Here is a 576,716-nt window from a genome sequence, read left to right on the forward strand (position 1 = left end):
AATATGTAAAGTTTTCCAAACGCAGCAGGAAGCCGAAAATGAGATTTTAAAAACCCAAACTCTTAGAAGTTAACTTAACAGATAATGCATTGTTGATGTCGACGCTGTAGTCATAAAACTGTTTCGGCGTCTCTGTATTTTATCATTTAATGTATATTTTGACAGTATACACATAAAAGTACGCCTCCAGATCTCATTTTCACTGCAGCAAAGTTGGTAATGGCGGGGGAGCCTTGCAGCATTTATGTCTTGGCTTGTAAGTACTAATAGACTGCTGAGAAAATGCTCCACTCTTATCTTTTATACATATATGGAAGAATGCAGACTATAGTGAGGGGGTTGATCGTCTCTGTAATAAGAGCTTTAATTGGTGAAAAACAAATTACTTGCTTTTATTCTTTTCTTTTTTATCAATATAAAACTTTTCTTCCCTCACATTTCTCTTTTTCTCCTCTTTCACTGGAAATACTGCTACAAGCAGTTCCTGCCAGCAGAGCACACATAACAATGTATTTCAGTGACTACTGGAGCTAATTCAAATAAGTGAGCGTATACTGTATGTGTGTGCAAGTGTGTGGCTGTGTTTCACCCAAGAATTGGCAAGGTTAGAGCCTTTCTTGATTGATGAAATCAACAGCTAACATGGGTCATTAGTCACTCTTGTTCTTCATCAGGTTTCCCACAGTGATTAATCAAACTTTGTCAAGTTGCCCTGACCTGCAAGTGTTCTTTCACACCGGCCAGTTAGCCCTCCATACTCAAGCCTACTTAAAAAAAGATTAAAATCACTGCCTCTGTGTTTGTGTTCCAAGTCAGTGTGAAGTATTAACTTAAGGCTGCTCTACTTTATCACCAGCTGACGATGCAGATCAAAAAAATATATCGATTTCACTTCCAGGCAGATAAATCATACGTGCTGCCGTCTTATGAGCTCTCTCATCAGATTACAAAGTGATTCTACTCAAATGCATTGTGTAATAGTTTGTTCTCACCTGAGGTCAAGCAGAGCGCTGTGATGGGGATTTACTGGTGGCTTTTTTGGTCGTGGTTCATAAGCTGCTTGTTGCTCTGACTTACTGATAATTCTTTTTTCTTTTCATTTTTTTGCATTTGCATCGCCGCTTCTTTGAATTTCAAGTTCTCTGTTTTCACTTACTGTATCATTGCTCCTTTGAGTCCTCTGATAGCATGCTAGCTCTGCCAAACTAAATTCTGGCTCACACATTTAACATCAGCATTCAAAAGCCTACTTAACGTCAACATCAGTTTTACTGCTGTTCTCTTCCTGCGCCACCCCAGCGTGTCCCTCGGGCCTTTTAATATCAGGGAGAATTTTTTCAGAGAAAAAGAATGGAGGCGGTTCCCAGAGGCCTCGAGATTCTCTTTGAGCGCGAAGATGCGAGACGACAATTAGCTTTGCCACTTTTATCACCGCTCCAAATCTGACACAACCGTACACTCCACCATCTTTCCTGAGACGTCAGCTTCCTCCAGTTACCTAGGTGTCCGGCAGCCACGTTCACCTTTGTTGCTTCTCTAATAAAAGGTTCTTATTATGTACCTGTCAGTTTACCAGAGAGGATGTGAACTGTTTGCCTGATTTTTTTTTTCTTTTTCACTCTTTTTTAAATTTAAGACACTGTGGTTTTTCCAAAATTCCTGTTATTACAGCTGTAGGCTGTGTTTAAACAGACATATCAACACCGCTGTTACAGTGATAACTGTGCATATACTATGAATGCTAATAATTTCTCCTCCACTAATTTGAGAAGTGAGTTTAAATGTAACGCTAAGGGGTCGACGGGTCGTCTCACCATGACCCTAACCTGATACATTAGGTACTGACACCAAATAGCACCATATGTATCAGACACAGCTGACTTTGATTTAAAAAAGGCAATATTTTTGATGCTCCAACAACAGGAACAGACTAAGCATGCAATCTGTTTGTTTTCTCTCTCTCTTTCACTCTTCTTTACCTTTACTTTGTTTGTTTATTGCAAGGTCTGAAGGGGCATCCCTTTTGGATCAGTCCACTCAGTTTCCTGCTATCCCTTGTTTTACTGTGTCAAGCTGGGATATTCGAGGAGACATCAAAGCGAGAGGTTTACTCTCACAAATCCCTCAAGCAGGCTGGCCTGGGTCTTGGCTAATATCATGCAAAATCCATGCTCTGGTGTCCCAGAAGACATTGGACCAAGGATGAAGGGGTTGACTGATAAGAGGAAGTATATATTTGCTCTGTCAGATGAATTTGTCAGCAGGGGGTCTGATGGGTTAGGGGGTTGCTGGCATACTTACTCCATATAGCGCACCCTGGGACAACTCGCTGTAATTACCAGTAAACATCAGAGAGCTCATCATCTTTGACGATGCCTTCTTTAGACCCGACTCTAATCTGACATTTATGAGCTTATAGCAATAAAATAAATACTATAACCTCTTTAAATTCACTTACTTTCAAGTTTTCTTGATCTCTTCTAAATGTATTCTGCATATCACTGTTTTCAATCATTACCATGCTAAAGTTGCAAACTTCTCTGGATTTAAAAAAAAAAGCCAATTACAATAACTCCCTCATCCCCTCTTTATTCCAAATAATTGGTGGTTTAATGAATAAAGGAAGTAGAGACCAAACAGACTGATAATGTGCTTGTGAATCTCAGAATGAGAGAAAACTTTTCATCTTAAATAATGAATGCATACAAAGAAAATCCCAGCTCTGTGATAACAGTCAACAATGAATCTCCAATTACCAGCATCTTTGGATCATAACAATAGGACGATAACTAAAAGGGAACTGTCAGTGCTTTGGCGTGATGGAATAATAATACCCAAGGCTCATCGGGAGGATATGCACAAATCTGGAAGCACACTTCCAGTATTGTCTTCCGTTCTCTCTTTCTCGCTTGCTTTTCTCTCTTTTGCCTTATCAGTCAACTGGAAACAAACAGGCTTGCCATGTGTGACTGTCAAATCAATTCATTAGCACATTTGTGTAATTACTGAGGTAATTAATGTTGAATCAATGGCTAAGAGAGCTATTGATAGGGAAGCTTAATGAGATGCTGTTTTGATTACTTCACACTGGACATGAGGAAATGCTTGCAGTTTCTAGTGCAGCATTCAAATGAAATTAAATTATCTATAAAAAAGAACTAAAAATTAGCTGGTCTCCTTATGTGGAGCCCAAATGCAGAGCTAAAAACTGGACAGAAACAGCTCTGTGTGAATAACAGAAGAAACATGGAGTGATAACGTAAAAAAGTGTCTAAAGCCTGAATATGAACATTAACAGTACTTGGAATATAGTGCAAGCAACTTCAGTTTAGTTCTATATTGCATATCTAAAGCAAATGCTATTAATGGAAACAGATGTCATTATTTAGTCCAACATTGTTCTACATGTAAAGTTCAGCTCATTAGCAGATCTACACTCTCACTGTTATATTTCTGTTTCACTGCACTAACAGTAACCTGTTAGCTTTAGCAGAAATGCACACACACACTGACACAAGCACACATTTTACACCTATAGAATGCAGCAAATATTAGTGAGTTGGTTGGCGAATAACTAGTGGAGAGACAGATGATTCCCTCTGGAGCTTGCTGATGATCAGCAGAGCTAAATTGTCACATTGTTGCTGTTGTATCACTGTAATGATCTTTTTTTCTGGTGCAAATATTAATAAAGTTAATATAAGTTAATGAAGCAACGCGTTTTTACGATTCTGCATTATGCTATTAGGTCATGCATGAATCCTATTTTGTTTAGGACTACATCTTTGTTTCACATCCCATGATAACGATTGATTTGTCGTTGTAACTCTTCTCCTCAACGAACATTTTTTTAGCTGCTCCCTTATTTCCCAAGGGGTCACCAGAGTGGATGGATCCGCATATTTGACTTGGCACAATTGAATGCCCTTCATCAAACATTTATCCAGGCTTGGGACCAGCACTGGGAGTAGCTTTTGAGTTTCTCAGGCTGTGTTTGTGTCTTTGCGGTTTTAAAGAGACACATATAGGGGACAGATTCATCACGACGCCATGGAGTCACAAGTAATTTTTTTCCTTTTACTTCTCCAAAATTATTCCTTAATGTACAGTAACATTGGCCTATTTTTCTGCCCTGTCTCCCACCCCTCACAGTCTCTGAACCTGGTTCTGAAGGAGGTTTCTTCTTGCTAAAAGCCTCTTTCACCATGACAGCTGGGATAGGCTCAAGCCCATCTGCAACGCTGAATATCATAAGTGAAAAAAAATGGATGGATGGAAGTATCTACAGTGGTAAACTATATTGTAAATAATTACGTTGTTATGAATTTCACCCACAGTTAAACTATTTTCTAACTTTTCATCTCAGACTTCTTTTGCTCTCAAGGCAGCAGATAAAAAATGTGAAGTAAATAAGTCATAATCAGGTTGAACCTCACAAACTGTCATTTGTAACGTGGCAAAACGGTTCAAAAAATGACTGGTATGAGAAAAGCAGCCTGGTCCTTAATGCCAATAAAACAAAGAATTTGATCATAGACTTCATGAGACTTACTTTGTCCAATTACCTGACATGGCCCTTCAAAACCTCAAGCCGTTTTTCCCAAACATAAAACAGGGCTTATACTCCTCTTCAAAATCACAATACACTTGAAGTAATGTCATCTGCTGAAATCATGGACTGCCACTTCCTGTGTTGTGACAAGTGAAATGACACAATTTCACAATTTTCATATCACTTTCATAGCAAAAGCAGCCCCAGTGTGATGGATGTTGTTGTTGTTGGTGTTAAACTGTGACTAAATTCTAAAGTCTGTTTCTTTCCTCTCAGCGTTGACCTGCCAGCAGGCGTTAAATCTTGCGGTGGCTTCAGAGATGTCCTTTACGCAACCTGCACAGGCTGAACAGTTAGTCCCTGGAGGCTAGCTCTTCTCCAGATCCTGCAAGTATCCCGGTGCAGTCCCAAGGCAGGCGACCTTGAGCAATGTCACTAAATGTTTGAGAATGAACGACAAGAAGCCCGTGGCAATCAGTAAAGAAAAAGAGCGCTTCAAGATCATTGGAGGACAAAACAAGAGGCATTAAATACTCATCACACTTCTTTTGGATTTGCACAGTATACTGTATCTGTACATTTATAATAGGCAGTGTATAATTTCTTCAATTGGTGGTAGATTTCTACAAAAACAGGTGTCACGTCTTCAGTTTAAAGAACTGGCACTAGGTTTATATTAGTATTTAGATAAAGGAATGCTTTAATATAACGCAAATTAACACCTGTGAATTTCTTCCTTTTAGTCGCCGAACTGTAAAGGTCTCCAGTAATGTCAGTGGGCCACACAATCAAGTAAAAGATGGCATCCTGTTTGTTCACACTATGTGTCAACAGCCACCACGTAGATCTCAAAAGTGCTCACAGTGAGTGTAAACACCAAGCTCCCGGTTACTTTTATCCAGTGACAATTCCAATAAAAATGCTTTCAAAGAAGAAAACACTGAGATGTTTTCTCAGGGTTGACATAAAGTAGAGTGAGAAAGGCAGTATTGGTACAGTACTGTGTAAAAGGCTTGAGTCATTTCTTTATATTTTGCTAGGAAAATGGAAAATAGATGTTGCAATTCATTGAAATGTACAAGTGAATACAGTAAATAAGGTAAAAACAGTTCTATCAAGCTTAAAAAGTCATTTTTTGTAGGAACACCTTTATTCTTCAGCACAGCCTGAACTCTCTTAGAGAAGCTTTCTTCTTCTGGATGTCAGCTGCCTTTTGTTCTGTTCTCTGTCAAGACAGTCCCACGCTGGTTCAGTAATGTTGAGGTCACCAGTGATGCTTGTGCTGTATTGGCAATATGTTTCTGATCGTTGTAATGCTTAAAAAATAAGCTTGTCATGGTCCCCGTGCCTGCTCGGCTGGCCCTGTGTGGCTACATGTTATGTTTTGTCTATTCTCTCTCCCCTCTCTCTCTGCTCGCTGCCTGGGCGGAGCTCATTGTGAGCTCCCGGCCTCCACCACCTGTAGGCAATCACCTGTGGCTCCTCACCTTGTTTGCTCCCGCTACTTAAGGCAGTGACTGAGAGCACCTCGCCGCTGGACTATTGAGTAACGCTCGTCAGTGCTACTTTAGCCTCAGCCAGTTTTGAGCTCTGTCCGTGAAAGTTCCGTGCTAACTCTTGTTCTCTGTATGCAGATTTCTCGTGCTTGGTTTGGGGACTCTGGACGCTTTTCCCGACTCCTCTCTGCATCCCTGGGAACCCTGGCCCCCTTCTCCTTCACCTGTATATAGTGCACCTAGGGTGTGTAAATAAACCTGTTTTTCTGAGATTTCGGTCTGCGCCGAGTCCTCCCTGCTCCTCCGTGACAAAGCTGTTTTCAATCAGATGCTTTCCAGATGGTATTGCATGGTGGTTTATAATCTGATGGTAGTTCTCTGCATTCATAATTTCATCAGTTTTGACAAGATCCTCAGCAACATTGACTGAAATGGAGCCCAAACCATGACAGAGCCTCCACCGTGTTTTACAGATGGCTATTGAGACTCACTGTTGCTTTCCTGACCCCTCCATACACGATTTCAACAAAAAATTTAAAAATTATTACTGATTTACAGTCCACACAGTGTTGTGTATTTTGGCATACCTCAGCTTTTTCTCCCAATTTCCCCTCCTTAAGAATGACTGCTTGACAGCCACCCTGACAGAAACCCCTCTGATGAGGCTTCAGTGGACAGTAGATGGATCTCTAAGGTCCTGTGTCAGATCTTTGATGGATCCCCCCCATTCCCCAAGGACTCTCAGATATTGTTCATCTGCTGTAAATTGTTTTATAGGACTGCCACTTCTTTTGTCCTCCACTTGTCCAGCTTGCTCAGATTTTTTTAAGGACGCTGCACACCGACCTTGTTAGTACAAAATGTTGTATTTTATCTCTGTCAAACTTTGTTATCTGGCATTTTTCACAGATTCATGAACAAATGATTTGCTTTTGCATCAAACTCCTAATGCAATTGCTAAGTTGTCTCTTACATACAGATTCAAACATGCAGATTAACAAACATTCCTCTGGCTTCAACTAATTACAACCAGGACCTGACTTTATCTCATCTCTGTCAGTTTAAATGAATTTTATTTGTACACCATCAAATCACAACAGTAGCATCAGGATGCTTTATATTGTAAAGTTAAAGACAATAATAGTGTGAAAACCCCCACCACTCCGCCCCAAAGAGCACTTGGCGACTCAGGAAAGAAAAAACTCCCTTTTAACAGGAAGAAATTTCCAAACCAGGCTCAGGGAGGGCAGCCATCTGCTGCAAACAGTTGGAGTTGATCATAGAATGAGATGGGACAAGAGACCGACTGTGGAGAGAGCCAGAGATTAACAATAAATGATTAAATGCAAAGCAGTGTGTGAACTTGAATTCTTGATTGGTGTTGTGGACCAGTGTGTAATGGCATGGTCACGTTGAACATAAGAGTCTAAGATGATTATCAAGACCTTGTGGTTTTAAGAAAAACAACAATTCAACTAGTATTATGAACATAAAATTTAGCTGAATGTGAAAGAATGCCGCTGTTCCTGAAAGGGCATGCATTTAGTCGTGCTGTTGGTAATTAGTGTGGTGGTGGACAGGTTTGAAAAACTGCCTGTGAGTATGTGCCCACATGCTCAGTTGTAGATTTTCCTCAATCATTCAAATTAACCAATGCAGATGAATGGATGGCAAAGGAATGATGAAAATAATGAAAAGAATTTGTCAAGTCGTCAAGGCCAAACAGAAAAGAAACCACTAAGAAAAAAAGCTAAGCTGCAAAACATAAAATAACAACAATGACAAAGACTCCATGGCTGAAAGGTGATTTGAAGCGAGCCCCTGCCAAGCTCCCTTTAACCTCACAGGAAGGTTTAAAACTGTACAAAAGAAAAGTCAGCTTTACAAGTCTCAAGACACCTGTTTAAAACCATGACAAACAAGCCTAATCAAAGTGTCCACACAGCACAGCGCCTGATAGCCAAATTGGAAGGAGCGCATGGCTGTACAGCCCCACTAACTAGCAGATGCTGTTCAGCTGTGGCATTCATGGCCACAACATCACAACTTCACCAGTGTTTTGTTGCTGTTGTCTCTTCTCTTTCCTCTTTGTGCGCCATTGTACTTGTGTTTTTTTTTAACTAATACACAACTTTGCAAAAAACACAGGACTCACCTTTGTGTTGACTCAGTAACATAATTAGATGAGTCCATTGTTAATTCTTGATGCGGATTGCACATCTTGTGTACTCCGATCCGCTTTTGCAGTTGAGAGAATGTATATGGAAAAAATATGAATGAGGCATCCATAAAATATGTACTTATTCATGGAGACTAGGGGATATTTAAGACATTTCTAATTAAATTCAGCAGATCCGAGGTGTTTTGCGAGAAATCCCCGTAGCCTGGGCCCATTTCAGTGATTGTAATGGAAGAAAAGCAGAAGAGAGTGATTATAAAGTAGCAAAATAAATTGCTTTGCATGGTTGCCTCTAGTGGTGTATCAGACCCTTTATGACCCTTTGCAGTATCTTGTTGGCCTTAGTGGTTTCTCTACAATAACTTGTGGAGAGTATTAATTTAATTTTTGTCCTCGGATCGCGTGTCATCACTATGATTCTCCACTCCATTGCTAAAGAAAATCATTTTGTCATCATATACACTGCTATAGACTGATAAAAATAACACTTGACAGCACATCAGATCTCAAACTACTGCGTTTCTTTTGATGGAAATGCAAATTATCAACCTAAAGACAGATCAACTCAAAGACACCCTAAAAATCAAAGTGAAAAAATGATGGGGCAGCTAGTCCATTTTTCAGAAATTTCATTGTAGCAACTCAAAATGAACTTAGTCTGTATGGCTCCCACATGCCTGTACACATGCTTACCTGTCAATATCAGGGCATGTTCCTAATGAGATGGGGGATCCTTGGGGATCACTGAGCTCTTGGACAGTCTGAGGTGCAACCTGGCAGTGTCAGATGAAGCGAAGCATAATGTCCCAGAGGTGTTCTATTGGATTTAGGTCAGGCAAACGTGGGGGACAGACAGTGGTATCGATTATTTCATCCTCCGAGAACTGCCTGTGTACTCATATGAGGTCAGGCATTATTGTGCACCAGGAGGAACCCAGGACCCACTGCACCATCTTAGGCTCTGACAGTGCAGCATTTCATCCCAACACCTAGTGGGCAGTGCTAATCCTGTTCCTCCTTGATAAAGGCACAGATGCTGATCCTGCTGATGGGTTAAGGGCCTTCTACGGCGGTGTCCAGTTCTCCTAAAGGCACTGGTTGTCTCTGGTAATGTCCTCTATGCTCTTGAGACTGTGACTTTTGAGTTCTTGACTTTATTTTAATAACCACGTTGTAAAATATTGTTTTCCCTCCTCCAAGTACTCATGTTCGTCTATGCATTTTTTATGACACACTACATGTTTTTTTAAGCGTGTACACAGCACGCTCATACATAAATCTGTAAAGCAAAGTGAAGACACACGGTGGGGTTTCCTCTCTGTCCAATACTTCAATGGTGAAGCTGAGCAGAGGGGAAATCTTTTTCTTTTGGTTCCATGAGTAAGTTTATACATGTCCTTGTTTTCTTATTCTGCTTGAGTAAAAAGAAAAGAAAAAAAAGGGAACTTTGTATTTCTATTCTGTTTTAGATGTGCCGGTATATTTAGCTTTCAGCTTGATTTCCCCAACAAATGTTCAAAATGAACCAAAATTGCTTTCCTATTCTCTTTCTCTGTTGGTGCTTTGATTCATGCTGCATCTGATTTTACAATTTTTATATAGTAACTTACTAAGAGACAGTTTAATGCAGGGATGTTAAACTCATTTTACATAATGGGACGCATACTTTGACCCTAAGTGGGCCGGACCAGTAAAAGTCCTCTTTAAAAAAGTTTAACCTACACATTTACTCCCTGAGAATGATAGTGAAGTTTGATTGGCCATGACGGAGTTCTTTATCAATCAGAAGGATCTGCAAACCTTATTCAAATACAATTAAAAGACCAAAATTTAAGCCTTCCTTCTTATATTCCAAAGCAGTCTACTGGGCCAGATTGGAGTCTTTGCATGGCCAATTCTGGCCCCCGGGTCTTATGTTTGACACCTCTGATTTAATGTGTTTACAGTATTCTCGCGTGACTGAAGCCACATCAACAGAGCTAAGCACTTGATTTCCCCGCTGCCTTTAAACTGTGATTACACGTCTCTCTCTTTGCTCTTCTGGCGCTGGTGTCTAAATGTAGATGACAGATTGAGTCCAGTATGAAAAACTACAGAGAGACTCTGGTCTTTTGTGGTTACATGACATTCGAGCAAAGAGATATTTAAAAGTTAAAAAAAAGTAAACCTGAAATTCTGTAGTTTTGTGTTATTTTCTGTCTCCCCCCCCATCTTAAACTGAGAGGCTTTATGGAGACGTGCCGCGGCGTTCTAGTGACGGTTGTGAGTAAGAAGAGTAGGTATTGTATGTCGAAAGACACGTCAGAGAGTGGTGGAGAAAATGCAATCAACTACACACTCTGTGCTGGAAAAGCTCCGAGCCATCTGCCTTTGTGGGAAGCCGGTTGAATAAACACAACAACACCAAACCCAAAGGCTGCTGGAAAGGCTGCTTTGTTCAGCTCCTCAGGTATTTCTAAAAATCAAACGATCAGTCATTCCACTTCAATCACCGTCTGCCACCGGTCAGCCCCGAAGTGAATGAGGCAGCAGCACACCTACTCAAATCCCACACAAGTATGAGTGAAGACCTTTCCACACTACTTGAGCACTAACAGAAATTTTCCCACAGCGCAAACTTAGCGTTTCCCTTATTTCTTTTGTTTATCTGCACACGGATCAGCGCTTCTTCCCTGCTCTCTGTAAATCTTTTCACCACAATCACTTGGCTGTGTTAGTACTGCAGGATATGTGGTTTTCCTTCAGAAGAGGGGATTGGCTGAGAGTGGAAGCCAGCCCCTTGGGATTTTTGAAGACAGGCAGGTAAGACCTAGATCATTCTTCCTGTCTGTATAGGGCTAACTGATGCACTCGGAGTCAAAGCAAATGTGTTACAGTTCAGGTTCTAGTGGCCACTTGTCCTTTTGGATCCTTTGTATTCATAAAGAGATGCATTTGGAGAATGAGAAATGAGGTAGCAGATCCATTAAATCGAGAGGAATGACCTTGCTACTAATAAAAGTCAGTTTAACTTCCGTACCATTAATGCAATAATGCATACAGTGTGTTACTGTCCTCGTGAAATTATTGCAAGCACTTTTGGACTTTGCTTCACAGTGCCTTGAGAAATCTGATGATATTTTGCTTTCCCAGATTTCTCTTGTGATCATCGTGATCATGATCGCGAGGCGTCGACACCTTTCTGTGATATAAATATATTGTAATTAAAGCTAGTGGCCAGCCACTGCATCATAACATGCTAAGAGTGACACGCAGGCCTGAGGGATGGAGTTTTTGGCTGTGTCAGCATCTGTCTATAAAAACTAAAGCACATTTACAATCAGCCGGCTGGTTGAAAGTTATTATCCAAGGGGATGATAACCTGGTCGCTGACTTTACAAGAGCTTATATGATGTCTCAAATTATCTGTGAAAGTAGGAGAGCAAGTTGTGAAGTTTCACTTGCACATCACGTATTATTGCAACCTTAGATGCACTCCACCCTCAAGTCTTCCTTTGTTTTCTTTGTATTATTGTAAAGTCTTTACCTTACAGTATAAAGCACCTTGAGGCAGCTGTTGCTGTGATTTGGCGCTGTATAAATAAAACTGAACTGAATTGAATATGTGCATTTCTGATCATCCACACACCCCCAAATCTTCCTTTTTATGGAGACTGAAATACAACCCCAGATCCAAAAGAACTGTCCATAGAATGTAAATAACAAAGGAATACAAGAATATGCAAATCTCATAAATGCATATTTTATCCACAGCAGAACACAGTAAACAAATCAAAATGTCTAAGCTGAGAAAATGTAGAATTTTAAGAAAAAATATTATCTTATTTTGAATTTGCTATATAGGACAGAGCCATGTACAACTGCAACGAATCTTTTTTTCTTTTTCTTTTTTTTTTAAATGTCTGGGAACTGAGGAGAGCGGCTGCTGGACTTCTGGGAGAGGAATGTTGTGCTATTCTTATGTTAGGATTCCAGCTCATCAGCAGAGTTGAGGGATGTCTCCTGAAGTCCACTGTCATCTCTACAGTTTTAAGAGTGTTCAGCTCCAGATTGTGCATGCAAGAACTTCCCTGAAAAAGTATCATCTCCATGGGAGGACACTGCTCAAAAGCTTGTATATACTTTTCACTGTTAATGGGGCTTTTCAGATGTGGAGGCAGTCACTGCCATAATCACGGGTCCACCCCATACTCTCAGAGATGCAGGCTTTTGAACTGAGTGCTCATGGTCTGTGTTTAGTGTGGAGAACATGCAGAACCACCTTATGTTTTCTTAAAACTATAAAAAAAATTTCAGTTGAAACATTCGATATATTTTCTGTTCTGTGAATAAGTTAAGAAGCAAATGCAGTGCAGCTCACTACATTTTTAAATTTAATTTTTACACAGGGCCATTTTTTTTAAATTGGGTTTGTATACCTTTCTGTTTGGAAATAAAAGATAAAATATTGCCTTCGGCATGCAATATAAGCCCTATGGAGTCTTCATGGGCCATAATACAGTATGTCTATACACATAATATAGTCATACTGTACTATGTGTATTATAGATACACATAATATGTGTAACTATAATGCTATTAAAAGAAGAGTCACACAAAGTGTCACTGCTGTAAGTGATGCAAATATGATGAGATGAGATAGCCTTTATTTGTCAGTTGCAGGTCTTTTGCCCACAACCGAGATGACAGACCTTGCCGACCGTACATACAATACACAAACATCACATTGGGGAGACAGGTCAGGCTAGGTAGCGAGGAAAAAAAAACATCGAAATGTGTAACACAAAAGGATAATACAGGAATGCACAGATATCAACGCACCATAGCACAATAAACACAGACAAGCAACATGGGAAAGAGTTCCAGTGTGTACATCTGATCTGGGACCGCTGCAATCTTCGACTGCGCCTCCAACTGACCCGATGTCCACATCAGAGGGGAGGTAAGCGTTGGAGGTGGCGTTGGATCCGGGGTAGGGAGGGTGATGCGTCAGTGAGTGCTTATCAGTATCAGTATATGTATGTGTGTCCATAGTTCAGCCGAGACAGTGTCCTTCGCCCTGCCAGGCTAAGTAAACAGTCACCAGCCAACCCAGGTGGCCTATGCTTGGAATGGGAAGGAACAGACTCAACACAGTCGTTATCGGGGAGTTGTTGTTCGACTCAAGCCTTGAGCCCACAGCTGGCGCTGAAGGGGTAGCCGGATTATGATGGTAATTTTTCTTTTGCAGCAACTCATGAGAATTTCAAGCTGTTCTTTAACACTCCGACACTGGCCTCTCAATCTCCCGTTGGATAGCCGCGAGTTTCTCCATGATGTTATTAACCTTCAGTTCCGTGGTCTTGTCATTCTTTTGCTCAAAGAGCAGATTCTGAGACCTCACGACCGCAGTCAGCTGTTCCAAGATGTAATCCAACTTCCGCTCAGAGGTGTTGTTCTGAGTGGACTTTTCCTTGATGTAATCCAATGTACGCTCAGAGGTCTTATTCCGAGTATTCACTGCTGCTGTAGGCGCCTCCAAGCTCTTAACCATGCTGCACTCAGTGAGCCTTTTCTGAGAAGTCGCGCCTCGCTCGTCCCAACTGTGTTGCTAAACACGAGTCCAACATCATCATCAAGTTTGCGGATGACACAACCATCATAGGCCTCATCACAGGCAATGATGAGACGGCCTATAGAGAGGAGGTGATGGCACTGTACGAGTGGTGTCTGGAAAATAACCTGACTCTCAACATCAGCAAAACTAGAGAGATGATAGTGGACTACCGGAAACGACCAGTCAGAGAACACCAGCCCATCCATATCAACGGTGTCAAGGTCGAAAGGGTGAGCAGCTTCAAATTCCTTGGAGTCAACATCACAGAGGACTTCTCCTGGACCCTTCACACAGACACTGCTATCAGGAAAGCTCGCCAGCGGCTTTATTTCCTGAGGAGGCTGAGGAAGTTTGGCATGAACGCCAACATCACCTCAAATTTTTACAGGTGTGCAATTGAGAGCTTGCTGACGAGCTGCATCACAGTTTGGTACGGAAGCTGCTCGGCAAGCTGCCGTAAATCACTACAGAGGGTTGTGAAGGCAGCAGAGCACATCACTGGCACGAGGCTTCCTGCCATTCAGGACATTTATCTCCAGCGATGAATCCGTAAAGCACACAGCATCATCAAGGACCACAGCCACCCAGCACATCAGCTCTTCTCCTTGTTACCATCTGGCAGACGTTACAGGAGTTTGTCTGCTCGGACTCAAAAACAGTTTTTACCACCAAGCCATATGACACCTCAACCACAACACTTAAACACACACAGCACAGCACTCAGAAGCTACCTGCAGCTTCACAAGTACTCTGTTTAATCTGCACTGGTCACTCCAGTTTATTGTCATTGATATTTATATTTAAAAAGTGCAATACTGTAATTTTCTGCTGCTCATTCCTGTGCAATATCCCATCTGCCCTCCCATCATATTTCTTTTCAAGATTTTCTTATTTAATCACTAGTGTACATATATTTATATTTATAGATACATATATATTTAGTCAACTTTTCTCTTTTACCACGTCTCTCTAATATTTTGCTCCTTAGTATTTTTCTATTTTTTTTATTACTTTATTTTATTTATTTTATTATATTTTATTATATTTTCTTCTACTGTACCATGCTGCTGAGTGACTGCTGCTCGTCAAACACATTTCATTGCAATGTTGACCCTGTGCTAATGTTACGGGTCCCAGATGTGAAGACCACAATAACAAAAAGAATACAAATCTGTAAAAATAAAGGTAGAGTCTCAGAGAAAGAATCACAGGAGCACTCGTGTCTTTTCCCGAATTGCATCTCTTATTTCAGATCAACAAATATAATTTACATCCAGTGCTTTCACTTGTCAGATATGCTCAATAACTGTAAAAGGTAAATAAAAGGCATTTGGCAAATATATGCATCTATGGTCATTACATTTCTCCAGTTTACACTGTTAACCTCACTATTCCTTCACTCATTTACATCAGCAGTGCAGATAGCATATAATGCCTTAAACGTCTTATTGCTCTTTCTCACATATAGGGCAAACTCAAAATAGCTTATCCACAAATCTGATATAAGTGCATAAATCTTACTAGATTAGACAAAACACACCTGGATGTATTACTTTGCAATGTAACAACATAAATGTACATTCATTCTTAGCTTATTCTTAACATTTCCACATCACTTGAACCATAAAGTATATATAAGATATTTTAATCTCGAATAATCTGATGTCAGGGCCTTTACAGTTAAATTGGAGCACCACACACACATATTTGCTTGTTAAATGGAGTTTACCAAGTTTAAATACATCCCGCGGGCTGGCGAACTCTCGCGGTAACTCTCGCGATAACTCGCGGTAACTCTCGCGAGACTTGGGGCTGCGCGGCTCGGCTTTACCACCGCTGCGGTGCCGCGCTTCAGTAATTTTCAACTAAACCCCACTTAAGGTTACATCGGCGGTGTCAACATAACTCTCAGTAAACACCGAAGTAGAACAAGGCACAAAACCCTCATACACTGTATTTTTAAGACGATACTGACCTGTAAAAATAAAGGTAGAGTCTCAGAGAAAGAATCACAGGAGCACTCGTGTCTTTTCCCGAATTGCATCTGAGAGGACAGGAAGTTGGTCCGCTCTAGGCAACCGCGGGCGAACGACTACAGTGTCAACAGTTCCGCTTATTATTTCTCACTTTTACTCTCCTCAATTGTTATGGACTACACGTAATGAATGTAAAATAATAATTGTCTTAATTGCTGACATATGTTTTTCTTAAAAATAATAAAATTTCCCAAAATGTGGTAGCACATTTGTGTTCACCACACGCTCCCCAACAGCAAAAGTGGCTCCTGACACTTAACTTGAATTATAAAAAAAACCTTTAAACTAACAAAGTCTCTTTACAGAAGTCCCTGGAATATTCCTCTTGCCCAGGTGTCCTTAGACTTCAGGCATTCTTCTTCCTGAGATTTCTGTTCGATTCAATAGCAAGGAACAACATATGAAACAGGTAAGTAAGGGCTAAGGGTGAGGGGAGAGGGGTAGGGGGGTTGGGAGTAGAGAAGAGGGTAGTAGAGGGAAGGATATGGCGAAGGTTGGACGTTGATGGTGTTCACCGCAGGATGAGCCTGATAGGCTGGTTGACCCAAGGATGGGTAGGTGAAGAATGTGGTGGGACGTCTCTGCCTGCTGGACTGCCTAAGATGAGATGGTGGCTCTGGATGGATGTCATCCCCTGGCTCCACCCTGGGTTCTGGCTCTGGGTCAGGAAGCTCTACTGGATCAGGACTGGACTCAGTGACGTCAACTTCTTCTTGAACCTGAGGCATCTCCTGATCGTCACTTAGTTGAGGTAGGTCTGGGTCTCTTAACACAATTAGATCCTCTTCCGTAACCATGGCACTTTTTTTTCTAGGTTGGACACGAGCCCTTAAGACTTGTCCTAGTTCACTTGGACCGGAGCTCCGTTGCGCTCCACTTGGAACTGGTGTGACTGGAGAATGGCCCCCTCGAGGGTATCTGGGTACACCAAGCCAGTACAATGGCTCACCCTCTTCCGAGTCAGTTGTGTCAGGGTTCGGCTCTGGTGTCATTGGTCTTCCGGTGGACTTCTTGTTTCTCTTGTGTGGTCTTGTAGCCTGACTTTGGATAATGTCCACTGGCAAGTCATTCACTTGTAACAACAAGTTCCTGTGCAAGGTGCGAACAGGACGGCCTCCCGCCTCTGGACTCACTTTGTAGACGGGGTTGTCGCCCACTTGCTCCCTCACAATGTAGACCGTTTGCTCCCAGTAGGGTCTCAGTTTGCCAGGGCCCCCCCTTTCACTCAGGTTTCGTACCAGTACTCGGTCTCCTGCCTGTAGCATTACTCCTTTGCATCTTTTGTCATAGTTTGCTTTGCCTTTGGAACTTGACTGTTGACTGTTTGCATTTGCAATGCGGTATGCTTCTGTCATCTTCCCTTTCCATCTTTCTGCATACCCATGTGGTGTCTCAGTGTTGTTTTCTGCCATGAGACCAAAGAGAAGGTCTACTGGAAGACGAGGGTGTCGACCATACAAGAGGTAGTACGGAGAGAAGCCAGTCGATTCATGCTTGGTACAGTTGTAAGCATGGATAACATGGGGTAGATGTTCCTTCCAATTTTGTTTCTCCTTTTCTCCCAGTGTACGCAGCATCTGTAACAGGGTGCGATTCAGCCTTTCAGTAGGGTTGCATTGGGGATGGTAGGGGGATGTCCTTGAGTGACCAACGCCTGCGAGTTCTCTTAGGGACTTGAATAACTGATTCTCGAACTCGCGACCCTGGTCGTGGTGGAGCTTGGAGGGGTAGCCGAATTTGGGAATGTAGTCATTGAAGAGGCGGTCTGCCGCGGTCTTTGCGGCCTTATTCTTGGTGGGATACGCTTGTGCGAACCTGGTAAAATGGTCTACAACAACCAGTATATATTCAAACCCACCTTTACAAGACTCTAAGTGCAGGAAGTCAATGCAAACAAGCTCAAGAGGGGAGCTGGATGTTATGCTACCCATGGGTGCTCTCTCGTGTGTCGTTGGCTTCTTCTGCTTGATGCACTGACACTTCCTTGTGACGCACTCTTCAATTTCTCTCTTCATGAAAGGCCAATAGAACCGCTCTCGAGCCAGGTTCAAGACTTTCTCCACGCCGACATGGCCCATGTTGTTGTGGAGGTGTGTGAGAGCTACCTGTCTGTAGAGAGTAGGTAGGACCAGCTGCTTGCGTCCTGTAGTCTTTCTATAGAGAAGGTCATTCTCCATGTGCAGCCGACTCCACTCTCTCAACAGTCTCTTTGTGTTAGTGTCAGCTTTGTCATCTTCTGTTGGTCTTATGTCCTTCTCTACCATGTCAATGACTTTTCCGATTGCTGGATCTGCTCTCTGCGATTGTACAAGTTGGTCATGACTGATTGACTGTAGGGGTTCTTTGATGGGTAGGTTTGGTGCGGTGAGGTTAAGGGCTGCAATCCATGCTACGTCTCCTTGCTTCGCTCTTCTGCTCCCTTCCCAAACTGCACATACGGCTTCCTCCGACAGTTCCTCTGAGCACTCTCCCATGAACCTCTCAATGTCAAGTGGGCAACGTGACAGCACATCTGCATCAATGTTTACTTTTCCCGGCCGATATTTGATGTCGAAGTGGAAGTCTGCCAATTGTCCGACCCAACGGTGTCCAACTGCATTGAGCTTTGCTGTGCTGAGGACATATGTCAAGGGATTGTTATCTGTAAAAATGGTGAAATGTGGAGCATAGTAGAGATAATCCTTAAACTTGTCACAAACTGCCCACTTGAGGGCGAGAAACTCTAGTTTTCCGCTGTGCAAGTGGTAGTTTTGTTCAGCAGGTGTGAGCGTGCGAGACCCATACCCAATCACTCTCATCTTGCCTTGTTGGTTCTGATATAGGACGGCACCAAGGCCCCTCTGGGATGCGTCCGTGTGCAATATAAAAGGGCGGGTGAAATCAGGGTACGCTAACACTGGTGGCTGAGTGAGCATGCCGATCAAGCGCTCAAGGATCTCTTGGTGTTCTTTGTTCCACTGTATCAGGGCTCGAGAAGGCTGCTGAGTGTGTTTTGCTCTGCCTCTAGTTGGCTTTGGTGGCAGTGTGTTGGACGGGACTTGGAGCAAGTCATACAACGGTTTGGCTATGCGGGAGAAGTCCTGCACATACGTCCGATAGTAGCTTAGGAATCCCAAAAGCTGCCTGACTTCTCCGACGGTCTGTGGCCTTTTGTGTTTGAGTGCCTGTACTGCCTCGGTATCTTTGGGGTCCACCTTTACTCCATCTGCAGATACCAATCGGCCGACATAGCGAACCTCTTTACGGAACAGCTCACACTTCTCGGGTTTTAGCTTTACACCATGCCGTTGTAGGGCTTGGAGGACCCAAAAGCTGCCTGACTTCTCCGACGGTCTGTGGCCTTTTGTGTTTGAGTGCCTGTACTGCCTCGGTATCTTTGGGGTCCACCTTTACTCCATCTGCAGATACCAATCGGCCGACATAGCGAACCTCTTTACGGAACAGCTCACACTTCTCGGGTTTTAGCTTTACACCATGCCGTTGTAGGGCTTGGAGGACCCAAAAGCTGCCTGACTTCTCCGACGGTCTGTGGCCTTTTGTGTTTGAGTGCCTGTACTGCCTCGGTATCTTTGGGGTCCACCTTTACTCCATCTGCAGATACCAATCGGCCGACATAGCGAACCTCTTTACGGAACAGCTCACACTTCTCGGGTTTTAGCTTTACACCATGCCGTTGTAGGGCTTGGAGGACTTTCTGTAGCACTTGGACATGTTCGTCAAACGACTTGGAAAAACAAAGCACGTCGTCAAGGTAAGGGATACAGCACTCGTCTCTGAGGGTGTCAAGCATTTCTTCCATGCTCCGTTGGAAGGCTGCTGGGGCATTAGACAGTCCAAAGGGTATCCTCACCCATTCATAGAGGCCCCACGGGGTAGTGAATGCCGTCAGGTACCTTGAGCCTTCTGCGATGAAACCTTGATGATAAGCTTTACCCTGATCCAGGATCGAGAACCAGCTGTAACCACCTAGCAAGTCTGTGAGATCCTGGATCCGGGGGAGTGGGTGTCTGTCTGGCACAGTCTTGTTGTTTAAGAGACGATAATCGATGCACAAACGTAAAGACCCATCCTTCTTCCTTACGCAAATGACTGGAGCAGCATACGGCGACTGTGACTTCACTACCCATCCCTTGACAATCAGCTCTTGAATATACTCCTTTACTTCCCTGTAGAGGGGTTTAGGGATAGAAGCATAGGCCCTCTGGACTGGTGTATCATCTTTGAGCCTGATTTCCATTTGTAGTGAAGGGATACAGCCTATGTCTGTGCTGCTACGAGAGAACGCCTCACACTCTTCCCTTAACACCTTTTCAACTGACTTCTGTTGGTCCGGACTCAGGTGGCTAAGATCAACTGGGGGTAGCCATGACTCAGTGGACAGTTCAGAAACAGGGGTGGCTGCGCTTACCTCAGCTATGGTGATGGGGCTCTGTGTGGGTTGAGTCAGCTCTGATGTGTTTGTGGGTCGGTCTGCCTCAATAACTTTAGCGACATGTTGAATAGTACCCAGGGCTGTTCTCTTCGGTAGAATTATTTCGTGTTTGGAGTGGTTAAAGATGGGGACCTTAACAAATGGCCTTTGAGGGTTGTTGATCTCAAGGAGCCCTTCCCCAACACTCAGGTGTCTCAAGGCAGTGTTCTCGTCGGGTTCGTACAGCACCAGGGGGTCACAAATGTCAAAACTTTGGGGTACTCTGCACCACACTTGGACTGCTTTTCCAGCAGGAATGGTCACATTGCTCTTCCCAATTCTCACTGTGGCTGGGTCACATTCTGCTCTTTGTGGTACTTGTATGAAGTTTACCATAGCCATCACTTGCTCTTCGTCTGTACCAAAAGCTTTGCGTAGGAGACTATACAATAGAGCACTGGCCTCTCGGTCTGACTCTTGTGTTTGGATAATGGCGCCAAGCACGTTCGCTCCCAGGAGGGGCTGAGGGAGTGACAGCTTACTGACAAGGAAAGGGGCTTGCACAGTAAGATTGGGATCTTCGTGACCAGCGAGAGTGACTGTAAGTTCAACCCACCCATCATAAGGAACTGCTTGTCCGTTAACCGCATAAACTTCAAGTCCATCATTTAACAGCTCTTGGAGGGGTCGCACCTGATAGTTAGGAATAAACCGCTGAACCCACTGTCTGTCCACTAAACTCACTTGTGAGCCAGAATCAAATAACACTGTCACTGGATAGCCACCAATCAAACACTTGAGGAGGCTTTTCTTTCCAACTAGGGGGACTTTACAGCTGTTTGGTGTTAAACTTTGGCAAGAGGTTACCTGTTGCTTTCTCTGGTCTCGCTTTGGCTGCTTTCTTTTTAGCTTACTGCGACGTCTTGCACACTCGGTAGTAAGCTGTGCAGAGGAGGACCTTACTGGCTGGGACTGTGACTCTGCGCCGGCCTCTGGCTGTCCCTCGACAGAGACCGATTCCAGTTTCCCTGAGTTTTGGTCCGCTTTAAACATCCCACCGCTCGGTGTCCTGACTCGCAGCATACAAAGCAATGACTACAGTCCTGCAAGTTCTGTTCAGTACACTTTGGACAAAGGAACGCTTTCTTTTGAGGAGGTCTGTTGGGGTTGGCTGGGGTTTGGAAAAGCGGGTTGGGAGGTGGTTGTGGGGACAGCTGGCAAGGCTTTGCCTCCTGTTGTTTAATTAGGCTGGCGACCATGTTAGTTAGAGTCTCTACTTGGGCGGCAAGTTGTTTGATTGTTGGTGAGGATTGTTCTTTGGCTATCTTGTCGTTTGCTTCGATCCCAGCACTTTGGGCTTGTGCACTCTTTTGGCGGGCGACTTGGCCTAACCTTCGCTGGTGTTCATTTTCATCACTGATAATCTTTGTGACCTCACTAAGAATCTCTTCGTCAGTGACATTGTTGTTTGAGGTGAGAGGTCTTAGTCTTTGTCACAAGTCTGCGTACTTAGCCCCCAGGCCTTGATAGATTGTGTGGAGGAAAACTTCCTGGACAGTTCTTGGGTCATAGGAGATCTCAGTGTTGGCCTGCTTCGACTGAAAAATAAGCTTCTGTTTAAGTCCAATCATGCGATACAGAAACTGCTGGGGCGTCTCTTGTTCACTTTGTCTAGCACACATTAACTCCTGGAGCATTTCAGTTGTCGCTTTTTCTCCGAGATGAGACCTCAGAAAGCCCTGAAGTTCATGGAGAGACAGGTCATCTTTGAGCATTAACATGTCCCGGAAAGTGCCAGGCTTCACAATTCTCAACACACCTCGAACAATTTCAGCCTCCACAAATCCTTCTTTAACTCCTTCATTAATCTGCTTGGTGAGACTGTTGTAGCTGATTTCGGAACTGTTGTCTCCAATCTGTCCCCCAAAAACTTTGAATTCTCTGCGTGGTAAGTACGAAAAGTCTCTTACAGTGACTGGCTGCTTAGGGCTAATCTGTATGATTGGTTGTGGTTGCAAATTGCTCTGCTGGCGTGCTACAGCAGGTGACTGGGCCCTTACAGTTCCACATAGTCTTAGCCTCTCACCCAGTGTCTCATACGCTTTCCTCAACTCCTCTAACTGTTGTGTTTCTGCGTTTGCATAGGGGTTTGGTGATATATCTGGTGGATCTTCCGGCGGTTGTGGGTCTAGCACGGTATTGGATGGTTGTGGACTGGGCATGGCATGTACTTCATTCTCACCAGCTGTTTGCACGGCAGGATTACTTCCCTGGATGACTAGATTAATCAAATCATTCAGCGTCAACAAATGAGTCATGCCCTCATCTTCAAGTTGCAGTAGTGTGTTTGACTGTATGTAGGAGGTGATATAGTCCATACAACCTTCTTTATCATCCTGACTGAGCTGTGTAGTGTCTTTGTTTTCTGATGCGAGGCTCTTAGCGAGTTCGAAGAGGTCTTGACCTTGGAGTGAAAACAAGCGTCTCCTGATATTCCAGGCGAGTTCCTTTCTCTCGGTCGACATGTTGTATGTATTTCTGATTATCCTTCAGCTCGATAGTGACTAGGATGCGTCACACTCCCCTCACTGAAGTACGGTTCCACGTTGAGGCAAAGGTCCCCTTTTCACCTCACTACCTGGACACCTACTCGCTGGCTTGGCTGGAGTAACGGCCTTGTCACGATTGTGTCGTGGTTCTGGTATCACTGGATCTGCCCTCGACGACTGTAGAGGAGAGATCCCGGACGAGCCCCCACAGTTTGTTACGGGTCCCAGATGTGAAGACCACAATAACAAAAAGAATACAAATCTGTAAAAATAAAGGTAGAGTCTCAGAGAAAGAATCACAGGAGCACTCGTGTCTTTTCCCGAATTGCATCTCTTATTTCAGATCAACAAATATAATTTACATCCAGTGCTTTCACTTGTCAGATATGCTCAATAACTGTAAAAGGTAAATAAAAGGCATTTGGCAAATATATGCATCTATGGTCATTACATTTCTCCAGTTTACACTGTTAACCTCACTATTCCTTCACTCATTTACATCAGCAGTGCAGATAGCATATAATGCCTTAAACGTCTTATTGCTCTTTCTCACATATAGGGCAAACTCAAAATAGCTTATCCACAAATCTGATATAAGTGCATAAATCTTACTAGATTAGACAAAACACACCTGGATGTATTACTTTGCAATGTAACAACATAAATGTACATTCATTCTTAGCTTATTCTTAACATTTCCACATCACTTGAACCATAAAGTATATATAAGATATTTTAATCTCGAATAATCTGATGTCAGGGCCTTTACAGTTAAATTGGAGCACCACACACACATATTTGCTTGTTAAATGGAGTTTACCAAGTTTAAATACATCCCGCGGGCTGGCGAACTCTCGCGGTAACTCTCGCGATAACTCGCGGTAACTCTCGCGAGACTTGGGGCTGCGCGGCTCGGCTTTACCACCGCTGCGGTGCCGCGCTTCAGTAATTTTCAACTAAACCCCACTTAAGGTTACATCGGCGGTGTCAACATAACTCTCAGTAAACACCGAAGTAGAACAAGGCACAAAACCCTCATACACTGTATTTTTAAGACGATACTGACCTGTAAAAATAAAGGTAGAGTCTCAGAGAAAGAATCACAGGAGCACTCGTGTCTTTTCCCGAATTGCATCTGAGAGGACAGGAAGTTGGTCCGCTCTAGGCAACCGCGGGCGAACGACTACAGTGTCAACAGTTCCGCTTATTATTTCTCACTTTTACTCTCCTCAATTGTTATGGACTACACGTAATGAATGTAAAATAATAATTGTCTTAATTGCTGACATATGTTTTTCTTAAAAATAATAAAATTTCCCAAAATGTGGTAGCACATTTGTGTTCACCACACTAACTTGCATATGACAAATAAAACTGAAAACTGAAACTGAAAACATCGTTTCAATCCCAGCGGGCAGCCTTGGGGGGGTTTGAACAGCCGGTTCCGCTTTCTTAATTCTCCGATGAGCCAGGGCCAAGCCAGCTCCGATCAGCAAGAACCCTGTTATCATGGTTCCGAATAGGTTGATATCTTCAGCATCCTCGATCGACAGTCCCGCCAGGCACACGATCCTCCATGTCTGCCACCACTCCATCGTGTATCCGGCAGGGAAAGTCCCTCCAGGGCACTCGAGCTCTCCCAAGTCCATACTTCTCGTTGAGAAAAGGGTGTCAATAGCATTCAGAGACCAGTTGATCAAATCCATAATTCTCTTTAGGTTTTAGAAACAGACTGTGAGAGAGTGTTCCAGGGACAGTAATACAAAAAACACAAGACTAGACAAGGGCATAAGAACTAAGCAGGGAAGATAAGGGAGAGGAGAGGAGAAAAAGTGCGTCCGCCTCCTCCGAGAGCCAAAAGGAAAGTGACATGACATTTTTGACAGTAACATTTTTTTACCGATAAGTGCTGCACAGATAAATTAAATGTTTCTCAGAGGAAAAACTTCCCAGTCATGTGGTGTTCTAAAAAGCAAACGCTCATGAGTACGTGACACATCCTGTCGTGTCAAACACTTCTGCTCTTAATCGGTGCGGTGATTCAGCAACAGGCACCCACACTTTAGAAGCTTAACCCTCTCAGGCTCAAATTAAACTTTTTGTTGCTAATGCACAACCAAGCCCTGCAGTGGTACTTCTGAGTAAAAAAAAACTCATAAAATATGTATGTGGGGTAATCAGGTTGTTAGTATTTAACTGTTGCAAATCGACAACGCCTGCCTCGAGAGGGTTAATAAAGCATTCCATTAAATGCTGAATGTCAGACGTCTCTGGCTCATAGAGCGACAAACAAGATGTCAATGCCTTAATGCCCCAACTCAGGCAATATAACATTATCAAAGGGGACCCACATACAGAGTCCACATCAAGAGGTTTGAGAGGTGGTTTCACAAGTTTATCAGCCAGATGATTACAGGATTCTTTTCCTTTTCATCCACTTTTTACTTCTCGTCTAGCTTTAGTCACTTACGTCATATTTAATTAGACTAGGACACCAAAGACTACTTTATTTTGGGTTTAAACACACTCCTTCACAACAACCCGTTAGATTTGTCTCGTAAGCTTCATCTTTTCTCCTTTGCCTTAAGATTGAGTTTCAGTTTAGTCACTCCATGTGAAATCGTTTAGCTTTTTCCTTTTCCTTCCAGCTTTTTTGTTCAGTTTTCCATCATTTTTGTGCCACACCTGTGTTGAGGTAGTCAGTCAGTCTCTTCAGTGTATGAGCTGGCAGGTTGTCTCGTCAGACTGAGACTCAAGACCCCAGACTCCTTGTGTGTTTTTGTACTTCCTTGTGATTGTGCATGACCTGTTGCCTGACTTTTGGACCTTTCCTTTTTCCTCATCACTTGCTTCACAAACAAACACCTGTGTATGAATATATCTACCTGGATAAAAGATTGGGATTTTTGGATTGATTATTCAATGAGCAAGCTAATCTGGAGGATAGCTGTAAGAGCAGTGAATGTATGAGCTGAAACTCTGTTTGGATCTAAAAGAGAAAGCCACTGTCCTCATTAGTGGAAGGACCACTCCCCTTCACAACTGAGGTACCAGGGAGTTAGAGTGCATGCCCTCACTAGATCTATTGATCAATTATCTCCCTATTGGTGAAGATGTTTCCTGATAGTTTATATTAATTCATCCTTGTTGAGATATTACTGATTAATAATATACAACTCGAGCTGACTTCTCTCCCTGACTTTCTCATCCAGACTTGTTTAAACATTTTTACTCGCTGCAAAAATATTGCGAACACGAGCCATCGCATTTTCAATTTTGTCTACATCTGCACCCAAAATCACAAGATGCATTGTAATACTCCTTCTGACTCAATTTCATGTAGTGTATTTCTTGTTTTCTCAGATCATGAAGTGTGCGCATGCTTGCAATGTTCTTTTAAAAAGAAAAAAGAAAGAAAATAAGCTTGGAGCCATAAATTCCAAGCTTATTTTGACATCAGGTTGCATCAGGCATACAAGTATACCAGCAAAGGCCCATTAAGATGTTTACTGGTATATTGGGGGGAGTCATTATTTCATCCATGGCTGAATTGATCATTTTTATGCTAGTGTCATTTTAATGGAGAGAGACAGAATATCAACACATTACATAAAAGTATTGAGGTTATTGGCATGAGTGGAATAAATATTTGATCCCAAATCAAAACATGAAACTCAACGATAAGAGTTTGAAGTTGGTCACCAAGTTTGAACACATGTCAGGAGGGATTTTTGTTCACTCCTTTATACACAAACTCTCTATATCCTAAAGTTTCCTGGCTGCTGCTTGGCAACTGAAAGCCTGTCCATTTTCCCCTCAATCTGGTGAAGTCGTCCTGTACCCTCAGCAGGAAAACCACCCCTTGACCTTGGTGATGGTGTTCTGTGGTTATACTCCTTTCAAACACAACAGGTCGAGTTGGTTCCAACAAGCTTGATTTTGGTTTCATCTGTCCATGGCACGTTCTCCCAAGCCTTCTCTGAATCATTTAGATGTTCACTGCCAAACTTAAGAAGGGCCTGTACAGTGGGGCAAAAAAGTATTTAGTCAGCCACCGATTGTGCAAGTTCCCCCACTTAAAATGATGACAGAGGTCAGTAATTTGCACCAGAGGTACACTTCAACTGTGAGAGACAGAATGTGAAAAAAAAATCCATGAATTCACATGGTAGGATTTGTGAAGAATTTATTCGTAAATCAGGGTGGAAAATAAGTATTTGGTCAATAACAAAAATACAACTCAATACTTTGTAACATAACCTTTGTTGGCAATAACAGAGGTCAAACGTTTACTATAGGTCTTTACCAGGTTTGCACACACAGTAGCTGGTATTTTGGCCCATTCCTCCATGCAGATCTTCTCGAGAGCAGTGATGTTTTGGGGCTGTCGCCGAGCAACACGGACTTTCAACTCCCGCCACAGATTTTCTATGGGGTTGAGGTCTGGAGACTGGCTAGGCCACTCCAGGACTTTCAAATGCTTCTTACGGAGCCACTCCTTTGTTGCCCGGGCGGTGTGTTTTGGATCATTGTCATGTTGGAAGACCCAGCCTCGTTTCATCTTCAAAGTTCTCACTGATGGAAGGAGGTTTTGGCTCAAAATCTCACGATACATGGCCCCATTCATTCTGTCCTTAACACGGAAAAACAGCCCCATAGCATGATGTTTCCACCCCCATGCTTCACAGTAGGTATGGTGTTCTTGGGATGCAACTCAGTATTCGTCTTCCTCCAAACACGACGAGTTGAGTTTATACCAAAAAGTTCTACTTTGGTTTCATCTGACCACATGACATTCTCCCAATCCTCTGCTGTATCATCCATGTGCTCTCTGGCAAACGTCAAACGGGCCTGGACATGCACTGGCTTCAGCAGCGGAACACGTCTGGCACTGCGGGATTTGATTCCCTGCCATTGTAGTGTGTTACTGATGGTGACCTTTGTTACTTTGGTCCCAGCTCTCTGCAGGTCATTCACCAGGTCTCCCCGTGTGGTTCTGGGATCTTTGCTCACCGTTCTCATGATCATTTTGACCCCACGGGATGAGATCTTGCGTGGAGCCCCAGATCTAGGGAGATTATCAGTGGTCTTGTATGTCTTCCATTTTCTGATGATTGCTCCCACAGTTGATTTTTTCACACCAAGCTGCTTGCCTATTGTAGATTCACTCTTCCCAGTCTGGTGCAGGTCTACAATACTTTTCCTGGTGTCCTTCGAAAGCTCTTTGGTCTTGGCCATGGCGGAGTTTGGAGTCTAACTGTTTGAGGCTGTGGACAGGTGTCTTTTATACAGATGATGAGTTCAAACAGGTGCCATTCATACAGGTAACGAGTGGGGGACAGAAAAGCTTCTTACAGAAGACGTTACAGGTCTGTGAGAGCCAGAGATTTTCCTTGTTTGAGGTGACCAAATACTTATTTTCCACCCTGATTTACGAATAAATTCTTTACAAATCCTACCATGTGGATTCATGGATTTTTTTTTCACATTCTGTCTCTTACAGTTGAAGTGTACCTCTGGTGCAAATTACTGACCTCTGTCATCATTTTAAGTGGGGGAACTTGCACAATCGGTGGCTGACTAAATACTTTTTTGCCCCACTGTACATGTGCCTTGTTGAGCAGGGGGACCTTATGGGCGCTGTAAGATTACAGTGACATGCGTTGCCAATGGTGGTTTCAGATCACTAACAAGCTCCTCCCATGTAGATTTAGGCTGTTCCACCAGATCTACAATCTTGTCCCTGATATCCTTTGACAGCTCGTTGGTGGTTAGAGGTTGGAATAGGGAAAAAAAAAGATCTTTGGACATGCTTGTACACATAATGAGTTAAGACCAGGAGTATCTGTTTTGAACAACTGATTGTAATCTGTGTCACATACTTAATGTGATGTGATTTGTTTTTGGTTGATATTCTGTGTCTCTCCATTAAAAAAAGTAACATACATGAAAAAAAAAAACACCATAAAGAGCAAATCAGATATTCTGACCCACAATTGCAACACGCACTGGATATATGGCCTTGCCTCTTCCCCCCTTAGAAAGGCTATACACGATACATACATCATACTATGCATTAACTAATGATTATGGGTTTGAGGCAATAAACACAAGAATTCACCCAAGTGGTAGGTTTTATGTTTTATTCCAAAACCTTCAAAATAAGTTTCAAGTTCAAGAAAGTAGAATAAGCTTAGACACAATGCAAAGCATCATATACAGACAGATAAAATACATTTTATATATTGCAGACAAGCCATGGTGGGTCTTACATATGTACAGTATGTATGTAAACTTTTATATACAATCTTTTTTACATATACAAAAAAAGCCTTGTTTCTATTTTTCTTTGTATATATTTATATTTATATATATATTTATATATATATATTTATATTTATATATAGATTTTTCATATACTCCCCACTAGCATTTGTACTACAATAATGAAAAAGAAAAACATTTACATATATGTCAATCCATTTTTTCTTTTTATATTACAAATGTATTTTCATAAAAATATATCTCTGTACAAAAAAAGGTTTTTTTTTTATTTGTTAACATATTCTCTTATCTCAGAGATATTTCCTCTGCAGTTGCTCTGTCGTTGCACAGTCTGCTTAAGCTCACGTTTGTCCACGTCGTCACCGGTAAATCCTTTTGGTGTACAGCGAGACACCGACACTGGCTCTTTGCCTTTCGCCGTTTTGTCTTTTTTTTTTTTCTCGTTGAGGCCTTTAATGGCCATGTCGAACCTGCTTGGGCATTGCGGGTTTTTCAGTCTCACATAGAGACTAGTTGAGAGATTTACAGAACTGGCTTGAAAAAAACATGTTGAAAGAAAACAAAATGAAAATATGGGACTTTATAAGTTTGTTGCCATGGAAAAACTAACAGAAAAATATCTGGTAATAAAAAAGCAGCTCTTTGTAAATACTTTGCTATATTATACTCTAGATAAATTGGACATTCTGTTTTTAGTCCAAAGATAACACATACTGACAGGTTTTTTTATTATTTTTTTTTATCCATTACTGCACACAAACAGAGAAAAAGTTGTGGGATTACAGATATTCAACACAGTATAGATAGATAAATTCTGGTGCACTCAGTGAAATGAAATACATTCAGTAGTTTTTGAGCAATAAATCCAGTGATCTGATCACGAATGATCCTACTACCACGCTGCTCGCATTTCACATTGAAAGAATAAAACTCATTTAAGCTTCAAAGCTTTTCAAAATACATCCCTTCCCTCTCTCCCCACGCTTTAGTCCACTAGAAGAGCTGAAATGGGCTGAATAGTGAAGGCAAATTGCATGGAATGGGCCTGTAAAACACAGCGGGGAAGTTGAGATTTGTTGTCTGGCCATCAATATGTGGTGGCAGTGAGAGACGGGAGATTATAAATGATAGCTGATGCAGAACGTGTCACACGGCATAACTGATGGATCGCTCGGTCTTTCAATACATGTGCAGTGCTGTCCTGTGCTGCGCGAAGAAAGGGAGAGCCGTTGGTCGGGTCCCTGACTGCGAGGAAAACTCTGTGAACTTTTGAAGGAAACTCAAAGACCATAGCTGTGGTGTGTTTCATTATAGAAGAGATGGGAGAGCAGGACAGAACCCAGAGCTGTGACCGGCTGATAACGAAAATGAACTGAAAATGAGCGCCGTTTGTGTCTTAAAATATGCAAAGAGAACCAGGAAGTAGCCTGCTGCTATTAAGAAAGACTTAATTCTGACTCTTAGAGCACGGCTTCATTGAGAGCTCTGCGATCTTTACTTTCATATGACTGGACTTTCTGGGCTAACACTAGATAGGTTAAATACTTCTATAGATGTACTGACCATTAAGGGAAATGTATCCATAAAATGGTTTGCTTGACATAAAAAAACAACAGCAGAAATAAATTAAGCAACATCAAGACGTGACAGAATAATAAATCTTAATTTTTATCACTGTATGTCTAATTCTAAATCGTCTGAATGTGGATAACTTTCTTTGGTTTATTTTTAAACTCGCAAAGCAAACAGAGGGCAAACACCCAGCCGAGCACGAAGCCAACAACATAAAGTCCTGGCCATTAATCCTTGCACACCAAAATACAGTACGACTGAGCACACGGCTCGTTTGGGGGGGAAAAAAACAAACTGATGGTGACTCTGGCATGAACCTAACAAGCTCAGATTTTCAGTGAGATCAAAGATTAAAAACAGATCTACAAAGCCTGCGGACTCTTCAGTGTGTGTGGGTTACTCAGGCAGGGATAAGGGCTTTACCGAAAACCCTAAAAGACTTACATTTCTAATATCTGACATAACAAGAGGAAACCCCCCTTCCCAAAGAAAAAAAAATCCTAGGAAAGATACTGGAATTCCTTAACATAAGAACACTGCGTCTAAAGCATATTTATGATATAAGGGGGTAACAAGGCACTATAATTAACATAAAGTGCTTCCTGGAGGTACGAACATGAAAAAAAGAAAAAAAGAAAATTGTGTTTGGCCCTTTTTTTTAATCCTTGAATTTGTGGGGAATGAGCCCTTGTTAGTAAAAACAATCATATTTGTGTGAGCGCTTGCTTCTGTATTATGTTAATCCAGATTTATAGTCTAAATCTAGGCAAACGGAATTGCTTCCTCTGGGGTTCGTGAACACGCCGTCCTTATTTACACGTGTTCGTTTGATCGTTTTGTGTAAGTTGGGGAAAAGACCGCTTGAAAGTGCCCTCAACAGAAGCTGCGATTTAATAATGAAGCTGTCCACTTTGCTGACATATTTGGAGCAATTTCACAAAAATAAAACAAATGAAATGCAACGTGCAACAGCCACAGAAAACTATAGGAACTGAGTAGCAGCTCCTTTGAGATAATGCGCGAGCAACTTCTCCTCTCCCTGTGAAATATCCAGGGTAATTCAATCGTTTCCTCTCCCATCAATTCACTACCAGAGCAAGCACGGGGCAATATTCTATCTGTACGGCCGAGATAAACGCGAGCTTTAAAAGTAATAAAATTGTAAAAGCAATTACCGACCCACAGCGAAACTGATTGAAGAAACAATACGGTGATTGGTTTCAAAAGGTCTGGAATTCTGAGGGAAATTATGTACAACGGGCAAATTTAAAGACTTCATTAAAAAAAAGAAATGTATAATAATAAGAATAACGCAGCAACAAAAATCCATAAGATGAATTTCCTTTTTTGATTTTAACACACTCACACACACAAAAAAGGAACTAAAGAAGTGAAAAGGATCTGAGCGTGTCCTGATATTGGGAATGTAAAAATGAATTTTCTTATGGGTTTGATAATGAAGCTAAAATTAATGCAAATTAGACGTAATGGCCCAATTTGCTCCTGTGAAATTCGCACACTATTCACCTCACCTAGCAGCTGCAGGTTAGCATTTACAGGTACGGGAGCAGGAAGTGGAGCAGGGTGTTTTTGAAAACATCCCCCCCCCCCCCCCCCCCCCTCCCTCTCGCTCTCTCACACACACACAGACACACACACACACTTAATACGGGTCACAAAGCATTCGTATTTTCATCAGACGTGTCATTCACCAGCCAAGGTAGAGGCCAAGGTAGAGCCCCGCTGTTATATTAGATGACAGTTTCCTCCTGTGTTGCATTTTCAATATAATTTTTTTTTTGCATATCACTCCCCAGTTGCCATAGATATGGGGAAGCGTTAGCAGCAAAGACATAAACACTTTTTTCAACCCCCTCCCAAAATCATATTTATCATTTCCAATTTAATGCGTGGGGAGTAATCAGTAGGCCAGCGACTCCCCTGCTGTCACAGCTCTGAGGAAGCCTTCTGCAACATTTTTATGAAGGGCGAAGACAAAACAAAGCGACGCAATTTTTTTCTTTTTCTTTTTTTTTTTCCAAAGGGGAGCGAGCTGTCAGAAGTGAGCTTGCATGAAAAAGACCTGAATGCAATCCACAGGGAACGCATCTCTCGCTTCATCCATTCTTCAAACCCCAGCGCCTTCATTTGAACATTTCCAGAGAGCGAGAACATGACCGCACTTTGATCTTTGTTTTCCTAAGGCCAAAGTTTAGCGGAGCTACTGCTGCAACTTGTGTCACCTTTTAATCCAGTGAAACGAGCAAAGCTGGATCCGGGATTAAAAGAAACTTTAAAAAAGAAAAGAAAAAAAGCAGATAGTGTAATCTAAATACAGATTTGCTGTGCTACATTGTGGTTTGTTGCGACATGGTCCCTTCTCCTCAAGGGCCTCAGAGCAGAGGTGGCGGCATGGTTAAAAAAAAGCCTGTTTTTGGAGCAAATGTCAAGAGTACTTCCCCTTGCTTAACCTTTGATTCAAGTGTGTTAGCTTGAGAAGGGAATTTGTCTCTCTTCGGTCCCTTTGATCTATCTGATCGATCGCTACCAACCAAAAAGAAAAGAAAGAAAAATGATGGAGACTGGATTTATAGATTGTCGACGTTTAATTTACTGGTTTTCGGAGCCTCTGAGTTGGCGTAATCCTAAACTCGTAAACTCAATACTTTCACTTCTTAAAGCAACAAAAAAATAAAATAAGACAGCATTGCGTGTTTGGTTGGATTTTTAGGGTGAGAACAGATGAGGGCAGCTACAAGATGTGCACATGAACATACGCACTCACACTCGCATGTACAACTCTCACTACAACCTCACTAAGTGCTTTTTTTTTTTTTTAATTTCAGCAGCCCAAGCTACCTTTGAACCCCTACACTGGACACAGCTGCCTCGCCAAGCAGAATTTTATTCCTGCTACAAAAAAAAAGATGAAGTCGAGTGTGTCTGTGTGTGTGTGTCTCCAGCAAGGCCTTCAAAAACTCACTGAATTTTTAATTCATCCTCTGCCAGAAACTGAGGGGTCCCCGATGATACTTTTCGAGAACCTCAGGAGCGGACAGCTGGGAAGAAAACTGGCATCCAGCGACTCAAAGAATAAGGTGAGCAGCATATAAGAGCGAACACAATAAAAATAGCTAATGAGAAACAAAAAACAAAAAAACGAGAAAGATGAATCGAAACAGTCCAGACCGTCTCCCTCAGATTCACACACAAGCCAATACGCCGCTGCCCGTCTTACAGTTCGCTTGCACAGAGGCCTCCGTAAGCTACAGGTATATTTCTCGACTTAAAAGTTTACAGGTAAAATTCCCTTTGGGTTTAGGCGGTGAGAAAAGTCATCACAGCTTTGCTCCCAGTCGTACTCCCCGCTGGCTGCAGTTTAAGGTGGAAGCTTTTCCTCGAAATATGGAGAATGATCAAGAAACCACGTAAAGTTACGAAAAGCGCGTTGTTGTTGTCGTGTGTTCAGATGGTTGTCTTCACGTGGTTTCTTTCTGTTTGTTTTCTTATCGCCAGCAGGTAAGCGCCTTTTCCGCTGGAGATGTTTCTTGAAGGTATTTCAGCAAATAAAATAATCTTTGTCTTGCCCTCTGCTCAAGGAGCTATAGATGTCCTCAGCTGGCACGCAGGCGAGGACGTGGTGCACCTCTCGTCCCCGGACTGAATCGGTGATGTAACAGAGGATGAGTGTGTAGAAAATGGTGGGGAAGGGTGAGGGAAAAGAGATATATTCAAATCCAGGAAACAAGAGAAGTGGGTTGAAAAGAAAAGGATAAAGAAACAAACAATGGAGATGATAAAGATGACAGAGAGCAGAGAAAATATATGCATTAATGTCATTTTCCCATGATTCCAAATAACCATTCTATTTTTATAAACAAACTACACTTTATTTTTTTTATACAATTAATATGATGGTGTGCGGATCAAAGGGAAGACTGCAGGAGGAAAACCAATCCCTGGTTTTTTTCTATTCATAGAAAAGTCTTTATGGGACGAAGGTAAAAGGTTGAGTCTGAAACTACATTCGGAGAAACTGTGTCTTGCTTCAACAGTTGTGGCGCCTCAGATGTGCGATTATCTCAGACTCACGTTATCTACGCTCAGAGAAAAATATGAAATCATGGATGCCTGAAGTTCCAAGTTATTTTTATATCGTGCAGCCAGGGTGACCCAACGGTGGTGTGGTACTCACCTTCAGAGGAAGCGGTTGCTATACAGCTGTGCACACTGTGCTGACTGTGAACTCTGTCTCATTGGCCATGATGTCAGTGGGTTGGATGTTGCGGTCATACATGGGGTTCTCGAACGTGGCTCGCCCGTTAGTGTTCTCATGGCCCACGTAACCATTGAAGGGAACTTTGGGTCTTCTTCTAAAAAAACAAAACAAAAGGAGGTGTGGGTGGGGGTGGATGAACAATAATCTTTATCCACTCCTAGCACCAGATGTTCCTAATGTTGTGAGCATCCACAATCTGCTGTGTCATGGTTACGAAGCAAATTTTCTCTGCAGGGAAGGTTTCCTGTTATCACAGATTTTCTCATATTGAGGGTAACATATGCCTTTAGTGGATTAAAAAAAGTGAAGTTGAAGTTAATGTATTTTGGAGGAGGATGCATATACTCAAGCAAGAGCAAACTTCACCAACTTGGAAAGAACTTCAAGTAAACATATTCCCTGTCAGCTTCTCTTATATGCATGTGTTGTTTTCTCTCCCTTGTCACTTGTCTTGTGTCATATCGGTCTGCTTCATGCCTCTGCTGTTCCCTGTGTCTGCAGTGTATTGTGTATTTTGAACAATAAAGCATGTGCGCCTCAATATTCTTGCAGGCTCACAAAGTAAAAAAGAAAAGGAATCCGTGCAGAATATGGGTAACCTAATCACTGATGCAATGATATTGCTTTTATAAACATAGGGAGAATGACTTGAATAGGATGCGGCCACTTGGATGCTTCATTTCCTGAAATGTAATCGCACTAAGCATTTCTTCAGCACTGTCAACAAATAAAATAAGCTATCAGAAAATGTTGTTTGTCATTTTTCTGGTCTTATTCAAGGACACTCCTCCTTGAATAGGGAAATAATAAAGATCAGCTTGGAGTTGTAGCGAGCCTTACCTGTGTTTGTAGAGGTACAGAGCGAAGCCTGCAATGATCATGGCTATAAAAGGCACTAGGATGGCTGCTGCCACTGAACTGCTGTTGGAGGCAAAGTTGTAGCCTTGTTGGTCTCTGCTGGGATCTAAACTCTCTGGAAGAGAGACAGACAAGAAGTTGAGACATTACATGAGCATTACTTCAGCGTATGACTACAATTAAGTCCCATAAAAAAAAGTTCCAATAAACAAAAGTGATATTATCCTCCTCAGTCCATAAGTGGAAATAAATAGGATAACAATGTCATAAAAGAATTTGTGATGACTGAAGAAGGCTACCAGGAAGACTCCATTTATAAATAATAGCCCGAGCAGCATAAACTGGCTTTTTTTCTTCTTCTTGGTTTATTGCTTTACTTTAGCTTCATTTCGCCCCCTGGGAATGTCAAATTTCATTATCCCAACAATGACTCTTAATTACTGACATCAAAGCCCGACAGCTATTAACTCATTTCAGATTCATTCTCTAATTTATGGAGGTGTGTGTCTGTAACAGCAACAGCGGAGGAGTGACAGCCCACCTGTTTGCCACGGAATGCCAAAAACACTCCAATAAAGGACGAGAGATAAACAGGAAGGAATTAAATTAGCGGGTTGTGCGGTGTTTGCCAATCAACCCCCCACCGCACACAAACAGATGCACAAACACAGGCAGACCGCACTGGCGGTTACACCGCCGAGTTAAAAACAAAACGCAAAATGTCGACAAATTAAGTTGGATTATTTCAAAGATGTCTAGCCCACCTCCCACACACGCATCTGCTTTTTAAATTTTTTTAAAATAAACGCTTAAACCTGCGTACACATGAATACCCTGGTATAAGCCCTAACCCTCGGTATTAATTAAGAGCTGTTTGCTCAATCAGTTTGTTGTAGCAGGATGTGCATGTGTGTATCTGTGGACCGCACCCGCTGTTCAAACACCTTTGTCACTACAGCAGATTTTCACATCCACTTTCACCGTGTACACACACACACACTTAATCTATGTTACCCTCGGCGTAACTTCGCGCTCAATTCCAAATTCCTGCTTGTATCTGATCCGTCTTTGTACCTACACTTCGGCTTCTTTAGTTTGTCTAGCAGCCAATATGGAAGCGTCTCCAGCGTGGGCTTTGCTTTTCAAAAGCTGCTAAATTCCTCTGAAATATGTCTCTGCAAATACGAAAGCAGCCAAAGCAGCAGCAGCATTTGCGATTTAACTGTTTATATGAATACGAGATATGACATCATGTGAGCAGATTAAAAAGAAAAAATCTGGAGGACAGCGGATCTATTTTAAACATAACAATGTCACAATTCATTCTTCCTCTACTTGTTTCTCTGTATAGCGCAGCGACCTTTAATGAATACCGTGAGCTAAAGAGACTCGGAGCGAGGCAAAACCTATCACGGGTACGTGAGAAATTAACAATGCTTAATCAAGCGTCCCTGACTGCTGATGGAAGCTTAGGACAAAAGTAATCTTTCATTTAAGTTATTATCAGATTACTAAGCAATTTAAGGTACCCACTCAGAAATCACACTAAGCCCAATGTACGGTTTCTGTTATAGGAACTTTAAATTCACGTCCCCAACTTTTCCCATTTTTTTGTGGATTAGTTCTTAAACCAGAACTAATATGAAGAATGATGTAAAATTAAAGAATAAATGTACAGCAATACAGTTAAAAAAGGGCCTTAAATATACTCTCTTTTTTATGACACATGCATCATTAATTTCTGACATAAAAGAAAGCCATGTATTGGTGCATTGAAGCATTGTATGTCAGGTGGATCTGACACAAAAGCAATGTTACTTCAGGTTTAAAGGTACAGTATGTAATTTTAGGGATATTGTTCAACAGAAAAAATAATATTGTACTTATAAATATATACACTGATTAGTGAGCCATAATGGCTTCCAACACACTGATGCATTCTCCTAAAGTTAGATATAATACTTTCAAAATCCATAGGAGCAAGTGCTTTTGATGTTTTGATGTTGCCCAAACATCTTGAAAACAGTGGACAAGAAGGACATTGCCATCCCGTCTTCCTTCTCTCACCCCAACCAGTCACGGCAGATGGCCCCGCCCCTCCCTGAGCCTGGTTCTGCTGGAGGTTTCTTCCTGTTAAAAGGGAGTTTTTGCTTCCCACTGTGGCTAAAGTGCTTGCTCATAGGGGATCAAATGATTGTTGGGTTTTTCTCTGTATGTATTATTGTAGGGTCTACCCCTTACAATATAAATTGCCTTGAGGCGACTGTTGTTGTGATTTGGCGCTGTATAAATAAAATTGAACTGAATTAAATTGCTTAATCGGGTCTTGTCAATTCAATTCAATTTTATTTATATAGCGCCAAATCACAACAGCAGTCGCCTCAAGGTGCTTTATATTGTACAGTAGATCGCACATTAATAGATACAGCGAAAAACCCAACAATTATATGACCCCCTATGAGCAAGCCCATTGTCCAATTTGTTAATGTATATTTTCATCATCTCTGTCTCATTATATCTTTCTCCTCCTCCAACACTGCTCTCTCTCTCGTCCCTCATTTCTTCCTCACGTCATGCCTCATCTGGTAAACTAAAGTCAGGGTGCTAACAGATGAAAACATGTGCAAACATGCTTTTTTATTAATCTTTGTTAGCAAATTATACATGGGACCCTCCTGTCTCCACACAGCTGATAACGAGACGGCTAAATAACAACAACAGCTTGTTATAAGCTAGCATTATTCCAGCTAATGTTTCAGTCTTGAGTGTCCTAAAAATCCGTCTTTCCCTCTGATAAACCATTTGATTACATTTTAACATCGTATGAGAGGTTATCTGCATGGACTTAAACAATGTTAGATCTACTTCAAAGAAGTTTTCACTACTGTCAGCTAACAGCAGTCCTTACTGACAATAAAGTTCAGGATGTCCTCAACAACTCGCCAGAAGTGAGCTTGACTGACTCATCGACTTGTATCGGACTCCTTTCACAGTTTTACAGCTTCCTCCAGGGTAAATAGATTTGGGCACATATTGACAGGTAAACAGCAGACTGACCGACTATATACTCTCTACAGATGAAGGGCGGCCAGAGTTGTTTTTCCCTAATCCTTGATCTTAATCCCCAATTTCCTTAGGGATTAATAAGTGGCCCCTGTAGCAAGGATTCTGCACTTGAGTAAGAAATCTGCTGACAGCTAGTGGTGAAATTTTACACACTGTACCTTTAACACATAAGGCATGTATGAGTTGCATAATACATCACAAATTTGAGACAGGATACAAGGCGTGGTGTAAAATGTGCCTTAAAAAATACTAATGCACAGTTCATCTACAGCTTGATTAAACAGCTCTTGGGTGCATGAGAAGATCTAAAGCTCTGTTCATATCTTTCACGGCTGTTTTTACCGCAACTGCTACGTTTCGATCTGTCAGTGGAAGTTTTGTTCCGTCCATTTGCACTTGTGCTTATGTGAGGCGCGGCAGTCTGTCAAAACAGGGACCCTTCAGTTTCATTTTCAAGGAGTGGACAATGTTGCAGGAGGCAAATATGGCTTGTGGGGCAGATGGTGATCAAAGATTGTGTACGTGTAGCCAAAAACCTCCTGCGTTTTCAAAGTGCTCTGCGCTGGCTGGAGATGGCAGGTTGGCACACACTTGATGCCGTTTCCACTCAGCGCTCTCCCCCTAGACGCCTCAGGGCGTTTCAGTAGAACTCTACAATAACAGTCTCACCCTGGGGGACAGATTTACAGTGCATAACCCCATGTCTAAAAGAAAAATAATCAAACAGCATGCTCCTGGTCACTCTTCAACTGACGGTTTGCCTTTGAGCTTAGAAACAAACTGTGGACCCTTTGGCAAAAAACTGCTGAGATGGACCCCCATCACCAGGGATGATCATCCACATGAAGGCCAGGTCAGGTTAAAAGTAAAATTTTAATTCTGTGGAAAAATCTTGTTCACAGTGCAAAAGGAGGTAGATGGGAAATGTCAGATCTCCTGCTCAGTATGATTTTCTTGGGGCTATCCAGACTGCACTCAGGACAGATACTAACTTTAAATCAGTTTTAATTGATTCAATGTTTTAATCTTATGGGCTTGTTTCCAAAACCTTCTGATCACACCTTGTATGTGGACAGCTGTAACTCTTTGAAAAGCACTTCTACATCTCTGGCAGCAAAGCTGAAGTTGCTGAAGGAACTACAGAATGACGCACAGCAATGAACAGATAATATTTGCTACATGAAAACTGCCAGATATGAGGCTACTTGGCAAAGACTACAGGTGTCAACAAATAACTGTCAAAGGAAACATTCTGTTTAGCTGTTTATGAATGTGAGTGTATGGTTTGTGTATACGGATGTCATTTGTGTTTGCCTCTTGCTAGCTTCACAGACACATGATCCTAAAGAGTATTTACACTGTACAGATAAGTGAAACCCACCACAGTGTATGCTGTAAGAGCTTAGAGACATTACATACATCTCAAGTGACATTTTTTTTCGAATAGAAATCCAAAGAAAAACAAAATCTTCCCAGGAGATCACTCGGTCACAGGTTTCTGTGACCAAGTGGACCACTCACTCACCCAGTCTCTGGAGACCAAATTGGCCAAAGCCTTTTCCGGTGACAACTCCCTGGTACACGTAGGAGTTGGAAGAAGAGATGTAGGACACCTGGGGAGAGAAAGGATTGGAAGACAGACGCTTAATGTGTCACATCCCGGCTTCACAAAGGAGCGTATCACCAAAGTGTCAGCAGCTGGTGCACGCAGAAAATGAAATATCACGTCAAAAAGAGCTGAGAGGCACTCGCGTGGCTGACATTTAATGTGACGGGTTTTTTTCTTTTTTTTTTCTGATCCAGAGAACAAACATACGCACACTCAGCCCCGCTGCACACATGTGAGCTTGTTACCCAAGAGGATTACACAGAGGATTCGCACCGGGGCACACTCATGTGATGTGCATCGTATGACACATACGCATGTTTGAATAAACACAGCACCACATAACCACATTTACTGTGACCTGCTTTTTTTTAATTAATTGGGAGAGAGTGTATTAGTGGTGCCTGAGGTCGGAGGATAATATGGGAGAGAAGAGTGAAAGGGGGTGGTGTGGGTCTGTGGAGTCCTGATTACCAGGCAATGATTTAACTGACATTTTAATTAAAGAGAAAACTCTTGGTGGGCCCTCCATCTCCCTAGAGTGACAAGGTTAGTGTGCTCGACATAGTTCACAATGTAGATGCGTGTGTGTATGTTGTGTAAAATCTTTTCAAGTACAACAAGAGGTGTTGTTCTGGACCAGACCCTTGCACTTACACGTCCATCTAGGGACCAGTTGTCCATTTTGAACTTGTTGACAAAGATCTCCACAGGGCCTCTGATCTGATGAACCTGCAGCACCAGCTGAGCATCCTCTCTCTTATATGTACCTGTAGAAAAGGGGTTGCAGTTATTTCGGAAAAACAGACACTCGTTTGATAAAAAGACATGACATTTGCTCTGAGCCGGCCTCTTGTTGAGTTCATGTCGACTCTTTCTTCTGTTTCTGTCCACCTGTCGTTATCTTGTGAATCCCCCGTGGGAAAATGGAACTCTTATGGATAATGGCAAGTCACCAACACTGTCTAATAAATGAATCTAAATTTAGGCTTTTAGGAAACGGGTGCAAGGTGGCGCCCTCTTGAAAATGTTTCAGTATTCTACTTTCATGTTCCCCTCTCACTAAAATGCATTTTTGAGGAGGCACAATAGACACGTGCACGTCAGAAGTTTCACCAGCATGTGGCAGGCCGCAAGCAGGCCGCGTGAAACATCAAAGGCGTGCAAAAGAAAATCCTGGAGCAGCAACAGTCCAATCTCCTTTTTTAAAAAAAAAAAAAATCAGACCTTGTACTTTTCTTCCTTGAGAGCCATTTAAAATTAACATATTTTGTCTTAAGACCTTAGTGAAACTTTTGCACTTTTGATAAACTGACTGGCTATGGCACTGTTTTGCCAAGAATTACTCCAGGTAAAAATACATTATTAAATTTTGAGACGGTTCCCAGCCTGGAGGCACGAAGCGCAGTCTACTGGCTTTAATGAATCTTTAATTTTCTCTGTATTTATATTGTGTGTTCTACACATGACATGCAGCGATAGACGTGCCATTAAACAAAACACAAAAAAAAGAAACTGTGAAGGTGCGAGAGCCCAATCGTTGCTGCTCGCTGCTGTGATTCATACAATAACTCGTATAGTAACACACAGTTGCTTAAGTTTTATTAAACAGCGTTCCCATTTCACTTTTATTCCCCTTCCAAGCGAGGCAATTTGTAATGAAAGATTATGGCCGACAATAACCAACTTTTTTTGTCACTGTCAATAAACCCCATAAAAACCTACAGTGTATGTGAAGTCAACTCAATATAACACCTCTATAATAAAGATATCTGTCAGCCGGTGCTACAGCAGGTCTTACTGATGGGTTTTTAATCGTTTAGGGACAAAACCGAGTTCTGGAAATGCGAAAGCTTTGCCTAGGCAGAGGAAAAATCTCATCAGACTTCCCATTTAAATGATGGATCTATTAAAAGATAAAATTCATAAAAACAATCTTAAACATTTTGAAAGCTAGTTAAAAAAGGGAAATTTATAGTTTGTTGCTCAGTTTGTCTATTGAAAATATGTGAATACTATATATAAATACTAGCAGCTACAGGAGTGAAGTGTCCAGGCTGCTACTGATGAAATTTGATGATGATTGCAGCTGTGCAGTGATTATACCACTGAGAATAATATAAAATGTCTGCTGCTCTGTTACAGCAGCAATAATCCAATTCAAGCAGAGACCACACTGATTTCTTGCTTCTTGAACTCACTTGAAATTTGGATAAAAGCAAACTCAGTCGGATCTCTGATATGAAAAGCAATTTAGAAGAATTGACCCACACAGACTGTTTTTATGAGTGATGTTTATCTTTTGAAGATCTTGAGTTACTGTTGTACTCACCTGCCAGTTTAAGTTCTACTCCACTGTGGTCGATGAGTGTCCCATTAACCCGGTTGCTAAAGGGTTCAAAGGCAGTGATGCTCAACATAGCTGGTTGCTTCTTCCCGAGGTACTCGTAGGATCCCCTCCAGAGGGAGTTCTTAGCAAACACACCAACAGGAACTGAAAGACAAAGGAAGAATGAATAGTAAAAATAAGGTGTTTTATTTTGCAGAGGGGGTTTCTGCAAAATTAACCTCGTGATTACAAGTCTTTGATATTTGATACATGAGTTTTTGAGACCTCTAGATCTTCGGTTTGATTTTTTTGACCCTAAACCCTCGTATGTTTTTTGTGCCCCCATAGCGAGGAAGTATTGTAATTGCTTCCGTTTCTGTGTTTGACTGTCTCTCTGTTTGTCAGCAGCCTTGAGTCCACAGTTTTCATGTTATTTTTGAATGTGTGACGGTAGATACCAATAAGAACTCAAGCTGATTTAATTTTGGTGAAAATCAAGTCAAGGTTAAGTTTACACCACATGTGAAAATCTGTTAAATAGCTATATTACCCACAATTTGTAATGGATGGACTACACAACAATTTGCTAGGCCTTGGTGAACATGAGTACCTAGGCTGGCGTTTTAACTTGACCTTTGCTGTTAGCACCCAAGGTCAAAGCTTGAAAAAAAAATTCAAGAAACCATATCAGGTAATATATCATATTGAGAGAGCTATACATCGAACTTCAGGGAGATTTGCGCTTTCTGAGTACTAAACAATAATTTGCACAAAAATCCTGGATGTAGCAAAAATATTGCAAATTGATATTTAAATTCTGTCTTTTAAAGAATTCATCAGAAGGTTCAATAAACAAATGTTTGGAATGTACAGACAGATTTCCCATGACAGTTCAGGACACGATTCGCAGTTCCTGCACAATTCAGCAGAAAACGTCAGACTACGAAATCAGCTTAAAGGTAGAACTAATCACTGAAGTCAGGTACGTATTGTAGATAACAAGGTTTCACACGACATTTTTTTTTGTTATAGACTTTATTTGAGCACATTTAGGAGTTTAAGTATGGTAATCTTACATCCCAGGAGTGCCTTTCTTACCTGGGTGTTTGGAGGACGGCTCCTGCACTGGCACCACCGGGCCCCTACCACTTGGGCGAATATCAGCTAAAGAGAGCATAACACACAATATTAACAGAAGAAAACAATAAACCTGAGTATCCTGTAAACAGGTACAGTGTGGGCCTCAAGAAGTGACAAAAGAAGATCTCATTTCTACTTTCACCACAACAGCTCGAAGGTAATTGCAGTAGAAGGATGTCACCATCAGCACTTCCTGTCTACGCCTAATAACCCCTGTGGTGGCCAGAGTGAGGGCTGCCTGTGATAGGACTTGAGTCATGTGGCAAAAAGCAGCTCAAGTATCCCTGCGGCGTGAGAGACACGGTTTCACAGCTTCAGCGGAAGTGCTTTAATAATGCCTTACTGCTCACAGGGGGCCGCGGGAATACATCACAGTAGTAAACATACACCCACGCAGGTAAACAGAGCGGAGAGGGCTTTACTCGCAACCGCAAACAAAGACAGGTATACTGATGGTAGTTTATGAGGACAAAAAAAATCACCTCGGATAAACGCATACAGACACAAGGAAACATGCACATCACACACACACTCCCACTGCCTTGTACTTTATTAGCTGCCAGTCTTTTGAGCTGCCCTTCCATCACTTCACCCACAGGCGCTGTTAATATCCTGTATGTGCTAAGGCTCTCTCTTTTTTGCCTTCACACTTAATGGCATGGCCTTAAAAACACCCATCAGCCTATATATTTCAGCAGAAGCCCCGACATGGAATCTATCACGTGGATATCCCCAACTCTAGTGCAGCTTTCTCTTTCAGCTATTAGCATTTCTCTACACTACATAATCGTATGTCGATTACTCTTTTTTTGGCCCCTCCATATGTATTTAAGTCAATGAGGGTATCTTAATGGCAGTCTATTTGTCTGCTAGACCTTTTTAACACTACTTCACCATTTATAAGAGCTACTTCTGCTAACCTAATCAATGGGAAGCATTGGCCTAATCAAGTTTTGCACCCTTGCTAATGATACGAAGCTTACGCGTTTGTGCGTGCTTCTGTAGGTAATTCCATGCAGTCTAATTGCGTGATGGATGGGCCACCCTACCCTGGCATGTGTCTGAGAATAAGCGAGCGTTAACAAAGCAATTCATCAGGATTAGCTGAATCTGCGGTTTTCCCAAATTCTTTATCTGCCTCAATAATCCTTATAAATACACATTATGGAGTTGTGCATGACAAATACAGGGTGTTTTAAGTGTCTAATACACGTAGCTATGTAAATGTTGAAAGTGGATGGCCATGTGCACACATTTTTAGTCTTACAGCGATTACATTGTTTAGCCATGTGAGTGAAATTTAGCATCAGAAAAAACAGCAAAGCAGGTGCATGAGCTTTTTGAGTGTCGAGCACGTCTTCGCGTTCCCTCATGGCTCGAATGTAACAATGTTTATACCTGCACACAGAGGCGGTTTCCCTGACCAGCTACCGTCGGACCTGCACGTCCTGTGCTCTGATCCTCCAGCCAAGTAGAAGCCGGGCTGACATGTATAGATCAGTGTGTAGCCCAGGGATGGCAGTTCAATGGCTCTCACATCAGACTGGGCTGGCAGCTCTGGCTGGCTGCAATGGTGGGCTGCAGAGAGAGGGAGGAGGATTAAAGAGACCAAAAAAGAAAAGAAAATAGTAAAGAAAGGGGACAAGAAAAGGATGAAAAGATGAGCGTGATCAGGAATCAGATGAGAGATAGTCAAGAAATAAAGGAAAAGTTTATACAGCAGAAGAGAAAACGTGACATGGGGTTAAGACAGAAGTATGTGGGAGATATTGGCCTCAGCTTGTTATTAGATTGTGTTCTTACCAATGCACTCAGGTTGAAAGCCACTCCAAGTGAGGTTTGGTAGGCAGGTGCGAGAAATCGAGCCCTGCAGTAAGTAGCCCTTTCTGCAGCTGAAGAACACCGTACTGCCGATCTGTAAATGAAAATGCATAAAAATAAAAAAAAGAATAAAAATCCAAATAACACCTCAGTTTTTACTGAAGTGGAGCTGCAACTTTGCTATTACACTTGCCGTTGTCGGGTTACTAATCACATTAACAGCGCATTACAGCGTGTCGCTCGGAGTACACCCAAAACCAGAACAACGAAAATAAAGCAGCTGTAGGGGATTCAGCTGCCATTTATTGTATTGCTTATTTATTTCATCATTTCCCTAAGCCATCTGGGCCCTTGTCACTCAACTCTGTACAGAAAATAACAAATGAGTACAGACAAAGAAAACATTCTCAATATGGTATCAGAAGAAAGACAGATGTGGGCTGAGCGGTGCTGTAACATCAATATTGCAGTAGCCATTAAGTCATGCTTCCTGTTTGCTCCTGCAAAATAAGTATTAAAGGAGGGAAGTGTACAATATGAACGGCATTAAGGTAAAAGAAAAAACACATTTTGGGGGTTTCATCACATTTTTAATATATGGAAATCAATTTCTGGAGTGACCACATATTCTCACCTGGTAGCCCTGGCTGTTGTTCTGATTTCCAAAGAGAGGCGTGCCAGAATCTCCACAGGTAGTGTGACTGGGATCTGAAATACGCCCCCACACACACACACATACAAACACACATACACACACACACACACACACACACACAAAAATGCTTTGATAACTATACTAACTATTCCCGCAATACAGAAGGTCCTCTAAACATACAGTACTGTGCAAAAGTTTCAGATTCTCATGCATCACATAGTGCCGTTATTACTGATGGAGGTAGTAGTACAGCTTGCAGAGGAAACATTTTATTGTATTTAGGTGGCTTTGTGAGTTTATGTCAGCTGAAATGAATAATAACAGTAGCACTTTATAGTTACTTAATGGAGAATATTACTGAAGGAATGAAGCCCATTACTTAATGTTAATCAACTGTTTTTCAATGTGTCTGTCATTTTACTTTTCTGTTCACAAGAACATAAACATTCTCAAACAACTTTATTTTAGCTTATGGAAATAAGATAAGCTATAGTATAGTTATAGTTTAAAGAATAAAGAGATAAAGACAAGGAATGAACGGAACTTTTGTACGAGGTTTCAAAGAGATTTTAAACAGTTTTTTGTGAAGTCATCTTGTTTTCTGTACGGTGAACAAAGCCACAAAAAGGGAGACTCTGCTGTGAACCAAGGTTTTGCGAGAGGCAGAATAAAGCAGCAGCCATACAGTAACACACAGTAAGTAAAATGACATTCATATTTTTTATAGACTGAATCTCACTAAATCTTAGTTTAATCTTTCCAACATGACACATCTGGTTAAACAAAGTCCAGAAATTGACTGCGGCCTTAAGAAATTCCTGTTTACTAGCAGCAGGGTCAAAGGTTTGCATGTGTGCATATTTTAAAGTATCCAAACACCACAACAACCTCCAGGGCTGGAAACATTTATTTTATTTATTTAATCTTTAATCTGTTCCTGACTTTCTGAATGCCTTTAACAACAACCCCCTCATGGCTTTAGCACTGCACACCATCGCAAGGATAGAGTTTGCATCAATTAGTGAAATAAATCAAATTCAATAAGAAATGTTGTAAATTCTATCAATAAGGACCCTGACCCTGTCAGAACTACAGCAATTAACTGAGTCCATACTTGCTTGGAAAATGATTCAATAAATTCTTGTACTGGCTTTAAATAACTCCACAAGTTAATTCTGACTCGTGGAGTTAAGCAGCTATTTAGCTAGGTCTAATGGTTTTGCCTGTTTCCCGTTTTACTTCTTGGCGGAAAATAGCAACCGGAACTAAAAAGTGAGCCGAAAGCAGTAATCAGACCAGCCAAAGAGAAGCTTCTGTCAGGTTCAAGCTTATTTTTATATTGTTATATAGAGGCACTGATTTCTGTGCTGTTTTAGGATTATGGACATACCCAATAGGCTCAAATCATAAACAATCATGCTTACCTATGCAAGACGGCTGCGTGCCACTCCAGGTGCCATCATACTGGCAGTATCTCCGCGATGAGCCGACCAGGACGAGTGGCGGGTCGCAGAAGAAGGAGACGGAGGAGAGATAGGTGAAACCGCTGTCCTCCCTTCTCCCCTGTGTTGGCATTCCCGGGTCTCCACAAAAAACAGCTGTAAAGATGGAAGCAGAGAGATGATGTGACCGACTGCACGTTTTTCATTTTAAATCGATATTCTTCTGAGGACACACACTACACTATACGTGGGTAAAACAATGTCAGAGACAAATCATGACATGCCACTTACGGAAGCACTGTGGTTTCTCTCCACTCCAGTTGCCGTTGCCTTGGCATGTTAACACAGTGGGTAGGGACAGCTGGTAACCTTGGTTGCAGGAGTAGCTTATGCTGGAGCCCCAGGTGAAGTCTGTCCCAACAACCTGTCCATTGGGGATGGTGGGTGGTGGACCACATACAATTGCTGCAAGGAAACAAGGGTGCATTAGAGGACTTTTATGTTTTCTGTCGGTTTCAGTGTTTTAATGCAAAAACTGATAGAGGCAAAAAAAAGGCTAATCATTCTGTAACCCAAAAATACAATCAGGTCAACGTATACAACTCTACCTTTACAGAGAGGTTTGGTGCCATTCCAGGTGCGGGTCTTGGTGCAGATGAGAGAGGAGGCCCGATCGGCATCCATGGTGAAACCAGGGGAGCACTGGAACGTGACCGTGTGGTTGTAGGTGAAATCACTCCCAAATCTCACCCCGTTAGCTGGCACTCCGGGATCACCGCAGTTGATAACTGGAAAAACATAAAGGTACTAAAAAATAGATTCAGCTTGCTACCCTGTTGTGTTTGAGATATTTGACAATTTGATTATTTGCAGTGAAAAGAGCAAACACAAACAAGTTAATAAATGTATATTGGGGGCAGGGATAGCTCAGTAGGTAAAGTGGTCGCCCCATGATCGGAAGGTCGGCGGTACCCTGAGGTACCCCTGAGCAAGGTACCGTCCCTACACACTGCTCCCCGGGCGCCTGCTTAGTGGGCTGCCCACTGCTTCACTGAGTGAATGGGTCAAATGCAGAGAAAAACAAGTAATTTCCCCATGGGGATCAATAAAGTATCCATTATTATTATTATTATTATTTAGAGTGACAATAGACCGAGGCTTATAATTAATGAGGTGCTATAGGCACTTGATCCAAGTAGTTTACCCCCAAACTTTGTGTAAAACACAAACTGAAAATTTCTGATGTTATTGAATGGACCATTAACCCTCTGTTAACTTATAAACAACCTCTTTTAGATAACACTGGGTTTATGGCACACGAGAGCTATGCAACTATCACAGCTCTCTTCTTGTAGTTTGTTTCCTATTTTGAGTTTTTAGGATGCAGACACAAAATCTTGTGTTGAGTATCCGTCTGTGGTCGCTCCCTATAGTTCCAAAATGAACCACATTTCTCCTTTATTGTACTTTTTACATCCTGCAGGGAAAACAGCATGATTGAGTAACAACAGAGAGAATTCCACAGTGTGACTCAGCAGCCTTGCTGCTCAGCTCTGCTGTAAATATCAAAGAAGGAAAATCCAGGCCATATGACAACTTGAGCTTAGATGCCTTGGGACAAAAAGGCACTGCAAAATGTGTACATGCATGTTTCAGCAATATTCAATACAGGGTGAGGGAGCTGGTCCTCTTGGAAGTGGAATGGCTCCTCTTTTCCCGGCAAAGCCTGGCTGGCAAGATTCTACCTGGAACCACAATACCTTTCCAGGACTGTCATCTCTTTAACAACACACACAGAACTGACGCGCACTGAGATCATTCCCCTCTTCCATAATATAATAACGATGCAAGTATAAATTTCATCTACAAAATCCAGTGTCATTGCCACATCTTCCCGTTCCTGTAGCCATCTTTGTCAAGCATGGCCTTGACATAGAGTTTTTCCTTCAAATCAATAGAAATCATTCAGCCAGAATTGCTTCGCCTCACATGTGCCTCCCTCTCTGCCTCCAGGTGCCCTTCCAAAGAGCTTCAACACGTACCACATTCACTTCTATGAATTACGTAGTTCTGAAATCCATAATGGTGCTGCTTAGGGCTTTATCCCCTCCATTCAGAAGAAACTGGTTCTCTTAGTGACCTCTATTTGCTGGGGTCTCTTGGTTCTGTACAGCAGCCACACGTCTTTTGTGAGACATGATGACAAAGGGCTGTCAGTCAGGCCCTTGAAATGGACCATGAATCGTACCAATTTCCTCCAGCTGAGACCACATGAGCGATCCACCACTAAAACAAAGGCCACTAGAAGCAATTATTGTGACTCACGTGTTCTCTTACAATTCTTGTGGAGCATTAAATAACTAAATTTTACATTTCCCTTCTCTAAAAGCAAAGCCTTCGTGGAAACAAAATCAAGCACAGAAAACGAAACTATTATCATTTAACTATTGATAATCTGACAGTCCTGAGAAGTTCTTTTGTGGGAGCTGTTAATTACCTGAGCACTCAGGCATGTTGCCGGTCCAAGTCCCGTTAACAGTGCAGTGCCGGGTCAGGAGTCCAGTAGAGTAGTAGCCCTCCCTGCAAGCGTAAGTGATGGATCTGGAAAAAGTCAGGCCATCGTGAATGAGGATCTGGGCATTCCGTGGAGTTCCTGGATTTCCACAAGAAACCACTGCAAATAAAAGAGAGAAAAAAACAGAGAAAAGAGAGAGAAACCATTAAAATAAGTCATATTCATTTACCGATAACCAGCACTAGGAAAATAGAAGAGATGTGAAAGAGCATTAGGTCTTTGGTGTGGAATTTAATTTAACTTAATTGATTATTTTAAAAAGATCAGAGACAAAAGTCTGAATTATACATGAGAAATTATTTAAATCTTTTTTTAATTCCTTCATTTCACTCATTTATTTTCTATTTAACCTTCAAACCTTTCACTCTAAAATCCCAAAGCCTATAATTACATATATTTATTTTGTAATATGCATAAAGCACATTATTTCGGTGTTTCTTTTCTTGAAAGATGACTTCCGCATCAATGTAAGAGTTTTATTTGTATGCATTTTGGAAAAATCAAACTATGTATTTTACAAAATTACTTTTAATTAATCGACATATTTGATGTGCATCATCACTCGGCTTTTTTCCTCTTTTTCTCTGTTCTTCATCCATCCACTCTAACACTACTCATGCTCCCCTGTGTCCTGCTTCATAAGTAACTCTGCTTTGATGGACACATCCTTTGCACAGAAAATCCCTCAGTGTCTGTCCGGCCGCCAGCAATGGTTCTGTTCATTACTGTCTCCAGCTTGCCCCGGGCCCTCAGAGCCCTGTGGACATGATCGGCCTCCCTTAATGACCAGATGTGGCCTGGCCCTTGAAGTCAGTGCCAAGTGAGAACAGGTGGGCAACCTCAGCCAGTGGGCATACCACACACATACCAGAGAGGCATCGACACAGAGTGAGGCGAAGGAAAGACGTGGTCGTGTTGGTGGTAGTGGTGTGTGTGAGAGAGGGGTCTGTGTGAATGTGTGGAGGGGTGCTGAGAGCACAAGTGGAAAAAGCCCATGAGACTGGATGATGCTTCTGGAAATCACACACTCTGCACTAGGATTATGGAAGAAAAGGGCCAGGTTTATATGGAGAGCAACAAAAGGGCAGGGACAAAGAAATACAACCAGATAGCTGCCAAGAGACCTCGCCAAAATGGCAAACCGAGCGTATCAGTGATTCTATAATTCTAGAGTGCAGAAAGAAAAATGTAGTTTAACACACAGAGGGCAACATAGAAAAAAAACAGGAAAAAATATATGGGTGTTTTTGGAGTAATACTCCTATTACTATAGCACTTCTAAAGCTGATATGAAAGGGAAAATAGAAAAAAAACTTCAGGTATATAAACCATACTATACATACTAGTCATACTCACTGATGTGTTAATAATCTAAACTCCAAGCACACTCACAAACACTTCTTTCCCTTTTCCTGCCTTCCAGATGTTTGATGGAAGAATAACTGCTGTTTTGTTTTCTCATTGTGCATAATGTCTTCTATTTCAGCAATATTAATAAAGTGTGCTTCAGCGAAAAGCTTAAATCCATCGACTGCGCACAAAATACACATTCAGCAAACTATTTTGGGTTTTTTTGCCCCCCAAATGACTGCAATGGAATAGACGCAGTGTTGCACAAGGACAAATATGCAAACCTTTATAGTGCTCAATAGAGAACGCATTCTCTGTAATGTGCTCTCTTCTGTTTAATCACTTACAAATACACAATAAATGCATATTTTACGAGTTTCTCAATGAAACTGAAAAGGCAACACCTAATTACACAGTCGCTGATTGTCGCGTTAGTAATAACCATTTCCAGCTGATGATTTTCTGGTTTTTTTGGGGGGGGGATGTTGCTCCACTTTGTGCCGTGGACTTGATGAGGCTACTATTATCATTATTCACTCATTCACACACTTCCGAGTTATGGTAAAGCTACCACGCAAGGTGCTCACCCGTCATTAAGAGCACCTTGGGTTTTCATTGTCTTGCCCAACAACTTTATGGTGACATGTGGAAACTGAGGAACCAAACCTGCAATTAGTGAACCCGCGCTGCCACCTCAAGCACAGTTTTGGTAGATATATTTCACTCATTACGTGTCTGTTGCACTAGAAATTAAAGTCTAGCTTCACAAAAAGTCAAAGCAAACTTTGTGCATAAATTACTAAAATAGAGCAAAAGGAAATGTAAATGTGCTATTTATGTGCTTATATATCTCCCTGTAGTTTTCCAGGTTCGGGTTGTGGTGGTTTCCTCAAACAGGTTCTCCAATTCCTCATAAGGAATCTTGAGGTGTTCCCAGGGATATGTAACCCTTCTATCATCTTCTGGGTTTGCTCCAGGGTCTCTAGTTGGACATGTCCAGAATATTTCCACAGTACACAGGGGAAGGCACCGTGATCGGGTTCTCGAACAACCTCTGAAGCAGCTGTTGTATTCCAAGCCCTCACTTGATACTGGAGCACCAAAAGCTCAAAGGCGAAGGCGGGTTGGAACTTCAATTGACAGCTAAATTGAGGGCTTTACCTTAGTGCTCAGCACCCTCTTTTCCACAATTTGAAAGATTCCACATCAATCCACCTATTGATCCTATCTTACTCTTACCTCACCGAATCCCAGTATTTTTAGAGCTCTTCACTCAGAAGAAGATTCAGTATAATAAAATCTCTGAAAACACACAGATTTTCTGAAGTACAGCACTCACTGTGAAGTACCTAAATTATCACCAGGTATACGTTCACGACTCCAGCTATATGCTTCTAAAGACCTAAAGACAGCCAGCAAATAGCTATGATTTTGGCACTTCTTACTCTGACAGTACACAATAGTTTCCTGCACACATGCAGCTCTCAACCAAACCTCACATGAAGCTTTAATATCTCTGTAAGGGTGATGATAGAAGGAGACAAGTCCATACTGCATATATCCATTCAATGGTTAAGTTTGACGACTGACATGGTCTCGTTCCTGGAAAAGCTCAGAAGTCAGATCCAGTTGTTGAATTGATGTGTGAGTTTCAATTTACAAAAACATGACTCGACCGCCCATTTGTACCAGCCTATGAGAACAAATAAGAGTATATATTCCTTACCATGGCACTCTGGTTGTGTGCCCAGCCAGCTTCCATTGGCCAGACAGGTTCTCTCCGGAGAGCCCTTCAGCGCATAGCCTGGCTCACAGCTGAAGCGGACAACACTGCCCACCGTAAACTCCTCTCCTAGACGGATCCCATGCACGGGAACGCCCGGATCACCGCACAACCCAGCAGCCTCTCCTGAAAAAAAAAATGACAAAGAAATAAAAACTAAACGTAGCACGAAACAAATAATTTCTGACAACCCGAACACATATGAGAAATGTGCTCTATATTTTCTCACCTCACTACAGAGTCAGTTACTTCCAAACACATTTTACTGCTCTTTATTCAGCACGGTGAACACGTAAAAAATGATGTGACTTTTTCATTTCACTGCTTTGACATATCTTTTACACCTTCCTTCAATAATTCCAGGTCTTCCATTTAAACAAGCTCAAAACGCTTAGCACTGCTGCTCATTTTACAAGGCACCATCCAACATCGCTTTAATAGCGCACAGCTAAGAAAGTCGGCCAAATCTTTATAAAAATGTTGTGTTTATTGCCTGTCGAGAGAACACTGGCAATCTGCAGGATATACCATATATGGATGTCATGAATTATGACATTAAACTGTCAGAATGGTACTTTATTTTAAACTGCTTGTGTGTCTCTATGTCTGTACTTTGTGGATATGCATTTGGATGTATGGGCTTCCCCACAGCCTTTTTCCATGCGCGACTATAGTTGAATCCCTGAAGCAAAGCGCTGTTAGAGGAGTGGGAGTAAGGGGGGGCTGACGTCTTTATACTGCTTCATAACCCGGCTGAAGTATGGGCATTGATGTTCCTCAGTCTAATGTGAGCAGATTAAAACAGTTTTATGGAGGACACTTTCTTTGCCCTTCAGGTCTGTGACACAGACAGGCAACTCCATCTTTGGTCCACCTACTTTGCTCATTACCTTCCAGCAGCTGCCACCTAAACTCTTTATTTGTTGGCATGCCGTTGTGAGGGCCTCAGTGTGACTGGGCGATGCTATTGCATCTGAATAATCAATTATTAGATGGGGAAATATGCAAAGAATGCAAAGAAACCCAAAACGTGTGGCTTAGCACAGGAAACACCCCAAAATATGAATGGAATTTCGATGGTTAGAGTCTTTTCTTATGGATCTCCTTCAGAAAATATTGTCAGGTTAAGCGTTTCGAACTCTCATTCTGGGTGTATTTTTCCATACCAGAGCAATGTGGTGGCGAGCCGCTCCACTGCCCATCCAGCTGGCACATTCTTGTTGTATTGCCAATGATGCTACGCTGACCGATGCAACTGTAGCGAATGACGGAGCCCACTGTTCGACGGTCACCTGAAAGCTGGGTGTAAGGAGGCACGCTGGGGCGGTCACACAGCACCACTGTCCGAACAGAGCAAAGAAACGTTTTAGGCATCACATGTTGAATATGTTGATTTAAAATGAATACAATACTTTATATTTACTAACAGTGTGGGTATCTTTCCTCTGCTGTAAAGTTGTAAAAAATAATTATCTGTAAGAATAGCTAAAAGAGCTGGTGTAACATCACCCCTTAGTTTTTTGGGCTCCTGTTTTGAAGATTGAAATTGAGTGTTTTGCCTATTACCATGTTTTTGTTTATTTAAACCAGACACCAGGAACAACGAGTCAGTCTGACAGAGGAACCAAGAACGCTGCCTAATCTGATGGTAGCAAGCCCAGGTGCCTTAAAGTATACCCTCTGTAACTGTCTATTACAACAACAAAAAAAATAAGACAAACAAAAATATTGTATTTTAATAAGTAAGATTTGAAACTACTCATTGAGGAGATCAGTTCATCAGGAAAGTGTTTACAAAGATCATAAATGAAGTCTTAAAAATAAGGTTTTTGTCTCATATACGTCTATACAGGGAGTGCAGAATTATTAGGCAAGTTGTATTTTTGAGGAATAATTTTATTATTGAACAACAACCATGTTCTCAATGAACCCAAAAAAACTCATTCATATCAAAGCTGAATGTTTTTGGAAGTAGTTTTTAGTTTGTTTTTAGTTTTAGCTATTTTAGGGGGATATCTGTGTGTGCAGGTGACTATTACTGTCCATAATTATTAGGCAACTTAACAAAAAACAAATATATACCCATTTCAATTATTTATTTTTACCAGTGAAACCAATATAACATCTCCACATTCACAAATATACATTTCTGACATTCAAAAACAAAACAAAAACAAATCAGCGACCAATATAGCCACCTTTCTTTGCAAGGACACTCAAAAGCCTGCCATCCATGGATTCTGTCAGTGTTTTGATCTGTTCACCATCAACATTGCGTGCAGCAGCAACCACAGCCTCCCAGACACTGTTCAGAGAGGTGTACTGTTTTCCCTCCTTGTAAATCTCACATTTGATGATGGACCACAGGTTCTCAATGGGGTTCAGATCAGGTGAACAAGGTGGCCATGTCATTAGTTTTTCTTCTTTTATACCCTTTCTTGCCAGCCACACTGTGGAGTACTTGGACGCGTGTGATGGAGCATTGTCCTGCATGAAAATCATGTTTTTCTTGAAGGATGCAGACTTCTTCCTGTACCACTGCTTGAAGAAGGTGTCTTCCAGAAACTGGCAGTAGAACTGGGAGTTGAGCTTGACTCCATCCTCAACCCGAAAAGGCCCCACAAGCTCATCTTTGATGATACCAGCCCAAACCAGTACTCCACCTCCACCTTGCTGGCGTCTGACTCAGACTGGAGCTCTCTGCCCTTTACCAATCCAGCCACGGGCCCACCCATCTGGCCCATCAAGACTCACTCTCATTTCATCAGTCCATAAAACCTTAGAAAAACCAGTCTTGAGATATTTCTTGGCCCAGTCTTGACGTTTCAGCTTGTGTGTCTTGTTCAGTGGTGGTCGTTTTTCAGCCTTTCTTACCTTGGCCATGTCTCTGAGTATTGCACACCTTGTGCTTTTGGGCACTCCAGTGATGTTGCAGCTCTGAAATATGGCCAAACTGGTGGCAAGTGGCATCTTGGCAGCTGCACGCTTGACTTTTCTCAGTTCATGGGCAGTTATTTTGCACCTTGGTTTTTCCACACGCTTCTTGCGACCCTGTTGACTATTTTGAATGAAACGCTTGATTGTTCGATGATCACGCTTCAGAAGCTTTGCAATTTTGAGACTGCTGCATCCCTCTGCAAGATATCTCACTATTTTTGACTTTTCTGAGCCTGTCAAGTCCTTCTTTTGACCCATTTTGCCAAAGGAAAGGAAGTTGCCTAATAATTATGCACACCTGATATAGGGTGTTGATGTCATTAGACCACACCCCTTCTCATTACAGAGATGCACATCACCTAATATGCTTAATTGGTAGTAGGCTTTCGAGCCTATACAACTTGGAGTAAGACTACATGCATGAAGAGGATGATGTGGACAAAATATTCATTTGCCTAATGTTTGTGAAGGTTCTCAGTCATCCAGGTCATCGTAGTCAAAGGAGCTTGCAAAGAAAAGCGTCTGGACTTCTTTAAGTTACTTGAAGACGTTTCACCTCTCATCCGAGAAGCTTCTTCAGTTCTAAGGTCAAATGGTGGAGAGTCCCAGATATAAACCTAGTGGGAGTAACCCCCCACAGAGGGACAAAAGGACCCCCTGATGATCCTCTAATCGCCTGAGCCAAGGTGTGAAACTGGGCGTGGGTCCCAATCAGCCAGAGTTTCGGGTGAGTTCATTGTGAAACCTGGCCCCACCTTATCATGCGAATTCCTGAGGTCAGATGGCCCAGGATGTGAGTGGGCGTTAAGGCATCTGGGAAGTGATCTCAAAACTTGATTATAGATGGCAGAGAGTTGGTGTCGTAAACCCCCGCCTCTGTTCAAAGATGGTCGCTCACAGTGGACATAGATGGCTTCTTTCACTCCTCTTTCAAACCATCTGTCCTCTCTGCCCAAAATGTGAACATTGGCATCCTCGAAAGAGTGTCCTTTATCCTTAAGATGCAGATGGACTGCTGAGTCTTGTCCTGTGGAGGTGGCTCTTCTGTGTTGTGTCATGCGCTTGTGAAGTGGCTGTTTGGTCTCTCCAATGTAGAGGTCTGTGCATTCCTCGCTGCACTGTACAGCATACACCACATTGTTAAGTTTGTGTTTTGGCGTTTTGTCTTTTGGGTGAACCAGTTTTTGTCTGAGCGTGTTGCTGTGTCTGAAATGCACCGGGATGTCGTGCTTGGAGAAAACTCTCCCGAGTTTCTCTGATACACCGGCTACATAGGGGATGACAATGTTGTTGCGTCTGTCCTTCTTATCCTCCCTCGCTGGTGTCTGGTCTTCTTTTCTGTGCCTCTTTGCTGACTTTAAGAACGCCCATTTAGGATAGCCGCACGTTTTGAGTGCTTCCTTTACATGTGTGTGTTCCTTCTTTTTCCCTTCAAGCTTAGAGGGAACATGTTCTGCCCGGTGGTGTAGGGTCCTAATTACTCCAAGTTTGTGTTCCAGAGGGTGATGGGAGTCAAAGAGGAGGTACTGGTCCGTGTGTGTGGGCTTCCGGTAAACGTGCGGCTATCCTAAATGGGCATTCTTAAAGTCAGCAAAGAGGCACAGAAAAGAAGACCAGACACCAGCGAGGGAGGATAAGAAGGACAGACGCAACAACATTGTCATCCCCTATGTAGCCGGTGTATTAGAAAAACTCAGGAGAGTTTTCTCCAAGCATGACATCCCAGTGCATTTCAGACCCAGCAACTGGTTCACCCGAAAGACAAAACGCCAAAACACAAACTTAACAATGTGGTGTATGCTGTACAGTGCAGCGAGGAATGCTCAGACCTCTACATTGGAGAGACCAAACAGCCACTTCACAAGCGCATGGCACAACACAGAAGAGCCACCTCCACAGGACAAGACTCAGCAGTCCATCTGCATCTTAAGGATAAAGGACACTCTTTCGAGGATGCCAATGTTCACATTTTGGACAGAGAGGACAGATGGTTTGAAAGAGGAGTGAAAGAATCCATCTATGTCCACTGTGAGCGACCATCTTTGAACAGAGGCGGGGGTTTACGACACCAACTCTCTGCCATCTATAATCCAGTTTTGAGATCCCTTCCCAGACGCCTTAACGCCCACTCACATCCTGGGCCATCTGACCTCAGGAATTCGCATGATAAGGTGGGGCCAGGTTTCACAATGAACTCACCCAAAACTCTGGCTGATTGGGACCCACACCCAGTTTCACACCTTGGCTCAGGCGATTAGAGGATCATCAGGGGGTCCTTTTGTCCCTCTGTGGGGGGTTACTCCCACTAGGTTTATATCTGGGACTCTCCACCATTTGACCTTAGAACTGAAGAAGCTTCTCGGATGAGAGGTGAAACGTTTTCAAGCAACTTAAAGAAGTCCAGACGCTTTTCTTTGCAAGCTCCTTTGACTCATTTGCCCAATAATTCTGCACTCCCTGTATAACTGTTCAGGAAGAGTTCAACCAATATCGGATTTTCACTACCGGTATCTGAAATATCAGCCGATATAAATACACTGATTTCCTTAAAATGTGTTATTTGTACTAATTTATGAGTCTGCTCTGATCAGCTGGATGTGATCTAAGTGATCTTATTCAGTGTATAATGCAAACAAATAAACAAAACAATATGCCTCATCACCTACAACAACCCAGAGATTACTCACACAGGCATTTGGGTAGGGAGCGGTCCCAGGTGCCATCTCCCTGACAGGAGATCGAGCTGGTGCCCAGCAGGTAGTAGCCTGGACTACAGCGATATGACACAGTGGTTTGGAAGCTGTAGCGATGCGGCCCGCTGGACAGTACCTGCCTAATGCTGTTCTCCACATGTCCTGGCTCTGTGCAGTTAACAACTGAAAGAAAGGAACACAGAGGGGAGCGAGGGAGTTAGCGAGACTGCAAAAAACAACACATTAAGCAATAAGCATTTACATTTTCCTTTTTACAGTTAATAGCAAGAAAGATGAAAGAAGACTCTCATACTGGTAATAGACCACATGTCCTGATATTGATATGACTGTCTCCCACATAGAGACTCAGTTTTAGAAGCATAGTTTTTTTGGTTTATTTTTCTTCATGCCAACTCTGTCCATTACTTTCCCCATCGACTCCTTCCGCCCATCCATCTATCCACCCCAATCCAAATGAAGTAGGAGGCAGACTCCGGAAATAAACATTTGCTTCATTAGAGGCAGTCTCCTGCCGGCCGTCGTGGTGCAGAGATGGTGATGGATGGAAAGCTCACAGGAGAAGAGGCACCATGTCAGTTTAACACCAGATGGAGAGAGTTAGGGAAGGGGAGAATGAGGGATGAGTGAGGGACAGCACGGGAGAGGGTGGAGAGCTGTGCTGTACAAAGTTAGTGAGAAATAGGCCCTGATAGTGGCGAATATACTAAAAGTCGTAACAGAATGTGAGCTGAAGAATGTTACCAAAGCAAGCAAACTGAAATCTGATATTACCTCGACAAAGTCAGCACACATTGGGGAGCAGCTGCTTTCTAGTCTATACCGTTAACCGCCACTAAATGTGTACTACGGAGCCAAAGTTCTAATGGCCTCTACAACGCTGTCTGGGAGTGCCCACGCAGCCATTATGCCCCAGTTGGCCTTGCCAGTCTCGCCCCCATGAGTATGCCTTAGCTACAGCCAAAATGAACCTATTGTATGCTAATGTGCCTAAAAGCTTGCTCATTCTCCTGCTCCCAAGCTGGCCAGCACAGCTAAATCATCCCCCAAATACCTATTATAATGTATTCCTTCCATCGGAGCGCTGACCTGTGGTGCCATCATTTACAACTTACCGCATAATAACACTACAAAGCGCATTTGAAGCAGTGGAGCTGCTTCAGCGCGAGGCTTTCCAAGCTCGGAATTCAGTTTTTGAAAAAATGTACTCAGGCAACACACACACACAGACACACACAGACACACAGAGACACTCCAAAGCGATCCAACACTCATCTAAAATGACTGACCTCCTGGTAAATTCTTGTGTGTGGAGAGAGGGGAAGTAAAAGGATGAAAGGAAAAGACGACTAAAATGGGAGAGGGGAAGAAGGGATGAGGTAATTCATCTCTGTTCAACTCAGAAGCGGGGACCCTGGTTACCCTCTCCTCCTCTTGGCCTTCTGTCAAGTAACAGCCCTGTAAGTGGTATGTCAAAGGGTCTTTTTTTCTATCCTGCGTCTCTTCGCTTTTATCACCGAAAGACAAACACGCACGAGTCTTCCAAGAAAGGCAAGTATAGCTGCAACTAAAATTGGTGATTAAAGAGGGGCAGAAGACTGGCTGCACTGACGGTGCTCTCGTGTTCCCTGCATTATTGATGGCACCTACGAACTCTTATAGTTAAAATCTAGACCATGGAAATCATTAGCTTTGTCTGACTGACTCCCGCCCTTACCCCTTTTTTCTGCCTTCTGCGTCTATTTCTCTCTATGTTTTCATCTAAGAGAAAAGCTAAAGGTTTAGTTAGAACTGAGGTGTTATTACTGCACAGTTTTCCACTCAGGGAGGAAGTACATGCCAGACAGGAGAGCACACTTCACTAAATACGCCTCGATTGCTATAATTACGGTGATAAATCTGATTGACAACGAGACCTCTAAGCTACTTATGTCTCCACATCAACAGTGGGGATAATGGCCGTCGAACGCACGCATCCTCCACCAACACAGCATTCACATAAAAAAAAAGCCCCCTCAGAGTCAGCATCTGCATCGAAACAAGGCCAATGCTAATATGATGTCACTGCTAGAGCGAAGAGATTTAAAGTGTATGTCTGGGAGAAAATCTCGCCTGCTTATGCATGCAGCAGCCAAATGTGCTTCTCCCCTTTTTTATTAACCAAAGAAGCATTCCTGTGAGACTTGTAACCTCCCCATCCCATCAGAAGTGTCGGGAAAAAAAAGAGGCCACATTCTTTTTCTCCTCATTTAAAACAAACTCATGAGTCCATCAGTCTCCGGTTCTGTCACTGTCTTGTCACATTTAGGGCCCGACCTTGCGAGCGGCCCGTTTCTGCGCCTGTCACACAGCCTCAGTTAGTGCGGACTTAGAGACAGACACGAGTGCCTGAGATGCGCCGCTTGTCACGAAAACACTGTCAAATTAAAAGTCCTTGCCTCGCTCATTCAAAGCAAAGCAGGGTACTTCTTATTCAGAGCTAAAGCCAGGACGCCGGTCTCCAAAGGCGGCTGCCTTTCATACAAGCTCAAGGATTCTGCGATTGTTTCTTGGCTCTCTCTGCATGGTTATTAACTGACTTTGTCTCTCTGACAGACAGGTGAGCCTAAGGGTGTAACAGAGGCAGCTAGGCTAAGAGGAAATAATACGACATGTAAATATTACCCAGAACCTCCACGGACCATATGGTTGAAACTGCGGTAATTAAATGATCGGGTCTTCTCTTTGAGTTTCATTTCATTTTCCTCTAATACGTGTCAGTTAAACTCTTCCTCTCCCCAGATGCTGCTGTGCTTCGCCTGCGCTCTCATTGTGATTGGGGGAGAGTAAAAAATACCTGCACCTCCATAAGCAAGGGTGTAGATACAAACTCACTTTTTGCATCAGGTACCAACGCTAGCGTGGTTTTGAATACCTCAACAAGACTTGTGCCTAATGCTGGACTATTGTAACTCATTATTATCTCAGCCTTTGATCCATCTGATCCAGACTGGTGCAACAAGAGTACTGACAGGGATGACAAAGAGGGCACATATTCCTCCCACATTAGCTTCTCTTCATTGGCTTCTTATTAATCTAGTATTGAATTTAAAATCCTGCTCCTCACATACAAGGTCTTGAATAATCAGGTCCCATCTTATCTTAAAGACCTCATAGTGCTGTATCACCCCAACAGAGCACTTTGCTCTCAGAGTGCAGGCTTACTTGTGGTTCCCAGGGTATTTAAAAATAGAAAGGGAAGCAGAGCCTTCAGCTTAGAGCCCCTCTTCTGTGGAACCAGCTCCCAGTTTGAATTCATGACAAACACTGCTTTTAAGGTTAGGCTTAAACTTTCCTTTCTGATAAAGCTTCAAGTCAACAACTGCTCCTAATGCACTGTCATTATTATTATTGTATTCATATTATTAAAAATCTGGAATTTGCATTAGATTTTTATTTTGGAATCAAAAGCTATGGGGTTTTTTTTTTTGCATTTATGTATTTTTAACTGTCGTCTCTTTCCACAACTTTCCACAACGCATCTGGTCATTGCGTTTTCAGTGGGAGAAACTTTTCAGCTGGAACTTCTTCAGTCTCAGCTGACTGCAGGTTTCTACAACCTTATAAACAGTACATTAGCACAGTGACTGAAACTAGGATCACTAGCGAACAATGGGCTGTGAGGTCATCATTTCTTTTTATATTAAAAATGGATACATATATTTTGAAATGATGGAGTTGTCGTGGATAAACTGTCACACTAGTTTGTCTACACACGGCTAGTTAACCAACTTTGTTTCCTTTGCTTTTAATGAAATAATGAACATCACACTGGTCACAGGATCTGGTAAAAGATGACATCCCGCACATATATTTTTTTTATCTTCACATGTATTCTTGGAATTTCAGCAATAAGGTACTGAGCATTGATTTGGCACTCACTTTTACACCTGGGTAGGATGTTGCTCCACTGCCCGTTGGCCTGGCAAGTCGATTTTACAGCCCCTTGTAGAACGTATCCAGTATTGCAGATGAAACGCACGACATCGTTTAGGTTAAACTGGGTTCCTTGGGTCATACCAAAGGTAGGGTTGCCAGGGTGGCCACAGGTGATGGCTGAGAGAGTCAAGGGAGAAAGAAAGTCATGTCTACACACTTGCTGAGCAGTTGAGTGAATGAATGGGCTTAACACCACCACCTTAGTAAGGCCTGTATTACAAAACAAAACAAAAGATACTAAAGCCACAGGCTCTACACCAGTGACATGTCTGATTTTTGCTTTAACCGCTGGCATCTTGTAAAGTAATCTTCTTACAAAATTATTTGTATTAAAAGACAAATACCATGCATTCTTTTGGAATAATAATTTTGTCTTTGTAAGTAAAAGTGCAAAACATATATAGAAGCTTCTAAGTAAAAATGCTTGCAGCAATAAAATAACTGGTGATTAGTGCCAGCAGGCCCAAGTATAATCACTATGAACTGGCAGTCAGTTAGTGAGTTATGATCAGAACAAGACGACATGTGTGTCCATTTACTAAAAATCACTACGGCACTTTAAGCAGAGAGAGAAAGTCAGACACGCACTAGCTTACAACACACACAGCTTTACAAATAATAGGTGTTTGCTGTGGCACTTACGAACACAAACAGGAGTATGTCCTGACCAGTGGTGATCCTGTTCACAGACTCGCACTGACACTCCAATGAGCCGAAATCCTGGGTTACACTGGTACACAACGCTGCCTCGATAGTTATAATTCTCCCCAATGATCTGGCCATTCACTATTGGCTCTGGAGTACCACAATGGCCCGCTGAGGATGAGCAAGAGAAAAAAAAGAAAAAGTCCCACGTAAGTGTTGCTAATAATGCTTGAAGCAAAGTGCAGGACACATGGAAAGTAGTAAAACATTTTAGGGTGTTTAAGCTCTCACCCAGGCACTGGACCTGTGTTCCACTCCAAAGCCCGTTGGACATACACTCTCGCACCCGAGAGCCCACCAAGGTATAGCCCGTGTTGCATGAGAAAATAGCTGTAGCTCCATACACAGTAAGGGTTCCAATCTTGTGTCCGTTCGGTGGAGTCCCGAGGTCCCCGCAGGAGATGACTGAAATGGGGGGAAAAACACAAATGGGTATAGATTCCCATTGATTAGAAAACAGTTCTGTTTGGCTCCATTCTTTTTGTTTGGGTCAGATGAGCAAGATGTTAAAAGTCTTTAAAGTAAGAAAACTGTTTACACTCACTCTCGCAAACTGGGCGAGGATTTGGATAGTTCCATGTGCTGTTGGCTTGGCAGCGAATTACCCTTTGACCTCTGTAATAATATCCTGGGTCGCAAGTGAGCATCATGATAGCATCATATTGGTTTTGAGTCCCATAGATTAGCCTCCATCTCCCATGTTCCACTGCAGAGTGACCAATGTCGGGGCAGGTGACAGCTGGAAGATCAAAGATCAAACCATAATTCATTCAGATTAATTCTTTTTTTCTTGTTGGTGGTGGGTTTTTTGTAATGATTTGGTTTTTTTTCTACTTGTGACTGCAAACCACTACTATACTCACGAATACATCTAGGTGGGGCCTCTATGGGGCTCCACCTCCCAGACTCCTGACAGATCACTGAGGTGGTGATGGGCCCCGAGAGCCGAAATCCAGGGTTACATTGATAGGTGACTCTGGCTCCTAGAGAGAAGTCCTGGCCAGCAATGCTGCCATTAACAGGAGGAACTGGCATCCCACAGGACATGACTGGGAAAGAAATAAAGGGGGGAAATGCAGCAGGTAGGTAAGATATCAAAAACTAAAATGCACAAACCATCTTTGTATGCGGGGTGCTTAGCTAACAACTGGCTTCCTGTACAAACACACTGTGAAAGCCTTCACCGATGTGCAGTAAACATTAGCTTGGGCCACCATCTGCACAATATAAACAGTCTAGTGTAGAGAGAACACATGCAATTCATGTGGAGATTACACCTGGTGCAGACTTGACCAGACACTGAATGGCTGGCACTGGCGGCTCTGAGTTTATGCTTCAGCTGATTTTGTTAGCAGGGCTGGTGGAAAGTAGAATGTGGAAATAGAGCTTTTAGATTTCATGCTTTTGTTATAGAATAAAGGCGAAAATCTGAACACGCACACAAACACATTTCACTGATATTGGAACTCGATGAATGTGACACAATAGCCTTGTGAAATCTAAAATGCTACTTAGTAATTTTTAAAATAGACATATATTACAACTCTGTGGTTTTATTTGTTTTGTTTTATTTATTTATTTTCTTTCAACAAGCAATTCAATCAAACATCTGTGTAGTTTTTGTTAAATATGGGGAGTTTCAAAGATCGATTAAACTGCTGGACGTTTTCAAAAAGTGACAAGCAAACAACAGCCCCCCCCCCCCCCCCCCGCCCCCCCCCCCTCTTTCTTAAATAGATAACTATCATATCTGATATCATATCTCACAGTACAATAATATTGAATGGGTTGCATTGTTGTATTTTGTCATGTTTCTCAGGTCTTTGTCTGAATTTCTACGAACATTATTGCTAAGGATTGTCTTATTGCATTGGAGTCACACTGGGTTAAATATGTACACTTGGGTTTTAAGGGGTATTTATTATTTTCTTCTTTTTTTTGGGTTGTATGGAAGCCCCAAACGCAATTTCATTGTTCTTGACAATGACAATAAATAAATAAATACTAATAAATACTAAATACTAAATACTAAACAGGCTAAAACCCAGCAGATTAACACATAAAGCAATTGAACTGAAGATCTTCTAAAGCAACAATGAAGTGTGCATCCTCTAAAACCGTCTTAGGGCTGCAGGTGACATCATCAAACTCTAATCTCAGAGATTCAGAGAAACGTTTTTATCAAATCATGCTATCACAATGTCTTCTTGAATCCCAATTAGCTAAAGTGTGCTAAAACTTGAGCAATTCATTACTTTTGAGAAACAGTGCGAGAGTAGATGCTGAATCAGAAGGATAATGGTGAAAATAGTTTTATGAGCAAAATATCGAGGCCAATCAAAACTATCTGACCCCTTTACTGATTTTATTAAACATATTTGTTATTTACTCATCAGTTGCTGCTGCCGACCGCTCACCTTGGCAAAGCGGGACCGGTGCGTTCCACTGGTAGATCACCTGTGCAGTCCGCGTACAGGTGGCACTGCTTTGGCCAATAAGACGAAAGCCCTGGTCACAGCTGAAACGCAGGGTGCTGCCGAGTTTTGTGCCTGTCAGACTGTGCACTGTGCCATTTACTGGGCTGTTTGGAGGGCTGCAGTAGGCAGCTTTGACACAAAAAAAAGAAAGAAAGAAAGAAAAGATACAGGAAAAGATAAAATTGAGTTCAATGAGGACAACAAACAATCACGAGCCAATAAGATGCAGTTGTTAAAAAAAAGGTGACAGATTAATGTTCTTTCAATAGTCCCAGATCCCTTTTTCATCTTCTACCCCAGGTGACATAAAGGAGGATATGAATTTATACAAGTGTTAACCTGCAATTTCTTTCTGGCAAAACCCCCCAAAACTACTTGAGACAAGAAAAATTGATTAAAGAAAAATATTGTTCTGCAAAGCAAAGCTGGAGTTTGTCAGCTACCCCAGAGGAGATTCGTAAAAGTGACGGGTACAAAAAAGCAGGAACAAAGTGTATGTTGTTGTTTTCGGTTAAAATTGGTAGCGGCGATGATCATTCATCATGGCAAATGGTGCCGACGATGGAGTCCAGGTTTCCAAAGAACTGAAGGCTCCCAGGCCTAAACTGTATTTTTGCAGATTTCACAATAGCGTGGCACATCACTGCACATCAGCTGAAGATTGAGGGAGTTTAAGTAAAGAAACACAGACTGTCAAAACGGTTTTCAATTTATGCAACGGGATAACGGGACATAGGAAATGACGCTCGCTGTGGGAACTGCTGACTGCATTACATTTTTAGAAAAATGCTAATTTAAATTCAACTTGCTAACATGTGGGAATGGAAATGGCCTCTCTTTCAAGTTAGTGTGAATTTTTTAAAAACAGACAATCAGATGACTCTTCCCTGCTGTATAAAATCTTAAAGCCATGTCAAAGGTTAGGATGTTTTTGCCCATTTTTAAACTGTTGCTACCTTGAAACATTTTTTTTCCCAAGGCGAGAGGTAATTTGAGCCTTTTCAAGTGAGCTGACAGACCTTTTTGTGGCACAGAAGAGATGTTAGATAAAACACACTTTATGCAGAATTTGACACTGAGGTTCACTAAGAAAGATGTTAGATTTCTTAGGCGATGATACACGGCAGTTCAGTGCAGGCCTTGGGCTGTCAAAAGTAGTGTCTGAGCTTAATGTTGAAGAGCCAGACATCTCCACTCTCATCAGGAGGATGGCTTCTCATTAATGTTCTTCTTGATGACTACACAGATAAGAAAAAGAAGACATGCAAACCCAAATTAAATACCCTGCAAAGGTACTGTATATGTTCCTCTGCAAGGCCTTTTCCTGTCAGTCACTGTGACTGGCGGCTTCTGAGCCACCCTTGAGTTCAGTTCTTTACTTCTATCTGGGTCTAGCTCATTTGCCCGTGTTCATTTCTACTTGCCCTGTTATACAGTTTGTCTTTTTGCAATCAACCCTGCAGCTGCCGACAGAGTCGGGCTCACTGTAAGTTAATTGAATCCACGGAGAAGATGAATGGAGTGAAACAGTGAGGGAAGTCTTGGATGGAGAGTAAAAACAGGAAGTAATGGAATGGAATACCTTCCCCTTCAGAGAAAAGATGGATTGATGAGGAGCATAGCTGAACACAGTCCTATCTGTTTCTTCCTTCCCACTAAGATACCACAAAAGGTGATTCCATACAGACCGAGGCAACTCTTGGGTTCTCAAACAGACCTCAGTCTGTGGCTTAACCCGCTACAGCAAAATCCGTCAGTGCTTAGGAAGAAGATATTAAACGAGGCAAAAGAAAAATAGGGCAGAACATCCGGTTGGGGAGACAGAAAGCTCCGCTGAGAGGAGGGGAGAGAGACGATTAGTCAATCTGGCTGAGTGGTGTTGATACAGAACGGAGGGAGCCTTTTAAATATTTACACAGTCATAATTCACAGCGAGTTATGCAGGTGTCGTATACCAACAGATCCTTCACAGGAGCAGGACAAAACAGAGGAATAATAGGCAATACAAGACACAGTGTTTACTAATTCCCAAGTGTTACAGATGCCTACCACCCCCACTAGGTTGTCATAGAGATGGCTGATATTTCTGGTCATCTCAGCTGCAGTTGGCAGTCCAAATATTGGTCTCCTTTAGAGAGTAAACCGAACGCACCACTGAAGAGACTGAATTTACAAACGAGGTCCAGAATTATCAAGTTAATATTCCCCAGTGTACATATGAAGCTGTCAATGTCTGCCATTCCACACATTTTAAGCATTTCGGTGTTGGCCTTGAATTTCATAAAGACTTGAAAACTTTAGAGAAATTCGATTTCGAAAGAAGCCATGCACCCCATGCTAGCAAATCGCTGCTTTAGACTCACCTGAGTAGCGTATGCGGAAGCCTTTGTGGCTGGTAGTGTGATCGAAGGACCAGTGCAGGTAGACTTTGTTACTGGAACTGGTGATGCTGAGCGGACTGGAATAGTTACCACTTAGTGTGATTAGGAGAGGACTCTGTCTGGATGGGCCTGGATGAAGACATGGGTGAGGGGAATGATGATTTGAGAGGCATCCAGCTGTAAAAATCACAAGACTACTAAAAAGGCACGGTTTTTATCTAAGCTTTTATGTTCTATAAATGTGAGATAAATTCTGTAAAGTATATTCTAGTCAAAAGTAAAAAACAAAAATGTAATGAGGACACATAATTTATATACATATATATATATATATCCACATATATATATTTGCACAGAATTTATCTTTATCCAAACAGAAGCACAGAAGTTTGAAAAATATCACAATTTCCTAATCTTCTAATGATGGGGAAAAAAATAAGACTTCAGTCCATAATTGGCTTGGCAGCCCCAAGGTTAGCAAATGTCTGTTCCTCTACACTCGGCAGAAGATAAAAAGCACTAATCAGCATCACCAGTGTATACGATCACCACTTTCTCAGAGCAGCCTGGCAGAGATGCTGACTGTACCTCTAATCACATGCAAATGTACAAGGCAGATGTAGATGTTCTGTCACCATAAAAGGGAGCCTACGTTTGATTTTCTGTAACCAGTGGCAGAGAGCTTTGTTGGGAATAGTGGATTTAGCCTTCTGGCTTATTTTAGCCTTTAATTGCAGATATCTGTGAAAATGACTCTTTTTGCCAGGGGATATGTGAAAAGAGATGTCACAGGGAGTCCAGCTGGTAATCCAGACCAAGAAAACCACTAGGAAATGTAATGGTATAAACCAAACAGGTACAAACAGATAAACACTGTCGTTTATGTTAGCACTGATGAACACAAGTTCTCTGTCTTAACAGATGCAGTCACTCACCATCAAAGATTTCAAGCTCATCGAACTGACGGCTGGTCTGGAAATGTTCGATAGTGAAAGTGATGTTGTAGCCGGGTTCTACCTTAACCACCCAGGAGCAGGACTCAAAGTGGGGAAAACCGTTGCCGGGCGACTGACTCATGATGACGCCCGTGGAGGCTGTGAGTATCTCGTTCATGGGACACGTCACTGTTGACAGAAAGAAACAGCAGAGAGACAAAACGTAAATCTATTATTGTGACCTACAGGAATGATGATCTGTTCCTGTATTGTCGTTTCATAATTGCGCATCACATTCAGCGATTGTTCATTTGTTTTAGTGGAATCAATTTACCTTGAAACACAAATTGGATTGGTTAGAGCCATACTGTTGCTGGAGGGCAACTCAATGTGACTAAAAGCATAGCTAAGCTAATTGTCATTCTGGTCCTGATGCTGTCACGGGGAAACAAAGCTGTCCATGCTAAGTCACTCCAGGAAACGGCTTATACGTTACATAATATTACTGACTTGCCATTAGCGTATTCCGTCTTCTTTTCCCATTGTGAGTGTGCGACAGATGTGATGCTAACTCGGTGGTTAACGCTCACATCTGCCTCAAAGCGCCTTTTTGAAGAGGCACGTCTGGGCGGACCTCATACATCCGCTCATCTCATTTTCTCCCTCTGTCATTTGCATTCTTGCAGGACGTCTCCATGACATCCTTTGACATTTTCTAGTGGTTTCATTCCATATTATCAGACAGCACGCAGCGCTCCTGTCTGTTGTGTTTTTGCTGCAGTGCTGTAAAGCCAACCTTTTAATCTGACAGAGATGTCTGCATGCACACTGCAGCCCCATAAACAAGCTGCAAAATGAAAGGATGCAACATGCTGTTATGGCGACACAATGCAACAGCTACACTGTTTGTTTAAATACTACTTGTCTTCACTGTGTCTATATGCATAGAGAAGATGAAGCTGATGTGTAATAACACTTTCAACAAAGCTAAAAAAATCTCTGTAGTTGCACACAAACATTAAAAAAGGATTTTTCTACTGCTGTGATTACAGCTTTCAATAGTTTCCATAGAAAATTATCTAAGAACAAATTTTGCCATACCTAACAGTATTTAACTGTTTTAACACAGAAGCCCTGCTGCAACTCAATTTAAATTGCACTGAATTCAAGTCATCCAAGTCATGGTAATCCCATGAATAAACCTTAGCAGAGGTTGTCCCTTAGAAAGGTCATTGAGCCACTATTAATCATGTGTGTCATCACATGAGCCAAGATGGGAAAAAATGCGAAGGTCATTACCTCCAGAGGTTTCGGGTGAAACCACTGTGAGGGCTTGCCCAATCCTATAATGTGACCCTATCAAGTCAGCTGATGCAAGATGACTCTCCACCTTTTGATTTTAGAACTGAGGAAGCCTTATGGATGAGAGGTGCAACATCTTCAAGAAAACCTCAAAGAAGTCCAATCATTTTCTTTCCAACCTCCTTAGACTCAATTCATTGCTATTTATACGGCACCATATAACAACGTGATCTCAAGGTGCTTTATATTGTAAGGTAAAGGCCCTAAAACAATAGAAAGAAAATCCCAACAGTTAGACGAGCCTCTAAAAACAAGCATTTGGTGACTGCGAGAAGGAAAAACCTCCTTTTAACAGGAGAGAACAGGCTCAGGGAGAGGCAGCCATCTGCCGAGCCCGGAGATGAAGGGAGGGAGACAGGACAAAAGATGTGCAACCCAACAGTTTAAGTCCTGTTGAAATTATGAATACATCCATTCCAACTAATAGCAATAAAAAAAGAGTATATTTAAGCTGTTACACGCCAAAGGCTTTAAATTCTTTCATTGGAGAAATCATTAAAAACACACACACATACATAAAAATGTACTGACAAACCGCTTAAAACAGCACTTACTCGACCAGGTGCTCTCTCTGCATGTGCATAGATTTTTTTGCAAGCATTTGTGTTTGTCAAACAAATGTGGCAGAAAACTTTGCTTGGGGTATAAAGTATCTGCCGTGTGCTGCAATTTTAATACCCATGCACTGTTTTACCTTAGGGCAAAGGAAGCACTTGGCACTTTGAGGTCCTTCACAACAGCTGAGAAATCCTGAATTCTCTGACTGGAGCTCAAGCTGTGTGCCTCTTTTCTTGAGCAATGTGAAGCGACTATTAACTTGTAAATAGGTGAGCCTGTGTGTGTGAATGAACAGTTGTGCATGCCTTGGTTTGTTCATCATCTTCTCTGTGTTCATAGGGGAAAAAGATTATGAAATTTGCATAAAAATATGGCAGAAAGCCTTGGTTTAAACAGCATCTGCAAATAATTCTTCCCGTTTGTTTTACTGGGGTTGGCGTGTCAGCTAGATGGGATTTATTCCCTCAGGAAATTTCGGATAATGTCAGGTAAGCTGGCATGTAAGAATCATTTTCTGTCAAATGTAACCATTTGTTGCATTTGCTACATTTCCCTAAGTATAATGCTTCCAAACAAACAATTAATATTTGTCAGTGTTCTTCATCAACCAAAAACAGCAGTTTTGTCTAAAAAAAAAGAAAAAGAAAAAAAGAAAAAAGAAAATAGCCTGGCAAAGTACCACTTCTGGCATCGACTTCTGGAAGTAAAGCAACATTAATCACCTATGATCCTAAATTCCGAGAAGACATTCCCCAAGTCTGCAAAAATCATTTACAACGTCAAGCCCCTCAGTGGATATGAGTCAAAAAGGTTTAAATCCGTCAGCGATAGTGGAAGTGATTGCACCTGGAAGTGGCATATAAAATCTAAGAGTGAAGTTCATTAAATGATCAATTCTCCGAGGATGAGATATGTGTTGTCAGTGACCTTTCAGAAAGCCTGGATGTGTCTTCAAAACTCACTTCAGCTTGTCTCGGAGCTGATGGAAAGAGATGGGCAGGGGCGCTTATCTATAGGCTGCTACTTATTAAACTAATCCACTTTGAAATGAAGCATCACTCTGGCTGTAAACAAAAGGGTATTAGGGGACAAATCTGACAGCTGGAAAAAAGAAAAAGAAAAAGAAAGTGTGTGTGTGTGAGGGGGGGTGCTTCGACACACAAGGTGAGATCAACCCTGATAGAGCTCAAAATGAAATCTCACTTTAATGAGACGAGGAGCGGAATAAACAGGCAGCAGGGACAGCGTTCTGTGAAGCGTCCCTCTCTCATTGTGGGGAAACTGTTCAAAGTTTGCAAATATCTTCCCAATCAAACTGCCCCTATACATAAATCTACTATATGTATCAAGCTTGAACTGCTGCATTGCCGTTGAGATGGCTTTTAATTAGCATAAGCCGAGGTCTGATAACGAGACGAATGAATAGGAAGGGCCACAACATAAGTATTAATGTGGATCAGGGCCTAACAACTCTTAGAAGTCAGGGATGACAATGAAGATGGGAAACGAAGGGGGTAGCTGTAATCCATTCTAACAAAAGAAGACAGGGGCAGAGAGAGAGGGGAAAAAAATCGGAGCGGAAGAGAGATAAATGAAGAGGCGAGAAAAACAAAAGGGGACAGGGATGAAGAAAGCTACTGTAACTAGCTGGGAAAGTAATGTGATGGATTATTATGCAGGTTTTAACCAGAAATCTGTCTGGGGGATAAACACAGGGATTTGGACTCATCAGAGCTCATTGTGTTTTCATTAATGAATTCAAGCAACACTTTGTACTGATGCTGCAGCTTTGTGTGTGTGATGCCTGAACTCCCTGTGGTCTCTGCAGACAGCAAATGTAGTTAAGGGCCGTGGGTCCAATACAACCCAGTGTAATCAAATAGAAGGGAAATCAAATGCTGAACCAAGCCACCGGTTGCTCCGATGGCAGCAAATACCCATCTGGATGACTGGCAACTGTTCTCTGAATTAAACAGCTAAAAAACTAAAGTTACTGTGTGTCAGTGTTTACATATTTATGATGGTAGGTTTTATTTCTCTGCCTGTATGACAGGTTTTTGGGAAGGTAGAGACAGATAGATCTGGGTATTGACAGACACCTGTGTGTTATAAAGTGTGTGGGAATGCACGGCGCTCTGTTTTCAAGCAGCCTCAGACAATGACAAAGAAAGTCTGGGGAACAAAGGCTACATGTGTTATGTAAGAACATAAGTCTGATGTTAGTGAGTCATGGGAGAGAAGTGAGTGTCGAGTGAGGGAGGAGGGGAATGCAGAGGATGAGAGAGGATGCTGGCGCCGAGGGGGCAAGGAACACTGCAGACCCGGCAGTGGTTCCAGGGCTGCACTCTTAGAAGACTGTCACAGAATGACAACATCCAACGCTGCGTAACCCAGACACCAGCTAGACCGGCGTGGAGGTGCATACAGTATACGTATACAGCGACTCGGTGTGTGTTTGTGTGCGGGGAGTGAGGGCTGCTAAATGTGCAGGGAGGGTTTTGCTTGTCAGAGCTAGAAGTGGTGATTTGATAGGTGCAGCTGCAGCCGGCATGTCCCCTGCATTTCAATGAGCTGTTGCTCTTCGTCTCTTCACTGCCCTCCAACTAAGTCTCTCCCTGTCTCCCTTTCTCGCCTTGCTTTTAAACTCTAGCCCCACTCTCACTTACTCACTACCCTTCTGCTCATTTAGCAATTTCTCCTCCATCTTTTCCAGGCCAGTTTTTGGCTTTTTCCAGCGTATCCAGAGTTATACTCAAACTGCTCTCTTCCTATCGGTTTATCTTTTGACCCTCTTCTCTCTCCCTCTCATTCGAGCATCGTCTTTTAACTTTTTCTCTGCTTTCAGCTCCCTAAAAAAAGCTAATAAAAGCTGGAGAAAAGGGGAGCAGGAGGTGGGTTGTCTGTTCTCAGTACATTAGTCAGCACAAAGGGAAACAAATTGTTGAAGGGAATTTTGCAACTGAACCTATATTAAAAGCCTAAAAAAATTACTGGATTTTATGCATTAGTTTGATTCAATTTTATTTATTTAGCGCCAAATCACAACAACAGTTGCCTCAAAGTACTTTATATTATAAGTTAAAGAGCCTACAACAACACAGAGAAAACTCCAACAATTAGATGACCCCTTTGAGCAATCACTTAGCGATGGTGGGAAGAAAAAAAATCCTGTTAACAAGAAGAACCCTTCAGCAGAACTAGATTTAGGGAGGGGCAACCATCTGCCAATGTTCCATGATTGTAAACACTGTAGGCTTATTCTTGCACATATAGAGGTGCAAATATCTGTCTGTGGGGTAAAAATGGGTGGCAAATAAATCCAGGGAACATACATACAAGGGACTGCCTTGTTCCTCTCGCTTTTTGACACTTTCGGTATTCTCCGTTCTGCCTCTCACTGGGTGTCCTAAGCACTTTCCACATCTCCATTATTAGCCTACACATAGTTCCTCTTCCCCTTTCATTACCCTCTTGCTTTCGTCTAATTCTTTTTTGTATCTCTCTCCTTTTTCACCTCATGCTGAGAGCTTTGCATATTTTTCCTATTTAGTACACTAAATTAGTTGCATTTATCAAACTTCGCCTAAACCTCCCTCTCGCCCACCACCTAACCCACAAACAGAACGGGACACACGAAGCATTCTTAAATGAGACACACATTTCCAATAAAGAAAGAAAGAAAATGAAAGATACGCTTTTATGATACTGTGAAGCACAAACCCCTTTATGCACCCAGACTCTCGCCCCGAGGAAAAGTAGCGTGCACAACGTGCAGCATTACGATGTTATAGCGCGTGCGGTGGGTGCTGCATTCCTCTGGGAGGACGATATCTCAGCATGTAGAGAGCGCCACAGCAGCCGCGCTCGGCCTCACGGGAGCCAAGCATCATCCGCCAAGATGGGAAATGGTACCAAGCTGATATCTGGCTGTCGCTCCCTGACTACAGGCAAAAAAGGGTACCCGCAGGAGCAAGAAAAGAGGCGAAGCTCCATGTTTGAGTCATCAGTCCATGATTAGAGCTAAGGGATACATAACACTGCTGAAAATAAACTCATACAGTCCCTCTTGGAGGATGAAGGCAGTGTTGACTTGTGCTACATATAAAACATTATGATTCATCAGACTCGAAAATGGTTCGATGCATCTTAAGATATATATTATGTAAACAAACCACATCACTGCATTTGGTGCTTAAACATTTTGTGTGTTCATATTCAGACTGGCCCTGTTGTTTCTGTGCTGGTGCACGTAGAATGTGTGTTTTTTACACCATGTGCTTGATGCTATTTGATCAGCTTAAATGTAGGAGAGGATAAAAATGGTACAGGCAGATAGGATTACTTTGGAATACTGTAAGTTATTTCTTTTGACAGTAAAGTGTCTTAACTATCACAAGAACTCATAACCAGTAGGACTTACCTATACCATATATAGTTCTGACATACTGTTTATTTCACAGCAGCAGAACCCATTTGTCTTCTTGGTGCTTTTTAGGCAAAATATACACTTAGTGGCAGTTACATGTTGCTAGAAGAGGTTAGACCCTATTTTTCTTGGTGCTTGAAACATTTCTCAGAGATTTTGGTACATGATACATGATAGCGTCACACAGTTAATGCAGATTTGTCAGCTGGACATTCATGATATGAATCTCCCCTCCCACCACATCCCAAAGGTGCTCTATTGGATCTGACTGAGATCTAGTGACTGTGGAGGCCACTTGAGTACACTGAACTCGATGTCATGTTAAAAAATCAGTGTAAGATTATTTGCCTTTTGTGGCATGGCATGTTATGATGCTAGAAGCAGCCAGAAGAGGTCATAAAAGGATGGACATAGTCAGCAACAGTACTGCGGTAGGCAGGGGCATTAAACAACTGCCATACAGAAGCCCAAATTGTCAAGAAAATGTTGCCAAAACGAATACACCTTCACCATCAAACTGAACTCTTAATACAACAGAGGATGGATCTGTGCTTTCGTGTTCTTTATGCTGTTTTCTGACCCCACTATCCAAACGTTGCAGCAGAGATCATGACTCATCAGACCAGTCAGTGATTTTTCCATGTTGTTATTATCAGCTCGAAACAGTCTGACCTCTGGTAAGGCATTTTCTCTAGTATATCAACAATTTCTGAAACAAATCCATGCCACATTCAAAATCTCTAAAATGACCGTTCATCCCCATTCTGAAGCTCGGATTGAATTTTTGCAGGTTGTCCTCACTATGTCTACATGCCTAAATGCAATGAAATGCTACCATGTGATCAAATATTTGTCCTAATGAGCAGTTAAACAGTAATACCTAATGAAGTGGCCAGTGAGTTTATATTTAGGCCATGAGGTAAAATCCCAGTAGACCAGCTGATCTCATTGGTGGCCCCTGATGACTCAACCTTATGAACATTGGCAAATTTGATGTAGGGCACACTAGTTAAGGTGCTTTAGCCTTCTGCAAGATCCTTCACAACCCATCACCATACTGTGTCCAACTCAGTGTTGTATACGTCACAAAAATCACCTCCCAACCCTTGTTTGATGTGTACAAGTGTGCTCAAAGCTAGGATATCCAGGGATATATCAATGGTACTCCAGGATGTTTTCAAGTTGTAAACAAACACTTACCATCACATGAGGGTGGAGGGCCCTCAAATTCCAAATGTGTACCTAGCCGACAGGTCAGGATGCTGTTTCCACTTAATTGGTATCCTGGGAGACATCGGTAGCGCACTATATCACCTGAAAACAGTGACGGACAAAGGAGAGCAACAGTCAAGGTCAAGGTCAGAAGCAGTAGCATTAACTGTTATGATACATGTAAAAAGTGCTCCTTATAAAGGATTCTATAACAATACAGAAGTTATCATCAGTCATGTGTTTCAGTGAAAACTGGGATGAATCTGTGGACACAAAAATCCCCATGGGATCCTACAGACACTATGTCAGTGTTGCTACGTTTATGCCTCTGAATAATAAAGGTCAAATAGCTACACAAATACAGAAACAGGAATTCATCTCTGTTGTCTTCAAAGGGAATGAGATCACCTGCCCTAGGTGATGCATTTGAGGTGTGTCTGAATGGACTGTGTATTCAGCGAACCTAGGCAATAAAAACAGCCAAAGTTAGAAGCTTCATGAATGCTTCAAAATGCTACGGTTCTGCAAATCTGCATGGGAACAACATTAAATACAAAAAGGCAGAAGTGTCAGTGCCATTGTGTTTAAGTGCATGGGTCTTATTGTGACAGCATTTCCACCTACCAATTTTAAATTCCTTGCTTGCCATCAGAATCTCAGCATTAGGAATGATGGAGGGAGGGAGGCAGTACTGTAGTCTGTAAGCTGTGAGTGCATCAAAGACATGAAAGGAGTTAAACAAAGAATGTATGTAAATCAAGAGCTAGAAACAAAGCTAGATCCACACCATGTACAAACCTTGATAGCTGATACGAAAGAGTCCACCCTTCTCTGTATTACTACGGAACCGTATCAGCACCTGATTAGATGTGCTGCTGGGTGGGTCGTTGGGCTCTCCATCAGTAAACACACCTAGTTTCCTGGCTGTTTCTTGTGGACCATCCCTAAAAATGGAGGAATGTTGCAAGTCAACCATAAATGCAAAAACAACAATACACTGGAAACACCAGTCTATGCTCCAGAGCTCACTTGTATAGGAGCCATAAAGAACCTTAAGGGTCTGTGATGCAAACAAACTACTAAGCCACATGCCAGATTATTGTCAAGCAGCTTCAGAAGAGTATAATCAAGCTGCTCACACTTCAACAAACCCAAAGAGATTACCCCTCACCTGTTTTGGATGATTATGTTAAAATAAGGTAGAATTTGAGATACAGTAAGCGTGGAGTGACAGGTCTCGACTGTGGTGCTCCTGCTAACAGCTATCCAAAGGGAGTGTCTCTGGAAGCTGTGGCCCAGCCTTGGCAGTCCCCTGGTGTGGGCATGGCCGATTAAGCCAGCTCCCAGATTCCTGCCACAACCATTCAGCTTAAAAACCATCTGTCTTTGGCTGTCAGACTGGGCATGGGAGATTACAAGCAGCTCTGGAAACGGCTGGCTAGGGACTTCTGCCTGACAGCACTCTAGCCAAGCCGCCATTAAGGGGCCCATTTCCTTGGCTCAGTAGTTCAGTGGATAGATACACAGCGGTGGTAGCTGGAAAATGGGGAACAAGATAGTCCCCCATCTTGGCTCTGTAGGAACTAGCTGGGAAAGATCAGCACAGCGGGGACCATTTAGAGATGAGAAACAATACGATAGAAAGTGGACATTTTGGCTCGCTTTAGCCATGTTGACTTAAATTATCGGTGGTCTAAAAAAGCCTCAAACAAATTTCTATGAGTAGCGCAAACAGTTAAACATAGATGTCACCAGAAAACCATGTGGATCTTTCATGTGGTCATGTTGCCAGGTTGGCTGGCAGTCAGACCTCCTGTCTCACTGAGAGCTGGGACCTTTGGAAGCTTTGGAGGATCAACTAGAACTGGCAAACATCGTGTATGCAAAAACCTGGCTTTGGTGCCACATATGGCAATTTTAACCATGTATTATGGAGGTGATGAAAGGAAGCTTTACCCACTGATGCTCAGTCAAGCACAAAGGCAAAAGTGTATTTAACACATCGTATTAAAAGACAAAAACAACAAATAATCAAAGATTAAAGAAAGCCTGATAACAAGTTCTTGAGAATTTTTTGAGACGATGGTGAAGTTTAATATTGCTTTCCTCAAAATAACAAACTGTCCGCATTGTCTCATTGAAACTATTTCTGCATATCTGGAGCCTGTTACGCTGTCATTTCTTACCAGACAGTAATGAAGTCGTGTGGCCCATGAACTTGAAGGAGGGAGAAGTTCAGTTTGATGCCAAATCCAGGAGCCACAGTAATCAGCCAGGAGCAGTCAGCTGAGCTTGGATACTCCTCAGGGTAACCCGGGGAAAAGATGGTCCCATTGTCTGATGTGATGTTCCCACCACAAGGCACTGAGAGAGGGCGGTGAAGACAGGGAAAGTGTATATTTTATATAGGCAGGACAGATACATTAGGGTTGATACATAATTCAGGCACAATCAGCGAAAAAAGAGTTTTTCATCCCTCTCTCCTCCTGCTTCTCTGCTCAGTGTCTCTTTCCCACTCTCCTTCACTTTTCGACTGGTGCCCAGGCGCTTGTCTGAGCTAAAGATTAGCCAGTAAAGCCTGTTAGTAAGTGGGGACTTGGATGGAGTGTTTTGCTAAGATAAGGCCTCAACCCTTTCCCATTGGGGCAGTAGAGAGGGAGTATGGAGATGAGGCGAGGGTTTTATGTGGACGAGGCTTTTGAGGTGTGTGTGTGTGTGTTTGTGTGTATATATGTACAGCAAGTGTAGAAGGGGTAGATATGTGTGAGTGTGCAAACTCTGAGTGACAGGAAAAGGTTACAAGTGCGTGTACACTGATCTGATCTGGCAACACTAGAACCCCACACGTCGATACATGCCTGATACCCTTGAGTAAAAAACAACAACAACAAAAGAAAAAAAACAACTGCACAATCACAAACAGTAAATCACACTCAACCACTATTCATTGCATCACATAAATGTCTTCATTTGCTTTGGAAATGAACAAATCCTTCACAGTCCCCAGGAATTTCTAACCACAGCCCAGCATTGCATAAAAATATATCTAGTCTAGCTTCCTGAAAAAAGCCATATTATTTCTGCCAGTAATTTTGTTGTTTTGATGTGTATTAAATCTACCAAGCCCAAAGAAGAAAACACAATCACGCAGCACTGCGCAATCTGAACACTCTCTATCTCGCTTACTCTTTTTTTAAAAGACTAAAACACCTAAAACACTTTTAAAACACCATTCACTTTCTGATCTAGTAATAATGAATTCCCGTTTAAACCTAGATTTCTATTGAAACATTTCCAGTTCTTCTTTAAATATCTTCTTAGGCTTTCATGTGCACAAACTTTAATCATTAACCACCTTATTCTGTATACGTCACTTCCTGCAACCTCTAGTTTGTATATGTATTAATCCTTTTCAGAACAGTTAAATTATATGCTTCCATGATTCCAGAAACTTAACAAAGTTCAAATGCATGAATTTAGCAGTTTCCATTAAGGCTGCAAGACATTACAACCATTTTTCCAACATGCTAGTTAGGAGCATTACCACTTGTGGCTGCACTTATTACGTTACTAGCAGAGGATCTCATTATGGTCACAGACCAGCCAGTAATTTTAAATGACTGTTATCTGCAAACACATCCCTGTAACTGGCCTCAAATTATGCCATCCATAGACATATTTTAAATATCCCTTCAAGGAGATCCGAACAATCGTGCTGGTGGGCAAATGGAAACCTCATATTCACTGTGGTGGGGCACAGAAATTTAGAGAGCGTAGTAATCGCAGTAGTGCAGGAATCAACCCAGAAGAGGTTTTCAGCTTGAGGACACACCCTTGCATGTTTTATCCTTGCGTTTGTCTTTCAGGTTATATGTTGTGGGCCGCGTGTTCACATTATAAAACTGCCAATTGTATTCCTGTAGCGGAGAGGCCCTTCTGCTGCTGCATCACCTGTTAAATGAGCTATCGATCAGGCCTATTGATTAAACCAAAGACACTCTATGGAGTTGCACCTCCGGTTGACGCATTGACTGTAAAGCTACTTAAGACTTGTGTGAAGAAGAGTATATGTTTGCTTGTGGAGTTGAACAGGCGTGAACAGAAGAGAAAAATTCAGTCGACTATCTCTTAAAAAACAGAAAACAGCAGCGTATTAGCGCCAAAACTTCACATGTTGGAACTCCTCATGTCAGTCTTAATACCAAATCAAACAAATTAATTGTGTCCAAATGAGTCTAAATGAAATCTTTTTAACTCCAAAAAGGTTAGTCCATCTAAAGCGAGGCCTTGGACATTATTAATTTATTACAACATTCACACATGTTAACCCACACAGATGAGAATTGACAGGATCCTTTACCAGCTAGAAAGCTGTTGGGTCATAATAATATAGAAGTTTAATCAATCAATCAATCAATCAATCAATCTTTATTTATAAAGCACTTTTCATACAGAAAAAATGTAGCACAAAGTGCTTTACATAGTTAAAAGCAGCCCACCCCACCCTCCAACTCACTCCCCACACTCTCAATACACATATATCCCCCCACCCCCACCCACACACACATACACACACGCGCACACTTAAAGAGTAAAAATTGGGCTGGGCTCGCATGAGCCAAGTGAGGAAACATTATAACAGAGAGCCGTCTGCACCGGGAGCCGGTCACAGACCGCAGCCTCCGGGCTGGGCACACAGCAGGAGGGAGGCCAAGGAGCCCCCCAACCAGGCTGAGAGGACCCCAGAGACCCAGCAGCCACGGTCAATAACAGCCCCGGTGCAGAGAGCGCCCTCCGAGGAAACACTGGAGATATGACGCAATACGATATATACAGGGTAAAATGATAAAATAAATAAGAACAGGATACAATATAAATATAAATATAAATAGAGTAAGAGGATTAAAAAATGAATAAGAATAAAATCAAGAAATATTAGGTAAATCCTAAATTAATAATAGAATAACAGGATAGAATAAATAAGCATAAAAAATAAATAAACGCTAAGTAAAAGCTAAATTAAAAAGGTGGGTCTTGAGCCTGTTCTTAAAAACATGTACGTTCTCTGCGGCCCTGAGCTCCTCCGGCAGGCTGTTCCACAGACGAGGACCATACCACTGAAAAGCTGCCTCTCCGTGAGTATGTGTCCTGACTTTAGGGACAATCAAAAGGCCAGTACCAGAGGACCTCAGGGTCCGCGAGGGTTCGTATGGTAAAAGCAGATCTGAGAGATAAGAAGGCCCAAGACCATTAAGACATTTAAAAACCAATAAAAGAACTTTAAAATCGATCCTGAAACACACGGGGAGCCAGTGCAGCGATTCTAAAACCGGTGTAATGTGGGCCCGCCCTCTGGTCTTCGTCAGCACACGAGCTGCCGAGTTTTGCAAGAGTTGTAAAGTTGAAATATTCTTCTTAGGAAGACCAGAGAGCAGGGCATTACAGTAATCAATGCGACTGGTAATAAAAGCATGCATCAGCATCTCCGTGTTGGCCCGAGAGAGAATAGGGCGGACTCTGGCTATATTTTTTAGATGATAAAATCCAATTTTGGTTACATGTTTAACATGTGGGATAAAACCAAGCTCAGAGTCAAAAATAACACCCAGGTTTTTCACTTGTAGCGAAGGACATAGTGAAAATGCCTCTAATTTAGACAAGAGTTTCTCTCTCTGAGCCTCAGGACCGACAATTAAAACTTCAGTTTTGTCCTGGTTAAGCTGTAAAACGTTTTCTGCCATCCAAGATCTTATATCCAAGATACAGTTAAAAAGGGCATCCATTGGTCTGGTGTCATCAGGAGACACGGAGATGTACAGCTGCGTGTCATCAGCGTAACTGTGGAAGTTCACTCCATGCCTCCTGATGACACTGCCGAGAGGCAACATATACAAATTAAAAAGTACAGGGCCTAGAACCGACCCTTGATGGCACACCACATGTCATTTCATGGATCTTAGAGGAGCATGTATCCATACTCACCATAAAAGATCTGTCAGAGAGATAGGAAGTGAACCAGTTGTGTACAGCACCAGAGAGGCCCACCATGTGTTTTAGTCTGTTTAAAAGAATAGCGTGGTCTACTGTATCAAAGGCTGCGCTTAGATCCAGTAGCACCAGGACTGAGAGCTTTTGGGCGTCCCAGTTACATCTAAGATCATTTAAAACCTTTAGGAGAGCCGTCTCTGTGCTGTGGTTCACCCTAAATCCAGACTGGAATATCTCCAGGATCTGTCTATCATTGAGAAAATCAGTAATCTGAGTAAAAACAAGTTTTTCTAAGACTTTACTTAAAAATGGTAAGTTGGATACAGGTCTGTAGTTATTAAAATCATTACAATCCAAATTGCTCTTCTTCAGAAGGGGCCTCACCACCGCCGTTTTAAAGGCAGCAGGGAAGACACCCAACTGAAGAGAGCAATTCATCATGTATAAAAGCTCAGCCTCAAAAAATCCATAAAGTGTTTTAAAGAGTGAAGAAGGGATTGGATCTAAAAGACATGTGGTGGGTCTCACTGTGGAGAAAACCTTCTGAAAGTTCTCAGCATTAACCAGGACAAAGCTGTCCAGTGTCTCCTCAGGTACAATCGAGCCCTCAGATGTGTTTACAATCATATCGCGATTAGATAAAATATCAGATCTGATGGCGCTGATTTTTCCCCTGAAGTGGTCTGCAAACTGCTCACAGAGCGAGTCTGTGGGGGTTCTTTTGGAGCTTTTAAAATCAGGGTTAAATAAATGATCTATGGTGGAAAAGAGGACCTTGGGATTATTTTTGTTATTACTGATTATTTTGGCGAAGTATGAATTTCTTGACTTCCTTAATGTATTATTGTACATTTTAAGTTGCTCGGAAAATATTTGATGGTTGATATTATTTTTATTTTTCCTCCATCTCCTTTCTGCTGCCCTGCAATTTCTTTTGAGTTTTTTGTTTAAAGCATTATTATAGCACTTAGTCTGCTGAGAGACAAATTTGAAAATGCCTAAAGTCACTTATTGAGGCAATGGTTCGACCTGGCCTTGTGTATCTCAACAGACCTCCAGTTATTTTTTTAATATGTTCATTTAAGAAAAAGGTCTGTTAATTGCAGCAGTAATAGATTCACAAGGTGTGCAAAGGAGCCAGCCTCAGAATAACGTGTCCCTGCATGCATTTAAGGGTATGTGTGTGTATACATGTTTATGTATATGTGTGTATATGTGCATGAGCATCTATTTCTTTAAATATGGATATGTTTTGGCATGTTACTGGGGTTATGGAACCAAATATATATGTAGCAAAATGTAGAATTTAAGGTAGGAGGGGAGAAGTTTGTGCTTTTTCCTACTGTTTATTTCCCCTCCTAACTACAGTTTTATCAGTGAGGCCAGGGTGAGCAGGGGAGGGGGGGGGGGGGTTGCTGTCTTATTTAATGAATCATTTCAATGTAAGCAGCTATCTCCTGGAAGTTTCCAGTCTTTTGAATATGTGGCTCTACAGCTGAAGGCCCCAACCAAAGTTGTGTTTCTTAATGTTTACAGGCCTCCCAAATACTGCACAGACTTTTTTAGTGACCTCAGTGAACTGCTGTCTGTGATCTGTGTTGATTTCGACTGTGTAATTATTGTTGGGGATTTTAACATCCATGTGGACAACCCTCAGGACAAAGGGACTAAAGACCTGAGTAACACTCTGGGCAACTTTGGGCTGACTCAGTATGTAACAGAGGCCACACATAATAGAGGACACACTCTTGACCTACTGATCTCCAAGGGCCTGAGCATTTCAAAGGTTACTGTGTCTGATGTGGGCGTGTCTGATCATTACTGCGTTTTCTTTGAAAGTAAAATTTCAGGCCACACAAATATATCAACAACAGTGATCACAAAACGGTGTATAACTGAATACAGTAGTGTGATCTTTAACCAGGTCTTCCCATTAACACCTGACCTGTCCAGAGGTTCAATCAATGAGCTCGTCAATAGCTTCAATGCTAACATGTTAAATGTAATGGACACTATTGCTCCCATTAAGGCGAAGGTTATCTCTGGAAGGAAAAAGTCTCCATGGAGAAACTCCACACTGGTGAAAAATGAAAAAAGAGAGTGTAGGAAAGCTGAGCGCAGATGGAGAAAAACAAACCTCCAGGTTCATTATGAAATCTATAAAGAGAAACTTCACAATTATAATTTACAACTGAGGAATGCAAGGAGGTCCTACTTCTCTGACATCATCACCAAAAACAGTCATAATGCTCAGGTCTTATTTCCTACAGTTGACAGGCTAACAAACCCTCCTGTGTCAGTGGCAGCTGAACTTCATTCAACCATGGCCTGCAATGACTTTGCCAAATTCTTCACAGAAAAAATCCAAAAGATTAGACAAGCAATTGGTACATCAACAGCAGATTCAGGATATATACTGTGTCCACCGAAAAACTGTTTAAACACCATCAAACAGTTTCACCCTATTAACAGCAAAGTCCTGGAGGACATCTTAGGTCAACTGAACTCCTCCTGCTGTTTAGATGTCCTGCCAACACGTTTTTTCAAAAAGGTCTCAAAGACTTTGGAGTCAGACCTGTTACAGATCGTCAACTTTTCTTTAATGTCAGGTGTGTTTCCAGAACCACTAAAAACTGCTGTAATTAAACCTATACTGAAAAAGGACAATCTTGACAAGACACAAATGAACAACTACAGGCCGATCTCAAATCTCCCATTTTTAAGTAAGACCATTGAAAAAGCAGATTCTCAACAGCTCAATTACTTCTTAAAACAGAATAACTGCTACGATGCCTTCCAGTCAGGTTTTAGACAGAACCACAGCACTGAAACTGCTCTGACTATAGTGTTTAATGACATATGTCTGAATACAGACAGTGGAAAAAATGTCAGTCTTAGTTTTACTGGATCTCAGTGCAGCATTTGATACAGTTGACCACAACATATTACTCAAATGACTGGAGAACTGGGCAGGTCTTTCAGGAACTGTACTAAACTGGTTCAAAACATACTTAGAAAACAGGAAATACTTTGTATCAATAGGTAACTTCACATCTGAGCAGACAAGTATCACATGTGGAGTTCCCCAAGGTTCCATCTTGGGACCCCTTCTGTTTAACATTTACATGCTCCCACTGGCACAGATTATAAAGAACAACAAAATAAACTATCACAGCTATGCAGATGACACACAAATATATATCACAATGTCACCAGGAGACCAAGGCCCTGTACAGGCTCTTGGTAAATGCATTGAGGAAATTAATGACTGGCTGTGCCACAATTTTCTCCAGCTAAACAAAAACAAAACTGAAGTAATAGTCTTTGGTGCCAAAGAAAAACGATTACAGGTCACCAGAGAACTTCAATCTATACACCTAAAAACCACAAACCAGGCGAGAAATTTGGGTGTAGTGATGGATGCAGACCTAAACTTAGAAAAACACATTAAGACAATAACAAAATCAGCTTAGTATCACCTTAAGAATATATCAAGGATAAAAGATCTGATGTCTCAACAGGACCTGGAAAAACTAGTCCATGCATTCATCTTTAGCAGGCTTGATTACTGTAACGGCATCTTTACAGGTCTACCTAAAAAATCTGTAAAGGACTCTGCTGCTCGAGTCCTCACTAAGACCAGAAAAGTGGACCACATCAGTCCAGCTCTGAGGTCTTTACACTGGCTGCCTGTCCGTCAGAGGATAGACTTTAAAGTTCTGATGCTGGCCTATAAAGCTCTGAATGGTTTAGGACCAAAATACATCAGTGACCTCCTGACCCAGTATGAACCTTCCAGATCCCTCAGGTCATCTGGATCCGTTTTTTTATCAGTTCCCAGAGTCAGAACCCGACACGCAGAAGCTGCATTCAACTTTTATGCTCCATATATCTGGAACAAACTCCCAGAAAGCCTCAGATCAGCTGAAACACTCAGTTTATTTAAATCCAGGTTGAAGACTCACCTGTTCTCAGCTGCATTTGAATAAAACACCAAATCCACACTTTTAAGCTTAAATTTCAAAACTTAAATTTTAACTACTGATTTTATCTATTGTTCTGATTTTATCTACTGTTTTTTTGTTTGTTTGTTCTTTAATCAATTTTAAATCATGCTTTTTATTTGTTTTTGTTTTTAATGTCTCTGTAAAGCACTTTGAATCACCTTGTCACGGTCCTGGGTCTTATGACCCAGTGTTTTGAGTTTCAGTTCTTTTGATGTTCATAGTGTATGTTTAAGCTTATCAGGTTTCCTAAGTTTATTTGTTATCAAGTTTGTATTATTATGCCTAAGTGTTTCTAGTTATTATTTCCCCCTCGTGTTTCCAACCATGTTAAATCTCCCCTGCTCTTCATGCGTTTCATGTCTGTGTCTTACGTTGTCAAGTTCGGGTTGTCATGTCTATGTCTCATTATGTTTCCTGTTTTATTGTGAAGAGGTCTGGTGTTCTGTGTTCATCATGTTCAGTTTTACTCTCCCACTGTGACGTCATTATGTTCATGTGTGCCAGCTGTTTCCTCATGTGTCTCCACTTCCCCTAATCACCTCCTGTGTATTTAAGTCCTCTGTTTTCAGTGTGTGATTGTCAGGTCGTCTGTTGTCCATGCCATGTTTCCAAGTTTCTTGCCTAGGTTTTTCTTATTGCTTGTTTAGATTCCCCAGTTTAGGTTTGTGTTAATTTTGCTTCAGTTTGCCTTGCCCTTTGTTTGTACCTCTTCTACTAGCCTTATTAAACGGCTCGCCTTTTGTTAACATTTCAAGTTCTGTTCCCTGTTCCTTGGCGTCTGCGTTTTGGGTCCTTTTTCAATTCATACAGTCTGCCCTCGCCAGACTGTGACAGAACGACCTGACCAGAATGGACCCAGCAGACATCTTTGAGGATTTTTGGGAGTTCAGCACTCGTGTGACCATTCTCCATGGACAGTGGAAAATCTATTCTGCGTGCAGACAGGAGAGTGAGAAGGAGTCAGAGTTCAGCTGTACCGGATTCTGTCTGCATACCCGGCTTACATGGAGGGATTGTCGGAGGATTTGCACGGCTTCATCCGCACCGTGTTGCCAAAGCAGCCCCCCAGCATGCAGACTGAATTACTCCAGCCCCTCTGTGACGCAGCCCTCCCTATGCCAGCTATAGGAGCTAAAGTTGGCGTGTTGAGTCTCCCGCCTGTCTCCATGTCCATGTCGCCACTGCAGCAGACAAGTGCTGCGTTTTCCTCACCTCAACCGGTGGCTGCTTCCAGCGCTACATTCATCTCAGCCGTAGCGGCGCCGGCCTCCACGACCACGGCTTCCAGGAGGAGGCGGCGTCCAGGTCGTCACCACGGCTCACAGCAACATGAGGTGGGTGATTGTATTCTGAATCCACGCGTTTTTTCTAAGGACAATATTGGAACAAACACTGCCTTAAAGGTTCATGGGCATGTTTATGAAATGACTAAGACTGAAAAATCACCAGCCAAGTCTTCCACGGAATATCTTATCCCTCTGCACAATTACCTAGCATCCCAGTGTATTGATCATGCTATGAACTTTGCTTCCAAGAAGCCAAATTATAAGACTGTTTGCACTGGAAGTGCTAGCCATGAGGCTCAGCTAAGCTACTGTGGGACCGAGATCCAGGCCAGGTTGGAGCCAGGGGCTAAGTTGGAGTTTGTGCAGCCTTTTCCTGTGTCTGCTGGAGGGCCCGAGGAGCCCGTCCAGCCTCACGCCTCGTCAGCTGGCGGGCCCGAGGAGCCCGTCCAGCCTCACGCCTCGTCAGCTGGCGGGCCCGAGGAGCCCGTCCAGCCTCACGCCTCGTCAGCTGGCGGGCCCGAGGAGCCCGTCCAGCCTCACGCCTCGTCAGCTGGCGGGCCCGAGGAGCCCGTCCAGCCTCACGCCTCGTCAGCTGGCGGGCCCGAGGAGCCCGTCCAGCCTCACGCCTCGTCAGCTGGCGGGCCCGAGGAGCCCGTCCAGCCTCACGCCTCGTCAGCTGGCGGGCCCGAGGAGCCCGTTCAGCCTCATGCTTCGTCAGCTGGAGGGCCTGAGGAGCCTGTCTGGCCACCTTCTGCTTCACCACCTGTGGCTGCAGCGCCACCTCCTGCGGCTCCCGTGCCGCCGCCTGCAGGACCACCACCTGCTGCGCTACTGCTTGCTGCTTCTACGCCTCAGCCTGAGGACGACGCCTCACCTGGTTCTGCCACACCTCAGTCTGAGAACTCATACGAACTCATTTCACCCACTATAGACTGTGTGTTGCTGCAACTTGAAAAGCAACCTGCCTCGTCAGCTGGAGGGCCCGAGGAGCCCGTCCAGCCTCATGCCTCGTCAGCTGGAGGGTCCGAGGGGACCGTTCAGCCGCCACCTGCGGCCGCCTCGTCGTCACCTGGTCCAGCTTCGTCAGAGTCTTCAGCCTCGTCTGGTCCAGCTTCGTCAGGGCCTTCAGCCTCGTCTGGTCCAGCTTCGTCAGGGCCTTCAGCCTCGTCTGGTCCAGCTTCGTCAGGGCCTTCAGCCTCGTCTGGTCCAGCTTCGTCAGGGCCTTCAGCCTCGTCTGGTCCAGCTTCGTCAGGGCCTTCAGCCTCGTCTGGTCCAGCTTCGTCAGGGCCTTCAGCCTCTGCTTCTGCCTCGCCTGGTCCTGTTGCGCCAGCTGGAGGTTCAGCCAAGCCAGTCCAGCATCCCTCCACGCCATCGCCTGCAGCGCCATTATCTGGTCCTGCCTCGCCTGGTCCTGCCACGACCCAGCCAGTGGTCGACGCCACGCCTCTGCTCGTCTCGCCCGCCACGACCCAGCCTGTGGTCGACGCCACGCCTCTGCTCGTCCCGCCAGCCAAGCCACCCGAGGGGTCACGTCCACGTCCACACTACCGCCGGCCGCCAGCCAAGCCACCCGACGGGTCTTGTCCACATCCACACTGCCGCCGGCCACGGGCCAAGCCACCCGAGTGTGGCCAGCCATGCTTGCTTCGCCACTGCCACCTTCCACATGGCCGGCCCCCTGAACCTTTGGACTATGGACTCCTGTGCCGTCGCCCTCCGGGTCGGCCCCCTGAGGAGTTATGAACTGTTCCCTGTACTCCTGTGCTTTTGATGGACGTTTTGTTTTTGTGGCTTTGTTCCAGGCCCTCCGTCCTGGACCCCCGCCGCCCGCCCTTGGTGGGTTGTTTTTGTTTTTGTTTTTCATGGTTTCGGGCGTCTGGAATCCGCCCTTGAAGGGGGGGCTCTGTCACGGTCCTGGGTCTTATGACCCAGTGTTTTGAGTTTCAGTTCTTTTGATGTTCATAGTGTATGTTTAAGCTTATCAGGTTTCCTAAGTTTATTTGTTATCAAGTTTGTATTATTATGCCTAAGTGTTTCTAGTTATTATTTTCCCCTCGTGTTTCCAACCATGTTAAATCTCCCCTGCTCTTCATGCGTTTCATGTCTGTGTCTTACGTTGTCAAGTTCGGGTTGTCATGTCTATGTCTCATTATGTTTCCTGTTTTATTGTGAAGAGGTCTGGTGTTCTGTGTTCATCATGTTCAGTTTTACTCTCCCACTGTGACGTCATTATGTTCATGTGTGCCAGCTGTTTCCTCATGTGTCTCCACTTCCCCTAATCACCTCCTGTGTATTTAAGTCCTCTGTTTTCAGTGTGTGATTGTCAGGTCGTCTGTTGTCCACGCCATGTTTCCCATGCCATGCTTCCAAGTTTCTTGCCTAGGTTTTTCTTATTGCTTGTTTAGATTCCCCAGTTTAGGTTTGTGTTAATTTTGCTTCAGTTTGCCTTGCCCTTTGTTTGTACCTCTTCTACTAGCCTTATTAAACGGCTCGCCTTTTGTTAACATTTCAAGTTCTGTTCCCTGTTCCTTGGCGTCTGCGTTTTGGGTCCTTTTTCAATTCATACAGTCTGCCCTCGCCAGACTGACACACCTTGTTGTTGAATTGTGCTATATAAATAAACTTGCCTTGCCTATTGAATAAATTTAATAGGATTATTGTTTTATATTTTTCTGTCATTTTCGCACTATTGTAACATGTTCATAATAAAACCTTATTTATATTTATATTTATTCTATATCCATCTACATGTGTGGGTTAATAAGTGTCAAACTACTGGTCAGTTATAAATAAGACCAGAATAAGCTATATTTAATCTAGAGTAACTTGTTGCCTAGTAGCAATAGCAGCCTTGTGTTTGATCTTATTTCAGTGCTATTTGCTATTAATGAAGAATGGGTAGTTATGGAACAGTTATAGAAACTGAAATAAAGGATTACTAAGTGCTTTATGGTTATAATAACGATCTAGTGTGGTACTAATAGAGATGCTAATAACAGAAGTCCTTTTTTCTATTTTGCAGACTTAATTTTTTTCATAGACAAAAGGGTTAAACTGAAAAAGGTGTTTTTCTCAAGTATTTGATATACATATATCATTTTAATAGAATTTATTTTATTTATTGTAACCATATAAAAATAAAAAAACAATCTAAATAAAAAGTACAAAGAGACCAAACAAGAGCACAAATATCTAGTTAATATCTAGTTCTGAGACATGATAATAATGCAAAATGGGCTAGTGCAGGCAAAATAACAAAAAGAAGTCAAATTTAAATAGTAACATTTATACCCATTGAGAAGAGTATTTTTTACGTGTTATTAATTTTCAATATGCTATGCCTCTACTGCCACGCATACCGAGCTAACCTTCAGCATGGACGGGAGAAAGAACAGAGTTATGGACATAAATCAGAATTGGATTTGCTCTATGCGCTCCCTGAAGACGAGTCTGGTAGTCTGGGGGTTTCAGGACTGAGTGATTCGTCCTGGATTGATTCTGCATCTGATGGGTTTTCATCTGACAGTTATCCAGAGTCTGCACGACAAGTATGCACTACACAAGTATGCTATAAATAGCCTGCAATTATTGAAGTGGTTATAAAACATGGGCTTCTCTTCGCTCACTCGTGTGTTTGTTCAACAAATTCAACAAGAGCAGAACACGCGCACGGTCAAAGACACACGGAAACCACAATCTGCATGTTTGCGCACAACCCTGAGACGGAAAAGCTTATTGCTCTATTATTTTATTGTCACTTTATGTGAAGCAAACAGGGACTACGGGAAGCATTCCTTATCAAACCCTGTGTTTTAGAATGACCTGTCTGCAGCTTTAATAGCTGAACTCTTGCTGTTTTAGCATTAAACCGAATGTTATTTGGGCATTAGTGTGGTTCAGTTCACAGGTGCATTTATGCCATTAAACAGAGGTATCTCTAACCTCTTCATCAGACCACAAACCAGGCCACAGCATCAGGGCAAAAGTGAAATACGGCAACAGTCAGGACTTATTCAAACACATATCTTCACATACAAGCATATGCCCACTTTGAGTACACATGAATACACAAAATACTGAGTGCATGGATGCATACAGATTACTACATATATGCATTTTAATGGGTAGTATTCATTAGTGAAAATACTGCATTAAGCCAGAATGAAATGAAGCATATTAAATGCTTTATCTATCAGTATTACAAAAATAAACAGTTCATTTATACTAAGTACTGATATCATAGGACAATGCAATAGTATTTGAATAATAACAATACTAATTCTTCCCATTAACATAATTAGAATAAGAATTCTATTATACTACAAGAAGCATATCGCGCACACATGCAAGTATAATTTTCTTTCAGGTCCCTGGAAATAATCTTTCAGCTTCAAACTGGACGTGACTCATGAAAAAGCCCACATACAAGAAAATAGCACGAGTGCGAGAATAAACTCTATCTCCCGTTCCCGGTGCCTTTTCACTCGGTTGCTCCTCCTTTCACTCCCATTTATCTCCCTGCTCGCCCATTCAAAGTTCCAGTGTCACGGCCATCACCTCTCTCCGTAATTTTGCTGGCCTTATTGAATAATCGACGCAAGAATGTGGGTCAAGGACGAGGCGAAAGAACAGCATCCATTACTTTTCCTTTCAATAGAGCCTCTCTTTTATTCATCTTTTATTTGTCTCCGCTTCTCTTTAGCGCGGTATTGATTTTTCGCTGAGGAGTGCTTTGCTTCATTAATAGGGGATAATAATTCAGTTTAATTACATTATTCATAATAGATAATTATTATCTCCATGGCCACACTTTGCTCTAATGATGTAATAGTTCAATACGTTACAGTTTTAAAAGCAAGTTATCTTTTTATTCGTTTAGTTCTGCGCACAGCTGTCCTCTTGTTTGCTCGCATCACTTACCTTCACAGCGAGGGAAAGGGTGATCCCAGTTGCGGGTGGTGCCGTGCTCACAGGTGAGGATGGAATGTCCCGTCAGCTGATACCCGGGCAGACACTCGAAGGAAATAGACTGGCCCACGTTGTAGCCAGCACCCACCACCACCCCGTAGCGAAAAGGCTCTGGATCTGGGCACTCCTGTAGCTCATAAGCTAAGGGAAAAAGAAGAGAAATTTGCGATTAAAGCTAGATACATTCATACAGCTATGAAACTTAAACAGAGAATCATATTATTTTCACATCAACAAAGTCGATCAGGAAAGTACGTTTCCTAAAGGCTCACTGTTCTGATGATTGCTGTGGTTGTGAACGCTACCCGCATGGATGTTCAAATAGTTTTTCTCTTACTGTCTGAAGTTAGCTAACAGTAGCTTTCAAACCACTAAAGACTTGCCTTAATGTGTGAATACTCAGCTTCCAGACAACAACACTGTTATAGCGGAGGATCCTCTATTTTTATTTCCCACTTTCAATTCCCCTTCATCATGTGTCTGTTGTTCCTTAGGCACAACCTCCCACTCACTCCTCCTCATCCCCCTCCGCCTTCTTAGACAGGAGTTTTCAGAGGAGGGAAAAAAAAATGCCTAAGGCAGGTTTGACTTGTACCAGAGGAGTATGATGCAGTCATCAGAGGTAGCGTGGGTAAATAATTCTTACTTTTCTTATTCCTATTTTTTTTCCTTTTGGATACAAAACCAGGGCAAGCAGTGAGCCTTGAAAAGCACGAATATAAATATGACTAAAGGAATTGATTTCTATGGATCACGGCTTCTCTTTGTAGGAGATAACTCATGCAAATATTGCAAAAAAGGGGAGGGGAGGGCTGGTATTTGCAAATATAATGCTTGAATTTATATGCTAATGTACACATAATTATGTAAATGCACAATGCTACCTTTCGATTTGCTGGCTCGTTTGCTGAATCACAAAACACAAACTTAGTGTGCCTGTTGCATTTGCGGACCGGGGGAATTTATTCCTTGCAGACGTGCAGATATGCAATGAAGCCTTTTATTGGCACATGCTAAAGCAATCTTTGAAGTGATCAGCAGTTTTATATACAGCTATTTATCCGGGGAATTCGCTGCCTCTCTGCGCTGATTAGTTCTTCAGAGTCAGTTATAGCACTAATTCAGTAATGTTATGGCTTTACATGAATAAATTTCACACTGAAGCGACACTAATAGTACTTAAGTGTACTTGCTGAAATAAAAGTAAACACTCCTGAAGATAATGATTGATTCGTTTCCTTCCGCAAGATGAAATTCATCACTGTGGCTTTCACTCTTATACTGATTTTGGAATTGCTTCAATTCACGCAAAATAGCTCTGATATTCTGCATTAGTTCTGATACGTGCATTCGGCACTCCTCTGCTGAATCACATTTCAGTAACAGGAAAAATGGACTGAAGCAGCCTAAAAGTGCCACAGGTGCTGGAGTAACGCATGCAGAACAAAGTAGCTCTAAATATTGATACTGGCCCAGCTCTGCAATGGGTAAAATTTTTTGGTTGTTATTTTTAGTATTAAAAGCATATAATAAGTCTGCTTTCTCAGACATAATCCAAAAGTTCAGATTATATCCCACCTTTAGTCTCCCGATCTTTTAAAAGGCCATTTGGATACCTACCCTGGTACTCAAACCTGAAGCCAGGCTTGTTCTGCGAATGGTCACTATGGAAATAAATTGTGGTCTCGTGAGAGGTGGTGAGAAGGGAAGAGGGAACATCCTGGCCGCTGAATCTGCCAATGACAGCACTTGTTTCCAAGGGCCCATTGCGTATCTCGAGGAAGTCGTGGTTGGCTTCAGTGGAAAAGTTGAGGAACTGTATGTGGGCTCCTGTTTATAAGAAATAGATAATGGCCATTAAAAAACAAAATTGCATTGTTCTCCCAAAAATACTATCAAAGTTAAAGTAGGCGAGTCATTCCGCTTCTTATTATGTGCAGAAAATGGTTGCAATTCAGCCGTAGCACTCAATTGACAAGAGTGAATGGACGAGGCGAAAACAATTGTTTACAATTATTCCAGAAATAAACAAAAATCCTAAAAAAAAAAAAAATGCCAAAAATGAAATGACACTGAATGTCCTTTATTTTTGTTTTTACAGGGGAGCTGATTTACGCATGCTGGTACTCAAGGATTTGTATTGTAGCTTAGTCACATCAGAAACCTACTTGAGTGAATAGGAAGCAGCTTGTTAAGGTGACTGCTGTCAGGTGGCTGCTGCCAGACTGCTGTTGCACATTTCATCCATGAAATAAAAAAGGTAAATGTGGTAAAGTAGATTGTGGTGCTCTTATACTTACTTAAAAAAAGTATGAGAGCACCCCTATTTTGTGCGAGTAGCTAAATGCTGCCCTCACTTATCCCCACCAGAAATATGAGTGCGGATTATTCCTGAGAAGTTGTCATGACAGCTGTATGAACCAATGCAGTTCTATTATACCTTCATGTAGAAAAGAATAGTCGTATTTAGGCTGTGTAACATTCTGGAAGCTAGCACGCTTAAAAGAAGGGCTAATGGTGCTAGCTCTATTAGTGTTAGCCACACCTAGCATAACTAATATAGCATTGTATGTGTATAATGCTACACATTTCAGCAATATTTGAAACACAATTTAATCAAGGCCAACTTCCCCAAAAATGTTTATCCACTATTTTTAGTCTAAGGCTCCAGATAGTTGCATTTATTTTAGACTACCTCTTGAGAGCCTTCCAGACACGACTGTCATTATCACGATAAATCTACATGTATAAACACTGTCACTCCACGGTCCAGCCTTACAAGTTGCATAATTAAAGGTTCTTTAGTGTAGAAATGCCAGCGTGACATGCTGCAAGAGCCTCTCATGTCTCTCACCGTAACCAACTGGCAGGTAGATTCTCCAGGTGCAGTCACTGTTGCTAGGGTAGTTGCCAGGGAAACCGGGACTGAGAATCACGCCCTCCATCTCTTCCCGAATTCCACCACACTGAGCTGGCAGAGTCCAGACAAAGCATTTCATTAACATCCGCAAAAAAGTGATTCAGCCACATTACAACTATTTTACAAAACAATGATCTGCTCAGTCGTCAGATTCATAAAAAAGGATGTGGGTGAGAGAGGTGATGAGGTGCTTGAACATAGAGCACTTGAGATACAGTTTGAGAGGGTCCCAAAGTAAATACTACAAAACCTGGTTGTCATTTACTGAAGTATGATGTAATACTGCTTTTATCTGTGTTTGGGTTTATTTCTCTTTCTTTCTTTAATGCCACCCACTATCTGTAGCAAGCCAAAAAGAACTGTGCACAATGCAGCCTCCCCCTTTTATTTATGTGTTTATTTTATTCTATTTTTGTTTGTTTTGTTTTTGGTGGCTTTTGTTTTTTGTTTTTGTTTGTTTGTTTTTTTGCCTTGTTCACATGGTAGTACTTTTTTTTTTCTTTCTTTTTTGTGCCCATAGATTACACATTCTCCTGCATCCAACTGGTTTGCCACTGCGTGGCGCAACCAGTTTTACAAGGGCAGTATTTGTAATCGCAATTTGAGTTATATTTTTCTGCACTTTTTTTCATATTGGAAAATCATAAATAAAGTTGTCAAAATGTAAAAAAAAAAAAAAAAAAAAAGGATGACCATCCTTTTACTGAAGCATAACAGAGGTGAAAATGAATTTAAAGCCACAATTTTTTCACTCCAGTCAAAATATTTACAGATCTTATTAGCAACGATAAAATGCAATGTATTTTATGTTAAAGATATCAAAATAAACTTAAAAAATACTGATAAATGTGTTAAACATTTAACATCTAAAGATGACAGCAACTGGACAGGGTATCTCAACCACCAATGAACTCTACAGCCACCTCATACTTTTATTAATCACAAGATATGTGATTTAGCGGTGCCAAGTATGGTATACTTTGCTGTTCTTCATCTTCCTCCTTTTATGTTAAACAGCTTATTCAATAAAAGCATTTCTTTGATTGAAATCAAGGACTAAGTCTCAAAAGAGATTAAAAAATGCACGGAAATAATTAGAGGAAAAAGGTGATGAGATCAAAGAGGATGAAAAGAGCAAGAGATCATGTCGCCGAGATGAAAGTGTACTGCAGCTAGTGGTAAAAGAATTAGCTGACTCAATGAAAAAGAATGAAAGAGGCACTGTTGGGAGGGGGAAACAGGCAAACATAGGGGGGAAGATTAAGAAATGAATGGGACAAACAGGCTATGTGTCAAACAGAGAAAATCAAGGTGATGTATCATTGTGTCTCTGCAAGGAACAAGTGAAGGGTTAAATGTAATCCTGTAGCAGTGAAAGCCTGAGGTAATCAGGAAACTGCTGATGCCTGTAAACACGATGAATCTCCCACCGACTTCAACCAATCATGGTGTGAGTTGGAACTAATTAGGGTATAGTAGGTTGCTCCAATAAGTGGAACCACTTTGTCAAGGTGTTCTAACAGACAGGAAACACTTAAAGAGAGGAGCTTTTGCAGTTACTTTCAGCATGTTCGCTCAGCTTTCAAGGTAGCAATATAAATTCACTTTAAAAGTGCAAAAGCGTGCACAGCCTCAAGCAAAAAGACAAACAACTGACTATAACCTTTTCTTTTGCTGTCTTGTTTTAATGATTTTTGATTGGGAACAACCTTGGGAGGAACTTTGTCATCTGCACTATACTGTTTAATAATAAAGTAATTCATTTCAAATACTTTGAATCACCTGGCTGCTGTTCTTTTAAAGCGAAAGATCCCCAATAAAAGGAAAAAGCTGGTATTTAGAAAAGACACAGGAAGCAAACAGGAGGGGGCAAGGACACAAGGAGCAAGTAAAGAAAGGCATTTTTACCTATGCAGAGAGGAGGTGGGTAGTTCCATCGTCTGACAGTTCCAGGCATACAAGTGATGTGCGAGTTCCCCTGCGAGAAGCGTCCATGCACACATGCACAAAGACAAAAGTACAGGGAAAAAAAGAGCAGGCAATGAATTAACTTGTTCGCTCCACTGTCACTCATCTGTTGCTCCAATTATTTGATCCTGCTGCTTTTCTCTGCATGACTTCATGTGGTGCCTAAAAGACTAAATCCATCTGAAGTGACAGAGAACAATAGCGGCATATAAAGAGCATCATACAGAGCGAGAAGAAGACAGGGAAAGAGTGCGGAAAAATTCAAAGTCATTTCTACAAAGCCAAATATGAAAACCTGGCATTTTTCAGAAAATTTAAAAGCACTTAACGCAATTCTTAGAAAATTGTCATGAAAATGGCTTAAAAATGTCACATGTGCATGTTGGAACATAACAGACTGACAAAATAGACTGTTTATAATCAGACAAACCCTGACAGCCAGGCCATTAGAAGTCTTCAAATGTTCAATGTTTTAGAACAAAATCTCAGAAGTCTGTGGCTATAACATTTATTACGAAGGTATTTGTTCAGCATTGAAAGAACAGTAATCCTGAAGCTGGGGATAGGTTTTATGCACAGTCACAGCTATACAGGATATCTTTGTTAGGTCATGACTCGGTATGTCTGGTGTAAAAGCAGAGGAAAAGCAGTCTGCCAGCTGATAGAGTGAACTAACACAGGAGAACGCATTTACAAAACAAATTTAATTAGAAATGCTGTACAATTTATTTATTAGACCTCAGTGATAAAAATAATGTGATCTGATGAGCAATGCTAAACATAAACACACACAAAAAAATATTGTTAATCCTTGTGAAGCTGACTGTTCGCACATTGTTCCCAAAACCTTTTTGGAAATTTGGTAATTTTAGGGAAACACGTCACTGCCACCGGACCAATCGAGCTTACTGAATGAAGTCTACTGAAAGGAAAATGCTAAGCACAACTAGTGAGAAAATAGGAGTGACGTAAATCCAACCTGGCATTTTAATGTGAGAACAAGGAGTGAAAACTGACAGAGACACATAGTCTCAATGGAGTACAAATAGAATTTGTGTGAACTACTGTACCCAGTGTTCTCCTCCGATGTCACCATCTGTCTCCTGAAGGACAGATGACTTCAGGAGCACTTTTTTGAAGGGAATACAGAATTCTGATTTCTCAGCACACAAGCGTCACGGCCTTCATATTATAGCTAATAAACCGAGGACACTTGTCAACATGCCTACTTTGAATTTGGATGGTAACTTTCTTATAAGCTTATTGGGAAGTTTAGAGGTATAAAATTACAAAACTAGTAAGTTACATAATGAAATGTAACTCTTGCTTATAGATATTACTTACATTTTATGAATGTACAACACAGCTTCACTGTTGGTCGTAAGGTGTTATGCAGCCAATTGTGACTAAATGTGTCTGCAGCCCTAGCTGGCGGCAGCACCACCGTCTCTGTGACAGCAAGTTGGTAAGAAGGCAGAAGGTAAGACAGATGACAGCTGTGCTAATCAGGGCAGCTCTTCATCTAGAAAACAGTTCTATTTGTGTCAGTGAAACTGAAATATAACACTCGGCCACAGCAGTGTGTAATTATATTCTGCGCCACCGTGTTTCTATTTACCAAAGGAATACTGATAATGCTAGCGCTGCTAATGTTATCGTCACAAATCAGACAGTATATCACAATGTGCGCAATGTCATGCACACTGCAAAGTCCCACACATTTCAGTGCCATTTAATATATCACATTATTAAATAATCTGATTATGAATTTGTGTGTTTAAGTCTCACTCTTGTCTGTGTGAAGTTTCTGACTTTAAGTCTATCTAGTACCATTTTTCTTCATCATCAGCTGATATTAGCTATTGTGGCTACTTATTTGCTAGCATTTATCATGGCCAGTGGATGAAAGCAGAACTAGGAAAATCACTTGAACCATGATATGAGAAGTGATATTGAATAGTTGAATTGACACTGTCCACTATTCTTGGCAATACACGTTTGCCAAAAACACAACAACCAGCTGATCCAATAAGAGTCAGATATAACGTAAATGGGTAAATACACAATTACACATAATACACGTTGGGGAAATCCGTTTTGTCTCTGAAATAAAGAAGAGCTTGGCTTTTTAAATCACTAGTGTCAGTCATCAGTATAGGTCTTAAAATCCCATATTGGTCATGATTTACTTCCAAGTTAGTCATCTGGCTTTTACAGAACATAATACAGAACCCATACATGGCACCTGTTAAAGCCAAAGCCAGGGTACTGCCTACCTTATTGCAAGTTTGCAACAGACTATAGAGAATAAAAGTGATCACTTGCAAGAAAAATTGAAATGAACTAAAATAGCCAGAAGACCAAGTCCATCTATTCAACTTCTGTTTCTCTTTTTCTTGTGCCGTAAAAAAAAACAAAAAACTGCAGCATGAGCAAGCAAGTGAACAAAAGCAGGGCTGACAAGACAGACACTATCGAAGGTGAGATTCAGCTTATTTTCGATGGTCATACATGACAGAACTATATGAAAGTTGGAGAGTTTACCTGTAGCGTATATCCTGGTTCACAATGGAATGACACCACGTTATTCATCTGAAGGCGCTCTCCAACCTTGATACCATTCATAGGAACTACAGGCTCTGGACAGTTAGTCAAAGACACGGCTAAGTGGATGATGAATGGAAACAAAAATATGGAGAGGGAGAAACAAAAAGAAATATCAAATTACAACAAGAGAAAATATCAAATAAACCTTAATGTCACTCTAAGAAGAAACAACCACTGTTTGAAGAACATGTTTTTTTCCCACACCACTTACTTTTGTATTCCAGCCTGAATCCAGCTGCAGACACACTGATATCAGAGAAAAAGTGGAGGTAGAGTTGGTTGGAGGTGCTGTTGAGCAGAGCTGGGACCGTCGTGCCTTTGCGAGAAGATTAACAGTGGAGTTCAGGAATGCTATCTCCTCTATAGCTGCTCACTATAACTAACTATGCGTGAGTTGCAGGCAAACAGCTGAAAAGCGCGTCTGTTAGCGGCACAATGGTACGACCCATTGACTTTTTCACAAGTAGAGAATTTATTCCAATATTTTAGCAAGTGTTCAGATGATAAAAACCAAAAACTGTTCCAAAAGAGAGAAAAAACTGTAACCTGATATTAGCAACTCAAACTAGTGTGCCACTTTTCTGTCATCTCTTTACTTCAGGGCAGATCTAACATTTACTTTTGGTCTTGCTCCAAGTATAAGTTCCCTGTTGTTGCATTCTCGCTCTGACAGGAGTCGCAAAGATACTGTAACCAAACATTTGCCTCAACTCCACAAAGAATAACATAACCTTTGTCCAAAGGCAGCAAGATTTGTACCAGATTAGAACTGAACCTGAGCTACATGTGGCAGCCATCTTTTTTTTTCTAAAGAAATCTATGCTTTGGTTAGTAAACACAATATCTCTTCCAGACTGCAGGCTCTGCTCTGTGAAAAGTAATGAGGCTGTTTTCAAAATATGTTTTATGTCCAAGGTTGCACACATTAGACACGTTGAGGAAAATAAAGGGATATATAGAAATGCATATCCGGCAATACCCGAGAAGCTGCCAAGCATGGTGTCAGTGTTGTCGCCTCCGTCAAACACCTCCAGCGAATCCCAGTTCTGCTCTGTCACAAAGCTGATTACCTGGATCTGAGGCAGGGAACAGACAGGGAGAAAGAGGGGGCGGTAGAGGAACACAATTAGTGAAATGTAGACCAAAAAAAACAGTAAGGAAAGAAAGAGAGAGGGATGAGGGAGCAGATCTGGGAGGATTATGGGCAAGAAAATTAGAACGAAAGAAAGTATGTGAAGCTAGTTACTGTAAGTCAAGGACTAAAAACATGGTATTTGGTTATATCTACTCTTCCTTTAGGGTAAGGCCTGAAAAAACATAACCCTGCAGAGTGATTAATAGTCCAAGTATGAAAAAAAGATATTTCTATGTACAGCTCACTGGGGTTCCAGAGAAAACAACAGTAGTTAAGATTGCTGCGACAGCCTCTCAGAGTATACAGACATTTTTAATTCACTTCAAAATACATAAAGAGGACACGAAATGTCTGAAAAGCCAAAGAATAAGACACGATTAATAAGGCAATGCTTAATTAGACTCGCCTCCTTTTCCGACTGCGTTCAAGTGGTGGGAATTGGATTTTAAATTAAGAAGACTGTGCGACATGTGGCGAATGCTGAATATTCTTCAAAGAGACTAAATCTACAAATGACAGTTGCGACCAGTAGGAAGACCAAAATACCACATGCTATAAGAGTAGCAGTCTAGATACCAAAACTTATTTTGCTGTTAAAACAGAAAAAAAAAAACAGTAAAACATGCCAAATTCTATGAAACTGACAATGGATTTTGTTTTCCTCAGTCTTTGTTGTCCTTTCTTTTTCCCCCCACTCTCCTTCCCATCCTCCCCTTTTTTGTTCCCTCTCACGTCCATTCCTCTGCTGTCTTCTCTGCTTCTGATGGTTATAGATCGGATATGAGCCAATTAAGGGGGCTGTAGGGGCGCTGGTGCACCGGGCTCCCAGAGAGACGAGGCAGATCACAGATTGATCTTTCATTAGGGGGCCACAGCAAATGTGCCAGCAAGGCACCTCGCTCCTTTAAGTTCTCTTCTAGATCGTGACACTCCAATCTAATGTGTTTCGGGGAGCTGGTGGAGGAGAGCAATGGAAGGCAACAAGAAAAAAGATGTCTGCATAAAAGAGAAGGAACAGGGGGGCAGGATTCTGCTGCAGAGACATAGATACAGAGCCGTAAACTCTCTTAAGTTTGCAGTGACCGTGTAGCAAATGTGCAAATGTGTCTCTCTCTGTAGAAATATTACAAAGAAAAATGATGGCATACTATCATTTGACTGTACCTCCAAAGTGAGAAATGCGTATGTAAGTTTTGTGCTGTTTACCTTTTGGAGGATTACACAGTGTCAGCTCTCTGCTGTTATTTCTGGTCTACTTCCCCTCCAAACAAATGCTGGCGTGAAGTGTGGCATGCTAAGTGTGCCTTTGGGCCATGTTGTGTATTTGACCTGCAAGGACAGTCAGCTGAGGTAGGGGAGCTAATAGCTGAGGGACGCCACTGAGGTTATTAAGCACAGAAGCTGAAGCATAAGCCTAAAAACTTTTCTGCCAGGCAGATCCACAGGGACCTTGCCCAGGTTCCATGAGATTCCATCACGCACGCATCGCGGAATAAGAATATGCAAACTGAATTAACTCCCGGGAAAGGAAAAGGAAAGTAATTGAAGAGGTGATTATAGGAAAATTTATTTCAGGTTGTACAATCTGAAGGTTCTGGTATAGTGATCTGCCAAATTAAATTCGGAGCCTTTAAAAAGGCCCAGAGACACTATCACCTCACAGCTCCCCACAACTGAGAGGCCTGTAAAAGCAATACCTTTATATACTGTGTGCAGCACCATTAATTGGTCTTTGGTAAGCTGAAAGCATCTCGTCACACAGAGGTCTGTTGTCAAAACAACAAGGATCATAAAGGCTAGAAGCTAGAGGTGGACAACCACTGTGAATGGCTTTAAAAAAGTGGTCAGAGACAGTTTTAGAAAGATTACTCTGCATGCTCAAGAACAGGCTGCTGTAGCTCAGACAATGAAAGCTAATGTGTTGGCAGAAAAACAAATGTGGTCTTACACTTATATCCTTTATGTCTATAGGAAACCTATAGAAAACCTTCACCAACCCAGAACCCCAGCATAGATGCCAAACTCTAACTATAACATGCCGTTGTAAAATATTTTCAAATGTGATTTTACTTTCCATAAATATAATCAGAGCGGGGTTTCCTTGGGCAACATGTGGAATTGGAAAGGGATTTAGGGGACTGACTGCTAACGTTGGTGAATCTGCCTCTGGTTTACCAATCCTAGCATCCAGGAGGTGGTCTGATGCCTACCAGAAACTTTATTGTACAAACCTGGATTCCTGATCCTTCGGGAACTGTGATCTTCCACACACAGTTGAGGCTGTTGAGGTAGGGCTCAGGAAATCCAGGAGATAAGATGGTGCCAGTTCGCTGGGTCAGATTACCTCCACATGGAACTGTGAGATAAGAGGATGAGGTTAAGGTCTAAGTTACTTTAACAGTGTGCAAAATGCAAAGAGAAACAGATCATGTAATAAACATGCTCATATCAGAACCAGAATCAAAATGTACACGACGACGACATGCTGTACATGATCCGCCTGGTTTGTGCTTGCACACACAAACTCCTAAGGAGTGTTTACAGTCCTCAGACATTGTCCTCCCAGCTTGTCTTGTTCAAGTCACATCTGGCGACAGCACAGGAGCATCTGCTTCAGCTGTAAGCTGTGTATGAGAGTGTGTCTTCGTATAAGCATGTTGGTTTCTGTGTGCGCATCTGTGTGTGTGTGTGTATGTCCATCGGTGTGTATTTGTGACCCTGAGCAGTGCCTGCCACCTGCTCGTTGCATGGCTGAATCTCACTGTATAGCTACAGGCGATGGCTGGCAGCCCACATCTGTGTCAAGATGGAAGCTTGAAGCTCAAAATATCAAGTATGTGAACCAGACAGAAGGAGAGAGTGAGTGAAAAGGCAAATAAACTGAGGTAGAAAGAAAACAAAAAGAATCAGAACTCAGCTCAGGATTAGAGTCCAGTTAAACAAATGCTTATATTAGGATATCAAACACGTGGAGTTAAAGCTTACAGCCTGACTTTAAAACAAGTGTGTGTATGTTTTTGTGTGTTTTAAGTATCCGTGTCCTACCTATGCAGCTGGGTATCGAGCTGTTCCATTGTGCCAGGGCATTGGGAACGGTTAAACATTCGATAGCGCTCGATCCCTCCAGGACGTAACCAGGGCTGCACTCGAAGCGGACCACGGCGCCGACGGCAAAGTTGTTACCCATTCGTCTGCCATTTCGGGGCTCGGGGACTGAGCTGCACTGGGTGGCGCTGGTCCGCGGCACGGCTGTGAACAGGTAGGATGGTGATGTGATTTGATTTGAGTCATTATGCAGGATACTTTAAATTAAATAATGTGTAAAAGGCTGCTGTGCTTCTACGTAACCTGGAGTTAGAGATACCGACCTACTATGCTTTACATTTGAGTAGGGGCTCAAGCAGTTTTAGTTCCTTGCCTTTTAAACCAGGAGTCTTCTGATTGGCTCCCTCAATAAAAACAGAACATATGACCAACTGTGTGCCTGAGATGAACATATTAGGAATCTCCACCTTTGTTTACATCATCCAGAGCCAAAGGTGGAGAAGTCTGTTGTTTCTAAGCATTTACAACCCATGAAACTTTATCTTTTGACTCACATGGATTACCTGCACATACGGCGTCATGCTAATTATTTAAAACTTATTATTTCACCATGACAGGAAAAAAAAAAGAGCATAGCAGCTACTCTTTAAATGTAAACTACCTACACATTTAATATACAATAGAAAAATCTCACTACTTGATTTTGTGATTTCTTTTTAGTGTCTATGTCAGTGTGATCACAATGCCCAGAACAGACAATACAAAATATGATATTCAGCTCTGCTTTTTCCTTGGCGTTGTTTCAGCGTACTTGCCAAAAAGAAAAGAAAAAAAGAAAAAAAAAGTATTATTTATTCATTAAACATTCTTCGGGGCTGCCACTGCCTTTGGATATCTACAGCAAATGTCATTTCTGGTACAGTGCACTGTTTAAGGGAAATAAGAATTCAAAAAAGCCCCTCTTGGGGGGGAAAAGAACAACGGGAGAGTTTAAGCACAACTTTTTCGCACAGCTTCTGCAGATGCATGCGCTCGAGCACATCACGGCTGAGACAGCGGCTGAAGGTGAATCCTTGCAAAATCACTCAGCAAGTCATCTGATATGGACACGGAGGGGGGGTGTTCGAAGAGAGGGAATTAAAAAAAAGGTAACAGAATTTGTTTCGGAGTGTGTGATTGCGCGTGTGTGTGTGTGTGTGTGTGTGTTGCACACTCACCCTGATAGACCAGATGGAATCCTCTAGAGCTGGATTGGCCTTTGGAGGTAAAGCGGATCAGGATTTGGTTGGAGGTTGCTAATGGCAACGACTCACCTGCGATAAGATCAAGGTTTTTTAGCAAACAAATTTTTAGCAAAACGCTTTGTTCTGCATCAGTTTACGTTTGTGTTGCTTTCTGGTCACTGAATCACCAGCTCTGTTAATTTCCTCCCTCCTGAATGTGAATCCTGGAGACTATTTTTAGGAACTCGTTCTGCACATCCAGCATGAAAATTAAAGAAATGCAAGAGCTAGGGAATCTGCAATGACTGAGGGAAAGAGGACATTCTGTAGGTCTCTGGATATGGATATATTTAGAAGTGCTATTCATGTACTGCATTGCAGGAAAGTGCAAAGAGGAAAAAAAAACACGTAGGTATCTCATCCAAGTGAAATCTTGCTGTTTGGTCTAGAGCTGTGCTCGGTGATGTTACGCTTTCACAGAAAAACTCACTGGGGTGAAAATATAACATGCTTATAGAAGGCTTTGCACCATCTGTGGTGCATGCAAATGCATGTTGATTATTCAGATTAGCTTAATACTTTGCAGCCACAGAGTACTCTGTTTATCTTCCATACCTGTAGGAAAGCCAGAAATATCTGTCAGGTACATTGTGACTAAATGGTAATCTTGCTTATTGGCACTGATAGCATTGTGTGAGGGTGCAGCTGAGCCTCTGACTGCAGTCTGCCTATACCAAGTGATGTCCCGAAGCGTAAAACCTGCATTTGATCAGCGTTTGAGCCTCACTCTCTATCATGTTCTTGTTTTTCCCGGTTTGATAATTGTTTGTGTTATTCCAGCTGGGCTAAGGCAACTCACATTCCAATTTTTAGTTCTCAAGAGTTCCTCAGTTCCCCAATAATTTATAAGGTGGGGTGTCAGATGACTTTTAAGCGCTGGAGAAGCAGCTGCAGTGACCAGACCTCCTGTGACTTTTTGTCCCGGGCTGTTTCCGAATTACGGAATCAAATTCAAGGTTGCATTTTTCACCTGCTGCCTAAGGCTCTCCACAATCAAGCTCCTGGAAGTCTTACTGTACAGCTTAAATTGCTTTGGGTAATTGGTGTGAGCAGGCCTTTTGATAGTGCTCTTTGTTCTTTGGGTATAAAATTTGATTTTTAAACTACACGCAAGGACAGTTTACTAAGAATTTAAGGGGTTCGCCACATTACGAGACTCTTTACTCTAATAGCATTAGTCAAATAAAATGTGATTATACTGAGGTCAAAAACATCTAACTGTGAAACAAATCCTGAGAGTACGTTTTTGTTTTGTTTTTTAATCCCTAAAAATTACCCATACGATCCCCTGCAATCCCCATTAGCCCATATTGTAATTACACAAAAGGAGAACCCCCATGATGTATCCAGTGTGGTGTAAAATTTGTTGACTGACACAGAACATGATACAAAGCGTGATCATCTCTGTCTCTGCCTCTCTGTCTTTCTCTCAGTGTGGTGTTGACTGGCGTTCTGCTGTGAATCTCATTACTCTATGTCTGCTTGCTGTCACACTGTAGTGGGAGGCAGACGTGCTTAACCTCAGAGGCAACATCTGTGTGTGGATGTGTGCGTGTCTGTGTTAGTGAGTCTCAGTGAGTCTGCTCTGTGCTCTTAGGCTTTCTGAGAGCTTCTGCACCTTTAAATGCAGTGTCCTGAGATAGCTCCAGCGGCACAGTTTCTTAATGAGTCATCACCGTGAATGTTCAGGTTCCACTGCTGGATCCCAGAGCACGCTGGCTAGTTTATTAGAGGAACCCTTGCTGTGTGCTGTCATGGTGACAGTGTTTCATAATTTGCTGCACAGGGCAAGTATCCGTGCAGTAAGAGCAAACACGTGTCAGCATGTAACTTACTGGCTCTCTGGCCATTGTCCAGCATCCCGACCACTTTGTCCTTAAAATGATCTTCAGCACTGACATGTGAAAGGCTAACGAGGTCAAGTCTGACTTTGGCTGGGATCAGTGCCTGAATTTCAATGCTAGTTACTTCTGTGCACTGATAAACAGCGTCAGCGAGAAAAATTCTGGTTGTTAAAAATCACAACTAAACAACAGGTTTAGAGTTAAAAAAAAGAGTTAGTCAAGTGCGGATATCAGGTGGTGAATTTTAATTCTTAAGTTACATTTTGTGTTTATTCTGCAGTGAGCTGAAAGGGGACTTTAGCAAACTCTAGTCCTATATGGCCAGGAGAGAGACAACTGCCATTTTCTTCCCTTTTTTCTTTTTTTCAAATCGATTATTAAAAAATTAGCATTTAGATAGGTGTCCTTGATTTCTTGAATCAGTCATTTTGTTCTTCTCTTTTCTAATTCACACCTTTTTTTACTGTTAATTTATTCCAAATTTCATTTCTTCTTATTTTATTCTGTTTGTCCCCACTGCCTCTGATAACTCCGAATCACTGGCATTTCTCTGTAGAGAAAGTATTTTACCTCAATAAGCATAAAAGGAATGAAAGCATACAGCTGAATACTTGACTGAGATCATTTAGTAGAGAATCTGTTTTTCAAGGTCTGCATAATTACAGAAAAATGCTCCGTGCTTTGACTTCTGTGATTTAACATGTTTGGCAAATGCCATCCTGCCATTAACCAAAAACCCCAAACTGTACTGTACATACTGATAATGTCTATTATTTTGACATGACAGCATGTGTGACGAAAAACAGATTCAACTGAAAACACAGGAGACAAAAGTTCCACAATCTAAATCAGAGTAGAAACAAGAACTGATCAAATAATGGTATTAATAAAGTCTACCAGCTAAAGTAAGTGTGGACCTGATAAGAACCATGTAAAACAAGGACAGGAAGTGGGTGAAAATAAGGTGAAATACATCAGAAAAAAAATAAATAAAAAGAATGAAGCTAATTCCGTGCGATGTACGCTTGCAGATGTAAATGTTAGTAGATTTGTAAGCTTTGCTGCTTTGGTATGGTGAATGGAGATACATGATTCTGGTTTGTGCCTAATTCAGTGGCAACGTGTGGGCTAAAATCTCTCTTCCCTTGCCAAAGTGTGTCAGCTTTGCTCTGCCATGCCTGGTTAGATAGCTCTGCGAACCTGCTGCCTCGAGTCCGTAGTTAATATAGCATCCTGTTTATTGAGCTGTAAACTGGATTTTCTGAGGCTGCCCTGGACACAAACCAAAGTAATCATTTTGCTTTTGTCAAGCCACAGGGCGAGGGCAGGCTGAGACGGAGGGGTGCCCTAAACTCGGCACCTTTTCACTCACACCCTCTTCAGAGGTCGAACCTCCCCGACTACAGCCATTGCTTTTATAGCCTATCAGTGCAGTTGTAGTATTTATGACATCCATTCATCAAAAATAATATGGCACACATTTAGTTATTTTTCGCCTTTTAACTTTTAACCTTAAAACTGTTGTCCTTTTTTACCATATTCCACTCTCATAACTCTCTTTTAGTGAGTTGTGTGCGTATGTGTGCTCCACTTTCTGTAGACATCTACTCAGCACTGCTACACAAGTGGGCTCTTTATACACTAGTGACACACGAACCACTGTGTTGTATTTGTCTGCAACACGCACTTGATTCAAATATGACAGTATAGGTTAAGTTTAAGTTTGGACGCTGACCTAATGACAGAAAACAAAAACTGGAATTAAGTTACCAAACAAACCGAACATGGATTGTCTGGTTAAAGCAGTACTATCTACGTGCCGTAGCTCATCATCTGTGGCTTAGAAGCACTAGCAGAACTACACTGTGCAAGTCTAGCTTTGCAGACACGGCCAAATAAATGACTGAATTTAAGATTATTTAGCACCACTCATGAATGTAATGGGAAGAGACAGATATCAGCTCAAAAAAAGTGAAGGTAAAGTGCTTGTTTAAATGTATTTGAATCATAACATCATTACGAAACTTGAAGGTTTTCCTGTAATTGCTAATGTCATTAGGTAGGTTGAGCTCCAGGAATACAATTATTACTTTTTTTTTGTGAGGTCACTCTCTACCGGCCACCTATTGCAAATATGCAATAGTTTTAAAGGGAAGCATTCACACGTGCTCACAGGCATGTGAGGGCATCGTATTGCAATATATATGGAACGAGTGCAACACCGTTACTTTACATAGCAAGCTGTTAGCGGCTGACGTCATAAACCCTTAAAGATCCTTTAGCTCCCAGCAAGACCCTGTGTTTACAATCTCTGCTTCCATTTCTTTGTATATCATAATATATTATCTTATTTATCTTTCCATGTAACAATTAATATAAAAAAAAGTATCTATCCAGTTGTTCCACTAGTTTAAAAAAGTAGAAGTTATAGCATAAACAGGCACCTTGTGGATCACTGCACTTGTTTGCCTACATAACTACATAATTTGTGTAATACCAATTCAGGTGTACGCTCATGCAAGGCTTGAGCCTGTCTGTAGATATGTTATCCCTGTGACTCCTGTTGTCACTGGTGAATTGTGTTACAGCTCAGTGGAGCCCACCTGCAGCCACCGCGGTTCTGTCTGCGTCAGCACTGTGTCTCTGAGTTTAAACGGATCCTTGTGAGAAGGATAAGTCTAAGACAACAATTTTATTCAGTCCCCTGTCATGTCAAGAATAATGGCTTCAAATAGTCAAACCACTGTTACTGATTTGGAACGAGCTAGTGCTGAAGATGAAACAAAGCTATACAAATGTGCATGAGTCACGTCTTGCCTACCTCTAGTTGCATGCAAATAGCTTCTATTTTTTGCCTCCCTCAAGTTTGATACCTGCTGAAATCGGAATCGCGTATTCAGGCATCTGAAATGTGCGTGTGTGGGTACCTGTGTGTGCTCCAGAGAGCGAGCTAAGAACGCGGGAGTGCTGCGTTGCCCCATCGTAAACCTCCACGATGTCATTCAGGGCCGTCTGGAAGAAGGCGAACTGACTGAAGACCACTAGGAAAAACAGACGCAGTCATGAAATTGACATCAGAGAAGAAATGACTCAAAAACAAAACAAAATAAAAGTACTCATCATCCAAAAGAATATTTTCAACACCGTTTGTAATCAAAAACTCTCCTTTAAAGCAAGCTAGATAATACTGCCAGTTATGACAACGCAGCCAAAAAAACCTGATATTACAATAGAGGTCAGCAATCCTGTCTGGCCTTGATTGCCTGTCAGGAGATGAAAGGCTTTGCAATGACAATGTGTAGCTAAATCTCCACTACAGTGCTTTCATCCTTTCAACCAACCCTTTCCACTGCTGTTGCCTGAACATATTCAGCCCCTCCACAATCAATCTGTCTCGTTTACTCGCAGCACATATCGCAGGTGGAGAGTAAAAAAAGAGCAGAGGTGAAAGAGGGGACTACTGCTCCTCCATCAAAGTGTGGTTCCTTATGTTCTGAGATCCACTTATTTGACATGATTCAGCATCTATAATCTCCAGCCTCATCTTCAGCGATTCCCATTATTTGTGCATCCTCTTCATCTGCGTCTCTGATAAGAGAACCCAGTCATTGCGGCAACACCCACCCTGTCCTCTGCATTGAAGAAAATAGCCTATCATTAGCATTAGTGCATCAGCCTAATGAGAAGTGGCAAGAATGGAGGCGAGAGCATTTGTGGCTCATCACGACAAAGTGAGTTGCCTTGGGCCTCGCTGTCATTTTCCAAGAAAATGCAAATGTGGACTTTAATTATTTCAATTTCCTTTCTCGCTTTGATTCGGCCGAGCGAAATACGCTCGGCCGAATCAGGTTCCAAGAAGGATAGGTGCCCGGTCGTTTTGGAGCAGAGCCGGACCTCTGAATGAGCGTCATGACCTCAATATTCAAAAGACTGGGGTGAAGTAGCCAGAAGCCAAACACATGCCCGCCACTGCTTTTTTGGTGTAATTTAACAATGATAGGACGTGAGCTTGCCCCTCGAGAGGCATGGTGCTGATAACTCATTAAGGAGCCAGAGGGAAGAGAAGAGGAAGCAGGAGATAAAAGGAGAGCAAGACAGAGCGCCCGAGATAGAAAGTGAAACGGAGCGGCATCCCGAGCAGGCAAGTGAAACATGTTTAAATCTGAATATACGTGCTTGTGCTGTGTTGTGTTCCTCTTCCCACACCCTTTGCTTTCTGAATAAATTCCCGCTCTTACAGTATGGCATCACATATTGGAAGAAAACTGTGACCTTTAAGAAGGAAATGCCAAAAAGCTGCAAAATTTCGGAAACACTGGATCTAATTATATTTCAGTGGATGCGTGCCTCTGACTGACGTGTTATATGACTAGTGTATAAGCTGGTGATTAAATTGCTCTTCCACAGTGATGTAAAAAAGTATGTGTAGCAATGAGACCGATGAATATAGGGACTATCAATCACTCTGTGATTTTAAAAATAAAAAACATTTGGCAAGAACTGAAAGAGGATGGGAGCTTTTACAAGTTTGACACAAACTTTCTCTCTCTGGTGCAGCTTTCGCTAAAAATATTTAGTTATGGGAAAAAAATCTCAAGTGTTTTTCTTTTTATTCTCTTGCCTTCAGCCTTGAAAAATATGTATAACTCAGTGAGGTACTTGAGCATTGTTTGAGCCTGATAAGGAATTATTATTATTATTATTTTTTGGCATTACAGAAAAAAATTCATCTTAATTAAGCACCAATAATTAACCACCTTTATACACCGGCACAAAAACACACAATAAAACATCTGCCAGGAAGAGTGTAAAAGAACGCTCTCACTTCTTGGCTTACCGTAATCTTTGGGCACGACTACAGAGTACAAACAGGTTCGTGCGCTGCTGTAGTTACCGGGGTAACCAGGAGACAAGACCACTCCCTCTGAACCAGTGTACTGTCCACCACATAGAGCTGCAAAAAGACATAAATGAGAAATAAAAAAGAGACGACCAAAAAAAAAAGGAAAGGACAAGGCAAACATGACAGGAAGGTCTACAGCCAGAAGTGGAAGATTCCATTTCTCTCCCCCCTCCTCCTACCTTTCCATCCCCTCTGTTCCATCACTCCTAAATTACTTTTCTTGTCTGATTGGGCTTTCAGTGGAAGATGTCCCCAGTGATTGTCACAGTGAAATTGCAATGTTTTCTAAGTGTCCGTCTGGGTTAGCCTGGGCGTGCTGAGATCCGGATTGCTTCTACTGGTTAAACCCCCCCAAAAAATGCTCAGCACACGCTTGTACCCTGAACCCTTGTTTCCCCACGTGTGAAAATCTGCGTGGTATGAGCTCGTCTTCCACCTGGCATACAACTAAAGCTTCACACTGTGAGGGCCATACGATTCTGTGGTGTCAGGGATCTTTCACGAGCTCTCCCGGGGGGTGAACTAGTGAGCTAGTCGTGTCATGGGAATATCAGAGAGCAGTTCCGCTGTGAGCGTGAGGAGAATATATGCAAAATAAGCAGCACTCTTTAAATTAAAGCTGCACTTGCACAACTATTAATGTTAGCAAAACCCACACAGCTTTGCACATACACCTGTAGGACACTGCTCTATGGGAAAAATAGCCTAATTGTATAGACATGTTTACACGTGACAAATCTATAAGCGCTGATGTGGTTTGTGTTCCTAACAACCGTCTCCAGATGTCAGTGTTTACCAATGCAGATGGGTTTGGGTTTGTTCCAGCTCGGCTTGCCATCCACCCCCATGATGCAAGTGAGCGTTGGGTCTCCCTCTAGTGTGTAGCCACTGTCGCAGTGGTAGGTGACGGTGGAGCCCAGCTTGAGATTGGTGCCCACCCGTGTCCCATTGCGCACCAGGCCGGGCTCAAAGCAAGACTCCCTAGGGTTCTCTGCAGAGAGAGGTAACGCAGTGGAAAATCAGTGACAGAAGTGAGCAGGCGTTGTTATTTCATGAAAGGATTTTTTTTTTCCCTGCATCCAGCTGTAGCCGTGATACTGGAACAGAAGCTGTTTTCTGCCTAAGGTTACTGATACACTTGGATTTCGAACTTCCCTTCCTCCTTTGTGGGTGCGTTTGCTTTCACCCCCGCCCCACCGTTTCCTGCAACTCTGTGCTTTCCTCTGTCAGTAAATATATCTCACTGACTGACTGCCACTTTTCTCTCTAGCCCTTGACGGTGGCCTCTCATCTGTGGCTGCTGGGGTATGTATGGCTGTGGAGAAAGACAGGCAGCTGATTGAGAGTGGCATGGCTCTGGCCCAAGGTCTGCTGACTGCACATAACCGCCTCTCAACCAACGCTTCGCTGTGCAGTCAACTAGAGAAGACAATGCACATACGCAAGCTTTCTTTGTCGAAGACACACACACACCTACACTCGTACCCTGCCAAACTTCACTTGCACAAAACCTGCAACCGACCACACACATCAATCATCACTTCTGAGATCATAAGAAAGATGTCTTGCTCAATTTACCATCGCATTGTTCTCAGGTGGAAAATGTACACGTGAGTGGAGGCCTGTCAATTTGTCACACTTCACACCTTTACTGCTAAAATAAACACGGGGGGAAAAATGCCCAAAGCAATTTAATTCAATCTTAAAACCCAGTCCACTTTCCCAGCAAACTTTAATATTTGATGACTTACACCCAGCGTAGGAAGGTGAGTCAACTGTTTTCTCATTAGGGAAATTTCAACTGACACTTGAGTGTCTGACAGAATATATGTTCAAGAACCTGAGCTGCGTCAAAGGAGCTAGCTGAGTGCAAACTTTAAACAGGGAACACTGTAACAATGTTCATATAGCAGAAGCATTTCTTAAAAAAGGTTCACTGGGAGGTCAACAAAAAAAGACTAACCCACATTAAAATGAGTCCCAGAGCTGACAAAAATGTAACATTCTTCTTGTATTTTATTGCTTCACTGAAAATAATCAAAGCATGACACCTTTATATTTTAAGAACTTTTGGCCTCCTTATATCATCTTGCACTTAAAGATTTATATTTCGCATTGTACACCAAGTACTTTAAAAAAGTTTCTTCATTTCCATTTAATACTTGTACAGCTGCTGTTATTGTGTATATATATATTTATATTTCTTCATACATTCTTATATATTTCTATATTGTGTATTTTGTTGTATTTTCAACTTTAATTTATATATTTTATCTTATTCTTTCCCAGTTAAATTTACCCTTCATTCTAATTTGTGTTGTACAGTTATTTCATTTTTAACTTTAATTTTTATATTTTATTTTATTTTATTCCTTCCTAGTTAAATTTACCCTTTTTAATTTTCATATTTATTTCCCATCTTATTCATAGCCTTTTCTTTTATCTTTAGGTCACGAGCAGTTGTATAAGCATTTCACTGCATATCGTACTGTGTATGACTGTGTATGTGACAAATAAAATTTGAATTTGAATTTGATTTGATTTGAAGTACATGGTGTACTAGATCAAATTTCTAATTCATTGATGACAAAATTAGACACACAGGAAATAAATGTTGAATTTCTAAGCTGAAAGTTGGGGAACTAATGATATCACAGAGTGCTAGGGCCAGGTATGTCTGCTGACTGCCACTACCTGTTCTAAACAAGGGTTATTTAGCCATGAACCTTGTTTTGATATGTCATGAAAAGAAATATATATATATTGGTGGTGAAAACATCTTTCAACGATAAGAAAGATGTCAGCTAGGACACCCTGCCCTCACCCTCGACAAAAATACCCCAAGCTTTTGGGGCTGAAGGGTAAAAATGATGGACATGAAAAGAGACAGCGGAGCTGTGATAGATATAGTAGGCATTAGGAAAGGGCCGGCCCTTGGCACAAGCTGGTCTGTAAATAAAATGAGCTGATTTAACAAGCCTTGACCCTGATTTACAGATGTGAGTGAAGATGTGAGAAACGCATCGTCTGTTTTTTCCATTTTATTGTTGTGTTTTTAAAGGAGACATTTAGTGGTAAATTGGAAGAGAGCCCAAGATTTGATGAAGGTGTTGGATTAGAGAAATAATGTGCATGTTCCATACCTGAGCCACATTTAAATGTGGCTCAGGTATGGAAAGTCTTTGAGTCCACATATTTCCCTGGAGAGCCAATGTGAAAAGCGTAAAAGACCTAATCAAAGGATGCCTGAGACAAGAAAACAGAAAGACATAAAGACTGCTCAGTGAAGAGGCTGACAGCACCTCGGGCGCATTTTGTAATATGATTTTCAGGGCCGGGTTGACCAAATGCCGGATCGGGCCAACTCGTCGACGTGCTGTCTTCTCACCAACCAGACCCGAACTCGCAGCCAAACGCGCTTTTGTGCCATGTTGTTTGTCTGAAACCGAGGAGGTAATTTATGTATTATTTGGTTATGGTTCATTAGTGTGGAGAATTGGAAGTGGGGCGAGGGAGTTTTTCGAAGCCACACACTGGGTCCATCTGCTCTACCAGATTGGCCATACAATATCACACACTGCAGTGAATGTTGCTGGGAGTGAGTTAAGGGGTAGACTCTGTAACGCTGTCTTGCCGAAACATTGTTTCTCACTTCATTTAAGGACAGTTTGCCAATGAGTTGGAGGGCTGCGGCGCATAAACAGGTAGAGTTCTCAAATCAGTCGACTGCTTGTACATCAAATCCTATCTGAGCGCGAGCCAAGAAACGGGAAGCTTTGGGGTCAATCTGGAATTGGTTAAGTGTCTGATACCTTAAACAACTCTAATTGAGGTAGGGAGACTTAGGAAGATTTAACACTGCTCTCTCAAGCAAAGCCCCTAACATAGATGCTGTGTCTAATTTAGAGCTTCCTCAGCATCTGTGTATTTGCTAGGAAGTGAGGTAGTCCCCTACAAGGCTGAAACAAAAATGCAGAACAAACAGATGTGCAACACAATCCTTAAACCAAGTGGCCCTCTGTGACCACTCGTGAACAGATACATTTGGGTCCCCTGAACAATGTGCTGCGGTCAACCGTGCTTAGACATGAGACAACAAAATGCTGTTTGCTCCAGTCTATCAGAGGCCCTTAGTGCAGCTGCACTGATCACGAGCCGACAGTTGTTTGTTTTCAGAATTCCTGCTAGGAGGCGCACGTTAATAATGACACCCAATCAGGCCATAGCAGAAACAGGGAGGTTGCGATCAGGATGCTGCAGCGCAGACAACCCATTCTTTCACTGGAGAATGTTTTCACACTGGTAATCGTATCCGCTCTGGACTACACTGAAGGGAAAGTTAAAAAGAAACAATCTGCAAGGTCGATAAGCAGCAGAGGGTAAATGCACTCTCTCTGTGCCAGAGGAAGAATTTTAAAATGTGAACTGTTCGGGGGATAAAGCTGCGCAACCTTCTTGAAATCTGCTGTTTTCTTCACAATTATAAGATGCTGGATGTGGAAAAAAAGAAGCCAAAATGAACACTTTAATTGTAATGGAAATGCAAAAAAGCATCACTGTTTTTTATCCAATTAACCAAATACTGCATTGCTTTAAGAAAAGACATGTACCTGTGTACTGCAGCACAAATCCATTGCTGCTGAGAGAGGCGTCGCTGCGGAAAGCCAAGAAGAGCGTGTTGGAGCTGCTCTCAATGCGATCGGGAACATCTGTGCCATAAAAGCTACCCAACAAGGGGCTGAGGGAGTCCGGTCCATCATAGATGTGCAAAAAGTCATAACTTGGCTCCAAGCTGAACCTGGTTAAAGAGAATAACATTAAAAATATAATCACATAACTGCTGCTTAGATAGGCTGCGAGTAAGGTAACATAGCTTTACTAGGATGACTTTGAAAATAAAATGTGAAAAGTGGAAAAGGTTAAAAGATCAACTGAAGCATAAATCCCCCCCTCTGTTGAAAAGTCAAAACATATGCGTTGACATTTTTTCCTTTTTCTTTTCTACTGAATGCTTACTGGTTGAAGGTCAGAGAGATGACATAGTCCTGTGTGACAGTAACTGTCCAGTCACACTCTCGTCCGTGAGGATACGGTTCAGGATAGTCTGGAGACAGAATCAGCCCACTAGGACCTGTCAGGTTCCCGCCACATGGAGCTATGACAAGGAAGAAATCTATTACAGTTCACTGCAGTCGAGGAGCAAACAGCAGTGGCATCTGGACAGCAACTGAACTGCTATTAAACAACAGAGCTGATCTCAGTTTATCTTAAGATGCTGGAATCTTTTATTTTTCATTGCATAGATGTGTGTTTCATTTTGTTTGAGAACTCACTGATAAGTGTTCTTCTTAGCATTTATTGTTGGGTAAGACCAACACATTTCTAGTATGAGCCTCCATCATCCCAGTTAAAAACAAATAAACAACAAATATGATCAAAACAGAGGACACACAATTGTATGGTGTATACTGCAAGTGAACCTCAAATAAACTATATATAGATTACAACTACATGATGCTGCCAAACAAAAAAAGTTTATATAAGTGAGGAAAATATGCAATGTTTAAGCTGGAAGAAGGATGAATCAGAAGTCCTATTAAGTAGTTAAAATAGCCTGCAGGAAACAACTCAACAGTAAATCTTCTTTAAGCCTTTTGGACTTTGATAGCCTGGATCTATATAATGTTTTTTTCCCTGCGATTGTGCTGATGGCTGATTATAGCCAAAAAGAGTTTGTTGTTCTCAAAATAAATACTTATCAGTGAGTGTTGGGATTGTGTCTGATCACCAAGTGTCCCTACGCTTTGGAATCTGACAAACTGCTAACTTTAAATTTTTATTTTTCTAATGTTTTGCACAAGCAAAGTGACAACTTATAATGAAAATCAATTTGAAAAACAAACGAAAAACTTACTGGTCAAAAATTGCCCTAAAACAACACAGCTACATAGCTGTAAGAACCTCAGCTCGTACTCCATGTGCTGTGCAGCTTCCCCACAGGACGTTGGAGCAGCAGTTGATTTATCTAACTGAAACCTAGCTAATGCACACAGATGTTCTCTTACCTCATTCTCACCTGTGTCAGAAGTGTCCGATTGTTCGCCAAAAATGATCTAATTAAGCTAAGTGCTAATTAAATAAGGCAGCTAATCACAAGCTCTTAATTGCTATTGTTAATGACTTCACACTGTTTAGCAGAGAACCACGTGCGATAATATATTAACACAAAGACTGTACAAAGAGTGTAGGTCTGACTGAGAGGTCTGTGTTGTTATTGAGGAACAGGATAATCAGATCTCTCTGTCTGCCGCAGTGACTTCAGTAAATGTCGAGGGAACATGGCAATCAGGTTTGCCACTTAAGATTCACTTAAGGAGTCTGTTAAGTAATCGAGTTAGGAATCTGTATTCTCTACCTGTTCTACAAAAGTCAGGCCAGTAAGAGGAGATATACAGTAGACTGTATTAGGCAGGCGGCAGGAAATAATACGACTATAATAAAATACGAGGAGCCTCAGTCTTAGCACTTGCACAGCAGTAGTAAAGCTGTGATCCTCATCCATACAGGCTTTCGTAATACGGATGGGGTTATGTTGTAGAGTACCTGTGCATGTAGGAGGGTCTGGCTGCCAGAAGAAGCGACCATTGATTTCAGTGCAGGTGATCCTGTTGGCCCCCTGCAGGATGTAACCCGGATCACACTGGAACACCACATGGTCTCCGGGTTCCCTGCTGTCGCCACCGCGGGTCCCATTAGTAGGCATGCCTGGGTCATTGCAGGAGGTTGCAGTAGACACTGAAGGAGCAAAGAAAGGCTCAGTGAGTGAAAGAGTATTTAATGGCGCACGATTAGAAGATGAAAAGAGGGTATTATTGTCATCTCCTGCAGTGAAATGTGTGAGAGCTGAAACTGGTCCCACCCAGTCATGTTCATTTAACTTTCCCATCACTTCCTATCATCCTTCCCCCCCCCCTCTCTCTCTCTCACCAGAAAACTGAAGAGCGAAGCCTTGTTTGCTGGTGAAGAAGTCTGTGGTGAACTGCAGGTTGATAGTGTTAAAGGTGCTGTGGACGTCTTGGGGCAGCACTGAGCCACTTAGCTCCCTCAGCAGGACACCTCCATCCTGGGGCCCATCCCAGATCCGAAGCACATCATGGACCTCTTCCGTGTGGAAAACCAGGAAATGAAGACTGAAAAACAAAAACCCAAAAAAACAAACAAACAAAAAAAAACAGACTTCAGAGGCACTGACAGCTGATGGATGAGTCTTTGTGATGAAATTAATGGAAAGCAACCTCAGACAAAAAAAATACACAAAACACCTCTGAAAAAAAGAAGAAGAAAACCCTTATATGTTACAACCCACATGTCCTTCTGATGGAGGGAAGACAAGAAAGGACTGCAATTGTTTTTCAATACATATTAAGAAAAAATTACCCCTATGATAAAGCAACAGGTATAACGTCCGCATTTTCTAAAATGCAATGATGCGTCTGAAGACGACCAGGAGAAATAAACGGATTACCTCAAACCGTATATGTTAAAGAATCAAATTACAACAGCTAATGTGATTAAAGGAGGCAATGACAATAGAGGAAAGACAAAAACACAGTTAAGGTCAAGTGTAAACGAGGGAAACAAATAACTTTTTAAAATGAATCACTGACGCCGGATCCAGAGCATTCAAGGGATGTTCCACAATGTCAGTCAAACAGATACATCTGCCACAGCATTTAATAGTTTCAGTCTAGACATCAGAAAGATGATGCTGTCAAAATATCTACCCTTCACTTTGGCTTAGACAGCTGTCAGCCAGCTGGTGGTCCGATGGATGTGAAAAGCACTATAGCGTGCGGTACGTTTGTGCCTGTTTGTAAGTGCGGTAGCCTCGACTGTGCCGTGATTCATAATGACGCATAGTTTGCAGTGACTGCGTGTACGTTAGATTTTGGACAATCTGTGGAGGAGTAAAAGGGCACAAAGTAGTGCAAGCTAGATCAGATGGCATTTGTTGACTTTGCAGCTTTACCCTGCAAGAGAGACTCAAACGTGTATTTATGATCATTTAAATTGTTGCTTTGATTTTTTCTTCTCTCGCTCTGAAACACACTGCTGTCTGGCAAGCCTTCAAAATAGGTGACTATAAAGTAATGAGGATGTGCTAAACTGTTGTGCTGACACAGAATAAAAGCATTTATCGCACAGTTTATTTGTCTTCTAATGCGCTGCAGCAATAGAAACACAGTCTCTAATGTTGCTTCAAGCGCACTACTTATACAAATTCACCGATACACCTTCAATAAGAGCTCGGATGTGCACAGGCCAGAGGCTACCCGCACATGTGCCGTTTGTGTTTGTTTGTGTGTGGATATAAGTTATGGTGCAAAAATGTCAGAAAATACTAAATGGTGGTGCAAAACTTTAGCGGGAAATTAACTTGAAAATCCACCAGAAAAAACAACTTTATGCTAATTCTCTAACAAACATTTTGGACCGAGGCAAATTCCTGACACTTTCCCCCATGTTTAAATAATTATAGCATTAATGCAAAGCAAACAGCTGCATTCTGAAGTTAAAGTTATTGGAATATAATGCTTATGCTGCACTTAAGTTCATTTGTTTTAAAGAAAACTATTTGTAGAGGTGTGTATATTTCTGTTTTGTGAAGAATCTTACGCGAGCTTTAAATTTCTATAAATTTTACCAGTGCTCACTTTTTAAAGAAAAAAAAAATCTGTGACTTGAATGGTAATCTGTTTCCCAGTATCCTGTGAATGCTGGGGATCATGGTACTTCATGTGCTTTTACTATTCTCATGGCTTTACACACAGACCCACACAGAGCCTTGAGGTATAGATGATGCAGAGGAGAAACAGCAACCCACTGATATGTCGGGTTTAGCAACAAGTTCCCACCGTTTCTGCATAATTGGTGTCAGACTCCGATTCCCATACTGTCTGATGTGTGAGCAGCAGCCAGAGGCTACCCGCACAATGTGCCGTGTGTGTCTGTGTGTGTGTGTGTGGATACTGTACGTAACCTACTTGACAAGTGCTGTCGCAATGCTTGTGAAAGAAGTGCACATAAAACAAACATGTGCAGACAGGCGGACCAGTAAATACTCACATAAATGAACACCGATAGCTATTTTAAAGGACACGCAGCATTACATAGTCTTACATAAGCTTTGATGCTTTTTACACAGATACGAACACACGGACGTAAACCTGCTACATTTATCAGGCGCACTGGAGCCTTTGTGAGTAATGTGATATAATACTCTCGGATTAAAATGCTATAAATCCTGATGCACATGTCACTTATTTTTACACCACTGTCTGCTAATGGTAAAAACACTTATTGTTGGCATGGCTCTTAGAAAATTGTGAGTTTCTTCTCCTAAATGTACCACTCTAATCTATCACTAAAGTTATAAACTTTAGCGATAGAATTTCTGAGATTTTTCTCAGAATCTGCTAAAGGATCATAATATGCCTCAATGCTGAATAGTGAAAAGTAAAGTTGCACAAGGATTTTTCACTGGCAAATCCTAGTTATGAGCTTCTTTTTGTTTGTGACCTTCATCAGAACTTTTGGGCTTAGCACCACACATGAATAAATATTGGTATGGCATCACATTCACAACACAACCTTTCCTATGATAAGAAACTGGAATAAATATCATTCCTTCTCATGGTATTCATTTCCCTGCTAATCTCTCTGCTGCTAAAATGCTAATATTACAAATGCATAGATGAGACATCTTTACATTTTTTCTGTTTCTGTTAGAGTCAAACCTTTACATTTTTATTAACGCTAAACAAAAAAAGAAAGAAGAAAAAAAAGACCTCTTTAGGCTGCTGCCACTGCAAACAAAAGTCTGACGAAACAGATCTCAAACTTTCAGTGGTTTGAATCAAAACGTGGGTGTAAGTGTGACCTTTTTTTTTTAAATCAACTCCTGCTGAAGAGCACTTGAGCAGGACAATTGACTCTGAAGTGCAGCAGCACAAGAAAGCGACTCTCCTTGACAGCTCACAGGTGTAAGTAAGCAAACCTTTTGCACATGCCACAATTGCGATGATCTACTGAAGCATTTCTCACATGACCCTAAGCGTCATTATATTTGTAGTAGTTCGAGTGTTGCTCTGCTAATATTCCGCATGCTGACTATTCCCTTCACTTTAAGCAAACAAAGACTGTGTTCAAAGGTCTCCATCCTGGTCATGTACGTGCCTCTGGCAGTTAGATGCTTGTTATGCAAATGCTGTTATGAAACCCTCAGGTACTATGATCCACTTACGCTCCACCTCCCCATACTTTAGACAGGAGATGCTGAAATGTTTCACTGAATTTGCCAGATTGAATAAATGAATAAAACCAAAAAAATATTTTTTCTTCAAATATATGTATGGGCATCTGCCTTCTTGTTCTTGTGTGTGTGTACTGAGACAATATTGATTTTGTGCTTGAGCATAATGGTTTTTTTGGGAGTGGGGGATTTGCCTAATCCAGAATGTCAGAATCAAGCACAAGTCACGTGTTGGACCAACTCACGTGTAGAAGAATCTCATGCCTTAAGTCAACCAAGCTGTTTAATAGCATTGTTCTCGATTTCCAGATGTGTGTGTTAAATAAAAGAAGGAATGGTGTGTGGAAAGACAGAGGTGTAATGAAACAAGGAGCAAACACACGATCAATGTTAATCATTGCTGGGTTGCTGGAAGAAGAGAATACTAGCAGGAGAATAAGAAGTTGATGGCAAGCAAAGGAAGCTCTGGATATAAGGATGAGCAGTTGAATTGATAGGATGGACGTTGGGGTGCATGTCGGGATAACTGGTTTCTTTTATAGAGCATCTGAATACCGCATCTTTTTTTCTGAGTCAGGAATGAACACTCACATGTGAGGGATGCGAAGAGAGTGACATCTAGAATACAGAAAGAGAGTAAGAGTCCTGCAGGACGATTGTAAGAACACATGCTGACATTAGAGCTCTCAGAAGAACACGTGCAAGACCATTGAGAATGTACTCGTCTTTTAAAGAACCAATCCTCCTGGCAGGCATTTTTCTTTGACTATTCCCTGATTATTTATTTTTTTTCAGAGGGACCAGGACCAGGAAGACAAATGTTACTTTCCAACTAGGAAGCAAGCCTCCCCACTTAACTCAAGTACTTTGCGAGGGTTGGGGCGGGAGTGAGGTACAAGAAAGATGAATGAAGCAACATATTGAGAAAAGTGGGTATTACAGTTTATCTCGCTAAGGAAAAGGAAATTTGGATCTCTTCGTGCAGTTAACGTTTTGTGGAATCACAGGGAACCATGTTTTGAAGTTTACGGTGAGGGGTCTCCTTTTACACTCAGTCCCCTCTTAGCAAGATAAAATGGTTCAATCAAGTGTCAGAGGAATCGCCGCGAGGAGACGAGATGGAGAAGAGAAGGATGGAAGAGATTTCTTAGGTCTCTTTTGATTCTTCCTTAACTATTTTGTATTCATATGATAGAAATAGAGAGTGTCGAGAATCTCTCATATGAATACAAAACAGTCTAGCTGCAATCAAAAGTCCTGTGGGGAGTCTTCAGAGTAGGTGCATGCGTGCATGAAGATGATAAATAAGTAAGTATGTGCGGATGTGTATGGATATGTGTGGTGTGAAGGGAATGACAAAGAAAAGAGATGTAGAGCGAACACACTCCTGCAACTCTTTTTTTAAAACTAATTGAGAGCGTGTGTATAAAGCAAATGTCACAGTGAAAGCTAACCTCATCAATAAGTGTAAATGTGGCCTCTGTGGGACTGTCCCTGTGGGATCATTCATCAGGATGGAGACGCATTTATACAGCAGGCTTTAAAAAAGACGGAACAAACGAGACAGTGCGGTCGGCATCTCTTCGCCGGCTGGACACCTGAAAAACTCTGCGGTCACGGCGATCTTTGTCCAGTTCATTTACTGTGAGGCACATGATGTAATAGCATGTAAGCAGTGTTATCATGCAGAAGAAAGTAAGGTTGCAATTATTCTTAGGCAGGAAAAGGTGTGAAAGACATTGGAAAATGAATCAGTGAGATAAAAGCAGAGGCTGAAGACCCCCCCCCCCCAAAAAAAAAAACCACCTCATGGTACCCAGCCTGTTATCATTCCCATTTCGTCATCGTTCTGGCATCTTATAGACAAGCGCAAAGTGTCCTTTGGTATTGATGCCTTGATGTGGTGAGTTTATGGTAATGGTGAGGTGACAGGTTTGTCACTCTAAACTCACATATGGATGCTTGTAAAGTGGGTAAGTGTCATGGTTACACCGTGAAAGAGCATTATTGACTAAGAAGACGTATCTTTTTGTCTCCAGCAGTGCAGAGGTTGGTGCACCAACACCAAATAATAGCTTGTGTTATCACTGACGCCAAATCCTTCTGCTCACATACATGTTGTGAAATCAGTACCATGTCACCCCAACAGAGCACTTTGCTCTCAGACTGCAGGCTTGCTTGTGGTTCCTCGGGTATTTAAAAGTAGGAGACAGACCTTTCAGACCCTCTTCTGTGTAAAGGTTAGGACACCCCTACTTTTAAGATTAGGCTTCAAACGTTCCTTTTTGATAAAGCTTATAGTTAGGGCTGGATCAGGTGAGACTGAACCTTCCCTTAGTTATGTTGCAATAGGCATCGACTGCTGGGGGTTTGCCATGATTTACTGTTTCTTCTTTTTTCACCACTTTTCACTCTTTGTGTGTATACACCACTCTGCATTTAATCATGAGTTATTACTAATCTCCACAACATATCTTTTGTCCTGTCTTCCTCCCATCAACCCCAACTGGAATCGACAGATGGCTGCCCTTCTCCGAGTCTGAGTATGTCGGAAGATTCTCCCCGTTAAAAGGGAGTTTTTCCTCCCCACTGTCACCAAATGCTTGCTCATAGCAGCTTGCCTGATTGTTTTTTTTTCTGTATTATTGTAGGGTCTTTACCTTATAATACAAAGTGCCTAGAGGTGACCGTTGTTGTGATGTGATGCTGTAAATAAGACTGAATTCAACTGAATTGAATTGAATTGACAGAACTGCAATATTTGATGCAGGGGGATGAGGCTGACCACATTTATTTTCTTCTCAGATTTATCCTTTATTCCAATTATAGCACTGATGCCTTGCGAACAGTTAAAACCAAGTTCAATATCATAAATACAAATTAGAGTATATGTTTTCTTACTGAACACTGTGTTTAAGATGAACATTTACAGCTTCGTTGTTAAGTTTACTATGTGGTCTGCAGCAGTAACCACTGAATGTTACCTCAGTAAAATGGCTCATTGCCTCCCTTATCATCGCAGTTCATTTGATCTTGTTATTATCTCTTCATGCCTATAATCCACTCTTTGCTTCCTACCTATATTTTAATTCCATCAATGTCCCCAGGTAACCTTGTCTCTAGGCTGTATATATGTAAGCGGTCACTCAGCACAACTTCTGGTCTCTCACACATACTCAGTACAGTTTGATTAGTGTGCTACCTTCAGCTACACCACATGATACACAAGGAATCCCTGGGCTAATGCATTGCAAATTCCTCTCAATAATGAATTTCATGCGTAGGATCAAAGACATGAGCCAGAGCATACCTTCTAGAGGAATGCCAGGGAGCCAGAGGAAGGGACGACACTAATGAACCTAAACTAGCAATCATGAGGGACCTGGGAATGTCAGATGTTCAAGATATGCAGCGGCATTCACGCATACACAAATCTACGATGACGACATGCCGAACATGTCTTTTTAAAGACATGTTTGCATTGTTTGGGATGGAAAATAGATATGAATCAGACACTAACCAAACAAAAACACAGAAGTCCTGAAACAAGGAAGAGTGGCACGATTAAAAGTGACGCATTAAAAGGATTAACACTACGGCAAAACCTCTGCTGTTGTGTTTGGGTGAGTGTTGTTGTCTATATTTGTGACTAGATATTACTCCTCATCAGTTATGATTTATGTCAGTTCAAGTATACTGGAATACAGAGGCACACATCAAATAACAGTGTAGTGCATATATAAAGATGCATTAGGCATGATATACATTATTAGGATTAGTATGAGATCTTGTAGTGGAAGTTTATCCAATTAGTGATAAGAGATCATAGATCTCCCACTTGAACCTTTTTATTGTGTACCTATGGATTTAGGGGATTCTCCCAGAGGCTGAAGTACACTGTGCCATGAGGCTTACACGATTATTTTATCAGATTTAATTGATGCTCCATCACAGCACACTGATCCAGTTATCCAGTGCTATTCTGAATAAATGATAAATTTCTATACCATTCAATATATCTATACCATTGTATGTATGTATATAATACACACACACACACACACACACACACACACACACACACACACAAACATATATGTGTGTATATACAATTTTAAGACTTGGCAAGGACCAGATTATTTTTTTACCCTGAGATATAAAACCTTAGAATTTATAGAAAATGCACTTTCTTTTTACCATGACCATGGCTTTAACATCCTAATGACCTCATCATGTGTAAAATGTTTTGTTGTGACACTGCAGGCTCAAAAGAACTCAGTAAACTCTTGCGCAATCTTACATTTATAAGAACACAAATTGAGTGATTAAACAAACACACAGAAGCCTGAAGGTGTTTTTCCTTCCTCCAAGGGCAAGAGTAATGGCTACGTATTGAATTATGGAGGTAAGACGAGGTGAGGCGAGGTAAAGAAGAGCAAATAGTTTCATTAACAGACTGACAACACCAGGGGGTGAAACGATGAAAATACTGAATATAAACTTAAGTTTCTATTGATCAAAAGTGCAAAAGTGTCAAACAAGGAATGTATCAAAACCAATACAACCTGCAAGATCTCTCAAAAACTCAGAGCGCTTGACTTGCTTTTTTTTGTAGTCTGACATCTTTAGACTCAGAGGACGCATTTCCTTTCAACCAGTTGTAACTCAGCTGTTGGCCAACAGTAGCTCACTGAAGATTGATTACACAGCAGCCTGTGAAAGTGATGAATACCACTGCAAAAGGGGGCTGGGCTAAATTGGAAGTATATTGAAAGGTGGTAGATTGAACGAAAGCCTGTAAAAAACAATGTAATCAGAAAACTAGACTGAGAGCAAAAAAAAAAAAAAAAAAAAAAAGAAACCAAGGACTGTTGTTCAGACCTTATAGTGCTTCCTGGGGCCGCCTCGATGGTCCACATGCAGTGCAGGTTGTGCTCGTATGGTGCCGGGTAGCCCGGAGAGAGGATACGACCGGAAGGCTCGTCTTTGATGGTCCCCCCACACTCGGCTGAAAAGTAGAGTGAAAGCAGCGAGGGGGAATAAAAGAAGTTAATAATGATTGCTACAACAAAGGTTAGCATACTTAACAGACCAAAAGTTGCATTACTGCACTTCCAGTAAAGTACAGCTCATCGCTTCCCTCTCATCATTATTAATTATTGACATAGCAGTCAAATCCTCCAATGTGACAGACTCCATCATGTAGTTAGAAATTTGAATGATAGGAGGGAGAGCGGCCAACTCAATACACTCTGTGTCTCTTTGGCTCAGCAAAGGCAATTCACCATCTTAACCGTGATCTCATCTTTGAAAGCTGATGGAATTATTGACTGAACAACACAATATTCAATTCATCATACTCCAGTTCACTGCCACTTTTAAGGAAGTGTGAAGAGTGTCAAACAAAAGTATAGGTGCGCAACACGATAGGCTGTGAATGACTTGCTCATCAGATGAGTGCCATTGTTATGAGTGTGTGTTTAGTACTAGTGGCTGCAGTCAGTAGGATCTCTCTAGTATCATATCACAGTTCACAAAACATAACCAACATAAACTCAGTCTCTAGAAATTTGTCAACACAAAAACACATTCTGGGAAACAGCAAAGCAAAAATCGGAGCGCCAAAACAATCTGTCAAGAAAAAGGGGAACAAAATCGGGTTCTTTTCCAGTAACTTAAGTAATAAAGTGCTTTCAGAAATACTATGACTGAAAAGCAATTTTCAGCCCTTCCTTCAATTACCACAAATTACTCTGAATGAAAAAAAAGAAGAGAAAAAATGTTTAACATCAGATTTTAAGTGGTTTTTTTGTTCCCGTTTTGTGAGGCCACTGTAACTGACAAGAAGATGTTAAAAGTGGCTCGTGTTTCTTTTCCTTCCCCTGAGAGAAAAATGGATCCTTCAAACAGAAGGAAAATTGAGGTCTGGAAATCATACTGATGATGATGGTGATGATGGTCTGTGAAATCCATCAGTGACAAGTAAGCCTTGTACTTCAATACAGCAACTAAACACAGACACGCAGGGAGAAAAACAGAGAATAGGAAGGGGGGGGAAAAGGGGGACTGACTGCAGGAGCACTTAAATTAACATAAGATTGTAGTACTTTACAAACTGACCATCAGAGAGGGAGAAGCTGCGATTTCTCCACAAACAGACAAAAATACTTTGTTACCTTTTATGCTGCAAATATGTCATTTCTTCTAAATGCAAACAAATATATTTCTGTCTTTCAAACCTCCTTATACAGTACATTATACACCAAACAGGCATAACATAATGGCCCACGTCCTCACTTTAGCTTTGACAGCATTTTAGTAGATAAAGGTGAAGTGAGCCGAGCCTGGCAGATCCCCATGTACTAAATAGAAGTGAAAGAATTGAAAACGGGAGAGAGAGTGGGGTAAAACTGGGGGATCATACATAGATAAGAACCGGAGAGAGTGTGCTTGGAGGTGTGGTCCCGCTGCTGAAATTCAGATACTTTATCTCCAAATATCCCATTTATCATGGAATATATCAGGGAGCAAATGAAAAGTTTTTCCAGAAAGTTGATGTATTAGAAACGAGGAAAATGGGCAGGCACAACAATTTGAGCGAGTTTGACCAAATTGTGATAGCCGGATGACTGGGTCAGAGCATCTCCAACACTGCAGCTGTTCTGAGGTGTTTCTGGTTTGCGGTGCAGTATCTATCAAAAGTAACAGTGGTAAACTAATGCTGAGTGATGGCCTGCGTGGTCCGATTCAACGAATGAGCTACTGTAGCTCGAACTACTGAAAAAGTTCATGCTGGTTCTGATAGAAAGGTGCCAAAATAGACACAGAGCATCGCAGTTTGTTTGGGGCTGCATAGCTGCAGACCAATCTGGGTGCTCATGCTGACCTCTGTGCACTGAAAAAGCCCCAACAATGAGTATGTGAGCATCAGAATTGGACCACGGAGTAATAGAAAAACTTGGCCTAGTCTGATAAATTCTGTTTTCTTTTGCATCATGTGGCTAACTGGGTGCATGTGCGTCGTTTACCTGGAAAACACCAGGGTGTACTAGCTGGCGGAGGCAGTGTGATGCTTTGGGCAATGTTCTGCTGGGAAACCTTGGGTCGAGCCATCAATGTGGATGTTTCTTTGACAAACATCCATGGAGGCAACATCTCACAACTTACAGGACTTAAAGGTTCTGTCAATACCATCTAGGTGCCAGATACCACAGCACACCTTCACGGGTCTAGTGGAGTCCATGTCTCAACATGTGATGGCTGTTATAGCAGCAAAACCGGGACCAACATAATATTAGGCAGGTGGTCATAATGTTATCCCTGACTGGTGTACATTTAAGTAACAACGATTACCATAGTTAAACGTTTCTTAAAAACATTAAGATGTGGTGCAATTGTGGCTCAAGAGTTGGCAGTTCGTCTTGTAATCGGAAGGTTGCCGGTTCGAGCCCCGGCTCCGACAGTCTCGGTCGTTGTGTCCTTGGGCAAGACACTTCACCCATTGCCTACTGGTGGTAGTCAGATGGCCTGGTGGTGCCAGTGTCCGGCAGCCTCGCCTCTGTCAGTGTGCCCCAAGGCAGCTGTGGCTACAATGTAGCTTGCCATCACCAGTGTGTGAATGTGTGTGTGACTGAATGTAGTGTAAAGCGCTTTGGGGTCCATAGGGACTAAGTAAAGCGCTATACAAATACAGGCCATTTACCCAAAAAATAAAAATATGAACATATCATTCTTCACGCTCCTGCTGAGGCTTTCAGTCTATTTTCAAGCTTTTCCTACCCCTTATCCTTTTTTTGTGCTGAAGAAAACTTGCTGTTTCGTGGATTGAAAAGGCAGTGATCTATCACAGTAAGACAAAGCCATCGCTTTGTTCTTGCCTTATGACCTAAGAAACTACCGCTCAATGCTGCCATAGCAGTATAACTCCCCGAACCACTCTACCCCTTCAATCTGCCCCCACATTCATCAAAGTTCAGCTCAGCGTCTCTTCCCTTTGTCTCAGTCTCAGCCTTAGTGGTTTTATTTTTTTCATTTTTTTCCCAGAATGCTTTTTCAGTATGATCACAAATGAAACCCATGAAGTCATGTTGCTGCTTTGCAAATATGGAATTTCTCTCTCTCTCTCATTTTCTGTGTAGTGGGCTATCATTTTTGAATGACATTAGATGTGCACACATACCCAAACATAACAATAATAACATCCTGGTGTCCACATCGGAGCTTCTGTGTGAGATTCAACCTTGCAAATTTCTTCTTCTGTGACTTTCAGTATACACCAGACTCCCCCCCCCCCCATTCTCTTTTAAACTCCATTCTCCTTCCTGGCCCTTCCCGCTATACCCTCCCCATCTGTGCTCAGTGTGTCCTCACTGCGAGAAAATAATCCCACCATTACAAGCAGAAACAGTCCCACATCTGCTCCTAAATTCACTCCGGATGTTAAGCTATCATCTGCAGTGAAAGGAGCATCGGGAGGACAAACGTGTTCGGGGAAATACAGTTTGGCGAATGTTGTTTATGTCCAGACATGAAATTACCTGTCAGTTTGGTTCGGAAAGGGAGCAGAGCAACACTATTCTAATCACCTTGGCTGATGTCAAAGAACGCCTGTCTCCCTGGTTTTCTTCCTGACAATGTCCAAAAAATGGCTCTGGGTGGGTTAGCATGATACTATATATATATCTATATGTCTGTGTGCCAGAATATATGCATACAGTGTCTGCGGTGGCTGGCAATAAGTGACAGGTGACTTGTAGATGAACTCTGAAAATAAAATAGAGGGATCTTCCGCTAAACTTTCATGAAATTATCTCCATCAAACACATTTTTGAAAGTCTTCAGAGTACAGACAGGGGGGTTAAAACCTTGCTTCCTGGGCTCAGGGTTGCTGCTGATATAGTGTCTTTTTTTAGAAAAAAAAAAAAAACAGAGTGAAAGGGGGAATTTGCAATCATGATGCAATAGGAATATAAAAAGAAAAAATAGAGCACAGTCATTTTGGATGAGATAATGCACTGAATTGCTGGGAAAGCAACCAAATGGATGCCCCAGAATAGCAGCGCTAAAACAAACCACAGAGCTTTTTTTCCAAACTGGTATATTCACATTGTTATTAGGAAGAGGAACTAGGTCATACATCAGCTAAAAAAACTGAAGCCGGCTTGGATTAGCCGTGCAAACTATAAAGAAAACACAGATAAATGCTGTAATATATGAGGATGCAACACACAATGCTACTTTAACTGGAAATCTTTGCCTGATTTTAATACAATATATTGTAACAAATAGCAATGGAAGAAAAGGGAATTACACAAAGACATGATACCATAGACTGATGCAAAAGTATGTGATACTACACAACATGTCATGCTCTTACACACTGCACTTGAATATGGAAACATATCTATTTATATTATATTTTATAGGTCCACTTCACCACATTTCTGAGACAGTTTTAGTTTTTTCACTCCAGATCACTCAATCATGTCTATCATTGTTTAAATAGCTTTTTTTTTTCTTTTTACTCCTTATTGCTCAAATAACTTTTTTATGTCCCTGAAATTCCCCCAAATTCTCACAGACCACTGATGCTGAGATACAGCTATGATGGCCCCTAACAACATTAGGACTGAGTTGGAAGTATTTTAATAGAAATCACAATATTTTCCTAAAGTTTACCAAGTAATCTTGGTTGCTAAACTAACGTAGCTTCAGGGGTGGCTTTGGCTCACGAGGTACAGTAGGTCACCCGCTGATCGAAAGGTTGTTGATTTGACCCCCGGTTGCTCCAGTCTGCATGTCAAAGTATCCTTTTCCAAAATATTAAACTTGAAGTCACTTTTACTGTGTTGATTGGAGTGTATATGCTAGATAGAAAGAACTCAGAGGTAGAAAAAATGTGCTTGTATGAATGCAAGTGTGAATGAGGCATGTTGTATAAAGCACTTTGAGTGCTCGAGTAAGAAAGTGCTATTTAAGAAACAGTCCATTTACCATTTAACCAGCAAGTGAAAGTGAAAATAAAAAGGACGGGCAAACCTCCCTACTCAAAATAACAACCCCCCCTCAAAAACTTTACCTACAAATGAAAGTCTTCCAGAGGGTAAACAAGTGACTGGTACCGCTTTAACTTATCTCTCTATGTCCATCATTGCTATGTCTGGTACATAATGGCACCGGCACCAAAGGACACCTTGTGTGCATCAACAGTGTCTGACAGAAAGCAGTTTTTTCAGCCTTAGTTATTTTATTTTTGCATTGAAGTACGTAATTATTCATGTATGCAACAGTTGAATTTAGCATGTTAAGATGTCAAAAACCTGGGTTAAATAAAACAAAACAAAACAAACTTATAAAAATGCAGTGCAAATCTAAACAGAGCACCCAGTTGGCTAAAGTCTTTGCTGTCTCAAAACTTCAAACTTCAAAAATCTCCAGCCAGATTCAAAACGATCATACTCACCAACACAGAGTGGAAGGGGGCTGTCCCAAGCCCTCCTTTCGCCCCTCAGGCAGGTGAGCACCTCAGGACCTTTCAGGGTGTAGCCCGGGTCACAGCTGTAAGACACGATGCTCCCTGCAAAATGACCCTTGTCCTCCCGCTTGTAGCCAAACTGGGGAACACCTGGATCCTCGCATTTCACGAGCTCGAAACCTTTAGCAGAGAGCGAGAGGTAAAAAAGAGGCAAATTCGGACGGAGAAGAAAGAAAGAATTGTTGTGCTTTTAATGCGCCAAAGGCAACAAAGAAAAAATTGGACAAAGCAAGCACAAACTACACTCAAAAGACTCTGAATTTTTAAAAAAAGTACATTGTATTTGTGTGCACAACAGAGTGAGTTACTTACTGGTGAAGTGTAGTTCAAAGCCTTTACTGGTGTTATCCGCATTGCTGATGAACTCGAGCCACATAGAGCTGGAGGTGGAGTTCAGGGTTGTGTCTAGCAGCTCGTTGCCTGTAAACACCCCCAGCAGGCGAGCCTTATTACTGCTTCCATCAAAGACCTGGACGGAAGAGAGAGAGAGAGAGTGGGAGGAAGTATTGGAATTAGGAGAAGCAGGTGCGCGCACGCAGATATGCTAACAAGGCGTCATACAGACACGGGGAGGATACAACTCCCACCACCCTCTCACTTTGAGTATGTCATCCTCCTCCAGTCTGAAATCCCGTGCCCGTAGCTGAATGCCTTTGCCAGGCTGCGTCTGGATGGAGTAGATGCACTCGTGGTTGTTGCCGTAGTAACCGGGGTAGTTGGGTGAGAGCAGCACCCCTTGCATACCAGTCACGGATGAACCACATTCAGCTAGAGAAAAAGTAAGAGAGCAGAGACAGACAGAGAGAGAGAGAAAGAGGTGGTGGTAGTGGTGGTGTTGGAGAGAGCAGAGGACATGTCAATCGCTATATGCTTGAAACTCCGAGTGTATTTATTCATGCTGTCATGCGCGGGGAGATGGGAGAGGTGATGGGGAGAGGAATATGGTCACTGACTAAACCTGAATGTTGAGTGGCACATCATCATAATCACACTGCAATCTGAATATGATTAACACTAATTTCAGCTCTATCTGAAAATTACTTTTTCTGAATCACATCAGGGGGGGAAACTTGGGGGAAGACAAAGTTTTCTCTTAAAAAAATGGCAGCCAGAATTGAAATGGCCACAAAGGCACCCTCCTTTTTTAACTTTGAGAATGCACCCAAGTAAGATGAGGTAAGGTGATGGGGCTGTCTTGGAGGCATGTGGAGAAGAATCAAGTTTCTAAAATGAGGTTGAGAGTGATAGCAGTATGAAAATATCAAAATGTGTCTCTGGTGCCATCCTTCAAAGACCTGAATTCATCTGGAGGGCAAACCGAAAACCAGCAGCCAAAGCTTCAGACAACTAAACAGAAAGCAGAGCGAGCAGGTTTTTGTCAGGAAATTGACTGACCTACTTTACACACGCCTAAACTCTGCGAGCAAACATTTAGAAACAAATCATGTATTAACCGAAATGCACTGTGACGTCACCATCACGCTATTCACTCGAGTCTAATTGCTCGTTTTCAGCAGCGTGTTAAATTATCTGCGGTTCCAATTACGTTCCGAGTTTAGACACAAAAAATAAATTGAATGTGCAAATAAAGTAATTCGTGCAGTTTCCAGTGTTTCCACATTAAGTTCCATTTTAATGGTGCTTTTAGTTTATTAAAAGCTGCCACGCTGAGGACAAACACAAGTAGGTCAACGATTGCCATGGTCACTGATGCACCTATCATTATCGTTACGAGCATTAAGATGCATTCATTTTCATATCAGAGCCTAAATGCCCATTAAGGTTTGCTGCATCACAGAATCAACACACTGACCTACATCTTCGCAGTCTGACCCAACATGTTTCACATGCATTAGCAACAAGCACGATCAATAATTAACATATTTAAGCTGTTTAATGCTGTCCTCATTAGAACGGTGGCACTATGTAATTTGGACAAAGTAAAAAAAAAAGCTCAGTTTCTGGGAAGCTATCCAACGAAGAGACAAAACTTGTGTGTATGGAGGGATGATAATGAGGAGATTTGAAAGGGGAATGCCTCGCTGTCTAACATGACTGACACTTCTGTACATTTCTTAATTGTGGGGGTGTGTGGAAGGCTAATGTGCTGGCATGGCATTGGGAGATTAGAGAGGTGGGGAGGCGGGGAAGTGACAAAAGCCAAAATAAAGCATGTGACCACCTACCAACACACCTTGGCAGAGGGGAGCTCCACACCCGCCTCCTGCCCCCTAAGCAGACCACCCTCGCTGGACCCTCCAGTCGGTAACCTGGGAAACAAGAGAAGATGAGGGCATCGCCCACTCCGTACTGCAATCCCTTTCTGGTGCTGTAAGGTGGAATTCCAGGATCTTCGCACGGCTCCAAATCATAATCTGGAAAATAGAGAGAAAAAAGTATGAATCTTCAGCACTGGCAAGTAAAGAAAGTGTAATAACAGTTTTGTCTGTGTGGGGCTTTTTATCTGCGATGTGTAAATGTGTGAAACGGGCTAATTAAGACTTCTGTCATGCTAGGAAAGTTAAGAAAATATTTCAAAAAGTAAAAGAGGGCTAAACCTTCTGAAATATGACACTTTTCTTCTAAACCCAAGTTCACGTCTAAGGATCAGAAGCCCATATGTCATTTATTAAGATTATTCAAGCAGAGCCTTCAAAGGGACTTTGCAAGTAATGAAACCATTCCAAACATTAAATCTTTCGTCCATTCAGCCACTGATAAGAATTCACACTTGCTATTTTAAGCCATCAATAACATCTCATTAGATTTTATAAGAATCTCTTTCATCGGCGTCCTAATGTTCAAATCTAGAAATGCTGTGAGAACAAAGGAGGTAAATTATGCTCTCAGTAGGTAAAGGGTCATTAGTGCTCGTTTCTACTTTATTCATTTAAAATGAGTCCGTTTTCTTGGTGTTAACCTATTTTACTATTCATTCTTGAGTACATGTAATCACAGATTTCCAGAGGACTGTTTGTATCAATAACTTTTTCAGAAACCATAATTATTAAAAATACATGAAGAAATGCATGATTAATGTTCTAAAGCAGAGATTTTACGTTCTGGGGCACATGCAGCCCACTTTGATCTTAACAAGGCCGAACCAGACCAGTGAAAGTACACGATAAATGAGTAGGATTACAGAAAAAGTGATGATAATTCATAGCAGACTGTCCTATATTTATCTGATATGGCATATGTTTTCATTCATTTGCAGAAAATGTACTTTTTAAAATTGTGAAGTCAAACAAAAAAAGACAAAAAACAGTTCAGAAGGCTTTAAATCCGTAAAACTAAATTTATTCTCACCAGAGAAGGTGATGTTGAATCCCTCATACGAAACGGAAAAGTCAGACAGGAAGCGGATCTGTGCTGTGTAGTTTCCAAACAGCCCTGCGCTGAGAGGCGGAGGCAAGGTGGAGCCCGTCAGCCTCCAAAGTGGCTGAGAGAAGCTGCTGTTCTCTGTCACCAATAAATGATCGTGAGGGCTCTCAAGGTGGAAGGTGTGGAAGGTGAACTGGACACCTGAATACGAGGAGATGAAAGAGCCATTGTTGAAATGTTTGGGTTTTTTAAATCTTTACATAACTTATATATGCATAATAATAAACATCACATACATAATAATCATGAAGGTGGAAAAAAAAACATTGAAAACACAATATTTTCTATATCATAACACATTCAGTACAAATTCCCTATCCTTTTCCAAACACAGCTGCACCTGTGCAGATAAAGCATCTGCAAATAAGGCTCAGTCAGTTTGATATGAGTGCTCGACCAAAGGCTGGAGAATCATCCCATGGCGCCGTAGCCTTAGGCCAGCCTCTCAGCAGCCCGGCCTTACAAAGACAGCTTGTTCGGCAAAATAAAAAGGCCACTCAGTAGAGGGAAATGACATTGTAACAGAAATTGAATTTGACTGCCGCATGTGTCGACACAGAATTTCTCTGCTAACCTTTGCCGTGGGAGGTCTCGATCATCCACGTGCAGTTCAGGTTATGCGGGTAAAAGTCTGGGAAGCCGGGAGACAAGATGGTGCCGGCGTTGCCCTGGATGTAACCTCCACACAATGCTGGTGACGCGGGACGAATGGAAACAGTGGAAGATGGATGAAGGAGAGAGATGAGCGCAGAAGCAAAATCAGAGAGGACACGAAGACAGAAATAACGTTCCCCAAAAATAAATAAATAAATGCTAAAACCGTCTGTGCAATTCCAATGTGGATGAATGCATTTTCCAAGATGTGCCCTTCAAGATGGCACACAAAAAGACCGAGTGGATGTTAACAATATCATTACAAACAGGACGGGAGAATCAATACTGTCCTTAAATATAAAAGCATTTACAGACGAGGAAAAAGGGAAACATCAAAGGGTATGTTCACTGCTGCACATATAAAACATTTCTGATGAAATGAAGCAGAAACTTTTAAAGTCTAAAACAAGAGTCCTTGAAAGAAATGTTATCATCTCATATGGATTTTATAATAACTCAGGAATATATAGCTATTTAAATGTGATGCAATATGAAGCAAAGTGCTTAAAATGATTTCTCATGTTTCATCTCTAACAACACACAACAATGACTTTAGCTTTAATCCCATTTATGAGTGGGGAGAAATCTGGCAGGGGGACCATTCATTTCTAGGTCAATATTATGGAACGTACCATCACAGCTAGGCAGGGGGCGACTCCACTGAAAATTGGGTTCACATTCTAATGGCTCAGAGTCACTAAGCGTGTACCCTGCGTCGCAACTAAATGTCACCAAAGCTCCGACGTAGAAGTCGTTCCCGTGTCGCTGCCCGTTGACGGGGATGCCAGGATCCACACAGTGATCTGATTGTAGCTGCAGGGCTGCAGAGTGAAGAGAAAATAAAGGATAAATGACATTTGATCAGAGGCAGACACAAAAGGCTCCGAATTCACCTGCAAGTGTAATTATCATAACGGGTTACGAGGAGGTCAACAAATGTTGAAGGGCAGTTTACTTTTATCAAACGATTCTTATAAATAATTCAAACGAATATCATTTTTCCACAGAAATGAACCAATAAGAAGTTTTCAAAGTACTTTTCCGCTCCACCTCGCGTGGTGAAGTTGTGCTTATAGTGAATTATTGAAGCTTTGCAAAGATTTAGCCACAGAGAAAGTGGAAAAGGTTGCCAGTATATGCTGCAAAGGTGGGAACGAGGCTAGGTAGAAATGTGTAAGTGTGAAACCATGGGAGTGTAAATACAGTCTCGAGCTTGGCAATATGTCAGGGCAGAAATATATGAAAGAAAAACCCATTTTCTTTCTGATTATGCGTATTCTAATAACAGTGGCATCGTGGTGAATTTACATTTACATCTACAGCCAAAACTGAATAGCTTTCACACGTGCAGTACAGAAAATAGGTTACACAATCTACAGTCGGGGAAACAATTATTTGATCCCATGGTGAATCTGAAAGTTTCCCTACTTCCAAAGAAACAAACTGTCTCTAATTCTTATGATAGTTTCATTTTAATGGAGAGAGACAGAATATCAACACTGCATAAAGGTTATTTAAATCAATTTGCATGTCATTGAGTGAAATACGTATTCGATCAAAAAACATGACTTAATACTTGGCGAAGAAACCCTTGTTGGCGAACAGTCAGTAAGACTGTAGTTCCTGTAGTTGGTCAACAGGTGGATTTTGGTCCACTCCTGTTTACAGAAACTAAATCTTTTAGGTTTCGTGGCTGCTGCTTAGAAACTCATAGTTTCAACTCATAGTTTCAACTCAACTTTCAAATCACAGCAGGTGATTGGAGCTCAGTTTTGGCACTTTCTCCCTAGCCTTTTCTGAATCATTGTTCATGGGCAAACTTAGGTTGCGCATGTGCATGAGGCTTCTTGAACAGGGGGACCTTGGTAGTGCTGCAAGACTTTAGTCCATCACAGTGTAGCGTGAGATCAATGGTGTTCTTGGTGATTCTGGTCCCAGGTGTAATCAAATCATTAGCAAGCTCCTCCTGTGTAGTTTTATTCTGATCCACCACCTTTCTCATGATCATCCACACCCCATGAGGAAAGTACAGCACCAGCAGTCACTTTCTCACCAAGCTTCTTGCTAATGGCCTTTGGCAGGACAACAGTTTCGTCCCTGATGTCCTTTGACAGCTCCTTGGTCTTGGTTGTAGGGGATCAAATTCATATTTCGCTCAATGACATACAAATCAATTTATAATGTTATGTATGTATTTATGTGTTTTCCTGGATTTTGTTTGATATTCTGTCTCTCTTCAGTAAATTAGAGATTGCTCATTTATTAATAAGTGAGCAAACAAATAATTATTCCCCCACTGTATATGCAACAGATGTATTTCTTTTAGCGTCTGTGGTGCATAAGTGAACAAACTGCTTCCTGTGTCACTGTGTTCAAACGTGGTAGGCCCTTACTTTCATAACGTATACGGAAGCCAATGTCAGAGTGGCTCTTGTCAGTGGTGAATAGGAGATACAGGAAGTTGGAGGTGCTGATCAGGAACTGGGGAACTTGTGTGCCCTGGTAACTGCCAATTAGTGGTGAAGAGGGAAAACGTCCATCTCGCACCTCGAGGACATCATAGTTAACCTCGGTGCGAAACCTGAAAACACAAAGCAAAGCTTTTTTTGACTGCACCTCACAAGATCCGAGACAATAATGTATGCCTTTAGTAAATGATTGTTGAAATTAATGAAATGGGAAAATAAAGAACTAAACAATCATAATCATGCTAAAAATGTATATGTGAACTAGTCTGTCTTACATGAGCATCTCAATTCAAACCTCATCGTCTTCATTATTAAGTCAGATCTACAATAAATGCAAAGCTCGGTTACAAATCAGACAAAGTGGAGCCTGCCCTGGAGCTCCACACCATCACACAACAGTGACATATCCACTGGGACTTCTGTGCATTTATTTGAAATTAAGCAGCACGAAAGCAGAATATCAAACGAACAGACGGGAGTTTAAAGGTAAGATCTGCATTAGTAGATTGTATCAAAAATAAGGTTTCTCATATTCCATAAATATATTTGCCTTCTGCTAAATTATCAGGGAAAAGAGATCAAGAGTGGACAAAGAGCTCATTTTCACTTCATGTTTTAATCTGTGCTTGACTAGCTGGATAAAACTTGATGAAATGAACAATTTGTAAAGTAAATGAATCAATATGGTCTTAACCAAAAACAGGCAATGTAGAGAATCCCATCTAAAAATGTATTTTTGACATTTAGCCAGTCAGTGTAATAACAGTGGTAACTGTACAAAAGCGAGTGATGCTGCTTTTGGAGAATCCTGAGACATTTGGCTTTGGTGGGTGTATACAGTATTTCAATAGCATGTATGTGTGTTTCTGTCTTTGTTGCCTGAGCCACTTCATCTTCAAAGCGTGAATAAATTGCTTAGTTTCAGAACCGTGTCATCTAAATGAAGCGGTTTGTGATATTTTATTGATGTTACATAAAATTAAAGAGCAACAAACATTTACGCGCTATTCAATTTGCATGGCCCGCTGTCGTGGAAGCGCTCAGGATGAGCCGGGTTAGCGAAGATGAGCCTCAGTGAAACACTGATGTAGCATTTGATCCTACAACTGTCTCTCTCTCAAACATCAGGACAAATTACATCCACTCCCATTTCCACAGTCCCTCTTGACAGACCATCTCAACTTACATAGCCCTTTGCATTGTGTGTGTTTGCGTACTTAGGGCTCAGGATATCAAATGAAAGCATCAAACCCCTCTGAAGGACTTTAGTAAATAAAGCAGTATTATCCTGGTTGGTGGATGTGTTGAAGTGCATTAGATCTACTGCATTACTCCGATAAAGGAAAGGCGTTGGGAGAGGTTAAAGTGAGACATAACGATGTAAGAACACAGTGATACAGTGAGAAGGTAAAAGCAATAAAAATCCAAGCCTGTTATGAGAAAACAGAAAGTGCTGGCACAAGAGCAGTTGCTATGTGGGTGACTCACTTGTCGAAGATGATCTTGATGGGGTAGCCTGGAGGAGCCTCAATGATCCATTCACAGTTAAGGGCCTCCTTGTATAGTTCTGGCCAGCCAGGGGAGAGGATGATTCCATTGGGAGCCTTCAGATCCCCTCCACACGGGGCTAACACAGAGAGATGAAATAGAGGTAGAGAAAGAACAGATTAAAAAATAAAAAATGAATGCACGTCTATCCTGGATGATGTATGCCATTGCCCACAGATGTTCCCATGTATCAGCTGGGGCTCATCCCATTTCTTTTTGCTGCCAAGGTTTATCTTATGGAAGCTGGTGACAGCGCGCTTCAAGGTTAACCGCTTCTCCCGGAACACGCGTGTCAGTGTTTGCGTGTCTGTGTGCACATGAGCATTTATTACGCATTTGTGTGCCACCTATGCAAGGAGTCAGGGTTTTAAACATATCATCGAGCCCTTCTCCCATCAAAAAGACGAAATGGGACGTCTTTGATCGCTAGCACAAAAGACACTTGAGTGCGCCGACCCCTCTCCTGCACCCTAATCTCTGTTACAGCTCTCTTTGCCGCATCTCCTTTTAACTGCCTATCCTTAACCAGAGCACACGGGCACAGTGGACGGCTTCGTTACTGTGCCAGCTCCTCGCTCCCTTTGAAGTGGAATGATTTAATCAGCCAACTCAGCATACTGAAGGACATCTATAAAACGCATTAGGCTACAAACGCAGGGGTATGATAGATGGAGGAACACAAAACTGCTGTGGCACACGGGGGTGGGGTGGTGGGGGGTTGTGACATGTTTTAATAGTGGTGCCTCGTTTGCGTATCACAGACAGAGAACCTGATTAAGTCCCTTGGAGCTCCAGCCATGGTGACTGCACTTAAAGCGGCTAGTTAATGGTGAGTATTATCTAAACTAAACTACTTCTTGGGGATAGTTCATTGAGTATTGAGTCAGGCAGAGATGATTGTTCAGCTCTCTCTATATAAGCAAATTATGGCCGCTGCATCACAAACTGGAAAGAACAAAGCCTCCGGGTCATCACCAGCTTCAATTTGAGCTCAGCTGTCACTGACATAAAGTTACTGAGAATGGAGTAATTAACTATATCTCCTTTAACTATTTGAGAAAAATCTAATTCAGGTGGAGTTATTACTATTATTAGTATTATTTTATAACATTTTTGCATACTTAGCTAGCTATACCATCAAAACTACTACTCGCGATTCAAAGTTTGCTAACGTTTGTATACAAGAGGTGACAAAAACTTTTTTTTTTTTGGCGGTATTTGAGGCAAATAGCTGGCTGGGTAGTACCATTGGGAGATAAGAACTGCAGAAGCATTCAGAGGGACTGGGACATCAAAGTCCAAACTGGTACAGATATTTCTTTTAATCTCTTTTTTTTCTCCTTAGTTTGTTTTTCCAAGGCGTATTCTGAACTTAGTTTTGAACTTTTTTGTGTGTGTGTGTGTGTGTGTGTTAGAATTTTTTATTATTCTAACCAAATAGTCTTTTATCTTCAGGACATCCTGTGAACCTTGGATATTTTGCGTATAGAGGGTCATACATTTTACTGAAGTGCTTTTTAGAAGGACATAAAGTAACTAGTAGAGTGAATACCAAGGTAACAAGGTGCAGTATATAATAAATAAATAATGTGGATTTTTTCTGATATATACAATTTACTAGTCTGCTGTACAGAGAAATGTAATGAATAAATAAAATATAAACACTAAGGTTCTAGCTCTTTGTTACATGCAGAAATAGAAACAGGGGAGCAATTTGTTTCAATATGAAATGTAGATCATAGATCGTCTCTGACTTCCCTGCTCCCCTTGGGTCAACCTTCCCTTATTACTGGTAACATTTTATGTACTTGTTCTTTCCCTAATATGGTTAAAAGGATATTTAAGAGCGATTGGTGCGTGTAATCTAAACCTTTGAAGTCCCTGCAGCTGTACGTATGTTTGTCCAGGAAGGGGTTTTCATTTGTTCTGCTCCATATTTTTCTTCAGGCATCTTTTAGCAAAAGGATTCATTTTCCTCCAATAATCTCTTCAACTGCTTAGGTGTCAGCCACAAATGGTAAGCCAGGGGTGTCAAGCATAAGGTCTGGGGGCCAGAATCCCCTTCAGAAGGACATATTCTCCCGTTTAGCTGTGTTATACCTCCAGGACAGTCCGGGTAATGAGCTATCAGAAGATTTTTTTTCTTCTAACGGTACACATGAGCCCTCTTACACACCTTCACAGCGAGGAACAGCGTTGTCCCACACCACATTGCCGTCCTTGAGAATGCAGGAGATGGTCAGGGAGCCATGGGTCTTAACAAAGCCGTCCTCGCACAGGAATGAGATGGAACTGCCCAGCTGAAGGCTCTCTCCAAAGCGTTTCCCATTAACCGGCACACCCGGGTCTGGGCACTCGTTGTGGCGGAACGCTTGTGGAAGTGCAGAGAAGAGATGGGGGTTAGTGACGAGTACAGAGTCAGCTTTTAGAAGACTTTAGAAAAAAAACAGACTACTTAATACATTAGCTATAAACAGGAAAAATGCTTTCCCTGTTGCTTAAAGTCTTTGCTTGATAATGAAATGGAAAAAGAGATTGTCTATAATTCTGCTGATATTAATCCACATCACATGCTGTCCTGTGTAAAGACTCCAAAATAACTGCTTGAGTTTCAAGACAAAACTTTTTCTGTCATTGTACCGTCAGCACTTAGCCACTCCAGCATGTAACAAGCGGGAATTTGTTTCACTTAGTCACACTGATTCACCCTGCTGCAGTCATTCTACAGGGTGGGAAACCACACCGTATGCAGATCATCAGTGCCAGATGACACTGCTGAAGTAATCGTGAGGTAAACAAACAAGGGTAATTGCTTTCATGCAGCCTCACAACTTTATCAATCAGGCCTCTCGATGAAATTTCAAGTAGAAAGAGCACAAAGAAACACAGTCATACAAGAAGAGTCATAACCCTGAAACACGGCCTGTAAACAAATACATCACCTCGGCTGCTATCTCTCTCACTTACTCTCACTCTTGTAAACACATGCAGGTATTTGACGCGTGTAGGTGTTGATGAATCCCTGTTCTGTAGTTACTGGACCCAAACCAAGTGCCAGCTACACCTCATCCATCACAAATATCTTATTCATTAACGCGCTAGAAATTGCCTAAATACAGTTTGGCATGTCCTTAATTAACATGAATGATGAAAGTTGTGTGCTCAGCCCCACAACCTCCTCAAAAACCGTCCTGCAGTTAGATGACACTGTTCTCAGGAACAAACCGTCATCTTCAATTAACTGCTCGTGGCATTCGTTCGGCACGGTTATTTATTTATTCATCTAGCATGCTAATTAATGCATTAGCCGCCATGTGTTGTCCACATTGTGGCTTTCCAGATGCACCCGGGCTTGGTTGATGTCGCGTCTGCAAATGAGCTCGTGCAAAGGGGGGGGGGGGGGGTTGAAAGCATTCTGGCCTTGCTGAGCTGATATAGATTAACATCAAAGAGATATTTTGGTGAGAGCCGAGGTTAAGTTGAAACAGGATGAGCAATCTTCACAGTATACTGTAAACAGGCATCACTGTGCACTGCATTTAATGAACATATAAATAAACAGTAAGAGTTCTCTGTCATGGAGGGGATTTGATTTAAATATCCTAACACAAACCCAGCTGCAGCTATCCTTTCAGGGCTTTGTTAAGTGTGAGAACAAAACTTGTATGCCAATGCTGATTCATACTATAAGACATATATGTAAGACTATGGCTCAAAATGACTAAATGTGGCAAATTAGCGTCTGAGTGCAGTGCCTACAGTACTCGTACTGTAGGTGTGGTTAGTTTTATGAATGATTTACAAAGGTGGTGCTGCTTACTAAAAACGAGGGCAGTTGGTTTATTTCAATATCATGCGCAAAAAAACAAGATGTGCTTTTTTTTTTTTGCAGTGTTAAGTATCGGTGTATTTATGTTTATATCAGCTTGCAGGCTTGATTTCATTAATCTCTCACCATATTTTACAACTTGCAAAAGGAATTCTCAGAAATACGACTGCAACAGGGTCAGCAGCAAAAACCTCTGAGCTCCCACCTCCTACACGCAATCCTGTCTCTGCATTCCCTTCGTAAATACCAACAGCACTTTTTTTTAACGCCAAAACCCAGGTCGCGCTGGCACACTGAGTTAGCAAATCTGGCCTTAACCATGGTAGACATTTTCTGTATATTTTAATATTTAATCATGTTGACTGTATTGTTTGGTTTCTAATTACACTATATTGATTCTGTTCATTTTTTCATCTTTTTTTTTGGTGGGGGGGGGGTTGGCACCTATTTCTTAGTTGGAGATTAAGTATCTGAATTTCAGGAGCGGGACCACGCCTACGAACACGCTCTTTCCAGTTCTCATCTATATAGGTTCCCCCAGTGCTACAAGCTGTTAATTCTCGTTTACATGCTCCACCCTTGCTCCCCTTTTCAGTTCTTTAACTTCTTCACTTCTATTTAATGCATGGAAATCTGCCAGGCCTGGGAGCCGCCGCCAGTCCCCTTCGAGGCGTTCCCCAAACTGCAGCTCAATTCATGTCCAAGCCATTCACCTTTACCTACTAAAACGCCGTCAAACATAAATGAGGACGTGGGTGCAGCTAGTGAATCTTTTATTAGGTTTTAGTTAATAATCTCATAATCTTGATTTGCATGATAAATATTAACTAATTACATTTTAAAACTACTATGAGTGTGCTCTCAATTAAAGACGGGAGAAAAAATTTAGATTTTTTCTAGCAAAAGGCACCTTAACTACCCGACACTTTGCGGCTCAGTGAGGGTTAGACGCTCCCTCCCGAGTTATTTTCTTTGGTGTAATGTAGAAGAATTTCAATACCAGACTCATAACACAATAGTGCGCATGCAATGAATCCTGCTTCCAACACTCAGAACAAAGTATAACCATAAAAACGGTTTACCAGAACTGCAGCCAGTGTGCTTCTAGAATTTCCTCAGAAGTCAGCAGCTACCCAGAACAGAATATAATGAGCACAGGTGCAAATGCATCTGTCAGGTAAAGATGCTACATCTTCGCTTGGGTTTTATTTAGACGTCAAGTTTCTATTTAGACAATAAAGTGAGAGTTTGTCATTTTTCTTTGAGTGTCTAAGTAATGTTTAGCCAGTTTATGCAGTCTATGGGAGACAAGCACAGAGATACTGTGGATGATTCATGAGCCCTATTGTATGTGCGCGCAAACACAGACACACACACACACACACACATACTGAAAACATGCACAAACAATTGAGAATACAAAACATCCAACAGTCAATGTGGGCTTTTGTGATAAGCTTTAAAGACTTCACTTTATCTCCTTTGAGGTACTTACTTGTAAATGTGATGTTAAAGCCTCTGTCTGTGTAGGTGTGGTCAGTCAGGAACTCCAAACGGGCTACATGCGCACTGGTTGTTATGGGAGGAGGCAGGACATCACCAGAGAAGGTCCCCAGGATAGGAGATTCAGCCTGACAAAGACAGATAACAATTTTCTGCTGAGACCAAAGCTATACTCAGCTTAAAACCATTAAAAAAACCAAAACAAGAGCAGACGGATCCTACAGTGAGGTAGACAGATAAAGCGATAAAGTCCAGTGATACTGGAAGAAAGGTTGTTTAGCTTGTACGCATAATTACAGAGGCTGCTTTTCCTGCTGACAAGCACCATGACTGATAGACAGGTCAGCAAAGAGCCTTTCAAAGTAAGCGAGGACATCCGCTTATGCGCTACCTTTCCCCCATCCTTGATGGAGAGGAAGTCAAACTGCTTCTCCATGCTGAGGTCGTTGAAGGCCAGATTGATTCTGCTCTCAGGGTTGGTGATGATGAGCCACACACAGTGCATATTGTTTCCGTACTCCTGAGGGTAGTTGGGAGATAGCAGCACCCCCGATGGAGTGGTAAAGTTGAAGAAACAGGAAACTATAGGAGAGATAGAGAGATAGAGACAAAGACAGCGGGTGAGAGGAAGAAATACAGATAAGCAACATAAAAATGAGAATTGTTCAGGAGACTGAAAACAAGAGGCAAATTCCATTTCCTTTGCTGACAACAAGCCACTATGACTTGATTCATTTTACTGAATCTGTACCACCTCAAGACACACGTGCCGTAGACATATTTCAAAAGAAGGAGACAACTCCAATAACCACCACTGTGCTGACAACAACCTCGGGCGACGTGCAACCTAATACATGTTACATTTTAGAATAACTCCACTTTTGCTGTGTTCACCTTCCTGTCCCCACTATTCAAGCAATTTAATGTGTCGACCGTGTAAAAACACTACAGACTACATTAGCATTTAAGTCTGGATAGGAACAAAGTGAGACTTGAACGATGATTCAGGCACTCATGTTCACTTTCTCATGGGGTCTTATCAGTAATTGCTTATGCGTGCCTTACTAGTCAGATCCTGTGACCCTTTTCCACAAGACAACAAGACTGCCTAGACCACCGGCAGTTAATTGAAAGCCATGGTTGACATTTTTTGTCAGTGCAAACAGCTGTTGCATTGCTAAATTCTTCAGTTTGTCACTCTTCTGGTGACTACATGCACAGGAGATAAGGCGAGCAATATGTTGAGCATTACGCGACGCACTTTGTTTTCAGTATGGACAAAAATTGCTTCTGAAAAGCATCCAGATGAGCGTGCACATATTCTTAGGCTCATCAAAGGGTTACAGATAATCAAAGGCATAAGACAAGGCAAATTAAGAATGCTTGCTTTACTAAGGTGTCCTAGTTGGATACATTATACTTTTAGCTGACAGTAGGACCTAACAGAAATCAACAAATCTCATTTAAGCATGAAAAGGAGGATAAAATAAGATGCTTGGTAAAAATAAACGTACTGGCGACTCTCTCACTATGAAAACACACAATTGAACAGTTGTACGTTAGAAAAGCATGCGATCACATTTACAGCGTCAACTTCAACGGCAAAAGCAAGCCGGCTGCATTGTTTCAACATGACTGTAATATTTTGTTAAGCGTTAACTAAATAACCCATTTTTTCATAGTATTATGCAGCCAAAATGACATTTGGGCCAGGAAGCTCTCTGTCATTCAGCTCTGTGATGTTTATCTGCACACTGCAGCTTTTTGTCCATTCTATTGTCTCATCAATAATACAACAGTGGGTATTATCTGCATGGTCAGCTCTCTTCCCTCTTCTCCTCACCCTCTAATTCTCTCACTTTGTGTTTGTCTTTCATGGCGTTAATTAGCTAATAATCCCTCCTATTGTTTCAAAATCCACAGCCTCTGCAAGGCAAACTGTAAGGATAATCTGACAATTTATTATGCAGCCCTCCCTGTACTCGTCCCTGCGAGCAGTGTTTGATTCATGCACGTGTGCGCAAGGTGTACGTCGAATCGGAGGGGAGTCGTCCAGTAACTTACAAACGCAGCTGGGTTTCTTAGCTGACCACTGGTTGTTCTTCTGACAGGTGATGTTCTTCTTCCCCACCAGCTCGAAGGCAGGCAGACACTCGAAGTACAGTCTGTCCCCGTGACGGAAACCTGTCCCCTCCCGCTTGCCGTAAGCTGGAATTCCAGGATCTCCACAACTGCCTTGCTCAATCTCTGCGCAGGTGGACGTAAATACATAAGACAGAACAATTCAGCAAGCAACAGACTTATGCAAATTTCTGTGTCATGCAGAGAAAGATGAATTTGTGGTGTACACAGTACAACTACAGAGAGAGAGGGAGAAAAAGCCTGCTCTGAGATGGTTTTGCGTTTCTGTTCTGTTCCCTCCTGTTGGGGTTTGTAATGTTTGATAGTTTTACTATTGATCCTTGCGAGTTTTCTGCCACATCTGTTCACCTAATCATTATCCTCAGTATATATGGCCCTGTTTCTGTCGGTCACCTGTCACATTGTACTCTTAAAAAGTAAAGGTCTGACTATTCATTTAAGTTTTTATTAATGTAGTTAGTAGACCCTAGCTTGTTCTTCCTGGGTATGGACTTGAAGTCTGCTAATGTACTTGTCTGCATAGTTTGCGTTTGCTGACTGAGCTCTGTGTATGACAACTACTCGGATGAAAGATTTGGATTTTACTTTGTCGCCCTCTGGAATCTGAATCTGGATCCTCTTCCTCATGAAACTACAACAGATATGATTATAGCTCCCATTGGTTTGTTCCATCCATCAATTTTCTTCCGTTTATCCAATTCTGGATAAACGGGGGGGCTTAAGTCTATCCTCATCTCCCACAGTGTTGGGGAGTAACGGAATACATGTACCGCCGTTACGTATTTAAAATACAAAATATGAGTAACTGTATTCCGTTACAGTTACCGTTTAAAAAGGTGGTATTCAGAATACAGTTACTTTGTTGAAATAAATGGATTACACGGCGGTACTTCCCTGTTTCATTTTGTCGCGGGTCAGGACTGTTTGGGTTTTGTTTGACAGCTACGTTCTGTTGTTCCAGGCGGCAGCGTTACGGTTGCCATGGTTACAGGGCGACGCTCTCTCTCTCTCTCTCTCTGCGACTGTGTGTTTCCTGGGTGAGAGAGCGCCTTTTCGTTGTTGTTGTTGTTGTGCTAAGCTAACAGGCAGAATGCTACAAGCATAGCTCTAAAGAATGTAGCATCATGGGCAGTGTAGTCCGTGCTGCAGGGAGAATGGACTGCCATACACGTAATGGGTCTGTGAGCGCGAGGAGGGAGAAAAAGGGGAGTGGAAAGGTACGAGTTGTCATCGAGGAAAAACGGGAGCTGGAAGCATGTAAATATAATAATAACCACTGCAGCCAAGAAGAGTGCCTGACGAGCCCAGTTGTAAGTAAGCTATTAAGACTCGACTGTACACCGTGTTCGTGTTTTCCTCCGAAAACAATAAGTTCCGTTGGAGCAGTCTTTCAACGCCTCTCTCTGTCTCTCGCAAGAAAAGTTGACCCACACAACAAAGTAAAGCTATTTTTCGGCTACCAGCCGACAGGGACCCCGCCGTATTAGTCAGAGGTCCCTTTACTACAGTTCGGAGTCGCGGACCTTCAGTAATAGTAATAAATCACACAGCAATAGTACATTCACGTTGTTGTAAAAAGCATGATAATATATTAAGTAATCCAAAGTATTCAGAATACGTTACTGTCATTGAGTAACGTAACGGAATACGTTACAGAATACATTTTGGGGCATGTATTCTGTATTCTGTAATGGAATACATTTTAAAAGTAACCTTCCCAACACTGATCTCCCATAGGGCGAGAGTTGGGGTACACCATGGACAGGCCGCCAAGGCTGTCACAGGGCTGACACAGAGAAACAGACATACATTCACACACATTCACACCTAAGACTATTTTAGAATCACTAATCAATAATTTAGAATCAATCATCTCTTTTGCTGAAAGAGGAAGTTTGTAAAAATGGTGATTTGGAGTCAAAATAATGGAAAATACAATGAAATACAATACAATGCTGCTTAAGCACCAACTCTCTGATGGACCATTGCAACAGCACATTCCCTGCCCCCTTTTCCTTGCAGCGGAGTAGCAAAATACATTTTTAACTCACGGGAAACACTGAAGGGCACATCGCATGGAGAATAAGAGCTGCTCCACATTATCTGCATCAAGCATTTATGCAAAAGTGTCATTATGGGAAATGCACTTGTTTACCACCCACAAGATCAATATGGATTTAATCTCTGCAAATTCAGAATGCTGATAAGTCCGGGCTTTGTTTCAGATAACGCAGTTTGTGCATAAACCTTCACTGACTTTGACGTTTACCTTTGTTGACGCCAACATGAATGAACTCCCTGTCTCTTTATGCACTGTTTTCCACTTTGGTCTCTTTACTGTGTCTTTATTTTCCTAAACTATTACCTTCTAATCGTGCAAATCTCCCAAGTGCTTCTCCCTCCCCCCACTGAAAATGTACTCCTCGACTTACTGTGTGACAAACTACCTCGTTCGTGTTGGGAGCTGATGTGAGTACTTCACGACTCATGCGCAAAACACACCCACACCTCTGCGACCACTCTTCTTCCTTAAAACCAAACACGCCAATTTCATTATTGCAAGATTTATGCGGCCGCCTTCATTCACTAACTCTTTTTTTTCTACTTTTCTCAGGTCTTAGATTGCAGATGGGAATGCTGAGGCATCCTATTGAGGCATCTGGATGGGGGAACACAGAGAGCGAATAAGCTCATCCATCCAGGAAATGATGGCAGGGCCTAATACGATTTTAAATCGCACCGGGGGTGATGCCGGGTATAAATCCATACTCAGCCCTAACGATGATCATCATTTAGAACACATATTTAGAGCTCACTGCTGTTTGGATGTATGGCTGTCCTGAGGCAGCCTCATTCACAAGACAACTCATTGATCTTACGTGGAAGTCACCTTTAAAAGGGGTGGTGGGGGGGATGCTGAAAGCAAGTTTTGAGGTGAATCCGAGAGAGAATGAGAGAGAATGGAGGATAAAATGAACCGAGGGAATGACAGAAACCAGATCTGAAAGAGCAATCCAGCTGTTACGCAAACACAAGAATATCTACATATTAATGCACACGCGTGCAAACACAAACAAGATCATGCAATCACTTGTTCGTCCCTACACCCGTAGGCCTCTCTGCCTCATGGGTCCCTCTAATTACAACTTTAGGAAAAATTGGCTTAATATATAAGAATCCTTTGAAGTGTGTGTGAGAGCGTGTGTGTGTGTGTGTGTGTGTGTGTGTGTGTGTGTGTGACTGTCTCTCTTGTTTAAAACATATTTATAAAAGTGTGTGTTGCACATATGAAAGCATCTTGTACACAACATACACAGGGTGGTAAGTGAACGAAACAGCTGCTGATTCTCATGAATAAGGGAAGAGATGTAAGGGCGTATTTGTCGTCCTTCCCTGACATTCCAGAATAATCCGGGCACGTTAATGGGACTCAGACTCAAATTACTGTCAACAGCTACACTGCAATCTCCTAAGGCCTGGGATGACAAAAGGACTTTATTAGTCAAGTTTATTGGTATAACTCAGTACTGCACACAATGTCTCAGTGGGCTCTAAAGGCTCTCAGTTCCACTACTGAATCAACAGTATTTAAAGTATTTACAAAATTGCAGTCGCATTTAAAAGTGCATGAAGATAATGGTAACCTTGCAATGAGGCGAAAATTCAAAATTCTGTCAACAGATGCTTTCTCAACTGCTGCTTTGCTAACAGATGATTATATCCGATGTTTAATCATAAACTGTTAGTGCCCTGCACAATGAATGGGCTGGAGTACTCAAAATACAAATGACATGATGCTTTGCCCTCAGTGTTAGCCCATTGGTGCGTTCGTTTGCATCTGGATAACAAGAAGTTCAAGTGTTTCATATCACATACCCTCAGTTGTCAGTATAAAGCACGACAGTGGTTGGGTTTTAGGCTCATTTGCATTAATACTGATTTTCTTTGCAAGCGCTGCATTTTCAGAACAGACAGAGCCCACTGCAGAGTGTGAGCAACCCACAACGTATGGGTAAGGTGGGAGTGTGGGTTCTGGTATGACTGTGTTTGCAATTACACTTGATGATCAGGCTTAAAATACAAGTAATTGAGAATGCAAATTAGATTTTGGGTGCTCCAATCTGGGAGGTGAAGTGGTTCAAAGCGTTTCTTCCCCTTCATTAAGTAGAACTCATTGTTTTAATTACACTTTGGTTCAGCATGCTGCTCCACTTTTGCTGTTATTTTTACTGATGAAAAATAAGCATCTGTGGGCAAGGGAGAAGACTTGCTGTGCTTCTGAGAGGCAAACAGCGCACTTATCTAGAAGAAAAACCTTGGCAAACACCCAGTACTCACATGCTTTCACACTGGAAAACAGAACGCACACATACTCATTCACAAACCCACACTTGTATCTGATCTTCAAACACGCGTGCAAAAACACACATTGATCTATTGTTAAAGCTCACACATACAGACACATAATTACACAGAGATAGACGCACTGGTATTAGACAGTAGGATGAATGTAGCTAGATGACCCACTGACTGTTTATGACCAGTTTAGTGAACGCAAATATGAGGTCTTGAAACAGGGTTGTTTTTTGTATTGCAACATGAAGTACACAGAGATCAGAGGGTCTAAAATTTCATACCTTGTTATGATTTGAATACATTTTATTCTAAAAAATAATATATTATATAACTATATCAAAGTGGCTCCATTTTAATAGCATTCTTCTAGTAGCATTATCGTTATCTCTCCTATGCTCCACTATGTGCGACACGGAGCTGAAGGGAAGCAGACGTGACATGTAGCTGGGGAAATAGAGAGCAAAGGAGAGAAGCAAAACAGCAGTAAAGACTCAAACTGAATTAAATTGAAAAGAGGACACAAACATCACCCATAAACTACTCAAATACTTGTTTGCTTATGTGTGGTTAATGTTTCTTTTTAATTCTTTGTTTAGTTGTGTTGCTTCCTGAGAGCTCCAGACTCTACTGCCAAGAGCCAAGAACAGAGGCACTGAGATCGCACACAAAAAGGGAGACTTAATTTTCTCCTATAGTTCCAATTACTCTTCTTTTCCTTTTTTTGTTTGTTTGTTTGGGTTTCTTTTGCTAGATATCATCCATATATTAGTTGTGTTCGTGATATGACAGTATTGTGGTTGGCACCATCGCCTCACAGCAAAGAAAGTCCTGTGGTTGAATCCACGGCAGGCTGGGGCCTTTCTATGTGGAGCTTGTATGGTCTGTCTGCAAACTCTGGCGTCCTCCCACAGTCCAAGGACATGCATGTTGGGTTAATTGGTGATTCTAAATTGGCCGTATGTGTGAATGTGAGTGTAAATGGTTGTCTGTCTCTCTGTGTCAGATTGGCGACCTGCCCAGGGTGTACGCAACCTCTCGCCCTATGACAGCTGGGACAGTCTCCAGCCCAACTGCAACGCTGAATTGGACAAGTGGAAGAAAATGGATGAAATCGATGTCATATTACTGTTTAAAGTCTCATATGAGACAGATACATAAACTCCAATGATTATGTCTTTGAAGCTAAACTTGGGATGACACATACTGGGAAGACCAGCAGCCAACTGAAGAAAAATGTGTTATGTTTGGACATATGATAGTTAGACTTGAGCGGTGAGTCACAACGCACAAGCGTAACTGATCAAAAAAGAAATCCACTCCTATTTCAAACTGTAAAAGGAGAAAGTCGAGATTTAAAGTCTAACTATAAAGACTGCTTTTGCTTTTTAACATCAGTGTACCACCGCACCATGATGACTCACTGCAAAACCACAAAAAAATACTTTACCATTAATATGACTCCCCTTTGATGCTACTCTTAAGATGATTTAACCTCCTAGGACCTGGCGTCCACATATGTGGACATCACATTTTTCGATGACTAGACCGAAATACTTCATTTTTCCCTACAAGGGCCTGATATCCACTTACGAGGACATTATACTGCCACTGTTCTATCAAAATTTAAAACAAATGTCCTCATATGTAGATCTCATTTTTGTCAGAAACAAAAATCAAGTAAAAAAAATAAAATCGGGTAATTCTTTGTTTTTACATTCATCGGGTCCCAATCAACACAAATAGCAAAGAAAAATTTAAATGCATGCCATGAAAGAGTTCAGGTCTTAGGAGGTTAAAGAAGTTAAACAATCCGTTTTAAAATGCAGTTAATGAGCCAGAACCAAAATATATACAGCAACCTTACCTTCATAGGACACCTTGAAGCCCAACGAGCCACTGGTATCATCTGTTTTGAAGTTGAGCCACATCTGATGACTGGTGCTCACGACAAGGTCTGGAGTAGTCGAACCAGACAGACTATAAAGCAAGAAAAGCCAACATACACCTTATAAAAAGACATTTCTTTCTGTTGAATATTCTATATCTTTGTGCAATTTTTTAATCAGCAGTAGAAGTGCTTTAGCTGTGGACTTGTCATCACCTAGAAAATACAGAGAGACCTTGTTTTTGCTAAATCATTACACAAATTAAGAACTTTACAAATTTTGTAAGGAATTTTAAGCTAAGAAATGTTTTTATCCTATCCCAACACTTACATTCAAAATAGCAGGAGACAACAAAGTGCAAAATGAATGCAAGATCAGTCAATGCCACAGAAGTAATTTAATCTCATTTGAATAGTAATTCCACCCAACTCTAATTAGGAAGGGTATAGCTGCAGAGTAAGTGATTAAGGGTTCTAATTTTAGTGACAGAACATGTAGGATGGTGGGATTGCTACTAGTGTCTGGATAGATTTTTGTTCTCTTTTACAGCCTTTTGGTAATGCGCTGAATGTCTGTGAACTCCTAAGCACTTGTGAGAGAAAGTATAAAATGCTGCGTGTCTAATGTAGCATTAAAAAGCTTGTCAAAAATAATAGACAAGGCTATTATATAATTTCCACCCAGACAAGTTATATCAGTATGCTAATAATTTCCCTGTAAGCTAATCACTGTCTAGAATACTGTCCTTGTTGATGACCTACTTTATGTTTTTGTGTGTTTTTTGTTATCGTCACCACCCTTTTAATTGTTACTGTTAGATCCAAAACAAGGACATTATTTCCCTTATGGGAAAAACTCTTGTCGCATATTCACTGCAATAGTTTCTTTCCATTCTAAACTGTCAGAGCACAGTGTCTTGAAATGAAAAGAGTGGATTTGATTGGTTGTGACTAACTGCCTATAAAGCACATTTATGACTGTGCTGCACTAAGGTTACATGCTTCTGACCATAAAGTTACAAAAAAATATTAAATAATTCCCTACACCCTGCACGCGCTCGGCTGCACCACTGATTCTCAAAAAATATAGTCCTGAGTTTAACAGTGCTGATAGCTGCAGTATATTCTCCAGTACTAAATTGTTCTAGTTTGTTTGTGTGCAGGAGCGCAAAGACTCAATTACTCTCTCTACTTTTAAAGCATAAAGAAGTCCATAAAGGGGGAGGAGAGGGAGGAAAATCTTTAATTGAAGAGATTAAGCCATATTCAGTGTTTGTCCTGTGTGTGTTGTTGGTGTTTGAGCAAGTAGACAAAAAAATATGAATGTGAGGATGATCTCACATCAGTAACCCCTTCCTTTGCATACTTCTCCCTCATTTATCTCCAACCTCCCCCTCCCGGTTTCCACCCCAGCTTGGCAGCCTTGCATAAAAATTGATCTATAAAAACTTTATTAAGGTGGTAAATTTCGGCACAATTAATAACAACATCCTGTGAATTGTTATGGAGCATCTGCTAGCGCAAACTCCATTAGGGGGCATCAATATGCAGTTTTGCAATGCTGCGCCACATGGCTGTGATCTTGTTTTTAACAGTGAAAAGAGAGATGATTGACAATGTGGTGCGACATCTATTTTTCATGCCCTGCTGCATCAGGTGGTGATGAAATAAAAGAGAAACCGTAGGAAAAAAAAGGGCTGGAGGGGAACAGGAAGACAGACAGGTGCTGTCGGGCGCAGGGGGAGGAAGAAAAGGCGAGTGTCCCGCAAAGGTGAGGAGGAAAGAGAGCGCGAAGGCAGAATATGATTACCGGGAACATGACTTGCAAAAGTGAAACTGACGGGTAGCTAAAAGAAGTTAGGGAACAGAGGGTAGATTAAAGGCAGGAGAAAACGAGGTCAAATGAGTCACTCACACGTGGAAGATGGTCTTCTGGTCTCCCACTACCTCGCCGTCTCCAACCGTCAGCGTGTCGTAGCCTCGCTCCAGGTCAAAATCTTCAAATGTCAGCTTGATCACCTAGACAACGGAGGGGACATCAACGAGACAAATGAGGGAAGCAGATGCTTAAATACTCCCTGAACCAAATGCAGAGGAGAGATCTCTTCCCATCTGTGACTCCCTTTTCCTCTGTTCATCAATCCATCATACATCAGTTTTTTTTTTATATCTGTCCATCAAACTTCCAGCTGTATACACTGTAGTAGTTTTTTTATTTTATTTTTTTTGTTATTAGAATTGTTTTCTCCTTTAAATCTCATACTGTGTGACCTAACAGCTCGGTATTGGTATTTTGCTTCTGTAAGTGTTTACTGCGTCTGCTGATTATGAACTGTTTCTCACTAATCAAATATCTGATTGCCTGCCAGATGGTCTGCACGACCTTCACTCTTGCCGATCATGATAGCAGCTTTCAGATGCCTTCGTGGGGTATTACACGTGCCTCTCTATGCATACATATATATATGGATATATGTAATCCAATAGGATCCATTAAGGCAACAAAAAGACTTTGTTGCAATCTAGTGTATAAATCTTTTCTATAAAACATAAATCATGATTTCTTTGAGTGCAATTTTAGGTCTGCGCTGCAGCTGAAGGATAAATCAAGGCAAAAACAAGGAAACAATAATTGCGTCCTAGCCGAGGCAAGCGAAAGGGGTCAGCTCTAAACATACAAACAAAAACGGTTTAATTATAAACGTGCAGAATATTAATAACAAGGGCAAAAAATAGAGTGACAGAGGAGGCTAAATAAAAATAAAAAAGCCAAACAAGGAAAAGTCTTTGCCTCCTAGTTTAAATTGGCTGCCACTGATTTCCGCCAAATTCTTAATGTTTTCAGAGGGCTGAGAGAGAGCAGGGCCTAATGAAAAAGCTTATATAAATGCAAATTGCATTCTGTCCTATGTTAAACCTAGTTCTTAATGAAAATTGCCAAGGTGGAGAGGAAAGATTGATGGTGTGTAGGCAAAATAGGTCAGATCGCTCGATAAATAGAGTTTCATACCACAAACTCATCTCCCATCTGCCAGCCAACAGGTGAGGTACAGAGGGGGTGAAGATAAAAAAGAGGGAGAGAGAGAGAGCACAGCAGCCATATTGTGAAAGAGTTGTAAAAAAAAAGAAAACTCATCCATAGTGAACAGCTGAAGCAACTTCAGCAACGTAAAACCATGTCTCCAAAACTGTGTAAAATGTAAATATTAAATGAAATAAACACTCCTACAACTTCAAAAGTAGTTGGGAAAAGACAACAAAATGGAAAAAATATTCAATCAGTTCCATGACAGCCTATAGAAAATGGCTGGATTTACCACTAAGAAGAGTTTCTGATGCAATTGTTTTGAGGATTTTATCATTTGCACTACTTCATATCATGCGAAGATTTGGAGAATTCAGAGAAATCTCTATACGCTTGAAAGAAAGCTAAAAAACCAATATTGTATTGCCGTGATCTTCAGGCCCCGCAGGCAGCACTGCTCTGAAAGGAGGCGCGACTCTTTGAAAATCACTGCATGGGCTCAGATACACTTCTGAACACCATTGTCAGTGAACACAGTTTGTTTCTGCATCCATGAAAGCAAAGTAAAACTCCAGCAGGCAAAGATAAAACATTTAGAAAATCATGACCGTTGTGTCCTCTATACGGGGGGATGGGATGGGGGAGGTGTCTGGCTCATCCTACACAGCCCCAGGATTTGTGATGCGAGGGTATGCGGGGTGCATTACTGCACACGGCATACCCTCACATAATTTAAACATCTGTTCATATACCATTTATTCTGAATGATATATACACGATTTGGCGCAACATATGCTGCCCACAGATGATCTCTTGCAATGAAAGCCTTGCTTGTTTCATCAAGACAATGCCAAACTGCATTCTTCAAAGCAACAGCATGGCTCTGCAGTAAAAGAGTCCCGGTTCTAAACTAGCCTGCCATTTTGTGCCAAATGTTCCAATAAAAACATTTAGTTAAAAAAAATCCTATCATAAATGAAATCCTATTGTAAGCAAGACTGGGGACAACATTTAGTTTTCTGTTCTGCAGCTGCTGGTCTAGAATATTTAACAGTATTACATAACATATTAGCTATTGTAAATACTTGAATAATCCGTAGGCACATATACCTGCCACTGTATCCAACAAGGTTGAACTAAGCATTATATATAGAGGGCACAGTTAGTTCATCTGTGGACTGGAAGAAAACCTTGCAGCAGCTCCGTTGCCTGTATTTCTGCTTCTGTCAAGTCAGCTGTAAATCCCTTGTAAGTCTGCTGCTGTGACTTAAGTAAAGAAACCCCAGCTCTGAATGTCTGCCCGGACACTGATTATTTATTAAACTATTACATACACCCTGCTCCTGGTAAATACTGCAGCATCCTTGCGGGTCATTTTTCCACCGCAAACCAGACACACACAGTTATATGCATAGGATTTAGGCAGTAATGACAACATGAGAGTGCTTTTAAAAATAATATATATTTAAACGAGTTCATTACCATTATAAGTAGCATATTAATAAGAGAAAAATCTAATTTCTGTGGAGATCATTTGCTTTAAAAGAAAAAAAAACATGACCTGTATTCAGTCGATTTTTCAAAGCACATTGATTTGTTTTACGTTGTCTCAGAGCTTTGTCGGGTCCAGATGAAAGCTCTGTGTAACTTGGTGTAAGTCTGGGAAGTTGGGGCCACTTTTTGGCTTTTTCTGGCATAAATGGATAAACACATGAAGACTGCCAGCTTCAAACAGCTGCATTTAGTATCTTTGGGAAACTATGAAGCAGCACCACTTGACAAAAACCCAAATTACTTATCATGTCATGAGGCTGGTAGGTCTAGCAGAGCTTTGTCACGGCTCGCCCACCCCCCTTCAGACTGAGGCTGTTCTGCCTCAGTCTGCTGGCTGACCTAACATTTCTGGCTGGGCAGGAATAGAAGCCCATTACGTCTCTAAACAGAAAGAGCAGTCTCTCTCCATCTTCATCTGAACCAGTCACAGAGCAAGAGGCAGCCTAAAGTACTGGTGTCTGTTCCAGCAGGCTGCCTCCTGGGTATACCCAAGGGTGTCAATGTTTGTTTGTGTTTGTATACATGCAAGCAAAGGGTGGACTTTTGTGGGGGCATATTAGATCTGACTCCCCGTCCTCCCTTGCCTCTCACCTTACATAGCCTCTCTTCTATCCCGCGCAGTGGAATAAGAGAACGGATTTGTAAAACCATTTTGTTTGAGTTCAGAGAAGGATATTTGGCAGGATAGCAGCTGGTTGGCCTTGAACACTACTCCAAAGTCAATGGTCTGAACAGAATGGCTGTAACACTTTCATGATATCCTCCAAGCATGCTCTCAAAACCTCTCCATTACTCTCCTGTCCATTTTACTCACTCCTTCTCTCCCTCACCACAGGTGTTTCTAACAACTCGCTTTGTCTTTTGCTGGCTCGCTTCCAGTGCTCTTTCCCCACCTTTCATTTTCCTTATCGCTCACATTTTTCAATAAGAAAGCTGCTGTCACATGGTGTGTTGAACAGCCCCTAAAGTGTCCTGTAGCAATTATCAAAAGCATAAAATGAGTCATCTGTGTCAGAGAAGCGCTTCCTCTGGAGCTCCTCCCTAAAAAGGTGCAAACTCATCAGGCAGCTGGCAGCTAAAGATACCACTTACGGCACCGCTGGAAATCTGTGCTTACAGCGGCAAAGCAAAATTAACACCCTGCATTGTTGCTTCAGTTCCGTGTTTAATGACATTTACCTTAGATGTGTCTGTCGCCGTGATGACCCAAGTGCAGTTGGCGTTGTTGTCATACTGAACTGGGTAGTTCGGAGATGTGATGACACCACTGGGTCCTCTCAACTGGCCTCCGCACATTGGTGCTAAAAATCAAGACAGAGAGGGACACATGTTCAATGACAGTTTAAATACGTACTTTCTGTTCATAAATCAGAGAAGATAAACTGAATGTTGTTTGCCTTTTGTTCCATTCTTCCATTCATATGCTTGCCAAATGATGACTGTAATATTACCAAACACCACTGGCTAAAATAAAGCCCCCAATTTTCAGTCAAGTTCTTGTGTAATTTGGCAGACCTTCACCTTTTTCTCAAGTGTCTTCTTGACAGCCACCCTCCCACTGAGATCATCTCTGATGAGACTTCACCAAACAGCTGATGGGTGAAGTGAAGGGCCAGATGTATCTCTCAGTTCTTGTCAGGTCTTTGCTCAATTTCCCCCCCCTTTCATAAGGACATGACTTTCAGATACTTTTTTATCTGTCTGACTTGTCTTTTGTGCACTACTTTTCTTGTTTTTAGTTGTATTTTAGATTTATTTTAACTAAAAAACGAGAACAGATTCAGTCTTTTTGCTACAGATGCTAAATATACAATTTAAGATTGGTTCATTTACAGTTACATATAGACAAAAATGAAATAAAACTTTCATTTTGCATTGTGTGTATTTAATAGTTAACTGTTTTTTTAAAAATGTTGTACAAATAAGGTGTCTGAGCCCCATTTTTCTATTCTCCTACAGATATTCTCCTTTTTAATTCAGTCCAGCTGCTGCTAACAGCTGTGGTTGTGATTGTATAGGACAAGTGCATTTGTACAGCTCGAGCATATTTCCTTCCATTTTACATGCATAACTATACTGGATGGATGTTAGGCTTAGAGCACCGCTAAAATACAGGTGACCTACTTTGGATATTGCGCCTCAACACATCCTGTGTAGTCACAGATGAAGCACTATTGACGCTGTTGCTCCTCCGCCAAAGTGCTGCATGCTCTGCCTCTTGCACGAGCACAGGAGGCGAGCAGCACTTTGAAAAGATGAAGATGTTTGGCAAGTGATTGGTAACGATAACGTGATAAAAAAATTAACATGAAATTAAAAACCACCGTTGCGACAAACTCCAGGGCTCCCTCTGAATACTCGACTTGATTTAGTGTGGCAGTATGAAAAAAGCAGACTAATGAAAGACTCAATAAAACACGTTAATCAGAGTTTTACCAAAGGTCTAAAGATATACTGGAGTAAGACTCTTTTTATAAATACTGTCATCTTCTGTAAATAACACATTAAGGAAAACAAACTTGATGATTTCATACTTAAATAAAATAACGAAATGCGACGAGTGCTGCATATCTACAGGGAACACTGTCAAATAAATGCAAACAACTAATTATGAATCAAATAGCACAATTAGATATTCTGACTGAAAAGAGTAGATGAGCAGTTAGCATACCAAGCATCAGAGTACAAGGTGACTTTCCTTATCAATACCCGAGGGTGACTGCTTAACACAACTATTAAACACCCTTCAAACTGAAGTACTTTAAGAAAACAGTGTGTACGTGTGTACATATGTGAAGGGGAACCTGAAAGTACTTGAAAGAGCTTTAGCCAACTACCCAGATTTTAATGAATTGTGTCTAAGCGAGGTCCTTTGGGTGCTCAAGCCCCACTCCGTGGCTCCATGCTCCACCCCTCTCACCAAATCACCCCTATTAAAATTTTAAAAGAACTTTGGCGAAGTTAAGGGGTGAGTAGAGTAATTAATATGAGTTGTGCTGACAGTGAGGGTGACCTTAATGAAAATAATACAGCAGGAAGTCTACTGAAGCCATCACATTCTCTCCAATTTCTTTTTTTTTTAATCACGGGGATCATTATGTCTGATACATCCTACTCTGTGTACTTTGCGAGAGACATGAAAGTGCAGTGGGCTAAGCGGCAATCAAATCTGCAACGGAAAAAGAACCGCAGCTTGGTGTGCGCAGGAAAGGAGGTACGAATGAAAAGGGAACCATGAATTTTTTATAAAGTGAATGAATCTGCACCCAGAGATGAAGTTTTTTCCTGTGCTAATGATAGTGCTGTTCAATTTAATGATGACTAATGCTAATTTAGGATACAGATCTTCAATTATTCCTAGATGATGTTTAATCTTTATTTAAACATGGGGAGCCAGAACAATGGCACGGTCCCAAAGGTTAAATGAGGACGATCGAAAGGGCAGTTACACTGACTGACTGTCGATGTAACGTCAATGTCTCTTTACACACACACACACGCAGATAAAGAAAGCCAATTTTTCTTCTGACTGATGAGAAAGAAATATATACCCACTTTTAATACAACTTTTTAATTTAATGTTTTTGAAGCAACTATGAAATGACATGCAGCTTTCCCATTTAGACGCCACGTCTTAGGTTGTTTCGAGAATCCTTAGACTTTGTGGCGTAAAAGGTCTAGTGACAAATTAAAGGAAAAACTTTGGTAGCTCTGTTGTGCTGTGTGAGGCATTTTGCTGGCATTGTTCTGTTCAGCCACTGCAAATCAATATTCTCTATCTTATGATGAAACATTTTTATCTTATTTTCTGGGAATGAAGACGCACTGAATGTTCATGAAAAAGATGTGAATCATCTCCTATGCCTTTCACAGCCACCGGATCATCACTCAATTGACCACGTGAGAGAGATTTTGTACGCTTTAGATGCACAGCTATCATTAAAACATAAAATGCGGAAATATCTGTGAAAGAATGGTACAGTTCAATATTGATTCAAAAACAGTTCTGACCCTGTCTGTGTATTGCCCGTAAGATACTTTCCATACCGGCATAAACCTACTCAAAGTCAGGGGCGTAATTTCCAGGCGGGTTAGGGGAGTTATGACCCCCCCCCCCCCCCAATAATCAGACCCAACCAATATAACCTCCCAATAAAAATAAGAATTATCTTCCATAAATAGGCTGTTTTTTCTTTACTCATTTCAGGTATTACTAGCAAAATAGTTGCATGTTTATTCATATGGGTATTTACCCCCCCCCCCCCCTAATGTTCAGCACAAAGTTACGCCAAAGCAAAGCTGAGATTTTTATCGTAGATTATAATTTATAAGATTATAATTTATCTTAGAATAAAAACAAACTCAAAGCAACTAAAGGCTGGAGACACCTTGAATTAATGAAATATTCCCAATTTCACAGTTTGCTTTTATATTTACAGGAACAGTAACAGATTTAAATATATATATATATATATATATATATATATATATATATATATATATATGATGGTAGATTCAAGTTACATAAACAATGTTTCAATAAACGTATACCCATCATTGATTGCCAAATTAATTCTCATCAAGTCATCTTATTGAGTGCTGCATGTGAGATGAAAAATGAGGGTAACACAAGCAGGAAATCAGAGATCTTTTATATATATATATATATATATATATATATATATATATATATAAAAGATCTCTGATCCCTTCCCCGGCCTGTCACAAAATGGCCACAGGTTAGGAAAACATGATTGATGGACAGCACTTTGCCAGCATGGCTAAACAACAGGAAGCGAGAGAACGCCGGCCAAAGGTCAAAGTCAGGCCAGTCACAACATAATAGTGAATACTGAATCATGATACGGAGAGACCGAGCACCTATACAAAATGACAGCAGACTTGCCCACAAAAGCGACTTGAGCACTTGAGTATGAAATATAAATAGAGGTCACACTGAGTCTACCTCCATTACACAGGTGAAAAGATGAACAAGACACGTCAATCCTTACCTCTGCAGATGGGCCGATCGTCACTCCAGCCTACGTAGCTGTCTGTCACTCTGAGACAAGTGATGCTCTTCGAGCCCTGCAGTTCATAACCCTCGTCACAGGAGAAATGCACTGTGGCTCCTCGCCTGCAGTTAGGTTGCACACAGAAAAAAACACACAAAAAAGCACGTCAGCACCACAAACCCTCCTGGTGCAATTCACCATTCAGCAGTGGCTTTGCGGATGAGGTATAAATATAAAGAAGAAAAGTTTAGTGGGAAAAAATACACATTTGTTTTGCCTTTCCGCCTGTGATTTCCCATAGCGAGAGATGGATGTTACCCATTTGTCTGTGTTATCGCTGACCACTGATAGGGAAAATGGCTCAGACAGGAACAAAACTCCATGATCCCACTGGTAACATTTGTTTCTCTGTGCACATTTCTCTATTTGGTTTGGTTTCTGGGGCTGTCTATGGTGTGGCATCAGGTAATATGGTGGGTGCATGCTGGAGAACAATAGATGATTTGGTTTAGATGATTTAAATTCAATTCAATAAACTTCGTGAAGCTAAAACATTAATAAAGATCTAGGAGACTGAAATAAGGATAAGTCTGAATTTTGAATCAGAATCAGAATCAGAATCAGAATACTTTATTGATCCCTGGGGGAAAAGGCATGATTAGCACTGCAGTCCTAATATTGCAACGTTCTCTGACTAATGTAGATTGTTTCATTATTAAAACAGTAAATTTTACTGACAAACTAAATTGAGAGAAAAGAGGAAAAAACTCATAATTTAAAGAACCACTGAAATCAGAGAACTGGATTACATTTTTTGTACAAGCCATATACATTTCTAGTGTAGGGAATAAAGACAGAGATAAAGCCTATTAGGGTCAACTCATGACTTTAAGGACAGTAAATAACAGAGATGAGAGTCTTTGCTAACCAAAACCTATTTTCTATGATGGCATTGTCTCAGTCAGACAGCTCTTCTTCAGGAAATGTTAACCTATTCATCTGCAGATAAAGTTATATTTTCTCTGAATATACTGATGTACCTGCTGGTTTCTGTTTTTTACCTGAAGTCAGAACCTTTTCTTTTTCCTCGATCTGGAATCCCAGGATCCGGACACATGTTGTGGCCCTGTGCTACACCCATCTGAGACACTGACAGGCAAAGACAGAGATAAAACATTAAAAAGATTCTGACAAAATCACAGGAATGTACAAAAATGTAGCAAGTGTCAGTGAAATTAGTTACTCAGCAACAAATATGCTTATCATTTGAAAATAAATGTTATCCTTGTCCACGGTTCTTAAATTGTCTCAATGGGTGCAAAACTGGAAAGTGAAGTGTAACAAGGGGTCAAGTAAACATAGTGAGCTGGGAGAACCCTGACTGAGCAGGATGGGTCAAAGTTCTGCTGGGTCCACTGAGCGTGACACCTGCTCATTGGCCAGACTCCAGGTCTGTGGCAACGCGGGACAGAATTTCCAACAAAGGTGAAAAAGGCTATGTTAATAGATTATTGTTAATCTTAAGTGATAACTGTTTAATAAACAGGAGGACAACAATGTTAAAAAGTCAGGGAAATTAAGCCTGTATGTAAATATGTGCTTAAATGTCAGGCTTATGCACATTGCACATAATGCTTTTAATCTTATCCAATTAAAAATAAATCATTAAACAAATACGCTATAAACTATAAAGAGTCAATGCAAAATCTGAGCAGTAAGCCAGAAAAAATCAAAGATTAAAGAATAAATAAGTAACACTTGAAATTTAAATGAAAAATCTAAAAGAGGTTGAAGCTATGTTAAAGTATAACAAATACCAAGAATGCTGCAGTTATTTATGTTACAGTTCTGTGAGAAAAAAATGAAATATTTTGAACTTTATTTACCATAATGCTTGTTTTTTAAATACATACTCCCAGCAGTCAAAAAATGTAGAAATGCAAAGTGAAGTACAGTAAGGTAAATTAACACAAATTGAAACATAAGGGTTAAAAGCAGTGTGGGAGAAAGAAGTGGCTAAAACAACAGTAAATGGCCTTGAGGCAGTATTGAAATTACCACCTCAAGGCTCCTCTTTTGTTCAACAGGTTGTTATTAGATCCTTAAACATCCATCTCTGTGTCACTCTACACAGGTGACTCATAGCTGTCACGTTGCTAACGTTACAGATATTTGAAGAAAGCGAAATCGGTTGTCGCATAGTGAAATCCAACACACGATGAGAGGAAGAAATGGCAAAGAAAACACGGCCAATGCAGTTACTGCTCTCCATTTGCAATGTGAAGTACATCTCTAGCACAGACTGTGTGTCTTTTTTGGCTATGGCACTTTTGACAGTCAGCAGTCACTCTTGTTTTTCTGGCCAAAGTGTAGTGCAAGAGAGAAACCTTAAAATGACTTTGATGATGTGAGACAGGCGTCTTCTCAAAAGCCTGACAGATTAGCTGATGAAACAATAAAGTAGGTTTGCCACTGATGGAATTCAAGCAGCATATTCCGAGTGTCTATACGCTTTCTGGTATTACACCTTGAGTCACTTGTGTTAGCTTGTAGCTGAGCTGATGGACACTTGTCAAGAAATTCCTACATGTTATTATATTAAAAGTAGTGCTGTCAGCGTTAAACTTGTTAAAATGACTTTACTGCCATAACCGCATCAATGCTGCAAATCTCCGTTAGCAAGTTAACGCGGATCGCCCCGTGTGTGGGGCAGCACGGCGCTAACATGTTAATGAGCTAACCGCGCTAATCTGCTTAGATGTGCAAAGGTTTCAGCTGAAGGCACTATATGCATCTCCTTGCTGGTGCAAAAATATAATTTAATACCTGACAAAATCGGGTTATCTTTGGCATATTTCAGCTTATCGTGATTCAACTTTGATCGTCTGTAGACAACGGTGCTTGATCCCATGAGTTAGGTGCTTGAACGATTCATAGGCCAATGTGAGATGACTTCATAAAGATAACACAGAAAATGAGTTAAAAAGCAGCCAATGTTCAAAGAAAAAACTTAAAAGAGCTTCAGAAAGCCTGGAAAGTTTTTTTTTTTTCAAGACCAAATTACAAGTCTGGATCCTTGGAAGCAAAATATGGAATTGAACTATTAGGGTGGCTCGTGACTTTCTCATCCTTACAAATTTCTTTGGTAACACCTAACAGTTTATACAAGTAAGTAATTATGAACAGCAATAACTTACTTACTAAACTAATACGTAGTACTAGCCCGTTAGTGAATGATAAAAAATACTCGAGAGAATTTCATCTAAAGGTTACAAATGGGCGTAAGGCGTTTGAACATAGTGGACTGCACAGCTGTGTCAACATATCCACAGCATATCCATTCATCTTCTGGGAGGAATGTTTAGCGGTTATTTACATTAATTCAAAAGACATTTAGCATATAGGCCTAAGAAAAGAGGCGGCGAGGCAGAACCTGAAAACTTAACAAACAAATTCCAACTTGAACAAAACATCTTAGTGCAGAAGAGAGAAGAGAGTGTGGCTAGCCCAATTTGGAGATGATAAAATGTTGCTCTGTACTCTTCTTTCCTGGACAGATGGAGTCCAGTAACTCCTGAGGACACTTTTGCAGCAACAACTGGTCATACATATAACTTGTCAGCTTTCACAGCAGGCAGCCAATAGATTTCTCTTTCCACAAACAGCGTTAATATATAACAGCCTTCCGAGCCTTTTATCTCGAACATGACGTAAAATGAATGACAATCCTATTTTTGTGTTTGTAAGAGAATTTACTATGAACAAACGATTACACATTTAAACACCAGTTAGCATACCTACTTTTTCCATCTGGTTTTGGTTACAGTGCATGTGTCATTCTTTAACTGTGGCCTGAGCTGACATCAATAAAAAGCTCTACAATGTACCCCTGAATTTGCAAACATCAAACCCCAAATAGTCTCCTTTAGTGCATCATTCGATTTTCTTTACGGTTTTCGGTTTCAGAATTATATGACGGAGTAACTTATTCAACCCCGTCTTCATCTCCGCTACAACTAAAAAAGATGAACAGCACAGCTCTCTATAGCACTCCAGGCCAAAAACAGTCGGATATAAAATCGCGCTTTATGGACAAGACCTCGAGCAGTATTAGGTGACATTTTTAATAAGTTTCAGGTCAAACTCTGACACGGAGGGGGCAGTAAAAACTTACATCTATTCCACTTTTTCTGTAACATTTAATTACAGTTTTAAAAAATGTTTGATGAGTGGAACCTGGGGTAGTAATGAAGTTGAAGGCAGTTAGGTATCCATTGATGCCTGTATTCAAAGCACAGGCTTGCAAGGCTGTGCTTTGTTCCTAATTTTAATGACTGGGCGTAGGCACAAAACTCCCTAAGCATTTCAATCAGGGAATATGTGCTAAAAGATTGCAGGCCTATATTTTTACCTTTGTACTGGGAAAAACAAAAGACTAATGTTGACTAATTGTTTTATTGTTATATTTATCAAGTATTCCCTGTGTCAGATAGCCAAGTACAACAAACAGCCTGGTAGTTGTTGACTACTGTAGACTACCTTTTGCATAAACTAACAGGGAAACTTTTTTTCTGTGTGCTGTGTCAGCCTTTAGTTAAGCTGTCAGTTACTGTTAATGCCTACCTGATCATCAATAACAATGCAGGTTATGTTCAGCATGCCCATGTGCGTGTGAATGTTTTCATAATGTCGTAATAATGCAGTGATGTGAGAAAACAGTGGTGCTGGTGGCGAGGGAGCACTGCCAGCCCTGACTTTACAATCATAAAGACTTTGAAATATTGCTATAAGCTCACCCTTCTTCATCTTAATCTTTCCGATGCCAAATTATAGATGTCCTTTATGATAGATAGACCTAATTCCACACTTGCATATACTGAATACTTGTCTGGGGGACTTAACACAGTGACCAAATATGCAAAAAAATATCTTATGGTTGTAGAAAAAAGGGAAAATTAAGGGCTGTAACTTACACACTGATATCTTGTGGTGGTTGTCTTTGCTGGGCAACATCTTCACACCCCGGGACTTAAGTTCAGTCATCTTCTTCACTGTAGAGAAAACATAGAAGAGAGATTGGAGGGACATGGCAGAAAGTGATGCCCACGTAGTTCAAAAAAGGCACTGCAATTATGTTCAAATCAACATTTGCAAATCAATTGTGAAACTAATGAAACACTGTAATGTTAGAGAAAGAAGGTTCTGGTTTTAAGGCTCCTGGTTGTCTTTTCCCTTTGGAGTTTCATGTTCTCCCCGTGCCCATGTGAGCTTCTCCAGCTGCTCCGCCGTTCTCCCGCACCCCTAAGACATGCTTGTTAGGTTGATCGGTGAGTCTAAATTGGACTTGGTGGGAAATGGTGTGGAAGTGGATGTGAGAGAGCGTGTTTGGTTGTCTCGCTGTGTCAGCCCTGTGATAGACTGGCAGCCTGTTCAAGGTACACCACATTTTGCACTGTGTCAGCTGAGAAACGTTAAAGCTCCCACAGCACAAGATGATAATCAGAAAAAATGGATGGATGGATGATAAACTTTTAAATCTAAAAATGACAATAAAACTGAAAAGACCTAGAACACAGATTTATGTTCATTTATAAGAGTCACACATCTTACAGTGGTTTATATTCAGGAAGCGATTTTGACAATCACCATATTTTTGATTGTGGAAAAAAGGGCTCTTAGCATAACATCACTGTTTCATTAACAGGATGCAAGGGCATCCGAAAACACTCTTTTCTATACAATAAAAAGATGAAGTTTAAATGGTTTGAGTTTGGTTATAATTGCAACGGAGATTAAAAAAAGGTAATCAGAAACAGGAGACTTGTTTAAATGCATATTTATTCGCCAATTTTCAAAAACACTATCAGTATTATCTGAGCTCCCCTTCACAGTCGTCCTGTTTAATTAGTTTGACGGTCCCTGACAATGGAACTTCACTTGTTTTCCAAATGTGTTTTCATCCCTTCCTCTGATTCAGCTGCAGTTTACTTCAAAGCTTATCTGAGTCATGTGTTAAAAACTCTGTTTATTATGTGTCTAGAAGGGGAAAAAAGTCGGATAAAAAAACTCTTTTATTTGATTTGTTAAACTGATTAAAGAGGAAGAAAGAAAAAGGTATAAGCATATTTCAAGTAAGAAGACTAAGCTATTAGATGCTGGGTTTGATGTGGTGTGGCTGATTATTTTCCTACATATAAATAAAGGACACAGAAAAATAAATAAGGTAATAAGGTAATGCATTGAGGGATGGGAACAGTGGCGTGAGTGTTTAATCTAATTAAAGTATTAGTTTAACGCTTCATTCCGATCTTCGAAACATATTTACCTACCACTGAACCTGTAATCCCACTGGCTCCCTTTTCCAAATTCTTCCCTCATTTGTCTCTTCTTCTATCTTATTTTCCTCCATCGCTGATATTTCCAGCAGATGGCTGGAGGTGAGACCCTTAGAGATCACCTCTTTTGGTGGACGAGCTAATCCTTTTCCCCTGCTCATCCCTTCTCAAAGGTGATCCCTGAACCTCTAAGAGTAATGGAACAGGAAATGGATGCCTGGTACAAAAAGGATTTTGTGTTTGTGTGTGTGTGCGCGTGTCCACATGTATGCTTCTGTGCAATTATGTGGCACTCATAATAATGCTCCTGTAATCATCTTTTTTTTCCTTTTTCCTGAAAGCATTCACAACTATTCTGTGGCAAATGGGCTCCAAGAATAGAATAAAATAAGAAAGAAGCTCATGAAGTGTCCAAAATGGCAGAAGTTCACAACTATATTCTGATTATGGCACTAACCAGTCATTTTTCTGGGTCTCCAAAAATATAAAGGATTCTTTGTTGGGATGACCAAGGAAGTATATTAAAATATTAAAATCAAATATCACAGACATGTAGCTACTGACAAAAGGCCTTTTTAGCAAACCTGAACTGAAGACAAAAAGTGGTCTATAATTTATTCAGTAAAATCTCTAATGAGCCTCCCTCTTTAAAATATCAACCGTTCTCATGGTCTTACCTTGGTATTGGGCACTGAAACCTCTTAACTTATGGTTGCCATCTGAAGTAAAGTGCAGTCGAAGCCAGTTCTTGCTGCTAATGATGGGCGAAGGAAGGTTCGGGCCAGTAAACCTGTAGGTAGAGACGGAGAGCTATAGACTTTTGGAGTATTACCACAGTGATTTAACATGCAAATGCAAATGTAGCAGATTGGAAACAGAGGTGATGCATTGCATATCCCAACACTCCTGCACACTGAATTTATTCTAGGTTAAAGGCAAGGTATGAACCAGTAACTCCAGCACCTGCATCGCCACTGATATACTTCTTCAGCATACAAATTCAACTAATGAATCTCTTCTCAACTTCAGATATTTTAAGCTTCTTCTATTTATTTTGTCATATAAATCCCTGCCAACCAAGCGCACATACATACAAACTAAATCCAGTTATATCTGCCAGTGCAAGAAAGTGTCTCTGCCTACAGTGTGCTTCTGTTTTGTGGCATAACGCAATTATGTAATCCATCATGTTACCAATAAAGTCAAGCTCAATGGCAGACAATATATCGCAGAGGCTGGCAGAACCTGTCAGTCTTCCCGGTGATTGTCTTGTTTGTTTATGGTAATTATAGCAATGTTTCAAAATTAATTTGGCCATGACTTGCAGATGTTAAAATGTTACACCTTTAAGATCTATCAAAGGGAGGGTCTGGTACTTAAGGGGAGCTGTAATGTTAACAACTCTTAACAAAACTGTAGCCTGGTAAGAAAAAAATGGGACCGGGAAAGTCCAGCACTGACATTAGTGGAGAAAATGCACTCCCTTTATTGCTTTGGAACAGCAATAGTGAATTACACTTCACAAACACTTATAGTGCCTCCTGATCTGTATGCTAATGAGGGCTGTTGCTTACCAAGCACTTCTTCGGTTGTTAAAGCCAAAGCCTTTTGGGGGCACATCATGTTTTATCTTGAGACACACTAACATAAGCATTCACGAGCGCTCCTACACACATACAGTATGAGCACCGACACAGTGAGGGATACATTTGAACAAGGGTTTGCATAATTTCCAATTTCCCTACTGTAAACTGTATATTTTTCCCAGTGATGTCCATCTCATCTGATCAACCTAGATAAGTGTTTAGAGTAGATACATTCTAAGGTGCACCTCCAACTATCTCTCCCATTAATAGAACTGGATACAACACTTAAGAAAGTAAAAGAAAATTACATCTAAATTTAAACTGAGCAATTAAACTAGATACCATGGGTGGGAATCACTAAAACACCGCTACACAATATTATCACAATACTTCACTCATGATTTTTTTTTAAATATTTTATGATATGATGAGCATTGCAATACAATATGTTGTGATTTATTACCTTTTTCAACTGCCAGTTATGTCCTCAAAGTTAAACTTTGTCAGTCTTCATTTTTTCCAGTAAGATTAATTTTTCTCACGTCAAGCACATTAAAACTGCCACAAAAAATGACATAAATGCTGTCATAAACCACAGTCAGTCTGCTGTTAATATCTTTGCAATAGAATGGAGTCAAGTTGGCAATTGCATGCAATGTGTTTCTGAACATACAGCAAATTAACTGCAATAAATCATCGAAAATCACACATCTGTTGCTGTCGACATAGATAGGAATTCACATTTAACTACTACATCTGCACTTATCAACGTTTCTGTTCTATAAGACTATAACCAGAATACAATCAGCATTAGACCAGCTGAGTAAAGTCTTTTTGAACGGGCTCATCGACAAAGACTCATTTAGAAAGACGTTGTTGGCAGTCTGTTTGCATTTATAAATCTGTTATTTGCAGACCTTCCACAGTCTCTCTGACAGTGACTGTAGTCAGTATCCAAGTTAGACTGCAACTGTTTTCAGAAAGGTTGCGTCCAATCAATTGTCTTGTGGTTGTGAGCATGCAACACGTATTTTAGATTTGTCAAGCTAAGCATGTCCAGTGTTGGATGTTTTTTTGGCAGAGTCGATTAAATGTAACTTTGCTTGGCTAACATTATCTCAGGATGATGGCGCATGACATGACCGCTCTAGTATTTTATTCTAATTAATAAAATATCAACATTTGGTGTCCTTGTATTGACACAATACTGCCACAGAAAATATTGTGATCCTATGCTGTATTATATGTTTTGCTCCCACCACTACTAGATACCATACTGCAATGGGATCAGCTATTGGATGATCTCATACAGCTTCTTGAAACATGGCATTCAGTTCAATATCAACTACTTAAATACAAAAGGTTTTTGAAAGCATCACTTATGACTGCAACTCAGTTGTGTTGGCAATACCACTTCTTAGAACAGCAATGCATTCCATCTGTGTTGCAAAACTAAATAAAACGCTCATTTTGAGTACCACCAACATTCCAGTAAAGACTCACACAACTAGCTGAAAGAAACGGAGCGCACATAGGGCAAAAACCTGAGCCTGAATATGTTAACAAGTAGCTCAAGTGTTTTGCTTATGCTACAAAATGTTTCCAAGTTCTAGCTCTGACAGGTTTGCCACACCATGCAAGTTGATAGGATTGATTTGTTAGGCTTATTATGTATGGAAACACTAGCTGCCAGAATGCATTGTTCTTCCTACATTGCAGTTTCAGAAATATTCATAATACTCATACTCATAATGTGTATTTTAGCTTATAAAAGACACCATATTAACACGTTAATAAGAAAAAAAAAATTATATCAGAGGGGGTCATATTTAATGCCTAAACAAAGTTAAATCCATGGATATGCCACAAAGCAATTCAATCACATGCCCCGTCCAGTATTATACACACTGGGATTATCTCAGTGGGTTATTCCTTTTCCCTCCTTACACTGTGGTCTAAAGTCTGCATAGAGCAATCAAAATGAGCCTCAACCCTAAAGCTGTGTTTTTTGAGTCTGGCCATAATTTACAACAACAAGTGGGACACCGATAGTGTGTCTGCATGCCTTTGGGGAGGCTTGAAGAGAAGAGGACGGATAACGAATTGAGGGGCCTTATGTTGTGTCTGTCACATGTGCGTTTAAAGCTACACCACTAAGAAGAACACAGAAGATCCAAATCACCACCAGCTCTTAGCACCAGGCTGGGCACTGAAACATTGTGAGTACTAAATTTCATATCAGTGAATTACAGGAAATGAACACCCAACTCACATTTATGCCCAAAGGCCTTCAAATGCCAGATTTAATGTAAATCCTCTATTGTGTTGGAGGTCACTGCACTTATCCAAAACTCCCTTTAGATTTAAATGCAATCAGGTTTAGTTTCATTAGAATGCAACACTAAACCTTAGACTAAAGTAAAAAAAAAAGAAGCTCTAGCAGAGGATAGCTGGATAGACTGAGAGATTAAGAAATCGATAAATACAGAATGAGGCGTTGACCATAAAAATCATTTCAACCCAAAGTCACACCTGCCTTTCACTGCATGCCCTTTGCTTTGTTCAAAAACTTAATGTTTTAAGTTGAAAGTAGAAGGCAACGCAAAAAGTCCTCATGGAGGTCTCCTCAAGGGTAATGTGGCTACTTCTATAGCTCCTTTTCCCTTCAACCTCTTGCTCTCTGTCCGGCCATATTAGATTTTATGTGGAATTGTCCTGAGAGTGCAGTACTAAATAAGTTTCCATTTCCAGGCCCCAAAGCTCCTGAGTCTGAGTCACTCTTTTGATGATTGTCCAAGAAATGTATTTTGGAGCAAGGCAAGGTGATAGAGGAATCCAGGGGGAGGCAGAGGGGGGTATGTCTTGCACTTAACTGTGGTAACTGTGGGGACTGACCTTCGAACATTACACTGAGACACAGCTGCTCCTGATAAACAGTTTTTTTGTTGCTATCTTTTAAATGAATGCTATCAACATTTCTACAAAGCCTGATAAGTTACAGTTTAAATCTATAGGCGACATCCAATTAAAAGGTACCTAAAGGTGCGTATGCATAATGCTGTTGCTTAGACTTGTATTTTCACGATAATATTATGACTGAAGGTCTTAGGAATATGCAGGTCCAGTCAAATCCAATTACAAAACACTAGCACAGAGGTGCTTTCCATATTGATGTGATGTGACTTATTAAATTGTTAATGCCTTTCAAGGTTTCGAACAAAGGTCATCGTCGTCAGGCAATTCAGCAACCTTTTCCAGTGAAATTGATCTTTTTTTTCCTGCTTTATATTCATCGTTTCATGTCATCTGTTTTCTGTTCTTGGGCCAAAGTGTCAAATTGCTCTATGCATAATCAGTAAATGGGCGGAATTTGGGTGCCAAAGGTCACAAGCTGCACATTAGGATCAAACGCTTTAAAGGGTCTTTCAGTTCATGAATTCGCTCCACGATATTATCTGATGACCATACATGCGTGCCTGTGTGTATGTGTGTGTGAAGAACGTTCCTATTAATTGCACCTACTTAGGCAGATCAATCAGAGCTCTGCTCAGTATGCTGGTCCAGGCACTTATAGCAGACTGGGAGGGGTCACAGTGACTTTACAGCCAAAACTTTCAGCATTTTAATGAGGCTATGTGAATTATAACACAGGTCAGCTTATCCAGATGTATGTGGAAAACACATGCTTGTACTCGCACTTCCAGCTCTGAATACAAGTAGAGATATTGATAAATTCTCTTTCTCCCGCATTGACAGTCACTATACATACTCTAATGCACATTAGAAAATTACATCCATATCTCATCCTGTTGAGGTAAACTAATCAGTGTGGATGTCCCTTAAGTCCAGAATGGTAGTATTAAAGCTCTGGCAGTGGAGCTGTAGCTATGACCTTTATATGTTACTCTGAGCAGATATACTGGTGGTTTAACCGAACCACCCCTGCTCCAAACAACACAGAACCCTCAATGCTGTCCATTCATTTCTTCAAACGGCAAGCACCCAGGCAGTAAAGAACATCAACCTTACACTAGAAGTTAAAGCCAAAGCACAAAGAGAAGCCCTTTGGAGAATTACAGCATGTCTCATGGGTGTGTGCTTAACTGGACTGGAGCGCTCAGTGATAAAAAGGGTGTTGCAGTGTATACCGAAACATTCACTGACCAAGCAAAGCTGCAGACCCATCAGCGACAACATGCCTAGTTTATCTGAAGATTCCTTGCACCAACACTGTTCCTTTCTCTTCCCTCAGCCCTCATGTAATATTTATGGGCAGACCTCTGGCCCCATCAGAGAGCCTTGTTAAATCTCCTGAGGGATTCTTTTCTTTCTTTTCCCACAACTCATTTTCTACCCTCACATAACATATGATATGGACACTGATTGTAAGAAATTTTCTTTTGGGAAGAACAACGCACTAGCCTTCATCTTTGTTTCCGTCTCCTCACTGTATATTTGCAGATTTTTCATTTTTCAATCTTATCTGAAAGCGCTCTACAAATCACCTACAGTGTTTAAGTCATTTTACAATTACAAGGTTGGAGATAACGCCAAAACTGCCATTTGACCAAATATCCTGCAGTTCATAACCGGTCGTCAAACACACATTCAAATCCAGCCCGAAATCTGTTTTTCAAAGACAGGAGTAAAAGGCAAGTGTGCTTTTGTTGAGGATGTATTTTTCTAATTTTGGTACCCATGCAAATTAAAAACTCAGTAGCTACTCTGGCATGATGATTTATTTCTTTCATCTAAGAAGAGGGTTATTCAGCAGCCACACAAGCACAAGTGTTAAGCTAGGAAAGTATGAACTCATTTTTCTCCCAGGGGCATGGCATTCACATCAAACAATAGCCTCTTTCACACTGCACAAACTTGGACTAATAATAAGTTTGTGCAGATGTTAACAGGAACTTATCACCCCTGTCTGTTTCTACTGTGAGGTAGGACCGATCCATATGATCAGTTGAGAGCATGCCAAAACAGCATAAAGTTTGAATCTAACTATAGGTCTTAGGGTAATACAGCATGTGATAATCTCCTGAGTTGTGTCCACGGGCAGAAATGTTTCACTTTATTTCATTTTCATGAACACAAACTTGTTCTGAAGAGTCAAAATTAGTCAACATTAGGTAACTCAAGGTCAGAGGAGGTCTAAGTACACCAAAGACTGAACTCCAAATTCCACACTATCAATGACACTTTCCTTTGCACTTTGATTTTATATTTTTATTCACTGTTTAAATAGGTCAAGGCTTTAAAACTTCTCAGTTCAGAGTTACGAGTAGGATACTTCATGTGGCTGAATGTGTCACACCTGCAGTGTGCAGTATGTATGAGGAAGTTGGACTATATCTGTGATAACCCCGTATGATTAATGGATGGAGCTTTCCCAGTACCTGTGATGCTAAAAGAAAATAATGCAGCTGTTATAGAGCACTTTGGTTTAAAGAGTCACAGGTTAATTCACTACACAATCTTATACAGATCTTTTTTATAATATCAGAATTATAATTTCAACTCAATTCAAGTTATTTATACAGTGCTAAATCACAACAACAGTTGCCTCAAGGGGCTCTATATAAGGTGAAGACCCAACAATTATACAAAGAAAACTGAGAAAACGAAATGGAAGCTGGTTCAACAAAAGGGCCTGACAGCTAAAGTCTTTGTCTCCCATTTTACTTTTAAAAACTCTAGGAACCAAATAAGCCTGCAGTCTGAGAGAAAAGTGCTCTAATGGTCATCAAGGATTTAACAGGGAGCCAATGAAGAGAAGCCACCATAGGAGAGATCTGCTGTCTCTTTCCAGCAGCCGTCAGTACTCTTGCTGCAGTATTTTGGAACAACTGAACGCTTTTCAAGGAGTTTCCTAATAACAACAAATTAGTCCAACCTAGAATTAATAAATGCATGAACTAGTTTTTCTGTGTCAATCTGAGACAGGATATTTACAAGTACAAAAACCTCAGTTTTATCTGAATTTAAAAGCAGAAAATTAAAAGGTCATCCAGGTCTTTATATCTTTAAGACTTTCCTGCAGTGCAAATAATTGGTGCCTGTTATCTGGCTTTATGGATAGATAAAGTTGAGTGTCATCTGCATAGCAAAAAAATGTATGCTATGCCTTCTCATGAAACGTCCCAAACAAAGCAGAATTGGTCCTAGCACGGAACCCTGTTGAACTCCATAATTAACCTTAGTGTGTTTAGAAGATTCTCCATTTACATAAACAAATTGGAGTCTATTAGATTGATATGATTCAAACCATTGCAGCGGAGTACCAGTAATACCTACAGCATGTTCTAATCTGGACTAATCGAGGTCTAGCAGGCCTATAATTAGCTAAGACAGAAGGGACAAGAGATGGCTTTTTAAGTAATGGTTTAACTACTGCCAGCTTGAAGGCCTGTGTTACACAGCTGATTATTAGAGATAGGATGATCATATTAAATAAGATAAGTTAAGTCTTTGTTGCCATTTCACAGTCATACTTAGTACAATTGGAAAACTGCCCCACATCAGCACCAAACACAACTAGACACAACACAATAAACATTTAAAGTGAAAGAAAAATATATAAATTTGTGCAAAAAATGTGTGAATAATAAATTCAAGAATGAATGTTCATTGAACATTACATTGCATCCCCAGCATGCAGATAAACATGTCAATTCTGGTCCGATTGAAGGGGGGGGGGGACCAGGGAAAACTAATGTCTGACAATGTTTTGGCAAAGTTGCACAACATTCAATATAAATTTTATAGATGTAACTGGGTGTCATTACTGCTCATGTGAATTATTATTTTACAGAGTTTACATTTACACTTAGCCAGCAGTTTTAAATATCCCTCAGTGTCGTGTGCTCTGCTTCCTGGTAGACAATCCACTGTGGTTGCTGGTGTCTCAAGATTCACGTCTCAGAACAGAATCACCAATTACCAGAGCTCACTGGCAGGTGTGCCACCGAGTGGGGGAAAATGGTTAGACGGAGATATGCTACACAAACACACCAAGGTGTGTTGTGCCAGGAAGTGATACTACCTACAGAGTATTCTGGCTGAAGCTTTGAAGTAATCTTAACTAAACTAAGATCATAATTCAGTCCAGTGGATGTCATTGTGTTTAGTGTTGCGATCCAAAACATCTCAGCAGCTCTGACAGACTATGAGTTGAAGAGCTACATGTTTTCACTAGAGTTCAGTGAAATGTTTGGCATACTTAATCTCTTTCACTTTGAGATGAAAAACTTGCCCTTGAGGTATGTTGTTTTTCAAAGTGATCTCGGGTGGTTGCTGTTGTAATGAATTATTGCACTCCATGCGGTTCCTGTAGACAGAAGTAAAAATGCTTCCATCTTGGTTTAGAGGTCGTTAGGCCAACAAAATAAATGGTGCTGAGGTCACACCCACTGTAAATTTCCAGAAAGAACTACCTGAATTCACATTTGACACAAATCAACTGTTCTTCTACTGTTCCATTCCAAAATATTAGAATATCATTCAAAAATGTTTTCCACAGCTGTAGCTGTAAAAGTTCCAAATGACATCTTCAGACCTTTCAATGCACCACAACCATGGACACATGCATACTTGAACAGCAATGGAAGGTTATTTGCTACTTCAATACGAATTTTGTTCATTTTCATGTTTGTATTTTTTGAATATCCCCTATATTACTGGATTTTCATTTCTGATTTCATGTAGTTTTGTAGTTATTTATCTTATCCCTATTGAAAGATCTGATTATAATTTCTCCATTGGTTTTAGCTCTGTTAAAAGTTTGATGCTCAACACTGCTGAGATTATAAATATTTTCATTCCCTATGTTTTTTTGATTATTTCTTCTATGTAATATTCTATTTCTTTATGAAGCCAGTTGGCCAAGTCATGGAGTGAACTGCGGTAAAAATGAGGTACTTTGGGTCTTTTTTAACACAGCAAAAAAGCCAAAGAAATGTGAAGGAAAAATGGATCAACAGCACAAAGTCAGTTTGAGCAAGTAAAAAATTTAGTGCAGCTTGTTCAACAATTGATCCCAGCATCAATGAGATTTATTACTCTTTCTCAAAAAGTCAAGACAGGTGTAGACGAAGTCACAAAGAGCTATGGAATGGACTCTGAAACAGTCCTGAGAGAAAGCCATACAGAGCTTAATGGCTAACATTATTGAATGCTTTACTTCACCAAAATGACCTACAAAGGCCCAAATTACTTGTCTGGCTAAGATAAACTAAAGACAAACAGAGACACTGTCAGTTTTCTTCCCCTTTGTTTAATTTCTGCCAAATCCAATTGACATGATGCCTCACCATCATCTACAAGGAAGGTTGTTAAAGACAGGCACACCCGTATACCAATCACTCACATGACACAGTGCAAAGCAATATCGGTGCAGCGGGTATAATCCTCTGGGTACTGGATCTTTAACAGTGTAAAAACAAATGAGTTTCCAAGGTCACTCTTAAAAGTGGCAATGATAATTGAGCCCTCCCTGTAGATCTATCAAACACAACAATAAACAAAAGCCAATAATTTCCTAGGGCCGATTACAGGGACATTATCCTTCTATGCTACAGGGCACTTGAGACAGAGAGAAAGAGGTGCCAAAGCAACCATCACAGCGTGACAGATAAAAGCAAAGTAAACATTTAACACATAAAGTATAGGAATGAACAAAAAAAGTCCAGGCGAGCATTATTTTGGGGAAAAAAGTCAATTTTCAAGGTTATGACTGGATTTAATGCGTATGATTTAAAAAATTTAAAAATAAAACACAATCTCCCACTACCATCCAAGCTCACTGAATAGATCTGACAGCAGCACTTCCAATGTTCAGTTTTAGTTACTGCTCTCCCTTACCTAATAAGTAATGTTCTCTGAAGTGTACAACAACAACAATGTAGAGGGAAAAAATGACAAGTTGTAGATTTAGAGAAAAGTGGAATAATCTTTACTTTTCTATTTTTTTTCCACTTTTTTGGATAATATTAGCAATCAAATTACCAATACTCTTACGCTTTCACATATCTCCTCACCATCTCTTTCCTTCACACTTCGCTCCCCCTTATGGTTTGTGTGCATGAGCTGTTTTTGGGGTGGTTTTTTTGTTTTGTTTGTTTGTTTGTTTGTTTTTTTACAGTGAGTCTCGATGACAGTATTTGAGGAGACAGGTGAAACCATGCTAATGATATTGACCCGGGCAACACTGTCAAATCCAACAAACACAGTCAGCACATTATATTCCTCTGAAACAACAGCATCCTGAAATAATGTGTATATATACATATACATATATATGTGTGTGTGTGTGTGTGTGTGTGTGTGTGTGTGTGTGTGTGTGTGTGTGTGTGAACATATAACAATTTGCACATGCATCTATGTTTGTTTCTATTTGACTAAATTTCATTTTTCCTCTTTGTATCGTGATGCACTCCAACCTACGGTGTGCTTAAATCACTGCTCTTGGTTTCAGTACATACTAAAACATTTTTTATTACTTTAGAGGTTCATGTGATCATTAAACGCATGCATGATTTAACAGCAGCCCATTAGTAACAGCAACTTACTGGCATTCATAAAACTAAATGGCATATAAACCTATGTTGCTATGCAATGTGCCACTGTGCACTTTTTATGATGAAGGCAGGGGATAGTGCAGACTCAGAATTCTTGCCTTAAAACAATAAGCCCCAAGGCTCCCACGGATTAAAGGTATTAAAGGGCAACACAGTACAAACTGAAATAAAGGCTGACATAAAATATAATGCAAGCTAATTAATCACAAGTGGGGGAAATAAAATGAAACAGCAAATACCATTAAAATCTACCTACATTCATTTTGAAAGCCTATTTGTGAGGAATTTAAAGGAATTGGTTATTTTTTTAATTGTTTTTTTGTCCTTGTCCGCCGCATTTCTTTTTATTTTCTTAACTAAAACCAAACCAACAACTGTCTGCTATAAAAGCAGGGAGTGAGGTTGGGAGAATAGTGTCACGGCGAGGTATACCGGCGTGTTTGTGAAATGGACCAAAAAGTTTTCAACATAAAAACAATGACATGACCGTGACGTAACCGTGAACAGGTACCTGCAAAAACATGAACTGGGACCTTTCAAAATAAAGGTAAGGATTAATTGGTAAGGATAAATTAATACTGACTTATTTGTAATGCCACAGTGATGAGAAAAACAAAACAAAACATGTACAATTCCACACTTGTACTTGTCCATTAACGTGGATTCAATGTTATTATGCAATCGCAGTTTTTTTGTTGTTTCATTTTTGTTACACTTCTAACTTATCCACACAATTTACAGCTGCTTCCTAGGCTCAGTTGTTTACTTACCTCTTTTTGTTAGTTGTCTTTGTTCAAATTTCACTGCTGTAAACATCCTATTCCAAGATTTCCAAGTTGTTATTTGCAAGAACATGGATTCTGTTTGTAAGGAGTCCATATTATTGTGCTTGTACATGTTCTGGGAATATTGTTAAGTTCAATAGTGTAATGATTTAAAAAATTACCATTGGATTGTGAATATTATAAGTGATTGTCCGGAAGAATTAAAAGCTTAAAACTACCAGCAACTCTCTGTCATGACATATGTTAGACTTAGTGCTATCTGACTATCTGATCAAACTGCAATACTGTGAGTTTCCAAGAAAAAAAAACAATTGTTTTCCCATAGACCTAGTCATGTGTCTTGGTTTTTCAGACTTCAGCAAAAGGGAGCTGAAAACCAGCTGTATTAAAGGAAACACAGCAGAGAGATAGCAGCTGAATAACTGAAGTTAAACTTTGTTGTCAGGACCTTTGATTTGTATTTGTGATAACGTTATTTTCAGCCACTTTTGACAGCACTAACTCAGATGACTTCACTCTGGTGTAAGCATCTGAGGTTGCTTTTATGCAAATTAGCTTTTGCTGTATAGTTTTTAATCACACAATTACGTCCTCCACATTCAGAACAGTCACGAAGCAATCAGGCACAAAGTGATGGCTCCAAAAGCAAGACAGCTATAGGAATGCTGAATTGTTCGCATACGTAGGAAAGGTCTGTTCTCCATTATAGTGCTTTTTGGTGCAGAAGCGAAATGGTGTCTTTTCACGGCGTTCTATGGATGGGATTTGCAGAAGTCTCCAGAATTTTAAATCAAATAAAAAGCAGTATTATCTACTTCTGGTGAAATATTTAAGGTGTACATTTGTGCCTTGCATCTCTTCCTCTGTGGATAAAATCTATTTTCTCTTTACAGAGGTTGATCTGATATCCTCGTGTTGGTGTTGTTCCCAGATCATCATACTAAATGTTGTTCCAGGATCAACATTGCAAGTGACCAATCAGAATGTTGTGACGTCATACTTTTGCGACTTCGGGAAAAACCAGCGTAAAACAAAAAACTGTACTAAAGCTGCGTGAAACCGCCTCTGTCCGCCGATCAACGGACCCTGACCCTAACCCTAACCCTAACCGTAACCCTTTAATAAACAGTAAGCAGAACTGATATTGTCCTTGCAACATTGGAATTTCATAAATGCACGAATGGCTTGGTGCGCAAAAGAATAACGTCACAACAATGTGATTGGTCACTTGCAATGTTGAACCTGGAACAACATTTTCATGTCTGGGAACAACACCAACACGAGGATATCAGATCATCCCTTTACAGAAGTCATCTTCTTCCACCCCATTACGAAACTGCTGCTTCTAAACTGGATGAGAGGAGTTGATTTGATTTGAGGCCGATCTTCCCTTTCTTTCCTGTGTGTTCCACAATCACAAACAGCATCACGACTGCGCCGTAAGTCACCACATTTACAAAATCAGTTGGATATACAGATATATCTCTCTGCCATGGGCTTGTCCTTGCCATTGCAAACACTAATATACATCTGTAACCAAATTTATTGAGCCAATGAACTTGCAAATGACGCTGCCAATGTCTTTCTTGGAACATAATATGTATTCTTTCTCTTCTTTTTAAATCACTGCCTTTTAGTCTGATTAAATCATTTCTTTTTTTCTTAGTTTATCTACATAAGCAGGACTTATATTACAGCTGAGGCAAGTTTAGCATTGTATTGAGATTCCAGAAGCTTAATTTCCTTTGAAAAAATTGGTGACCTTATTTCCTTCTAATGAGTTATAAAAAACAAACCCAGACTAGGATAGAAAGGTAAATCCTGCAACACATTACATTAAATGAAACAGCAATGAAACAGAAACCTGTACATAAAATACACAGTAACTTGTGAAATATTGCAATAACATAGAGACAAACACTGTGACAGACTGGTGGCCTGTCCAGGGCTTACACTGCCTCTCTCCCTATGATAGCTGGGATAGGATGCAGCTCTCCCCAAGACCCTGAATTGGATGGGCAGAAGAAAATGAATGGATGGATGGATGGATGGTTAGAAACACTAGCTCACTTCATACAATTATCTTCCTCCAACCTTTTTTTCCCAACATTTCTAACCAATATTTTGTCACATATTCAGTTTAACCCATTCCTGCTCTGGCTTATTATCTGGAGAAACGCTTTGCCTTAAAAGTCCTAACGTTGTCCTAACAAAAAAGAGTTAACACTTATTGATCCATGAGAGAAATTCAAACTACAGCCTGAATCTTTGGTACTGACGCATGATTTTGAGTATTAACTGAGCTTGTGAAGGTCAAACCTCCATGCGATGGTTTTTTAAATGAACGAGACAATGAACAGCCTGTAAAGCGTAAAGTGTTTTCCTGGATTTTCTTCATGCTTTTTTTTTTCTTTATTAGAAAATCGGTGCTGAAGAAGCTAAATCTCTATTGATTTTTATTTTTAAGGCACATGTTGTCAGATGGTTGACTCCTGGATGTTATATGAGGCTCTAAGATGAGCTGAAATGAAAAAAAGAACTCCAATCTAATGGACAGCTGATGGCCTTTAATCACTTTCCACTCATCCCGACTCGTCTGGAACTTGTGGCACTGCTCACTCAGTGTCATGTGTTACACTGCATTTGTTTTTCTCACACAGTTCATAAAATACAGCCAAAGTTTTTCCTGCAAAAAGTTTGTTTTACAAGGTTTTTCAGATTATGTATGTGTCAATTTGCCCAGGTAACGAGATAAGATTAGACATTTTTAATAGTGAAGAATATCAAATGTGGGTGAAAAGCTGTTTTGCAGAGAAAGGAGTAGAAGAAGAACAAAACAGAGAAGAGATGAGAAGCTTCCAGAGGACACAGAGAATGAGTCATCCCGGCATCACGAACTGCCAAAACCGAACCACACCATCTACTTTCAGTGACTTCCTTTCTGCACAAATCTTCCAACTGTCCACCCACAGTATTTTCTTCCCCCCTGCAGGAGTTTCATATATTCATTTTCTTTTAATTAGATTGAGGGTTGCTGACAAAGCCATTCATTTTTCATTCAGAGACTCTTAATGCATGAACTCAAATTGATTCAAAAAAAAATATATACAGTTAGGTCCCTAAGTATTTGAACAATTACACAATTTTTTTTAATTTGGCCTCTGTGCGCCACCACAGTGGAATTTAAATCAACCAATCAATGTGTGATTGAAGAGCAGGCTTTAATTCAAAGGGTTTAATAAAAGTGTTGCAATTGTTGAGGGATTATAGCTAATTCGATACAGAGACCCCAACTTCAGAGGCTCAAAAGCAGTTACATGGCCTGTTTGTCGTCATTCCATGATGGAACAGGCATATAGAAGATCCGGAGCTGACTCTGAATGTGTTGTACTGGCGTTTGGTACCTGTCTTACTCTCCTTCATGTTTAGTTTTGGGACAATATGTGATGTCAAAATCAGCATTATCTCCTCGGCTTTCTCTTTCAAATTCAAAACAAGGAAGACATGAGGATAAAGATGAAATAGCAGTGAAGAGTGTTTCTCTTACGTCCCACCATCTAGTGGCTGTAGAATAATGTGACAAAGTTAGAACAGACAGGTGGACGATCGGAAAATGCCAATTCCAAATCCAGATGGCTGGCACTGCTGAGAGAGCAATGGAGAAAAAGCTTCTAAACAACGACTGTGGGCTGGCAACTTACCAGGATGTGAACTTTGATTATAGCAACTAGGGGAAGTTTGCAACTGCTTAAGTTAGGCTACAAAATTAAAAATAGAAAAAAGGAATAATGTGTAGATTCATAGGCTCATAGGCAAGTGTTCCAAACCGGATTCACACAAACACAAACTAACACAAACAAAGAGACACTTGAAGAGAAGTATGTGCAGGCACTAGAGCACACAAGCTCAATTAAATGTAGCACGGTGTTAATTAGCCAGGTATTTTAATTACAAATGTTCAAACACACAAATTTATGTGTACTCACTCTCATGTCACATCGCCCAAATGGAGACTTGCGGGTATGTTTGGTCTCAGTCTGTTCAAAGTCATCTTTGATCCTTCTGCCACATGTTACACAAAACTTCAAACAGGACTGGTAGAATTAAGCCTTTAAGTTATGTGGAAAGTGGAAGGAGGCCAAGTTCTCTTCCATTATACAGCAGAGAGCTGAGATATTCACTCTAGCTGATACAGCCTGATCTCATTTTCCATTAGCTTTTATTGGCCGCCTCGTCTAAATCCATTTGTGGGAGATAACATGCATTCCTATTGTCTTTTATGGCTATACACTTTTTTCCAGCTCTGAAAGATATTAATCTATTTCATGTGTTTCTGCCTTATATTATTGTATTACTTTGCACAACGCTGAGAGAGCGAGATCACAGGTAAATACTAAAATGGAGAGTGGAAGAATGGAGAACATGGCGAGGTAGAAAAAGAGGCAATCACTTGTACATCACACATGACCGGGATGAATAAAATCACCATCCAGTTAAAAGAGGCCTCTCCATCTGTTTCTTCTTGAGTCAGCGCTGACCTTTAACCCCCAGTTTAATGATAAAACCACCTCTTCTCTATGATGCAAGTGTGCACAACAATACAAATGACTGGAATGCAACTGAAAGCACACACAGCAGATGTGGAGAAAGAACTTCACATCCAGCCAAAAGTGTTGTTTTGCTACTCTTCACCAGTTAAAATAGAGCTTTGTATCAGTTTGCATCAGCACAGAAAGCAGAGGCAAGTCTCTTACCGTGGGTCATTGTCCCTCTTAGCAACATTTCCTGGGATGTGTCATTTTCTTGTTTACCTTAAGATCCATCTTCACCGGTCCGGGGATAAAGACTGTTTTGCCCTCAGCAGAAATTAATGCAATTGCGGTTCAACCGAGGTCAGTTGTGCAATTTTCAACCCTTGCAAAAAAAGGTGCAAAGTCAGCCTTTAATTACATTCATCCTTGATTTCATGCTGCTGTTCACAGTCGCTCCTTTTTTCCCTCCCAAAGATGAATTACCCACTCAGAGATAAACTCCTAACACCTGACCCCGCACACACGAACACGCGCACATATGTAGTTGTGTGTTGTTTTGAATATATAGCTGTTTTAATGCACCAACCACCACCAACAGTTGGCTTACAAACTGCACAAACAAGAGAAATAAATAAATACCCCACTGATCTTTCTTAATCAACGTATGGTGCTGGAAGACAAATTCCACTTATGCGCTAAACAGTGAGTCATCTGAAAAACAATTCTGGATGTCCCCAGCTGTAATCAATCCTCTTTAAAAGTGAAGAAAACAAAATGTACACAATGTGGCAAGAAAACTGACTTTTGGCAATATTTTTCTTTAATTTACTTTAGGCTTGTTTCTGACTCCAGGCAAATATTTCACCAGTTAGGTCTGCTGATAATGAAAAATATTTCTACTGAGTGCTCTTCATCAATGACAAAGGTCTATTACTCTCTCTATATGTTTCTGTACGTAAAATCTGAATAAAATCTGGGTCCATGGAGGACACTGCAGTGATGGCTGACACATTTCCTGCATCCTCATTCCCTCACTATGAGGATTAATGAAGCGCTAATAGGCCCTCTCATTAGTCTGGATGGTCATTGACTACACTGCAAAAACCTGGAGATGCTTTAACAGTTCTATACCGTTGGGCATTATATAAATAAAAGCGTAGAGTAAGCCCAATATGCAAAATGCAAAAGCTATTTGGTCCTGTCCCATGGGGGCTGTCAGTTCAAAGGTGACGTCTGTCTGTGATGTGACGTAAAAAGGTTCAAACATGCCCTCAATTCACAACAGCTACTACCCAGGAGTCATTAGAGCGGACAGACATAAATCATTCTTTTGACATGTGCGGTGTGAACCCGTATGATCTCAGGAACCACAGCACTCACGTGGCCACACAAGAACCCGACAGACAAAACTGTGCGAACACAATGAAGCCTGGTTTAATGATGCTAAATGACTAGTATTAATTGTGCTTCTCTGTCTATGTAGTAATTATCAACACATTAATCAGCAGCATGTCTGCCAGCAGGAAGTGGGCATGCCAGACAGAGCACAGGACAGAGAAGAATGAGTGAGAGGTACAAGAGGTTCAAGCCACTCAGATCTATTAAGAGCAGTTATTTAGACTCAGATTTGTGGTAATTGGGGCTTCTGGGTATTATGAGTAATAAACAATGGTCTACTCGCCATTTGTTACAATGCTCAATACAGAGCTTAGATTGTTAGGTTTTAAAGGCGCGGATGCTTGCCGTCATATAACTGTAACTGAACAATAAATGTCCAGATGAAATGTCCTTAAGAAGGTAAAGAGGCGGTTTATCAACTTGAATAGACTAACATTATCCACAGCCAATAGGTTTCTGCAGCACATGGTGCTGAATGCATTTAGTTTGAAGTGGTTCAATGATATTCAGATGTAACATCAATGTCCACAGAGTAAACAGAAAGATGGTAACAGAGACGAACAAAAGAGGAAAGAAACAAAGGCATACCTGCTTGAGTGAGTAGCAGATTTTTCAACCTAATGGTTTATGAAAAGTTGAATGACTCTGTGAATGTGGAGAGGTAGGTGATGACAGCTCTAAATCAAACCCTCCTGCCTTACCTCTGTATTAAGAGTGTCCTTCACCCTCATCTGGCTATTTAAAGCAACTAAATCCAACACTTACTGGTCTTTGCTCAGGCAAGTAGCACACATCTGAGGACACAGACATTAGCATGCGTGCGCAGGTACAGTTGTAGGTGTTTGCATTGGCATTTGGCGACAGCTGTTTCCCAGCTGTGCATTCTCTCGCTCAATTTCCGCTCTCGTCACTTTTTTTCTTTTGAGGCAAGTTGCTCATTCGCTGAGCAAACAAACTCGATTTGCCTCTCGAAAATGGTTTCACTAAAAGTGCACGGCAATTGATATTAATCTCTACTTAGAAATTCAAAAAGGCGACATAATGAGAATGACGGCAGTAACATCAGATAATTGGGACAGGAGCAGCCTAATGGCAGCACAATGGTGGCACTGTCGTTAATTTCGCTCTCATTAATACTGGAGCCCCGAGCAGGAGGCACTTAAGAGGAATCAAACAGCTTGCTGGGGTGGATGTGTGAATGGGGTGAGCGGGGTGGGGAGGTGGGGCTTTGATAGCATCAAAGTCAGGAAAAGTTCAGCCAAAAAAAAACCCAAACAACAACAACAAAACTCTTTTGATTAAGATAAAAATATATAAGTTTAAACCTCTGTGCCTCATGCACAGAGGCAGAGAGGCCTCTGTGCATGAGGTACCAGGAAAACATTTATAACACACAGCAACACAAAGTATGCTGCAACACAGCAGTTCATAGACACATCTACGCTACATCGTTTACATGAGTTCCCCTATATCTAAATACATCGTGGTTAAAAAAAAAAGCTTTCATGCATTTGATTCCTCCAGGCCATCAGGGCATCACAGGCTGAGTATGCCTGAGCCTTACTCTGGTGAATGTGATTACAGTAGCTTTGGCAGAGACCTTGTGTAAGCTGTCAATCAACATCAGTCTTTCCCTGACAGAAAGCGAGCCTGCAGGAACACAGTCACTCAGAGTAAAGTAATGCAAGTTGCTATGCTCTGTAAGGAGAGGAGGGGAGCAAAGCCCTGAGGTAGAACCTTGCCTGGCTAGAATTTGTTGGATAATTTTAACCTTTCCTTTTTGCATCTTCTCTTTTTATTTCCAGCTTTTATTCCCACAGGAACTTTAGCATTTCTTGAATTTATTAATCTCAAAAAGAATACTGAAAAAAAAAAAGTTTTAAGGATGGTCTCGGGCTGACAAAGACGTCTATCTGAAAGACATGAGCACTTTTAAACTCACAGAAGTCCGTTTAGTGCGAACAGGGAATACTTTCTTTGAAGCCACAACAATTACAACTGCTTGCAAATCAGTCCGCTACATTTCTTACTTCATGAAGTTCAACAAAACTAGAAAATGTTTTGACCTTCATTATTATTTTTTCTTTCTTACTTTTACTGTATATTGATGGGATATTTATGCCGAAAGACTATTTGGTAAATGTTGTGATAAAATGCAAAATGTGTCTGCTCTTGACATAAATCTTAGTAAGTTAGTTTTGCTCCTCTAGGGAACTTGCATAAATAAATAATATTTGCAAATAACATATCTTCAGATTATTTTTTTAAATTTATAATGTTTTTCTTTAATTAGGAAGAAGGCTTTTTTATGTTTCTCGAAAACAAAGTGTTTACTGCAAGACAAGTAATTACAGCAGATAAATTTTTTTATACATTTACTTGCCTTTTTATTTCTTAGCTGTGACAATGCCAAACGGAAACTGTGATTTGTCTTTCAGGCTGATTGTTTAACCAAGGTAATCAGGAGGCATTTTTTTTACCACTGTGAGCAAAATATGCTAACCGCACTGTATAAACAATGAGTCATCTCTAAATTATATGACATCTAAGGATGCACATCGTTAACAACCACTGATAGACAACATATTATGATAAGTGGGATTTTCACTTTGTGGTTAAAAAGAAAACAATGATATTCACTTGTCAAAGGCCATTAGACACATTGTTTGCAATATAAATGTGTGATAGAGGAAAGGGCAAAGAAATATGAAAACAATAAAATCGTACCACTTCCTTCGTTTTGAACTCCAACCAAGAGAATTGAAAACAGACTGGGACTGTAACATGCAAGTATGTTAAAAGCTCTGTCCATCTTCCTTCCTCTGTCTTCCCTTTACACAGAAGACAAAGCATCACATAAATAATCCCACTGGACTCAATTAGGTAAATAAAATATGCGACTTTAATGCCCTGCCCATGAGCGCCCAAATATCGTCCCAATGAACACCATATTATTACCGCTGTGTGAGTATGTGCAGGTGCGCCTGTTTATATTCACAGCCTTCTGTCTTGGGATCTGCCCACAAAGCTCCCTGAGCAGTAGTGTGTGCTTGATAATTAGCATGAAATTCATCACTTCTGCGAACAAACGACTGGCTGGCACAGAGGGCTGCCTCGGGAAGGGATGAATGCTGTGAGTGACTATCATTTTCTACCTGTATTCAGCGATGACTAATGCAATGCCTGAATTTTTTTTTTTTTTTAATGTGTAAGTACAAGGTAATAACCAGAACACGCAGAAGACAGAGCAGTAAGGACCTTGTCCTACAGAACGAGCTAATATATATGCCAGAAATAACATGAAGATGAGACTTGGGGTTGGTTAGCATGGTTGGTTAAACCATGTTATGTAAATGGGAGAGAAAAAGACCAAATGATTCAATTTTGTTTTTAAACCTTTACAAATTCCCATAACCTGAGTCCAAATAACAAATCAACACTAACCGTGATATCCTAACTGGGTGCATACATACGAAATACATGCTAGATGTAAACTGTATACACACCCAAAAATATTTATGGCCAAAATATTAAATGCTAACTTTAAGTAATTAATCAAAGCAAATTTGTTCCACAAATAAATGTCAAATGTTCAGTTTAATGGAATCTGGTCAAATTAAATGTTAAATTACACAATTAGCCAATAGCTTCTATATTATCATGTATTTAGATTGTTACATTTTCAGTCTTATTTGAAGCATCAAGATTTTTTTTTTAATGAAATTTATGAGAGGAATATAAACAGCTAAAAAAAAGTTATATTATACTAAAATTGTTAAGATATACCATACAGTGCTGTATTTAAAGCTCTTTCCAACATGTTGTTGGTGATGCTTGATGTAACTAGACAGTCCAACAGCTCAGTTACTGTTATTATCTGTATTAGCCACATTTGCAGCTAATGTATTTTGATATTGAAAGGTTTTTACTTTGCCTTTGTTTCTTTTTAATGCAACAAGAAGAGCAAATAAGCATTGTATGTGTTACAGTCTGATGTCAGCATGGACACTTACACACAGCTTTATTCAAACAGATGTGGCTTGCAATGTGATGCTACATACATTAATGGCCTTTGTAGCCCACTACACATAGTTATCAGGTTTTTCATGGTCTCATGTATTCTCACAAGTCTTTTGAATTTCCTCCTCCCGTTTGAATCATCAAATAGGAAAAGGAAATTTTACTCGACCGATTTTCATTTTCATTTCATTTTTCGGAGTGAAACAACAAATGGAATGGAGCTCCATAAACTATTTGACCTTGGTCTGATTTGGATACCCTGCGGCCATTTAGCCAAAGAAGTAGATTCTGATCATCTGGATATAGCGTTTTCAGCGGGAGAAACGTTTCATCACTCGTTCAAGAGACTCCTTTGGTCTTTTGGATCCTCCGTACCTATAGCACATCCTTATTGCTTGTCCCCCCCCCTTCCGTACTAGTGCCAGTATTTGTTGTCCTGTGTCTCTGCATCTCTACAGTGGCTCCCTCTCTTTCCTTGCACCTTTGATGTGAGGACCACAGCTAAAGCCTGAGCTACAGTAATCTCCTGTGGGGTTTTCTGAGCCCTAACCAGGCCAAGGTTTGGAATTGAGAACTTGGCACAAAGAAAAAAAAGGATGAATATTGACAGAATATTAGAGCACAAAATGCATCATCAATTCCCTTTTAATGTGGTGCAGATAATGTGCTGCGGCGGCTTAATTTTTAAGGATTCTTTTTAAAAAATGGGTCACAAACTAGCTATATCTTAAAAACTATGCAGCAGAGATTCAAGACAGATCACTAACAAAGCTGTACTTATCCCATTAAAATGACAAAGCTTCCAGTTTGATAATATTTCAAGATTAAAAAAAAAAAAATCACAAAAGCATACATTTGTTAAACAAAGACGCCAGTAACCACGCAACCTGATAGGTAAGCGTGACAGTAAATACAGCTTTTAGAAGCATTAATGACATCAAATCTAACAGAAAAGCTAATACAGCATAGAAAACAGAAAGGCTTAGGGCACACTAATTACGGATTTTGGACAGTAAGCGTGCCATCAAGCACAAACTGTCGGATGGGGAAAAGATATACAACTCTCATAGGGTAGTGTAATATCTGCTTTAATGAACTGGGACAGAAAAGAACAAAAGGAAAAAGACTGGAAGAATCCCAAAGTGGAACTAAACCCTTTGCTAATTTGGCACCAGTTTATATACGACCAGCATCTACAGGAGCAAATGGCCACAGAGACCTCAGGGCTTTCAGAGTTCTTGGAGAATTACCATGTAGCACTACTGAACCACAGAGGCAGTCCGGATAGACAGGTGACAGACGTGAAAAACAGTTGTTACAATGAGTGACAGCCTAATAGTTGATATTTTATTCTCAAAATTCTGCCCAGATAGCAAAGTCTCACAGATAATGACTTCTAGGAAGAGGAGTTTGTTAAAGTCACAAAGTCCTTTTATGCAGCAAGAATCCATTATGCTTATTAATTTACTTTCAAAAAAAGGATAATAATCATAATTCTTACTGTAACTGTTAAAGCCCTCAAATGCCACAAGCTGTCAATAAGAAAAGAATCTGGGCTGACAAGTCTAAAGTAGAAAATCCATCAAATAAAATGTCCATTAACAAGTGCAACACATTCATAATAAACTTAAATTAGCCATAAAAGCCCGAGGTGCCATTGTAGCTTTAAAAATTGCACCAAATAACAATGCCTTTCTTTCTTTTTGTCAACACTGAGAACATAGCTCATCGTCTATGGCAGCTAATTTTCCTCCTGCTCGTTGAGAATTTATTTTCTCTTTGACAGTAAAACGACTTACAGGAATCTCAGGCGTGTTACACTTACAGAAGTCTTTCAGAAATGATTTTTTTTTTAAGGTTTGCTACAATCTTGTAATCTCAAAAGTAAACTTCTTAATAATATTACAATTTCAAGCTGAAGTTAGAGTATCAGGTCAAGAACCTTTTAGACCCCAGCATGTTCTTACATTTGTACGTACTGTTTTAGAACCGTAGCTACAAAAAAACACCCAAACAAGTAACTTTGTGAAAAACAAAGAGTCAATACCCCCATTCCCTTACTAATGGCTTTTATAATAGCCAAAGAAAAGTCAGATTGCTCTCAAAGCAACACTGTTTATCTATTCTAATGGTGCCATTCATGGCACATTAAAAGGGGTAATTTTTCTTGTTGTTTTTGAAAAGAAAATACTAAATTATCGCTCTGAGTTAAAGCTCTATTAACAGCATGAAGGCTTTAAGCAAATGCACTTTGGATAAAACGAGAGGAAAAAAAGCACAAGCAAATTTGTCAAAGAACAGAATTCAAATAGAATACTTAAATTCCAGTATTATGAGGTACGGCATACTTCAGTTCAGCCATCATTTAATTTACGCTAAAAAGAGATTTCATAACCATGGAAATGAATCAAAAGGTTTCTTCACATATTGTAGGTAATTACCCTACAGCTGAGTGCACCACCAACACTGGGACTAATTATGAATACAATGGATGTAATGCAAGAGAACCAACACCAATTTATACTGACCAAGTAATTTCACAACATGCCCTTCTTAGCTCCAGAAGAATGCCAGTAATAGCTGCCTTTGGATAACGTGCCCTTCATTTTCGTGCGCGTGATGCAGGAACTCGTCAGGATTGTAGGTCTTAAAACTTAATTAACCCTTCAGCTCTGGCACTGGTCACCAAGCAAACATACACAACACACATAGGGAATGAAGTTATTATTATTAAAGTTAAAACATATATATATATATGCAATCCATTACATGTATCCCTATAAACCAATAGGTCATACTCCATTATGTCAGCAGCAGCATTAAGAGCAGTGCGAACAGGTCTCAGGTTATCCGGATGCAGGCCTGCAGCCGTGCCCACGTCCATGCCAACACTGTAAACTGATCACCAGTTGTTTATTAAAGCATATGCACAGGAAAAATGGCTGAATGTTTATACAAGCATTTTCATGTTGAGCCACAATATAGCCTCCACAGCTGGCCCTCTGTCAAAGGATCAGCTTTATCCCTGATCCATATCATCCATGCAAACAGCGCACTAATTAGCCATGCTAAGACAAATCACACTGTTTTTTCCTGGTTCACTGGCCACAGCACCTTCTGTAATCCTCTGTTATCACACAGTTGGGGAGGATAGTGCAGCTAATAATACTGTGATATTAGCAACACTGATCTGCAAGTGATAGAGCGAGACAGCGCTCGGCGTTAATTCTGTCTACACGAGGCCCCAGACCAGACTAATCCCTGTTTTAATTATTATTTTTTTCTTCCTTTGTACACTTCCCAACCCTCATCAATGTTCTCTAATCAGACCATCTAATTAAAAAACAGGAAGGGTGGCAAACAGGCACCCTCAGTGTCAAAAAAGACGGAAGGGTGTGATGTCAGTGGTAAATGAGCTGCACGTGTTGGCACGGGCGTAAAGCTGATCGCTTGTCCAACAAGACACCAGAGAGAGCAAACACCACCCTTGGCGTGTATGTGTGCATACGTCCGATTAAAAAGCCAACACCTAGAAAAGCAGATCACCTAAAGAATGAAACTGTTTTTGATATTTGATGACTAAAAATTAAAAAATTCTGATGTTAAAAATGAACTTGCTTACAAACTCCTGCCACCCAGGGGCGCATTATATTAGAGCTTACTCGAGATAACGTTTATTTATTTATTTTGGATGTCTTTCTGTCGCTGCTTCTGTCTCATCTCGTCTGTGAGGAGAGTGGGATTAAGAAAGATTGCAGTGCTGTGGGATCAATATGATCCAGACACCTCTCTGGCACTCTCCAAAAATCTCTACCAAGCAAAAAGCCACTTACAGAAGGAGTCTAGTGGATCATATAACCACTGTGCTGTTTGAGCTTTTACTTCACCTCTAAAAAGGAACAACTGCATTTGCAATGAGTTTATTTGGTTATTTAAAAAAACACATCCCTCTGCTTTAAATGGTTCATACCATACGCGCAACCATTCACACTGCTGTAGAATGAAAAACTTCAAAATCATGTCACCAGTTTTCCATGTACGGGTTCGACAGTGCAGCTTAGACTTTCCTACGGTGAATTTCAACACTGCCTGTCACCTTTTGCCTCCCCACGTTTATTGATGCAGTTGGGAAGAGTTTTTATGGAGGCTCACGGCCGTGCAGCCTGTAATTGCCGGTCAAGGCACGTTCACCAGAGTTCATAAAGGTTCCTCTGTAAATATATTCAGGTTGGCCTAATGTCACCTCATACAAAAAGACAGGCTCTGTCTGATGAATGGGAAGAGGACGGGTATTTCATTGCCACACAAACACACCCCACAGTAGCACCAGACGAGTGAATTCATACCGACTGTACAAACTCCGGCATACACACATGCAACCTGTCCTGCTGTCCCAAAGAAGATTAAGATATATTACACTCCAAACCACTGAGCATGCCCTTGCTTTATTTCACCTTGCAGGTTCCCTCATTTTCCTCTCCTGATCCTTCTTTTCTTCTTTCATTACCAGCCACTAATGCGAGCTTTCCAAGCCTAAAATGCAGGGATATTTAGCCATGAGTCTCAAATTGTGTAGAACAAGACCTTCACTATGTGAGTAATACTGTCCTCTGAGGTGAGAATGACTAAGCCTAAAAAGCTAGTGCATCAACTCAGGAGTCCAGAGTGGGTTAGCTTTAAAGCTACTTACTGTTATTTTTAGAGATTTTAGTCAAATGTACTGTTTTCAATTATGAAATTATAATAATAAATACTAAATACAAGCACTTATTCACAGACATAAGATCACTCCACTACTATCGACACAATGGTGCTTAATTCAATGAAAGCAAGCAGAGTTGGTTAAAAAAAAAATATAAACTATTAAGATACACATTATAAAATGCAGTTTTTTGCCTTTCTTGTTATCTATATTTCCATTTATGGAAAAACTGGGGATGTCACAAAGACAGAAGGGATGTGTTGCTGTTGAGCAATGACCCAGATCAGACAATGACATGTCCGTCCACTCTGGGGATGCTCAGGGACCAGATGTTCTGCTGTTACTGCATCAGGGTCACACTGCAAACAAAGATATTTTTTTTATTCCTCTTTCTTGTCATAGCAACAACCAATTATATGTTAAATAACTATAATAATTAATTTAATTGTATTAATGTTGATCAGATGCTAAGTTCTTACTAAGTTCTTTGTCCTTTTTCACTTGTGTCTGGTTTGGATGTTTAAATTTAGCTTAACAAATTACTAATCATATAGGTGTCTCTGAGTGGCCAGTAATACGATCACCTCATATAAACATCACTATAAGACAACAAGACCTTTTATGCTCAAGGGCTTTATCCTGAGCACAAATTCACAGTTTCAGACTAAATCCTGGACTACTTTCAAGCACTTGTGGAACATGCAGTGCAGCAGAACCATTTCAAGTGCATGTGTATGCAGTTACACACAGCATCAAACAATCGGGCCTAATGGAATGACTTTGCTGTACTCATCCTTGCAGTCCTGCTTTTACAATTTAAAATGAAACTCCATTTTCCTCTGTGACAGACCACTGACTGCAGCACTTTTGGCCAATTGATTTCATACATTGCTTTCCTTCTAAGCCGCTCCTCTTCCCACTACTTCTTCCTTTTGTTTTATCGGAGCTAATTACTGTGATTGATTAATTGACCGAAGTGACACCCCTTACAGCTCTGTGACACCCAGTGCTGCACCAATCATACTTGGAGAAAGTTAAAGGAATAACAACCTTTTTTTAGGTTGTCCTGAGAAATTGCCGTTATTTTTATTTCACTTTTCCTTTTGTTAACTGCTTTAAAAAAAAGGAAGGGAGAGCAGAAATATACAGACTATGTGCCACCAGCAGAAATTCAAATTAATTCAACTTTATTTAAATAGTCCCAAATCACAACAACAGTCACCTCGAGGTGCTTTATATTGTGAGGTAAAGATCCTGCAATTAATGTCAAAACAGTGGAAAGAAAGAACTCTCTTTTAACTGGAGAAACATTCAGCAGAACCAGGGTTAACTGATCCTACACTAACTATATGCTTTATTTAAGAAAAAAAGGAAAAAATTAAGCCTGATCTTTTTAGGGAGGGTTTCTATCTCCCAGATCTGGCAGCTTGTTCCACAGAAGAGGTGCCTGATTGGGATTCATCTGTATGTTGCAGGTATGTGCTTATGGACCTCAAACATCAGGGTGCTCAGACGCCCAAGGGTACAAAACCCTGGCAGAGAACAATGGTGTTGACCAAAAGCCGTCAATATAAATTTCCATTCAACGTCTTTTGATCACACCACAACAAAAGAGCCTCTGAAGTAAACCATCCTTCTTAAGGTTATCTGCACTTGACCCAGGACGTGATTTAAGGGATCAAGGCAAGCTGTGGATGAAGCATCAGTAGAAGCTGCAGATCAAACATGAGCGTAAAACAATTAGTTTCACAGGGGTGACAGATGATGAAAGACAGAAAACAAGAGCATCATTGTGGTTTTGACCATACTGATAGATGACCTTTCTCTGTTAATATAATTAGTTAAATAATTAGAAAGGAAGAAGGAAGACAGACGTGACTGTTAAGCAAAGACGATGAAAAGCTTCGGGGATTACAACTAAAAAACTGTCAAAAAAAAAAAAAACTTGGATTATTTCAAAAATATGTTTTGTTATTGTCATAAATGCACTACTGCAGTGATGCGGACAGTACTTTAGTATTCAAGTTCTCCCTTGAAGCCGCGATGGAAGAGGTGTTTATTAAAGTTATTTCTGAAATATTTTTGGAATAAATGAAATGATATATCTTTAAAAAGACATCCAGTCCATTTGGAGGCCCAGGGTGCCAGTGTTTGTAACTTAAATATGCCTCTGTGTACAAATTATAAGCCATTAGTGCATCTATGTGATTGCTAAAAGCAACATATTGGATCCCAACGGTGCAGTGCTTGGTAAAAACAACTAAAAAGACACCCAGTCAGGGCAGAGTGATCTGCCACATTACCTCCAACCTCTGTGTGCTCTCTGGTGTCACTGGGATGGGGTTGAGGTAACACATGGCTAGACATGCTTACACAGACACTGCTGCACCGGCTGCTCCGGTTTACATGGAATATTGACTAATAAGCTGCTGCACCTGCTGTTTTTAAACATAACACGGATGATCAATGACAATTAAAGCTGCATATTAGTCACCAATCTTCATGTGTGCTGAGGTGTAATTTTGACAGTGGAACGGAAATAGTCACCTTGAGAAAACACAGGTATGCACATGCAAGCCAGGGAGGTTGATAGAATCCATGGCTGAGCTTTTCTTTGTTTTGTTTTTTGTTAACCTTACTCTCTGCACTCAAACATACCCTCTCCTCTCCAGCTCTTAGCCTGAGCAATGTGACAGAGTGAGTAACACGGTGTAGAGTGCTGGGGTGAGCCAATCTGCAGCATGGCACCAGGTGTTGGAGATAATGTTCAGCTGGAGAATTTCTTGGCGGGTGGCACAAACTTCATCATAAATGCTGCTTTGATCAATGGCACGTTGCAGATTGAGTCCTCAACCAAGTGCTGCTGCTCATAAATCTGAACTCCGGCAAACTTTGAAGGCCCACAGTGGCGCGACTGGCAACAAGAGCTATTGATCCAATGGTCAAGCAAAGGCTAATAAGCAAAACTGTGCTTGAGTGTAGAAAGCTAAAAAAAAAAAAAAATACACAATGGGAGCTCAGACATTCAGGAACAAGCAGAGCTAAGATTTTGACAACTGGTAGGCAAAAAATAAAGTTTAAAGGCAGACACAGCTACGGTCTGGAGGTTAACAAAGAAACCATGCGTGTGTAAGATAGAAAGAAACTGAGATACAGCTGCTGCTAAATAAGAGGGCGTGACATTTGTAGACAGATAGCGCATCTTTTCATTGCCTCTGATGTGAGATCCTTGAGGTGTCAGGGCATCATAACCATTAGCCCTGAGGTATTTTTCATTTTAGTCCCATAAGCTTTTAAATGAAAAAGTTTACAAGAGTGCAGTTGTGGGACTTTAGTTATGCAGACAAGCCTTTCCAATAGAACATAAATCCACATCCAAAAGTGATGCATTATATATTACTTGTTACTTAATGCATGGCGTTAATTATTCCCTGGAGAAATGAATTTGTTAAACCACTGGTTACATTACTTTTGCATTACTCTGTAACTTGGTGTGAGATACATTGCCATATAGCCATTTAGCAGTATAAACCTCAGGCAACAGTCCCACACACTGACATAAATCCTGATCCTAATGAAGACAAAAAAAAAAAAATCTCCCCTTTGGTATTTAAATATTAACACAAAACTGACAGCAACGCTGAAAACCAGCCCAAAGAGCACTTAACGGGGCTCGGCAGCAATTCTACTGGAGAAGTGTGAATGCTGTAAAGCTATAAGCCTGACCATCACTACTGCTTTTGTTACCTGTTGAAGATCAGGCTCTTTCTACTTGGCTGAGCTCGGTATGCACGAAGCTTAAATCTCTCTTCTTTATTAGCCCAGGAAGTAGATCGTGTTCATCTGGACTTTACGTTTTTAGTGGGAGAAATGTTTTCATTTTTCAAGAAATGAGCTTTCTACATGTGACATTTTCTTACCATCATGATTAAGCACACATCAAGATGCTTTGTGTTAGCATGTGATGTTGCAGAAACTGTTTTGCAGCAGTTGCTTCTGTCCTGGGTGAAATTTGCACTTTGTGATCACATTCTTGTCCCTAGCAAAAAGCTGTGGACAGCTCTACCATCTTTCTACTCCGTCCACATGGTCAGTTAAGTGATTATAGCACAAGTGTGCAGAAAAAAGGCAAAGAGAAAAACAGTAAAAGCCAATAGTCAAAGGAGCTTGCAAAGAAAAGCGTCTGGACTTCTTTAATTTGCTTGAAGACCCACACCCAGTTTCACACCTTTCACACCTTGGCTCAGGCGATTAGAGGATCATCAGGGGGTCCTTTTGTCCCTCTGTGGGGGGTTACTCCCACTAGGTTTATATCTGGGACTCTCCACCATTTGACCTTAGAACTGAAGAAGCTTCTCGGATGAGAGGTGAAACGTCTTCAAGCAACTTAAAGAAGTCCAGACGCTTTTCTTTGCAAGCTCCTTTGACTACGATGACCTGGATGACTGAGAACCTTCACAGACAGTAAAAGCCAATACTTTGAAACCTGTGTTTCAAAGGCAAATCTTTCCATATGGTACGGGTAGCAAGCTTAACTCTTGAAAACTTGCCATATCTATCACTTTCTACCCATTTTCCTGAGCTTACTTTTATCTTAGATGATCTGTACGCGGGATTTCCGATAACAGCCCCGGTTACTGGATTTCAGTTGACAAATTAGACCATTAAAATCAGCCATTAAAATGCCTTACAGTAACAACACAGTTACGAGACATAATGTCTGAGAAACAAAGACACTGAGACACTGAGAAGGAAAGTTGTACCAGTGTGACATGACCTGCCTAGCGATTTGGTGATTTATGGATAAAGCTCCGAAGCAAAACGTTTGCTTTACTACAGCAGCCGGTTTTGTGCAAAAACAGGGCCGAGCATAGGAAACGGATAAGAAATGTATTTAACATTCACAATGAGAAAAAGCGCCCACTCAACCGTGACACAGTACACATATTTATGCAAAATGCCCCTCCATACGCTGCAAATGACCTGTATTCAGATGCTGGAAATCGCTGTCTGTGTGCCCAAATGTACATATAATTGTGTTTTAAAGCAAAGCATGAGTGCGTAATCACCTTTTCTTGCACTGTCAGTCAAACGCTGTTCACCGGAGAAGCCGCACAATCACTCACTTCCACACACACTCTCGCCGTGACCGTTTTATAACATAAAAAAATAGCAGCTTTGCAGAGGAGTCCCAGTGGGAGGGTGTGACTAATGAATGTGTTTTCCTCATGGCGAACAGCAGTTGGCATGTTCATGACACATCTGCATACGGTAACAACTCTCACAGCTGTAATACAACATGCACATGACTGTATACAAAGCAGGAAAATGATCATCTTGAGTAAAAAAGCTGAGTTTAGGAAATCTCACGAGCCCTGACATGGAAAAAAAACAAGTTTTCCACTGTCTTTTATAGAAGGAGAAGAAAGAAGCATTTATCTCCACAAAAACGAAACACACTCATTTCTCTGGAAACAAAAGAAAAACAACCCCCGGACTTAGAAAGCTTTTCCAAAGACCACTCATTCACTCACTCACTCACTCTCAGGTGAGTCAACCTAACAGCCAATCAATATATCCAGTGTTCTGCACTCCTCTCCGGCAACTCTTTATCTCTTTCTGCCTCTCTCGTACACACACGGACGCGCTCCCATCGCCAGGTTGGGACAGGTTGACACAAATCAGCACGCCGGGGATAATCCATAGGCTGGCTAAATGTCAGCGTCTCAATTCCATAAAGGCGTGGAGTTAAAACAGACACGAGAAAGCAGGAGGTTACCTAGAGGGATCAAAACTCAATGGGTTCTCAGATCTCCAAACAGGAAGAAATAAGTTGCATTTTCCCAGGGAGCAATGTGTTGTCAGAGATGGATGCATAAAGAAAGAAAAAAAATCACCTGGGAAACAGAAAGAGTTTGCAAAAGTTACCAAGATAGAAAAGAAAAAGATGATTTAAGTTTTTGTTTGGAAACACTTTCTTTAAAATGGTGCAATCGCTTAACTGTGATGTGGCATTTTTTTTACATAATCTTTTTTTGTAGAACCGAGGGAATAAAGCCAATATTCAGACTTCTTTCAAGTACAGATTTAGGCACTTTATACTCTCTATTTACAGTATTCAAGCTGCTTTGGGAGTTCCTTTCAACATCTCAAGAGAGCACTGCTGGTAGATGAAAATGTATTATAGTGCTTTGAAAAACAATTGAGCACCTAAGAAAATTACAAGTCAAATAGCTGTGAGTTCCACTTAGTAGCTAGTGGGCAAATGAGGATCTGGCAATTGGTTAGCATCGGGCATTATTTACATTGCCTCAAAGTGGATGGTGATGGGGAAGAAAATCAATGTGGATGCAAACAGTGTAATAGCAGAGTAATGTGTTCCCCTGGGCAAGCAACAGTGAAGAAGTCCTGTCAGGGTACCGCTGAGCAGAGGCAGAATTCACCTAATTCACTTGCCATTTTTACCAGGCCTTTCCCGCTGCCACATTCAATCCACATGCACATCTCAGCTTGTGGAGCTGGTGTTCAGAGCTGTCTTTTTCTGCCGCCTCTTCAGAATGCTAATTCCGTGGAACCGCCAATTAAAGTGCAGGATGGTAGAGATCGCATCCTATCAAGATCACATTCAGATATTCACAGAGGTGACGTCCTTGTTGGTGAATGATGGTGTTAATTGTGATTCGTTCTCTCCCTTTACCAACACATATACAAACAAACGTGAGCGCAACAAAGAAACTCAGAACATGCAAGCTTGACTTGCTTTAGTTTAAAATGCTGTGGATCGATCTGGGAAGCATGGTTTTGACCACGATCTCTTGGCCCTTCTTTTTTGTGTCAGATCAATGAACCTGTCAGTCAGGTATCAATCAATAAAGTTCAGACAGATTCCCACATATTGAACAACGGCTGCAATCGGATAGAGGGAGACCGACATCACCCACTCAAGAACAAGAAAGCGTTCTAGTCATTTGCAAATACCAGTAATTTATAGTGATATATTTCTTAAAGCCAATGGAAAGCAATACAAGATTGAAAAATGTAAAAAAAACAAACAAAAACAAGTATTCTCATATTAGCGACATGACCCTTTGGAGCTAAACTGTAAACCATAAGATCTGAAATACAGAAACAGCTTTTAAGCTTAGCAGCTGTGTACACACCAGTGTGATGAAATCAGAGAGCGTATTTGCATGATGAGGAAGAGAGAGAGATCATCAACCGTCAAGCCCCACTGAGTTGAAGGTTCACTGATCCATTCATTCACTGAGAGCAGAAAGGCTTTAGGTCAGCATCATCAAACAGCCAAGCCTGACCTCTCTAATTGGCCACCAGCTGAGTTTTCAATCCTTGCACCCATCTCTCAACCTTACGTCCACCCTCTTCTTCAAAGGTCCTGCCCTTCCTTTCACACGTCATCACTAGTGTCTGCTCATTCCTTTACTGCTGTACCATAGCATCCCTCTTTTGCCCTCACCAATCAGCCACAACATTAATAATAATCTTTGTCCTCTTCTTGGAGAGTTGTTGAGAAAGAAGCGTTGAGCTTCACACAAACACACGAGGTTACAACCCTCTTCTCAAATCATCCCTGAAAGGGTTTTTTTTGGCCAGGCACATTAAGGAAAACCACTGCCATGAGGATGCACAATGTTTAGGTTGGTGCCCAAGCTAAATTAAAATGAATTCCAAGACCAAAGGTTTACAAGCAGAACAACGCCCTGAGCATCACATCGCCTCCTACGGTTGATCTTCTTCTCATATTGTATCCTGCTGCTATCTTTTCCCTAAGTAAACCAGCACCCAGCTGCTCACATTATGTAGCAGAAAATGCAATTCATAAGACCGGGCCACATTCTTCCATAGTAATACTCGCTGTGATTCATTTCACTTTCTCCACATCCTTAGTACTCCCTGCTCACTACCTCGACACATTGGAGGTAAAGTGGGCTGATGAGTTTTTAAAAATGAGAAAAAATAGCCAAAACTTTTACAAATCAGTGGTACAGTATGTGGGTAACACTTAAGCTAGCGAAACAGGAGAAAAAAAGTGAAACAATAGATGCAAGCCAGCTTGTCTGCATCGTGTCCTCTGTCTCTTGTACTTCCTTTTCCTTCCAATGTGCATGATCAACTGTGACTTGCAGTATCCATCACTTGCCAAAGCCCTTCTGCCTCCTCTCTAGTGACTTACTCCCTTCTGCTCTTCCTTGTTCTTTAAGACAGCAAAGCCATGCTGCAGGTGCACTACCATAGACGCCACTGGCAACAACTGCCACAAAGATGACACAGCCAGTAGAGAACTGGGCGCTTCCCCATGACAACATAGAGCAAATCAAAGTCTAGGACAAGAAGCTGATGACATCGTAAAATATGCAAAAGAAGCACAGTCAGGCGGCGGTCTGTGGGAGCCCAGGAAGCGATCAGCTCTCCACTGGCCAAGCAAAGATTCAACGAGACTTTAATATCAGACTACTAGGCAGAATTTTTTCAGTTCTAAGACCGCTCAGAGTCAATCAAGTTCTTCTTGGGAAGTATTTTTGCTTAACTACTAAGCGAATGAGTGAAACCGACATGAGGTTTCCTGGGGCCTCTCACTCTGAGATGACTTCTCATATATTCTTTCTGAACCTGTTTCCCTTATCAACAGTCTTTTTTCCCTCCTCTCTGTCTCTCAGAGCCTGTGTCTCAAGTGTTAAATAGCTTGTCCTTTCCTGCCAACTGCCTGTGGCTCTAACTCCAAAGTCTTCTGTCTTTCTTTTTTTTATCTGAGCTGTCTGTCTCCGACACGATCCTGAAACTAAACCTGCATTTTTATATTATATCCGAGACAAAGGCAGCATGGCAGATTTTCCTGATGCATAAAAATGCATCTACCTGTATTCAACCAATATATAAATATATATTTGTTTTTCAAGCTAAGCTTGGCTATGTGTGGTCTCGGAAGGCACAAAACGCCGGTGTGTATGTGTGAAAGAATATATCTGTTTGCAACAAATCTTTAAGCGGCAGTGAAAATATATTAAAGTGTAGCTGAAAGTGTGAATGCTTTAGCGTGCATGATCGTTTGTGCTCACGCGGGCTTCTCTCTGTTTCCGGGAGAATGGGGGTGAAACAACACTTTACGGCTGGCGGTGGTAATCGAGCTCTCTAATTACTTCCTGAGCTGAGAGAGTTGTCAGAGAGAGGAGGAGCTGCCACAGATGGTGAGAGACCCACGCTGACGCCAGGACATCCTATCTCTTCATCATTAGAGCCGAGCATGTGTGTTTGTGCGAGACTGAGTAATCGAGAGAATGAGTGCGAGCGTGTGACCATGATTGAGTGTTCAAATTACACTTTAGAACCAGAGACCATATGATATACCCAGGCTGAGTTTGTAATATAAAAGCTAGGTGCTGCCTATCAAACAAATTACTGTTATTGCCCTATTTCATTTTGAAGCTAGTACCAGCTATGATCCAGCTCCACCAGACCTACATACAGTAACACCGATCCACTTCCAACCATACTTCACCACACTCATTCGACCACCTGAAAAAAAAGCCTGCATGCCTGTGGTGCATTACCTCTCCCCCCTTCTCAGCTCTCTCCCCAGATAAATGCCGCAAGCTGACTACTCACCATTGCGAAGAACCTTCAGTGCCGCTGACCTCCAACAGGTCATAATCATCCTCCAGCTGAAAGTCAGAAAAAACCAGGGCAATGGTGTCTCCTGGCTCAGCCAGCACAGTCCAGGTGCAGTCGGCATTGTTGTTATATTCAGATGGGTAATTGGGAGTAGTTATCACCCCACTCTGGCCCCGCAGTGTCCCTCCACATCCGTCATCCGCTGCAGAGAGAAACAGAGTTGTGAAAGAATTAATATCAGAAGAAAAATCTTTGCAAAACAAAAATAATCACAGACACGTGAGTGTGAGGTGTACCGATCGCTGAATGTGTACAGAGGGGTTGCGCAGATAGATAATGGTGGTGGGGATTAACGTTGGTCGACGTGTTCGGCAACAACTCGTCACTCAAGGTGATTTTTATATAGTTTCTCTACGTTGGTAGTAAAATGATAGCATTATTATGAGGTTGATAATAAATGAAATCTGCCTTGGTATAGTGTCACACCACACCCTCACACCCACATATAACCAGTACTTGCAACACAAGTTTATTCAAGGACTTACATGACCTTTAGAGTTATTGTGTGTTTGTGTGTGTGTTCGGAACAGTTACTTTGATCCATCGTAATCATCAAATGATTAAAAACAGGAGGACATTTGTGACTGCTGATTTGATTTTTTAAATCAAAGCGTAATGTGACTGTGCGTGTGCAGGCACGTTCATTTATTTCGTCTCCTTAACTTTTTTTGTTTTTTCCCCACGGTTCTCCACTGTGTGTGGGAACCGCAATTGAAGAGTGCAGGAGTGACAGGTGAGATATTTTACACAGGAAGGGCAAAACAAACTGGCAAGAATCTGGTAAGGACAAAAATGCTTTGATCTCATACTCTTTTAGCTGTTCAGCTGATATCCATCCACTTATGTTAACTAAGCTAAATCTATCAGCTGTGAAAGTCAGCATCAAAATGTTACTTCATACTGAAAGTGTGAAATAAACTCCTGGTTTGCATGTTTGTCTTTCATTCATGCCTTATTTTTTTGTGTTTGGGAACACACATTGTGCGTCATGGAGGGTGGATAGTACTACCCCAGGGGTGCATGTCAGCCTTCCATGCTGCCCACACCAATGCTATTGGTAATCAGAGATGCCACAAAGAGATATGAGGAGTCAGGAAACCCTAGTGTACAGACAACTGGCAAGCAGCTGGCGAGCGAGGTAAGTTAAACGCTAATAAACAAACTGCAGCTTAACTGCAGTCAAAGGTCACGTTTGACTGTTGAAGCTATCATAATAAAATTTGATGGGGTAGTTTCTGGCTTACACAAAATGAGTTCATATTGACAAAAATCCCTCTCAAACATGGTTAATGCCTTTTGAAAATGGACGCTATTTATATATTTTTATTCTCCTATCAGGGTCTTGGAAGCAAACTTTTCCAATGACAACAATTATATGATTTATTTCAACATCTTCCAAAATTATATTCTATAACTTTTTTAGTCCATTTCTTTGGAAAAGAACCTAGGCGGTACCGTAAACTTTCCACCTGTTAGGAATACATTTATAAGATATACAAGGTGAATATCATGTAAGAAGAGAACTTTTAATTAAGGATTTTCCAGTATACTGATTGATACAGGACTGCCAACAAATATGAATGCAATTACTGAAGAAAGGCTAATAGGACAAGAAAACATCAGCACACAGATGAAAACATCTGTAGATGTCTCAGTTTCCATGACACCAAACAAACAAACTATCTTGAAACTGTTTTGAGACCAGCATCATAAAACTGTTTCAATTCATTTTTTAAAAATTCCTACAATCAGTCGACCCCCTGTGAATGAGTGCTTGGCAACAGTAGGAAGGAAAAACTCCCTTTTAACAGGAAGAAACCTCCAGCTGAACAACACTCAAGGAGAGGCAGCCATCTGCCACAACCCATCAGAGGTGAGGTACACTGGGGGTTACTCACCACTTTTAACATAGAGAGTGAAAAGTGATAAGCCAAGAAACGCTCAGTGCGTGATGGAAAGCCCCCAGCAGCCTAATATATACCATAAGAACCACAAGTAAGCCTGCAGTCTGAGAGCAAAGTGTTCTGTCGGGGTGATATGGTGCTTTGGATAAAGTCTTCAATAAGATGGGGCTTGATTATTTAAGAACGATGATGTGAAGATTTTAAATTTGACTCTGGATTTAACACGGAACCACTGACCAGCAACAGATATGGCTTCCTAGCCTTATTTATTGCAATTTACAGTAACAATAATAATAATATTTTTTCCTCTTTTTTTACATTTTATTTATTTTTTGGCTACACATTATCTTTCTGCCGCAGGCTCAATTGCATATTTCCAAGCTCAGAAGCATGAAATTGTGTAGTGAGTTACAGCATATTGTTCCTTTGTCTGCAATTTTTGCCATAGGCCAGAGAGAAAGAAGTCATAGGATTTCAAAATGCCCTACAGTGCTCTTACAGTCGTCAGGAAGCGGGGAAAGCAGCATGATGCAACTTAATGCAACGTGGGGGGAAGTGATTAAATTCTGATTAATTCAGATTTGTGTTAATCAAAGCAACTCTTTCCCGCCTCAACGGTGCTTTAAGGAGATCATTAAATAATAACGCATGCATTTAAAATGTTGCCAGGTTAACTCCCCATGCCAGCTTCTGATATGTTCATTACAGCTGTGAACAATGCAGCATGTGACACTGCCTGAAATACAGCCTTCTTTCATTTATAGATCAGTTCACAAATCTGTGAACAGAGGGGACACGTCAAAAGAAGTTTTGAACGACACTTCCACAGTACTTGTGAAGGGTGTGTGTGTATGCGTGCATGTGTGAGTGTCTCTGAGGACATATCTGCATCACCGTGGAGTGGGATTCATTATATCGAGTGGCCAACTAGCTGTGTGTGGCGGTAAAGAAGGGAGGAGGAGATCAAAAGTGTCTGGCCCTGTCTATCATCCACTCTACCTGTCACCACCACACTCCCCCTGAGGGAGGGCAGGAGAGTGTACGGGCGAGTGGAAACCTGTGAGGTGTGAACCTCAATAGAAGGGAAACTACGACAGAAGGGGGAAAAGAAGGGGATGAAGAGGATGACAGGTGACATGCGAGGCTGGGTAAGGGAAAAGTGCAGGAGGAGAGTGGACGATGAAGAGAGAAGAGAGGCGCATGGCGGGAGGGGCGAGAGGTGATCGTTGCAGTTGGAGTGACAGGAAGTAGAATGCAGACAGAAAAAAGGATGAGGAAGTGCATTGATATTCCACACAGGACTGTTTCTTCACACTTGAAGGGAAGTCTCCGACTCCTCACTCTTGCCTTCACCTTGACTTTTCCCCGTCACTCTCTGAATTTTTGCAGCCGGCACCGGCCGATGCAAGCACTGTACGACAACGGAGCCAAAGCGGGTTGTACCCACAGAGTATATGAAGCAAAAGCCCGCTCCCCAAAAAACTTCTGAACCGTTCAGTATGTGAGGTGTGCAGAAACTTATTTAATTTTTTTCTTCAGTCAATTGTAGATGTCAGACTGCTTCCCACGGTTGAACAGTGCATTTTTCAGCCTGTCACTTAGGATGTCATGGTTCTCTATTAAATGTTAGGAGCTGCTTCGATTGCTCTGAGAGTCATGGCAAGATATAAGACATAAGCATGACTGATGCATGCAAGCTATAAAAACACATTAGTGTTTAATATGCATCCAGAAATCAATCCTTATATAAGACCAGCAGAAATCGTGAAAGCTATATCTGGGACTTTCTAATTACATGTGACCGACTACAACTAAAAGTCAGAGTGTCTTTGCAATAAGCAGGATAATGGATGCGTACACACCAAACATAAAAAGTTGTGTCAGTGTGATGCTGCAGGTATGTGCACTGACATTTAGAACTTGTCAGAAGTAAGCTTATTTCTGGAAAGATATGCAGCAAAAAAAAAAAAAAATAGCAAGAGAGATGAGGCGTGGGTCTGAGCACAGAAAAGCTCAGAAAAGGGCGACAGTGGAGATGGAAAGGGTGTTAAAATCTGAATAAAAGACTGATGTTAAATCCTTTATAAGTGTACTCATATGATAAGCAATGACATTTCTCACAGCTAAAGAAAAAAACAAATTGGGCACAAGACAGGAAATGTAAAACATTATCTGTGTCATCAACGGCTGGCTTATCATCTTTGGCCCGACAGTGCTGGCACGTTGGTCCTCTCCTGTGTCCAGAATGGTGACTGTGCCAAAATGTTCTCTCTGCTCCCAAAGTACAGTGCAAGTTCTGCTCTAGCACATATGGGCAGGCTCTATAATTGGAGTGACATTAACAATACACTTATGCATTATGAAGGAGCACTCAGGTGTACACGTTGACTTTTATGTGGCACCAGGAGACCTCAATTAATCACAGGGGAAATTGCCAGTTTCTAAAACTTGTTGGCGTGTAATTTCTGCTGAAAAGGTGACATAATCACATCCTTGAGTGCTTGAGTGATTTTTTTTTCCCCCCAGGATGGAGCCTTGGTGGGAATGGGGTGAGGAGATTGACAAAGCTGAATTGGGGTCTAAACAGAAATTCTCTAGGAAGCAAACAGAAATGAAAGAGCGGACAAAGTTATCGTCAAGAAAATATAAATTACAAAGAACCGTGATTTTGAAATGCATGCAAAATAATCTCCCATTTTGATGTGGAGAAAAGGCATGTGCATGTGCCTGCGTGTGATAGGGAGGGTGGGGGGACTGTGCTGGCGCGTGGTGCCCAGCCATGTGTGCTCCTATGTGGGCTTCCTGACTCCCGGCATGGCTGCAGATGGCATAGAGTCTCAGCGGTCTGCTCAGCAGGCGCACTGACACAAACCGTTGGCCACACGGACACAGTGACACACACACACACACACACACACACACACACACACACACACACACACACACACACACAAGAAAGCAAATGAATATAGATGGTCAAGCAGTTTTCTAGGAATTAATCTTTTATTCAAAGACCAATCTTGTAAACTGAAGTATTATAGTGTCACTTTTGCCTACAGTGTAAGTATTTTCAAGAATCCTCATGTTGTGGCAGACAACATGCACTGGCAGGTGTCGCTGCCACAGGGATGCTTGCAGGGAAGGACAACTGGCACGAGCGCCTGACTGGGAGCTAACACATGAGGTCCTGCCATGGTAAATAAGATATCAGAATAACCACCGAAAACCAGTGTCAGGTCATGTAGAGGCATGTGTAAATATACTGTATGTCGGTGCATGTGGGCTGGAGAAGCTGGTTTATCCACCTGGTGGAGAAAAGACTAAATGAGTGAGACCGATTGCTCTTCATTCCAAAAACAAGGTCAGTTATTTTTTATAGCAACTAGTAGATATAACCAAAGCAGATTTCTTGTTTCTTTTTCTTCTTTCTTTTAAACAAAGAATGAACTTTTTTCCATAAAAATAAATGAAAGACCTCAAATATCTCTGAAGAGTTCACGCAAAAGCACTGAAAACAGATTCAATTAACATGTAAAAATTTAGCCAAAAGGTCTCTTATAACAGACGGCCTTCTGCTGAGCTTCCTACTTACCTCTGCAGTAAGGAAGGGGGAAATCCCAGGCAGCAGTACCAGCTGAAGTGGCAAGGCAGGACAGGGTGGTATGACCCTCTAGTACATGGCCCGGGCTGCAGCTGTAGCGGATCTTGTCCCCGATATTAAAAGTAGACCCCTGCTGGTGGCCGTTGAGTAGCTTTCCAGGATTACCACAAGTGTAGCTGGGCAAAGCTGTAGAAATAGAAGGGGGGGGAGAGAAAACTGACAGTAAACGAGGCGGGTTGTGGTAAAGTATGTGGCACTGCATCACGTTAGCACTGCCAAGGGCCAGAAAACGAGGGAAAGTCTGATGACAGATAACGACACACAGAGCCATCTGTTCATGGCAACATTTCTGACCCAAGCAGCAACATCTTTCCAAAACAAACAGATAAACAGATAAAATCGTATCTTCTGAGATGTGTGCACATAGTTAAATGTAGTAGCAGAGCTCCGACAGAAGTTGACATAGTCGAGAAATTCCAAATGCACTAAGTGCTGTTTTACCTATCAGGGTAGTCGCTTGAGCACGCTATGTTGACCATCACTGCTTGTGCAATCATGTAGGTGCATGCAAAGGAGCACGCTCACTATTGGTAGAACCTTGACTAATTATGTATTATTATGTAAATCAAGTTCAGAGGAAGTTCAGCCAATCTCGTGTCTGTGAGCTCATGTTATGTTCCAGTGAAAGACACAGTTTCCATGTACCTTAATGACTTACGCCTGAACAGCTAAGTCACACTGCTACAGTACTATATAGGAGTGCAGTGGATTAGAGCTTTGCTCTGCATTTCAGACAGTAAATCCTTAGAGTGTGAGCAAAAGGGCAATGACCAAACAAACATCATACACACACACACACACACACACACACACACACGTACTCTGTGTCACCCAGCTTACTGTCCCGGTCACACACTCCCACACAGCGAGGGACCTGGCCAGAACATGTGCTGGACTTTGGATGAAGCTCAGTCCCTCAACAGGAACTGGGTTGAACTCCAGCGAGGACAGAATGGCTCCTACACAGAAACACAGCTCGCTGGCACCTCGCCATCGTGCTCAAACCACACTCAAGTTTTTTTTTATCCTATCTAATGTCTCCAGCTCTATAACGTATTACCAAAAAATAAATAAATAAAATATTTTTAGTCTTCTCTTACTGACTGCCCAAGAAAAAAGCATGTCTTAAGAAAATTTTGCCTTTTCTTTAATTAGAAAATGTTTGTCATTTGTTTAAATAACTAGCTCTTAACATTCATAAAGACGAGTGCATGACTGGCATGTTAAGATGCTTCTTGTGATCCTTTTCTTGGGAAAAAATATAATGCAATGATCTTTTTGTTGTGCTGCTTTGACACACAAGAAATGCTTTAAGTCAAACCCTAAAAGCCCCTTTTTATCTTTTTTTTCTTTTTCTTTCTTGTGATTGTTTGTTTTCATGTTTCAGGTTTCCTCACTCTAGTCTAAGCTAAAGACTTGCTTACAGCAAGGTCTAACAAGGACGGATCAATCATTTCACCCCATAGTGCATTCTACAGAGCTTGAGCTGTGGAATTAACTGGCTGGTAAATAAACTGCAAACAGTTTGTGTCCAGTCCACGCAGCAGACAAAAAACATGACCTCTACGAGTGCGATTTGAAATGTCTTTGTGTGTGTGCGAGCATACTCTGCTACTCCCAGGTGTGAAGCTAACGGAAAGAAAATGTTGTTAATGTAAGTAGCTTATTACAACTTTTAGTTAAGTTTTAAAATGTGTCACAAGCCACTTTATGTACCGGTATATTTTAACCTAAACTATAGTCTCTTGTTAACCTTAACCAAGTAGTTTTGTTGCACAGATGTAACAGCAAGCGAAAATAAAAGTAAAACTAAACTTAAAAATAGTCTCACACAAACCCCGGGCTCCTTCTCGAACATCATGTGTGTTTTTGACACCGCCAACCTCGCCTTCCTCCTAATTTTATTCCTCATTTTAAGCTGAATACATTATACAGTAGTTCAAGTCAGGATTGCCTACAGCTGTTTTTTGCAAGTGCACTGCAGCTCTGAACTTTTCCAGACATTCCAAGTCAGACATTACACTGTTTAAAATGCATGCACCCTGGTTCTTGTGACGTCTGATACCCATGATTTGCGTCAATGTAAGATTATTGCAGTTATCTGTCCTGTACACCACAGCTACCGAGTGGGTGCCCTGCCCACTGCATGCTTTACTAAGCAGACACCTTTTTCTAAAACCGCAGTGTTTCCAGTAGCTAGAAAGCGGCTGATGCAAACTGCACCCCGCTGCGTGCTAGACGTTGTCGGAACATTGTCTGAGAGACAACTTCAGACAGCTTTCCAACCGTATCCTCCTGACATTTTCAGGAGTTTATATGTGTAAACAGCTTACATGGGTTGATTCAGATGGTAAGAAAAAAAAATATGATTGCGAAGGTGGAACTCATATCTAAGTCATGGTTAGATACAAATTTTAACTGTCTGTGTTCATATTTGCAGGACTTAAAATCATAGCATGAGCAAGATTTCTTAAAGAAACACAATAAGGCATCTGCTTAAAGATATTCATTGTAAATTCCTGTGTTTAAAAATAGTTTCAAAACTTTGAAAACTAATAAAGGTTATTAACAGAATGTGAAGACACAGCCACTTTGTATGTATTGTGTTGAAAGGATATTAACTGAAGTCAAACTGGTCAGGCTGTGCCTTTATGCAATACCATTTGTACCACTAAGAGGTGGAGAAATAATCCTAAATTAAGTTCACATCAAGCGATAATGAGATAAAAAAAACAAAAAAAAAAAAAAACAGAAGGAGAGTCTGGGTTTGTCCAATTCTCATGAGAAGGCAGGAGCAGGAAGAATTTCAGTTTGAACTCTTGTTGGCAGAGGTGGGACCACACGTGAGGAGGCAGAGAAATCATTTCAGAGAGCCGATTGACCCGGAGAAGTGTCGAACTGTGTGAACTTTAAAAAAATGTAAAAAATTGGCAAATCTGTCCAGCAAAATTATGTGGCCAGTGCGAACGGCTGCCCTATTAAGATAGGATAAGTAGGTGAGTCTGATCCATATTTGTAACATGCAAAATATTCACATGGGTTTTATGTGTCTGGTGTATAAAGGCCTTAACAGGTAAAACACTGCCCCTTGTGGTCAACGTTTGAATTAAACTCTGCACTGAATCTTTACATAAAGTATCTTCATGTTTAATTTTCATATTTGGAAGAAGGTATTTTTGACTGACAGAATAAAAATTACTTTCATTTGCAAATGTCAGAGAAAGTTAATACATTCCAGTATTTATACATTGGATCCGTAGATGCACAAATATACATAAAAGCACCAACACACTGTGTAAAGTGATTATGGAGCATAGGGCTGAATGGGTTGGTCTCACCATGTCAACCAGAATTCCCTGATTAAATGAGTCAGTATGTTTGCTATCTATGGATATGCCCTGGCTTTAACACTGTTAACCAACAGCAAAACATCTGAGCCAATTCCACACCCCTAACATTTCCCTATTCTTCTGAAGAGGGTTTTTAAGAGTAAAACCAGTAGTGACTCACAGCTGCACTTTGCACTTCTGGCTCCATCAGTGATTTCACAGCAGGTGTTTCCCATCATCTGTTGAAGGCAGAACACCTGCTCACACGCTAAAGATGCCCTACGCGACTTGCTGCTGATTTACCTTTTAAAATACCTGGTTAGTACTTTTGTACTCTCCCTCTGGCACAATCCACTACTCTAATGACAGGCTGACTTGTCAATTCCCAGCCTTTATTTTGACCAGCCGATGCTACCTTATTACAGCTTCCCTTCCAACATTACCACATTAGCATATACACAAGGACTCTGCTGGATTAGCATATTAGCTGCTGGGACTGACTTTTTTTAGTGCTGCAGTTTGGCCACAGGGGGCTCTGTTGCCAAGCAGGAAATGGTTTTGACCCTGTCATTAAACCATGTGAGTCTGAATCAAAGTCACTGTGAGTGTTTGATACTGAAGGCAAAGGATAGAGGAAGACAGAAACATGGAGTGATGCACAGGAACAGAGCTCATTCTTACAGCCGACAGTTTGACTTGAGTAAATAACAGCATCAACACTGGCTGCGTTCCATTTTAGATGTGCCAGTACTAGAGCCCTGATATTGTACATGTTGGCTTACCGGCTTGCCTAAATGGAATGGAGCCATCGGTAATGTTATTAGTTACACCTGTGCTTTTCCTTCTTACAGTCAGAATGTCTGTGAGGTCTATTTTTAGACTGGGATGACAGATGCGTGAGAAAAAGACGGCATGAACACAGACTGGATGTGTACATTTGTGTGTCTGCAAAATAGTGACAGAGACAGAGAGATGAACCAGCTGGCTGATTTCACTGAATTAAAAATGACTGAGGGTGCAGCACTGTCAGAGTGGAGATGTGTTAAGTATGGGAATGCATGGACTCTAATACACATCCATGTGTGTCTCTGTGTGTCTGCACGTAATAATCCCATCACACTCTTCATTTCAGGTTATTAGTTTGGGCAGTAAATTAAGTCTAATAGTGCCATTACCCATGCAATCCCCAAACAGGGCTAGGCCTGGAGCGCAGATATAGCACATACATTTTTAACCTGCCGGTGAATCATCAATATTGCCTTTACTCCCACAATGTGAAGCAGTTACCAATGAGCAGCAGGATAGAAAAAGATGTATTTGCTTCGCACAAAGGAAGCGAAATGAAGTTTTTGTCTTGGCTTTGCTATTCTCCCTTTGGAATGCTCCAGAAAACAAAAATACAAGTTGAGCAAAAGTGACGCCTCTCTTTACATAACAGAAAAAAACTAGAATACCGAGGCAGCGGTGTATAAAGACAACCAGCATTTAAAAGCTCATTTATCACAGTCTGTTCCATTCATACCTGCAGGCTAAATCCTAAACATAGAAAGTAAGAAAATGGGAGAAGCTTGAGGGGGGGGAAAAGCAACATAACATTTTAAATATTTGTTCACTTTTTTCTCCTTTAACTTTACATGTTTTTATATATCTGAATTATTTTCCACACAATTTACAGCTTTCATAAGGAAATAAAGCAGGCCTTAGTAGTTCCTGTTTTCAAGAAGAGACATGCATTTCTTCCACCGAGTTTGGCTCATGTCGTTATATGGACTATTCCTTTCCAACTGGTTGCATCCCACCCAACAGCACCAGCCATTTGGTGTTCCTCATGGCAGGTCCATAAGTCACTTGGATGGGTGATTGTGACAAGGCCTGTCCCTGGAGCCCATGTGCTTTAAGCGCTTTCGCTGCAAGTGGTCGTCCTCATCCATCAGTGTAGCTAATTCTACAACACACAGCAGCTAGAAGTAGAAGCATGCGAACACGCCAAAGTGCACACAAACAATCAGCACAGGCACCTTGCCATCCATCGCATCATCCATCCCTCACATTCTTTTCATCACCTTGCCTCTACTCCCCATCCTCACTCATTCCTGCTTCCTAGAACAGAAGATGGGGTGGCCTTTGACCCCAGTATGATTGATGTGCTCACTTCCTGGGTGTGTTCAAGCCTGTTTCTCTATTTGTCATTTTCTCTTTCTCCAGAAGAAGGAAAAGCTATCTGCCCTTGCACACCGCACAACGCATCTGTCACAAAACAATGATTAGAAAAGGCTTACGTTGCAAAATAAAGGCATCATGAATCTGTAGTGCTGTAGTAAAAGGTGTCACATGAGCAACTTAACAACTGATAATAGCAAAGTAACGACCGGTTTTGAGATTTCTTTTTTTTTTTTTGCAAATTCACAAAACTCAGAAACAGAATTTGGTCATGAAGAGTTCAGTCCCTTTTTAGTCCTCCGTTGAAGACTCTTTGGCAGTAGTCACGTTTCTGCAAATGCATTGTTGAAATGTGAATTCAATAAACCAAAATTCAATAAAACAAACAATTGAAAACAACAAGGGTATGAATACTTTTTGATCCCTTTGTAAAAAGCTGCATGTCATCAACTGCAAGAGCCAAATGATAGGGGGAAAAGAGGGCTTTGTTTGAGGATAGATTTGTTTGTTTTACTTTGGTTAAGTCGACAGTAGTAGGAGGGACAGAGACTATATATCTAAAAATTACAGAAAGTACAAGAAAGAAGAGCATTGAAGCGTGTTGAAGGGATGTAGAGACACAGGTTGGAGCCTGTCTCTGTAAAGTTGATGCAACATCACTCTCTCTGCCATGTATCAGATGGGAGTAGAAGATGCATGATTGACAGTGTAACAGAGCAGATAAAGTATATGCGCACAAATATAGCTTGAGAGATACTACGGAGGTGCAGAATAAAATCCATGCACTACGCAGAGATTTGCTATTTCCTGACTTGACTCGTCTCATTTGCTTTTTTTTCTTTCCAATTTCCTTCCATACAAGTTACATCACTGTAAATAAATACAAAGCAACACAATGGGAAAAGACGCGATTGTGTGTAACGGTAATTTAATCCAACTCATTTTCACGCAAGACTGCAAGAGAGATCCAAACAGGCAGGTGGTAAGGACTAAACAGCTGCAAAGATTTTGCGCCATCATGAATTGAAAGAAATTGCAGTTCCTGGCTCTGACTTCAGCCTGACTCAACTCTCTTAAGCCTATTTATGCCTTTATGTATCTGTGCAGGAATTTACATACTTGTATTATGTTGAAAGAGAGGCTACATGTGGGGTATAATAACCTAAAAAGGTCTTAAAAAGCAACAATTAACTTTAATGCAATTTACTAGAGTGGAACAAACTTTGAACAAGGAAGCAAAAAAAATGTCCAAGCAGGCAAAGCACAGCTCAGGTCAGGCCAAAAATAAATCTCCAAAAAGGAAACCCAAAGACAAGGGGACAAAGCAGGAAAGGACGCAGGCACACTGATGAACAGATGATTAATGAGGGAAGATACAAGACTCTAATAAGTGGCACCAAATACATGAACTTTAATATTCTAATTATTATTTGTCCAAAAGCCAAATCAGATTAGAAATGCCCTGTTTAAATGACCTAAAACATAATTAACCAGTAGGTTAAACCAGTGGGCTAGAACCTAAACAATTTTACTGTTTTAAATTACTTAACTTTCTAATCTTCTTCTGCTGTGTTCCTCCTGTACATACAATGCATATGTTTCATAGTTATAGACTGTATATAAAAGTTGGACATAGACATTGTAACGCCACTGATCAGCTGGTGAAATCCCACTGTAAGCGCTTCTGTTGCCATCTTTCTGTTTTGTGTGGCAAGAGAGACATGAATCTAACTTATACTGAACACTAATAACAGAACAATCAAGAAGTAGGTCTGCCCCAAACAATGTCCTGCTTTATAGGCCTTTTTGATTCAAGACCATTGTATACTAAATGAGTATCCCCTTGTATTTAACAGACTTTAAACTCATCAACAAAGTGTTCACTGAGGTCATATCAAGGCAGCTGAAGGCTGCTCTCATATATAGCGCTATGATCTTTTGGTTGGATACCTGTTCGTTTTGCAACCATATGCCTCTTATTACCCCTTCCTGGTCACTAGTAGGAATGTAGGTTTAAAGCACTTCCACACTGGCTTCACTTTTCAGACAAAGAAGCTGTATCCGGCTTTTATATACCAGCTATAGTAAGGAAGCAAACTAAAAATTGAACTTTCCAAGCTGAACTTGTGCTCTGTGGATAGTTTGTCTTTTATTACAAATGATTACAGCAGATTTCATTAAGCCTTGACCAGGAATTGGAAAAAAAAAGTCAATGCATACCTCCACTTAAAAAAGTTTATGGTCTAGGACTAGACTAAATCTATGGCTTGGAAACTGTGCCCTGAAGAAAATAAGATTAACAGTGACCATTATGCTCAAAAGACAATAGATATCTTATTCCGGGAGGCGATCAAACTTCTGCCAAATGAATAAACTGCTGATTAAATCAAATGCACGGCATATTCATAATCATGCTTTTCCTCATGTAAACACCGGACTGTAACAAAGTCACAACTCATACAAACAGCTGATCTGAAATCTTAACAATCAAATAGGCTATAAAAATACCAAGGGAGGTCCCAAATGTAAGAAATGTAGCAGAGAGGCAAACAGGACATCCACAGATTATTAGAATAGAAATAAGCACAGGAGATATGGGGAAAGGAAAATAGAAACTATCGTTACTAAACTAAAGTCTTACCAAATTCCTCTTTCCAATCCCTTCTGCGTGTCCCTTTCTTTCCTCTACATCTTCCTGCCATGCATTTGCAAGTGACATTGCAAGATCGATTCCAACACACAGGTGCATTAGCTCAATAAGCAGTTTCTGCTTTGTCAAGCAGCAATTCAATCAATGCCTGCTGTTCCTTACACATGGGCAGGACAAAAGCTGGCAACACCCATCACTTCTGCTTAGAGAGGCTGAGAATGCAAAAATTAACTCCCCCCGGCCTTGTTGCTTTCTGTCTTCATTTTGAAGGAATAGTAGTTTTACTTCTTCACACTTTGTTGATACTTTGAAAAAAATATCCACATGCCACATCCAATCTATTTGATATAAAAACTTACAGTTTTCTGGGAGTCTGGACCTAAACTACCAAGGTAACTCATTTTTGGATAGAGGATTTCATCTAAATTGCACACTACAAAGGCCAGAAACCAAAAACAATTTAAAGAATTTCATTTGATTTAATAAATTTACCTTAACATATTTTTTTTTCATCACAAATTGGTATTTCAGTACCTGTGCCGTGTTCTCTGCAGAACTAGATTGTAGTGATGCATTTTGATTACTTCGCTTAGCCAGATTTAGATAGGCAGGGGAAACCCTTTATCAGTACTGCTGAGTGTAATCACATTTGACAGTGTTTATAAGTGCAACTGTGGGTGCAGGTAATAGTTAATGTTTCACTGTGTGTCGCTGCCTCAGTGGTTCTTGGTTGAGGATTCACGAGATTTATTGCGCAAACACAATAAAAGACACACACACACACACACACACAAGAATGCATATAAATACAGACCGGATTGAACTCAAGATATTCTCATTTCCCACGCACACAACAGCAGGTGCAGTAAAAGGGCCAGTTCCTGTGTGGGAGGCGCTGAGGTGTGAAGGAGAGCTCATACAGAATTGATGGCTGCTGACAATGTCTGCAAAACGGAATAATGTGCCATTCAGTAGCCATTCACTATATATGAGACTAAACTAAGAGGGATCAGGGAGCATGAGAGACTTCAAGGAAAGCCAGAAGACAGATGAGAGACAGAGCTGAGGGAGCTGGGAGGAGAGATCAGTACATCTGTGTACAGCCTTGACTCTGTCTGGATTGAAGTATCTATATCCCCCTGGCTTCCCAGGCTTATCTCTCTACTGACATTACTCTTTCAAACAATAAAATCGCAGAAATCCTGTGGTCACCACTGCAAGCTCACGTACACAGGTGCACACAGGGACATTTACACTGAATTAAGAAGATCATATGTGAATATCTGGTGCACTGGTTTGCTAAATGGCTCACAGTTCATCACTGGTGATACTGCACTACAGCGTGTGTCGTAATAATGAAGGTGTACCGATACAGCTGATTTGGCATTACACAGAGCATTGTGCAATTCTGAGATCGGAGAATTGAATTAAAACAAGTCTATCAAACCTTAAACGTGATAAGGACTGAGAGATAACACTTGAAATCAATACAACAATAAGACTCATCTTTCCCTTTAAAACGATCATTGATCCTGATCATTCTTTACAAAAATGTAATGTATTTCTGGGGTGAGGGTACAGGGGGCAGTGTGGGGCAGTTGACAGTATAAAAGGTGGACTTATCCATGGTGACATCATTCACTGGTTTCTGAAGGCCTGTTTTGAAGCCTTGAGATTAGCGTTTTCACTGTCACCATTTTGGTTTCAAAGAACTGGATGTGACATGGTGGGGAAGGTTTGACTGTGAAAGTGCTTGCATATCTGGGATAATCCTCCTTTTTGAAACATAGTATGACCAAAATGAGTGACTGAGCCCATAAATCCAACAAGAAAGTGTTTACAGAGGTCAAGTCAGAAAGGTATTTTGACTTCTATGGGACCAGAAGTCTTTTTGTAATGCCATCTGGCAGTCTTCAGATAGAAAGCAGGTTTAAGGTACTTTCCTTTGGAACCCAGAACCTATGTACATGTTCCACTGTTAATCATTTTGTGTTTTAAAAATGAAACCTACTTAATTTCACATTTCTTGTTACTTAATGAAAGAAAAAATAAGCCATGCCATATCCTCATAAAGGTGCTTAGAAAACTAAAAAATGTTAATTAAAGAATTAGTGCTAACACCAAGTACCCCGTCACGGCAGATGTCCGCCCCTCCCTGAGCCTGGTTCTGCTGGAGGTTTCTTCCTGTTAAAAGGGAGTTTTTCCTCACTGTCGCCAAAGTGGCTAAGAATTAATTAAAATAACTGATTAACTCAACCTGCTATCTGCGAGTAGAATTACAAGAATTTACACAATTTAGTAGAACATATTTATTAAAATGTGTAGGAAGAAATCAGGATGAATTGCTACAATTAGTCCAGTTAGAATCTCACAGCGTTAAAAACGCCTGTGTGGAGCTCATTCAAAACGACCAAAATGAGGTCCAGCACAAACTGTGTCGTCTGCAACAGTTATGCACTTGAGCGTGGTTTGGGTTGGAAGTGGCCTTGAAAGAACAGATGAATGGGTGCTAAAGAATACTGAATAGTGTTTTGCTTGCAGCAAATTACAACACAAGAAGAAAATTCCACACAGTAGTCTCCATTTGGCGAAATAAATTCTTTAACATTTGTATTTACGGTGGACACTTTCATTCATCATTACAAAATGAACAATTTCACCTCAGCATGTGTCTAGAAACACTGTCACTGAAACATCACAACAGTCAAAACACATTAATATTTATCCCCTTGGGTAAATTAGTATTCATTCAAAATTTCATGGCAACCCAGGCAGTGGGTGTCAACACCATTCTTGTTTGACGGCCAAGTTTAACAGACAGGTGGACCCTCAGAGGTCCTGCAGGTGGGGCATAAACTAGAATCCTCAGTGCCTGTTGTTTTCCTGCATTTTGTCTTGCTTTGCCATTCCCTGAGCCAATCCTCTTTCCCCCACTCTGCAGGTTGCCTTGGAAACAGTAAGGGCCCACCAGAGAGGACATTGCGAGGGGAAGTGTTGATGCATAAACGTGTAGGTTTTGGGGAGGGGGGGGGGGGGGGGGGGGGGGGGGGGGGGGACGCAGGAAAACAAATGCATCTCTTTTCTTTGTATGCAGTGGTGGGTACGCTCATTAATATATAAGTCAGTGCACTTCCAATTTACATGTTGTACACATGGAGATATGACTTCAATACACTGTGGGTATGCAGTATGAGAACAATAAACATCCTAACAAGAAATGTGTAGAGGCATCCATCAACTCATCAGGGGAGATCAGATGTCACTTCAATCCACACCTCATTAACCATGTCTTCTTTTGTTCACTTTACTACTTGGGTAGTGAATCAACCAGGCATGGCTTGATGAAGCAGAGGTACTTTGGCAAGTTTAATCAATACCTTTATTTAAGATTAGCTTTTCCTTAAATTTCACTGTCTTTTAGTTTCCCTGATGTCTGCTGTGGTAAAAGAGGAGCGAATCCCAGACTCATCTCGTGCCGTGTTTAGGCGTGTGAAAAAGGCAAGGCAAGGCAAATTTATTTGTATAGCACAATTCAACAACAAGGTGATTCAAAGTGCTTTACAGAGAAATTAGAAACAAAAACAAATAAAAAGTATGATTTAAAATTGATTAAAACAAGCAAACTAACTAACTAACTAAACACACACATTTCACACCTGTTCGCGCGATCTGAACCCTTATCGTAAGGGGAGCTACCAGTCCTTCTGTGGACGAGCTACTTTCTATTTTAAATTCCCTGAATTTAAAATACTCTCTAGACCCAGTCTAGACCCAGCTGGGGAGCTACCCAGAGCTCTAACCCACTTAACAAACAAACAAACAAACAAACAAAACAGTATGTAAAATCAAAACAGATAAAATCAGAACAGTAGATAAAATCAGTAGTTAATGTAAGTTTTGAAATTTAAGCTTAAAAGTGTGGATTTGGTGCTTTATTCAAATGCAGCTGAGAACAGGTGAGTCTTCAACCTGGATTTAAATAAACTTGAGTGTTTCAGCTGATCTGAGGCTTTCTGGGAGTTTGTTCCAGATATAAGGAGCATAAAAGCTGAATGCAGCTTCTCTGTGTCTGGTTCTGACTCTAGGAACTGATAAAAGACCGGATCCAGATGACCTGAGGGATCTGGAAGGTTCATACTGGGTCAGGAGGTCACTGATGTATTTTGGTCTTAAACCATTCAGAGCTTTATAGACCAGCATCAGAACTTTAAAGTCTATCCTCTGACGGACAGGCAGCCAGTGTAAAGACCTCAGAGCTGGACTGATGTGGTCCACTTTTTTGGTCTCAGTGAGGACTCGAGCAGCAGAGTCCTGAATGAGCTGTAGTTGTCTGACTGATTTTTTAGGTAGACCTGTAAAGATGCTGTTACAGTAATCAAGCCTACTAAAGATGAATGCATGGACTAGTTTTTCCAGGTCCTGTTGAGACATCAGATCTTTTATCCTAGAAATATTTTTGAGGTGATAGTAAGCTGATTTTGTTATTGTCTTAATGTGTTTTTCTAAGTTTAGGTCTGCATCCATCACTACACCCAAATTTCTCGCCTGGTTTGTGGTTTTTAGGTGTATAGATTGAAGTTCTCTGGTGACCTGTAATCGTTTTTCTTTGGCGCCAAAGACTATTACTTCAGTTTTGTTTTTGTTTAGTTGGAGAAAATTGTGGCACAACCAGTCATTAATTTCCTCAATGCATTTACCAAGAGCCTGTACAGGGCCTCGGTCTCCTAATATATTTTTGATCTAAAACCGCTGATCTTGACATCAAAGGCAAATCAATATTGATATTTGATAATTTCCTATTCCCTTTCACACTCATAATGGCTATCGATTTGTGCACAAGATTATTTATACACATTTTTAGTCCATATTAAATATTATTGTTATTAATATTATTGGGCAAAAGACACTTTTAGTTTGACATGGCTGTGTTATTGTAGCTATATAAGAGGAGAGGCAGTCTAAAATGGGATATTGGCAGTAGAACTGACAGGTTTGTTGGAGTCGAAAGTGCAAACTGACTGAAAAGTCTCCCAGTATTGAGGGTTATATACATTCATTACTACTTCTTCTAAATTAGGTGCTATTTGCTGCAAATTTGTATCGATTCTGTCTTTAATGTAGTTTCAAAATGCTAAACCTGAGGGAAATACAGGTGAGTGCTCTGTCTGAGGAGAGCAACACAGCCAGTGGTGTCTAACATCAATTTCACAGCTTGGGTCTTTATGAACAAAGCATTATTGATTAGAGCTCTGTGGAGAACAACCTTCAAAAAATGGATATATGCAAGCAATGTTGCAAATACCAGGTAAACCATGACCACCATGGTAGACAAACAGACTTTCTTTTGTTGTCATGTCCTTTAAGTAAACTTTTAAAAAAAAATGCTTAAAAGTTTCAAACTTATTGAGGTTTTAAACTAAATAGCTATTATACTGCTTACCAGCCTAACAAGGGCAAAAACAAACAAAAAGTTATATAACTAAACCCAAGTTTTGTTTAATATCAGTTGCTGGTTTCTGGTGCTCTAATGCAGACTGGCACTTTTATAACTAATAAAATATAATATTGTGCACCATGTTAACAAAATGCCAGCATTCTAATAAAGGCCTTCATGCACAATAGGTCAACTGAAGTATCAAAGTGTTGCAGAACAGGGTACTGTACACTCGCTAACTCAGAGAGCTGCCCTCTTTCTTTATGCTCTGTTTCACCAGTTAGCTCATCCTGTTGTCTTTTTTTTTCTCATGGTCACAAGTGCCTGATCTGCCTGTGTGGCCGTTGTTAAAGCATGACAATGCATTTTTAATGGTGTGCTGGGTTTAAATTAACCAAAAAAATAAGCTGTGAAAGGGCCTTGAGAAACAATTTGTCAATGTTAATAGTTTCTGAGAAGACGCCTAATTTGAACAGTTAAATTGTTCTACCTCTATTATGAGAGGTTTCACTGATTCCACGTGAAGCATCTGTTGCACGTATAAAATCGCTTCATATTATTACCGGGCTTGTAATCTTCATCAAGTAAACCACAGTTAGATCATTTTCAATAGTATAATATGCTACATTCAACCAAGTATTGAACTGTAGTTATATGGGAGGAGCTGTGTAATTATAAAATCAATTTAATTGCTGGGTTCTGTTACATGTCTAGTGTTCTGCATTAGAAATTCCTTTAGTTCTGACTCGCTATTATGACAATATGATAATCTGTCATAAGATGCGCTACTATCCTCCATTTAACCTCTTGTCTTTTCCCACCCGCAACATGGGCTATGTTGCCTTATTTTTTTAACATGACTCAAGGTTTTTTCTATAATTAGAAATTTCATTAAAGAATTGTGTCTAAATAGTGTTTACCTTTCTTTTCTTTTCTTTTTTGTTTTTACTTTAACCTCTCCTGGTCTAAAAGTATCTGAGTGATTTCAGGTTAAGTATCTTTTGTGCATGCTGGTTTCCCACTACATTCCCCAAGCCAGTCCCTTATTTTGAGGTTCCCAGGGGATAGTGGATCCTACCGTCATGATTTAGTTTTCAACTTATGTAAGCTAAGGGTCCCTATTTTTCTTTCTTTCTTTCTTTTTAGATTTAAATAAATGAAGCATAATGATAATGATAATATCCAATGAAATCAGCAGAACTACAAATCCGTACACATGCCATTCTGGAAATAGCCAAAGGATGGCTCTAAATTATGTGGTACTTGGGGAAGATCCAAGTAAAACCCAGAAATAAACCCTGTGATCATCTCACTCAAAGCACGTTCTTCGAGAGCTACATTATCCCGCATACACAGAGGCATAATTTAATTTTAGGTCGTGGTGGGTAAACATGTACACACTGACCACGTCACAAGCATTTGACAACACCCAACTTTTCTTTCGTATTTGTTTGGGGTTTTTTACATTACTGTAATGAGATCCAGATGTCATAATTACTAGATGTGGGTCTCAAAGCTCATAAATATGAACACCATTAACAATATAATTGTGTTTTTTAAGTATTTTGTAAAAGTCTTTACTTATGTGTACATTTTAAAATTTGCACTGCTAGTTAAAACTGGTTCCATTTTTTTCTACATAGATAAAAGAGATTAAAAAATATATATCTATTGAATGTAACATGCTCTTTTCATTTGAAGAGCATTCAGTAGCTGTACTCTGACACACAGATATGGAGTGGTTGTGAAGATGAACCAGTAGAAAAATAGTCTTAAACAGTTGGGGTCATTTTCATGGGTGTCACCAAGTAGACGTTATAAAACACTGACATAGACACTGTGATGAAAACAAATGGTTTTAGACTGTACATTTTTAAGCTTTATTTTTAGTTTTAACTGGCATCATGCAGCTGTTTTGGAACCAAAAGGGACAATAACACAAAAAGATGGACTCCTAAGGTATCAGCTACAGCTAGCTATTATGGTTAGCATTAAACTGTGCAGAAACACATAACCTGGTAACTAGAAAAAGTTGCATTTCCTGCGAAAATGCAGTGTGAATGCCCTGTAGTGGAAAGAATTTTTTGCTGAAATGAGGTGAAAAAACTGAAAATTCTGCAGAAAAGGGGTGAAGAGGCTGAGATTTTTTACCGAAAAGAGGTGAAAAAGTTGAACTATCTACTGAAAGGAAATGTTGCCATGAGCTGGGTTCGAACCCGGGCCTCCTGGTCTGAAGAACGCTACTCATCTCACTGAGCTAACCTGGTTCTCAGGTGGCTGAAAAGAGATGAAACTGAAAATTGTCCTGAAAAGAGGTGACCTCTGAATTTTCTGCTGAAAAGAGATGAAAAAACTGAAATTCCGCTGAAAACAAGTGAAAAAGCTGAAAATTCTGCTGAAAAGAGGTGAAAAAACTTAAAATTCCACTGAAAACAGGTGCAAAAGCTAAAGTTTCTGCTGAAAAAGGGTTAAGAAGCGGAAATGTGTAGAAAAGAGTTTAAATGCTAACTGAAAAAATTGTTGCCATAAGCGGGATTTGAATTCGGGCCTCCCACTCTGAGAATGGCTGCTCATCTCACTGAGCTAAAACATGGCTCATCCCGGCAAGCTAAACTTGTTACTAGTTACACACTGATAATGTGGTCCAAATTGGCCAAAAAATGGCATAAAAAGCTTAATATCTCAAAAAGTATAAAAGTTATGAGCACCAAAAGATATAGCTGGCATTAGCAGAAAGAGCAGAACAGTTGAAAATTTGAATGGTGAAACAGATGAAAAATATGCTAGAATTTCACTAATCAAAACTCAAGCCTTAATTTCGATCAGATAACCCATTAGCATGCTTCAGAAGGCACTAACAACAAAAACACAGACCCCAACAGCTTTCTGTGTTAGGATACATATCAATCAAAAAGGCCACAGAACTAACTCCAAAATCCAGGCAGAGGAGTTAGAAAACAAAAATCACCACAGAAATGCTGTTTACAGCATTTTGTGCTATGCTGTAAATATGACTTTTAGTACTATAAAGTTGGAAATTTAAACATGAGAGTCTATATTGACTGACCTTTTGGAACCAACCTCATGTGGTACCTAAAGTAAATGCGGTCTTTATCACTTTCTCGTTGCCCCTTGCCTTCATACTATCACCCATACATTTCTCACAGAAGCCCAACCAATTTATTGGCAGGTCACTATAATCACACAAAAGCCTGGACTGGAGCAAAAATTGGCCCCAGTATTTTTGGTCCAGGCGGCTCACTATGAATGGCCAGTAAAAAAAAAAAGTTTGACATCTTAGTTGTTTAGTTGTACTGTAGTGCAGCATGTTACAGTTAAAAGCTACACTTTAGCTATTAGCAGTGGCTCATGGTCAAAGCAGCCATTTATTTTACATGAATCTCTCCCTTCCTAATTATACCCTCCGTCTATTTTCTTGCCACGTTAATTACACCTTCCTCTGTCTCTTCCTAATTCTCTTGTTGGGACTGCTGTCCCTCCTCTTGCACTTCTCCATGGCCAGTGCTAGCAACAGCAATTCTTTGCGACTGCGAGGGCTTCTTACTAGTTCTTGCTGGTTCCACAGTTGACAGCTGCTAGCATGTCGGTATTTCGAAACACTTTGCTGCATTTATTTCTAGCGTCTCTTTCTTTTTCTCAACTTCTTTCACACTAAATTCTGTTCTACAAGGTGCATGGGCACACAGGGAAGGTAGGGGAGGGGCTGGCTGAATTAAGAGAGATTTAATTGGTCAATCCAGTGACAGCAATGAAAATAAACCAATGGGCTGCTATCAGTGCTTGCAGGGCTGGTGCACAGCTGCCCTACACGAAGTGACCTTTTGCCTGTAGAAATAAATTGACCAAAAAACACCATCCAACCATGTTATGAGTCTTGACGTTGCATAATACGTCCACCACCCACCAGATGGCACTCCAAGGTGGCAGCAAACATGTTTGCAACACCACAAAACAAGAAGTATTTGATCTGAGCAGAATAAGACAGAGGTTATACAAGTAAACAAATAACACAAATGTTAGGGAAATATGTTTATATCAGCCTACTGATATATACAATACTGGATTTTGAAATTAACAAATCACCAAGTATCAGTCTTAAAATTATTTTCTTTCCAGGCTCCTTAGACCAGTCTTAAAATTCCTTTATCGTTCAGGCTCTCTTTCACACAGACGTCCCTGACATATTGCAAACAAGTGACTGATGTCTGTCAATTATGTTAGTTCTTTGGTTCATACTACTTGTCATTCAACTTGGAGACAGATTTGATGACATCAAAACCTTGTTCAGCTTTAAGATAAATATATCATGTCCACTCCTTCGGTATTTCCCTTCTTTTACAGGCATTATGTTGTTTCCACCTTTTACCAGCCTGTGGTAACAAGAGTGAAAAATGCGTTAGTCATCTAAAATCATACTCTAACAAAATGTATAAACATTTGCACCTCTACATTTAACTCATACAAAATATGTCAATTTTACATCCCTCCCACTCTAAAAAGGCTAAAAACACTCGGACTGCCTTTTGTAACAAAACACCTCCACTTGCTCCTAGTCTTTGCCTCATTACATCACTGAATAGGAACTGTGAATTAAGGCCTCAAACAGAGAACGCTGCAATGCCAAATGATGGGTAAGAGACAATCACAAAACAAACAGGTGTGGCTTCACTTTATGCTTCAGTGATGGCGCATTTGCACTGTGAGCTCAGGCAAGAGCTTGTCAGGCGCACACAGAGGCAGACAGTGTGGCACACTCAAAGAGGAACACAAATCAACACAATGATAAACACGAATCAGTTAAAGGCCTGGTTTCTATGTGACTATGTGAAGATATTTGTCTGCCTCCGAGTAGTCTAGAGAAGAAGGTTTATTTCTTCACAACACCTCGCTTTTGTCTCCCCACCATCCACCCCCAAATAAATCATCATGAAATGGCCCGGACTGTTTCGCCGCCGTCGGTGTCAAAACAATGGAATGCAACTGAGTATGGCAAACATTGATTCTCTATAAGTGAAGAAGAACTAGAACAAACACAGCTGACCCAGGTGATTGTGTATTGGGGCGATGATATTATGCCGCACTTGTTTCTGCATGCCTCTGTGCATCTAAATGTTTGTCCATATTGTTTCCTAGTTTATGTGTTTGTGTGTGCTATTCATAAAGATTCAGCACTGGGATTTATCACAGTATAGACAGCATTTTTAACAATCCAATACAAAACAATCAGCAATCTTATAGCTAATCAGTAACCATGCCTTCCAATACTCAGTATGTGTATATTAACAGTCAGTGCTTTCCAATTAAATTCACATATTGGTAAATATATAAGAAAAAAAATTCAATCAAAAAATCTATACCGAGACTCTGTCAACAAAGCGTTGACTACACTAACAACTTCTCAGAGCGAATATGCTTGATCTTAAATATGACCTTTTGACATTTAGGTGAAATACTCAACTGTCGATAAAGTCTGAAATGGATGACCAGAGAGAATTGGCGATGGATGATCAATAAATCTGGCCTGATGAATGGCTGCGCATTAGGGCCGCCTAGTAAACGAAGAAATGATTAAACACAGCAGCCAAGAAGGAACCGCTTGGTTGATATCAATTAAAGCAATGAGAGAGAATGCACCAGCTCCTGCTCATAGCCATCGCTGGGTATTTCATCACAGATGTTAACATGCGTGCAAGGCAATCTTAATGATATATTAGATACCACAGCCACTTAATGATAAATGCGGGTTCATTCAAGTGGCCTTTACTGGAGTCTTCGGCAAATACGCTTTACGCTGTTAAAAGTTTAATTCCAATCAAACTAGCTGGTAAAATGCAATTGAGGGGAAAGACTGCATCAAATACCTGACAAACGTGAGAGGTTGATTATATATAATCTTTCTGAATTTCCATTCAACTCCGACACCTCAACACTTTCTGGATCAATAAACTGTCACACTAATTTACCTGTGACAGAAGAGCGTTAACAAGCCAGTAAACACCACACCATCCAAAACAATAGATAAAAAGTCTGCTGAGGTAGTGCCTAGAGTTTCTTGAGCATCTTGATAGTCGCAGCGTATCCGCCAGCCTTCCTCCCCTCCCACCTGCTGAGCGTCTTTGTCACATAGTGCTAACACATAATCCCTGCTAGCCGATCAATACAGACAACTCTTTTTTTTAATTTAACCTTTGCTCCTTTTGTCTTTGGTGAGTGAACCTGGCATGAAATCATGGCAATCCTACCTTTGTATCCTTACATTTCAAGTGCTTCTTTCCTGCAAGTCTGTCCTTTCAACTACCTAATCATAAATGGGCATTCAATACATTCCAAGTCCTAGGATTTTGGGGCCATATTGCTTACACCTAGCACATACTCCTACATCAACAGTTGGCAGTGAAAAAGACATATGCCAATTAGCTATAAAAGAAAAGAGCGCATAAGTCACAGAGCTTTCCACCAGCCACTGCAAAGCCTTCTTCTTTGTGCTGCATGCATCCAAGTACAAAAGGAAATTCATCACCTTAGTCTCAAATGCAGATACATACTTGAGCACACTGTACACACACGCACTCGCGCGCATATTCAGAAGCACGTCTCCACCTCATCCCATCTCAGAAACAATGACACCCTAATCTGAGGACAATACGGGCGCTAATCCACACAAAACAGGGATTGTATGCAGAGACAAACATGGGAGCGGGGGAGAAAAAGAGCTAGCATGCTAACAAGCAAAAGAGGCTAATCCTGATAAGAGATAGAGGCTCGGAGAGACGGATAAGCATTACTGTTAGGGCAAAACCGATGGGGAGGGGTATGAAAAGGGGAGAGGGAGAGAGAAGAGTAAAAGCCCAGACATTATAAGATGACAACAAAGTTTTAATGAGTTAGTAATTCACAGTGCAATGTTGATGAAAGCAGATAAAATCGAGAAAATATGACAGCTGCCATTCCAGCTAACAAAATCAATGGAGACCATGTAAACATGAGTCTGTGTGTTGTTAACACGCAGTCAGTCACTTATATTACACGCCAGTACAAGACCACAGTTTCTTGGTGTTTTTTTTCCTGTATTTTTTTTATGTAATGCCACTAGAAAAACAAGTAGGTTACCAAAGTAACATATTTCTCTATGATGGAAACAAAAATCAAACAGATTTAATCGCGAAGAAGGCGATAACGCCAAAAAGATTAGATTGTCTTGGTCGTAGTCAAACTTTAAAAAAAGGAACGCAAAGTATTTGATATTAGCTCTACCACAAAGCTTTGCAAGCTCAAACACTATTAATGAACTCCAAGTGTGCGTTGTACATAGCACTGGAGTTCTTTCTTAACACCCCTCGCTGAACAGGGGGCATCGTTTCTAAAGGGGAACTATGACCCCTACTTACTGCAAGCTGGTTGATGGGGGTTATCTCAGGCTGGAATTAATTACATCAAAGTCTACAATCCAGAGGGCTGAGCAGATGACATTTACAAGAGGCCAACTGAGGCGCTTAATTACACACTTTCATAAAGTAGTAGAATTAGTGTGCCAGACTGGTGCTGCACATAAACATTGGAATAACAACGATAGCAACCTTTTGGAGAAGTCGCACACAATGGGGGTTTTAGGGATGAAGTGTTTTGGGTGACATTTTATGCGGTCAAGCTCAAAGTGCTATGTCAGAGGAGAAGTGAAAGCAGTTCAGGTCCCTGGTACTTTTTTGGGGGAGATGAGCTCACTGACTAAAAAATGCATGGCTGTGGAGATGGTTGTGCGCTGTGCGTGAGTAACAGTGCAGCAAATGTGCAGGGTTGCGTTCTTTCTCTTCCTCTGACCTGCTTTTTGCAATGATACATTTCCATCAAGGTGCAGCAACAATATTCCCTCATAGCTTCATCCATTACCTCAGCGCGCTGTGTCATCCTTGTCTTTTTAGAGCTCGCACTTCTTTCACTGTATTACGTCTTCCCAGTTTGTTGCTCTATATTCCTCTTCTCCTTCTCCATATGCTACAAAGAGACCATCTTCTAAGTCTCTTGTATCTCCATGCTTCACCCTTGTCTTTCTCACCGCTTCCCTCCTGATTTGTTAAGATTCAGTCAGGGTACCGCCTATTGGTGCGTACCCTGTCAGTGTGGAAACAGCAGGGAGCACAGAGGAGTCCTTTCAGAGAAGAAAAAAATAAATACAAGCATGTGAAAAACACCTCCACGTTCACCCTGCACACCACAAGCTCTGTATGTATGAGAAGTATAGGAATGCAGACAGCTGCATGCCATCACGCACACAAGCAGATAAACAATACTGGCAACACATCCAACCCCCTGGCCCAGTGTTCGCCTCACTTTGTCTTTCACTCTCTGCCATTGTTATGGTGCTCACACCTCAGTTGCCCTCCTGCTGGGACAGACTTCCTTTCACCAACACACAGCTCAGTTCTATAGAAAGTCATATGCATTCCTCACAGGTAAAACAAAACAAAACACAGCAGTTAGTTTAGGAAGGCCAATAAGAAGTATGAGAAGCGATTGCAAAAACCGTGAAACATTCAGATAATGCACATTATATTCAGTATTATACACAGCATTGCATAACTGGAGAAAGAATCATATCACACAATGTTTTATCCTTAGATCTTACACATAAGTACAAGCCACTGGAAACCACCAAAGATCTTCTGCCTTGCACAATTTAACATAAAAATGAGAACATACATAACAAAGCGGAATGAAACCCGTTTATAACTCATTTATATTGTATGGAATAGGGAAAACCTGTATGTTTATGCCCACATTTACTTAAACTGTGATTAAATATGTATTGCACACAGTGACACACTCCCAGCTTCAGTTTCCAGCCTTGGAGGGGAGGAAAGTAGTACAAGTATTGACTAAAAACTGAGAGCTTTAACAGTGTTTTTTTTTTCATGAGACATTAATAGCAAACATTTATTTATTTATCCACCCCTCCATCTATTTTTTATTGCTCATCCAGGGCTGGGTCAGGGGGCGGGGCTATATATATATATGTATATATATATATATATATATATATATATGTATATATATATATATATATATATATATATATATATATATATATATATATATATATATATATATATATATATATATGTATATACATATATTGTGTTGCCTGCAAAGGCAGTAACAAAAAAAACTTCATAGGTGAACATATGGACACACTCTGAAACACTGCAAACAAACTCACTCAAAGCGATAGGTTCACAGGGAAGACGACCTTTCTGTGCGTGCTCTGGTGCACAGTGAGTGCTACGTTTATGCGAGTCCATAGTGTGTGAGTGCGTATGCCTGTGAAGCTCGTGTGTGCACATGTCTGTGTATACCCATGGTGTGGGGTGTTGTTTTCCACCCTTTATCTGGAGAGCAAAACAACAACTTGTCCTGACCGCAGACTAGACCCTGTCTTGCCGCCCATTCACCCAGAAAACAAATAGAGGGCAAGAAAGAATGAGGGTAGAGACCAAAAAACAAATAAAAAAATGAGTGTGTCTTGCAATGCTGTGCAGAGCAGACATGCCTGGCAATGACTCGCGGGGCAATGGGAACTGTCAGGAGCTCTTTTCGCTCATGTCGGGTCTATAAAAAGAGGAACAGAATAAAGAAAATATGAAAAATAATTCCAGAAAGGCTCAGATGTGGGATTCAGTATCAAATATTAACATAATGTGAAGCAGGGAGAGGCAGCTGGTATGATTTCAACAAATACAATTCTCCTCTGAACCCCACCAAACCAGTCATTTTGAGTTAGGAACAATATAACGCATCATTACACTTGAGCTAAGTCTAAGAAGCTTGTCTCCAACTTCACTCTCTCATCTGACAAGTACAAATAATTTAGATTGTTCAGAAGTCAGAAAACATTTAACTGCCCCTACAAGGAATTTCACATGAAGAGAAAAGGAGCCAGAAAGAATAGTTTCTCATAACTGTCAGAATTTTTTTAAGTTAACTTTTTCTTCTCACTTTTGTGGTACATACAAAAAGCTGATTTGAAAAACAAGTGCACCATGGGTACCATGGTTGCCAAAGTTCATCAGCATTTCTTGAGAATTGTGTGACTGAATTCAGTGGAGAATGAATGCAGAATGTGTGTTTGTGAATGCCAGTATCCATGAAAGATGTATGAATGAGTGTGTGTGTGTGTGAGCTCAAACAGTCTTCATTAGGCTGACGGAGAACTGCCGCACAACAATCAGCCATTAATTAAGTGTCAGAAGCATTTAACGGTCAGACACGCTGGCGGCCGATTCCCATGCCAGACACTAATAACAGCCACAATCTGCCAGAGCGGAAGCTCTGCCTACCCAGACGTGCCAGACAGCCCATATTTTCAAAGAAAATTAGTAAATAAACATAGTAAAATTACAGCCATAATAGCTAATATTAAATGGAAGCCTAGCTAAGTTCAGGCTCTCCAACTCCATTCTAATCTTAAGCACTTGTTCCTTGCCATCCTACTCTCAGTATATCTGCTTGTCACTGTGACATTCTCCTTGGAGCACAAGAACACACGCAGTATATCCAAGATAGAGAAAGGAAGCAGCTGTTTTTAGGAGCAGCTCTTGATCTGTGTGGTAACTATATTTGACCCACTGTCTCTATGACAAAATTAGAAAGCCATTCTGCTGTTGTGAAAGCAGGTGTGTAATTTGCAAACACACCAAGACCACCAGGGAGTTTTTTTGAGACATTTCTGACCAAGAAGGAAGAAGCCTTAATTGACCTAAATTTAGCTGGACCTCTCTGGAAAAACAAAAATAGATATACACCATGAAATTAGCTAGAGCAGTTACAAGAACAACTCAGTGTTACTTAAGTTTTAGTTAATACAAGTTTTACAGGAGCTGGTGATTTATACATGACCATAACTACACTTATCCGAGTCTCAGAAAATAAATAATACATCTGTCAAATTAAAATATGCTTGAAGAAAAACTATTAAGATACAGGAAATAATGTTGCTAAAATGTTTAATCCAGCAGGCGGTCCACAAAGTCAAGCTGCATTTGAGGCAAATCAGCTCATCTCAGATCACACATCAGCTTATAGCTCAGTTGATTACCTTTCAAACATCCAGCCTCATGTAACCCGCCTAAGGTTAATATGCATCTGCAAGCTGTTTTGCAACCCATCTCCACACTACTTCACCTTTTAACGTAGTATCCAAATTAATTATTTTATCTACTTATGTTTTTTTACTCTTACAGTCTAACTTTTCATATATGCTAATGGCATGCTGTCCTATGTTTTCCACATGTATACATGTTAAAGGGCCCAGAACAGAGCCATTATCAACCAGTACAAAAGAAGGAATGGCAATATCAATCTACTGCCCATTACCAAGGCAAAAATGGCAAAAACACCAAATTTCACGCTACTTGTGCCGTACAATACTATACAAAAGTCTGGATCCACCTCTCATTTCATTATATTCGGTTATTAAAATGGAGTAGCTTAATGTTGTTTGTGTGTAATTTACGTTGAGTAGGCTAACCACGTTATTACATTAATGCATGTAAGGTGAACTAGCAAACACCGTCGTAGTTACATGCGGCTGTCTTCTTGTTTGATGGCAGGTACTACCATCACCCTGGCCAAAAAGGCTAAAATGACCAAAGAAAAAGTGGAAAACAGCTAAACATGAGAGGTTTTTGGACAAAGTTTGTTTTTTCCATTGTTTAAGCACTGCTTCCAGCCAAGAGTGATGCCATATATGCCCCATAGCTGCAGAAAAGGCTAACATTGTTATCTTTTTACAAAAAAACAGCTGAACATGAGAGGTTTTTGGACCAATTTTGTGTTCTCCATTCTTTAAGCACTGGTTCGAGCACCGTTTAAGCACCGGCACAGTTTCAAAAGTACTGGTTTGGGCACCGGTATCGGATAAAACCTCAACGATACCCATCCCTAGTTGTAAATATATACAAGGCAAAAAAAAAAAAAAATTCAATCCTGACAAGCTTGAAAGTCAATATTGATAATTTGAATGATCACCTTTATTCATCAACACAGTTTGAACTCCTTTAGGTAACCTTTCTTGAGATTTAATTAAGTAGTCTTCAGGAATATTTCTCCAGGCTTGTTAAAAGCCATTCAAAGCTCATCTTTGGATGTTGACTACCTTTTTTGGTGTTCTCTGTCAAGATTATTTCGATCATTTTAAAGTCTTGGTTCTGGGGAGGCCAATCCATGACTGATTTTCATTTTGTGTTTTACTGTCCAGGTATGCTTTTATTGTAATAGCAGAGTTTTGGAGATCTCTGTCATACTGAAAAATAATATTTTTCTGCATTCATAAGCTTGTCAATTTTGGCAAGAGCCCCAACATCACTAGCTGAAGACCCAAATCATGACAGAGCCTCCGCCGTGCTTTACACACTCCCTGTTGTACCTCTCTGCTGACCTCCTCTGTAAATACTGACAATGATTTGAAGCAAAATTTAGATTTGTTGTCACTGATTTTGTGGCAAGATATGCCAAGTTTTCAGCTAATTGGCCCTTCTTGTTGATGCCAAATTACTATTATATGGCTGTCAAACTGTGTCATCTTTTGCATTATTTCATGAATTCAATTAAAGAAATGGGAACAAATTATGTGTTTTTGCAGCAGGCTGCTAACAGAGTGCCTAAAGATGTCATTTATGAGTGATTCATAGGTCAGCGCTATGTGGCTCAATGATTGAAGAAAAACTTCAATAGACCATCAGAAAGCCTAAAGAACTGAAAACCATTTAAAAACATTACAAGATCCACCCCCCCCCCCCCCCCCCAAAAAAAAATAGGGGTGGTTTAAGACCTTTACATAGTATTGTACTTCCATCCATCTTCATCCGCTTATCCGAGGTCGGGTCGCGGGGGTAGCAGCCTAAGCAAAGAGGTCCAGACCTCCCTCTCCCCAGCCACCTCCTCCAGCTTGTCCGGGGGAATACCAAGGCGTTCCCAGGCCAGCCGAGAGATATAATCTCTCCAGCGTGTCCTGGGTCTGCCCCGGGGCCTCCTCCCGGTGGGACATGCCTGGAACACCTCGCCCAGGAGGCGCCCAGGGGGCATCCTTGCCAGATGCCCGAACCACCTCAGCTGGCTCCTTTCGATGTGGAGCAGCAGCTGCTCTACTCTAAGCCCCTCCCGGATGGCCGAACTTCTCACCCTATCTCTAAGGGAGAGGCCAGCCACCCTTCGGAGGAAGCTCATTTCCGCCGCTTGTATCCGCGATCTCGTTCTTTCGGTCACTACCCACAGCTCGTGGCCATAGGTGAGGGTAGGGACGTAGATCGACCGGTAAATTGAGAGCTTCGCTTTTACACTCAGCTCCCTCTTCACCACGACTGACCGGTGCAGCGTCCGCATTACTGCAGCCGCAGCCCCAATCCGTCTGTCGATCTCCAGCTCCCTTCTCCCATCACTCGCGAACAAGACCCCGAGATACTTGAACTCCTCCACTTGGGGCAGGAACTCATCCCCGACCCGGAGTGGGCACTCCACCCTTTTCCGGCTGAGAACCATGGCCTCAGATTTGGAGGTGCTGATCCTCATTCCCGCTGCGTTACACTCGGCTGCGAACCGCTCCAGTGCGAGCTGGAGGCCCTCACCCGATGAAGCCAACAGAACCACATCATCCGCAAAAATCAGAGATGAGATTCTGAGGCCACCAAAGCGAAAGCCCTCCGCCACTTGGCTGCGCCTAGAAATCCTGTCCATAAAAATTATGAACAGAACCGGAGACAAAGGGCAGCCTTGGCGGAGCCCATCACCCACCGGGAACGAGTCCGACTTATTGCCGGCAATGCGAACCAAGCTCTTGCAACGGTTGTATAGGGATTGAATGGCCCGTAGCAATGGGCCAGACACCCCATACTCGCGCAACACCTCCCACAGGACGCCCCGAGGGACACGGTCGAATGCCTTCTCCAGGTCCACAAAACACATGTAGACTGGTTGGGCAAACTCCCATGCACCCTCAAGTATCCTCGAGAGGACAAAGAGCTGGTCCAGTGTTCCGCGACCAGGACGAAAACCGCATTGTTCCTCCTGTATCCGAGGTTCGACTAGCGGACGAACCCTCCTCTCCAGCACCCTGGCATAGACTTTCCCGGGGAGGCTGAGGAGTGTGATCCCCCTGTAGTTGGAACACACCCTCCGGTCCCCCTTCTTGAAGATGGGGACCACCACCCCGGTCTGCCAGTCCACAGGTACTGCCCCTGATCTCCACGCAACATTGCAGAGACGTGTCAACCAAGACAGCCCTACAACGTCCAGAGCCTTCAGGAACTCGGGGCGGACCTCATCGACACCAGGGGCTCTGCCACCAAGGAGTTGTTTAACTGCCTCAGTGACCTCGCCCCCGGAAATCGGTGGGTCACACCCCTCATCCCCAGACTCTGCTTCCTCCCCGGAAGACGTGTCAGTGGGATTAAGGAGGTCCTCGAAGTATTCCTTCCACCGCCCGACAATTTTCTCAGTCGACGTCAACAGCGCTCCGCCAGCACTATACACAGTGCAGGTAGAGCACCGCTTTCCCCTCCTGAGACGCCTGACGGTTTGCCAGAATCTCTTCGAGGCAGTCCGAAAGTCTTTTTCCATGGCCTCTCCAAACTCCTCCCACACCCGAGTCTAGTAGTATTGTACTTTTAAAGGGAAATATAAGTACTCCAGTACCCCTAACAAATGAGACATTAGCATTAATGGCAATAATAATAATAATAATGATAATAATAATATCCCCTGCTTGTCAATCCAAATGCCTGCAATAAGAACAGTCAGTATTATCAAAAGCTTAACATACTGCCTACTGGGGCCCGTTCTTCGTACCTCGCTAAGTAGGTTAGCTGGATTTGATTGTTGACGATTTCGCCTGATCTTGGATCGTTCGGTTCCCCGAAGCTCATCCGGGACTTGCTGTCATAGCAACAGAGCCGTAAGCGTAAACCTGCTCGGGAGCAGGTTTACTTTATGTAAACAGGATTAGATCGCGGCCACGCAGGTATGTCCGCTTCATTTATACGAAAGCAACAGCGATATTCCACCACTGTTTCACCATAAATAAATAACATCAATGTAACTAAAGACAATGCAGCACCTGATCCATTTATTGATTTCACACAGATACATACAGGTCATTTCCTAAAAAAGGGAAATGTACTATTAACATTCTATCACATGTATGTGATTATTACAGATGTAATTCATATTTCAGAGTAGCAATTGCAAATTACTTTGTGTAATCAAGATGAGAGACCACGGCTATAAAAGCGAAGGTGGATTTGGGAAGCCTGTCGCAGCCATGTCCTGTCCGTATACCCGAGCCACCCTTTGCGGAAGGTGCAAGATTGATAAGGAGAGTTTTCAGAATTCAGCGTATATTGCGGGACAGACAGGATCCTTTAGCTCAGCACGACAGTGTGCTCATAGAGAGATATCGAGTTTCCCGTGAGGATATTATTTACTTAACCAACTTGTTGACGAGGGGGTGCAGGACCACCACCTGTCTTTTTTTGCTCTGCCCTTTTCTTGGTTGCTGTTATAAACAAACAGATTATTTCAGGGTCTCTTTCCAAGAGACGAAAAGCAATATAAGTGATAAATATTACCATTCTGTAGAATATTCTTATATTTCACTTTTACCTGTTCCCATGTTCTAGTGGGTCCTGTTGTGGCTCTAATGTGAAAGGGGATATAATATAACATATTATAATATAATATAATGTAATATAATATTGGATAATATAGTGTGATATGATAAATCTACCCTACCGCCTACTGGTGTTGGCCAGAGGGGCCGATGGCGCGATATGGCAGCCTGGCTTCTGTCAGTCTGCCCCAGGGCAGCTGTGGCTACAACCGTAGCTGCCTCCACCAGTGTGTGAATGTGAGAGTGACTGAATAGTGGCATTGTAAAGCGCTTTGGGTGCCTTGAAAAGCGCTATATAAAGCCACTCCATTATTATTGTTATTATTAAATTACTTACGAGTTTAATTTGTCAGCAACTTTCTGCCAGCCCTCTCTCCTTGCTTTTGCAGCCAGTGTTCCCTTGCGTTCTGATTAAACTCTGAAACTCCTGAAATCCCTCACTCAAGAGTTCTTGCTCTGCTGCCGAAAAATACCGAGCCGAGCGCACTCTGTCGACATTTTCGCCGACCAATCAGAGGGTTGCCGATCAATGTTTCCACTATCGATGCGTAGCCCCTTTTACGACACCCAGTGATGTCACATTCCTGCGTCCAGCTGTACTAATCGTCAACAGCAGGTGTGTTCGGGGAACCGGATTAGCGAGCTCACGGTTAGCGCGATGGTTTGGTCTTGGATGTGTCATTTGATCTTGGATGTAGTGAGCGACGTACGAAGAACGGGCCCCTGAATGCACTGAGAGGTTAACATCCATGGCTAGCATGAATAAGCAACAGACCTTTGTCTACAGCAGACGTTTTGACCAGTCATAGCAGGTGCAATTACTAGCATTAACATCTTTGTTCCATTTAGCAGTCCCGCTAAACCATGACAGTGAGCCAGCACGCACATTACCAGGGCCCTGAAACTAACACAGCTAAAGAGAAATGTCATGATTAATTTTACTAATTGCACCCGTGCTTTTCCCGCTGTGATCTGTCAAAAGGTCTGCTGTAAAAAAGCTCTGTACATGTACAGTGATATTCTTTTCATTAGGCTACAGAGAGATTTAGGCTAAAACCTGAATATTTGAATCAGATAGGGAGGACCAATCTGATCAAAGAATAAATACCTGTTCTGAAATGCCTGTACACAGGGAAGGAGGTAAATTTTGTTTAGTTTTTACAATATGAAAACCCAAGGAACCAGGAGAAACAGTCAAACGAAGTTGAAAAACACAGTTTAATCATCATAATTAAGTCTAATCAGAAACACAGGATCTACTAAAGATATATTTGGTCATACCTGGACAAATGGAATAAAAATCAATGAAAAACAAGAACATAACAAAGTCCTTTGTGGATAAAAAGAAACAACTCCAAATTAAGATGTATGTATGTGACTAATACCATGGCAGAGGTTATTTAACCTGACTTGTTTTGTGTGGTCTATAAATAGTTGCAACTATTAACAGACATCACTGCTGTAATTATAATGTATATTAAAACAAGTTCATTTAGGGTCGAGTTCAGGTAAATGTGCTCTGTTTAAACGTACTGGAGAGCTCTTAAATAATTCAGCAATAGCAAATGGAACAAAAAATCATTATCCTCTTAATTTATTTTGTGATTCATTTTATGACAATGCTGATATAAAACCATCATTTACTACCCCTTTCATCTATGCTTTTCAGATTCGCTGCATAATTAAAGCTTTAATTGTCATGGCAGCACAGCCAACTGATATGTCATGCTTCTCCTCTGCTCTCATCCCAACCGGGTGAAGGAAATGGTCTTAAGGGGGAATAATAATAATGACAATAATTATTATATCATCAGCAGTATCAGTTTATGGGTTCAAAGCATTTTTGCATTCACTTTGAGTAAGAAGCCAAACTGCCCCCAGTAAACACTGCAAAGGTTTTAGTTTTGACAACGCCAGTCAACGTCACTGTGTATGTGAATGAGGTCTGTTGAGGTTATGAAGTATTTCCACATATTTTCTAGTAAAGGCGCCGAGTACCATGACTGCAGATAATTTCAGCTCACAGGAAACTGATCAAAGTCAGACAAGGCAGATGGTGATGAATAGCGCACATGCAGCAATCAATATGGTCCATCAGGTACTTCTCAGTACGTGCCCCTAGTTTCAAAGGCCAGTTTTTTTACACATATGCTTTTTAGCCACTTTAGACCTAATTTTAAACACTGCCTGAAGATATCTACTCAGATTTATGGTGGCTAGCAAAAATGATCAATAAATTGACACATTTCCTCCTAAACCCTGCTCTTCTTGAATCCCTCTGTTTAATGGCCGTCGTGTTTTGTCAATCTTGCCTAGAATAATTGTTTATCCCAGTCAGACAACACTGTATAACATATTTGTTGTTGATACACTCAAAATCCAAAAAGAAGATGTAACTGTTTCATGTTTATCACATTATGCAAATAAATAAGAATCTATTATAGTGGACTTGAGCCTTCCAGCTCGGAATGAGCTGATAGAAAGGCCCTACTACTACTACCACTGCTACTACTCCTGCTACTACTACTGCTACTACCACTGCTTCTACTACTGCTACTACTACTACCACTGCTACTACTCCTGCTACTACTACTGCTATTACCACTGCTTCTACTACTGCTACTACCACTGCTATTACCACTGCTTCTACCACTGCTACTACCACTGCTTCTACTACTGCTACTACTACTACTACTACTACTACTACCACTGCTACTACTCCTGCTACTACTACTGCTACTACCACTGCTTCTACTACTGCTACTACTACTACCACTGCTACTACTCCTGCTACTACCACTGCTTCTACTACTGCTACTACCACTGCTACTACCACTGCTTCTACTACTGCTACTACCACTGCTACTACCACTGCTTCTACTACTGCTACTACCACTGCTACTACCACTGCTTCTACTACTGCTACTACCACTGCTACTACCACTGCTTCTACTACTACCACTGCTACTACTACTGCTACTACCACTGCTACTACCACTGCTTCTACTACTGCTACTACCACTGCTACTACCACTGCTTCTACTACTACCACTGCTACTACCACTGCTACTACCACTGCTTCTACTACTGCTACTACCACTGCTTCTACTACTACCACTGCTACTACTACTGCTACTACCACTGCTTCTACTACTGCTACTACTACTACCACTGCTACTACCACTGCTACTACTACTGCTTCTACTACTACCACTGCTACTACCACTGCTACTACTACTACCACTTCTACTACTCCTGCTACTACTACTACCACTGCTACTACCACTGCTACCACCACTGCTATTACCACTGCTACTACTACTACCACTGCTACTACCACTGCTACTACTCCTGCTAATATTACTGCTACTACCACTGCTATTACCACTGCTACTACTACTACCACTGCTACTACTCCTGCTAATACTACTACCACTGCTACTACCACTGCTAATACTACTACCACTGCTACTACCACTGCTACTACTACTACCACTGCTACTACCACTGCTACTACTACTACCACTGCTACCACCACTGCTATTACCACTGCTACTACTACTACCACTGCTACTACCACTGCTACTACTCCTGCTACTACTACTACTGTAATTTGTAATTCTATAAAAAAAAAAGAGAGAAAAAGAGTAATGATAGAGAAACTGTTTACCATGCAAATACAGAGGCAGCAGCATGCTTGTTTTCACAGCAGAGGAAAATGTGTAGTGCATGTGTGTCCAAGCTCTCACACACAAACACACACACACTCACAGAGACAAAAGTGCATTCACAACCTGTCCAGTCCAGCAAGCGCTCAAGAAAGATAGGTGGGTAGCAAGACTGGAAATAACTACAGTCAGCAGTGGCTGGGGTAAGATATCAGAGTTTGTCAGAGATGTATTCAAAACCCATTTGCTTCATTACAAATGACATTCATCTGAATAACTTTTGAATCCAAATGCAATTTCCAGCGAATTTAAAAACCGTGCCTAATGCAGCTACTGGCAGTTTGAGACCATGCTGACATTTAAAGTGACCACTCCCTTTTCCAGTTTTACATGGAGCCAGACAAGAGTCAAATATTGCACACCCAGTTTTTGGGTTTGTGTGTGTGTGTGTTTTACATGAATACTGTACTTAATTGAGGTAATCTGTGTCTCTGTAACAGTTGCATGGTACTGTTTTCTATTTTTGGCATGTTTGTCAAAGCTAAGTAAAAAAACCTCCCTAGCAAAAGTAATGCATGTAAAATAATAATAACGTTAACCTAACTGTGTGCTTCACCCCTGTAAGTTGTAGCTGTTCCAATATTCAACTAATGCTCACAATGTGGACTAAAACATAATTTTTTGCCAAAACAGAATGCTTAAAAAGAGCAAGGAAACACTGTGAGAAAGGTATAAACATTTGTAGAAAAAAGATGGCAGCTAAACTTTACTGAATTTTACTACATTTCTCTAAACAAAAGCAATTTTACCAAAGCAAGTGGCAACAGCATCCAAGAAAAGCATCTCTTTCAGCATGTTGTAAAACCTCCTCAAGCCCTCACAAACACACAAACAGGGTGATAATATACCCCTCGCTCCAATGTGTATTACTCCCTGTGGAGAGAAAATGGAACATTAGGATTTGCAGGATTTGATCCCAGTCTACACTCTCCTCTTTTGCCTCTGTCATCACACTTCCATTTGGCCAATATCGAGACTTAAGAGGACGAGCCTCATTTTTCAATTAGGCACTAAAACTCACTCGTTCTTCACTGCTCTCTCATCATGCTCATCTAGTCACCACTACCTTCTTCCCACTCAAAATAATAGAGAAGACAGAGGGAGAAAGGGTGGGGTGGGGGGTGGGGGGTGGCGGGGCAGAGTGCCACATAGAGACAGTATTGTAGATCAGCTCTGATGAGTGCGGGAGAAAAGCCGCTTAGCTGGAGTGACTCCCTCCGCTGCTCTTTTACTCACTTTCAAAAGAAATGTGACTGCCTGTGATGACATTATAGCAAATCATTTCAACACATTTAATTTTTTGTTAAGTCTCCCTCGTTAAAACACAACAAACTGACGCACTTTTCGAATGTAAAACAGTATGGAATTAAGTAATAGTGGTGATATGGATAAAGGTGAGGCTGGTTAATAAAGTTTGCACTCATAAAATGTTATATACGTCTCTTTCCCCCCCTAATTTCAGACACCTGCAGTGACTTGCTGAGGAAGCAGACTAAAGAGTCAGACTGCCTGAGTCGTGCAGCAGGGCTGGCTGTGGGTTGCTTTTTTTCTTTCAGTGACCCAGTTGGGAGGCACATTGACTATGCAACAAGACACAGACTGAAGACAAACTTGGCAGCACATGACTGGATAATCATCACAGTACTTTCATATTAAAAAGATGGGGAGGGCGAGCGAGTGATAACATTAGGGAACATGCTACAGAATATGGAAAGCATCAAGGATGAGATTCAAGGTGCAGCAGAAGCAGGAGGAAAACAGGCAATGGTGGTTTGCAAGGACTGCAGCAAGACGCTGAGCGATGGAAGTTCATATTTCAAGAAGTGTTTCTAATGTTCTTTGCCTCCGTCTCTATTGCTACAGATTAAAAAGGAATAAAGACTTTAGAAAGATATGGAGAACAGAAAGAGAGGAATAAGACGTTGGGGAGGGGAGAAAAAAAAGAGTCTGGTGGTTGCTATGGCGACCAGAGGGGAGAGATTCCAGAGTGGTCTCGGCCATTACGCAGTGTGTTGGGGAGCTGGACTGTGCAGCACTTAGGCTTATTGCAGTGTGGGCTGAAAAAGAAGAGATATCTAATATAGACGAGAGGGGCTCACACCAAAATGGTGGCTGGTAAGCACAGTGCGAATAAAAAAAGGGGGTTGAGTACTGAGGTGCTGAGGAAAGCCAATCAGGCTGAGCAAAAAAAGGAAGAAAGAAACAAAAAAGGTTTATCTCATTCGAGAAAATGGGAAGAGATCTAGTGGGTGAAACCAAAACACACAGACACAGTGATGTCCACATAGCAAAATATATATATATATATATATATATATATATATATATATATATATATATATATATATATATATATATATAGAGAGAGAGAGAGAGAGAGAGAGAGAGAGAGAGAGAGAGAGTCACTGATCCCCTCCTACAGCAATCAAATACAAACACTCTGCTAGTAACAAAGCTAAGCTACCATCTTCAGCTAAGCAGTGGAGTCATATATAATAACAAGCACAGCAGCTTATAAGACAGCAGCTCCCTGTACTTGCCTTTAAGATTTGGCAAATGGAAGCACAGTTAATTTCAATTATCTTTTTTCTTGATTAAAAAAAATAATCTAAATGTTGTCATCATTCATTTCCATGATTGAAGATGTTTCTTCCAGAAGAAAGGGTTCTCTGGTTGTTTTTCCCCCTGCATATCCTCTACCGCAATATCATTCCTGTATGGCACAGCTGTACTGTAGTTATAAAAACAACAACAACTAAAAAAAACAGCTTATATGGGATATAGAATAGCTAGCAAAGCTATATAAATACATACATGTTACTGCTTATTTTTATATTTGCATATGTAAATCCAAACCACACTGAATAGAATTCTAAAAAGATGTAAGTTTAAGGTGAAAATCATTTTTCATATTTAACAAGCTGGAATCACAGCAGAGGCGTGATGCAACCAAGGTGCATTCTGGGTAATGCAACCTACAAACAGCTGGCATTCTTTACTTGTGTAAGTTCATTATTCACAAATCTGCTTTCCCTGAGGAAAAGATTACACCTACGACTTGGACTAGAACTCTTATATGGAGGGAAAGTAAACAAAAAAACTGAGAGAAAATGATGGAGATACAAAAAGAAAGATGGATGCAGGTAACATGTCGTTTAACAGGGTGATTATATAAACTTGGTACATGAAATACAGTAGCTACACTTAAGATGAGCTTGGCATATAGTTATAAAATGTGCTTGCTATGAGAAAACAGAAGGAGATTGTGTAGAAATCCATTATGCATACAGTCTTGTGGCTGCCCATTGCATTTTACTGCAATAAAAGAGGGTTAGTGCAGAGAATAAAGACTGGTCATGTGCAGCGTTCCTTGTTGATATGTGTATTTGGCTCAAATGGAGTGCAACAAGCTGCTTAAACGCACAACAGTTTTGGAGACAAAGAATACAAACTGAGGAAAGGGTAATCTGATATGCTGAGTTCATGTGAGAAATTGCTGAAATTGAAAAGGCAAGAAAATGAATGTCACTTCATTCATAGGTATAATTTAAACTTCCACCTGGCAAATGGCAGATACAGGTGCGTTCCTGAGATGAGACGGTGTGATCGCTGATTATGTACAATCTTTGGTCAGTGCCTGCTCTTGTTCCCTGCTGTCTATTTCTGCACATTTCTAACTGTGAGCTAATCAAATCAAAGCAGGGAAATACCTCTATGCCAGCAGCTTCTGGTCAAACCGACTTTAAACGAAGGGGCACAAAGCAGTGTGTCAGCTTCCATGACTTCTTCCTGCTGTTTCTTGGCTTCCAGGGTAGTTCAATTGCCGAAAAGTCATTTGAAACTTCACATTTCTCTCACAGCTTCCAGGTATGAGGTTGCCAAACATTAAAAAGCAGTGGAAAAGATCTATTGTGAAATATAACTGGGAGAAATTAAATTAAAATGCAAAATCTCTTCATCTCTTCACTTAATGTTTTACACAAAATCTAATAAAAAAAAACAGGTCTGTTTCGTGTTTAGTGTTTCATTTGGTCACCGTGGAATAAACGAGTGACCAAGCTGCTGTTAGGAGTTTGCTGATTCTTATCATTGTTAATTTTAATAAGTAACTAAATAAAATCGATCTAAGAATGGAGATTCATTACCTCTAGCCTTTGTACAGTACCAGGAGACACTCCATGTGTGCCAAATGGTAAAATGGTTTTACAGGGAAGAGCAGAACAGATTGACACAACTCCATGAAAGGAGGAAGAAAAAGGGTGGTGGCTTCACATCTAAGAAATTAGGGATAAGAGATGCTAAAATTCTGATGTGCATATACTGTGTAATACAGGCCAACTGTGGGTGGTCTCCTGTCCATTCAGTTACAATAAAGCGCTGCTATGCTTTATTTCCTGTATTTTTTACTCTCCAATTAACATTCACTCTAACCTGCAGGGCAGCACCACATGTCAGCTCAACAGGGCCCCTCTCTTTTTCCCTATAGAGGGTCAGTGCAATTGGTCTTGCCAATGTCATGTGAGCTGGGAGACAGGTAATTACGGCGTTGCACTCATTTCCCCTGGTGCTCCACAGGTTTGCTATCGGCTAGCCTCTGTTGTACCACAGCCACCCCAAGATGTGCATTCATTTTTTTCCCTTCAGATCCCCAAAACAGCAAGCACTGAGGCACCATTGAAGGTTTAAAGGGGGCAAATTTACCTCAACTTAGTAGAGTGATCACTGTAACTTTTCCCCCCCTATTATCAAATGTAGCATCGAGTCATGAACAAAAAACGGAGGATTTACAAGGTTGAAGGGAGTAATTTACACAGGTAACATTTATCAAGTTTAAGCTGTTTCCCCCCTAAAAAATGGTCATTTGGAATTGTTACGTTTTTGGTTATTCTTCAAGTAACAAATTCTTATTAGCCCGGTGATTCTTTTTCACAGAATCTAAAATTTGGTGTCCAGAACACGGTCAAAAAAAGGAAATGTATTGTACAGTGCGGGTTTTTGAACGCTTAGCTTTGAGATGTGCTAATGAAAGACTGTAGATCAATAGAATAACAATTTCTACAATCATTTTTGCACTCAGAACTACTGAAACAACAGGGGACCAAGCACTGGGACAAGTTTAATGCCAGTGTCAACACTTAACAAGTGGATTCACGCAGCTTTATTGACATGTGCTATCAGCAGTACAGTTTGTGCATAGGGGTAAACGATTGCTTACAGTACAAAGCAAAAGTAGTTGGTCTAGCAGTGAAACTGTTCAAACTACGAAACACAAAGCATCTGCAGTCTTGGCATTACTTTAGTTGCCAATGTAGTTTTGCAAACTTATTTGCAGCAAGAGAGAGTTAAATCATCCAAGGTCAGAAGCTAGACACGACTGGCAGTCTTGTACCCACTAGTGAGAAAGAAAGATGCAATTGCCTCCCAGTGGAATTAACAAACAGACTCTTTTATTTGGCTTTACATAGTTACACAGTGTGGTCTTGGGCTTTCTGAGTCTACTGATGTTGCTCCAATGAGCCACATCCCTGCATTCACAATATCTCAAAAAGACTGACAAACCCATGTCAGGTAATTAGCCTAATTAGTCACTCACTTGTATTTTCTTCTCCCTAGGCTCACCACTACTCCTACATGGAACTGAAGCGTGCTATCATTAATATCACCTCGCCATGGATCATAAAACACTGTATGTCACCATGATAAAAGTGCTAGCTCTAGCATGAGAATGGACAAATGATAACCCATACTAGTCGGATAGAATGGCTTTAAATTACACTACCAGATGACTGAATTAGTTGAGTACCCATTGGTTATTTTGTACTGCAATGACTCACCCATTTTCAGCCCTTTTGTTACAATAATCAAGAAATTTGTCTCAATAGCAGCAATATCAACAGTGTTTGAAAAATAGCATTATTTTCTAAATTTTCTGCATAAATCGCTCACAAAATACATTTTAAAAGTGACTTTTAGAACTGAAGATTTTTTTAGATTCAGTTTAAATGAAACATCGCATTGAAAGACATTAAAGTAAGCTATAATAGCGGGTATTCTATGAAGATGGAAGTTGAGTTACCTTCATATGCAGCTTTGAATCCCTGCCCGCTGACCGCATAGTCAGAAAGCAGCCACAGTGTGAGCCTGGAGCCCGTACTCACAATTGGTGGAGGCAGCTGGAAGCCAGTTAACCTAAGAACAAGTGGACAGAAGGACATTAACGGTGAGACAAAAAAAAGAAAAAAAATTAAGATCCAATCAATAGCACAGTTGGTTGCAAGGTCAGGTATGAAGCCCACTTCCATCACACCAGCTTCTATTAAGCCAGCTGTTACCTCAGGCATTCAAGGATCACTTTTGTATAACGAGGCTCTGAATCATCAGCAAATTATTAAAATGCCAAGACCTCAACAAGACAGTTAACTAATTTCTTTCCATCAGCAAAGACACAGTAAGTGCAATCATGTATTCACAGTAAATTAGAAACCCAGCAGCCAGCAAACAGATAGCAAACATACTGTCAAACTGATTCAACAATCATTTCTAATAACCAAGCCAGTAGTTTGCAGATTATTACATATATTACATGGCCATGTGTCTGGTAAAGGCGCTGGTGACTCTTTAAAGCTTTTTCCACTTTCCCCACCAGCTTGGTGAAGCAAACCTGCTTCTAACTATCTATTTATTTTTTAATGTTTTCATTTTAATGTGAATATTTAATGAGTTTTACTTGTAAATATAAATATATCTTTAGCCCTCTTAACCTTGGAAACTGTCCTCCTCCTTCGCAGGACTCCCAATTTAATAAATAAGAAATAAACATATGCTCACTGCTGCGAGTATGAAAACACAGAATATGATAAAATGCCAAATAACACGACAATCAATAAATGATTTGTTAATTATTGTGATCCAGATTTATACACACTAGAACTCTGAAACCTCTTTTGCAGATTGGTGGTTGCCTCGGATTTGTCCGTGTCACACGCCGTGAATAATGCGCATAATACCAAACAATATTCTCTCTCCGAGAATAGATGAGATCGCATAATGCATACCACAACACATATTACTTATGCATTCATGATATTTGATGTTGTGGCCAAGTGGCCCAGGTGCACATGACGCACACACACCCCCGGACCATGACAGGCCACACCGAAGGCAGTGGCAAAACATTGGCAAGGCACATGAATGCACATTTAGGAAGAGTTCTTACATAGTCAACCAGAAAAAAAGGGTATTGGAATAACATTGTCACCTCTGTTGGTGGATCTGTTTATGTAACATGTGGTACAACGCACAAGCATATTTAAGATTATTTCAATATGCCTACATTTAGCCTGGAACGGAGAGTTTTCTGTAATAACAACCAAATTCTATTTCCAAGTGGGCCAATTCTAACATAATTCAGGTGTTTTCCTATCTCTGAACTGATACAGAACAGTGCCTTTACAAACAAACTCTCAAAAACTAAACCAAACTTTCTCTAGCATTGATAAAGTGAAGTGCTAAAAAAGATGAGCTTTTGAGTGTTAAGGAACATCTCGCTTGTGCTGGGCTGGACCCCCTTTTGGCTTCAGAACTGCCTTATTTCTTCATGGCAGAGATTGAGCAAGATTCTGGAAAGATTTAGGTCCATACTGACATGATAGCATCACACTATTGCTGCATATTTGGTGACCACAGATCTATGACTCAAATCTCCCTTTCTGCCAAATTCCAAAGATGTACTGAGATCTGGTGACTGTGGAGGCCATTTGAATTACGTGAACTCATTGTCATGTTCAAGAGACCAGTTTGAGGTGATATGATATATGATCCTGACATGACACGTTATCCTGCTAGAAGCAGTCATCAAAGGTGGCTACACTGTTGTCATAAAGGAATGGACACAGTCAGCAACAACACAGGAAGGCTGTTGCATTTAAATCAACACCAATGCTCAGTTGGTACTAAGAGGTCTGTGAAGAAAATATCCCTAAATCCCTACAAGACAACAACAACACTAGCCTGAATTGGTGATATAAGACAGGAATGATCCAACAATAAAAGCCACTCAGTTAAAATCAAGAGAAAATCAGGAGTATGAACTGCTGACAGAAGACAGCATGGATCCATGTTTCAGTTGTTTTCTGATCCTACCATCTGAATGTCTCAGCAGAAACTGAGACTCATCAGACAAGGCAACATTTTGCCAGTCTTCTCTTGTCCAATTTTGACCAGCCTGTATGAACTGTCCCTGTTCTTTTTTGGCACCCAGTGTGGTTTTTTGCTGCTATAGCCCATTTCTTTCAAGGCTGGATTCGCTGTGCATCTGGAGATACTCTTCTGCATACCTTGGTTGCAACGAGTGCTTATTTGAGTTACTATTGTCTTATTATCAGCTCATATTAGTCTGGTCATTCTCTTCTGACATCTGGTATCAATGAGACATTTTCGCCCTGAGGAATACTGCCTACTGAGTATTTTCTCTTTTTTAGACGTTTCTCTGTAAACCATATGCAGGAAAATAGATCACCACTCTCTGAAATAGTCAGATTAGCCCATCTGGCACCAATAACCATTGAAAGTCGCTTAAATCATTCATTGCATGACACCAGGCAAGGCAGTCAACTGCTTGGAGCCCCATGCCATTTGGGGGACCCAAAGGGCTGACAAACTTTAAACTTCTGTTTAAACCTAATGACTAATAGATCCAGAATGTGCTAAGACAAAATATCTCCCACACCATTACACCACCACCACTAGTAGGAACCAAAAACTAACTTTGTATCTTAATTTTGTTACTGGCAGCCTATCAGAAAAAAGACATAATTTGATCTCCTTGACATGGGCCAAAAACTTATGGTAGGGCAGGCATAGACATTTGAGGAAACTGGACAAGTGAAGACAGAAGACAAAAAAACATCTACAGCAAATGAACAGGATATGCATATGAAATATGAAAAAACTCTGTTTTTCTTTTCATCTTTTGCTGGTTTGGGGGATCTTATTAAAACTGATGACATTATGAAAGCAGATAACTATAATCAGAATTAGATTTACAATGCAATATAATCTACAAAGACAAACACGCTGTGCAGTAAAAGCATACCTGGAGAGAAACACAACCCCGACCTGAACATTACTGAAGCAGTGTGGGATCATCTTGACACAGAATATAGCAAAAGCTCACTTCAGTTACTAGCTGTAGCCAATTAGCGAAATAACGGAAAAAAAAACCATAACCTTGTAGCCAGCAAACCCAAAACTCTGTTGGGAGCATGCACACATTGTATTTACTTCTTTCTGTATCATAAGATACAAGCTAGGTAGCCATTATATACAAATAATAAAATATAAACCTACTGACCTCAGTAATTTATTTAGTTATAATCCAGACTTCCCCAACTCCAAATCTATTTTTGTGGTTGTTGTTGTTGTTGTTGTCCCCTCCCTTCCCACCCCAAAATTTAAACTAAATAGTTTCACTGGCCGATATTTGCTTCCTGATGTACTTGCACAACGTGTGTATGGTTCAGTGCCCCCTGGTGGAAAGAAGGTAAAACTGTATTTTATACTTTCTTTTTTGGTTTATCAAAAACTACTTCCAGGGGTATTTTGTTTGTTTGTTACCAACACAAATTAAAAGGCCACAGTTTGCATTCAAAATATACAAATGTAATAGTGTCAGATAGGAAAATGTCAATGTAAATGACATTTTTTCGCCATCATATCCATGTAAGGTGAAGATTGAACCATGTGAAAAAAACCCAAATCTATCAAAACTTATGTACTTCTGTTGCTACTTCTTTTGGACATTTAACCTTTCTTATTCTTCAACTCTATGACTCTTTTACACCATTTCCCTCTCCATCTGTGCCCATACAAGCTGCTCTGAATGGCCCGGCATGTGAGTTGCTGTAGATGGTAATTCTTGTAGATCTGTGAAACAATCCTCGCTTCTGTTTTTTTTAAATTGATTTATTTTATTTAACTCACAACTATGTACTTCAATCTGCTACTGGACTTTCTGGCTCGGCTTTTTCACCTTCTGTTCTCACAAGTCTGCCATGCGCCTACTGCTTGACAATATACTCGACATTGAGGGACGGAAAGTTGAGCTTTTTGTAAATCTCGCAAATGAAGTGAACAGAAATGCTTTTAGAAGCTCCCACTCCGAGGTCTGTTTGAGCGGACATCTCAAACTGAGCACACACAGGTTCCCCTTGCATCTAGATGCAAAGTATCAATCATTGTTTGACTATAGTGCACCTAAGTGAAAATAGTTTAGATAAGTGAGCCTTGTCTTATTATGGCCTGCTTCCAGCAGCACTTTTGCAGGTTGCGCTATTCAATCAGTGTTTACCATCCACACAACAGAGATGCCCACATATGCATGCTAATTAAAAATTAAAAATCCAGGTGTCCATTGTGTCCATTGTTCATTTGTGGCCAGTTACCACAGACTGATTAATCTGCATACAGTAATGACTGTGTGCATGCACGCGCGCGTGTGTGTGTATACGTTTTACATCCCTGATTTACAGATTCTAATAACAGAATATGTTGCCCACCTAACTTTTAGCTCATCCTTGAAGTTTCCCTTCAATTTAAAACATCCTCTCTCTCTCTCTCTCTCTCTCTCTCTCTCTCTCTCTCTCCCTAACTCACTGCCTGTGTATCCCACTCTTTACAATCTATTACATTCCCTCACTTTTATCTCTTAACATTAAGAGAGGCCTCTGTGTTTCAACTAATCCTTAAGTACCACACCAGAGGTGGGAAAATTGCAAAACACCAGAACTGGAGGGATGTGTTGGACCAAAAAAAGGTGGAGAGGACTTTATTAAATGTGTGATTTCACTCCTCTCTGTGCGACACACATAGGGGGATATCAGCTAAATGATGGGACACATGTTCATGCAAATGGCTCCTTCGCTGACCGCAAATTGACTTGGAAGGCAGCCATCTTGGTTCAGCAGGCAGGGCACTGCCGTGAAAAGGGGGTTTGACAGAGGGTATCATGGAGCAGCTAGAGAGGGGAGCAAACTGGCCTCTTGCATAAGGCAGAAATGTCCCTGAATCATATTTCCAAGCTAAGGGAAAAGAAAATGGATACAGTTGGGAAGCACAAAGAAGCTGACTTCACAAGCAGAGGTAGATTAAATTTTGCAGTGTGATATGGGCTGTGGCAATCTGAGGAATGCAGCTGCTATTGTGGGCGGGGGGAAACAGCTGGGGGATTGCCTGTTATCAAGGAAAAGATGCGAGATATGATTGCAACCGAGCGATACAAAAGAATGGATTTGCAGCACAGGTATCTCAAGTGAGTGGTAAAGTGACGGAGGGAGGATGAAGGAGAGTGAGGGACACGGGAGGAGAGAGAGACACACACAAAAGTTAAGAAAAACGACGCTGTTATGGGAAATCATTGGCTGCTTCTATTATATGGAATGCTGAGTAATATCAGAAATTAGGTCCTCCCGTGGAGAATAATAGGCGTGTCCCTGCATGGCTGCATCCAAACAGAAGAATATATGCTGTGTGTGTAAGTGTTTACATAAGCTCTCGTGTGTGCGTGCATATGTGTGTGTGTGCGTGTGTGTGTGTGTGTGTGTAGGCATGGAAAAGAGCAGAGGTCTATTAAGAGGGCTTTCCACCTGACTGGCCTCAGCATCATCTCAATGAAGAACCTCTGCTTCCAATTATCCCACCACTACCCACGGGAGCGAGAGCAGGAGAGACGGACAGATGGAGGATGGTAGACAGGGTAAATGTGTAAGAAAGATGGCTGCATTGAGGAGGACTGGAGACGCTGCGATGAAAGAAAGGCCCGCTGAGGAAGACGGGCAGAACGCAGGCTGGCATGGAAGGCGAGAGGGGCGGATGCAGACACCTCAACAGCCATGAGATGGGCTGAGGATGAGGTAGAAACTCCACGGCTAATACAGGAGTCACAATTAGGGAGACGTGTGAGCACACACGCATGCTGTTTTTAATCATTCAAATTTTTTTGAGCGGGCATGTGTGTGTGTCCTCTAAAAGAAAAATTAATGCATATTCACAGCTGTAAACCGACAGGGACTAAATCAGGCCATTCATCCTTTAATCCTATGCACTTTGTGAATGCGTGTGTATGTGTGTGTATATATATGTGTCTGTGTGTTTGCAGGGTGGAATGTAACTACAATGCTGATGCAGCTTATTTTCTCCCAGAAGGAGGGAAGAGGGAAGATAAAAAAAGAAGGAAAAAATAGATACAGCAGCAAGATTTTGATGGCTGAGTAGAGGGGAGACATTAGCCAATAAATGATGGGTGGTAAGAGAGAGACATAGGAGGGAGGGAGGGAGTTGAAGTGCAGAGAAAAGAAATAGGTGTGTATTTCTACACGTGTTTGTGAAAGTGTGTGTGTGTGTATGTGTGTGCGTATTCTTTCTATACGAGACCCTGTGCAGCTATATCTTGTCAGTGGTCAAGGCCAAGGGCTGATGCTCTCCTGTGCTCTGTAAGCTCTAACTCTCCACTGACTGCCTATCACACTAAAAAGCAGTGCTTTGAACTAGTGCCCTACCACTGCAAAACACACACACACACACACACACACACACACACACACACACACACACACACACATATATATATACATACATATATATATAAAACACCCAGCACGCCCCTGCGGGCGGTTTATCCTTCAAGCTCGGGTCCTCTACCAGAGGCCTGGGAGCTTGAGGGTCCTGCGCAGTATCTTAGCTGTTCCCAGGACTGCGCTCTTCTGGACAGAGATCTCCGATGTTATTCCCGGGATCTGCTGGAGCCACTCGCCTAGCTTGGGAGTCAACGCACCTAGTGCTCCGATTACCACGGGGACCACCGTTACCTTCACCCTCCACATCCTCTCGAGCTCTTCTCTGAGCCCTTGGTATTTCTCCAGCTTCTCGTGTTCCTTCTTCCTGATATTGCTGTCATTCGGAACCGCTACATCGATCACTACGGCCGTCTTCTTCTGTTTGTCTACCACCACTATGTCCGGTTGGTTAGCCACCACCATTTTGTCCGTCTGTATCTGGAAGTCCCACAGGATCTTAGCTCGGTCATTCTCCACCACCCTTGGGGGCATCTCCCATTTTGACCTCGGTACTTCCAGGTTATACTCGGCACAGATGTTCCTGTACACTATGCCGGCCACTTGGTTATGGCGTTCCATGTATGCCTTGCCTGCTAGCATCTTGCACCCTGCTGTTATGTGCTGGATTGTCTCTGGGGCATCTTTACACAGCCTGCACCTGGGGTCTTGCCTGGTGTGATAGACCCCAGCCTCTATGGATCTTGTGCTCAGAGCTTGTTCTTGTGCTGCCATGATTAGTGCCTCTGTGCTGTCTTTCAGTCCAGCTTTGTCCAGCCACTGGTAGGATTTCTGGATATCAGCCACCCCCTCTATCTGCCGGTGGTACATACCGTGCAGGGGCCTGTCCTTCCATGATGGTTCCTCGTCTCCCTCCTCTTTCTTGGGTTTCTGCTGCCTGAGGTATTCACTGAGCACTCGGTCATCTTCCCAATGTGTATGTGTATGTATATATATGCATATATATATATATATATATATATATATATATATATATATATATATATATATATATATATATATATATATATGCAGAAGCAATGAATGGCTCTAGTTAAATCTGCTGTGTATATTTTTAAGGCAAAAGAATATATCTTTAAAAAAAAGTTGATATAGTTGCTGGATTCAAAGCTGTGCCCACTGAGCACGCCTGTGTATGACTCATCACTAGCTCTACTTACAATTTATAAAAAGCTGACCTTGATGCCTGGTGGAGGTTAAAATGGCACTTCATTCCCCCCCCCCCTCCCTCACGCACACACACACAATTTGACTCCCCCGCTTAACAGGCAAAGTTTCACATGCAATTAGACTGCATCTCTATCAGCCTTCTTTCCCTACTTGTTGGGCGAGCTGTAATGTACCCCGTCACTTTGCCCAAGGGCATGATCTGGCCTTGATAGAGCTGCCTTCAGCTCTCTCGCTTTCAGTTCAAATTCTTGGCATTTAACGTGTATTAACAGTAATCATAGTGGAGTTGCAGGAGCTGACACTTTTTTTTTCATTTCTATTAACCACTAAGTTTTCTGCCCGTTTAGCCTGTTAATTTCAGCTTAGCCGCAAAGGTAAGAGTGCATCAGCAGCATCAGCGATTTGGAAATCTCATACACAGCTTCCCCAAAACACATCAATATTTCAAACAGGGCTGATGTCTTTTTTTTTCTTTTTTTTCGACTCAGACTAGTTCTTCCCGTCTCCATCGTGAAGAAAGAATGGGGCTGTGGCGCGCAGCTGATCATTAATATTCATACGTGGGTGACATCACAAGGTGTTTGCGTTTCGCGGCGAAACGATAAGGGGTGAGGGATCCTCTCAGAAGTGCCTGATGCTAAATGCTGATGGCGAGATAATCAACCACAGTCAGTTCCAGCTAAAAGACAAACTGCAGTGAAGTCATTAACAAGCTGGTGTCTCCAGAGAAAGAGAGAGCAACAGTGTGTGTTAGAGAGAGAGAGAGAGAGAGAGAGAGAGAGAGAGAGATAGAGGCTGATAAGAAGGAAACGCAGTGGAAGAGAAGGTGAGAGGAGGACTGAGATAGGAGTGGGAGGAGAAAATATTAGCAGAGACTTGAGGAGATTTGAACAGATGAAGTGCTCCAGAGAAAACAGGAACAAATAAATAGAAGTGTATGTGTGTGGGGAGGGGGAGGGGGGGGGGGGGGGGGGTGTTGGCTGTGAAAAAAAAGATAAAATGTGAAAACCTTTTTTTTCCAAGCCCGGGGGGGGGGGGGGGGGGGGGGGTGTGAGGAAAAGAAGTAATGAAGTAATGCAATAATGAAAACAAGTAAACTGTTTAAAGACTTTAAAGAGTCATATAATGCTTTTTGGACTGAAAACAAAAGAGGTGGTAGACACACGACTTCATCTGCACACAATATCTCAAGTAACGACCAGAGCTGGAATAAAGGATGAGGGAAATGATGGATCGTCTTCATTTTTCAATCTACCTATTACAGTGTGTTATTAAGACTTTTATACAAACTTGGACCCATGTGTTTACTAGCACTAAAGCATCTACAGGTCATGGAGTGCTTTTGACTGGTTTATCTAAACGTTATATACACTTTTTAACAGTGTATTTACATTCTCGTGTTATTATCTGCATCTTCACAGCACCATACTTAACTTTAAGGCTACAGAGCCGGTTGACCCCCATCTACAGGATATTACGGGGGACCTGTATTCACCAGCTGCTTTGTTATGTACACCTTGCTGGTACTCAGTATTAACTCGGTTGTTACTTAGGAGGCAGAGCAGGGCATCTACTAATCTGAAGGTGGGTGGTTCAATCCTGCTCCAGTCTGCATGCCAAAGTATTTTTGGGCAAGATATTGAAACCCAAGTTGCTCTCCAGTGTGTTTCTAGGAGCATGAATGTTAGCTAGAATGGGTGTGAATGAGGCATGTTGTATGAAGTGCTTTGAGTTCTCCGATGGAATAGAAAAGCAATACATAAGAACCAGTCCATTACTATTTAGTAGGCTAGACCCCATTTTACCTTCAGAATTGCTTTAATTCGTCATGGCAGAGCTTCAGTGAAGTGCTAGAACCATTTAGAGTCCACACTGGTCCATACTGACGTGACAGCATCACGCAGTTGCTGCAAATTCCTGAAACAAATCTTTCCTTCCACTTCATGCCAAAGGTGGATTGCAATCTGTCAACTGTGGAGGCCTTTGAGCACAGTGAACTCATTTTCATGTTCAAGAAACCAGTTTGAGATCATCTAAGTTATAATACTGAAAGCTACCACCAGAAGATGGGTTCACTGTGATCATAAAGGGACGGAAAGGTCAGCAACAATACTAAGGTCGGCTAAAAGATACTTGGTATTGAGGGGCCCAAAGCATGCCAAAATATCGCCCATACCATTACACCATTACAGCAGTCTGAGCAACTAAAGCAGGATGGAGCCACACTTTAATGTTGTTTGTGCCAAATTCTGAACCTAAGATCTGAATGTCGTAGCAGAAATCAAGTCTCATCAGACCAGGCAATGTTTCTGCAATCTGTTGGGTCATTTTTGTGACCCCATGTGAATTTTAGCCTCAGTTTCCCAGCATGGTCTTCTGCTGCTCTAGCCCATCTTCTTCAAGATTCCACTTTCTGTGCATTCACAGTATGTTCTTCATACCTTCTTTATGACAGTGGTTACCTAACTCACTGCCTTCTAGCCTTTCTCCTCTGACCTCTTGAATCTACAAGGCATTTTCACCCAGAGAAATGAGCGTTGTCTGGAAACCACAGAGATAGTTGTGTGAGGAAATCCCAACAGATCAGCAGTTTGTGAAATACTCAGACCAGCCTGTCTGGCAATAACTACCATGCCGTACTCAAAATCACATAAATCCCCTTTCTTCTTCATTCTGATGCTCAGCTTGAATGTTAGCAGGTCATCTTGACCATCACTACATCTCTAAATCCACTGGGTCATTGCCATGGGGTTGGCTTAACAGATATTTACATTAACGAAAGGTATACCCAAAAAAGTGGACTTCCCCGAACATCATTTTGATTCTTGAACTCTACTAATATAACTTTGCATGATTTACTCTGATGATTCTTTGATGCCCTTCAGTTCATCCTCTGTGAGAAGCAAGCCATTTAGGCTCATCTCCTGTTTAAGGCATCTTTCTTCTGATTGGCTGAAAAGCAGGTGGGTGGAGCTTTATTAATCACAGCTAGAGTTAAAACCTCATGCTGACAAACTTTGGTGATCTTTAATCTAAGCACCCACCACTGTAACAGCATATGACAGAATATTGGGGAAAAAAAGCAAAATGTGTCCATTTTAAATAAATGTCAGAAAAGGGAAGTGTTTAAAACATGAATCACAAATGTGAATAATAATGTAATATTTCTAGCTGACACACTCTCCTTTGCAAATAACAGTCTCAATAACTAGAAGCCTTAATAAAGAATTCTAAAATGAACAACAAATGCACTCCGACACAGGAGAAGTAAAAAAACACAAATGAATTCTTTGCTCATTCATTCCCCCTTTGTAGAGACATAAGTCAATTACACTTACAGCACACAAATCAAGGCTGACAAATGGAACAAGGTGACGTTCACACGTCCACCGTGTTTTCCCCGGGTCCGCACAAATCGCTTTGCAATAATCCTCAGGCCAAAAACAATTAGTGATCAAATAAAACGAATGCAGTGTTGTGCAGTTCTCGCTCCTAGGAGAGTGACAAAGCTAAGTGGTAGCCCTGAGATATGCTGTTGTTTACTGGCTTGTGCCAGCCAGCAGTGGTGTGAGCCTCTCCTTGTGTGCATATATGTCAGTGGATATATAGAAATTACGACACGCCGTGACGAAGTCAATGATCCAGGAGAGGGAGAAAAAAAAGACAGATTAAAGAATTGCAAATGAAAACAAACTATAAAAAGGTTATTGCACATTTTAGTCGTACTCAGCTGCAGGGATGTTGAATTCGTTTCAAATGGTGTGCCACATACAGTCCATTTTGATCCTAAGTGGGCCAAACCAGTGAAACTTCCCTTTCTGTGAGCATAAAGAAGTTTAACTACACATTGAATCCCTAAATATAAGGAAAGGAAGGGCAATTTCAACAGTATTTCTTAGTTTTCTATAAAATGCTGCTGTAGTAAATAAAAGAAATGTATCAGCATGACTTAAATTGCAAGGAATGTGTGAAATTACAGGACTAAAAAGGTTTCTGTGAATTCACAAAAAATATGCAGCTTTGTTGTTGTTGTTTTTAAATGTAGACCAATTGTATGAAAAAAAATCTATAGCAGATCATAAAAAAATAGAAACTCTTCAGTAATTTAATCGTTACTTAATTATTTGTTGTATTATGAATGGCCATTGTGGAGATCTTTATCAGTAGGAGAGGCTGCAAAATTTATTAAAATACAATTAAGTCCAAAATTTATGCCCTCCTTATTTTCCAAAGCCGTCCAGTGGGTCAGATTAGAGTATTTGCCATGAGGATTCTGTCCACAGGGCTTTATGTTTATACTAATAAGTATTGGGTTTATGTATATGTATTATCTATGGCTCTAATAATATACTAATAGAGGCACAGTTTAATGCACTGCTCTAAAAATGACTATCCTTATGTTGTTACTGTTGCTGCCATTGGCAGCAGTAATCGCTGTTGCCCAAACACTCATCTAATGCTTTGTGAATGTTTCATTATGCCTAAATAAGGTTGTATAATGCCTGGTGCAAACAAGATCAAATCATGCGTTGGTGAGTCAGCCTCACAAGCATCAAGATTTTTAATGTGTAATACGCAGATCAGGCCAAGTGTAGTAGCAGTAGGAGTGAGGCTTGATGAGGAGATGTATATGAAAACAAAAATGTGTCAGCGCTGCACTTTCCAGAACCGCTCGAAATCGCATTCAAATGCAGCCATTTGGATCTTTACAGATGTTTAGCAAACATGAGGCTTTTCACTTGTATGCTCATCTCATCCTCTCTCTGCAATTTAGTGGTAGTTTTTTTTCTCCCATCAGTTAAAGTTGAAGCACAACTCACATTTCACTTCAAGTCCTGAAATTGGGTTCATGTTCAATTTGCGTTTGGAAGAGATTTTTAACCAAGTGACTTCCCATCCACACGAATGTCATTTTTGTGTTGATGTATTGATGCTGAAGCAGCATTAACGGTTGCTAGGAGAAGTTCACATTTTCTGAAGAGAAACTAAAACCCCAACTTTTTTTTTTTTTTTTTAATTTTATGAATTAGCTCGCAACAGCAAGCATGGTTCATTCTCATCCACATGTGGTGCTGCTTTTGCTGCCTCTTTTTTAACTTATGTTGCTCTTTCATGAAGAGATCCCCTCCTCCAGTACAAAGCTCAGAGGGAACAATTACTTTCCCCATATACATAACAGAAATAGAGTTGGCATACCATCAATGGGCATTCATCAGACCTATTTGAGTCCCAGAATGGATCTAAAACAGGAGCAGGGTTTAAAGGTCTAAAGCTTTAATTGGTAAGTTTCACTTAAGAGAAATCTTCCTACTAGGAAATGATATTTTATACAACAGTGTGCTCTAACTGGAAAGGTCTTAGGTAAGGACCTTTCCTGTACAACATCACAGTATTCCTGTGAACAAATCCCCATTCATGAATAAATGTTTTATTTTATTTTTTTTCCCGCTTCATGACTGCGGTGAACAGATTCTTGACCTCAAACCCATCCAACATCTTTGGAAAGAATTGGAATGCCTACTGTTAGAGAGAGTCCTTGTCAGCCAACATCAGTGCCTCACCTCACTAATGCGTTTGTAGCAGAATAAAAGCAGATCTCTGCAGCCAAGTTTCTCATTCTTTCCAGGACAGTGTGGACAAATTTATCAGGTTTTTAGCCCCCTGTCTTTTGGGTTCAGATGTTCAGCAATCATATATGGGTGTTGCGTTCAAATCAAAAGCATTGATTGTTGATAAATCACTCATGCTGAAGACGCCCTCTGGGCAGTTGAGTGATTGGCATAATTTTGCTTTTGTACAGGGTCGCAATGGATGTGAAATGAACCAGTCAAGATGTGATTATAAGACTTTTAGCTCTATTCGAAGGAGTATAAGCAGAGCAGGCTCAAAATAATTGGCCAAACTAACCAAATTTTAAATCCCAGGATTGTTTTTAAGAATTAAATGCAAATTCTTTGCAGTCTGTGACTACCTGAAGTCATTTCTGGCCCTTTGCGAGGCATTCAGTGCCGCTACCTTCAGTTAATGTTTGCTGCTGATTCATTCTGCTTTTAATTTTATCTTTGGTACGTTAAAAGCACGCTTGATTGAGGTCGTCTACTAAACCTGTTAATGTAGCTTCCATTTATTTACCTGTCAGGCAGTGTTTAAGGTCACTACAGCGTTGCTACATGGTTAAATCATCAATGAACATTGGTGAGCCATTTCTACTGGCATAAATACAATTCCATGCCATGATGTGCTTTCTGTCATGACCTCTTCCTTTCCTCGATGTTCTTCTTGGTTTCATTTGTCTGTCACCTGTCATTTAGGGTTTTTTTTTTTTGTTTGTTTGTTTGTTTGTTTGTTTTGTGAAAATGAAATTACCTGAAAAAATTAGCTCCCAAAAGTTACAACCAGTATATTTGTTAAATCTGCTGAATTCAATCTGAAGGTCTAGGCTTTAATCAGATATGTCGCAGAGGCAAAATTACAACAATTATGTAACTGTTTTAAAATGCACATTGAACTGACTTGATATTTAAACTTCCCCTCTAGTTGTGATCATCAATTCCCCACTAAGTCTGCAGAGGGAAGCCTCTAATAAAATGCAGAACACGCTTGGGAATAAGATCTGATTAGCCAGCAAGGCTAACAGGGACACAGTGACCAATGGAGCGCCCAACCAACGCTATTGAATTTCTAAACATCAATCTTCTTTTGCTTTTGTGGCAAAGATGATCAAAAAGCAGCAGAGAGAAATGAGACACTGGGAGAAAAAGAGAGTGTGTATGAGTGCGTAATAGAAAAAAGAAAAATACTGGATCCAGAATTAGCTGCAGGCTCGTACAAACATTGTTCATATGCCAGTCGTCTTATTTCTTGGATATTGTCAACGACCTTCCCTTTAGTTGTTTTATGCCTGTAGATCTAAATATTGATGCCCTTATCATGTGCATCTTAATTGTCTTTTTTGGAATGAAGACTTTATTAATCTGTTCTATTAGCATCTTTATATTTTAGCCCTTCAACAGACTGGGAACCTGTCCACGGTGTACCTCTCGCCCTATGCCATCTAGGATAAGCTTCAGGCTGTATGTAACCATGAATTGGATAAGCAGAATAAGAAGGATGGATGGATTACAGTTTTTTACAGACGCTAGGACACATTTCTCAATACTTAGGTCACGTTTGCAAAACTCCTCACACAGTGAGCACAACAGAAGTCTATGTGGGCTAAACTGAGGATCAGTTATCATTGTTTTGGCACAAAATGCATTCAATGACTACATCTCTCAAATTTCATGAATTATCTTCTCACTCAGACACAACAACTGCCAAAAATCTTTGTACGGACAGGACATTTTGCATGTGCTTACATACTGTTTTCAAAACTGTTAAACTTATGGCCAAAACAATAACACAATGCAAAACTTGAAAAGACAGCAAAATTCAACAACAATATTTTATTGAAACATATTTTAAATCTAAAAATGCAGTTTAACCAGCCACAGCTGATTCTCATTGTAGATGAACATCTACACAGGTGTTACTCCTTCAATTTTTCAACTCCTTCAATTCTGGCATGCCAGAAGATTCTTTCCTAGGTGTATTGCCCTAGATGACATGAGATGTGATGTGGATGAGAACATGTGGCCAAATGGAGAAGACCGAGTAGATTAGCATTACTATTGTATGTGTATCAGTGGATGGTGTGTATACAAATTCTTGTATTTTGGGATTACTTAGTGCAAAAAAATAAAAAATACATAAACAAATATTACAGTTTTTTACAGTCGCTAACAAGCGTTTGTCCAAACAGTTGTCACATTTGCAAAACTCTAAACACAATTAGCACAGGATCGGTCTGTTGTGGCCATACCATTCACACATTTCATGTCGTGTTCACCCAATATGCAGTCAGTGAACACATTTCCACAATGCTTACATTTTCTTAACAGACAAGTTATACCTCCCAACAAAACTATGGACTGTTCTTGTAGTATCTACGAATGTTAACACACAACATCCCACAATAGCAAAAACAATATTCCAAACCTTAGATACAGTATAAAAACCTCTGCTTCTGCAATGATATGTCGGTGGATCCGACATACCAGGCGGTTTTATCCCAGGTGCATCGACTTGGATAACATCAAATGTGATGTTGATGAAAACATGTGGCCTAACCCTGAAGATCGCAGAGATTAGATGCAAATCTTTTGCCTTTTTTTTAGCCCCCCTCCCCCTCCCCCCCTTTTTATCTTGGCTTTTTGCTGTTGTTTTTTTGTTCAGAATGCTCTTGTGTGTTTCATGGATATTTTGTTCACTGTAAGCAATACTGTAAAACTTTCTCTGTCCTATCATACCGTGTTTCTACTGTACCTCCTGTGGTAAACAGTAAAGAAACAAAAACTTGTTTGCTTTTTACTGGAATGCTTTTGAATGTGAACATTACTGTACATGTGGACATACAGTTACCAACCAAGACATTTCTGGTGTCAATATGGTGGATTGCATGTTTCGCATGCAAATACCTGTGAAACTGAAACATAAAAGTCTATGCAGTTTTTGTAATGTCAATAATAGCCAGTATTTTGAAACCTGGTGTACTTTGATTGACTGCATGTACCTTGTGAAGTGAAAACAAGTGTTATTCTTTGACAGACTAATTTCATTTTGAGTCAGATTTATAGTGTTTTTGTACAGTTAGTGTGTGCAGAGAAAGATGTGTTCTAATTTTGAAATGAGGAGTTAGTATATATTTAACAAAGTGTATTTTTGGGAAGGATATTATCCATTTGGCCAATTGTGTTTTGTAGGTGTGGGTCTGTGTTAAGAGTTTAGAAAAAGTATCTGAAGTATGGGTAGGCGCTTGTTAGCGACTGTAAAAAACTGTAACGAATTCTGCATGATGTCTGATTCATTCCAGTAACATATATTGAAATTATAAACAGAGATGTGTCCTTGTTTTACACAAGGAAACACTGTGTAATGCTACATGTTGTTAGTGTTTTTTAGGTCATTGTTTTGTGGGTGACAAAGTGTGTTTGTCGGCTGTCAACCTTTGCTAGTGTTCTGGAAGAATGAGGTTATTTGAGACCTGAATGAAGTGTTTTGGTAGTTGTAGTGCATTTTGAATGTGAAATGAACTGCTTTGCCAAGCTGACGGTCAGTTAGGAGGATTGTGTGAAGAGTTTTGCAAAAGTGACCTAAGTATTGAGAAATGTGTCCTAGTGTCTGTAAAAAACTGTAAGTGAATGGATAGATTGTAGTGTATGTAAACCCAAATTGACATCCTTGCTCCTTGCTATGTAGTCACTAACAGTATTCTTAGAGCAGAAAATGCTGAGTTAACCTTTAACCTTTTGACAACTAAATAAGCATGACAGTAACTGGTCAAATGCAAGAGGGGTCTAATTACAAGGCAGGAAAATCCTTTTGACACAGCATGGTCATTGTGTACGTGAGTGTGTGTGTGTGTGTGTGTGTGTGTGTGTGTGTGTGTGTGTGTGTGTGTGTGTGTGTGTGGATGTGCACGCAATATGACTGCTTTATCCATTATCACATTTCACAAGGTGTTTGTATAGCTAATTAGACTGTTATGCTGTGTGTCTCCAAGGGATGAACAGGCAAAAACAAAGAGAAAGGGTGAAATCAAGGAAGAAATACGTGACTACAGCCATATCGAGGAAAAAATAAACAAACAAAAAAACTGCCAAATCAACATGGCTGTAAAAATACACCACAGATTTGCCTAAGCTTCCAAACAAAGGGTGCACAAGGGCAACATCTGTGCTTCATAGTCCTGTAGATTACAGCTAAAGGGAATGTAGTTCCTTTGTTTTAGGGCATGTGGTTCTGTGCTACCATATTGCGTTTGCTGGCTGTTTTTCTGCTGTTTTCTTTCTTCTGTAGTGTAGTCTATAGCATTCATAAAAAGCCATGTTATTTATTATTAGTAGTAGTAGTATTTGGTTTCAGATAATAATAATGGATTGGATTTATATAGCGCTTTTCAAGGCACCCAAAGCGCTTTACAATACCACTATGCATTCACTCTCACACACTGGTGGAGGCAGCTACAGTTGTAGCCACGGCTGCTCTGGGGCAGACTGACAGAAGCGAGGCTGCCATATCGCGCCATCGGCCCCTCTGGCCAACACCAGTAGGCAACTAGGGTAAAGTGTCTTGCCCAAGGACACAACGACCAGGACAGAGAGCCCAGGGATTGAACCTGCGACCTTCCGGTTACAGATGCGATTCCCAACCCCCTGAGCCACGGTCGCCCCAAATGAGTCTGACACATTTTTCTGCAAACACAGCAATCACAGAATGGACAGACTAGAGCATTAGTCCAAATGTCAACTCATGTGGAAATTGGCTGCAAAATGGTATATGGTGCTGCACTGAAAACCTCCTTGCTTTGGTGGCTTCCAGGCTGCCATAGTTGCCAATAGTTTTCATGGAAAATACAGACTTGTCTGTAAACAGTTGCAAATTACTCACCAAGCAGTAGTGAAACTCTGAAAAGTGCAACATAAATCAGAAAAGGAGACGGTTAGCCTTCAAAGTAAGAGTTGCAGGGAGGAAGCACAAGTTTTACTTTGAAAGCGAATGTCCTCGGTTTCTGGATTGCTTCTTTTGAGTTTCATGCAGCAGCTCTGTTCCTTTAAGGCAAAGGCTCTGTCGATGGCAACTCCAGACTGTCAGTCTGCCTCAGATTTTAGTTTCAGCCTCTCATCAGTTGCCCATGAATACAGTGCATACTGTCATTTAGATAAAAGAATAGGCAGTTCTAAAAGGTTGAGTTGAATCCTGGATCGTTGACTGACACTTTGACTTTTGAGTTTCATGCAGCAGCTCTGTTCATACACAATTCTTTCTTAGCAGTAACAGCAAAAGAACCACAGGGTCTGGAGTCGCCATCGACAGAGCCTTTGCCTTAAAGGAACATGGCCTTGTTAGTGACCTTTGTGTGACGTACATTAGTGGCAGAGTCAAAGTCTTCAGTGACCCCACCGTTCTTTATATTTTGTTAACAAAATGGGAAATAAGTTTATTGGCAAACATACATGGTAGTATAGTTTATAAGACAATAACAGGGGTTCTGTAATTCTAACAAGCTTGATATTGGAATCTGGTTTGGACACGTTTAACAGTGTCTTTAACACTGACTGAACTCTCATAGGCAAGCTTTCTTGTCATTTCTTTACGTAGTCTTCAGGAATAGTTCTCTAGACTTCTGGAAGGACATTCAAAGCTCGTCGTTAGATGTTGCCTTTGTTTTGTTCTGTTCTCTGTCAAAATGATCCCACACTGCCTCAAAAATGCTGAGGTCTGGGCTATTTGGCATCTTGATGCAAATGATGTGTTTTTGTGACAGGTTGCTGGTAACAAGCTGCCTAACGACACAATTTAAAATTGGTTCTCTGCTAAGTGGTCTGTCATGTGTATTCACTTAATAGCTCCTCTAGAGCAAAATATAAAGAAACGAAGGGTGACTCAACACTTTTGCACAGTACTGTATTTTGACGTAAAGTACTGTGCAAAAGTGTTGAGTCACCCTTCATTTCTTTATATTTTTGCTTAGTGTTTAGTGTAGCAGCTATGAAAATGTTGTGCACTCTGTTTACTGCCTTCCCCATCATTCCTCCAAAGCTGTTCTGTACAGATGCCACACTGGTGTAAAGACATGGCAGCATTTTGAATTTTTTAAGAATCTTTTAAATGTTAAATGCAGACAGTGTGCAAGAACTACAATGTCATGATTGTTTAATTTGAGTGATTAAATTGATCGAATTAGAAATAATCTAGTTAGAAGTTAGAGTTGTGCAAGTTTGAATGACTTCCAAAAATATCCAATTGAACATACTGTTCCATCCAAATAAGCACAAACTTTTCGGAGACAGTCTTTATTTCATTTATTTAAAAAAAAACAATCACCGTGGAGACATATTCATTATAATTAGTTTTTATTTATTTATGAATATCCTTGTGATCAGTCCAAAATAACTGGAACAAAGTGAAATTATATCAACAGTGGGGAAAAAAAGCTATGACAAGTTAGCTTCCCTGTCTGCCTGTCTCATTTCACAATGTTAAACCCAGACAAGCCGTGCATGCTTTGCACTTATGAGCCTTACTCTGCCTTGGGTATTGTAATTGTAAAATTGTGACTGACGTGATTTGCATAAGTTGTCATGCACATCAACAAATTGAATTCCCTGCAGTGAGAAAAGCATACCATCCACCTCCCACCAACCCTTTGTTACGTGGTGTTTATCTGCTTCGATCATGAAGTTTTTGGCTTTGTCTCAGTTCCCATCATATCTGCAGTTTCTCTTCACGTTAAATTCTCTACAAAGCTGCCAAAATGCCAGCAAACACTTAAATGAAAACAATGCTTATCGCCCGATGCTCGTTGGGTTTTTGAACGCTGGACTAATTGGCAAAGATAATTATGTGGTGACTGATAAAAGCAGTATGCGAACCAACAAAGCAAAAGTGCTTCACACAACCTTTAGCTGTATAGCTGTTATTATATGGAATACAGTGCTGTGCAAAAGCCATGAGCTCCTTCTTGCTTCTTTATTTTTTGTTAGAAAATGGGAAATGGGTGCATATATACAGTATGTAAGGCAAAAAAGAAAAAATCTAATGAGCTTGAAAGTCAATAGTTGGTATCATCATCTTTATTGTTGAACACAGCCTGAACCCTCTTAGGCGAGCTTTCTTGTAATTTCTTTAAGTAGTCTTCAATTCTCCAGGCTTCTTGAGGCACATCCCAAAGCTCTTCTTTGTTTTACAGATTGCTGTACACACATACATACATACAAATTTGGATTCATCACCCTGTAAGACCTGTTGTCGCTGATTTTAAGCTCAGTCCTTGTGAAATTTGGCATTAATCAGCATTTTCTCTCCATTTTTCTTTCCATAAGAAACGGTTCTTGACAGTCACCCTCCCCCTGAGACCATTTCTGATGAGGCTAGATGGACCATGGTCAGATGCATTTTCAGGTCCTGTGTCAGTACTATTGCTGAAGACCACTTTAAAAAAGTTACAAGAAAGTCTGCCTCCTTGGAAGCAAAATATAAAGAAATGAGGGGTGGCTTGAGACTGTATTGTGAATTTTCAAAGGAAGACTTCACTAACTCAGTATTCTATCCGAACCAGCCAAGTTAAATTTCAGATTTTCTTTTGCTGGAAACATAGACTGCATTTAAAAGATGGACGTAACCACTGTCTCTAAATGAGATGTCAGAAGTATGAAGTGTTTCTCAACCGAGAAACTATGAACGCTGCACTAGTAGTGAAGTGTTAATCACCCCCTTAAATCATGCCCTATCTTGTAGTCCTACTGGGTGCATAATTTTCAAAAAGAACATCATGTTGTGTTAGTATTAATATTATTAATAGTAGCAGGGATAGTCCATTAGCAAGTCCATTAGCAGGTTCATACCCAGGGAGAACAAGCTAGAGTCGACTAAGTACATTACTAAAAACTTGCATAAGAAATCCCCTAGACCAGCGGTCCCCAACCTTTTTTGCACCACGGACTGGTTCAATGTCAGACAATATTTAGGTGTAGCAGATAAATACAACACAATAAAATGATATGACCAGCACAAAAACTCTGGTATTTTGTAAATTGTGTCCTGTGACAGGACAGCTGGCTCGATGGATGGGTGAATTGATGAAATTAGCAGTACATCCCAGCATTAAACTCATAAAGAAAATGGTTAGTGAGATCATTACTTTAGTGACTCATCTCCTGCTGGCCATTTCAAACAATGCTAGCTTAAGTGAGTTTTGGATTTGCTTTAAAGCAGAGGTGGGCAATCTCAGTCCACAAGGGCCGGTGTCCCTGCAGGTTTAGATCTCACCTTGGGTCAACACACCTGAATCTCATGATTAGTTCGTTACCAGGCCTCTGGAGAACTTCAGGACATGTTGAGGAGCTAATTTGGCCATTTAAATCAGCTGTGTTGGTTCGAGGACACATCTAAAACCTGCAGGGACACCGGCCCTTGTGGACTGAGATTGCCCACCCCTGCTTTAAAGGGTTTAACCTGTGCTTTAGGACTACTCAAAGCCAGTCACAAAATTAGTCTGCAAAATGGTAAGGCCCATTCATGTAACCGTTCTTTTTCATTTCACCCCTTTCATTCAGTTAAACTGAAACTAAACTCATTCAGATTTTCTGCTTTTTATGTGATACTATGCACATGAAACACTTTATCAAGTGAGGCTGTACGAGGCAAAAGGTGCAATTACTGTATGTAATTTCCTTTTGGAGAACTCGTTGTGACTAAAATGTAAACAGGGTGCGCTACATGGGCATAATTATAGCACTATTTGTAGAGGTAATAATTACATCCTTGGAGGCTTAGATGTGCTGGTTTTCCAAAATTTCAGAGTATTCCTTTGACTCTATAAAACTGAAATCACCAGCACAAAAGGGCCGAAAATTGCATATTCTTTTTTGGCACGGTGCGCTTCATATTTAATCTTTTATCTCAGCAGGACGGCATTTAATTTCATGCTGTTGTTGCAGTGTACCCTGTTAAGAGTATTGATAGGCCACGGGATGGGGGGGAGGGATGTCAATAGCAATAAACACAATGAGTGATACACGGGATGTGAGATATAAATTCACAGGCATCTAGTTGATTATTTCTCTAATCTGGGGTTACTGGGCCTAATAATTCTGCCTTACAGGTGGGCAGATGCCATAAATCTCAACATCGTTTCACTTTTTCCCGATGCGGTATGATGAAAAACAAACTATCACTCTTCGTCCTGTTTTTAGCAGTCTGTCGTTAAAGCTGGCGTTGATAAGTGGCAGTCTCTCCATTAACAGCCCAGACTCAAGGGAACCATAAATCCAACAATGTGTGTGCATGTGTGTGTCTCTGTGTGTTTGCTTGTGCATGTGCTTGCACATGTCTGGGAGTGTGCGTATGAAAAGAAGAAGAAGAAGAAGAAGAAGCTATCAACGTGTTTACATGGAGTGAATGCCTGTTTGCAAGAGTCGTGTTGAATAAGAAGCTCAATCACGATCAGCACAAACTAATAAAACCATGCAGCCTTGAACCGTATTCCTCACACGTGCAGAAATCAAACCCACAACTTCTTCCTTTAGATGAAGAGATGAAAAAGACACCACGCAACATGTTAATATCTCAGGGCTGAGCAGAAGAAAAAGGCAATGCGCATGTTAAGCATGCCTGACCCAGCGCGCTGACGTGCGCGAGTCATTTCGCAGAGTGTGTGTTGTGAGGGATTGATGGTCCGGGCATTCAAGCGGGGAAGAGTTATTGGGAGGAATGAAGCGCCACTATACGTCACCCGCTCTCACCATGACCCGCAGACATTGGCTCTTTACACTCTTGACTAACAATGTACTCGTTCACACATACAATATGAGACGTGGATAGACAAATTATAGAATATCTAAAGCTAGATATAGGTGCTGTAAACTACTAAATGCACATCCATATCTTTTTATGTGAGCAGCTACTATAATTGAAGAGAAAAGGTTCATAAAGAGCAGAAAAGTCTAAAAAACAATCTGTTTTCCAGCTTGCTATATTCCATGAAAGTCCGTGTGTGTGTGTGTGTGTGTGTGTGTGTGTGTGTGTGTGTGTGTGTGAATAAACCTTGATTTTGTCGACACTGAATCAGCTTGCTGAGATGGGCTATGATCTAGCTCCCCTTTTGTAAGCACAGACTGAGCGCACACACCCATTTGCACACATACACGTCCACATATTGTGACACCCCAGCCTCACAGCACTGAGGGCTGACAATAGTGTTAATGCCACTCCCAGAACCATGCGTCAGTGCTCCTTATTTAGGTCCTATCGAGCCCGCGGGCTGAAAATCTGTGCCTTCCTCGCCTCCTCCTCACTCTCGCCATCCCTCCTCTGACACCCCTCCTTTTTTCCCCCCAGACTGCCAAGGCTTAAGTCCCTCTGTTCCATCACCGCATCAATGAGACGAAGGCACGTTGGGAGAGGTGCCTTCACACACCCCAGCAGCTTTTCCATGTGCTGAAATGTACTCGGTGCTCCCTGACTCGTAGTAACAATGTGTAATGTGACACGGAAGAGAGAAAAAGATTGCTTTTCACAAGTGAGAAATGTGAACTTTTGTGCATAGAGGCTCAGTCTCACATAAGGTCAGCTGAGTGATGCTTTAACTTTTGGAAGGCCTCTCCGACTGCTATGCTGTAAAAGCACAGACTCTTTAACCCAAGTCACCCGGGGTTAGTGGATTCTAGTGAAAAATTCCCTAATGATAATTTAAATGTCATTTAGCAGCAATAAAATAGAAATATGCTCTTGAACATGGATTTTGTATGCTTTAAACCAGCTATCTTACTACTTTGTACAAAAGGTATAGAAATTTAGGAAAAGGTTAGTCTTAATCTAATTATAATCTAATTAGCATTTATTTGCAGTGATGGTGCGAGCGGGCAGCACAGTGACACGGTGATTAGTGTTGTTGCCTCACAGCAAGAAGGTTCGAATGAACCATCTGGCCGGGGCCTCGGATAAGCAGAAGTAAAAATGGGTGGATGGATGGATGGATGCATAGTATAAGCATGAAGACTGAAAGCAGATGAAAACAACTGGCCTCTTTGTGCAATAAAATGATCTGACACAGCATGTCTAGTTCTATCATTAGACTAATAGACACCACAGAAGCACAGGAACTCGCTAGCTATGGTTAAATTGTTCTTAAGGGAAGTGCGTGCTAAGTGTCAGTCAGTGATATATTGCACTTGCAGGTGAATGGTTGGCAGAGGCAAGCAGCTTCATATGTCAAGAAGAAAACATGGAAACTGCCGTCAACAGAGTGTGTCAGATGACACAGTCCACAACAAGAGGTTAGTCATTAAAATGCCGGATGGTTTGACATATTTTATGTCTAAAAAGTCATAACCCTCAATTTAATCTTCACATCAAAAGTTGAGGAAGGTGGCTGTAGTAGACCATACACCGTGACTTTTTTAAAAGCACAACTTAAAGCCATGCTTTCCATAAAGAGTGCTAAAGAGAAAAAAGAAAGAAATAGTGGAAAGGTGAGATGTTTTTTGGGCGATAGTATCAGTTAAGGAGCACAGCATGGAGTGAACTGGCCTGGTGGAGGCCTAGATCCAAAGCAGGATCAGTACGTTGTCACTTAACAAGGGGATTGTTGTCACAGACAGGATATAGAGCTGAAATAGGCTAAGCCTACAGAGATCTGTGCACTGGCTGTCTGTGGCAACCGACACTTTTAACCCCTAATGCTGTCCAGTCATATAGCATGTGATACAACCTTGAACTTTGAATTCTTTTCTTTTTTGTTCTTACTTTGAAAAGAACTACTCTTACTATTCATGCTAAGCTACTTTAATCGCTCCAGCTCTGAATTCAATGTATATGAAAACGATTGAAAATGGCTTAAATGGGTTAAAATAGGCAATATAAATATAGTTCTCTATAAAATTGTATACATCTCTCTTTCATGGTTTCATTCATTCTTTTTCATTTTTAAAGAGAATGTTGAACGATTTTTACAACAACTTCCACCACACCATCGAGCACCCACGATGAACTTGACCAATTAATCACCTTGCCTTTGGAATGCAATGCTCTGTTTAATTAACAGTAGTCAAATACCAGCAGCAGCTTGTGCTTGCGTTGTGGGATTTAAATCAGTGAGTCTAAGTTCTGCGCACTTCTTTTTCAAACACCTGAAATTTCCTTCAAGTTTTCTGTCTGCTTCCCAGGTATCAGTTGGGATCGGCAGTTTAATGAAGTGCTGCAGCAACAGACTGACTCACATATGCATTTCTTAAGGAGTGGCAGTGACTCATAAAGCAACTACTGCAGGAGAATACACGCTCGCAAACACCCACCCACCCACACACACCAGAGTGCATATATACTTTGAAATACACACACACACACACACACACACACGCGCGTATACATAGCTAATTTGTAACCCAGCATTCCCCTGATAACACCGTTTTTCTTGGCTTTGCTGTGACAGCAGCGAATAAATTAATGGATAAATAAACAAATCCAACACAGAGTGACTGCTTTGAATAGGAAATGAAAGGTGATCATTTGAATATGAAATTAGGGAAAACATTTTTTTAATTTTATTTTTTTTATGACGACTTGAGATCAAAGAAAATATTTAAAGCTTGAAGGGCCACACAGTGATGCACAGGAAGCACTGATCAAACTTAGCAAAAGAAAAAAAGGCATGCAAGACACAAAATGGAGAGCAGCAAGAAGAGATATGATTTTTGAAAATAGGTGTGGATGGAACAGAGGGCGAAGAGCAAGGAGGATGGGAGAAAAATTACCTCTGACACAAGTGGGAGATGAGAGAAGAGAGAAGGTTGAAATTATCACGTGTGCGTCTGCGTGCACACGAAAATGCGTGCACGCGTGGGGGTGTCAGTGCAAATATACAAGCGTATTCTGACAGACGCCTGTTGACTGGTAAAAGCTGCTTGCTAGCTTAATCCCGAGCTCACTCAAAGATACAGTCTGAAGTCTGACGTTATTACAAGATGCCTCTTTTGAAAGGAGAGGAACTCTCATCAAAGTCAACACAAACAAAATCCCCAGCAAGAACTTCACTGCTTCTCCATCTCGCTCACTATTTCATCGACCCCCTCCCCCAACTTTCTTTTTTTGTGATCGTCTTTTTAAATTCATTTTCTTTTCCTTCACTTATTTTCAAAGGACTTTGACAGAGAGACAAACGCTTCCTCCCCTCCTTCCCCACCCCCACCCCTCTGTCCCGCCGGAGCATCAATATACAACAAGGCCCAGAAGTCCAAACAGCAGAAAGGCTGGGTGAGAACAGGGCAACACCAATCCATAATGGATTTTCTTCTCTCTTTCATTTGCTTTCTGTGGGGAGATGCTGTAGAGGCACCACTGGCACAAAATGAGAGATGCAGAGGAGGGGAGGGAAAGGGGAAGAGAGGGGGTGAGAGCTAGAGAGAGAGAGAGAGACATATTGACGGGGAAAAACAGAGAAGGCCCGACGGAGACTCGAAACAGTGTCGGTGACAAGAGCGCTTAACATTTTTCTCATTTGTCTGCAGAGGGCTTTCATATGCTTTAAAATGCGAGGCCAAGCTCGTAGCAGAAGGTGACAGGAACTAAAAGCATTTTTCGGTGTGGCTTTAATTGATCAAACGGTGAAATTGTCTCTAATTAGGTGAGTGTGTTAGCAAGAGGGCTGCCAAGAGGTTAGCTAGATAGCCTGCAAGCAGCGATATCCCAAAATAAACTTAATTGAATCAATGAATTGAAGCTCTCCGGCTCTATCTTTTATAATTGCAGCTGATATAAATAGAATGTTTACTTCTAAAATCTCAAAACCAAACACGGACTGTATGAGTTTCACGGGAAAGCACGAGGCAGGATTCTCTAAGGGTATTAAATTGGCTGAACTGGAGGAAGTTGTTTCAGAAATTGTTTGTTTGAGTCTCCACACCCAAGTGAGAAGTTATTTCTTTTCGTGGGAAGCTCTCAAGCATAAAATGTGCCCAGAATCCCAAGGAATAACCCCGGATGCCGTCGCAGGGTCCACAGAGTCCGTATGGTATTAGTCACCAAAGAGTCTGCTCCGACTGCTTCTGAATGCTTCACTGATTTTATTCTTGATAATTTCTCCTCTTTTCTAGTTAACTGTCCGTTGCCGTCATCAATACCGTTGAGGGCAAACGACTCAAAAAGTACAATTTAATTGATTAAAATCAGGGTTTTCTTTTCAGATTTCCAAGATCTTTGTAGTGGCTGCATTAACACGGATTTGGGAACGTGGCGCCGTCTTTGACGCAAAATCTGAGCATTCAAAGGGGTGAGTGGTTGGGCAAAAAGTACCAAAGCTTGTCAGTGGAGCACTAATGTACCTGTAACGAGGGGTACTTATTTGTACTTCAGTGAGTTTTGAACCTCTGGTGACACTTTGGTACTTTAATGTAGCAGTGTTCAAAACGGCTGCAGGGTCCCCGTCATTCACGCACTTAAAAATGGACTGGGACAGAATACTTTTCTAATCTTATTGATCAGGTTTATCAAGCTCATATCTGCACCTGCAGGCACAGGGAAAACACAGGCAGGTTCAAATCCAGAACCTCCTTACTTCTGTGCCACTATGGTGCTGATGTATAGAACAGATACTTATCAGACTGTATTAAATGCTTTTCATTTACCTTAAATGAAACAATTAAACCTTAAAATATGAAAGCAACGCTGATATTTCAATTTTGCATTAATCCAAATACAGACACTTATACAGTCACTTTTTTAGGTACCTATAGACCTAAAGACATGGTCAAGAAAACCTGGTGAAGTTCAAAGTGTTCATCAAAATGAGAAAAAAATTATGATTTAAGTGGCTTTAAACACGGCATACTGGAAAGCTTGCTGGTGCCACATGGGCTGGTCTAAGCATTTCAGAAACTGCTGCTGATCTACTGGAAGTTTCTATCCCAAGCATATTTACAGAGAGTGGTTCAGAAACAGGAAATATGAATGGCAGGTCTCTGAACGAAAATGCCTTGTTGATGTCAGAGGTCATAGTATGATCAAGTTAATAGTAACTCAATAACATCTCGTTTCAACCAAGATATGTAGAAGTGCATCACTCAGCGCTAAGCACACTGAACCTCGATGTAGCCACACAGATTTCCCAGCAGTGTAAAATGAGTGTTCAGGCATATCTATTCATAATTACAGTAAACATGATGTTAAGTGCAGGTTTCTTGGCAAGCCACATCCATAATATAAATTAACATGGAATTTGTTTAGTGCTTTGGTAAAAGAAGCCAGCACAATGGATTGAGTCTTTAATGAAGACTCATTATTTTTAGATTTTTCATCCTCACTCAAAAAACACAGTCACCAAACCTCTGTTGCATCTATATGTGCAGTTTTTATGTCTTTGAAACTGAAACCATGGCTCATCCCTTATTATTTTACAGAAGTGCTACAGAAGTGTTACTAATATGGTAGCCAAATAGCGTGTGTGCTTCTAGTGAGGCTTTTTCAGAACATACACAAAATAAACTACCTTGTTCGCAGGTTTCCAGGGCTGGGCGGCCCATCATATACAGACAAGATGTCAAAGTCCTCCTCTAGGGCAAAGCCTTGAAACACCAGCTGTATCCGGTTGTGCTCTGCCGCCACAATGACCCATGTACAGTTGGCATAGTTAGGATAGCCGTAAGGGTATCCAGGGCTTTCTATTGTCCCATTGGGATTCTGTAATGTGTAACTGCAGTTCTGAGCTGTGAAGAAAGAGAAAGAGAAAAAGAAATAGTCAGTTATTAAAAGGCAGAAAGACACGTTAGCAGAGTACAGAACAGCTAGCAGAGTGCTTAAACGTTAAGGATTCTCCAAATAAAAAGACAAAAACCTCACTCATCTACACTCAAGAAAGGAAATTATACAAATGCACACCCACAGTCAAACATTTTGCACCAAATGCAGCAACATCCATTATCACCTACAGCATAAGCCATTAATATTGCAGTGCTAAATGGCTCGCCCCCCCCCTTCTCTCAGCTTTCCCCACCTCTACCCACCTCCATCATCACACGCTTGTTCATCACACACAGCACTGGTCCTACCACCACATTAATAATAGGTTCCCACGTTAATACATGACATAGCTCGAGAAGAAGAGTCGAGGTGACGAGAGGGGAGAGGAGGAGACGTACTTGATTGCTACATTAATTGAACTCATCTTGCATTTTTTTTCCTGCAGCCACTTAAACTGCCTTCAATCTGAGATTTTAATTGTATCCGTACAAGGCTCGGGGTGGATGTAAGAAGCGTTGTCTATGTGTCTGTGAGCGTTTTCAATCTCCAAGCTAAATGACTTGTCTTCGACTGATCTGCGCACAGCCGAGACTTTTAATCAATGTTAGGATTTGCCTGTAATTAATCGCTAATGAGGAATGATGTGTCATTGCTATATTATGCACAACTCTGCATTTTGTCTGTGCTTTCAGAGTTAATTTACAAATTACTGTGTTTATACACATAACGTTCAATAGTTAAAGAGGCACATTATTCCCAAATCAAATTTCCATATTTCCCCCTGGTCTATGCCACTTTTCCTCTATCTAGATGATTTTGGTGTCACCTGCCGGGCTCGGTAGATATCCACTGTAGAGATGCCAGCCTTCTCTTGAATATGATGGAATGAATGGCCACAGCTAATGACTGCTTGCGTTGTGGAGCAAAAGCAGACCATACAAAAAAAATCTAGGTGAAAAATAACACTACAGCCTGGTGGAAAATGTAGGAGTTTGGTTTTGGGCTAAGGTGCCTCTTAAAACGATATTAATTTGATTTCATACATTGTAAAAAAAAAAAAAAACAGAATGGAGATGATTGTAATTTTCTGCCACTACAATACCTGCTTTTTTTCTTCTTCTTTTGTTTTTTTTAAATCAAAACTTGCAATGCATAATTGAAAAAGATATAAAAAAAGCTGTGGCTAGCACTTTTCCCTCACAGCAAGAAGGTCCTGAGTTCAATTCCACCATCAGGATGGGATCTTTCTGTGTGGAGTTTGTGTGGGTTCTCTCCGGGTACTCCGGCTTCCTCCCACAGTCCAAAGACATGCAGTGAGTGGGGTTAGGTTAACTGATGTTTCTTAATTGTCCATAGCTGTGAATGTGAGTGCGAATGGTTGGCTCCCTGAACTGGATAAGGAGAAGAGATGGACATGGCAATGATTTTCTTTATGTCAAAAAACCATACCCCCCCCCCCCCCCCAAAGAACACTAAATCTGAACAGACAGATTTAAATCCCTCATACATCAGGGATCTCGTACCCTATAAACATATTTGTGGTCACACAGAAGTGAGCTAAATAAATATATCCTTGCACATGCTGTTAATACAAATGAAGTATATTTCCCTTTTGTTCACTTCAGCCAAAAAACCTGCATCATAATGTAGCCTGATTAAAATGTAATTAGGAGAGTATAATTGCAGGACATCTGTTATCTGGATAACCCACATTATTCAACAACCAGAATGCAAGACTTGCAGTAGATACGATATTTGTTTTGTTCATTTGTATGCACAGACAAACAGGGCAAATGTCTGTGATGAATCAATGCATGCTACCTGAGGGCATAAAAAAGTGACAGTTTAAATAAGGATTATTGAGTAAACACATCGCAGCTTTGAGACAGGTAAAAGTAGAGGCTGCTTTGATGGGTTGCGGGGGTGGGGTGGAGGTGGACATTGAATGGTTGTGAAGCATATAGACTCTGTTCTACTTTGTGCACATTCTCTGATGGGTAGGGAAAACTCAAAGCCCAAAATCTGTCCATATTTTCACTCTGAAATATGCATCATGTCTGAGAAAACAGTAGGGATTTACAGGTAATAAGGCACCAAGCATGAAGGCAACTAAAGAGACTAAAAGGGGAGGGGCTTAACAAAAATACATTTTACTTTCACTCAAAGTTGAAAGAACAAAACAAAGAAACCTGAAAAAGTGGGTTTGTTATTGGTTACCCGGACAAGCAAATGCTGCATTTGATCTCATGGTAGCAATCAAAGTGAATGTCAAAGATTTCAGGGGCTACACACCACGTCAAGGTGTTTATGTATCCTGAATCGCTACTGGAAAAACATCCACCCACCCAAAAGCACATGCACACACACAGATACAAACATATTTTTCTTTCCCAGGTAGAGGAAATGCATTTTTGGGGGGAGAAGGATAAAAGCAGATAGTTTCAGAAAGTTAAGATATAGGCTGTCTGGATGGCATTGGCAGCAGCTCGAGGTTCATCCAGTCACAGTGTATCTGTCATGCCACTGTTGACTCCCAAGGGCCTGTCTGGTCCAAAAACAGGCAGAAGCCTCTCCACCGTCACTTTTCAGTGCTTCATGTGCGCTTGACCTCTTCCAAAAGATGCTAATGTGAGTGCACTCGTACGCAGACAAGAATTAACGTATGTGGAACAGAATTAAACTACACGTTTAATAGTGCATCCAGAGTTTAGCTATTTGCTTGCTTTAGAAATCTGTAAGTGAATTCATGGCATGTGTAAAATCATGTACTTTTTTCCCTTTTCTTTAAGAAGAATCAAGAGAGAAGAACAAAAAATGATCAAACTGAGAGCTATCCTCATCTGATTTTTTTATTAAAGCCTTTAAATAGGCTCAGCAAGTGAGCATCCAGCCTCCCAATTACCATCAGGTCAATACTAATATCCAGGTAAAACCCCCACATCTAACTCTCCCACCTGACTTTCTTACCCACAACCCAGTCAATAATCTCCTCATCATCTCCCTCATTACAGCGCCTCAGTTAGACAATGCCAATCAGGAGCTCACACTGTAGAGCAGACAGATTGCAGAGCTTGATGGGGATCAAAAGGGTCTGTCAACCTATTGTACTGAGTAAAGACAAGTAGAGTGGACTGTATTATAAAACAATACCAGGAAGGTTAGGGCGATTGAATTGTTATTAATCACTTTCAGCATCAAATTGAAGAAATAATTGATTTCGTGACTCTTGAGGTGCTACCAGCTGAAGTGAAAACATTACAAAGAGAGTGTGTTCTGCAGCTAAATAAAAGGTTTTCACACACAGTGCACATGCCATTACAGCATGAAGCACGCTGTATGACAGGTGATCAACCAGGCAGGAACTCAAGCTCTGTGTTTTATGGACACAATTAAGCGAAGCAAAAAAATGAAAAGAAAAAGTAATGATGATGGAGGATATGTCTGCTGCCAGAGCTCTGCTAAATGCTGTTTTGAATTGTAAGCAGCATTGCCAAGTTACCAACTCCTAAATTGATAATGATGCATACAATCTTGGACAAAAGACCAAACTGGAGTTTTACGAGAAGCTGTTTTATTCTGGCTGTAGCCAAAAACAGTTATATTCCTGATGAAAAACGGTTAGGCTCAGACTCAGAATTCAATTGTAGAAAAAACAGGCGCTTGAAAATGCACTTCTGTGGCCATTAAGGACCAATTTGCAACATTATTGAGTTTGATTTTCATATCGGGGGGGTGATAACAGGGACACTTGCAGATGTTTCTGCTGCACCCTGCGGCCATGCTCATTCTAAATTATGCGCAACTGCAGAAAAAAAGGTTACCATAAGATTCAAGTGAGGTTAACCGAGGTTCTGTAAGTCTGCTGTCCCTGTTCTTTGAAAACCCGGAGCCTTTGATTAAGTGGATCCTGCACTTGGGGCTTGGATGAATTATTTAAGGCTCGCCCAGGATGCATTATGAAATTAGCATCTGGGAGCTGGTGACCTACTCTGAAGGCCTTCGGTGTAAATCTGCAGGGAAGAGCCCAACCTGCAGTTGACTCTACTGACACACCATAAAGACACCATAAAGATACTGCTGGCGGTGCTTTTTTAGCCACCGGTAAAGTAAGAAGGTCATGTTTTCTCAGATTGTGTAAATTCTGGTGAACCAGTGAATGCCGAAGAGCAGCAGAGATGCTAGTTCAGCAATTAGGAAATGGCCATCGTTTTTAAGTGCTTAGCATATTTCATCTTCCATCATGCCATTGGGAACTGTTTGCAGAAGGCTTGTAGTGGAATGTTAACTGTGTGGATGTTCAACAGATATGTTGTCCACTGCTTAGCCCGCTGTGCCACTGGCAGCATCCACTTGGCACTTAGCATCTCCGGTGCGCAGGCTGCCAAATGAGTGTACAGGGAGAGGTGTGACCTTGCTGGGGCAGCACTCCAGGTTCTACCTGTGCCTGTGTTTGTGTGCAGGTGCTGTTGTTTGCTTTGCTGGTGCAGTTGTTCAGTAGCAGACACACAGAACTGTGGTGGCGCGCTGTGACACTTTGATGAATCGATGGTCACCGCGCTGCACTCGGGCAGGACAGCAACCCCTCCGAGAGGAAGGAGACAAGAAGAGACCAAAAAGGAAAGAGAGAAAGAAGCGGGGCTAAGGGCGAACGGGTGGTGGGGCAGACAGACACAAAGCAGACTGAATCTATGGACATATGAGAAAATAGATTTGGAAGACGTGATGCGAGGAATAATAGAAGCAAAGGTAAAATGAGGTCCAAACTGCAGGGAAATAAAAAATAGCAGAATGAACGTTTGCCAGAAAGAACAAGTGAGGGCGACGAGAGAAGGGACACCAGCCAATGGGGGCAGCAGGGGGGGTTGAATGAGTGGGACAGAGGAAGAGCACTATATAAGGTGGGATATTTTTTACCTGTTTTGCTGAGGTCACAGACAGCCAGTGTGACATTCACAGCAAGATAGTGCTTAATCTGCACTTCTGGCAAAATCTAGAGGTCCATTTCGAGGGAGGCTTCAGTGGAATTTGTGCGTGTGCTCGTGTGTGTATGCGTTCGTTTGTGCAAGTAAAGAGAGACAGGCGTATACACGTGCCTGTGTGTGGAGGTATCATTTGTCTACACATGTATGAGTGTAATCCCTATACCCTGGGTGAGTATAGTGTCTGATGTCTGCATGTAACTCCTCTGCTGAGATACAATTACACTCTCCACAGTGACTATGAATGGGAGGATATTTCATCAAAGTGAACACAATCCCGACATCACAGTCTCATAATGCCATAAAGACGCAAATAATACCGGCAATACAGCAGTGCAAATCTTCTTTCTGGACCCCATCAGTTTTTTTGTTTCCTTATTCCCCTTGCTCTCTCTCTCTCTCTATCGCTCCCTTGTCTCCCCATCTACCCATCTATGATTCAAGACTGCTTTTGGACAAAAGACAAAGATGCAGAGAGCATCCTGTTCTTCCAGACAATAATAGAAGTGTTTTATGTCTTATGTTGCGCAAGATGAATGCAGTTTCAGAGAATGAGTCTTGTTCCAAGTTTAAAGGGACACTTTAACAACCCACAATCAAACTATATATAATCAAACTCTATCTATCTATCTATCTATCTATCTATCTATCTATCTATCTATCTATCTATCTATCTATCTATCTATCTATCTATCTATCTATCTATCTATCTATCTATCTATCTATCTATCTATCTATCTATCTATCTATCTATCTATCTATCTCTGTGAACTCAGGCATTTTCAGTCCCATTTTCAGTTGCCTGAACCACAGCAACTTGTAGCATAATAACCATTTATATGGTATAGCACCACTAGGGGGTGTCATTCTATTATTGTGGTAGTTTGAGAGTCTCCTAGTGTGAGTGCAGTGGCAGCCATTACAGCCGAGCATGCTGCTCACCATGCATCTGTTTAGAGAGACCATACCATTGTAACGGGCTAGCGCAGGCAACTACCTAACCCTAATGAATGAATAGGGTAGAGCCGTGGAGACCTGGCTTGTATGGTCTGTTATCGCCAAATAAAGGTCTGTTGTTCTGTCTAACTGGCTGGCCTCCAAGTTGTCCAGCTAACCTCCACACCACATGCCTGCTGGACCTGCTAGCCGCTCCTTCCTCACCAGACAGCAGTTACAAACTCACCCATGTAGAAGCAGACCACATAAAGTTACATAGTATAAAAGTTGTGAACACTCTGCTGATTCAATAATTGCAGTGCTCCAGACCTTGACTGGCATTAGCTTCAGCACAAAAACTGTGTGCTGAGTTTCCATGGTGGAACAGCTCCTGTTGGTGTTATTTGGTGGTACATTTATCCATATGAGTTCAGCCTTTTCATTATTCCCAAGACAAACTAAAAGCATACTATATATGGTAAGTATGAGGCAGTCTATAGAAAAAAAAGCATCAAGCTGGAATAAAAATTTCAAACTAAAGAAATGCTTCCTTTTGAGTGTGTTTATTGTTTGTATTACTATAGCCTATCCACATCTAACTTAGCCCATGAGTACACTTCAAAAAAACAATTGTTTAGTGTGTGTGTATGTGTGTGTACCGATAACTGCTCCCTGGTGGACAGATAAACCCTTCCGCCCCATGGATCCTCTCAGCACCACCATTTGTCTCTTGACGTGTCAGCACGTAAGCATGTCTTGACCGCATCACATCTGAATTAACCTTGCGATGGCCGCCATTAAAATGAAAATGTGCGAGCTAAGTGATCCGGCTCACCCCCATACATTTGGCTAATGTCTATGCCTCCTGCCGTTAACAGGCAAGCCAAATGCAGTGGAAGGTGCTAGTGATAGGCTTTGGTCCCTCTCAGCCCTCCCTTGCACAAGTTGTTTCCACTGGGCTGAATGATAATTATTATTTTTTCCTTAAAAGAAAAACAAAACAAAACAAGTTTCCATTTCCATAATGGTGCACATTCAAAGGCTGGAATGGCTTCCTGCTGCATGAATGTGTCAGGTCAAAATACAGCAGTGATTTCTCTGAGTGGATACTCAAAGAAACTGATATGTGAATACATTTGTTAGCACACACTCTCAACTGTAAATCAGGGAACACATGCTAAGAATACCAGTGCTAATGATGCAGTGTTGTTCTAGTTGCAACATCCTCACTGCAAGCTTTATGAAAGGATCTGTTGATGCCTATGGCACACAAAGTTAATACTGACACGCGCAAGAAACCCCACAAAAACTCACTGTCAAGGCAACGTAGCTGCAGGCTGAAACGTGTGGGGTAAGAAAACAAACAGCGCCCACATGCAAAGATTAAGCTAAAGATTAAAGAGCTGAAAAAAGCGGCTGGATACTAAGAAGAGACTGAAGAGGGATGCGTGCAGAAATGCACATTTGCATGAATGCATGCAAACATTCCTGCCTGTTATCAGGGCTGGCAAAAGAAGCACAATGAAGCATGTGTTCTCTCAGACAGAGGAAGAGAAGGGGGAGAGCCAGGCAGTTCCTTCCAGCTGGGTCATATTTAACCAGCAGTATTACCATTCCAGCCAAAAGGACCTGCACAACAGCCACCTACCTACCCCCTGAAAAAAAAACCTATCTCTCACTAGGATTTTAGCACCTTTTCCATAGAGATCAGTGTTTTAGGTAGACTTCATCATTTTTTTTCACTTTCTTATCAGTACATTCCAACAGCCCTACGGAAAGTTGGTGCTACTGTGAGCAACAGAGCTCCGCAGCAACCTACGCACCAAGTTAATCAATAGAAAATAGTCCATTCAGAGTCGAAGACATGCTGGTACAGTTGATATTCTACGCTTTCAGAAAGACCTCTGTCTTTCCTAGTGTATCATGGGTGCAAATGGGCCTCCCTTACAAAACACGATGAATTGCGTATGTGTCCTTAAGCTCTGTGCGTACACTTGCATTTTTAGCAATGAGTGGAGGATGAATAAAAAAGAAAAGAAAACAAGTGCAGTTCAGTGTCATTCACTGCTCCTGACACAGAAGCTGTATGCTGTTCCCATGACAACAGTGTAACAGGAAAGCACACATAAAGACAAATCCCTGTCTTCAAGCATTTTTTCATACTTGAGCGCGCTATACCCCGCACAGGTGTGCGCGTCTCTGTTCAAACATATGTACACACACGTGTGCGCTGCTCGAATCATTTCAATTTTATTTCCCAGTCTTCTTGGGGGGGAGAAAAGCACAATTACGTGTGAGTCTAATGTGTGAAACAGCGAAAGTCAATTATCAACTCATTGTCATTCTCCTCACATCTTTGAGCTCAGCTCTTTGAGTTACATTAGACCCCACACTCAGAAAAATTATGGTTCTTAAATGGTTCTTCAGATGTCTTCATGGTTCTTTAAAGAACCATCATACCTCAAAGAACCTTTTTATTTTGTTGATGGTTCTTCAGCTATTACAAATGGTTCTTTAAAGAACAAAAGGTTCTTCATCCTTAGCAATCTAAGTTTGATGGTGTAAATGGCATAAATATTTATTCACTATAATGAGGCTGTGAATTATACTGTGTGTTTTCTTTGTGTGCATGTGTGTGCGAAGGGAGAGGGCGGGATACCTGGCAATTACCCTTTAAGAGAAGATGGTAGCAAACTGAATATTCAAATAAAAGTTAGAAATATTTGCTTAAAAATATACTGGTGGCAGGGGTGGGGGCCAAAGCCTAAATTCGAAATTCTGTAGATCTGAGCCGTACATTAAATACTCACATGAACCTGTACTTTGAATTCTGTATGAGCTGTATAAAATGCAGCTATGCATAAGAGTTTTGAATGAATAATTAGATTAGATACAGTAACTCTTTACTGTCTAATCAAATTATATAGAAATGAATAGCAATGTGACATGAGAAGGTGTGTCTTTGACTGTTCCTGTATAACTTATTTTCGGACTAGTTGACAAGTTATGCTCCAGTCATTTGATGTTTCCAAGATAGATGTTCTTTTGTAGTATAGTTAATTTTTTTGTATATTTCATTTATCCACCATCATACATCATACATACAAGCTAAGAAGAGGTCGTTATACTAACAAGAGGTATCAACGCTGGGCCAAAGTTGAGCACGTGGTTAAAGTTTGTAATCCAGCCAGGGTGTAAATATCACTCAGCAGCCAGAGCTGAAGCAGGTAGCATCAACACATAAATCTACTCTACCCGGCGTAAATCACAAGAGCACCTCTGACCAAAAAGCTGTAGATTTTTCTTGTTTGCACAAATTAATCCAGAGTCACATTAATTGTGTTCACAGCGCCAACAAAATGAGGAAGAGGAGGGGCAGAAACACAATTAGGTTGAATTACAATTGGATGGAAGGCGAGGACAAGGAGAAGGAAGCTTAGGATGAGGAGGAAGAGAAGCAGCAGGAGCATCTTTAGGGATCCCTATCATGTCATTGAGGTTTGTTTCATTAATATGGTCCTCTCACAAAGAACGATGACATGTTTTAGTTCACCTACTTCCTGTATTAAATAGTGATGTGCAAAATGTTGTGAAAAACCATAGAGCAGGCACGTATAGTGCATCTGCAGGTAAATGAACATCAAATCTCTAAGACAGACTGAAATCTGTATATTTATCACCCTTATGATAAAACCCATGTCAGCCATTGGTTTATGGACTTTGTATTTTGAAGCCTCAACATTTGCTTTATTGCTGTTGCTATGTTGGGACCATATTAGGATGAGGGATCAGAATCTGGAGTCATGCACACTATTGTTTCATTTAGTGTGTATCCATAAGATTCGTACAGCAGATCCAAGTTGTGCCTTGAAAACAGGAAAGTCGTCTGCATAGAGGAGAACTGTAATAGCAGATGTACAAAGTGAGGCTTTTTGCACTCGTTTTACTTCTGTCACCCTGTTTTGATGCAGATTTCACTTGAAATCAGGCAAAAACTGGACTTATTTTTTATAATGTGTTCTTGTGAACTGCTTGTGTATCGCATATGTTTGATTTGACTTTCTGCAAGACAACAGTCGTCCACTGGCCAAAAAAGTTTTCCAAATACCTCCACTTGATCTAGCCTGGATTTAGAAAAGAATAGCAAAAAAAACCTGCACCTCCTGCTTCAGATGCAATTTGTGGTTTTTTTTTTTTTTTGTTTTTTTTTTAAAATGACATCAGAAACAGCAGTATGCGACATTACGTGATGGCAGAGCTTCAGTTCATCCTTTGTCATTTTTTTTTTTTTTTTTTTAATAAATAGGACAGGGGGAATGAATGAGAGAAAGAGGGGGAGAGAGAGAAAGAAAACCAAAGGGGAGGAGAGACGGTGAGAAGGGGGGGGAAGAGAGAGAAAAAAAAAAAGAACTCCTGGGTCACCTGTATGGAGAAAAAAAAAAAACAAACAAAAAAAACAAACAGAGGAGACAGCAAACAACAAAGAGCAACATAATAATAGAGAAAACAAAGCACCATCACAATAAACTAGCTAGTCATAGATATCAGTATTTACTAAGTAATAAACGATATTGTGCAGCACGCAAGATAGACAGCGCACAGTGTGCTTTGAGGCAGCAGCCAAGAAAGCTTTAGTCCGCGTCTGTGAATACCCATGTGTGCATACCTGTGTGGATCAGCATGCTTGCATTCCAAAGGTTTCTCCATGTAATGATCTGCTAGGGAGTGTGGGGGGGCCACAGCCCCGTCCTCCAGGGTGTGAAGTGGGTATGGAGGAGATCAAAACTCCAGACATCCAGAGGCCCCCAGAATACAAGAGACCATGGAAGACCAACAGAGGGGCAGCCGCGCCACTGTTCCAGTAAGAGCTGAGGAGAGTCCCAGATGAGGGCTCGCCCAGCAGCCGTGGAGCAGAAGTCAGGGGGAGTTGCAGTGACGCGCCCGTGAGCTCCGCCGGCCCCCAGCTGTGCCTGAGTGACCGAGCCCCAGGCCGAGAGGCCGGGGGCACCCCACCTCCAAAGGGGCCCGAGCGAGCCCCAGGCCCCAGGCCCCGACAAGCGGCCGCCAAGGAGTGAGCCGGTGTGTACCCGGACGTGTTTCTGTGTTCAGAGGCAGCAGCGAGAGGGGAGACCTCGGCTCATCCAGCTGGAGAGCTTGACCAGGAGGAGTCGAACATTAACTCAGCTCTTCCAGGGCACCCTGCAGACTCGGCTGCTGGCATCGGCGAGGGATGACGTGAACGCCAAACTGGAGTCCATCACAGGTCAGCTGCAGGTATGCGAGTCAGACCTGAGGAGGGTTTCACTTTTCTCTCTTCTTTATAATTGACTCTTTTCTCTCTCTTTCAGCTCCTTGTCTCAGAGTGGGAGGGATTTGAAGCACAAAGGGAGGAACTTGTCGTTTGGTTGGCTGATATGGATGTCCGCCTGAGTGAGGTTGACCAGCTGACAGGAAACACCAGTGAAAAACTGAAACAAGTGCAGGTGTGGGCTTGTTTTGATATGACATATTTGATATGATACATACGTCAGAGACATTGTCCTAAACTGGACTAACAAAGGACCATGAGTACAACATGAAACGTACATTACATAACGTAAGGCTGAAGTTCATTGATCATTTTAATCATAAACTTGTTGAAATGTTTTTACTGAACATGCAAACATCTGCTGATGAAAATGTGTTGATTTATTGGTCTGTTATGAAGCTATTTCTAATGTGTTTTATCACTTTCTGATGTTTTATTAATTAAACAATACATGTATTATTTGTTGTGTTATCTGTAGCTATAGTATTTATATATATTTATTTATAGTATAGCAAATATATTTAATTATTACTGTTTAAAACACTAATATGTGACATGTATTAGTAGTGATGTTGTGCTGAGGGTTAAAATGCCTTTTTGTCTTTTGGTAACTACAAAATGACAATAAACCATTAATATATGTCTATGCTGTGCTCGTATTTATTTTACCCTACTCAAATTCAATTTATGATGCATTTTATTTTGAAAGATTTAAAATGGTTTTTTAAAGAACCACTCAAAAAAGGTTCTTTAAAATGGTTCTTTTAAAGAACCATTTGAAGGACCTTTTTAAAAATGGTTCTTTGAAAAACCATTAAAGATGCCCCAAAGAACCATTTCTTGATGGTTCTTTGGGGCACCTTTAAAGGTTCTTCAATGAACCACTGAAAGAAATGGTTCTTCAAAGAACCATTATTTGAAAGGTTCTTTGTGGCACCAAAAAAGGTTCTTCTATGGCATCAGTCTAAAGAACCACTTTTGGTTCCAGTTGGCACCTTTATTTTTCTGAGTGCACATATTCTGATAATCCCACTCACATTCTCCAGTGCATTTGCACCTACATTGCATGAGGAATCAGGGGAAACTACACTTTCAGGACCAACAGCATCCATAGGAGGTGGAATAATTTTGTGACCATGTTACATTATTTTACACCCTTCTTCTGGGCAAGACTCATGCTTGCGTGTCTGTTAGATAGTGAGTGGGCATTTGTGAGCGTTTAATCTTTTGTGAGTAATGTATATTAAAACCAGAGAGGAAGCACTGTTCCAAAGGTCAGGTCAGGAATGTCCCAGCAGAAATATACCATCTATCACTGAGAGACGGATGAGCAGACGATCAATCTGCCTCCCTTCAGCTAACTGTGGTGCAGTTTAACCTTTCAACTCAGAGCCTAACAGCCCCCCAAGGAAGGCTCAAGTGAACTGTGGACCACATTCATAATCAATGGGCCGCGTGCATCGCAGTCACATAATTAGAATTTATATTGAAATAAAATAAAATGTCACAGCTACTCATTACATTACATAGACTCTGGATTTCCACATTGCTTTAGGTGTTAGATTTAGAGCCTTTAAATCCACAGATATGTGCAAATTACAACCATTAACTTGTTTAGACTGTGAGAAAGAAAAACATGTTTTAGCAGTTTGCATCTAAGTCCTGGATTATAAGTTAAAATAATTAAATAACCATTAAATCATTATTCTCATGTACTCCCATATGGAAAAGAAATAGTAAAAACTTATATGTGATTACTCATGAAAGTGGCCACTTTCTCATTACTTTCATACATTGTTTTAGTAAGTATCAAAAACATACAAGTTTCATTTTATAATTTTTCAAGGGATCTTATATCTGTTTTCACTCTTGTATGCTTTTCATACAAGTTTCACACAAGACAGATACAAACTTTATAAGATTTATATATATCTTTTCCATATGGGCTTCAGGCACAAGATTGCATCTAATTTGCACTGATACCGGATATCATTAATATTAATAGTTTTTAAAAAAAATAAATATCAAAATAGACCAAGCATGAGTAAAGAAATAATTCTAACAAACGTTTTTTTAAGAATCTGTGTCCTCTTTCACAATGGCTTTCTGCCATACTGTTTTCTTCTCGTCCACTTAAATAGTACTTAAGGGGATATTTTCCCCTCACTTGTTCTCATTAGGAATTTATTTTCTCAGCAGAACATGTAACACAAAGCAGAAGAAAACCTGTGATAACAACAGGTTAAACTGGGTTTAACCTCCAAAAAAAACAAAACAAAAAAAAAAAACTGAGGGTAACTAAGTCTAGCCGACAAATCAATGGAATGTGTTAGCCTTGAAGAACTTTGACAACAAACTCAAGTACAATATTCTCTTAAAGGAACGATTCAACATTTTGGGAGAAGAAGAGTGTAAATACCAGGAAAGACCAGAAAGTTCACATTTGAAGATGTTTGGCAGAAATTATAAACAGTAGTACCTTGAGATGTGTAAGCTCAAGTTCTAGAGCAACTGAAGCTAGTATGGAAGCAAAAGATGCCCTTGACTAGAGTAGCACCATCCTATCTCCAGAGTAGATAGGAGTTTTAATATTGATATCAATACGGATACTTGATGATTTAAAAATCAGATATATTGGCCAATATTTTTTTTCTATCCCAGATAGAAATAGTTTGTCCTAACACTTGTTACATGTAGTTATTTACTAGCCCTTACTGAGATAATATGGCGATGCACTTTAAAAATAATCTTGTTTTATTGTCGCATAAAGCCATGGATCACTTGCTAATATGTTGCACAGCTCTGCTCAGATTGTTTAGCTCTTATGTTTATGGCATTCCAAATGTGTTGCTAACAGGGAGGCTGCAGAGTGCCCTAGTAGACAAACCTCGCAACACCAAAACTCATCAGATGGCTGAAGGGTGTTTCTCCTGTCTTTTCTTTACTTTGTTCACTTTCATTTATCAGCCATTATAAGTGCTGATACTTATATATCAGCAATAGTTGTGCTCTACTACAGTGGAGTGAGTCACCTATGCAACTAGAGCCTGCAATATCCACTAAGAACCAGTGATTTGTGATATAACACCTCCAATATAAATTTTCACGTGATAAAAAAAACAGCTTATCACAATGCCAATGATGTAGTGAGGTCATGTGTTTATTTTCCCTTGTACAATGACCAACAACACAAGCCCAAACATGTCTGAGAGCGAGAGGTTCAATGATGATTTAATACCTAAAAACAGAGCTGCTTTAACAAACTCCAACAAAGCAGAGCAATTTGCAAATTAGCCAAGAAAACTATATCAGCTAAAGGTGGGAACAACAAATCCTTCAAAAACACATTGTCAACTATGAGAAGACACTAGCAGATGATGATGTTTGACCCAAATATAAACCGCACTTCATATGCCAGGATGCACAAACGGTGGATAAAAAATTAATGATGCAGTTACATGGTAGAAAAGCAAGGGTTTAAGCAGGTGGTTAAAAACTTGGAAAGGTAGAAAATGTGTTTCAATTTCAATGTTATTATGTGACAACACCGGTTAAGCCCCTTCAGTTATTGTTAAGCTAAGTGTGAAGTGTTAAACAGTCATTTTATACTTTCACTTCAAATTTCCAAAGAAAACACTGCCTACACTAGGCCGCTTTTGTATATTGATATCAATGAGTTGCCAATGAGTTGCCATGACAATAACTAATTGAAAAAGGGCGGAAAATGCCCTTAATTTTATTTGTGCTAAACAAAAAAAATTCTACTGCCTGTCCTATAAATCATTGTTCAGTTTTTTTATTATGTGTTATTATTATTATAATTTTTTTTTTTTTTTTTTACAGATTTTTCACAAATTTCCTAGAGGTATCATTTGCAGCTGTAAGGCTTACCTCTACTAACAAACCAATAAATTGTTATTTAAGATACTGACAAAGAAATTAGGCAGGCAGCTGCACTGCCTTTTAGAATTTACTCAACCTAGGGGATGACGTGCTGTAGCGCGTTATGTTAGGACAGCTCAATCACTGTGATTATTATTCAGATCCACTTGTGTGCTCCAGTTAACAATATTATGCTATTAATCCATCCATCCATCCATTCGCTACCGCTTATCCTTTTCAGGGTCACGGGGGGTGCTGGAGCCAATCCCAGCTGTCATAGGGCGAGAGGCGGGGTACACCCTGGACAGGTCGCCAGTCTGTCGCAAGGCTAACACACAAGGACAGACAACCATTCGTACTCACAGATTCACACCTAGTGACAATTTGGATTATCCAATTAACCTATCCCCACAAACTGCATGTCTTTGGACGGTGGGAGGAAGCCGGAGTACCCGGAGGGAACCCACGCAGACACGGGGAGAACATGCAAACTCCACACAGAAAGACCCTGGCCTGATGGTGGAATTGAACTCAGGACCTTCTTGCTGTGTGGCAACAGTGCTAACCACCGTGCCACCGTGCTGCCCTATGCTATTAATATTAATATGATATCAATTTAAAAAAAAACATCTCATGTATTATTGGTGTAGCTAATCGGGCTTGTCCTGATTTGAATTCAAACTCACAGTCATTTTTTTTCATGTGGTATTTTAGTGGTCGACGTCCTGTAGAAAGACATATTTCACACTATCTGCTCCATTACATTGCAATAATGTGGCTTTTTTGCTTATGTGTTTTTTGTACCTTAATGTCTTGAATTATTACCCAAAAGCCAACGGCAAAGTTGGTCAACACCAGCCCAAAAGAGCACTTAGCAGAAAAATGTGATGCTGACGGTGATTCAGCTGCAGAAATGGGAAGCACTTCCATTTTCAGTCCATTTACACCAAGTTGTTTCTTTAATTTTTGTGAATCAGATTGTCAGAATGTTGGCAAGCCTTGCAGCTTTTGGCAGATTTTGGGATGCTGTGGCACACAGCATCAATACTCTCCAACTTTGAGAGCTAACTTCTATCCTGATTTACCATGAAAAATGTACTAACTGCTTTCTCAGGTTTTATTTAACTTACTATTTTCAACTTATATTAAATAGAAACCAGAGTGTTTTTCTCCAAGCTGCTGAACTGTTCCTTTGAAGTGCACAACAGTCCTTCTCTAATCAAACAGAATTATCTTCCATTACCGACTACAATATAGAGATGGAGTAAAACAGTATCCTTCTACACCAAAATCTAAATTTGAGCAAGTGTAGGAGTAAAAGACACTCCCACACACATTTACTGCTTCTTCCCCACCTCGCTGCCACAAAAAGTCTGCAGACAGATTACCTATATGCTCAATAGAGAGAGAGAAGCAGTATAAAGAAGAAAAAGACAAGGACAAGGACAAGATACCTCCTGCCCACTATCTAATCTTCAATCTCCGGGATCACTGATATCTGATAAGACAGTGTAAATCAGGAAGCTAAAGAAATCCTTTCCTGAGCTTTGCGTCTATACAAGACAGACAGGGCATCTGTGTCTATCACTCACGTTGTGAGGATTTGCCATAGCTGGAGAAAATTCCCATACCTGATAACAGCAAGATGAAAATTTGAATCGAGATGGAGGATTCTGTGCTAGAGCTGTTCACAGATATGCGGCTAGTGGCAATGAATTATTGATGTGTTTATTTCACCTTTACTTATGCAGGGAAAATTGACTTAGCATGTACGCGCTTGTTCCTGACATTTCAAACCTCACGTCGGCTATATTGTTGTTACAGCCGTTACACATATGGGTGATGCCCATTTCAGTCACACTCCTCCACTGGTGTTTGCTGAAAGAGAACAGGCATGAAAGTGAAATGACAGCCACTTTCTCCTCACAAATCACTGATGTATTCTCATACGGCAAGCCAATTTACCATTACCTGTCCAGTCCCCATCAAATGTCTTTAATGGAGCTCGATTGGAACAACGGAGACAAAATACAGGTGAATAGAATGACTCATGCTTAAGGAGCTTAAGGGCACATGCTATTCTGCAACCAGTGAACGTGATGCCTTAGAACTGCCAGAACAGAGCAATACTGCTCCACTCATATTCCCTGGATAAGTAAATGAGCCAAAACATACATTTATTAATTTAATGTTGTTCTCTCCGACAAGCTGGGAGTCATATCAAAAAGAATCCAGATGATTTCGTTGGCAAGATTTCCGGTGGCTTTGGTTGGATGTGAAGTACTGACTTTAGAACTCGAACAACAAGATCCATAAATACCATAGTCTTAGGCATGGATCATATTTAATTAAAGTAAATTTAAATTAATATGATCTTCCTGAATGTTGTTATACCTTTATCTATATGCTCACAAAGTCTGAATGTCTACTTTGTGTTTAGCTTTTGTAAAAACCGGTGAAGACGGTCATGCAGAAGTTGGCTTAAATGCATTTAAGAAGGCTTTTTCTCTTTTTTTGGAAGGGTTGTATGCAAGTGTGCACAAACTGCTGGGTGCGTGTGTTTGTGTGCGCGTGTGAGTCGCTGTAGCTGTTATCACTGTGACGAAGCACAGTGACAGAACTCTGGCCATCTGGAGAAAGATGACGGTATGAATCACTAGAGAGGAGGACGAAGGAAGAAAAGACGAGGTGGTGAGGGAGGAGAGAAGGAGAAGGAGAGATGGCAAGACAGACAGAGGAGCAGGTTGACACAGCGGCAGGTGAGTGGGGAAGTAACAGTGCTCGTGAGGAGGGGGGCACTGGCATCATCTGAGAGCTGTGTGCACACACGCGCGTGACAGATACGTGCACGCCGGGGCACGTGCACAAACAGCCTCTCTGTGGCACTTTCTGAACTAGCTAAAGACCTGCTTGTCATCACTTTAGTCTAATCATCCTCGAGTGAATGGGGGTGGCAGCTCACAAACTCATCCAACCTCACACATACACGTGCCCACAAGCTTTCTTACAAGCTGTTAGTTGTTGAAATAGGAGTCTGCTTGATGCCTGATAAGAAAATGAACCCTCTAAATAGATAATTTACTGAAGAAAAAGGAAATCACCAGGCACTCAAAAGGCACAGAAACATAGGGCCCAGATTATCTCTCAGCTGGTGTAAGCTTATCCTCCATCTACTCCAACAGTTGCATCCTCTGTCTGCCTCTTATTTCCCCTCAAAGCCAGTTCTTGCCTGCTGTTTTTTTTTCCCTTAGTGGGACCTCTTCTTCTTCTTCATCTCGACCACCGCGCACTCTCTCTCACCCTCAACTACACAGCTTCCCCCCGCCTCTGTTCAAGTCAAGCAATAAACATCTGGTTTGCATTCCAACCATTTCTCAGTTTTGAGTAACTTGATCATGTCATCTGTTCCCTCCTTTTCATTTTGCTCAACGGCGAATGTGGAGAGCAGATGGGAGAACGGGAAGCAGCGGAGCGTGCAGATAGAAGAGGATTTTGAAATTGAGAGTTGCAGGCAGACAGGTGAGAGCGAGGTGAGAAACAAAAGGGGGAAGCAGGATGCACGCGCATTCGCTGGGAGGAAAATTGGGACACTTGTCTAAGCCGATACAGCTGAGCAGAAGCCAAAGCTCAATTTTCACATGGCCATGGTTTCTGATTGTTTTAGCTTGATACACTATCTCAGCAAATAATAAATGTGCATGATGCATAAACTGTATATAAAAGACACTGTTGCCATCTTGGTATTTTAAACCCAAGCATGACATAAGAGCCGTAAAGCACACCTCCTTTACAGTCCTTTTTTTAAACTAGAATTGGGACAATAATTTATGAAATGAATACCATGCTACATTCGAGTCGACTGATGACAAAGACCAACATTTTTTTTTTAGAAAGGTTATACTGAGGGGATGGATCAAGAGAGGATATAGAGGTCTTCATAACTGATTGCCTTTAAGCAAACACCCCATGTTGGAGGTGAGAAAGTAGTGAAATTTAAGGGCTCTTCTCATTGGATTCACTTTTGAGACGTGAAAGCTAAGTCCATCTTTTATGTGCAGTCTGTGACATGATTGCTGTTGAACTTGCTTACGAAATCTAAATCCAATATAAAACCAGAAGAAGAGCAAAACCCTTGTGGTGTGATCCTGTCAGTTGGGAGGAGGGAGGGGGTGGGGTCTGAGGTTAACTGAGAGTTTAAAGCTGTGGGGAAAATAAATGTTGGACAAGTTCAAGTGTTGACTTTTGAAGCCAGCAAATCCTTTATCGATGGTGTACTATGGGGAGCTGTCCATGGTGCTGGAGAGAATTTCCACTGTGTAGCCGATAGGGCGGCACCTGTTGCTGTCCTGGGTGCTGAAAAAAGTCACCTTACAGTCAGTTCTGTAGCTCCCCTTGTGTCAAGTGAGGTGAATTCAAGAATTGTACTTATTTAAAATGAGATTTAAAATGAGATATACTGTCTTAGGAGACAGATTTCACTGCTGCCGGATTTGATCAATTGCGAATTTAACTATTTTTTTCATACTTTAAACTTTTAAAGGGCTTCTTTGTTTCTAGTAGGATTTAAAACGAATATACTCGAGTTTGTGTGAAATGTTCTTGGACGTGAGAGAAAATAGTAAAGACTTGATCAAGGTTAACAAGGCTCTATTTCTTGGACTTCTTGGACTTCTTGGACTGGCCACATAAACATACTCTTCCACGCCAGACGCACACACACAGCCCGTCTCTTTCTTCAGGAGCCTCATGCGAATCCAAGCAAATATCATCAAGTAAAAAATAAATAAATAAAATAAAATAAAGGAGATAAAAAGGAAAGGAGCATCAAGCCCTCCAGTCCTCATAACATTACTGCAAGTTGCATCATGAGCACAACGCCGTGCTTTATATAAAGGAGAGCACGACAGAGCGTGATCTGGCGTGTAAATGGACATGCTGAGAGGCTGTCTCATGCGCCGCTGACGAATGATAATACCGCTGGACTTGGAGTTAAGAAAGCCGAAAACGCTCCCCGGATAGGAGAGGACACGTCATCCTCGATTCCCCTTCCCCTCCATCCCCGGCCTTTGCATTCCCTGCCCTGGTCTTTCAAATGAATGGAGGCTGATAACTGTTTATTGAGCGGCGGGTCCAGTGGGGACAGCTGCTTTTGATCCCTTGTAGACAGCGCGCGGTTCTATTCATTTTTTTCTTTTTTCTTTTCTTATTTATTATAATCAGAAACCTTTCACACGTCTCTATCTTTGTCTCTAACGGCCCCTGGGATCGATACTGATATTAGTACAGTAAAGAAAGTCCGCTTGATCCACTAAGACGGCGTAAAAGAGCCTAAGAATGGCTGTCACACACAGCCTGTAACGGAATCGTTAGCACTTTCGTATACGCGTGTGTATATATGAGCCACACTTGATAAAAGTATGTGGAGACAGAAACGCCAGGAACTCCAAGTCTCCTCTTCCCCACTCCCCCGCTCCGCCCCTCAGCATAGTGTGAGGCTCTGGTGCCGCTCAATGGGAGGATGGGGCAACTGCTGGTGGCTGCAGCACCGAGGGATGTAGCAGACCACCTCAACGCGTGGTGAGTCAAACATATTTATCGACAGCGTTTAAAGTAAAGGTTGTTATACAGTGGGTGGGCGGCTAGATGGATAGTCTAGTCCCCTCTGCTCTTCGTAAATATGTGCGATAAGTTCAAGTCGCTTTATCGGCTCCAAAAGTAGAGCCAAACGGCAAGAAAGTGGGCAATAAAGAGCTCCCAGGGCGCAAATAAAACAAGCAGTCTCCTCCGAATATAGCTGCATTGAGATTTACTCCACGGGAGAGTCGAGGGAGATTTGTCACTATCATTAGGAGCTGAACTGAGCGTGTTTCAGCGCCTTTTCTTTTCTTTCTTTTTTTTTTTAAATTTTATTTTAAATGTTGGGTGGTTGATGACACAAGTTGGAGCAAAAGGTGGGTGACAGAGTGGGAGTTATTTTGGTGGGAGGATTTGAGGGTGACGCTCAACCTCAAAGCACACTTTCGCACTTTTCACACATCGTGAAATCGCACGGCCCACTGTGTGTGCGAGCGTGTGTGTGAGTGTGTGCGCTTATGGTGATGCCGAAAATGTGTCTATTTCCACTCACTTGTGGATTATGAGCCGTCCAAAAAAGGCATGAGTGGGCTAACACAGAGCAATGACTCACTGTCAAATTCATATTGTGGCCATGGCAGTATTCTTGGCTTTTGCTAAAAATAGTGTCCATTCTCTGGTAGGGAGCCAAGACAGTGATAAAACGGTTGGCTTTCTTTGCCAAAGGACCTGCTCGGGACGGCAAAAATCATTGCGGCTCTTCCCCGAAACACCCTGAGCTCTAAATATGCTTTTCGTAACATGTCTCATAGAAGAAGAAGAAGAAGAAGAAGAAGAAGATTACTTGTAACAGAGCCTCACATTTCAGGAAGACATCAGAACTGGACGTGGAAGTAAATTATTAGTAATGATAATCTGTTGAATGCGCGGGCTCCGGTTGCAAGATTTCCATTTGAAATTAATCAAGGGCAGAAAACCCAAAGTAAGTTAATTAGGCCTGCCTCCCCATGCATGCACGACAACAGATAGAAACTACACGCAAAATTTGTTTATGGGTGGTTGCTTCACAAGTTAAGAATGCTTGTGGATGCGATGAGGAAGAACCGAGAAGAAGCAGTCCCAAAGAAGAGCATGACCCACAGTGCGCCCGCGCACACGTGCACGCACGCACACGCACACACCTTTTGGACTGAACAGCATCACAATCAGCCGCCCGCTCGACCACCTCGGTGGATTTCCTCATGCATGCAGCACATGCTGCACTAACAGTGAGGGTTTCGTGTGAAGCCCTCATTCACTCGGCGTCAGTACGTCCATGCAGCACATTTAACGCTCCCCTCCTGTTTTTAACAAAATACCCAGCTTTGCTCAGTCCTTTAACGAAACCCATCAATAGAGTGAAGGATGGAAGCTCGAAACTCGATCCGCTTGTCACGAAAATAGCTACCCAACCAGCCACCTATAATAACTTTGTGAGGTGGAAGAGCAACATCGGAGCGAGCCTGATCCTAAATGCGCCTTTAGGATGAGCGTGTGCCTGCGTGTTGCTGATACTGATTTGCATTCAGTCAGGGATTGGGAAAGGGTGGGCGGTGGAGGGGGGTGGGGGTAAGCCTGCTGCATTTTGCATGTCTTCAGCTCTAAAGATGGGGACTTACCCTTTACTGAGGCGACCAGCAGCCCCATATATAAGAACAGCATCCGGCTCCAATGGTGCGCCTGCACTCCCGCCTTCATTAGAGCAAAAATCCGTATTCCGTCCACTTTCCTGCCTGCGCATTCCGGTCTCCTGAAAAGTCCCGTTGCTCCGTCCTGATTTGAAGCGGCGGTCATGGCAGGGCTTTTTCTCTGGTCTGGCAGGCACGACGAGTTTTCAAACGGTCAGAAAAGGGAGATTCACTCGGTGTCGGCGCTGAGAAAAATCCCAATGCATGGAGGAGGCTCGGAGCTCGCAGCTGGACTGAACCATGTCATGCGGGGACCGAGGGGTTCAGAGTCTCTGTCTGAGAAGATAGATTTCACACCTAAAGGAGGGGAAAGAAGAGGGGAAGGCAAACCAAAGGGGGGACGCGATTCAAGTGGTCAGTGATCTGCCCAGCACGAGTAAAAATCACAAAAGAACCCTCGCCAGCTCCACGCATATAACTGAGATTACCAGATACACGTCAAGAGAAAAAAAAAGAAATCAGGAGATTCCTCCTCTAGTTTCTCCGGGAACACTTACTTGTCCTTCTGTCTAATTTATCTCCAGTTAATAAGAGCATCTACGGTGCCAGTAATCCACGCTTTAAGTCGACATGAGACCGAAATTCAGAGGAAGGATGAACGAACTGGTTAGAACCACGGAGGATATCCGGATCAGAGAAAGATTGCCTGGTTTGAGAAGTTTTCAACCAACGCCGGAGTGTGGTCAGCGATCTTATTGTACATAGAGAAATATGCAGTATGTATTCCCAGTATCTCAGCGCTTGGCCACAGTCGTCTCGGGTCTGCGCGGCGCCCAAGATTCCGACTGCAGACCTGCTCCTTCTCCGCTCTCTCTCTCCGCTCTCTCTCTCTCTCTCTCGCTCTCGCTCTCTCAGCTCTCGGTTGGCTCTCCTCACTACCATCACTAGTCATATCATATACCCACATTTTTTGTGCTGGAACATCATTTCAAAATAAACTCATTAAGGGCGTATGTAAGTTATAAGTTTTAGCTTTTAAACCCTTCTCTTCCAATTTCTATGCATTGATTGCCATTCCCGATAATAATAATCACAACCATAACAACAACAACAACAACAACAATGATAATAACAATAATACGAAACCTTTAATACGCCTTAATCAAATTTGTAAAAGTAAGATTTAGGGGAGCCCACCAACAAGGCCATTGTCTCCATCCATTCAGACCAGCAATGGGATTTCCCGGCAGTTTAGCACAGAAGTCCACTTGCTGCTCACTAAACGTGAAATTGATGCTTAACAGGCCAGAACCCTGGCCAGTAAATTTGAATGTCATTTCCACTTTTGCATATGACCGATATAATTAGTTTTTTCATAATGCTGCGCGCGTGGAAACAGTTGGGATAATGAAAGGCGTGTCGGCCTTCAACCCCGACATATATGATGGAGGCCATAAATAGTCTTCATGCAACATTAAATTAAACTTTGCTAACGCTGGATTGCTCACTCATCCTCACCAGCTTGTTCTGGGCTTCAATCTTGCATTTTTTTCCAGGAGTTCAGGAAATAGATCTAACTGAGATTCTGAAGCCTCCTGTACTTAAAATATTTACGCTTACAGCTGGCCAGGGGAACCCTTACATGCATGTAGCCCAGATGTACTAGGGGAAGGCCCCTCCATCTACTGGAGAGAAATGTTGCAGCAACTTATTTATGTCAGGCACTGAAATACTAAGAAATGAAATGTCTCAGAAGATTATCCTTACAACCGCTGGATAATTGTTGAAATTCTGGAACTGATACTGGTTGCCATGACAGCCTAACATGCTGACATGCTTTTCAAAAAAAGAAACAGCTTAAAAATACACATTTGGACTCTGTAAAGAAGACCGATATGGCCATGTATACGAAAAGCAGAGGGAAAATGGTCCCTCTGGAAGAAGATCACTTGACGTCAGTAACTTCAAATCAGTTCCTCGGCGCATTTGCGCCATTTCCGCGTTTCGCTTGGATTCATCCAAACGCACCGAGGGACAGCTATGATATGGTGTGCAAAATTGTCTGGAGCAAAGCTACCCAGGTGAAACCGGGAAGAGGTCAAAGTTCACTGGAAATCCAAGCTAGTAAAGACGACACTCCTTCAGTCATAATGTCAAGTGACAGGTAGGGTTATCTGTGGCTATACAGGCTATAACTGACCTCTCCATCATAAGCGATGAAACATGCCTTCATATCGCTTATAAACCCATAAGCTATGAAATTAACCTCACTGCGAACCCACTATGTCTCATATCACACTTTATCCAGGTTTAATCAGTCTGTCTATATGAAGCTCAAGCAGCTTCATCATTTTGTTCCTGGGGTGTGCTTTCATCTAATTTAGATGAAATGGGAAGCGGTAGGCTCCTCAGTAATTAGTGCTAACACTGTAATATCTAATATAGGAGATGGCAACAGGTACAGCCAGTATTCTGTGTTTTTGTTTTGTTTTGTAATAATACAGATGGTGAAGTTATAATTTGGAGTTTACAAGCGTCTTTAACATAGTTTATAAGTAGTAACTATTGAAACCCAGCATTCAAATGTTTAATACTTTATTGTTCAGTAGATCAGGTAATTTATGAGTCATTAATAATCATGCTGTATAATAATGATAAAGTTCCCACTGTTGACTCCCTATGATATCAGTGAGAACAGATTCCCTTTATATCAGCATCTCAAAAGTCTGCTGTTTGTGAAGAAGCTCCTCCCATCTACTGTTCAGACCTCGTGTTTAGGAGGAGCAGCCAATCAGAACAAATCTGGTTTGGGGCAGCCCCAGGGTTATTAGGGGTTTCTGTGGCTCAGCTGGTAGAGCAGGTCATCTGCTGGTTTGAAGGTCACTGGCTTGATCCCTGACTCCTCCAGGGAGGAATGTAAGTACCTTTCTACTCAACTGGGTACAAAGTTACTATGTAAGTGCCAGTTCATTTTAGCTCAATGTATTCATTGCACAGAGCAGTTCGACCTCTGACTGAAGCAGCGCTACCATACAATGTTTTCTAGATTAATTGCAATTTTCTTTTTTTTCAAAGAAGAAAAACATGGCCGACCAAGTAACACTATGCAACTGTCTGGCTTTGTTTACGCTGGCAGAAAATTGGTCTTTCCTTTTGGATGAATTCAGTTGTTGCAAGGACGTTTTACTTGGAACATTCAGCAAAAATAATATAATAATGACAAAAAAAAAATGTGGATAAAAAAAGAGATTACAGTGATGGAAACCTCCTGTTGCTTATAATGAACACAGTGCAAGCCTGTGACGGAACTTCCTAATGTGGCAGGTTTCAGCACTTCTGTTAATACTTCAGTCAGACTCAGGATTGTTTCCTTTGTTTCCAGTAGGTTACTGTGGTCTCCAAAAAACTCTGGCATTTTAGTGCTCTCTCTCCACAGCAATGTTTTCTCCCTCTTTTATTGAATACCTCAGCTCAAAACAAGTGTCATTGATTGTTACCGTGGCAACATCAGTCATAGGCTAGAGTTAAAATGGGGATAAAGTGTCTATTTTTGGTAGTTTATTTTAACCTTGACTAATCAAAAAGCAAAATTACGATTGACTGTCTAAACCCACAGGCCAGTCTAAAGTTTCTATTTATATTTTGTGTATTCTATTTAATTAAAATGGCCCACAGGCTCATTTTAGAAATCATAACATTTGTTTTGCCTAAAACAGATAGGGTTATGGGAAAATAAATGGATTAACTGGATGGATGTGGAGTTGTAGCCTCTTTATAACTTATAACCAAGATCCCAAGACTTCATTGGAGATCAGTTGGGCTGCTGTGCGGTCATAAACCCACTGTATAATGTTAATGTACACCATCTGCTCACCCACCGCCCAGAGCTACCATGACGTCTCCGTTATCATAAGCATCCCGGGTCTCACCGGACCGTCTGCTCCGCATCGCAGCTCGACAGTCGACAGGCTGGTGACTAAAGAGTAGCCTCATTAAAAAGTCATGCTTTGAAGCGGGTGATGCATCATACATACAGGTTGGAGCCGTGGACTCTGTGATTCCTTATTTTCTAGGGAAACTGGTTTACCTGTTGGTGAGGGCAGTGAGGTTAGAAGGATCTTATGCAGGGTAACCCCTCCCCCCCCCCCCAAAAAAAAACCCAAAACAAAAGCACTGCTTATTTCACCTGGAGGTGAAATAAGCATAAGCATCTTAAAATGCGATGTCAGAAAGCAGAAAATCGGACAGTACCTCCAATTAAGCCCATTTTGGCATGTTCGTGATACAAGTGACCTTTTCTTTATGCATGATCACCACAGTGATTTAGTATGAAAATGAATGTCATTTAATTTATAAACGCCTTCAAAAAGCATGCCTAACACACAATGCATGGGAAACTAAGTGACATCGCTATCAAGCTTTCTCATTTTCTTCACGGGGGAGAAAAAAGAAGGTGCATACAAGACGACATGAGCTGGCTAACCTTGAAGTGGCGGTAATTATCCTGTGATAGCCTGTTACATGCAAAAAGATCTGTTTAACCCTGCCACACACACACACCCTACGTGTCTGTGTTTCTCTTCCTGTCCAGGGCTGAGAAGCAGCAAGAAGACACAGATGATTACACGCACTATGAGGAGGACAAGAAGCAATACCACACTGACTTCACCCTTCCTTGTCCTTATCTCTCGGGCCGCAGACATCACGGCCTATCCAACCCCGCACGGGTGCTGAGCCCTGTGCTGGAAGTGGAGATGAGGCAAATTAAGGAAGAGGCGGGTGGAAAAATAAAGTCGGTGAGGGTTTTTTAATCAAATCTAATAACATCTGCTTTTCTCAGCATGAATAAAAATAGCATTATCCGTATTCGGCTAAAACTCGCTAATTAATGCAAGCAGTATTTTCCATTGTTTTTGATTTCGCAGTCCTGTCGGGAGAGGGATGTGCAAGATAAACAAAGGAGTGTTGAAAACTCTCTTCAGAAGATGCAGGTCTCTCAATCCAGCAGAACAGGCACACAGAGCTCAGTACCTGCACCTCAACATCTGGTGACAAATCCTGTCTGCTTTGAAGGCCACACCCCACACCTGCCAGACAGAGAAGGTTCTCTACACCCTTCTAAACTACCCGGGGATGAATGTGGAAGCAAGAAAGAGCAGAATGCAAGTAGGGGCTCAGACAGCTACTCTAGTGATGAGAGTGATGCTGTTAGTCTACCGGGGGTGCAAAGTTGTGCCAGCGACAGCAGCAATAATGACTCAGTGGTTAGTGCAAAAGTGGTGAAGAAAAAGGAAATTCCAAGCTCATCTGTTGAGCTAAGCTGCGACAATGAGCAGGATTCCTTTTTTACAGCTGATGAAGACTTTCCTGCTCTCACCACCATCAACGCTGGCATTCCGCTATCTCTCACAGGGCCTCCAGCCTTGGGGAAGATAAAAAGCCAGTGGGAGATTCCCCTTTCATTCCACCCACATGACATACCCACTGTCACGTTGGCAAGTGGCGTGAATGACCCTGTGCAGGCTCCCATCCAAGGCAAACCAGAAGCACCTGAGGCAAACTCAAAAACCAAAGCACCTCTTCCAGTGCAGGAAGAGGCTTATGACCTCTTGGCTGACTTCCCAGCCCTCCAACCCCCAAAGAACCCTTTAGCGCTTGGTGGATTGCGTCAGAGGAATCCCAAGACCAACGATGCAAAGGGGAAAGGAGTTCTCATTTCTACTCCAAGCCACTGCCAAAGCTGTAGGGGTTCCCATGAGAGGAGATTGGAAAATTCGCCCCACGAGGTCTCCTCCATCTGTGCAGGAGATCAGAAATCTGTGCTGGACCTTCAAACATTTGGCACAGTCCGCCATCGCAACTCTCCCACCATCAGCTGTGAGCAACGGAAGGCCAACAAGCAGCCGCCGCCTAGAGGTAATAAATCTGCCATGTGTCTCTATGCCGTTAACATGCCTCTCCTTCTATCAGGCAGTATAAATAATCTGGTGCTGACAAATATAACTTTATGTCACTCTTAAAGCTTTCTGGAGCTAGAAATACTCTCACATTATCTCTTTCTGACAATGCATTATTAATATTAGAGACACCTTCGTACTTGGGTAATTAAAGACAGGAGAGGAGGAGCAGCAGCAGCCTGTCCCAGGCAGAAACTCTAGCTTGTCAAAGAGTCCAGCTCTCAGACTGCTACATTTTTTTTTCTCCTCGGTTATTTTTGAAGCCCATTTAACGGAGCACTTTTGTTTCTGCCACGAAGCAGGTGGCTTTACTACTTTGTTTTCTGTCCTTGAGTTCTACTTACTGATAGAAAAATAGCCAGATGAAACATCAAAGCAACTTTACCAATCACAGGGCAGCGCTTTGCCACCTTTAATCCTCAACAAACACCCAGATGTGCGCACAAACTCACAGACACATCCGCGCTTGCAAACATTGCAAACATGTCTCTGTGTAGGTGTTAACACACTGTGATTCTGCATTGCTGTTGCTGAGAAGTACTTGCTCACTTGGGTGACTCAGTGGGAAAATGTTCTTTTAATGAGGGGATTATTTTGCAGTGGCAAAGTGAATTACACGGTGAGCCTTCCTGTTGGTGCAGAACAGAGCACAGATATAAGTACACATGCATAAGTACATGTTCATTTTAAGTAGAGAGTATGCCTTGTACAGTGGATACAGTACCTCAAGGAACTTTGTGCTGGAGAAGTCGTTCCTTTCCTATTCCAGCTATATTTATATATCGTATGGAACAGTATAATCTATTTGGTCTTGTTTGATTTCCCCTCGCCTTTTTAACAGGTGCAGAGCTGTAACTGAAGGCGGCTCTGCTTTGCTCAGTAAATGTGCATATGTGATATACACACTGCTAGCCCTCCTCCAGCAGTTCGCAGCCAGCGCTGATATGATAGAATATACTCTCTGATAGCATGGCCCTGTTGATTCAATAGCACTTTGTCGATCCCCAGAGGGGGAGACTGCAGAAAATCTGTGGGGTTTTTTTGCAGCTGAGAAGAACACAGTTCTTTTTAGGCTTACCTATGGTACAGGCCAGACAGGACACAATGCATGCAAAATGCCCATAGCAGTAATCCGCGTTCCCTTGCTGTTCATATTGCAGTTGCAGGTGCAGATGGCGTGGGTGTCAGTGCCAGGTCCTGGGCTAATGCTGCCAAGGCAGGCATGAAGCAAGCAGCTGCCCCTCAGGAGAAAGCCAGACCTGCTACCTTTCAGCAGATAGTTACCATTAACAAAGCCAAAGGTAAACTTATATCTTGGCATCTGCAGGTAATGTGTGCTTGTGTGTGTGCGTATATATGTGTTGGATGACACATTCAGAGGGCATCGGATATTACGTTTCACTGTGGGCCCACATGAAGAATTCATCATGATCATTCCCGATCCCTTATTTTGCAGTGCTCTCAATGCTAAATGCTACAGAATGCCATTTTGTCCTTTACTCTGCTGCACCTCAAAGATCAAGCGTTTAGAGTTTTCATACATCCATATATCATTGTCAAATTAATTGTGATATTTTGGCATAATTACTGGATGCAAATGAGGCTGAAGTTGAAATGGCTGCTGCTCCATCTTGCACCATTGTTACTGTTTGTGACATCAATTAAAAATTGCCTTTTATCAAGCTCGACGTTGAACGCTGGCAGGTCTCTGGCACTGAGGTGGTCTGATATCGATATAAATAATAAAGTGGTGGTTTAACAACACGCACGTATCTTTCTGGTTCCAAAGCAGATATTGAACAGAAATTTCATTAATCCATCTGTTTTCTGCCTCAGATCAAATTCTGCAAGTCAGATGTGGTTTTAAGAGGATCAAATTCGTATGTATGACTGGAATATGTTAAAACTTTGCTTTTAAATGTGATTAATTATCAAACTTGTCTGGATGAAATTATGATTTAGATTAGGCATGTATCTGCACATTTGGTCAATGAAATTATGTTTCTAAATTTCCCTGAAAAGAAAAAGAAAATCTGGGTATATCAGCAACTAAACTGAATGTTTCAGCCAGCTTCCTCTCCAGAGAAGCTGCTTCTGTGATTCTGTGTGTTTGCACTTACAGTTTAAATGCGGAGGAGCACACGCAGTTGTTTTCTGTATAAATTCAAATCTTTGGCACGCCTGTTTGGATGTGTTGCAGCAGAAGATGCATTAACAAGATGTTTAAACGACAGAGTGATGTAACCACTGCAGAAACTTTGCAAGGCAGTGGAGCTGAAAAATCAACAGTCTTCATGCTTTAGCTAAAAGTCTGTAAATAGTGTTTGAGTGATAAAAATGAATATTATTGATGCTACTTTTGTGCTATCAAAGTAAGACCCCCAAAGGGTATGTATACATGGGACATATCATATTTGAAATTTATGTAAACTAAAAAATACTATAATTTTCCTGGGATTCACTAATGTAAAAACTGTTTGTTTGTTTTTTTTAATTAAGAAAGTAGGTTCAGTATAGAAGCTTCCAGCATTCTCAATCTTACCTAGTTGTCCTTCATTTTTTTTGCTTTTAAAGCTGAATATGGTGCTACTCCAAAAATCAACAAGAAAGCAACAGTTTTCCATCCAGGATCAAATCAGAAGGTGATAACCTTGAAACAGTGCTGCTTTCACCCCTGCAACCAAATCCACTTTGTCAGATTTTGCAACCCTCCTGGCTATCAGGTGAGTGTACTAAACAGTTACTTCTCTACATTAGGGCTGTGCGATATGACCAAAATCTCATATTCCGATATAAGACATCTATCGTCCCGATAACAATATAAATCACAAAAATTTTATATTTTCTGTAAATTCTGTGAATCTCGAGCAGCTCGACTTGCGTGAAGTGTTTCCAGCTGGGTGTCGTGTACCTGGAGTCGAGTAACGATATATTTTTAGACATAAGTTGTAACGGACGCTGTTTTCTTTGTGAGCATTTATTACACAGCGTGCTGCGGGCAAAAGCCTGTTCTAACATTGGAGTCTAAGGTTTATTTTTTAGCACCCGACGGCTCTTTTTTTTTTGCTTCTGATCCGTAAACACTCTGCATCTTTCACGTGATTCAGTTTATTTTGAAAAGTCTCAACAGGATCTTGAGCTTTATTGTGAAAGGTTTATGTGGAAAATAAACAAGCGGACACGCGATGCTGTTACCATCGTTGTTGCTAACAACGCATAAAAACAGGCGCTTGTCCATCCGTAGTGTGGTTATATTAAATATAAGAGAAAGAGAGAACTTTAAGAAATTAATACAGCCACTACTGTCACCATCAAAGCGATGAAAAAAATATTGCCGCAAACAGTTTGCGACACCACGAAACAAACGATAGCATAAAATGAAACGATAGACGTTTTTATATCGTCATCTGATATATATTGTTATATCGAACAGCCCTACTCTACATATATTTTGTTTTATTTGTGTTCAAGAGTGAGTTGTAGGGGTTGTACATGCGTGATTATTTTTTTAAAAACAGTATTTTTAAGTGTGCTCAGAGGCCCTTGGCTTTGTTCACCTGTAACCTCATTAAAGTCTTTTGACATTATGATCTCGATTGCTAATTTTGAGTCTTACTAAATACAGCCTGGTGTTAACTTTGTAAAGAAGAACAAGATAGAATAAAGTATTTGGGCAATATGAATATGCAATGTCTGTTGGCTTCAAGAAATGAAATAGTGACATCACAGTGGGCCTGTCCATCTTTTAAGTACAGTCTATGTTTAAACTATGGTCAGTCCAATAATGTTGCCAGCTTACAGCATTACCTAAGAGATAGAAACAGCACAGGCAATGACTTTACTGTCCAACCTTTGTCATGCTGAAGTATCTCATACCTAAGGAAAAAAGCTGTTATCATTTCAGCTACATCTGTTTTTACACCTACTTTCACTATATACTTGCAGAGTGGGCGGGTTCTGACAGACTAGTGTTGTTCAAACCAAATACAGCAAGTTGTGCAGTTACCTGACAGAAGCATCACATTCGGTCACGACTGTCACTCTTGCTGCTCTTCCCGGAGGAGCCACTGTGACTGAAGCACTGGCGATATAAAGAAAATGACTAGACATTATTATGTGACTGTTGTGATCCTGTGGTGTATCCTGAGTAATTACTTTTAGACAGCTGGTGGTATGATGCATACAGCAGGAATGTCCAGGAGAGCCTGTTTTACCTGAAATGAAGGTCCATGCTGCTAGTGACTGAATTGGGTTACCCATTCTTTTATTTTGGTGAATTTTGGATCTTTAAAACATTGCACTGAAGAAAAAGGACCCAGATCTCAGCCTGGCTAAACACCTATGGGTGATTTTTAGTATGTCAGCACCCTCCAGCACCATCATTAAACACCAAATGAATGCATATGCTTTAATGGAGAGATCCTCCATCCATGAAGCTGTTTGGGTATGAAGCTGTTTTGGCAGCTCCTTTCTAAGACATCCAAGACTCCTTAATCTTCCTTTTGTCTTGATTCAGAAAAGAGTTAGCAGTGTGAGTAAAGCGAGAAGAAAAAAAAGTTTCTTCTCTCCATTAAAAACAGAACACCACATTTTTATATCTTCACCTCTTTCTCACTCTGCCCTTTTTAGTCTCTGACCTATTTAAATTTGGGCTGCACTTTCTTTTAGCGTGTGCGATGGTGACAGTGACAGCAAGGCTTGCTGCACTCTAAGGTTTGCCCCTTTGGCCTAAGCACTACCAATCCAGCAGGATAATTACTAAAGCTGCAATGCACATTCCCCCTGGGTGGAAGTGGCAATGTGAAGGTCTCTTGATGTCTACTGAGAAATGAATTGCAAGGCGACGAGCCTGGGCAAGGGAGAGAGACTGGAGATGGAGAAACTGTAAAATGTGTGATGCTGATGGAGAGAGACATTATGAAAGTTTTATTTTTGGCAGCAAAACAGCTGATGCTGAGATTTAAGTAAATGTTTATAGATGGCGTGAAAACGTTATGAGTGCTATCTTAGACACTGACATATCTTCAAATCTTTCAGTCTGTCTTTGTCAGTGTTTTGCTCTCAGACATGTAGAGGTCTAACTCATGTGCCAGCTCTCCTTCTGATGTTCTCCATAACCTAAATATTCTGCTATAAAAGTTTCACAGGACAGAAAGAAAGGCTAGAATCTGGAAAGGAATATCTAAAAAGACCTTGTTCTATCTCTCCATCCTTGATGCTTCCCCTTGGTAGACTGTATGGATGAGAATATTCTGTAATATTCTGTAATATTCTGTAATATTCTGTATACTAATATACTAACTACTTTCTGAAAACCTCAAGGTCACTTAACTAGGTCATTAACTAGGTCATATATATATATATATATATATATATACATATATACTAGGGGTGCAACGATATTCGTATCGATATTGAACCGTTCGATACAGTGCTTTCGGTTCGGTACGCATATGTATCGAACAATACAACATTTGTAATTTATTTTATCAATTTTCCTTCTGACGATGCTGTCTGTGTTGAGCGCTCAGTGAATCTGCATTCGACTACTCCGCCTAGGCTCGACAGTGCAGCCTAGGCGGAGTAGTCGAATGCAGATTCACTGAGCGCTCAACACAGACAGCATCGTCAGAAGGAAGAGCGCAGGGCAAGCTAGCGAGACAGAAGTTAAGCTCTCCTTGTAACAGGCAAATTGAACCTCATTCAGATCTGGCGTTTGGAATTATTTTGGTTTTCATGTGACGTATGACCCTGAAGGTAAGCGAGTCATGGACTAAAGTAAAACAGTATGTTGGATGTGCCATGCAATGCTCAATTACATTGGTGTGAACTAGTGTGTTAGCGCAGTTAGCTCGTTAACGTGTTGGCCGTCTAGCCCCATGCACGGAGCGATCGGTGGTAGCTCGTTAACGGAGATTTGCCGTGTTGTGGCGTTAAGGTCATTTCAACGAGATTAACCTGAAAGCACTAGTGGGAACACAACGAATATGACTGCACATTTACGCCGACATCATCCTAGTGCAAAGACAAATACAACAAGCATGCTACTAACTTTAGCCGAGTCATTTAGACAGCTGTTAGCACATGATTCTCCTTATGCTGCTGAGAATATAGCCCAGAAGAAGCGGATAGTATAGCTTTTATTTTGGAAAGAGCCATTTCTCTGTAATAAACTCTCTTTTCCAAAGATGAGTGATTCCTCAATCAGATACAGGGCTCGCAATATCGCTAGCCCGACGTCCCGGAGCTAGCGATTTTTTCAGTCGGGCTACCAAAATCTATCTCTGCCCTCCCCGTCAGGCTATTGTAGGAAAAATATATGTCAATGCTTTTGCATTCTTTCAGAAATGTAGCTGGGTAATTATGTCATTGGCATCGGTGAGCCACTGTCAATATGTGACATATTGAAGTCGCGTTTGAATTTGCGCTTGTTTTTTTGCTTTCACTTTGCAATCGTGCGAACTGTGTATAGAGAGCGACAGCACTGATCTGTGAGTGATGATAATTTGTGCACCAATTCCTCTGACATCGTCTTATTAATCGTTAGCTTACTATGCAAACATGACAAGTGAAATCTCCCGCAGCAAGCTTAAACATGTGAGAGGTTGATCGTGCAGAGAATCGCTGAGCTTATGTGAGTGAGTGTGTAAAAGCATTTCAGTTCTGCTGAGCCAAATAAGACAGGTCAGGGTGAAGAAGTGACAGCCAAAGAAAAGCTTACCACAAAACGGAGAAGTTATGACAAATCAGACTATAAGGCAAAAAGAAAGTGCAGCTTTATGGTTTCATGGACAAAAGAATTTCTGTGGCTGCAATATGATGAGCTAAATAACCAGGGCTGCACATAAGTGGTCCGCAGGTGCGCATTCGCTGTCAAAATAAAAAACACGCACAAGGGTTAGGGTTAAATTTAAAAACTGTACTTTTGAGTTAAAATATATATTTATAATTTTAATAAATGACAAATAAAAAATGCATGAACATTTTTTTTGTATCGAAAAAATATCGAACCGTGACACCAAAGTATCGAACCGAACCGAACCGTGAATTTTGTGTATCGTTGCACCCCTAATATATACATATATATATATATATACATATATATATATATTATATATATATACACACACACATATATATATACACACATATATATATATATATATATATATATATATATATATATATATATATATATATATATACATATATATACACACATATATATATATATATATATATATATATATATATATATATATATATATATATGTACCCAAATGGCACCCTTACCCTTTGTAAGGGTGCCATTTGTAAGTAGCTAATATCCACCGAAGGGATGTTCGACTAATGCCACTCTCCAGTGATATGCGGTGAGTGCTATGCTGTGGGCTCTTGCTGAATGAAGCTAGGACAGCCACTGATGTTTCTTCATTAGTGACAGTTTTCTTGCGTCCACATTTTGGCAAATCCAACACTGAACCAGTTTCACGAAACTTAGCAAGCAGTTTGCTAACTGTAGCATGGGAGATGGGTGGTCTCGTAGGGTGTCTTGCATTGAAATCTGTTGCAATGACCTGGTTACTGCGTTCACCAGATATCAACACAATTTCGATCCGCTCCTCACGTGTTCACCTCTTCGACATGTCAATGGCTGTGAACAAAGAGAAACTTGTAAATAACTCATAAAATAATAAAGTTACGTTGAAACCAAGCACACCATTGTTTTTCTTGTGACATTACCAATAAGTTTGATGTGTCGCATGGCCCTCTTCCTATTGAAAAAACAAAAGTTGTATCCAAGAAGGCTGACTTCTAAATGGCCACCATGGTCACCACCCATCTTGAGGAGTTTGCCCCCTCACATGTAATAATGTGCCACAAACAGGACTTTAATATCACCAACCATTCCCATTTTATTACGGTTTATCCATATAAATGGCCCACCCTGTGTATATATATATATATATATATATATATATATATTAGGGGTGCAACGATACACAAAATTCACGGTTCGGTTCGGTTCGGTTCGATACTTTGGTGTCACGGTTCGATATTTTTTCGATACAAAAAAATGTTCATGCCTTTTTAATTTGTCATTTATTAAAATTATAAATATATATTTTAACTCAAAAGTACAGTTTTTAAATTTAACCCTAACCCTTGTGCGTGTTTTTTATTTTGACAGCGAATGCGCACCTGCGGACCACTTATGTGCAGCCCTGGTTATTTAGCTCATCATATTGCAGCCACAGAAATTCTTTTGTCCATGAAACCATAAAGCTGCACTTTCTTTTTGCCTTATAGTCTGATTTGTCATAACTTCTCCGTTTTGTGGTAAGCTTTTCTTTGGCTGTCACTTCTTCACCCTGACCTGTCTTATTTGGCTCAGCAGAACTGAAATGCTTTTACACGCTCACTCACATAAGCTCAGCGATTCTCTGCGCGATCAACCTCTCACATGTTTAAGCTTGCTGCGGGAGATTTCACTTGTCATGTTTGCATAGTAAGCTAACGATTAATAAGACGATGTCAGAGGAATTGGTGCACAAATTATCATCACTCACAGATCAGTGCTGTCGCTCTCTATACACAGTTCGCACGATTGCAAAGTGAAAGCAAAAAAACAAGCGCAAATTCAAACGCGATTTCAATATGTCACATATTGACAGTGGCTCACCGATGCCAATGACATAATTACCCAGCTACATTTCTGAAAGAATGCAAAAGCATTGACATATATTTTTCCTACAATAGCCCAACGGGCAGGGAAGAGATAGATTTTGGTAGCCCGACTGAAAAAATCGCTAGCTCCGGGACGTCAGGCTAGCGATATTGCAAGCCCTGTATCTGATTGAGGAATCACTCATCTTTGGAAAAGAGAGTTTATTACAGAGAAATGGCTCTTTCCAAAATAAAAGCTATACTATCCGCTTCTTCTGGGCTATATTCTCAGCAGCATAAGGAGAATCATGTGCTAACAGCTGTCTAAATGACTCGGCTAAAGTTAGTAGCATGCTTGTTGTTTTTGTCTTTGCACTAGGATGATGTCGGCGTAAATGTGCAGTCATATTCGTTGTGTTCCCACTAGTGCTTTCAGGTTAATCTCGTTGAAATGACCTTAACGCCACAACACGGCAAATCTCCGTTAACGAGCTACCGCCGATCGCTCCGTGCATGGGGCTAGACGGCAAACACGTTAATGAGCTAACTGCGCTAACACACTAGTTCACACCAATGTAATTGAGCATTGCATGGCACATCCAACATACTGTTTTACTTTAGTCCATGACTCGCTTACCTTCAGGGTCATACGTCACATGAAAACCAAAATAATTCCAAACGCCAGATCTGAATGAGGTTCAATTTGCCTGTTGCAAGTAGAGCTTAACTTCTGTCTCGCTAGCTTGCCCTGCTCTCTTCCTTCTGACTATGCGTCTGTGTTGAGCGCTCAGTGGATCTGCGCTCGACAGTGCAGCCTAGGCGGAGTAGTCGAACACAGATTCACTGAGCGCTCAACACAGACAGCATCGTCAGAAGGAAAATTGATAAAATAAATTACAAATGTTGTATTGTTCGATACATATGCGTACCGAACCGAAAGCACTGTATCGAACGGTTCAATATCGATACGAATATCGTTGCACCCCTAATATATATATATATATATATATATATATAAATATATATATATATATATATATATATATATATATATATATATAAATATATATATATATATATATATATATATATATATATATATATATATATATATATATATATATATATATATATGCCTGCAATATGAAGTGTTTCTAACTCTCAGCCTTTCAATAGGTCACTCGAGCCACTGTTAAGCATTGATTTAACCCTTTTCTGTCTCAAGAATTGAATTCATGATCCATTAGATACTACCTCAAAGAAAGAGCAATTAAGTTAAGCTCCTCTCATTGCACTAGGGAGTTGGCATACCTGAGCTAGTATTTGGGTGCCATGGCTTCAAATTTAAGACTGAAAAACCAAACAGAATCACAAACTGACAGTTAAAAATGTTCCACACTTGGCAGACACACAAAAAGAAACGAGTGGCCAAATTGTTCCATTTAGCAGCCTGATGGATTGGCTTTTGAAAATGGAGGATTTTCAGAAACACGGCACATTCGGGGAGCAGTGAGGAGGAAGGAGGGATGGCTTCAGCACCCCTCAGCCTGTGTGGTGTAATAGTGGCGGAGCCGTAGGCTGAAGTTTTCGCTCTCGCGTTCTTCTGTCTTCGTCCACCTAACAAGCCCGTCTTGAAGCTGTTGCTAGGCTACACTGGTCCGTTGTTATCCTCCGGCTGGTGGCATTTTCAGTCTTCATGTCTGCGTGTTCGTATCGGTGTGTGCGAGTGTATGTTTGATATCCTTAATGCAGAAAAAGACGGAAAGGCAAAGTGCAAAATGAAGGACAAGGAATATGATTAGAAGTTTGACCCTGAAGATCCACGAATTACATTAGTGCTTTGTGTGTTTAGCGGCATATCCAATTGATCAGAGTGGTATGATTACTACCTCTGATCATTAGTTAGATTAGTGAAGTTTAAGTGTCCTAATCACCCTGCAGTAAGGTAAGCACTAGATTGAAAAAAAATTAAGAATCTGTGTGCTTTCGTAATAGCAAATTTTGAGGTTTAATCAAAAATTTTAAGGCAAGTCTGTATACATATGTGCTCAAAACAGCCCCTAAGTTATCTGCAAGGTAATTATAGTAAACTAAAACTTAACAAAAAACAAAAACTACATGTAAAAAAGTTTAGTTAACTAAAACTAACTGAAACTGTTTTTGAACAGTTTCAAATAAAATAAAATAAAATAAAATGAAAGATAGAGGCACTTTCCTTAGTTTTAGATTTTTAGTGTGGTAAAATCCTTTCTAAAACTCGCCTTATTAGCATAATTTAACAGACAAAATTATTGAGACTTAAATCTTTACAAGACTGCTTTCATCTGCTTTCAAAAAGTTCTCTTTTTGTATTGTAATACCTGTACTGATTTCCCGAATCTTGCATATGGCATATGCCCTAATAATAACTAATGATTAAATGCAGAGTGTTGCATAAACACACAGGGAGTGAAAAGAGGTGTGTGTAGCGAAACACTGCATCACGGGAAGTCCACAGTAGCCTAGGCCTTTTGCAGCACACCTAAAGAAGGCTTTAGGGCCTCCTGATCTACCCAAAAGGTAACCAGTAAAGCTTTCAAAGAATATGGGATGCTTGGAACAGTTTTCTCTTGTACGTCGAGCAGAAGACGCCTATAACTTTTAAGAGCTCCACTGATTGGCTGTAGGTCACGAGAGACACAGATGTTTCTGGGTCCATACAGTGTGAACCGTGCTCCGTGTCACCTGTCATGCTAACCCTTGATTTACTCTGAGGTTGCAGAAATTGCAGAACTACAGAAGGATATGGGAATATGATTAGCAGTCGCTCAGACGCATCAGTGAAAATGTGTACAGGGCCGACTGCACCGTCTGCCACTGGGTTTTCTCCATTAGTCATGGAGGAATCTGTGACATCAAACAACATGATGGAAAATCAAGAGGAGTGAAAGGCTGCAGATGGCACTTCCAAGTGACGGGAAATGATGATAGCCATCGGCCATAAAAAAGTGCATCATTGAGAGCCCTGAAGCTAAAATGTATCTCATTGTCCCAAATCCTGGAGATGTTTGCTCGATTCATGCGTCAGCTTACAATGTAGCAGATAATGTTTTGGCTACAGTTTCATGTTGTCTGGTATTGAGTGAGCAGTACAAAAGTCTATCAACTACCCTTATATGCTGAAACCTGACACTGAAGTGTCCCAGTGCCTAGAGTCAAAAAAAGTGAAGCCAAGGGGTCGCACTGCATATAAAGTTTTTAGAGCTCACTCTCTGCTCGTCATTCTGTTTTTGGATCACCACCTCCACCTCCCACCCGCATTCTGACATTATCAAATGGAGGGTAGAACAATGCATGAGCACCCCGCGTTGTAATCCCCAGCCAAAATGCAAATGACAAAGTATTATTATTAGTTTTATCATTATTGCACGGCTTTACGTCATGATAAATTACCTCTTGACTGCAATTGTCAACTGGATCTCTCCTCTAATTAGCTAATTTGCTCATCTACGCGGTGGAAAAGTGACTATGTGATTAATGTGATTTAGAGTCCAGCAAAATATGTAATAAACCTTGATTAATGAAAAATATTATTTAATAAGAATGACTGAACTCGGCACTTTTTTTTCTTTTTTAAATTATGATTGTGCGATAACACGGGCATGGAAAAGCAATAATCACTGATGCCTGAACATCACATAATATTTTTTATCAATGACACAAAACTATGCGTAAAATTTAAACAGGTCCCAGAAGTGGGTTATATTGTTTATTCTTGTATTTTACCAAATGGAGTACAAACTAACCAGCCCAGGTTTAGTTTGTGTTCCAAGCAAAGCATTCAGGCACATAACCACTTGTCAGGAAACTTATTGCTCTTTACAGTCATGTAATGAGTTGTCTTGTACAGCTGAGTAATCTTACTCCCTTACTCCTCCTGTCTCCTCTTTCCTCTCTCTCTCACACACACACACACACACACACACACACACACACACACACACACACACACACACGAGTGAAATAAAGTGAAAAGGAGGGCAGCACACCACAGTGCACAAGCACAACACAAGCCTTCGACTTGACTATGTTGTCAAGCAGCTGCTAATGTGTATTCAATATTGATGAACCTTGTTCTTTAGCCTCAGCTCTGAAACGTTTGCCCCACCCTGCGAGTTCAAAGGGACTGTCATTATTATGGTGTAATTCCAAGGAAGAAACGCACAACATTTGGATACACTGCTTATTTTGGTTCATGTCTTATAAAGTATGATTTGAATTATTGTTTAAAACACACTGGATTTTGCAATATTCTACTTCCTGGCCTCCTTTCAGATTAGCAAATATCAAATATCAAAATATCCAAAATACACATTACTCATATTCATTTTTTTCTACCTTTCTATTGGATGTTTGTACCAATTAGTACGTATTTAATGGTTATAATCTGCAAAACAATGCTTTCCCTAGAAATCAACTGCAGAAAAGACCTGCAGTTGACCTTTTCTGGTCGTTAAAATTATCATTGACATTCAAGAAAATATTTATGCTCAAAATTCTGACTTTAAGTAATCTGATTACATGTAATCTTTTCAGGTAATTTCTTTTTACAAGCTTTTACCAAGCATAATTTCTTTAACTAAAAATAATTTGAATAAATAAACTTTTTAATTACAGTTTTACTGACAATTATTGCAGCAAGTTTATCAGGGCAAACAAACATTAATTTTTTTAGTGTAGTGTAGTATACAATATCCAAAAATCTGCTATTCAAATAAGCACAATTGTTAATAGGTAATGCCTTATTTACACATTTAAACAGTATTTCAGAAAAATACTCACTGAAGAAAGGGTGGCTTTTAATCACAGTAAGAAACTGTTCAGCAAAGCAGTACCCTGTTCTGCTTTCACAATGTTATAGTACTTTTCGGCATTATTCACATTTCTAACATAGTGCAGTGTAGGTGTTTTGTTAGCTTTCTTTATTGAAAAAAAACCCCTCCCCAAAACAATTCGTACAAATTGTTTTCCTGAAAATATTACAGAAATTTGATCTCAGTTTCATTGTGTCTCTGAAATATTACACTCCAACAGTTTTCTGAACTCAAGTCTTTACTTATTTATTGGCTTTGCCAAGGCAAACATGCCTAACATGGTGAGGCTGTTTATCTGTGAAAGAATACCTCAGATCGAGTCCTCATTGACTTTTTTTTTGGCTTTACACCTTGTTAAACACTGATTCCTTCTTTCACATCCTAAGGCATGTTCTTTGATCCTTCCTCTTCCTACATTTTTGCTCTCTCTTCATGCTTCAGTCTGTTGTTTGTATTCTTCTAATTATTTGTTTAATTGTCTGCCTTTTTCCAGCATTTTGGAGTCCAGCCGCATCAAGCCAACTATCCTCCAGGATTCAGTTTTCCTTTCCAACAGGTGAGGCTCCAAACAATCCAATTCTCTGCTGTCCCCAAACCTTTGAGCCAGCTCTAATCTGCATTGCTGAATTTACCTCCAACACGCGAGTGTGTGCATGCCTGCCTCAACTGTGAGTTGGATCTCTATTGAGTCTTTTTTTATTTCGTGAAACTGTCAGCTTGTATTACATATAAAAGTCCTGCCAATGTGAAATAAATATTCCTCAGAGATTAACTAATCTCTTGCAAGAATGAGGCAAAATATAGGTCACATCAGATTCTGATAACGTGCACGTGTCTGTATGAATGTCTTGGGCATGAGCACATTTTGCGTGTATGGTTTGGTGTGTGTATTTGTGTGTAAAACCTGCCTCGCGTTATATAATTGAATATGGGGGGGTTGGGTTTTATTTGTGCGGATGTCACTCCTGATGGATGCTCCTCATAAGACAAGCACAATCAGGGATCATTCCTCATCTTGCCTCCCACTCCTTACCATTACTATCCATCATATTTTATTCACAAATTCAAGACCTTACTCTTTTTCCCCCCTCCTTCACTTTGTTGGCTCTGGTAGATAGTGGTGTCACAGAGAATTTCATGCTGCCACATGTTGTGTCTTTTCTGTCCTGATTGAGAAGGAGGCTGGCCGTCTTTAATAATAAGTCTCATGACCGTTACAAGGCGACGGGTAATGGTGGAGCTGTAGAACAGATGGCTTTTCACTTTGAACCAACACACATATATATACTGTAATTATACACTTTTATGGCTGCATTCTCATTGAAGATCTATTACTGACACAATACGGTTTCATGGTTTTTCACTGGACTGGTGCTCATTTCCTCCACCTAAGTCTCCTGTTATGATTGTAAGTTGTGTGTTGCCACAAGCTCGCTGAGTGGTCTACGTGCTAAAGTTAGCTAAAGAGAGTTATTGTAACTTCTCAACAATTTCAACATCACCCCCTAAGGAATGGCCTCAGGTAAGGTAAGGTGTTATGGACTTTCATAGAAACAGATATCCATGCCTCTGAATTTTAGAACACCCATCATGTGTTCCTGAATATCTGAGGTAGTTTGAGGCATCTTGAAATGCCTTGAGGCCCTGTTTTTTGGCAGTTATTTTGAAGCATCTTATAATGTCTCTGCAAACAAAATAATATATAGGGGTATATATTTTTCAGCCAAATTCTCATTAGTCAGACAATTGCTGGCAGTTCTTTCATATGATGAAATATGCTTCATCAATAGCCTCCCAGGATTAATCCTATTGCAGGAGGAACAGATTGTGAAAAAACAAGGATGTTTTGACACTTGAGCTTGGATTCAAGAGCCTGGCAGCATCAGCTACACTTTGATCAAGCTGGATCGGATCCTGTGCTCTCATCAAAACAGAAAAACCCATATGATAATGAAATGAAAGGAGGAATTTCAGTGTTTTTGCTCTGTAGTTGTAATGCTGGGACCACCTGTCGATATACACTCAACAAAAATATAAATGCAACACCTTTGTTACTGCTCCCATTCCCCATGGGATGGACGTAGAGACCTAAAATTCATTTCAGATACACAATATAACCATCCCTCCCAAACAGTGGTCACAAATCAGTCCAAATGTGTGGTAGTGGGCACATCTGCTATATTGAGATAATCCATCCCACCTCACAGGTGTGCCACATCAGGATGCTGATCTGACATCATGAGTAGTGCACAGGTGTACCTCAGACTGCCCACAACAAAAGGCCACCCTGGAATGTGCAGTTTTGTCTCACAGCAAAATGCCACAGATGCCACAAGCAATGAGGGAGCGTGCAATTGGCATGCTGACAGCAGGAATGTCAACCAGATCTGTCGCCCGTGCATTGAATGTTCATTTCTCAACCATAAGCCGTCTCCACAGGCGTTTCAGAGAATATGGCAGCACATCCAACCGGCCTCACAACCGCAGACCTCGTGTAACCACACCAGCCCAGGACCTCCACATCCAGCAGGTTCACCTCCAAGATCGTCTGAGACCAGCCACCCAGACAGCTGCTGGAACAATTGGTTTGCACAACCAAACAATTTCTGCACAAACTGTCAGAAACCGTCTCAGGGACGCTCAACTGCATGCCCGTCGTCCTCATCGGGGTCTTGACCTGACTCCACACAGACTTGTGTGGGCAAATGCTCACATTCGATGGCGTCTGGCACGTTGGAGACGTGTGCGCTTCACGGATGAATCATGGTTCACATTGTTCAGGGCAGATGGCAGCTGAGAATGTCCCAGTTCTTGCATGGCCAGCATACTCACCGGACATGTCACCCATTGAGCATGTTCGGGATGTGCTTGACCGGCGTATACGACAGCGTGTACCAGTTCCCACGAATATCCAACAACCTCGCACAGCCATTGAAGTGGAGTGGACCAACATTCCACAGGCCACAATTGACAATCTGATAGACTCCATGCGACGATGTGTTGCACTGCATGAGGCAAATGGTGGTCACACCAGATACTGACCGGTTCTGGGTCCCCAGACCCCCAATAGCGCAAAAAACTGCACATTCCAGGGTGGCCTTTTGTTGTGGGCAGTCTGAGGTACACCTGTGCACTACTCATGATGTCAGATCAGCATCCTGATGTGGCACACCTGTGAGGTGGGATGGATTATCTCAATATAGCAGATGTGCCCACTACCACACATTTGGACTGATTTGTGACCACTGTTTGGGAGGGATGGTTATATTGTGTATCTGGAATGAATTTTAGGTCTCTACGTCCATCCCATGGGGAATGGGAGCAAAAACAAAGGTGTTGCGTTTATATTTTTGTTGAGTGTAGTTCTATCTTGTGAAATTGTTTGAGAATAACCAGGTACTGGAGCCGAGTTGTATAAAGCATAGGGCACCGATTAATTTCTTTTGAGCACATGACTTCATATTGTGAAAATATATGCAGGTTTTATTTAAATAAAGGGAAAAATTCAGAGAAGAAGAAATCTGCATGAATGTGATTTTGGAGATGAAAAATAGTTTGTTGCTGTATCTTACTGACCAAAACTTTACTGAAATGCCGCTTATTCCCCCGTATAGACTAGCTTGCAGCTAGTCTATAGTTTAAATGAAATATCATTTCTCAGTATCATTGGGACACTGACCAAAGAGAACACAGGGCTAATATACACAGAGGGAGCAATCAGGGAATAAGAGACAGGAGGGAAACACAGCTGGGACAAATCAGGGCTGTCGAGACTAAGGAAGCAAAACCAGATGCATTAACATAAGACATGGACCTTCAAAGTAAAACAGGAAACATAACACAGAGACGCAGACTCGACACAGGGATTCAGCAACTATGGAACAGAACAGAAACCAGAAGGCACAACTCTGACAAACTAAACACAAGGACCCAGAGATCAAAAACAGAAAACACTGGAGCCCAGCAAACAAGTCAAAACAACCAAACAAACAAAAAAAAGGCGCAGGCGGCCAGGAAAACCGCTCCGAAAAAAGTTCAGGGGGCTGGCCCGGAAGCTGACGGCACAACACTCCAAAATCAATGGTGGCAACAAAGACAAAGGAGATGATGTCCAGCCAACACCCTGGAAAGTGGCCAGACAGGACGAGGACGTGGAGGCCGGACAGGATGAGGACGTGCAGGCAGGACGAGGACGTGCAGGCCGGACAGGACGAGGACGTGGAGGCCGGACAGGATGAGGTGGCGCTGAGACCTCTGGTGCAGACGAAGCAGAACCAGCCCGTGCGGAGGCCTTAGGCAGAGACGAAACAGGACGGGGTGAGGCAGGACCAGATGGCAGCACGCCAACCGCAGGCGACAGAATTGGTGGTGGCACTGCAGGTGGCAGTGTGGAAACTGCAGGAGGTGGCTCTGCAGGCAACGGTGTGGGAGGAGCAGGTAGTGGCGCTGCAGGCGACGAAGACTGGATGGGCCCCTCGGACCCTCCAGCGGAGGCAGGTTGCTGGACCGGTCCCTCGGACCCTCCAGCGGAGACAGAAGGCTGGACGGGCCCCTTGGACCCTCAGCCTGGACGGAGGATGGCTGGCGCAGTTCTCCAGAACCGCCAGCGGGAACAACAGACTGCTGGACGGGCCCGTCGGACCCTCCAGCAGGAACAGGTGGCTGGACAGGCCCCTCGGACCCTCCAGTGGAGACAGAAGGCTGGACGGGCTCCTCGGACCCTTCAGCGTGGACGGAAGACGGCTGGAGCGCTTCTCCAGAACCCCCAGCGGGAACAACAGACAAAGGCCGGACGGGCCCTTCGGACCCTCCAGCAGGAGCAGGTGGCAGAACAGATGACTAAGGAGAGGAGTGGCGGTGGCAAGGGCACAGTTTCCTTCGGGATGAGGGAACAGGAACCGGTGGAGAAATGGAGACCTCATCCTCTGACCACATAGCGGCCAGGAAAAAGGCAGGAAAACGAGGTCCTGGCTGGCGTGGGGAGGGAGAGGAAGTCCGTGGCAGCGTTGAGGCAGGTAGAGAGTGTGTGTTGTCCTGGGGCAGCGGTAAAGAAGTGGAGGTGGAAATAGAGAGAGCAAGCTTGCCAACCCTCATTTGCTCCCTCCAGGCAGCTATAGAGCTGCCCAGCACAGTGTCTGTAGAAAACTAGCATCTACTGCACTTAGCCCAACCGCCATGGTCCTCATCATCCTAGTTTTCTTTCAAGCATGTCTGAGGACCGTGAATATATTTTGTTGGAGTTGGAGCAGAAGTTATGTGGACTTTCTGTGGAAGAACTGCTCAGGGTATGTGAACTATGTAATATTACAGAAAAGCACAACAAAGAAATACAAAGCAAATCTCGCAGAGCTCTCGTTAAGCTTATTAGCCAGTTCTGTGAACGAGAAGAATTTTTCCAACGAGAGCATAAAGGCATGTCGGTGCTTCTGGAGCTAAATGATGTGCTGGCTTTGCTGGTGGAGGCACGGTCAGTGGCTGTTGGTGCGGGAGCGGCGGCCAGACAGACAGAGCGGGGATGACGGCGGAGACTGTGCACGAGGGGCAACTCGCAGCGGCGCGGGCACCTCCGGAGCGGCGGACAAGCCCGATGACATCGCTGGAGCATCAGGTGGCCATGAGGACGTCGCTGGACGGCGAAACACAGTGCAGGGGGAGATACTGCATTGGCAACAGTTTCATCAGGTGGATTCAGAAAAGACTTCAGGATAAGTGGACATTTGGGTGACTCAACAGCTAAAGACACGCTGAGTTTCAGTAGGTTAGAGCACCAGATAGAAAGCGACTTAAAAACGGGCTACTCTGAAGCTGAGATCGTGGAGGCTGTCATACGTCCCATCAGTCCTGAGTTAAAATTAAGGAGCTATTTGGAAGGGAAAGAGGATCTCGTATTAACCAGCCTGAGACAAGTTCTAAAAGCCCATCATGCAGAAATAGATGTATCAGCAATTAACCAAGGCTACACCCACTTGAGTTCCTGATTAGAGTGCTGGATTTGCCTCAAAAAATTATTTTTGCATCTGAGCGCGCCCAGTCTAGCCTAAAGTACAACAAAGAACTTGTTCAAAGTCAATGTTTTCAATCCATTAGAACGGGTCTTCTAAGTAACAATGTCAGAGCAGAAATGAGAGTATATTTACAGGATGAAAACTGTAGCGATGAACTCTTATTAATGAAAATGCAAACAGCCCAGTACAATGAAAGCGAAAGAGCGTTAAAGGTAAAAGTCCACTGGTCTTTTAGAACAGGACTAAATGTAGTTGAGCAGAATGTGGCGCTTAGTGATCCCTGCACAAGCCAGCCTGATACAAAACCAGCTAAACCCCTCAAACCCTTATTTGCAAAAATTGAGGAAAGTAACTCAGCAATCAGGGACCTTAAAGGACAGGTAGCTTCACTAGTACAAACTGTCCAACGGGATAGAAGTGGTGACGGTGATAGGCAAGCCAGGGTGTACAGAAAGGCAGCTCACAGACCAAAAAGGCGAAGCTGTGCATGTCAACAAGAAAACAGGGACTGTGACCATTGTTTCAAATGTGGCAGTGACTCTCACTGGGCAAAAGGATGTAAAGTAAGGGGAGCTCAGAAGCAGGGAAACTGGGCGGGGCTGTGACTGCGGGACAAGCCACAGCCTCAGCACCAATGTCCCCAATGTGATAACATTCCCAAGGCCCAAAGCTTATCCCATGCATCACCAACTGACTCAGGAAATCCTAAAATTAGGAACCAACCCCCAAACGTGTTCAATCTGAGTACCAAAAAAAAAAGAAAAGAAGCACAGCTTGTGGGCAAAAAGTGTCTAGTATGGTGTAGAAAAAACTGCAAAACACAGGCACCGTGGGACACGGGAGTCCAAGTTTCAATATTGAGCGCATGCTGGAAATCAGACAATTTACCTCACTTAGAAGTTCACCCCATCAGTGATTTACTAAGTAAGGATGACCTTTTAGACTTAAGAGCCGTAAATGGATCTGAAGTCCCTTTCCAGGGTTGGGTAGAAGTTAGCCTTAGCCTTTGTGATCCGAGAGGAAAAGCTGCAGCTCAGAATGAAGTTCGGGTTCCAATCCTAGTAAGTCACGATGTGGTGCAGAAACCAATAGTAGGGTTTAATGCTATTGAGGAACTGATAGAAAAAGACACTACTCAGTCCAGTGAAAGCTTGTCTTTACTCAGAAATTCATTAAGAGTAGGACCAAACAAAGCAGAAGCACTGTTGAACCTTATACATACCACCAGTAGTAAGATAGTTACTTATCCTGTCAGATCAGGACGCAAAGCTATTGTTGTACCGAGTGGAGAAATGCACAGCGTTAGTTGTTCCATCAAAACAGACTTAAAGGTAAAAAGTGAAATGCTTTTTGAGTCGGATGAAAACCTGTCTTTAGCTGAGGGTCTGAAATCTAACTGCCAGTTGCTGTATGTATCAGGCAATGCCCGCAAAGTCAATATCTATGTTACTAATGTTACCAAACATGACATTGTTTTGCCACCTAAAACCCTTCTAGGTAACATAGAGAGGGTAACACACAGTTATCCTGTGAATCTCAAAGAAGCTCAGATAGGTTCGGTTGTAGAAAAAGACAATCAGAACTCACCTAGCTTACCAGAAGAACCTTGGGAACCACCTGTTAATTTGGGCCACCTTAACACAGAACAACAGGCAGCTGTCATGGAAATGTTAAGAGAGGAGTCAGGCGCATTTGCTAAACACAAAGAGGAAGTTGGTTACATAAAAAAATCTAAAAATGGATATCAAACTCACTGATCAGATTCCTGTAGCCAAATCCTATAATGCAGTCCCACGTGCTGTCTATGATGAAGTAAAAAATCACATTCAGGACTTGTTACAAAAGGATTTTATTTGCAAATCAACCTCACAATATGCCTCTCCAATAGTGTGTGTGAGGAGGCGGGATGGAGGCCTGAGACTGTGTGTCGATTATAGGGGTCTCAATAAAAAGACCATTCCAGACAGACACCCTATTCCACGAATACAGGAAATCCTTGATGGACTTGGCGGCAATATGTGGTTTAGTGTGCTTGACCAAGGCAAAGCGTACTATCAAGGTGAAATCAGCGAAGACTCGAAAAAATATACAGCCTTTCCAACATCCTGGGGGCTGTATGAATGGAATAGGATCCCATTTGGACTCACCAATGCACCTGCAGCTTTCCAGCGGAGCATGGAGGAAAGTTTGGAAGGCTTGAGGGACAAAATATGCACTCCATATTTAGATGATGTTTTAGTGTACAGTCAAACATTTGAGCACATTTGAGTACATTTGAAGTTTTGAGATCAGTTCTCAAATGTCAGCAGGCTTGGGGAGTAAAACTAAGACCTGATAAATGTGACTTGTTTAAAAATGAGGTCCGCAATGTGGGCAAAATCATTTCAGCAAACGGTTACAAAATGGATGAAAAAGAGGTACAAGCAATACGAGCTTTGAAGGACAACCCACCAACAAACATTAAAGAGCTGAGAAAGCTTTTAGGATTTTTAGGATATTTCCGAAGCTATGTACAAGATTTTTCAAGACATGTGAAGTGCCTATATGATTTACTCTCAGTTGACCACACCCAAACACCAGCGCGGTCAGCCAAGGCGGGGCATGCTGCACCGGCCCAAAAAATCATATGGAGTGACAGCCACCAAAAAGCACTAGACTATTTGGTGGATGTTTTGACTAATTCACCCATGATGGCTTATCCTAAGTTTGAGGATCCCGTCATTCTGCACATCGATGCATCAGAAGAAGGCCTTGGTGCAGTTTTGTACCAGAGGCAGGACAGTAAATTAAGAGTAACTGGATATGGATCAAGAACATTAACACAGGCTGAGAAGAACTACAGGTGGCACTCAGGGAAACTTGAGTTTTTGGCACGGTGCTTTAGAGACTACTTGTCCTATGCTCCCTCAGTGACAGTATATAGTGACAACAACCCTTTAAACTACATTTTAGGCACAGCTAAACTAAATGTGACAGGACACAGATGGGTTTCCGAGTTGGCTGATTTTAACATAACACTGAAATACCGACTCGGAAACAGTAACGATGCAGACTTTTTGTCCAGAACACCTTCTAGTATGGACTCATACATGTTAGAATGTACTGAGCTGTGTTCGCCTGAAGTGTTAAGCGCAGTAATGAATGCCATTGAAACACAGGAAGAAAAACAACTGGATTGGATATCAGCTATAACATGCAATCCAGAAGTAAATAAAATACTTACAGAAACTCAGCCAGATGTGAGAATCACAACACAGGAGCTATTACAAGCTCAAAAGCAGGACTCTGCCATAGCTTATGTTCTCAACTTAAAAAGTACAGGTGCAAGCTTTGACAAAACATCAGCGACCAAAAATCCTAAAGTAAAACAGCTTCTACATGAGTGGAAAATGGGTCACTTGGGGGTGGACCGTGTGATGAATTTGGCAAGGAGTAGGTTTTATTGGCCGAATATGTACAAAGATATTGAGTTTTTCATCACACAGGTGTGCAAATGTAATATTCAGAAACAAAACACAGTTCAGTGTAGGGCCCCCATGTGTCACGTGCCGGCTACTGCACCCTTTGAAATGGTTTCAATAGACTATGTCATCTCGAAAAAAGCAGGGGAAGGTATGAGGATATTTTAGTATTACAGGTCAACTTCACCAAGTTTGCTCAAGTCTACCCTAAACGCAACAAATCTGGCAAAACAACAGCAGATAAAATTTTTAATGACTTTTCCTTGAAATTTGGTTTTCCTGGTAAATTACATCATGATCAAGGCAGAGAATTTGAAAACCATTTATTCAAACAGCTGCAGAAGTACACAGGAATAGCCAATTCAAAGACTACACCCTACCATCCACAGGGGAACCCAATGGAAAGGTTTAATCGCAACTTGCTGTCAATGCTGCTGTAAACAAAGTTGTGCATGCCTATAATTGCACAACTAGTGACTCGACAGGATACTCATCCTTTTATTTACTCTTTGGTAGACATCCACGTCTCCCTATTGATTTTAATTTTTGGACTGAGTGATTACATGAGGATTATGGAGTGGTGTAACAGTTGCATTACCCAATTTTGCCCAAACTTTAGCTGTCTATCAGATGGTCACATCTGACTTTAGAATATTTTAGTATACAAATGAGTTTATGGTTGACTCAGTGACTACAAGGTGTGTTTTTGCTGATATGCTGCATTGGTTTTTCCAAATGTGGTCCTGTGGTTTGACCAAATATCTCTGTTTTGGTCTCATCTGACCTCATTTGGTCTTTCCAAACCCAAGCTATGCTACCTTGTGTGTGTGTGTGTGTGTGTGTGTGTGTGTGTGTGTGTGTGTGTGTGTGTGTGTGTGTGTGTGTGTGTGTGTGTGTTTTTTAAGAGCAACTACCCTTCCTTCTGGGAATCCTTCCAAAAAAACGCATTCTTGTCCAGAGTCTGAGATGTGGCTCTTTGACACTTTCGGAGCTTGAGGTGAATTTGCTTGGAAATCTACTCCTGGGAAGGCTGGCAACTGACTTGGATGTCTTCGACTTGTTTCTATCTGTAGGATCCCATATGGTAAAGAAATAGTAAAAACTTTGATTTACTCATGAAAGTGGCCACTTTTTGATTACTTTCATATATTGTTTTAATATGTATCCAAAACATAAAGTTTCGTTTATATAATTTTTCAAGGGATCTTATATCTGTTTTCACTCTTGTATGCTTTTCATACAAGTTTCACACAAGACAGATACAAACTTTATAAAATTTATATATATCTTTTCCATATGGGATGATGGACTTCCAGCTCTTCTTAGACTGATGTGCAGCAAAAATAATTTTTCTATGGTCACTGCTGTTGTTTTTCCTCCTTAGTTATGTGGTACCACACATCCCAATGCTCCAGATCAGCAAACTACCAATTCTGCTGCTTTTGTAGAGGTGCTCACAGTTACTCAATTAATCACGTGCCTTTGATTAGATTAACCTGGCTGCTACTTACTCTGTTAATTCCTGTGAAAGCTGTAGGGGTTGTAAATTTTGCATAGACCGTTTCTGTTTAGTTTTTTGTTTAATAATAATAGTGTAACATGTATATATGATGTAATATTTTATAGTTCATCTGAGGTCATAGTAAATTCATTGTAAGACCTGTTAAGGACCAGATTATTTTTATTATGTCCTGATATGTAAAACCTTAGACCTGAAAGTCAAAATACTTATGGTATTGTGCTGCATTGCACTACACTGTGCTTTAGAAAAAAAACCCACATACATAAATGAGAAACACAGCATGCCTATCACTGAATGGTCTTTCCATAAAGATTCATAATGGTTCCTGCTATATATGAAGTGGTTGTGATCACAGCTTATGGTGCTTAAAATCCACCTATAACATGCTATATGTATAGATTTAACAACTTCTCACTAGGTTGTGAAAAAAGGTGAAAAATACACAGTGTGTGATCACAGCACCTACTGACTTTTTCTTGTACTGTCAAACTGGCAGCTTACTGCTAGCAAAAGGACACTAGTGACATTCATCTAAGTATTTACTGATGCATCACTTTGATTTAAAAAAAAAAGCAATTTATTCACAGCATAAACACCTTGCAGTTTTTATTGTTTTTAATGTCTGAGAACAAATATTGAGTGCATATCTTTTTAATCGGTTTATTTTCCCTCAGAGCGCAGCGTGTGCATGAGAGTATCTGCATGTACCTTCCACCTTCAAACCACTGTGTGATGATTGTTCTCTAAATTATGACTCTGTTGAAAAAAAAAAAAAAAACAGTCCTCTGGCTGTGGTCATTTATGTTCACAATTTGTAATTGCTGTCAGTTAGAAGCTGATTTACAGGGGTTTGTGTCTTTATTCACCCCGAGTGAAGCTTTTGTACACAGCTGTGCCTGTATGTGTCTGCTTGTTATGCATCATACATTTGATAGGTGGGTGAACAGCCGTTGCCAGAGGAGCCCATTTCTCAGTTAGCTTCAAACAGACAGTCTAATAGCTGCTCAAAGGACACATATGCCTCACGCTGTCTCCTTTTCCCCCTCCTTGCTTTTTACTGAGGCAGAAATGTGCCTTGTTGTGGTGAAATGAGTAAAGATTTGACTGAGTCGATGAAAGCTGTAATTAATATTTAACAAAACTCTTTCAACTTACATGGCACCACTGCCAAGTTGAACCAGACGAGAGGCAGAAGAACAGCGGAGACGTAAATGAGCGGGAAAAGGAGAAAGGGAAAGAATAGAGCCTTTTGGGCCTTTTAATTTCTGGCTGGAGTCCCGAAACTCAGAAATAGATCTTGGCTTCTATAACACATGCAATTGAATGATGGTATACTTGTTGATTTTCCATGATTGAAGCTTACGTTCACGAGGACATCGACATACAGCAGGGCTGCTTTGGCTCAGATACTCCCTTGATGTTATCTGTCAGTAGGAAAGACGTCTACATTTTTTTTCCTCGTGTCTTGACATATTAAGCGAGTAAACAAGCACCCCGTGGTGCACGGAGGTGCATGGAGCACAGCAAAACTCACACATACTGTAGCGCTCAGTAATATGGAACACCTCCACCCACTTCTTCACAGAAAAGACAGAGGGGAGGAGATGAAGACACAGGAAGAAAGTCATGAGGTAAATAAGAAAAAAACAAGAACAGGAGAAGAAGAACAGAAAGGGGTTGGATGCTTAATAGATTATTCCAAAGCTTTCTCTGCACTTATCTGATGTGCTGATTTGGTTTTTCTTACGCATGTCACTTCAGTCTGCTTAATAAAAAGTTGGGTAAAGATACTAAAGCATTGTCTGTTGTGACAGCATCATCATTTTTGTTATTTGAGCTAATCAAAACCACCCATGACCTGTTGGCCTCAGAACATGAACTGTCACTATAGGTGCTTGAAAGTCAGTAGCTTCTTTTCACCATAGCTTACCTCAGACCCATTTGCTTTATTTGTTTGCTTGTTTTTTTCTGATTTCCGTTAGCAAGTCTGGTGGCATCTCTTCAGTAAGTCTGTGGTAGGTGTTGAGGAACCAGGAGACACTGATGAAGTGGGCTCCTAGAACAAAAAGGCACAAGTGGGCAAGGAATAACTCCAGCGGAAGGGGTTAAATGAAGAGGATGTGGGACATATTGAAGAGGATGTGGGACCTTTGATGCCCAACTTACAGCGACTTATGGTAAAACAAGTAGTAGCTCAGTGTTCCAACATTTGGAAGAAGCATCTGCTATGACAACTGGAAATTTATTAGGTACAACACAAATGCTACGACAAGGGGGCGATATCATCATGCCTGCCCAAAATTGTGTACAAAGTCCCAAGCACAACTGGTGCAATGAAGACGTTGAGTGTGAGGGGAGCTGACCTGATGTTGTTGTCTGCTGTACTTCTTAAGCATCCTTTCTTTTCCATACCTTTCTGCAGCTCTGTTTCTGTAGAGCTTGCAAGAATGTTATAAACTAGTAGCAACATTCATATCTATCTATCTATCTATCTATCTATCTATCTATCTATCTATCTATCTATCTATCTATCTATCTATCTATCTATCTATCTATCTATCTATCTATCTATCTATCTATCTGTCTGTCTGTCTGTCTGTCTGTCTGTCTGTCTGTCTGTCTTACAAGCTCTACAGAAACAACATGGTGCAGCAGGTGTAACAGATCAGTCCTTAAGGCTAAGTGTAAGCCTTGATGGTGCAATTCCCTCATAGTGTTGCACTGGTGCTATTCATGGGTGAAATGCAAGGATGTAAAGAAAAGGGTCTAGTACAGACAACATCTTGCAAAATATCAGATTAAACTGGTTGAACAGCAGTCCTCCAACATTGACAAAACAGAGTTATTATTTTCAGTTTTCTGTTTTCGCAGAAGAGCAGACAAAGATATGGTTTAATTGCTGTTCATAAATACTATAGAGGTAACCTGTAATACTACATTATTCCCTCACAGATAGAGATAAGGTTAATAGAGATTGATTGTCTTTACACTTCTGCTATACAACACCTGACTGTGTGTGCAGAAACATATGTAATTGCTATGAAAATACTTAGATTCCCCTATGAGTCAAAGCTGTTCAGCTTTTTTCATGTATATATATTTAAAAATGTCAGCAAAGAAGCTGGAATAGATAGGAAAAGCTGTGTTTACATTTTGGACACTTTGGGTGTTAACTCTAATGCCATGCCATGTTTTCCTTGTTCCAAACACTATACATGTAAAACGCACTAGTTCCTTCATGCCAAAATGCTATTCTTTACATTATTAAATGTAAAAGCCTTTAATGGATTTTCATAACTGAGTATAGATGAATCACTCACAGAGATCAATTAAAAAACAAAAACAAAAGTAGCTCCTTTTACTTGATGATGGAAAAAAAACTAAGACAGGTGGCAAATATCCAGTTGACTGTGTTTTTATAGATTAAATTTGCAGAAGCATTATTTGCAGTAGTAGTATTATTCATGAAAAGGAAACCTTAAAAATCAATTCTTCTCTCTGTCATCAAGTGAAGCTCTTTTTACTTGCACCAAAGGCTGAGAACAAAAAATGTCTTTGAAATGAAATAGTGCAACCTTTTTCAATCCCTTTTAAATTCTGCAATGCTTTTCATCAACGGTCTCTTTGTGCCTCTATTTTCTCCGAATTTCAAATGCCATTTTCTCTCTGCCTCCTTTTGTGCACCTCCAGTGAGCATGCGGGATAAAGGCTGACGGCAGTAGGCCTTTATAAGCGGAACTCCACAGCAAACAGTGAGGGTGACTATCGGTGTCAAACTGTCACAACCTGATCTGTGTAAGACACAAGGCAGGGTGAAGGGTGAAGCGCTACAGCATTTTATGGTTCAGCAGTGCCATTTTGGGAACATGAGCCGAAGAATGAGAATAAAAAGAAGGGCTATTTTTATGGAGCCATCAGACTCTTTCTTCTCCCTGTCTTTACACTCTTTTCTCTCTTATCCCACCTTTCCTCCCATCTGCTCACCCCATGTGACCTCTCTTTTTCATGCCCTCCACACCTTTCTCATGCTTTCAACATCCTGTCCTTTACCTTGATAACAGCTTGTGTCTCTGAATATGTGCATTGTGTATTTTCACTCTTAGAAGGTATCATCAAAAAGTGCCTATTATTATTTCAATGTATTTGCCATCAAGTGCTTACACACAATTAATTTAAATAAGTAGTGTCTCTATATTAACACCTCCTGTCATATTTTAGGTGTACTATGAACAAAATTTACACCAAAGCAAAATTTAGTTATCTCGTTATTTATTTATAGAGGATTTTTTTCACCCCTATAACATTTCATGTCGTATTTGAGAAGAAAAAGCTACATGATTTAGTTTTACATTTTAGAAATATTTTAACTGCATTTTCTTTACTTGTAGCTAGCTTATGTTTATATTTTCAGTTTATCAGTTTAGCTATGCATTTAAATAGTTTATTCTTTCCTTTAAACTGTTTGTCTTTTATTTTTTATGTTTTATCTTACTCCTAGCTAACTTGAGCTACTTAGCTATCCCTGTAACTTACCCTTTTTTAAAAACTGTGTTTGTATTTCTTTTAGCCATTTTAAATGTTTTTAATCTCTTATTCTCTGACTTTTCTGACACACCCTTACCTGCATGTCCCACACTTTAAAAAGTATTGCTTTAGTCTTTACTAACACGTTCTACATTTTCCCATTTATGTTTTTTTTCTCAGTTTCAATTGCTCGCTTTGTAACTTGTCTTTACACATACAATTCGCAGACTACCATTTCTAAGCCTTGAGTTGGCCCTTTTAGTTATAGGCACTTTATTTGATACCATAATCAGATGGGTGGCTGGAGTGCTAGCCAATGCTACATAGCTTTATTAGCAAGTTGTATCTATAAGCGTTTCTATATGAGACCCATATTGTGCCAGAGTTATCCGCCATATTTGAAATACAACCACATGTTCAACATGTGCAACCACGTCACAGCTTTTGTTAGCTGTCTAACGTCAGGGTCTGGCTGCTGGGCTAGGGTTCAGCATTCACTCAGCATTATCATCACTGGGGCTTCTTGCTAGCTTTGTCTTAGCATTCTATCTGTGTAGATGCTTCCTAAGAGCCAAAGTTCTGTTACAAGCAAAATGTGGCTAGTTTCAATCCAGGAAAAGTTGTAGACTGCTTCAACATTTTTCTTCTCCCAGCAAATGAACTCCCAGCAAACAGCTGATTGTCATGGAAGAAAAAAAAGTTTGTTTGATTGTTTTTAATGGACTTTTTTTTGTTTTTTAGCCACCCGCGTGCAGATAACTGAAGCACTTTTGTACAACATAATTGGTACTGTAATATAATTACTGAATTTTGATGTACACTAATGCATTATTGAAAAATGTAATGTGATCACTTTATAATATGTGACACCCAGTGGTGGTCCTAGCCTGTTTGGCACCCTGGGCGAACACTCCCTCTGCCCCCCCTCCCCACACACACACACATACATAAAACATATTAAGGTTTGTACATTAACATAAAACACACACACACACATATGAAGGCTACCAAACAGCCATCATAATTCGTCATACAATGAGAACAGGACAAATCAACAATTGACACTGACTAATTAATATTAAAATCTGTAACATAATGTATTGTTTGGAGTTTAGTCTGTTACTGTTAGTATTTTTACCATTTCTTCTTGGAGAAACTGTAATCCACATTATTTCCTTAGGGGTTAATAGAGTCTTCTGATTCTGATTGTTTCAGGATACATGATCTGCCATTATCCAATGACACATCTGCTTACCTGTATCATTTGCTCGTTTCTCCTCCTCTTCCTTTCTATTTTTTCTAAACTCGGCATCTGATGGCTTTGAACTTTTCTTGTCCATCTTCCATTGGTTTTAATTTTGCACTCCAGTATGAACACCCATCCCCCAACCCGAGGATCAACACAACACAAAACTGCTGGAAATTGGACTTCCTTCTACCACCTGCCGCTGGATCAGAGACTTCCTCTCAGACCGTGTACAGAGAGTTAGAGTGGGGCCTCATCTTTCCTCAGCCCTCAGCCTCAACACCGGCTCTCCACAAGGCTGTGTACTGAGTCCCCTACTGTACACTCTGTACACACATGACTGTGTTAGTTCCCACCCAGACAACACAGTCATCAAGTTTGCAGATGATACCACTGTGGTGGGGCTCATCTCAGGGGGAGATGAGACTGCATACAGAGCTGAAGTTCAGAGGCTGTCAGATTGGTGTGCAGACAACAACCTGGACCTCAATACCACCAAAACAAAAGAACTGGTAGTTGACTTCAGAAGGAGGAAGTCCGAGCTGCAGCCTGTCAGCATCAACGGGGAGTGCGTGGAAAGGGTCTCCAGTTTCAAGTTTCTGGGTGTGCACATAGACACAGACCTCCAATGGAGCTCTAACACCTCTGCGGTCTTAAAGAAGGCCCAACAGCGTCTCCACTTTCTGAGAATCCTCAGAAAAATGGACCTGAAGAAGGAGCTGCTGACCGTCTTCTACCGCTGCTCCATTGAAAGTGTGCTGACATATTGCATCGGTGTGTGGTTCTCCAGCTGCACCACAGCACACAGAAAGGCACTCCAGAGGGTCATCAACATGGCCCAAAAAATCATTGGACATCCTCTTCCCTCCCTGAAGGACCTGTACAGCACTCGCTGTCTCAAGAGGGCACGCAGCATCCTACGGGACTGCACACACCCAGGACACCGGGTGTTTAAGCTGCTGCCGTCTGGCAGGAGGTTCAGGCTGCTGAGGTCCCGAACAAATAGACTCAAGGACAGCTTTTACAACAGGGCAATAGCCCTGATCAATGTAAATAGCTGACCTGACTGGATACCTCCCTGGACTTTTTAGGGGGAGGTAACAATGTTTAAAACGATAACAATAATATTTATATTTATAACAAGGTGCAATAATAATTAATGTGCAATAATAACAGTGTGCAATACACATACACTTATTCTTCTTTTTTATACTAAGTTAATATACTGTGTTGTGTTGTTTGTTACGTTGTGATGTGTCATATCGTGTCGTGTTGTGTTATATGTAGTGCCGACGTAGGACAGTTTTTCCAATTTCATTGTACTACTGTACTATGTATGACTGTGCAATGACAATAAAGAGTTATCTTATCTTATCTAACATAACCTAATAGACCTACACCTTAATTCACAGATTCACTTTGTCTAAGGTTTATTTCTGGGATTTCGCACAATCCATGATTCAAATCATGAATAGATAATGGGCTTGGATTTACAACATTACGAATGAAATGTGCTCTATTTGGAAGCCACCGGGCCCCTCCCCTTTCGACAGGTTGTGAAACTTTAAATCATCAAACTGTAAATTATAAATTTTAAATCATTATTGATCCCTTTACCCCTAGTCCTAAAGTGTATATTTATTTTCTTACTCTTCTTAGATTCATTGTTTATTTACTTGCACTGCTCTAACTGGAGCTTCGTCGTCTCGTCTCTCTATATACTGGACTGTATGTAGTAGAGATGACAATAAAGTTTACTTTGACTTCAGCAGCGAGCAGCCGCACCGAGGGCTCTCGCACTCACTTTTCATGTATAGAATTTCGAAAAAACATCGGTGCAAATTATAAGTCTGTATCATAATGTCTGGTGTTTTCGTGTTTGTTGGTTTGTTTTTATTTTGTTTTATTTTGCGATTTGGTTATTAGACGCTGCTCCAGCCAGCCAGAGAATCCCCCGCCGCCCCGCCCTCTCCTCCCTGTGCCGCAAGCAGCAGGCGCACCTCGCAAACGGAGGGCGCCCTTACTCCCAGCAAATGGGCGATAGAAAACCGATCGGTGCCTATGCCATTCCCAATATGCGCCGGCTGATGTCGGGGCAGCATGAGTACGATCAATTTATTTATTTTTTGCCGATGCCCATGATGCCGCCCCCCACCATGATGCCGCCCCGGGCAACCGCCTGTGTCGCCCGTATCAAAAACCACTACTGGTTACACCCAACACTGCTAGGAAATGTATATAATGCTAGAATATCACACAGTAAAAACAACCAACAACACCCCTCCCCCCCAAAAAAAGAACAAAAAACAAAAACAAAACAAAAACCCCGTATTGTAGGGGCTGTGGCAATTCAGGGTCATGCCATTCGGGCTTTGCAATGCGCCAGTGACGTTCAAGAGGCTGATGGAGAGGGTGCTCGTGAACATCCCTCGTGGCCGCTGTGTTGTGTACCTGGATGACCTGTTGGTGCACGGTGGCGACTTCGACAGTGCACTGTCCCACCTGAGCGAGGTCTTCAGTGCCATCGACAAGCTGGGCTGCGGCTCAACCCTGCGAAGTGCCGGCTGTTGGCGAGAGAGACCACGTTCTTGGGCCATGTGATCAGTGCTCAAGGTATTGCCACCGACAGCGCAAAGGTGGCTGCGGTCCGGGACTGCCCAACTCCCTCGAACGTCAAAGAACTGCGGAGCTTCCTGGGCCAAGCCTCCTACTACCGCCAGTTCATCAAAGGGTTCGCAACGATAGCCAGCCCTCTCCACCGCCTGACTGATAAGGGTCAGCCGTTTGGCTGGGGTGATGCCTGTGCTGCGGCTTTTGCACAGCTGAAGGAGGCCCTCACCAGAGCTCCAGTCCTGGCCTACCCCTGACGCAATGTAGGAGTCGGGGCAGTCCATTCACAGCAGGATGAGGCCGGAGAACGAATGGTAGCATACTTCAGCCGTGCTCTGGGGTGAGCAGAGAGGAACTACTGCGTGACTCGGCAGGAGCTGCTCGCTGTAGTGCTGGCGGTGTGGCACTTCCGGCTATACTTGCATGGCTGCCGGTTCCTCCTGCGCACTGACTAACTTGGCTTCTGAATTTCAAACACCCAGAAGATCAGGTGGCCCGCTGGCTGGAGGTCCTTCAGGGCTAAGACTTTGAGACCCAGCATCGGGCAGGTCGACAGCATGGCAACGCTCATGTCCTCTCCAGACGGCCCTGCAGGCTGTCAAGTGCCACTACTGTCAGCGGCAGGAGGAGTGGACCCAGGAGGCACTGGGCGTGACTACTGCTCAGGCCACACCCAGCGGAGGGGGATTGGTCCCATAGACCACGCAACAGCTGAACCGGGAGCAGGAGGCTTACGCGACGTTGGTTCAGGTGGGGGCCTGGCTGGAGGCGACGCAACGCCCAGCCTGGACAGGGGTGTCGGGACAGGGGCTTGAAGTGAAGGCCTACTACTCCTAGTACAACAATCTGGAGACCCATGATGGCCTCCTATACCGGAGATAGCGGGGCCCCAGTCAGGGCAGAGATATTGTGCAGCTGTTGGGGGCCGGCCACTATGGGAATGCCAAAACTCTTCACCGTCTCAGGGGACGGTTCTACTGGCCTAGTTGTCGATGGGATGTGGAACTTCATGTGCACTGCTGTGACACCTGCATGGCACAGAAGAGCCCAACTCAAGGGCCATGGACTATTTCACAAAGTGGCCAGAGGCCTATGCGGTGCCGGACCAGAGTGCAACCATGACGGCAGAGAAACTGGTTGAGGAGATGTTCACCCATTTTGGGGTCCTGGCTGAACTCCACAGTGACCAGGGGCGTAACTTCGAATCGAAGGTCTTCGGGGAGATCTGTCGGCGGCTGGGGGTGGAGAGGATGAGAACCACACCGCTCTACCCGCAAAGCGATGGCTTGGTTGTGCACTTCAACCGCACGCTGGCCACTCAGCTCGCCATTCTCACCAGCCGCCACCAGCGGGACGCCCTTGGATTTGGTGTTCGCGTTCCCCCCCGAGCCAGAGATTGATGGTGGGCCAGAGATGGACTACTACAGGAGGCTGAGGGAGCGGTTGCAGGTGGTTCATGACTACACCCGCCAGGCCCAGGCCGGTCCCGAGGGGGGAGCTTTCGTGCCTGGTTACAAGGTCTGGGTGTACTGCCTGGTTCGCAATAGAGGAGTGTCCCCCAAGCTCTGCAGTCACTGGCAAGGGCCGGCGTAGGTCGTGGAGCAGCTAACAGAAGTGGTGTACTGGATCCGCATGCTGGGCCCGGGGCGCATGGTGGTGTAGCACCAGGACAGACTGTCACCGTACCGACTGCTTGCTCCAGCAGCCGCCGAGGCAGGGGATGCTGGAGGTATCCCATGTACTGATCCGAGTGACTCTTCCCCCACCGGTCGAGATCAGCTGGTGCGCCGAAAGAAGACACCTGGACATTTGCAGGACTTGTTGGGTAATGGGGTTGTCGGGGATGACTGACCTCTTAGGTGGGGGCTATGTAGCGGGTCACGGTTGTTTGGGTTTTGCTTGACAGCTGTGTTCTGTTGTTTCAGGCGGTAGCGTTATGTTGCCATGGTTACCATGTGACGCGCTCTCTCTGCGACTGTGTGTTCCTGTTTGGAGAGAGCGCCTTTGTTTTTGTTGTCGTGGTGTTCTGTTGAATGCTAATAAACGGCTGTGCTCCCTGGCTAACTCACGGGAAGCTAGACCAACCGATACCTCTGTCTCCTCCTTGTCTGAGCTCGCCACAGTATGTATACTCTGTTAGTACAATTAAATGCACAGCAAGAATGTTAAAAGCTGTACCAACACCATAAACATACTCAAGCAGGTGAGCTCAGTGCCCACAACTAGCTTGCAGTTGTACCTGTATGCATCTGCACTCAGATCACACTTTTTCTTTTTTCATCTTGTTCAGCTGCAACAATGCATAAGGATGCTGTCAGTCACATGCTATGGAAATTATGTGCATGGAATGTTGGATTTATGTGATAGTGCACCTGATGTGATAGGCTGATTGAGAGGAACAGACACAGTCCTGTGTTAAAACATCAACCTTAATCTGTGTGTCAGCGACTGCATTATTCACAAGGTAGAACTTGCTGTTCATAATGCTGTGGAACACGTTAGAGACCCGGGTCAATTTCACATATTTATTAACGCTCTCCAGCTCATCTCAGTAACTGAACAAGGTGCCTCCTACTAATATTTTGTGATTTGGGTAAAAGGGGGTGATACTGTAGATAACTGCACACTACATATCTGCAGAAAAGCAGGAAAGGTTTATTTATTTTCCTTCTTGGTCTGGGATGCATTTTACAAGGAAATCATATCTTAATATTTACTTTGTTTTCAGGCTCTAAGTTCAGTATGTATGTGTCTGTCATATACATATAACACGTTTCCATTTCTGGTTTCCAAAAACCCCAGTTTCAAAATATATAAGCTGAAAAGCTGAAAGGTGCATTGTGTTGTGTTAACTAATTACTGTAGAAAGTACAGTGACTTTGTGATCATTAAAATGTATAAATGTCATAATTGTCACCAATTTGATGATGAATTGATGATGACTCATAAATTATGACACCCTCCCCTTTATAAGTTACTTTTAAATTGGTATTGGCAATACTGGTCATGTGTTTACTTGGTATCAGTTTGGCACCAAAATTGCAGTATTGCACACCACTACTTTGCAGATCTTCCATGGCAACTGAATAAGCATTTACTCTGGTGTACAAGAACTAACAGAAAGCTGACTGGAGGTTTTTTTTTCTTTTTTCCCCTCTTGTGTTTGTTTGAGTTTGATTTTGGCAAGACGGCTTGTGAAAAGAAGTTTGTGATATTCTTTTGTGTCTGGGAGGAAGTAAGAACAAGAAAGAGAGGGACTCTTTTTTTTTTTCTGACCATCAAAGTGATTCCATAAAAAGCATATCATTGCTGGGCCAATATTTCCCTGTCATCCAAACAGCCTCGAAATGCTATCCTCGCCTTGATTTTTTTTTTTATTTGAACTTCATTGTTTGGACATTAGCAAAGGCACAGTTACGCACACAGCAACGCAGAGTGATGCCAGCACACACAGAATCCTGTAGACTCATTCACTAAGTGACGTGAGCACAAATATGCATATTTATGATACCCACACACCAGTCATCCTATCAAAAGCAGAGCCGATGCTTCTGAACTAATTACTCCCGCAGACACTTTGCACAAGTGCATGCAGCACTTATACAGTACAATGCAAGCTGTTGTGCACTGCAGTGAGGACAATCAATCAATTATCCAGCATCTTGTGACTGCGCCCCGATTTCTTCCCCTTGCCCTCTAGTGTCTTAAATATTTAGACTGTTTGACATCAAATGCATACATGAATGTCAATGAGGCAAATCTCAGTCCCTTAATAGCACTCACACACACACACACACACACACACACACACACACACACACACACACACACACACACACACACACACACACACACACATATATATATATATATATATGGTATGAAAAGCAAGCAGATGCAGTCACACGAAAATCATCCCAAAAACCAAATACAACAACAAACCTTTTTTTTTTATTTCCCCACACTCAGGCCCCATTTATGAATGCCGTGTTTCAGGATAGCTAGAAGATTGCTTGTGGACACCATGCAGGCAGAGAGTGATCTGCTGATTGTTACTTCAGGAAAATTGTATCTCTAGTCTTTGACACACAGAGAGGGAAAAGCCTATTTGAGGCATCCATTTTTTTCTTGTCTTTTTTCCCCCCTTATTCTCCTTGAGAGTGAAACCAGTAATAAGGCAGCCTGAACACAGCTCTGTGGCGCGCCTGTCAATCAAGGATCTCAACTGAGACAAAGCCACAAAGTCTGTTTCTTTACACACAGGAATGTAACATCTTCCGCCATTCTTTGTGTAACAGCCGTGTTTTTGGGCTTTAAAACAAATAGTGCCTTCCATTTTTATCTTCTTACTTTTGTGAAGTTTATTCTTTGTGGTGTTTTTATTGTGCCAAGACAAGCTGGCCATTTTTACAATAGTGAAATAGTAGAAAGTTTGCATATTATGATCTCATTCCTTCAAAGATCAGGCTACCAGGAGCCTTGGGTTTGCAAACCCAGGAATGAGGAGAACTTTTCATTATCCATTGCAAAAAAGAAACTAACCATGCCCACAACAGGCTACAAACATATAACTGCGTCATTGTCTAATCACCAAAATGTACCACCTCTCAGAAGCCACAGGCGCAAATTCCTCACTCTTGTTGTACATGCGTCTCAGTAATGCATATGATATCTACCTGCTTCTCTGCCATTACAGAAAGTTGTTGGGAAATGGACAAGAAATTAAAACTTTGAAGAGAGGGAAGAAGGAATAAAAAACTTTCCTGGGATGAAGAAAATTATTTTTATACAGGGCACAAATAAACCCGAGGACCAGTAATCCAAGTTTTATATTGTTCTCAGGTCTACTTGAGATCTTTTGCTATCTGATCTTGTTCTTTTCCACCTTGAACTTAGCTTCAACTGTGGGTCAGTTACAATGGTAATTGCTGACCATGAAGGTTCTGTCATTCACTTTTAAATATCCTCATTCATACACTCAATATCAAAGCACAAATGAGAATTTAAAGCAGTTGCAAAAAACCTCTGAAATAAACACTGAAAAATTTTTTTCTTTTCTTCTTCTTTTTTATTTATTTATTTATTTATTTATTTATTTATTTATTTTTAGCACAGAGAGCGTTTCAGCAAGATTTTTAAATGTCAAAAATGAATGTCACCAAACTCATTACTACTGGCTTGGACTGTGACTTTGTAGCTTAATCCATTTTAAAATTTGTCCCATCTATTTTATTCACAACGTTGTCTTCAGCAGCTGTCACATTTCTTTTAACCCCACTGGGTTACAGTTGAATAGATATGACAAAACCACTGGTTTAAATTACTGAATAATGGAAAGCTTTCAGCACAGTTACGTTAAGTATTCAGCAATATAGACACTTACCAGCCACTCATTAGGACACCTGTTCAGCTGCTAGTTACCGAAAATATCTAATCAGCCAATCATATGGAAGCAACACAGTGTAGTTGGGCATGCAGACATGGAGAAGTTCAAACTGAGCATCAGGATTGGGAAGAAAGGCGATTTAAGTAACTGCACATCCAATCACGAAGCTGATAAGACCACAGCAGGTGCCATGTCTGTCAGCAAAGGACAGACTCATCAAAGTTGGACTATAGAAATAGAATAGATATCTAGATAGATAGAAACAGTAAAAAAAATAGAAAAAAGAAATCATGGGCTGATGAGTGTTGATATCTTTCGTGACATTCCAATGGTAGGATCAGAATTTGGCATAAACAACATGAAGGCATTGCTCCATCCTGCCTTGTACCAGCAGTCAAGGGTTCTAGTGGCTCTATAGTGTAGGGCACACTTTGGGTGAGTATTATTGCTGAACATGTCTTGGAGCATGATAACTCACCACAAAGCTCCCTGAGTTCTTGAACATGACAATGACTGTATTCATTATTCATTGACTGTATTCAACTTTAGTTAAATGACACAATGCCAGAGTCACCACATCTCAATCTAATAGATCACCTTTGAGATGTAGTCATGGATGTGCAGCCCCCATCTATTATACTATTATAATGTCACATCACTATGGACTAAAATCTCTGAGGAATGTTTCCAACACTTGTTGAATCTATAGCATGAAGAATTCTGAAGGCAAAATGAAGGGCCAAACCAGTAATAGCAAGGAACACTTAGTGAAGCAGCATACTGAATACATATTGAACAAGTATCACTGAGGGCCAATATAGAAAGTAATTTACAAATTATAGGGGGCAATAATTATCTATGTATAAAAAGAACTGAATAAAATGACCAAAAAGTATTGGTATCAATTTTTGATGTTGTCAAATTATCATTTTACACACCACTAATAGAACTGGCCAAGAATTTCACAGTTGATGCATTGTTGATTGAGTAGATAACACAGACCAAAATTTCATTGTGTTAACTAAATGGTTCTTTTTTTTTCTCTGTCTTAAAAAAAATCTCACAGTCTACATTGACAAATGGTCATATTTCCAGTACCCCTGCATTCAAATGTAAAAACTTTGCTTACCCTGTGTTATGTTAAATCATAGCTGGAGCTCCACTGATGGCTTTTGTTCATTACCAAAGCACATGCTTAACTAAAAGTCAAAATGCTCAGACTGAACAGACCGAGCTACCTCTGATCACCTGTTCTGAGCCTAACAGTGAGTCTCCATTCACAGGGTCAATCAACTCAGAACTGAAGGTTACAAGTCAGAGCTTTTTAAACATGTCTTTTTGAAAAAAAGAAAAGAAAAGAAAAAAGCAACAAAACAGCTACCACAAAAGGAAATACAATCAGAAACAACAAATGTATGGTAGTATGTGTGTTGTGTTTAAGATTCTGTTGGAAAAGTCAGTGTGCTTTTTGCCAAAGTGTTTAGGCACACTGTGCTTACTACGTTGCTCTTGTGGCTATTAAATGCATTGTTAGTTAAACATTTTAATCTCTCTAATCATTCAAGGAAGTCACCCATGCCTTTCAACAAGCAGTATGAAAGGTGCTTCCTTTTACCCGCTCATATAAAACTGATGGGTTTGAAAATGGCTTATACAAAAGCCATTTTCAAACCCACTCTATTTCAAGTGTGTTTTGAAAGAACCTCTAACCGTGTGCATTCAGAGGGTTTCACAACGTCTAATCAAACCTTGCAGAAAACAGCAACTGTAAAAGTCTAAGATTTTATCAAGTTAAATAGAAAAATAGCACTTTCCAGGCTTCTCAAGGTTTAGGGGGTTTCACGCGTGTTGAGGGACTTCAGCCAGTGAGCTCTTTTGCCTGTGGTAGTCGACCTGTAAAACACTGGATTGTGCACTTTAGGAAACTGGTGCCTTTAAAGAGATGTGCCCAGGATATACACGCTACATCAAATTACACTCCTCCCTGTGCAATGCCTTGATAAAATTGTTTGTTTGAGCCTAGAGCATTTCATTGTTTGTGTTACTCAGAGTTAAGCCCCGAGCCTGGTATACACATCCGTAGCAAACACTGGATCCTTTGCCCATCAAAGTCAGCCTCCTGCTGTGATGCAATTACTCTTTAAAAACTTCCTGTCCAAAAGATTTGTGTGCAAATATCAACACCTTGGAAGCAGCATGGCTTTAAGACTGAATACCATGTGTGGCATCCTTAACTTGTATTTGTGTCAGGATGTCTACAAAATCATGTAGATGTTGTCAACATCTATTTGCAGTAATCCACCGGAGTTAAATTCTGCTTTGTGGTTTCAAAACTGGGGGAAATTCAGAGTGAAAGTAAAAAGAATCTAATATTTTTTACTTCCTGCACTAACATATTATCTGCAATGATCAAATTAAGCAGCACTAGTAAGTGTGAAAAAGTGCTCAAACCTCTGAACTCTCACAATCATCACTATGCGTATACCAAAGTATACCAAACCAATTATTGCTACTTTCATTATTAGCAACCCTTTCTCTCTGTACCTCAGAGGAATTATTTAAATGCATCGGTGTTTTTATTCAACGAAAATTTCTGCTACTGTTGTGTAAAAACATTTTGACTTTAGTTGCTAACTGTAGTTCTTGTGTGTCTCATAATACAGTGGGCAGTAAAGCTTTTCCTTCCAGTTGTTTGTCTTTTATTGTGTAGTGGCTCCCTGCCACTGAAGCTTCAGAGCAGGGGCACTAGCTCTGTGGTGAGTATTAAAAAAACCCTGTTCTTTTGTGTGTTTTATCCAACTGCAACAGGATTAGTAAAGGTGAAGCACAGCTTTAAAGAAGTTGGATGCCAGTAATAAGGTAGTAATACCTTATTACTGGCAGTGTAATAAGGTTGCACTGCATTAATTTTTATATGTTGGGTGTGTTTTGTACAAGTTGTAGTTATTTCTTATTATTTATCATTTTTTTTATTTTTTTAATTTAATCAGCGCTTGCAGAGGACAACAGTTGAACGGTTCATAATGATGATTTTCTGTGCAGAAGGGGATACTGACTGTGCTGAGTTTTCTCTGTAAGATGTGCTGCATGATAAAAATACAAATTCTTTTTAAAAAAAGTTCTCTCCTTGTTCTTCCACACTTCTACCAGATGAGCACAGGCATATGCTAAATGTAAGTCAGGACCCACTTTTGGTTTCTCGCAGGATTCAAACTGGACTTTTGCACTTTCAGTACCTTTGTGGCACCTTGTCTTACTTCTGTATTGACTTTTTTCACTCTCTATGTTACTCACCTTATCTGGTCTGAAAAGCCCTGTGATTGGCTAAAGTGTCTGGCCTCTCTCTGCAAGCAGAGCTCAGAGGAGGCACGTAAGTCTAGTTTCCTGTAAGACCAGCGGAATAACTATCTGCTACAGTGCTTTTAGAACTAGTGTTGGATTTCACCATCATCTTAGTCCCATGATGCTTCTGGTAAATGTGTCCTCTAGAGTGTATACAGTGTTTTTGCCTAGGGCTGCACTCTTCTGTGCTGAGAAAACAAGCACTGCACTACTTTAATCTGCCTTATAAACATTTCTTATTCTGAAAAGCTCCCTGAATTTGAGTGCTGTACTTTAATAGCATACTGCCATTGCTACAATGATATTTATTTAATTTCTTTTTTCCTTGATATTCCATGATTAACTGTGAGGGGTATTATTGCAAATTGGAAGCATTTACAAACCACAGCAACTCAGCTGTTAAGTGGCAGAACACACAAAGTTACAGAGCACTGTCACTGAGTGTTGAGGTGCATAATGTGTAAAAGTTGACAACGCTCTGCTGACTCAGCCCAGGGATCTTCATGGCATGGGTTGCCATGGCTGACAAAGTCCTGTACGTCCCAAAAGGTTGATTCTGTTCATCTGGAGATAGCATTTTCAGTGGGAGAAACATTTCAAAACTCATTCAAGTGACTTCTTCAGTCTTGGCTGAGTGCAGGTTTCCCCAGCCTTATAAACAGTACATTTGTACAATGACTGAAACTAGCCCACTGAAGGAACAATGGGCTGTGACATCAGTTCCTTGATCATTAATATGCAAATTGTCATGACCATTGATCAACAACCACTGATCAAAGCCCATTGATTATTGATCAAAGACCTTTGATCAATGGCCATAAGTACAAGTACTCAAAAGACTGGTCCAGTACTTTGTACTTCAAGCTTGGGTCCTTTATCAGAGGCCTGGGAGCTCAAGGGTCCTGTTCCTGCATATTATGTCAGCCAGTTTCTTGTGTTGTTTCCATCTATGGCCTGCCTGCTAGGATCTTGCATCCAGTTTCTATTTGCTGGATTGTCTCAGGGGCATCTGTGTACGTACATGAATATCTATATGTATCTATATGTATGTATGTATGTATGTATGTATGTATGTATGTATGTATGTATGTATGTATGTATGTATGTATCTATCTATCTATCTATCTATCTATCTGTACATATATATATATATTCCAAGATATCTAGCTGATATTATGGAATAGCATATAAACCTTACACAGACTTTGTGTGTGATTTCCACCCATTTTCAATCTTCTACGTGTTATTTTAGAGCATTAAATGCCATGAGGTAGTTAGAGTCGGGGATATAATACCCTCCACTATGTGACCTGAAAATGACACATAAGGAAAAAAAATGCATTGAATAACGTGCAAAATGGTTTGTGGATGTTTGTCTGTTATTTGTATTCCATAACAGCATGATACCAGGATGGGAAATCCATGCATGTTTATATCTCTCTTTCTATTTTTCAGGCCACGGGTGTCCCTCCTGAAAGTGGCCGTGTGAAATGGCAGCCGTGGTGACACAGTTTTCTTTTCTTTTTCTTTTGTTTGTCTTCACCCATGACAGTTCTGGTCTGTATAAAAATGCACTAACCTCAGTTGTTTTTCCTTTATTATAATCCCAATGAATATTTGCATCAAAGTAGCACTTGGGCATGGGTAATATACTCTTCTATTCTAAAACACAGTACTGTAGTGAAATTTATTAAATGAGGCAGAGGCAAAGGACACACAACAGTCATTGCTTTAGTTCATTAGTGAGCATCTGGATGCTGTGCACGCACAAGTTAGGCTCTAAATACAAAATGCAAACTGTATGCACTTTCCAAATGAATTGAGTGATGCGTAGTAATAACAATATCTCATTGCACTGGGGTGATAGTGAAATGACGATTATTCAACAGTGCAGTGTCATTTTCGCCAGCGGACCTTCTCATACATAATGCATCCAAATCTTTGCATTTTTCCTTCTTTCTGAGCTACAATGCATATTTCATCAAGTCAGTGAAATATTAAGCACTCTTATGATTTGATATTCTCTTCCAAGAGGGATTTCAGTTTATATATTATCTTCACATCTCTTGCGTCTCCTCCGGGACTAAACTTCAGGGGATGTCTTTATTTGCCATGTTTGTTTACTTGGGAAGATGTTTGATTGGCTAATGCTGAAGTAATGATCAATGAGACAGCCAATCAATTTCAGAGATTATCAAGGCTCAGAGGCCATTGATCCATGAGAGGAGTCGGCTCTGAACAGCAGGTTGGGTATGGGCAGAAATCTGTGCCATCAGAAACTGAATTTGAATAAGTTCAATTTGAATTTGAATTGCTCAGATTGAATCTGAATTGTAACTTGAATAAATGCTTTTGAAAACTGAATTTGAATTAGTCTAATTTGAAATTGAATTTATGGTTTGAAAATGAATTGATTTGCTTTGAAACTGCATTTTATCCTTTAAAAATTCAGCTCTCGAATAATTTCAGTTTCACTTCTCACCATTCAGTTTCAGTTCTACAATTCAATTTCAGTTCCAAAATTCAGTTTTTTGGAACTTACATCCGGTTCCGGTTCAAGCGCAGATTAATAGAACTACGTTTTACTATAGCGGACCGAAAGTGTTACTGACGGGAATCTACAGCGTCTTGAGCTGAATTAAGACTTCAGAAGTCATTCGTCATGTCGAATGACCAGCAGATAAACTATCAGGTTGGTAATAAATGTATTACATGTATAAGAACAAGCGTCATGTTAACAAATGATAGCCGTAAGGTAACTTTTATGCTTATTGTAGCTGTTAGCTAAAAACGCTAATTTAGCGTAGTTTGCCCTGAATTCAGCTTTGACAACAAATATGATCGACTGTTTCTAGTAGAATTCCAAAGCTGTCATCTTGTACCCTCTCAGAGTACCCCCTCTGTATGCTTGCAGAGATCCCTACAGTAGGGAAACATGCAAAACGGTGTCCAAACCTTTGTGTTTTATCTTTACACAGCATCCCAACTCTTTAGCTAACTTAATAACTTTAGCTAAAGTGAATAGTTAGTCTAATTCATTAGTGCAGCATTACTGGATCACCAGTGTTTGAAGTGATATACAAATATCACTGTGTTTAACTACCATAAATAATTCTTAGGGTACTGAGTGCATGCTTAATTAGATTTTTTTTTTTTTTAAAGCATACTGCTCCATTAATATGTTTGACAGGCTGAAGTTGTCGGGTCACCTCCTAAATCGACCATCTTTTACAGGAGTTTTGTGCCAGAAATGGAGTGTCCACTGAAGACTGAAGATACTGAATCTCTACGCCTTGCCATTGATCCCTCTTGTGCCTTCATCTAGACAAGAGACATTAACTTAACCACTCTCATATGCTCTGTACCTACATCACCTTCTCTGACAGTCGTAGCTTGGCTCATCTGAGGGTGAAATTATAAGAATGTGTTATTTTGCAAAGTGTTCTCTAGGGTTCCTAAATAAAATATGGCATTAATGGTTTGGTTTTAATGGCACTTTGGATTTCTTTACTTTCTGTTCCACTTCCAAACCCAAATAGATGCTGACACAGTAACATGGAAGAGGGAAAGACGTTGGAAAGGACTACTACAAATAAACCTAATGTCTAACAATGAAAAGTGTAAAATAAGAACAATAATAATAATAAAGATAAAAGATGAAGTAACAAGTTTTTAGTTTTGTTTATTCCAAATGATCATCCAGATGTCTGTGACATGTGATGACAAACACCATAATGGAAGGCCTTAGTCATCACATGCTTAAACTCATATATTTTTGCATATGCTGAACAGGCAGTCAGACATGCTGTAACTGTGGAGTGGAAAACAGCATGAACACCATACAGCAGGGGTCTCAAACTCCAGTCCTCGAGGGCATGGAAAAGTTGCATGACACTGGCCCTTGAGGACTGGAGTTTGAGACCCCTGTCATACGGAATATGACAGGTGTGGTTGAACTGCATGAAGACTCTGAAGTTTCTCTTCTCTTCTGGCAGGACAGGAATGTGGCCTTGTCCTGTGAGCCACTGTAAGGATGTACACTCTCAGAAATAGGGGTGCCAAAGTGTACCAAAAAGGGTACAAATGCTTGTCGCTGGGGGTGTTCCTTTTTGAAGGACATTTCTGTACCCTTTAGGCTTGGTACATTTTTGTACCTTATGAAGTTGTACCATCTGAAGTACAATCATGTACTTTCCTAAGACATAAATGTACCTTCAAACTATAGTACAGAAATGTTCCCTTGAAAAGGGTACAATAGGGTACCTATGAGGGTACCCCCCCAGCGACAACCTATTTCGTACCTAAAGAGACAAAAATGTACCCCAATAGTCCAAAATATTTGGTTATTTAACCATTTATTTTCAATAATAGAATCACATCAAAGCATTTAAACAACCACAGGAATACATTCTTGATTACATTCGTATATTGCCATAGGACATGTCAAGAAAAATACATTCATTAAAAAAAAGTAAACAATCACATAAAGACATTAAACACCTGAACACAATGTTTTGACGGATCACACATGGCGTTGAAAAGAGTGATACTTGGAAAAAGCTGCCTGGCAGTCATTTATTCCACAAGTGATGCCGAAATGAGGCTCATGTGCGTGTACTAACCCAACATGTGTAATCAACTTCCTCAGAGTAAATGCCCTTTTTGAACATTTTGAACATTTGTGGAGTGGGGGCATATTTAATAGAGTTGGTTAAGTACCCTGGTGACACTTACTGGCAGGGGTTCGTCTCCCTGGTCTCCTATGTTGACAATGCAGTTCTGAAGGAAGACAAGTGTTTTCTTGAAGTATGCAGGGTAGGTCATGTTGAACACGAAGAAGGTGGAGAATGCTGAGATGTAGGCCTCATCCAGCGAGCAGCATGAGCAAACATCCACTCCTTCAACTGTGACAACACAGCGACACTGTCTTGAGAGGGCAGTTGTCCAACTCTTATCCTTCATTCGAATGGTTGGGTATGGACTCATGGGAGTATTCTGCAGAAGAGGAAGAAAAACATTAGTATACAGTATGTTTAAGCAATATGTGCCAAGTGAATTTTCAACAGATTCCTCAAATTACCTTCTTTTTTTTGCTGCAAAACAAAACTGTCTATTCTGATAACCTGTAAACATGGCCCCTACTCCAAACAAAAAGCTTCTTGACCAATGACTGTTGTGGTAGTGTTTGATAAGCTGCTAAAGTTTGACATAATATTCAAGGGCAAAAGCAATCACCCCTGACAGTGACAGTACCTGTGAAGAAGAATTTCCCTAAGGGGACAATAAAGGTCTATCTATCTATATAAACACCAGACAAAACCCAAGAGCACAGCAGCACTGTGGATTAACAGCAGTGTTTCCCCTACATTAGCTTAGCTGTGATGCTGAACCGCAGCTGAATTCAGCTCCATGCCAACAAAACACCAAGAATGAAACTTGTGGCCAAAGGCTATGCATTGCATCATGCATTTACCTCTCCAAGGATGATGAAATCTTCTATCTTCTCCTTGAAGATGGATGGCAAGAGAAGTGCCCCCTTGAAGTCAATTCCTAGGTCATACAGATGCAAATGCACTTCATTAGATTTTGATAGCATGCAAATTCCCATTAACATGCTCTTGACATGGCACTATGGTACATCAATTATCTTTGGAAGAGAGAGCAAATGAATTGTCACAAAATTTACTATTTGTATGAGGTCAAATTAGCACCTGTAATGTCTTCAGCCAGTGCATTCTCTCTTGCCTCCATGTAGACCTTCTTCAGTGGCAAATCCTTGGTCATTTGAAGAACAGCAGTGAAGTTTTCGCTAAAGCGGCGACAGATGTTGTCTTGGCAGGGATGCATTAAATCAACCTCATCACACAACTGGAAATGAAAAGAGCAGAATAGACAAAAGAATGACATTTTACATTGAGGATTTAAACTTTTGACATGTTTAAAGACACAGACTGGAGATAAATGTAAAGTGTTTTAACCATTGAACAAAAATTCTAAAGATAATGAACAGATTGATTAATCAGTTAGTACAGAAAATAATAATCAGATTTAGAGACAAAAAAATCATTAGCCGTTTCCCCAATCATCTTAACAATTCTTACCCCTGCAGATGTCCCCAGGAATGGATATCTCTTTAATAGGTCCACAGTACACATTCCTTCAGCTACCTCTCGACGTCTCCATGCAAAGGTTTTTGTCATGCGGTCTTTCACCAGTGCTGTGTCAGGATGTAGCTTCTTGTGCTGATCATTTAGCACCTTGATATGAGCATCAACGGAGGCTGCATCTTCCCCCACAAAGCACGAATCCTTTGTCAAAGCAGATATCAGTATTATCATAAGTAAACTCTGATAAGTTAATGTTACTCGAAATGCGGTAATTTGTACACCAAATGCTTTGAAAAAAATGCAAAAATGTTGAATAGGAATTGCAAGTTGAGCTGACTTTTGTTAAATCAACTGTGAAGTTCCTTTTTCTATGTTAATGTTATCTGTTAACATGTTTCTTTCAATTAATGTTTACTTTTAGCTTTACAGTGAACATAATAAGACTACATATGTTACCTTAGCTCTTAGAGGCTGAGGGTGTGAGGACTTACGAGAGAGGGCTTCAGTCTCTTCAGACAGGAGCTGCTGGATTCCTCTGTGGTCCGATGTTTCTGCGTGCGTCCAAACTTTTCTTTAACCCGGTTCACTTCTTCGTTGCTGATTAGGGGAGCCCGTTCTGCTTTGAACTTTCTCTTGAGTTGGCTGTGCCAGGTGTCCTAGTTGTTTCAAATGTATATAAGTAGTTAATTATGGTTACTTTATATTAATATAATCTATAAAAGAAACAAAAAAGGAGAGGTACTCACATAACCATTTCCGTGTACATCTCTTAAGAAAGGATACTTCACAATCAGGGCTTTGATGACCTGGATGTAGTCTGAGTGGGTTGGGTACCTGTTTCAAACATAAGAAAAACAACCCACAGTACACTGATTACTCTTATCCTTTCCTGGGGGCTTTTCTGTTCTTCAATTCTTCTAATCATATTGTTATTACCGTAAATAGTATGTTGTAGACCAATGTCAAATCAATGTAGCTAAAGTTGATTTTAATTTCTTAAAAATGGGCGTGGACAAACAGCCACACCTCTCCCAAACTTCATTAATTAATTGACTGCAATCCTGAATTATTAATTTACTCTTGAGCAAATTCGAAATGAACACTTTGGATATCATAGTCCAGACAAGGTCTGGAGACACAGGATGTATGGTTTTACCACTATTGCCAGTTCATTGGAACCGTGTGTCACGCCAGACTCGAACGCTGGTCTCCAGATTGGGAGGCAGATGGGCTAAGCATTTGTTCTCTGCCTCTCTTACAACAGCAATATTAATATTAAGAAATTAATGTAATTATTCAGAAAGGAACCCTTACATTGTGTACTGTGACAGCATTTCATAAAGAGTCCCAATTATTTTGTTTCGGTACTTCTGTTCTTTCTGGACTGGTTCTTTGAGATCCAAGCGACTCTGGACATCTTGTGGGAATTTTGGAATGGAAATAACTGCAGGCAGTCTACGGCAAGAAGGTATAGAACTGCAATACAGTAGGAAAACAGCATTAACTAGCCATTTTGCAAGCACTTAAATGCATATGCAAATTTAGACATTTATCACAACCTACCTCTGGTTTGCTTGGGACACTGGACCTTCAACTGTACCTTCAAATGGGTCGACCGGTTGTAAAGTGATGATGACTTCCTTGTAGCGGTTTGTGAAGTCTCTGAACTTCAGCTGCTTTTTGAAAGACTTGTCAAAAAGATATGCAACCATGGTCTCAGTGAGTCCACAGTCTACCGTCTCTCCATCTACATCGTTATCTGAAATATAAAGTACAGTATGAAATAAAAATAAAACCATTTTCAAATTTAGTTTTAAAGTGACATTATGGTCAATACATAATAATAATAATAATAATAATAACAATAATAATAATAATAATGATAATAAGCTATCATTGTGAATCTGTCTATATTCCCCAAAAGGAAGTTACAATTAATTCTCTTGATTAATTGTTAATATAAATTAACTGGTAATATAAAAATGTAAGTAAGCGTCCCTGCGCAGAGCTTACAGCTCTCATATTCGAAAATCCCACTAAGTAGGTGGAATGGTACAAATGTGTACCTTCCATTGTTTAAAATCCCTTTGAGCGGGAAACAAGTTAGATGCGATAAATTTTGCTTAGAAAACGATTTTGTTAATAGCTATATTTACATACTAGCATGTTTTGAGAAATTATTGATTTTTTGACATTGTTGTACACGGTTCGTCACTATTTATTGATAAAACACTCGAATACCGCGGGCAGACAGACGTTGAACATTCCACCAACAGTCTAAATAGTCCACATTTGTACCTTTCTTTGTTTAAAACTTAGCTAACTGCTAGCTTTCGCCCATGTTAAATCTAGCTCTTCGGACTTTCGCTAACTCTACTGTAAAATTACACGTTGTAATTTTTATAAAAACACAAAATCACACCCGACTTACCTCTAAATCTTTGCGCCTCGTCGTCTGACACATCAATGCCTTCTTCCATCAACCTTTCAAGGAGCTCCTCCGTGGATAACCCCCTGAGAGTCATTTTCTGCATCAACGCTAGTCAGCGAGGAGGCGGAGCACTCATCGCTGCTGCCTTTTCGGCCTTTGGGATTAATGCACGTTGCGAACTTGACACATGAAAATACAACATTGTGGTATTAATGCGCAGTTGTTTAGAAACCGTTATGCTGTCTTGGCGAACTATATTTGTAACTTACAAAATGTAGTCACCGTAACATAAAAATCTGCTTGACATTTTAACTTCCAAAGAACCTCGGTTTAACTTGATGTTGCAAATTCCATAAAAACCTCACAATTAATGAACAATTCTAGGATGTAGTAAAAGCAAAAAAGTAAATGGCCAAACATAACAGTAAAATGATTTCACGTTTTTGAAAGATTTAAAACATTAAAAAATTATAACTGGAACTTAAAATGGAAATGGACCAGTTTTTATTTTAACATCATTTGGTTGTGCCTGCATGTCATTGTGTGTGTGTGTGTGTGTTTTTTAATATAATTTAACATAACTTACACAAAGGTAGGTTACAGATATTCTTTGCATCATAGGATAATTTACGTAGAGAGGAGAGGACCAACAGATTTGATTATAACATGTAGCTTTTATGAGCACACTCACATCTCATATGAATTTTACAATTAACCAGGCCCATCCAGATTTTCCCATGCTGACCCATTACCACATTCTGCCACTGTCACTGCAGTACAGGTCAAAATGGTACAGATTTGTACTTTATTTCAAATTGTACCTTTAAAGGGGCATTTCTGGACTTTTAAAGACCAGTATTGTACTTTTAAGGGAACATTTAAAAAAAATGTACCTATAGGTACAAAAATGTTCTTCTCTCGTACCTCTATTTCTGAGAGTGTACTTAGAGTAGAACTGGACTGTCACCGGCCTCAGGCTCTTCACCCTTTTCAAAGACAAAGCAGTCATTTAGATAAAATATTAGATATTGTTTACCTGTAAATGCACAAAGTCAATTTAGAAATGTAATTATTGTCAAGAGTGAACAAGCACTGGTAGTGTAATCTACAGCTGTGGCCAAACGTTTAGAGAATGAGAAGTGTTGTTTGCTTATTTACAAAGTTTGCTGTTTCAGTGATAGTTGTATATCATATTATATCACTTCAAACAGAGGTGATCCAGTAATGCTGCACTAATGAATTAGACTAACTATTCACTTTAGCTAAAGTTATTAAGTCAGCTAAAGAGTTGGGATGCTGTGTAAGACATAAATAAAGATAAAACACAAAGGTTTGGACACCGTTTTGCATGTTTCCCTACTGTAGGGGCCTATGCAAGCATACAGAGGGGGTACTCTGACAGGGTCCAAGATGACAACTTTGGAATTCTACTAGAAACAGTCGATCATATTTGTTGTCAAAGCTGAATTCAGGGCAAACTACGTTAAATTAGCGTTTTTAGCTAACAGCTACAATAAGCATAACAGTTACTGTACGGCTATCTTTTGTTAACATGACGCTTGTTCTTATACATGTAATACATTTATTACCAACCTGATAGTTTATCTGCTGGTCATTCGACATGACGAATGACTTCTGAAGTCTTAATTCAGCTCAAGACGCTGTAGGTTCCTGTCAGTAACACTTTCGGTCCGCTAGTAAAACGTAGTTCTATTAATCTGCGCTTGAACCGGAACCGGATGTAAGTTCCAAAAAACTGAATTTTGGAACTGAAATTGAATTGTAGAACTGAAACTGAATGGTGAGAAGTGAAACTGAAATTATTCGAGAGCTGAATTTTTAAAGGATAAAATGCAGTTTCAAAGCAAATCAATTCATTTTCAAACCATAAATTCAATTTCAATTTAGTGATGATCATTTTCAAACCATAAATTCAATTTCAAATTAGACTAATTCAAATTCAGTTTTCAAAAGCATTTATTCAAGTTACAATTCAGATTCAATCTGAGCAATTCAAATTCAAATTTAACTTATTCAAATTCAGTTTCTGATGGCACAGATTTCTACCCATAGTTGGGCCTATTCCAACTCATTTGATTGAAATTAGAGAAGTTCAAACTGTGCAGCCACTCTCCCTCCCTCAGCCCTCAAATTTTATATGTCAGCTGTTATTTAGGTGAAAGAGACTGATGTGTGAAATGTGAAAAGGAAAGATTTATAGGATGGTATTAAGCTTCTTACTCCCCACTAGCCTATGTTAAAATAAAAAGAGTTGGTAGCTGTTTATCAACAGCTAGCATAATTGCATCAAAGGTTGTTTTGCTTTAAACTACTTCTGAAACCTTTTTTTTTTCTAAATTGTCACTGAAGTGCTACACTTTTTGCCGTGTGTGGTGTCATAAAGTCTTTTTCAACTAATGAAAAACTATCACTTTTTTCATTACCATGTCAAAAGTGATTCTTTGCTGAATAAGAGAGACTGGTAATTCAGTCAATGTGTAAACCTGACTGCTTGTGTTACTTTTAGCACCTCTGCAACAGGTAGTAGAGATTCAAGAAGACATACAGTTGTGTGCTTGCAGTAAATTCTCACCAAAACCAACTGAAACTGTGGCTCATATGGGATCCAGCATGCCTTTTACTTTCCCGCTAGGAGTGATATGAGAAAGTTGATAGTAGAAGCATACTAGATGTTTCACTTTGTTCCCAGTCTTTATGTATGATTAAGTCAGTGGTTCCCAAACTTTTTTCGCTGGGCCCCCCTTTGTTTTACAGAAAAATGTTCGCGCCCCCCCTCGCGTGCGCGCACACACACACGTACGCACTAGCACATCCTCCAACCACACACACCCATATTTTGCTCAATTGCAGTTTATTTCACACCTCAAACATTTAGTAAACAATTAAGCAAATACAAGTAATCTGCAGGTAGTAAGAAAATAACAGTATTTTGTCTCTATCTTCAGGTTTTACACGCTTACATATAAACACGCAGTTACTGTCCCTCTATTTAGAAAGGCAGAGGCCTCACGATGTAATTATTTTACATGTAGTTGTTTTTTTCCTGTGTAATAATGTTCAACATTGCTATCAATACATTTTTTAAAAAAAATGCCTCTCTGTGCAAAATCGGTTCAAAAACATGAACAACTTTGGGATACTGTTTGTCCGTGATTTAGACAGGGGGAACAAATCGTGGCAGGATCAGCCTGATGTTATTTGTATCCCGCTGTAACTTTACTGTATAAAGAGCTAACATCTCCAAAATTTCAGGAGTAGTTAGTCATTACAACAAGTGTTTGTGAACTAAAAATCAAGAATGTGGGATGCTGTTTGTCCGTGATGTGGAGAGCCCAGCGGTGCTCCCGACAAAGGGAAAACCAATTTTGCAGGGGAGACCTACCTCGGCACTTGTGCAGGTGAAGCCAAAGGGAAGATATGCCTCACCATATTTTCTAGTCTTTGGCTTAGAATGAAGTTGGTTTGGAAACATATTCAGCGATGCTTCATCTCCTGCTTTGCGTTTGTGTAGGCGCCCCATGCAGTGTCCAAGCATTGTTGGGTTTTTTTTCCCCTCTTCATGCGCCCCCCAGCAATGGCTCTGCGCCCCCCCTAGGGGGCGGGCCCCACACTTTGGGAAGGTCTGGATTAAGTAAACTGAATTGAGCATGGGAACACAATGTAATTGTTTTCTTAGTTGTAAAAGTGCTTTTTTTTTTTTTTTTTTTTTTTTTTTACACACATAGTAGGTCGGTTAGCTAAAGTTGAGAGTTGTTAAAAGGTCTTTTCCGCTGTATTCTCTGCTTCACCATCATCCTATTGCACATATTATGATCTTTTTGGTAGGATTAATCACATTCATTGGTCAAGCTGATATTAGACTGCTCTCAAACAGTCCCTCATTTATAATCGGTCCAGTGGTGTTTGCAGCCAGTTTGTATTTTTATCAGCTCATCAGCTGTTGTCAAACTCTGAAAAGGAATTTCAAAATTAAGCATCCTTCCATATTTTATCAAAATCAGATTAGACATGTAGCCAACTTGGCACATCCAAGTTAGAAATTATGTTCTTTAATTAGAGTGCCACCCTCAGGGCAATTACTGTAATATGTTATAACACCAGAACACAGTGCTGATGTATCATCCCTCTAAGCTTCATTAAATTTAGGCCTTTGATATCTGTGATGTCACCTGAGATATTATGCCTGACGGTCGATTAACTCTGCCACTGAGTGGTGGACAATGATCTATTGTGATATTCAGTCTGTTCTTCTGCATATCTTTTGTCACACGTGCGCCATTGCCGCCTCTCTTAAAAAGGAGGTTATGTCATCTGGCCAGAATCAGCTTTTAATACAATTTCAAAAGATGTTGATGTTTGGTTAATGAGAAAAAATAAATAAACAGCAATCTGGGCCCAGAATAAATCTCTGACACTTTCTGATTGACCTCATTGTGCCAATTAGATTGCAGACCAATCTCCATAATAAAATCTGTACTTTCTGAGTAAGCACCTGACAAATTGTCTTCCGCCTCAGCAATATCCATTTCATTACTATGTCACTTGGATTTGAATACCAACAAGGCATCTATTGTTTCCAACTAGGGGTGCCAGAATGGCAGGTGTTCAAATTGACAATATTGGCGCAGGTGCAGCAAGAAAAAACAAGAAATAGTGTGATAAAGCAGTTTCACACTCTCTTCTCGAGTCTGAGCTGGTTCTTAAATAGCACTAAAAGGGATAAGAATGTCTTCATTGTTCTTTAAATACTAATTGCATATTTCTCTGTTTTCTTTTCTTTTGTTTTGGTAGAAGAAATAGCCAGAGTTTTAGTTGAAGAAAAATGGATCAGTTAACAGCAGTCTGTGTTCATCACCATTCATAAGAACACCCCCAACCTAAAAACAGAAAATAAGTAAGTGAAGTTTATTTAAACAGCACTTTTTACAAAGATAAAAATCTTAAAGTTTTGTATAACAATTAAAAAACAGTATCAATAGAGAGCCATGTACTATAATTCTATTGTTGGCCATAGTAGAGACATTTAAACTTTATTTCTACTTTACAACTTCTAGAAGAAGCTCAGTTATAACTTTTCTCCTTGAAGTTTTACTTATACCACCTTTACTATTGTGGAATTCTTCTATTGATTTCAATTCAAACTTGTTTGCTTCTTCTGTGGTGATTCATAGCACAGACACAACCCAAATTGCCTCTTATCCGGTTGTTCAGTGATGACGTGACGAATCCTACTTCCGGGTCTAAAGTAGTCTGCGTTTAATATGGCTTTTGTGTTGTTAACATGTTTAATGTTATGTATTTTCTTCTATTTAATCTCAAAAAGCTCCTAAAACAGTCAGTGATCCCTGTTGACCTCCCTCTGCTTTTATTACCACTAATCATTTATTTAAGCTCAGTTTTTAAAACCTTAGGATGTAACTACAGCCCAGCCCATGCAGCAGTATATGAATGACTAACCTCTTATTGTGGATGGATTATCTCAGTTGTTCTCCTGGCTGAAGTTTGGTCCTTTTACAGCATCCTGCTATGCGATTACATTTGTTCCCGACCACCGAGAACACTCATGTTAACTTTTATCGAGTGGAAAAAAAGTTAGCTTGTTTATATTATGCTAACATAGCTGTGTTGCTAGCGGTCACGTAGCACATCATTATATACCAGCTAGCCAAACTTCAGTAACCCTACAAACGTCACTGCTGTTTAGTTTTCTGTCTTCATTTATGCTGGAAGTGATAGCAGAGCTGTACGTTTTAATTTGTTTCCAAAACCCCACAGTCAGGACATGCTATATTGTATTTAGATAGAAGCTAGCAAGCTAACTCCCTGGTAACTTCTAACTCCGTTAAATGTCATAAATTCCGTTTTCATGGATGCCTAGATGTTAAACTCAGTTGTTACACCTGGTAGAGCAGAACGCTGATCATTTTATTAAAGATGAAAGACTTTAGACAGTTTTTCAACTCTCAGTAATGCCAGAGTGATCATTTGATATATGGACCTGCAGCGGAGTTCAGACCCAGACACGGCTAGTGACGTCAGACTGAACAATCGGATAGCTATATATCCATGAGGGTACATGAATATTGATGTTTTCACATGATAGTATGTGAGAGTTATCTTCCGTATTGGACATGATAGAACCATTGTTTGCTTGGGAAAGGTGTATTTCCTGAATGGTTGGCAGTGATTTCTGATAGTTGCTGGTTCATGCTGGGTAAAAGTTTCTGCACTAAAAAACCTCCTAATGATTGTTGTGGCTTCTAACTGATTGCCATCTTTGCCTAGAGGTTTTCATGTTTGCCTGCAGATGCTCAGTAACTAGAAGTGTGACACTCCAGAAATGGAGATGTTTGTCTTAAAAGACAAAGTTGTACCAGACTGGTGCAGCTAACATGTTTCAAAAGGCTCAACTTTGTCTTTGAAGGTAAATCTCTCCATTCCAGTTTGTGTTGCATTTTTCACAGTTTTACCACAGGTCTTAGAGTAGCTGGACAGCTTTTACAGACAAGTCTGTCACTTCCTTTCAAAAAACATCTGCAGCAATATGCTAGGGACCAAAGCAATCATAACAACATTTTGCCAACTATAGTTGAGGAATACACATTGCCAAGGGGTTACTGACTGATCTGTAAGCCTATGTGACTGGGACTTCAGCAATTGATTATTCAGCAACTGCCATCAGCTTCCAGCAACCAGTCAAAACTGGTCAGGGAATACTTGTTTTTCCCTCATGATCCGTTGTTGCCAGATGGTTATGGACCAGTCACTAGGTTGTTATGACTGGGGCTTTATCCACTTGATCCTACTTTGTCACCAAGCTGTCACATGTTTAAAATAGCAGACAAGTTAACGCAAAGTGTTTAGTGGTCAATATACATGACACCCTACCTAGTCTATAGTTATTACTAGCAAGTGAAGCAACAGGTCCTTTGTTCGTATCTGTATAATATAGTAGAAAAAACAAAACAAAAAACAACAACTTTTCTTTAGTGCTGGCTTTTATGCTTTCCTTAGTTTTACATTTTTAACTATGCAATAAATTCTTGGTGAAATTTAAATCATATTTACCTGCAAAAATTACAACAAAGCTTCAAGAGATCTTTGTGCTAATCACCCACTTAAGCAGCTTCTCATAATGTTACAAAACGACTTATCTTGACAGATGTCTGTGAAGGTTCTCAGTCATCCCGGTCATTGTAGTCAAAGGAGCTTGCAAAGAAAAGCGTCTGGACTTCTTTAAGTTGCTTGAAGATGTTTCACCTCTCATCCGAGAAGCTTCTTCAGCTCTAAAACATGGCTGCGCCATGGGATCCCCCGTGTCACCTATTGTAGCCAACCTTTACATGGAGGACGTGGAAAGGAAGGCTCTTGGCTTTTTCAAAGGAAGAGTACCCAGCCACTGGTACAGATATGTAGACGATACCTGGGTCAAAATCAAGACACAAGAAGTGGAATCCTTCACTGCACCCATTAACGCTGTGGATAAAAACATCAAGTTCACCAGGGAAGACACAAAGGATAACTGTTTGCCTTTCCTGGACTGCGCTGTGCACATTGAAGAGAATGGCAACCTCAACATCGAAGTTTACTGGAAGCCCACACACACGGACCAGTACCTCCTCTTTGATTCCCATCACCCTCTGGAACACAAACTTGGAGTAATTAGGACCCTACATCACCGGGGAGAAAATGTTCCCTCTAAGCCTGAAGGAAAAAAGAAGGAACACACGCATTTAAAGGAGGCACTCAAAACATGCTTCCTTTCCTAAATGGCGTTCTTAAAGTCAGCAAAGAGACACAGAAAAGACACTTTTCCGCTTTCCGTTTACGACACCAACTGTCTGCCATCTATAATCCAGTTTTGAGATCCCTCCCCAGACGCCTTAACGCCCACTCACATCCTGGGCCATCTGACCTCAGGAATTCGCATGATAAGGTGGGGCCAGGTTTCACAATGAGCTCACCCGAAACCCTGGCTGATTGGGACCCACACCCAGTTTCACACCTTGGCTCAGGCGATTAGAGGATCATCAGGGGGTCCTTTTGTCCCTCTGTGGGGGGTTACTCCCACTAGGTTTAAATCTGGGACTCCCCACCATTTGACCGTAGAACTGAAGAAGCTTCTCGGATGAGAGGTGAAACGTCCTCAAGCAACTTAAAGAAGTCCAGACGCTTTTCTTTGCAAGCTCCTTTGATTATCTTGACAGACAAATTTTTTCTGTCAGAAGCTGGGTCAATTCAGAGCAAGAGCAAATTCATAGTTGTGTGAAAAGCTGGCCTTCACTCGTGGTAATCAGCACATTTCTTCCATTACACAACACAGCAAAGTCAAAGAGATTATAAAAGAGAGACAGGGCATTCAAAGACATGTTGATCCTAACCCCTAGTTACTGCTTTTCAACCACTGAAGCGGCTTTCTGATGTCACTCATTGGTTTGTGGACTACGGTTTTACAGCCTGGAGTTTTCATTTGGCCATTGTCAGCTTGTGATTTTTGAATGCAACATGTGGATGATAAATCTGAAGGAGAATCTGAGGACACGATGCAAGCCCACTGCACAGGGAGTTTTTAGTCACAAGGCAGCCGTGCTTTAGGGGTCGTCCCCACAGGAAACCATCTGTCTGTCCGAAATTGCTGGCAGTCCAGGCTCTAATTGGCCTCTAATGTATTTAATGCCCCTTTATATGTCAATCGCTTGTATTCTTTGTTTCATTGACAGTGAAAACTTAAACTCGAAAACCACTCTTTTCATATTCCCAGCAATATTTTGGCTGCTGTTCTTTGAAGCCACTGAATGTAACTGATTACCTGAGAGTTACTTCCTGGTTGAATATCCCTTTAAAGCATTCTTCTTTACATCACACTGTGTTAAGGACAAACTGGAGCAAGCGATTGGGGCCATAAATATACTGTGAAAATATTCACCGTGTTTAATAAATAAAGTGACAAGCAGAGTAGAAGTAGCACAATGCTTATTATATATAATGCACATTGTTTTAGGTACCTGGGCATTACCTTAATTTCTGAGACTTAAAAACATTATTTTTCTTTTACATGCTTTCTTAAGATGTGCAGCATTTTACTTCCTGTCCTCACAGTTCTTGTGCTGTCAGATGCTATAGTATGCAATGGATATCGTTTTATAAAATGTTGATAGGTAAATAAATTTCATTCACACCACATGGAGTGCTAAAATATTAAAATACGGGCACAAAAGTGATTTCTGAACAAGAGGGGACATGACAGAACAGAAAGACTGAGAGTAGTGTTAACTGGCATAGCTTGAATTTTTTTTCTGACAAGAGTTTGGGTCATTTTTCTGTCTGAAAGGTCTATAAGACTTTGTAATAGTGTTTATTGGTCTGAAATGTAATTTTTCAAGGCTAGCAGCTGAATTGTACAGGTCCCGCTGTGGCAATTTCTCATTGCCGCTGCACTGGAGGACAACATTTTTGTGCTTTTTTTATATACTTGTAAATAATTTGCTAACAAGTACACAATTAAGGTTCCTAACATGTTGTTCTCATATTTTCCAACAGGGCAGTACAAGTCTGATAAATAGTTCTGTGCCTTATTTTCTGTTAATGAATAAAGCGTACAATGGCAAAAATAATCTGTCACCTTTGTATTTCTGTCACTTGAGGACCTAGTTGACTTGCAATGTAGTGGAGTGGCACTTTGTTCTTTTGAGAGTATAATTTGCAGAGGCACTCACAGCTGGAAAGCATGTAACTGCCACAGAGCTCATTTTCACTTTTGTTTCTGAATACACATTGCATAATTATCACTTCAGTTATGTGTTAATATATGTTGAATGACAAGTTTTTTATTGAATACTTGGATTAGAAAAAAGTAAAGTCATTAAAAATGATTACAGCAAGTGCCTTTGATCAGCCGTGTGGTTCAGTAGTGACAAATTGACTGATTTGTGTGATGGAGACGCTGAGCTGGAGATGTTGCTGATGAGATGCTGGATGCTGGCAAGAATTATTTAGAGCCTTGAAACCTTGGCAGCAATTAACAGCATTTGTTATCTAATATGTTGAGATTAAAAATCCACCAAGCACCAGACATCCATCCATGGACATTTTCTGGACTAAATGGTTGGCCAGTGTTGCCCCCCTGGTGTGACAGGTGCCTGGGAGGGGTGCGATCCTAGATCCTGCAGCTGTGTATTGAAATAAAGAGGCACAGATCATGAACTTGTTTACGTTTCAACTGCAGGATTTATTCTGCTCATCAACAGGGGAACAAATCATTAATCGCCTCTCATAAGACCCAGCAATTCTTTGTAACGTGTGGCATAACAGCTGTCAGCGCATTGTCAAAAGTACAGGAATAACCTTGCCGAGTATACATTAACCATCATAAATATAGATAACATTGGCTCGCAGTGACCAGGTTGCCTCAGCCTTTGTTCCGGTTACACATACATATCACTGCATCAAGAAATACAATGTACTGTAACTCACAGCCCGTAAATAGCAAATAACCATTCGTATACAGCACATGAGCAGCTATGCAAGCATTAATTACAGCCTTTGCATCCTGTCTTACTTCAACAAGACATATAGAGAACACACAACTGAGAACGTGCCTTAGCATCGCTACGGTACTTGAGGCTCACTTCCCCCGCTAGCCAGTCCATTAGCCTAGCACGATCACGTTCACATCACGATCTCATTCAAAACACAATACTTAAACAGTACTTAACTTATAACGGTATACTTTCATTCACGAGTTCACAACAGTCTTATTGCTTCTACTGTGTTACCTATTAGTCATTTTGAGGACTAGTAACCCACCTGTGTATTGAAATAAAGAGGCACAGATCATGAACTTGTTTACGTTTCAACTGCAGGATTTATTCTGCAGATTTGCCTCCCAGGGGGGTTTACGCTCCTCCTGGCCGCTATGCGCCACCTAGTGGTATTTTTTAAGTAATGCCATGGAAGATGTAAAGTGTAATTAAAAAATACTGATTTAACACTGAACGATATAACAAAGACCAAAATATAACTGGGGTGTTCCCTTTATTTCCTTGTATGAAGACATAAACTGAACTAACATCCCCATAAGTCTTTTTATCTCTTAATTTTTTAACTATTAGTGTAATCCAGATTTACCAGCCACACATTTCAACTTAACACATATGTTAACCTTTTACACTCTCCCCTTTTTTTTTTTTATATAGGTCTCCTGACTTTTGTCATGTTAAGGGATGTATGTTTCTAGTTACTGTGGTTGAAGGTAACAGGTGTCCAGGTATGGATGTGGGTATGTGAAGTATGGGAGTGGAAGAGTACTGGGAATACCCTGGAGAGGGTATGTGGGCAGGAGAGAGTTCACCCCTGCATTCCATTGCTGGTATGATGGTTGTCCCAGGGTGTTATAGGTGAACATCTCTCTCGGCCTGGCAGTCCGCTGCGTTCTCCTCGAAATCTCTATTTCTTCCGGTGGTTTATTCCCATCAACTGTTGGGTTAACTGGTGGCTTGGTACACAGGTCTGGCTCAGTGTGATGTTCGTCTTCCAGGGCGGCGTCCTCCAAAGCTCTGTAGTGTCTCTGTGGTACATTATCGCCCAGTTCTGGGATGTTAGTTTCCTCCACGACGGAAGGGTGGAATTCATGAGCTGTGGCTCTTAGTCTTTGCTCAACCTGAGGATGGTGTACTGTCGGTGGTTGTTCTTTCTCTCTAAATCGCAGCCTGTAACATGGAATCTTTTGGTAAGAGTATTCTTCATCAGAACTGTCTGTGTTTTGGTCATGTGTGTCAACAACTGCCGTTTTCTGTTTTGTTACCTTGTACGGTCTCTCTTCAGGTTGTGAAAGAGGAGTTTCCTCCAGGGGCAGTTCATTTACTGGAAGCAGTAGGTTCCTGTGGAGTACTCGCACTGTTTTGGGACCCTTTCCAGGCTGTACTCGGTAAACCGGTCCATTGTCGACTCTTTCCACCACACGGTGCACTACCTGCTCCCAGTAAGCCCGCAGCTTGCCGGGTCCACCACGTTCTGACAGGTTTCTCACGAGCACTCGGTCGCCTGGACAGAGAACAACACCTCTCACTGCACGGTCATATTGTCTCTTGCCCTTAGCAGAGGATTTCTCACTGTTTTTTGCTGCCATTTCATATGCAAAACGCATCTTCTTTTCCCATTTCTGTGCATATGACTGTCGATCCGATGTTTCAGGATTTCTTTTGGGCGGAAACAACAAGTCCACAGGCAAACGTGGAGATCGGCCATATAGAAGAAAAAATGGGGAGAACCCAGTGGCCTCATGCCTTGTACAATTATAGGCATGTATAACATGAGCCAGATGGTCTTTCCACTGAATCTTTTTCTCCTCCTCCAGAGTACGCAACATTTGAAGGAGGGTCCGGTTAAGTCTCTCTACTGGATTGCTTTGCGGGTGATATGGCGTTGTTCGTGAATGACCAATACCAGCCAGCCGTTCTAACCTGCTGAACAAGGTATTCTCAAACTCCCTCCCCTGATCGTGGTGGAGTTTCTCTGGGTATCCAAAGCGAGGGATAAAGTCATGGAATATTTTGTCAGCTGCGGTTTTCCCAGATTTATTCCTTGTTGGATACGCCTGGGCAAAGCGTGTAAAGTGGTCGACAAGAACAAGAATGTACTCATAGCCCTGACTTTGCTCTAGGTGTAGGTAGTCAATACAAAGCAACTCGAGAGGACTGCTGGTGGTTATATGTTCCATCGGAGCTCTTTGGGGAAGATTAGGACGTTTCTGTTTAATACAGACACACCTTTTGTTTACATAGTCCTCTATGTCATCCTGCATGTTGGGCCAGTAAAACCGTTCCCGGGCAAGGTGTGTTACTTTATCGGCGCCAACATGACCCATGTCATTGTGAAGTGCTTTCAGCACCAGGGGCTTTAGCTTTTCAGGAAGCACAAGTTGTTGATGCTGACGATTCAGTCGATACAGTATTGCTTCCTCCACCACTAGCTTCTTCCATTCGTAAAGCAGTCTTTTCGTTTGTTTGCTCATTTTTCTCTTATCCCTTTCATTAGGAGTCCAGTTTCTGAGCTTTAGCGAAAGCACCTCCTTTATGGCTGTATCATCCTGCTGTGCTGCCTGAATATCTGCAGATGTAATATTGGAAATACTCTCAGGTGGCACAGTGTCTGCATTTCCCCTATTCACCTGTAAGGCTGCTGCCCCGGGCACCTCATCTCCCTGCCTTGCTTTGCTTCTTTGCCATGCTGTGGACACAACCTCTGATGACATAGTCTCTGTGTGATCTGCCATTCTGTCTTGGAGTTTTACTGGGTACCTTGACAGGGTGTCTGCATCTATATTCAGCTTCCCTGGTCTGTATTTGATGTCAAAGTGTAAGTCAGCTAGCTCACCAACCCACCTATGTCCAACGGCGTTTAGTCTGGCAGTGCTCAGAACGTATGTTAAGGGGTTGTTATCAGTGTAGACTGTGAATGTCGGGGCATAATACAAGTAGTCTCGAAACTTATCACAGATGGCCCACTTGAGTGCTAAGAACTCGAGCTTACCAGAGTGAAGGTGATAGTTTCTCTCAGCCGATGTCAGTGTTCTTGAGCCATATCCGATGACACGTAACTTGTTTTCCTGACTCTGGTACAGCACTGCACCTAATCCGTCACCTGATGCGTCTGTGTGTAGAATGAATGGAAGGTTGAAGTTTGGGTATGCTAGGGTGGGTGGAGTCGTCAGCACATCCACAAGTTTAGCCAAAACAGCCTGGTGCTCTGCTGCCCATCTGATGGGTGTTTTTGATGGCAGCTGTCCTTTTTCTTCCTTCTTAGCTCTGCTTTTGTTTCCATTTGTCTCATGTTGATTGTTGTTTTTACCTTTGTCAGGATTGCTAGGTTTCTGGAGAAGTTCAAACAGCGGCTTGGCCAACCGGGAAAAGTCTTGAATGAAGGAGCGATAGTACCCCAGGAATCCCAGCAAGGACTTAACATCTCCAACAGTGTGAGGCACTTTATCTTTCAGAGCCATGACGGCCTCCAAGTCCTTTGGATCAATCTTAACTCCATCTGCTGATACTAAACGTCCAAGATAACGAACCTCTCTTTTGAACAACTCACACTTCGCAGGTCTCAGTTTGATTCCGTGTTCTCTCATGCGGCCCAGAACTTGTCTGAGGTGGTTGACATGTGCCTCAAAGGATGTAGAATAACACAACACATCATCAAGATATGGAGCACAGCACTCATCTCTAATTCCGTCCAGCACTCCCTCCATACACCTTTGGAATGCTGCAGGTGCATTTGTCAAACCAAATGGGATTCGAATCCATTCATAAAGCCCCCACGGTGTGCTGAAAGCTGTAAGGTGTCTGGATTCCTCACTTACAAACCCTTGGTGATATGCGCTTCCTTGATCTAATATCGAGAACCATGTGTTACCACCCAGGTTGTCAAGTAAGTCCTGTATGCGCGGCAAGGGATGACGATCTGCGACTGTTTTTTTGTTCAGTCCCCTAAAGTCCACACATAGCCGCAAACTCTGGTCCTTCTTACGGGCACAGACAACTGGAGAGGAGTAAGAGGACACAGATTTGCGGATCCAACCTCTGTCTAGGAGATTCTTTACATAGTCTTTAACCTCCTGGTACAAAGGCTTAGGGATAGAGTTATAGCACTTTTGGACTGGATTGTTGTCGGTTACATTAATCTTCAGCTGCAAGTTGGGTATGCAACCTATGTCTCCCTCCCCTTTAGCAAACACATCAGATTCCTCAAAGAGCATCTGACGCACAACTTCCTGCTGCTGCTGATCAAGATGCTCCAAGTTAACAGGAGGATGCCATTTTTTTGATGTATAAGTCTCTGGGATACTGTTGTGACTGGCTTGGCTACCCTGCGTGGTACGTATATGTGTATCAGTACTTGACTGCCCTGACTGCTGATAAGGGGGACCAAAATCAATCGGCCTGCTGTCTATGATTCCTTCTAGGCAGCCCAAGGCCATCCTTGGTGGCAAGAAGATATCATGTTTGGTTGAATTGCAGACTGGGATTTTTACAGTCTTAGATGCACCAGGAGACACATTAACTAAAGCAGGAAATAAATCCAGTCCATCTGGGACATCTCTTTTTAATGCTGGTTCAAATAACATTGTCCCCTCCTCAGGCCAACCCCTGATATGGCATTTCACTTGACATATTTGGCCACTAGGAACTGTGAGACCTCTCTTTCCTAATCTGATCATCTCATTCCTAGTTTGTTGGCCCGTTGGGGTTTCGCTGACAACAGAAACAATTGTTTCAGCAGTATCTCGATGGAGTTTTAATGCCTCTGCTAGCAAATCACTTAACATGACACTCCCTGATCTTTCCAGACTTTCAAGGATGAGCTCCTCTATCACATTGAAACCTAGTAACAAACCGTTCACACAGCTCTGACTCACTAGCATGGGTACATGTATGGCTATCTGGCCATGTTTTTCACTTCTGATTTCCACAAGTACCTCAGCCCAACCCTCAAAGGGGACATCCGTCCCATTAGCTGCTGTTATTCTGAGTGGATCATTTGGCAAAAACTCTTCAAGCGACCTGACTTTTGTGTCTGGTAGGTGCTTCTCTAGCCACGACTTTGCCATTATCGTGACCTGAGCACCACTGTCCAGTAGCACCTCAGTTGGTACCCCATTAAGGTGACAGGTAAGCATACACCTTTTGCCTATCAGTCGAGCTACACGGTTTCCTTTCCCCGCTCTCTTCCTTAGGAGTGGCTGATTATCAGTTGGAGTCCTGCTCTCATGGTTTGTTACAATGGTTTGGGACCCTGGCTCTTGTCTGATCACTGGTGGTCCCTCCCCAGTGACCCTCTGATGTTTCCCGATTTGTTCTTGGACAGACAGCCCACCGCCCGGTGTCCCTCCTGGCCACACCGGAAACAGTGGTTACAACTGGCAATCCCTTGGGTTATACAGGGCCTGCATTTTCCTTTCACAGAGGACTTGGATGGTTGGGCAGTATTAAGTGAGCTGACCTGTGTGGACCCAGAGGGACTTCCCTCTGAAGTGAGAGCCTTCTCAATAGCCTTGGCCAAAACAGACACCTGTGCTGTTAGTTCATGCAGGGCTGCTCGTTGTGCCTGGACTTCAGCTTGGGTTTGCAGGACGGTGGCTTGGACCTCGGCTGGAGGCTGAGCTGCGGGTTGTCTTTCACCCTGCTGCATGGCACTAACTGTGACTGCTTTTGCTTTCTGTGTCTGACCTAGGCGAGTCTGTCTCTCAACTTCTTCACTAACTGACTTGGTCATTATCTCTAGAATAAAGTCATCAGCACAACTCATGTTAGAAATGAGAGGCCTTAGGTCTCTTCGGACATGAGCGTATTTCTCACTCATTCCCTGATACAATGAGTGAAGAAATACTCCTTGAATCAGTTGACTGGTATATTGGAACTCTGAGCTACTCTGCTGAGAAGCAAACATCACACGCTGTTTTAGCCCCATTAGCCGGTACATGTACTGATGTGGACTTTCTCTGTCCTGTTGTTTAGCATTGCTAAGCTCCTGAAATAGCTCTGCACTGCTCTTGTCTCTCAGGTGTGCTCTGAGGAACCGTTTGAGCTCAGCCACCGTTAATCCAGGTTTGGTCATTAGCATATCCTTAAATGTACCTGGTTTAATAATCTTTAGGACAGTTCGGATTATCTCTGCTTCTGTAAAATTCTCAGCTAGCCCTTCATCAATCTGTCTACACAGAGAGCTATAACTAACATCTGAATCTGAGTCAGAAATCTGTCCACTGTGGAGCTTGAATTCTCTACGAGGCAGGAGCGCTGCAACATCTGCCAGTTTTATAACATCAGTTACTTGACTGGTTACCATGCAGGTTCTATCTGCGTTCACACTAACTACTGAAGGTGTTACCACAGAGTCTGTTTCTGCACCCAGCTCACAGTCCTCATCTGCAGCCACCGGAGGTCGTTGCAGGTCAGTGATGAAGTCGTTGAATACTAGCAGGCGAGACATGCCTTGGTCCTCCTGACTTGCCAGCCGGTCACTTTTCAAAAAGTCCACAATGAAGTCATAGAGTTCCACCTCTGTTGCATCATCTCCTGGTAGGTCATCTTTCACCTCATCCTTGATGGTGTCTACAAGCTTGTACAACACCTCTGTCTTAGCAGTGTTAATAAGCTCATGAAGCTTTCTCTGTATTCCTCGTCGCAGCTCCTGCACAGCCGCCATTCTGGTACCACAGATGGAGCAGACGTAGCACGTTGGTCTTAGTTTATTACTTTATGATTAGCTGCCGTCAAGAGGAGGCACTAATCCCGGACGAGCCCCCACGATTGTTGCCCCCCTGGTGTGACAGGTGCCTGGGAGGGGTGCGATCCTAGATCCTGCAGCTGTGTATTGAAATAAAGAGGCACAGATCATGAACTTGTTTACGTTTCAACTGCAGGATTTATTCTGCTCATCAACAGGGGAACAAATCATTAATCGCCTCTCATAAGACCCAGCAATTCTTTGTAACGTGTGGCATAACAGCTGTCAGCGCATTGTCAAAAGTACAGGAATAACCTTGCCGAGTATACATTAACCATCATAAATATAGATAACATTGGCTCGCAGTGACCAGGTTGCCTCAGCCTTTGTTCCGGTTACACATACATATCACTGCATCAAGAAATACAATGTACTGTAACTCACAGCCCGTAAATAGCAAATAACCATTCGTATACAGCACATGAGCAGCTATGCAAGCATTAATTACAGCCTTTGCATCCTGTCTTACTTCAACAAGACATATAGAGAACACACAACTGAGAACGTGCCTTAGCATCGCTACGGTACTTGAGGCTCACTTCCCCCGCTAGCCAGTCCATTAGCCTAGCACGATCACGTTCACATCACGATCTCATTCAAAACACAATACTTAAACAGTACTTAACTTATAACGGTATACTTTCATTCACGAGTTCACAACAGTCTTATTGCTTCTACTGTGTTACCTATTAGTCATTTTGAGGACTAGTAACCCACCTGTGTATTGAAATAAAGAGGCACAGATCATGAACTTGTTTACGTTTCAACTGCAGGATTTATTCTGCAGATTTGCCTCCCAGGGGGGTTTACGCTCCTCCTGGCCGCTATGCGCCACCTAGTGGTATTTTTTAAGTAATGCCATGGAAGATGTAAAGTGTAATTAAAAAATACTGATTTAACACTGAACGATATAACAAAGACCAAAATATAACTGGGGTGTTCCCTTTATTTTCTTGTATGAAGACATAAACTGAACTAACATCCCCATAAGTCTTTTTATCTCTTAATTTTTTAACTATTAGTGTAATCCAGATTTACCAGCCACACATTTCAACTTAACACATATGTTAACATTTTACACCAGTCATGGCAGCCTTTCATAAGCCCCAAAATATGTCAGCGTGTCAAAAGTGTGCAAAGTGAAATGGCGTCTTCTCAGATCATTTAATAGACATCTAAAATATTTATTATACCCACTAAGCAGTCTAATTGTAAAGTCTAAAGTCTAAAGGCATATGCAAAGATACCTATGCTAAAATCAGTTAGTGTTGTTTTAACAGTTATATCTTTAAATATAGATGCAAGCATTGGGAATGCATCTTGTATTTGGTGTTTGTATACTAAACCTCCTAACTTAATAAACCACTGTATTATGTGTTATATGGATGTGACAGTTCATAGGCCTATATAAATGAATTTTAATGTAGTGATACAATATGAAGCCGGAACATGTTTTTGTAAATAAACAGTCCTGTGCAAAAGTTTTGAGCCACTCTTTTTTTTTTATCAAATTCAAATTCTATTTGTCACACACACAACCATACACAGTATGACATGAGGTGAAATGCTTGTAGCTGTGCAATGCAATGCCCGACCATATATATATATATATACTTTGTTAGGAATATGGGAAGTTGGTGAGGCAATTTAGCGAAAGAAATCGCTGCATGTAAATACATGGAAATAAAGTATACAATGAATACAACTGATTAATGCACTGTCATGTTAAAAATGAATCTGTTGCCAGTCTAACAGTTTCCAGATGGTATTATATTATGGATCAAAATCTGACGGTACTTTTTTATGTTCATAATTCCATCGATCAGCATGACTGAGCCTCCATCATGCTTCTGGAAATGTATCTGATCTAACAAACTGTTGCTGTGTGTAGCAAAGGTGTTACACCTGTGTGTGAACTCTTAAAGTACGAGCACTCACTGTTATACCTCTGTCCTGACCTCCTCCACTCATATTCGACTCAAAAATTTGACTTCAACACACCATAAGAATGGCTTCTTGACATTTCTTCAGGCTTTGGCGAACAGTTAACAGATTGACTGATGGGTGGGGGGCAGCTTTTAGGTCCTGAGTCAGGTCTATGTTATATTGTTTTTTTCCCCCTGTTTCTTATAGACATGACTTTCAGATGCTCTTCAAGTGCTGTAGATAGTATTTAAGGCCAGCCACTTTTGTCCTCCACTTGTCTGGTTTCCTTAAACTTTTTAAGGACATAATGCACACCATGCTGAGATGTGCCAAGTTTAATTTGGTGTAAAAATACTATTTTAAAACTATCAATCTGTGACTTTTATTTTTTTATCAATTTAATAAAAAAAGGTAACAAATAATGTATCTTTGTGACAGGCTCCAAGTAACACAGTGTCTAAAGATATGATTTCAATTGGTTCTTTGCTATCTAACTATTGTCTATTATTTGTAGACACAACAATGGTTTGTTGAAAAAACAAAAAGGTTCCCCTGAAAAGAGTCTGGAATAAGGACTGCACTGTAAGTGATAGGAAAAGCAGTCAGTGTCTGTCTGAAGAACAACTTTGAAACACCTGCAGAAAGTCTTATCTGAAGTCTTAACTATTGCTGAAGACCACTCCAGTTTGATTTGTGAACATTTGGGTAATTAAAAAAGGGCCTATGTAAAATGAGTAGATGCTGAGTGGCCATATGATGACAAACGATCTCATATCATTTCATCAAAAAGGAAAAACAAATAAAAAACTAACAGATTAATATTGATACTAACTGAGTGGCATAAAAGTAGGACATAGTCAACAGGACATACATGCCTAGCTTTGGCTCATTGAACTTAGAATCTGTCTGACCCTTGATTGATTTGCTGTCAATCTCAGGACATTTTCAAATGATGCCATTGGGCTATTTAATATTATTCCAGGTTAAAATTAGACTATAGCTTTACATATCTGTGCACTTATGAGACTCTGTTCAAATTCTTTTAGTTTAATGTGAGGACTTCAGATGTGCATATTATATAGTCACAGTTGTTCTTGTGTCACTGCATATATATAGTCCACTTGCACAAGGGCTGATGAGTTTGGTCCAGGCTCTGATGACGCTAGGTGAACAAGTGATGAGCCAAGTGATAGAGGGGACATCCCTTTGTTTTTAACCAAATTTAAATCCAAAGAATTGTCCTTTTCAAGGTGTTTCTTCAACAACCTGAAAAATTCTCTCTGAAAAGTTAGTGCTGTGTGGAAAGGCTTTGAACAGTTATAGAGTTGAGCTTTAAAAAAAATCACAGTTGAATGTACACCATTTACTACAGGCCACTTTTTGTACAATAATCACTCTGAAAGGCGTAACACACCAACCAGGCCTTTGGATTGCACACGCAAGGACTGTAAATTTTAGCTGTATCGATTAGCACCAAAAGAGAACATCAACATGAAGACATTATTACTCATGGTCAAAAATAAAAGACAGCTAAACCTCCAGAAAAGATTTATTTTTTTTCTGAGTTACAATCATTTTGAGTTACAATGACTCAATATGAAATCTCAAGGGCATCATTTCAAGTTTGTGAGCATATTGTGCCCGCAGAAGATCAACATCCCTCTCTGACGAGCTATGAGAATGATGACTCATTGAGAAATGAAGATAGAACACACAACAGCGGAACAATATGAACACAGAAGAAAAAAGAGAAACCGTAGCAGAAGACTGAAAGGAAGATAGCATTGTAGGAATATACCTCCAGTCCCTCATTCTGTGCCTGTGCTGCCAGCTAGTTCTTATAGTAGTCTTGTTTGGGTGTCTTAAAATTAAGTAGCACACTGTATCTATAGATTACCTTTTGAGGGCAGTGCCTTATAAAGCTTGGCATTTCCAGCACCGGCTTCTACCATCTCAGTGAACTTTATAAAATTTTTAAGGCTTTTCCCCGAAAGAGGACGCAACTGATGAGATGAAAGAAACGTCAGCATTTTAGTTACAAGAGTGACCTGGTCACATTTCTCTTCTCTGCAGCTATTCAGCATGTGGCGTGAGTGAGTTTTTCCATTGTCTCTGTTCCTCTGAGGCCTGATAAGAAGTGTGAGACACGAGAGAACCTTTATTCATGAGTCATCAGCATCCTAACTCGCAAACAAGTGCAGCGGGTGACGGGGTAGAGGCGGAGGAGGGGTAGGGGCTTGGGGGTGCGGAAGGGAATAAGTGCAGAACATAAGAGCGTAAAAAGCATTCAATTAAGACATGAACTGCAGGGTTCATTAAGCATGAGCAAGCCAATGAAAATGACCATCCATCAAGAGAGAGTGCTGTGGCAGCGCTGGGAAGTCTATGCAGGCATGCGCACGTACAGCATCTACAATTGCTATGGGGGAAAAAATACCCAGTTTTGATCATTTAAAGAAGAATATAAACTATTAGAGCACATTCTCTTGCTGGTTTTAACTGTCGCAGGTTAGAGAGCAGAGGACACAAAAAACACATGGTGAGATGGAAAATAAAATACATCGCCAAAGACGTCACACTAAAAATGACATTTGTGCAGGTTTATTCTGAAAAAAGTAAAGCAAAGTGAACCACTTATCATATGTTTCAGTTGGATACATGTCTTTCTGTGAGGCTTTAAGAGGTCATGTCAACACTTCCTTCTTTAGCACCTAAAGGTGCACATGCATACATCTGAAAGACTGTGACAAGCTGTCTTCCATTACTTATTCCACCCATGCCTTTCACTTGCATGCTTGCTTGTGGTGAAAACCAGAACATATGGGCACATATGGTACAGGCAGGTATGGTTAGCAGAGATACAAATCACTGAAGACCAGGGTTAATAGCTGAATGCATATTCTGTTCTCTCGAGGAAATGTGATTCAGTACAACTTGTCATATGCTTCTTTAAAAGGGCTAAAGGCTTTTTAGCCATAGTAAGCCATCAAACAGCTGTTTGTAAGTCGCCTTGCCATCAAACTCTCAACAACATGCTTTCTGTGTTTGAATGTACTTGGTGTTCATTCAGTAATCTGGCACCATAGACCAGGCCCTTCACTCTGAAGAGTTTGATTATAACAAAAGACGACAGCAACTGCATTTAGGTGCTTATACTTAGAATAGTGTTCTAGTGTTAGTTAGATAACCTCTGCAACCCAACAAGACAACAAATATCTGACTCTAACGCAGGCCGATTAAAATGTCTGCATGGTGCCAAAGTGCATCTGTATTTAAAAGTGCATCCACAAGCAAGTCCTAAGTGTGTTTCTGTCCATTTGTGCCATACCGCTGTGTGCTCAGTAGGAGAAAAAATACCTGTTTTCAAAAGAAATCAACCGCTGAGTGTTCTGAGAATAATTAAAATGAATTTACCTTAGATGAAGCCTTCATTTTCCATTACTTCCCTCAGTCTAAGTCAGGGATCATGTGGCTTTTAACAAATACAGAAATCCTGCACTCTTGCTTAGTAAAATCCTACTTAATATGCAATGCAGGGCAAGAGGTAAAACGTCTGGAGCCAAACAACTCTGAACCTGTTTGAATGTAGATGAATACTAATAGTTCGACTTTTGTGGCAACGAGGCAGTGCCTATAGCAGGATTTGTTTATACAGACAAAAAGTACAACTTTATTGTTGGTTTAAGTCTTTTTATGGGATCTGGATCCTCCATGAATCTATTTATCCATCCATCCATCCATCCATCCATCCATCCATCCATCCATCCATCCATCCATCCATCCATCCATCCATCCATCCATCCATCCATCGGAACTAGCTCTTTAAAAAGATTATGCAGGTTTCTAATCAGAAACTACTTGATAATAATTGATGGTTTCACAGATTCATTAGCCACTAGCCAGAAAAAAAGCCTTTATTCAGGCTTTGGTTGGCATGACAAACAGCAGACTCTCAGCTCTTATTAGCACATTATGGTTAATTCCTGCTTTTTACTTTTTTATTGATTTAAATATACTCTGATGTGTCAGCTACAGTGAGTCTGTTAACAGTATTAATTCTCTCTGCCACTCTGGTCCTTTTAACACAATGAAAGTGTATGAAAATGAAATGCTTTTGTTACTACTGTTTTGAACTCTTCTCTGAACAGATGGGATTATTGATAAATGTTCTAAATTGAAAAGCGGAATCAGGAAATCAGTGGTTACCCAGTGTTTTGAATCCTTCTGTGTTTGTATTTTAACCCTCTCAGGCTCAAATTAAGTTTTTGTTGCTAATGCACAAAAGAATACCTGCAGTGGTACTTCTGAGTAAAAAAAACCTCATAAAATATGTATGTGGGGTAATCAGGTTGTTAGCTTTTAACTGCTACAAATCTGCAACACCTGCCTTGAGAGGGTTAATTGGTTAGCAGATTTAATGATGAAAGACTGCAATTTAATGGCTAAGTTTGGCAACTGGGAAGCTCAGGCAAAACAATTACAATTCTCAAAATGTCATAGCTTTGTATGTAGATGCATAAGACAAAAAATGTATTAGAAACTCTACTAGAAACTCTCACTTGAGGAGTGCTTCACAAAGAAGGCACACCTTGTGTACCACCTACCTCAATCGTAGTCACATATCACTTCAAGCAAAAACCAACAATCCCAAATAGGTCTGTTTCCACAGACTAAATATCCCCAGAGGGAGTGTGAAGAGTGCACAAGAGCTGTCTTTTCTTTTCTCACCTAGTAGTTTCTAATGCACATTCACCTTCAACTGAATTTGACTACAGATAGGGGAAAGCACAGGGCAGCAACACAAAACCCAAAGGGCTCTGAAATTATTTACAAAAGAAAAGCAGTCCAAATGCTTCACTTATACATTATCTATTTACAAAACATCATTATTAATGGAAGAGTAAACAACATTAAAAACTCTATAAAGGCTTTCCTTGCATTTACTCAACATTTACTCATTGAGGCTTTGACGTGAGATTAGTTTTGATGCCACATTTTAATGCTGTGGGAAAAGTTATTAAATATTCAAACTGTCATAATTACAAACAGTAGCTCAAACTCAAAGCTTGAAGCTTTCATTTGATCAAGCTTGGGAGTCCTTGACCTTCGTTCTCAGCAAATATCTTGTTGATCAAAGGGAAGTCATACATCATTGTGGGCAGAAAAGGGGAAACATAACAAAGCAAAGTCTCTCAAAAGGGCTGTTGTGCAGTTCATTAGACAAGGACATATTAAGAGAAAAATCTTCAACGTGCTGTAATAGTGTTTAAAGTCGGTTATTAGCTCATTCATTGCAATTCTAACAGTTAGAGGGGAGGTAAACAAGATCAGAGTGTCATGAGTTTAAATAACACTCCCAGTCATCCCAAAGGTAATTACACAGAGGTCAATGAGCAAAGGATGACCCTAAAAAAATAAATGGCCATCAGCGATCAATATTTCACGCTTACACACAGAATCCGCCCCAAACACATACACGCACTTGAACATGCGTCCCTCCCAGGCAACGTGTGGCTAATCTGAACACTCCTCCGGTCTGCTCAAACAGAATGCGGAACCCAAATTACATTTTAATGGCCTTTCCCTCTTATTAGCACCGTGGCATCTTTGCATGCACGAGAACAAGATTAAGCTTTCAACCTTTCTTATCCCTGTGTGGTTTTACCTGGTGTGATCAAAGCTTCCACGCACAGTGCAATTACAAACACAATCATATACATTTCTATTGCACATTAAGCAAGAGTTAAATGGTTAAAAATATCATAAATTTGTAGTAGCTGCATTTACTCATATTTCTCTTTTTAATTAATAATTATCAGAAGGAAACAACATAGACACTCAACTAATACATGAAGAAGAATGCCTTAATATACTTGTTGTTGGCATTAATCACAATCAACTTAATATACTTCATTTTTGTACATAAAAAATCTGTTACTTCAAGCTAGTACGCAACAATAAAACAACTCCCACAAATTTTCACAAGGTTTAATTTATATTATTTTTCTTAGAGTAAGGAAAAACATAGGCCAGTAGTTCTTAAATGTTTTGTGGTTCATCATCTGAACTACATTATTTTAATCAGTCAGTAATAATAATAAAAAAAAACCTCCAAAAGATCTGCCAGCCACAACTGAATGCCTAACTTAGTTTACCTGTACAATCCAATATTATTTTCTAGTAAAAAATATGATTTTAAATCAGTTGGTGTTGATAATATTTAGTTGGTTCAAGTAATGAAGTTCATGCAGGTTTCAGCTGAATATTAATTGTTGTCTATTTGATATATGAATACAAATTCCTTCCAGTACCAGTTTTAAATGCTACAAACTCACTACTTTTTCAGCTTTCATTAAAGAAGGAGACAATCTGTCCTATTAACAAAAAGTTAATATTGATCTATTTTGTTTATGTATTTTTGTTTTTGTATTATTATGTCTTTTGTATGATGGAGTGTTACAAGCAAAGGATTTTTTTCCCACCTTGCAGCAATTTCCATATAGCTCAGGCTGTGTAAAGATGTCCCTGAGACAATCCAGCACATAACAGCAGGGTGCAAGATGCTAGCAGGCAGGGCATACATGGAACGCCAAAATCAAGTGGTTGGCATAGTATACAGAAACATCTGTGCCGAATACAGCCTGGAAGTCTTGAGGTCAAAATGGGAGATGCCCCCTAGGGTGGTGGAGAATGACCGAGCTAAGATCCTGTGGGACTTCCAGATACAGGCGGACAAAATGGCGGTGGCTAACCAACCGGACATAGTGGTGGTACTGATCAATGTAGCAATACCAAATGACAGCAACATCAGGAAGAAGGAACACGAGAAGCTTTAGAAATACCAAGGGCTCAGAGAAGAGCTAGACAAGATGTGGAGGTAACAGTGGTCCCAGTGGTAATCGGACCACTCGGTGTAGTGACTCCCAGGCTAGGCGAGTGGCTCCAGTAAATCCCAGGAACAACATTGGAGATCTCTGTCCAGAAGAGCGCAGTCCTGGGAACAGCTAAGATACTGCACAGGCCTCTGGTAGAGGACCCGAGCTTGTAATTACCAAGAATAGCTATTTTTTAATGTTGATACATTGATATCATTTATATATTTATTATTTTGAGATCATATGTATGAAGATCACTTGACAGTAGTCACTGTTCTTCATATCAGGATTAAATGAAATGTAAAGTTGTAGGCGTAAACGCTAACAGCTGATAATTGTAACAACAATAACCTAATGTTCCTAGCAGAAAATATGTCAGTTCCTTTTAAAACAGCATCTCTCTTTTTTTTTTAAATCGTGAATACTTCACAAATCACAAAATTTTACAACCTATTTCACTAGATGATAAACATGCATAAATCTTAATCATAAAAATAACTTTCCTTACAATCTATAGCGCAACAATTAGTGTCAGTGCTTTGCTCAAAAGATGGTTATTTAATGCATATTTTACAAACACGCATTGTACAAACATCCATTTAGTACTGCTGTGACATTTGTATTGCAAAGCAGCTCCAGTTGCATTTACACATTTTGAAGAAAGTTCTATACATTTTCAATTTACAGGCTGCATATAAAAGATAAACTTCCTGGTCAAAAAAAGTAAGTAAACACAAAAACGGGGAATGCTGGGCAAAGTGACACGGAACAAGCAACACAGATGAACCGACGAGGAGCAGAGGTAGACACACACTATAAATACACCCATGGTAATCAGGAAATGACACACAGCTGAACCTAATGGGCATGACGAGACACAGACCTTCAAAGTAAAACAGGAAATTCACAAACTGTTTTACAAACACAAACTCAGGGACACAAACAGAGCACTGGGCGAGAACACAGGTAGGAATAACAAAACACTGCACACAAGAACCAAAACCCTGAGAACAAGAAAACAAGAACTATTCCAAAACATAAGATAATACTAATACTGAACCCAGGACCATGACACCACGAGCCATGAGAGGACAAACGTCTGGTTCTAAAAATGATTCTATGTTTATATACAATAAAAGGAGCTGCTTATCTCTGACTAATAAGTTTATGGCTTTGACAACTAGTTTCAGATGTATGTTTTGACAATTTCCGACAATATGTTTCGCACTAAGTACCGCAGCAATTTCCTAATGTTAAACCTGCTCAACATTTGGCAATTTTTGAATTTATGGTGCAATTTAGACTACTAAAGCAGGATATGCTCGATAAGTTTGCAGTATCCTCAGTTTCTCAGTCAGATACACTCCTTGCTTGTCACTTGAAGTTTAAAAACAGAAGTCCACAAAAAAATATTTTATACACAGTCCATATTTCATATCATTGCACACATAGTAACAGCTGAAGAGCATCAGCTTGTAAGCAAACAGGCATAATTCTCCACAGTAGAAGTTGCTGTATATATCCAGCCTCTCTTTCACTAACTGCATGTATTGCGTTATGGCGTTATGTGTTCTCTGAATGGGCTTTCAACAAAGTGTCTGACTGAAAACATGCCGGTCTAAATTGAATTCACTAGTACAAAGCAGGAACAGCATATTAATTTAATCATTCAAAGATTAATGCATACAAGATAAGTGGTCTTCGTTGTCTAGACCTCATCCATTATTTTCATATTTGGTGACATCTTATTATGCATTATTACCTTCCTGCTTGACACTGGGAATATGTTACTTGCAAAATAAAAGTCATACTGACTGTGAAGCTCAACTATATGTGGGACTGAACTTTTAAATGGCTCAACTGAATTAGCATCCCAGTGAACACCTTGAAGAGAAATAAAAAAAATCAAACAGTTTTGCAGTTCAGTAACTTAGTTTTCATTTGTAAGACTAACTCCCTTGCATACATGTGATACCTTACATGGGGTTGCATGCACTAAGTTGTTGTGAAATATTAACACTGTGATTCACGTTTGCACGCAGTAGCTTGATCAAAAATGATTTCATGTAGCGAGTTAGCTTCCCTTGAAGGCTTTGGCTCTCCTAAGACGTGATACTAAACAGTCCGTCACAGCGAGCTGCTTTTGATAATCTGTAACATTTTTACGGTGTACTGGGAAGTGGTGAAATCTGAGATGAGCCAAAAATGGTTTGTGGTTAGATGGTGATTTCAATTCCCAGTCTCACATCTGTGCTTATTTTTATTTTCCTTTATTTTTTTTTGTTTTTCAAAATCATCCCCAGTAATCTGCTGTTCAAAGGGTAAACACACTAAGTAACATTAGGAGTACTTTTAAAACACACACAGTCGCACACAAGCACACACTTAAGCTCTCACACCACTTGTTGTTCCAATACCTTGCTAAGCCCTTTGGTTTCCACTGTGTTTGGCATTAACTCACCCGAGTATTGCGATAAACATGATCAGAGATTTCAAGCCCACCACAAAGTCGGCACTACTTTAAAGTTGAATGTCCTATTTTTTTTAAGTTTTGGATTAAAAACATTCATCAAAGGTTTAACTTTTTAGAACTTTTTGGAAAGTTTCACAATATTAAGTGTCACTGAGAATTACTGTAAAGGTTTGCTTCAGCTCTGCAGAAGAACAGAAAGAGAAAAAAAAAATGTGGGTAGCACTTTATGGAAAGGATCCAGGAATTATCATAAATTTATAAATAACACGCATGAAGGAGCATTAATTAATTCCTGCACAGCCTTATGAACCGACAGATACATACATGATTTAACATTATCTAATATCTGTTTTAATGCAAAATCAATACATTCATTTACAGCCTAGTCTGCAGTTAATGAGCTCAAAAACTGACCAGTAATGGTAATAAATGTACGTTTAGTGAGATATCAAATGATTAACTAAGCATAATTTTATCACGTTGTGGGCCTTCATATAAAAAGGCTTAATGCTGGAGAGGAGAGCTTTCCTGGTCATCAGGAATGCTTTTTCAAGGACAAACGAGCAAACAATATTCATGGATCTGTTTTATTTATACGGCACAAAGGTAGACCAAGTGTGCTCTACACAAACTGCATAAATATAATTAAATAACAGGTTAAGGTTGTTTAATCAATAGTTGCTCTAAATGCCTTTTTCCATGAAATTAATGTGACTATGGCCTTCTGACTTTTCAATACAAGTGAGTCAATACTGAGGGAAAGAAGAAGAGAATCGGTCAGGGAGACAAAAACAGCCTGATTGAAGGTCTCGGATCCACAGGGAGATGCTAGTGTTGATTAAGAGACTAATCAGGTACAAGCAAAAAAAAAACCACACACACACACACACACACACACACACACACACACACACACACACACACACACACACACACACACACACACACACACACACACACACACAGGAGAGCCATATAGCTGTAAATTAGTTAGACTGAGGACCTGAAGAGGTGATGCGATGCTCTTTAACATTAGTAAATATGAAATGCTTGATAGTTTCAGAACATTGATTGATATATTTTGTAATAAAAAGCACCTCTCAGCTGCCTACAGCTGCCTGTTGAGACCTTCCTAATTCCAAAAAATGGGACTTGACTTAACACACAAATAAAAACACAATGCAATAATTTGTAGATGTCACAAGCCCTATTTTTATTTTATTTTATTTTATTTTATTTACAACACACAAAAAAACCATATCAAATGTTCTCGTGAAAAATTTGAACTTGATGGCAGCTAAACATCTCAAAAAAGTTAGGACAGGGGCAACAAAAGGCTGGAAAAGTCAGTGGTACTGAGTGATTGGGTGATTGGGCATATAAAGAGCATCTTAGAGAGGCAGGGGAGTTCCTCAGAAGTAAAAAAAAAGTTAGAGGTATACCAATCAGTCAAAAAGAACTGTTCTCCTTATTCTAAGTCATTAAATAAAACTGCTAAACACTAAATGTCATGGTTAATCTGCTTCCTCTTGTCTTTCGGCTGCTCCCTGTAGGGGGTCATAAAAATCCACAGAGACTCCTGTCTGACCTCATCTGTCAGCATGTCCATCACCAAAGCAAACAAGAAGGGGCTCAGAGTGGTTCCCTGATGTAATCCCACCCCCACTTTGAATCCATTTGTCCCACACCTTACCGCTGTCTCGCCGTCCTCATGTCTTGCACCTATCTCATATGCTTCTCTGCTCATGTTTGGTTTTGCCTCAAAGGTATACCTTTCTTTCCAAATTATTACCCACATTTTCTGGCCTCTTTTTACCCAGTTACATAAAGTTCAATTACTGCGCTATAACCAAGATAATCACTTGGATATTTATTATTTTATGTGTTTAAAGTTAAGTGTTAATAACTTGCAGGTTCTGTATTATTACCACCTGTTATCCACTTTGTCATTCTCCTATTACAAAATTGTAACTGAGCTACAATAGAGTGCCACTTTTAACAGTATAGTTTTGGACAGACCCACAAACTGCAGAAGAAGACACTGATATAGATAATAATGTGAATGCCTTAGCTGTTGCATTAAATAATGAAATGTTGTTGCATCCATGCAATGCTGCTAATGCAAGTGCATTCCTAACAACACATGAATTATTAGGAATGCAAGTGCATTCCTAATAATTCATGTCTTATTAAATTACTTATTTATTTGTTTTATTCAGTTATTTGATTTTTCATATATGAAGTAATGTATGAATTCATTATAACCTATCTTTCCTTAGCATAATGTGAGGTTAGCATAAACCATTTAAGCAAGTAATGTGTAAAATGTAAATTAAATTATGAATGTAAATTATAAATGCTCCACACAATTCTTTTGTGCCTAATTGGTGTTGGTGAACCAAGCGACCTGAATCTTTCTGACCTGAGTGTAGGGTGAAGACTAAATAATTATTTATTCTAATTTGCAAGCTGGTTTTTCTGTCTCAGAGTTGTGCTAAGTTGTGTTTTTTGTGCAATTATATTGTAACTTACTGACAAAATTACTTATAGTTTTCCAAACAAGACAAACAAACACCCATCATTTGATAAACTCTTTACCATAATAGATTATTTTGTAGTGAAGTTATTTTCCTACTGATTTTGCCTTCCCTCAGTCTTGGTTGTCTTTGAGAGCATAATGACAATGAAGTGTAAGCTGAGTGCTATATGTTTGTTAATTGCCATTTGGTCCCTTGTAAGTTATAAGTGACCTGTATAAACCTCATATTCTATCAGTTGATGGTGATGGTGTACTGCATCTGGTGCAGCCTCCTGTTGAGCCAGACCAACATGCAGTTGTGAGTAATACTCCACAGATTATATGAGTTTACAGTAGAACAGCAATGTTGTTTATTTCTTTACTGCAGGAAAATAATGAAGAAACATTGACAGCTGTTACAGAGGAGGAAGCAACAGAGACACTTTATGAGGTTTACATCTTTTAATACTTTGTGTACAGGAAATACAGGCGACCAATAAAGCCAGTTGAACAGAAAATCTGTTTATTCGTCTTTCAACATGTTGAGGTGATGGGTCAAAAGAAATGATTGTGACATATGGTGTCTCTGACTGCGCTTCCATCTTGTATGTCCGTGGGAGGGTCAGGATGTTCATGGTTTGGATCACTGCTGATGTTTGGTTCAGAAGGACAGTGTTCTCCTCTAATTGTGGCAATGTTGTGAAGAATCACACATGCCACAATAATGTCACATGCCCTTTCTGGGGTGACCCTGAGTCTTTGCAGGCACTGGAACCGGGCCTTAAGCATTCCGATAGTCATTTCAATTCTGGCTCTTGTCCTGCAATTAGCCAGATTATATCGCTGCTGTGGGCCCGGTTCAGGGTCAGGGTAAGGGGTAAGCAAATAGGGTAAACATGGATACCCCCTATCACCAAGCAAGTAGCCAGTGAACTCTCCTAAGACAGAAGGATACACTTCAGTTCAAATGTCCCTGTAGCAATTGGTCTTTATATATTTTAAAGTATTTTCAACTCACCATGTCCAAATTTTGTGCTCAGTGTACATTCACGGAATATTTGTGAGTCATGGACAGAGCCTGGCCACTTGGCTTCCACATTTGTGATAATGTTGGCAGCATCACATATGATCTTCACAGTGCAGAGAACACAAATTAGCATCCATTACTATAATGAAATAATTTGTTAGTTTGAAATGCTACAGGGAACTATGTACCTGTACATTAATGCTGTGGAAAGACTTCCTGTTCACATAGTCTCCTTCATTTACTGAAGGAGCAATGATTGGAATGTGAGTGCCATCTGTACAGCCAATCACGCCTGGGAACCGTGAAAATAAATGTAAAATTTATGTAGTAGTCCAAGCATCACCACATCATGAATTAAGTTTTGTTCATCCTGATACCTGCAATTTTGTGGAATCCCTCTTTGATAAATCTTGTGGGTCTATGACCGGGGAACACCACAAACGAGTGCAGGAGACGTTTCAGTGCAACTGTAACATTCCTGACTGCCCGACAGACGGTAGCCTTGGAAACGTGCTCAGCGTCACCAATATTGTACAGAAAGCTCCCGTTTGCAAAGAAACGGAGTGCGGTACAAAGAATATGTAATGGACTGAGCGCATGTCCGCGATGTGTCACATGCGCAATATATGGCCTGAGGATGTTATCCAAATAACTCATTGATTGTGCTGAGAAACGGTAACGTTCGCACAGGAAATCATCAGGTAATGATAAAATGTCCATACGCGCTCTGATCACTCTCTCCCGGCGGAGAGCTCTGCGGAGTATTTGGGCTTCAAGATCTACTGGCTCTTCAAGGAAGGGACAGTAGATCTTGTCTGACACTTCCTACTGTCAGGTTTCCGACAAAGAGGCGGGGACAGTCAGGGTTAGTTGTAGTAAACCTGCTAGGGGGCAGGTTAGCTTCACGGAGTGTGTCGTCATAGTGACTCACTCAGGCTTCAGCTGAACTCGCTTTGTGAAACCGAAAAACCAGAGTTTTCGTTAACTCAGGGTATACTTAGTCAGACTTTGCACTAAACCGGCTTCCTGAAATAGGGCCCTGGCTGTCTCCTCTTTATGACAATTATTAGGTGAATGAGACGGAATCTAACTAAATTGAAATGAGTTTGGTTGAAAATGTGTGCACTTTTTTAGGAAAAACAATGAATATTAGAACAGCATATTACAGTTTTTCTCGATTGGTTTGGCTCATTTCTTGAAAACGAGATGACATTCTCAAAATAACATGGACAAATCTCCAAACCACCTTGCAATTGTTCACAACAGAATGTCATTTTTCATTGGTTTTATCAAATTGCAAATGCTTTAGTACATGTCTCAAGTGACTCTGTGCTTCTTTTCAAATGATTATGTACAAGTAGCTACAGTTAGCACTAGGGATGGGTACCGGTGTCCGGTGCCATCAACGGTAGTAACCAGACCGAAAAGCAGCGCACATTTCGGTGCTTTATTTCGGTGCTTTTTTTTCCTGAGCTGTGATACACTTTTAGCCAATCGTTTTACGTTTCCGAGGATAGTAGGCGGGGCCAGGTACGTACGTTCTGTTAGCGCAGAGCTACAGATTAAAAATGTCCAAGGCGAAGCGGTTAAAGGTCTGGCTGTACTTCACAGCAAAATATGCAAACTCAGCAGCAACAAGTGCTTTAAGCTGATACTGTGATACTGTCAAAGGAGGTAACACCTCGAATCTCATGAAACACCTGGCGACGCATAGCGTTTTTTTAAAAGCCGAGAAATGCGCCGTATTTGATGGCAGCAGCAGCCGTTCTTCTCTGCGTGAGTAGCTTAATGTTGTTCTTGTGTGATTTACGTTGAGTAGGCTAACCACGTTATTACATTAATGCATGTAAGGTGAACTAGCAAACATCATCATAGCTACATGCGGCTGTCTTCTTGTTTGATGGCAGATACTCTCTTCACCCTGGCCAAAAAAGCTAAAATGACCAAAGAAGAAGTGGAAAACAGTTAAACATGAGAGGTTTTTGGACAAAGTTTGTGTTTTTTCCATTGATTAAGCACTGCTTCCAGCCATGAGTGATACCATATATGCCCCATAGCTGCAGAAAAGGCTAACATTGTTATCTTTTTACAAAAAAAACAGCTGAACATGAGAGGTTTTTGGACAAAGTTTGTGTTCTCCATTCTTTAAGCACCGGTTTGAGCACCGTTTGAGCACCGGCACCGTTTCAAAAGTACCGATTTGGCACCGGTATCGGATAAAACCTAAACGATACCCATCCCTAGTTAGCACAATGAGCCCACATTTAGCACATTTTCCAAAAAAATAGATCTTGGCGATCTAAACTGATTAGTTGATTTTTCAGTGAAATGGTTACTCACTCCAAAACATATCAGCATGGTTTCATTGTGTAAGTCATCATATGCACAATTGTCTGTTCAACTGTTAAAATTAGTCAAAGATATAATACCATGAAAGAATATCTTGGAACATTTGATAAAGTTATGACAGTACTTGACAATCAATCAGGTGAAATTAGAACTAACGAAGGAGCAGTTTCCCACATCTCAGATGACCAATCAAACAGGTTGTTTAGATACCTGACAGGTGTTGTCTATGATTATGACTGCTGCCAAAAGTATATAGACAGAGCTTGGCCCGGGGCCAGTTTCATTTGCAGTGTGAACATGGAAGCACCTCGCCAAGTACAACAGCAACTTCCTGCTCGAGGAAGAGGAGGAAGAAGAAGAGGAAGAGGAGGAGTGAGAAAGCGTGGAGGAATAGGGGGAAGAGGCCGGGGAGCACGGAGGCACCATAATGTCCCAGATGAAATCCGGGCCACCCTTATTGACCACGTTATAAACCATTGCCTCACAATGGCAGAGGCAGGTTGCCGAGTGCAGCCTAATGTGCCTCGGTCTACAGTCTCCTCCATCATCCAAACCTTTCGCAGGGAAAACAGGTACAGAACTATGCTATTGAACTATTCAGTGTTGGTGTGTGTGTAGGCCTAGAGTACTGTAATATCTTCATGTGATGTTATATGAAAAAATGGAGAAAATACTGTGAATAGTATTCCAGTCACTGTGCAGTGCATCACACTTTTAGCACCATAAAACAGCAGTACAATTACATTGGTAACTCATTTTGTAACAAATTTACAGTGTTGACCTTTGACTTGTATGTCTAGGATTGGACGACAGCCTCAAGTGGGTGGCAGAAGAAAACTTCTAAATGAACAACAAGAACGAGAAATATCCAACATGGTCATTGCAAATACTGCCATCACACTGAGACAGATTCGTAATGCAATCCTGCTAGACAATGTAATGTTCCAAAATATAAACTCTATCAGCATCTCCACAATAGACCGGGTATTGAAGAAACATCAGATGACCATGAAACAGATTTACAGGGTACCATTTGAGAGAAACTCTGACAGAGTGAAAGGGCTGCGGTACCAGTATGTGTCTTCATGACAGGAAGTACCGGCCATGAAGATAGAAGACAATGTTCTTTTAAACTGTGTTAAAAGTCATTGTGGTTTTGATTTGACGTATGTAGATATTCTGTCTGTGACGTATGAAGGGGCGTCGTTAATTCAAACCCTGATGCTATAAAAATCTGTGTATGCTTTGATTAAGTCGAAGATTAATTCCTGTCTGTGTACAGAATGGTCTTCCCATGTGTGTGTTCATTAAAATCAATTGTTTGACCAAGATCTTCTGGACCTGGTTGTTTGTACTCTCCTTCCTCAATTATGTGAACCTTAACACTATCATTGTAACACTATTACAGTAAGACATGGTTACCACTGTTTTTTTTGTTTTGCGTTATCCTTTTTACCTTCAGAATCCAGCTTTGTGTGACTAGAGCATTTTGCCTAGAAATTGTCTTCAGTTTTCCACTCCCTGTTTTTACAGTACTTTAGATCCTCCCTGCAGTATCTGTTGACTGATTAGATTTATTTCTATTCTATTGTAGAGAATAATGGCATTAGAAGGCAACGAAACCCCTCACATCCTAGTGTTCGTTGATGAAGCTGGCTTCAACCTGGCCAAAGGTCAAAGGCGTGGCCGTAACATCATTGGCCACCGAGCCACTGTGGATGTCCCAGGCCAGCAAGGAGCAAATATAACAATGTGTGCCGCTATATCAGAAAGAGGTGTGGCCACACACATTCCCAGTTTAGGGCCCTACAATACACAAAAGCTCAATTTTTTGGACCACCTTTATACTGATCTGATCCCAGAAAATGAGAGAGGTGAAGAAGGACCTCAGCTACCACATTATGTCATTGTGTGGGATAATGTGAACTTCCACCGCGGCCCACGCATCAGAACCTGGTTCACCACCCATCCCCGGATGCTAATGGAGTTTCTTCCACCTTACTCTCCTTTCCTAAATCCAATTGAGGAGTTTTTTTCAGCTTGGAGGTGGAGGGTGTATGAGCATCAGGCTCAAGACCAGAGGGCCCTGCTGCATGCAATGGATGCTGCATGTGAGGACATCCCAGGGGATCAATGTAGGGGATGGTTGAGACATTCACGCCGTTTCTTCCCTTGCTGCATCGCAAGAGAAAATATCCGTTGCGATGTGGATGAGAATTTATGGCCTGACAGAGAGCAGCGCGTCGATGGCCAGGGGGATGAGGATGGTGGCCAGGAAAGAGAGGGTGACAATGGCGACCACTGAAAATATTACTGTACTATAGTTCTGAAACTTTATTTACAGTATGGTAGGCTAGAGGTTTTTTTTTTTTGTTTTTTTTTTTTGTTTGTGTTTATAACTGTTCACATTTACAGAATCCTGTATATGTTTTCTTTTCACAGTATGTTCTCTAATGTTAACATTTCTTTGTGCGAATAAAAATGTTTACAGTTTCCTTGAGTATGAGTGGTTTATTGGAGGCTGATTTTACTGTAAAATCTTTTAGTTTTATTCATAGTGGTATTCTGTTGCTAGACCTGTGCCTCAGTGACAAAACGTCTAAGCATTTTGACTTGCAGTGCTTAAACAATGCCAAAGGTATAATGCATTTTGGGGGCATTGACTATTTATATGAGAAGGATATTTAGTTTTGACACATGGATAAACTCTTTTGGGAGAGATATGAGCTTTTGCAGGGGATCCATGGTGTTGTGCTAAACCATCCAGGTTATTTTGACAAAAGCACTAAATGAATGCACATCTGCCAAGGCACTTGAGAAGGATCTGTGCTATTTTGACTGTACTGACCTTTTATATGGGAAAGGAATCTGCTTTTGAAGCATGGACGAAGAGTTTGGGGAAAGATATTTGATTTTGCTAGTGAGCTATAATGTTGGGCAGAACTGTAAGACTGTTTGGCCAAATGACCTTATGGTTTTGAGATTGTCATCTCGGTTTCAAGAAATGAGCCAAACCAATCGAGTGAAACTGTAATATCTCCTTTGCATTAAAAATACACTAGCTTCCTTCCTAGCTTCCTTCCCAAATGGAAATGACTTCACATTTTACAACAAGAGACGAAATTCCAGGCATTCATCAATATGATATCACAGTCATCATCATGCATTTCTAAAATCTCTCTTCAATGAAGCTGAACTATATCTCGTGTGATTTCTAGATTTGTAGAAAATTTATGAACAACCGCTAATTGCCTATGGCATGGTGATTAGCTGTTTCACACAGGATACATCCCATGGTCCCAAAACCCATAATCAGACACTGGATGGAAGCTACTTTGAAAGTCTGGTTTATGTAAAGAAGCCCATATTTCTAAATTATATACTTTGACCAAGAAATATAGAACTACAGTCTAATAATCTAATTGTACCTGTATTTGTTTTAATATAAAAGCCGACTAAAATAAATATGATGCAGTTATATTTCATCCTAAGGCAATATAGACCCACCCAGTTTAAAATTCATTTATTCAACACGTTCCTCTGTACTGTAACAAGAGAGGAAAGATTTCACGTTAACAACACATTGAAATTATTTAAATGCAGGAAGAGCTCTGCAAACAAACTCATCTACATTATAAATAAAACAAGCACATGTAAGCACTTTCTCCTTCCTTACAACAATACAAGACTGCCCTGCTCCTGAACTAAAGTGAAAAAAATAAAACATTGCCTCAGTATGGATAAATTCCCTAAATATAAGCAACAAAGTTGAGACAAAAGACCATGTATGATATGATATGATATGATATGATATATATATATATATATATATATATATATATATATATATAGCCACCTCCTGTACATGGATGACATCAAGCTGTATGCCAAGAGTGAATGAGACATCGCTTCACTGATCCACACTACCAGGCTATACAGCAATGACATTGGAATGTCGTTCGGACTGGAGAAGTGTAGTCGGATGGTAACAAAGAGAGGGAAGGTAGTCAGAACTGAGGGGATTGAACTACCAGAAGGCAACATTGCAGACATAGAGGACAGTTACAAGTACCTGGGGATCCCGCAGGCGAATGGGAACCATGAAGAGGCCGCTAGAAAGGCTGCAACCACCAAGTACCTGCAGAGGGTCAGGCAAGTCCTGAGGAGTCAGCTGAATGGTAAGAACAAGATCCGGGCCATCAACACGTACGCCCTGCCCGTGATCAGGTACCCTGCTGGGGTATTAAGCTGGCCAAAGGAGGAGATAGAAGCCACTGACATAAAGACAAGAAAGCTCCTGACCATGCATGGAGGGTTTCACCCCAAGTCCAGCACCCTGAGGCTGTACGCTAAGCGGAAGGAAGGGGGCCGGGGACTGGTGAGTGTCAGCACCACAGTCCAGGATGAGACAACGAACATCCAAGAATACATTGGGAAGATGGCCCCAACTGACCGAGTGCTCAGTGAATACCTCAGGCAGCAGAAACCCCAGAAAGAGGAGGGAGACGAGGAACCAGCATGGAAGGACAGGCCCCTGCACGGTATGTACCACCGGCAGATAGAGGAGGTGGCTGATATCCAGAAATCCTACCAGTGGCTGGACAAAGCTGGACTGAAAGACAGCACAGAGGCACTAATCATGGCAGCACAAGAACAAGCTCTGAGCACAAGATCCATAGAGGCTGGGGTCTATCACACCAGGCAAGACCCCAGGTGCAGGCTGTGTAAAGATGCCCCAGAGACAATCCAGCACATAACAGCAGGGTGCAAGATGCTAGCAGGCAAGGCATACATGGAACGCCATAACCAAGTGGCCAGCATAGTGTACAGGAACATCTGTGCCGAGTATAACCTAGAAGTCCCGAGGTCAAAATGGGAGATGCCCCCAAGGGTGGTGGAGAATGACCGAGCTAAGATCCTGTGGGACTTCCAGATACAGACGGACAAAATGGTGGTGGCTAACCAACCGGACATAGTGGTGGTAGACAAACAGAAGAAGACGGCCGTAGTGATCGATGTAGCGGTTCCGAATGACAGCAATATCAGGAAGAAGGAACACGAGAAGCTGGAGAAATACCAAGGGCTCAGAGAAGAGCTCGAGAGGATGTGGAGGGTGAAGGTAACGGTGGTCCCCGTGGTAATCGGAGCACTAGGTGCGGTGACTCCCAAGCTAGGCGAGTGGCTCCAGCAGATCCCGGGAATAACATCGGAGATCTCTGTCCAGAAGAGCGCAGTCCTGGGAACAGCTAAGATACTGCGCAGGACCCTCAAGCTCCCAGGCCTCTGGTAGAGGACCCGAGCTTGAAGGATAAACCGCCCGCAGGGGCGTGCTGGGTGTTTTTATATATATATATATATATATATATATATATATATATATATATATATGTGTGTGTGTAAACTTGAATATATAGAATGAAGCTTGAATATATAGAATGTATGAACCTCATTTTTAGAGATGAGGTGTTTCTGAATTCTCTGCCTTTACAAAATGGCATCAGCTGAACTATTTCAGTACTTTTTAGAGCTTGACAACTGTTTTGCCACAGCTGTTCAAACTGCAAATGGTAGAAATAATTTGGAATTTATACTACGTCACCTTGAAGAACACGTTTTCATTATTGCAACATTTCTAGTGCTCATGAATAATGTTCAACAAAATGTTTCTGGGAGAAGATCATGCACACTTCTTGAGGGAATTTATCAATCACTGATGGAGATGTCAACTGAGCTAACACTTCGAGCAGAAGCTGAAGCCCGTTATGGGCTCATTATACCATTCTACGTCTCAAAGAGGAAGGCCAAGGTAAGTGATAAAAATGGAAACAAATTTATTCATAATGTGTATGGAACTTGAGAGAGTCAAGAGATGGCAAACAAGATAATGAATCCAAGAAATAAGAAAGAAGTTAACATATTTGTTACTCTTTTAGGTCCAACATACCAGCTACTCAGCTGACTGACATGCGAGACTTGGGGTTTAGTTGGATGGCCATATCTCAAATGTTGTCAGTAAATGTTTGAACACTTTACAACCACAGGATACAACTAGGTTTAGGGGACTATGGAACTTTTAATAATACTTCAAATGTGGACCTTTATCATCGCATTACTGAGATTCTTACACATATCCCTGGCTCAGAAGAATCCTACTTTAGTGGTAGTTTGAGAGGAAGAGGAATCAGAGTTCAGCGGTGGTGAGTGCGAGAACGTTTAAGAATAGTTGATCCAGTGGGAAGAGCTTTGAGAGGACGGAGAGCAATTCAGGGGAGGGTCTACAATGTCACTGTCCCAAATCAAGTGTGGTATGTCTTTTTTCACTTTTTAAATTTGATTAATGTTAATTATTACTTCCTGCATTGTAGTAATATAATATATTGTTTTAATAAACAATGTTGTATAATGTCTGGGTTTAAAATATTGTTTATCTCCAGAAATAGGTTACATGACAAAAGTACAATGTCAAAGTCATAGACCTTTATTTTAATGTACATCTAGTGTCATAATAATAATATATTTCTTCTTATTCCAGGCATATTGACACAAACCATAAGTTAAATCCTTGGGGGTTTGTGTTTCATGGAGGAGTTGACGGCTATAGTCGCTGCATGTATAACACAAACAACAAACCGGCAAGGGTTTAACTTATGGTTTGTGTCAATATGCCTGGAATAAGAAGAAATATATTATGTACATTAAAATAAAGGTCTATGACTTTGACATTGTACTTCTGTCATGTAACCTATTTCTGGAGATAAACAATATTTTAAACCCAGACATTATACAACATTGTAATAATATATTATATATTATATATACTCATACACTACATGAGATGCTGCACAGATAACAGAGCATCAACTGCTATGCAACTTTTCCAGAGTGCCGTTGATCTCTTTGGCCTCCCACAACGTGTCAGGGGTGATGCTGGCAGTGAGAATATTGATATTGCACGGTTTATGATTGAACATAGAGGGCCAAACAGAGGACGCTTTATGGTTGGACGAAGTGTGCATAATCAAAGAATTGAAAGATTGTAGGGTGAACTAAACAGAGTTGTGTCAGCATACTTTAAAGACCCTTTCCTCTTTATGGAAAATGTTGGGATTTTAGATAGCACTGACCCATTTCATATTAGGGCTCTTCACCATGTATATCTTCCAAGAATTAACAGATCTGTGGATGAATTTGTAAATCAGTGGAACCATCGCAGCTTAAGGACAATGGAAAATAACTCCCCGCTGCAGCTGTGGACTGCTGGAATGTTGTAACTTCCTCAGCATCACAGAGTCTCAGTCAAGTGCACTTCAGACATCGTTCTTACCATCACCAGCAGTTGACGGCTGACTTGAGGCAGATCGACCTCTTGAGTGACGATGGAAATCATGGGATAGACGTTTTTTTATACAGCATGCTTCAGGTAAGTTATTAGTAAATTTGTTTGTGTTAATTAAAAAAATGTATTTGAGTGCCAGACACTAAAAATTGTGAAATATCATGATATTGAAAAAGGTCCAAGACTATTATTTAGGTAAAAGTAAGGTAAGGTAAAAAGACTGGTTTTATCTTCATATTCACTTGTGCCATTTAAATCATAAAAGTAGACAAATAAAGTGTTTAGACTACACTTTTCTTTCATGACAAACCATACTTGTCACAGTACAAAATGTTACAGTATATGTTACATATGATTGTATGATGTACTAATTTAACTGTTAATAAACATGAATTATGATTCATTCATTAAATAAAATATGTTATACATTTTAAACTCTTTAAACTCTTTTTTAAAAGACACAAATTACATAAAAAGTAGGAACACAGAACACTTTATTTGTGTATTTCCAGTACCCAGAGGAAGGAAATAATATTCTGCAGTAATAGGGCTGGTCTTAAAAAAAAAAACAAATGAACGAGGAAAAAAAACCCCCCCAAACAATCTACAATGAGCCTGTGTTATCAAGTAGTATAGTAAAATATGCAAACAAAATCCTTAAAACACTCCCTGCAAACCAGGTTATGTTTTTTATTATTATTATTATTATTATTATTATTATTATTATTATTATTGTTTATAATACTTTGATAACATTTAATAATTTGATAATATTGTATTATCATATAGTGTGATATAATGTTCATATTTCAACCTGTAACATAACCAGGTTTGACCAAACCAATGTCTGTCACATTTATAGACAACTTTGCTGCCAGTGTTGGAGATACTCTTTCCACCTTTTAGTATGTAGGGTTACAGTAATACTTTTCAAAACTTTACCAAAACCTAACAAAAACATTTTTTTAAACCTGTGAGTTAAGCTAAAAGTTAAATGATATTAATACAAAGTTCTGTGTAAAGCATAAATGTTCATATGGGACACTGAAATAAAGCTTAACTCATCTCATTTGAAAATTTGCATTGTTGAACACAGGAAGCATTTGAGAAAACTTCTATATTCTATTCTATTCTATTCTATTCTATTCTATTCTATATAACAATGAGATTGTGGCATATTATATTGCTCACTGCAGGGGTGCTAAATAATCTAATGTTACTATGGGTCATTTCAGAGTCAAAACATGCCATATAAGCAGGAAAACAAATTAACTACAATCAAAAAACAAAAAATGCCTCACATGTATAAACTGAAACAAAATTATTCCATCCATTCTCTTCGGCTTATCAAATCCATGTCTGATTTGAAAGTAGTGTACACTGCATGAACTGGTATTTAAGCTGTAATTTGAAAGACACACATGAAGCTTATTTAGGCTATACAGTCCTACTGCTGTCCAGGGTGTACTCTGATGCGGGGTTAACAACATTAACAAAAAACAAGAAAATAAAAAATGCATATGCAAAATAGAAAAAACCCCAAATCCTCATCATGTCAACAATCTTTAAGAAAACACATCATGATCTTCCAAATCCTGATGAATTCCATATTGCAAAATCCATGTCTGATTTGAAAGTAGTGTACACTGCATGAACTGGTATACGAAGGATATTTTCACAAGTATTGGGCACTGGAAATCTGCAGTTAGTGACGAACTCAAGGCTTGGCTTTGGAGAAAAACCCAGGGCTGGTATGCTGTCACATCCAGTGCAGAAAACAAGAATATCTTCCAAAGAGACATCATTTTCAACTATAAGATAGAAAAACTACAAAATGATAATGAGATTCTGACTAAGACTACTGATGTACAGATACATTAAATTACCAAAAGATCAAATCAAAAGTGAAACATGTATATTTTTTAAAATTAAGCTGTAATTTGAAAGACACCCATGAAGCTTAATTAGGCTATACAGTGAAACCACAATGTCAAAAAAATAAGTTAGTGGAGACCACAACATATTAAACGTACGTGGATGCAGAAATAGCCTATTATTTGTACTCAGTATACAGGATTGGTAGTTATCCTCCTATTTATCCTGTTATTTATTTATCCTGTTAATACACTGAAGTCAAACTGAAATCACATTTGGATAAAATGTTCTTTGTAAATCCAGCACTTGCATCAGTACTATCTATCTACCTTTTTTGTTATGGCGTCTATGTCTGTAATTTCATGATGCTGCTGCACAAAAGTGAGAATTTCGATTTATGGTCAAACAATGTGCCAAATAGTAAACTGACATTCTGCCTCCTGAAGATAGTCTTGCCAGAAAGCCAGGGTCCGGCACTCATCTTGAAATACATTACTCCCTCGTTCGGAGTGAATGATCTGGAATAGATTCTACATATCAGTTGCTCTCAGAGCCATTCCAGCTTTCACGAAAAGGCACTTCATCTGAAGAGGGTATGTCTGTAGAGCATCTAGGACACCTAGAGACCTCAAGCCATCTCTGTTAGTTTTCTTTCACCAGACATAACTGAGTTAATAACCTTTGAGTTACAATCCTCCTCTAAGGTTTCCTTTAGGCAAATTTACTCATAAAATATATCTTCAAAAGTTGATATTGTTACAAGTCCTTTGAAATAGCAAGAAAGCAGATACATACAGAGGAGAAAAATGAAATACAAAACAAAACAGGCCGCTAATCAGTGTCAACTGAAACTGTCATCACTACTTTGCAGCTGTCAGGTGGAGCATTTGGCCTAAGGACAGTCAAAGACTTTTCTTGTATCTGGATTTTTAATGCTTTAATCACTAAAAGTTGATGGCAGGAACTGCTATGTCAACAGTTTCACAGACTGTTGATGGAATTTGTTGCTTCATTTAGATAATTTTAGCACTTCATGGCCATGTTTCTCAAAATACAGACAGATAAAAAACAGTTTCTAACTTGCTGCAAACTCCTTTTCCATGTGTGTTTAGAGGGGTGAAAAAAAAAAGCAAATCGCTTACAGTTTAGCATTTATCTTAGAAAAATCTGTTCAATAAATTCAATTGAGCCAGAATCTAATCCAATACTACTGTGTAGTACCTGAGGTTACACTATATAACATTCACTATAATGAAGGCAGAAAGCCTCTGAAGTCATCTCTTGTCACACGGTAGGATTGCTGGAATAGTAGATGTACACTCAACTTGAAATATCAAAGACAGAGACACATGTGTTGTGAACAAATTGACTGATATCAAGTTTCCACTAAATATTTTTGAAAAATAAATAAAAAAAATGTGGCCTTTTAAATCCTCCTTAAGCTTGGCTAAGGTTTACTTAACTAATGTTAAAGGAGGATTTAAATGACCCAGTGTCAGTGGTTTGAGACACATTGCAGCCAGTTCAACTATAATGGTGCAAACACATCTTTGTATCAAGATGCAAATGAAATCTCACATCCTCCCAAATGTATCCATGGCAGTAACAGTCTGCGGAGTATGTCTCCCAGATTATGTCCACTGAGATTATGGCAGCTAAACATACATTAAAATTAGCTGTAGGTCTTAATGTCACATCACATTACAGAGAAGTACCAATTCAAACATGGCTCCAATGACATACAGAGTGCTGTTTTGGCATCTTCAGTTAGGCACATAGTATGTTACACATACAATTTCTGAAGTTTCAGTACAGATTGGCATGCAGCATTGAAAACCCATGATGGATGGCGATCAGATTTAAGATGTGGCACTAATGGCATTCAATTAGGATGCTTTCAAAAGTATTATATATATATAATGTATAGTAAAGTTTGTTCCAACAACTGATTCTCCTTGAGACACTTGAGCACAGTTTGTTTTTTTTAAGATGCTTGGCAGATTGCTTGTTCTATGTATCTTGGGAAATCTGGCACAATTCAGGCTGTCTCTACGGATTTTGTCTCTGAATGTGATTCCAAGTGAACTCAATGATATTAAGATCAGGGCTCTGTGGGGGCCATACCATCTGTTGAAGAACTCCATATTGCAGAAGATAGTTCTTTGTAACATCGGCCATATGTTTGGATTCACTGTTATGATGGAGAATAAATTTGAAACTGATCAGACACCTGCCTTATCTTCTTCTTCTTCTTCTTCTTTTTCAGCTGAACCCTTTAGGAGGCACCACAGTGGATGTTCCGCCTCCATCTCACTCTGTCAACTCCAGTTTGGCTTTTTTGTGAAGTTACTAAAAATCTAAACATTAACTGTATAATGTGAAGGCTTGTGAATCCCTGTTTTGAAATCTCCATATTAGCATTTTGGCTGTCACCAAGGTGGAATTTTAGTCACACCTGACCATGAGAGGGTGGCGTCCATATACTGCTCACGTGCAGTTCACAGCTCTTAAGAAGAACTCTATATTGCATTAGAAGTAAATTAGCACCTGCTTCTTGTATAGACTGTATGAGCACAATTTAATAAATTAGTGCAACAAAGCTTAACAAAGTTTTCCAAGTCTTAATTATACTCATGTATGGAGGCTGATTATCGCTATTTGTGTCTGGACAAGAAACTTCTCAGTCTCACTGGCAACCACCAAACTATAACTTAACAGTATCTAATCAACACTCATGGCAATTATTGAGCAAAAATCACCCATAAAAGCTTGTGTTTTCTGACTTGTTGCAATGGCCACCACACCAGTATGGCTTTAGTGGGTGTTGCATGAAAGGGAAATCGGCGGCTGTGCAAAAATTGTGATTAACGCCAAAAAGAGCATGAGAAATTTGTTATGTTCACCAATGAACCAATGAAATTCTAACTAGTCTCTTAACTACAAATAACAGAAGACACATGTGATGTTCTGTGTCTTACTCGTGAGTCAGTCAACAAAGCACAGTCCTCCAAATCAATACTTTAATAAAGTCATTCCATGCGTTTATAGCTGGAATAACCTACTGAGCATGGTGTGTGGGGGTTGATCATGTTCCCATTCCCCTCCAAATTGCTCCTCCTTTTCACTGATCGCACATATGTATTCCGAATTTTGCCTCACGTAGCTCTCCTTCCTCCCACAGCACTGTCTCTCCCCTGTTAATCAATAAGGGATGGCTCTGCACTTGTTTAACCTAGCACAGCTCCCCCGCTTGAGTGTGGATCAGGTGACACACCGCATTAATAAATAAATAAGCAGAGGGAGGGAGTGGAGCACTCATCACAGTGCCAATGATGGGACAATTATCTCATTGCAAATAACGCTCTCCCACAATCACCTGCCAAAATCGAAGCAATCGATAGGGGTTGGAGGCGAGATAGAAAAAGGGGAGGGAGGTGGGAGGGAGTGAGGGGGAGGTGGGAGTCGGTGGGAGGGAGGAGGACAGAGGTTAAGCAGAAGGAAAACAGAGAGGAAAAAAAACAAGGGGAAACAAAACAGGTAATGGAACAGACCTGCTGGAGGTGTTGTTAGTCATAATAGTGGTTTACTGCTATAAGCATCTGCATGCTAAGTTTTATCTTGAATTTGAACATCTCATTTTACTTTATTTAGTAAACTATTCCTTTACTATACCATGGTTTTGTGTTTTTGTGCTGCATTTCTCATGTTCTCTTCAAATTTTTTTGGTTTTTCTTCTTTGTGTTCCTCATCCCTCCCACCTCACATGTTTAGTGTTAGTCCTGGCATCCTTGTGTAGTTATTTGTTATTTGGTTAATTCTGTTTTTACTTTGAAGCTTGTTTCTTTTACTGTCTGCTTTCCCTCGTTTGCGACTTTTTGGCCCCCTTTGGCCGTTTCACCTTTGTTTGATTGTTTCCACCTGTGCTGAATCACGGATCACCCCTATGTGTTTAGATAGTTCAGAGGAGTGTACTGAAAAACAAGTTGAACAGAGCGAGGCATTCTTTGCGTTAGATTACTTCATAAAATCGGAAGCCCCAGTTAGAGGTAACAGAGGGATGGCCTACAAAGTGAGATAACTGGGTTAGCGAGCTAGCTTGATATTAAAGTCAGAGTTTTCTGTGCAATGTAATTGTTTCATTTTACCTGGCTAAATCACCATGGTTACTTGTGCTGAGCAAGTAACCTGATCAGGAGCAGGTTATCTTTAACGTTTCATTTTAAAATTGGCTGGAAGCATCACGTTTTCACTGGTTCTTGAATTGTCTCTGCCAATGACGTTATGTTTTTGGCAGTGGTTGCATGTGTGGATGTCATAATTTTTGTCTGGAAACACAACAGCTTAAAAGTTGTGATCAAATTCTGATAAAACTTTGTAGGGAGAGTGGGGCCATGTTAACAATAAATTAAATTGTGGCTTAGCTCCACCAAGGTCCTCAAGGTCAACTTAAGGATGTAATGGTCAACAACTGACTGAAAACCTTTTAATTTAAAACCAATGATTGTGCTATTTTGTTAATAATAGACACATTTAGAGACATGTAACACTGTAGATGTGTATTATAACAATCATGATACAGTAAATATTTGTTTAAAGTCGTACATTTTGATGAAAAATAACAATAAGTTTTCAGACTGACTATGAGTATGTTGACTTGGGATACAGTGACAGGTTATAACTGTTTAAGTATATAATCACATATTATTGTTTTTGGAAAATAAAATCCATCCATCCATTTTTGTCCGCAGACACCTCCTGTCCAGGGAACACCAAGGCATTCTCAGGCCAGCCGAGAGATAAAATCTCTCCAGCATTTCTTGTGTCTGCCCCTGTGCAGAGGGTAGGGACAGACTGACTGGTAAACTGAGAGCTTTGCTTTTACTCTCAGCTCTCTCTTCACCGCAATGGACCAGAATAATTCACGTTCATAATATATTAATAAATAATATTTAATCTTTAAATGACTTGTGTTGATTTCATGTTCTTCAGAGATTTTTCATCGCCAATTTATCATCAGCATTTGATAACGTCTCCGATGGAAGTAGGTGACATTCATAAGGATCATACTGAATCACGTGACATGTGAAATGTGACATGTGGAACAGCTTTTTTTTGAGCGGGCACAAAACCTGAAGCACAAACTCAGCTATAAAGCAGAAGACTAACTACTATTGTGTTACCTGTTATTGCTGACTGTGGATTTAGACAAAAAAAAGCCTGCCTGTGTTGAACTTTGTTAATCCAGGTTTTCTGTGAGTTCTGACACAAAAGGAAGCATCTCACGTATCATTTGACTTCATTATCTTATGAACAGTTGTTGAAAAGAACTTAACAGTAAAATGCAACACTGTTGGTGCAACTAACACAAGAGAGCAATGCTGCAGAAAATCATTAATGCTGGGAATTCATGACCATCATAAGCACAAGCAATCAAACCAATATATTACCTTGAGTTTATATATATATTTTATGTGATAGAGCTCAGAAACGTCAACTTCTGATACAATCCCTTAGCCTAATAAAGAGGGGCTGTGGATATCACTAAAGTTTGTGGCCATTTCAAAGTGAAATTAATTTGGAATTTGTGATTCTTGCCATCCATCTATAATCACACTCAGGTGCTTTTGTATGAATATGACGATTTTTGGTTGCTGTTATACTAAATGAATACCCAGTGAATTAAAGACGTGCAGTTCCCTCAGTTCTGTTCTTTTTTTTTTTGCAATTTTTTTGCAATCAGCTCTCATCAACCTCGTCTCTGTTTAGATTATGAAAAGCTTTGATAAACCTATTGTATCCCACCTTCAGCTTCCATCAGCAGACAGATGAAGTTAGCGTCTAGACTGAGGAAACAGAGAAATATTTAGCTACACAACACCCACAGATTGGTTTTCATGAGAAAAAAAACAAATGGAGAGAGTGTTGTAAAGGACAGCAGACGGCTGATCCAAGTATATAAAATTATCTTAAAGGGGTTATAAGAGCATAAAGTACTCGCTCCAAGTTTTTAATGGTACTCTATTGTGTACATGTTTTAATCTCTCTATGAACTTGTTATAGTCAGGCGACAGATAATGCTGCTCTAAATCTGCTGTATGCGATAGGAAATACTCTCCACTATCTTTTAAACATCATTTGTTATTGTTGTGCTTACAGTTTGTAGCATGCCCCCCAAGATGTATACAACAATTTAAAAGAGGAAATGTAATATGTATAAACGTAATACTTATCAATGTGATTGTAATTCTTTTTTCACTTATATGCTATTAATAAAATTTGTAAATGAATTCTGAATTTCACCGGAAGTCAGTGAAAGGCAAAGAATATGGATGATGTGCATTGGGTTAAGTGGGGAGTAAATGTTCCAATCAATTTTCTCAAATAATCTCTCTTAAGGAGTTTTTTTTTTTTTTTTTTTTAGAAAAGTAAAAGTTTTGAAAGTAGGACATTTTATGTTTTAGAAACATAAATAAGGACAAAATATATTCAGTATTTTATTGCAAACAAGATCTTTAGACAGGACCTTTTCACTTGTAATATTACTGATCTTCAACAGCAACACTTTATTAGGAATCTGTTTTTCTGTCTGGTTGATAGAAATACAACAACTCTTTCTGTATAGCAAGTGGAACTCTATGATAACTCCTATTGCACCTGCTGTGTGAGACTGTAAATGTAAAGCTTATGTGCACATATAGAGCACAGTGATAAACATCTCTAGAGGCCAGAGGCGTGACAGGCAGACATGTATTGGAGCTGCATTAGAAACAGATGAGGGTGAAAGACTGAGGTAAAAAGGAGGTGAGAGTCAGGCTGACTGACAAAGTAGAAATGAGAATATCTTTTTAACTTTGCGAGAGCCACAAAACAAGGTGTTTAATCTAGTTTTTATGAAGGTGGATGGACATTTTTAAAGGTCTCCGTTTGTTATAAATGACTTCACACTGAGAACATGTCTCTGCAAACAGGCCGTTTTATGCACTTGGGCCATCGGGTGAATTTCCCTCCTTTACTCTTTCAGCCTTCGAACTTGTATGTGATGAAACTGTCCCCTTTTCTTCTTCCTTCCAATATATTTTCATGAACTGGTAATATTTTGTTTGTAGCGTGTTATTTCTACCATGCTGTTAGGAGACATTTAGTCATCATTAGGTTCCACGTTCAAGAAGCTGGTATGCATATTTCAGTTCACTTGGTACTGGGTTACTGTTTGCTTGCATGCATTCAAAACCATTATTATCACCAGATTTTGGTAACTTTGGATTTTACAGTGTGTTGAAGCCATGCGTAAAAGCTTTTATTGCTACAGTTATACAGCGTTTTGTGTCTTAAATGTGTTTTAAACACATATATTGTGAATTAAAATCGATCTAAGTAAAACTTCCAAGACTCTGTATTTGTCAGTGATCTTTACTATTATTGTGATGTTGATAGAAGCTTATATTAACACTGCAGACTACGCACTTGAGTTTTCCTTCTCAAAGTCAGGCTGATGAGCCGTGAGGACTTGTCATTGTAATGAGTGAGCCTCATTATGAACCAAATCACCCAGTTCTCTTAGGAATTCAGCATGAAGAGCACTCTTTTTAGGTAATTAATCCAGTACACTGGCTTATAAATGCAGCTACTGTACACACTCAATACTTTACAGGACTTGTTACCTCGGTCACGGTCAAAAATATGTTAAATGAGACTAACGAGGCCTCTACAGGAAGTACCAAGAGAACAACTTTTGGAAATTCCTACCACCTGGTGTAGATTATGTTCAATAGATTTTAAGTAATTAATAACAGACTAAATTTACTCTAATAAATACATAGAGTGAGGAAAGTTGTTGTTCAAGCAGATACAGCTTACAGAGATGTGGAGCATCATTCACTGTTTGGGGAAAAAAAAAGAAACCATCAAAAAAAACAACAACATATGCGCTCCAAGAAGAATCCAAAATATTTAAATGTCAAGCTGGAGAGCTGTCACTTTCTAAGCATCCATTTGAACTTTTCTCATCTGATGCCTATTCAGAGTATTATTCAGGTTCAGTCTCGTTTTGTTTACTCCCCCATTCTTACCAGTTCAAATGACAAACAAGTGATATGCTGGGAAAGGAAGAGTCGAGAAAATCTCAGCTCTGAGAAAGCTGTCATCCAGAGTGCTGATGTGAAAGTAGAGCAGGACAGAGAGGATTGGTACATGTTACAGTAAAAGATGCATTTACTCTCAGCACCAATGTTTAATGCGTTGGAGCTATGGCCACTCAGACTCCACTTTGGTTTTAATTATTAACAGGACAGCGCTGCTGACAGATAAGCTTCCTGTCAGATGTTGGGGAAAAAAAGGCCAATGCAGAAAGTCATAGTGTGCGAGTGTTAGAAAAAGGAAGCACACCAGAGCGTGTTTAGGATGGGGCTGATGACTGTGCTTGATGTGGTGGCATCTCCACACCTGTGCTGCCATCTGTGCCCTTGCACCCCCTGTGACCGCTGGCACACAACAAGTGTCGCACAGAAACCTTGATGAACACATCTCATTCTCCTGTCCTCTGGAAAGAAGACACAAAGACTTTTATAGACTTAAATAGATGAATCACAAGTGAGATCAAGGAGAAGACTAGCTGGTCTCTATCTGTAGGTGAGAAAAAAATGTCACCACAAAACATTGTTTTAAAATGATTCTTTTACAGTAATGAATCATTGTGGGAATATAGCCACACTGAAGATAGTGAAACTCTTATGGTATAATACGGTATTTTTTTGTTGTCTTTTGTAATTAAAGCCTCACAGGCATAGAGACCGATTAGCAATCCCCTGTCAACCTCCAGTCACTAGGGAAAAATAATTGTTCCCAGACTGCTTTGCGTGTGGTTGCTTGGGGTTGCTGACTGTCTTTGGATAATAGTTACAAAAGAAATGCTGCTCCAAGAACCTCTTGGTTGCAAGCAGATGGCTAAAGTCACTTGTTGTTTGCATGAAAGAGGCAGATTTGTCTGCAAAGACTCTCTAACTAACCACTGAGAAATAACAGACCTTGACAACGTGTAAACAACGAGAATGTTTACCTTCAAAGTAAAAGCTGCAGACAAAACAGCGTCTTCCATACAAACTACAGCTGAAGATGCTGGAATCTGCTAGCCACCACATCAATCACAGGAGGGCTTGAGTGCAACGGATTTCACCTAGCAACTGATAGTGACCTTTAGCAACCACTTGCCAACTGGTTGAGGAATGCATGTTTTTCACAGTCACCTAGTGGTTTCTTCCAATCACTGACTGGTCTTTAGGCCTGTGTGACTGGGGTCCAAGTCTCACTCTGCTCAGGTCTGACCATCCATCCATTCTCTTCCACTTATCCTTTTCAGGGTCACAGGGGGGCTGTGACCCTGAACTTATCCCAGCTGTTTTTGGGCGAGAGGCAGGGTTCAGCCTGGACAGGTCGCCAGTCTGTCGCAGGGCTAACAAACAGACAGCCATTTCCTATGGGGAATTTAGAGTTGCCAATTAACCTATCCCCATTAACTGCATGTCTTTGTGACATGGAAGCCAAGTACCCGGAGAGAACCCACGCAAACACATGGAGAACATGCAAACTCCACACAGAAAGACCCAGGCCTGATGGTGAAATTGACCTGTGAGGCAACAATGCTAACCACCGTGCCCCCATGCTGCCCCTGACTGTAACCCATTTGATCAAATTCACATAGATTCTCAGCTCTCAATTTAGTAAGTATGCATAAAATATTATAGCAGCCCAAAGCTGCAGTATGGACGATGGGCAACTAAGTAAATGCTTCTGTTTCAAGTTCTTTAAGCTTGCAGTGTTGTGACTGTTTACTTGCATTCAGTGTATGATTATTGTAGGTGTGTGTGATGTGGTTCCCAGTATTTGTGTAATCAAGAACAGTGTTTTAGCTAACTTCAAAGTTCAGCAAGCATTGGGCCACCATGGCCAAAATCCCTTTAGCTATTAATCAAGTCTGGCCAACTTTCATCTTGATCCCCTTAAGAGGTTATTAAAATGTTGAATACAGCAGTAACAAAGCACCAGTCAGCTGTACTGTGCGAGGAGTAAGGAAGCCATGCCAAAAGCCGAGATGGCACAGCTAATGACAGAAAATAAGTTACATTTATTGTACATGGAGTAGGACATGCTCATTGAGAATATTCAGCAAAGGAAATGGAGTTGGTACATAAGTAAATCTACAGTACTTTAGCAAAATTTATATTATTATACTGCTCATGGAAATAATGGTGAGGGCAGTAACTCTAGACAGTGTAGTATTATTTCTCTCAGTAGGAACCTTAGAATAAAGGGGATTGCGATGTAAAACAACCATGTCATGCTGTAAGATCCAGCTGCCAGACCTTTACTGTAATTTAGAGTGCTCCTAAAAGCTGCTACAAAGTGCGCTTTTTATTTATCATGGCACATCTTGTTTGGTTACAGTAAACTGTAAAATCTACAGCTTTCTCTTTTACAGGGATTTACTAATGTCATGGCCAGGGGCAGTTTCTGAGAAATCAGCAGATTGACTTCAGATTGACATTTTAAAATTTGATTTCCATGATAATAAAAACTTCTAATCAGTGAGGTTTTGAGGGGTTGTCAAGTAGATTTTGTTTATTACCAGTGGAAAACAAAGCTATACCAATTTACATCTTTTAACATCGTGGTTTTTCAATGTTAACCCATTTGTGCAAGTACAGCAAACATTTACCTGGATATATCTGAGAAATGCAAATATAAAGGTTATGCAATAATAATAAGACTCTGGTAATGAAAAGAAATACGAAAGGCACACAGAGAAAGCAACAGGAAGACTGAAATAAAACAAGTGACAGAGAATTAAAAGAGGAAAATAAAATGACTGAAGTTCTTTTCAGGATCATTCAAGGGGACTGCACGTGGCTCAGAGACAAGAAAATTTAATCAAACGCGCACTAGCATTCAGACTTACATGATGACAACGCAGGTTTCACATCAGACACGCTTCCACCGTCCAACTCTCTTTCTAGCCACAACAATTCATCAGCGTGGCCTGGCATCCTCCATGTATGCCATTGGGGCAATGCGGGAACATGAATGCAGTGCTTAGTTTGCAGAGCTCCACCAGGGAAGGCTGTACCCCGAGGGACACTATGCACCTCCTAAGTGGATCACTCTGCGTTGTCACAACGTTTTCACAAAGCTCAGTGGGACGAGGCTGTGTACTCCTTTCATCACCAACGCACTTAAATGAGCGCTGTCAGGCTTGCTAATGCACGCTTGTGGCTCTGCAACTTTCATTGAGCGTCCGCACACGTTACTGTGCATCAGCCCTGCATGTCCACGTTCGATGATGAGAAACCATTAAACAATCACCTTCATCCACAGTACTTATATATCATTAGCACCTGTTTTTCCCCACTGTTTGTTTGCAGTGCAACTCATAGTGGTCAGAGCTGGCCAAGGGCAGAGTTGGACACCAACTCAGCAGGTCGCTGGCTCTAATTACAACCAGTCATTGGTTAAATGCTCCCTCGGTTTTCCTCTCACGCAGAGCAGGGACAGTATAATGATGTAGTTGAAAGGCTGTGTGGAATGAGACGATCAGGAAGGAAAAGCAGCGTTCATGAAGCTGTGAGGAGGTTAGAATAAGGCAACTGAGGAAGGGAAGGTGGTTAATCACAGATATAGTGGGCGCTCAATGAATTGGAGAGAAAAAGGGGGGAATGATGCGATGAGGCTGATTTCCTGAAACAGAAACCAATAAAATATTACAATATATCCTCTTCCTCTCTAAAAACATTAGCAAGTGTAGACAAGCGTGATTAAGACCAGAAAGGACGTACAAGGGTTAGGATGGCAACAGATGAAGGCAGATAACGAAGGATGTGACAGGTTGATTTGAAATACTGAGAGTAATTATAATCATATAGCTCTGAGCCTTTGACTTTAAGCGCTTAGGATTTTCTGCTCTCTGGTCTTTGAGGTTTCCTGAGGTTAACACAAATCTCTGATTGAGTGCATTACTCTGCAGCAGCCTTCAGATTAAAACATTTTTCCTGTCCTAATCTGCAGCCTCATTACAATATGAATATTTCAAAAGACACCCACATGGATCTTTGGTGTGGTGTAGTGCCTTACGATGCTGCAGATTTTAGTATTGATCTGATACCCAATAAATACAGGGCCAGTATTGCCAATATCAATACCGATACTTAGCTTACAAAGGCAGCTTGTGTAGTGGAGAGCAGTGTGTCGTGATTTATGATTTATTTATTAGTTAGCACAATAAAATCCCACCTGATGAAGACCCTGGAGCGGTTGGTCCTGGCTCAGCTTCGGCGCCTAACAAGCTCATCACTGGACCCACTTCAGTTTGCCTACCAGCCTGGCATTGGAGCGGATGATGCCGTCATTCACCTCCTACATCGTTCCCTCGCTCACCTGGAGACCGCTGGAAGCACTGTGAGAATCATGTTCTTTGATTTCTCCAGTGCCTTCAACACTATTCTTCCCTCGGTTCTGAAGGACAAGCTGGAGAACTCTGGAGTGGACCATCACCTCACTACCTGGATTTTGGACTACCTCACCGACCGACCACAGTATGTGAGGACTCAGGGCTGTGTGTCGGACAGGGTCGTCTGCAGTACGGGGGCCCCACAGGGAACGGTTCTGGCTCCGTTCCTCTTCACCATCTACACTGCAGACTTCTCCCACAATTCCACCCAGTGCTTCCTGCAGAAGTTCTCTGATGACTCTGCAATAGTCGGCCTCATCACTGATGGGGACGACAAGGAGTACAGAGGACTGACTCAAGACTTTGTGGACTGGTGCCAGCTGAACTACCTCCAGATCAACGCCAGTAAAACCAAGGAGCTGGTGGTAGACTTCCGCAGGCACAAGCATTCTCCACTGCAACCACTGAACATCCAGGGTATGGACATTGAGGCTGTGGACAGCTACAGGTACCTTGGTGTTCATCTGAACAACAGACTGGACTGGACTCATAACTCAGACGCCCTCTACAGGAAAGGGCAGAGCAGGTTGTACCTGCTGCGGAGACTCAGGTCGTTTGGGGTGGAGGGCCCACTCCTGAAGACCTTCTATGACTCTGTGATGGCTTCTGCTATCTTTTATGGTGTGGTCTGCTGGGGCGGCAGCATCTCTGCTGGGGACAGGAAGAGACTGAACAGGGTGATCCGAAGGGCCAGCTCTGTTCTAGGATGCCCTCTGGACCCAGTGGAGGTGGTGAGTGACAGGAGAATGGCGGCTAAGCTGTCATCCCTGTTGGACAACGTCTCCCACCCCATGCAGCAGACTGTGACAGCACTGAGCAGCTCCTTCAGTGGGAGACTGCGGCACCCACGGTGTGGGACGGAGAGATTTCGCAGGTCTTTCCTCCCCACTGCTGTCAGACTCCACAACAAAGACTTTAACTGAACAAACACACACATCCACACATGTGCAATAACACTAAGTGCAATAATCCTTTCTGGCATCGTTGTATTTTTACTCAGTTGTATATAGCATTCGTATTCTATTTTTATCTTATTGTATATTTTTATTCTATTTTATTCTACTGTATATAGTATATTATTTTATTCTATTCTGTACAGTTGTGTACTGTATTTATTCTTATTGTATTCTAATTTTTGCGTCATAACTTTTGCACTGTCCACTTCCTGCTGTGACAAAACAAATTTCCCACGTGTGGGACTAATAAAGGTTATCTTATCTTATCTTATCTTATCTTATCTTAAAACCCACCTTTTTGCTTTTCATGTATTTTGAAACTGGTTTTTTTGGAGACCTGGGATGTAAATGTCCCTAACTCGACCTGACAGTCAACAGCAAAATGTTATTATATACAGACCTTTATCATAGTTCATGTTTGAGGTATTTTTTATTTCCATTTTGAAATATTTTATGATCGGTCTGCCAGAGTAACAGCTATGATAACCTGGAACAGTTTGACATTAACTAATGTTGAAGATCCAGCACCAGTTATGACCGAAACATCACTTTCACCACTGTATGAGCTACCAGGTTATTCTTCCTCTTTCTGTAACGACTCTGACAGTGTTCTCTATCTTTGCACTGGGGTCCAGGTTTGTCTCAGGGATTTCCTTCCTCTTTCCTTCCTCGTGATACGATTGATGTATCAATCCAATACCAGTGCCAGTGTTGATCCGCCGAGCGTTGGTCACTAGGTGTCAGTTTCTTTAGAGTAGGCTAGAGATGCCGACATCTGAACATGGAGTGACTTGTCACAATGAGAATGCAATGCTATAAATAAGGATAATATTATAGATTTAATGTTGTGTAGCTGTGCCATATCAAATCCCACAACAACATGTTTTTACATATTGTCTCCTTATTATATGTAATTACATATTCAACACTTTAAAACTTTAAGCCTTTAAGCTTTCCTTTTACATTCCACCTCCCTATTTCTGCCCTTCTCACAGTGTTTCTACCTCACTCTCTCACTCTCTGTAGCTGGTATTCCACTCTGGAGGCTCTCTCCTGGAAGGTTAGATGCTAATCCTCCTGGTGTCTTGAGTTTGATCACTTCAGTTGCACCATACCCGCGGGCCCTCAGCGTCGATGGGATTCTTTCACCCGAACTCACGCACATGCCCACAGACACAGATATCCCTCCACTTAACAGCCCCCCCCCCCCCCCCCACACACACACATACACACCAATTTCTTACTCCTTCTTCCTTTCATCCAAATCCTCTCATTTTCAGCTCTTAGCCCATCTCCAGTCTTTTATAGTTTACGATCCCCCCCGACTTTCATTTTTCTACTTTCTGTGCTCTGATGTGACCACTGAAATCGCAGCTGAATTACAATTGAATACCTTAAAAAGGTATTAAAATATCCCGAATGTCGTTAATAAAGATCTCAATTCCCACTTCTCTCTGACAGGATTCTTTGTCCCGCACGCTTAAACTTGGATTAATATTGAATATACGGCCCTTTATTATAGTTGGGGTTTAATAAATCACATTTGGTGCAGACTTGGCAAGTGTTCCACTTTAATTGCAAAAGCATTTTTTGCATAGTTTCCTTTTTTTCCTGCTCAGTCAAATTTTCTAAACATACAGCTTTTATGACTAGTTTTCATTTGCATTACTTATTGTTTTATTATTTTTGCAGCAGACATCTCCAACGGGCTTTTTTGGATTTAAGGGATGGCTGAAAGAGCTGTGGGAATTTGTCTCGAGCCATCTGAAGACGTTTTTTCCTTTCAGTCCTTTCATATCCATCGTTAGATCACTTACTCAACTTTCATTCTAATTTAAGAAGATTATCCAAAGGACCATAATTATCATGATCTTTATTTCTATGTCCCTCACCCTCCAGTCTTACCTGAGATTCCCTCTCTACCTCTTTTCTAGCAGCTCTCAGCTAATTTAAGTCCATCTCACATAATGATACAGAGCAGAAGTATAGAAGAGGATGCAAGCAATCTAATACAAAGACTGGTGGAGGTCGAAATATAATGTTGGAGAGGTTGTTAGTGTGAGAGTTCATATGTGTCCCTGCCTCTTCGTGATGTAGTTTCTGACAACATGTACAGCTGGGATCTGTATGCACATTTACATATATAGCCGGCGTGTTCCTGCATTGTGTCTGACAATGAAAGGTAAAAAGGAAGCCTTCCAAGTAAATAATTTGCCTGCTCCAGCTCCTATAACCAGTGTTGGGGAGTAACGGAATACACGTACCGCCGTTACGTATTTAAATTACAAAATCTGAGTAACTGTATTCCCTTACAGTTACCGTTTAAAAAGGTGGTGGTCAGAATACAGTTACTTTGCTGAAATAAAGGGATTACAAGGCGGTATTTTCCTGTTTCATATGTTCGGCTATTCCCTCTCTATTTATGGTTTCCATGCCCCAAACAAAACACACATTAAGAGGCTCTAATGCCTGTGTCTCAATCTTGCGGCCCATGTTATCCCTACTTGCGACCCGCATAATGACATGAAGAAATATTTTTAAAAATTATTCACAAAAATGATTTAATATGAAGGGCATAATCAGAGTGTTACAGGCATAGCCCTAAAGAATGTAGCTTCATGGGCAGTGTAGTCCGTGCTGCAGGGAGAATGGACTGCCATACCCGTTATGTGTTTGTGAGCGCGAGGAGGGAGAAAAAGGACAGTCAAAAAGTACGAGTTGTCACCGACCAGAAACGGGAGCAGGAAGCATGCAAATATAATAATAACCACTGCAGCCAAAAAGAGTGGCTGACGAGCCCAGCTGTAAGTAAGGTATTAAGACTCGGCTGTACACTTTTTTCATGTTTTTCTCTGAAACAATAAGTTCTGTTGAAGCAGCCTTTCAACGCCTCTCTCTGTCTCTCACTAGCAAAGTTGACCCAGACAACAAAGTAAAGCTAGTTTTCAGCTACGAGCCCGACACAGAACCCGACGTATTAGTTCGGACCTGTTTTATATGCGCGTGAAACAGTTTTCTATACGAGATCGTTGCAAAAAGTGCAGCCTTACCTAATGTCCACCCTACTGTTACTCATTTTATATTAAGAACTAGAAAGTGCATTTTCTGAAGAAACTGCAGTGTGAATGCTTGAATCTGAATGTATGCACTGAAATGAATTAATTGCTGAATATTAAGCTAAAAATGTTGAATTAGCTGGAAAATAAAGAATTTTTAACCTGAAAACAAAAGTGCTGAACTTTTGAAAGCTGATGTTCACACAGAAGAAGTTGGAAAATAACTGAAAATGTTTAAAATTTTAATTAGAAAAAGATGAGTAATGACAAAAAGAAAATGTAGTCAGCAAACCTCTGAATGAATAACAAAAGTTCATATTCTTCTAATCACTTAAAGAGTGGAATTATGTTTTATAAATCTCTAATTCATAAAAAGAATAATAAAAATAAATGTAAAAACAAATTTGTTAAATTGAACTGAAAAGATGAACAAACATTCTGGAGAAAATACAAACTTTCATATACAGCATAATGTTTTTCAGACATATACACATATGTATATCATGTTTAATAGTACCGGTATTATATACATCAATTTGTTTTGTATGTCATAGAAAATAACATAAAAATCTTAAGTCATATTTTACAGCTTCTTTCTGAAAAGGACTAGTAGAATAAATAAAAATAACTAAATTAAATAAGTAAATAAAAATAATAAGAAACACATGAAATACATGAAAATTCCACTTTTAAAACCACAATCCTGAACCTTTAAACTGTGTTGGTTTCTTAGAACATGGCTGAACAACTGTTTCTATTGGTCTACTTAATCTACTGATCTGTCTACACATCTCTTTATTACTCATTCTTTTTTATGTTTTAATGTAAACAGAGTCCACACAGTGGTAAAAGAGAACTGTATAGAGACTTTTGAGTAAACTCAAATGAAAGCGTAAGGTGGTGACACAGTTTAACACATGCAAATAATCAAATAAAAACATTAGTCCTTTTTGTGAACATGGATAAATAAGTATCAATAGTTTACAGCATTGTTCAGCCATGCCGCTAAATGCTTTTTTACACGTTGTTTTAACCTGGGCTCAGACACAAAGTCCCAAATTTAGTTAGTCCCTGACTTTGAGTTGTGGTTATGACTAATTATTATACACAAGGCTTTATCTATCTGAACTCTAAGGACACAAATATGAAAAAAAACTATACTTACCAGCTGATACCCCACACTACACACTAGGTGTGCCATGTGACCTGAAACTTTGGTACAAAATCATCATAATCATTCTGTTAACACTGTTTTTTAACACTGTTTGTGTTGCTGTTCAGCAGTTTAAAATGTTTTAGATTGGATTACATGGAATGAATTTGAATTTTCTTGGGGGGTTTTGTGTGTGTTTTGTTCTTAGCAGATTTTTTCTTCCATACTGTTGAATTCCAGTTACCACATTTCTGGTCATATGACATCCCGAGTGCCCACTTAAAAAAATCCCCACAGTTAATTCAACATTAGAACAAAATAAAAAAATGTTAAATAAATAAAGGTTTGCTCTGTGATGAAATACTAAATAAGCATACATTGTACAGAGCACTAACAATGAAAACAATCCTTTAGCCTGTTGATCAGAGAGAGGCCGTCATTATGTCCATTTAAAACCTGTAATCACAGAGCACAACGTTTCTGTGACACTATGAAGTCCCATATGATCCTCATCATGTCCAGTGACTGCAGAGTGGATCCTCCCTGTCATCCGACCAGTGTTTGATGTGTGGCAAGCAGCACAGAAGCAGGATAGCGGAGGACTTTAAAAGAAGAGCAGAAAACAGGAATATGTAGTTGTAAATGTAAATATCAGTGATACTTGTCTTGTGAAAGGGAATAAAATAATGGAAATGTTAACTTACACACTCATTTAGGGAGGATCTTGACACTGCACAGAGGAGGCACAGTCAGTCTGACAATGATGGTGATCTCCAGGGATGTTTTCCTGCAGCAACATTCTTGCCAACTGGCCATATGATCCAGAGTAGTTGGTTTGTAATGAACAGAAAGGTGTATATGTTAGGTAGTGTGCACTCAGAGCTGGTCCTAAGAAACAAACACATCCTGTAATAAACTGAATACCTGTAGTAGTGCTGCTGCAAATATGAAGCCCTTCTATCATGTGTGGTTTCAAAGAAGGCTCAATCACAGAAACTGTGCAGTCTGTTCAGTCCTGAGTGTCTCAGCTCTGAAGGGGATGAATCACAGAGGGAAACACCTGAGTACAGACATTACAATACACTCTAACACTCCTAAGGTCAAGTGAAAACACAATTTAAACACTTCACAAAGAATGAATACATGTTTTCATGGAAATAATGTCATTAACCCTTTTTGTTGTTAGTAAATCTCACCGACTGCTTGTGGGACAAGCTAGAAGGAGGACTTATCACAGAATGTCTCCTGTGCTCCAGATGTGAAGTCTCACGCTCTGATCGTATGGCGATGAAGATGGTGATGATGAAGTTTCTCTGATCTGTGGCATTACAGTTTCTAGCTGCTATGTGCTTCACACTGTTGGATCTTACATGTGAAGCTTGGAGAAGACACAGGAGGACTGTGTCTCTCTTAAAAAGAAAAAAAAAGAAAAACAAAGGAAACCTAACAGGAATGGAACCCCCCCCCCCCCCCCCCCCCCCTCAACTCCCACCGTAACCCCCCCCCCCCCCTCCCACTCAACTCCCCAACCTCACACCATCCAATGTCTATACAAATGTAGGGTATCAGCTGGTAACAGAAAGCAAGTGTAACATATGTACTACATATGTAACACTGCTGAAACATTTCTGGCCAGAAATGTGCAGTTATCAACCCAGACCCACCCTGATGATTACACTGGCCGAAACATGATAAAAGCTCATAAAAATTTATGTTTCATAGAAAAATTTGTCCAAAAATATAATCGTATACTTTTGAAAAAGTTTAAAGTTTATAACAAACCAAAATAATAACATTTTTGTAAATAGTATTTCAAAATAGAGGCACACATAAAGTGGCTTAACTGTCATTATTGCTGTAATTAGGTTTGTTTGTTTGTTTTTTTAAAAAGCAACCTTTAGTCATTATTGTTCTCTCAGAAACAATGAAGAAGCTGTTGAACATTTATGTGTTGTGTAGGCAATCCTCTGGTCCACCCTCCCTCCCTCCCAGCCACAGTGAGACTGGGGCAGCCTGGCAGGATGTTGAAGCCTGGCTGCAGAGAGGATATGCCTACACTGTTCGTTTCAAACTGCTATATTTGATTTTTCTGACATTTATAGGTTACTGTTAGTGAATTTTAGATTTTCTGTAATAAATAAAATTGTCATCTTTTACTGATATCATTACTTAATTCATGTAATTGTATTTTATGTAAACAATTCAACCATTATACTGCAATGCAGGGCGTCAACTTTTAAATATCGCTCTACTTTCTTAAGTCATTCAAAAATATAGAAATTACTTACTGTATTCAAAGATCTAGATCATGAATCATCACAGGACAATACACAGTATACTGGGTCATGGTAACTATGGTATGTCTTCATGACTCCAGAATGGAGACATCGATCTGGCTGAGAAATGAAAATTAGGTCAAGCAGTGTGTTCTTCTCTGTGGTAGGGGCAGTGATGACCTGTGCGTATCCCCTAGACTCAAACAACTCCATGATTGGTTTGTTTGCACTGGATAAAACATTCTCATTAAAATCACCACAAACTATGATGGGATGACAGTCCATGATCTCCAATGAGTCTAATAGGCTTACCAGGTTTTTCAGGAATGGCCTCAGAGTGTAGTCTGGAGGTCTGTATACAACTGCAATCAGAGCACTGACTGGTGCTTCAACCTTTAAAGCCAGAAATTCAAGGTCAGTTACATTATGGATGTACTGTTTTTCATGCACTTGAATGTCACTTTTCACATAAACAGCAACTCCACCACCACTTCTGTTTGCCATCTGGGGAAAGTTTGTGTAGGACAGGTGTCTGTTGCGTTTGAACAAATTGTAATTTTCCAAGTGGAGACTCTCTGCGACAAAAGAGCCCCGCAGGTGTGTTTCTGTTAGGCACAAAACATCTGCTAGACACAATTCATGGTGACTTTTGATGTCATTAATGTGAGCTGGCAGTCCCTCTGTATTATGATGAACAATGGTGAAAACCTCTGACCTGCTGAGGGTTTGTCTCACGTGTAGAAGAGGCATCATGTCATCAAGGTTGGCTTGTCTCATGTTCTCAAGTGCTGCAGTGATTTCTGGGTTGGTGAATATTTTTTTCTCCTCCATATCAAGAAGATACAGTCCACTGAGAGACGTCACTCTACTGACAGCTACGTAGGCCATGCCGGGCTCAAAAATGCTCTTAAGAGAGACAACAGCTGATGTAGTTGTCATACCCTGTACCTTATGTATTGTACATGCAAAGGCCAGCTTCACTGGGAACTGTCTTCGTACCACTCCTTTCTGCTTCAGATTCTCCTCTGCTCTCTCAATGTACACCATGTCGTCTGCTGGTGTGCGGTTATTCTTTCCAGATGTCTCATTATCCATTTTAAGTCCAAGTTTGATGATGTGTTGGTCGTTTTCAGAGTGAACTACTCTAAGTAGTATTCCAAAAGCTCCATTAACCAAACCATTTTGTATGTCAATGTTTCTGGTGAGCATGACACGAGCTCCTTCTGCAACTTTCAGTGTGTCTGGTAACTCGTTTTTACCTACTTTCAACGGTCTGTCTTGAAGTGCCATTCTGCCAGTTCTAGGATCTTTTCTATAATCATCTGCATGGATGTCAATGATATGAGTGTGGAGCAGAGCCAGTGTTGAAGAGTTGTGTGCATCCACTTCTTTATTAGTTGCAAAAATGTGCAATGCATCAGTCGGACAATGGGCTGGTTCAGTTATGGCCTGTAACAACAAATCTCTATCTGCTTCGCAAAGCTCATCCAACTTTCCTTTTACACGAATTCTGTTCAGCATCTCAGCAAAGACAACATCATCTTTCTGACGCATAATCTCAGTCAGAGTGATCATCTGAAAATGCTCCCGCCACAGGTCGATCTCGGACGGGTCGTGCACACAGAGAGGTTTAGACTGTCGCACTGGGGGTAGCTGATAGAAGTCTCCGACAGCAATGACTGACATGCCTCCAAAGGGTCTCCGAGTCCCTTTGATCTGTTTGAGTCTTGCATCTACATATGCAAAGAGATGTCTTGACACCATAGACACTTCGTCAATGACGATTATTTCAGCATTCAAAAGTTCTGATCTGACTTCATCCAGCTGATTGCCAAGTCCCTGAATGGGAGGTTTTAAGCTTCTAGGCAGCTTGAGAAGAGAATGCAGTGTTGTTCCAGAAATGTTAAAAGCTGCAGTCCCAGTGAAAGCAGTTAACAGGACAGTGGGTTTTGATATGTCAACGTCGTCTGCATATCTGGGCACTTTGCTCAGTATCTTAGATGCTTCTGAGTAGATGCATTTGATAAGATGTGATTTTCCTGTTCCAGCACCACCATTAATATAAAAGAAAAACTGCTCTGGATTTAGAGCACAGACTCTTTTAATGCACCAGTCTCTAACTGCATAAAATATGCAGGCTTGCTTCTTATTCAGATTTTGAAACATCTGACGTAACAATGTGGGATCAATAGCAGGGGGTTCCCTGATGGCTCTGACTTCTGTTGAAGCATCAGCCTGACGGCTGTAGTCGGGCACATCTTCCTGTTCATTTTCATTGTCTCGCTCTCTTTCTTGTTCAACAAGTGGCAACCTTACGAGATCTGATTCAGGTGCCAGATTACACCATTCGTCAGTCACACCTCTGTTCTGCTCATATTCCTCAACAGCGCTCTCGATCTCCTCACTGTTTTTCTCATATTTTTCTCTGTTTCTTTTGACAATGTGTTGCACGTACTCAAGACGGTCAGTACCTGGCAGCTGTACACAGCCAGCACCATAGAAAGCCTGATAGGTTGGCAACGATGGTGTTTTCAGTTCGTGGTCTGAACGATGAGGAAGGTACAGTTTAAGCAGTCTTCCGTAATATTGCTCTGGATGTTTTTCTTGTGAGCAGCGGTGAAATCTGATGATAGCAGGCTTATTGTTTTTGCGCCTTTGCACAAACCCCATCTCATTGAGAAGGGGCAAAACATCTTTACCTTTTTTCTGTTGGCCATAGACAATCCTGCAAGTAGCAGCAAAGTCTGCCATGCACATCTCCTCATACTCTGGTGTTTCAGGTCTGGCTTTGTATTTGTCATTCAAAGATGTCATCCAAACATTGGAAGACTCAGGTGTTGTGTTGTCCAGAACTGACAGGGGACGACTCATTTTCACAGGATTATCATCAGTTGGAATGAATATTACAGCACGTGAACATTGCTTCATGTGAAGACCACATGCACGAGCAACACACTCCTGTGCACTGATCTCTCGCTTCTTTGAATATGCCTGCATGACGGCTCTCATTTCATCGCACTCATTTACACTGTCCTTATTGGAGTTCTCAATGACAGTTTTCAGGTACTCAGATAGCCCGCCCTCTTTTTTTGATATATATTTCATTAAATAATTTGCAGCACCAAAAGCATCTAAAACAAAGCTTATGTCGATATTACTGTTCCAGGCTTCAAGCAGATGTGGATTATAGCCATTTATCCAAGAGTCTTTTGGATCACGCTTTAGTATGATCGTACTCCTCATGTTCATTTTATTCAGGTATCTCTCATATTCTGCATGTGTCAACTTGCATCTTTCCAAGAGCTGCTCTAAACTCATGGAAGCAGTTTCAGGTTCATTCAGCAGCTGGTTCAGTGGTCTGAGCTTGTTCTTTGCCGTTTCTACTTCCAGTGCATCATCCTCACTGGGTCTTGTGATCATTGTCTCATTGCAGGGTGGTTTGGGAAAACCAAAACGGCACCCGGAGCTTAAACTCCTAAAGCACGTCTTTGTGTGGTTCTTACTGTGTTTTTGCACTTCTGTTACTTTTTTGTACAGTTCGGGTTGTTTATGTGGATCAGGCAGCTGAGCTGTGATGTATTTGTTTATAAAATCAACAACAGTTTGCTCATCATCCTCCTCAAACACAGGAGCACCTTCTACCCACAGGAGACAGTGTATGTGTGGGCTTCCTCTGTGCTGAAACTCAACTCTGTAAAAGTAGTCAATGACTTTGCCAAGTGGCTCTGCGGGAGATAAGAGTAAATCTCTGAATAATGCTTCAACTCTCTTGTCAAACATGCGCATTGTTGTGACAGGATTGCTTCTCAGGATGTCACACTTTGCTGACCAGTCGAGTCCTTCAAAATTCACTTGTTCACCTTGCTGCCTTGTTATTGCCTCGATCACTTCAGGCCAGCGCATTTCAGCAGCTGAAAATGTGCAAAAGAACGTGGGAGTTCCCAACTGTCTGATCATGGCAAAAAGATCTCTTGTTGTTTTCTCCCAATAGGCTGGGGTTCCTCTCAGAGGCTGCATGAATCTCACTGCATCTTTATTTCGCACCAGTTTCTCCACCTCATGTTTATCTTGTAACATGCCTGAGGTTATTTTTCTACCATCTCTGGTCAGAGGCTTTGCCTTCCTTAACTGTACTGTCATGCTGGATGTAGCCAAGTGTATTTCAGTCACAAACTGTGCAAAGAACAAATAGTTTGTGTCTTTGGCAAAACGATCATCAATGCAGAAAAGTCTTGATTTGAAATACCCACTGGGGGATACTTTGATCAGCCTTCTTTCATCAAGTGTGTTTTGGCCTGTAGGAAACTGCACAGGGAAGGCCATGGCCTCCAGTTTAGGTGTTTTGAAAAAACTTATTGGATTGTTTCTCTCTGCAGGAGCAACAGAGTAGATTCCTTCACTGAAACATAATATCTCCTCAGCCACATCAGGGGGCTGCAAACAGGACTCGAGTGCAAAACCACCATTAGTCAGTCCATCTGCTTGCTCTGAATCATCTCTCATCTGTTCATGCGATTGTTCACCATCACAGGGTAACGTGTCAATGTCCTGTTCATTTTTATTTTGTGCTTCACTCAGTGCATTTTTCTCACAGCTGTCAATTTCCATTAAATCAGCCTCATCATAATCGTCCTCATTCATGTTTTCATCATCATCATCATCATCATCTTCATCAGGAAGTGTTGGATCACACAGCTCAGCATCATCTCTGATGCTCACATCCTTATACTGTGGGTGAATCTGCTTGAGTTTATGCAGTGCTTGCACAAGTTTAGACCAGCTTACAGTCTGAAACAGCTGATGACCTTTGTAAGACAAGCGTCTCTTCAGTTTTACTCTCATGACCTGAGAATTAATTCTCAATCGAGGCAATGCTTCAACAGTTTCCTGTACCTCGGATGGGACACAGACCACATTTCCTCTAATTGCTCTTTGTCTGCCTTTGGGAAGAGGAATGATCTTGGCAAATGGTATGCACTTGGCTATGAGATGTCTCTCCAGTATGTTGAGATCAGACAGTTCAGGTGGAGTATCAGCAAGATCCAGTTTATTGGCAACAGCAAGTGCTGGCATGGATCCATTTTTAAGATGATCGTGGCAGGTGTGACAAATCCACTCTCTCTTTCTCTCATCAGGAACATTGCACTGCTCATTTCTGCAGTTTTCATCACAAACATGAACAAATCTTCCAGTCAAACATGTTGCAACCACATGTGGGTTTTTGACATACTTTGACCTTGTGCAGGGTCGCACTTGGTTTGGAAATGAAGCCTTGAAACAGACAGTACATGGGTATGATGGTCCAGCTTTGATTTGTGATTTGAACACAGATATGGCCTCGTTGATCACACTGTTGTCACTCTCTTGGGTTTGTCTGTTCACCCATCTGTATTTCCTTTTTATTTTCATGGCACATCTCATGTTGTGCATAATCCTGAATGCAAGATTACTTTGATACCTGTCTCGCATTAGTTGTTTCATTAGTTGTCTGTGTCTTACTCTGAATGCATTGTCACGTGCATAACGCTGAGTCACTCGAGATCTCTGTCTCTCTCTGAATTCAGGGTTTTCTTGATACCTTTTAGTTATATAGTTTTTTTTTTTTTGTCTAAATTCAGCATTGTCACAGTAGCGTCTTTTAATATATTGTTGTTGTTTCTTTCTAACTGTAGCATTCTCAGAAAAACGTTTTTTAACATATTGTTTTTGTTTCTTTCTGAATTCATCATTTTCACAGTAACGTCTTGTAATATATTGCTGTTGTTTCTGTCTGAATTCATCATTTTCACAGTAACGTCTTCTAATATATTGCTGTTGTTTCTGTCTGAATTCATCATTTTCACAGTAGCGTCTTTTCATATACTGTTGTTGTTTTTGTCTAACTTCAGGATTGTTTTTATATGTCTCGCTTGTGCAAGATTTTTTCTTTTCTTTGTAATCTTTATTTGAAGCATACTTTTGTCGTTCTTTCCTTTTTTGGTTTTCTTTTCTCTGATTTCTGGGTTTCTCTGATGCCATTAATCTTCTTTTCATTTTTTGCCTTTGTTGTTTATTAACTTTTTTCACTTTTTGTAAAACTATATCAGAAAGGTCACAGGCAGCAACATTTGTTATGGCAGCATTTGATTGACATGAAAAAGCATCACTTGATGGAAGGAAACTTAATTCACTGCATAGTTCTTCAGTTGGTATATTAGGAGGTTCATTCTGATCTTCATATGATGTGAACTGAGTCATGTGGACTTCTTTTTGTTTCACCAGTGGCGTACAAATGGACATTTGACAAAAGATATTTTCAGTCGGATCAGTGGTTGTGTTTCTCCTTGGAGTAGAGGGGTTTGCTTCATCAACAGTTGTATCAGAGTGAGTAGGTGCCACAGCAGTGGCAGCTGTTGGTCTGCAGACTGTGTCTGTGATAGTATCACTCAGGTTGACTGTGCTCATACTGTAGAACTGCACAGGCTTCAGTTCATAGTTACAAGAGGGTGATATCTCCATCATTTCATAAGAATCTTGTAGCCTCTTAATCATGTCACTGAGGAGTGTGAATTTCAGCATCACAGCTGTACCACGATTACGTGACTGTAGTAGTAGAGGAAGACCAATGGGTGTTCTAGGGTGTGGGTCAAAGAAACCATATATGCCTGATGTGGATCTGAACACTGCGATACACAATCCACTCATAATCAGTAAGGCATACTGCACATCTGACAACAGGCAGCTCAGTCCTGCTTCTAAGCTCAGAAAGGTATCTACTGCCTCCTCTGGAGGTTCTTCAAATGTCCCATACCGGGAAGGCTGTGTCATGTTGACATGATACATAGACCTGCGAGCATCAACTTTGTCTGGCAGCTCATCGGTAGCCAAATGAATATTTTTAGGAAATCTTTTCTTGGCCTCTTTGTACATCACATCACCTTTATCCAAGACCAGATTAAGATCAGCTGTAGTCATGTTTTCATTCTCATGAAGGAAAGCAAGAAATGTGAGTGAGTTACATGTGCACTGCTTGTTTCTGGAGTCTCCATATTTAGGATGAGCCTGGCTGCGAGATGCACAGACATGTATAACAGAGGGCTGGTTTTCAAGGTTCAGTCTTTCTGCATGAGATGGTCCTGCCACATCACTGTGACAGCCTCTTTTCAAAAAATCAGCATAACCCACCTGTGGGTCACATGACACCTCATGTTGTTCATTAAATTCATGCTGCAGTCCACTCTTTACAGCATCAGCATAAGATACCTGTTGTACATGTGCAGGAACATGTTGACCTGCCTGTTTGACACTGTCAGAATTGGTCTTTGTAGACACACTGTCTTCTGCAGAGCTCTGAGGAAAATCAAACTCAGCTTGTTCACATGTTGGTACTTTGTGAAACTCATGAAGCTTTTTCCAGCGTTGTTTTGCAGCTTGTGACTTTTTCTGCTTCCTTGGCATTTTCACACACTGCAAGTGTTTCTTAGTCTTTAGAAAATATGTTCACAAGATAAGAGTGGCACACACCAGGAGATGTTGTCTTTGTTTTTATATTTCAGTTTTTATTTGTCTTAAACAGTTGTCTTTCGTTTGACAGTTTGTTCTTCAGTTGAGAGAATATTATGCACTCTCTTTATTGGCTTGGCACAACTTAGCAGCAAGCCAAGAGTGAAAAACAGGTAGAGAGAAAATTTAGAAGAGAGAACAGGCAGAGCAGGAGAGACACGGCTGGGAAATCACAATCAAACCGTGAATTAGTTTTCTTTGTTTGTTCAGTTTGTTCTCAGGTAGAGGCAATATATGCACTCTTTATTGCTTTAATGGCTTGGCGTTTTTCAGCAGCAAGCCAAGAGTGAAAAACAGGTAGAGAGAAAATTTAGCAGTGAGAACAGACAGAGCAGGAGAGACACGGCTTTAAATCAAACCGCAGATTTTTCTTTGTTTGTTCAGTTTGTTCATAGGTTGAGGCAAAATATGCACTCTTTATTGCTTTGTTGGCTTGGCGTTTTTCAGCAGCAAGCCAAGAGTGAAAAACAGGTAGAGAGAAAATTTAGCAGAGAGAACAGACAGAGCAGGAGAGACACGGCTTTAAATCAAACCGCAAAAGGATTGTTGGTTTGGCAAAATTTCTCACAAACCACAGAGTGAAATACAGATGGAAAGAAGGCAGAGACAATAGGTGGAGCAGGACAGAGGATAGAGGGGTTGGGGGGTTGGGATGTGAGAGAGAAGACTGGAGATCTGGTCCTTGTTCTTCTTCTTCTACACACTCTGAACAAAAAACAAGAAAAAAAATAATTTTATTAAAATTATATCACATGGTAATTGTATGAACTAAATGTGACTACTGCAAAAGGACAAAACAAATATTCAAGCTAAACTGTTGTCGGCTGCCATGTGCAAAAAGTTGCATAATTGGGCACTTTTTAAAAGAATAAATATTTAATTAAATTCAGCAATAATATTTTTAAATACAAATATGATTGAGTGAATCATTAATTAATCACATGTAGTGTGACTACAAAAATGTACGAAAAAAATATTTTAGCCCAATTGTTAAGCTGCACTTATGTGTATTTATTATAAAATTGTGTTTAAAAGGTCTAGCACAAAGTTTGAACCCATCACTTTACAGCTTATATTAGTCATATTATTTTTTTATTTTGGTCTACTTCTCTTACAGTATGTGCACACCTACCAGGCAAAGCACAGTGTCAGTCAGGTTCCTGAAAGAAACGAGAAATAATACGTTAGTTGTCTGTACAGTGTTATCAGACTAACAGAAATACAAAGCCCACACGACATGATACACTGAACTTCTAGTCAGCAGGGTAATTATAGAGTAATATAGCACACCAACTGATACAGCAGTCATTTTACAATTCAAACTAGTTAACTGAAGTATTGCCACTTATGTAAGGCTACTGTTAGACTGTTACTAGCCTTAGCATTGCTGCTAGCGCTAGCATTCCGGCTAGCATTAGCACTTCAGTTAGTGTTAGCAATGCAGCTAGCGTTAGCATTGCAGCTAGCGTTAGCATTGCAGCTAGCGTTAGCAATGCTGCTAGCGTTAGCAATGCTGCTAGCGCTAGCACTCTTACTGTTAAAACTGAGCCACAATGGCAATAATAAAGCTAATTTCTTACTTTTGTCTCACTGACCGGCAAGAAATATCACAGGAATATTATTTTTGTCAGTTAACAACTGCTAAGGCTAGTGTTAGCACTATAGCTAGCGTTAGCATTGTTGCTATCATTAGCATCGAAGCTAGCGTTAGCACTGCTGCTAACAGCAAAACATCATAAACGTATATAAATGATAGCGAAGGTTATTCTTTTTTCTTTCTTCTTTGAATTCTTTTTAACTCTGTTGGACTTGATATGTGAGTTTAAATGTCAAACATGTATTTTTTCCATCATAAAAATAAAACACTGCAGTACTGAGTGTACTGTACTTACCACAGCAGAGAGCAAAGCGGAATGACGACAGTTGGTCCAGTGATAGGTTAAAAACAGATGAGGCGTTCAGGTGGTGCTTGGAAATTTGACCATCAGTTTGAACAGCAATAATGAGCATATACATGTCTGTGTGTTGGTCTCTGTGTGTGACAGACATAGAGAGATAGAGGGAAAAAATACACTATACTAGTGTACAAATTGGTACTTTTTGCCCAAGTATAAGCGAATGAGTGACATACAGAAAAACAGGGCAACTGGCATTAAATGAGCAAATAAAAAGTATTAAATCTTGAACTGTTTTGTGGGTTTTATTTTAAGACTACTTTGAGTGTATTCGTGGGGAGATAAACTATACAGACTATAAACAGAAACATTAAATGAGATTAGATTAGTTAAACGTTAGTTAAAAGGTGGGGGAAATTAACTACAGACCAATAGATGCTGAGAGCTTTAATTATCCAGTCAGAAAGGATGATTTTGAAGTCATCAACTGACTCCAACTGCCCAGATCTGAAAAACCTTTGTGCCAATCACAATGCTCTACTTAGTTGGCATATACTAACTAGTGACAAACTATTAATCTGTGGCAAAACCCTGTCAAATCTGTCTTATTGTACTTTTGAAAAAGTTAATCTTACTACAATCTAACATTTTTAGGTTTAACCTTGGCAGAGTGAGAGAGAGCTCGTTAAGCAGGCAGGTGTGAGCCTGGTTGCTATAGTAACTGCACCCAATGGCTCCATACACACGACACAGACATGCGCCTCACTTTTGCTGCTTAAAATGAACAGAAAAGTCAGGCCGAAACAAATTCTTCCCAAATGAAAAGTACATGTCGTGTTGACAAAATTCTTTCACCGTGAGCGACAGCAATGTCTAGTCTACTGAATTCTCAGTTTTCATGTCTGTGGAGTTTATTATATGGACGTGGTGACAGTGGAAAGACACCATGCTCTTCTGATTTTCAAACAAACCTTCTGAGCCATTTTAACATTAGAGTCTATGGAAGAGTTGGAGGGAGGAGGCTGTGCATTGGTGACATTTATGAAAGAACCATAACACCTAGTACAATAGTAAACACATTGGATGAAAGAGGACAGCCATGGCTACGTTTTGAGGGTAAAATCATACCTGTAGAGCAAACGCTGCGGACACAGCAGCAGTTTTAAAAAAGATTTTAAGATTATTTTTTTTGCTCCTCTCACTCTAGCAGTTGAGCTGCCTCACTCTAGCCCCAACATTCCGTCCCATACACACCCATTATAAACTCTGAAACGGGTGAAAAAACATCATGAAACTTAAACTGGAACTGAAGAAAAAGTATAATAGATATTGAAAAGATAAATACAAGTTGAATAGTTGAATGTCTTGTCTTCGTTTTAAAGTTTGAATGGTGGCTCTATGTGAACGTATGTTGAAGTAGTAAGAGTTTAAAAATGAGTAAGTTGAATGAGAATTTGAAGGGTCTCCCCATTGAAATACATGGGAAATTTTTGTTGAATAAAGGTGAATAAAATTAAAAATATAAATGTTAGAAATGAGAAAAATACAAGCAATCATGTCCAAAAGAATAGGAATCTAATGGTGTTTGAATGGTTTTTCTAAGTTGAACGGTTTTGAAGGAGTAGGCTTTCAAAAAACGTACGGAATAGATAATAATAAAATGGAATAATAAAGACTAGAAAGTGCATTTTCTGAAGAAACTGCAGTGTGAATGCTTGAATCTGAATGTATGCACTGAAATGAATTAATTGCTGAATTTTGAGTTAAAAATTTTGAATGAGATAAAAAAAAAACAAAAAAACAACTGAATTTAACCTGAAAACAACAGTGCTGAACTGCTAAAAGCTGACGTTTAACATAGAAGAAGAAGTTGGAAAATAGCTGAAAATGTTTTAAATGTAAATTAGAAAAACCTAAGAAATGAGAAAAGAAAATTTAGAGTCAGAAAACATCTGAATTAATATTAAAAGGTCATATTCTTTGAATCACTGAATGACTCAAATGTGATCCCTCCACTTTGATCCACACCGTTTAAAAAGTTGACATTTCTGAGCTTTAAAAGACACTGTGTTGGAAAGAGAACAACGATGGCGACGTTTTGAGGGTAAAATGATGGCTTTAACACTGTGGACACAGCAGCAGTTGAAAGAGAAGTGCTTAAGATGAATCTTGGTACAGTGGCAGGCAGAGCTCGTTAAGCAGGCAGGTGTGAGCCTGGTTGCTATAGTGACCGCACCCAATGGCTCCATACACACGTACACAGACATGCACCTCACTTTTGCTGCTTAAAATGAACAGAAAAGTCAGGCCGAAACAAATCGTTCCCAAATGAAAAGTAAAAGTCGTATTGACAAAATTCTTTCACCGTGAGTGACAGCAGCTTCTAGTCTACTGAATTCTCAGTTTTCATGCCTGTGGAGTTTATTATATGGACGTGGTGACAGTGGAAAGACACCATGCTCTTCTGATTTTCAAACGAACCTTCTGAGACATTTTAACATTGGAGTCTATGGAAGAGTTGGAGGGAGGAGGCTGTGCATTGGTGACATTTATGAAAGAACCATAACACCTAGGACAATAGTAAACACATTGGATGAAAGAGGACAGCCATGGCTACGTTTTGATGGTAAAATCATACCTGTAGAGCAAACGCTGCGGACACAGCAGCAGTTTTAAAAAATATTTTAAGATTAATTTTTTTGCTCCTCTCACTCTAGCAGTTGAGCTGTCTCACTCTAGCCCCAACATTCCGTCCCATACACACCCATTATAAACTCTGAAACGGGTGAAAAAACATCATGAAACTTAAACTGGAACTGAAGACAAAGTATAATAGATATTGAAAAGATAAATACAAGTTGAATAGTTGAATATCTTGTCTTCGTTTTAAAGTTTGAATGGTGGCTCTATGTCAACGTATGTGGAAGTAGTAAGAGTTTAAAAATGAGTGAATTGAATGAGAATTTGAAGGGTCTCCCCATTGAAATACATGGGAAATTTTTGTTGAAAAAAGTTAAATAAAATTAAAAATATAAATGTTAAAAATGAGAAAAATAGAAGCACACCATTCCAAAAGAAGAGGAATCTAATGGTGTTTGAATGGTTTTTCTAAGTTGAACGGTTTTGAAGGAGATAGTCGGCGAAAAACGTACGGAATAGGAAAAAATAATAATAACTAGAAAAATTTGCATTTCCTGCGAAAATGCAGTGTGGATGCTTTAAAGCTGAAGCTGTATGCAAAAAGTAGCTGAAAAAGCTGAAAAGTTGCAGAAATTGTAAAAACTTTGCAGAAGCAAAAGAAGTTTGCTAAAATGGAATAACTTAGCAGAACTGCAATATCTTAGAGGAAACATAATACTTGGCAGAGATACAATAGCATAGCAGAATTTAGCAGAAATATTGTAACTTACCAGAAACATGATAACTTCTCAAAAATACAAGAATTTAGGAGAAATAGTATAAGATAACAGAAAGAATATATTTAGCCAAAAATACTTAAACATTACAGAAACACTATGATTTAGAAAAATAGTACAACAGAGCAGAAATATTGTGATTTACCAGAGACACTGTGATGAACTATGAATATTGTAATTTTAAATTAAGACTATGTTTTAGCACAAATATTATAATTTGGCAGAAATACTATAATTTAGCAGAAATACTATATTAAGCACAAATCCTATAAAAAGCAGAAATGGTATGATTAAGCATAAATACTACATTTAGTAGAAATACTTTGTTTTAGCACAAATCCCATAAAAAGCAGAAATACTGTACTATGATTTAGTAGAAAAACTATAATTAATCAGAAATACTACATTTAGCAGAAATACTATATTAAGCACAAATCCTATGAAAAGCAGAAATAATATGATTAAGCATAAATACTACATTTAGCAGAAATACTATATTAAGCACAAATCTTATAAAAGCAGAAATAGTATATTAAGCACAAATCTTATAAAATAGCAGAAATAGTATGATTTAGCACAATAGTAATAAGTTAAACAGAAAAATTGGAAAAGCAAAATGGACAGCTGAAAAAATGCTGAACATGCTGAGGGTCCCTCAAATATACTTGTTAAATGACAAAAATCTGAAAAAAAATTTATGACAGCCACACAATTACAAATATGTACACATGAGGAAACACACATGCACAGAGAGACACACACACAAGATCCAATTCAGTCAACCAGTCTAACTATATTCAATTTAAATCCTACAATGACATGCTGCCAAATAAGGGCAGGGTCCTCTCTCTCCCACTAAACACACACACACACACACACACACACACACACACACACACACACACAGACAGACACAGAGGGAGAGAGCTGCCGAATTTAAATCCACCAATCAGAGTGGCTGTTTACGTTTTCCCGCCAAAACAGGTGCATCTTTTTACACACGCAGCACAGAGACACAGAGAGGCACAGGATTATTGCAGCCTATTTCTCATAGTGAGGACTCCCCACAAACAAATGACCATAATTTCCTAACCGTAGGGGCTAGAACGGTCATTCTTAAACCGTTTTGTTCAGAAGAGATGGGGGAATCTTCCAGTGTTAACAATTTATCATTAAAATGTGAATTTTTAGAGATATACGACATGGATGACTTGTTGACTTAGAAGCCACGAATTCCCCAATATGCAAATTTGAATGCCTGAGGCCACATATATGATTGGCTGCCTGGGAAGCCGTGCAGGCCCTGATTTGTGGATTTGAATTCCTCAGCCCTCAGATATGATTGGCTGGCTTAGAAGCCATGAAGGCCCCAATATGCAAATTTCAATGCCTCAGGACACATATATGATTGGCTGGGAAACCGTGCAGGCCCTGATTTGAAAATTTGAATGTCTAAGTCCTCACAGAGGATTGGCTGCCTGGGGACCTGGCAGAAATATATAGAAATACTATGATTAAGCATAAATACTACATTTAGTAGAAATACTATGTTTTAGCACAAATACTATAAAAAGCAGAAATACTATAATTTAGCAGAAATACTATATTAAGCACAAATCCTATAAAAAGCAGAAATAGGATGATTAAGCATAAACACTACATTTAGTAGAAATATTATGTTTGAGCAAAAATCCTATAAAAAGCAGAAATACTATATTAGGCACAAATCCCATAAAAAGCAGAAATAGTATGATTAAGCATAAATACTACATTTAGTAGAAATACTATGTTTTAGCACAAATAGTATAAAAAGCAGAAATACTGTAATTTAGCAGAAATACTATATTAGGCACAAATCTTATAAAATAGCAGAAATAGTATGATTTAGCACAATAGTAATCAGTTAAACAGAAAAATTGGAAAAGCAAAATGGACAGCTGAAAAAATGCTGAACATGCTGAGGGTCCCTCAAATATACTTGTTAAATGACAAAAATCAGCAAAAAAAATGCACAGGGAGAGAGAAGTAAGTTTCTAGGTCAGCCTGGGAGCTGCTGAATTTGAATCCACCAATCAGAGAGCCTGTGTACTTTTTCCCGCCAAAACAGGTGCCTCTTTTTACACACGCAGCACAGAGATGCACAGGATTATTGCAGCCTATTTCTCATAGTGAGGACTCCCCTCAAACAAATGACCATAATTTCCAAACCGTAGGGGCTAGAGTGGTCATTCTTACACTGTTTTGTTCAGAAGAGATGGGGGAATCTTCCAGTGTTTACAATTTATCATTAAAATATGAATTATTAAAGATATTTGACTTCTAATGCACCATAACTGAGTAGAGCGAAGCAAAAACTGCCTTGACTTGCCCTCAAACAACGCTTTGTAACTCGAAATCTATTTGGAGTATCGATATCATTCTTTCACCGTAAGAGACAGCAGGCTTTGGTGAACAGTCATGGAAATTTTCAGGTCTCTGTGGAAATCCAAAAAAAAGTTATGACGAGAGAAAAAAGTGGTTCATTTCCAGAGATTGAAATCTGAAGAAATCTGAGCGAAGGACGAATTTCCTACCCTCAAACAAGTCCAACTCATTTCAGAACGGTAATAGGTGAGAAAGAAATTCTTGAATTGTGAGCGTCAGGGGTGTCTGAAGATATTCGGGGACAAGCCTCATGTCTTAAAGTCGCTTCGTTAAGGAGATATGACGATTCGAATATGCCTCTCATTACAGAAATCCAGCGATGATTTTGAACAAGCTCTCCATTGACTTTATATGGAGAGTTTTGAGACCTTGTGTTGGTCTGAGGAGATTTGCAAAAATTCTATAAATCCCACAACAATGATAGTGACATTTTCTGAAAGCCAGCAAAAATACCTACGTTTTGATGTATAATTTGTGGAAGTTGAGTGAAAATTGAGCAAGTAGCAAGAAGTTGTTCGGACATGAAGTGAAAATTGCAAAACCTTCAGTGGCACACTGGAAGCCAAGAGCATAGCAACCATAACAACGCATGTATTTTGTGAAAAATCACAATTTTGCAACTCAAAACTTTAAGAGGCATAAAAGTAAAACAGTAAAAGATTTCAAAAAGCTGAATCATACCTGAATAGCCCAATAATTTGTGAACATTTTAAAGTTTGAATGGTTGTTCTAGGTGAAAATATGAGGAAGTAGTTAAGTTTCAAAAACAAGCAAATTTTAGCAGAATTGCAGAAGTTTCCCATTCATTTCAATGGGACAAATTAAAGGAAAAAAGTGGAATATTTTAAAAAGTATAATAGTTAAAAATAGCAAAAATCGTAGCAAGAAAGAGCAAAAATAGCAGAATAGTTTAAAATTTGAACGGTGAAAATCGGCTGAAAATTGTGGAAGTAGTTAAGTGCCAAAAAGTGTACGGAAGCAACTAGAATAATAATAATAATAACTAGAAAAATTTGCATTTCCTGCGAAAATGCAGTGTGGATGCTTTAAAGCTGAAGCTGTATGCAAAAAGTAGCTGAAAAAGCTGAAAAGTTGCAGAAATTGTAAAAACTTTGCAGAAGCAAAGGAACTTTGCTAAAATGGAATAACTTAGCAGAACTGCAATATCTTAGAGGAAACATAATACTTGGCAGAAATACAATAGCATAGCAGAACTTAGCAGAAATATTGTAACTTACCAGAAACATAACTTCTCAAAAATACAAGAATTTAGGAGAAATAGTATAAGATAACAGAAAGAATATATTTAGACAAAAATACTTAAGCATTACAGAAACACTATGATTTAGAAAAATAGTACAACAGAGCAGAAATATTGTGATTTACCAGAGACACTGTGATGAACTATGAATATTGTAATTTTAAATTGAGACTATGTTTTAGCACAAATATTATAATTTGGCAGAAATACTATAATTTAGCAGAAATACTATATTAAGCACAAATCCCATAAAAAGCAGAAATGGTATGATTAAGCATAAATACTACATTTAGTAGAAATACTTTGTTTTAGCACAAATCCCATAAAAAGCAGAAATACTGTACTATGATTTAGTAGAAAAACTATAATTAATCAGAAATACTAAATTTAGCAGAAATACTATATTAAGCACAAATACTATGAAAAGCAGAAATAGTATGATTAAGCATAAATACTACATTTAGCAGAAATACTATATTAAGCACAAATCCTATAAAAGCAGAAATAGTATATTAAGCACAAATCTTATAAAATAGCAGAAATGCTATGATTTAGCACAATAGTAATAAGTTAAACAGAAAAATTGGAAAAGCAAAATGGACAGCTGAAAAAATGCTGAACATGCTGAGGGTCCCTCAAATATACTTGTTAAATGACAAAAATCTGCAAAAAAATTTATTACAGCCACACAATCACAAATATGTACACATGAGGAAACACACATGCACATAGAGACCCACACACAAGATCCAATTCAGTCAACCAGTCTAAATATATTGAATTTAAATCTTAGAATGAGATCATCCCATTAAAAGCCTCTCTCTCTCTCTCTCTGTCTCTGTCTCTGTCTCTGTCACACACACACACACACAGACACACACACACACACACACACACACACACACACACACACACAGGGAGAGAGAAGTAAGTTTCTAGGTCAGCCTGGGAGCTGGTGAATTTGAATCCACCAATCAGAGAGGCTGTGCACTTTTCCCCACCAAAACAGGTGCATCTGTTTACACACGCAGCAGCACAGAGAGACACAGGATTTTTGCAGTCTATTTCTCATAGTGACGACTCCCCTCAAACAAATGACCGTAATTTCCTAACCGTAGGGGCTAGAACGGTCATTCTTACACCGTTTTGTTCAGAAGAGATGGGGGAATCTTCAAGTGTTGACAATTTAATATTAAAATATGAATTTTTAGAGATATATGACATGGATGACTTGTTGACTTAGAAGCCACGAATTCCCCAATATGCAAATTTGAATGCCTGAGGCCACATATATGATTGGCTGCCTGGGAAGCCGTGCAGGCCCTGATTTGTGGATTTGAATTCCTCAGCCCTCAGATATGATTGGCTGGCTTAGAAGCCATGAAGGCCCCAATATGCAAATTTCAATGCCTCAGGACACATATATGATTGGCTGGGAAACCGTGCAGGCCCTGATTTGAAAATTTGAATGTCTAAGTCCTCACAGAGGATTGGCTGCCTGGGGACCTGGCAGAAATATATAGAAATACTATGATTAAGCATAAATACTACATTTAGTAGAAATACTATGTTTTAGCACAAATACTATAAAAAGCAGAAATACTATAATTTAGCAGAAATACTATATTAAGCACAAATCCTATAAAAAGCAGAAATAGGATGATTAAGCATAAACACTACATTTAGTAGAAATATTATGTTTGAGCAAAAATCCTATAAAAAGCAGAAATACTATATTAGGCACAAATCCCATAAAAAGCAGAAATAGTATGATTAAGCATAAATACTACATTTAGTAGAAATACTATGTTTTAGCACAAATAGTATAAAAAGCAGAAATACTGTAATTTAGCAGAAATACTATATTAGGCACAAATCTTATAAAATAGCAGAAATAGTATGATTTAGCACAATAGTAATCAGTTAAACAGAAAAATTGGAAAAGCAAAATGGACAGCTGAAAAAATGCTGAACATGCTGAGGGTCCCTCAAATATACTTGTTAAATGACAAAAATCAGCAAAAAAATGCACAGGGAGAGAGAAGTAAGTTTCTAGGTCAGCCTGGGAGCTGCTGAATTTGAATCCACCAATCAGAGAGCCTGTGTACTTTTTCCCGCCAAAACAGGTGCCTCTTTTTACACACGCAGCACAGAGATGCACAGGATTATTGCAGCCTATTTCTCATAGTGAGGACTCCCCTCAAACAAATGACCATAATTTCCAAACCGTAGGGGCTAGAGCGGTCATTCTTACACCGTTTTGTTCAGAAGAGATGGGGGAATCTTCCAGTGTTTACAATTTATCATTAAAATATGAATTATTAAAGATATTTGACTTCTAATGCACCATAACTGAGTAGAGCGAAGCAAAAACTGCCTTGACTTGCCCTCAAACAACGCTTTGTAACTCGAAATCTATTTGGAGTATCGATATCATTCTTTCACCGTAAGAGACAGCAGGCTTTGGTGAACAGTCATGGAAATTTTCAGGTCTCTGTGGAAATCCAAAAAAAAGTTATGACGAGAGAAAAAAGTGGTTCATTTCCACAGTTTGAAATCTGAAGAAATCTGAGCGAAGGACGAATTTCCTACCCTCAAACAAGTCCAACTCATTTCAGAACGGTAATAGGTGAGAAAGAAATTCTTGAATTGTGAGCGTCAGGGGTGTCTGAAGATATTCGGGGACAAGCCTCATGTCTTAAAGTCGCTTCGTTAAGGAGATATGACGATTCGAATATGCCTCTCATTACAGAAATCCAGCGATGATTTTGAACAAGCTCTCCATTGACTTTATATGGAGAGTTTTGAGACCTTGTGTTGGTCTGAGGAGATTTGCAAAAATTCTATAAATCACACAACAATGATAGTGACATTTTCTGAAAGCCAGCAAAAATACCTACGTTTTGATGTATAATTTGTGGAAGTTGAGTGAAAATTGAGCAAGTAGCAAGAAGTTGTTCGGACATGAAGTGAAAATTGCAAAACCTTCAGTGGCACACTGGAAGCCAAGAGCATAGCAACCATAACAACGCATGTATTTTGTGAAAAATCACAATTTTGCAACTCAAAACTTTAAGAGGCATAAAAGTAAAACAGTAAAAGATTTCAAAAAGCTGAATCATACCTGAATAGCCCAATAATTTATGAACATTTTAAAGTTTGAATGGTTGTTCTAGGTGAAAATATGAGGAAGTAGTTAAGTTTCAAAAACAAGCAAATTTTAGCAGAATTGCAGAAGTTTCCCATTCATTTCAATGGGACAAATTAAAGGAAAAAAGTGGAATATTTTAAAAAGTATAATAGTTAAAAATAGCAAAAATCGTAGCAAGAAAGAGCAAAAATAGCAGAATAGTTTAAAATTTGAACGGTGAAAATCGGCTGAAAATTGTGGAAGTAGTTAAGTGCCAAAAAGTGTACGGAAGCAACTAGAATAATAATAATAATAATAATAATAATAAAGAATAAAGAGAAACAGGAACTCAATAGTGTGGATGCTTAAAGCATCCACACAATAATAATAATAAAGAATAAAGAGAAACAGGAACTCAATAGTGTGGATGCTTAAAGCATCCACACAATAAAGATTAGAAGAACAATACTGTGAATGCTTTTCAAGCATTCACACTAATTAGAAGAACAATACTGTGAATGCTTTTCAAGCATTCACACTAATTAAAAATCTAGTCGGTATTGGTATGGCGAGCAACCTTCAGTAAAAGTAATATTTAACACAGCAATAGTACATTCATGTAGTTGTAAAAACCATGGCAATATAATAGGTAATCCAAAGTATTCAAATTACGTTACTGTAACGGAATACATTACAAAATACATTTTGGGGCGTGCATTCTGTAATCTGTAGTGGAATACATTTACAAGTAACCTTCCCAACACTGCCTATAACCAAATAGAAATGGGATGAGAGTTAGCTCAGACCACTACAGCTTCCAAGCTAGCAAGATTTATCTGTTCATACTAGCGTTAACTGTGCCTATACACATACACAGCACACACGTACCACATGTTTTGTATAATTATAACAATATGTAATTTATGACCAGGTTACACATATACATTTCAAATATTTTACATAAATAAGATGCCTGTCATTTGTTTAAAGATATAAATACATTCAGCAAAATTCCAATCTCTTCAGCACTTCCACACTCACAGGTAGTATTTTAATCCCTTTTCAACAAATGGGGAAAATGTTTAATACATGCGATTGGACGGCTACAGCTTTTCGGCTTTACATTAGAAGACTGCAGACAGCTGTTCTTTTTTTGACAAGACATGGTCACATGCACATGTAAATGTACTGCAAGATGAAAGCAGCGAGGATGAAACAATAATAGGCAGGTACATAGTCACACTGTACCGCCACTGCTTTTATAACTAGGTTGCACTGAGGCCACCTCATCACCATCGACTCTCTCTCACACACACACACACACACACACACACACACACACACACACACACACACACACACACACACACACACACACACACACACACACACACACACACACCAAGCTGGCGGGTAATTTCAGCAGACAAAAGAACCAAGCTGTGTGTGCAGACTACCATCTTAATACACCCTGACATAAGCGAGCAGTTTTGAAACAATACTTTTCGTTCACAATGTGTTTGTGTTTGCATCGGCTCTGCCACTTCAATCAAGGCCTTTGTCTGTCTCTTGCCACTTTGTCAGCTCTCAGAGAGGCTTCAGCACCAAACTGTCCTAAGGGCATTCAGCGCAATAACTTGAGACCATTTAAGAGATGCACTTGTACAGAAACTCTCATGCAGGTGCATGAACATTTTGGAGACGTGGGAAGCCGGTGACACAGGTGGTAAGGTGGTGAATTGAAGCCAGTAAAATTTAGATCTGCCACGTAATTGCTCCATGTCTCATTCACAGGATAAATTGATAGAAAAAAAGCTCAAGTACCTGATTTCTACGGAGAAAAATTCTTTGTATTTATACTTTAACGTTGAAGGTGGGCGATGGGAGGACATTTATATTTGCACTGTGATTTATTATTGGAATATTTCTTGTAGGTGTGCTTGTGCTGTAGGCATGATTCTAAAAGTCTTGATTTCTTTTTTTGGCACATGCCATTTCAGCTACTGTGCATATGTAGACTTTAAATGAGGCCCCATAAAGAGGTTGGCAGATGTGTTCTGTGAGTTATCTCTGAGCAATTTTTGCAGTGTGGTAGGGTGCATTATGGGGTGGGGTGCTGCTTGATCTACGGCAATAATTAGGCTTGTGGTATTTGTCAAAGCAGCTTCCACATGAATACCAAGACCGAAGGCTTGCCAGCAGAGCATTGCACTGCAACAACATGATCAGTGCTACAAGCTTTTACCTGTCAATGATTTTAATCTTGCGGCCGATTGGTCAAATCCAGCACATACACATGAACACACATAGAGGCGTTGGAAATACTTGGCTGCTGACAAACTGCTTACACACCTCTCTGTGTGCCAGTGCCTTGAGTCAAATTATCTAACACTTTTCACACAGGGAGCACTTACACAACTCTCTCCCCGCAGGGGCTACATTGAAGGTGTCCTTCTGCTAACAACGCTATCATGGACAGACTCTTATAAACACACTTTCCCGAACACTCACACGTGCTCACACGCAGACATGCAACTATGTGCACACAGGTGGAGTAATTACAGACATTTTAATCACTGAACTCTACTCCTGTGGGGCACAGCAGACATAGCAGGGAGTGGGCAGAAGTAGAGGTCCTTGACTGATTTCAACCTTGGCTTAATGATCATTGTATGAGCTTAAATGCTTTGCTGCAGCTACTATGGCAGGACTGAACACAGCTCTAACTTTTCCCTATTCCCTTATCTAAGGTGGCACACTGGTAGTGTGAAACACAACAGGGCTGGCTTCCCAGGATCATATCACCTGTGTTTTGTTCCACATTAGTCGGGGGAAAGGAGAAGGAGTGCACAAAGCCAGGGAGTCTGCTTCAGACTGCTGGGCTGAGCTTCCTGAAAGGACGAGACCTCTCCTTGACCCCCCACAACTTCCCTGCCTTGCAGTTCAGTAGATTAGCTGGAGCACAACAGAGGCCAGTGCTATCGCTGGCTTGCAGCTTCCACAACCCCACTGGCCACACAAGATACTGCTCTCACTCACACAAACACACAAATCTGTGTGTGCTACTTGTGGCCACGCATGAGCCACCAACACACTTATAACGTCTTTGGCCGGAATTCCTGTCCCTGTGCCCGAAGGTTCATTAGTGACACTGAGGCCACTTCAATAGGAGCAGCGCTCTCAGAGAGTTTTGCTGATTCTATATAAAAATATACATATGTCCATATTGTGTTATTATCAGTGTGTATCTGTGAATATCTATCTATCTATCTATCTATCTATCTATCTATCTATCTATCTATCTATCTATCTATCTATCTATCTATCTATCTATCTATCTATCTATCTATCTATCTATCTATCTATCTATCTATCTGTGCAATCAAACAGCCGAACAGCAACAGTACTTTACACTGTAAAAACTGATGTCGGGATCAACAATTCAGTGCCTAATTATTTCAAGGTCAATTACAGCAGCGCTCTGCTTTGAAGTTTTGCAATGCAACATCAAAGGTGTTTTTTTTTTCCTCACCCCAGGATTTCAAAGCAGCAAGATGCCATGGAGTAATGTAACAAAAAAGGAAAGACGTGAAAATGAGGGTAGACATTCACGTTAGATGATTTCAAACATAAGAACATAAGTAGATTTCTTTTAGCTGATATTCAGTGTGACTTGTTGTATGAGCTACATAAGGTATGCATTTCTGTGTAAAAAAGTTTCTACAGCAGTCTGTGATATAATCCCCATAAGAATTGGTCAACGTGAGGCAATTGGCATAAACCTGGACAAAAGCTAAATACAGGCAAAAACCCATCAAGCATTATTCCTTAAATATATTGTAGTTCGCAATTACTGTTGCTCTTAGTCTTGGTTTGTCACTTTATAACAATGTCTTGCAGTTGACTTTGAACCTCACAATTTGTAACCATTCTGAATGAAACGTTATTACTGAAGTGTGCAAATTGCTATAATTTAGAATAAGAAATCATTACCGTAGACCTATTAAGGAACTGAATTTGTTCAAGTATTTGACTTTGGACATTTCATCTGTTATAAAAATTGAAATATAATTTCTCAAATAATTTGTTACAGTGGCCACACTCAGACAGTACCTGCAGTCCCTAATACAGCAAAGGCTGCAGGATCAACTTCTCTGGGGTGTAATTGAAGTTGTTGGCCAAAGGTTTTGGCCGAGGCACCACTTTTATGTATTTGCAATAAAAGCATTTTAAACTTATGAAATCATGCAATCTCTGTGAAAGTTCACTATATAATAGAAACATGTAATTAAAAACAGAATGAAAACTCTGTAAAAGCAAATATTGTGCCATTGTACCAGAAAAAAAAAAACAATGTCTCATGACACCGGTCACTATCCTTGTAAGCTGAATTTCAATGTGCAGTATTCAAATCTTCTGTGTACGAGGAGCTGCAAGTAATTGTGCGTCCCTGGCATCTGCGTGCTTGTGATATTTCACATACAGTTTCAAAAGGTGGCTCATCTGCCGAGCTTCATGAAAGATGTTTGGTTAATGTGAGGTAAATTACTAGTGGTGTCCTAGAATATAACATTCAAGAAAAATGAAGACAGGGATTTAGCTTTTCCTACGGGATGCACAATGATCTGCACTACTCATCCCAATAACAACAACAACAAAAAAATGGCTAGCAGACTACCAAATACACAGAGCAGTAATTGGGTGTTTTTATGAATATGAAAGCAAGCGATTTACTGTGTTGTAACCCTCTACAGAGGGTTGTGCGATCAGCTGAGCGCACCATCCGCTCCGAGCTCCCTGACCTGCACTCAATCTACAGCAGGCGGTGCTGGACCAAGGCCAGGAAGATCGTGAAGGACCTCAGCCATCCCAACAACAGACTGTTCTCTCTGTTGAGGTCAGGAAAGCGATTCCGCTCCCTGAAGACCAACACAGAGAGACTGAGGAGGAGCTTCTTCCCGCAGGCGATACGGTCTCTCAATCACACCACCACACAGTACTGACCCACACATCTAGTTCTTACACACACACTGGACATTCTGGACATTGTTTTCACTTCATCACTTAAATCACTTTAAGCATATTTGCACTGCACAAGACATAATGTGGATTGCACAACACAGGACATTATATTCTTCATTTCCAGTTAATACTTGTACAGCTGCTGTTATTGTGTATATATTTATTTATATTTCTTCATACATTCTTATATAGTTCTATATTGTGTATTTTGTTGTACAGTTATTTTATTTTCAACTTTAATTTATATATTTTATCTTATTCTTCCCAGTTAAATTTACCCTTCATTCTAATTTGTGTTGTACAGTTATTTCATTTTTAACCTTAATTTATATTTTATTCCTTCCTAGTTAAATTTACCCTTTTTAATTTTTCATATTTATTTCCTATCTTATTCATAGCCTTTTCCTTTTTTGTTTTCTTTAGGTCACGAGCAGTTGTCCAAGCATTTCACTACATATCGTACTGTGTATGACTGTGTACGTGACAAATAAAATTTGAATTTGAATTTGAACATCAGTGTGTGAGTATTAGAGAAAAACAGATACAGTATTTATCCAAATGCAGGGATTAGAAATGAGACTGTGGACTTCCGGTGAAGATGGTTGGCTAGAAGACTTGCTTTCACTATGTTCCCACTCCCACCTGTATTTATTACAGTGTAATGCGTGCTACTGTCTATATTTTCATCTAAACTATTGACTGAGAGTTTTGGGAATATGCAACAGCCCTAAATACGCTTTTGGATGACAAGTAATGTCGAAACAGACGAAGATACAGACTCGACAGATGACGGCCGCCATGACGAACAGTGCTAGCCAAACTGACATGCTAGTAGCAGTGGGCGACCAGCCCTCGCCCCCGGTGGACACCGCAGCTCTCATCCGTGAAGTGACTAATAGCATCAGTGAGGTAATTGACCAAAAACTGTCTACACCAGTGGTCCCCAACCTTTTTTGCGCCACGGACCGGTTTATGCCCGACAATATTTTCACGGACTGGCCTTTAAGGTGTCGCGGATAAATACAACAAAATAAAACTAGTACCGGTACCGAAAAAAAGAAGATTTATTCATAACACACATGAAAAGACCCAGGAAAACCAAGTTAACAATAAAAACGATAACAAAATAACGCTGAAAACCAATAAAAACCCTGAAAACCATACATTTCATACCTGAGCCTCAACTCTCGTGGCCCGGTACCAAACGACTCACGGATCGGTACCGGTACGAGGCCCGGGAGTTGGGGACCGCTGGTCTACACTGTCTGGGACACTGGAGAAAATTTCATCCTCGCTGGAAAACGTCTCCAAACGCGTCACGGAGGCAGAGCAGAGAATCTCAGATGTGGAAGACGGGGTGACTGACCTCGCGGGAAGACTGGCTGAAGCTGAGGAGAAGATTAAGATCATGGCAAAAGCTTGGATGATTTAGAGAACGGCAGCAGGTGTGACAACATCCGCATTAATAATCTGAAAGAAGGCGCGAAGGGTGAGAGTCCTATTCAGTTTTTGAAGCCTGGCTGCCTGCTACGCTTGGGCTGGGGAACAGCTCCACAGGTAAAGCCCGCATTAAAATTGGCCGTGCACACTGGGGCTGTGGCCCGCGGGGTGCTCACCCCAGGCCGGTGATTAGTAAGCTCCACAACTCCAGAGACAAACAGCGGATCATGGCAGTAGTGAGAGCGGCCCCAGAACTTCACTACGACGGACAGCGGATCTTTATACACCAGGATTTTTCCTACGCGATCCGTGAGAAACGACGGGGATTTAATGCTTCTTGTCGTGCCTTAATTGACAAGGGCATCCGCTTCAGAATGCGCTACTCAGCGACGCTCGTGTTGAATCACAATGGCACTGAACACAAGTTTCATTCGCCTAAAGATGCTCAAAGTTTCATCAATGCGCTGGATTAAAAGACAACTGATACTTGTCCCCTACAAACTGTGGCACTGTTGGATTTAACCTAGAACATGACATTGGTTCAGCACGCCAGTAAGTCCACTGTGTTTAATGCAGCTTGAGGGAAAAGAGACCGTTTAAAGGGAAAATAGAGATTTGTTCATTTTTTTGTACCTAAAGTGGCTTTAGGGCCAATATCTAGTATACAGTACTAATTGTTTACTCGGTCTTTAATTTTGTTTCACAACTGACAGTAACCCGGTTTTATTAGAAGTGTTTATGCACCAAATACTTTTGATAGATTGTTTTATTCAAACCTTCTGGCAAAAACCTCCTCTGTGTGTCCGAATCACGTAATAATTGGTGGGGATTTTAACTGTGGTTTGAGTCCTGACACTGATTATAATCCACCAAAATCTCAACCACCTTCAAAAATGGCAAAGGTTACAATGGACTTCTGTTCAGATCTTGGTCTTTTTGATGCCTGAAGAGTTTGTAATCCACATGTGAAAGACTTTATATTTTTCTCACGCCCCCATTTTTCTTTTTCCAGAATTGATTACATGTTTGTTTCTAGATCTGTCCTTGACAGAACTCGGGGTTGTCTGATCAACACATGCGCTTTCTCAGACCACTCTTCAGTCTCAATGGAGTTATTACCACCTTATTATGATCCCTTGTCTAGACACTGGCGGCTAAACCCAGCTCCCCTTAGTGACCCTGAATTTGTAAAATATTTAGAAAATCAGTGGGAACTTTTTCTTTCTACAAATGAATTACCGGGGGTTAGTGCTTCTACTCTATGGGAGGTGGGTAAGGCATTTCTCAGGGGCTCTATTATCGCTTTCACCTCAGCGAAAAAGAAGAGCACCTTAACCAAACAGTTAGTACTTGAACGCGACATTACTAACTTGGAGAGGGAGTTTAAGAAATCCTCATCTGTTTCTGTGCTTAAAAAACTGGATGCAGCCAGATCAGCCCTGGACCAACTACTAACTCAGAAAGCGAGAACTGCAATATTCTATGCAAAGCATAGATTATTTGAATCGGGCAACAAACCTGGACGCTTACTTGCCCGACTTGCCCAGGGGAAAAAGGGCTCTTATGCAATACCCTCTTTAAAACATAAGAAAGGTGTTTTACAATTCGAGGCTAAACTTATCAGCAAAATAATGAAAGAGTTCTATCAGGACTTATATCCCCCTGAGTGTCAAAATACTGTAGACGGTAGGAAATTGTTTCTTGATAATGTTAATCTCCCTATACTATCAGAGGAAAGTCGATTAGATCTTTGCAGTCCTACTAGGGCGCAGGAGATCTTAGATGTAATCAAATCCTTACAGAGTGGGAAAGCTCCAGGCCCTGATGGGTTTGGGCCAGAGTTTTATAAAAAAATGGCCAAACACATGGTGGGTCCTTTATTAAAAATGTATGTAGAATCTCTTGAGAGGGGCACACTTCCACCCACCTTAAACCTTGCCCATATATCCCTGATGTTAAAGAAGGATAAACCTGCAGATCTGTGTACATCTTACAGACCTACTGTATATGTTTACTTGGTGTAGATTGCAAGTTTCTGTCCAAAATTTTATCTAGACGATTGGAGGAGGTTCTGCCTGTTCTGATAAAGCCTGACCAAACGGGTTTTGTCAAGAATAGATACTCCCGCTCCAATGTACGCTGACTCATAAATGTTGTGCAGTTCTCTCAGAACACCAATTATAGGGCTCTTGCAATTTCATTGGATCCTGAGAAAGCATTTGATTGGGTGGAGTTTGAGTATCTATTTGATGTTTTTGAAAGATTTGGTTTGGGATCTGAATTTGTCAAGTGGGTCAAACTGTTGTATGGGGCCCCAGCTGCAAGGGTATTGGTTAACGGCTCGGTCTCAGATGTTTTTCCACTGGGTAGAGGAACGCGTCAGGGATGCCCCCTTTCTTCCCTACTGTTTGCACTTGCATTGGAGCCACTGGCAGAGGCTGTAAGAACTCACCCTGAGATCTATAGGGTAACCTTGTTGAATACTGAATACAGAATTTCCCTTTACGCAGATGACGTGTTGCTCTTTTTCACTAAGCCAGAAACATCTATTCCTGCAGTGACACATGTCATTAATCAATTTGGCCTTTTTTCAGGGTATAAAATAAATTATGATAAATATGAAACTTTGCCACCGGGTGATGGGGGGAAGTGGGACACTCCTCCTAATTTTCCTTTCAGGTGGTCGACCACTGGTTTTACATATTTAGGTATTAGGGTGTCCGCAGACACAACAGAGTTGTACCGGTACAAGTTGAACTTTAAACCAATTGTGGCCTCAATCAAAAATGACCTCAATAGGTGGTTTGACCGCCCCCTATCTTGGATGGGTAGAATAAGTTTAATCAAAATGAATGTTTTACCCAGAATATTATATCCCATACAAATGTTGGCTCTCAGGATCAACAGAAAAACATTCTCAGAGATTGAGGGATATCTTTCTAAATTTATATGGCATGGGAAGAAATCTAGACTAAAGAAACAGATTTTACAACTACCTACAGATGAGGGGGGGGCAGGCACTTCCTAACCTTTTATATTATTTCTGGGCTTGCCATGCACAAATAATCTCAGGGTGGTTACATTCCTGTCTATACCAAGGGAAGCCACTGGTAGATACTTGGTGCTGTGACCCTCTTTCGCCTCTTAGTCTTTTATCTATTGATCTGGCTGACCTTCCTCTTGGTGTCACAGATAATTTCATTTTGATGCCTACACTTAAGGTTTGGCATAATATTGCTGCTCACGTCGGAAGAAGAGGTTTTTTTAGTGCACTACAACCTCTAATTAGGAATAAAGCTTTCCTCGCAGGTATTAGCATTAGTATATTTGATGATTGGTGTTCTAAAAATATAAGATTTATTTGCGATCTGTTTGAAAGGGGTAGTTTTATGGCCTTTAATCAAGTTCAAATTAAATATAATTTACCACAGAAACACTTCTTTGGGTTCCTACAAGTAAGGCATTTTGTAAATTCCCTTAAATTTCCAGACAATCAACCCGTTTTGAATCCTATTGAAAGCTTTCTTCTTAAATTTAATGAGGAAATAATCACAAAAAAGAAATTTCTCTCTTTGTTATGGGAAATTATTGTCTTTGAATTTTGTAACCACTGATAAGGCCAGGATTCGGTGGGAAACCGACCTCGAAGTTCAGCTTAGTGCAGAAGCATGGTCCAAAACTTATCTGCCAAGAAATTGTTTTCCTGTAACAGACTCCAGGAATGGCTGATAACCGTCAAAAACCTTCAGAGCCTCTGAATTCAACAGACCATGTGCCGCTCGCTTAAATCGGCATTCGTATGTGTAGCCATGTGTTTTGCAATAAACATTTCTGCTGATATTAATGACCAAATTGCAGTTCAATTCAATTCAATTTTATTTATATAGCGCCAAATCACAACATAAGTCGCCTCAAGGCGCTTCATAGTTGGTACCTTAGTAAATATTTGTGTAGAAAAATGAATCAATATCCAGATTTTCCAGGAAAAAAATGTCTCCATATGCACTAAAATAACTTTAATGCTGTTTTGGTAATGGAATTTATGCCTCTTACGACCCAAGAGCTTCTTGTGGTGGTTTTGTGCATTGTTTTGCAGGAGTATCTAATGTGGAGATGAGGGAAATTGCAAGAAATGCAGTATACTTGGCCAGTGTTCTGTTTAAATCCCACCTTTCATGGATTTGCCCTCCACTGCTACTGTTGTTCTGATCTCCTCTTGTGATGGTGCCACATCACCTTGTACACTTCTCCTATTTGCATGGTCATTTTAGTTTAGTTTTGCACATACAACAAGCCCCAAACATCTGCCAACCCAACCATGCACTGTTTGACACCACTGATACACAGCATGCTTTTAGCTCAGTATAATAAATCCTTGTTAATCCATACTCAGTTGGCAGCATGACTCCATTCTTTTACTGCAGCCCGTGAGCTGATTGTAACAATAAAACCCCTCAAAAACATGTACATGTGTGCATGTACAAAGAATGTTGGGTACGAACATTCTGCCGAAACATTTTGTGCAAAGAATGTTGGGTACGAACATGCTGCCTGAAAATTCTGTGCGAACATACTTTCTACAGAATATTGCTCACGAACCTTCCGTGCATGTTGGGTATGAACATTCTGCATGAACATTCCATGTACAGAATGTTGGGCATCAACATCCCGCCTGAAATTTCTGTGCAGAGAATGTTGGTTATGAACATTTCGCTTGAATATTCTGTCCACAGAATATTGGGAACAAACATTCCACATGAACATTCTATGCAAAGAACGTTGGGCACAAACATTCCACACAAATATTCCATGCACAGAATGTTGGTTAGGAACATTCCGCATGAACATTATGTGCACAGAATGTTGGGTACAAACAATCCAGACAAACATTCCTTGCACAGAATGTTGGGTACCAGATTCTGTGCACAGAATGTTTGTCACGATCTGAGGGGACAGACCGTGCGGGGGTGTGTGTGGTGGACCCAGATGCAAACACAAGAGAGTGGACCGGAGTAAACTTCAACTGAAAGTGAGCCTTTATTGTGGCTGATGACAGGTCTCAACACAAAGCAGAAACATCGTGATTAAACTGAACCTAAACTAAACTGGGAAACAGGTACTGATAAACTAAGGAGACTCAGAAAACCATGACAATGTTGTACAGACTGACCGGGAGGACATGGAGGGTAGGAACACAGACGACGCGAAACAGACTGTATGAAACACAGAGACTAAATACACATGAGGGAAGATCAGGGGAAGTGGCCACACATGGGAACACAGCTGACACACATGAACCTAACAACAGGGCAGGAGGAGTGAAACTAAATACACTGATAGTGAATACAGGCTTTCAAAGTAAAACAGGAAACATGGAGATTAGGCATGACACATGGACCGGGGAGACGTAGTACAGGGGAGATGACATAACTGACAGCATGAACTTGACAATACAAGACACACAGACATAAACACACGAAGGGCAAGGGAGACTTAATACAAGGGTAATAAATACAACTGGCTGGACTACCTAGTGAACCTAAACAAACAATAAACGATAATCATCAAAATAGGTTAAAGACAAAACACTGGGTCGCACGACCCAGAACCATGACAATGTTTGGTACAAACATTCCACACAATAATGCCATGCTCAACAGAATGTTGTTGGGTACCAACATTCCGCATAAACACTCTGTGCAAAGAATGTTGGATACGAACACTTTGCATGAACAATGCGTGCTCAGAATATTTAGTACCAACATTCTGCATGAATACTCTGTGCACAGAATGTGAGGTACAAACATCGCATACAAACATTACATGCACAGAATGTTGGGCAACAACCAGTGTTGGGACTAACGCGTTATTAAGTAACGCATTACAGTAACTACGTTACCACCTGCACTCATGTATATATCTTTCTACGTAGCACTCATAATTCTTATTCTCATGTATATATCTCATGTATATCTCATGCAAATATCTTTCTTTCTACATAGCACTTTAATTCTTATTGTCTGCACTGAAGCACCGCAGCAATTTCCTAATGTCGTAAACCTCAACATCTGGCAATAAACCCATTCTGATTCTGATTCTGATTATTATTGTGGTAACGAGCACGGTAACTAGTTATTATGCCAAAATCAGGAACGCGTTAGTCGTTACTGGGATTTAGATAGGCTCGTTACTCGTTACTTCGTGTGGTGGCTATCGCGGAGCTTCCACAGATTCAGTAACATTAGCAAATGGTGGAGGCCAGCAGGTGGATGAGGGAAAGGGGACGCAGAAGGAAAAGAGACCCGAGGCGGCCGCCGGTCGGAGCGTCAGGTGAACTGAACTTCAGGTAAGAAGTTATGACCTGCAGTTTATCTGGGTCAGATATAAACCATGTTTAGGTGGAGTTTATTTTCGTTATTCTGACTTTTTCCGTACTGCGTACTAGCTAGCATGACGGAGTTTCTATACAGCTGGGTGGGTGCTATGATGTTACTGATGTTGAACTTTATTTTGTTCATAAGTTATTAGAGTTGCCAACAGTCCCGTCTGGTATTCAGAGAAAATATTACGCGTTTCTTATTGAGGTGAAAAGGAACAGTTTGTCCCGTAATTCAGCTACGATGAAAAAGGCACAAAGCTAGAGTTATTCAGTGTCTTTGCTGCACAGCTGCCTCTTCTTCTTTCATTCTCCCCCCTCCCTCTCCCGTTTCTACTTCAATCATGAAAACTGATCAATGATCAGCTGATCGGCTCTTTTGTTTGTTTATCGCCCACTTTGCGCCGAAAGAGGAAACCAGCGGATGTCGCGCTAAACAACAACAGCACGTTTAAGCTTGATCAGCTGTTGTTAAAATTTATTTAATATTAATTTCTAGTATCAGCTGATGTTTGCTGGAGCCACAGCTGCAAAAAAGCTGCTGGTCATGATATCGGTTTGGTTATCTGGTGATAGGGAAACATGAAGATGAAACCAGGAGATGTCCTTGCTGAATCATCAGAGCTGAACAGGTGATGGAGAAACAGGTTTACCTTTTAGGTGACATGAATGAGTTGAAGGGAAGTTATGAACTGTTTCTGAGAGACAAATAACCCCAGGATCTTTTTTTTAGGTAGCTGACAGCTGGTAACTGTGCAGGTGCGGATCTAGCAAAGTTTTGCCAGGGGGGCCAGGTAGGACATTAACAGGGAGAGGTGGGCACAAAGAAATACTTTTCTTTCTTATTCTCATTTAAAATGTCTAGCTTTTAAAAAATAATTATCTGAATCTTACAACAAACGATTGATAGATTGATGCATATATACAATCAAAACAGTGTACATCACTGTCACAACAGTGTTTATTTTCATTCAAAGGCTTTATGATTTTTCCTATAATGGTGGGCCAGTCTCTAGTCAAAATGCCAAGGCCAATTTTCTGTCCCAGTCCAGCCATGTATGCAGCTCATCTGCAGTCTGGTGTTGCCTACATCTTCCTATTCAGAAGGCAGAATTCGAGTTCTGAGTACAATCGAAAGCACCACGACTGCAGTTTTTGTGTTGGATGTAAAAGGCGCACATGATGCTGTGACGTAGACTAGAATAATTTCAGCAGTCATTGACGGTCCAGGTGTGGGGTTTCTCTCGTGGAAATATGCATATTATCTTTTCCTTTCTATTGGTAGGTGGCACAGTGCACTTGTAGCAAGTAAGCAAGCTAGAAGACTGGCAAAGTTATGGAAGCAACACATTAAGAAGAGAATTCTGAGTAAAACCAAAGTTACTTTCCCTAGTAACTCGTTACTTTGAAAGTAACGAGTTACTTGAAGTAACTGAGTTACTTTTGAGAGAAGTAACTAGTAATGTAACTAAGTTACTATTTTAAAGTAACTTACCCAACACTGGTAACAACATGTTGCATGAGTATTCTGTGCACAGAATCTTGGGTACGAACATTCCCCATGAACATTGTGTGCACATAATGTTGGGTTCGAACATTTTGTGCATACAACATTCTGTGCACAGAATGTTGGTTACAAACATTCTGTGTGAACATTGCGTGCACAGAATATTGAGTACCAACATTCCGCATGAATATTCTGTGGACAAATGATGGGTACGAATATTCAGACTGAACATTCCATGGACAGAATTTTGGATACAAACATTCTGCATGAACATTCCTTTCACAGAATGTTGGGTAAGAACATTTTGCAAAAATCTTCTGTTCACAGAATGTTGGTTACGAACATTCCACATGAATATTCCTTGTACAGAATGTTCAGTGACAACATTCCACATGAACATTATGAGCACAGATTGTTGGGTACAAACATTCCACAGAAAAAAAATTTGTGCACAGATTGTTGGGTATGAACATTTCGCCTGATCATTCCTTTTACAGTTTGTTGGATACGAACATTCTGCATGAACATTCCACGCACAGAATGTTGGGTACCAACATTTCACCTGAACATTCTGTGCACAGAATGTTGGGTACAAACATTCCACACGATGCATGAACATTCCGTGCACAGAATATTGAGTACCAACATTCTATGAGGTGCCGTAAGGGACATTATTACTGAAACGCTCTCACACACACTACTGAAACGCTCGCACACACACTACTGGCGGCGCGCACGGGTGCAGCGGCTCTTAGCTCTCCAGTTTGGTGCTCGTTTTTACTTTTAATGTGGATATTTTTGAATGTTTGCAACGCCGCCATCTCTTATAGTCGCCAGAACCTAATTGACCTAGGTTTTAAATATAGTTTGTCTCTCCTGCAAGCTAGGCGTTTAATATCTTTGTACTGGAAGAAAGTGGATGTACCCTCAAGTCATATGTGGGTGAAGGAGATGGCATCATGTATTGTATTGGAACGACTTACTTATATTGTCAGAGGAAAGGGAGCAGATTTTGAAGAAATATGGTTACCTTTAACTGAGTTTCTGAGACATTATGAAGGGAATTAATTTAGAGGGTGATACTTGGTGCTGAGTTTTGGGTTTCTTTGTGTGTGTGTGGTTTTCTTTTTGTTTGTTTTTTGGTTTTTTTTGTTTGTTTTTTTTGTTGTTTTTTTTTTGCTGTTGTTTTCTTTGTTGACCGTTTCTTTGTTTTTGTTGTTTTTATTTTTCGTTCGCGTCCTGTTTGTCTTACCCATGCTGTGCATCGGTTTTGTTTTATTTTATTATTTATTTATTTTTATTATTATTATTATTGTTGTTGTTCCTTTTAATTTATATTTGTTTATTTTGGGGACTATGTTCTTTAATATAAATCTCATGTTAACTGTACTATTATTCTTTGCTTGTTCTGTAATATAAAAGTCAATAAACTTAAAGATCAAAAAAAAAATATATATAGTTTGTCTGTTTCTGGCGACTATCAGCGAACACACAACATCCTGGTGGAGATAGCGAGACCGCCAGGGTCACCATGGATGGTCTGCCCGCCCAGCAAGCGTAGAAGGCGACGGAGGGAAAGAAAGCAGAAGAGGGGATGCCGGTCGGGCTCAGACGCTAGGCTACGCAAACATCCACACCGGCCAGCACTTCCGAGCCTTTTCCTATCGAACGCCAGATCCATCACCCACAAACTGGACGAATTGGAGCTACAGATAGCCAACACAAGCTTTGCACGTAACTGCAGCATTATTCTTATTACGGAGACGTGGCTTCACCCGCTGATTCCCGACGCTGCAGTCGAGTTAGCAGGCCGCACGCTACACCGGCATGACAGAAACAGCAACTCAGGTAAAAGCAGAGGAGGGGAGCTATGTGTTTACGTGCATAACGAGTGGTGTTGTAACAGCAGGATCATTCACACACACTGTTCTCCTGATTTGGAGGTTCTGGTGGAGGTGCAGACCTTTTTACATCCCGAGGGAGTTTACAGTAGTTATTGTGATAGCTGTTTATATACCGCCGGATGCTAACATTAGCACGGCTCTCAGCCTCTTGCTCAACACCATAAACAAACAACAGCTTGCCCACCCGAATGGGGTTTTTATTGTCGCCGGCGACTTTAACAAAGCGTGCCTAAAGACTGTGCTTCCTAAATTTGTCCAGTTTGTGGACTTTGCTACGAGAGGAGAACACACTTTGGACCATGTCTATTCAAACATGTCTATTCAAACATCAGGCATGCTTTCAGAGCGACACCCCTCCCCCACCTGGCTGGATCTGACCACCTCTGCATGTCCCTCACCCCCACCTACACCCCCCTGCTGAGAAAAACAAAGCCCCAGACAAAGACAATAAAAACCTGGCCTGAAGGAGCCCTTTCTCAACTGCAGGACTGCTTCTCAACAACTGTATGGGATTTATTCTCCAGCCACAACCTCCAGGAGTACGCGGACACTGTACTCTCGTACATCAGGAACTGTGCTGACAATGTCACCGTCAACAAAAGGGTCAGGGTGTTTCCAAATCAAAAACCCTGGATAAATAGCAAAGTGCAATCCCTCCTAAAAAGCCGCAACACTGCCTTCAAGTCAGGGGACAGGGCTGCGTATAGGGCGGCCAGGACAGACCTGAGTAGAGGCATCAGGAAAGCTAAGGCTGCCTATAGAAGGAGGATTGAAGATCACTTTGCTGACAACGACCCCAGAAAAATGTGGCAGGGGATCAATCACATTACCAACTACAGAAGCAATAACCAGGCAACATCTAGGACTGGTGCCTCACTGGCTGAGGATCTAAACCGTTTCTTCGCCCACTTTGAGACGACCAGGCCCTCAGCTGCCACACCACTTCCACCCGCCCCCAGCACTGGCACACTAACACTCAGGGAGCATCAAGTGAGGTGTGTTCTAAGGTCAGTGAATCCCAGGAAGGCGGCAGGTCCTGATGGAATACATGGAAAGATTCTCAGAGCATGTGCTGACGAACTGACCGGAGTCTTCACTAAAATCTTCAACCTTTCCTTGTCATCAAACACCGTCTCGCCCTGCCTCAAAACCTCCACCATCATCCCCATCGCCAAGAAGACAGCTGTGGCCAGCCCAAATGACTACAGGCCTGTTGCACTTACGCCTGTAATGATGAAGTGCTTTGAGAGACTGGTCTGTCAGCACAGGGCCGGTCTGCCTCCCACTCTGGTCCCCCACCAATTTGCCTACAGGACAAATCGTTCCACCGAGGACGCTATCACCATAGCGCTCCACACTGCGCTGAGTCACCTGGAGCACAGAGGAAGCTATGTGAGAATGCTCTTTCTGGACTTCAGCTCAGCATTCAATCATATCATCCCAGAGATCCTGGTCCAGAAACTGTCGCACCTGGGACTCTCCACCCCCATCTGCCTCTGGATCAAGGACTTCCTGACAAATAGACCACAGTCTGTCAGACTCGGCCCCCACCGGTCCAGCACCATCACGCTCAGCACCGGGTCTCCACAAGGATGTGTTTTGAGTCCCCTCCTGTTTACGCTCTACACATTCGACTGCTCCCCTACCCATCTCTCAAACACCATCATAAAGTTCGCGGATGACACCACAGTGGTTGGACTCATCTCAAGGGGGGATGAGTCGGACTACAGAGATGAGGTCAACAGACTGACTGAGTGGTGTTCAGTTAACAACCTCCAACTGAACACCACGAAAACTAAAGAACTTATCTTGGACTTCAGGAAGGGCAGAGCAGACCCGGCGCCACTTTACATTCACGGGAACTGTGTGGAGAGGGTACACTCCATGAGGTTTCTTGGCGTGCAGATCTCTGATGACCTCTCCTGGACTGCAAATACTATGGCGGTGGTTAAAAAGGCCCAGCAGCGTCTCCACTTTCTGAGAGTGCTCAGGAGGAACAACCTGGAGGAGAGGCTGCTGGTGACATTTTACAGAGCCACCATAGAGAGCATCCTAACGTACGGCATAACAACATGGTATGCAGGGTGCTCAGCTGCGGACAGGAAAGTACTGCAGAGGGTCATCAACACAGCCCAGAAGATCACTGGCTGCTCTCTGCCCAGCCTGGAGGTCACTGCAAACTCTCGGTACCTCAGCAGAGCTGGCAATATCATCAAGGACCACTCTCACCCCAGCAACCAACTGTTTGAACTATTACCGTCAGGCCGACGGCACAGGTCACATAAAACCAGGACAAACAGATTCAGGGATAGCTTCTTTCCCAGAGCTATCACCGTAGTAAATAAGCACAAAAACCTATTCCATACCGTCACTGTCATTATATTATGCTGCTCTCACACACACTACTGAAACGCTCTCACACACACAACTGAAACGCTTTCACACACACTACTGAAAAACCAAGACATTTCAGTTGAACAGGAAGGCGTTTCAGTTGAACAGGAAGGCGTTTCAGTTGAACAGGAAGGCGTTTCAGTTGAACAGGAAGGCGTTTCCGTTGAACAGGAAGGCATTTCCGTTGAACAGGAAAGCATTTCAGTTGAACAGGAAGGGGTTTCAGTTGAACAGGAAGGGGTTTCAGGAAGTTAATTCTTGACAAGGAAACTGAAGGAAAAAGTGGTAGATTTACCACTACACAGATGTCTACCCAGCAACCTGTTCGTTAGGGGTGGGTTTTTATAATCGATTTATTGATTAAAATCGATTCTGGCTTGGATAACGTGAAATCGATTCATTAAAATCCTGAATCGATTTTTTAATATAAATTTATTTTGCCTGAAATTCCAGACTCTCTGGTGAAACCTCACAAAATTTCAACAACCACCAAACAGCTAAGACAGTAAATGAGAGCAGGTACACGGATTCTGCACAAAGACGTAAACGCACAGCTGGGACCCGCGGATCAGAATCAGTGAGATGTCGCTTTTCTCACCCGACGGCACGGACACAGTCGGGGCTGAAAGCCGACAGCTCGCTGACTCTGATCTGTCGGCAGGTCCGCGCTTTGTTTTCACGCCGTTTTTGCGCCGATTCTAAAGCTGTTAGTTTTATCTCTCTCCAAACAATACTGACTGAACCAGCAGCAAAAGAAGGTCCAAACTGCGCTTCACATAAACATCGTCATGAATTCCCTCTGACGTTTACTGTTTTGCTTCCACCACGATAAAATCACACGTCATGCACAGCTCTCTCTCTCTCTCTTTCTCTCTCTCTGTACTTCAAGAACAGTTTCCCGTCTAAAAATCTGTTTTCTGCATTATTCGCTTGCTTGTTAGGCACAAGTCTACTGTTGTTTACAGCGCAGTCGGCCGCTGTTTTTTTGTTTTTTTTTTCATTTTAAATACTTACGAAAAGAAAACCTAATTTCTGCCGTTCAATACTGAACAAATTAACATTTTTTAAAATTATGCAAAATGCAAAACGTTAGCCGTGTCTCTAATAAAACCACTGTAACGTCAGAGGTAACGTTCATATGTTGATTAATGGTTTTCTTTCGTTTTTGATGTACTGCAGAATATTTTTTATAAAATCCCAGGCCAGGAAAACCACCTTCATGTTTTTCTGTGTTTTATCTTCAGCTACTTTTACACAAAGGCATCTGCTGTGATGCTCACACCTTTGATAAAGTCTTGCGTGTGTCAGCTTCCTTTTTTTAGATACAAAAATATGTAAATGTACTGATCTGAATTATAATATTTCTGACTGTCAAAATTCCCCATAATCAAATCAAATTGAATTGAATTGAATCAAATCGTGGAACAAATCGATTCTGGACCTTAGTGAGACAGCTGCATTACTTAACAATATATTAGCCTCAGCATAAGTCAAAATTTAGAATAGCAGGAGACGGGCATTATCCTGGTTATTTTTTTGGCATATGTTATTTTTGTCTTTTTTAGCAAAGAAAAAAATATCTTAAAATCATCAATAAAACCAGGGAGAGAAGGCTTAGCGTTCCTCCATTTAGCACAATGGATATGATATTTACTCAAAAGTAAATGGCAAATGGTCTGTATTTGTATAGCACTTTACTTGGTCCTAAGGACCCCAAAGCGCTTTACACTATACGCAATCATCCACCCATTCACACACTGGTGATGGCAAGCTACAATGTAGCCACAGCCACCCTGGGGCGCTCTGAAAGAGGCGAGGCTGCCGGACACTGGCGCCAACGGCATGATGATGATGAAGTATGATGATGTTAATAATGTCTGAGACACCCAATGCTAGATGATCCATATAAAAAAAAATTATGATGTAATTCAAATAGTGGCACTGATCCACCTCAAAGCCAAATCTCTTTTTTTTAGAAATTCTGCCACAGGATTAGTTTTGTTTAAAGTGTGTTTCTTTAACTTTAGGTAGAATAGGCTATTTCATAAATTTTTAGTATGCTTTATCCAGTGTATATGAAATAACTACATTAGAACCATCCCATGTAACCATTCTGTTGTAACTATGAAATATTTTGTCTTTGAAGAAACTACTAACAAATTTCTTATTGCATTTTTATCAAACAGCTGACATTGCCCTAGCAATAAATTTGGGAGCACTGATGAGAAATTATTGTATATCATAAAAATTTTAATCAAATGAAGCAGAGGCAGTGGGACCAGTTCACAAAATTTGTTATATTCTCTTTGAGAACAGTTTAGACAATATTTTTCTGAAAAGTCTGTGTAACTTAGAATGACACCGTTATCATCCAACAAATCTGTTATGAATATAATATTTTTGTTCAAACCAGTCACTCTCGAAAATTGATTTTTGATTAAGTGTTATTACCCTATTATTCCATATGGTTGAATTATGGGGAGAAGTTGTGGGTAAATCTCATTTTCCCAAAAATGCAACGTCTGTTTTGGAAAGTTTGATATCTTTATGGGGATTTTATTTACCGCAAAATCACATTTCAAAATAAAGTCTAATCCTGTATACTATTTTATTAAACAAGAATCATGGGATGTGGAGCTAAGTAGAGTCTGGCTGTGACAGACAAGATTTTAACCATTTAATTCTAAGGGTGCCAACCATAAATTCTAATTCTGGAGTTTTGATACCACCTTTATTGTATTCCTTCACAAGCTGAGATCTTTCTATGTAATGGGTTTTTTTCTTCCACAAAAATTCGAAAATAACTGTTAGCCATATTATTGCTTTTAGAGGAGATATATAGAGAGTGACAAGGATAAATCAATTTGGAGATGCCTTCAGCTTTAGATAGAATGTTTCTGTCAAAAATAGCAAGGTCTCTGATTAACCAGTGGCTAAGTGATTTCTTCATCTCCATGATACAGTTAGAAATATTGGTGTCTTTTCTGATAATTGGGTTTTTCAGATATTATCAGCCCTATATATTTAACTTTAGATTCAACTCTAACCAAAGCTATTGAGGAGTTCACATTTTTTGATACTGAGAGATAAACGAGAAGTTTTAGTTTTCTCTACCATGTATTTATCTTTCAAAAAAATAGATGTATCATCTGTGAATTGACTTATTTTGAAGTCTTTATTAAAAATTGATATTCCTTGTATGTCGTTAGAATTTTTGATTAATAGTGTTAACAACTGAGTTGCCAATATAAAAAGCTTAGGGGAAACAGGACATACTTGCCGAATTCCCTGTTGCACCTTGAATCCATTCCTTGATTCAAGGAAGCTAAAATATTGTTAAGTAATGCGGCTGCTTCACTTAGGCTACAAGCACAGCTGTCCCCAACCCCCAGGTCCTGGACCAGTACCGGTCTGTGAGTCGTTTGGTACCAGGTCGCAAGAGTTGAGGCTTGAGTTTGAAATTTATGGTTTTCATGGTATTTATCATTTTTTTTATTTTTATATCGTTTACGTGGCGCAAAAAAGGTTGGGGACTGCTGTACTAGCAGGTTGCTGAGTAGACATCCTTGTAGTGTTTTGAAACATACCACTTTTCCATCAGTTTCCTTGTCAGGAAACAACTTCCTGTTCAGCGGAAATGCCTCTGGTTTCAGTGAAGTGTGTGAAAGCATTTCAGTAGTGTGTGTGAGAGCATTTCAGTAGTGTGTGCAAATATTCCGCCTCAACATTTCATGCACAGAATGTTGGGTATGAACATTCTGCATAAACATTCTGTGCAAAGAATGTTGGGTACCAACATTACACCTGAACATTCTGTGCATACAACATTCTGTGCATAGAATTATATGTATGAAAATGCCGCACAAACATTTCGTGCACAGAATGTTGGGTACCGACATTCCGCATGAACATTCTGTGCACAGAATGTTGGTTACCAACATTCCGCACAAACATTCTGCCCGAACATTCTGTACACAGAATGTTGGGTTCGAACATGCCGCACAGACATGCCGCCTGAACATTCTGCATGCAGAATGTTGGGTACAAATATTCCACACAATCATTCCTTTCACAGAATGTTGGGTACAAACATTCCACAAAAACATTCTGTGCACAGAATGTTGGTTACGAACATTCCACATGAATATTCCTTGCACAGAATGTTCAGTGACAACATTTCGCATGAACATTATGTGCACAGAATCTTGGGTACAAACATTCCACAGAAAACAATTTTGTGCACTGATTGTTGGGTATGAACATTTCGCCTGATCATTCCTTTTACAGTTTGTTGGTTACGAACATTCTGCATGAACATTCCGCGCACAGAATGTTGCCTACCAACATTTCGCATGAACATTCTGTCACGGCTGCTGAGACGAGCCGTGTGGTATTGAAGGGAAAAAGGACCCAAAACGCAGGCAGTAGATGATAACGCTGGTGATGATTTACTTACACAGTGGTGAGAAGGCAAAACAGGCAAGAGGGAAGACAAAACTAAAGACCTGAACTGGGAAAGCTAAATGACAAACCTGAGAAGATACAAAAAGGGATGAGAGGCAGAGAGACGAGCAGGACACCAAGGCTACGTTCACACTGCAGGTCTTAATGCTCAATTCCGATTTTTTGATCAAATCCGATTTTTTTGTCTCCTCGTTCACACTACAAATAAAATGCGACAGCAAACGCGCTCTAGTGTGAACGCTCAAAGCGGCCCGCATGCGCAAAAGAAGATGTCACACACAACGCGCTCTGTTTAGACCAAGAACAAACAGTATTGTTTGACTGATGGCCGTTAATATAAAGACTTCGGACTTTACGTTTCCCAATTTTTGCTTTAAGTTATTTTGTTATTTACATAATAATGTAAATAACCTAATAATGATCCTTATTGCTGTTTAAGAGAGGAGCGGTGCTTCAAAGGATAGCTGCAGATTTCTGTCAGAATCTGCAGATTATACAGTACAAATAAAATGTTTACGTTGTCTTCCCAACAGTTTCACTGACATCTACACTGGATGGCTAGGAAGCGTTCGCGATGTCTTCTCGGGCGCTGATAATTGGCTTCAGTCTTGTGTCGGTGACGTAAAAGGCGGATTTAATGCGACTTGACCGTTCAAACAGCAGTCGCTTTCTAAAACATCGGATATGTATCGGATTCAGTACCACATACTGTCATGGTCCCTGTGCCCTGCTGGTCAATCCTCTATTGGGCAATATGTTTGTGGTTTGTTTGCTCTCTCTCTCTCTCTCTCGCCCTCTCTCTCTCGCCCTCTCTCTCTCTCTCTCGCCACGGCGATGCTCACTGCGGGCTCCCGCTGCTGGCCCACACACCTGCTCATCACCACACCGGCTGCTGATCCCAGCTGATTACTGCACTACTTAGATGGCGAGTCTGCACTAGTCTTCGCTGGATCGTTGAACTATCAGTGTCAGTCAAACTTGTGTATCTGCCAACCTGTATCTTGAAAGCCCTTTGTTATTATCCCGCTAACCCGACCTTTTGTGTTTAGATCGTTTTTGGAACCGGATTCTGAGAGGAGTGACTGAGGAGGAGCCTTTTGTACAGAAAGTGTGGAGCACCTTTTCCCCTAACCCTGTTTCCCACGGACCCTGGCGACCCGGACCCGTTTCCCCTGCACATTGTACATAGCCACTTGGTGATTGTGTTCACTGTAAATAAACGCACTGTTCTTCGCTTAAAAGGAAACCCTGGCCTGCGCCTGAGTCTCTTTCGGAACCCCTAACAGAACGATCCAGCCATTATGGACTCAGCAGGACAGGACCCCGTGGGCCGGGCTCTGGCCGCCCAGGAAGCCGCGCTGGCCCGTCATGAACAAATGCTCGGGCAGCTACGGCAGGATGTCGCCGCATTGACCCTGGCAGTGGCGCAGTTAATACCGCTGGAGGGAAATGCGCAACCAGGGAATCCCCAGCCGCCCAGCCCGGCTCCCCAGGCGGCACCGCCCGCCGTAGCGTCAGGTAGCTCACCGCGGGTCGGTACGCCGTCTGACGGACCTTTACCCACACCGGAACCATTCTCGGGTGAGTCTGACAAATGCGCCGGATTTTTGGCTCAGGTGTCTCTGACGTTTCGCGAGCTGCAGCGTTTTCATGGCAACGATGGGGCGAAGATCACTTATTTCGTTCAACTTCTGAGGGGCCGTGCACTAAAGTGGGCCCAGGTTGTGTTAAACTCTGATCCTGTCATCACCTACGCTGACTTTCTCTCCAAGTTTAAGAATGTGTTTAACCCAGGCACCGGGGCAGAGGCCGCTGCTCTCCGTCTCCTCAACTTCAAACAAGGTAGGAGGAGCATGTCTGATTACGCTATCGACTTCTGGATTCTGGCAGAAGAGGCAGGGTGGAATCAGGAGGCGCTACGGAGCACGTTGCTGAACAATGTCAGAGAAGAATTAAGGGACGAGCTAATCATGCGTGATCTCCCTGCCTCCTTTAATGAGCTAATGTCCCTGTGCATTAAGGTGGATGAGCGGTTACGGGCTCGCCGGTCGCAGCGGAACTACAACTTCCATGAGGCTGCGGGAATCTCTGGCACCGGCGCCATGGCGGATGCCGGCCCCTCCCGGACTCACGAGAGCGGGGACGGAGAGGAACCCATGCAGCTGGGCGGCTCCCATCTCACCGCGGCGGAGCGTCAGCGCCGGATTACCGCCGGTGAGTGCCTCTATTGTGGTCACAGGGGACATGTTGTGGCTACCTGCCCTTCGCGGGCAAAAGGGCGCGCCCGCCAGTGATGGTAGGAGTACTGGTGGGCGAGCTGAGCCAGGAAGAAGCTCCTCCCCGTTTAACACTACCGGCCACGCTTTCCATTCACTCTAAGAGCCGCTCCCTATCGGTGCCAGAGGAACAACCTCCTTCTAAACGTCAGTAAGACAAAGGAGCTGATAGTGGACTTCAGCACTAAGCAGGAGAGGAACTACCAGACCCCCGTCATCAACGAGTGCCCAGTGGAGAGAGTGGACAGCTTCAAATACCTCGGAGTTCACATCACGCAGGACCTGTCATGGTCCTGTCACATCAACACTGTGGTGAAAAAGGCCCGACAGCGTCTCTACCACCTCAGACGCTTGAGAGACTTCCAACTGCCCTCCTAGGTGCTCAGGAACTTTTACTCGTGCACCATAGAGAGCATCCTGGCGGGAAACATCTTAACCTGGTTCGGGAACAGCACCATGCAGGACAGACGAGCTCTAGAGAGGGTTGTGCGGTCAGCTGAGCGCACCATCCGCTCCGAGCTCCCTGACCTGCACTCAATCTACAGCAGGCGGTGCTGGACCAAGGCCAGGAAGATCGTGAAGGACCTCAGCCATCCCAACAACAGACTGTTCTCTCTGCTGAGGTCAGGAAAGCGATTCCGCTCCCTGAAGACCAACACAGAGAGACTGAGGAGGAGCTTCTTCCCGCAGGCGATACGGTCTCTCAATCACACCACCACACAGTACTGACCCACATATACAGTTCTTACACACACACTGGACTTTCTGGACTTTGGTTTTGCACAACACTGGTCACTATATTCTTCATTTCCGGTTAATACTTGTACAGCTGCTGTTATTGTATATATATTTATTTATATTTAGATTTCTTCATACATTCTTATATAGTTCTATATTGTGTATTTTGTTGTACAGTTATTTTATTTTCAACTTTAATTTATATATTTTGTCTTATTCTTCCCAGTTAAATTTACCCTTCATTCTAATTTGTGTTGTACAGTTATTTCATTTTTAACCTTAATTTATATTTTATTCCTTCCTAGTTAAATTTACCCTTTTTAATTTTTCATATTTATTTCCTATCTTATTCATAGCCTTTTCCTTCTTTTGTTTTCTTTAGGTCACGAGCAGTTGTCCAAGCATTTCACTACATATCGTACTGTGTATGACTGTGTACGTGACAAATAAAAAAATTTGAATTTGAATTTGAATTTGTTAATCGACTCTGGGGCGGAACAAAACTTTATTGACTGTCAGTTAGCCCGGCAACTTGGGTTACTATTGGAGCCCCTGCCTCATGCATTACGTGTTACGGCATTGTCAGGTCAACGCCTTCCAGACATCACTCTGGTGACGGAGCCTGTCGAGCTCACCCTCTCTGGCAATCATTCTGAAGAAATCTGTTTTTTGGTGTTTAAAGCAACTCGCACTCCACTAGTTCTCGGCCATCCTTGGCTACAACAGCACAACCCTCACATAGATTGGCTGAAGGGGCGTGTCACTGGGTGGGGGGAGGACTGCCACATGACCTGCCTTAAAGCAGCCTCGCCTCCAAGCGTTGAAACGCCCTCTTCTGGGGTATTGGAATCAGCTGATTTAACTAATGTGCCCTCTGTTTATCACGACCTAGCTGAGGTGTTTCAAAAGGCCCGCGCCCAGTCACTCCCTCCGCATAGACCCTATGACTGTGCTATCGAACTGCTCCCGGGAGCTCCTTTACCCACCAGTCGGCTATATAGCATCTCACTTCCAGAACGAGACGCTATGGACAAGTACATCACGGAATCCCTGGCTGCCGGCCTCATTCGGGCCTCCACCTCTCCAGTCGCGGCAGGCTTCTTCTTTGTCGAAAAGAAGGATAAAACCCTCCGGCCATGCATTGACTATCGCGGATTAAACAACATCACAGTAAAAAATAAATACCCTCTGCCGCTCCTCAGTTCTGCCTTCGAGCTCCTCCAGGGGGTTACTGTTTTCACCAAACTGGATTTGCGAAACGCATACCATCTGGTTCGCATCCGTGAGGGCGATGAGTGGAAGACCGCCTTCAACACCCACCTCGGCCACTTCGAGTACCTTGTCATGCCCTTTGGTCTCACTAACGCCCCTGCGGTGTTCCAAGCCCTGGTGAACGACGTGCTCAGAGACTTCATTAACCGTTTTGTTTTTGTCTATCTAGATGACATCCTGATCTTTTCCAGAAACCAATCCGAGCACGAGACCCATGTCAGACAGGTCCTGCAACGACTCCTCGAAAACCGATTGTTCGTCAAAGGAGAAAAGTGTGAGTTCCACGTCTCCACCGTTGCATTCCTGGGGTACATAATCGACCAAGGAAACCTCCGCCCGGACCCTGTGAAGGTAAAAGCCGTTGTTGAGTGGCCGGAACCTCCTAATAGGCACCAACTGCAACGTTTCCTTGGATTTGCCAACTTTTACCGGCGGTTCATTCGGGACTTCAGCCGAGTTGCCTTGCCGCTGACCCAGCTAACCTCTCCCAAGCTTCCTTTTCAGTTGAACAAAGAAGCTCAGGCAGCTTTCCAAGAACTGAAGAAACGATTCGCCTCAGCCCCCATCCTGATCCAACCCGACCTCACGCAGCCATTTGTGGTCGAGGTCGACGCGTCCGACTCAGGGGTTGGAGCGGTTCTGTCGCAACGGAAGGACGGTAAGCTCCACCCTTGTGCCTTCTTCTCCCGCCGTCTGTCCCCTGCAGAGAGAAACTATGACGTCGGGGATCGGGAACTGCTGGCGATAAAACTAGCCCTGGAGGAGTGGCGGCACTGGTTGGAGGGCACGGCTCAGCCTTTCCTCGTCTGGACAGACCACAAGAACCTGGCATACCTACAATCAGCTAAGAGGCTCAACGCTCGACAGGCCAGGTGGGCACTGTTTTTCACCCGTTTCCACTTCTCCATCTCTTACAGACCCGGTTCCCGGAATGTCAAACCCGATGCCCTGTCCCGTCAGTTCTCAGTCTCGGAGGACACCACTGAGCCCGCTCCCGTTCTCCCCGCCACCTGTGTCGTGGGCGCCATCTCCTGGGGGATCGAAGCAGCCATTCGGGAGGCTCAGGTGTTGGAACCGGATCCAGGAGGTGGGCCAGCCCAACGGCTCTACGTCCCTCAATCAGTACGTTCTCAAGTGCTTCAATGGGCCCACACTGCCCGCTTTACGTGCCACCCAGGGGTCCACCGCACTATCAACTTCCTCCAGCGCTACTTCTGGTGGCCCTCTCTGACTAAAGACGCTCGGGAGTACGTCTCCGCCTGCGCGACCTGTGCCCGGAATAAACCATCTCATCAGCCGCCCGCTGGACAGCTCAATCCCCTGCCGACTCCGTCCAGGCCGTGGTCCCATATAGCTTTGGACTTTGTAACCGGACTGCCGCAATCAGCAGGCAACACTGTCATACTTACCGTCGTGGACCGTTTTTCTAAAGCTGCCCACTTCATAGCTCTACCCAAGCTTCCCACGGCCATGGAGACCGCACGACTGCTTACCCGTCATGTGTTTCGTTTGCATGGGATCCCGGAAGACATTGTGTCTGACAGAGGCCCCCAGTTCACGTCTGGCGTCTGGAAGGAATTCTGCTCCTCATTAGGAGCAAAGGTCAGTCTGACCTCCGGTTACCATCCCCAAAGCAACGGTCAGTGTGAGCGAGCTAACCAGGAGCTCGAGGCAATGTTGCGGTGCACAGCGTCCTCCAACCAGTCCATCTGGAGTGATGAACTACCCTGGATTGAGTACGCCCACAACAGTCTGACTTCCTCCGCTACTGGTCTGTCTCCCTTCGAGGTCTCACTGGGTTTCCAGCCGCCTCTCTTCCCCTCTGTCGAGGGTGAGCATTGTGTGCCATCTGTCCAGGCCCATCTACGGAGGTGCCGACGAGCTTGGCGGGCCGCACGGACGGCGTTGCTGCGCACAAAGGACCGAACCAAACAGACCGCAGATCGCCGCCGCACACCAGCTCCAGCATACAGCGTGGGACAAAAGGTATGGCTGTCCACGCGCTTTGTTCCTCTCAGGACTGAGTCCAAGAAGCTCAACCCAAACTTCATTGGTCCCTTTGAGGTTTCGGCACTGATCAACCCCGTCTCTCTGAAACTCCGGCTGCCCCGCAACATGAGGATTCACAATGTGTTCCACGTCTCCCAAATCAAACCTGTACAGAATAGCCCCCTGTGCCCTCCTTCCGGGCCCCCTCCGCCCGCCCGGCTTGTGGACGGCTTGCCCGCCTATTCCATCACGCGGATTATGGACTCTCGCCGCCGCGGGCGTGGCTTCCAGTACCTTGTGGACTGGGAGGGCTATGGCATTGAGGAGCGGTCCTGGGTTCCGCGGGCCGCTGTCCTGGACAAGCGTATGCTGCGGGCCTTCCATCTGTCTCATCCTGGTAAGCCTGGTGGGTCGCCGGGGGGCTCCCGTTGAGGGGGGGGTACTGTCATGGTCCCTGTGCCCTGCTGGTCAATCCTCTATTGGGCAATATGTTTGTGGTTTGTTTGCTCTCTCTCTCTCTCGCCCTCTCTCTCTCGCCCTCTCTCTCTCTCTCTCGCCACGGCGATGCTCACTGCGGGCTCCCGCTGCTGGCCCACACACCTGCTCATCACCACACCGGCTGCTGATCCCAGCTGATTACTGCACTACTTAGACGGCGAGTCTGCACTAGTCTTCGCTGGATCGTTGAACTATCAGCGTCAGTCAAACTTGTGTATCTGCCAACCTGTATCTTGAAAGCCCTTTGTTATTATCCCGCTAACCCGACCTTTTGTGTTTAGATCGTTTTTGGAACCGGATTCTGAGAGGAGTGACTGAGGAGGAGCCTTTTGTACAGAAAGTGTGGAGCACCTTTTCCCCTAACCCTGTTTCCCACGGACCCTGGCGACCCGGACCCGTTTCCCCTGCACATTGTACATAGCCACTTGGTGATTGTGTTCACTGTAAATAAACGCACTGTTCTTCGCTTAAAAGGAAACCCTGGCCTGCGCCTGAGTCTCTTTCGGAACCCCTAACACATACGAAAGTGACCCAGATCGGATTTGAAAATATCGGATTTGCGCCGTTCACACTGTCATAGCATGATCGGATATGGGTCGCATAGGGTCAAAAAAATCGGATTTGATGCGCTTTCGCCTGCAGTGTGAACGTAGCCCAAGTAACACAGACTGACACAGAGGAACACAGACGAACCGGCAACAGGCAGGAGAACACACAGGGCTTAAATACACACACCAGTAATCAGGGGATGAGAGACAGGAGGGCAACACAGCTGGGAGGAATCTGGGCTGACGGGACAGGGGAAACGTAAACTGATCACACTCACATACGACACGGTCCTTCACAATAAAACAGGAAACTCAGACACATGGAACCAGACAAGACATTGAACTAAACAGACAGATTCACAAACAGATGGGGTGACACCATAGACAGACAGATACAGACGCAGACTCAGAGGCAGACCGAATATAACACAGAACTTAAACAATCATCATCTAGAAAATGATAACAAACTAAAAGCGCTGGGTCACCGACCCAGGACCATGACACATTCTGTGCACAGAATGTTGGGAACAAACATTCCACACTAATATTTCATACCGAGAATGTTGGTTACGAACATTCTGCATGAACATTCCGTGCACAGAATATTGGGTATGAACATTCCGCATGAACAGAATGTTCCGTACAAACATTCCACACAAACATTCCGTGCACAGAATGTTGGGTACCAACATTCCGCATGAATATTCTATGCACAGAATGTTTGGTATTAACATTCCTCCTGAACATTCTGTGCACAGACTGTTGGGTACCAACATTACACCTGAACATTCTGTGCATACAACATTCTGTGCACAGATTTATGGGTACCAAAATTCCGTACAAACATTCTGCCCGAACATTCTGTACATAGAATGTTAGGTACAAAAATGCCGCACAGACATTCCGTGCACAGAATGTTGGTTACCGGCATTCTGCATGAACGTTCCGTGCACAGAATGTTGGGTACGAAAATACCGCATGAACATTCTGTGCACAGAATTTTGATTACGTACATTCCGTCTGAACATTCTCTGCACAGAATGTTGGGTACCAACATTCCACCTGAACATTCTGCACACAGAATTTTGGGTACAAACATTCCACACAAGCATTCCTTGCACAGAATGTTGAGTACAAACATTCCGCATGAACATTCTGTGCACAGAATCTTGGGTAAAAACTTTTCACAGAAAAAAATTTTGTGCACAGATTGTTGGGTATGAACATTTCGCCTGATCATTCCTTTTACCGTTTCTTGGTTACGAACATTCTGCATGAACATTCCACGCACAGAATGTTGGGTACCAACATTTCGCCTGAACATTCTGTGCACAGAATGTTGAATTCCAACATTCCGCATCAAGATTGTGTGCACAGAATGTTGGATACAAACATTCCACCTGAACATTCTGTGCAAAGAATGTTGGGTAATAATATTTCGCATGATCATTCCGCGCGCATAATGTTGGGTACCAACATTCCCCCCCAACATTTTGTTCACAGAATGTTGGGTACAAACATTCCATGGACAGAACGTTGGGTACAAACATTCGTTTCACAGAATTCTGTGTACCAACATTCCACCCAAACATTCTTTGAACAAAATGTTGGGTATGAACATTCCTCCTGAACATTCCACCCGAACATTATGTATACAGAATGTTGGGTGCAAACATTCGTCACAAACATTCCGTGACTAGAATGTTGGGTACCAACATTCCGCCTGAACATTCCCCCCGAACATTTTGTGCACAGAATGTTTTGTACAAATCTTCCGTGCACAGAATGCTGTGTACCAACATTCTGCATGAACATTCTGTGCACAGAATGTTGGGTACGAAAATACCGCATGAACATTCTGTGCATAGAATTTTGATAACGTACATTCCATCTGAACATTCTCTGCATTTCATGTTGGGTACAAACATTCCGCCCGAAAATTCCATGGTCAGAATGTTGAGAATGAACATTCAGCACGAACATTCTGTGCACTGAATGTTGGGCACAAATGCTTTGCACAAACATTCTGCACAAACATTCCGCCCCAACCTTTCCTGCATAGAATGTTGGTACGAACCTTCCGCACGGACATAGCTGCGTAAGAAGAGTTTATATAACAGAGTGGGAAACATGCCTTGTCTGAACTTTTTTGAATAAGGCTGGTGGCACCAAGTTCACACAGAGCATGTCTTACATAAAAAAAACCCAAGAAAAAACCCCAATAACAAGTAACACAAAACACTAACTTCCCTTACTTTCATCATTTAATGATTGTAAGGAAATTTTCATTTCTATTATTTTTAGCCCAATATACTGTAGTTTAAATGATTTCCAAATGATTTCTTTTTTTTTACTTTCCATTTTACATCGTGACCCAACTTTTGTAGATCCAGGATTGTAGCTTATTAAAATGTCTTACAAAGACATATACTGAGATTCAATCATGCACGCCCCTAGAATCCGTGAAAAATGTATGACAGGAGAACTCAGGGAATGGCGGTGGTGTGTATGATGAATCCATCCCCCAGTGCTTCCCTGCATTAGCATTGCTAATGTGAGTGAAATGTTCAGGACTGATGCCATTAGAAATACCAAGTCAATCTGGACACCAGTGAATGTGTACGGGTTGTCTGTAGTTGGATGGCTTCAAGCTCTCTCACTCACACACACACACACACACACACACACACACACACACACACACACACACACACACACACACACACACACACACACACACACACACACGCTATCTTGAATGCAAATGAAAAGTAGCCAACTACTTTGGTACTCTTTATTCAGCCTTCTCAAAGAGAATGTGTATGAAGTAACAGATATGTGCTTGTGACAAAATATGTGTTTCTATGCTATATGTACAGTGCTGTACAAAAGTCTTAAGCCCTCATTACATTTGTTATATTTTGCTTGCAAGGAGACAAACTTTCTTGAAATCTTGAATCTGTGAAAAACTGCAACTTGTTAAGACACCCAACACTCATCTCTTATTCATTCAAGCGTAAAACCCACACCTTAGCTCAAGCAGTGAAACAGCACTGTGTCTACATAACTTAGTAGTATTTGTGTCTTTTCTCTGTATATGTTTACTAGTAGAATGGCTTAATGGGTGGCTCAATACTTTTGCAAGGTATTGAAAATGTATTCAAATATTTGTTTGATTATATGTGTCTGCATCTACTTGTGTTTGTGTGTACAGGATAGCAACCTACTCCAATGCAGTTTTTGGAATTCTGCTCCAAAATATTTTATAGGATGATGTAGAGAAGATATGAGGGAGGCCAGCAACTGTGCTTACTGTATATCACCCTCTTGCCCTTGAGCTGGAAGCTCTTACGTATCTTCACCACAGGTTTCCTCAGCTCTTGGCATCATACCTGGATGTTCACTGTGACAGGTCCCAGATAATCCAGATTGTCGCCTCTCTTTCCTGACAGCTCACATATTTTTAAGCATTCATCTCTCCTGACCCTCACACAGGCAGCTCCAAGCACCTTCCCACAATGCAGAACAGTAAGATGAATGAGCCTCTATTGGATCATTTGAGTGTTTCAATGGGAATAGCTGAATTTTACAAAAGCGCTTATACAAAGGTTTTCCACAAGGGTTGAAGTCCCACAATCTTTCATAGGTGTCTTCTGCATATGTAAATGTGCATCCTTATTGATGCATGCATACATACTTATGGTAATCCATGAGGTTCTGACTGGTGACTTCCCCAAATCCTACTGACAGGCAGCCCACTGTATCTGATAATACACTATAATCTTTACTCAATTTCAATTCAATTGTATCTATATAGTACCAAATTGCAACAATAGGCACTTAATTTTGTAAGTTAAAAGTGCTACAATAATGCAGAGACAACCCAAGGAATCAGACAAACAAGACCTTAGTGACAGTGGAAAGGATAAACTTCCTTTTAACAGGAAGAAACCCCCAGCACCTCAAGGCTCAGGTATGGGCAGCCATCTGCTGCGAGCAGCTTTAAGCAAGGTAAGGAAGCCTGGACAGAAGACACTATGTGGAAGAGAGACCAGAGATCAATAATAACTAATGGTTAAATGCAAAGAGAATGTCAGTGTGTATTTGGCAGTACATAAATGTCTATGCATGCATCTCTAAGGCCTCGATCACACAGGCCTAGAGACCGCAACATTTATCAGCCTCTAGGTGGTTGCTGGTGATTCCTGTCTTCAAAGCAAGAAGTTTCCCTTTACATTTGTGCATTACTGCAGCAATTTGCACATTTGAAAAAGTACAACTTTAACTTTAAAGATAAACAGTCTCCATTTCCAATTTACATCTGACTTTTCACATTTCCTCTTTCATTTCACAGTGTTTTTCTATTTTTTTGTCAGTATTTCCAGATAAGTTGTCTACTGCGCAAGCTTTTACAAAAACGTTTTCAGTGCATCATTGTGACCAAATTCACACCAGCAATTGCCAACAACCAGCAAACACATACCAACACATTGTGGAATACAATATTTACCACAGTGACTAATAACTACCAGGAAGGATACCAGGGCTAGGGATATTATTACATACGAGATACAGATCTTTTGCTGAATCACACAGCAAAATAAAAAAAGTGGTGTATTGAATTTCAACATAGTATGTTAGCTTCTTAAACGTGATGCTTTCAAAACTTCCCTTAGGTTCTCTCTCCTGTATTGTACAGTCTTTACCCTACAGGGAGTGCAGAATTATTAGGCAAATGAGTATTTTGTCCACATCATCCTCTTCATGCATGTAGTCTTACTCCAAGCTGAATAGGCTCGAAAGCCTACTACCAATTAAGCATATTAGGTGATGTGCATCTCTGTAATGAGAAGGGGTGTGGTCTAATGACATCAACACCCTATATCAAGTGTGCATAACTATTAGGCAACGTCCTTTCCTTTGGCAAAATGGGTCAAAAGAAGAACTTGACAGGCTCCCAAAAGTCAAAAATAGTGAGATATCTTGCAGAGGGATGCAGCAGTCTCAAAATTGCAAAGCTTCTGAAGCGTGATCATCGAACAATCAAGCGTTTCATTCAAAATAGTCAACAGGGTCGCAAGAAGCGTGTGGAAAAACAAAGGTGCCAAATAACTGCCCATGAACTGAGAAAAGTCAAGCGTGCAGCTGCCAAGATGCCACTTGCCACCAGTTTGGCCATATTTCTGAGCTGCAACATCACTGGAGTGCCCAAAAGCACAAGGTGTGCAATACTCAGAGACATGGCCAAGGTAAGAAAGGCTGAAAGACGACCACCACTGAACAAGACACACAAGCTGAAACGTCAAGACTGGGCCAAGAAATATCTCAAGACTGGTTTTTCTAAGGTTTTATGGACTGATGAAATGAGAGTGAGTCTTGATGGGCCAGATGGATGGGCCCGTGGCTGGATTGGTAAAGGGCAGAGAGCTCCACTCCGACTCAGACGCCAGCAAGGTGGAGGTGGAGTACTGGTTTGGGCTGGTATCATCAAAGATGAGCTTGTGGGGCCTTTTCGGGTTGAGGATGGAGTCAAGCTCAACTCCCAGTCCTACTGCCAGTTTCTGGAAGACACCTTCTTCAAGCAGTGGTACAGGAAGAAGTCTGCATCCTTCAAGAAAAACATGATTTTCATGCAGGACAATGCTCCATCACACGCGTCCAAGTACTCCACAGCGTGGCTGGCAAGAAAGGGTATAAAAGAAGAAAAACTAATGACATGGCCACCTTGTTCACCTGATCTGAACCCCATTGAGAACCTGTGGTCCATCATCAAATGTGAGATTTACAAGGAGGGAAAACAGTACACCTGTCACGGACCCGGTTCCGGGGACTCGGGGTTCGTGAACAGTGTGGACCTTTATTGTTATTAGTGTATTGGATGTATGTTTGCTGCACTGTGCTCTTGTGTTCCATGCTGGTGTGTGTGTGTGTGTGTGTGAGGCTGGAGGATGAAGGACAGCCACCTGCAGGCCTGATGGGTGTGGCCCTGCCAGCTGCTGGTCACGCCTAGCTTACCACACACCTGCTTCTGATCAGGATCGTCGGGGGAGCTACTTAACAGAGCGATGGAGCTTCCTCCGGCGCAGGATCGTTGAGTTAGACTCCATGTCAGTGTTTCTAGTGTTGTTAAAGTGTATGCCTGCCGGAGTTGGTGCCATAACGGCTGTGTCTGTGTTTTTCCCCAGGAGGACAGTGGAACACAGGACTGCAAGACACACGGGGTGTGTGAAGGCACAGGGGCAGAGAGCACGGGATACCAGCACTTGGGAGAAGACACGTCACGGGAGTCGAGGGAGCACTTTTGGAGATTTGGAGATGTGTGGTGTATATTTACCTCACTGTAAATAAACCCACTGTTCATTCCATCAAGTCTGCGTTTTGGGTCCTTTCTCCTACATCCCCCACGGTCTGCCCTCCAGACCGTGACAACACCTCTCTGAACAGTGTCTGGGAGGCTGTGGTTGCTGCTGCACGCAATGTTGATGGTGAACAGATCAAAATGTAAGGACAAGAAAGACATTGTGGACAAAACAAGACACCCCCCATAATCTTTAGTGACAATATTGTAGTTAGTTAAATGGTCTGATTGTTCACATCTGTATTTTCTTTGATTGTGGTAAAATAATGTGTGCCCCAGTCTCCAAAAATGACATAGTGCAGGAAGCGTAGTTATTCCTCCGTTACACCACAAGAGGGAGTATCCCCTAAAATGAGCAGCTCTAGCGGGAGAAAAGAAGCCAGCCACTACCCATAAGGCAGTGCGCCTATAAGAGTTATGTGAGACTGCAAAAGTGTGTAACGCTGTGCTATGTCCATGTATATATTTGCAGGTAAGCAGATACAAGATGGTAAATAACTTAAAATGTGTCTACAGGTGAGTCCACGGGGTTGCAGAGAATGTGGGAAAGTTGGCCGTTAATCCCCACTATGTGTCATTAGTGTATAAGTTATTGGTAGCGATGTGAATTAGCTGTGATGCTAACGATTAGCAGCTAGATCTGATTCATTAGTTTGTGTGGAAACCTCGTGGCACTTTTGTGGATTTATACCTGTACCGGGCTGTAATCACAGCAGATGTAGACTGGTGGATCACAGTACCTTGTGTTTATGTTTATTTCATTGTTCCACTGTAAGAAATATTAGTGATTTGAGTTTAAACACTACCCATAAGGCAGTGCGCCTATAAGCGTTATGTGAGACTGCAAATGTGTGTAACGCTGTGCTATGTCCATGTATATATTTGCAGATGCAGTAAAGGCGAACTCACAAAGCCACACTGGTTTCAATTCATTTTAATTCAAGTGTGCAACAAAAACACTGACAGAATCCATGGATGGCAGGCTTTTGAGTGTCCTTGCAAAGAAAGGTGGCTATATTGGTCGCTGATTTGTTTTTGTTTTGTTTTTGAATGTCAGAAATGTATATTTGTGAATGTGGAGATGTTATATTGGTTTCACTGGTAAAAATAAATAATTGAAATGGGTATATATTTGTTTATTGTTAAGTTGCCTAATAATTATGCACAGTAATAGTCACCTGCACACACAGATATCCCCCTAAAATAGCTAAAACTAAAAACAAACTAAAAACTACTTCCAAAAACATTCAGCTTTGATATTAATGAGTTTTTGGGTTCATTGAGAACATGGTTGTTGTTCAATAATAAAATTATTCCTCAGAAATACAACTTGCCTAATAATTCTGCACTCCCTGTACAATAAAGCACCTTTGAATTACAGTATTGCGATCCACAGTGCATGAAAATCAGACTTACACCACTGCCAAAGCATTTGTCCATGACTGTAGATGTATGCTTTTAATGCTGTAAGGTCCTCTCAGGTCATATGGGGCAGACCTTTTAACAGTTCCCAGAACTAGACCTAAGTGTACTGAGGGTGCTTTCAGTAACTGTGGTCCTGTTCTTTATAACAAGCTGTCTGCTGACCTGAGGTCAATTAGAGCTGTGTTTATATTTGAAAACAAACTAAAAACCTTTTATTCTCACAGGCTTAGACTTAACAACTGTGTGTGTGTGTGTGTGTGTTGTGTGCATAAGTTAACTTGCACTTAGTAAAGTTTGTTGTGTTGTGTTTAATGCCTTAAGGCAAATCAGACACATTAGGTTTTTACTATATGTGCTTTATCTTTTATGTTAGACCTTGTTGGGTTTACGTGTAATAAAATGTGTTTTATAAATACAATTGGCATTGTCAAACCAATTCCTATGAGTCTCCACTTTCACTGGCCATCCTGATAGTGGTTTAGCTCAGAGAGGATTCTGGACGCACAGCAGAGCGACCCTGTTTTCCAGACCTATTGAGCAGAAAACCTTTGGATACTAGGAAACAGTAAAAAGCAAGAATTATGAGTAGATGAAGTGTTGCATTAAAAAAAGATCTTATAAGTAATAATTTATCCAAGCTCTTATAATGGCTTGGAGTTACACTTTAAATTTAAGTGACCGTGTATGTGCTTTCAGTTTAACGTGGCTGTAATTCGTAATATTCAAGATCTACAGAATGGAGCTTTGTTATATACATAAATTTAGCTTTGTAAAAGCATTTTAACAATTACAACAATCTTTTTCCCTTCCTCATTTTTTTTACTCTTGTTTTTTTTTATAACCTACACCCCACCTGCCTCATAGGGTGGCCTTTCATCAGGTCTGATGTTTCAGATGTAGCCATTCTTGTATTTTGCTTGTTTACATTATTGTATTTGCACAACTCTGTTGCTTGCGAAGCTCGCACACAAGAATTTCACTCACATGTGCTGTAGCAATGTACCTGCACATGTGATGTGACAATAAAAGTGATTTGATTTGATTTGATTTGATAAGTTGACATTCTCCCACCTGTCTGTTATAGCAAATCTACATAGGTCGCGTAGACAGAAGAAACCAATGACTAATACGATCGTTTAGCTGGAGGACTTGTTTTCTAGAAATAAAAAAAACTTTACATAAAACTAATTTGAAACTTCAATTAAGTTCTGACTGAAATGTTATCACTTAATGAGGAAAAACACTAATTAACAATTTTGCCAAAATTGTTAATACTGAACATATGATTAAATTGTTCGGTGGCAATATATTTAATTTGTTTTCTCACAAACTCAATTTTTTTGTCATACAGATAATGTATGCAAACTCAAGGTCTGCTGTTTCCCCCAAACACCATTGCACCAAAGGGTAGTACTAGTATGCTCAGTCACAGGTTCTCAGCCTCTCCATGTCCACTCCATCTTGCTGTGGTGCTTGTATAGTATGCGAGCATGTAATATCCTGTGTTTGCTTTGACAGTCTCATAAGCTCATTAATTAGATCCATAAGTCATTACACTGCGTGTGCCGTGAGACTCTACAGCGTTTGCACTTGTTGAAATTACCCAACATGCTTTAAATGGAACAAATGAAGTCTGGATATTGCCTCCACATGAAGCGACCAATGTATCAAGTGAGGAAATGAGCAATATGCTGATACTGAAGTTCTGAGAATTTCAGCACAACTATTACCCAAATGAAAAGAAAAGCGTAATGTATATACCCATAAATGATAGATTGCTATGTGACAATAGCAAAAAGATGATGTGTCTGCATTCTCGTGTTAGGAATGGAAAGCAAATACAAAAGAGAAAGACATGAGGGATTAGAAAGAGAGGGGAGAATTATAAATGAGGAGAAAAGGAAAGAGCAGAAGTGCACAGTGGCAGGGGGGCAAGAGGAAAAAAGTAGTGAGGAAGTATGTAAGAGAGGAAAAGTAATGGGTAAAACAAAACAAGAAAAAAGGCGGAAGAGACAAAGGGTGGGTTTCAGGGAGGGGCGGAGGGGCTCGGGGGTTGTTAGTTTTAATTGGGCCTCAGGCTCTGGGACACACAGCGACAACATCAAAGGTCAGATATACATCAAACACTGCTGGGAAATGTCGACCAACATCGGGAATGGTTGTAGGGCAGAAAGTCAGAGAGACCAAGAAAGGCCATTGGCAGCAGATATGTTTTAGAGGCAAAAAAGAGCTTCTCTAGACTCAGGAATCTGCAGAAGAAAGGGGTAACATGACTGATTAAAAAAAGATTAGGTCAAAAATATTCCATATTCTATTATTGACAGCGAGGGTGATTGATCTAGCAACCAATGGAGTTTCAGAGCTGGTAAAAAAAACAAACAAAACACTTAAATGATCCACAGTATAGTATTGGGTGATGTTATGATTGAAGAAAGTCACTGTATGGCGCAATAGTGATCGATCTCAATTGTTATTATGCAATTAAAATAGTCCTATCAAAAGTATTCCTTATTCCTGAGCATTTTCTCAAAAAAAGAAACAAAAAGAACAAAAATCAGTGCCAAATTATGATTATATTATTATTATTTATATACAGCTCTGATTAAAAACTGATGGGTGAAAAAATATTAATGAGGATGCAATGTTAGTTTTCTCATTTTTCTCAGCAACTAGACTTTAATTTGCCAACTGCAGATTTATCAGGTCAAGGTGCTTCTTTATTTTATGAGATGCATTCTTCAGTCTAATGTTACCAAATCATATGATTATGCTCATTTATATCCCACCAACAAATAATGGTGATGCCAGACTGGTTAAATTTGAAAAACTAACAAAAACAGAAACAGAAGTGGGTGGGTGATTTTTTTTTTCTTTCCCTAGCTTCACCATCTTCTTAATGAGAGACGATAAATTAACAGAACTTAGCAAGAAAAAAACTCATTAGTAGAGATTACTTAGGTATGTTTTCTTTCCCCTTTAAGTTTTTAAAGTGCAAATACTGTATTGGTATGTCATTTCAGGCTTGCTGGGTCACTTAACATGGCAAGAACAACTGTCCAAATAACCCCAACCCTCCAATTAAACCAGGTAAGGACTTTAACAGCAGTGTCAACGATGTACCCTGTAATTATTTTTAAAAATATTTTCAGTCACAGAGCACATTACATTTAAAACATTCCAATACAAGCACATCAATATATACCACTGAGAGCCACTTAAAGACCCTAGTGACCCATATATTGAGAAAACAAGATAAAATTAATCACCATTTAGGTGCCAGGCTAACTGTGCTGCAGCTGTAGTTAGAAGCAGTGGCAGCTCTCAAAGAGATAGTGAAATAGTATTAATTGCAAATGGCCTCCTCAATTACTCCCATGTCAAATGTATGGGAAGTGTGTAGGATAGAAAGGTATATGTGTGTGGTTGTATTCACAAGTTGGTTGCATTCATACTTTTAGTGTGTATGCATGCGTGTATGTGTGTGAGTGTGTGTGTGTGATACATAGTGTATAGAGACTGGATAACATCAGGATTAACCCAAACTGACACCTTCTGATAGACTTCATGTCAGACTCATCCCTTGCTTCATTACTCCCACTGACATACACACAGAAATGCATGAACGCAAACGCAAACGCACACACACTCCCCGCTGCTGTCTACTATGTAGCTCCATAGAATTGGCAGAGTGAGCACAGTGGGAAGAGGTGCAGGGGTTGTGAGGAATAGAGACAAGGCTGATTCTGCCTTTTATTCACTGTGATGAAATCAATCATTGCTCCCAGAAGGGCCTATGATTTATTATTAGCGGGGGTTTTGGGATTGTGTATATGAAACTGCACGTTCTGCACCGTCCTATGGTGCAGTTCTGAAAATGACATATAGGCAGTGGTGTAACACAGCATTGACAGGCCCCAGTGCTAATTGTTTTTTTTTTTTTATAGGTCCCTCATCCAACCACGTGAAGACATACGTGCAGACGTGAGTGTCCCCTTGACTGCAAAATGTCTCTACCACAGTGCCCATAATGGTAGGTAGTGCATGACTGTGTGTACTTTAACTTTTCAAAACTCTAAATGATGTACTTCTGAGAGGAATATATGACAGATTTCTACATCATTTGATAAGTGGCATATTTGGTAGATTTATATTACCTGGTGAAAAATATCTGTGGATTTGTACTTAAAATAAACCTTATCCTGATCCAATCTGTAGCAGCTTACGAGTAAGACTGCTGCTAATATTTATCAGCACAAATCTGAATTACTGTGGCATAATGTGAAGCCAAAAGGTTTGGCTCTTACTGAGGACTTTAATTCACAATGAACCTACACACCTTTCACCTGAGGTGTGGTGATGTTACTACAGTGGGTTCTGCAATATATTTGCAGCAAATACTGCAGAAACATGAACATGCACGGTAGCAGTCAAGCAGGATTAGATTTCAGCCTGCCTTGCATCGACACAACTGCAGCCTTAAGCACTATCATGCCAGCAATGTCATGCTTAAAATCCCTGGTGCTACCGAGCGGTGGTGTATAGGCTGTATAACTACAAAGATACAGTGGGCAGAACAGTGTGAAGCCTGATAGAAGTTTATATTTTTGCACATCTGCCACATCAGAAGTGGCAAAAAAAAAAAAGTCACCTGCAAACATAACTGATAATTGCCTTTTTTCCACCCCTTTTTCCAAAATATTACTCCAGGAGCTATCTTACCCAGAGAGCCTGTTAGCTACAAAACAAGCACTTTTACTTTGAAGTGGACAATTGTCCCACGGGACCACAAAGCAGCAGTTCTGAGGTTGCTAGTTCCAAACATGTTTTGTCTCTATTAATAATTTAGACCCATAAAGATTGTAACATAGAGTCCAGGTTGAAAAGCAGTGGATTTTCACTTAGTGTGCAAATGATTACCATTGATATTTTCCTGTTGTACAACACAGACTGTAATACTTGGGGTGTCAGGTGCTGGACACAATTCATGCTTTATTTGGCTCCTCACTGTAGGACCATGAAATGACAGATGAGATTGCAAACAGAGGGCACAATGGAGGGCATGAAATCATCCATCTATATTTGAGTATCTGTCTACTAAGTTGTGTTCCACCTGTTGGCTTCTTTAGGCATCAGGCCTATATTTTATGTATGGAAAATGCTCAGAGTGTGATGTGTAATAAATGATGTTACTTCATAACCAGAAGTCTAGGTCATATTATCTTGTGCTCTCTATCCTCTTAAAAGTTCCAGAATACCTAGACAAGCTGTGCTAATGTTTTGTAGGTATTTCAGTGAAATGTGAACAGTACAGTAATGGATACTGTGAATTCATTAAGTACATTGCAGGAGAACAACACCACCCAGCATGTTATAACATTTTAAGAGAGCTGGGCTTTTGATGGTGTGCAGGTCGACATCATCAACTGATGGACACCATCCAGTAAAATGTGTACAGTAGCTTTACAATCGAATCTAACAGTTTATAATGCAGTTATTAATACGAATGTGACAGAAGCCAAAATGTCCCAATGTGACTGTCACAGGTGTGGCAGAGCAGGAACTGTTTACTGCAAGTGAGCTGGACTAATGAACATATAATAATTTAAAACGTATACTATTAATTTATTTACCAATTAACGGTAGAAGGCCTGGGGAACGTGACCAGCAAGCTGGTACTTTATAATACTGGTTTTAAAGTTTGTGTATCACTTTCTGAATGAAGAAAAAGAGTCTTTTTCTCCCACTTTTACTCTTTCTAGAGGCTCAAATTTCTCTGCTGAGTCTTTGGAATTTTACCAAAAGGAAAAATGGAGGAATGTAAAATGATTAATTGGCTTGATATAAAGTCTCAAGTATGAAATCCATTTAATTTTAAAACAGAAATAGTCATAAAAGTACTGTTTTATAGACTCAAGGGTTCAGTATTTCATTGTCTTTTCACATATCAGTCATTAAGTCATTCTGACTGTTCATTTCCCGATGACCTCAGTCCCCAAGCCTGCTATAAAACTAAATGATGTAAAAAGAGGGCATTAGGTAGATCATTTGAGAGCTTTGATGAATTAAAAAGATTCCATATTTATAAAATACCTTTTTACTATTGAATGTGACACTGAAGACGATTGGGGATCCAGACTGTTGACTGGAAGAATTCCACGATGACAGAGGGTCTGTTAGTCTGATCTTTCTCTCCTTTTTTTTTTTTTTTTTTTTAAATTTCTAAGTCCTTGCTGAGTGCAGCTACTGCACAGCTGGAGACTCAGGTTGATGCCTGGAGTACCAACTTAGTTGTGACACTCTTGCTGCTTTCATGAACACCTGTTGCTCATCTGAGTACACAGTAACAAGTCAAGAAGACTAGAAAGAAAAACAGAGTACTGACACTGCTGCTCAAAAACAAAGATTAGTTCTAAGTCTCTGCCACATCACTGCTATCATCAGGGAACATGGAATAGACTTTTATTTCATATATAAAATTAGGCTAATTCCAATGCATATTTGTATTCTTATATTCTTCTAGAGTGTGTTTGCACTCTTTGTAGTTCAAAATAACAATTGTTTATCTTATTCCAAGCCTTGGTGTGACCCTTCAATTCATTCACTGTCTTATCTCTCTTTAAACCAGCTTCATTCTTATTGGCTGCAATTTAAAAACAGAAGGTTTGAACAATCCAATGGCTGAATCCAACTATATTAGGGATATCCAGTCTCACTGAAACTACCACTATCTGCCCTTTCCCATCCATCAGTTTTCTTCCACTTATCAAGTTCAGAGTTTGAGGGTATTGTCTATTGCAGGGCTACCACACCTGACACAGCCAGTTTAGAATCACTAGTTAACCTAATCCATGCATGTTTTTGTGCAGAGGAAGCCAAAGTACCCAGAATGAAAAGAAAGGCCCTGGATATCAGCCCTCTTGCTGCGAGATGACAATGCTAACCACCACCCAACCACACTGCCCACATTGCATTTACATGACAGAAAGATGTAAAAAGCATAAAAGAAATCCTTTTAATTAAAGGCCACATTAGACTGTAAGTATGCCTCTGATCGGTGAACAGTAATGTTCGTATGTTACAGAAATCCTACAAATAAAGCTGCACAGATGCCTGTACACATGGCTCATAATTCACCTGGCAGTCATTTAAAAGTCATCCAGTTCCTATTTTCCTTTAATGTTTTTTGTTTTAGGTTAGACCTCATTAGATTTTATTGCTCAGTATTTAGCTCGTGGGAGTTTTATTAAAGGGTATATCAAAATAAAGTCTAAGCTCACATTAACTGTTAGAAAAAAGCTAGAAAAAATGTTGCAGGTTTTGATGAAATGTAAATGCACTCTATCACCACTTTGTTAAATAGACCTGTTCAACTGCTTGTTTAATATCTAATCAGCCAATCACATAGCACCGACTCAGTGCAATTAGGCAAGATGCAGACATAGTCAAGTTGACAGGCTAAAATTCAAACCAAGCATCAGAATGTGGAAGACAAGTGATTTTGAATGTGGTGTGTTGTTGGTAACAGACAAGCTGTTCTGAGCATTTCTGAAAAATGCTGCTCTACTAGGATTTGCCACATAGCCATCTCTAGGGTTTACAGAGAATTGTCCGGATAAAAAAAAGAAAAAAGAAGGAAAAAGAAAATATCCATTGCGCAGCAGTTTTCTGGCTGAAAATACCTTTTTGATGCCAGAGGTCAGCTCAGAATGTTCAGGCTGCTTTGAGTTGATAGGAAGGCAACAGTAACTCAAATGACCACTTGTTACAACCAAGTTATGGCTGTAACAAGTGGTCATCTCTGAAGGCACAGATGCACACAGAAGTCATAGGATGTCCACACTGGGTGTTGCTCCTGTCAGCTTAGAACATAAAACTGAGGCCACAATTTGTGCCAGCTCATCAAAAATGATGGAAAATAGGGTATATTCTGGTTGTTTGGGTTTTTTTTTGTTTTTGTTTTTGTTTTTGTTTTTGTTTTTTAGGACTGACTATCTGCTGTGAGACTTGGCAGTATTTTAAGCAGCTGTATGAAGCATCATCTGCAGTGTTTTTTAATTAGCAGGTGATCCTTGTCAAAGGTTTGGATGTCTTGCCCTTTAATGCATTTGAGCCATTATTTTCATTATGCAGATGAATGGCTCAAATTTGGTACAGAGAAAAAGCCCTATTGCACTACGGTAGTTATGCATGCAACTGTTGCCGTGGATGCTCAGTTAAGTAAAAGCAGATGACAGTTCATCACTTTAAGACATGAAGTTCACTTAGTCCGTAAAATCTGAAGTACTTTCAAATGTTTCTGTAAGTGCCTTAAGAAAAACCCCCCACTGATTATCTGTTCTCAAGTGGGCTGCTCCTGGAAAACTCGATCAAAATGTACCTTTTCTGCAGATAACAAGTCCATCAGTTTCACCAACCTTTAGGCTCAACAATTAACTATACCTCACATTAGAACCCACATCAATGCTTCCTACTTTTTGAAATGGCAGACACATTTCAGCACAAACTGTTGTGGGCGAATCAGGTCCTCGTGGTGGGATTGCTAAATGGCTTCTGTGGTAGAATAGTAAGAAGATGGGGACTGCTTGGGCCAAGAAACAGAAGGAATGAACACTGAGCCTTTGAAAATCTGCAGTTTAGAGTCCAAATGTGAAATTTTTGGTTCCAACCGGTGTGTTTGTGAGGAGCAGAGATGGTGAACAGATGGCATCTGCATGTCTAATTCCCATCTTGAGGCATGAAAAAGGGGGTGTGATGGTGTGTGTAAGTATTGTAGTGTGTGTGTCTTAATGTGGGAAGTAGAACACAAAAATAATATATTTACTTTAGTAAATGATGATTTTGAATACTGTTTTACTTTTGCTTCTCTACATCCACATAGTTGTTCTGGCTGCCTGTGTTAAAAATATGGTACGCTCATACTTTAATTGGCTATTATATAACAGTATAATAAAAAAACAGGCAGTTGTCAAAGTAGTTGTACTTGTAGTTTTGAGTACTTGAGTAGTTTTTCATGATTTCTGTTGAACTGATAGCAGTTAAACTCAGAAGAATTAAGCCCTGGACTCAATTTGCATTCATATTAAAACAAAGTCTCCATAGAAGACAATGAGAGAGAAATAAACTCCAGGATTGAGATGGCAGAGAAGAGCCTGGAGCACCATCATCTAGTAAACCAAGTGAACTGGAGAAAAAAAGTACAAAAATATATAGTCTAAGAGAAAAATGAGCAGAAGCAAGAATGTGAAGTTACAGATAAGAAGCTGTCCATTGTGTTTGCCATTCAGTTTGACAACAGAGCAACAGGGCCCTTCATCTTCCATTGCTACCCAGGTCTTTTCACTAATGTGCCAAGAGTATATAGAGTAAAATGTTTTCCACTAACCAGTTTTATGTGTTTATGAAAGTACTGACATCCAGTATTTATGGTAGAACGTTTAAAAGATTTTCTTATGTAATGTAACATGACCTTTTGCTTTTATCATAGTAGTTTTTAATTCTGATAAAGATACAATAAAGCCCATGCCTACACATGACCGTGATCCTGACACACATGCCGACACACTAAACCCAAGCTTTGTTGGCTGTTTATAGGACATTCAGCAAGCTGCAGCTCCATGGTCCTTGGCCTATGTACTGTGTGGAGGAAGTGGGAGCTGGCAAAATATTTTGGTCATAGCTCACACATTCTGTTTCTTCCTTAGAGTTTATTTTTAAGAGAGGATTTTTGGAAAGATTTAGAAAGATTCCAAAGAGGGCACTGAGTAAACTGACTGTCTGTGGGACTTTTTTTGGTTTTGTTTTGTTTTTGGAATTATACTATTTTCTCTGGACTGGCGCTAGTTTGTTTTGGTTCAAACCCCCTTCCCCCTCTCCTTCTGCTCTACTCAATGGTTTGGTTGGTTTCCTTACTGTCTCCATGTCTTAACCAATTTGCTCCTTTTGTTAGAATTTTATTTGATCACTGTGCCTGGCCATTGCCTAAATTTTCGAAATGATAGATAATAACTGTGGGTTTTTAGGGTTTTTTTGGCTTCTGAAGTTGGGAACTCGCACTGGTTAAGACTGAACAATATTAGATGAATAACACAGAAAAAGATTTGTTTGAATCATTAGTTTCAGATGACAAATCCTACTGTTGATCCCATAACTCAGTGGCTTTTGAATAGTTTGCCTAAATGACACACACATATCCAACCAGAATAAATGTAGTAACTTTGGTGATTCATTTTTCTGTCATCCCATTGTCAGACAAATACATTTCTCCAGCATTGCCTTAGCTGCAACTTACACTGAGCATTAATTAGCCAGTGCAAGCATGCAATAATACCAAGCTGGTGAATGGTTACACATTTTCTATTGTTCTAATTCTAAAAAGGTAATTGTTTAGTTTCAACTGTAGACACAAATCACCTTTGGGTACATATCAATAAGGACATCTGGTGTACAACTACCAAATCTAAGATGCTGTGGTGACTCCTAATGGAGCTAGAAATACCTAGTCTGTGTTTTTTATTGTTTCATGAAATCCAAGTGACATAACAAAGATTTGTCTCAAGTGCTTTTATTCACTAATGTACCCTCAACTACTGTACCCTCAAACACACAATAATAACATGGACTGAACCACCACTCACAACCACTAGCACTTTATATAGCCTCTGTAGGAATTATATCTCACTTATCTTAACTGCACTACTGTATAGCTCTGTGTAAATAATCATTCTGTACATTCGATAATTTTTAATCCTACAACTGTTTACAACTTGCATAGTTCCCATTTCTGTATAGCTGTATATCTCAGATTTCTGTAAAGTTATTTATTTCATATTCTGTATAGTTTTTCATATTTATATCCTGTTCATAGCCTGTACATAGCTTGTACTCACTACAGCCTGTACATACTTATAGTTATAGAATATTCACAACATACTTCATACCGTGTACATTATAACATACCATAATAGACCCATTTCTGTAATATACTTACATATCTATATTATTGCTAATATATATTGTAATATATCTATATCACTAAAGCACTTCTGGATGGATGCAAACTGCATTTCTTTGCCCTGTACCTGTGCATGTGCAATGACAATGAAGTTGAATTCTATTCTATTCTAACTTGAGTCATGGTGAACTTTTTACTCTTTATGCTGTTCCAGGTCAACTTTGTGTCTTGCAACTCTAGAGCAGTTTTGGAAGACATTAAACTTCAATGCTCCATTAAACTGAAAGGAAAAGTTAAAAATAATGTAGTAATCTAACAGGTAAGAGTATTTCTAGCTAAGTTAAAGTGAATGTTTTGTTTAACTTGTAAACTGACTTTGAGTTGCATAATGACAGGATGACTTAAGTGTTAAGCTTAGTAGTTGTCATGGCTCTTCTCGGCTTCATGTGTTGCATGCTGACAGGCTTACCTCTCATCTTTCCTTCTCTATACACCTCCTGTTCTTCTCCTTTTCTGCATATTACCTTTCTTTCTTCCCCTTTTCTCATTTGTTTCAGCGTATCACAGTGCTGATCCTCTTTCCCATTTTGTCCATCACTCTTCATTGTTTACATGTCTGCGGAAGGTCAGTTGATCTGGTTTGGGACTGTGGGAAATGTTTCAACTGATTGTTCATGACACACACGCACAATACGCACACACGCACACACACGCAATGGGCCCTTCACTTTATCAAGGGCGGAAGATAAACAACTCTGGATAGGGTGAGAGACAAGGTGGGGATGTTAAATGTGCTGCTCTAAATGTCTTCACACATCGCCTGTTAACTGATGCTGAATAAGGGCATCTGTCCTACTCCGGAAGATCCTGGAGTGCAGTGTTTGTGTGTTAGCCTGTGTGTGTGGTTGTGCCCGTGTACGTATGACCTTTGAAGACTTGCTGTGTTTGCAGGTCTCCTCTTTGCAACAAAATCGACCAATTAATCAAGAGGTCAATTACCCAATTTAGTACAGGAATAGGAGTGTGCTTGATCAGAGTCAAACAGTAAAGCAGCAGTAAAACAAACTGAAAAAGAGTTAAATGCAGAAGCCAACAAAGGTCCTATAGTTTAATGTATAGTCTTCAATGGAGAGTATGTTGTTATATATAAAAAAGTTATAATGTTATTACCAGAGATGTAATCCGATTACTTTTTCCAAGTAACGAGTAAAGTAAGGGATTACTATTGCAAAAACGGTAATTAGATTACCGTTACTTTCCCGTAGGAACGCTGCGTTACTGCGTTACTACTTTTTTTTTTGCGAGAATGTCTCATGACAGTGAGGTAAGCAAGTGCCACGTTCGTGACAACAGCTGTGTGCAGATCAACAATGGATAATATATCGAGTGTGGGAGAGAGTATGAGCGTGCAACATTTAAAGTGTGGAAGTACTGACCTTACTTTAAGTTTGATTCCATAAAAAGTGACAAAAACATTAGCATCCGTTGTGCGTGGGAAGAAAACTAATTTTTACAGCGAAAAAAACCCCCTAAACTTCCAAGCAAGCACCGAGTGCGCTACGACGTAATGGGAAATTCACAGAGAAACTCGCGGATTCTTCCACTGACCGCAGCGGCACACCTGCAGGGTAAACCTCCGCCAACCCAACTCCTGCTTTACAGGTGAAAATAGAGCAAAAGGACCGCTAGTCTTTGATTTTATTTATTTTCTGCTGTGTTTTACTTGCATCTATTTGAAAGACTGAGTGTAAACACACAAAAAAAATATTTTATGTGCTGGAATGTGCAGAAAATGAGTTTAAATGTTAAACAAATTTCTTCCAGTCAGAGAATATTGCATATAATTAAATTTTTGCTTGATGCATAAAGTTAAAAGATTAAAACTAATAAAACAAGTTGTTCTGATATCAAAAGTTTTTAAGGTAGACTGTTTTCTTGGATTTGGTAAATGTTTAAATATGCAATTGTAACTCTCTGGTGCCACCTTAAAACCTGTAGTCTGTAATAGGACATGATGTCGTCGGTAAACAGGAAGTAAGTCTGTGAATTAAGCAGAAGGCATGTGCAGCATGGTGGCCAAATAAATCCAGTGGCATCCACATACATCCTATGCCTTTGGTAGCATTGTGGGTATGTATAGACTTGTTTTATATTTTATGTGCATGTATAGACCACTTTCTTTCAAGTAAGTTCATTTTTCTGTAAGTTTAATGATAAAACCTATCTTGTGCAGTTTACGCTAGCAATCGCTTATGGAGCTAGTTAAAGGGGAACGACAAACAAATTGGAGGCATTCATTATAGCAAGACTTGTTAAAATCATAATTTAATGTTTGTATTTGACTTAAAAAGGGAAGTAATTCATATGAACATTGCATGTTGACATATTAAAAAACTGGGTTAATGTATTTTCATCGTTATATATGTACATGGTGAATAAGTACAGTGATTATGCCTTGTACTGTTTGTTACACTTACATCTTCAACGAGTCCCTGGCGAAGTCTGTGGTCCCCACATGCTTCAAAAGATCCACCATCATCCCTGTGCCCAAGAACAGCAAACCCTCATCCCTGAACGATTACCGGCCAGTTGCACTGACCTCGGTAGTAATGAAGGTGTTTGAGAGGCTGCGGAAGAACATCATCTCCTCCTCCATCCCAGACACCACAGATCCGCTGCAGTTCGCCTACAGATCCAACAGATCCGCAGAGGATGCCATCGCCCACGTCCTACACACCACTCTCAGCCACGTGGACAAGAAACAGGGTAACTATGTGCGAATGCTTGTTGTTGATTACAGTTCAGCGTTTAACACAATAGTGCCCTGCAGACTGTTCACAAAGCTGAGGGATCTGGGACTTAACAGCCGTCTGTGTGCATGGGTGTTGGACTTCCTCACTGGCAGAACTCAGGTGGTGAGAGTGGGCAGGTGCTTCTCCAACAGCATCACCATCAACACAGGAGCACCTCAGGGATGTGTCCTCTCGCCACTGCTCTACTCCCTCTACACTTCAGACTGTGTGGCCACCCATGGCTCCAACACCATTTTGAAGTTTGCTGACGACACAGTGGTGTTGGGTGCCATCTCCAACAACGATGAGGCGGCCTACATGGATGAAGTGAAGAATCTGGCATCATGGTGCCAGGACAACCACCTCCAGCTGAACGTCAGCAAGACCAAGGAGCTGGTGGTGGACTTCAGAAGGGGTCAGCACAGAGACTACAAGCCCATCATCATCAATGGAGCTCCAGTGGAGAGGGTGCAGTCCTTCAAGTATCTTGGTGTCCACATCTCCTCAGACCTGACATGGGCTGCCCACATTCAGGTCCAGACCAAAAAGGCTAGGCAGCGCCTGTATCACCTACGACAACTGAGGAAGTTCAGGGTCTCTCCAAAGATCCTCAGGATTTTCTATACAGGCGCTGTGGAGAGCATCCTCACACAGAACATGACATCGTGGTTCGGGAACAGCTGTGTGAAGGACCAAAAAGCTCTCCAGAGAGTGATCCGTACAGCAGAACGCTGCTGCAGGATTGCTCTCCCCCCGCTTCAGGACACCTACACCAGGAGATGCCGGACTAGAGCAGCGCAGATACTGAAGGACCCGTCCCATCCTGGCAACAAACTGTTCCAACTTCTGCAATCTGGTAGAAGGTTCCGCATCTTCCGGGCAAGGACAGAGAGACTCAAGAGGAGCTTCTATCCCCAAGCCATCCGTGCCCTAAACACACACACCCGCCCTCTCACATCATCTATAATTGACTGAGACAGGACTCTCTTCCAGACACTCTAAACCAAGGCACAATGTACATTTCAATTCCTTTAATTTTAAATATGTTTATATTGTCTATCCTGTAAAATAGTCAGATGTCTATTCATATTAATCTACAGAATTCACCTGCTTGCTGCTACTACTGCACATTCACCCAGTGTATATACTATATGTATGTATATATATATATAATGTTCTTCCTCTACACCCCCCCCCCCCAATTTTTGCACATGTCGAGGAGCGTGTCAGGCTACATTTCACTGTGTGTTATACTTGTATAACTATGCATGTGACAAATAAAGAACCTTGAACCTTGAACCTACAGTTTCACCTTTCCCTGTGTCAATAAACCTGTGAACTGGGAATCGTGTCATCAGAGTCTTGATGTGGGGAAGGAGTTTAGCTGACTGCCCAACCATAGCAGAGGCAGTACACCAGTTTTAAAAAGGGACTTTTCCATTTGATTACATTTTGTATGATGGATTGTAGAAAAAGTAGAATTGGACTGAAAGATCTATCGCTTTATCACCTATTCATGTGTTTATTCACCAAGTGTCTGACTCCAACAATGTTAGATCCACTTAAAAAAGGTTCTCTAACAGCAGCTAACAACAGCTAAAACAGCAGTGCTTACTGACAGACAACTTCAGCATATTGTCAATGACACACCTCAGAATTGAAGTCATTGGTCAGAAGTGAGCTTCTCGGACTCATTGACTCATTTCACCACACTTTACAGCCTCCTCCAGCGTATATAGATAGCATATTAATAGCTGACTGTCAGTCTACCCAGATAGATAAAATATTCAAAGACCCAGTAAAAGAGTCTGGGACGGATATTGTCCAGAGTCACTTTGCTATCTGTATATACTTACTACAGAGCTTTTGATGACTCGAAGATAAAAATGTAAAATACAGCAAAATATTTAATTGACACACATTTTGTTTTATCAAGTGTTGCTATTATTCAAACATGTTAAAATATAGTTGTTGGTTTTTTTTTTAAATATAAAGGCAGTTGTAGAAACAGGTGGCCATCAAATGTTTTTCATGTCTTTTTTCTGACAAAAAGATGGTTGTCCACTTGTACTGAGATGAGTAAGAAAATAGAATTCACTTCAAACAGCAATCTGCAATCTACTGGCACCTAACGATGACATTTTACACACTGAAACTTAACACACTGTAATGGATCATTTTAATTTCTTCTTTTAAAATTTTCCACCATATATTTTCACATTGAGATTGAGAGTGTCTTTCCATGTCAGTGAGCTGATATGCCTTTCTTGCCATCTCTACTGATTCTTTAGCTGACACACAACTCCTTATCATAAATGAATGGTAAAATGAGCTTTTATCCCCTCAGGCAGTCATTTTTTAATGTTTCAAATGAATGACATAGACAAAAGTTTCAACATCATCTCTTTAGCTGATGATCTATCACTAAACATTGCTTTCATCCAATGATTCACAGTCCGTGATGTTTAGTCTTTACCCCACTGTAATCCTTTATTTAGCTGTTAGTAGTGGTTTGTGTTTGTCTTTTACTCATTCAACTTAATTATTTCAGTCCTGTTTCAAACACTGACTCTCTTTTTTAACACAAACTGCTTTGCGTTTTCTCTCCTGTCTCCCATCTACATGTTTGTTGTCCTTTCAGCTACAGTGTTTGACACATGTTGATTGCTCATCGCTGTGATCAGTTCTAAAATGTACGAAACAGCCATGCTATTAATGTGACAGGTGTCTTAGTGGTCATCCTACAGAGAACAATTTTATCCTGCAGCTACCTTCCATTTTACAGAGCTTTATAGTGCTTTTCACTGAGGGTCACAGGTTTTCTGTTTTTATAGATCCCTTTGTGGCAGCAGATCCAACAGTAAACACAGTTGAAGCATCAGCAGTATTAGTTTCAGTAATTCTAGTATGACCGGTCAAGGCTGACGTCATTATATTTCCATATTGTTATCTTTATGACACTGAAAGTTTGATTCTAAAAAAGCAGAGATAGAAAATATGAGTGAAGAAGAGGTTAAAGTGAAAATAAATGACACAGGGGTTAGAGGAAGAGAGGAAAGGTTCAGAGGGAAAGGGCAGAGAAAGAAAGGAGGAGGTATGGACAAGGACAGGCAAAGTTGAGAGCTTGTGTGTGTGCCTCTACCTCTGCTGCTACAATCAAATTGTGTCTGGATTCAAGGTGACCTTTGACACCCGTTAAGAGCAAAAGAGGTGAATGATGCAGACAGATCATTTTGTGGCCATATCTGTCCACTTCTCTGTGGGTTGAGACAAATTTCTAAGGGTCATGTAATGGGAGCCAAATATCTAAATATATATATATATATATTTTAAATGAAACCTAATGACTAAGCAAATTATTTATGTCAGTTATTAGCCTAGTGAAAATCCTCCTTTCAGTTTGCAGACACAGGTAGTTTTCACTTTCGGGTCATTGTTTTTCATTTGTTACTTTAAATGCTCCTTGCCCGGGGTCTGCCTTTTGGTCTTTTGGTTTCTGCTACATGATGCAACTTTAATTGTGAAACAAAAAAAAAAAACACAAGCTTTGCACTGCTCAGGACTTGCCAAGGCCAAGTATTCTCCTGAGATCTGACATTTCTAACATTCTGCATTTCTCTCTCTATCTTTATCTCACTGGCTTGTCCTCATATCGCTCCTTTACTCACTCCAAACCAACAGTGGGTGTTCAAAGCTCCATCAAGCATATAGTTGCTGCTTCTGTCTGCGCCTTCCGTCCTTTCTGTCGGAAGATAACAATCCAGAGGTTCTGTGCTCCACAGATTTCAATTCTCCACACTTTTCTTCATATATCTTCTCTTTTTAACCATGTATTTTTCCTTCCTTCTATTAGTTTTTTTTGTTTTGTTTTGTTCAGCCATTCTGCCCCAGTTTTCATCCTTAACCTGTGCAATATCAGTATAAGACAAGGTCAACCCAAAACAGAAGAAAGGGCTCCATACTCTTTATTCTCCTTTCTGTTAGGTAATTCTGCAGAATGCACTATTTCAAGACGGCATTTAAACTGTGTTTTGCAGTCCATCTGGACTGTGAGGAAAAAGATATAAGAAGATGCTGGAATGGAGGTGGGGGGGGGCATTCGATCTTTTTATAGCTGTATTTGATATTTGAATGACCTCACATAACATGTTCCACAAGCATTATGCTTGGCACTGGCTAGACTAGATTGACAGACAAATAGCCAGATATCTCAGTAGATAGCTTGATGGATGGCTAGATAGCAAAACAAATCAACAAAAGAGGAATTAGGAAGAGAAAAAATGCAGGACACAGGGGATGAGTGTAATGCAGCTGTGTGCTGTGTGTGTGTGTTCTCACCATCCGTCAGCTTATGGTTTACACAGGCTTTTCTAATGCATCAGTGCCCTCAGCCTGTTATAGCTTAGCAACGTGCCTGCCCTTAAATATATGAAAATCTGCTCCCTCCAAGCGTGCAAATCAGCATTTTTGGAAACATGCAAGCAGACACAGATGCATGCAAACACACACACACACACACACGCACGCACGCGCGCACACACACACACACACACACACACACACACACACACACACACACACACACACACACACACACACACACACACATCCTGACAGTTATGCAGTTCAACACTTTCTTCACACACTCACTAGCATTACAAGTCATGCAGTCTCACTCACACACACACACACACACACACACACACACACACACTTCAAGTCTGAAAGTCACATTGTGATGGCTTGAAATGCCTTTTATGCAGATTGAGTACAAGCCCTCAGCTGATCAGAATCTAGCCTTCAATTTGATATGCGACTAAAAGGAGCAATGTCATTCCAGCTGGGCAAGTGCGCCTGTCAGCCCTCACAGCTGCCACTGCAGCCAACAATCGGCAAAGCAGTTGACTTTGTTGTTACACTTTCTCTTACCGTACATTACTAAATCTCCATTTGCACTATTTGCCTATTTGCACTACTCTGCCTGGTTTACACTCAATGTCACTTACCCATTATATTGTATATTGTATAGCTTTCTTGTTATATGTAAAATTGTATTTATTTAAATTTTTACTTTTTAATTATTTTACTTGCATTTTTAATCACTTTTATATTTAAATATATTTAAATGTTCATTTGCTATTTATCTAGGGATTGAGAGTAACGCAATTTCTATTCTCTGTATGTCCTGTACATGTGGCAGAATCGACAAATAAAGTTGACTTTGACTTTGACTTTGACTTTTTCATTCTGGCCGAAAAAATCCTGCTTGATCTGCTTGTGTGTATTTGGAATGTAACAATGATCCAGATTCCTGGCTCAGTTAACACCTCTTTCTTTTGGCTTCAGTGTTGATAATCGTGATTATCAACACTCAATCATGATTGGCTCATTATTGGAAAACTAAATGACATAATAATCTAAATTATTCTGACATATTTACAGTTCGCCTATTACCTAACCAACTTTCCCCAGACCACCATACTTCCAAATGGCATTAATGTTACTAACTAATATGGTTAATCAGTATATTACCATATGATGCAAAATTACCAGAGCTATTTCTCAATGCTGTTAGTCCCCCTGCATTTACACATATTTTGGTTTCATCAAAATCAGAACAGTCCCCTTCTGTCCACCAGCTTCAGAATTGAGCTTAATCTACAGTGTTAAAAAATTTACTATATACTAAAAAATGGTAATGTTGGTAATGATAATGTAAGGTTCTGCCAGTACATCAAGTATTTTTGTTTTAATCAGAGAATTCCATAAATGGTATAAAACAATGTGTGGTTGGAAAATGTAAAAAAACAAAACAAAACATTTTTACAGATTTCTGTTAACTGTGTAACATGGAACCAGCTCCCAGTTTGGATTCAGAAGACTTACAGCCTTTCTACTGTTAAGATAAGCCTTCAAGCGTTCCTTTTTTATAAAGCTCATAGTTTAAGCTGCTATGCAGGTTGAGGCTGGTGGGGAACTTCTCATGATGCACATTTCTTGTTTGCTCTTATTCCCCATAGGATTGTATGAAAAGTAATGTTGCCCTTGTCTCTTCATATTCTTCTTCTTTGTCTTTTCTTTTCCCTCATCCCGAAACCAGTTCATGGAAGATGAGTGGTCCTCCCAGAGATCTCTTCCTGTTACAAGGGAGTCTTTTTCCCCACTGTCATCAAGTGCTTTGCTCACTGTCGAATTGTTGGGGTTGGCTGACATATCAGAAATGTCACTGCAGTTAGCTATAGCAAAAAACCCATAGCCTTCTGGATGTGTCTCTGTCGCATATTCCCCTGGCTTGTCTGTGTTTACTTTGAGTTGCTGCACTTAACTTTTACATCTCTATTATTAATTCAGTGAGTGCTCAATCGTGATGTCAGCTGGTCATGCAGAGGGAGTTGGTGTTGTTGTGAGACTGCAAGATAAAATCACCACAATAGTGGATGTACAGTGGGGCAAAAAAGTATTTAGTCAGCCACCGATTGTGCAAGTTCCCCCACTTAAAATGATGACAGAGGTCAGTAATTTGCACCAGAGGTACACTTCAACTGTGAGAGACAGAATGTGAAAAAAAAAATCCATGAATCCACATGGTAGGATTTGTAAAGAATTTATTCATAAATTAGGGTGGAAAATAAGTATTTGGTCACCTCAAACAAGGAAAATCTCTGGCTCTCACAGACCTGTAACGTCTTCTGTAAGAAGCTTTTCTGTCCCCCACTCGTTATCTGTATGAATGGCACCTGTTTGAACTCATCATCTGTATAAAAGACACCTGTCCACAGCCTCAAACAGTCAGACTCCAAACTCCGCCATGGCCAAGACCAAAGAGCTTTCGAAGGACACCAGGAAAAGTATTGTAGACCTGCACCACTGGGAAGAGTGAATCTACAATAGGCAAGCAGCTTGGTGTGAAAAAATCAACTGTGGGAGCAATCATCAGAAAATGGAAGACATACAAGACCACTGATAATCTCCCTCGATCTGGGGCTCCACGCAAGATCTCATCCCGTGGGGTCAAAATGATCATGAGAACGGTGAGCAAAGATCCCAGAACCACACGGGGGGACCTGGTGAATGACCTGCAGAGAGCTGGGACCAAAGTAACAAAGGTCACCATCAGTAACACACTACAACGGCAGGGAGTGCCAGACGTGTTCCGCTGCTGAAGCCAGTGCATGTCCAGGCCCGTCTGAAGTTTGCCAGAGAGCACATGGATGATACAGCAGAGGATTGGGAGAATGTCATGTGGTCAGATGAAACCAAAGTAGAACTTTTTGGTATAAACTCAACTCGTCGTGTTTGGAGGAAGAAGAATACTGAGTTGCATCCCAAGAACACCATACCTACTGTGAAGCATGGGGGTGGAGACATCATGCTATGGGGCTGTTTTTCTGCCAAGGGGACAGGACGACTGATCCGTGTTAAGGACAGAATGAATGGGGCCATGTATCGTGAGATTTTGAGCCAAAACCTCCTTCCCTCAGTGAGAACTTTGAAGATGAAACGAGGCTGGGTCTTCCAACATGACAATGATCCAAAACACACCGCCCGGGCAACAAAGGAGTGGCTCCGTAAGAAGCATTTGAAAGTCCTGGAGTGGCCTAGCCAGTCTCCAGACCTCAACCCCATAGAAAATCTGTGGCGGGAGTTGAAAGTCCGTGTTGCTCGGCGACAGCCCCAAAACATCACTGCTCTCGAGAAGATCTGCATGGAGGAGTGGGCCAAAATACCAGCTACTGTGTGTGCAAACCTGGTAAAGACCTATAGTAAACGTTTGACCTCTGTTATTGCCAACAAAGGTTATGTTACAAAGTATTGAGTTGTATTTTTGTTATTGACCAAATACTTATTTTCCACCCTGATTTACGAATAAATTCTTTACAAATCCTACCATGTGGATTCATGGATTTTTTTTTCACATTCTGTCTCTCACAGTTGAAGTGTACCTCTGGTGCAAATTACTGACCTCTGTCATCATTTTAAGTGGGGGAACTTGTACAATCGGTGGCTGACTAAATACCTTTTTGCCCCACTGTATGTAGGCCTACTGCAAAGTCATCTGTTTCACTTATGGAACATTATATTACATGCGTGTAACATTTCAGTCAGTGTTGTTACCAAATTATTTCATGTAGAATTTTAAGTTCTGTTTAGTCAGTCAGGAAAAGAGTTAGAATTACAGTATAGATGAAGGGTTTGTCAGTTTTACACTTGGAATAATCTTGTGATAGAAACACAGTGTGTGCGTGGGTAATCACCGGCACATGCATGCAACATTGCCAGGTATGTACTACTTCCAGTAAGAGATGGCATTTGCTCATGTGCTGACCTCGGAATTTTGCCCTATGGCAACAGATGTTGGACACATATGTGACAGAGCACAGAACATTCACATGCGCATACTAGGGACAGAGTGTTGACAAGTCCGACGCAGCAGTATGCAGCTCACTTGTGTGTAAAACCCTCTTTGATATTCTGTGCATGACTGCTGGCTGAGGTTAGAAAGCGGATCACATCTATTACCTTGCTAATTCTACAGCTTGGCCTTTGCATAATAAGATGCATTTTCTTTGAAAGTGTGTGTGTGTGTGTGTGTGTGTGTGTGTGTGTGTGTGTGTGTGTGTGTGTGTGTGTGTGTGTGTGTGTGCGTGAGGGGTGAATAATGGGAAAAAAGAGACATCTTAAGTAATCAAAACATGTTGGCAATGACTTAATGAGTGAATCTTGCCATTGTAATATGGGCCTCAGATGGTAGGTGGGTTAATGAAAGAGGTTTTTTCATCTTTGGTGCTTTGGCTGCTGCCTGGTGACAAATGTAATGTTTTCACTAATCTTTCCTTTCCTCATCTAATACACTACCTCCCACTACATATGCCAGGCATAATTGTATAATAGAAAAAAAATGTCTTGTTAATATTCATTGTAATTTTTTAATTTGCTCCCATTTAAAAAAAAAATACAAACCATTTTACATTTAAATGTAGTCAACCTCACCTTCAAGGTCATTTCACTGCATACCTTTGGACTGCTTCCAATACATCTGCTATTTTAGACTACTCCCCTGAAATCTTACAAATCTTGAAGTCGTGTACCTACTGTTTCACCCTGTACCTCAAACATGCAAAGCAACAAACATCAAACCAATCTTCTGTCAAACCAATCTGATATTCATGTTGTGGATCATCGGTGATAATGGTCTCCAGCTGGGTCTTCAGCTCTCACCCTGAGATCAAACAGGAGGATCCAGTGGACAGGGCTACAGTGCCCAAGCCCAAAGGTGATGTATTAGGGCAGCAGTGCAACTTGGATCATGATAGTCATACATTTCCACATTCACTCAGTTCTGTTATTTGAATTTGTCCCCTAAGGTCAAACTGTCTATGATAATATATTGTTGCCTTTTAGAGAGAACATTGCATCACATCACCCGTTTCCTCAAAACTAAATTTAAATCAAATTCAAATTCAAATTCAAATTTTATTTGTCACGTACACAGTCATACACAGTACGATATGTAGTGAAATGCTTGGACAACTACTCGTGACCTAAAGAAAACAAAAAAGGAAAAGGCTATGAATAAGATAGGAAATAAATATGAAAAATTAAAAAGGGTAAATTTAACTAGGAAAGAATAAAATACAAATTAAGGTTAAAAATGAAATAACTGTACAACACAAATTAGAATGAAGGGTAAATTTAACTGGGAAAGAATAAGATAAAATATATAAATTAAAGTTGAAAATAAAATAACTGTACAACAAAATACACAATATAGAACTATATAAGAATGTATGAAGAAATATAAATAAATATATACACAATAACAGCAGCTGTACAAGTATTAACTGGAAATGAAGAATACAATATCCAGTGTTGTGCAATCCACATTATGTCTTGTGCAGTGCAAATATGCTTAAAGTGATTTAAGTGATGAAGTGAAAACAATGTCCAGAATGTCCAGTGTGTGTGTAAGAACCATATGTGTGGGTCAGTACTGTGTGGTGGTGTGATTGAGAGACCGTATCGCCTGCGGGAAGAAGCTCCTCCTCAGTCTCTCTGTGTTGGTCTTCAGGGAGCGGAATCGCTTTCCTGACCTCAACAGAGAGAACAGTCCGTTGTTGGGATGGCTGAGGTCCTTCACGATCTTCCTGGCCTTGGTCCAGCACCGCCTGCTGTAGACTGAGTGCAGGTCAGGGAGCTCGGAGCGGATGGTGCGCTCAGCTGATCGCACAACCCTCTGTAGAGCTCGTCTGTCCTGCATGGTGCTGTTCCCGAACCAGGTTAAGATGTTTCCCGTCAGGATGCTCTCTATGGTGCACGAGTAAAAGTTCCTGAGCACCTTGGAGGGCAGTTGGAAGTCTCTCAAGCGTCTGAGGTGGTAGAGACGCTGACGGGCCTTTTTCACCATGGTGTTGATGTGACAGGACCATGACAGGTCCTACGGGATGTGAACTCCGAGGTATTTGAAGCTGTCCACTCTCTCCACTGGGCACTCGTTGATGACGGGGGTCTGGTAGTTCCTCTCCTGCTTAGTGCTGAAGTCCACTATCAGCTCCTTTGTCTTACTGATGTTTAGAAGGAGGTTGTTCCTCTGGCACCAGTTCTCCAGATTCCTAATCTCCTTCAGGTAGGCCGTCTCGTTGTTATCAGAGATCAGGCCCACCACGACGGTGTCGTCAGCAAACTTGATGATGGTGGTGGAGCTGGTAGTGGCCACACAGTCATATGTGTACAAAGAGTACAGCAGGGGGCTCAGAACACACCCCTGGGGGGCTCCAGTGCTGAGAGTGGTGGAGGCTGAGACATGTCCGCCCATCCTTACTGCCTGTGGTCTGCCAGTTAGGAAGTTGGAGATCCACTGACACATAGATGAGCTGAGTCCCAGATGCTCCAGCTTGGTGGTGAGTGTGGAGGGAATTATGGTGTTAAATGCAGAGCTGTAGTCTATGAAGAGCATTTTAACATAATTCCCCCTTCTAGTGTCCAAGTGGGTGAGTGATGTGTGGAGGAGATGAGAGATGGCATCGTCTGTGGAACGATTTGGACGGTAAGCGAACTGTAGTGGGTCCAGTGTGTCTGGTAGTGAAGAAATGATGAAGTCTCTGACCAGGCGTTCAAAACACTTCATCACTACTGAGGTGAGGGCTACAGGGCGATAGTCATTGAGAGAAGCAGGGTGGGGTTTCTTCGGGACAGGAACAATGATGGACTCTTTGAAGCATGTGGGGATCACCGACTGAGATAAAGAGATGTTGAATATCTCAGTGAACACAGGAGCTAGCTGGTATGCGCAGTCTCTTAGGATACGACCTGGGATGCCGTCTGGTCCTGCTGCTTTCCTGGTGTTCACTCTTTTGAAGGCTCTCCTTACTTCATGCTCGGAGATGACGAGCACATTTCCGGTGCTGGCAGTATCTTCCTGTCTGCAGCCGTTAGCGCCGCTAGCACTAGCATTGTTGGAGTCCTTAGCTGCAGCCTCGAAGCGAGCATAGAAAGTGTTCAGCTCGTCTGCCAGAGTCACGGCCGTGTTCGTCATACCGGTTGTTGGTGCTTTATAGTCCGTTATTGTCCTTAGTCCCCGCCACAGGCTCCTGGAGTCACTCTGTTGGAGTTGTGACTCTAGTTTCCTCCCGTAGCGCTGCTTTGCCTCTTTCACCGCCCTCCGCACGTTATATGACGCGGCTTTGTACGGGTCCATGTCCCCCGTCGTGAGTCCCGTGTTGTAGGCAGCGGTGCGGGATCTCAGAGCGTCGTGGATGGTTTTATCCACCCACGGCTTCTGGTTGAGAAACGTTGTGATAGTCTTTGTCTCCACTGTATCATCTGCTAGTTTCCCGATGAATCCCACAACCGCTTCCGTAAACACGTTGACATCATCATCGGAGCTGTTTCTGAACATGCCCCAGTCTGCGTCATCGAGTGCGTCCTGTAACGCGGCCACCGATTGATCCGTCCAGCGCGCGACCTTCCTCTGAACCGGAACTTCCTGTTTCAGCCTTTGTTTGTACTATGGCATGAGGAAGATGGCGGCATGATCAGATTTGCCAAACGGAGGGCGGGATTGTGCCTTGTAGCCGTCCTTGACCGTAGTGTAGCAGTGGTCCAGTGTCCTTTCACCTCTGGTGGGGCAGGTGATGTGTTGATAAAAGTTCGGCGCTGCGCGTTTGAGGTTGGCGCTATTAAAGTCCCCCGTCACAATAAGCGCAGCGTCCCGGTGTTGTGTCTGGTGCTGTGTGAGTGCCTCATGCAGCTCGCATAAGGCGGTGACCATGTCCGCTTGTGGTGGAATATAAACGGCACTTATAATGGCCGATGTAAATTCCCGAGGTAGATAAAAAGGACGACACATGATGGACAGTAGTTCCAGATTTGGTGTTGTCAGAGATTTACAGTTAACAAACAGTCAGGTGAATAAACAACACTGAGACACTTGATAGTTAACGTGCTGCACGGGTGAAACTCAGAGAGCAAACACACCCAGCTGCAGTAATCGTTTACTGCAGGAGCGTGTGAGAGGAACAACGTTCGCACTGTTGCACCAGTTGTTGTTCACCATTAAACACACGCCGCCTCCCCTTGACTTCCCCGAGTCCCGTGTCCTGTCCATGCGGTGAACCGAGAAGAACTCGGCCGGCTGGATGGCGTGGTCCGGCACCGCTGGGTTCAGCCATGTCTCGGTGAAGCAGAGGAGATTGCAGTCCCAAATGTCTCTCTGGAACTTTACCCTGGCCCTGAGGTCGTCAAGCTTGTTCTCCAGTGACTGGACGTTGGCGAGCAGGATGCTAGGCAGAGGTGTGCGGTGTGCACGAGCTCTCAGCCTGTTCCTGACGCCGGCTCGCTTCCCTCTAGGCCGCCGCTGCTTCCCTTTGTTCTCCCTCAAGATCTCACTCGGCCAGCTCGGATCCGGAGTTAAAAACTTCGAATTGTGAGTACATTGTATACCAATAGAAACAAGAGTGTCACTGTCATACCTACCCAATGGTGATGATTTTGCCGATTTAGAAACGCTGAAAACTAACTTAAAAAACAAAGACAAAGAAAAAGTGGTCGGAGCAGCCGACCTCACCGGCGCCATCTTATCACTTCACTTATTTAAGTTGAAGCATCACTCTGGAGAGACTGGAGAAAGTCCAGTGTGCACACCTAGTACGCAACAGCTATGGACTGTATCAGTTCCAAAAGCATCCCCACTTCTTCACAGTGCTGCATACTGTATCTGCTGTGTCATATCATTGTACAATTCAAATATAACCTCTACCTACCCATCCTCCTTCCACGTAAAATGTATTTATCATGTGCACAGGGAATTATCCAAAAAGTTCAAGAGGTGTCTCAGTCCACAACAAGATGCAGCATCTCCTCAGGTTAGTTTTGGACGTATGTACCAATTAGTGAGGAACAGAAAATCTCCAAAGGAAGTCCAAAGGCAAACATCTCTCTAATGTACAAACGACCTGAACCGAATCTTGTGGATAGGAAAAAAACACAAAATGAAAGTGAGAAAAACCACCACTGAGCAAAATAAAAAAACAAAGTAGCTCCATCAATATAACTTCAAGCTTAATCTTTTGATCACCCACTCATCAATCAACCTGTTTCTAGTAATTTGACACATGCTATAACAGGTTTTCCCAACAAAGGCAGATTGCATGACTCCACCAATAAAATAGGCACCGCATACATATGTATTTTCAACTGATAGTGACACAGTTTCCACTAGGTACCTGTTGATAAGGATGCAACGTGAGAAGTTCCCTTCTCCCTCTTTATTCTTTATTCGTGTATCATGTTACTGTTGCTTGAGTGCACGCACACTTTGAACAAGACAGCTCCATTTCCTCATTGCCGTTTGTGGGGTCCTTCAGTTGAGTGATTAGAAAAAAAAGAAAATCCAGCTTCAGATTACTACTGATTACAGTCTAATTATCACTTGGTAGAAAAAGATACTTCAGCCCATCTTTGCACATAGCATTCGGCGTTGTCGATGCCAAGGTCATCCCATAAATTGAGATACACCTTTCTTAGAGCATGTTGCTTCTCTCTTTACCTTGTGACCAGGTGGCTGTTTTAGTGGAGTGCCTTTTCCAAACTGCATGATTAAAACAAATGGAGAGGGCAAGAATGATGCAGAAAATGCATCATTCTCTCACTTTCTTTTTCTAAGAGAGAGTGGAGAGTAAGGGTGTTAAGGTGAAAAGCTTAAATGATGGAACCTTTTACTGCCAGGTCCTAAAAATGAGTGGAAAGGAACAAAGAGGCACAGATGAGCTGAAGTTTGATATGGTGCATATAGTACTTGTATGAAAGGAAACTGTAGAAGAGCAGAGTTGGAGTTATTGTGATGCTGAGCCTCAAACCAGTGAGAATGACACATTCTGCATGATGAAACCTTGGAAAAAAAAAATTAGGAGCAAATGAAAATTTCATGCCCCAGTGCTTCCACAGCAGCCTGGGTTACCTCTTCTATTTCGAGTCCCCATCCTCAAAACATAATGTTCTTAGAGAGGAAAGGGTTTTCTAACATTTTTTTCTCATCCTCTTTTTCTTTGGCTGTAACTCTTTCTCTCTCCTCTTCTGTCGCCACAACACACTGTTACACTCTGATCCTTAATCTCATGCAGAAAAAAGAGAACCATGGCACTCTTACCCCATTTTTCTCTCTACAAGTTTTTGCATGTACTAATTTGTTTCCTGCGCACTAAATCCCTTATAACAGCATTTAAGAGGAATCTAATTTTTTGTTTTGCCACATTTAAATAACTCTGTAAGGAAGCCATTTTAATGCAATTTCATGCTCAAAACAAGAATGTTGAGGGTTGAGTGAATCAGCAATTTGCCGAAAAGTCATGGTTTAACATCAGACTAGAAAGCAGAGAGGTGTCTGAACTGACAAAACAAAGATGGGAGAAAAAGCTGACAGGAACACTAACATGGAAACTACTTTAAAAAAAAGAGTGAACAGGGAAATAAAATCAGCTCACGGGCTTTTTGATGGTAAAAGGATGCATGCTGACACATCACAGTAACAGTGACTTGTTAACTTCCGCTAGTTTCCCAGATTTGCGCTTACAGAAGATGTAAATACCCCAAAACACCCTTAACATTGGCCACAGATAAATTCCTGTTTGTATTTATGAAAAGCATGACCAGTCTTAATTATGTGTATTAAAATAATGAATCATATTTAAAAGACACGATACATATGTTTACATTTCTGACAGTTACAGTAAACCCAGTGATTCCGTAGGAGTGGGCGGGCTTGTACAATCACATTTTCACCCATATATGCAAGGGATTGTATACGCTTAAGCCTCAATGTATGAATGAGTGCACATGGATAAAGCACATATTACAGTACATGTCAGTAGTAAAAGGTCTGAAGCCAGATGAAAGGCTTACAAATCTGCAAGGTCTTTGCTGACAACAGTGGAGGACAATATAGCATGAAAGCACATTGAAAATAAGAGTAACAAGAGAGGACAAACGAGACATCAAATATGTGAACCAAAGCAAACAGGCCACTGCTTAATCCAATCAAAGCCTTGCAAATTGGGGGAAAAAAAACCCACACAGGGATACAGCTTGTATGATTTTGCTGCTTCCTTAAATGCCTGATTTTAAAATGTTCACATTTTAGTAAGGAGTAGGAAACCTTTGGCTAAGAAACATACAAGGTCAAACAAAAGGACAATTTCACTCCAAATTCAGACTGTCTTTACTCATACCATTCAACAGTGGAATCAGGTCAAGTGCAGCACAGCCACGAGTTTGTCTTTGATTTAACAAGTAAGGCTGGACGATTTTAGTAATGATTGGTTCTTATTGATCACACTGACCTGTTGCCCACCTCAGTTAAGTTCTCTGACCTATTTAGAGCTTTAGCATGCTCTTCCTGTCCGATTCTGTAACTGTTTCTTTGCAAGCAAGAGTGCTATGATTTTAACCAGACAGTGCAACTATTGTATACGTCAGATCCTTTTATGTGTGTTGCTCAGGAGCAGGTCCTCCATTTAGAGGGTTCGTGGTTCCATCTCCAGCTCCTTCAGTCAGTCAGCATGTCAAAGTGTCCTTGGGCAAGATAATGAACCTCAAAACTGCCCATGAAGTGTAGGTGAGTGTGTGGGATAAAAAAAAATGTTTTTTATGTATGTATAAACACACAGTTTTAACAGAGTTTGTGATTGGTGAGTACGGCTTGTAGTGTATTGCGCTTTGAGTGACTGTTTAGACTGCAAAAGTGTTATAAGAGACAGTCCATTCTTTCATTTGAAAGGAAAACTGACAAGACAAAGACGGAGACATGAAATGAAGACTACTGACTGCACAAGAGAAAGTGAAAGGGCTAAAAGACACAATAACAAAAGAGAGAAGCAGAGGAAAAACTGACAGGACGAGACAGACTGCAAGAACAAATCAGTTCAGAGCTCCTCGTTTTCTGTTTAAGGCAAGCAAAATTTCTGCAGTGAGGCAAGCAAGAGACATCAGGGAGTCACACACAGTGATCCACTCAGCTTGAAAATGACCAGTGAGGCAGTCCTGACAGAGCAACACAATGTTGAAAAGAGTGAGTATCAGTCCAAATGCATGTAAGACTGACACAGGGGCACGTGAGAGTCAGAAAAGTACCAAAGAAGCGTTTTTAAAAATGCTGATTTCTCTCACGAGTTGAAAAAAATAATGAAACGAGAGGGTCAACAACTGCAGTTCCTCTAATGGCCACTTGAGGCTCAAGTGAATCAGTCAGCATAATATACACTCCCATTTTCAAATGTGAATGCAACTTTAACAAAAAAGGACACATTTATTTTAGTCATCTTAAGATCACTACAACCAAAGTTATGTTTTTTTATTTATTTATTTTATTGTATTTTCTTCTCTGATTTCCTCACAAAACACAACTGAAGTGTTGGTGGGAAGACGACAGATGAACAGCTGTGAAAGTAGCAAACTATAACAGTAAATAGCAAACATTTATCTACAGTATTAAATGAATTGTGCGATTAAAACACACATTACCCTGCATCTTTTTGTCTCTGATAATACAGAAACAGGAACCCTGGCTTCTTTCACTTCTTTGAAGTGCGTCTCAGTTCAATCCAGCAACTACCCAAAAACACTTCCATGGTGTTGTATTTACTTGCCATTGTGTTTTGTTTCAGCATTTTTCTATTAGCTGGTGCTTTCTTCAGTTGCAGTGTCTTTGAACCTTCAGGACCACTGCTTGACACACCCTAGTGTGCCACACCTGTGTCCAATTGTTTCCCCTCAACCAGTGTATGTTCCATAACTCGTATCCAAATCTAATCCACACTTTGAATATAAAAGTTGCTCTAAACCAGCTGTCCTATGTGGCCCTGCAAACACTGATGTGCTGATGGAAAGCCAATCCTATTCAGTGTTAGACATGGAGGAAACTCTGTACACTTGCAGATATTGCAGAGTTCTGAGTGATTTTTTCAGTGCTGCCTCAGTAATGAAGAGAAACAAAGGGTTTTCATTTGTACATGTTTGGAAGTCAGTTTGTGCATGTGATTGGAAAGTGCCTCCTAATAAATGCTAGTATTAAGAACAAGAAAGAGGAAATAAATGAAAACTCGTGAAGGACATGAGTTTAATCTATCCATCTAATATAGCTAGCAAATCCCCCACCTCCGCCCCACGTAGATTCTGAGTTTGCTTTATCTTGGCCCGCTACTTCTGGATTTGTTTGCGTAGCTGGTCTGAACTGTGCCCAAATCTTGAAACTTTCCAATAAAAGACAAGTGCACAACTGTGGGGATAACGCAAACGTTTTAAAACTTGAGTCGTCAATGATTCCAGTCCAAAAAAAGAAGGACTCACTCTTTCGCACATCACATATAAATCTACTCTGTGGATGATGAAGAAGTGGATTGGGTGCTAAAAAAAAAAAGTTTCTAAGTGTACCGTTCACCATGAAGGAGCAAACTACAAACTCTCATAGCTGCTTTTTAAATCCACAGGGGGTTGAGTGTTTGATGCTCTTCAGATAATTGCTTCAAGATTTCAAGCTTCCTGTAGCTATAAATTAAGCACATTTTGATTAGATGTTTTGGTGGTAAATAATAAGTGGCACAGGGTCCTTAGCTTTCCCAAGAGTTAAGCTATGTGACACCCCTCTGTGAAACAATTTAACAGAAAGAAATAGCTTGGGAAATGTAGATAGATGGAAGGAAACAGAGCATTTCTACAAAGGCAACCAAGCACTGTATCATTACAACATGAAAGGGAGAGTCTTGTTAAAGGTTGCCATCTGCCACATGCCCCAATAGTCTTGTGCTTCTTAATCCCTCCTGCTGGGCTAGTAAATTCCCCTTTAATTAGAATGCAAATACCACTAATAAGGTTAATACACCAAGGCCTGTTTTCCTGTGACCAAGGCATAGACTGAGAAGGAAATTAAATGATCCCAAGAAATTGCCTGTATTTTATTTTATTTTTTTGCAGACGCAGCTGTATGTGTGGATATGTGCGTTCTCTTTACAGCCGTTGTCTACAATCTCCCAAATTGTGTTCTGCCAAAGATTAAAGTGAGATAAAGGTGTAAAGCGAGAGAGCTCAATCAGAGAGAGAGACGGACAGAGAGAGAAAACAAAGCAAATAAGAGGCCAATAGGAAGCAAAGGGAGAATTTGAGCATCAATCATGATTAGAGGCAATAAAACCAACAGTGGCCCATCAGCAATAAAACAGAAGGGGAAGGTTATGCTCATTTTCTTCCCCGTCTGTATATCTGCATACATGTGTGCAAAATAAGCATGTGTGGTTGGGGACTACTTTCTGACATGCCCTCTAATGCTGTTAAAGTTTTCTTGTCTTTGCAGAAAATAAAGCCCATAAAAAAGCCCAGGCACCTGAAGTACAATGGGATGCCATATTGGGAGGTAGTGTGTGGGGATGCGGAAGGCTTGGAGAGGAACAGCGTGAACGGTGTTTGATGGGATGAGAGAAAGTTTTTCAGAGATGCTCTAAGGCCCATTAGTGACTGATGAAGGCACAAGTTGCAGCAGAATTGCACCTGTGAAAGTGGTGGCCGGGTAAGCACCAAGGCTGGGCTCACGTAAGGCTCATAGAGTAACAATTGCAAACAAATTGCTGAAGCAGACTGTAGTGTGCCACAAGGTTACCTTCACCTCCATGAATCTTTAAAGAAGGCATCAATGTTTAAAATATGAGTTCTACAGCGAGTGATTGCCCCTAAATAAATGCAACGCTTTGTCAGCTGAATGTTTTACCAATCAAAACTAATGTCGTCTAGTTGCCAGAGTGCCCCCCGCCTCCCCTTCCTAACCCTCTTGTTTGCTTGACACATTTCACAGATTGATGTGTGTGTTGCGAGATAATACCTTCTAATCGCGGGTCAGATTTATAACCCAGCCAATCTTTTTTTTTTATTTGATATCCTTGTCGTGATTGATAGATATCATCAAAATTAAAGGCTTAACTTTGAGGTCAGGAAGAGTGATTTGCTGTCAGCGCTTCTTTAATACCAAGAAGGGGAGCCGGCAAGTCGTTTCTCTTTGGGGACAGCCAGGAAAAAAAAGATGATGAGGATGAGAAGGAGTAAGAGGAGGAGGAGGAGTGGTAAAGGGGGGAGGGTTGGTGGAGGATGAGAAAGGTGGAGGACTGCATCTTATGAGGTTATTAGGTTTTAATCAATATGGTATATGGCCAGAGGATGATTGGAAAACAAACCTAATCTGGGAAGCAATACATCTCTCATTCATCTCCCAGGCTCTCGCTCTCTCTCTCTGGTGGACCTGCCTGGCTCCTATTGACACTTTATTCCATTCAATACACATCAGAGCGAATGTTGGGTTCCTGTAAATAACAACCACTTAAAAGAGGCAGGCCAACAAGCATCTGTGATATATGAGAATCTTGCAGCTGATGTGAACTTGTGGCCGATGCAAAATATGGAAGCAGCGTTGTGCAGGTAGAGACATTTTAAGCCACATTTTTTGTCATGTTAATAGATTACCAGGTACACACCTATTGCAACAGAGGAGAAAAGACAAGCTGGATAAAGGTTAATTTTAACACACCACATGATTTACCATGGTCATGCATTTATCCTGTTTTCTTACACATCTGATGCACATATAAGTGTTGCGCATTCCATTTTGACACAATAGCATGTTTTCGAACCCTTTAACCCATTTGTAATGTTTTAAAATCAAATGATGAAATGTATGAGGCACTCTGCTGAAGTACACATCTGGGTATATTGACCTGGCCTGGTACATTATTAGAATATGTGCCAGGCCAGCTTGGGAGACACCCCAGAGCAGATCCAGGGCACACTAAAGGGATTGGGAGCAGCTGGGGTTTCCCCCCAGTAAAAGCTGCAGGAAATTGCAGCTAAAAAAAAGGGAGGGGTACTCATGGCCATTAATGAATTAGGAAAATTATAATAAAGTGGAAGCACAGATTCTAACCCATAGCTTGGAAGATCTATAATTATACCTCCTAAATGAACAGACTCACATAAACACAGAAGCACACATTTGTTGCTATATACCAGTCATAAGCAGTTTTTCAAAGCTGTGGAGTCTGAGACCATACAGGAAACCTCGCTTATTCTTTTACTGTTACTATAGAGATCGGAGAGTGTGGAATAATTGGCTCTTGTCTCGTTAAGGTATCCTGAAGATCATCACAACGCTAAGTTCAAATAACTTCATCAGATTGATTCTCACATTCATTTCAAACCGACAAACACGCACATGCTCATATACACAAATGCCTGAGTGTACAAAGTCACCCATGCATGAAAAAACTGCAGACACTGCTGCATGTACATTAAATCAGTTTTGCAGATGCCATCTTTTAATCAAGAGGCCTTTAGATCACACGGTTGTGTACAAATACATGTACACAACCTGAAAGGGTATCATGTCTGTACTGTACTGTAGATGTCACAGAGAAAATTTGAGTTGAGTGCATAATATACAAGCGACTGCAAGAAATCTGGTGTATGTTTAGGTATGTGTGTTTTTCCTTTTCATACAGTATATTGTTATGTGATTATGAAACACATAGGGACTTTTCCTTCAGTTGTCTGAGTTGACTGTATGTCAAACCTATTCAGACTTGTGTGGTTTTACCATTTACAGCAGTGAAGCAGTATATGTGTGTCCAGTGCCTAAGGGCACCATAGTGAAGGTCACTTAGGTAAGGATGCACATTTTGTAACTTTACCCCTGCTGTTTACCCCCCCCCCCCCATACAAAAGTGTGTTACATCAGCTCGATGTTCAGCACAGATGTGGATATGACAGTGCCCTTTCCCTCTCAAACTGCCACCACATCGTGCCTTAGTCTTTCCACATGGTAACAGAACCCAGGAGGGAGATCCTGCAACAGAGCATGACTAAATATTTCAGGATAGCAGATGGTCAGGACTTTGACAGTACTTTTGAAAAAAAAGAAAAAGAAGAATATGTGGACTCTGGATTCATGGCTCCTGGCAAGTTTATTGCAACATTTTTGACCGAGATGATATGCTGAGCAGCCTTGCAGAAGTTACAGAAGATAGCTGACATTTATAGAAAAATTTAGTCCAGTGACATATAATTAAGTTTCACTGAAATGGAAGCCACATACCTGTCAACAATAGGATTTCAAAATAAGGGAAATTTTGCCCTGGGCAGTCCGCCACATATGCCACACTCCATATAAATAAGGTTGCACAGCCCAAATCCCAGTAATCTAATATTCAGTAAGCAATCACTTGCTTTAAAATATTACTTCAACAAGGATTGGGTTAACTAGTTCCATAGCTGGTTTTTTATTCCCTTGTCTCTCAAGCAAAATCCGCTTACAGGCCCTCCAACCCGATCTATGTAAACATTTGGAATACAGTAACACCTGACACCCTTGTTTTCCCACTACAGTGCTCCACATTTTAAAAACAGTGTGCTCCATCTGTTTAAAAAAACATTTTGTTAATTCATTGCTTTTCAATATCAGCAGTCAGGAGATCAGATGCTCAAATTAAAATAAATAATTTAAAAGACAGAAAAAATGGTACAAAAAAGCCACCGAAACATTTGCAGTGTAAAATACAATGAATAATTACATTAGCCAAAAATAGGACTTATTCAATAATAAATTGAGTGTCTATGATGAACGCCATTGTTGCTGGGACTGGTCAAAATAGAGGTTGCTGTTAATAAGCATGAAATTAATTTTGTGTCAAGTTTAGAGTTTATGTGACTGCTCTTCCAAGGCTATACTGAGCCTATTATAATACATGCTCAAGACAGCACTCTTGATCTGCAGTTTAGTGCTTCATTAAATGTAACAATGTAATTTTAATACAGAAAAATCGAAGAGTAAGATTAGACTCAGCTGATTTTTAAATAAGCCTGTTTAGTAGTTTGAGTGGCTTAAATGCTTGAAAAAGCACGTTGTAAGTTATTGTGTATGGCTGCCTTTATTTGTATTATTAGGAAATATTATTTTTTAACACCAGAAGAGAACCTTTTGGAATAAAATGTAATGTGTTCATTTTTAAAACTTTAAAAAAGGGTAGGATGTACATATATGGAACTTTGGACTGTTGAATCTTGCACAATGAAGATTATTATGAAAAGTTGGGTTTTTACCAATACTCATTTAAGTGTGTGAGTGTTTTAACAAACATGCAACAATAATATGTGATGCTTTTTGGCCTTTGTAAGTTGTAGTCTTGAAGAAAAATGGAAATCATTGCATTTTAGACCAGAAAAGACAACACTGTTGAATTAATTCCTTGTGTTTTGCTCTTGACATGACCTTCCAGCCTTCATAAATGATGTGGGCACTGCTTCACCTTGCAGAAAAATGCAAAGTTTATCCAGTTAACCATGAGTGTTCACCATTCCTAAACTATATTTAGAGTATCACAGACTATTACTGGAGTGGTTTAACTGGATAGTCAATTGTAATGTTTACAGAGCCTTGCCAGACTGCAGTGAGTCATGAGAAAACTGGAGCTAAAATGGGCTCGACTTCCATGACATATGAGGTTTGAATGGAATCACAGCTGGTCAGAAGCATGCAGAGGCATATTACAAACATAAATTAAGTATTCAAATTTAAAAAGGAAAATATTGTTCCATTATGTTTTCATATTTGCCTCTTTGAATTCCAGCTCCTAATCTGGATTGAAGTACACACCCCTACTCGTATTTTGCTGCACTTTGTTGTTCTCTTTATGGGTGCTTAATTTAACTGAAAAATGGAAGCTTTAACAACGACATTGTCTCTTCATATAATCATTATGGAGAAACAAGTAAGAGAGACAATCAGTGTATTAAGGAGCTGGAGCAATGATTTAGAGAAAAAAGAGGAACACAAAAAAGGATGCTTGTACCCAGTCATTGATATGACTCTAAATTACTGAATTTTATCCTTCAGTTCCCTTTCTAGCCCAGTCTGCAGTGACACCAGAACTGGATGTTCAATTGCATTAGAGCCATCAATGGACTATGGATCAGAAGGATAAATTATTAATCAGTTTGTGTCTACTGTTGTGATTGTAAGATTATATCATATATATGTATTGTCTATACATAATCATAAGCATGTTTTTAAGCTATTGATATCAGTGACAAGTGAATTCTTTTTAATTGTATGTCTGGAACTTTAAATGCAAACTCCTTCTCCTCAGAAACAGACACAGACACCAAAGTGGACACCCCAAGAGCTTTCTGTATTTGGAGTAGGCCCAACTCATTAGGGTGATTGTCTGAGATGCGCTTTTGACCACAGATCATGAAGTGCATAATTGGCCATGGATTTGCAGTGAAGAGGGAGAATATATAGTGAGTGCCTGTCTATGTGTGTGTGTCAGTGTGTGCCTGTTTATGTGGCTGTCTGTCAGAGTAAGTATTTTTGCATGAAAGCAAAAATGAGATGCAAGTAAAAGCAATTTTCAATCATGATCCAAAATTATGTTCCCATATCTGTATAATTTATGGAGCTTAGCTGATAATGTTAGGTCATTTAAAAATTAAAAATAGCCGGGGTCCATGATCTCTACTCTGCATTTTTATTATGAACCAAAGTTTCACATTTGAGCCTGTGAAGAAAATGTTATCATGTATTTGTATGACTAAGTTGCATACTGGGTGCCAAATTTAATGTAAGCTGTATGCTGTGATAGTTTTAGTGGAGAAAATAATGGTTGTATGTGGTTCAGGACAAGAGAAGAATTGCATCGAGTTGTTCAACACTTTTTTCTGTATGATGCTAAAGTTAATAATGCAGTTTCTTCATTGGGAGAGATATATAATGTAGTAGGAGCACACAGGGGGTCAATGAATCATAAATAAGGCTTTGAAGATCAGTAACAGCATGATGGCTCTGTCTGTCAGTTTGCTACTGTATTTTTTCCTCCACTGCTTTTCCTCATTCCAAAATCCCACACAAACTTAATCTCCATCTTCCACTCGTAAAAAAGAGACTGGATGATGATAGGAGAGGAAAGACGAAGAGATGTGAAAACACTTTGGTTGGTAGGATAGAAGGCGATGCAGAGAGGCAAATGTTTAAGGCTTTGCTTCTCTCTGCACGTTGATACGTTTATGTTCCAATTATCTGCATGAGCGAGGCTAACTGATTGGTCCAATATGACTACAATGGCTAAATAAAAAAACAAAACAATAAGCACTTACATCCTCATTCATAATACTAGAACCTGTGTTTATGTCTCATGTAAAAATCAGTTCCTCCTTAATGCCACTGTTTATGACTGAACATCAATCGCATAAATATCTTAGCACTTACTCTCACTTCACTTTGAACAATGATAAGATTTGTAACAGCAATTAATGCCAATGAGACTATTTATTAGAAGAGCGAGAACTATTTGTGTGTTCTGTTGTGTAGCGTAAAGTGATGTACACGTATTGATTCCATTCATTAAGGGGCTGATGGAAAAAAAAATAGGTGACAAGAATCAAAAGCAGATGTTTGCCAGCTGGCAGTGCTGGAGTACCTGAATGCGTTACACATTGCTTGTTATTAAAAATTATTATTCTTTTACTCCCTGTTGAAAGTAATATATTGCACTATAATGTTGAGCCTTATGTTTTCCCAACCCTAATATATTATAAGCATAAATCCCCATCCTTAAAAGAAGACCTGCAAAAGACTATTTTAATACTTAAGTATTATCATCATCCCCTGATAAAACTGGCTAAGACCCAACCCCCAGTTAGCACATCTAAGAATAATATGATGAAAAGGGAAATATTTCCTCTATTATCTAGTTTTGGCTAGATAGATGGAGGTCACGCAACATACATTCAGCTTGAACATCATTCTGGGTTTGAGGGTCTTTTACTACAAGTTTTGCCCTAACTTGGTGCCTTAGAGATTTGTAGCGCTTCATAGATGTTACTCACACTGTACCTTCACATTATTGTCCCTAGGCACAATTAATTTGAAGTAAGTGGTATATATTCACATTGCAAAAATTTGTAAATTTTAGTTTTCCTCTCTCACGCCATTCTGTATGCATGAAAATGCACATCTGCCCATTATGTTGATAATCAAAGAACTCGTGCAATACAAATAACAACTTAATTGTAAGCAATTACACAAAACAGACAATTAAACTGAAGCAATACAGCTGATTCTGCCAATTGGACATTTTGTTTCCTTCCAGGTAAATATATTCTTTTTGATTCAGGAATGTATTGTCAAACTTCTTTAAACCTGATTTCAGAAAAACAAAAGCACAGTCAAGCACACACATAAACATTGCTGAAGTCACTCTGGACTAAAGTGAATTAGATACTCTGTTTGACCGAGTCCCAGTCACCTGTAGAGAATGAACCACTTTGTAGGCGATCCGCACAATCATAAAACACGATGGTAACGTGTACAGTGACACTAAAACTTTAGTGTAATCACATGAGAGATAATGCATTTAGGACATCGATGTGAAGGGCAACCAGGTCAGCGATTACCTTTAGTAACTAATAAATGTTACATCAACCAAAGCCTATGAAGTCTATTCAGTTGGTACAGCAGCAGCGGATGCTTTGATTCTCCGGTCAAGTAAGATTGATGATGAACATGAAAATATATTTTCAATGATTTTGTAGCCACTAAAACTGCTTTGTGAAAATAAAGCAAAATGCTTGTACAGCAGTTTTTCAGCCTATGGAAAGGGAGGCATTGAATGCCGAGGTCATGTAGTCATGCATGGAGGACTGCCAATATTGGGAGACTTCATTGCTGGAGTGTAAATCATTTAACTGATGCGGATAATCATACTCGAGCTTGTTCATGGACAAGGGGAAAAGAAGAAATGTGAATATGAGAGAGATGGGATAACCAAGATTTTTAACAAAGGGAGTTTATTTGAGGAATTGATTTTGTTAAACATCCACAAAAAAATCAAAACTATAATAAGAATATCTTGAAAAGAAAAAGACATTTTAATCATCGCATATTTGCATATTCTAAGCTGCATTAACCAGTGCATGCAGGAGCATCCAAGACCGTGTAGCCAAAATGACTCATCAATGACAAATCACAACTTTGCCTTCTCAACAGCCCGGTCTTACAAAATATACTCAAATATTGAATCTCTTTATTTCTATGTTCATGGACACCAACTGTCAATGAACTCAAATTTCAATGGGAAAGTATTTCATGGCAGAAGCAGATATTTTTGTAGGAAAATGTCAGTAGGTGCCACCATAGCAACCAGAAAACAAAGTTTTAAAAGATGTGGCAACAACTGTATTTTAACCCAATTTCTTTCATTTGAAAGTAAATATGAGCGCAGAATGATGAAAAATCATATTCAGGGACATGAAATAATGTCGATGAACACACACACACACACACACATAAAAGTTGTGTCTAGCAACATGAATCAATAGATGTAAAGGTCTTGACTACATCACAAACTGCCGAGACCATGTTGTTCTGACAAACATACCTTATTTCTCTGTACAGCTAAATTAGAAGAGCACACAAGTTATAACCAAATGGGTACTGTACATATACAGTAAGCTTTTCCCCATCTGACAAAATCTTGCATTATAATAGCTGCTTGTAGGGACTATAGTATTACATTTCCTTGATTTTGTGTAGACACTCCCTGCATTTGGGTGCCGTTCAGGGAAAGATTGCAGTGGTATTTAATGCAGAAAATGTCCACTGTGGCTCTGAGGATTAGACTTTCACATTTGATAAAAACATTTTATCCCTAAACGTCAGACTGATTTTGTATCCACACAACACATCAGTGGAATTCTTTGTCTCCGGTTTGAGACTTGAGAAATGTGGCACAACAACACAGCCTCTTCTGACAACAAGGCTATTGTTTTATTATACAGTGTTGCCTCACCATTTGTATCTTTGTTCACTGTGGATTTAACACTTTTCTTTATTCAGTAAGAAATAGGAATTCCATGGAAATAGAGAGACACTGTCACAGCACATATGAGGCACTGTTTAAAAATGAATTTCTGTAATTTCTTCTTGCTTCTCTAGATCCATGAAGGGAATTCCTAGGACAATAAAAAGGAGCCAGGTAGAAGTCACACACCACATGTTCACATTAGCAACATAAAAGCACATAGTTTAAACGTTTCAGACCGCAGTTAGATAACATGCATATCTTCAGGTCTGAAACCGATTCACTTGCTTTCTTGTGTTGTTTGAGTTCAAAAGCTGACCTTGGTGGTTTGTTTTGAGGCATTTTTAAAGATTATCTTCTTTTTTTTAAAGGGCAGAAATAAAAACAACACACCGACACATGCGCTAATTTTAGCATACACAAGTAACAGCAGATGCAAATACATTCTCCCACGTTGTGATACAATACAGATATCCATGTGGTCAATAAAATGTAAAAAGAAAACACACTTTGGTCTGTTTATACAGTAATGTTTAAGCATTAATTGGTCCTTAATGTTTTATATATTAAGGGCCAAATTAGGTAGTTTTCATAAAAATATTTATTATGCTAACAGAAGGAATCTCTAAGTTCATGTGCAGTCTTGACCTTGAGTTCTTGTCATTGTGGGAAAAGAAAAAGTCAGGAAATCACTAAAGAAATTATGAGATCGTATCAAGAAACCATTAATGTGTGCTATACATTTGGTGTCAAATTCAAGTCCCACATTAAGATACTACACTACTACGTGAAAGTATAACAATGAATGATGAGAGGACGAGTGCAAGGACGTGGCCCAGGGACAACACTCTTGCTGTAAAGCTTTCTAGTTCAGTATGTAAGGTTTTAGTGAATGATGAAACACAGCTTGTCTTCACCTACCCTGAAGTCTTACCAGCTTTCTGTCCGCACTCTAGTGGCTCCTACAAATCATTCATAACCCTGGTGCTAGCCTACAAACTAACCACTGTCTTAATGTCAGATCATGATTCAAACTTGCACTCAGGCCATGCAATCATACACGATAGGTCTGTTGCTCTGCTCTGTCCTGTATTTTCAACCTTGCAGTACTGGAATGATTTTTCTGACCTAAGAACAACCACTTCTTTCTCTGTGTATTAGGGTTGCGCCATTTGCTCCAAAGAAAAAAACTTCATATAGTCTCCCTTCCCGGATTGTAGATGACCGATAGCATCGACACCGGTGCGGGTGGCAGAGGAAGTTAACGTGCAGCCATTATGGTAGTAGTAGTAGTGCTATCCACCCTCCATAAAGCACAGTGTGTAGCCCAAAACTCTGTGTTTCTTTCTTACCTTTGAGCTACTAACAGGGGGAGTTCAATTTTTACTTCCAGAACAAAGAGACTTGCTAATCATGCGTAGTTAACAAAGGTGGAAAGTATCAGCTAAACAGCTTAAACAGTATTAAGTCATTATATTTGCAGACTCTATATTTTTTCCATAGAGCTAGAGTTCCTCTTACTCTTCCGGTATGTTTTTAGATGTTTAAAATGGCGCATCCTGCTCCCCCCCTAAAGTAGTTATCCTTTTTGTGGACTGGTGGAATAAAAATAGTTAAGGCAATTATATAAAAAAAGTCTTTCTCCAAGTACACAGACCCTTTATGCTCCAAAAGTCTAACCAAAAGAAAATAAAGAATCAGTCCAGCAATCAAAAATATCCTGATTCCTGTCATTTGATGATGACGGTAGATCAGTCAAATAAATAACTACAATCAAAAATATCATTCCAATAGCTAATAAAGGGATGGAAAGAAGCAGCATTCACTCTTATTCAGCAGACAGCTTCACTGTGGATAGATCAGGTGGACATTGGATGTATTTGTATTCTGCTCTTAGCCAATTTCTTAGCTCATTTAAAAATTTTACAACTACCTGCACAGCAACAAAATTTCAATTCAAAAAGCAACTTACACAAATGCTACTGCAATCTGGCTGGTTGCTCTGGTGGTGTCCTGCAAATGATGTAGGCCACTTAGATTATTTTAGAAATATTTAGTGGAAAAGTCTTTTGTGTTAAGAAGAGATATGATGTGACTCCAAAATTTAGAAATATAGTTTAGTCTGTTAGAAAAAGAGTAGGAAGGAGGAAAAGTTGCAGATTTACAAACTTCTCTGCAGTTTCCTTCCATCTGTCACCCTCCAAAACACCCCAAAGAGACTGTGTCCACTCTCCGACTGCCTAACGTAAAGACACAAAAATCAATAATCAAGAAATCATTAAAAATAAAACACATTTCTATAAAATGTGACTAAAAAATGACATTAACATGGCCTACTAAATATGAAACACCTTCATCCAAATGTCTGTTAAAAAATGATCTAATAACTGATGAACAAACCAATTTTTCTCCATGATACCGGGGTGCCGTCAGTCTAAATAAATCAACCCCCTCCCAGTCATATTAATTGTCATAATACTCGAAGCACAGGTCGAGGAGGAGTGGCAGCAATCTTCCACTCAAGCTCATTAATCAGCACAAGAACTAAACTTTGTTATACCTCCTTTTAAAGCTTTGCTCTTAGCCTGTCATACCTGGTAATGGAAGACACAAAAACCCCACTGCATTTGCTGTTGACTCACCCTTTATTCACCATTTACCTGAATTCAGACGTCTCAAAAACGGACTTATTGGCTGATATGTAGGGGTGCTTGTCTGGATTTAACACCTGGCTCAGATTAACTGCTCGCTCTCTGTCTTCTACTCCAGCTGGCATCCATTTTTAATGTTTGTGTTTTTGTTACTTTATATTTGATTAATTATCTTTTAAGTAAATGTTTTGTGTGAATGCTCCACCTTACCTGGAAGAACATGCAAAATCTCCACACATGCAGGTCCCACTGAAAATGGACTGGGCTGAAAATCTGTGAAAAAGCAATGAGACATGACTCGAAACTTTCACACAATATTGTACATACATGTGTAATACAAGTGTCCCCAGAGTCATAAAAGAATAATGGAAAATTGTTTCTCAATATGCTGCTCCTTTGTCCCAGGAACAGACTATTCTACAGAAAGTTCAAAAATGTACAGAGCTAGTTGCTAAGTGGGAATGTAGGTCAGGATAAAAGACAGTGGACTCTCGTAAATTCCATTCCGATCATTTAAAAACTGCTTTGTCTTTTTATTGCACTTGAACTGGGACATGTGTGTGTGACAGTTTGTATCCTTTTTTTAAATTGTTGTAACAAATCACATCACTCTTAAAAAGACTTTGAATCCTAACGAGTCTTACTTGGCTAAATAAAATATCTAAAATAATTCAAACTAACAAGTGAATAGAGAAATTGTTTGGTTACAATGTAATGTATCCAACATGACTGTTGTGATGTTCCTCCAGCTTTGTAAGCTGGCAAGATTGTTAGTTGTTGATGAGCCAGGCTGGAAAGAGTTGCTGCAGTGATGTTGATTTCAGTTTTTGTGTGCAGAGTTTTTTAACTCTCTTATTTACATTTTTTAAGTTAGCCGGCAGATTTTTTTTGTCACTTTTCTGGCGCTTACTAAACTTGTTTACCCTTAGTGGTGTGTACTAATGAGAAATCTCTCTTTAGCAGCTGCAAGAAAAGAGCTTCTTGCATCAGATCCAAGCAGACAACAAGGGGTCATAGTCCCATCGGTGGGGAATAGAGGCCAAAGCAAGGTCTGGGAACAGCTGACCTGTTCTGCAGGTTAGACCGGGTTGTATTGGGTGATAGTTACAGGAAGTAAGGGACGGATGGTGTGATTGTTTGCCTACAAATTTATCTGGAGTTTGGACTTTATACTTATATACTCATACTGAGGCAATGTGACAATTAGACGTAATTCAAGAGTAATGATACAACATGGCTATTTTTTAGATGCTGTCATTTAAAGAACACACTACACTTAAATGAAATTAAATGAAAAGTAATTCCATCTGTAGTGCAATCACCATAATAACCTTCATGAAGACGATACACACAGCACTGCTATCTAAACACCACATGCATCTGAGAACAATTAATTAATTAATACGATTAATAAAAATTAAGATGAAAGAAGCTACAGAGGTGGTAAAATTTAATGGCAGTAGAATGGAAGTCAAAAATAGAAAAAATAATAGAGTGAAAAGAAATTTACCACCCAGAATATTATGTCTTAAGATCTGGGTTCTACAAAATTGTTTAGACAAACCTGTTTGCCTGGATGGAGGATCAAAATCTATATGAAATTTTGACTTGACTAGCCTGTGCGAGATTTATTTAATTTTATTTATTTATTTGCATAGTTACCAAGGCAGCTCTCTGCTCTATTCTTAAACAGAACAGAGTGTAATATAGCATTTCACTTATTTTGCTTTCTTAGAGGTTTCCACTGAATTTTCACCCGTTAGCTATCGACAGACCAAGAAAGAGTGTGCATGTGTGTGTGTGTGTTTGTGTGTGCAGGTGGGAGTGAGAGAGAGAGAGCGAGCTGCAATCTGTAAAGAGCTGTTTGCGCATCCATTGATGCTGATTTTGATCAGTTAGTTTGAATACTTTGATTTTAGAGATGCAAATCAAAATGCTTTTTTGTGATTACGGTTTTGTTTGGATTTAAAAGCTAGCATTGGCACCCTCCAGACATGGTATTTTTTTATGTTTTGCATTTCATGTTTTCCAGGACATAATATAGTTCAGTGTATTAACAAAGTCCTGAAGCTGTAGGGAGAGCTAAGCCAAAACTAAAAAGTGTCTTTTTCTCATTGTCATCTTGATTAAGGCTGATGAGCAGTTCCTGTCAATCTGTAACAAAAAAATGCAAAAGCTCTACTGTTGCTGCTTTGCCATCACTTACAGCTACCATGCATTTCTATGTCTGGTTGTAAGACAGAGGCACTAGTTGATACACAAAATTGGTCATCATGTTGATCTAGAATCACAATGAAGATGTATAGATAATCTGAAAATGATTCACAACACTTAACTAGTTCCACATTTGGCTATGTTATTTACTTTCACCTCAATGTTCCACACAAAATAACCCCAAAGTGAAAAAGTTCACATGAAATCTTTGAAAATGTATCAAAAATGAAGAAAAAAACTATATAATCTACATGACTATTTACAGCCTTTTTCATTACTTTTCTCTGCAATTACAAGTCTTTTTTTAATGTGATGCTACAGGCTTGGTAGCCCTATTATTGGGCAGTTTCTCCCATTCCTCCTTACAAATCCTCCTAAACCTCCATCAGGTTGGATGGAGAACATCGGTGCACAGCCATTTTTATATCTCTCCAGAGATGTGTAGTCATGTTCAAGTCTGGGCTCCACCTGGGCCACTCAAGGACATTCATAGAGTGGTCCCAATGTCTTACCTTTGGTATATTGGCTGTGTTTAGGGTCCTATTGGAAGATGTGCCTTAATCTGATGACTTGCTTCCATCTTGCCACTCTGATTGGTGCAGTGCTGAGGAAATGCTTGTCCTTCTAGAAAGTTCTCTTCTCTCCACAAAACAATCTTGGAGCACTGTCAGAGTGACCATTATGTTCTTGGTCAACTCCCTAACTAAAGACTCTTAATTACAGACTAAGAGTCTGTATGTGAAAAGAGCCCTGTTGGTTTCAAACTTCTTTCATTTACGGATGATGGAGACCACTGTGCTCAATGCGACCTTCGAAGCTTCTGAAATTTTTCTGTACCCTTGTCCAGATCTGTGCCTTGGAGAAACATCTCACAGATGATCAGTGGAAACTGGATGCACCTGAGCTTAACTTTGAGTGTCATATCAAAGTATCTGAATACTTATGTACATGTTATATTTTTGGTGTTTTTTTTTATTTAAAAAACAAAAATTGCAAGCATTTCAAGCAAACTCTAATCGCTTTGTCATTACAGAGTCATGTGTGTAGAATTTTGAGGTGAAAATAAATTTAATCCAGTTTAGAATAAGACTGTAACATATGGAACAAGTGACTCACTGTGCATACTTTCCAGATGTGCTGTATAAATTGTGAACTTTGAACATGAGCTAGTTCATTTTAATCTGCCTTAACAGAGCTCGCACATATGAAGCCTGAACTTATGGATACTTATATCAGGCAGGCTCTCCACAGCTTAGCACTGCTTCTTATCTTCAAGAGAGGACTGAGTGCTATCTTTATTTGTTGCCTATTTTCCATATAATTTAACACCGTCTCATCTTTTTTTTTTTTTTTTTTTTCTGTGTCCCGTTTGGATCTTTAGCCATCAGAATTGTTGTCTTAAGGCCAAGAAAGATGCCAAGCGGATTTATTTTACCAAGTGGATCATCATGGCCTTGCCATATTGGTCCATTTGATTGACCTTTATTATAATTATTTTCAGTTGCTACAAACGGGACAGACATGACTGGGGGATAGGACAGGGAAAAAGAATGAAAGAAAGAGAGGGAGAGAAAGAAAACCAGAGGAGAGAAGAGACAGTGAGAAGGGGGGGAAGAAAGAAAAAACAAAAAAACAAACAAACAAACAAAACACCTGGATCACCTGTATGGAGAAAAAAAACAGAAGAGAAAGCAAACAACAAAGAGCAACATAATAAAAAAACAGCACCATCACAATAAACTAGCTAGCAGTAGATAACAGTAGATACTAAATAAAAAACGATATTGTGCAGCACGCAAGATAGACAGCACACAATGTGCTTTGAGGCAGCAGCCAAGAAAGGTGTAGTCCGCGTCTGTGAACACCCGTGTGTACACCTGTGTGCATACCTGTGTGGATCAGCATGCTTGTATTCCAAAGGTTTCTCCATGTAACAATCTGCTAGGGAGTGTGGGGAGCCATAGCCCCGTCCACCAGGGTATGAAGCAGGTATGGAGGAGATCCAGGCCCCAGATATCCAGAGGCCCCAGAGTACAAGGACCTGAGGAGGACCACCAAAGGGGGGGGGACCATGCCACCCTCCTGGGAAGAGCTGAGTAGAGCCCCAAAGGAGAGGTCACCCCGCAGCTATGGAGCAGAGGCCAGAGGGGGTTGCAGTGGCGTGCCCGCGGGCTCTGCCGGCAGCCAGCTGTGCCAGAGAGGACCGAGCTTCAGGCCCAGAGGCCTGAGGGCATCCCACCCCCCGAAAGAATCCCAGCCGGGCCACAGGTGCCCGGCCCCGCCAAACGGCCACCAGGAGTGAGCCGGTACATACATGAGCGCCCAGCCCCAGACGACAAGGACCACCAACACACCAACGTCTGAGGGCATCAGCCACCGGCAGGGAGTGTGGTGAGGGGAGATAGGCCTCCGTACTTTAGAGGGCCTGAGATGTTCCCAGAGAGCTTGAGTCTAAGACCCAACCTGACATATAGACACAGACGAACAGGCACACGCGGACACAGATGTGCATTCCCACCCCATATGCACAACCAAATACTCGGCACTCACCCAACGTGTAGACAGACACAAATAGACACTGCACAGACAGTCGTACTCCCCAAACATACTCTATATCCCAGGTCCAGGTACCCCCACCCTCAGAGGGGCAAGCCGCACCTAGACCCAGGAGATGGAACCCTTCTCTCTGGGGTGGAGGCAAGCGGACCACCTCCTTATCTGCAGTAGCAGGGAGGCCCCGCATCCCAGACCCCAGTCTGACGGCTAACAGAACCGTGGTGAGTGAAGACCTCAAACCTCCCTACGCCCGCTCATATGTAGTGTTGCTGGGTGCTGTTCTAAAGTGCATTTAAAACTCAGGAGAGCATGGTACTAGCTTACTCTCAGAGAGCAGCATGGCTCTTCCCGAAAACCCTTAGTGTCTAAATGCATTTAAAATTGAAGGTAGGGCACCAGCACCAGAGGTGGGTTGGAATACACCGACCATCCTCTGGATGCTGTAAAACATGCCCACCCCCAAGGCCCTATATGTATGTGTTATGTGAGAGTGTGAGTAATGTGGATGTCTAGGTTGCAGAATCAAATTGAGGCACAGGCGGCCAGATGGGGACAGAGGGGAGTGCCTCCCCTGCACCCTGATGACATACCTGCACCCCAAGCCCTGTGTGTGTGGGTGGGTGTGGTAGAGCGGGAATAGGGATGCAGCTGAAGATGGGGAGGGAAGAAAGGGAGGGGCAAGCGGCCCCTCCCTGGGGCCAGCTCCCCCGCTGACCCCAGTAGGCACCCCCCACACTCTGGAACCCACCAGGGCAAGGGGGCCCAGGCCCATCCGGACCGGGGCCCGCAGCACCGCCCAGCCCCACAGAGTCCGGGGCAGCCCACCCGACTCCACCCCAGAGAAAACTGCACCCACCCCATCATCCAATCATCTCCCAAACTACACAAGACAATAGACACCCAGGTTGAGTTCATTCTCCACCTCTCCTATATCTCTCCCCCCACCTGCAGAGTGAGCTCCTGTAGTGAGGAGACCACCTGCAAAGATATAACAACCTCCCCACCAGTTAGAGAGCCCCCTAGTTGGGCCGATGCACCAGAGGTCCCCTGCACTGGGGCTGAGCCCCCCTGCACCCACCCGCCCACTGCTCCAGCGACACAACAGCCAGGACCCAAGCCCCCAAGGCCTGGCCAGCACCCCAGACCGGGGGACGGAGCACCCCAAGACTCCTAAGCCTCCACGCCCGTCCCGGACCCTCCCAGGGGCAGCCAGGCTACCAGGCCAGTAACCAACATCCGCCAGCACAGACCCTCCCCCATCTCCGCTGTACGCAGCCACAAGGAAAACACCATCTAAGAGCCCCAGAGCTCCTAACCAGGTCATGGCCACATCCCCCAGGTTAGGCCCTCTAGGGAAACGTCCCTAGGGACTCCCCAGACGCCCTAAGGCCGTCCCTACCCCCATATCAACCACAATAGCGAAGGCAGGACCAAACCATGACCCCCCACCCCCATTAGGTGATGAAGCCGATCAAAGGAGCCCAAAGGGATTGATCAAATGTGATGGCAGAGGTTGTATAGAGACTAATGTGATCTATTAGATGGTTTCTATATTGGTTAGAATTAAGATTATTTTTATTTTTCCAGTTAATGAGGACCATTTTCTTGGCAATGCATAGGGCCGTAAAAACAACTTGGGCTGTGTTTATTTCTGCAGTGACCTCATCCAAGTTGCCCAGCAAGCATACTAAAGGGGAGGCTGGAATGTTACATTTCAGACACTTTGATAAGTCTTTACATATCTCACGCCAAAATTTCTGAACTGGTGGACAGAACCAAAGAGCGCGGATGTAATTGTCCGGTGTATTTGCTGTGCAGTGCGAGCAGTTGTTGGAAGATGTAAAGCCCATCTTGAACATCCTATGACCAGTATAGTGCACTCTATGTAATATTTTGTATTGTATTAATTGCAAACTGGGATTTCTGATCCATTGAAAGGTTTTTAAGCATATCTGAGACCAAAGGATTGGGTCTAAGTTGATTGATAAATCTGCTTCCCATTTTGCAATAGGAAGGGATATTGATTCATCTATTTTAGAAAGTGTTCTGTAAAATTGTACCACACTTTGTGGTGTTTGTAATTCAGCTTCACTGGGATTAAATTTCTTTTTTACTATGGATTTAATTTGTTGATATTCCAAAAATCGTTTCTTGTTGATCCCATATTGTGTAACTAGTCTGTCAAACGAAATAAAGTCTGTTCCTTCCCACATATGTTCCAAGTATTTAATTCCTTTGCAACTCCAATCTGGAAAGTTTATCATATTATTGTTTTGTAATATGTCCGGATTGTTCCAGATAGGTGTACGTTTGCATGGGATTAATGAAGACTCTGTCATTTTTAGAAACTCCCACCATGCTGTCAGAGAAGAGCTAATATTGATGCTTTTAAAGCATTCATGTCATTTGATGTTTGAGCTGATAAATGGTAGGTCTGAAATTTCTAGGTTATTACATAGTGCCTGTTCTACATCTATCCAAGGTTCATCTAAGAGGGTGTGTTTAAACCATCTAGAGATGAACTGAAGCCTGTTGGCTAAAAAATAGTGATTAAAGTTAGGCAGATCTAATCCTCCTTTATCCTTGGTCTTTTGTAGTACTTTTAAGCTGATACGTGGGGGTTTATCTTTCCAAAGGAATTTAGAAATATACGAGTCTAGAGATCTGAACCAATCTTGTGATGGCTTATTTGGGATCATTGAAAATAAATAGTTTATTTTTGGTAAGACCATCATATTTATAGCAACGACCCTTCCCATGAGTGATATGGGTAAAGATTTCCATCTAGCCAGGTCGCCTTCTACTGTCTTTAAAAGTGGGATGTGGTTAAATTTAGTTAATTCTGAAAGTTTAGGAGAGACATTAATACCTAATTATTTTATATTTCCACATTGCAGTGGGGAAGGAGAAGAATTATTAATCGGAAGAACTGTTGATTTCGACCAGTTAATTGAATAATCTGAGACACTTGAGAAGGAATTTATCAATGCAATTACCCCAGAGATATTGGTTTGTGAGTTTTGGAGAAAAAGTAACACATCATCTGCATAAAGGCTGATTTTATGTTCTATATTCTTACATTTTATGCCCTTAATTGCTGTAGCCTGTCTAATTGCTGCTGCTAGTGGCTCAATAAAAATTGCAAACAGTGAAGGGGAGAGTGGGCATCCCTGTCTGGTGCCCCTCAGAAGAGAGAAGCGGGAGGATGTTTGGTCATTTGTTCTGACACAAGCTGTTGGGGAGTTATATAATATTTTTAACCAGTTTATGAAAGAGGGTCCAAAACCAAATTTATGTAAAGTTGCAAATAGAAATTTCCAGTTAACTCTGTCAAATGCTTTTTCTGCATCTAAAGAAAATATTATGGTTTCGATGTTTTTACTGCATGAGTAGTCTATTAAATTAAGTAATCTACGTGTATTTGTTGATGAGTGCTGACCTTTTATAAAACCAGTTTGGTCAGGATGAATTAAAAGGGGGGTTATTTTCTCTAATCTCTTTGAGAGAGCTTTGCAGATTATTTTAAGGTCTACATTAATAAGGGATATTGGACGATAGCTTGAAGGAAATACAGGGTCTTTGCCTGATTTTTGTAAGAGACTGATATTTGCAGAGTTCATATTTGGTGGTAGTCTACCATTTTCTTTGATTTCCTGCAACATCCTGTGAAAAACTGGTGCCAGAATTGTCCAGAATTCTTTGTAAAAATCTGTTGGAAAACCGTCTGGACCTGGAGCCTTATTATTGGGCATACTTATCAGGGCTTCCTGGAGTTCACCTGGCGTCAGTGGCGAATCCAGTGCCATTGCTTGGGTGTCTAATAATTTTGGAAGAGTTATGTTGTCGAGAAATTCGTTTTTAGATGGGTTTATTTGTGGTGTATATAAAGTTTCATAGAAATCCCTAAAAATGTTTATTTTTTTAGGATCATATATTGTATTCCCAGATAAATCTTTAACAGCACATATAGTTGTTTTTTCTTTATTGATTTTTAACTGGTTAGCAAGAAATTGTCCGGATTTGTTACCGTGCATAATTTTGCAGGCGAAGTCTTTGTACTAAGAATTTAGTCTTTTTATTAATAATTTCATTTAATTCTAGTTTTGTCTTGCGTATTTTGTTTAATATTTCTTGATCTTGGTGTGACACATAGGCTTTTTCTAAGGATTTGATGTTTTTCTCTAGTTCCTGAATTTTTTTGTTTTCTTCTTTCTTCTTATGTGATGAGAAAGAGATTATTTTACCTCTCATCACGGCTTTCCCTGCTTCCCAGAGGACAAATACTTTTTTAAAGTATTTGATAAACTCTTCGTCTTTGAGCAGTGATGTATTAAATCTCCAGTTTTTTCTTGGTGTAGTATTATTCATCTGTATTAGTGTTAAAGATACAGGAGCATGATCGCTGACAGCTATAGGATGAATCTCAGTGTCTATAATGTTACTCAGCAGTGAGCTGCTGACCAGAAAATAATCCAGATGAAAGTAGGAGTGATGGACATGTGAGAAGAAAGAATATTCCTTACTGTTGGGTGAAGGGAGCGCCATGTATCGCAAAGACCAAAGTCGCTCATATACTGTTTGATTATATTTGTGGACTGCCAGTTACGCTGAGTTCCTGCTGTATTGAGCCTATCCATTTCTTCATTTAGTCCCAGGTTGAGGTCTCCCCCAAGAACAATTGTGCAATCTAGGTGTTCGGAGAGTGTACTAAAAAAAACGTGGAAGAATGAGGGGTCATCAACATTTGGACCATATATACTTACAATACCTAGCTTTTGGTTAAGTATAGATAGTTTGACGATTAGGAATCTGCCCTCTGGATCTATAACTGTATCGAGTACTGTGAAATTAATATTTTTATGTATTAGAATTGCTATTCCTCTTTGTCTAGAATTATAACAGGCTGAGAACACATTAGGAAACTCAGGTGTTTTAAGTTTATTCAAACCTGTGACAGGCATGTGGGTTTCTTGTAATAAAACAACGTCTGTCTGTAATTTTTTAAGTTGGTTAAGTATTTTTAACCTTTTTTCCCTAGAGCCAGCTCCATGCACATTCCATGTGACAAATCTTAGCATGCCCATAGTTGTGTGTTTGTGGCTAATGATGTACGCTGTGTGTCTCGCTTAGACGGGTGAGGAAAATGGAAACACTTTTTTTTTTTTTTTTTTTTTTGTGAGTAAAGAGAAGAAAATGCGCGGCAAGAAGCTCCATAGGTCTGACTATGTGTGTGCATAATAACTAATATGAGTTCAGCCTGCCGCTGGCTGAACTCCAGGGATTCTTTTAGAGATTTAAATTCCCGGTGTAAGATCTCCACCAGGGACAGCCTTGCATCAAAACTGGACAATCGCTTATCGATTGACTCCAGGATGTCGACGATATCTTTGCCGGCAGGCGATGTTGTTCCGGGGGAGTCTGCCGGGCGATATCTTTTAGATGACGGCGTCTCAGCTTTGGCCGGGGAAGACGCGCTCTGGGCCTTTTTCATTACTAAATCTTCAAAGCACCGGTCGATGTATTCTTGGAGAGCGTCTAAACTCTCCTCGTTGTCCTCCAGGGTGTGGAGGAGATAGGACAGATGTTGTTAGTTATATGACAGTTGGTTAGTTTATTTGGCAATACTGAAGTTTAAAGAAACTTTGTTAAATTCTATGCTACCATTCGCTTTTTTTCCCGCCAAATCTCCGGCGTCTGACGTCACCTACAACATGGGTCGCTTACCTTTCCCCGTCACTTACCTCTCACTTCCATCCCATTTCACCTCTCATCGTCTCATCTTTATGGAAAATATCTTGGGTTTCATCCATTCAGATCTCAATTACAACAGACTTCATTGGATGTAAGAAGGACAAAGAATAAATGGTTGGCTTCTTCCCCTTCATGTACTGGAAGTTTATAGGGCATTATAGATTATGTGTGCAATCTGGCCCTCCATCTGGGTCTGTTGTGCAAAAATCTAAACTCAATCTATCCAATAACCTTCAACTTAGATGAGGAAAAGAAAGGAAGCATGTTTTCTTTTGTAAGTAAATCAGCCTTCTAAAGAAAATGCTTACCAGGAAGGTGACCAATTAGGTAAGCCATACACAAAGCATAAAATCCTGTGGCATGTATCATTTCCAAAACAATCTTAACAACCAAATCTTCGAGACCTTTAAAAAAAAAAAAAGGCAATTTAAGAAGTTATATTTGAACCTGTTAGGAACTTGTAAAGTTAATGAGAAAACTAATCTGTATTCCCTAATTAATATTTTGCCTTATGTTCATATCTGGTCCAAATGTAGGTTTGATGGACATAAAAAACAAAAACAAAAAGCATACAGTATATTTTGGTCCACTTCTATTAAGGTGTTTCTGCTCCAGGTTAACTGATGGCATGGTACAGGCAAGTGTGAAATTAAAAAAAAAAAAAAAGCAAAGAAAAACAAGGGTTGATTGAACTCTATAAGAGAAATAAAATTTAATTTTTCCAAGTGATATTCCTTTATTAGCTATTATGGTTGTGGTTGATTAATAAGGGTACACTTCAGTCCAAAACCGTCTGACTGTATTTTTAAATCCTTCAAACCATTCAGTGATGCAAGAATGGGAGTGTTGACATCCTGGAAGAGTGCATTCTCATCAGTACAGAAATGTTTCACCACAGGATAAATACCATGGGCCAGTCAAGTCTCAGGGTAAATTAATCATCAGGTACTAGTCTAGGAAAGGAAAGAGAGAAAAACAAGCAAAAGAATAGAAGCTGTTATCATTTTCCAAACTCTTATAAACATTCATTGTCTTCCACTTATCCAAAGTTGGGTTGTGGTGGCAGTGGGCTAAGCGGGGTATTCCAGATGTCCTTCTCCCCAGCCACACTTTTCAGTTCCTCCTGAGGGATCCCGAGGCGTTCCCGGGTGAGAAAGTTGAACCACCTCAACAGGCTCCATTCGACACGCAGGAGCAGCAGCTCTACTCTGAGATCAATACAGCTTAACCACACTATTTGTCAATGAAAACCAGTCAAGTATTTAGCGGAAGGAAGGCAGAAGAGGCAACATACCCATTCAAACTAAACTTTAAATTGATTTTTAAAGGATATCTTTGCTCAAGAGGTGAGGCCTTCAACTTAGTTCTTTTAATTTGTCACTTGTCTGCAGATAAAACGCCTATTCATGTGAGATGAGCTATCTATGTAACATTATTAAAAAAATTTAACTAAAATCGACATTAAATAGACATGAAGTAAAAAATGATTTTCCAATTGGATTCCTTTAATATTCACTCTCTAATCAGGGAATACAAACAGAAAGTAATTTGAAGCAAAAAGGCAAAGCATTCATTCCTGCTTGTCCCTGATTCGAGAATGAAACAGCTTCTGTCTGCCCACAAATGATAAGCTATTGATCAGGGTTACATCTCTGTCACTTGGGCTATTGGACTTTTGATGAAGGTTGGCATAGATCACAGGAAGTGATTTTTATGACAGGCACCACATTTCGACAACAGCCTTTGCTTGCCTTGCTGAAAAACTTTTAGTAGCAGTGAGAGCAATGAAGATAAAAGAATAAATGTTTTAACAGTATGACAAAAAAAGACTGTGCCTGCTGGAACATATAGACGAGCATTATTGTTTAACATTCATGACAGCAACAGGGACATCAGCACTGGGAGTGTTTCCTCCCTTTGGCATTGCCCTCCCTCCATTCAGCTTGTTAAAGGCAGCCTTGTGTAAGCACCCCACCAGCCTGTTAGGGGAGGGATAATGAAGTAATCCATAGTCATTACTCAACCATCACCCTTGGTGTGCACAGGCCGCCATGGACCACTTAGCTGGAGGTGTGTCAGTGAGTGTGTGTGGAGGAAGGCAGCCAGCGAAGGCATTAGCGCTGAGGGTTAGAGAAGGTTGGTGTGGGACACAGGGACAGCATCCAGAGGGTCTGTTGAGAAGAGGTTGAAGGACGGGGAGCCTGGCAGAGTGTAAGTAGGCCTGCTGTGGTATTCTTTAATTAAAACTGAAGGATAATTTGAGCATTTATTGATCTCCATCCTATAGCTGGGGAAAAAGGTTCCTCTCTGTTGATATAACCTACTGCCCCTGGAAGGGAGGCATGGGTGAGGAAGGTGTGAGAGGAAGGGAGGATAGTTCAGGAGGACAATAGAAAAAGGTGTGGCAGCCAGGCAAAGGAGGCTTTATGTTGCTATAAAGTTCAATGTTATCATCCTAACCAGGCGTTCAGGGACCAAACCTTGGAATAAGCAAGGCGGCACACGCTACATTCCCAAAGATGTTGATTTAAGACTATTTGTTTTGCCTGTCTATTTATTTTGCACGATGGCACAATTTACAAGAGGCGAGCAGAGGGAGGCGTGCAGGCCCGATGCAACATCAAACCAAACAGCATGACACACAGCCAGACCCAAAGCCAATTCCCAGGTATTAGAGTGCTTTAAGTTTTATGATCCCCTATCACAGACCCTAATATAATTACCCTGCAAGGGCACTCTGTCTTTCAGCTACAGGGGGTGAAATGGGATGCTTGAAGAAAGGGGGTGTAGCGGTAGAAGGGATGGTAATGGTGGCAGTGGTGGGTGGATGAGGGGCTACTTGGGAGTGAGAGAAGGCACAGAGGATTAGAGATGTATCCATTATTGTTTTTTTTTCTTGTAATGCATAACTGCTCACCAACAGTAAGTAAGTAACACACATTGCAATAAGACAAAACAGTGGTAGTCCAGTATCATATGGGCAGTGACCCTAGCCATGTTGTAATTAATTAATTGCCCTATTATTTAAATTAAGGAGTAACACCCCATGTGAAGTAGAGTCAACAAAGCACCTAAGAGTCTGTAATTAAGAGTCTATCCTCAAGGTTGGCCACGGGCATATCTGTAAGGATGAAGACTGTGGGTAGTATATGTGTGTGTGTGTGTGTGCGTGCAGCTTGTCCTGCCCTCCATTTTATCATCCTACATGTTGTTATATGAGACTAGTATGATTAGCTCCTGTCACAGTGACCCATAAGTCATTCATTCCCTGACACCTCAATCTCTACTCGCTCTGCCAAAATGTGAAATGTGTCATTGTGGCCACCCTACCATTATGAATAAAATAACCATCATTAGGATGTCTCATACTGTATTATCTGTGTCCCTGTCTCTCATGCTTGCACTGTAAAGCACTAAACAGCACAGCCACAAGGCCAAAATGTGGCTTCAGAGATTATGTTTTGTTCTGTGTTCATCCTCGAGAGGTCAAGCAGCAGCTTTAGAAATTACTCCATTGCCTCCTTTTGCACACTTACCCTGTGGCTGGAAATTGGAGTGTCCCTCAGCTCTTCATGGGTTCTGGGCTTGTTACTGCCTAAATTCCCTCTTAAGGCTGACATATGAGGGACAGAAAAAAAAACTAAGTTAGTGCTAATGAAATAGATGGGAGCAAGACAAAAGAGAGAAATGTCCGAATGACAGATAATAACAACAATCAAACTGGTTGTTTGACTATTGTTTGATTATTTCTGAAAGAATCTTTTTATAATATTGAATCATTTTTAGTTTAAAATTGCAACAGTTTTACTAATTTAATGATTGTGATGAACAAAATGGAAAGCTGATGTTGATGTTCTGTTTTAAAAGAAAAATCCATTTACAAAATCAAGATTTTAATCTGTCTGTCTCACAACAATAAAACTTATGAACAAAGTGTTTGTGCATGTGTGTGTGTGTGTGTTTGAGATGGAGAACAATACATATCTAGCTTTTAGACTGCTATATAATATAACCATGGATATGTCTGGGATTATATTTGTGATAAAGACAGAGAAAACCCGGCTAAAATTTTAAATCTTCTACATTAATATGCAACCCCCCCACCCCCCAAAAAAGATAAAAATAAAAAACAGATTGCATGTATCCATCTTTGTTTATTTTCTATGAATTTTTCATTTGAAGATGTCAAACTTTGTTGGTTTGTTGAATTTATGTAGGCATTATTTTTGGAGAGGATGAATTCATAGTGCACAACACTGAGTGTGCGTTCTCCTGGTCATGCCTCTCACCTGATGAATCCTTCTGCACAGACTCTGATGCTGTGTCTCTGCATAAATTGGAGGTAGATAGTATAAGATCACTTTTATAGCCATAAAAAAATGAACCAAATGAGATTTATAATCTGTAGTCACTGCTGACAATGTCACAAACCCTTTTTTTGATTAAAAAAATAAATAAATAAAACTTGTTTTTCATCCTCACTGATCATATTTGGCTAGAGAAGGCTGATAAAAGGCAAAAAAAAAAACCCCAACAAAACAACAAGAAGCAAGGCAGCAATTCTCCAGCGTTAGACACCACAATCTACTCTGGGTATACCAGCCAATAAACAGGACTAGAAAAAAAGCTGATAATCCATCAGAGAAAGAGGAAAAGAGACTGGCAAGAGAAGTTGATGATAGAACTGAGGTGGATAGACCCTTAAAAAATTGTCTATTGGTTTTATAATAGCTGCTCTTGCTTAGCTGTGTGAAAATACCATTTCTAATTTGGAATATATCTGCATTATGCTCTCAAAAACAATTTTCTGTAACAAAGCCATTTTCATCTTTGAAAAGTGTAGCTCAGTTTCCCGCACCTACTCTGAAAAGACAGCCATCTGATAATGTTGCAACGCTTTGGGGTAAAATATTGCTAAGAAGTGGAAAACAAGAGAAGAGTTCTGAAAATAACCTCTTAGAAAATCAAAGCAGCATGGAGTGAAGAAAAGGACTATGTGACAACCCTGAATCACATCAGGAATTAACTTGTGTGCATTTTGTACATATGAGATTTCTCTCAGCACAAATGCAAAAGTTGCATTTGCACCCTAGCCCTCTACACACAGAATTTGAAAATGCATACATTCAAACAAAGCCACCAAGCACAGCAAGACCTGGTTCTGTCAGTGTCACTGAGTCAAGTATTATATCAAAGAAAATAAGATCTGAGTCATCTGTTCCATGGTGAGCCTTTGTTTTAACTTCAGAGTGGAAGTGATGGGTGTGAGACAACAGCAGTGAGGCTGCTCTCTGCAGAGACACTAATCCTCGTGATGGCATTATCAGCCACACATCAGCCTACTATACAGTAGGCAGGCACGAGTGTAGGACGCGCTCTGTGCTGTGACAGCTGGGGTCTTTATGCTCGGGAGGGAGGAACAGCTCATTACTGAAGATGTTTTTCAGTGTTTTGATGGGTAAATAGAAAAACTGCTATCAAAAGCCGGCACTGACAGCCACCACATTGCCTCCCACTTAATCTGGATATGCATGAATGAGAAAAAGGATAATATCATCAGCATACTGTCATATCTTCTCTTTTTTTTGTAAAAGGAAGTGAAAATATCAGCTGCCTCTTTTTCAATCAGTGATTTGTATATCAATGGGCAGCTGTCAATGGGGGCACTTTGAAGTGGCAGTTGGGAGATAAAGATTATAATTAGCCCCTTGCTGTGAGTTGGTGAAAAGAGCTGCAGGTAAGGAGAGATTGATAGTGTCTTTTGCTGCTCCCTCCTACTCTTTTGCAACACATTTCAAAGACTGAGATGAAAAACCAGTGGGTGTAAAAGTCAATTGCCTCCCCAAAAAAAACTTGTGGAGGATGGATACAATCTGACTGCGGCGTGGTGATTGCGTTTTATTGTCCAAGTGCTTCGGGCTTAATGTGTCGCTGTATCATCATTTGGCAACTCACCCTTATACCCTTTGCAGATGCTTCTAGCCAGTTCACTGCTCATCGATCCATCAAATGATTGTTGTTTGCCTTTGTTAAGATTCAATATTGAGGAAGGGTACAAGAGGTGATCGAAGAATAACCACACCGATCCGGCCGGGTAAAGTCAAACGATGATTTTAATGAATACACGCGTGGGAAGACAATTCTGTACGCAGACAGGAAGTAGTCTTCGACTTAATCAAAGCATGAACAGATATTTTATAGCATCAGGGTTTATTTACTGACGCCCCTTCATACGTCACAGATACATTTTATACATAGATCAGATCAACATCATGACTTTTCACCTAGAAAATCATCTTCTATCTTCATGGCTAGCCCTTCCTGTCTACCTTTCAGTTCTTGTCTTGTTCCTCTTTCTTGCCGAGACACCAAGAAACGGTTCCTCTTTTACCAAGACAATTTTGCAGTTACAGCCAAACATAACTAACCTCTCCTCTAAATAAATCTAATTTAAAGTGTGTGTGTGTGTGTGTGTTGACCTCACATGCTCTTTGTGTCACCTCTTACACTTCTGACCTTTTACCAGACCAGAAGCTCACTGAGACTATGTGTATGTCTTCTACTAAATAAATGTTTTAATCAAGAACCTCTACTAAAACCTTAATATAAAATGATAAAGCTATCTGTTACATTGCTAAAGCCTCGTCTTAGCCTGCGGCTCAAAATAACTTCCTGCTTCTTTCTGCATACAACTTCCTGTCAGCCTGCAACTCAGTCTTTCTGAAAGAGACACTGTCTAAACCTTGGAATGCAATATCCATGCTGCAAATTATATTATTAATGCAATAACAATTATTTAACAATAGCAGTAAAATAATTTCCCTCCTCGACACTCCCCCTTTTGACCTCTGGAAAACCAGAGGTCACAATACATTGTGTCCTCACGCAGACCCTTCTCTGGTGGTCTCGAACCTCGAGATCTCCAGGATCCTCGCCCCTCCTGTGGTCGCCGAGATCAGTCTTCTGCAAAGGAAACAAAACACCTTTTCTTGCATCTCCCTAACTTATCCTATCTGGGACTCTTTAATTAAAAGCCTGATCCTAATTATCTTCTTAACTTATGGACTTGTATTTATGTATACTCTTCAACGTTACTCATCACTTTAAAATTCTTTTAAGCGCTGGTTTCACGTCCAGTTGCTCGCTCTACTTTCCCTTATTTGATCATCAACATCCTATGCACAAGTTGTCGCTGCTGCAAGCTAATCTACTCCAAAAGAAAACAACCACTTCAATCAATTAAGTTTAAGCATATAAGCAATTACTCCTGTATACATTTCATCATAGCTAAATGCTGCCTTGAAACAACTCCTATGTGTTAACACTAACTTCATTTTAAAACCTCACATTTCCTATGTTATCACCTGTTTTGGTATAACCTTTTTATTTCATTTTGCTCCCTTAATGTAACAATACCTTCTAATTCTAATGTATCAGACTTAACCAAAATATATGCTTTCCTTCCTCTTTGGTCCTTCTTTAAGTTCAGTTAAAAGCTAAATGAATTTAAGGCCTTTTGCCTGGAATCAATACTGTCATGTGTGTTTCTTAACTCTGTGTCTGTAAGCGTGTGCAATCCTTCATGAACTCATATTATCCTCACAGTAGATTGGCTAATCATAGCGCTAGCCAAAGGCTCGTGACCCTCCAGAGACAAATTTGAGCCACAACTCCTTTAAAAGCACAAAATGCAATATGTATAAAATAGTTATAACTGCACCTGAAATACAAAGTTAACATCATCATAAACATCTTATGGTCATCAAAGCAATGGGCAGGGCTGCGACCCAATTTAGCCCTGTCTGCACAAATTTTAGCCAACTTGTTTTTCAAATTTAGGTTCATCCTCCCTACCTCTTGCAAATCTTTATTCTTGAAGTGAGTACCATTGTCTGATCTAATTCTCTTGGGAAACCCATGCCTTGGAATGTAATGATTAAGCACTTAATCACGCTTTTCGCGTCTTCACATTCGGTCGCCCATGTTTCGGGCCATCCAGTCAAAACATCCACACACACCAACAAATACCTCACCCCACCTGGGCCTGTATCAATCATGTCGGTATAATCAATCACGACCTCTTCTCCTGGCCTTCCTGGCATGAGAAACTTACCAGCTTCAGGTTTTACTGCTGGCTTTGGGTTGTGTGCCCCACAAATTAGGCACGTTCTGGCCTTTTCCAGTATCATCCTTCTCAAATCAGGATGCCACCATCGGCACAAATTTCTCTCCATCTGTTTCACTCCCACGTGACCAAGCCCGTGAGCCTCATTCACCTTTTGTTCCGCCATTTTGGCCGTTAAAGCGGGACGCCCATCTGGCCCCCTCCACAAACCGCCATCTTGCCAGGCTCCTTTGTTTTCCCACACCCCCTTTTCCTCTGGGGATGTCTCCTCCTGAGCCTGTCTAACTTCTCCCATGCTATTAGTGCTACCCTCCTCTTCTGGGGTTACCTGCACCAGTTGTCTCTGTCCTTTGTAGCCCGCTGCTTCCTTTGCGGCTTCGTCAGCTTTCTGATTTCCTCTTGCCACCATACTGTCTGCTTGTGAGTGGCCTTTGCATTTTATAATACTTACCTCGTCTGGGTCCTCCAGGGCCTTTTTGTGACAGATGGGTGCATTAGTGGCCGTTCTGAACCCGGCTCTCTTCCACTGAGCCAGTTCCACATGAGCTGCTCCAAACGCATATGCTGAGTCAGTGTAGATGTTCACTCTCATGTTTTTAGCCAACCTCAGGGCTCGAGTTAGGGCTATCACTTCAGCTCTCTGGGCCGACTGTTGTCCCTCGATTTTTCCTTCAACCTGGGCTTTCTTAATACAGTCATGTGGTTCTCCTGACCCCATTAGGTCTGCCATATTTATTCCTTCATGTGTGAATACCAGATTTGGCGCCTCTAAAATTTTGCTGAACCTTTGTTGCGTCAGTGGAGTCATTGTGAATGCCTGTGAGTTCACATAGGCCACTACACTGTGTGTAGTAAGCACTTTCAGTGGGTGTTCCCTCACTATATGTGCTGTTTTCTGAATTATCTTTGCTACTCCTGCTGCGTGTTGTGTGCATGTGGGATGCCTTGCTTCTGTTGAATTTAATCTTATGCTGACATACATAAGTACATCCCTACCTCCCCCTTTTTTCTGAAACAACACACCATTCACAACTCCCTTTGTTTCTGAAACATCAAGATAAAATGCCTCATCATAGTTAGGTGTGGCCAGATCTGTGGCTCTTGACAAATCCTATTTTAGTGAAATGAACGCTGTCTCTGTGTCCGGCGTCCAAGGCAATTCAGCCTTCAGCTTTCGAACACCAACTTTCTTGATCAGATCCCTTAAAGGGGCCGTTTTACCCGCATAGTTCGGAATGAACTGCCTGCTGTAACCTGTCAAGCCAAGAAAGGAAAGCAACTCCTTCACAGTTCTTGGTTTTGGATGTGTCAGAATTTGGTCTCTGTGTGTGTTCATTAGCCCCACTGATCTGTGTGCGATCACCCGGCCCAGGAATGTTACCTCTGGCCGGACCAACTGCAGTTTTTCTTTGCTCACTTTGAAGCCACACTCCGCCAATCTGTTCAACACCACGAGCAATGCTGCCGTACAGGCTGCTGCTGACGGGGCTGCAATAAGAAGATCATCAACATACTGTATTAATTTACAGCCCCCTGGCAGTTGACATGGGGACAATGCCTCTTTCAACACCTGATTAAAAATTCCTGGTGAGAGTGCAAAGCCTTGTGGTAGGCGTGTGTACCTAAATTTGCGGCCTCTGTATGTGAATGAGAAAATGTCTCTGAGTGACTCGTGCAGTGGGAGACAAAAGAATGCATTCGCTAGGTCAATACATGTGAACCACTTTTGGTCTTCAGTTTTGTGCTTCTATTATGGTCTGTTAAATGGTATGTCAGACTTCAGCTGGAACAGGACAGGCGAACAGTTAGCTAGACCCACATCTGTGGGCCCTGCGGACCACAAAGTACCAGGCAATTTTGAGAGCTCAGCTACTGCATCAGGATGATCCATTCTTTCCCTGCCATGTATTCTGGAGATTTCTTTATGTTCTAAGATCACTGCATCGTTGGACAAACAAGTTATGCGATATATTTTACATTTTGGTGCATACCAGACATTTGGAATTTGGGTGCCTTGCCAGCATGCGTTGTCCAGCGCCCGCTTGACCATTGGTCCCAGATCTCTTGGCCCATGACCCTCGTGGACCGCCAATGTAATGTGAGGGGCTGAATCCTCTCCCACATTGTACCAAGGCAGTTGTTCATCAGTAAATTTCACAGCCGCGGCCACACCTTCTGGTCCAACATAAATGTTATGTGTTTGCACATTCCACGTCTGTCCCTCAAGATCAGACTGGAACTGTTCCCGATAGATATCGTTATCTTCCCTATCATAAAAGAGTGTAACGTGGAAAGGATCTCGCGGTGGGGAATAGACGGCCAGGCTCATTATCCAGGGTTTCCACAGCTGATAATGTCTCAGAATGCCTTCTTCCACTAGCCTCCCCCAGTAGATTTCGGCAGTGGGTTGTTCAGAGTTCTGGACTAAATATTGAGTCTTTGAAGGTGATCCCAGTTTCACAAGCAGGTCCCTGCCCATGAGATTTTCCAGGCACCTGTGAGGACACCACATATTGGTGCTTCAAAGTCTGTTTTCCCAGCTGTGTCAATGCTGGATCATCATCATTGACAGCATAGGTTCTGCCGTCCCCACGCTGTTCAGTTTCTCCGGGCTCCATCAGTATTGCTCCCCCTCCCAGCCCCAGTCGGCTACTGGGTACTGGGGGGCTGGTGCTGCATTCGGGTTTGGAGCCTGATGTGCTCCCCTGTAAGCAACTCTTTGTCTTGGGCCTCCTTGTGCCTGGGGTTGATAGCCTCGCCTCTGATAATTTCGCTGCGATTCAGGGCATTCTCGGGACCAGTGTCCTTCTGCTCCACAGCTGTAACAGGCAGTCCAAGACACACTGCCAGGATTCCCCGGATTCCGAGCCCTTTGTCCTCCCCTCACGGATCCACCACGCCCTCTCTGCGGTCCACCGGTCCCCCAATACCCTACGGGTTGACGCTGCCTTGGTGCATTGGCGGGCCAACGATCATCAGGGTAGAGACCCGGATCCTGATCTGGCCAGTCAGGCACAGGATCGGGCTGAGACCTTACCACCATTATTTTCCTTGCGCTCTCTTTATCCTCTTTCTTTCTGTCTCCTGCTTTGTTTTTTGCTTCTGCCAGCTGCAACTTGACCAGCCACGCCTGGGCTTCCTCCAACTCTTTCTTTTGTTTGTTTGCCAAATCCTGTTCCTGCTGAAGTCTGTGGGTCACATGTCTCTCCCACTGCACCGAGTCTGCAACGGCAAAATCTGGGTTCTTTTCCAAGTCAACTGCAACCTGATTGGGCAGCCCTGCCAGCACTGCCGAACGACACCACGCTCTACTTTCACCCTCCTTCCCCGGATGTATTCCTGTTCCTAACAACCATTGTTCCTTTGCTTTAGCTAAACACTCTCTGGGTGTGTTTTTGGGATCCCAAATAATTTTTGGAATGGCTCCAAAGTTAGGAGTTGGGTCCTTCTCCCGAACTGCATCTGCTAAGTCACTCTTCACCTCATGATATTTCAGGTCATTTGCATATCTGGTTGTTTGAGCTATCTGCTCTACATCTGCTAACCCACCACCCAGCATACAACGTCCGGCCAAAGTGCGAAAGTCGCCCAGCGCTAATTCTTCTCCTTCCCAATGTTCTCCCTTGGTTATTGGTGGAAGTTGTTTAACCAATGCTTCCAAATCTCTCACCTTATAGGCGCGATAAACTGGTTCGTTCTTTGGACCTGCTATTAGAGGCAGACTTAAACCAGGGTCAGGAGCTCCTTGTTCAAAACTCACTCTTCTACTCTTCCTCAACTTTCCTTTCCCCTTTGAGCTCTTAAATATGGGCTGTCTCTGTGCTTGGTCTCTCTTCACACTTCTTTTCCTCAACATTAGGCTTGTACTTGGTTGGGGTTCAGCTCCTCCATCTTCGTCCTCCTCATCGTCTTCTTCTGATGACGTCGCACGGTCTTCATTCTCCTCTTCTGGCCCTCCCTGCATTACTCTCTGTTTTATAACCTCCAATGCCGTTAATGCCTCTATGGACGCACGTAGGGCCGCATGCATTTGTCCATACACTTCTCCTTCAGTTTTTAACACCAAGCTCAGAGGTATTTTATCACCCAGCCCTTTCTGTTGGGATATAATAGGTTTACTTACCTCAACCTCCATCGCTTGGCACTCTTTCTCTGCTGATTTTGATACTCCAGGGGAAGCCAAGCGAACAGCTTTCTTAAGCTGTTCGAGCTGATCCTTCAGAGGTTTGCATCCCCTTTTCCTACTAGGTGTCGCACCCGATCTGTCAGCCATTCTCTGAAACACAGACTTACCTCTTCCAATGGCGTTGGTCGACTCCACCTTCTTGGTCTAGGTCACCCAGACACGCCTAACTTTCGGTTTCAATCTTCGTCTCGCTGTTCTCGCAACCACTGGCTCCTCTTCCCCTGCTCGGTGATACACAAAGTTTAACCCAGCACTTTAGACGCTGTCCTCGCGTTCTCAAGCGTTGACACTCAATCAAAATTATTCGCCCTCAAAGTGTTAATATATGACACCAGCAACCCTTATGCGCAACGCGCTCACCTCCGTATACTTACCTCTCCAATAGTTCCTCGGATTAGTGTTTTTTCATTTATTTTAAACCCATTAACGGCGCTGCGCGTCCCTTATATACTTTACAGCAACACACCCTCAAGGGTCCCTCAACTTGTCCCGTACTAATAAGTCTAAAACCAAGAAATCACCTTTATGACATTATGTCAAAGCTTTCTCCATGTTGCACAGCCTGCCACAGGTTTAACAAAAAAATCGCTGCCCGAGAAGGCTCCCACATATCAAGGTGGTCGTTTTCACAAACTTCCAGCAGACCCTCAAATAAACAAAAACAACGACCCAGGCAGGCTTCCAGTTCAGCCTCCTCAATTTCTATGCACACTGAAAACTCATGGGGAGATTCTTCTGTCTCCCCGTGTCCTACACAATTCACCTCCAAATGATCCCCTACAATTGAAATTTCAGTGTGGAATGACGCAGAGATTAACATTTCCTTATTTATTCACTATATGTAACCTGAATTTTCTCTCTCTTATCAAATAACAAAGGTTATCTTTACAATTTGTTATTGAACGACTAATTAAGTTGCTTTTTATGGTGTCAGTGATAAACTGCCCCTAAAAAGTCCACTTTATTGCGTGCTCATTAAGTTACTCCTATCAAAACTATTTAACAAGTTCAATTTACACATACTCATTAATTTGTCACGCTTATTAGTGGCTCATGGTTGCTTAAAGCCTATGCCCGACTTGACCACAGAGTTAGAGCATCATTCAATCCTCTCAGGATGACCACTCCACTTACTCTGCATCCAGTCAGCTCATAAATTAACAACCCTTGCAGACTGTAACCCTTTTATTTTTTGTTTATGCCTTCAAATCCACCTTAAATCTTCTTTACCTAAACGTTGGTTTTAAACACAAACAATTCTTATATTCTATTTTGAAACGCTGTCACCATTCATATATTTACAATGTTGTTATTTACTAAGCCAGCATTTTAACTGCAGACATTTATCCACATTTGCAAACAATAGTTATAGAGCTGAATGACACACAAAACCGAAAGCATAGTCCTCTCATGCGCTCTGCATCAGCTGCCTCATTTGCATGCACACACACTCTTCATCTAAGAATAGCAGCAGGCAGTCAGTGCATTGCTGACTCGACCCACAGAGATCTTTTTTAATACAGAGACGTCTTATATTTACAACTGCACAGATTTTATGCCTTTTAACACCTACCGAATTTCGAAAAATTTAAGTTAACGGTCTAACCGATAAAAGTCCAACTTTTTTGTAATCAATTAACCAGTATCTGTCCAACAGTTTCTGGCCTCATCTCTAAAGTCCCTAACTCAATTTAAAAGTGTCCAACACCCAAGGTCCAACCTTTGCTGCCCAAAAAAGCGCAGATACCGTTCCAAACGGTAAGGAGATTCTAACTCCTAGTTATTCTGGAGTGCCCCAAGCTCCACAGTGACCAACTGACTATCCCTCTTCGAGGACAATGCATAAGCGTCCTTTGCATTGGCAAGCGTTACCTCTGAGCACTGCGCTTCCTACCAGTCCAACTGGCGTTCTTGAGTAATTTATAATACTTTGGAACAACAATAAAACACCCAACAAAGTGTAAGACTGAAGCAGGTCCAACCTTATAACCAAAAAATAACCAGATTCCCTAACATACTAAACGGTCCAACCGCATTCAATCATTACCAGCAGTCCAACTGCTTTAAATCCTCAGTACTGTCATGACATTCTCATCAAAATCAAAACAGACATCCACCAGTAACTTCAGTGAGTAGACTTAAATTTTATCATGTCCAATTTGGCACACTTTGGAAATAATTCAACAGGTAGTGCCTTACCTTTTGGATAAGCCGGCTTATGCCCACTCACTTAGACCACTGGAATTCACGTCTGCCCGTCAGACCACCCAAGACCCCGGATTTCTCCGTCCAAACCTCCAACTCTCCCTCCTCAATAACCGGACGAAGCCCCCAAATGTTAAGATTCAATATTGAGGAAGGGTACAAGAGGTGATCGAAGAATAACCACACCGATCCGGCCGGGTAAAGTCAAACGATGATTTTAATGAATACACGCGTGGGAAGACAATTCTGTACGCAGACAGGAAGTAGTCTTCGACTTAATCAAAGCATGAACAGATATTTTATAGCATCAGGGTTTATTTACTGACGCCCCTTCATACGTCACAGATACATTTTATACATAGATCAGATCAACATCATGACTTTTCACCTAGAAAATCATCTTCTATCTTCATGGCTAGCCCTTCCTGTCTACCTTTCAGTTCTTGTCTTGTTCCTCTTTCTTGCCGAGACACCAAGAAACGGTTCCTCTTTTACCAAGACAATTTTGCAGTTACAGCCAAACATAACTAACCTCTCCTCTAAATAAATCTAATTTAAAGTGTGTGTGTGTGTGTGTGTTGACCTCACATGCTCTTTGTGTCACCTCTTACACTTCTGACCTTTTACCAGACCAGAAGCTCACTGAGACTATGTGTATGTCTTCTACTAAATAAATGTTTTAATCAAGAACCTCTACTAAAACCTTAATATAAAATGATAAAGCTATCTGTTACATTGCTAAAGCCTCGTCTTAGCCTGCGGCTCAAAATAACTTCCTGCTTCTTTCTGCATACAACTTCCTGTCAGCCTGCAACTCAGTCTTTCTGAAAGAGACACTGTCTAAACCTTGGAATGCAATATCCATGCTGCAAATTATATTATTAATGCAATAACAATTATTTAACAATAGCAGTAAAATAATTTCCCTCCTCGACACCTTTTATTTGGCAAGAGATATAGGCGACGGTATTATGTTGGTTTTTTTTCCTCTTTACATTGGAGTGAGGGGGAAAATATTGCATTCCACTTAATTAAACACTGAAGGATGAGTGGACTGTTAGCATTGGGTGAATCTTTCATCAATCTGTTGCTGCAGCGCTGTCAGTAAATTGTATCAAAGCATATACTGTACATATGTAAAAAGATTCTGATGTGTCTAACAAATCTAACATTTGTTTTAAACATGTGCTACGCAACTTCTTGACAGATTAAACACTGTTTCGCTATCAATGTGTGTGGATGACTGGTTGTGTAAAGCGCTTTGGGGTCCTTAGGGACTAGAAAAGTGCTATACAAATACAGGCCATTTACCATTTACCATTTAAGTAATTTAGCTACATTAGAGCTAAACTAATTAAACCTAATTTAGTTAAACTTTACAACTGTAGACTGAAATCAAATATAAAATTGTTTTATCATCTAGCATAGTGCACAATCCTAACGTCATATAATTATACTAGTGCTTCACAGCTGAGAGTAACATAAGCAGCATGGTTAGCTAGCTTAACATTGGATGATACTCAGGTATACAGTATATACACTGGTGTCTTATTCCCTATACAACATATATGACATACAGTATATACAGCAACATTCCAGGCGGCGACCTAAAACCCCTTTGGGGTTGTGTCAGGAAGGCCATCTGGTATAACTCTGCCAAATCAAACATGAGGCGCTACCCACTGTTTCGGTCTCTTGTGATAAGGTAACAGCTGAAAGTAGCTTCTTTTTCTGCTTATCATGTTTTATGACAGACTCATGCACATCTTATTACCATTTTGCCAACGGTAGCTCACATGCAGATTGCAAACAAGTGATGGACATAAATGCAAGCCATGCTGACTGCAGATCACATAATGTCCGAGTGTTAATGACAGTTATTTTGTGAAGCTGTGCAGGGCTCCCATAACTACATTTTTTATTGCATGGACACCTATATAATTGTTATTGCAAAAATGTTTAAAGGTAATACAAATATTATCATTTGTATTATTATCTCAGGTGAACTGTCTGTGAAGGTTCTCAGTCATCCAGGTCATCGTAGTCAAAGGTGACTCAGGAGAGTTTTCTCCAAGCACGACATCCCAGTGTATTTCAGACCCAGCAACACGCTCAGACAAAAACTGGTTCACCCGAAATACAAAACGCCAGAACACAGACTTAACAATGTGGTGTATGCTGTACAGTGCAGCGAGGAATGCCCAGACCTCTACATTGGAGCGACCAAACAGCCACTTCACAAGCGCATGGCACAACACAGAAGAGCCACCTCCACAGGACAAGACTCAGCAGTCCATCTGCATCTTAAGGATAAAGGACACTCTTTCGAGGATGCCAATGTTCACATTTTGGACAGAGAGGACAGATGGTTTGAAAGAGGAGTGAAAGAAGCCATCTATGTCCACTGTGAGCGACCATCTTTGAACAGAGGCGGGGGTCACCAACTCTCTGCCATCTATAATCCAGTTTTGAGATCCCTTCCCAGACGCCTTAACGCCCACTCACATCCTGGGCCATCTGATCTCAGGAATTCGCATGATAAGGTGGGGCCAGGTTTCACAATGAACTCACCCGAAACTCTGGCTGATTGGGACCCACACCCAGTTTCACACCTTGGCTCAGGCAATTAGAGGATCATCAGGGGGTCCTTTTGTCCCTCTGTGGGGGGATACTCCCAATAGGTTTATATCTGGGACTCTCCACCATTTGACCTTAGAACTGAAGAAGCTTCTCGGATGAGAGGTGAAACGTCTTCAAGCAACTTAAAGAAGTCCAGACGCTTTTCTTTGCAAGCTCCTTTGATCTCAGGTGAACCAACAAATTGCGTAACATCTTGGACAGGCTCTTCAGAACATGGCAAATGACTCATACTTGGATCATTATCTCTGCTGTCATCAATACAGCATTGAGACTACTCTTGTGGTATGCTAAAATGAGACTTGATTAGGGTCATCTTGACCGGATAACTTGAAATTTCAGTTTGTATACCAGTGCCAAAAGGCCAAAGACTCCTGTTTTTTCTATAATATGTTTGATTAAGTCATCTCATCAGCTTTTACAGCATGTATCAGTTTTAGAGAGCTTAAGTTTGTCAAGTTCCTCATGTCTTAAATTATTTTCAATAACAGATAGTGAGTGTTCGAGGGTTAGGAGACTAAGTGCTTTGCAAGCGTTCTTGTGTTTTTTTAAATTTCTTCTGTGGCAACACAGTTGAGGACAGACCAGGCTTGACGCCTTGAATTTTCTTCTTTGCTGGATGACGGACACCCCATTTGCCAGATGCAAATAAAGTACTGTGTCAGGGCTCCTAACTCAACACAGCTCTTTATTTCTTTACAAAGTGCAGCTTTTCAGCTGAAGTGTTAATAGATGGGTAGGTCTCGGCAGAGAAAGTGATAGTCTTGAGGATAAGAATGAGTAATGCGTCTAACGGTAAGTTCCACTCAGAGGGTGCACATGAACTTTAACTCACACACTGAGAGGTTGACTTATGAAGTGGTAACTCATTTTAGAAATGCTAACTTCCAGCAAATGTGAACCGATTTACACTGATTCATGCAAACAGTGTGCTGTACGGAAAACTACAGATTAAAAGAAAATTAATTTAAAAAAAACTGCAGATGAAACAAAACAGTGTTTTTCTGTTGAATAATCAAATAACTTAAATATGGCATAATCTTTTTCACAAAAGGGACACAATGGAGGTTTATAGCCTAACTTAAGAAACAGTTAACCACAGCAGAATTTTTAAGCTCTCAAATGATTTGTCACGATACTAAATTGTAGAGACGGCACAGTAGTAAGAAAGAATTCATGTCCATTTGCAAGGCAAATTTCTCCTCTGGAGAAACATCCACATGTATAGTAAAGGAAACCTTTTTTCATATATTGAAAGTGAGAAATGACACACCTAAAGACAGCTGGAGGCTTTGAACAAAGCCTTAACCACATGTTGTAGGGTTTTGACAATATGAGGAACCATTCACGTAAGAAATGGATGCACTATTATGGTATATCCAAGCATATTATAATGTCATCTTTGTTGAAATCTTTCCCTGCTAGTGTTCATTATTTTGAATGTGTACACTCTATACCCACTGCCATTTTATTTAGTCAATTATTTAACTTTTCATATCATTTTTCTTGTTTCATTTATAATAATTTAATGTTCCACTACTTGCATGATAATATGCCAATGACTTTAGTCAAACAGTGTGGCCTGGAGCCTTTACACCTTGGCCTTTTTTCCAAGCTGTACGATAAGCAGTTTGAGGCTACAGAAAAAAAAACAACAACATTCTAATACTGTTGATTTCATATTTGTAAACTGAGCTACACATGTCCAGAGGAAACTGGGAGAAGGGAAATGGAGCGAGTCTGTAATCTATTAAGCATTGTAGCTAGTGTGAAAGTTGGGAAAACGGGGTCTTTGTGAGATGAGACCATTTTTTCCTTGTTGTGAAGTAGTTCTTAATCAAAGAGAAACAGGCTTAATGATGGCCGTCTGTGCCTACAGTTTTGGCCACGATCCCTTAAAGAACAAGCTCTTGGCAGATGCCATTATGAGTGGGATTGTGTGTGTGTTTTCTCTCAAGTCTTGCGATTCACCACATTAACAGAAGACCCACACTCATTTCTTGTTAATGTGACAGCTGTGACATATTGTTTATGCATTGCTTGAAAAAGGCAGAGCAATACTCGTAGCACGTAAGTGAATTCTTCGTGTGATGTGTTGCCTCTATAGAAACACTCTCATTCCTGCACAATCCACTCTGTGAAGCATATTTTTACAGTTTTAATTAAAAAGATGATACTGATTTGAACTCTTATTCTGAATGCATTTGCCACATCAAAACTCAGGAGTTGGCAAAAAAATTAAAGACGAATAAACACAATCCATATATGAGGCCTGTTTCTCTACTGTAGCTTTGTGATTTAGGCCGCTCAGACAGGTGCAGTTTTACATGGAGCTCATGCATGGCTTTGCTTTAATGGTTAAAAATATGTATCTATTATTTAGATGAAATCTAAATTATATTAATCTTCTAATTTTAGCATGTATGTTTGGTATTGTGTATGTATATTTGTGTGTGTAATCCAGTTCACAGAGTACAATGTAATCTTTGCTCATTATTTTTCCAAATGAATGCATGTTTGCCACCGACAAACGCAGTCATCCTCATGAACAAACTTAAAAAATGATCTTGATGGACTGTTTAATACTCTGAATGATTAGATTATTTATCACGTGGCATAACATCTATTCTAACGCAGGCTTGTTTGGCAAATAACATTTCCATAAGCGCCTGTGGTTTCCTCCCTGTTGCTTAGACAGATGTGTATTGTAAAAATGTGTTTTCATTTGAATATAATTTGACGTGGCAGAAACGATAAATACACACAGGTTTGTGAATTTGAGGACCTTTGGCTGAAATCAACTTATATTTTTCTCTTATGGCGTGCATGCTTTAAGTCTGACAGCTGAATATAGTTGACTACATATTATAATGCGGCTTTGGATGTTGGCTGTTGTTTGGCTGGGGTCGATGCCTTAGTACACACACATGAAGTCAGTCAGTCTCACAGAGCATCAGCCAGCACAATTTCTATGAGTTATGTTTCACTTGAGGGAGAGAGATAGGGTGACATGACTAAAACCCTGCCTTGCTCCCTGAAGGCGGCACATGTCAACCATCTTCTGGGGCCTTGTCAGCAGCCAAAAGGTTTTAATGGAACTGTGTTCTGGGATTTGCACATGTCGTCAGTCTTGTTCAAGAGAAGGAGAGTGTCGAGGGGGGGGAAGAGAGAAAAGAGACCTCTTTGAGTGTCAAGCCGATGAAAGGCGACACGGCGTCCGCCAACAAAATAGCTTCTTCAGTCTTCTTATCCTTCCCTGCCAACACACACAGATCCAAACTCAAATCGTCAGCTTCTCTTCCCGAGATGTTCTCTGTAAGCTCGAGATAGGCTTGGGTGTTTGGTGATTGAACAGCCGGGTGCCTATTCTGAACTGCGCATCTTCATTTAACAGGCATAACACCTACTGCTACAGAATGCAGTTCAGTTTTTTGCACTCGCTTGGCTCTACTACAGTTTTTTTTTTTTTTTTTTTTCAAATTTCAGATACGCTCCTCAAATCAAGTATTCATCAAAATATCTAACTGGGGGAACATTTACAACTGATTGCCAACCATTTTATCAAAGTAACATTATTTAAAATGCCGAGAACAAAATTAGCTTCCAAATGGAAGCACAGCCAGTTTTCCATCTGTTTATATTGTTTTAATGGCATTTGCTAAAGCCTGCCCCACTGACATGTGTGCCATTAAATGTGAATGATAAAACTTCCCCCTGAAAAACAACAAGCAGCTTGGCACATTTTTATGTATGTTCTGATTTTAACACTGAACATTTTAGAATATTTTTAAATAAAATCAGATACCACTGTTTTCTTTTGGAAATCCCCCTATGCTATACGGATAAGTGATTAATTTATTCATTTATTAAAGATAAAAGATTTTTTTTAATAAATTCAAACTTTTCTGCTCAATAATGATGGCATAAAAAGGCATTGCAAATGGAAAAAGAAAGAGTTGATGAAAGTCACTAAAAAGACATAACCCAGCCAGATTTATGACAGATTGTCATGAATCTTAAAAGGATTATGCAGGTCAGAAAAAAAGAGGTGAAATTACTGTAAAACTCAGTGTGCCTTTCTCCTATTTTTCCCCCTCTCCTTTCTCACTTGGCTTTTAGCATGCTGATTTCTCAGCAGCCATTGACCACACATGACCCTGGATTTAGTATCGCTTCATGAAACCTGTGGGAGAGTTGAGTCTCGCATTCATTTGTGCGACTCTACAGCTGTTACCGCAAAGCACTACATGTGGCTAATTACAAAGTGATTTCTCTTCAGGACTGTCCCACATTTGTCATCAGACATATCCCCCCGAGTGGCTCTCCCTAGAAAATGTGTTAATGACAATTAACTCAGTATGATTACCTTTTTTTTTAAACACCCAGGGGACATGCCTGCAGTGGTGTGTATCACGCTATGGTGGCATTTAAATGTGATGCCTCATGGTTATAAACTACATCTTGGCAGGACTGTGTTGCATTTAAGGCTGCAGCTAATAATTATTATTATCTTCTATTGTCAGTGATATATTGATTATTCCATAAGTCACCAAAATGTCAGTATTTTTTTTAAATGCCTAATTTGAAGACAGGAAATCAACTTACAGCAACATACTATTGTCATCACAGAGTATTCTTGACATACTATTACATATAATGCAATAGCATGGCTAGTATAAGCTTAAACCTATACAGACGCCCTTTTACTAAGTGCTAGAAGGAAGTCTGTAATTAGTCGTTCTCTAGGATTGGTGTATTCAACAGGATTTTACTTAGAAGTGTGTTTAGGGATGATTGGGTAACTAAAATCTGTCTTAAACATAAATATAGAGCAAAAAAATACAGCTTCAGGCATTTATTTCAAGCACAGATTGAGTTTTTAAATCACCCTTTGAAATGCAGACCTGAAGCCTGTACTCAAAAATCTCCAGAGGGAATAAGCTGTGTCACAGTTTGTCTCTGTTCTGTTTTGAAATTTCTCACGCCCTTCACTTCTGGCTTTGTTTAATTTCCTGCCCCCCCTGCACCACCTTGATTACTATCATTTCTGTTGAATTATCCAGTCAGCCCTCTTGGTATAGTTGCACTTCTCTGCTTGTCTTCCTTCCCTGTAAGATTGTCTCTGAGTGTGTTGTAGCCAAGCTTTCAAGCAATTTCTTACATTTTTAGCTCGTCAAGCCAAAAGCCTGTTGAGCTTATGCCTTGGCGTGACATCTAATGTCCGGCCATGAGAATCACCACTCCTGCCAAACTATTTGTCATATTCTAGTGAAACGTACATGCAGTGATCACCTAATGCATCTTCACCAAAACTGGGATCAAACTCACAGTTGTCAATCTTTTGGACTTTTTCATTTTTACAGCATAACTCTCATGAAACACCAAATGATTGATGGCTTGAAATATCACTTTGCTACACATGTTGCATTAGATTGCAGTATTCTGTTAGATGATGATTGTGTAATGAATATGGAGAATATGATCTTGTTAGTCGACACCCACATCAGGAAGGCAGGGTTGGGGCTCTCCTATCACCCCTATGTAGTCAAACTTAAGCACTTTGATTTGGTTTTGAACAAGATTGATTTTCCTTGAATTTGACTTTATGATTTCTCTTTGAATTTTTATTTAAGTTCAATACAACCAAAAGTCGTGCAATATAACCAGCAAATTGCAAGGAAGTGTATCACTTTCTTTTCTGTACTTCAGACATATAACTTATAATAATCCATAAATTGCGAAGGATCATGAGCATGGTTAGACTGCTACGTCACTGATGCTGTCAAGCTATTTTATCAGCATAAAAGCAATTTCACTATTATTTAAATGTTTTTACGGTGTCACAAAACCTCGTCAGGTTAAAACTGCGCGCTCCAATGATGGTTCGTCCCTCTTCCAGTCATGGAAAGTGACTTTTTCAACCATTTATTTTGAATATTATCAGTTTGTTAAATGCTAATTAGTTGTTATTATTCCCAGTGAGCCGCATGGTTTCATAAAATTAACAAATGTAGTCATAAGGAAAGGTTATGGTGATATAAGTGAAAAGACTGTTAATATGATTATGCATATTTCCTTAAATCTTTATTTACTATTTACTTAGGATCTGTGGCCAATTTTAGCTTTATGAACTGATTATAAAAGATGGACATAACCATTATGATGACACCCTTTAGTTCGGGGACACTCATTTTGAAGCCTTAAATTCAGCAGTAATTTTTGTCGTCTTGTTTTGTTGTGCCTAAATTTAAACCCTGCTTTTTTCATATTTTAGTCCAAAGTGAATACAAATTTCTGAAATAAGCAATATTGAAGGTTACCACCTAAGATCATAAACCGGTTAGGGAAGTGTAATGAGATCATAGACTAAGGAAGATAGTTTTCTTCTTAAATAATGTGGAGTAAATTAAGGAGGTGCAATTAAAAACAGCACAGGTTTATGGTACTTCTGCGTTGGATTCATTTTTCAGATTTAGAAGTTACATTAAATCTTAACCTACAGTAAATAAACACTTTCAACTACATATTAGAAATCTTCATTTCCTACCTTACTGAGGTCATGTATTTACAATACCACAGTAGCTTCTTATATAATACAGCTTCTGTTTACTGTGATCAAAGCTTAAGAAAACATATATTTTATCTTTTATGCCCACATGTAGGTATTTTGGTAACCGTAGCGTTTTCAATCCATTTGAACCTTTCCTTAACATATAAACAGCATTTTCAAGTCACTGAAAATTAACCCTCTGAAAAAAATCTTTTCAGGATTATGATTTTCAGAAACTCTTTCTATTGAGAAATTGAGATTGTGTCTTGCAATGTCAAGAAAAAAGTCTTTGAAATCCCTTTTTTCTGCCATTTCTGGCTTTCCTGTTTTTTTTAAATGCTCTGGATTGTCCTCCAAAGAGTATTTTGCATTTTCATGTGGATGGCGATATTTTTCACAATCCTTGTTTAAAAAATGTGTGTGTGTGTGTGTGTGTGTGTGGACATTTCCTTAGCATTCTAGCAGGGACAGAAAAATATTTATAGCAGTGATTTTAATTTTAACAGCCATCTAATGGCGTGTCTACTTGACATCTCTTTAACCTCTGCACTAACTGATTAAGCTACACAGACTAGAAGATGGATCCAATTGAACCTTCCCAAAACACATCAGGTCAACATTTACTTTTGTACATTGTAATGACTTTTGCGGCAGATACTTTCTGTGCCCAGTGAGGAAACTGTTCCCACTTTCAAAACATCCAACCGATGTCCCTCAGAAATCACACAGTATCAAATTCAAAATGTTGTAATGAAGCGTTTTGAGGAATTGTCATTACTATCTGTTGTAGTTGCAATCTAATATGAACCTCCAAAACATGAAAGATGATACTGACTGGCCAGTGCTCAATATAAATGATATCATCAAATTTTCATCTCCGTCCACTTTGAACCAGAGCGCACACATACTTAAAGCTGCAGCACAAAACCTCCTTCAAACTCAAAGACGCTTGCCCAACTTAATGTCATAATCCTTTCCATTTCATCAGAGCTGCATAACTACCACCGTGACGGCCCAACTCGCTTACCCAGTGGAGAGAACACCCAACCATCCAGTCTCATCAGGTCTATTTATCAGAATGATCTCTCTAAAGTCATCTCTCCCCATCCCATCGGCCTACTTAAAGCCATGTCATATTAGTGCCCATAGATAGTCTACCTCATTCACATCACAACATCACTGTGCTTATTCACTCATTATAGAGTTAAGGGCATCAACTCTGTCTTTACTGGGATTAATATAACCGGATACTTTGTCAACATGTATGAATATCTCCTCTGAAGAAACTTATCTTCCATTACATAACGCATTTATGAAGCAGTGCTACTTTTTTTTGCTACTGACAAATGGCATACAAATGATTTTGCATTTGTATGCCTTCTATTTCTGATATAACTGTCAGAATAGTTTCTTAAAAGCTCCCTCGTGCATAATTTAAGCTCATTTAATGATGGTTGATTGTCACTCTGGCAGTTTGACTAAATGTTTCTGAATTCTGTGTTACATTTCAGAGAGACTTTTAATCCATATGCAGCCCATGTGACTTGTTCTGTGTCCCTTAACGATACCCGCTACCTCTTCCTTTCCTGTTATCCAGACATTCCTAAATGCATATCCAAAGTCTTTTTTTTTTCTTTACCCAATCCACCTAATTACTGTCCCAAAGGGTTTTAGTCCTCGGATGAATTACAGTTTTCTCCACTTGCTTTGGAAACATGCTTTTCCAAGTAGCAGGGGATAAGGCACCATGGTTGACTTAGAAAAGAGATCATACAGTGAGTGATCCTGCTAAATCCAGCAATGGGGGGGATGTGAGGCCAGAATATTCTCTGTTGCTGTTCTCATGGGAAGAATTTCTACCTTACATATAGTAGAATATTGATTCACAGTAACATGCATCTAGGGTCATTTGTTATTCTATTTGTTTTCCATTAAGAAACATAATAAAGGACTCAAAGTACGGGGTAGTATTTACACACTAATGGTCCTTATTACTCTTCAGCAAGTCAGTGAGAGGTACAATAAATACTGTACAATTGGATATTTTTCTACATGCAAGTGGAGATGATTGAATATCAGCTAAATACTAAGAATAAGGGTCAGCGCGTGCAAGGAGACAGGATGTTGGCTAATCGAATGCTCAGTGGGTGTTTTTACCATTACCCTGGTGTACCATCATCAGCAAATGACAGGATAAGGGTACTTCAAATAAGTGTTGGGATAATAATATTTTAGAAAAACCCTCTAAAGATGGAATACTTTCTGCCCTATGAGAAATAAAACAAATGAAATGTGTGTTAGACACTAAATATGCTAATGCATTTTTCCTAAATCAGTTCTTTGTTCCTTAACATTTGGACTCCAGTACAGCTGCATTTGCACTTGAATGGCTTGAATTACAGAAATCCTTCCAATCAGGCAGATTTGCAGCATTTTAACTGACACGAGCACTTCAGAAAACCTCCTCTCAGCAGGTTTGTCTTTTTAATTAAAGCCCCCCCTGCCGTTGCCCTGCTAGGTACCCATTTTGTTGCCATAGGAGCAGAATGTATCCCACATTTATGTTTCTATTATTTCTCATGCTGATTTTTAATCATTTTTGTTGTTCTTGTTTTGAGATGTGTCAGAGTTTTGAAGATTAGTGGAGATACCCTGAATATTCAGTATTGAAGGGGTACTAGTTAAATATTTGATTGTGACATCAAAGCATAGATCCTGTCATGGGCTCTAGTTTTTCATTGTCATACAGTGGGGCAAAAAAGTATTTAGTCAGCCACCGATTGTGCAAGTTCCCCCACTTAAAATGATGACAGAGGTCAGTAATTTGCACCAGAGGTACACGTCAACTGTGAGAGACAGAATGTGAAAAAAAAATCCATGAATTCACATGGTAGGATTTGTAAAGAATTTATTTGTAAATCAGGGTGGCAAATAAGTATTTGGTCACCTCAAACATGGATAATCTCTGGCTCCCACAGACCTGTAACGTCTTCTGTAAGACGCTTTTCTGTCCCCCACTCGTTACCTGTATGAATGGCACCTGTTTGAACTCATCATCTGTATAAAAGACACCTGTCCACAGCCTCAAACAGTCAGACTCCAAACTCCGCCATGGCCAAGACCAAAGAGCTCTCGAAGGACACCAGGAAAAGTATTGTAGACCTGCACCAGACTGGGAAGAGTGAATCTAGAATAGGCAAGCAGCTTGGTGTGAAGAAATCAACTGTGGGAGCAATCATCAGAAAATGGAAGACATACAAGACCACTGATAATCTCCCACGATCTGGGGCTCCACGCAAGAGCTCATCCCGTGGGGTCAAAATGATCATGAGAACGGTGAGCAAAGATCCCAGAACCACACGGGGGGACCTGGTGAATGACCTGCAGAGAGCTGGGACCAAAGTAACAAAGGTCACCATCAGTAACACACTACAACGGCAGGGAATCAAATCCCGCAGTGCCAGACGTGTTCCGCTGCTGAAGCCAGTGCACGTCCAGGCCCGTCTGAAGTTTGCCAGAGAGCACATGGATGATACAGCAGAGGATTGGGAGAATGTCATGTGGTCAGATGAAACCAAAGTAGAACTTTTTGGTATAAACTCAACTCGTCGTGTTTGGAGGAAGAAGAATACTGAGTTACATCCCAAGAACACCATACCTACTGTGAAGCATGGGGGTGGGAACATCATGCTATGGGGCTGTTTTTCTGCCAAGGGGACAGGACGACTGATCCGTGTTAAGGACAGAATGAATGGGGCCATGTATCGTGAGATTTTGAGCCAAAACCTCCTTCCATCAATGAGAACTTTGAAGATGAAACGCGGCTGGGTCTTCCAACATGACAATGATCCAAAACACACCGCCCGGGCAACAAAGGAGTGGCTCCGTAAGAAGCATTTGAAAGTCCTGGAGTGGCCTAGCCAGTCTCCAGACCTCAACCCCATAGAAAATTTGTGGCGGGAGTTGAAAGTCCGTGTTGCTCGGCGACAGCCCCAAAACATCACTGCTCTCGAGAAGATCTGCATGGAGGAATGGGCCAAAATACCAGCTACTGTGTGTGCAAACCTGGTAAAGACCTATAGTAAACGTTTGACCTCTGTTATTGCCAACAAAGGTTATGTTACAAAGTATTGAGTTGTATTTTTGTTATTGACCAAATACTTATTTTCCACCCTGATTTACGAATAAATTCTTTACAAATCCTACCATGTGAATTCATGGATTTTTTTTTCACATTCTGTCTCTCACAGTTGACGTGTACCTCTGGTGCAAATTACTGACCTCTGTCATCATTTTAGGTGGGGGAACTTGCACAATCGGTGGCTGACTAAATACTTTTTTGCCCCACTGTAATTTGAACCACAGGTTCTGCACTGTTTGAAATTTCCTGATTCCAGTTTTTATTTCCTGGCTATTACTGTACATTGTGAGCATTAGCATTTTTGTTCATGCTATCTTTAACACTGTCAGTAGTTGGGTTCTTAATCTGTGTTTATCCCTCAGCTCCTTTGTGTATCCTTGTCTTGAACATTTCGTTTAGTGTTTTTATTCATGTTTATATGACTTATTTTCTGTTTTACTCTAAGGTTTTTTTTTTTTGTGTCCGTGAAATCTTTGTTTCCTGTCTGTCCTTTCACGATATTCTGTTAATATCTGCTGTTGATTGTGTGTGTGTGTGTGTGTGTGTGTGTACATGGCCCTGTCTTCCTTTTGGTCTTTGTGTCGTCTGTGTTGTAGTGTCTACGTTCCTGGTTCCGGATGCTTGAGTTCTCCTCCTTTCTTACTTTTTGTGTTTTGGGGCTTTTCCACTGTGTTTGGACGTACAGCACGCTTTAAGTTTGCACCCTCTGCTTCCTGCATTCTCAGTCTACTAATGATCTCTTCACAAAGCTATATCGTGACACCTACTTGTCTAATAAACACACACATTTTGTTAAAACTCCAATCTATCAGTTTGTTACACAGACTGAGATAATCCTGATGTAACAACATCAAAAGACTTTTCTCTAAATTGACACAACTCCTGCCAAGCCACTGAAGGAATTAGTCTGCTTTACAACAAGTGTGTTGTTAAATCTCGCTTACAGCTTTTCACTTTTTCTAAATGAAAATCTACAAATGAAATCAGTCAGCAGTAATAAAAGTAAAAAATACATATACATATTGTCAGTTGTATGTGGTAAATCTCAAGCTTTTAATGGCATGCTATTAATTATATATATTATATATATATATTATACATTATATATTAATTATCTTTTTTACAAATGTCTTGAGCAACCCCTGATTGATTAAATATCAGGGGTGGATAAAAATGCTACCAAAATGGGAAAGGCTGCAACAATTTATTGAAATGTGTAAAAGTAAATGTAAATACTCTAGATAAGGTAAGTGCAGAATTTGTACAATTCTAACAAGCTTGAAAGTCAATTTTTGGTGTAACTGCCTTTTGCAGTTTCTTCAAATGGACGCACTACATGCCATGCTGAAATATTCCCAGTTTGGGAATAATTCCTGTTTGGGAATCACCTTAAAAACATTGCCTGTCAAATTGTGCATATTTTGTAGATTCACAGTAATGGGAAAAGCTTTGATTAAACTTTGATTGAAGGTGGCTCTTATGTGTTAGCATATAGTAGCATACACATTTTGGACCAGGCTGTAAACAATGCTTATTATCAAAATCATGACATCACATTTTGCAGGAGAGAAAAAAGCAAAATACTATAAAGCAGCCAAAGCAAGCAACAAAAAGAATCTTTTTGGACTGATGAAATTAATAATAATCCGATTGCACAAAGTCCAAAGGTTATATTAAAGCTATAATAAAATAACTATATATACACAGAAGAGTGAACAGCAGTAAAGAGAAATAATCAACCAATGAAAACATGGTGGGGTAGGAAGTAACAGTCTTGTTTACCTTCCAGTATTGTATTCCTTGCCTAACCCTAAACTTGAAGACGGCAACAGGGGAACGCAAAAAGTAAGTAAAAATTAAGGTTCCAGAGACTTGAAGAATCAGACACACTGTCCTGGCAGAAAATGGTGGATCTTGTTGATCTTGCTTTTCCCCCCCTTCCTTTTGTTCCTCCTTGGGGTAGCTGTGGTTCAGGAGCTAAACTGAGTCCTCTACTAATTGCTGGTGGTTTGATCCCTGGCTGTCAAAGTGTCTTTAGGCAAGGTACTGAACCAACATTGCTCCCAAATTGTGTGCATGACTAGAAAAAGCACTTAACAGCACAGAATAAAAGCACTGTGTGAATGTGTGAGTGTGTGTTTGAATGTAGCTTATACTAAAAACACACTGAGCTTGCAGTTAGAGTAGAAAAGCACTCTATTTAATATGTCATCAGTCTGTAAACACATTTACTGGAGATAGCAACTTTCAGTCAGTGTGGGGAATTTAAATTCTATACATGGTGCGCAAGAAATGCTTCCAAAATAATGTGATTCTACTTGTGATTCCTATACTACTGGCAGAATTCTGCTGTAGAGAGGGTCACCATCCTCTGCACCTGCTCAGGCTAATCACCCACTCAGAGACTAAGGGGTGAGAGGGCTGAGGGCAGAGAGCACACAAGCATGTGCCAACCTGAACCACCCACTTCACCTTCCACCTACATGTCTTCCTTACCCCTCCTGTCCTCTCTAACACACCCAGTGCCCTTTCTCCTCTTCCGTCCTGATTTGATGCTGTTCTCTGCGGAGGACGAGCCTTTCTGCTGCAGGTGCCCTGGAGTAGAAAAATCATCAGAAATTCAAATGACTCGTCTCCGAAATGCACCGCAGAGTTGTCGCTCCCCTACTTTTACTAACTTTCTGTAATATAGCATGTGAATGCTTTGTTCCACTGGTATTCCCTTTACTCTGCTGTTCGTCTCACTCAATTTCTTTGCGCATGCATCCACAGAGGTACATGCAAATGTGAATTAATTAGTATTGGCAATATTTATAGCTCCTCAGAAAAGCCTGAATAAAGTAATTTAAAAAATGTTCAACTTCAAGTAAAAGCACAGAAACATCACGGGCACACCAAAAGTAAAGGTGCTAATTCTTAAATAGCAGCCTACGGTTCTAAAGATAGATAAAGTCAGTGGTACATATTTATCTATCAAAAAATAGATAACAAAAATAGACAGACGTCACTACTGCTATATTACTACATTTTGCAGTATTTTACTGTTCTTCTAAATCAGAATCAGAATCAGAATACTTTATTAATCCCAAAGGAAATTAGGGATGAAATCACGGCTCAGCAGTGGTGGTGTTATGTCTTTGTATTTCTTCTATTCCTGGTGAACTCTGCTGTCACTCCAGTCCCTATTTGAACCCAGCCAATCAGCATTTGATCAATGCATAGCACCGTCCAGGTTGAGAAATAAGCAGTTGGAGTCCTGCAAGGCAGCACATTTGCAGTGACTGAAAACCCTCTCTGTATACTGTTTGTAGGGAAATACATAAGGAAATGGGCACAACTACAATACCATAGATGCCGTATGTGAAAGTAACTTTCAGATACACTGTGGTAGCCAAATGAGTTTTAACTCATAATTTGGGCAAAAGATAAAACTGAGGGGCTCTAAGATTATTATTGAAGCAGGAGAAAACAGAAAAAAATAAAGTGTTATAAAAAACTGAAATAAAGACTTTTACACTCTGCCGGTCTAAGTGAGTCTGATTAATCAGAATTTTGTCTCCAAATTGCAACAATAATGGGTATTTAAATGAAGCTAACTAAGAAGTATAACTTTAAGAATGACAAATCATTTTTATTTGGGGCTTAAAGGTTGAAAACTGTGAGCTTGAAAACTAATATATTGAAATTTCGAATTGTATCGAATGTTTTAGGTCACATTTTAATTTGAAAAAACTCTTTGTATCACTGTCATATAAGTGCACTGAGGGGGAAAAAAATCCCCTATCCCTCATGTTTTGGGGTAAAATGGAAACACCCATCTAAAGCAGATTTAACTCTTTTCTTTTTTTACTGCAGCTTCCTCTATGACAATTTAACAGAGATCTGTGAGGCATGAAACTTTATTGGACGCATAAACTTGCTGCAAGAGGTTGAAGATATTGGAAAGCTGTCATGGGAAACTGCCCTCTTTACTGAGCTTTCACTACTTTCCCCTGAATACTCAAGCACTAACATGAATTATGCAGATAAGCAGTGAAGAGATAATAGAAGAAAAATCTGTTATGCTGGTGGGCCTTGTATAGACTGACAGATTATGGCTTGCAACTACTCTGTCTGTGTAAAGCACTTTCGAATTCCCCCTCATTCACCTAAACAAAAGACCGTGCTATTTCTCTTGTAAAACAATGGCGGACAGAGAGCTTGGATTTATTATGGAAACCAACACCTAGCTGTGTCAATCAGTGTCACTGGAATTTGAAAAGTCCTCCAATATACTCAAAAGACTATTCTTGCAATTGAAATATGTAAAAACCATGGCTTTATTCTTTCAAAATGAATAAATAAATAAATAATCATCAAACTAACTGTGCTTGTCATAACCTGAATGCTGGGATTTCATTTGACCTAATTTTGTTTTTTTGTTTTTTAGTGTAGAAATAAAATAGTGTCTTGTGTTTACTTTTTTAAACAGAACATAATAACAGAGCCTTTTTTTCTTATAATGTTAGAAATGAGGGGGTATGGTGCTGAATACAATCAACATTGTAGTAAGATGTGAAAATAAACCTTCAGAATCAAGACAATATTGTTATTGAAGTATTTTTTCTACCTCCTTCGTCTCCTATTCAGCCTCCAGTAATTGTCCAGGCAGATATCGGAAGAGTAATTATTGCTATTTGTTGAATATTGACTCCACATTGACAGCGTGATATTAAAAAACAAAACGACTACCAGCTTGGTTTGCACTTTTATTTTGCTCCCTGTACATGAACAAATACTGTGGAAACAAACAGACCATTTGTTCAAATTAGACGTGCTTTGATCACTGTATTTTGTAGACTTTGAATGAAGAGCGGTATCTGGCGATGCTGGTGCATCCTGACAGTGTTACTAAACATCAAATGGGCATTATGAGGACAGTGAGCTACGCTGTTCTTTGAAAGACTGCTGAAACTGACAAGTACACAACACAAGCCAAGCAACTTTGAAATAAAACGCATCTCATTATCTTCCCTGCACTGAAAATATCCACCTGAAAAGCCTGCACTCAAAAGTTGCTGGGTTTCATCCAGTTGTCCCCACTGAACAAAAACACATTGATCATGAAAGGCGGTCAAGGCTCTGCTACCTGCGCCAGCAGTTCTTTTATCACACACTCTGCTGTGAGGAAGTTCACGGATCATAAATGTGCAACATCTTAATGCACCCTGTAGCACGCATCGTTCGTGCACAGAGAGGCTACCTTTGAGGCATTCGTGGCGAGCCGGTGCAGGCCTTGACAACAGGAACATAACTTCAACACAGTTACACCATCTCACACACTTCACATGCACTGACGATGCAATAACCAGCAGCTGATGGAAGATATGTCCACACCACAAATAGACTGGAAGTGAATTATTAAAAAGGAAAACAGTCATCTTGTGAATGAAGAGTGCAATAAAGGAAAAAAGAAACAAAATGCATACCTTTTTCCTACATTTCACAACAAAAACCACAGTGTGGGCTTTGGTAGGTTGCCAGAATTCTCCTGAGGGCTTTAAAAGCTAATATCCTGCAGGGATAGAGAGGTTCACTGTGAAATAAAGTGGCTGCTAAACTAGCCTGCAAATTCTTGCCCAGTGGGCAACAAAAGTGTTACAGTCAAGGGAAAAGTAATGCATCTCTGCTCACAAAGGGAAGGCAAGATGAAAGGAAGTGATGTTGAAAATGCATAGTATAGAGTTTTTGTACCCAACGCCGCGGAATTGGAGAATCAATTACTGTGACACATAATTTTCCATTTTTAATACTTTTTTGTTAACTTTCTTTTTGTCAACAGCACATTTACTTTTAGACTTTGACAGTACCCTATGTTATATATTGTAGGTGTAATGTAACTTTTTGTATAGTGGTGCTAGTTATGCTGCCCTTCCAGTAGCGCACACATACATACAGTGGGGCAAAAAAGTATTTAGTCAGCCACCGATTGTGCAAGTTCCCCCACTTAAAATGATGACAGAGGTCAGTAATTTGCACCAGAGGTACACTTCAACTGTGAGAGACAGAATGTGAAAAAAAAAATCCATGAATTCACATGGTAGGATTTGTAAAGAATTTATTCATAAATTAGGGTGGAAAATAAGTATTTGGTAACCTCAAACAAGGAAAATCTCTGGCTCTCACAGACCTGTAACGTCTTCTGTAAGAAGCTTTTCTGTCCCCCACTCGTTACCTGTATGAATGGCACCTGTTTGAACTCATCATCTGTATAAAAGACACCTGTCCACAGCCTCAAACAGTCAGACTCCAAACTCCGCCATGGCCAAGACCAAAGAGCTTTCGAAGGACACCAGGAAAAGTATTGTAGACCTCCACCAGACTGGGAAGAGTGAATCTACAATAGGCAAGCAGCTTGGTGTGAAAAAATCAACTGTGGGAGCAATCATCAGAAAATGGAAGACATACAAGACCACTGATAATCTCCCTCGATCTGGGGCTCCACGCAAGATCTCATCCCGTGGGGTCGAAATGATCATGAGAACGGTGAGCAAAGATCCCAGAACCACATGGGGGGACCTGGTGAATGACCTGCAGAGAGCTGGGACCAAAGTAACAAAGGTTACCATCAGTAACACACTACAACGGCAGGGAATCAAATCCCGCAGTGCCAGACGTGTTCCGCTGCTGAAGCCAGTGCATGTCCAGGCCCGTCTGAAGTTTGCCAGAGAGCACATGGATGATACAGCAGAGGATTGGGAGAATGTCATGTGGTCAGATGAAACCAAAGTAGAACTTTTTGGTATAAACTCAACTCGTCGTGTTTGGAGGAAGAAGAATACTGAGTTACATCCCAAGAACACCATACCTACTGTGAAGCATGGGGGTGGAAACATCATGCTATGGGGCTGTTTTTCTGCCAAGGGGACAGGACGACTGATCCGTGTTAAGGACAGAATGAATGGGGCCATGTATCGTGAGATTTTGAGCCAAAACCTCCTTCCCTCAGTGAGAACTTTGAAGATGAAACGAGGCTGGGTCTTCCAACATGACAATGATCCAAAACACATCGCCCGGGCAACAAAGGAGTGGCTCCGTAAGAAGCATTTGAAAGTCCTGGAGTGGCCTAGCCAGTCTCCAGACCTCAACCCCATAGAAAATCTGTGGCGGGAGTTGAAAGTCCGTGTTGCTCGGCGACAGCCCCAAAACATCACTGCTCTCGAGAAGATCTGCATGGAGGAATGGGCCAAAATACCAGCTACTGTGTGTGCAAACCTGGTAAAGACCTATAGTAAACGTTTGACCTCTGTTATTGCCAACAAAGGTTATGTTACAAAGTATTGAGTTGTATTTTTGTTATTGACCAAATACTTATTTTCCATCCTGATTTACGAATAAATTCTTTACAAATCCTACCATGTGGATTCATGGATTTTTTTTTCACATTCTGTCTCTCACAGTTGAAGTGTACCTCTGGTGCAAATTACTGACCTCTGTCATCATTTTAGGTGGGGGAACTTGCACAATCGGTGGCTGACTAAATACTTTTTTGCCCCACTGTATACTGTAGCTCGGGTGGTAGAGCAGGTCATCTACTGATCGGAAGGTTGGTGGTTCGATTCCTGGCTTCCCCTAGTCTGCATGCCAAATATTCTTGGGCAAGATACTAACCCCAAATTGCTCTCCGATGCATCCATCGGAGTATGAATGTGTGTGAATGTTAGCTATAAAGCACTTAGAAAAATGTTCTTGTGCGAATGGGTGAATGCACAAGTTGTGTAAAGCACTTTGAGTGCTCAGATGAGTAGAAAAGCACTATATAAGAACCAGTCCATTTACCATAAAACAACAACAACAAAGCAAAAAAACCCCACAGCATAGCGGATGAAGTTTTCACTTCAAAATGAAAATGACAAATTAAAAAGCCTGATTGAGTCACGACAACGGGAGGAGCAGTTTAAACCACTGTTAATAACTACGCTGATTTGTCTCTGCAACAAAACTGGAAACACTCAGGAGCTGTAGGCAACACTGAACAAGCAAATATTTATTAAAACTGTCTCAACATGCAGAAATTACGTACAACATCAGTAGTGTTATACAGCGACTCCCTATTAACAGTATTAATTCAACATTTTTATTTGAGGCTTGTTCTATACAGCAAATATTGGCTTTCTGAATGGTAAATGGCCTGTATTTATATAGCGCTTTACTAGTCCCTAAGGAATCCCAAAGCGCTTTACATATCCAGTCACCCACCCATTCACACACACATTCACACACTGGTGATGGCAAGCTACATTGTAGCCACAGCCACCCTGGGGCGCACTGACAGAGGCGAGGCTGCCGGACACTGGCGCCACCGGGCCCTCTGACCACCACGACAAAATGTCATGCAGTCAATGGAAGTGCATATGACACTGATATTGGTCTGTGGATGGCTATTAGGCGATTGTATTTGGCCTGAATGCAGCTAATATTTTCACTGGACTCGTTTAAATGATTTTCTGGTTTGGTGCAAAATATAGATTGATAGTAAATGTCACACCTTATCTCATCCGCACTTGTAGCATCGCTATAACACAGTATGTATCTTCAAATCACTCAGAGACGCTGTAGATTATTACAAGGGTGCAGAGACAAAAATTGAGTCATGATGGGAGTAATTGCTATAATATTACACAATATAGGAGGGAGCCCTGAACTCGAGAGATTGGCCATGAGGGGATGACATTTAAAAAGTGCCTTCAGAGAGGACCCATTGCCTCTCGCAGTGGGAAGCCTTGTAGACATCCTTGGCTGCTTTAATGATGCTTATTCATCTTTACCTACTCACCCACCATGTCAGAGACATGCGACAATTATTCAAAAGGCACACGTTCATTCTCAGACACACAGATATATATTTTTCCACAACGGACTTGATTTCAGTAATGCATTAAAATCTTTAGAGAACAGATAAATATAACCATCTACAACTCACATGAAAAAATATGATTTAAGGGTATTGGAGAATTCTCGATACATTTCTGCATGAATATGATCTGCAGCATCATCAGATTCCAATTAAACCTAAAAGTAAAACAGAAAGAATCAGTCAAAAAATGAGAAAAAGATATTAGACTTTTGTGAACCAATATTACTGTACATATCTCTGAGGGGTTTTCAATAAAGCCCATTCCTCCGTACAGAACAAAGCTGCAGCTCCAGTGTAGGTTTCCTCACCAACATTTCCTTTGGATTAAGGTCAGAGCTTTGACTTTGATGTTCCAGAACATTAAGTTTATTCTTTTTTTTTTAACTATTCCTTGGTGAAACTACTTCTGTTCTTTGCATCGCTGCAGCTTGACCAACTTTCTTTTATCCAGTTCAAGGGCAGATTTCTATTTACTTTCTGAATTTTGTTAGTGTATAGAATTATTTGCTCCATCAATGATTAAAAGGCCTCCTGCCCTACATGCAGCAAAAACAGGCCCAAACCAACATGAGGTTGTTGGTGCTGGAATGTGCTGGTTTCCTTTCTCCAAACATAACTGCGGATGGACAAGATTGCTCTCTTTTTTAGTTCTTGCAGCTTTGCCATGCAGGACGCCATTGTCCAGGGTTCTCCTAATGGCTGGACTCATAAACACTGGACAATATGAAAGTGACTTGTTAGGCTATAAATTATTGGGTTTCTTTTGAGAAAGGCCCTTAGAAATCTCCTATGACACAGTACTCTTCTACAAACCTGACCTGTCATCCTATAGATTTGAATCCCTTTCAAAATAAAACTCGCAACTATACAATTATGCACCATTTTTCTAAATAAACAAAATGACCAACTATAATATTTTGCCCTATTTGTTTAACTAGGTGTTTTATCTTCTTGGTTGTTTTATATAGAAAGAAAGAGAGTGTGAAAGGTTTGCATTCTTTAAAGCAAGACTTCAAAGTTCTTTTATTCTGTTGCACTTAGGGTACCTTTGGAGTTTTTCCAACACACTCTGCCTTTACATGAGTAGGATACAAGTTTTACTTCAGTGGCTTTGAGAGCAGGAAGATAAGTGGAGATGTGCAGTACTTTATTTCCATGTAAGGATCCTGTTTCCACTTGATTGGCCTTTCATCACACAGCATGTGACTCAGACAATGAAGCAACAGGAAGAGGGAGCAGTGAATAGAATGCATCAGAAAGGAGATGAAGCACAGTCTTGGGATGACAGGTAACGAGACAACATAACAATAAAACCCACCATCAAAAGCCCGAGGTGCCAACACCCTTCATGTTCGGGATGGAACGAGGGTGGATAAAAGAGAAGAAGAAAAAAGAACAGTGGGGGAAAAAAACAACTCATCAATAAGTTGCTGCCATCCTCTTCTCTATTTATTTATTTCCTGAAATCAGTCAGATCAGAGAAATCTTCAGGAGGAAAAAAAAGATTAATGTCTTGCTTCCTAAGCGTCTTCATTTATTCCACATTGTCATTTTATTACGACAGCAAATTTGAATCCTTACATTAACAAAAGCTCATCTGACACCCCAATACGGCAGAAAAATGGCAATCTTCAAAGCTCTGCCACTCCTACATACCCCCACGTCCAACTTTCTGTGTGTTAGGAGGAAAAATATGAATGCAGAAAGTTGAGGGAGTGAGGGCGGCGGCTTATTATGACTCCCACTGGAGGATGTTCAAAAGAGCTGTGCTCTGACACCCGATGTTCTGGGTTTGTTGCTTGCTGTTTTAATCTAGCCTAAAGATATATGTTTATCAAAGTGAATTTTCAGTGTCTGTTTTCAAGGCTTTGCCGAAGCTTTCAAATCTCCCAGAATTCAAAGGAGCAGGGCAGAAAATGAAATGATGAAAACATCACCAGCTCAAATTTAACCAGATGTAGAAAGACAGAAAAACAACAAAACACTACAGTAATGTGATGATTGTGTGGCTGTATATTGATATAAAAGTCAGTATGCAAGACTGTGTAGGAAGAAAAACATTGCTATGAGTCATGAAAAATACTTTTGTGTCTAGATGAAAGACGTTTCTTTTATTATCTCTTATTTACCTCAAAACAGGTACAAAAAAAGAGTTAGTTTAGGATTTCAGTGGGTCCATCCATCCATCCATCCATCCATCTTCATCCGCTTTGTCCGGGGCAGGGTCGCGGGGGCAGCAGCCTAAGCAAAGAGGCCCAGACCTCCCTCTCCCCAGCCACCTCCTCCAGCTTATCCGGGGGAATACCAAGGCGTTCCCAGGCCAGCCGAGAGATATAATCTCTCCAGCGTGTCCTGGGTCTGCCCCGGGGCCTCCTCCCGGTGGGACATGCCTGGAACACCTCACCCAGGAGGCGCCCAGGGGGCATCCTTGTCAGATGCCCGAACCACCTCAGCTGGCTCCTTTCGATGTGGAGCAGCAGCTGCTCTACTCTGAGCCCCTCCCGGATGGCCGAACTTCTCACCCTATCTCTAAGGGAGAGGCCAGCCACCCTTCGGAGGAAGCTCATTTCTGCCGCTTGTATCCGCGATCTCGTTCTTTCGGTCACTACCCACAGCTCGTGGCCATAGGTGAGGGTAGGGACGTAGATCGACCGGTAAATTGAGAGCTTCGCAGTGGGTGATTAGGCAATTTAAAAAGGGCTGCAACATTTTTTGTTTTTCTGTGTGGCAGTGTTTCACTGTTCATTGGTTACTAACTTTGTCTGCTGTTTTGTATTAGATGGGTATCGTACAACGTTGCTATCAGAGCATTCTTGCTAAGAACAGCAGCCTGCTGTGTCTGGAAAAGTGGTCGATAAAGAGCAGAAATGCAGTGGAAGCAAAATTTCACGAAGAAGTGAAAGCTGCAGTTTGTTGAGAATTTTATGTGGTTTTATCACTCTAAGTGTCACCTTACACCACAGCAATTCATTGTTAATAACAATTGATTGGCGCTTCTTTAAGTGTTCCCATTCTTTTATATTGCATCACACCTTGTTTTCCACTTCATTGGAAAAAAAAAAGTTGTTGAACCCATTCTGGCTTGGTACCTTTTGGGAACCACCTCACAATTTATGTTGACAGAGTTAAAAATTGATCATTACATAGTGTAGAAGAAGTTGGGTTCATTTCCATCCATTCATCCATCCATTCATCCATCCATCGGCATTCCTAAACCAGATCATCATCTCTCTAGTAAGTTCTGGGTCTACCTTGGGTTCTGCTCCTAACTGGCCCAGAAGGCCTCCAAAGAGTAGCACCCAGGATATAAACACAGTTGTCTAAATCATCTCAATTGGCTCTTTTCAACATTTAGGAGTGTGGCAGCTCTACTATGAGCTCAGCTCTACTCCCCATCCTATCACAACGTCTAAGTCAAGCCACCCAATAGATGACATTTTTGCTGCTTATATTCTTAACCTTACTTTGTTGATCATTGCCCAGATTTCACAACCATATGTGCACACTGGCTAAGAAATCAAAAACATTGCTTTTCAGCTTAGCTGTCTTCACCATAACAGTCTGGTATGTTGCCTGCATTACTGTTGACAAATCTGCTGGTCCAGCTCACACACCTTCCTATCACCTGTAAAAAGGATTCAAAGACACCTGTACTCACTTGCCTGAGGCAGCCACTCGTCCTCAACCCAGATGCAGAATTAAACGATTTTCCATCAGAGAACCATGGCCTTAGACATGGAGGTGCTGACTCTCATCCCAGCGATTTCACACTGCTCCATTGGATGCTGAAAGTCAACTCATACTCCCACAGTATAGACTACAGGTGCTGCCAGGGAAAATAGTCATGAGCTTTTTATAAATCTATAAAACATACACAGAATAGATGGTAAAACTCTCTTGAGAATGGGCTAATGTTGACTCCTCCCTTATCCTCAAGTGGTCACCTGCAGTGGTGACCACTTGAGGATAAGTTTGGCTGGGCAGATTTTGATGCAACTGATT

General features: G+C 40.9%; 3 protein-coding genes across 9 annotated transcripts; 1 reads left to right on the forward strand and 2 right to left on the reverse strand.

The window, feature by feature from the left end:
• Window positions 1-28,948: 28,948 nt before the first annotated feature.
• On the reverse strand, window positions 28,949-304,872 carry csmd2 (CUB and Sushi multiple domains 2). Of its 2 annotated transcripts, none has more exons than XM_023152492.3 (72): window positions 304,626-304,872; window positions 304,060-304,425; window positions 281,472-281,688; window positions 252,667-252,779; window positions 213,545-213,739; window positions 207,983-208,190; window positions 172,438-172,550; window positions 170,399-170,476; window positions 166,487-166,574; window positions 165,423-165,547; window positions 161,590-161,711; window positions 157,747-157,850; window positions 155,811-155,923; window positions 149,513-149,695; window positions 147,840-148,030; window positions 147,441-147,576; window positions 144,293-144,487; window positions 142,057-142,195; window positions 140,494-140,681; window positions 138,733-138,921; window positions 138,021-138,137; window positions 137,372-137,587; window positions 136,249-136,437; window positions 134,661-134,830; window positions 134,375-134,531; window positions 133,991-134,182; window positions 128,410-128,536; window positions 120,204-120,406; window positions 119,820-120,011; window positions 118,233-118,371; window positions 117,827-118,014; window positions 114,013-114,207; window positions 113,151-113,267; window positions 111,241-111,354; window positions 106,404-106,499; window positions 105,187-105,390; window positions 104,373-104,497; window positions 101,986-102,082; window positions 101,218-101,322; window positions 100,944-101,062; window positions 98,340-98,409; window positions 96,366-96,482; window positions 95,132-95,341; window positions 93,464-93,652; window positions 79,449-79,626; window positions 78,061-78,206; window positions 77,887-77,967; window positions 77,251-77,364; window positions 69,705-69,893; window positions 68,752-68,898; window positions 66,329-66,517; window positions 64,775-64,960; window positions 64,456-64,650; window positions 63,849-64,316; window positions 63,150-63,323; window positions 59,205-59,393; window positions 54,747-54,920; window positions 53,524-53,706; window positions 50,370-50,546; window positions 48,481-48,660; window positions 48,164-48,337; window positions 47,855-48,028; window positions 46,410-46,483; window positions 45,758-45,869; window positions 45,353-45,532; window positions 43,913-43,978; window positions 42,818-42,979; window positions 41,143-41,255; window positions 40,405-40,492; window positions 35,796-35,928; window positions 34,872-35,049; window positions 28,949-34,336 (listed from the first exon to the last, which is right to left on the reverse strand). In XM_023152492.3, exons 2-71 carry the CDS (start codon window positions 304,232-304,234, stop codon window positions 34,890-34,892), a joined length of 10,926 nt encoding a protein of 3,641 aa, XP_023008260.2. In that variant the 5' UTR covers window positions 304,235-304,425; window positions 304,626-304,872; the 3' UTR covers window positions 28,949-34,336; window positions 34,872-34,889. The 2 variants fall into 2 exon arrangements, with proteins under 2 accessions (XP_023008260.2, XP_023008261.2); XM_023152493.3 differs by having other exon boundaries at window positions 63,849-64,022; window positions 64,143-64,316; window positions 304,060-304,872.
• A 1,016-nt stretch (window positions 304,873-305,888) lies between these two features.
• LOC101481526 (uncharacterized) lies at window positions 305,889-353,224 on the forward strand. Of its 5 annotated transcripts, none has more exons than XR_013095131.1 (7): window positions 305,889-306,232; window positions 308,660-308,864; window positions 308,967-309,984; window positions 311,186-311,326; window positions 312,600-312,748; window positions 324,039-324,213; window positions 353,097-353,224. XR_013095131.1 is itself a non-coding variant. In XM_012918313.2 (7 exons), the coding sequence occupies exons 1-7, from the start codon at window positions 305,964-305,966 to the stop codon at window positions 353,145-353,147; spliced, it is 1,896 nt and encodes a 631-aa protein (XP_012773767.1). In that variant the 5' UTR covers window positions 305,889-305,963; the 3' UTR covers window positions 353,148-353,224. The 5 variants fall into 5 exon arrangements, 2 of the variants coding, with proteins under 2 accessions (XP_012773767.1, XP_012773768.1); XR_013095133.1 differs by having other exon boundaries at window positions 312,600-312,667; XR_013095132.1 differs by having other exon boundaries at window positions 308,994-309,984.
• A 2,778-nt stretch (window positions 353,225-356,002) lies between these two features.
• LOC106674770 (sterile alpha motif domain-containing protein 3) lies at window positions 356,003-360,255 on the reverse strand. Of its 2 annotated transcripts, none has more exons than XM_076879250.1 (9): window positions 360,180-360,255; window positions 359,312-359,507; window positions 359,063-359,203; window positions 358,495-358,582; window positions 358,240-358,404; window positions 357,743-357,949; window positions 357,353-357,509; window positions 357,115-357,191; window positions 356,003-356,636 (listed from the first exon to the last, which is right to left on the reverse strand). In XM_076879250.1, exons 1-9 carry the CDS (start codon window positions 360,226-360,228, stop codon window positions 356,340-356,342), a joined length of 1,377 nt encoding a protein of 458 aa, XP_076735365.1. In that variant the 5' UTR covers window positions 360,229-360,255; the 3' UTR covers window positions 356,003-356,339. The 2 variants fall into 2 exon arrangements, with proteins under 2 accessions (XP_076735365.1, XP_076735364.1); XM_076879249.1 differs by having other exon boundaries at window positions 356,004-356,636; window positions 359,063-359,224.
• Window positions 360,256-576,716: the final 216,461 nt, after the last annotated feature.

The sequence above is a fragment of the Maylandia zebra genome, linkage group LG22 (genome assembly GCF_041146795.1).
Source record: "Maylandia zebra isolate NMK-2024a linkage group LG22, Mzebra_GT3a, whole genome shotgun sequence".
NCBI lineage: Eukaryota > Metazoa > Chordata > Actinopteri > Cichliformes > Cichlidae > Maylandia > Maylandia zebra.

Bases quoted from the DNA above. Each gene is read 5' to 3' on its own strand.
- csmd2 (XM_023152492.3), bottom strand. From the start codon at position 304,234: ATGACCGCCGCTTCAAATCAGGACGGAGCAACGGGACTTTTCAGGAGA. The intron at 165,548-166,486 runs GTAAAAAACAGA...ACCTAACTGCAG, and splicing joins AGAAAAGGTTCTGACTTCAG to GCGAGGAGCCACAGTGCATT. The intron at 66,518-68,751 runs GTGAGTCTAAAG...TTTGTGTCAAAG, and splicing joins CTTCCGCATACGCTACTCAG to CTGCCTACTGCAGCCCTCCA.
- LOC101481526 (XM_012918313.2), top strand. From the start codon at position 305,964: ATGGCCATGTATACGAAAAGCAGAGGGAAAATGGTCCCTCTGGAAGAA. The intron at 311,327-312,599 runs GTAAACTTATAT...TTGCTTTTAAAG, and splicing joins TACCATTAACAAAGCCAAAG to CTGAATATGGTGCTACTCCA. The intron at 312,749-324,038 runs GTGAGTGTACTA...GCCTTTTTCCAG, and splicing joins GCAACCCTCCTGGCTATCAG to CATTTTGGAGTCCAGCCGCA.
- LOC106674770 (XM_076879249.1), bottom strand. From the start codon at position 360,228: ATGGAAGAAGGCATTGATGTGTCAGACGACGAGGCGCAAAGATTTAGA. The intron at 359,225-359,311 runs GTAGGTTGTGAT...ACTGTATTGCAG, and splicing joins GTGTCCCAAGCAAACCAGAG to TTCTATACCTTCTTGCCGTA. The intron at 358,405-358,494 runs GTGAGTACCTCT...TGAAACAACTAG, and splicing joins ATGTACACGGAAATGGTTAT to GACACCTGGCACAGCCAACT.